This window comes from Podarcis melisellensis, assembly GCF_964234715.1.
Source record: "Podarcis melisellensis genome assembly, chromosome: 18".
NCBI lineage: Eukaryota > Metazoa > Chordata > Lepidosauria > Squamata > Lacertidae > Podarcis > Podarcis melisellensis.
This window is the reverse complement of record NC_138536.1, coordinates 1,892,013-2,376,924: the sequence shown is the minus strand read 5'-3', so window position 1 is coordinate 2,376,924 and position 484,912 is coordinate 1,892,013. Positions and strand designations below refer to the sequence as shown.

Genomic DNA, 484,912 nt, shown 5'->3' with positions numbered 1-484,912 from the left:
GAGGAGGAGGAAAAGGAGGAAGAAAAAAAGGAAGAAGACGAGGAAGAAGAAGAAGAGGAAGATGATGATGAAGAAGAAGAGGAAGAGGAATAATAATAAGAAGAGGAGGAAGAAAGAGAAAAGGAAGAAGAGGAGGAGGAGGAGGAGGAGGAGGAAGAAGAAGAAGAAGAAGAAGAGGAGGAGGAGGAGGAAGACGAAGAAGAGGAAGAAGAAGAAGAAGAAGAAGAAGAAGAAGAAGAAGAAGAAGAAGAAGAAGAAGAAGAAGAAGAAGAAGAAGAAGAAGAAGAAATAGTTGTGGCTTGGGGGAGAGAGAGAAACAGCTCTCGGTTAAAGAAGGAAGCTTTCAAAAAGTGAGAGAGAGAGACCTACTTTTCCTTGGAGAAGAAGAAGCGATTGATGAGGGACGCCACGAATATCACGCCTAGGAACCCGAGGACGGCGGCAAGGCCCACCAGCCAGGGCTGCAGACCGCTGGAGCCGTTTGTGGTCCCCCTCACGGCGCCTAAACGGATTAAGATTAGGTCCTTTTGGGTCAAGCGGAAAAACTCCGGGCGTTGCTACACCCCACCCCCCATCGCTACCGGTTTGTGTTTCAAAGAGGAGTCCAAAAATAAGGAGGCGCCTATCTATTTACGCCTCAAGTCTCATGTGCCAGGGTGCATAATTATTATTATCAGTGCGTTTTTTCTGGGGGTACGCAGGGGTAGCCCTTAACATGTTGTGAATCTTTGTACTTTTGCCCATTTACTATATTTATTTTCCCTGACCTGAACTATGAAATGGTGGTTTTCTCGGGTCAAAATGAGAGTACCCCCTAATCATTTTTTTTAAGGAAAAAAAAGCCACTGGTTATTATTATTATATATTATTTGTTGGTTTATATAGTGCCCTATACCTGGTGTGTGTGTGTGTGTGTGTGTGTGAGGGCGGTTCACAGAATCAACTCAAGATATAAAACCACAAAATACCGTATTTTTTGCTCTATAAGACTCACTTTTCCCCTCCTAAAAAGTAAGGGGAAATGTGTGTGGGTCTTATGGAGCGAATGCAGGCTGCGCAGCTATCTCAGAAGCCAGAACAGCAAGAGGGATTGCTGCTTTCGCTGCGCAGCGATCCCTCTTGCTGTTCTGGCTTCTGAGATTCAGAATATGTTTTTCCTTGTTTTCCTCCTCCAAAAACTAGGTGCGTCTTGTGGTCTGGTGCGTCTTCTGGAGCGAAAAATACGGTACCTAATAAAAATTAAATCAAGAAGTCAGTAGCTCCCCCGGACACACACAAAAAATACTTTTAAAAAGGGTATAGGATGTCCATTGGAACAACCAAAGACCTGGTTAAAAAGGAACGTTTTTGCCTGCCACCTAATGAAGGTGAACTTCCCTGGGGAGAGCATTCCCACAAACAGGGAGCCACTGCAGAGAAGGCCCCGTTCTCGTGTTGCCGCCCTCCGCACCTCTCGATGAGGGGACACACGAACGAGGGCCTCAAGATGATCTCAGGGTCCGTGTAGGTTCATATGGCGCATCCAACATTCACCAGAAGCTGTAAAATGAAGGTGCTTAGGGGCCACCACAGAGAAGACCCCGACGCCCGACAACGCCTCAACCTCTACTACTTGAGGACTCGCCTATATACCCGCTCCTCTCATTTCATCCTCCCGACTGGCCCACACCCGGGGAACCCAATGCTCTAACCGCTAGGCCACGCTGCCTCTACGAATCAGGAGGTGCGGATCTGCTTGGCAAGATTCTGAACAAGTTCCGCCACCTGTATCCCAACCAAATTCCTTCCCGGGGAGCCCGTGTCACACTCCTACCTTGGCTGTGGGCACAGGGGGCGAAGAAAATTCCCAGTAGCAGAGGCAGGTATAAGAATGGCTCCATCGCGTTGCTTCGCTAATGTGCTGTTCGGCGAGGCAGGTCTGTCCTTCCTGGTTTCTGTATTCGTGTGTGTGAGAGAGGAGATATCTACTTTCCTTGCAAGTGTAACTCTGGACCCGGAATCAAAGTGCATTTGATAATGGCAATTCCGTTGGGCAGCTCTGAATTCACGTGAGATGCCTGTGGAACAAGGGTTTGGCCAGGGCAAGGAACAAGCTGCTCTGCTTTCGCATGCAGGTGGACACGAAACAGATCCCGGCTGCTTCTGTGGCTGTCTCAACCCCTCCAATGTTTCTCCCCTGAAAAGAGGGACGTCCTATTCCATCCCCTCCACCATTTCTCCCCTGAAAATAGGGACGTCCTTTTCCATCCCCTCCAACGTTTCTCCCCTGAAAATAGGGACGTCCTATTCCATCCCCTCCAACATTTCTCCCCTGAAAATAGGGACGTCCTATTCCATCCCCTCCAATGTTTCTCCCCTGAAAAGAGGGACGTCCTATTCCATCCCCTCCACTGTTTCTCCCCTGAAAATAGGGACGTCCTTTTCCATCCCCTCCAACGTTTCTCCCCTGAAAATAGGGACGTCCTATTCCATCCCCTCCAACGTTTCTCTCCTGAAAATAGGGACGTCCTATTCCATCCCCTCCAACGTTTCTCTCCTGAAAATAGGGACGTCCTTTTCCATCCCCTCCAACGTTTCTCCCCTGAAAATAGGGACGTCCTATTCCATCCCCTCCAACGTTTCTCCCCTGAAAATAGGGACGTCCTTTTCCATCCCCTCCACTGTTTCTCCCCTGAAAATAGGGACGTCCTTTTCCATCCCCTCCAACGTTTCTCTCCTGAAAATAGGGACGTCCTATTCCATCCCCTCCAACGTTTCTCCCCTGAAAATAGGGACGTCCTATTCCATCCCCTCCAATATTTCTCCCCTGAAAATAGGGACGTCCTATTCCATCCCCTCCAACGTTTCTCCCCTGAAAAGAGGGACGTCCTATTCCATCCCCTCCAACGTTTCTCCCCTGAAAAGAGGGACGTCCTATTCCATCCTCTCCAACGTTTCTCCCCTGAAAATAGGGACGTCCTATTCCATCCCCTCCAACGTTTCTCCCCTGAAAATAGGGACGTCCTATTCCATCCCCTCCAACGTTTCTCCCCTGAAAAGAGGGACGTCCTATTCCATCCCCTCCAACGTTTCTCCCCTGAAAAGAGGAACGTCCTATTCCATCCCCTCCAACGTTTCTCCCCTGAAAATAGGGACGTCCTATTCCATCCCCTCCAACGTTTCTCCCCTGAAAATAGGGACGTCCTATTCCATCCCCTCCAATATTTCTCCCCTGAAAATAGGGACGTCCTATTCCATCCCCTCCAACGTTTCTCCCCTGAAAAGAGGGACGTCCTATTCCATCCCCTCCAACGTTTCTCCCCTGAAAAGAGGGACGTCCTATTCCTTCCCCTCCAACGTTTCTCCCCTAAAAATAGGGACGTCCTTTTCCATCCCCTTCAACATTTCTCCCGTGGAAATAGGGACGTCCTAAGGAAATGCTAGCTCTGGAGTCAGGGGGTCGGGAGGCTGCTGGGACCTTAGTGCCAGGAAGCCCCCAGGAAGTGGAGACGTGTTTATTTTTCCGGAGGGTGGCTCTTGCAGAAAACGCCGTCGGCAAGTCCCCCTCCTCCTCTCCCCTCCGTCTTTGCTTCTCTCGGCTCACGCTCTCTCTTTTCACTCTGCACATTCTCAGAGATGCCAGGGCAACGGAGGAAGGGCAGGAAGAGGATTCGGGGCGGGTGGGTCAGTATGCACCCTAAAAAGTAAAGGGACCCCTGACCATTAGGTCCAGTCGTGGCCGACTCTGGGGTTGCAGCGCTCATCTCGCTTTACTGGCCGAGGGAGCCGGCGTACAGCTTCAGGATCATGTGGCCAGCAGGACTAAGCCGCTTCTGGCGAACCAGAGCAGCGCATGGAAACACCGTTTACCTTCCTGCCAGAGCGGTACCTATTTATCTACTTGCACTGGTGTGCTTTCGAACTGCTAGGTTGGCAGGAGCAGGGACCGAGCAACGGGAGCTCACCCCGTCATTGCGGGGATTCGAACCTCCGACCTTCCGATCGGCAAGCCCTAGGCTCCGTGGTTTAACCCACAGCGCTACCCGCGTCCCTTGAGGAGCATAAATGGCCTGGCACATGCCCAACTGTTCTTACCTGCAAACGGCAATCTGTTCCTGGCATTTGGACTCTGACCATCACATGATCTGTGGGCGCCATGCCACCCGCAGGAAAATCGGTGCCAGTCTGGCAGGATGGGAGTGACTGGGCAAGGAGCAATGAGATTCAAATCGCCTCTCCTCTCAGGTCCTCCTTTTTCCAGTTGTTAAGTCCAGCTCTCTATATTTCAACACTGGTTTGTAATTACAGTGTTACCTCGGGTTAAGTACTCAATTCGTTCTGGAGGTCCGTTCTTAACCTGAAACTGTTCTTAACCTGAAGCACCACTTTAGCTAATGGGGCCTCCTGCTACTGCCGCTCCGCCGGAGCACGATTTCTGTTCTCATCCTGAAGCAAAGTTCTTAACCCGAGGTCCTATTTCTGGGTTAGCGGAGTCTGTAACCTGAAGCGCCTGTAACCTGAAGCGTACGTAACCCAAGGTACCACTGTATTATTTTTTAATCCTCAAGGAAGTTCATCAGCATGCAGGATTCTCAGCTAAAGCATCTACAACAGATGGAGCGATCTTAAATCTTCCGAATATCCACATTTCCCCTAGCACAACGCATTTCGTATGCTATTTTCTTTCTCCTTTTTAAAACACAGCTTTTATTAAATTTCCTGTTTTACACTTTGAAGCACTCGTTTACACATTCTTAAGCTATCCATGACTTCTTCTCTTTCCATGCTTCATTTTGCATATCATAAATCCCTGCACATTTTAATAATAATAATAATAATAATAATAATACTACATACCCACCTGGCTGGGCTTCCCCAGCCACCCTGGGCGGCTTCCAACCAAATATTAAAATACAGTAATACAGAAACTATATCATTCAGGATTCTATTATTGCATCCATCAAAGCTTCTTTATTCTGTCAAATTTATCAGAATGCTGCCGGTGTTTTCAGCTATACACAGTTATTTCCCATACATCCAATAAACGTTTTCCAATCTTCTGTAAACATATCTTCTTCTTCTTCTCCTCTTATTCTATATGTTAAGTTCGTAAGCTGTGCATATTCCGTCAGCTTAAGTTGCCATTCTTCTTCGGTTGGGACCTCGCTCGTTTCCCATTTTTTGGGCTAACGAAACACGGGCCGCACATAGATAACCCTTTTTTTTTTTGACACCTGGGAATTTCCGTCTCAATTATGCCGAACAGAAAGCACTCTAGTTACAGGTAGGTAGCCGTGTTGGTCTGCCGTAGTCGAAACAAAACAAAACAAAATAACTTAAAGGTAAAGGTAAAGGGACCCCTGACCATTAGGTCCAGTCGTGGCCGACTCTGGGGTTGCGGCGCTCATCTCGCTTTACTGGCCGAGGGAGCCGGCGTACAGCTTCCGGGTCATGTGGCCAGCAGGACAACAACAACAAAACGGGGGGAAAAGGAAAGGAAAGAAATAGACATCACAGGGACCCTGGACATTCATATCCAGGGGTGATATATATATATCCAGTACGTCTGGGGGAATCTCTCTCCAGCTGATCCAAGCAACGACTCAGCCAGACTGTTCTGGAGTTGCTGGAGGCGATGCGCAGTCCGTCTCCATCCCAGGTAAGGAGTGCAGGATGCGGCCTTCCGCACACTCCACCCCTAGGAAAGGGGCACCCTTTTGCCAACCCAGGCGATGGTCGGGAAAAGCTGCAATCTCACATCCGTCCGAGGCCTCTTCCAGCCTCTTCCTGTCTTCCACTTTGGGACCAAAAGCCCAATCTGCGGATGGGGGAAAAAAAGAGAAAATTAAAACCAGCAGGTTTGGGCAGCAGAAAGCTGGGTATGTCGCAGTGCCGGGTTTTGTTGTTGTCGTTTAGTCGTGTCTGACTCTTTGTGACCCCATGGACCAGAGCACGCCAGGATTTACGGATAAGCTAAACAAGCTCTAGCTTAGGGCCCCACTCTCTTGGGGCCCCCAAAAAATGTAAAGGGAAAAACAACCTGGATGTACATTTCCAAATAAAATAAAACAAATAAAATAAAACCTGCATCCAGCAAGTGTTTTGTGTTGTTTAGGCTCCGAGGATGTAAGTCATGGGCCCCGCCTGCTAGCCTGCTCCCTCAAATATCAATGGTTTGCTCCTTTTAAAAAGCAGAGACATCACCTTGCCAACAAAGGTCTGTCTAGTTCAGGCTCTGGTTTTCCCAGTAGTGATGAATGGAAGGGAGAGCTGGACCATCAAGAAGGCTGATCGTCGAAGAATGGATGCTTTTGAATTCTGGTGCTGGAGGAGACTCTGGAGAGTCCCATGGACTGCAAGAAGATCAAACCTCTCCATTCGGAAGGAAATCAGCCCTGAGTGCTCACTGGAAGGACAGATCCTGAAGCTGAGGCTCCAGTATGGACACGCTCTGCTGGCTTCGCTCTGTAAGACAAACAGACATTTCCCCTTTTTGTTGTTGTTGTTGAGTCGTTTAGTTGTGTCCGCCTATTCGTGACCCCCTGGACCAGAGCACACCAGACCCTCCTGTCTTCCTCTGCCTCCCGCAGTTTGGTCAAACTCATGCTGGTTGCTTTGAGAACACTGTCCCACCATCTCGTCCTCTGTCGTCCCCTTCTCCTTGCGCCCTCCATCTTTCCCAACATCAGGGTCTTTTCCAGGGAGTCTTCTCTTCTCATGAGGAGGCCAAAGTCTTGGAGCCTCAGCTTCAGGATCTGTCCTTCCAGTGAGCACTTAGGACTGATTTCCTCCAGAATGGAGAGGTTTGATCTTCTTGCAGTCCATGGGACTCTCAAGAGTCTCCTCCAGCACCAGAATTCAAAAGCATCCATTCTTCGGCCATCAGCCTTCTTGATGGTCCAGCTCTCACTTCCATACATCACTACTGGGAAAACCAGAGCTTGAACTATACGGACCTTTGTTGGCAAGGTGATGTCCCTGCTTTTTAAGATGCTGTCTAGGTTTGCCATCGCCTTTCTCCCAAGAAGCAGGCGTCTTTTAATTCCGTGACTGCTGCCACCATCTGCAGTGATCATGGAGCCCTAAAAAGCCTTACTTTTTAGGAGGAAAAAAGGGCGTCTTATGGAGCGAAAAATACGGTACTCAAACCCTAAATGGTCCTGAGGACTAGAAACTTGGGGGGGGTAAAGGGGGAGCTTCTAGGAGGTCTGCCCACTCACCCGCAAAGTCGTGCGCGAGGTCATTGATGAGGTGGCCCACAATCGCGTACGCAACCACGACCACGATGATGACAGCCATCAGAAGATACAAGGCGTAGCGGGGCAGGCGGATCGAATCCAGCGAGGGAGGTTTGTAATCTCTGAAGAGGTCGCCCGCCTCCTCCTCCTCCTCTCCGGACTGCATCGAGCGAGGATTCACACCCGGGTCCCGGCACCTCGTTCCCCTTCCTTCCCCAATCAACGATCGTCACTTAGGTTTCGCTTGATGGGTATTCTGGGGGAGAAATAAACAGGGGCAGCTCAGGCCCCACTCACGGAGAAAAGCCGTATGTTAAGAAAAAGAGGACACAATATTGATTTGGACAAATAACTCGATATTTACGGCATGCTATACTTTATAGGGACGCGGGTGGCGCTGTGGGTTAAACCACTGAGCCTAGGACTTGCCGATCAGAAGGTCGGTGGTTCGAATCCCTGCAATGACGGGGTGAGCTCCTGTTGCTCGGTCCCTGCTCCTGCCCACCTAGCAGTTCGAAAACATACCAGTGCAAGTAGATAAATAGATACCGCTCCGGCGGGAAGGTAAATGGCGTTTCCGTGTGTGCTGCTCCGGTTCGCCAGAAGTCCTGCTGGCCACATGACCTGGAAGCTGTACGCCGGCTCCCTCGGCCAGTAAAGCGAGATGAGCGCCGCAACCCCAGAGTCGGCCACGACTGGATTTAATGGTCAGGGGTCCCTTTACCTTTACTTTATACTTTAAAAGAAAACCATCTAAAGATCCGCAGGCGAGTATTTAACACTAAATATGTTTAAATCACAGAGTGATAAAGGCTGGAAGTATTAAAAAAACCAATAGTAGGAACATTTCAACACATGTGGTGGTCTTGCAGTGTGATTAAAGAATTCAGTGGTACCTATTAATGAACATTTCGGTTTTCGAACGCCGTAAACCCGGAAGTAAATTCTTTGGTTTTTCAAATGCACCTCAGAAGTCGAACCAGAAATGCAGATTGCGTATTACGCTAAGTTTTCCGTACTGAGTTTTCCATTTTAAGGCCTTTGTACTGAGTTTTTGGATGTTTCAGAACTTAAACGGTACACTGGTACCTTGGTTCTCAAAGTCCACCCGTTCCGGAAGTCCGTCCCAAAACCAAAGCACGTTCCAAAACCAAGGCGCGCTTTCCCATAGAAAGGAATGCAAAACGGATTAATCCATTCCGGACTTTTAAAAGCAACCCCTAAAACAGCAATTCAACATGAATTGTTACTACCTAATGAGACCATGGATCCCCCCCCCCAAATGAAAGCAATAATCAATGTATTGCACTATAAATAAGATAGCATTGTAGATGATAAAAAGTAAAATTAAATTGTTTTATTTACACGCACTGATGACGTTTATTGTTTAGATGGGGGGCTTTTATCCCTTTCCACAGCCACACAATCCATTTATATCCCACCCTCCCCAGTCAAACCAGGCTCAGCTAACCTCAAAATATATAATACATTCAAACATAAAATCCAGCAAACGACTGAAATACAGCTTAAAATCAGAATAAATCAGAATAGGACCTCCAGACACACTGGCCAAGAATTAATATTTCTTGATGGTTCGCTGCCCTCTCTGGTTAAACAGGCACAGCACGTTTCGAAAGCCTGCAACACCTCTTTCGACCTGTGCAGCTTGGCAAAAAAATTACCGTATTTTTTGCTCTACAAGACTCCACTTTTTCCCTCCTAAAAAGTAAGGGGAAACGTGTGTGCGTCTTACGGAGCGAACGCAGGCTGCGTGGCTATCCCAGAAGCCAGAACAGCAAGAGGGATTGCTGCTTTCACTGCGCAGCGATCCCTCTTGCTGTTCTGGCTTCTGAGATTCAGAATATTTTCTTTCTTGTTTTCCTCCTCCAAAAACTAGGCGCGTCTTGTGGTCTGGTGCGTCTTATAGAGCGGAAATTACGGTAAATAGCGAACCCAATTTCCTCTTTGCAGGGGCTGCAAATCAAGCTACCCTGGTTTGCTGCTAAGGCTGAATTTCTAAAGCTGGCTTTTGTTTTGTGGGATTTGCAGGAAGCGACGTACCTGGTGACAGGGAACAGCTGGCGCAAGAGGCAGTATCATCGACCGGCGCAACTCCAAAGCGTCCGCAAGACGTTCCTGCTGATGTGTCGACTGATGGGGCGATAGATGCTGTTTCCGAACAGCGGGAGAGCAAAGACTCTGCGCCGACACCCACCCAGCTTTTTAAAATTTATTTTAAATACAGATACTCTTGCTCAAAGCCTCCCCTCTTCCAGACATCTCCCCCTTTCCTCGTCCCCCCCCAAAAAAAATCCGCAGAAGACAAATCTGCTATTCTGGGCTCCTTCCCCTCCCCAAGAGCTGATCTCTTAAAATCAGCTAAGCAGATCGTCGCTGGGGATTTTGCGAGGGGAGGGTTGGATGATTGCAGGCAGAGAATCCACTATTTTGAGTCTCTGCTGCCCGTTAATTTGCGTTGCAGTACACAGAAGCAAGGGGCGTGGGTGGCGCTGTGGGTTAAACCACAGAGCCTAGGACTTGCCGATCGGAAGGTCGGCGGTTCGAATCCCCGCAATGACGGGGTGAGCTCAGGTTGCTCGGCCCCTGCTCCTGCCCACCTAGCAGTTCAAAAACATACCACTGCAAGTAGATAAATAGATACCGCTCCGGCGGGAAGGTAAACGGCGTTTCCGTGCGCTGCTCTGGTTCGCCAGAAGCGGCTTAGTCCTGCTGGCCACATGACCCGGAAGCTGTACGCCGGCTCCCTCGGCCAGTAAAGCGAGATGAGCGCCGCAACCCCAGAGTCGGCCACGACTGGATCTAATGGTCAGGGGTCCCTTTACCTTTACCTAGAAGCAAAGGATTTGCTTTCTTGCTTAGACCACAAGGGATGAATGAAATAAACACGGCAAACAAGATTGCAGTCCTCATTGTTTGTGGAGTAAAAGGCTGGTCTAACAGGGGAACTTTTTCAGCAGGGGGCCGGTCCACTGTCCCTCAGACCTTGTGGGGGACCGGACTATATTTTGAAGGGGGAAAAAATGAACAAATTCCTACGCCCCACAAATAACCCAGAGATGTATTTTCAATAAAAAGCACACATTCTACTCATGTCAAAACACCAGGCAGGCCCCAGAAATAACTCAGAGATGCAGTTTAAATAAAAGGTCGCATTCTACTCATGTAAAAACACGCTGAATTCCGGACCGTCCACGGGCCGGATTTAGAAGACGACTGGGCCGGATCCTGCCCCCGGGCCTTAAGTTGCCTACCCCTAGCATAGCTCATAGCTTCTCTGAGTTATTCAAGCCCCCTCACCATGACAAGGCAGTGATTCATGAATGGGGTTTTTTGGGGGGGGTCAAATGGCCAGAATTCGGGGAGACTTTTTAACACCACGCTTTGCAATCGGCCTCTGGGGAGCGGCTCCGGAAAGCCTTGACATTGAAAACGGGTTCTGCCAAGCCTGATCTGCTTTTAAACGTTTAAGCCCCAGTAAACCTAATCCGCGATGGTTTTTGGCTAAAGGAAGCTGCTTTCACGCAGAAGCAAGCTTGCAATATTCACTTTCCCCCCCGAAATCCCTTTCCGATTCAGCCTTCCACAATCCTCTTATTACTTTGTGTGTACGAAACCGATTCATAATCCCCTTTCCAGCTTGGCATCTGTTGGCGGGGGGGGGGGGGGTCTTGGGTGTCCCCCTACTCTTTGGTTGTGGACTGATATATATATATATGGGACGCGGGTGGCACTGTGGGTTAAACCACAGAGCCTAGGACTTGCCGATCAGAAGGTCGGCGGTTCGAATCCCCACGACAAGGTGAGCTCCTGTTGCTCGGTCCCTGCTCCTGCCAACCTAGCAGTTCAAAAGCAAGTCAAAGTGCAAGTAGATAAATAGGTCCCACTCCAGCGGGAAAGTAAACGGCATTTCCGTGCGCTGCTCTGGTTCTCCAGAAGCGGTTTAGTCCTGCTGGTCACATGACCCGGAAGCTGGACGCCGGCTCCCTCGGCCAATAAAGCGAGATGAGCGCCGCAACCACAGAGTCGGCCACGACTGGACCTAACAGTCAAGGGTCCTTTTACGTTTAACTAAATGATATCGAGCGTCAGAACAACTTGGCCACAATAAGGAAATTTTGGTCATGGCATGGCTATTTTCCACCTTCCCTTTTCGACTCTCTGGCACCCTATCTGCATAACGCAGCAATTGTAAAATAAGCGCGTTTTTACTCTCGCAAGATTGAATGTCTTGCCCTCGGCTGGACTTCCACGGTGGGTAATTGAGGGACGATTCCAACAGATCCCACCTGGAAAACGTCCCTGTGGAGATGGCAGTCCCGAATCGGTGGCCCACGCCCTTCTGGCTCGCCCTCTTGATAAAGACTTGAGGAATGAGATTATCACCCCTCTTTTATCGTCCATTCCGGGTCGCCCAACCACTGCCCCCGTGTCCTTTTCTCTTGGCAGATCTAGATGAGCAGGTGACAGCAGAGGTGGCAAGGTTTTTAGTTGGGGCAATCAGAATAAGATCCACTACCTGACCATGGATTCAAAACCCTAAAACGTATTTTGCATAATTGACTTTTTATTTCTATTCTTTGTATATCGTAGTGTTGTTTTACAGTAGTACCTTGGGTTAAGAACTTAATTCGTTCTGGAGGTCCGTTCTTAACCTGAAACTGTTCTTAACCTGAGGCACCACTTGAACTAATGGGGCCTCCTGCTGCCGCCACGCCTCCAGAGCACGATTTCTGTTCTCATCCTGAAGCAAAGTTCTTAACCTGAAGCACTATTTCTGGGTTAGCAGAGTCTGTAACCTGAAGCGTATGTAACCCGAGATACCACTGTATTGCTACGGCCGATGGCTGACACAAATAAAGATTCATTCATTCATTCGACACTATCGCAAGGAAGACTCAGTTTTCAAAGCGATATAAATACGTGTGAACATATATTTGCAAATATGAGAGAGGGGAAACAGAAAAGTCACCAGATCCGGAACAGAACCCGCTATCGAGATGTAGATACCTGTCTCCCCACCAACCACCGAGCAGAGAAACAGGCCGCAAATTAGAAACGGAGGCGAGACGTCTTGCGACTCCCCGTCCGGCGCTGCAGGAATCCAAACCGGGATGAGATGGCGGCAGCCGAGACGTGGACAGCTCCCTGCGCCCTTTTCAGTCCGATTTCTTCAGCTTGCTCAGTCCGTCGGGGTACTGGAAATCACCGCCATTCTCGTAGTTGTAGATGTCCAGCGCCACTTCGCAGCTCTCCCGTACGACGCGTTCCTTGTCCTGGGCATGGGCTTGCAAGGCGGAGAGGCAGGAGGCCCTGGCGATGGAGCCCAGGGCCTCGGCGCACTCGTGGCGCACCATGGGGCTCTCGGCGCCGTCCTCCAGCGAGGCTGTCAGCTGCGGGACGCTCGCCTCGTGTTGCATCTGTCCGAGGACGTAGGCGACCTCGTGGCGGAAGAGGGCGCTGCCACAGCGGAGGCCTTGCGGGTGGAAGGGAGAGGAGAATCGCAGTTCAGGAAAAGCGCTTGAGGACTAGCGCCTTGCGTTATCTTTAAGAGCCAGAGCTTGTAGTGTTCCCAATAATAATAATTTATTATTTATACCCCGCCCATCCGGCTGAGTTTCCCCAGCCACTCTGGGCGGCTTCCAATCAAGTGTTAAAAACAATACAGCACTAAATAGTAAAAACGTCCCTAAACAGGGCTGCCTTCAGATGTCTTTTAAAGAGAAGATAGCTGCTTATTTCCTTCACATCTGAAGGGAGGGTGTTCCACAAGGCGGGGGCCACTACAGAGAAGGCCCTCTGTCTGGTTCCCTGTAACCTCACTTTTCGCAATGAGGGAACTGCTAGAAGGCCCTCGGCGTTGGATCTCAGTGTCCGGGCAGAACGATGAGGGTGGAGACGCTCCCTCAAGTATACAGGACCGAGGCCGTTTAGGGCTTGAAAGGTCAGCATCAACACTTTGAATTGTGCTCGGAAACGTACTGGGAGCCAATGCAGATCTCTCAGGACCAGTGTTATGTGGTCCCGGCGGCCGCTCCCAGTCCCCAGTCTGGCTGCCGCATTCTGGATTAATTGCAGTTTCCGGGTCACCTTCAAAGGGAGCCCTAAGTAGAGTGCGTTGCAGGAGTCCAAGCGGGAGATAACCAGAGCATGCACCACTCTGGCCAGACAGTCTGTGGGCATGGAGGGTCTCATCCTGCATACCAGATGGAGCTGGTAGACAGCTGCCCTGGACACAGAATTAACCTACGCCTCCATGGACAGCTGTGAACCAAGCCAAAGGCCAGGCGGAACAACTCTGTCTTACAGGCCCTGCGGAAAGAAATCAGATCCTGCAGGGCCCTGGTCTCATGAGACGGAGCGTTCCACCAGGCCGGGGCCAGTGTTGAAAAGGCCCTGCCTCTGGTTGAGGCTAATCTGACTTCCTTAGGACCCAGGACCACTAGGGTGTTGCTGTTTATGGACCTTGAGGCTCTCCGTGGGGCATACGGGAGGGGTGGTCCTGTAGATACGAGGGTCCTTGGCAAGCAGCCGAGCGGGTCCGAATTCCGGCCAGAGCCGCTTGACCAGGCGAAATCTCTGGCCCAAGAGAAGCGAGGAGACTCACCGTCTGCCAAGGCCAGTACGGCCGCTTCCCCGCCGACATTGCGCAGGGCAAACATGGCCCGGTATCGCTCGAACAGCGGCCGTGAGTCGTCCAGCAAAGCCTGCCGCAATCTTTCCACGTCCGCCTCCTCGGATGGAGGCGCTGGGTCTACGGAGGAGTAGGGGCCGGAGGACGCTTCTGCCGGGTGTTCCTGAAGCCATTCCAGTCTCTTCACGGCCAGCTGACATGTCTCTGCCACCTGAATACGACGGAGGGGTGTTTTTCAAGAACGTATATTTCGTGAAAAAACATTTAATACATTCTTAAAAAAAAAACAGAAGCATTTTTACTTGGTATTATAGGCCAGGATATTAATAGGCAAGATTTTAAACTGTTTTTATACGCAACAGCAGCGGCAAGAGTATTGTTAGCCCAGAAATGGAAGAAATTCTGACGAAAGAAGAATGGCAGACGAAATTAATGGACTACGCAGAATTGGACAAAATGACAGGAAGGATTCGAAACCTGCGGGACCAGAGATTTACAGAAGATTGGAAGAAGTATATGAGTTATTTGAAGAGCAACTGTAATAAAAAAATTACGCTAGTTTTGTGATGAGAAATATACGAAGTGTTTACGAAGTAGATAAAGATAGAGATGTTGGTTATGAGTTTTAAATGTAATAGGGAAAGTAAGACATGCATACTAAGAGATTAGATTGGAAAATTTTCAGACAGGACTGATGGAAGTCAAAAATATTGAATAAGGTGTAAAAGTATGTTTAATTACTGTTGAAAATGGTATGTTAAAAAAACTAATAAAAATCATATACCGTATTTTTCGCTCTATAAGACGCACCAGACCACAAGACGCACCTAGTTTTTGGAGGAGGAAAACAAGAAAAAAAATATTCTGAATCTCAGAAGCCAGAAGAGCAAGAGGGATTGCTGCGCAGTAAAAGCAGCGATCCCTCTTGCTGTTCTGGCTTCTGGGATAGCTGTGCAGCCTGCATTCGCTCCGTAAGACGCACAGGCATTTCCCCTTACTTTTTAGGAGGAAAAAAGTGAGTCTTATAGAGCAAAAAATATGGTATATATTAAAAAAAAACGGATGGAGGGGTGTTAATTTTTTGGTTTGGTTCAGGTTCGGGGAATAATTGCAAAGGACCCCTTGGATTTACCTCGATGACAGGGTCTTCGGAGTATTTTTTCAGGACGTCTAGAACTTTGGGGTTCCCAATGGCACCGAGGGCCTCGCCTGTCGAAAGCAGGGAGAGAATGAGATATGAAGGTGGAAGCAGGGTGTTTGTGTGTTATTAATTTTATTTGTTTATATCTCTCTCTCTCTGTTGACCCCATGGAGACACGCAGCATAATAATAATAAAAAGGTAAGGTAAAGGGAGCCCTGACCGTTAGGTCCAGTTGTGGACGACTCTGGGGTTGTGGCGATCATCTCGCTTTATTGGCCGAGGGAGCAGGCGTACAGCTTCCGGGTCATGTGGCCAGCAGGACTAAGCCGCTTCTGGCGAACCAGAGCAGCACACGGAAATGCCGTTTACCTTCCCGCCAGAGTGGTACCTATTTATCTACTTGCACTTTGACCTGCTTTCGAACTGCTAGGTGGGCAGGAGCAGGGACCAAACAACGGGAGCTCATTCCATCGCGGGGATTCAAACCACCAGCCTTCCGATCACCATGCCCTAGGCTCTGTTGTTTAGACCACAGTGCCACCCGCGTCCCGTAATAATTCACCAAACGTTAAAAGCGTCCCCCAAACCAGCCCCCTTGCGGTCTGTCAACACAGCCCCTCTTACCAGCTTCGTGGCGGACCATGGGTTCCTGGCTAGCGTCTTGGAGAACCTCAATGAGGACCGGAATCGCTCTCTCATCCTGCATCTGCCCTAAGCAGTAAGCCAGTTCGTGTTTGAGGAGCGCAGAGTCGTCCCCAAAACCTCGGCTGATCCACTCAATGGCTGCAGCCCCCCCTAGGTTTCGAAGGGTGAATAGCGCCCGGAAACGGGCTTTTAGGGGCTGTCCGGCATCCACCAGCGTCCGGCCAATCTGTTCGATTTCCTTCTCTGTCACCATGGTTACCTGGGCAGGAGCTACTTTAAAAAATACCTAAAGGAAGAGAAAAGGAGGGGGGGTTTCAGTGAAAGTCCGCGTTTCGGAGAAGCCCAAACTCCCCCCCCCTTTAAAAATACTTCATTGCGTTTTAAAATTTACATGGCAAGAAAATAAATTGATCGTTGCATTCACATAAACAGAAAATAAAGCGATACATGAACGAAATGTGAAAAAAGTAAAAATTAAGCAACATAAAGCTTTGGGGAGGAAAACAAAAATTTATTATCAAAAACACAAAATTATTTAAGGATTACAAACCATCATTTGAATGTTTATACCCGAAATTCCTAGAATGACATTACCTTCATAGTCACTTTTCTTTTTCGTCACATTCTGAGTTTTCTCCTAAACTGGTTTGAATCCCTTCTATATTATTTGACTTCCGTCTATCTCTTTGCGGTTTGCAAATTTCTTTTACATTCAATTAATCTGTATTCCATAACTGAAAAACATTCCCCAATATATGTGAAGTTAGTCTAGGGAACAGCCAAATGTTGTTGGAACCGTATTTTATTAGATAGTTATTAAAGCAATCCCATTCTTTTTTCAACCTTGTCACCTGAGTGATTTCTTATTAATTCCGTCATTTTAGCGAGTTCAAACATTTTAACGAAGCCCAAACTTTGCAAAGTTTTGGAAAGATAGGTTGGGGAAAACAGGAACCAAGCAATGTCTACTCAGAAGTAAATTGCAATCAGGGTAGATTTGATTTAAATCAAATCAATATTAAATCACAATTTAAATCACTAGTCAGTAATACTTTAAATCTTTTTTTTTTACAGAAAGACACATTCTTGCTGGTATCATCGTAATATTTACAAACCAGATGAAGGTTTCATTTTTGGAGTGATAAATTTTCAGAGTAGTTTTTACAGTTATATCAAAAATTACCGATTTGGTTCTACTATTAGAAATACGTAAGACAGGAAATTATGAAACTATTGTGAGGTTTAATAAGTTAACTGTTTATATCTGGACAACTTTTCTGCTGTACTTTATTGGAAGGAGAAAACTAATCATTTCCTTAGTAACAATTTAAACAATTTATTTAACTAAAACAATAACATTATAGCATATGTATCCATGTTTGTTAACTGATGGAGCTAAACAATTTTTTTAAAAAACAGCAACTTAGACTGAGTTTAAGCACACAGAAAAACTCAAAACAAATCCTTATTTCCTGATGAATAACCTTCGGAGTATAATGTAACTTAAATAGAAAATCTTTAGAAAGATTTTTCCTCCAGAAGGATTTTATTTTAAAAATCAAATTTAAATTTTAAAATCTGATTATTATTTTTTAAACCATTGATTTTTATCCACCCTGAATTTGCACTGAATTCAAGCAAACGTCCAACTCCTTTGGGCCATATATTTTTGGAAGGTGCCAAATTAACATGAATTGCAGTTGGTTTAATTTTTGCTTGTTTGGCTTCTGTGGGGTAAACAAAACGATTGGATCTCTCCCATTGCAGAGGGGGAAAAAGTTCCAGATCCAAAATTTTCTGGGGAAGCCAAGCCGAGTCGCTGGTAAAATTCCATTTCACGGTCACCTGCCGGCAACTCTGAATATGATACACACATAATTGACGACTCAGGAGATGGTTTGGCTTTTAAGTCTTGGAAGACGCCCATAAATGGGATTTATTGCTCAAGCATGCACATCGACACCTGGCCAAAGCATTTTGACAAAAACACTCCCAGGTATATACTGATGCAAAAAAAAAAAAAAAAAAATTACTGTACTGGTAAGGTGCAGCACAGTCCAACTCATCCAAAATCTGTTGTGATTCGGACGTTTTGTGGGTCAGAGGTCTGGGTTAATCCTTTAAAGGCCAAAGAAGTGGGGAGCAAGATGTAATTCGCCTTCAAACAAGCAGCTTTTTGCTCTCGCCCAGTGAGAAATAGAAAATAGAATATAGAAAATGCATGCTCAGAACCACTCTCTGTGCCAGAAATAAACTGTATATTATGCTATTACTGTAGCATCAAGCAGTAACGGGGGGAAACTGGGACACAAATAGTTGGAAAAAACATTTGTTTAAAAAAACAACCTGTGAAATTTGATGTAATTTGGCCTCGATTCTTTAAAAGTTTGGGAAGCTTAATAAACAGGTGCAAATCAGAAGCGGCAAAGGCTGTTAACGAGCAAACCTATGCAAATCAATGCCAGAGAATGCACAAATCTATGCAAATCATTGGTGGGCAACTTCACTGTATGCTTTTCAGCACCTGCTTAATTAATAATATTTTTTAATATATATATACCCCGCCCTCCCCAGCCAAGGCCGGGCTCAGGGCGGCTAACAAGCAATAATAAAAATAAGTTGAATGAATACAACTTAAAAGCAACATTAAAATACAACATTAAAATATTAAAAGCATTCTTCTTTCAACAAGCTTCCAGGGATGTTTAAAAAGCCAATGGCAAGTTTTCATGGGATCTTAGCCAATAGCTGTTTTAACTTTTTGAAAGTTTTAAATTATTGCCATTGATTTTCCTTACGGATAATTTTATCGCTTTATCTGTCTTTTTTGGTAAACCCTTTGGTAATGTGGTTATTTTTTGCAATCGAGCGATGTAGAAGTTTCATGACGCCAACAAATAAACGGTATTATTATTATTATTATTATTATTATTATTATTATTTAAAAATCATTAGCAGGCACCATAATAAATTATACGCAAATAGGCAGCGCCCCTGTAAACCTATGCAAATTAGCAAACGCATGTAAATCTATGCAAATCAGCAAGGGGTGTGTGCAAATAACACGCCAGCTCAAACATAATATGCAAATGTATGCAAATATATGCAAATCAGCAGCAGCCAAAATGAAATGATCAGCTCTGGCCCAACCCACCATGCCCAAATCCACCCCAAAATTCCCCCCCATTGTCCCCCCCCCATCCCTGGGTAGCTCCCCTGCCCCCTCCCATCCTGTCTCCATGGCAACAGGGATGCAGGCGGCTGCCCACCCGCTTTGATGTCTATCCCACTCACCTAAGTCGCACGCGTTCCAAGGGAGCCTTCTGCGCCTGCGCGGTAACAGGTAAACCACTGCGCCTGCGCACTGGCGGGACGGAACGCCCGCTCGGCTATGAGGCGGCGGACGGAACCAAGTACAATGAGAAGCTTGTGGGGGGGGAATAATGGTGGAGCCGGTCCTTTTTCTCCGTATTTCTCTTCTTCTTCTTCAATTCAGAAGGGCGAAGCGACAAAGCTTTTTCAGTACAGGCTGCCTCAAATGGTACTTTTTTCCTTTTTCTTCCCCCCCCGCTTTCTCCGCTCCAAATGGGCGAGTCCGGACGGGCGAAAGCCGCGAGAGGAAATGGCGGCCTCGGGCGCATGCGCGTTGGTAGGGAGACGCCGGCGTTGCTCCGCCTTCATTCCGTAAGGCTGGGCGTGGCGATAGACTTATGGTTATAGACTCACGTGCAGCTCTGAGGTTCCGGGTTCAGTTTGGAACATTGCATCATTCGCTGTTGCAATTGTAGATTTTGAAAGTTCTCTCTCTCTCTCTCTCTCTCTCTCTCTCTCTCTCTCTCTCTCTCTCTCTCTCTCTATCTCTCTCTCTGCTTGCTTGCTTCTTTAATTTCTTATGCCTCTCCATATTTGCACATTATATTAATTTATATTATATTACAAGGGAGGCAATTTCAAAAGTCTATATAAGGGCTTTTGCCCCATTGTTCTGATTTCCTCCCTCCCTGCGTGGGGTGAGCAGGGACCCTGTTGCAACAGTTTAATAAAAATCAGGCTAATAATAATAAAAATAATTTATTACTTATACGCCCCCCCATCTGGCTGGGTTTCCCCAGCCACTCTGGACAGCTTCCAACAAAACACTAAAATACAATAACCTGTTAAACGTTAAAAGCTTCCCTAAACAGGGCTGCTTTCAGATGTCTTCTAAGAGTAGTTATTTTTCTCTTTGACATCTGGTGGGAGGGCGTTCCACAGGGCGGGCGCCACCACTGAGAAGGCCCTCTGCCTGGTTCCCTGTAACATCGCTTCTTGCAGGGAGGGAACCGCCAGAAGGCTCTCGGAGGTGGACTTCAGTGTCTGGGCAGAACGATGGAGGTGGAGACGCTCCTTCATGTATACAGGACCAAGGCCATTTAGGGCTTTCAAGGTCAGCACCAACACTTTGAATTGTGCTCGGAAACGTATTAGCCTCTTCCCAATATTCTCTGGTTGGTGTTATGAGAATTATAAGGTCTAAGATACAAAATAAACTAAGCAAACACATAAAGGTAAAGGTAAAGAGACCCCTGACCATGAGGTCCAGTCGTGGCCGACTCTGGGGCTGCAGCGCTCAAATCGCTTTACTGGCCAAGGGAGCCGGTGTACAGCTTCCGGGTCATGTGGCCAGCAGGACTAAGCCGCTTCTGGCGAACCAGAGCAGCGCACGGAAACACCGTTTACCTTCCCGCCGAAGTGGTACCTATTGATCTACTTGCACTGGCATGCTTTCGAACTGCTAAACAGCATCTTAAAAAGCAGAGACATCACCTTGCCAACAAAGGTCCGTATAGTTAAAGCCATGGTTTTCCCAGTAGTGATGTATGGAAGTGAGAGCTGGACCATCAAGAAGGCTGATCACCGAAGAATGGATGCTTTTGAATTCTGGTGCTGGAGGAGACTCTTGAGAGTCCCATGGACTGCAAGAAGATCCAACCTCTCCATTCTGAAAGAAATCAGCCCTGAGAGCTCACTGGAAGGACAGATCCTGAAGCTGAGGCTCCAATAATTTGGCCACCTCATGAGAAGAGAAGACTCCCTGGAAAAGACCCTGATGTTGGGAAAGATGGAGGGCACAAGGAGAAGGGCACGACAGAGGACGAGATGGTGGTGCAGTGTTCTCGAAGCTACAAACTTGAGTCTGGCCAAACTGCGGGAGGCAGTGGAAGACAGGAGGGCCTGGCATGCTCTGGTCCAGGGGGCCACGAAGAGGCCATAGCTGTCAACTTACAGATTTGAAAATAAGGGACCTGCAGCCTCGCCTGTTCCAGGCACTCCAGTCTTCCTGTCCTCCTGCAGTCTGGTCAAACTCATGCTGGTAGCTTCGAGAACACTGTCCAACCAACTTTGTAACCAGAGGTTCAACTGAATAGAATCTGAATCACATGCACCACAAGGCCTATGCAGCCTCGACTTAAGATGGCTCCCCGGCCTGGCTTTGAACTGCAAAGTTTGCAGCAGCACGTGCAACAAAATGGCGTCCAGCATTCAAAAACCCCCTCAGCTTGAATTAACTAGCCACACACAGCCTCCCCCCCTCCCATGAGATCTCCTTTCCTTTTCTCCCCCCCCCCATGTGCCCCCGCTCCAGACAGACCCTTTTGCCGGCAAGGGTGAGTGGGCCATCGATGACGTATCCATCCGATTCCGATCCGAGCACTCAGCACAGGTATGTTCGACTTCTGAGCCCCTCCGAGCCAAAGGCAGAAAGCCCAGCCAGCAGCCAAACGAAGCCTCAAGCGGTGGTTCCCGCAACGCAGCAACCCGGCAAAGGGGACGCAGCAAGGGAAACCACCGTCACCTCTCCGCTGGGAAGCGCTGAGCAAAGGCGAGTCCCCAGGCAACGCGGCCGATTTGATTGGCACAAGGCATGCAAGCTCCACCCCCCAGTCGTTCTTAGACTCCTTATTGGGTGAGCAACGCAGCCAAGCAACACAGTTGGAGCCTCCCTCCTCCCTGGCTGGCAGGGAGGGAGGGAGAGGAGCTGCTTCCTTTGAAATTTAAGGGACATCATTTAAGGGACATTTAAGGGACATCCATCAATAAGGGACATCAGCAGGATATGGCGCTGGAATAAGGGACTGTCCCTTCAAATAAGGGACACTTGACAGCTATGGAAGAGGACGACACGACTAAACAACTAAACAACAACAATATCTATATATACGTACACCAAATGTCTATATAAGAGCTTGCACGCCATTGTTTGGAGTTCCTCTCCTCCCTCCTGCGTGGGGTGAGCGGGGGACCCTGTTGCAACAGATCAATAAAGATCAGGCTTACTAGCAGCTTTGCTTCTCAATATTCTCTGCTTGGCCTCTGTTATTTTCTCCTACCGATAGAGAACCTACTTATCTATACAGGCTCTTGGGTACCCCATAAGGAAAAAGGAGCATTTTTTCCTTATAACACTTTGATTCTATGATATTGGCTGTTTTGTTCTCCAGGCCATGTGACCTGGGACTCGGGGAAACTAAACCACCACCAAAGAACAGCCAGGCTGCCCAGGTAACGCAATCAGTGACCATTATCAGGTATCCTGGCAGGCAGGATTTCTGCTGTAGACCGCCTCCTTCTGTGATGTATGTATGATGTTTTTTGGGGTGGTCTCGGGCTAGAGGGTGGCAATTTCAAAAGTCTATATAAAGGCTTGCACACCATTGTTCTGGGTTCCTCCTCCCTCCTGCGTGGGGTGAACTGTTGCAACAGATCAATAAAGATCAGGCTTACTAGCTGCTTTGCATCTCAATATTCTCTGGTTGGCCTCTGTTATTTTCTCCTACCAATAGGGAACCTACGTAAGGACTCTATAGGGGCTCTTGGGTACCCCATAAGGGAAAGGGAGCAGTTTTTTCATCTTCTCACAACACCCACAACTTGAGCTGCTTTGGAAAGAAAAAATCACACTTGCTAGCACTCCTCGGACGCAGAGAGGACATGTTAGAAACACAAAGCAGGAAAAGAACCGTTCGTTTTTCTTTTCTTTTTAATGTCAGTTAATAAAATATTTGTATACAGCCCCAAAAGTTCAAAATAGTGCAAAACATCTCACTATCATGCATCGTTGGTTTTGTTTTTTCGTTTCAACTCAATCCACTTCAGGTAAGTAGGAACAGAACAGATAATGACATATTCCAAGACGTGTGCATGTGGTCCACAACAGGATAACTATTAACTCGATTCCGAGCATCCGGGATTGGCATTTATTTATTTCACTCTATTTTCCCCGTCCTTTTTTTAAAATTATTGTTTGTTTAGTTTCAAGTAGATGCCGGACAGAAATTATCGAGAAGGGAATCAGTTCGATTCGGAGAGGGGGACAAGTTGGGGGGAAAGAAACACGGAGGAGGTCCGTGGGGAGGAATCCGTAATCTAAACCGCTTAGATGTCCCCGTTGATGTCTTCCTAAATTACTATTTTTAAAAAAGTTCGGCGGAATGCACACCTGCGCAGGTACACGACTTGGGGTGTTTTGTGTGTGTGTAAACATTCAACTCAAATTCCGACACTTTGGTCCCGGGCAAAATGCTATGGAAAAGGTATCTTCGGAAAAGAGGGGGAGCTGGAATGAAACCGCTTTGGGATGATGTTCTCTCCTGATGGGTCCTAGGGGAGAAGGAGAGGGTCTTGGAGGTGGCCGGCCCATGACATTTTGCCGCCTGCAGCTGGGGGACAAAGGACAAGATGGCACCTGTTTCCTGCCCCCCAACTCTGGACCGGAAGATGAGTCTCAGCTTCAGCGCTGAAGGCAGAGGACATCCCCGGGGAGGTTGACCCACTGCAATGGACCTCAGTTAGACAGGTCCGTTCTCTGAAATGGGTGCAGTGAGGATGCTAGCCGGAAGCAGGTAAGCCTAGGCTGCCTTGCTTGGGAGGGCTGGCTGCGAGCTCAGAAGCGGGCTGCTGCAGCCCTCCAACGTTTCTCTTGTGAAAATAGGGACGTCTTATTCCATCCCCTACAACATTTCTCCCCTGAAAATAGGGACGTCCTATTCCATCCCCTCCAACGTTTCTCCCCTGAAAATAGGGACATCCTATTCCATCCCCTCCAACATTTCTCCCCTGAAAATAGGGACGTCCTATTCCATCCCCTCCAACATTTCTCCCCTGAAAATAGGGACGTCCTATTCCATCCCCTCCAACATTTCTCCCCTGGAAATAGGGACGTCCTATTCCATCCCCTCCAACGTTTCTCCCGTGAAAATAGGGACGTCCTATTCCATCTCCTCCAACGTTTCTCCCGTGAAAATAGGGACGTCCTATTCCATCTCCTCCAACCTCCCTTTCCTTTCCTTCCTTCCTTCCTCTCCTACCTCCTTGGTCTCAGTGCTGTCCCTGTGAGGGTTAGGGTTATTTCAAGAAGTAAAAAAACTTGGACACAAAAAGTTGTGGGGGTTTTTTGGGATAATTGTTGAGCTGCTTTTTTAAGGAAAAGTGGGCCGATTTCCCAAGTCTGTTGTTGGAATCCCAGACATATGGCAACCTTATGGAACTGGAATTAGCTGGTTCCGCCTGTCTTGGGTGTCTCTGGCGCCACCTGCTGTTGACCTCCCAGCCTACTACCAACGGGCACCAGCCGCCTCGGAGCTGCAATTTTATTTCATTTTTTAAAAAAGGTTCTACTTTAAAACCCCTTCTCTTAGCCAACGGTTTGCTCTGCTTCTCGGCAGTGCTGCAAACCGCAAAGAACTCGGTCCGTGTTGCGAAACCTCGCTTCCTTTCAAATGCTGCCAGTTAGGGTGTGTGTCCAGCCCTAGGCTGCTGGTTCGTGCAGGAAGCACTGAACTAGATGGACCAACACTTGCCTCAAGCAATTCCAACATGACCACCTCTGACCCAACCTGGAGGTGCCGTGGGACCCAAAAAACTCCTTGCCTAAACCTTGGGAGAGGGCGGCTGCCGGCCAGAGCTGGCAGCCCGGAGCCATGTGGGCCAACGGTGCAAGGACGGCTCTTTGGGGAAAGAGCTGTGATCGGGACAGAGGTGGCCATGAGTCATAGCTGTCAACTTACAGATGTGAAAATAAGGGACCAGCTGCCTCGGAAATAAGGGATCAGCAGCCAAAATAAGGGATTTTCCAAGCACAGGTAGGTTCAACTTCTGAGCCCCTCTGAGCCAAAGGCAGAAAGCCCAGCCAGCAGCCAAACGAAGCCTCAAGCAGTGGTTCCCACAGCGCAGCAACCCGGCAAAGGGGACGCAGCAAGGAAAACCACCGTCACCTCTCCGCTGGGAAGCGCTGAGCAAAGGCGAGTCCCCAGGCAACGCGGCCGATTTGATCGGCACAAGGCATGCAAGCTCCACCCCCCAGTCGTTCTTAGACTCCTTATTGGGTGAGCAACGCAGCCAAGCAACACAGTTGGAGCCTCCCTCCTCCCTGGCCAGCAGGGAGGGAGGGAGGGAGACGAGCTGCTTCCTTTGAAACCCGGGAAATTTAAGGGACATCATCCATAAGGGACAGCAGCGGGACACGGCGCTGGGATAAGGGACTTTCCCGCCAAATACGGGACAGTTGACAGCTATGCCATGAGTTCGAAGGATGTGGGTCTGTTTTGGGAAACATGCAGCAGGACCTTTGGCCCCCGTATCTAGAAATGTAGCGTCTCAGCGCCAGAGCCCTGTTTGCCCGCAGGAGATTCAACCGTGGGCATCTTCAGGTAGGGCAGAGAACGCCCCTTTTCCCAATGCTGGACTGGATGGGCCAAGGGTCCTGACTTGGGGGGGGGGAGGCTTCCCTCTTTGCCCTCTGCCCCATAGCGGCTAATACTGAACGGATTTGGCAATGTGTGTGTGTGTGTTCGGAGGGTGTTTGATCCTTGGCAGCGGGAGCGAGGCTCCCAAATTCAGGGAGGAAGGAGAAGGCGGGGATCTCTTATGGCTTCGACATGGCTGTGTAAAAGAGGTGATGCTAGGAGGCCATGGGGCTGACGGACCACAGGACTAGAAGGGCAGGGAGAGGGCAGGGCACAGTGGGGCTTAGCTGGCGCTGCCTTCCTCGGCCGAGCGCGTGTCTGACTTCAGCTTGACAAACTCCTTCGCCACCTCGTCGTTGTTGCGCTGCGAGAGGATGCGCAGGACCGTCAGCCCCGTGTCGTCCATGTGGATGCGGCGGCCGAGGGGCAGCCAGCAGGCGCAGCTGCCCCTCTGAAGGAGGTCCTTCAGCTGCAAGATGGCGATGCCCACTGTCCGGTCCTCGCGGGCAAAGCAGTAGTCCTTCACGCAGACCTGGAGCTCGTAGCATTCGGGGCCCGTCTCAGTGCCCAGGGCGCTGCGGGAGGGAAAAGGTGGATTCAGCTACAGAGCTGCAAATAGAAAGCTGTAAGTGCGTTTCGGGCGCATTGCACAAACACATTGTTTCCTTGACATCTTGTGAGAGGGTTTCCACAGGGCGGGTGCCACCACTGAGAAGGCCCTCTGCCTGGTTCCCTGTAACCTCACAGGGAGGGAACCGCCAGAAGGCCCTTGGGAGAGGGACCCCGGTGTCCGGGGTGGAGACGCTCCTTCAGGGATACTGGGCCATTTAGGGCATTCAAGTGCCAACACTTTTTAACATGTGTAAAAAAATATTTTGTCAATATTTTAAAATGGTTCTTAAAAGGTAAAGGTAAAGGGACCCCTGACCCTTAGGTCCAGTCTTGGCCAACTCTGGGGTTGCAGCGCTCATCTCGCATTACTGGCCGAGGGAGCCGGCGTACAGCTTCCGGGTCATGTGGCCAGCATAACTAAGCCGCTTCTGGCGAACCAGAGCAGCACACGGAAATGCTGTTTACCTTCCCGCCAGAGCGGTACCTCTTTATCTACTTGCACTTGGACGTGCTTTCGAACTGCTAGGTGGGCAGGAGCAGGGACCGAGCAACGGGAGCTCATTCCATCGTGGGGATTCAAACCGCCGACCTTCTGATTGGCAAGCCCTAGGCCCTGTGGTTTAAACCACAGCGATATTCAGTTACAGAGCCACAAATAGAAAGCTTTGAGTGCGTTTCGAGTGCATTGAGCAAACACATTGTTTCCTTGACATCTGGTGGGAAGGCGTTCCACAGGATGGGTGCCACCACCGAGAGGGCCCTCTGCCTGGTTCCCTGTAACCTTGCTTCTTGCAGGGAGGGAACTGCCAGAAGGCCCTCGGAGCTGGACCTCCAAGTCCGGGATGGACGATGGGGGTGGAAATGCTTCTTCAGGGATACTGGGCCGTTTAGGGCTTTCAAGCTCAGTACCAACACTTTTCAACGTGTGTAAAAAAATATTTTGTCAATATTTTAAAATGGTTCTTAAAAGGTAAAGGTACCCCTGACCATTATGTCCAGTCGTGGCCGACTCTGGGGATGCGGTGCTCATCTCGCTTTACTGGCCGAGGGAGCCGGCGTACAGCTTCCGGGTCATGTGGCCAGCAGGACTAAGCCGCTTCTGGCAAACCAGAGCAGTGCACAGAAAGCTGTTTACCTTCACGCTGGAGTGGTACCTATTGATCTACTTGCACTTTGACATGCTTTCGAACTGCTAGGTTGGCAAGAGCAGGGACTGAGCAACGGGAGTTTCGAACCAGCGGGGATTCGAACCAGCGACCTTCTGATCAGCAAGCCCTAGGCTCTGTGGTTTAACCTACAGCGCCACCCACGTCCCTATAAAATGGTTCTTAAATGTAAAGGTAAAGGGACCCCTGACCATAAGGTCCAGTCGCGGACGACTCTGGGGTTGCAGCGCTCATCTCGCTTTACTGGCGGAGGTGTATTGCAAATCGAGACGGCTTGCCTGGCGAGGAGGCAGGACCGAGGTTTGCAATAATTGCCTTTCTTGAGTTGCTCCTGAGATGAAGGAAGGGGGAGGAAGGACAATCACTTACAACTGGATGCTCTCGTTGTATTTCGGAGACCAGCTGTTGTTCTTGGACTTGGTGGCGAATTTCCTCTTCTTGTCGCTGAGGTGCGGCCCGATGATGTTGACCTCAATAAAGGGGCGGAAAATCCCCGACGTTTGCCACTTCAGGTCATTGGCGGCTACCACTGGGCGAGAGAAAGGCGCAGTGTTGGATTTACGTAAAAGCTCAACAAGCTCTAGTTGAGGGCTCCGCTCTCTTGGGGGCCCCAAAAAAATTAAAAGGAAAAAACCTGGATGTACATTTCCAAAATAGAAGATGAAAAACAAATAAAATAAAACCTACATCCAGCAACAGTGTTTTGTGTTGTGTAAGCTCCTAGGGTGTAAGTCAGTGGTGGCCAAACTCCGCCCTCCAGCTGTTTTGGGACTACAGTTCCCATCACCCCTGACCGCTGGTCCTGTTAGCTAGGGATGATGGGAGTTGTCGTCCCCAAACAGCTGGATGGCCAAATTTGGCCATCACTGATGTAAGTCATGGGCCCCACCTGCTCCCTGAAATATCCCTGGTTTGCTCCTTTCTATATATAGGGTGCCTACATTCTGCATGGACTGGTTGCAGGGCCACATGGGCAAATGGCTTGAGATACCTATGAGGTCCATAAATCGCCATATAGCATATATTCAACACCAAAAACAGCGACAACTTGTTGTGGACAAAGGACAGCTGGACATAGAAAGAGCCCCATAACCTTCAGGAGCTGAGGGCCTCATCAAACCGAAATCTGGCCCTAAACATCAGATCAAAGGGCAGAACATCTCCATGGTCCTGAGTAGTGCCGGATTTAAAGGTAAAGGTACCCCTGCCCGTACGGGCCAGTCTTGACAGACTCTAGGGTTGTGCGCTCATCTCGCTCTAGAGGCTGGGAGCCAGCGCTGTCCGCAGACACTTCCGGGTCACGTGGCCAGCGTGACGAAGTTGCTCTGGCGAACCGGCACCAGCGCAGCGCACGGAAACGCCGTTTACCTTCCCTCCAGAGTGGTACCTATTTATCTACTTGCACTTAGGGGTGCTTTCGAACTGCTAGGTGGGCAGGAGCTGGGACTGAACGACGGGAGCTCACCCCGCCGCGGGGATTCGAACCACCGACCATGCAATCGGTTAGTCCTAGGCGCTGAGGTTTTACCCACAGCGCCACCCGCGTCCCCAGTGCCGGATTTACGTATAAGCTAAGCAAGCTCTAGCTTAGTGTCCCGCTCTCTTAGGGGCCCCAAAAAAATTAAAAGGAAAAGAAAAACTGGGTGTACATTTCCAAAATATAAGATAAAATAAAAGGGGGGAAAAAAGGAGGAAGGAGAATATTCAGTCAATAGATCCTCTCCTTCTATCCACAACATTCCCACAATATAACAGCAAGGTTGCAGGATTGATCCCCATACGGAACCGCTGCTGATTTCTGCGTTGCTGGGGTGGTGGTGGTCAGGAGCTCGTCCTACACTCGAGTAGGACCCTGGCAGAGACACATGCCTGACTGGCATGTTCTCTCCCTCCTGGTCGATCGTTTGGGAGCTTTGAAAGCTTTTTTTCTGCCCGAACATCACAGCGACCGATGCCATCAGACATCGGCACACTTAGGGATCCGCAGAGTCTGTTCGTGTAACAGACCTCAGCATTTTGGCTAATCTACTTTATTTGCATATAAACAGACGCGGAGCACTGCAACATGGCTCCCTCTCTCTCTAGCATCAGACAGCAAAGAGAAAAAAGGACAATAGCCGACCTAACCGGAAGAGGAGGAGGAGTATCAGGAAGAGTGGAATAAATTTAACGATTATCTAGTTAAATTTGTTAAGTTAAATTAATTGAAAATTAATTAATTGAAAATAGCTTGCAGATACTTAATTGGCTTAGGATTTTATTTTATTTATGTTAAGTGATGAATTAATATGTTTAATTCCATAAGGTGAAGATTTAAGGATGTTAATGTGTAAGTTAAATTTCATAAGAATTGGGATTTGGAAAACCGTTAAAAGGACATGCAATGAAATTCAACCAAGGGGAAGCGAGGAAGTCACTTAACAAAGTTAATAAGTGTAATTTTCAGTAATTTATGTTTGTTTGTCTTGTGTGTTTGTTTGTTTGTCTGTTTATAATATTGTGAAAACCAATAAAATTTTTGAAAAAAGAAAAAAAAAAGGACAATAGTCCCATTTCACGGAACACAAACATCCTGTCTCCATCACTTCCCACTCGGTGGAGTCAAAACACACACCGTCATGCGATAGACAACAATCCCGTGACTGCAATCGCAGAGCAGGAATTCTAACACAGACTAGATGATCCCTTCTAACTCTCTTCCAAGTCTACGGCCGCCAATTCCGGCTCACCTTTGACAGTGACCTTATGCTCCCCGGTCCCAGGGTGGGTGATCAGTTCCACGTGGATGGAGACCTCTCCCACGGGGTCGTCCACTCCGGATCCTGCCCGGCAGAGGGAGGGAAGCGTGGAGATGCAGAACGGAAAATTAGTGCACAAACATTCAGCCCATCCCCTGTCTGGTGATTTCGCCCGCTCCTCCCCTCGCCAGGAAACCCCCCCCCAAAACCTGTTGGTGGACTGAGGCCTGACGCTTGCTTCAGAGGCTCCCCAAATTTGAGAGGTCCTTCCTATGTTATCATATTTTTTTTTTTTGGGATAAATCTTTCCCTGGAAGTACTATCAGGGGCGAGACTTCATCAGGCAAGGCTTTCTTCCACCTGCTTTGCTCCACCCACTAGTCTCTGCTTCTCAATTTGCATTGCATTATTTTATTTGCTGGGGCTTCCCCTTGTTTTATGGATTATAGTTTTAAAATGGTTTACTGTATCTGTTAAGAGTGAATTTCTGTTTAACTTTCATATGCTGATATTGTTATTTTACACTATTCTAATGAATGTCTTCCATCTGTCTGTCTGGTCATTTTAACCGTATCTAGTTTTGAAATTGTTTTGTGGGTCTTTGGACCGCAATAAAGTATTGTTGTTGTTGCAACTGATCGTTGAATGTTACTTTTTTTGGATGTGTTTTATTATCACATTTTTGCATTGCGTTGGATTGTTATAAGACGTTGGCTGTAACTGCTTTTTTAAAAGTGTTCTTTTGTAAAAGGCGAAAGATTTATGCGATCTGAAGAGAAACCAGGGTATCATTTTGACATTTCAAAACCTGACTTCCTTCCGCCTCTTTCTGCGGTTCCTTAATTTTTTTAAAAAATATCTTCTGCATATCCAAATTAACCTAATTTGGTCAGTTATTCATCTTTAAATATATACTCTTATGAAACTGCAGGTTATTAAAATAATCCTGCCAATGTTTTTATCTGTTTACAATTTATCTGTAAATATTCAATAAACCATCTCCATTCTTTTATAAAAAGTTTGTTATCTTGATTTCTTAATTCTCCCGGCATGTTTCACCATTTCTGCATATTCCATAAATTTTTGTATCCGTTCCTCCTTTGCTGGGTCTTCTACTTCTTTCCATTTTGGGGCAAGTAACATTCTTTTTTTAAAAAAATAATTTTTATTAACTGGCCAATCACATCAAATTAAATCACATCACATAAATTCCGAATTACAAAGCCAAATTTTGAATTTTGTTGGGGGGACCCATACTTCAAGATCCGCAGGGGGGAGTTTGGGGCAAGTAACATTCTTGCCGCTGTAGTAGCATACATGAACAAATTTCTATATAGTTTAGGTAGTTCTGTCCCTATAATTCCCAAAAGAAAATCTTCTGGTTTTTTTTTTTTATACAAACTTTATTTTAAACATCCTTTTCATTTCATCACACATAATTTCCCAAATGATATTTGGTCCCCCCAAATTCAGCTGTAAACGCAACTTTGATTTGCTCGTTGCAAACAGCGGAATGTCTGCAAATTTTGGATAACAATGGGGTGTTGAACAATTTTGATCTCAGCCGCAGATATAGATATATAGGTTATTGATACGTCCATCTTCTAATTTTGATGCAAGCCACTTAAATGATTTGCTGATGAAGCGTTATATCGAAACCCTGTTAGTGACCGATAACCAGAATAACAGAGTCGTCAGAATAGACAGATAGCCTTAGCAAGCTTTGGTGACCTCAGCCAAACAACAAGGTGAAAATCATTCCAGCTCCCAGTTCGGTAACAATACCCAAAATCCCCTGTTTCATGGTCCAAGAAGCAGGATTAAAAACCAGTCCATCATTCAAACAGGCTTCCTCCGATGAGGAACTTATTCATGCAGCAAAGGCAGAGAAGGAAAAGGAATGGGTGAGGAGGAGGAAAGAGAGGCAGCTATTTGTCAGATGGCAACCAGGGAAAGGAGACCTTAGCCAAAGGTGGCCGAGCAAATGGGGAGAGGAATTTGGGGGGGAGAAAAAGAAGAGTTTGGAAACCAAAAGTGCGTCCGCAACCCACCCACATTCGGTGGCTCAGGTCTTGAGGATGTGGAGGGGGGAAGGAGGACAAGGCTGTGGATCTCAGAAGAACGGGGGCCCTGAGCCAAGTGGGAATGTCCAGGGCGGCAGGAGAGGATATATATTTTATTAATATCCTTCCTAACGTGCCCCAGCAAGTTCCTTTACTTAGCAGAGTTACATTCCCTGTTTTAAATGCACAGCAGAGAGCTGGTTGCAGGCTCGTGTGAGCCTCTCCCTATTAGACAATTCAGTCTGATTTTATTGTGCATTCCTGGTACGTTCCCTTTAAGACATGCGAGGGAATGTTTGGTCCAGCCAGTCAAAAACTTCCTGTTCCTCCTGGCTGGAGCATCCTTCCTTTTCCATGTGATAGAAGGTGGGCGTGACCTCACCTGTCCAGGTAACAAAAGGACGAGTCACGCAGCACACCGCTCTCTTTTCTCTCTCTCTTTCTTCTTTGGTTTGACCAGCTTTTAGCTAGGACTGCTCTGCTATCTCCCAGCTGGCACAAGAACTGGGATTATTCCCCTATATGAAGTAGATCCACATGTACATATTTGTAACTACCGTATTTTTTGCTCTATAAGACTCACTTTTCCCCTCCTAAAAAGTAAGGGGAAATGTGTGTGTGTGTTATGGAGCGAATGCAGGCTGTGCAGCTGTCCCAGAAGCCAGAACAGCCAGAGGGATTGCTGCTTTCGCTGCGCAGCGATCCCTCATGCTGTTCTGGCTTCTGAGATTCAGAATATTTTTTTCCTTGTTTTCCTCCTCCAAAAACTAGGTGCGTCTTGTGGTCTGGTGCGTCTTACAGAGCGAAAAATACGGTAAGTCTGCCTTCAGGAATCCAACTGTGAACAGATGTTTTGCCAAGTTTTGAAAATCCGCCTGGGCGGAAAATTTAATGCTGGAAAAGAGGACATGTCCGGGGAATAGAGGACAGGCGGCAACCGTCGTACGAGGGAAAATGCACAGCCTAGGAGGGAATGCCGAAAAACCTTTCTCCACCCCTGCCTGGGATATAGTCCTGGATCTTTAGCCATTGCCCATTTCATGCAGAAGGAAGGTTTGGGAAGGCTGGGGCAACACACACACACACGCACGCACAATTGCCCACTCGCACGGGCATCGTGCCAACTCCAGAGTCGCATGCGGAGACTCGACCTCTCGATCCAGGAACCGAAGCTGGAAACAAACAGGTCATTTCCAAAAGGCAAGCACGGGAGGATGGTGCAAACCCCAAAAGCTGCCCCTTTCCCCCTGCCTGGTTTCCTCTGTCTGAGTGCTTGCTTGTGCAAGGAAGGCAGGGTCTCATTCTGATGCATTCAGTGCATAACGTTGTGGAGGGTGATGGAAGACCCCCTGAGCAGAGCTAGTCAAAAGCGAGGCAGAGAGGAAAATGGGGAGCAATTTTCGGCTTGCATGTCCCTTTCCCTTCCGGGTCTGCAGAGGGTGAAAGTTTGGGGGCTTTTTCTAGCCCTGGTCAGGGTGGCGGGAAAAGGGGGGGTGAGTGGAGGGAGTCCAGGATGGGTGCAATCCAAGAAGGAGAGGAGGCGGTTGGGAGGAGAGTTCGAGACGTACCCTTCTCAGGATATATTTCTTCACTAAGAGTAAACCTAACACCTTTTCCACCATGGACTAAGGATGAGAAAAGGTAAAGTTGGGAGATAAAGAAATGTCAAGGAGGGAAGTAAAGGAAGAGGAGGTTAAAAGGAAGGGTGAGAGAAAGGAAGAGGGGGGAAGGGAAGGAAAGAAGGTAGAGATGAGGTCAGTGCAGAAGAAAATGCAGAAAGGATAAGGAGGGAGAGAAAAGTAAGGCAGGTAGAAAGGAGGAGGGGGAAAGGTAATTGGAGAAGAGAAGGTGGGGAGAAAATATAAGAAAGGAAGGAAGAGAAAAGCAGATGGAAAGAAGGAAAATATAAGAAGGAAGGAAAAGAATAGAAAAGCAGAAAGGAGGGAAGGAAGGAAAATAAATATAAGAAGGAAAGAAAGGAATAGAAAAGCAGTAAGAAGGAAGGAAGGAAAATATAAGAAGGAAGGAAAGGAATAGAAAAGAGGAAGGAAGGAAGGAAGGAAGGAAGGAAGGAAGGAAGGAAGGAAGGAAGGAAGGAAGGAAGGAAGGAAGGAAAATATATGGAAGGAATAGAAAAGCAGAAAGAAGGAAGGAAGGAAAATAAATATAAGAAGGAAGGAAAGGAATAGAAAAGCAGTAAGAAGGAAGGAAGGAAAATATAAGAAAGGATGGAAAGGAATAGAAAAGCAGAAGGAAGGAAGGAAGGAAGGAAGGAAAATATATGGAAGGAATAGAAAAGCAGAAAGAAGGAAGGAAGGAAAATAAATATAAGAAGGAAAGAAAGGAATAGAAAAGCAGAAAGAAGGAAGGAAAATATAAGAAGGAAGGAAAGGAATAGAAAAGCGGAAGGAAGGAAGGAAGGAAGGAAGGAAGGAAGGAAGGAAAGAAAATATAAGGAAGGAATAGAAAAGCAGTAAGAAGCAAGGAAGAAAAGAAGGAAGGAAAATACAGTATAAGAAGGATAGAAAATCAGATAGAAAGAAGGGAAGAAAAATTCAAAAGAAGAGAAAGGAAGGTGGAGAGAAAGAATGAAAGAAAGAAGGGTAAAAAGGGACACAGTGGTAGAAAGAATGCGTAAGAAGAAAGTAGGAAGAGAAGGAAAAGAACAAAGGCAGAAATGAAGTTTGAGAAAAAGAAGGTGACGGGACAACAGGAGAAAAGGTTAGAAGAGAACAAAAAATAGGAAGAAAGGACAAGAAAGAGAAGGAACAGAAAAGAAGACCGAGAGAAGGAAAGACAAACGGTTGGAAGAGGAGATAAGGAAGGAAAAGGGAAGAGAAGAAGTTGGAGAGAGGAGGAGGCAAAGAGAAAGAAAAAAAACACACAAGATGGTTCACAGTAGAAGCAAGAGAGGGAAAATGTGCGAAGGGAGGAATGGAAAAAGGCAAGAGAAAAAAGAGAGAAGAGATAGATCAGCTCCTGTAGATTCATACACTGACTCGAGTCGTAGCTGGAGAATTCAGAATATAACGTTACAACAATCACCAAGTTCAATAACTCTAGCGGGGAGAGGGGAATGGTCAGGAGGGCTAGATAGCTGTATGGATATTTTGAACGTATTTTTCTGATGTATCCTGTTTTTATTTTAAAGAGCTCTGCCGGTAGAAACCTGAACAATACTCCCTTTGGGTGTTTTTTAGCCTGTTTGCTCTCTTTGTCAAACCAGCTGGTAGATCCCATTCGGCTTTTTGAGCCACTGTTTTTAATCTCAATTCTTAAGTGGTCTTGCAGCCTATCAGTCTTAAATGACTTCATGGCCTCAGCAGCGGAAGTATCTGAAAAAAATACCAGCTTAGATAGCCTAGTTTAAATCATCTGTACAAAGAAAGCGAGTTAATGCTAAATTAAGTAATGGGGTCCATTTAATTCTGTTGGCTGCGGTTATGCCTAAGTTTGGGACGCGGGTGGCACTGTGGGTTAAACCACAGAGCCTAGGGCTTGCTGATCAGAAGGTCAGCGGTTCGAATCTCCACAATGACGGGGTGAGCTCCCGTTGCTCGGTCCCTGCTCCTGCCCACCTAGCAGTTTGAAAGCACACCAGCACAAGTAGATAAATAGGTACCACTCCAGCAGGAAGGTAAACAGCGTTTCCGTGCGCTGCTCTGTTTCACCAGAAGCGGCTTAGTCCTGCTGGCCACACGACCCGGAAGCTGTACGCCGGCTCCCTTGGCCAATAAAGCGAGATGAGCGCCACAACCCCAGGGTCGGCCACGATGGGACCTAATGGTCAGGGGTCCCTTTACCTTTACCTTTATGCCTAAGTTTGCGTCTGGAGATAAATTGAGTTTCTAAGGAAGGGTTGTTAAGTCGTGGACCCAAGAGCACCATTCTTAAGGGCAGGTGATCGCTTGCAATACTATGGTCCGCTTCAAACAACCCTAACAAACTTATGTGCGGATAGTGAAATTGCAATATAATCTAGGAGGCTTCCTCCGAACTCTATAAAACGGGTATATTCTGCGGGCCACGCTTGAACAATATTTGCATGGGTCCGGGCAATGATTTATCTCAAAAGGAGTCAGCTCGTACGCTTCAAAATGCGGAATATTAAATATCTTTAGCCTTCGGCACAGCCGGCGGCCCCGGTTGATGGGAAAGGGGCCCCTGCCCCTCTGGACAACTTCAAGAACCCGCAAGAAACTGGCCTCTCTTTTTGGTTTAAAGGTAAAGGGACCCCTGACCTTTACCTTTAACGGAGCAGGGATTGAGCAACGGGAGCTCACCCCGTCGCGGGGATTCGAACCACAAACCTTCTGATCGGCAAGTCCTAGGCTCTGTGGTTTGGACCTAAAGGTAAAGGTAAAGGGACCCCTGACCATTAGGTCCAGTCATGGCCGACTCTGGGGTTGCGGCGCTCATCTCCCTTTATTCGCCAATGGAGCTGGCGTACAGCTTCCGGGTCATGTGGCCAGCAGGACTAAGCTGCTTCTGGCGAACCAGAGCAGTGAACGGAAACGCCGTTGACCTTCCCGCCGGAGCGGTACCTATTTATCTACTTGCACTTTGATGTGCTTTTGAACTACTAGGTTGGCAGGAGCAGGGACCGAGCAACGGGAGCTCACCCCGTCACAGAGATTCGAACCGCCGACCTTCCGATCGGCAAGTCCTAGGCTGGTGCCATAAAGATAGACTGCACCTGGCTATGGAGTTTCCGCACAGCCTGCTAAACCAGAGAGCTCCACGAGAGCAGCGACTCCAGAGACTCAAACATTAACATTTTAAGTGCACTATACAAACAGGACACTAGGTGGCGGTGGCGAGCTGACGGCAAATTCAATATATTTTTCGAATATTTTTTTTTAAAGCGTTTTCGCAGGGTTTTTTTTTTTTTTTTTAATTGTCTAGATTCCAAATGGGTCTCCTCGGGGAATCCGGGATCCGAGGAACCGCAGAAGCTTCTTCGCCAGCGGAGCTTACCTTGAGAGGACTGTGTCTGCACGAAGGTTTTGATGAGCAGGTCCGTGGCTTGCGTGTAAAGAGAGAGGGCGTAACGCAGAGACTGAAGGTCCGGGCTCTTCTCCAAGAAGGTTTTCTTTAGGCCGACGCCTCCTGCGTGGAAGTATTGCTAAATCGGGGAGGAGACAGGGGAGAGGGTTGGGATAGGAGAGGATATCAGCGGTGGTCCGGTCAACGCCGCAAACCCACAGAGCTGCGGACAGACCATCACATTTGCAACGTGCCGGCTGAGACGATAACAGCGGCAACGACAACCGCAAGCTGCCATGAGGACTAATCACATACCGTATTTTTTGTTCCATAAGACTCACTTTTTCCCTCCTAAAAAGTAAGGGGAAACGTGTGTGCATCTTATGGGGCGAATGCAGGCTGCGCAGCTATCCCAGAAGCCAGAACAGCAAGAGGGATTGCCGCTTTCGCGCAGCGATCCCTCTTGCTGTTCTGGCTTCTGAGATTCAGAATATATTTTTTCTTGTTTTCCTCCTCCAAAAACTAGGTGCGTCTTGTGGTCTGGTGTGTCTTATAGAGCGATAAATACGGTGGTCAGTTTTATTGCACATAGCCAAAGGCTGCCGCAGAATCATTCAAATAATAATAATAATAATAATAATAATAATAATAATAAAATTTATTTATACCCCACTCTCCCCAGCCAAGACCGGGCTCAGGGCGGCTAACACCAGATATAAAACAATTGATTGAAATACAACTTAAAAACCAAGATTAAAATACAACGTTAAAATGCAGCCTCATTTCAGCCCAATTCAACTCAATGAGGCTTTCCCCACAAGCAAGTGTGTCTAGCCTGTCGAACTAAGTTCCTAGTCCTCTTTAGCATACGCACAACATGGTTTTTTTCTTTTTAAACGATAGCACCCGTAAAGTTTAAAGCCATCGAGAATAAATAAAACGACGCAGCCAAACCGGACCCCTCCCACATAAATCGCAATAGGATCTAAAAGTTAAAGATACAATTATCCAATCATCCGTTCTAGCATGCCCAACAAAATAATATAATCTGAGCAATTAATTGTATTGACAATGAGGCTTTTATTGGGCCACTGTAAATGAAAACTAATAATAATCATTATACAAAAATAAAATAAAATAAAATAAAGATACAAAACAAGAACAGCAACCCAATAACAGCAGGATTTCGCCCATGCTGATCCGGACAACCTGCTCTCAAGACATAGCGGGGCGAGGCAGTCTGGAACACCCCCCGCTTTGAAGAGGGTTAGGCTAGATGACCGCTGGAGGCCCCCCCCGCTCGACAATTCTAGGATTCAATGCTCTCACCTTGATAGTGTCCAGGGCCAGCTCCACCACGGCGCACTGCTTGGGCGTCAAACTCTTGGCTTCCTCACGCACCATGTGGTCCTGCGTGGGACGAAGAACAAGTCATGTCCGCCCTCTTCCAACGATGTACAGGTTTCCTTTTTCAGGTGGGGACAATGCACCCCCCCAGGGAACCCCCATTTTGAAGCCCCCTTTGCCATCTCATAACCTGTGTTACGTTTGCCCTACGCCCAGATTTCCCCGTTTGGGATTCCGACGACGGAATTGGCACCCAGGGAGAATTTTGGGGGAGAATCGGCAAATCGCCCGGATTTTTTACTTCTTGAAATATGCCAGCCCTTGCGTTGCCACCCAGGGAGAGTTTTGGGGGTGAATTGGCAAATTGCCCAGATTTTTTACTTCTTGAAATATAGGAGCCCTTGCGATGGCACCCAGGGAGTTTTGGAGGTCAATCCGCTGTCTCCCTCCTCCCCGTTTTCCGTTGTCGGACTCAGAAGGGAAGAAGATGGAGGCCAGTCTAGAACTAGCTAATTCTCTGCCTGTCGTTGGCTCTGGCGCCACCTAATGTCCGGCTCCCCGCTTTGCGCCCAACCAGGCCCAAGAAACACAAACGACCGCCGTCCTCTGCAACGCAGCTCCTTGAATTCTGCGGACCCCAAAATCCCGCGTTTCTCACCTTGAGTTTTGAAAGCTGCCCCAGTTCCTTGGCTGCGTTGAAGATCATCTGCGTGCCCTGGGAGGAGGGAGGGCAAAAGGAGGGATGGAAAGAAGAAAGGGAAGAAAAAAAATAACAGAAAGATAAAAGGTAGCTATGTTTCTGCTGAAACTTATCCCGAACCTCAGCTATCCTTTCCCATTCGGTGCTAAGAAATTCAGGCGAGGTTTCACCCACGAAGCTTTGCTTCCCAAGAGCATCGCGCCCGGAATTTTTCCACCTACCCATTTCAAAGGGAAGGCGCAACAAAGCAATTCTGACCCTACACACCTAAACAAGATCCGTCCTTTAATTTGCAAAGCCCTGGCCCTGGCGTTTTGGGGCCGGTCACTCCCAAGCGTGACAAAATACCGGGAGGCAGAATACCAGGCGCCCAATACCCCAAATAGAGGGTCAGGATCCAGACAGATTGGTTTATAGATTGCATACGCCAGAGGTTTTCAACCTTTTTGGGTTGTGATAGGAATTTTGAGGTCTTAGATATACGGTAATGTTCATAAGTGTACCAAACAAGCACGTACATAGATCAGCACAGGAAGACCGACCCGGAACCATTTTTGATTCCCAAACTGACCAAATGTTTTCTCTGCAAGGTCAAAATGGAAAAGCCTCCACATTGTCTTTTCCTTCACAAACCCTGTCTTAAGGGTATGTCTGTGTTTGAAGAGGGTGTCAGCCTGTGACCTGGCCCAGGAACTAAGTATTTATCATTAGAAAAGACTACCCTACGCAGGAAATCCAGTCAAGTAACCTGCCAGACAGGAGATAAACAAGGACAGGAGAAAAACAACATTCAAATTTCTGTTTTAGACCGCCTTTTCTGTGACGTAGCTATGATGTATCTGGGGGTGGTCTTAGGTTACACCCCTTCTGTGATGTATGTATGATGTTTCTGGGGGTGGTCTTGATCTAGAGGTAAAGGGACCCCTGACCATTAGGTCCAGTCGTGGCCGACTCTGGGGTTGCAGTGCTCATCTCGCTTTACTGACCGAGGGAGCCAGTGTACAGCTTCCGGGTCATGTGGCCCCCTAACTAAGCCGCTTCTGGCGAACCAGAGCAGCGCACGGAAATGCCGTTTACCTTCCCACCGGAGCGGTACCTATTTATCTACTTGCACCTTGACATGCTTTCGAACTGCTAGGTTGGCAGGAGCAGGGACCGAGCAACGGGAGCTCAGCCTGTCGCGGGGATTCGAACCACCGACCTAGGCTCTGTGGTTTAGCCCACAGTGCCACCCGCGTCCCTGGTCTTGATCTACAGGGTGGCAATTTCAAAAGTCAATATCACACCTTGCCCGCCATTGTTCTGGGCTCCTCCTTCTCCTGCATGTGTGGGGAGCACCCTGTTGCAACAGATCAATAAAGATCAGGCTTACTAGCTGCTTTGCTTCTCAATATTCTCTGGTTGGCCTCTGTTATTTTCTCCTACCAATAGGGAACCTGCGTAAGGACTCTATATGGGCTCTTGGATACCCCATAAGGGAAAAGGGCATTTTTCGTTTACAACACAGTCCACAGAACTACATTTTTCTGCCGCACCCCTGTGGGGCTCAGGAGCCCAGTTATATCCCCCCTTCCCTGAAGAGCTGGCAGCCCCTCACCCTTTTTCGAACCCCCTCCCTTGTGGAGCGTTCCCTCGGCCTCCTCTCCCCTCTCCTTGGGGGTCTTCTGGGCGCCTGCCGGTCTCTGAGCTGCCCCAAAGAGAGGTGCCCCTTCACGCTGCCCCACAGGGGCCTGGGACTTGTCCGTCCATTCCCAACGTCCTCAATGTCTAGGCAACACGATGACCACGTACATACGCAACAGACAATCTTTTATAGAATTCCTTCAAACCGTAACAAGTCCAAAACGAAATCTTTCATCTCAAAGCCTCTGAAAACCTTTAAATGAAGCGAGGTACCAGATTTCGTACAGTGGAAGACAAGCTGTGAAGCTTTGTGTATTCAGCAAATATGATGTCCAACACTGAACAGCGATTCCGGATACTGACTACTGTTTCATAGAATTCTTTGGGTGGATATAGAATTGCTTCATAAACCCATCTTATTTCGAATGAATGTATGTAAAGGAAAATATCAAATGCTGTGGAACAGTGCTCATGTAATGATGTAGTCACCACCTCACTTCATTTAAGGTACCGATAAATGACATCCCACCGCAGCCTCAAACTAAGGCCAGGACAACGACCATTGACATGGGCACCATATATACCCAACGGCAAAGAGGCTCAGAAAAGCAGCCTATAAAATTGCAGCGATAAGCAGATCCCATGCATGGTACTCTAGCCAATACACCATCAAATAATTGACGAAATTCAACGGTTTGACGGATTTCCTTGGTTCCGATGGCTAACAGCTCCTCTGGAAAAGGGGGGGGGGGCAGGTTTCCCCTGCCTCCATAATCCCTTAAGCATAAGGTCACGTACTCCTTGCACCTCCAGAAGGTGTGTGACGGCCTGGGATTCGGACTCGGAGGCTGAACCTGAGGAATCCCAGCCTGCACAGGAGTCCCCGCCTCCAGAACCAGCTGAGCCGGGGCTGGGGCCTGAGCCTGAAGGGTCCTCACCTGTGCTGGGTCCTCAGGTGAGTCTGCTCTGGCTCCTGAGGTGATGGAGGACCCATTGCCTGCAGGTGCTCCACTCTCAGCCCCGTCAGGGGAAGCTGAGGTTGCCTCTGGGTCCGGTAACCCTCCAGCCTCTCCTGAGCTAGAGGCTCAGGACAGAGAGGTGGAGGGAACTAAGTTCCCGCAGGAGGAGGGCTCGCCTCCAGGCCAGGAGAGGCGAGTCACCTGTGGACCGGGGCCGCCCTATGCCTCAGGGCAGATAAAAGCCGCCCAGCCCCAGTCCCAGGTTGCGGGAGCAACATGGTTGGTAGCCTGTTCCTGCCTGAACGCTGTCCTGCCGGAGCTCCTGACCTCACCCGACTCCCTGCCTTGGACCAGCTTCAGCTTTGACGGACAGCCTCCATACCGCACCCTCGACCTCGGACTGGACTCAGACCTCGCCTTGGGACCAGCACAAGGTGTGAATTTAGCCACACAATAGGAAGTAGGAGGCAATCAAGGACAGCATATATCCAGGGCCGTCTTAACCATAGGCGTTAGGGGCACGGGGCGCCCGGTCGCCGGGCTCTCAGGGATGCCAGGCCGAGAGTCCAGGGCCCAGAGTTGGAGTCTGGGGAACGGCCCGCCCGTTGGAGTGCCGTGGTGGGGTCTTCTGCTGCGGGTGACTCTCTGCCGTGAGTCCGGGGGCAAGCAAGCCAGCGAAGCGCTGAGGCGGGTGGCTGGCTCTGTCCTCCTGCCTGCCTGAGATTGGCGTAGGGCCATAGAGAAGTCCGCCCAGAGCACGCGCCCCAAAAAAGGTTGACAACTCTGGACAACCTGGGGGGGGGGGAGCGCGGCGGTGCAGGGTGGGATTTTGCACCTCTCATTATATTTCCATATCTCGATTTTTATCTCTCCAGACCTCTTTGTCTCTGGCTCTGCGGTCCTCAATCATGTCAGAAAACAGATAACCTTTCGTTCGTCGAGTGCAGATTTGTTTGTATAATGTACCCTTTCAACTGTTGTTTTTTTAAACTCACTGTTTTGCTTCTTTCACTTGGCCACAGAGACCCGAGGGGATTGGCACCCCAACTAGCTGGGCAGCGGAGTAAATCCACACCCCAGGATTTTTCCTTGTCAGGCAGAACACACCCCGGAGTCTTAGGAATGTGTTGCAGGGATTTATGCATAGGTTGGGAGGTGGTTTGCCCCTCCAGCAGATATCATGCACATGCAGCCCACTGCCAAAACCAGCACAATCACCTTTGTGACTTTTGTGATTTGTCCCCACAAAACACTTCATCACAGTTTCTTCCTATCTATTCAAAGAGCCTCTGCTGCACGATAAGGTAAAGGTAAAGGTACCCCTGCCCGTACGGGCCAGTCTTGACAGACTCTGGGGTTGTGCGCCCATCTCACTTAAGAGGCCAGGGGCCAGCGCTGTCCGGAGACACTTCCGGGTCACGTGGCCAGCGTGACATCGCTGCTCTGGCGAGCCAGAGCTGCACACGGAAACGCCATTTACCTTCCCGCTAGTTAGCGGTCCCTATTTATCTACTTGCACCCGGAGGTGCTTTCGAACTGCTAGGTTGGCAGGCGCTGGGACCGAGCAACGGGAGCGCACCCCGCAGCAGGGATTCGAACCGCCGACCTTTCGATCGGCAAGTCCTAGGCGCTGAGGCTTTAACCCACAGCGCCATCTGTGTCCCCAACTGCTGCACGATACCAAATGTCAGAATTCACTGATCAATGTATCTCTGTACTGGCTCACTGGGGAAACTTCAGAAATTCCTCTAGACCTGTGAGCTCAGCTCCTCAGCAGCCCCTCTGCCTGAGTGATAATCCCAGGCCTCCTGATACCTGAGGGCCAGACAGGTAGCCATTCCAGAAATAAACCCAGATGAAGACAAAAGGGTGGGATGAACTCGGCTGGGAAACAGGGAGATGGAAATATCTCTTTTGTTCCACTTGATGGGTGTTTGGTGGAGGGCAAGGGGAACCATGGGGCAGGGTCCAGGATGCTCAGATTACGGCCACCAGACCTTCCCTTTCATGATGTATGAGTGATGTATTTTGGGGCCTGTAACATGGGGATTAAAGGTAAAGGTACCCCCGCCCGTACGGGCCAGTCGTGTCCGACTCTAGGGTTGTGCGCCCATCTCGCTTAAGAGGCCGGGGGCCAGCGCTGTCCGGAGACACCTCCGGGTCACGTGGCCAGCGTGACGAAGCTGCTCTGGCTAGCCGGCACCAGCGCAGCACACGGAAATGCCGTTTACCTTCCCGCTAGAAAGCGGTACCTATTTATCTACTTGCACTTTGACGTGCTTTCGAACTGCTAAGTGGGCAGGAGCTGGGCCTGAAAGACGGGAGCTCACGCCGCCGCGGGGATTCGAACCACCGACCATGCGATCGGCAAGCCCTAGGCGCTGAGGTTTTACCCACAGCACCACCCGCGTCCCTAACATGGGGATTAGCAGCTAATAAAAGTTTGGGTTCTCTTTTGTTCGGGGCTTTCATCTTGTTCCACCTGGTGGCAGGTGGGAGTCCTGTCGCGACCGTCTTCAATAAAGACCAAGCTGACTGGCTGCTGTTTTGCTCTGGTATTCCTGGCTGGTGTCCTTGGTTTTTCGCCCAAGGGAGCCCTCAGATTTCTCCGTTAACAACTGCCAACCTTGATTTCCCACAACACTCTGCCCATACATACATGCAGACAGGAAGGCAAAGCAAGCTGAGAAACAGACCGAGAAGGAAAATAAGGGGTTATTTCCCCCTAGCCCCCACCCCATCACCACCAGGGAGGGTCACTTAAAAAACAGAGATCAGCAGACATAACTTTAGCACAGGATATATTTTTTCCAAAAAAACACAGCAGCCAGGTAAATCCAGTTAGCGACACCCGGGGAAAGAGAGGAGGACAGATGGATACGACAACCACGGAGTCAAAAGACCACAGGCGGGGGGCAGGGGGGCAGACATGGGGCAGGAGGAAGACGGAAGCAGGGTTAAGAATTAAACGGAGTATCCTTACTTCGGTGTGACTGGGAGCCTTTGCCCTGCTCTGCAGAAAAGAACAGCAGGGTTTTTATATACTTTCAACAAACACATTTCCATAACATTTATATGCTTTCAGCAAAGTAGAACGCTGCCCCACACAGACATTGCCTTCCCTCCCTCCCGGCCGTGACTCAGATTCCATTTCGACAGGCCTTCAATTGTGTTGATTGATCGGTGATGGATTGATCGATCGGCCAGGTTCTGTCCCCGGCACAAGGCGAGTTTTGCGGGGCAAGGACCCAAACGCACAAACTCCCTTCTCTACCCCAGAAGTCTGTCTTCGGACCCCAGCCTGGCCACCCCTTGCTAGTGTTATGAAAATTATAAGGTCTAAGATGTGAAATGTACCAGGCAAACGCATACATAAATAGATAAACCTGTTGAACAGTGGCGTAGCGTGGGGGGTGCAGGGGGGCTGGCCGCACCAGGCGCAACATCTGGGGGCGGCGCGCTCGCACTCGCAGCTCTCTGCCCCCTGCTAAAATCCACGGGTTAGGGGGCACAAATTACTTGCCTTGCCCCGGGTGCTGACAACCCACGCTACGCCACTGCTGTTGAATGGTTTCTTCAAATTTTAGGTTCATTATTGTTTCACAAGATGTGTATGTCTCTAAGGGCCAGAGCAAATAACATGATCTAGTTTTACAGCTATGAAGCCATATAGCAGGTGCTGTTAGTAAAGGTAAAGGGACCCCTGACCATTAGGTCCAGTCGTGGCCGACTCTGGGGTTGCAGTGCTCATCTCGCTTTATTGGCCGAGGGAGCCGGCGTACAGCTTCCGGGTTATGTGGCCAGCAGGACTAAGCCGCTTCTGGCGAACCAGAGCAGCGCATGGAAACGCCATTTACCTTCCCACCGGAGTGGTATCTACTTATCTACTTGCACTTTGACATGCTTTCGAACGGCTAGGTTGGCAGGAGCAGGGACCGAGCAACGGGAGCTCACCCCATCGTGAGGATTCGAACCGTTGACCTTCTGATTGGCAAGCCCTAGGCTCTGTGGTTTAACCCACAGCGCCACCCGCGTCTCTGCAGGTGCTTTTAAGTTGTGGTAATTAAGCTGTTGGGTATGGTATATAAAGAGCAGCGTGTATCTCTCTCAGTACCCTGGTCATGCTCACTGATATATCGTAATTTAATTTAATGTCTAGATGGCGCCTAAGTAATTCCCATTAATTCTTTCAGAGTATATTGCTTCATTTATGCCCTGCGGACCATTGGAATAAGGCCCCTGGAAGGCTTGAATCTGGCCCTGGTTCATGGTTCAACCATATCAACTCCTTGGAAATAGCAGTGCTCTCAGTCTCTGCCCTCTCTCCTCTGTCAAAAGTAGAGATTGTAGATGTCTTGGGGCAGGGGTCTAGCTGTAATGGTCAAGTCAACGCTGGTCTTGGAGCAGGGAGCTACCTGTGCCGAGAGACGCACCTCTCACTCGCCAGACCTGCATGCCACGCACACACAACCAAAATCCATGCCACACAAATCTTCGGACACCTCTGGCCACCAGACGGGGACGACACACGACGACACACACACACCTCCACGACACAAGCACCACAACCCAGCCTCTCCCGATCTTCTGCCATTTCCTCTGTCCCTCTCAGACCGGGATAGGGAAATATGTGGTGCTGAATGCCCACCAGCCCTGGTAAAGGTAAAGGTAATGGGACCCTGACCATTAGGTCTAGTCGTGGCCGACTCTGGGGTTGCGGCGCTCATCTCGCTTTACTGGCCAAGGGAGCCGGCATACAGCTTCCGGGTCATGTGGCCCACAAGACTAAGCAGCTTCTGGCGAACCAGAGCAGCGCACGGAAACGCCGTTTACCTTCCCGCCGGAGAGCTACCTATTTATCTACTTGCACTTTGAGGTGCTTTCGAACTGCTAGGTTGGCAGGAGCAGGGACCGAGCAACGGGAGCTCACCCCGTCATTGCGGGGATTCGAACCGCCGACCTTCCGATCGGCAAGTCCTAGGCTCTGTGGTTTAACCCACAGCGCCACCCGCGTCCCTTGTACCAACCCTGGTAGCCTGGGTTTAATGCTGGGGAGAGCTGGAATCTGGCAACCCAATATGAACAATCCACCCCTTGACCCGAAGGAAGAGGAACCCCTTTCCAAAAAGAGGAATCGTCTCCATCTCTCCAGGAGAGCAGGGAATGCCTCTTCTTAAGAGCAGGGATAGGGGAATGTGCTTAGATGTTGTTGGACTCCATCTCCAAAGGTCAAGGAGTCCGGCAAGATCTGGAGGGACGCAGCGGGTTGCGCACCCGAGCTCTTTGGGCCAGGAAAGGATTTCTCGCTTGGACCTCCTGCCACGGACAACACACTCAAGGAGCAGGAAAGGTCGATAATTACCTTCTCGGTCCCTTTGCCATGCTTTCTCAAGAGAGTACCCTGCAGAGACAATCAATATCACAAATCGATCAATGCGGAAGGGGAAAGGGCGAGCGAGGAAGTCTAGCGAAGGGAGGGCAGGAGGGTGGAAGGAAGGACAGACGGACGGACGAACTGTCATCTCAAGGCTCTCTCCAGGGAGCAGCAAGGCCAGACATGACATTGTTCTCCCTCCCCAAAGACTCCCAGTACCTTTCTGAGCACAATTCAAAGGGTTGGGGCTGACCTTGGAAGCCCTAAATGGCCCAGTAGACCTGAAGGAGCGTCTCCACCCCAGACACCGGGGTCCATCTCCCGAGGGCCTTCTGGTGGTTCCCTCCCTGTGAGAAGTGAGGGACCAGGCAGAGGGCCTTCTCGGTGGTGGTGCCCGCCCTGTGGAATGCCCTCCCATCAGACGTCAAGGAGATAAACAACGATCTGACTTTTAGAAGACATCTGAAGGCAGCCCTGTTTAGGGAAGTTTTTAATGTTTGAATTTTTATAGGGAGGGAAAGTACCATTCAAAGTGTTGGTGCTCCCCTTAAAAGCCCTAAACAGCCCAGTATACCTGAAGGAGCGTCTCCACCCCCATTGTCCAGACCAGACACTGAGGTCCAGCTCTGAGGGACTTCTGGTGGTTCCCTCCCTGTGAGAAGTGAGGTTACAGGGAACCAGGCAGAGGGCCTTCTCAGTGGTGGCGCCCGCCCTGTGGAAGGCCCTCCCATCAGATGTCAAGGAGATAAACAACTATCTGACTTTTAGAAGACATCTGAAGGCAACCCTGTATCAGGAAAAATTTAATGTCTAATGTTTAATCTTTTCCCTTCCATACAGACAGTTACATTTGTTACTCAACAATTCTATTCCAGTTCAACAGAACTAGGGACTGGTTCCCTTCACCCAGCGTTGAGGTCTTTAACCCAAATTACATAAGGTTCTGTTTTATCTGATTTCACCCTCTCTTATACATTCTGCTGTTTAGTCAACCTCTTTCTTGCATTAGGAGAACGCTACCTCTTAAGACATGGGTAGGCAAACTAAGGCCCGGGGGCCGGATCCGGCCCAATCGCCTTCTAAATCCGGCCTGTGGACGGTCTGGGAATCAGCGTGTTTTTACATGAGTAGAATGAGTGCTTTTGTTTAAAATGCATCTTTGGGTTATTTGTGGGGCATAGGAATTTGTTTATTTATTTTCAAAATATAGTCCGCCCCCCCCCCCCACAAGGTCTGAGGGACAGTGGACCGGCCCCCTGCTGAAAAAGTTTGCTGACTCCTGGTCTAAACGAATCCATCAGCTAGTTTCCTTTCCTGCTATATACAAGGGAATATGCTTTGCTAGCACGAGTGAGGAAGGATAATATTTAATCAATATATCCTCTCCTACTATCCTCAACATTCCCAGTTAAGGGAATAAGACTTACCAACCCCACCTCTGAAACGGATCACAGGTTATGCAAATGGATACCTGAAGGAGCGTCTCCACTCCCATCATTCAGCCCAGACACTGAGGTCCAGCTCCGAGGGCCTTCTGGCGATTCCCTCACTGCGAGAAGCCAAGTTACAGGGAACCAGGCAGAGGGCCTTCTCGGTGGTGGCGCCCGCCCTGTGGAACACCCTCCCACCAGATGTCAAAGAGAAAAAGAACTACCAAACTTTTAGAAGACATCTGAAGGCAGCCCTGTTTAGGGAAGCTTTTAATGTTTAATAGGTTATTGTATTTTAGTGTTCTGTTGGAAGCCGCCCAGAGTGGCTGGGGAAACCCAGCCAGATGGGCGGGGTGTAAATAAATTATTATTATTATTATTATTATTATTATTATTATTATTATTATTATTATCTTTCCCCCTTTCTCAGGAGGAAGACCAGGTACAGTGGTACCTCTGGTTAAGAACTTTATTCGTTCCGGAGGTCCGTTCTTAACCTGAAACTGTTCTTAACCTGAAGCTCCACTTTAGTTAATGGGGCCTCCGGCTACCGCCGCACGATTTCTGTTCTCATCCTGAAGCAAAGTTCTTAACCCGAGGTACTATTCCTGGGTTAGCGGAGTCTGTAACCTGAAGCGTCTGTAACCTGAAGCGTCTGTAACACCTGGGACAGGGAGAAAGTTTCCACCCAGACGCGACAGCTGGCGCAAAGCAGCTCAGCGACAAGAGGGAAGGGTTTTGAGGGGTTCACAGAACAAAGGCGTTTTGGGGAAGGGTCGGGAGCAGGGAGGAGATAGAGGCACATTGGAGAAAGTAGCCAGCCACCACAAAACGACAGAAAAACCAGCTCAAATTACTCGGGAGGGGTTTGGGTTTGGGGTGGGGGAACTAGACGCAAGGCACAAGGACAGATAGAGACAAACGAAAGACAGACAGGGCTTTCACCTGCCGTACTTACAATCATCTGCCCAGGTGAGGGGAGCAATCAGAAAGAACAGCCGTCACGTGAGAATGAGCCTCAGGTCCGACGCAAACCCAACCCGCAACCCCAAACCAACACACAACGCCGCGGCAACCCCACACAAAAGAGGAAGCGCAGCGCAGCGCAACGCCTCCAGGACGCACGGCCACGGGGCGCCCTCGGGGCGCGGGGTTTCTGTGGGTGCAGAATTCAGCCTGCGCCCCCTAATATTTTTAGGTGTACCCCCAAGCCCCGAACCCCTGCCCCTTTGAGAAACACCCCCCTCCAGACCGTGAAGGCTGCAGTTTTTCCACCCGCAATTCAGTGTTAGACAAAAGCAAGGCGAGTCAGTTTGAACAAAACCACACACCCCAAAATCATTGCAGGTTTTATTTCCAAATGCATCATAACTTTAAAAGGAAAAGGGAAAAGTCAAACGCTATCAGATCTGTCAGCTATGCCCGTTTCACTCTGCCTTTTTAATTAATTTATTTCCTTGCTGTTGTGAAAATGAAGAGATCTGGTGGATCCTATTGAAGGGGTTTTTTGGGGGGAATCAGTCTGATTCTGTACCCTAATAAGGGTGAGACTCTTTTTTTAAATTTTATTTTTTACCAACAACCAAAATATAAACGGTGAAAGCCCCCCAGGCGGCTGATACGTTGGGTATACATATTCAAGACTATACTTATTCAATGATATACATATTCAATAATATCATGTTCAAATCAACCCTATGTACACCTTAACACTCCTCCCTCCACAAAGTTTATTTAACTTTTAACACTTTAATTGCCCCAAATTGTTCAAACCTGCCCAAATAATTCAATATCTTCTCAAACCAACCTTCCTCCTTCTCACTGACCTTAAACCCTTTCATTCTATGTCTCTTCACACTTAAAGGTAAAGGGACCCCTGACTATTAGGTCCAGTCGTGACCGACTCTAGGGTTGCGGCGCTCATCTCACTTTACTGGCCGAGAGAGCCGGCGTCCAGCTTCTGGGTCATGTGGCCAGCAGGACTAAGCCACTTCTGGCGAACCAGAGCAGTGCACAGAAACGCTGTTTACCTTCCCGCCGGAGTGGTACCTATTTATCTACTTGCACTTTGACATGCTTTCGAACTGCTAGGTTGGCAGGAGCAGGGACCGAGCAATGGGAGCTCACTCCGTCATTGCGGGGATTTGAACCGCCAACCTTCTGATCAGCAAGCCCAAGAGGCCCACAGCGCCACCTGCTTCACAGTTAGATATTCTAAAATTATAATATGATTCGGGTTTTTCCTCCATTGTTTCAGTCTTGGAATCGCCGCATCCCCCTTTAACCCGGACTGGTCTCCTTCTCCCGGAAAACCATTGCTCATAAAAACCATAAGAGAGCTGCTGGATGAGGCCAGTGGCCCATTGAGTCCGGATCCTGCCCTCACAGTGGCCGACCAGATTCCTGTGGGATCTCGGTGCGAAAACAACTCTCGCCTCCTGTGGTTTCCAGCAACTGGGATCGTGGTTAAAAGGTAAAAGGGCCCCTGACCATTAGGTCCAGTCGTGGCCGACTCTGGGGTTGCGGCGCTCATCTCACTTTACTGGCCGAGGGAGCCGGCGTACAGCTTCCGGGTCATGTGGCCAGCAGGACTAAGCCGCTTCTGGCGAACCAGAGCAGCGCACGGAAACGCCGTTTACCTTCCCGCCGGAGTGGTACCTATTTATCTACTTGCACTTTGACGTGCTTTCGAACTGCTAGGTTGGCAGGAGCAGGGACTGAGCAACGGGAGCTCATCCTGTCGCAGGGATTCGAACCGCCGACCTTCTGATCAGCAAGCCCTAGGCTCTGTGGTTTAACCCACAGCGCCACCCTTTGTGGTTAAGTAGCCATTCATAGCAGTTTCCTCAATTATTTTCCCCACCCCATAACCTTTTTTAAAGCCATCTGAGTTGGTGGTTGCCACTGCTTCCTGTGGCAGAGAGTTCCGCAGGCTTTCTTTATCTGTCCTGAATCTCCCAGTGTCCAGCCTTGTTGGATTCAGGGCTTCCAGCGCTCGCAGAAACTCAGAATGGCAGAGCTGGAAGAGACCCCAAGGGTCATCTAGCGCAGTGTTTTTCAACCACTGTTCCGCGGCACACTAGTGTGCCGCAAGATGTTGCCTGGTGTGCCGTGGGAAAAATTGAAAAATTCAAAAGATTTGAAAATAAAGTATTTTATAATTTTTCATATTTCTGTTTACTTACTATTTCATAATAAAGTAATTATAAAATACTTTCTTTGTGTTTATTTGATTCCTATTCAAGAGAATTACTTTATATATAGTCAATATAGGCACAGAGTTACATTTTTGTAACATTTTCTAATGGTGGTGTGCCTCGTGATTTTTTTCATGAAACAAGTGTGCCTTTGCCCAAAAAAGGTCGAAAAACACTGATCTAGTGCAAGCTTGAAACCAGGAGCCTCATTCACTACTGACTGAGCTATCTCCCATTTCTGCACCAGTTTGTGACTTAAAAACAACAACACATGAATGTCCATGTTGTCAATTTATCCTAGCATACATTTCTGTATGCAATTCCCTGCCCCCAATTAAAAAGCACTTTTTGTTTTTGCAAATCAGTTCCCCTTAATACAGTACTCCGTCCCACTAATATATGCATTTTCCCACACACACTTCTCCCCACAATTTGCATTCTTGTCCAGATTTCCTGACTGGGGAACAGCCTTGCAAAATTAATGTATATACAGATTTTGAGCTGCAGTTGCGTTTCTGCCAGAGTACCATTTTGGAAACCCCATTGCTTTTTATATCGGTCCTGGAGGTCCTGCTGAACATGATTAGAAGGGACCAGTTGGTTATACAGGTCGGAGCCAAACAGTACAAATTGAGAGCATTTGCAGATGACTTAGTATTGACGTTTATAGGAGCCAGAATCTAGTACTAAAAGGATTCTAGAACTAATTCAAGAATTTGGTCAAGTGGCAGGTTTTAAATTGAACAAGTTAAAAACTAAGGTCTTAGAGAAAAATTTAACACCGATTGAAAGAGAGAGGTTTCAGAATGAGACAGGGCTGACTGTGGTTAAAAAAATGAAATACCTGGGGATTAGCATGACGGCTAAAAATGGGAACTTATTTAAAGATAATTATGAAAAATGTTGGACGGAAGTGAAAAAAGATTTAGAAATTTGGTCAAATTTGAAGCTTTCCTTGATGGGTCGAATTGCAGCTATAAAAATGAATGTATTGCCTAGAATGTTGTTTTTGTTTCAAACTCTGCAAATTGTGGACAAGATGGACTGTTTCAAGAAGTGGCAGAAAGATATTTCTAGATTTGTCTGGCAGGGCAAGAAGCCAAACCAAATTTCTCCTTCCCCTCTGCTCCTCGAGAGATGGCAGCCTCCTTATAAAAGCGTCGGCTAAACAAATAGTTGCATGATGTTAACTAACCCCCGTTTCTTGCACCACGAAACTCAAGGCGGTCTTAGGTCTGCCTCTCAGTTCCTGATATCCCCAAGCATAAATGCTATCCCTGCACCAACTTGCAATTTAATTTTAAAAAAACAACCCAGAGCAAAATCTTGTATTGTGCACATCCTGTCTCGTGCAAGCATTTTTTTTTTGCAAGCGATTTCCTCTAATATAGCCCCCCCCAATTGTTAGCTAATTTCCCCAAATATGTATATTTCCCCTTTAAAGGGTAAAGGGACCCCTGACCATTAGGTCCAGTCGTGACTGACCCTGGGGTTGCGGCGCTCATCTCGCTTTACTGGCCGAGGGAGCAGGCATACAGCTTCCGGGTCATGTGGCCAGCAGGACTAAGCCGCTTCTGGCGAACCAGAGCAGCGCACGGAAACGCCGTTTCCCTTCCCGCCGGAGCGGTACCTATTTATCTACTTGCACTGGTGTGCTTTCGAACTGCTAGGTTGGCAGGAGCAGGGACCGAGCAACGGGAGCTCACCCCGTCATTGCGGGGATTCGAACCGCCGACCTTCTGATTGGCAAGTCCTAGGCTCTGGGGTTTAACCCACAGCGCCACCCCTTTACATAAAGCTTTTTTGTTTTGTTTTACTGCATCGCAAGATTTGGGTAAGAGTGAGTTTCGTAGGAGTCAGACACGGCTGCAAGTCCCCCAGTGACACTCGAATCCGCCCCCCAAATAACACTGAAAAACAGGATTCCTTCCCAGCCAGCAAATTATTGGGGAGTCGGATAGGCAAGCCCCTCTGAACACCTTCACTATTAATCGAAGCGTACCCTACAAATACGGGGGCTAAAGAGACTGTCCCCAAAGATACGGGGGTTAGTCCACATCCCACCTGAAATTTACCGTATTTTTTGCTCTATAAGACTCGCTTTTTCCCTCCTAAAAAGTAAGGGGAAATGTGTGTGCGTCTCATGGAGCGAATGCAGGCTGCGCAGCTATCCCAGAAGCCAGAACAGCAAGAGGGATTGCTGCTTTCGCTGCGCAGCGATCCCTCTTGCTGTTCTGGCTTCTGAGATTCAGAATATTTTTTTTTTCTTGTTTTCCTCCTCCAAAAACTAGGTGCGTCTTATAGAGGGAAAAATACGGTAATCGTGGGATCCGATGGGAAAGTTCTCTGACCAATGGGAAAACGGAGTTCCGTTCACCCATTCCTGGTCGATCCACAGAGCTGGTGGATTTCTGGAGAGTTTGCAAGCTCCCCCCCTGACATCTAATCAACACCCAGGGCAGTTCTCCAAAATTGTTGAACTCCAGCTCCTGGCAACCTCCCAGGAAGGATGATGGGAGTTGGAGTCTATCCAGAGGACTGCAGTTCCCCCAACTACCGTATTTTTCGCTCTATAGGACGCACCAGATGATAAGACGCAGCTAGTTTGGGGGGGGGGAGGAAAAATGTACGTCCTATGGAGCAGAAAATACGGTAAGTTCTAAGGAGGTAGATTTCCATACTGCATGGGAGATGGGGAAGAATGCTTCTTAGACTGAGACATGAACACCTCTCCTTAGATGGAGAAAGGACTGCCTCTCCCAGGACGTATACTGCCACGGGGGCCAGATTAAATGGACCGGGGGGCCGGATTAGGCCCCCGAAATGGACTTTGGACATGCCCACCTTAGATTGAGAGAGGAATGCCTCTCCTTAGGCCAGCGGTTCTCAACCTGTGGGTCCCCAGATGTTGTTGGACTACAACTCCCATCGTCCCTGAGCTCTGGCCTTGCTAGCTAGGGGTGATGGGAGTTGTAGTCCAACAACATCTGGGGACCCACAGGTTGAGAAAGGCTGCCTTAAGCTCAGCTTACACCAGACTTCCTCAACCAGATGTTTTGGGCCTACAACTCCCACGATCCCTTGCTAGCAGGTCAGGGATGATGGGAATTGTAGTCTCGAAACATCTGGAGGGCCGAGGTTGAGGAAGCCTGGCTTATGCAGACTCTATGGAAGAGCTTCCCCTCTGTCCTCTTAGCTCAGCGGTTCTCCACCTGCGGGTCCCCAGATGTTGTCAGACTACAACTCCCATCATCTCTGAGCTCTGGGGACCCACAAGTTGAGAACCACTGCCTTAGACTCAGACGGGAAGCCCTCTCCTTAGATCGGGGATGGTGGGCACCCCTCCAGACATTGCTGGACCCAAACTCCCAGCACAGCCAAGGGGCAAGAAAGCTGTGAGTTCGAGTCCAGCAACATCTGAAGGGATACAGGTGAACTTTCTGCCCCGAGGGAAGCTGAATCCTACATCCTGAATCCGGATTTGAATGAATCTGGATCTCCTTTCATATAGTTCCATTTATCTTCTGAGGGTGGGAGAAGTCTCTATGGTGAGCTGGACCCCACACCTCCCCAGACTGGGGGTTTTTAAGGACATCTTAGCAGTTGCGGGAGCTGGGAACCGACTTTCATTAAAAGAAAACAAGGAGGGAAGCTGCTTATTTCAAGATAAAAGCCAAGCGTGCAACCGGTCTACATTTTTATGAAGGCCCAGCTGGGACACTTCCACGTTGGGTTCCTACACCCCCCAGGTTGCCCACACTCCCAGAGTTTTGGGGAGGGTGTTGGTGCCCTTGGGGCGTGGGGGAAGAGGGGGTTGGCCCATCTTGTCGCAGACGTGGTTTGGCACTCACCGTCTGGTCCGTGAGGGGCGGAAGCACAATGGTCTTCTCCATGGTGTTCATGACGAGTTTCCACAGCTCCTTCAGCACTCGCTTGAGGACGGTCTTCTCGCAGATCTTGGCAAAGAGGGTCAGGCTGAGAGAGAAGAAGACCGCCAGGGGGAAGCAGGTGAGCGTCACTCAGGGCCAGAGCGGGGAAGGAGGGGGGGGGGAATCTGAGGCAGCGAGCGTGTATTTGTTTCTTTGTGTGTGTGTGTGTGTTGTGTGTGGTGGTTGAGTGTGTGCTTGTATGTGTATTTGAGTGTGTGTGTGTTTGAGTGTGTGTGCTTTGTGTGTATGTGTATTTGTGTGTGTGTGTGTGTGTGTGTGTGTGTGTGAGAGAGAGAGAGAGAGAGAGAGAGAGAGAGAGAGAGAGAGAGAGAACCACCAGGACCAGGCGTTCCAGAAAGACTGGAAGAAATTCATGTTCCATTCAAAAGACAACTGTAAACAGTTAACATCCCTAGTCGGGTTGTGAGAAGTTTCAAAAGGATGAAATCATCATTTATTACTAAACGCAGTTCATCAAGTAATTTTATGAGGATATAATTTAACAGGGATGAGAAATATCGGAAAATGCAGGATATTGAGATTAAATTTGAAAACCATTTGTGGGGAGGAGGGGAGTCACAGCCTTATTTAAGCCAAATGTTTTATCTGTGCAAAGTACCGTATTTTTTGCTTTGTAAGACTCACTTTTTCCCTTCTAAAAAGTAATGTTTGTGCGTCTTATGGAGCGAATGCAGGCTGCGCAGCTATCCCAGAAGCCAGAACAGCAAGAGGGATTGCTGCTTTCGCTGCGCAGAGATCCCTCTTGCTGTTCTGGCTTCTGAGATTCAGAATATTTTTTTCTTGTTTTCCTCCTCCAAAAACTAGGTGCGTCTTGTGGTCTGGTGCGTCTTATAGAGCGAAAAATACGGTATGTTGTCGTGCAAGAAAACATCTGTAAAAACCAATAAAAATTATTATTATTAAAAAACAAAACAAAAGCCACACGCATGCCGCCATAGACTGAACCTGTGGTCCTAGACCTCAGCATCTATGGCATTGCCACTCACTTGCTATCAAGGAGGTCCATGATGGGCTGCAAGACGTTGTCGGCGTCTTGGGCGACGCTGCTGCAAGCGCTGGCCGGCACGTTGCCTGTGCCCTTCACCTGACTCAGAATGTCCCCCATCTGCTTCACGCAGTCCTCGATGTGCGGCTGGAAACTTGGGGGTGAGGAGATAATAATAATAAGAATTTAGAGAAGCGAGGTTGCAGGGAACCAGGCAGAGGGCCTTCTCGGTGGTGGCGCCCTCCCGCCGGATGTCAAGGAAATAAACAACTATCTGACTTTTAGAAGACATCTGAAGGCGGCCCTGTTTAGGGAAGTTTTTAATGTCTGGTGTTTTATTGTGTTTCAATATCCATATGGTACCCTCCCTGCCCACAGACTGTCTCTCCAGAATGGTGCATGCTCTGGTTATCTCCCTCTTGGACTACTGCCATGCGCTCTCTGTGGGGCTGCCTTTGAAGGTGACCTGAATGAGGCAGCTAGACTGGGGACTGGGAGCGGCTGCTGAGACCATATAACACCAGTCATGAAAGACCTACGTTGGCTCCCAGGACATTTCCGAGCACAATTCAAAGTGTTGGTGCTGACCTTGAAAGCCCCAAACGGCTCAGCAGACCTGAATGAGTGTCTCCACCCCGGACACCTGGGTCCATCTCCCAAGGGCCTTCTGGCAGTTCCCTCCCTGCGAGAAGCAAGGTTGCAGGGAACCAGGTGGAGGGCCTTCTCGGTGGTGGCACCCGCCCTGTGGAACGCCCTCCCGTCAGAAGTCAAGGAAATAAACAACTATCTGACTTTTAGAAGACATCTGAAGGCAGCCCTGTTTAGAGAAGCTTTTTAATACTTGATGTGATGTGATGTTTTTAAATCAGCCCAAGGTGAAGGTAAAGGGACCCCTGACCATTAGGTCCAGTCGTGGATGACTCTGGGGTTGCGGCGCTCATCTTGCTTTACTGGCCGAGGGAGCCGGCGTCCAGCTTCCGGGTCATGTGGCCAGCAGGACTAAGCCGCTTCTGGCGAACCAGAGCAGCGCACGGAAACGCCGTTTACCTCCCCACCGGAGTGGTACCCATTTATCTACTTGCACTTTGACGTGCTTTCAAATCAGCCCTTACCTGGTTGCAAACACTCGACTCAGCTCGTCCAAGACGTTGTTGAGTTTCACCTGTAGCTCCTTGAGGATGTCGCTGGCTTCTGTGTCCAGCTGAAACGGCAGAAGGAAGAGAGCAATGTTCATCCTTGGAAGATTAATAGGAACCCCTCCCTCCGAAGGGCAAATTCTCCAGCTAGAGACTTCTTATAAATTGGCATCTCTATCCTATTGAGGCCAAGCCAAGCGTAGATGAATGCTGAGTTGCTCGGGGGATTAAGTAGTTTGTAGTCAACCTTCTGTGAGGGAAAGGGAAGTTGTGAGTTTGGCAGGAGCCGAATACTCACGCAAGACAGTCTGGTCCATGGGCCCTCCCGCCAGCTTCAGTCTCCCCATAGCCAACCCCCCACCCACCTGCCTTCTTGCTAACAACCAGTTCAGCTTGTCAGTTTCCACCTCCTCCTCAGTGTTGCCTTTAATAATAATAATAATAAATTTTATTTATACCCCGCCCTCCCTAGCCAGAGGCAGGCTCAGGGTGGCTAACACCAATAAAATCACAGTAAAAACATAATAGGGGAAAAAGAGAGGGGGGAGGAAAGAAAAGGGGAACAAAACCCAATTTAAAATACGAGTCAAAATGCAATCTCATTTTAAAATAGCTGGTAAATCAAGACCATAAGGGGAGGGGAACATAAGGGTCAGACTGAGTCCAGACCAAAGGCCAGGCGGAACAGCTCTGTCTTGCAGGCCCTGCAGAAAGATGTCAAGTCCCGCAGGGCTCTAGTCTCTTGTGACAGAGTGTTCCACCAAGTCGGGGCCAGTACTGAAAAGGCCCTGGCCCTAGTTGAGACCAGTCTAACCTCCTTGAGGCTCGGGACCTCCAAAGTGTAGAACTCTAGTCCAAATGTGGATGATGGTTGAGGGTGAGAAGGAACATTCAGTGTGATGGCCTGGGAATCCGATTCAGAGGCTGAACCGGAGGAATCCCAGCCTGCACAGGAGTCCCCGCCTCCAGGGCTGGCTGAACTGGGGCAGGGCCTTGGATCTGAAGCGCCTGCACCTGTGCCGGATCCTCAGGAGCAGGCACCAGGTGATTCCACTCCAGCTCCAGAGGTGATTAAGGACACAGTGCCTACAGGTGCGCCTCTCCAGGCCCTGCCAGAGGAAGGAGAGTCTCCCCCTGGGTCCAGTAACCCTTCAGCCTCTCCTGAACTGCAGAGGCTCAGGGCATAGAGGTGGAGGGAACTGGTTTCTCCCAGGAGGAGTGCTCGCCTTAAGGCCAGGAGAGGCGGGTCTCCTGGGAGCCGGGACCGCCCCTGGCCTCAGAGAAGATAAAGGCCAGTCAGCCCGGTCCCAGGTTGTGGGAGCAACGTCGTTGAGTACCTGCTCCTGCCCGGACCCAGACCTGACCCTCCAGCATTCCTGTCCCCGCCCGGCTTCCTGCTTCGGACCTCGCCCCGCTCCTTGCGAACTGTTTCCAGGCTAGTGACCCAGGACCGGACTTTGACTACGCCAACGGTAACCTTCCCCTGGGACCAGCACATTCAGGCTGCAGGGAAGCTAGTGTTTGGCAGTGCCCCCTCCCCATTCCATCAAGAAAGGAAGAACAGCCAAGCTATTGGGACTTAAGTCTTCACCACCCCTGACAGCAGGTGGTGAGTTGAGGAGGCAAAGCTGTACAGGACGAAGAAAGACCTCTGCCTTTCCACATTTTCTCAGCTGCTCTGCGGCCACAGACACTCTCTCCTATGACCGGTACGGCCCCCGAAGACCTTTTAAGAAATGCAAACCTCTTTCCCCCCCATGGCTTCAAACATTTTCTCCAGTTGGACCCGCAGTTGCTGGATGTTGTTCATCAAGATGCAGGGCTACAAAGGGAGAAAGAAAATAAAACGGACACGTCGTTACGAAGGCACTAGGATAAAGATTCCTAGGAAAAGTGGAAACTTTCCTTTCTCTAATTATTCCGGGAAGTCGCCTTCTACATTGTGGAGGGAGCATGGAATAGAATTTCCGCCTTTATACAGGAGGCTAGTTTGTACACAAACACACACACACACACACACACACACACACTCCACTCTGTATTGCGCGTCCAGGCCAGCAAACACCATGATTAGAGTTCATGGTTTCTTTGCTGAGACAACATCTCCCACTGCTCAGCCTTCAGCACCGGGAGCTGTCCAAAGTGCTGATTTGGCTGGCCCAGGTTTCATATATCGCTGCCACCAATATCTCCATTCACCGGCAGGTCCCAGGGCAGGTTACGGCCATTTAAAATGCATTAATTAAAAATAATTTAAACAAATTGCTGTCCTGGGAATAGGCAGGGCCCTGAAAACATACACCCCAGCTCATTTGAGGCCCGCAAAATAAGGCAGGTATGAACGCTGACCTGTCAAATTCATCCAGATGGCAATGAAATTAAACTCCACATCTTTGGGGCTGCCGCAGAGAAGGCCCTGTCCCAGACTACAACCGCCCCAAACATCAGAGGGCAGTGGAACTAGCGAGAAGCTGCCCTCTGCTCATCTTAACTACTGGGAGGATCTGCAGAGAAGGAGCCGGTCTCTCAAACTTTGTGGCCCTGAGTTATTTAGGGCCACACCGCATGTCCCCAGCCCAGCCCCAGCCCCTTTGGTGCCTCGCCACTGTTCTTTGGGAAACCCAAATCCATGGGTAGGCAAACTAAGGCCCGGGGGCTGGATCCGGCCCAATCGCCTTCTTAATCCAGCCCGCGGACGGTCCGGGAATCAGCGTGTTTTTACATGAGTTGAATGTGTCCTTTTATTTAAAATGCATCTCTGGGATATTTATGGGGCATAGGAATTTGTTCATTCCCCCCCCCAAAAAAATATAGTCCGGCCCCCCACATAGTCTGAGGGACGGTGGACCGGCCCCCTGCTGAAAAAGTTTGCTGACCCCTGAAATCTGTCCTTTGGACACTTGGAGATGGAAGGGGGGAAGAGCTACAAAACAGATACATCACCACTTTTTCCTTCTCCTTGGAGCAATGGGAAGCAAAATCTTTGGAGATGATTTCGGCGTATTGCAGCAAGACGTTGCTAATGGTCTGGAAGGGAAAAGAGGAGGGGAGGCTGACGAGATGAGGAAAGCAGGGTGCTATTGCCTCCCATATATATATATATATATATATATATATATATATATATATACATACATATACACACACACCATATATTTCGCTCTATAGGACACACCGAGCCATAGGACGCACCTTGTTTTAGAGGGGGAGAACAAGAAAAAATAATTCTCCCCCTCTCTGCCCAGCGCCCCTTCAGCGAAGCGGCAGGAGGCGCTGCGCAGAGAGGGGGAGAATTTCCCCCCTCTTGTTTCCCCCCTCTAAAACAAGGTGCCGTTTAAGGCGCGTTCAGGCGGCTACCTTGGAAGCCTGGAGAGCGAGAGGGGTCGGTGCGCACTGACCCCTCTCTCTCTCTCCAGGCTTCAGGTTCCTTTCGACCTGCTCTTTGGGGCTGGCGGGGGGAAGCCCACCTCCAGCCCCAAAGAGCAGGTCAGGGAGCAGCGGAAATGCGCGAAGCCTCTCAAGGCTGCTGGGAAAGCCCGGGGCTATGGCTTCTTTAGCCCCGCGCAACCTCTCCGGCAATACCCCCACCTCCCGCAAAAGCCCACATGAGCCATGCACCCTTTAAGGAGCAGGCGGCTTCTGTGGGCTTTTCTACGAGGAGGGAGAAGGGACTGACTGGCCATGTCAGTCCCTTCTCCCTCCTGAGGAAAAGCCCACAAGAGCTGCGCGGAGCTTGTGTGCGGCTTTGGGGAGCTTTTCCTGCCTGCCTCCCACCTGCATTCGCTCCATAGGATGCACACACATTTCCCCTTCATTTTTGGAGGGGGAAAAGTGCTTCCTATAGAGCAAAAAAATAATTAAGCAATGCTCCTAAATTGCTGCCGTTGCACGGAACACGTTCTTACCTTGGCGAACCTGCGCATGTAGTGTCCCACAATCTGCGGGTCGGGGCATTCCAGCTTCTTGATGATTTCGAAGCTCTGGTTCAGCTGGGAAAAGACGTCGACCACCGAGCAGGAGAAAAGGGCATGCTCCGACGTTTGCTGGAACTAAAGGGGAGGCAGACAAGAGGGTCAGGAGAGTGGATGGGTCCCTTTTGGAGGAACATGGATCCCTTACAAAACATTTCATAGAAATGGGATTCCAGTGGTGTTTCTCCCTCTCAGTAATAATAATGTAGATGCCCAGATTGGCTGGGACAACCCAGCCAGATGGGTGGGGTATAACAACAACAACAACAACAACAACAACAACAACAACAACAACAACAACAACAATATTTATACATCGCCCATCTGGCTCGCTTGCCCCAGCCACTCTGGGCGGCTTCCAAAATATATACAAACACAATAAAACATTAAACCTCCCAATATAGGGCTGCCTTCAGATATCTTCTGAACGTTGTGCAGCTGTTTATCCCCATTGATATCTGGCTGGAGGGTGTTCCACAGGGAGGGCGCCACCACCAAGAAGGCCTCAGTCCTGTATACCTGAAGGAGCGTCTCCACCCCCATCGTTCAGCCTGGACACTGAGGTCCAGCTCCGAGGGCCTTCTGGCGGTTCCCTCCCTGCGAGAAGCGAGGTTACAGGGAACCAGGCAGAGGGCCTTCTCGGTGGTGGCACCTGCCCTGTGGAACGCTCTCCCACCAGACGTCAAAGAGAAGAACAACTACCAGACTTTTAGAAGACATCTGAAGGCAGCCCTGTTTTGGGAAGCATTTAATGTTTAATAGGTTTTTGTATTTTAATATTCTGTTGGAAGCCGCCCAGAGTGGCTGGGGAAACCCAGCCAGATGGGCGGGGTATGAGTAATAAATTATTATTATTATTATTATTATTATTATTATTATTATTATTATTATTAGGCCCTCTGCCTGGTTCCCTGCCACTTTGCTTCTGGGAACCGCCAGAAAGCCCTCGGAGTCGGCTAGCTGTTCTGCCCACCTCCTCATCCTGCGAAGAGCTTGTGGCTGTGTACATGACTCTCCAATCCTCACAACAACCTCACAATAGATTGTAATGGATTGCTTTGAAGCTAATTCAGCACCAGGTATTGGGGGGAGGTCACTCACAGGGTGGGTGCCACCACCGAGAAGGCCCTCTGCCTGGTTCCCTGTAAAGTCCCTTCTCGCAGGGAGGGAACCGCCAGAAGGCCCTCAGAGCTGGACCTCAGTGTCCGGGCTGGACGATGGGGGTGGAGACACTCCTTCGGGGATACTGGGCCGTTTAGGGCTTTTAATGGGAGCGCCAACACTTTGAATGGTACTTTCCCACCTTATAAATCTTCAAACATTAAAAACCTCCCTAAACAGGGCTGCCTTCAGATGTCTTCTAAAAGTCAGATCGTTGTTTATCTCCTCAACGTCTGATGGGAGGGCGTTCCACAGGGTGGGCGCCACCACCGAGAAGGCCCTCTGCCTGGTTCCCTGTAACCTCGCTTCTCGCAGGGAGGGAATTGCCAGAAGGCCCTCGGGAGATGGACCCCGGTGTCCAGGGTGGAGACGCTCCTTCAGGTCTACTGGGCCATTTAGGGCTTCCAAGGTCAGCACCAACACTTTGAATGGTGCTCGGAATTGTACTGTCACCACCCAACCCTTATCTGACACTATAATCCAGGCTTCATGGATTTCCAAGTAGCAAACCTGCGAAGAAGATCTAGGGGGTCTTAGTAGACCACAAGTGCGGTTGATACCCTACCCCATCCTTCTTGTCTCGTTCTAGGGCTCCGTGCAGGAAATCTCGCGAGACTTCCTCGTTCTCATCCAGCCACTGGATAACAAAAGGTTCAAACCACCTAGAAAAGAGAGAGAGAGAGAGAGAGAGAGAGAGAGAGAGAGAGAGAGAGAGAGAGGTAAGAAAATAATCTCAGTTTGGGGGATAGAGAAAAAAGAGAGAAATGGGGACTTACGCCGGATACTCGGGAACGCGACTCTTGAAAGAAGGGAGGTCTGTGACGTATTCGTTGTACAGCCATTTCACCTTAAAGTGCAGGTTCATGTAATCGGCACTTTTGCACAACCGGTGTTTGTCATGCTCTGCAGAAGAGGAGAAAAGGAGAGAGGAGCCTGTTTACACCTCGAAGCAGCTCCCCTGCTTCTCTTAAAGGCAAAGGGACCCCTGACACTTAAGTCCAGTCGCGGACGGCTCTGGGGTTGCGGCGCTCATCTCGCTTTACTGGCCGAGGGAGCCGGCGTCCAGCTTCTGGGTCATGTGGCCAGCAGGACTAAGCCGCTTCTGGCGAAACCAGAGCAGTGCACGGAAACGCTGTTTACCTTCCCGCCGGAGTGGTACCTATTTATCTACTTGTACTGGCGTGTTCTCAAAGCCACTAATATGAGTTTGACCAAACTGTGGAAGGCAATGGAAGACAGGAGGGCCTGGCGTGCTCTGGTCATGAAGAGGCGAACATGACTAAACGACCACACAACAACAACAACTGTAATTTTATTGGTGTTAGCCGCCCTGAGTCCAGCTCTGGCCGGGTTAGTATAAATTATTATTATTATTATTATATCACTCCTACGTCAGGTAGTCTGAGCTTGTCGCTGCTGTGCTCTCTGTTCTATAGCTCTCTAAACCTGTCTAGTCTTAGGTGAAGGGTGTGTGTGTAAGGAATAGTGTCCCAAGACACTGAATCTGCCAGCGGTCTCTCTCTCCTGGTGTTTCCTAGTTGTTCCTCACCCAATGTCTCCCAGCTTTCCCCCTCTGGACTGTGCTGGTCCCGGGGGGGAAGGTTACCGTTGGCGTAGTCAAAGTCCGGTCCTGGATCACCAGCCTGGAAACAGTTCACAAGGAGCGGGGCGAGGTCCGAAGCAGGAAGCCGGGCGGGGACAGGAACACTGGAGGGTCAGGTCTGGGTCCAGGCAGGAGCAGGTACTCAACGACGTTGCTCCCGCAACCTGGGACCGGGCTGACTGGCCTTTATCTTCTCTGAGGCCAGGGGCGGTCCCAGCCCTCAGGAGACCCGCCTCTCTTGGCCTTAAGGCGAGCACTCCTCCTGGGAGAAACCAGTTCCCTCCGCCTCTCTGCCCTAAGCCTCTGCAGTTCAGGACAGGCTGGAGGGTTACTGGACCGAGGGGGAGACTCACCTTCCTCTGGCAGGGCCGGGAGAGGCGCACCTGTAGGCACTGTGTCCTTAATCACCTCTGGAGCTGGAGTGGAATCACCTGGTGCCTGCTCCTGAGGATCCGGCACAGGTGCAGGCACTTCAGATCCAAGGCCCTGCCCCAGTTCAGCCAGCCCTGGAGGCGGGGACTCCTGTGCAGGCTGGGATTCCTCTGGTTCAGCCTCTGAATCGGATTCCCAGGCCATCACAGCGCAAACCGCTGTTCTAAATCAATACTGTCCACCTTCCCTTAGAAAGCTTCAGGAGAGGACACCTCCCACCATTCCTCCTCAGTCCAGCCCCTCAGAGGTGGATGGAGAAGGGACCCTTCACTGAGCGAAGGATCTCCAAAAGGAAAACAGCTCACCCCCTCCCTAACTCTCAAAGGAAGAAGAAGAAGAGTTTGGATTTGATATCCCACTTTATCACTACCCGAAGGAGTCTCAAAGCGGCTCACATTCTCCTTTCCCTTCCTCCCCCACAACAAACACTTTGTGAGGTGAGTGGGGCTGAGAGACTTCAGAGAAGTGTGACTACCCAAGGTCACCCAGCAGCTTGTTAGGATATTTCCATTCCACCTTAAAAGGGAGCAGGCTTTGTGAGTCACAGAGTCTGCGCATTTCCTGTTCACAGGATGTTTATGTTTGCTGTTGCTTTCGTTTTCCCTCTCTCGGTGCCTGAACACGCTAGCAGGCGGTCATGTTTTTCTTTGTTCTGACCAACGCTGAATAAACTTGTAAATATGCTCTCCTGCTGTGCAACTTCCGCTGTGTAAATTCTGCTGATAGAGTGTGCATCAGCCCAGGAATGTGGCAATCTATTTCTGGAGCTCGTGTCACTAATTGCTGATACTGTATCTACGGGAGGTTGATGGACGTCCGGAGTCGGCGTGGAGGCAGTGATGGCCTTTGTCTCCCTGGCAGTATCCCAACAACATATGGAGGAGCGGGGAAGCGAACCCGGTTCCCCAGATTACGAGTCCACCGCTCTTAACCACTACACCACGCTCACTCACCTTCCATTGCATATTTCATATCCTGAGCAAAAAGGCTCCACATCACTTCGGCGCTGATCTTCCCGACGTTCAGCTCTTGGGGGAACCTGGAGAGAGGGTCAGAGGTACCTGGGATGAGACTTCCTTGGGATAAACCTGCCACAAACATCAGCGGGGTGGCCGAACCCTCTGAGACGAGTCTGGACCAGACATTTGTGTACCTGGCTTCAGGGGGTGAGCCCTGCTAGACCAGATGAAAGGTCCACCTTGTCCAGCAGATGTCCACAAGCAGGAAGTTAGCTTGATAATGTTCTTAAGACCCTGAGAAATTGGGTTCCAGTTTCCAGCTGAGGTCCGCAGCCATTAAGACTAGGAGCTGTCAATGGACTCGTCCCCCCGCAAGCATTTCTTTGATCTGTTTCCCCCAACATTGTAAACATTCATCGTAAGGGAATTACGGCTATTTTCCACCCCGCACCTTTTCCCTGCTATAGAACGTTATTTTTAACGTGCGTCAGGCGGGACTGCACCGCAAAGGATCTTAAGGTCTTACTGGTTGAGGCAGGGTGTGTATGAGTTCTTATCTTCCTCGATGATGGAGACGATCAAGGTGATAAGCTTGGACCAAAAATCCAGGTTTTTGATGCTGGGGCCTTGTTCTTCTGGTGGGAGTTCTCCTTTCTTAGTCTGGAAGGACCCAAAACAAAAGACGTATCAGATTAAGCAAAGCTATGATCACAATAGCTCATTTCCTCAATCAAGAGGAGACTCTTGAGAGTCCCCTGGACTGCAAGAAGCTCCAACCTCTCCATTCTAAAGGAAATCAGCCCTGAGTGCTCACTGGAAGGAGAGATCCTGAATCCGAGGCGCCAAGACTTCTGCCACCTCAGGAGAAGAGAAGACTCCCTGGAAAAGACCCTGATGTTGGGAAAGGTGGAGGGCACAAGGAGAAGGGGACGACAGAGGACGAGATGGTGGGACAGTGTTCTCAAAGTGACCAGCATGAGTTTGACCAAACTGCGGGAGGCAGTGGAAGACAGGAGGGCCTGGCGTGCTCTGGTCCAGGGGGTCAGGAAGAGGCAGACACGACTAAATGTCTAAACAACAACAACAAATCATCACAATTTCCATCTTCAAGGCCCACCCCCCAGAAGTTATTTTCTTATTTTTTGGGGGGGGGACAAGAGGAACTGGAAATGCAGCTGGAATCCTATTGGGGGACAAAAGATTAGCTCAAGGAGGTTATTAGGCTTCGACTCCCCATCTTCCCTGAATATTTGGCATACTGGCTGCTGAGAAATGGGATCCTACAACATTTGCAGTCGAACAAGGTTTTCCTGTTCTATATCTAAGAGGCGGCATTCTTCCTCTCTCAGGAGAGAATGCCTCTCCGATATAGAGGTATTCTCTCCCATGTCTTGCATGCAGTAAGAAAATGCCACTCCTAAGACCAAGGCTATAATATATAATAAATATAAATTTACATAAAGGTAAAGGGACCCCTGACCATTAGGTCCAGTAGTAGCCGACTCTGGGGTTGCGGCGCTCATCTCGCTTTACTGGCCAAGGGAGCCGGCGTACAGCTTCCGGGTCATGTGGCCAGCAGGACTAAGCCGCTTCTGGCGAACCAGAGCAGCACACGGAAATGCCGTTTCCCTTCCCACCGGAGCGGTACCTATTTATCTATTTGCACTTTGACATGCTTTCGAACTGCTAGGTGGGCAGGAGCAGGGACCGAGCAACGGGAGCTCACCCCATCATTGCGGGGATTCGAACCGCCGACCTTCTGATCGGCAAATCCTAGGCTCTCTGGTTTAACCCACAGCACCACCCGCGTCCCATAAATTTACAGAAATGCAATAAATAAATGGCTCAAGGCTGGAGAGCAGATCCAGTTTTGGGGGACAAAGGGGAATCCCATCGACTGCTTGGTATCACTTGACAAACTGCCTTTCTGGTAGGATGGGGTAGTAGTGCAGTAAGCAGTGGGGGGGGGGGGAACCCCACTATATATAAGTCAGAAATGAAATTGTTATAACAAAAGAGGGAAAAAACCTCTATAGAAAACAGCTTAGAACTTTTTTTTGCTCTCTGGCGCCACCTGGTGTTGTGTGTTTATAACACATTCAAAACACTGTTTCTTGCCTTATGTAGCTAAGTCCAGGGTCAAAATGCCAGCAGCTCTGTCTTGGAACAGTCAAAGCCTAGGAAATACTGAGCTGCGGCTGCCGGGGCCGTGTCCCCCTGTAGCCTTATTAGACTTTACCGACTGGTGAGGTCTGCGTTGCTCCCGGACGGGAGGAAGGAAGTCAAATGACACCAAGGTTGATTCAGAGAAAGAGTTTATTCTGCTCTCCGGATAGCAGAAGGGACTTGCATGATCAGTTCCCAGCAAGTCCAAAGAAATGAGAAATTTCATGCAGTATATGTATCCTCCAGGCACCCTCTCCCCCCTTCCCCAGGAATCCAACCACATCAGCTTATACACGTAAGTTAACATCCATGACCATAAACAGATATTCCTGTTCCGGTACTCTTGACCATAAAAGGTTGTTCCTGTTCCTATACTCTTATCTTGGGGCAGGAGGTCACCAACTTTGAGAACACTCCTGGCACCATTCCCGGGTCTCTTGTCAGACCTGACAAGGTCTGTGCGTCTTTTGTGGTCAGGATGTAAGATAAGACTCAGACGTGCCATCCCTGCTCCACGGAACTGGCAAGGCCATCCATTGCCGTCACAGACTGATAAAGGAGAGGGCTTTGAGCACTTGTTTATACAGCTGGCTTTCTGACTCAAGTGCTCAAGTTAATGCATTTTAAAAATGCTCCCTTGGAGAAGGGAAAATGAGAATTTGGGGTCCCCTTTCAGACTGACTGCACAGAAACCCATTCCTTCACCCCCAGCTCAGATACCCCCAGCCCATCTCTCGGTGCCCTGAATGATAGAACCCCCCCAAAAGCTTACCGGATCGGTCTGGTACTCCCGACTGTAGAGCTCGTGGCAGTTGTTGAAGATGTACTCGTACGTGGAGTTGAGGCAGGCCTTCACGCAGTCCTTCACCACCTGGCTGGCTCGCGGGGGACTCTGGAGTTCCTGGACCTGCACGAAACTCACACTCGTTACTCCAGCCCCGCGGTGGTCGCAAAAACACAAAACACAGGGGAAGCTCAGGTCTCTGGGCATAGCTCAGGCCTCTTCCCCTGCCCTATTACAGTGGACGCTCAGGTTGTAGCCTTATTGGGTCTGCGTTGCTCCGGGACAGGAGGAAGGAAGTCGAATGACACCGAGGTTGGTTCAAAGAAAGAGTTTATTCTGCTCTCCGGATAGCAGAAGGCACTTGCGTGGTGAGTCCACAGCAAGTCCAAAGAAATGAGAAGTTTCATGCAGTATATTTATCCTCCAGGCACCCTCTCCCCCCTTCCCCAGGAATCCAACCACGTCAGCCTATGTACGCAGGTTGACATCACATATGTTCTTGCTCTGGTATTCTTAACCATAAAAGGGATTTCCTTCCTGTACTTCTACCATAAAAGGATCTTCCTCTTCCTACTCTTGGAGGAAGAGGCCGTCTGAGAACACGCTTTGTAATGGTTATATGGGGTTGCTCGTGCGTAAGTTGCCGCCACTCCTGGCTAGGTAGCCTGGTTAAACCTTTTCTGGCTGGACAGCCCTTCACTTCGTGGCTGTTTCAGTCGCTAGCAGAATCCGTCAGTGGGCGTTTCTTGAACTTCTTCCAGCAAAGAAGTTCTTTGACGCCAAGTCTACGCCTACTTTCCCTGCGCGGAAGTCTTCTGCGCAGGGAGGGTGTGGGTAGTGGAGGACCCGTGCTCTCCCCGCTGGTCTCCGGCGAGGAGTGCTGGAGCCCCCTCGCTGATTCCCCCTTCTGCCCCCCTTTATCCCTGGTGTTACGCTGATTTCCTTCCCCAGCCGATGAGCTCCCTCTCTCCCTGCTGGGCCCTTCTCCAGCATCGCTTGGGAGCCTTGCCTCCACCTCTGGCTCCAATGTTAGTTCCCTGACACGCTTCTGGCGTTGTTCCGGACTTAGGTCTGCGCGTCTTTTGTGGTCAGGACATAAGATAAGGCACGGACGTGTCTTCTCTGTTCTACTGGAACAGTCAAGGCCATCCTTGCCGTCACAAACTGATAAAGGAGAGGGCTTTGAGCACAGCCGGGTTTTTGTTTATACATTGTCTCAGAGCTCAAGTTAATGGATTTTAGCTAAGGAAAAATAGGGATTTTGGTGCAGTTTCAAACTGCCTTCACAGTCAGTTTTGGGTTTGGGAAACCCATTCCTTCAGGGTTGCGAACGTGATCCGAGCGGGATGCACATTGGCAACCCGCAGCGGTGCATCTGTGCACACGTGGGCTGCGATTCGGCGCTTCTGCACATGTGCAGAGTGCAATTTAGTGCTTCTGTGCATGCGCGACCCCGGAAGTAACCTGTTCTGGTACTTCCGGGTTTCTCTGGGCCCATAACCCAAAAAAACGCAACCTGAGGCATCTGTAACCCGAGGTATGACTGTACTTGGAAATGCCGTTGGGGACCGGAACTGGGTCCTCCTGCATCCGAGGCAGACCACGGAATTGTAGAGTCAGAAGGGACCCCAACGTTCATCTGGTCCAACCCACTCCCATGCCACTGAGCCGCACAGCTCTTCCGCCCAAACTCAGCAACGACGCTGGGAAACGCAGACAAGCGCTCAGCTCCTTGCGATCATTACCTTCATCCGGAAAAAAGTGATGCTGGTCAGGAGATCCACCGTCGATTTGAGGTCCTGCAGCCGCTCCGGGCTGCTGGCAGGGAAGTTATTCTGCCGGGGAGGAAAGCAGAAAGAGGGCATAGGTTATTCCCACCCCTTTTGCACTTCTAAACATGCCAGTTTGCATTTCTTAGTTCAGAAAGTATTGCTCTGATGTGGAGAGATCTCTCCTATTCTACTCAATTCAAAAGGATTCTGCAAGCTTCTCTGCGTGAAACAAACAGAAGGTTCGTGGTGTTTGGGTTATTCCTTCCGAGAAGCTGAGTACTTGAACTGGTCCCGTTATCTCTTTCTGTCAAGGTCACGCTGGCTATAAAAAATAAAGTCAAACCTCGGATTCCGAACGCCTCTGTTTTGGAACGCTTCAGCTCCTGAACGTCCTGAAAACCAGAAGTAAATGCTCCGGTTTTGAACGTCTTTCGGAAGCCGAAAGCTCTTCCGGAATGGACTACATTTGACAACCAAAGTTTGACTGTAGGGCTAGAAGGAGCCTGGGTTTCATTTTCTCTATCAATCTCTTTTCCTTCTCTTGTGGTGTCCTGTTCATTGCATCCTTAGTGTTAAGGTTTAAATTATATATATATAATTAAATTATATATATATTATATATAAATTATATATATATAATATAATTAAATTATATATATATATAATTGGTTTTACATATAATCACATTACGTAACCTCACATCCTTTTCTTTTATCTCTTTTGGCTCTTTTATCTCTTCCCTCCTTCCCGTCTAATGGTTCACAAAATTAAACTTTGTATCATTACATTTCCTTTCTTATCCTTTCCCTTTCCTAAAATATTAAATTACTCAGCCTGAATAGGAAGCAATTTCATCTTACAAATCTTCAGATAACTTTGCTAGTGATGTTTCACGTTCTCTTTCGCTCTCTCTTCTGGTGTCCTCTATTTCCTAAATAACTCGTAGGAAAGATCTCCCTGGTCCAGCCTCACGTTTCTCACATTGCATAACCAGATATTACATCTGGAGATTGCAGAAACTACAAGCGAAAGAGTTTTGGAGCCTGAGCTCGCTCGGTTTCCTCTTCCCTCCTCATTCCTCTTTCCTTTTGTGTCGTCTGCTTGGCCTCTGTTATTTTCTCCTACCGATAGGGAACCCACTTAAGGACTCTAGACAGGCTCTTGGGTACCCCGTAAAGAAGTGTTTTAAGTTTTTCTGAAACAGTTAATTGAAGTGGAATACAAAAAGGGAGGTGTGAGGAGGTGGTGGAAACAAGTGAATGAAAGATAAGATACTGAAATTATTGGATGAGTTTTAAATTGTGTTGTTAATTCAATGTTTTAGTGTTAGTGTAATGTAGTGTTTCTATTTTTGTATTGTATTGTTTGTTGAATTATTTTTCTTTCTTTTATAGTCTTTAAACTGTTAATAAATATTATTAAAAAAAGAAGAAGTGTTTTAAGTTTTTACTCTGTCGGAGTTCTGCTCCGGATCAACACCGAGCAGAATTCCACGGCACCTTTCTCAGCCGCAAGCAGTTCACACCCACAGACGTACCCGGTACATAGAGAGATCGATCCGTAGGGAGTTGTGCAGCTGATCCAAAAGTTTGACAAACCGTTCTTTCTGCAAAAAGAGACAGGCCCCAAAAGCAGGTAAATGAAGTCACAGAAGGGACAGAGCTACCACCCCCCTGGCCCCGCAAAAACAAACCTCCCACCCTATCCTTTTGTTTCAAACCCTCCTCCCTCCCCTCCACCCTCTCCATTAGGGAAATCCTGGCTTTTATTACTTATTTTTTGGAGAGAGAGAGAAAAAAATATGCAAGCGCCTCGGGGCAGGGACCTGTCACTGGGATGGAAAGCTAAGCACCTTCCTTATTGGAGCAATCTATGCTGAGCCAAAACCTTGCTCCCTGGAGGGTAGAATTCAGAGCACCCATTTATTCTGCTCTGGGCGCCAGTCTGCAAACAGTTTAAACCCCCTCCTGATCTATTTCACCTCATTTTGCTTGCTTTCCTCAAAGGGGGGCAGGGGGTACCCTAGACCTGGTGGGGGGGAGATAACTCTGTGCATGAAATTCTGTGCATGAAATTCTGTGCATGAAAACAGCACCCCAGCCCTCTTCTGTTTTCAAAGGGGTCCCCCTTTGAAACAGCTGCAATAGGGGGTCTTTTTCTCCCCCTGCTGAGAGTTCACGCTTGGAGCTAGCAGTTGTTGAACTCCTGGGCTTAACACCTTCAGGGCAAGTGCCTGATTTGGAGAAACTGCCTTTCCTTCACCCAGGGGGGAACCCAAACACTGTCCCTGCTTGCTTTGGGCCATACCTTCCCACTTATCTCAGCCTTTCCTCAACCTGTGAGTCCCCAGATGTTTTTCGACAACAACTCCCATCCCCCCTAGCTAGCAAGGCCAGAGCTCAGGGATGATGGGAGTTGTAGTCCGACAACATCTGGGGACCCACAGATGGAGAACCACTGAGCTAAGAGGATAGAGGGGAAGCTCTTCCATAGAGTCTGCATAAGCCAGGCTTCCTCAACCTCGGCCCTCCAGATGTTTCAAGACTACAATTCCCATCATCCCTGACCTGCTAGCAAGGGATCATGGGAGTTGTAAGCCAACAACATCTGTTTGAGGAAGCCTGGTGTAAGCTGAGCTGAAGGCAGCCTTTCTCCACCTGTGGGTCCCCAGATGTTGTTGGACTACAACTCCCATCACCCCTAGCTAGCAAGGCCAGAGCTCAGGGATGATGGGAATTGTAGTCCAAGAACATCTGGGGACCCACAGGCTGAGAACCAGAGATGCAATCTGGTCCCAGAGATGCAATCGTGACAGGGCTCTAGGGCCACTTCGTGTCACCACCTTTACTCCAGAAGAAGCTATTTTTTGGGGAGTGGGGGAGCCCATGGTTTTGACCCACGCAGGAAACAGAGATTGACCTGAGCTACATGCCCATGACATTTCCACCAAGATATCCCCCCCCCCTCCCCACCACCAAAGACTTGAGCAAAGCGGGAGGGGACGAAGGACTCAGCGTTTATGCGACATGGCATGCAGACAGCGAGAACAGTCCTTTAGGAGGGGGTCAGCCTCCCCACCCCCACCCAGCGACCTCCCCCAGATCTCCCCCACCCACCCAATTAAGCTAAGTCCCCGTACCCCACTATCTGCCTGACACCTGCTCTCCATGCCGCCCCCAGCCCCATATCTATGACTCCCCACTCGGTTGCTTCCCTGTTTCTTAATAACGCCGCGCATGCGCTCTTATGCGCAGCGCGAAAGGCAGGGGCAAAAATGAAGCATTGTGGGGCCCAGTGGAGAGGGCATCTCTTCCAACCCACCCACAAACGCTGCACGGCGATATTAAGAAACGGATGTCAGGCCTGTCGTCACGACAAGCGGTTGTGCACTGTGGCAGGGAATGTGTATTATGTGCCTACAAGTGTATGGGCAATATAAATGGTATTTTTGACCTGACAGAGTTGCCCTTCTTGTCTCTTGTTAAATTCTTTGACAAAGAAATCAGTTGGGAGGGAGTGCTAGTGCTGGGGACCTTCTTCGATGTTGGACATTGCTTTTTTTAAATAATAATAATGGGACGTGGGTGGCGCTGTGGTCTAAACCACAGAGCCTAGGACTTGCTGATCAGAAGGTCGGCGGTTCGAATCCCTTCAACGGGGTGAGCTCCTGTTGCTCAGTCCCTGCTCCTGCCAACCTGCCAACAGTTCTAATTTCACCGCAGGGGACAGGGAGCTGTGGAATGGAAATAGTTCTGCAATGTGATGAATGGACTTCTCCTAACATCCGTAGTCCAGAATGGAAGACAGACCTTTGCAAGTCAAGCTGCCGTCGTAAGCCTTGATTATTCATTACAATCAAGCCTTGATTCATTCATTACAATCAAGCCTTGATTGATTCATTCAGACCCTACTATAAGTCAATGGGCTTAAAGGCATAATGCCGTTGATTTGGGTGGGTTGTAATCCTAACCTGGGACGTGGGCGGCGCTGTGGGTTAAACCACAGAGCCTAGGACTTGCCGATCAGAAGGTTGGTGGTTCGAATTCCCGCAATGACGGGGTGAGCTCCCGTTGCTCGGTCCCTGCTCCTGCCCACCTAGCAGTTCGAAAGCATGTCAAGGTGCAAGTAGATAAATAGGTACCGCTCCGGCGGGAAGGTAAACGGCGTTTCCGTGCACTGCTCTGGTTCTCCAGAAGCGGCTTAGTCCTGCTGGCCACATGACCCGGAAGCTGTACGTCGGCTCCCTCGGCCAGTAAAGCGAGATGAGCACCGCAACCCCAGAGTCGGCCACAACTGGACCAAACGGTCAGGGGTCCCTTTACTTTTAGACCACATTCTGGTCCACTGAGTGGGGTTAATCTCATAGCCTATGTCGTCCTCCCATTGTTTTTTTGATTATGTCTGGGGGACGGACGGACACACATGGTCAACAAGGCCACGCCTTCCTTCCTTGGATGACGTGGAAGGAGCTGTCCAGTCCTCTGGTGCTGAAGTGAGAAGCAATTGCCTGCCATGTTGGTATTGTGCGCTGTCCAATCGGCCGGTGCTGAAGCAATGTTCAGCCTGTGCACCGTGCTAAAGGGACACCCTGTTGCGTATGTCTAAGAAGGGAAGCAACACTCTAACCTTGCCTATCACCCCAGTTAGCAAAATGTCTTTGGCTGGCCTCCAAGATCTGCCGTACACCCCCAAACACAGACCAACGAACACCCCTCCGGTACCCACTGTCTCTGCCTCCCCCCTCCATCTCTAGCTGAGCCCTCCTTTTCCCTCGACCCGCCCACCCCCTACCCCCCCACCCCACCCCCCGGTTCCTACATCTCCCTTGACCACTATGGTTGCGAGAGACAACGAAAAAGCAATCCTTGCAACAAAAAGAACATGGTTGCGCATCCGCCACAACACAGCCTCCGTAGCACCCCTTAGCACCGGCACACAGAGGGTTAAAGCGACACAGTCTGGTTTTTTGGGGGGAGAGGGAAAACGCCCAAATTTTAGGCTCTCTCTGAGAGGGAAAAAGAAGAAAGAAAGAAACACGGTTTGTACAAAGCCTAACATTTGATTTCTATCAAAATGATCTTTTTTTTCCTTTTCTTTTCTTTTCGAAGCCGCGATGGAGAGAAAACGAGAGACCAAGAAAACAAAGACAGTCCTATCAAGGGCTAAACACATCCCTAACCGCAAAACAGAATTGGTTTTATACAGAAGCAGAGCCGGAGGCTTGTTAACACACACACACTTTGTGGTAGCAGTCGGTAAATCAGACATTCCCCAGACATAAATTTCTCCAGTATTTTTGCAATGTTTTGCAGTTTTGTTTTTGCAATCGGTCGCCTTTGACAAACTAGGCAGGGCTGTTGTTCTTGGCCTTCAGAATTGGGTCGGGTGCAAACCTCCCTCTTCTCCACAGCCCTGATTTCTGTTAACGTGTTGAGGCCTCATGGCCTCAACCACTGACCCCCAATTTTGCGGCGTGAACAAGCCTCCGGCAGTTGACTTTTGGAAAATGCACAGAGAAGAGAAAAAACCTGTTTTCAAAAACTCCTGTTAAGTTAAAACGGTGTGGCAGAGTCATGGGGAAAGGGGCTCAATGTACAAGGTCACTTCCCTCAGGGCAACTGATATGCACCTCGCTGAGATTCCCACACACTCCCTGCGCATCAGAACTGAAATCCACGTTGCCGCTGGTCTATGTGTCCCTGTTGCCATGTGGGCCATAGCTGTCAACTTTCCCCTTTTTTAAAGGGAAATTCCCTTATTCCGAATAGGATTCCTCGCAAGAAAAGTTGACAGCTATGATGTGGGCTTCCCTGCCTCTGAAACTGCACCGTGGGGTTTTGTAGTCTTCCAGCTGCACCAGTGCATGCTGGGCAAAGACTACAAAGACCGCATGCAGTGAGAGTGCGAGAAAAGCGGACACCAGCCTGCCTCATATCTGCAATTCAATCCACTTGGCTGCCTGCCTCTTTGTGTTCTAAGAATGTAAGAATATCAGAAGAGCCTGGGGCCCGCCTAGTCTCACAGTGACCAACTAGATACCCACTGGAAACCAGAAACCAGGATTTGAACCCAAGACCAACTCTCCCCTCCTGTGATTTCCAGATGCTGGTTTTCAGAAGCACCCCAACTGTTGAGGCAGAGCTATGATCATGGCTAGCCGCCATCGATAGCCCTCTCCTCCACGAATTTGGCCAATCCTCTTTTAAAGAGCGGGTGGCACTGTGGGTTAAACCACAGAGCCTACGACTTGCCGATCAGAAGGTCGGCAGTTCGAATCCTGCGACGGGGTGAGCTTCCGTTGCTCGGTCCCTGCTCCTGCCAACCTCGCAGTTCAAAAGTGCATCAAAGTGCAAGTAGATAAGTAGGTACCACTCTGGCGGGAAGGTAACATGTTTCTGTGCGCTGCTCTGGTTTGCCAGAAGCGGCTTAGTCCTGCTGGCCACATGATCCAGAAGCTGCACGCCGGCTCCCTCGGCCAGTAAAGCGAGATGAGCGCCGCAACCCCAGAGTCGGTCATGACTGGACCTAATGGTCAGGGGTCCCTTTACCTTTACCTTAAGAACAGATGGCATCACAGCCTCCTGTGTATGGGATACATAAATAGCAGTCAAGTACAACATTCCTAGAGTGGACATGAAAGGGGATGTTTGCTCCAGCCTGTTGAAACTTCCTGTTTCCTCCTGGGCTAGGGCAAACTTCCTCTGCCTGTGAAACGACAGAACTGAGACATAGTCATCCTTCAAAAAATTCACATTCATCTGAATTTTCCAATACAGTTCTCCAAATAAATGGTGTTTACCAAAATGCATTTATTGAGTGGAGAAGTGTGCCTAAAATAATAATAATAATTTATTCATACCCCGCCCATCTGGCTGGGCTTCCCCAGCCACTCTGGGCGGCTCCCAAAAAAATATTAAAATACTGTAATACATCAAACATTAAAAGCTTCCCTAAACAGGGCTGCCTTTGGACGTCTTCTAAAAGTCTGGTAGTTGTTGTTCTCTTTGACATCTGCTGGGAGGGCGTTCCACAGGACGGGTGCCACCACCAAGAAGGCCCTGTGCCTGGTTCCCTGTAACTTGGCTTCTTGCAGCAAGGGAACCGCCAGAAGGCCCTCGGCGCTGGACCTCAATGTCTGGGTAGAACGATGGGGGGGTGGAGATGCTCCTTCAGGTATACTGGACCAAGGCGGTTTAGGGCTTTCAAGGTCAGCCCCAACACTCTGAATTGTGCTCGAAAATGGTGTACAAATATGCATTATGCTAGGAGAAATTACTTGCACGTTTGTGTTGGTTGTCTAACGTGTACATTAGCAAAAGGTTGTTCAGTGAGGGGGGTGGGAAATATATTTAAGTCAGAGTGGGCGCATCAGCGTGAGCGGTAACTGAGGCGCCGAGCTCATCGCAATTTTCCAGTAGATTCCTCCTCCCATTCGGCTTCAACTTTCTGCCTTCCCCTGCTCCCAAACCAGTTGCAACCCAGAACGTGGTTCGCCAACCTGACCCCCAGACAGGATTTCCTTCTGACTGCTGGACAGCTCCCCACCTACCGTATTTTTCGCTCTATAGGACACACTTTTCCCCCTCCAAAAATTAAGGGGAAATGTGTGTGCGTCCTATGGAGTGAATGCAGGCTCCTTGGCTTCAGCGATAGCAATGGGAAGCCTCCGAAGCGCAGAGGGAGCACTCCCTCTGCGCTCCGGAGGCTTCACGTTGCTTTTGCTGAAGCCTGGCGCACCAACCCCTCTCGCTCTCCAGGCTTCAGGGATAGCAGCCTGAAGCCTTTGGAGCACAGCGGGAACTTGCACTGCGCTCCGAAGGCTTCGGGTTCCTTTTGCTGAAGCCGGGAGAGCAAGACTCTCCTGGCTTCAACAGAGAGGGAGAGCTGCGCAGTGCCCCTTCAGCCAAGCGGGAGGAGAAATGGAAGGGGCTCCGTTTCTCCTGCTGCTTCACTGAAGGGGCGCTGAGCAGAGAGGGGGAGAGATTTTTTTTCTTGTTCTCCCCCTCTAAAAAAAGGTGCGTCCTATGGTCGGGTGCGTCCTATAGAGCGAAAAATACAGTATCTGGCGTGAAAGCTCAATTTCTCCATCATGCTTTCCAAGATAAGGCTCAAAATGTCTCCCTTCACTAAGTATCCCTTCTCAGTCTTTGCAGGCGACAGTAGTTGCACTGGGGGAAATGAACTCCGGATCGGCACCTTTCCAGACTTTGCCACGCCTTTCCCGCAAGGCACAAACCATCGCCTTCCTGAAGCATTCCTGACTTAGTTGCCGTCTTTGTACATCTATATATCAACATATTGAGGCCAGGGGATGAACTTCCTTGCTCATAACAAAAGCCAGGAATTCTCCCGGAGGGAAGCAAGGAGATATTTCAGACCTTGCTCCTTCATCAGTGGAAATTATTATTTCACTTTTGTCTTATGAGCTTTCTTCCATCGTGGAACGCAAGACGGTGTACATTAAGCCCTCAATCTCTCATCTGGGGTCTCTCATGTGCGCTGTGGCTTGTGTTCGTGGGATTATGGTAGGGTTGCCATGTTTTGAAGAGCGAAAAAGAGGACACATTTTCCGACTTCTACTTTAAGCTACAGATCGCTGTTGTGACAACTCTCCTTTTAAATACCCCTCCTACATGTAGGGGGATGCGGGTGGAGCTGTGGATTAAACCACAGAGCCTAGGGCTTGCCGATCAGAAGGTCAGCGGTTTGAATCCCCACAATGACGGGGTGAGCTCCTGTTGCTCGGTCCCTGCTCCTGCCAACCTAGCAGTTCAAAAGCACACCAGCGCAAGTAGATAAATAGGTAGCGCTCCCACGGGAAGGTAAACAGCATTTCCATGCGCTGCTCTGGTTCGCCAGAAGCGGCTTAGCCCTGCTGGCCACATGACTACATGGTCTAAACCACTGAGCCTCTTGGGCTTGCCGATCGGCAGTTTGATTGTCACTTGTGGACCTTAAGGTCCTCCGCAGGGCATACCAGGAGAGGCGGTCTCGTAGGTACGTGGGTCCTAGGCCGCATATGTCAGCAAGACCTGAAGAGGGCATGTCCTGGAAAAGGATGACATATGGCAACCCTAGATTGTGGCCACCTCCACTTCTGTCCATGCCCACCATTGGTGTGCGGCCTCTGAACGGTGTCATCTTGTAGCCTTATTAGACTTTACCTATTGGTGGGCTCTGCGTTGCTCCCAGATGGGAAGAAGGAAGTCAAATGACACCGAGGGTTGGTTCAGAGAAAGAGTTCCTTATTTCTGCTCTCTGGAGCATCAGAAAGGCACTTGCGTGGTCAGTCCACAGCAAGTCCAAAGAAATGAGAAATTTCATGCAGTATATATATCCTCCAGGCGCCCTCTTTCCCCCCTTCCCCAGGAATCCAGCCAGGTCAGCTTGCACACGCAGGTTGACATCACAGATGTTCCTGCTCCGGCACTCTTAACCATAAAAGGGTTTTCCTGTCCCTACTCTTATCTTGGAGCAAGAGGTCACCATCTCCAAGGTCTGTGCGTCAGAGTGTGTCCAGGACATAAGAGAAGACCTAGACGTGTCATCCCTGTTCTACCGGAACAGTCAAGGCCATCCTTGCCGTCATGAACTGATAAAGGAGAGGGCCCTGAGCACTTGTTTATACATCTGGGGTTTTGTTTATACATTGACTCAGAGCTCAAGTTAATGGATTTTAGCTAAGGAAAAATAGGGATTTTGGTGCCTGTTTCAAACTGCCTGCACAGTCAATTTTGGGTTTGGGAAACCCATTCCTTCAATCTCTCGGTTGAGGCTACCTCGTTGGGTTAATCGTGCAGTTCACGAGGGGAGAAGAAACATGTACACAATCCTGAGCTCCTTCGAGGAAGGCACGACGATATATTTAGATATGAACGGCACTCCTAATAACTCGAGCGCCTTAGGTCGACTAAGCCAGGAGACCTCAGTCCAGTTGCAGGCTGTGACCATTTCTACAGAGGACTCCAACAAAAAAAGTCGCCGCAGAACAGGCCAGGTGGAATTCCCACAATTTGCCTCTTATTAAATTATATTATTTTAGCAGAGTTGAAATTAGACCATGTTTCCCAAACATACTGGCCAGCTCCCAGTCACACTGCATCATGGTTTTGGTAGCACCTCGCCTTGTGTGCCCTTTCCAATTCTTCCCCATTGGGTTTCTGGCCGCTTTTGGACTACAGTCCCCATCATCCCTGACCACTGGTCCCGCTAGCTAGGGATGATGGGAGTTGTAGTCCGACAGCGACTGCTGGAGAAACCCTGTGATTACCGTATTTTTTGCTCTATAAGATTCACTTTTTCCCTCCTAAAAAGTAAGGGGAAATGTGTGTGCGTCTTACGGAGCGAATGCAGGCAAGCAAGCACAGCTATCCCAGAAGCCAGAACAGCAAGAGGGATTGCTGCTTTTGCTGCACAGCGATCCCTCTTGCTGTTCTGGCTTCTGGGATTCAGAATATATTTTTTCTTGTTTTCCTCCTCCTAAAACTAGGTGCGTCTTGTGGTCTGGTGCGTCTTATAGAGCAAAAAATACGGTATAAGGTCGCAAAGCCTGTGCTAAAACGCCGCCGCCGATTCCTGCTCTGCAAAAACTGTCGCAGCGTTTCATGGGGAAGAGGAACAGCCGGTGTTTCTTCTTTTGCCGAATTTCTGACTTTGCGGCGATGGGTTTTTTTGGTAGGGTCCTCTCTACCGCCATGCACCCCCTCCCCCCGGGGGAAAAAGGAGAGAGTAAAAGTAAGAAATGAGTGTTCTACGCACCATCGGACTTACCCCGAAATTGGACGCGGCAAAACGGTCAGAGGCAGAGACGTTGGTAGAGGCAGTTGTATGAGCGTAATAAGCGTTGATGTTGGCCAACAGAGTGCTCATGACTGCTGGCACCCCGGGGCACATATATTTCGAAGACAGGCAGGCAAAATGCCTGGAAGAAAAAGAAAACAAGGGAAGGAGGAGGGGGAAACCGCAGTCAACACAACTCGGGATTTAGGAAAGCGGCCTGAAACCTTGGGCTTGGCACCATTGAAAGACAGCTGCGACAGAGAAAATGGGACATAGCCTGAGATTTCGTCAGGGACTATTATTATTATAGAAGGAGCGTCTCCACCTTCATCGTTCTGCCTGGACACCTGGGTCCATCTCCTGAGGGCCTTTTGGCAGTTCCCTCCCTGCAAGAAGCGAGGTTGCAGGGAACCAGGCAGAGGGCCTTCTTGGTGGTGGCACCCGCCCTGTGGAACGTCCTCCCACCAGATGTCAAGGAGATAAACAACTACCTGACTTTTAGAAGACATCTGAAGGCAGCCCTGTTTAGGGAAGCTTTTAATGTTTAAGAGACCACTGTATTTTAATACAGCTGCCCAGGGTGGCTGGGAAGAGTCAGCCAGATGGCGGGGTATAAATAATTTATTATTATTATTATTATTATTATTATTATTATTATTATTATTATTATTATTACATTTGTGTACCACCCTATATCTGCAGGTCTCAGGGCAGTCAACAACATAAAATCACAATACTGTATTAAAACACAAAATACAGAAGGAGGAGGAGGAAGAGGCCCTCTACCTGGTTAACTATAATTTCACTTGTTTATTTCCTTTACTTCTGATGGGAGGGCATTCCACAGGGCGGGTGCCACCACCAAGAAGGCCCTCTGCCTGCTACCCTGTAACCTCACTTCTTGCAGGGAGAGAACCTCCAGAAGGCCCTCAGAGACCTAGAAGACCTACACAGGTATCCCTGAAGGAGCGTCTCTACCCCCATCGTTCTGCCCGGACACTGAGGTCCAGCGCCGAGGGCCTTCTGGCGGTTCCCTCCCTGCAAGAAGCGAGGTTACAGGGAATCAGGCAGAGGGCCTTCCCGGTGGTGGCGCCCTCCCTGTGGAACGCCCTCCCATCAGATGTCAGGGAGATAAAGAACTTAATGACTTTTAGAAGACATCTGAAGGCAGCCCTGTTTAGGGAAGTTTTTAATGTTTGGTGTTTTATCATATTTTTACTACTCTGTTGGGAGCCGCCCCACATGGCTGGGGAAACCCAGCCAGATGGGCGGGGTATTAATAAATAAATTATTATTATTACTATTACTATTACTATTACTATTACTATTATTATTATTATTATTATTATTATTATTATTATTATTAATATTATCATTCCCTCAGGGACTCACGTCATGGCCTGATAGATGGACTCCACTCCATATCTCATAGCAAACTCGTCCACAATCTCCTGGGCAGTTTCGTCGAAGTACACTTTCCACGCGTCGTCGCCCTTCGCCTCGGGTATTTTCACCACGCCGTTGTTTTGGATGTCCGTCACGAAATGGAAGAGGTTCTAACGAGACATTGAGAGAGGCAGGAGTTTGGGGGGGGGGTTAAAATTAAAACAGAAAAGTCATGTACCTATGGAGGAAGCTATACTACAAACAGTCCTACTTATAAACACCATCTCCCCAGAAAATTCCATCAACGGTGTCTCTGAAAATGTTTACACATCACTTGGGAAGACAGGCGAACTAATGCCAGTGTACTGGAAGAAGCAAAGATCACCAGTGTCAAAGCAACATCAACTTTGTTGGACTGGTCATGTTGTGCGGATGCCTGATTATCGTCTTCCAAAGCAACTCCTCTATTCCGGACTTTAAAATGGAAAGCGTAATGCTGGTGGTCAACATAAGAGGTTCAAAGACTCTCTCAAGGCAAATCTTTAAAAATGTAGTATAAACGCCGACAACTGGGAAACACTGGCCTGCGAGCGCTCCAGTTGGAGAACAGCCTTTGCCAAAGGTGTCATGGGCTTTGAAGACACTCGAACTCAGGACGCAAGGGAGAAATGTGCCAAGAGGAAGGCCAGAAACCTATGTCCCCACTGTGGAAGGACGTGGGGATCCAGAATTGGCCTCCACAGTCACTTACGGACTCACTGCTAAAACCATGTTTATGGAAGACAATCTTACTCGGCTACGAGGGATCGCCAAAGAAGACGACGACCAGAAACAGTATACAGTGGTACCTCGGGTTAAGTACTTAATTCGTTCCCGAGGTCTGTTCTTGACCTGAAGCACCACTTTAGCTAATGGGGCCTCCCGCTGATGCCGCGCCACTGGAGCACGATTTCTGTTCTCATCCTGAAGCAAAGTTCTTAACCCGAGGTACTATTTCTGGGTTAGCGGAGTCTGTAACCTGAAGCGTATGTAAGCCGAGGTACCACCGTATAGCGATGGCAGCTGAAGCTTGCAATATTACCCAGTTTAATGGGTTGTCATACGTCCAGATTTTCCCAGACGTTTCAGCGATTTCCCGCCCGGACACTGTTTCCGACGGCCAAAGAGAAACACCAGCCCTGTCTTCTGAACTAATTCAGGACCCACTTCCAGGGAGGGGAAGGTTTTTCTGCACTTTCGGGTCCAGGGAATGACAACACACCCCTGGCAGATCAGAGAGGGCCTGTGCAAAGCGCTGGTTCCTAGTGAAGCACGTGAACGTAAGCAGGTACTCGCTTGGTGTTAAATAAGGATCAGGCAGACTCAGCAATGGAGAATAAGAAGGTGAAGTTTATTGCCAGGCAATAAGGACCCAGTTTGGAATCTCTTCCAAAAGGAACCGGGACCCCGATTGACAGAAATCCAGAGGTCTTTATACCTGAGCAGATCACAGCAAATCATAGATCATGAGACAACCATGAGGCAGTCACGATATTGCCAGCGAAAATTAGCCAATTAGCCAGCTTCTTGCCATGCTACCAGCTCCTGGTCAAGCACGGAGTTCTAATTCTGCTTTCCGATGCTTGCAGCGACGCTCCGTCTAACCTCTCCCCTAGTTATGACAGGACAGGGAGTTTGGAGATTTTGTGGTTTTGCTCTTCCTGTCCTGTGGATTAATTTAGCCTGTATCTGAGGGGATTTTGTTCCCAAATCTCTGATTCACGTCTTCCCCTTGTCCAGGGTACACGGATGTTTGTAGGGGAAAGGTCGGCTCCTAATTTTGCTGTTTCAAGCAGTATGCAATTAGCTAAGGCACGGCTGCCCTTTGATTCAAAATGGATTATAAAATACACAATGGATTATAAAATCCACACCTGGCTTGAGAGCAGTACATGTGAAAAGGATCTAGGAGTCTTGGTTGACCACACACTTGACATGAGCCAACAGTGTGATGCGGCAGCTAAACAAGCCAATGCAATTCTGGGCTGCATCAATAGGAGTATAGCATCTAGATCAAGGGAAGTAATAGTGCCACTGTATTCTGCTCTGGTCAGACCTCCCCTGGAGTACTGTGTCCAGTTCTGGGCACCACAGTTCAAGAAGGACACTGACAAACTGGAACGTGTCCAGAGGGGGGCAACCAAAATGGTCAAAGGCCTGGAAACGATGCCTTATGAGGAACGGCTAAGGGAGCTGGGCATGTTTAGCCTGGAGAAGAGGAGGTTAAGGGGTGATATGATAGCCATGTTCAAATATATAAAAGGATGTCACATAGAGGAGGGAGAAAGGTTGTTTTCTGCTGCTCCAGAGAAGCGGACACGGAGCAATGGATCCAAACTACAAGAAAGAAGATTCCACCTAAACATGAGGAAGAACTTCCTGACAGTAAGAGCTGTTTGACAGTGGAATTTGCTGCCAAGGAGTGGGGTGGAGTCTCCTTCTTTGGAGGTCTTTAAGCAGAGGCTTGACAACCATATGTCAGGAGTGCTCTGGTGGTGTTTCCTGCTTGGCAGGGGGTTGGAGTCGATGGCCCTTGGGGTCTCTTCCAACTCAATGATTCTATGATTCTACTGTAAGCCCTGATTATGTGTGAGCATATAAGAATATATTGATTACTGGTAACTGATTATATGGATAGCATAGGGGTAGTCCTTCTTCCTTGCTTCACTACCACAGCATGGGTGTGGATCTGTGCTAGAACAACAAGGGCATCAAGGCCTTGTGTACCCTACTTACCTCATGTAGGCAGGTGTATTGCACATGATACGGCGCCACTTTCTCCTCGCCTTTGATCTCCACGCTGATGTGCAGGCGGATCGCCCCAGAGACGGCCGATTTGTCCGTCCGCTTATCTGAAACAGTCCAGGGGAGAATTTGGTAGCAGGCATCGCGTTTGGAGAAAGGTCAGTTATGTCGCGCAGGTGTGCAGAGAACGAGTTGCCTGATAATGATGGCATTCAGGGAAAATTTCTGCGATCTCTGCTGCAGGTACCCAACTGTGTCCCCAACCCCATACTTCTGTTAGAAGCTGGTGAATGCCCAATTTCATCTAAAGCGTGGTGGGCTGCCCTAAAACATTGGCTCAGGATTTCAGTGTTTGATCTCGGGAAGGGTTTGTACCAACGCCTGACCAATGAGGAATTTGTCAACAAATGGCAGAAAACCATGGCTAAAAAAGCCACCTCTATTGGTCTGTCACCCCCCAACTGTATTACCTGGGTTGTGACCTGGGTTACAGACTCATTGTTAAAACCGTGTTTATGGAAGACAATCTTACTCGGGTATGAGTGATCGCCAAAGAAGAAAGAAGAAAAGAAAAGAAAGAAGGAAGAAGGTGAAGAGGAAGAAGGAGAAGGAGAAGACGAAGAGGAAGAAGAAGAAGAAGAAGAGGAAGAGGAGGAAGAAGACGAAGAGGAAGAAGTAAGAAGAGGAGGAAGAAGAAGGAGAAGGAGAAGAGGGAGAAGAAGAAGAAAAAGAAAAAGAGGAGGAGGAGAAAGAAGAAGAGGAAGAAGAGGAAGAGGAAGAGGAAGAAGAAGAAGAAGAAGAGGAAGTAGAAGAAGAAGAGGAAGGAGAAGAGGAAGAAGAAGAAGGAGAAGGAGAAGGGGAAAAAGAAGAAGAAGAAGAAGAAGAAGAAGAAGAAGAAGAAGAAGAAGAAAAAGAGGAGGAGGAGGAGGAGGAGGAAGAGGAAGAAGAAGAGGAAGAAGAAGAGGAGGAAGAAGAAGAAGAAGAAGAAGAAGAAGAAGAAGAAGAAGAAGAAGAAGAAGAGGAAGAAGGAGGAGGAGGAGGAGGAGGAGGAGGAGGAGGAGGACGGGGGGAAGAGGAAGAAGAAGAAGAAGAAAAAGAGGAGGAAGAAGAGGAAGGAGAGGAAGAGGAAGAAGAAGGAGGAGAAGAAGAAGAAGAAGAAGAAAAAGAGGAGGAGGAAGAAGAGGAAGAAGAGGAAGAGGAAGATAGTTCAACAACCTCTGCAGGACCACAGGTTTTCCCATCGCTGCTCTAGAGCTTAACTTGTGCCCAGCTTGGACTCTGCAACTGCCTCAGGCCCACTCAGATGGTTGGACAACCCCCAGGGTGTTGGGACTCAACAGTTCAGGGGAGTGCCCCTGCCGCCTTCACAGTCGCTTACCCAAATTGTACCAGACGTCCATCTCCCCGCTCAACGTCCGCACCTCGATGATCGTCTGGCCCAGAAAGTCGTCGGATTCCCTCTTAAAGCGCTGCTTCACCCTAGACTTGATGTCGTCGTCTTCGTCCCAGACACGCACCTTGATTCGATCGGAGGAGTTATGGCATTCACTGTTGTTGCGGGAGAAGAAGGCAATGTCACGAACGAGAGCTGTTCGAGATCCTCAGCTCGCAGGGCTACGGTTCCCAGAGTCCCCCCCCCCCCCGCAAAACTTATTCTCTGAGGAGATCACGACAGGGTGTGTGGTTCTTCCCCACACCTCCATGGCTTTACCCCCCACAAGAACCCTGCGAGGTAAAGGTAAAGGGACCCCTGACCATTAGGTCCAGTCGTGGCCGACTTTGGGGTTGCGGCGCTCATCTCGCTTTATTGGCCGAGCGAGCTGGCATGCAGCTTCCGGGTCATGTGGCCAGCAGGACTAAGCCACTTCTGGCGAACCAGAGCAGCGCACGGAAACGCCGTTTACCTTCCCGCCAAAGCGGTACCTATTTATCTACTTGCACTTTGAGGTGCTTTCAAACTGCTAGGTTGGCAGGAGCAGGGACTGAGCAACGGGAGCTCACCCCGTCATTGCGGGGATTCGAACCGCCGACCTTCCGATCGGCAAGTCCTAGGTTCTGTGGTTTAACCCACAGTACCACCCGCATTCCTAACCCTGTGAGGTAGGTCAGGCTAAAGGACAGTGTCTGCCGCAAGACTGCCCAGTGAGCTTTGTGGCCAAGTGAAGATTTGAACCCTGGTCTCTAGGTCCTAGGCTGATACTCTAACCACTTTGCCACACTGGGTGACAGGTTCATCTCTTGCTGCACCTAACTGAGCAGTCCTCAAACTTCCCCTGACCGCTAAAGCTCTTGAAAATTGCTGACAGTCTCTAAGTCTGGGAGGAGAAAGAGAGGAACAAAGCTGTTTATATATTGTGGATTAAACTCCTCAGTGGGACTTAAGAGCGACAGCTTCGTAAAATTATGATGGAAAGAGCGATGTTATCTATGAAGGAGATGATATATGGAAACCATCTGGACTTGGATTGGAAGAACGGGAAATTCACACAGGATTATTATATTGGTGTTTATCGGCTTAAGGAGACTATCAGAAGAGATCATAAAGAAAAAAGAGAAAATATATGGACAAGATGCGATGTGGAAACAGCAAGATAAGACTGGATAGAATTATGAACTCTGTTTGGACTGATTGGGACTGATTTGGACATTAATGCAGTAGCAAGAAGATGATCAGAATCCCCCTTCGGATCTGATCATCCCCCAACAAAATTCAAAATTTGGCTTTGTAATTCGGAATTTATGTGATGCGATTTAATTTGATGTGATTGGCCAGTTAATAAAAATTATTTTTTTAAAAAAATTGCTGACAGTCTCAGTGGACCACCTAGATGCTGTCCAGATCTTCACCGAATTTTCTGTTGCTTCTTTTATTTCACATCCTGCATGCCATAGAAGCCCAACCAATTTGAATGGTAAGCGTGGGCTCCTTGAATGAAGCCCATGGACCCGCCGGCAGTCTACGGACCACAGTTTGGGAACCCCAGATTTGATACATGCTAGAGACGAAGACCCCGGGATATCAACTCACAAGTGGAAATTCTCCTCCCAGATCGGGTTCAGGTTGCCGTAGATGGTTTTGGTCCTCTTTTTCGTCTTCCCGACCTGGACGGTGACATACGGGTCGCTGGACCCGGTCTTGTCCTTCGCCTGAAGCCCTTGCGCGCAAACCACTGGTCGAGCGATCCCATGCACAGCCGAGTGCCGTTTCGATGGGTTTCATGCGCACCCACGGCCGGGGGCGACCCCCCAAAGAACAGCCACAAAACACAAAGAGAGAAAAATGAGGGTGGAAATAAGAATAATAATCTGGCTGAGTTTCCCCAGCCACTCTGGGCGGCTCCCAATCAAGTGTTAAAAAGAGTACAACATTAAATATTAAAAACATCCCTGAACAGGGCTGCCTTCAGATGTCTTTTAACGATAGGATAGCTGCTTATTTCCTTCACATCTGAAGGGAGGGTGCTCCACAGGGTGGGTGCCACCACCAAGAAGGCCCTCTGTCTGATTCCCTGTACCCTCACTTCTCGCAATGAGGGAATCGCCAGAAGGCCCTCGGCGCTGGATCTCAGTGTCCGGGCTGGACGATGGAGGTGGACATGCTCCTTCAGGTATACAGGACCGAGGCCATTTAGGGCTTTGAAGTTCAGCACCAACACTTTGAATTGTGCTCGGAAATGTACTGGGAGCCAATGCAGATCTCTCAGGACCGGTGTTATGTGGTCTCCACTCCGAGTCCCCAGTCTAGCTGCCGCATTCTGGATTAGTTGTAGTTTCCAGGTCACCTTCAAAGGGAGCCCCACGTAGAGCGCATTGCTATAGTCCAAGCGGGAGATAACCAGAGCATGCACTACTCTGGCCAGTCAGTCCATGGGCAGGGAGGGTCTCATCCTGCATCCCAGATGGAGCTGCCCTGGACAAAGAATTAACCTGCGCCTCCATGAACAGCTGTGAGTCCAAAATGAATCCCAGGCTGCGCAGCTACTGAGGGGCAGGTGCAAGGACCCAACATCACCAGCTCGCTCAGTTAGAGGGCAGAGACAAAAGAGCCTGCCCACAGCTTGCATCTCTATTTGTAGGTGATGAGACTGGGAAGGGAATTGCTGGATTTACGTATAAGCTAAACAAGCTATAGCTTAGGGCCCCACTTTCTTGTCCCCACTGTGGAAGGATGTGTGGATCCAGAATTGGCCTCCACAATCGCTTATGGACTAACTGTTAAGACCGTGTTCATGGAAGACAATCTACAGAACCGCCTCTCCTGGTCTGTCCCGCAGAGGACCTTAAGGTCCATGAATAACCATAGTTTAGAGGTCCTGGGCCCTAAGGAAGTCAGGCTATCCTCCGCCAGGGCCAGGGCCTTCTCAGTGATGGCTCCGACCTGGTGGAATGCTCTGTCCCATGAGACCAGGGCCCTGCAGGATTTAACCTCCTTCCGCAGGGCCTGTAAGACAGAGCTATTCCACCTGGCCTTTAATTTGAATTCAGCCTGATCTTTTATTTCCCTTCTCTTCCCTCTCCTTTTATGAAGATCACCCGCTCTGAGACCCCACAGCTAATTCTCTCCTGGTCTCCTCGCTGGCTCAAGTAGGACCAATTCAGCCAGCTAGCCCTGGGGATTATCTAATTGGTTTTTGAATTTTATTGTTATTTATGTCTTTATACTGTATTTTATGCTGCTTTTATAATTACCGTATTTTTTGCTCTATAAGACTCACTTTTCCCCTCCTAAAAAGTAAGTGTGTGCGTCTTATGGAGTGAATGCAGGCTGCGCAGCTATCCCAGAAGCCAGAACAGCAAGAGGGATTGCTGCTTTCACTGCGCAGTGATCCCTCTTCCTGTTCTGGCTTCTGAGATTCAGAATATTTTTTTTCTTGTTTTCCTCCTCCAAAAACTAGGTGCGCCTTATGGTCTGGTGCATCTTATGGAGCGAAAAATACGGTAAGTGTTTTGAAGTGTTTAAAATTTGTTGTTAGCTGCCCTGAGCCCAGTTTTTGCACCAGGAAGGGCGGGGTATAATTAAAAATTTATTATTATTATATTACTGGGCCACAAGGGAGCCTAGAAGAAGATTTCTCTACGCTCATCTGGCTACCAAAGGAGAAGATTTCTCTATGCTCATCTGGCTACCAAAGGAGAAGATTTCTCTATGCTCATCTGGCTCTCTGTGTTTGCACATATCTACATGCCTGTCTGTATAAACGGCCACTGGCTTGACGTACCTGTGATGCTAATCTTGGCTGACCACTTTGAGGTCCCATCCAGAACGCTCTGCTTCACAGCTTTCATCTGCTGGGTGTGAGTGGTCTTGGAGACGGCAAAGATCTCCTGGATCAGCTCAAAGATCTCGGGCTTATTGCGCTCCCGGATCTTCATACGATCTTTCAGCACCATGATAATATTCTGCGTGCGGTCCTCAGCCCCGTGCTTGGAACTTTTCTCAGCCGCCCCTGGACAGAGGGAGAGAGATTTGACGTGGGCGGGTTACCACCGCCCTCACTGCAATCCATTCTGATTATTCCACGCATTAGGGAACCTGTTCTACATTTCCTAGAAGCAGGTTAAACCACAGAGCGTAGGGCTTGCCGATCAGAAGTTCGGCGGTTCAAAACCCCGCAATGACGGGCTGAGCTCCCGTTGCTCTGTCCCTGCTCCTGCCCACCTAGCAGTTCGAAAGCACGTCAAAGTGCAAGTAGATAAATAGGTACCACTCCGGCGGGAAGGTAAACGGCGTTTTCGTGCACTGCTCTGGTTCGCCAGAAGCGGCTAAGTCCTGCTGGCCACATGACCCGGAAGTTGTACGCCGGCTCCCTCGGCCAGTAAAGCGAGATGAGCGCCGCAACCCCAGAGTCGGTCACGACTGGACCTCATGGTCAGGGGTCCCTTTACCTTTATTTATCTACTTGCACTTTGACATGCTTTCGAACTGCTCGGTTGGCAGGAGCTGGGACTGACCAACGGGAACTTACCCCGTCGCGAGGATTCGAACCGCCGACCTTCTGATCGACACCCATCTAGATACACCATTGGCCTAATCTAGGAGACTCTTGTTATGATCTTTTAATAATAATAATAATACAACGATGGTAATAAAAAAAAAGACATCGTATTATTTTTATTGGCAGATTGCCTTTGCGAATCTCAGTGGTGAGAAGCTGCAGATTTTGGAAACGCAGGTTGTGTATTTTGTTGTTCTCAGTTCAGACAGAACTCTACAGCCTCCGACCCCAAGACAAACCAAGTGAACAAGGCACCCCCTCCTCACTTTGCAGGCAGTCGGCGTTGAGCAGGTCTTGACACTTCTCGTGGCACTTGACTCCGCATTCTGTACACCGCATGCCTTGGCGCGCAATGCCCCAGAGCAGACCCTCGCACTCGTAACAGTAGGTGGGTGTTGTGGCGGTCCACACCTCGAAGTTGTGGGGGGTTGTGCAAGAGATGGGGTAGATTAAGGCTTGGAGGGTCTTCTTGTAAACATGGTTTTTCTGGAGGGAGACAACGAAAAACACACGATCGGGATCTGGCTCTATGACCCTCTCTCGACTCTTTATAAAACAACGGAAATGGTTTAGTGAATACAGTCGTACCTCGGATCAAAAACTCCTCGGCTCCCGAACAAATTGGATCCCGGACGATTGAAACTCGGAAATGAGTGTTCCAGTTTTTGAATGATTTTTGGAGGCCAAAAGTCCGGCGTAGCTTCCAATTGGCTGCTCCTGCAGCCAATGGGAAGCCGTGCCTTGGTTTTCAAACTGTTCCGGAAGTTGAACGGACTCTGTTCTAGAACCAAGGTACGACTGTATTTACAAACAAACTGTAAACAGATAAGAACATTGGCAGGTTCGTTGTAATAACCTTCAGTTTCATAAGAGTATATATTTAAAGAAGACGAATAAATGAATAAATTAAGTTAATTTGGAATATGCAGAAAATATTGAAAATAAATCTAAGGAACTGCAGAAAGAGGGGGAAGGAAGTCAAGTTTTGGAATGTTAAAATGACTGTAAAATTATTGAAATGTATAAACCTGAAAATATCTCTCTCTCTCTCTCTCTCTCTCTCTCTCTCTCTCTCTCTCTCTCTCTCTCTATATATATATAGTGTACCCCATCACAAGTTGCCTGATCAGACAAGGTATGACAGAGGCAATACTAAAGAAATCTTTGCTAGCCCCTTTTAAGCCTTCAGGGGACTCTAGTCCTTTGCTTAGACAACATCTGTTGTAGCTCAGCCAGCAAAATTCACTGGGAGCTGTCCAGAGTGCTGACCTGGCTTGCCAAGCCTTCAGGAGACTCTGCTAAACAGATCAGCCAGCAGTGTCCTGTTAGAGTTCAGTCCTAAGCAAACTGAGGAGATCAAGGTCTCCCCAGAGGAAGACACCCCTCCCAAGCAGATCTCCAAACTGCCGGTGACCCTGAAGAGCTGTTGGATCTGGGCATCTCTGCTCCGGGACTGGAGGTCTCTGCGTTGGCCACCTGAGATCCCAGCTGGCTCTCAGACACCCCTTTCCCTACTGAGATCAGAGCTGATGGTCACCAGGAAAGACCTTCAGGGTTGATGCTGTAGAGTCTGGCTAGCAATGCATGAGGCTACATGCAGGAAGCATATTTGACCACATCAGGGCAGCCAGGAAAGGGGTAGACCCTGTCATGACTAAAGTCTTTGAGGGCCGAAACTGGAAAGTGCTGGAAGATTCTAGAAGGTTCATGTCAGGGAACTGCCATCGGAGCGAGAGGCGGAGGCAAGGATCCCAAGCGATGCTGGAGAAGGGCCCAGCAGGGAGAGAGGCGGCTCATCGGCTGGGGAAGGAAAACAGCGTAACACCAGGGGTAAAGGGGGGCAGATGGGGGAATCGGCGAGGGGGCTCCAGGACTCCTTGCCGGAGACCAGCGGGGAGAGCACGGGTCCTCCGCTGCCCACACCCACCCTGCCCAGAAGACTTCCGCGCAGGGAGACTTGGCGTCAAAGAACTTCTTTGCTGGAAGAGGTTCAAGAAACGCCCACTGACGGATTCTGCTAGCGACTGAAACAGCCACGAAGTGAAGGGCTGTTCAGACAGAAGAGGTTTAACCAGGCAACCTAGCCAGGAGTGGCGGCAACTTACTCACGAGCAACCCCTATAACCATTACAGTTCACTTCACCGGTAAATATTGTTTTGGCTATCTCAAGGTCACGCTGAACCAGGAGACAGAAATCCCTGTGCTCAGCAAGCTGCTCTCTCTCTCTCTCTCTCTCTCTCTCTCTCTCTCTCTCTCTCTTGTTTGTACCTCGTGCGCCTGAAGTTTTTGTAACAAGCCTTTGCTTTTTAGTAAAAAATAATAATATCATTCTGGAACTTCTGACTCTACGCGGTCTTTTTTCATTTACTGCAAGACGCTGTCCGTCAGAGTCTCCTTCTCCCACACAAGCTCCCTGTCTGAACTGTTTCACTGCTGAAGCAACATCTCCCTTATAACTCCCAGCACTAGGGATATGGAGCTGTCCATGGTCCTGAACTTTCATGCCTTGCTCAGACTGGAAGACACACTGCTTATTGCTTCCACATCTCCTGTGGGGTCCCAGTGTAGCTTTATTAGACTATACCGATTGGTGGGGTCTGTGTTGCTCCTGAGAGGGAGAAGGGAAGTCAAATGGTGCTGAGGTTGATTCAGAGAAAGAGTTTATTCTGCTCTCCGGATAGCAGAAGGCACTTGCGTGGTCAGTTCACAGTAAGTCCACAGAAATGAGAAATTTCATGCAGTATATATATCCTCCAGGCACCCTCTCCCCCCTCCCCCAGGAATCCAGCCACGTCAGCTTATACACGTAAGTTGACATCCATGACCATAAACAGATATTCCTGTTCTGGTACTCTTGACCATAACAGGTTGTTCCTGTTCCTATACTCTTATCTTGGGGCAGGAGGTCACCAACTGTAAGAGCGCTCCTGGCACCGTTCCCGGGTCTCTTGTCAGACCTGACAAGGTCTGTGCGTCTTTGTGGTCAGGATGTAAGCTAAGACCCAGACGTGCCATCCCTGCTCCACTGGAACAGCCAAGGTCATCCATTGCCGTCACGGACTGATAAAGGAGAGGGCTTTGAGCACTTGTTTATACAGCCGTCTTTCTGTTTATACATTGACTCAAGAGCTCAAGTGAATGCATTTTAGAACTGCTCCCTTGGAGGAGGAAAAATGGGGATTTTGGGTCCCGTTTCAGACTGACTGCACAGAAACCCATTCCTTCACCAGGACAAGTTCTCCTAACGCAAAAGAACCACCACCCAAGAGCATATATGTATATAAAAAAGGAGGAACTGGGACACTTACTAGCTCTTCATTGTTTAAAGTGCTTGATGCGAGTGCTGATGTGATACCAGCTTTCCTGGACTGGACCAAGGACTGTTGGAAGGAAGCATAAAAGGAGAAGCATGTCAAGAATGCAGTGCAGAAAAACGACAACAACAGAAGTTAAGACCCTGCATTCACAGGGTCTTATGTCAGCATCGCCTTTGAGCCAGTGCCACCAACTGGACTCATCCACTTCAGCCCCGACTGGGCTAGGCGAGCTGGGTAGCACTTCCAGAGACCACAATCTGGACAGGAACAGGTCAAAGTGTTGTGGACTCACAGCTTAGAGTTGTGAGCACCAGATTCACTTCCACAAGAAGACAATCGTCACACAGCAGAGTATAGCAGAGCATAAACGACTCGGAGAGCAGCTCTGTAGAATATTTTCTTTATTCTATCTACAACTATAATACACAACTATATACAGAGCTAAATGAGGTCTAAACGAAAAATGCTGAACTGCACTGAGTGTCTGCAGCTGCTCTTAGCAGCAACCTTATCTATGCAAACAGAGAGAGATCGTCTAACACTCAGTCTCTCTCTCTCTCTCTCTCTCTCTCTCTCTCTCTCTCTCTCTCTCTGATGTGAGGCTGGAGCGGAATAAGTAGAGAGCAGAAAACCGCCCCCTCCTCTTTGGAGAATGAGCAGAGAACATCAGCAGATTCTTGGATATGGGACGGGTGAAATCTCCTCATCTTCACCTAGGCATGGGATGGGGGGGGCGGATTAGGATGCGTGTGTGGCCCTCCAGCATGGCTGAAACCACATTCCCCATGTGGCCGTGAAATCATGTCTGCTGACACCAATGTAAGAAGCTGGGAACTTTTGGAGTTTCTCCCTGCCTCCAGAAGTGATTCATAAACTCATCAACATCAAAGCTATTTATAATCAAGCGGTTTTGGGGAGTGTTGGCCATCACTGTTCTTATTTGGGAGTCAGATTTGCGAGCCCTGAGCAAGAAAGAGAAATAAATAAGGAGACAAAGACTCACCATAGCCTGCAAAGGCGTGTTGGTCAACGGTTGAGCAACAAAGGAAGAAATGAGATGTTGTTAGGAGGACTCAGACAACCAGGTATATATATATATATTTATACATAAAAGACCAAGCTTGTCCCCGTGACAATTTCATTCTGCATTCGTAAGCAGCAGAATTCCCTGTCACCCACTGTGATGGCCTGGGATTCAGACTCAGATGCTGAACCTCAGGGATCCCAGCCTGCACAGGAGTCCCCGCCTCCAGAACCAGCTGAGCCGGGGCTGGGGCTTGAGCCTGAAGGGTCCTCACCTATGCTAGATCCTCAGGTGAGTCTGCTCTGGCTCCTGAGGTGATGGAGGACCCATTGCCTGCAGGTGCTCCACTCTCAGCCCCGTCAGGGGAAGGTGAGGTTGCCTCTGGGTCCGGTAACCCTCCAGCCTCTCCTGAGCTGCAGAGGCTCAGGGCAGAGAGGCGGAGGGAACTAAATTCCTGCAGGAGGAGGGCTCACCTCCCGGCCAGGAGAGGCGAGTCACCTGTGGATCGGGGCTGCCCTATGCCTCGGGGTAGATAAAAGCCAACCAGCCCCAGTCCCAAGTTGTGGGAGCAACATTGTTGGTTGCTAGTTCCTCCCTGAACCCTGTCCTGCTTTCCTGCCAGAGCTCCTGACCCGCCCTGGCTCCCTGCTTGCAAGCCTTTTCCTGATGACACCCGACTCCCTGCCCTGCACCCAGCTTCAGCTACTATGGACTGCCTCCACGTTGCACCTTCGACCACGGACCGGGCTTGGACCTCGCCTCTTGGGTAACCCACAGGACCAGCACACCCACTACCTAAACATGTTGCAGCCTTTGTTATTCTAAATCAGGGCTGGATCACATTCTTCAGCCTGCAGGGGCCTCATTCCCTCAAGGGTTAACTTCCGGGGGCTGCATTCCAGCAGTGGGCGGGGCCACGGGGAAAGGAGTGTGGCCAAAGTGGCCCGTCCCAAAGGCGTGGCTCTTACCTTTGCCCAGTAGGCTAGATCGCAGCCATGCCAAAGTCAGTGACTTGGGATGGTCTGGCAAGTTGGGCTGCTGCCTGGGGGCCAGAACTATAGGTCTGAGTGTCTGGGTTCAGTCTATAACCCGCAAGGTTCTCCACCCCTCTTGTAAAACAGGGTGGAAGTCAACTACACAGGTGGAATTGGACCCTATTTCATTTCAACGAGGCTAGAAAAACTAAATAGGGAAAGGGAACCCTGACCATTAGGTCCAGTTGCGGACGACTGTGATTGCGGCGCTCATCTCGCTTTATTGGCCGAGGGAGCCGGCGTACAGCTTCCGGGTCATGTGGCCAGCAGGACTAAGCCGCTTCTGGCGAACCAGAGCAGTGCACGGAAATGCCGTTTACCTTCCCGCCGGAGCGGGACCTATTTATCTACTTGCACTTTGACATGCTTTCGAACTGCTAGGTGGGCAGGAGCAGGGACCGAGAAATGGGAGCTCACCCCGTCATTGCGGGGTTTTGAACCACCGACCTTCTGATCGGCAAATCCTAGGCTCTGTGGTTTAACCCACAGCGCCACCCGCGTCCCTAGAAAAACTAAATACAAATGTGATATTTTGGGTCTCTTTTGTTAATCACCCACAAGTCACGTCTCGCTCAATCTCTTCCCCCCTCAACCGCACAGGCAATGTCTTCACACGTACCAGATTTTTCAGGCGATGGTTTGGAAAAACAGACACAAACCGCAGCCCCTACCCGCCTCAAAAAAACCCATCACATGCAAGACAGAGGCATCAGCAATCCCAGCTTCAGCATTTGGGGTTTATACAGCAGGAAATACACAAAGTAAACACAGGCAACCAGTAGGAAAGCTCGCGGAGGGGAAAGGCAGACCGAGATAGGGAGGATAGTCAAAGCTAGACGTTGCGAGAAGGGAGCGAGAAAGCGAAGAGAGGCTAAACACAGGAGCTGGGCAAGAGAGCACGAAATGTTGGCATTTTTGGCTATGGCAAAGCGGCGCCCGGCAAGGATTCATTTTGCGATGACCAAGGGGATTGTGGTTTATTTAAAATAAAATGAAATGAAGGCACCGAGATATAATAAAAATTAATAATAATTTATTATCTATACCCCGCCCATCTGGCTGGGCTTCCCCAGCCACTCTGGGCAGCTTCCCAAAAAATATCAAAATACTGCAATACATCAAACACTAAAAGCTTCCCTAAAGAGGGCTGCCTTCAGATGTCTTCTAAAAATCTGGTAGTTGTTGTTCTCTTTGACATCTGGTGGGAGGACATTCCACAGGGCAGGTGCCACCACCGAGAAGGCCCTCTGCCTGCTTCCCTGTAACTTGGCTTCTTGCAGCGAGGGAACCGCCAGAAGGCCCTCGGAGCTGGACCTCAGTGTCCGGGCTGGACGATGGGGGTGGAGACGCTCCTTCAGGTATACTGGACCGAGGCCGTTTAGGGCTTTAAAGGTCAGCCCCAACACACTGAATTGTGCTCGGAAACGTCCTGGGAGCCAATGTAGGTCTTTCAGGACCAGTGTTATGTGGTCTCCACTCCCAGTCCCTAGTCTGGCTGCCGTATTCTGGATTAGTTGTAGTTTCCGGGTCACCTTCAAAGGGAGCCCCACGGAGAGCGCATGGCAGTAGTCCAAGCGGAAAATTTTCCTCTTGCCCTCTTATTTGGTCACCTTAAGTCATAGCCAAGTGGCCGTGGAAACTGTAGCTCCCTGAAAGGTTTGGGAATCTCTCCAAATTTTGGTACTCACCAAATGCTACAATTCCTCAAGGTTTCTTGGCTAAGCTGAGCATAGGTTCCGATGCAGCGGTCTTGGGAACTGTAGTTCCAGGTCTCTCTAATGCAGGGTTCATATTACTGGGGCAAAACTACAGTTCCTACGTTCCCTCGATCCAACACCAATGTAGGAGCCCAGGAGACCCGTTCTATGGTGCTCAGGAGATAATAGTTTCCCAGGGTTCCTTGACTGTAGTTTGTTAACTCTGTTCAGAGCTTCCAGTTAAGGAACCGTGGGAACTGTGGTTCATTGATCTCTGTCTAACACTGAGAGGTCAAACGCAGACACAGTTCCAAAGTTTCCTTGGCTGCAAAGGAGTATAAGAGGTAGGAAAGACCCTTGTACGTTCAGCAACTGTATACAGTGGTACCTTGGTTCTCAAATGCCTTGGTCCTCAAACAACTTGGAACCCAAACTCTGCAAACCCGGAAGCAAGTGTTCCAGTTTGTGAACTCTTTTCGGAAGCCGAACGCGCTCTGTTTTGAGTGCCACACTTCCGATTTGATTGTTATGCTGAGTTCTGTCTGTTTTTGTTATTTATTTTGCCTTTTCCTTTTTTTCGCTCTTTTTCATTTTCTTGCTGTGACGGTGTATAACCCAGTTCAGCTACTGATCGATTGATTGTGTGACTGCATCACATTGTTTATCGCTTTTCTTTTATGGATCAGTGGTCTAGTTAGATAGTAAAATTCATGTTAAATTGCTGTTTTAAAGGTAAAGGTAAAGGGACCCCTCACTATTAGGTTCAGTCATGGTCGACTCTGGGGTTGCGGCGCTCATCTCGCTTTATTTGGCCAGCAGGACTTTGGTCATGTGGCCAGCAGGACTAAGCCGCTTCTGGCGAACCAGAGCAGCACACGGAAACACCGTTTACCTTCCCGCCGGAGCGGTACCTATTTATCTACTTGCACTTGGACGTGCTTTCGAACTGCTAGGTGGGCAGGAGCAGGGACCGAGCAACGGGAGCTCACCCCATCGCGGGGATTTGAACCGCCAACCTTCTGATCGGCAAGCCCTAGGCTCTGTGGTTTAACCCACAGCGCCACCCGCGTCCCTAAATTGCTGTTTTAGGGGTTGTTTTTAAAAGCCTGGAACGGATTAATCCATTTGGCACTCCTTTCTATGGGAAAGCGCGCCTTGGTTTTGGAACACTTTGGTTTGGAAACGGACTTCCGGAACGGATTAAGTTTGAGAACCAAGGTACCACTGTAGAAGAGTGAACTTTTGCCATGAAAAAAATCATGCCTAGCTGAACATCTCATGGCTTAACACAGCCCTTCCCAAACTTGCTCCCTCAATATGTTGTTGGGCTACAGCTGGAATTGATGAAAATGAAAGAAGATGGTCTCCTGATGGCTGCACCCCTCTCCACAGCCTTTGGAATGCAACACAGAGATGTTGCCGGGCTGTCAGCTCCCACCCTAAGAGTTGGGGGGTTCAGAAACACACAGAGGGCATGATTTTGGCCACCTCCGGTCTATGCGGACTGCCGCCAGGTCTTTAACGGAAGAAGCCGGGCATTGAACATGGGACCTTAACATGCAGGAAACCGGTGCTCTGCCCACTGAGCTATGGCTCCTGGTAGCCCACCTGGAGTTGTCAACAAAGGCAAGCATGCACAGGTAAGGTTTGAGGTAGACAATGCCAACCGCAGCATTGGAAAGGGGGTGCCTTTATTCACACAACGACGGAGGGCTATCCCTTGGGAAGGGTTGGGAGCGCCAGGGCACGTGTTGGAAGGGGAGAAAAAGGAGGATATTCAGACGCGGGAAGAGAGGCTGATGTTCCTCATTGGACAAGGGTTCCGTGCGGCTTCTGTTAAAGCGACAGCGCCGTATGAAAATACAAGACAACCGATCCCGAAGCCTCTTGTAAGCTCACTGTTTTGGCAAGCCTGGCAACATGGAGGGGAGATCTCCAGAGTCTCTGTTCCCCCACCCCCAGGCTGTCCGTTAGGTGTGGTCAATGCTGCGTGGGATGTAATCCACTGGGAGCAGTCAAGTACAACATTCCTTGTTTTCCTAGAGTGGACATGCAAGGGGATGTTTGGTCCAGCCGGTCGAAACTTCCTGTTCCTCCTGGCTGGAGCATCCTTCCTTTTGCATGTGATAGAAGGTGGGTGTGACCTCACCTGTCCAGGTAACAAAAGGACGAGTCACGCAGCACTCTCTCTCTTTTTGACTTCCTTCTTCGTTTGACCAGCTTTCAGCTAAGACTGCTCTGCTAGCTCTCAGCTAGCAGAAGCACTGGAATTATTCCCCCATATGGAGTAGATCCACATGCACATATTTGTAACTAAGTCTGCCTTTGGGAATCCAACTGTGAACTGATGTGAGTAAAGTTCTTCTAATGACTTTGAATAAGATTGTGGTGTCTTTATTCTTTTAAGAGGCATCTAAGGGTACTTGCCAGGAATGTACAATTCAATCCGAGACAGACTGAATTGTATAATAGTGAAAGGCTTACACGAGCCTGCAACCAGCCATCTGCTGTGCATGTAAAAGGGGAATGTAAACTCTGCTAAGTAAAGGAACTTGCTAGCGCAAGTTAGGAAGGATATGAATAAACCATATATCCTCTCCTGCCACCCGGAACATTCCCACAAATGCTTAGTGTTAATGTTTAGACTTATTACAAGTTATTTTAAGTTAAAGTCTGCTGCAACTGGATTTCTTATGGACAGCACCAACCCTGAAATTATTGGATTTGTGACCATTATGTTCATTTGCCTTCAGTAGCGGTAAAGCGCTGCTGGATGAAATTCCATTTGCATCAGGTCTACTCTGGAAGAAATCCTGCAATGTGTTTAAGTTTTTACTCTGCTTAACGATACAGTGGAACCTTGATTCTCAAACGGCTTAGTTGTCGAACAAATCGGCTCCCGAACGTTGCAAACCCGGAAGTAAGGGTTCCGGTTTGTGAACGTTTTTTCGGAAGCCAAATGTCCGGCTTCCAATTGAGTGCAGGAAGCTCCCACAGCCAATCGGAAGCCGCGCTTGGTTTTCGAACGGTTTCGGGAGTCGAATGGACTTCTGGAACGGATTAGGTTTGAGAACCAAGGCACATTACTCTGGATCAATACTGAGTAGGATTCCATGACCAAATTTGCCAGTGTACAGTGGTACCTCGGATTACATACGCTTCAGGTTACAGACTCCGCTAACCCAGAAAGAGTGCTTCAGGTTAAGAACTTTGCTTCAGGATGAGAACAGAAATTGGGCTCCAGCGGCATGGCAGCAGCAGGAGGCCCCATTACCTAAAGTGGTGCTTTAGGTGAAGAACAGTTTCAGGTTAAGTACAGACCTCCGGAACGAATTAAGTACTTAACCTGAGGTACCACTGTATAGGCATTCTGCAAGTAATCTCCCCTATTAATACTTCTCTGTATGCCTCTCTTAATAATAATAATAATAATAATTTATTATTTGTACCCCGCCCATCTGGCTGGGTTACCCCAGCCACTCTGGGCGGCTTCCAACAAAGATGAAAGATACACTAAAATGTCACATATTAAAAACTTCCCTGAACAGGGCTGCCTTCACATGTCTTCTGAATGTCAGGTAGGTGTTTATTGCTTTGACATCTGATGGGAGGGCGTTCCACAGGGCGGGCGCCACTACCGAGAAGGCCCTCTGCCTGGTTCCCTGTAACTTGGCCTCTCGCAGTGAGGGAACTGCCAGAAGGCCCTCGGAGCTGGACCTCAGTGTCCGGGCAGAACGATGGGGGAGGAGACACTCCTTCAGATATACAGGACCGAGGCCGTTTAGGGCTTTAAAGGTCAGCACCAACACTTTGAATTGTGCTTGGAAACATACTGGGAGCCAATGTAGGTCTTTCAAGACCGGTGTTATATGGTCTCGGCGGCCGCTCCCAGTCACCAGTCTAGCTGCCGCATTCTGGATTAGTTGTAGTTTCCGGGTCACCTTCAAAGGTAGCCCCACGTAGAGTGCATTGCAGTAGTCCAAGCGGGAGATAACCAGAGCATGCACCACTCTAGCGAGACAGTCTGCAGGCAGATAGGGTCTCAGCCTACGTACCAGATGGAGCTGGTAAACAGCTGCCCTGAATACAGATTTGACCTATGCCTCCATGGACAGCTGTGAGTCCAAAATGACTCCCAGGCTGCGCACCTGGTCCTTCAGGGGCACAGTGACCCCATTCAGGACCAGGGAATCCTCCACACCTGCCCGCCTCCTGTCCCCCAAAAACAGTCCTTCTGTCTTGTCAGGATTCAACCTCAATCTGTTAGCCGCCATCCATCCTCCAACCGCTTCCAGACACTCACACAGGACTTTCACCGCCTTCACTGGTTCTGATTTAAAAGAGAGGTAGAGCTCTTGGTGTGCACATGTGTGTACATGCATACACAAACACGCAAGTGCATGTGTGTGTCCCCCAGCCAACTCGGGAACCCCAAATCTCCCCAGACCAGGCTTGCACCAAATTGGTGGCGCTTCCAAGAGAGCTTGCTGGATGCGGGTGACGGGAGACCCATACGATGCTCTCGCTTTAACCACCTCGTTCCTCACCAGGTCGCTGATGACTAGTGGGAGAGATTTGCATCCAGGCCTAATGTCAGGCATGCTGTCTATGCAGCGCAGAAACTTGACCGCCGCTCCCCTGGGGGACGGAAGCAGCCCAAAAAACGTCCCAGAGAAGAAAGGGGGGGGAAGAGAGAGGGTGGAAACAGAAACAAGAATGAGCTGTATTAGCGAAGCGAAGCGAAGGCGAACTCAGCGAGGTGTGTGCCACCGATGAGCCGAGATAATGGAGGGCAAGGCCTTCAAACCTGTGAGACAGTTCCCATTTTTTCTTCTTCTTGTTGTTTTTTGTTTATTAAAGATTTTGTTGATTTACAAAAGTGTGCAATGTCTCTCTCTCGTGCCCCCCCCATGTAACCTTTTTGAAATCATTTTCATTTGTTGAGACATTAGGAAGAAAAGGGGGGAAGAGGTGGAGGGGGGGAAAGACGGGGGAGAGTGGGGTTGGGTGGCGATATTTCTATTTCACTTATTATATGTAGGGTTTGGTGTCAGCGTTGCTTGTGCAGGTTCTTTGCTGTTCGCTTGTGTTCCCTTTGGTGATGAGAGGGTTTGGGGTTGGTGTTGGCCTAGGGTGTGGTTGTTCATTTGTGGTTGGCTGTGGTGGTCTTTGTTTTCATGTGTGAGTGGGGTAGGTGGGTGTTTTGGATCAGGTTAGCCATATTGATTTGTATGCTGTTGGTGGATTATTGGAGTATAGCATCTAGATCAAGGGAAGTAATAGTGCCACTGTATTCTGCTCTGGTCAGACCTCACCTGGAGTACTGTGTCCAGTTCTGGGCACCACAGTTCAAGAAGGACACTGACAAACTGGAAGGTGTCCAGAGGAGGGCAACCAAAATGGTCAAAGGCCTGGAAACGATGCCTTATGAGGAAGGGCTAAGGGAGCTGGGCATGTTTAGCCTGGAGAAGAGGAGGTTAAGGGGTGAGATGATAGCCATGTTCAAATATATCAAAGGATGTCACACAGAGGAGGGAGAAAGGTTGTTTTCTGCTGCTCCAGAGAAGCGGACACGGAGCCATGGATCCAAACTACAAGAAAGAAGATTCCACCTAAACATTAGGAAGAACTTCCTGACAGTAAGAGCTGTTTGACAGTGGAATTTGCTGCCAAGGAGTGTGGTGGAGTCTCCTTCTTTGGAGGTCTTGAAGCAGAGGCTTGACAACCATATGTCAGGAGTGCTCTGATGGTGTTTCCTGCTTGGCAGGGGGTTGGACTCGATGGCCCTTGTGGTCTCTTCCAACTCTATGATTCTATTGTCATTGTCTTGTTGGGCTGTGTATGTGATAAAGGGGAGCCATACAGGGGTAAAGGAATCTTCTTCCGTGTCAGTTTCAGTTTATTGGTTAATTTTTCTAGTAGGGCTGTTCCCATACTATTTGGTACCATTGGTCCATGCTTACTCCTGACAGGTCTCTCCAGTATCTGGTTATGATGTTTTTGGCTGCTGAAAGTAGGTGGGTTATGAGTTCTTTGTGGTGTAAATGGGCATTGTTGTCTTGGAAGAGGTTTAGTAAAGCCAATTCTGGGGTGATTTCTAATACTTGCTTGGTTATTTTACTTATTTCTCGTAAGGTTGTTGTCCAGAATGGTTGGATTTGGGGGCACTCCCACCACATGTGGAGGTATGTGCCTTCTTCGTCTTTTTGTTGTGGCAAGGGGGTGGTTTAGCAGTGGCAGAGGGGCAAGGAAACCCTGCAAATCGTTCGCCTGTGGAAGTTACTATATTTGCAATCAGCCATAGATGTTGCATTTGATAACAGCTATTATTGGGGGAATAATAATGATGATGATGATTCTTCAACATCAACTTCATTGGACTGGTCATGTTGTGCGGATGCCTGATTATCGTCTTCCAAAGCAACTGCTCTATTCCAAACTTAAAAATGGAAAGCGTAATGCTGGTGGTCAACAAAAGAGGTTTAGAGACTCTCTCAAGGCAAATCTTTAAAAAATGTAGTATAAACACCCACAACTGGGGAACACTGGCCGGCAAGCGCTCCAGATGGAGAACAGCCTTTACCAAAGGTGTCATGGGCTTTGAAGACACTCAAACTTAGGACGCAAGAGAGAAACGTGCTAAGAGGAAGACACGCTTGGCAAATCCACACCGTAATCAACTCCCGCCCAGAAACCTATGTCCCCACTGTGGAAGGATGTGTGGATCCAAAATTGGCCTCCACAGTCACTTACAGAGTCACGGCTAAAACCCTGTTTTGGAAGACAATCTTACTCGGCTATAAGGGATCACAGAAGAAGAAAAAGAAGAAGGGGGAGGAGGAGGAGGAGGAGGAGGAGGAAGAAGGGGAAGAAGGGGAAGAAGAGGAGGAAGAAGAAGAAGAGGAGAAGGAAGAAAAAGAAGAAGAAGAAGAAGAAGAAGAAGGAGGAGGAGGAGGAGGGGAAGGGGAAGAAGAAGAAGAAGAGGAGGAAGAAGAAGGGGAAGAAGGGGAAGAAGAGGAAGAAGAGGAGGAAGAAGAAGGGGAAGAAGGGGAAGAAGAGGAAGAAGAGGAGGAAGAAGAAGGGGAAGAAGAAGAAGAAGAGGGGGAAGAAGAAGAAGAAGAGGGGGAAGAAGAAGGGGAAGAAGAAGAGGAAGAAGAAGAGGAAGAAGAAGGGGAAGAAGAAGGGGAAGAAGAAGGGGAAGAAGAAGAAGAAGAAGGGGAAGAAGAAGGGGAAGAAGAAGGGGAAGAAGAAGAAGGGAAACGAATAAACACTTATCTGTGAGGAGATCTACTTTGAATTTAATCAGAAAATTAGCGATTTACTGCTGAGACTTTCTTAGTATGCTGCTAGATACAACTGAAGGGCAGATCAACTCCTAATCTGATAACTTGATGTTAATATAATGGTGGAGATGGCTTTTGTTTGGGGGGGGCGACACAACTGTTTCTGGACCTCTCCAAACCTTCTGAGTTGCAGCCTCTTGGTCAACTGTTTGCCAAGTCTGTGGTTGAGAGAAGATTTGAACCCAGGCGTTTCCTGGCTACTAGGTTAGCCCAGGTCTTGGGCTACAGAAAGGTCAGCACCTCCCCAGTGTTAACCCTGGTTCAGGACAGAGTTGATGGTTCTGGCCTGGAATGCGGCTCAGTTAAAAGAACTGTCTGCAAGGTATAGCTTTGCCACTCCTTTATCCCAGCTCCAGAGGGGGACACGGCAGAACTCCAGTGGCGTTTCCAGAGAAGGTGAAGCTAGCAGCTGCCAGAGAGAGAGAAGGAAAGAGAGAGAGAAATGGAAATGGGAGGAAAAACGTTAAGAGAAACCTCACCAAATCGCTAACTAGGGGGATGGGTTTCCTTTTGCGAATATCAGGCATGCTATCAATTATGATGAGCCCGCCGCCCGGTCTGGAAAAAAGACAGAAACAGTCAGCACAGGGCGAGAGGAGAAAGGGAATATTGGGTTGGGGAGAGAGAGAAAGAGAGGATAGTGAGGAAAGGAGAGAGAAGTGGGGAGAGGAAAAGAAAGGGGAGGGGAGAGGAGGAGGAAAGAAGAGAGAAGAGGGGAGGGGAGAGGAGAGGGGGAGGGGAGAGAAGGGGGAGGGGAGAGAAGGGAGAAAGAGGAGGGGAGAGGGGGAGGGGAGAGGAGGAAGGGGAGGAGAAGAGAAGAGAGGGGAGGGAAAAGGAGAGGAGAGGGGGAGGGAAAAGGAGAGGAGAGGGGAAGGGGAGAGTAGAGGGGAGGGGAGCAGGAAAGGGGAGGGGAGGAGATGAGGGGAGGGGAGAGGGAGGGGAGGAAGGGGGAGGAGAGGAGAGGGGAAGGGGAGAGTGGAGGGGAGAAGGGGGAGAGGGGAGGGGAGAGGAGGAGGGGAGAGGAGGGGAGGAAATGGGGGGAGGGGAGGAAATGGGGGGAGCGGGGAGGGGAGGGGAGGGGGAAGAGGGGAGGAGGAAAGAGGAAGGGAGGGGAAGGGGAGGGGAGAATTGTGCTAAACGGACTCAGAACACCAATTCACATCAAATGTCCACATTCCAACTTCGCTCATTAACAAATATCAAGAGTTATCGGCATTGATCATGATTAAGCATCTTAATTATATATCAAACCATTAACAGTTATTACCTTTATTTGTTATAACCGTCCATTGCAACCATCATTCATCATTTTTCTCTTGCCTGTCCCTTTTCCGGGAAGGGCAGGTTCCCAAAGCATTAAAATGCAATATTAAAATCAGATTTCTAAACAACAACAGCAACAACAAACAGATTTGCAAATCTGTACATGCAATTTGGAGGTGGTTATGGGAAATTAAGGTAGTGGGTGAGAAGGTGAGCCAATTTAAGGGTTAAGAAAGGAAGGGAATCTGGGGTCAGAGATGGAGATAAGAGAATTGGGGATCAATCAATCAATCAATCAATCAATCACTCACAGCCACCTGAGACCCATAGAAAGGCATTTTGAATTTGGGCATTCAGAGACAGCAACTCACCCGCCTTTAAACCACAGGGATTTCGATTCTCCAGATCCTTCACCCCGAGCCTGTGAAATAGAAAGGATCAGTTAATAATAATAATAATAATAATTTATTATTTGTACCCCGCCCATCTGGCTGGGTCTCCCCAGCCACTCTGGGCGGCTTCCAACAAAGATGAAAGATACACTAAAATGTCACATATTAAAAACTTCCCTGAACAGGGCTGCCTTCAGATGTCTTCTGAATGTCAGGTAGATGTTTATCGCTTTGACATCTGATGGGAGGGCGTTCCACAGGGCGGGCGCCACTACCGAGAAGGCCCTCTGCCTGGTTCCCTGTAACTTGGCCTCTCGCAGTGAGGGAACCACCAGAAGGCCCTCGGAGCTGGACCTCAGTGTCCAGGCTGAACAATGGGGATGGAGACGCTCCTTCAGGTATACAGGACTGAGGCCTTCTTGGTGGTGGCACCCTCCCTGTGGAACAACCCTCCAGCCAGATATCAATGGGGATAAACAGCTGCACAACGTTCAGAAGATATCTGAAGGCAGAATGATGGGGGTGGAGACGCTCCTTCAGATATACAGGACCGAGGCCGTTTAGGGCTTTAAAGGTCAGCACCAACACTTTGAATTGTGCTCGGAAACATACAGTTATTCTCTCTGGTAGGGTCTTGATCCTAGGAGACATTTCTCTGCACACGCTCCCCCCCACCAGAGTTCATTCCTAAACAGGGCTGCCTTCAGATGTCTTCTAAACATTAGACAGTTGTTTATTTCCTTGACATCTGAAGGGAGGGTGTTCCACAGGGCGGGCGCCACCACCGAGAAGACCCTCTGCCTGGTTCCCTGTAACCTCGCTTCTCGCAGGGAGGGAACCGCCAGAAGACCCTCGGAGCTGGACCCTGGTGTCCGGACTGAACGGTGGAGATGGAGATGCTCCTTCAGGTCTACTGGGCCATTTAGGGCTTTCAAGGTCAGCACCAACACTTTGAGTTGTGTTTGGAAGAGTCCTGGGAGCCAATGTAGGTCTTTCAGGACCGGTGTTATACAGTCTCGGCGGCTGCTCCCAGCCACCAGTCTAGCTGCCGCATTCTGGATTAGTTGCAGTTTCTGGGTCACCTTCAAAGGTAGTCCCACGTAGAGCGCATGGCAGTAGTCCAAGCGGGAGATAACCAGAGCATGCACCCCTCTGGTCAAATAAGTTTGGGAACCTCCGATCTAGAGGGTCGCTACTTCCCCACCCCTGGCCTACAACATTGGCTCCATTCATGAAGAACATCTAGCTTGGTTTTGTCCATACAGATGGGCAGAAGTTCTCAAGGGCTTCATTCTGGAGCATTTTATAAGGTGCCAGGGGCCGAACGTGGGACTTGGCACACTGGGAAAAGATGCTCTAACAAGGAGTGATGGCCTCTACTCTACACACTGTGATAGGAACTTTGAGGTCTTAGATATATGGTAATGTTCCTAACTGCACGTACATAGATCAGCACAGGAAGACCGACCTGAAGCCATTTTGATTCCTAAACTGAGCAAATGTTTTCTTTGCAAGGTCAAAGTGGGAAGCCTCCCTGTTGTCTTTTCCTTCACAAATCCTGTCTTAAGGGTATGTCTGTGTTTGAAGAGGGTGTGAGCCTGTGACCTGGCCCAGGAACTAAGTATTTATCACTACAAAAGAATGGCCAGGCTCCCCAGGCAATCCAATCAAGTAACCTGCCAGACAGGAGATAAACAAGGACAGGAGAAAAACAACCTTCAAATTTCCGCCTTTTCTGTGATGGAGGTGTGATGTATCTTAGGGGTGGTCTTAGGTTGCACCCCTTCTGTGATGTATGTATGATGTTTCTGGGGGTGGTCTTGATCTACAGGGTGGCAATTTCAAAAGTCTTTATAAGGCCTTGCATGCCATTTTTCTGGGTTCCTCCTCTCTCCTGCGGGTGAGGGGAGCACCCTGTTGCGACAGATCAATAAAGATCAGGCTTACTAGCTGCTTTGCTTCTCAATATTCTCTGGTTGGCCTCTGTTATCTTCTCCTACCAATAGGGAACCTACGTAAGGACTCTATATGGGCTCTTGGATACCCCATAAGGGAAAAGGGCAATTTTTTTATTTACAACAACGCAACCTAGGTTTCTAGTCCTCATGGCGCTGGATACATGTAGGAAGCTGTTTTGGGGAGATTTTCAGGGGACTTCTGGCAGCGCTTGAGGAAACACTTACCTGCATTCCCAGAGGGAGACCGAGAGCGATGGAGACACAAAGATGGTGGTGGCTCTGAGCAAACTGAAAGTGAGGGTGCCCCCAAGTGAGGGCAGCTTTGGGGCCAAAAGAAAATGAAGAAGAAAAAGATGGCGGGTGGAGTCTACAAGCAAAACAAAACAAAACAAAAATTATAGGTACGGTCAGAACTCAACAAATGGGTGAAGAGGACCAAAGAGGGATGGGAGGAAGGTACAAACTTAAATATAGACACTCTGGTGAGACATGGAATGGAGATGTGAGTGCAGCGCAGGGTGGTCCATTAAGATAAATTGGGGGCATGCTACCCCAACCTCGCCAGGGACGCGGGTGGCAATGTGGGTTAAACCGCAGAGCCTAGGGCTTGCCGATCGGAAGGTTGGCGGTTCAAATCCCTGCAACGGGGTGAGCTCCCGTTGCTCGGTCCCTGCTCCTGCCAACCTAGAAGTTCAAAAGCACGTCAAAGTGCAAGTAGATAAATAGGTACCGCTCTGGCGGGAAGGTAAACGGCATTTCCGTGCACTGCTCTGGTTTGCCAGAAGTGGCTTAGTCCTGCTGGCCACATGACCCGGAAGCTGTACGCCGGCTCCCTCGGCCAGTAAAGCGAGATGAGCACCACAACCCCAGAGTTGGCCATGACTGGATCTACTGGTCTGGGGTACCTTTACCCCACAACCTCAGTCTGCCCTCCACTAGCCCCCACCTGTGTGGGATGTAATCCACTGGGAGCAGTCAAGTACAACATTCCTTGTATTGCTAGAGAAGACACGCGAGGGAATGTCTGGTCCAGCCAGTCTAAACTTCCTGTTCCTCCTGGCTGGAGCATCCTTCCTTTTGCATGTGATAGAAGGTGGGTGTGACCTCACCTGTCCAGGTAACAAAAGGATGAGTCACGCAGCACACCTCTCTCTTTTTGACTTCCTTCTTCGTTTGACCAGCTTTAAGCTAGGACTGCTCTGCTAGCTCTCAGCTAGCAGAAGCACTGGGATTATTCCCCCATATGGAGTAGATCCACATGTACATATTTGTAACTAAGTCTGCCTTCGGGAATCCAACTGTGAACTGATGTGAGTAAAGTTCTTCTATTGACTTTGAAGAAGATTGTGGCATCTTTATTCTTTTAAGAGCGATTCAAGGGAACTTACCAGGAACGTACAATTTAATCTGAGACAGACTGAATTGTACAATAGTGAGAGGCTCACACGAGCCTGCGACCAGCCATCTGCTGTGCATGTAAAAGGGGAACGTATTCCCCCATATGGGGTAGATCCAAATGTAAATACTTTGTAACTAAGTCTGCCTTCAGGGATCCATCTGTGAACTGAACGTGTGAGTAAACTTCTGACTGAATTGTATAATAGTGAGAGGCTCACACGAGCCTGCGACCAGCTATCTGCTGTGCGTGTAAAAAGGGGAACTTGTTAGCGAAAGTTAGGGAGGATATGAATAAACAATATATCCTCTCCTGCCACTCTGAACATTCCCACTGTGGCGATCAGGTGGGATTGCTTTGAGGTATCATGTCAGATGGGTCAAGTCCAGTCAACGCAATGCTTTCGTTGCGGACACAATGGTTTGCTCCACAATCTGCTTGTCTCCTTACATACGGGTAAGGCCAGAGGGCGAGCCTGGCTCTAGGAGTTTCCTTCTCTTCCTTAGTCTCACCGTTGCCTTTCCAGAACCCAACAGGAAGGAAGGTAAGGATGGGTAGTTGGCTGTGCCTCTCGTTGGCTCTGGTGCCCCCTACTGTTGACCTCCCTGCCTCAGAAGGTCACCCAGAAGGCAACCTCAGGGTGAATGAAAGGAATCTAAAGCTCTCCCAGACTGCGCCGCACGCATGACTAAGAACATCGTAAGAGCCTGCCGGATGAGACCAATGGCTCTTCTATCCCAGCATCCCGTTCTCAGGTTTTAATTCACTGTATTTTTCGCTCTATAAGACGCACCAGACCACAAGACACACCTAGTTTTTGGAGGAGGAAAACAAGAAAAACAAATATTCTGAATCCCAGAAGCCAGAACAGTAAGAGGGATCGCTGCGCAGCGAAAGCAGCAATCCCTCTTGCTGTTCTGGCTTCTGGGATAGCTGCGCAGCCTGCATTCGCTCCATAAGACACATTTCCCCTTGCTTTTTAGGAGGGGGAAAAGTGAGTCTAATAGAGGAAAAAATACGGTATTTAATTCGGAAAATTAAGCAGGCGGGTGCAAATTTGCAGAATATCACAAAATTAAATTCCCAGCGCACTGCCTCCCATTTCTGTAAGCGAAAACAGCTCAAGTAGGAACTCTCAAATCTGGAGGTGTAAAAGATTTGGATCGTCTGGAGGAAATGGTTTATAATAGGACCCACAAAGGGGAGGAGTCAAGGAGATTCCTTGAAGTCGCGTTTTTATGTCCCGCGTTCGATATACGGCTGTAAAATTGCAATCCGAAAAAAGCAAACGAATAAATCTTTTTTTTTTAAAAAAAAAAGAACTCTCGAATCTGCAGAGAATTTTGGAAGCGCCTATGACGCGAGGGAGTTCGGTACAGTTGGGAAAGTAGGCGGGGCTTCGCGGCCAGGGGAGGAGCCTAAATCGACTGCATTTGAATACGGGAGATGAGGGAAAGTGACCGGACGACCTTACCTCTTGAAGCTGCATGCATACTTTGTTGAAGGCCCTCAGCCAATTCGCCTTCGCTCGGGCTTTCGGGTCCACTGGTTCTGCTTCTACCTTCTCCCTGCAGCCGAAACGAACAGAATGATATATAACCGTGTCGAAACCAAGCCCCGCCCACTTTTGCTTCTGGCCCCGCCCACCACTCGCATGTGGCCCCCGCCTGAAAGTTCCCCAGAAGTTAATGTGGCCCCTGATCTCCTTTCCCCTGATGTGCAGTTTATGAGTTCCACGCATTTGATTTTATTTGCAGGTATCGGTATTAACCAGTAGGGATAAGGTTGCCGCATTTCAAAAAGTAAAAACCAGGACACCTCGAAAGTTGACGGGCTTTCTTACGGCAAACCCCAAAGTTGTTGAGCAGCAAAATACCCCAAGATTTTTCCACTGACTTGTCTAAGATCCAGGACAAAGTGGAAATTCCCTGCCGGACATCAATTCCAGCTATTAAATCCCAGTAACGTCCGTGTTATAAGAATTCTAAGGTCTCAAATATAAAGTTTGACGTTCCTAAATGTACGAGGCAAACACATACATAGCTATATAAACCACGTGTCTGAAATAGTACAGGGGAGCAATCCGGAAGCCATTTGGACTCTCCCAGGTAAAAGGTAAAGGGACCCCTTCCCTATTTATCTACTTGCACTTTGTTGTGCTTTCGAACTGCTAGGTTGGCAGGAGCTAGGACCAAAGAACAGGAGCTCACCCTGTTGCGGGGATTTGAACCACCGACCTTCTGATCCGGCCCCCGGATTGGGCCGTATCCGGCCCCCAGGCCTCAGTTTGCCTACCCATGCTCTAGCGAGCCATTTCCAGCCACCACAAACCTCCCCGCCCTTTTCCACCCGCGTCTCTTACCTCTCCTCTTCCTTGGGGGGTTCTTCCTCCTGGGGGGCTTCCTCCGGGGCGGGGGCCTCTTCCGCCGGCGCCTCCTTCTGCTGGCCTGCCAGAAGCTCTTCCGCCGTCTCTTCCGGCACCTTCCGCTGCTGTTGCGGCGGCTGCAGCGGCTGCAATGATTGTGCCGGCGGCTGCTGCTCTGCTTTTTGCTGCTGCTGTGCTTGTTGTGGCTTCTGCTGTTGTTGCTGCTGCTGTGCCTGTAGTGGCTTCTGTTGCTGTTGCTGCTGCTGCGCCTGTAGTGGCTTCTGCTGTTGTTGCTGCTGCTGCTGTGCCTGTAGTGGCTTCTGCTGTTGCTGCTGCTGCTGTGCCTGTAGTGGCTTCTGCTGCTGTTGCTGCTGCTGTGCCTGTAGTGGCTTCTGCTGTTGCTGCTGCTGTGCCTGTAGTGGCTTCTGCTGCTGTTGCTGCTGCTGCGCCTGTAGTGGCTTCTGCTGTTGTTGCTGCTGCGCCGGTAGTGGCTTCTGTTGTTGTTGCTGCTGCTGTGCTTGTAGTGGCTGTTGCTGCTGCTGTTGTGCCTGGAGTGGCTTCTGCTGGGATGGCACGACTTGCGGCGGCTGCGGCGGCGGCAGCTGGCCCTTCTGCTGCTGCTCTTGCTGCGGGTAGGCCTCCCCGGGGTAGGTCTCGGGTTCGAGTTCCCCCACCTTGTCCTCGGGGTAGTACTCTTCGTTGTCACTGTACTCTTCATTGAACTCGTCCTCGTCCAGGTAGAGGTCGTCTTCGTCCTCGTCCCAGCGCGGCGAGTCCTTGTGGTAGCTGACCGAGCTGTGGCAGGAGTGGTACGAGTCCCCGTCCCGCTCGTCCAGGCTGATGTCGTCGGGGTCGAAGTCGTCGCTCAGCTGAGAGCTGCCCTGGCTCAGCTCCGCCGACGAGGCGTAGCGGCTGCTCCCCGTGGGGCTGCAATGGTGCGTCGGGGTTAGAGAAAGCAAGCGGGGAGAGACAGACAGAGAGGCTTAGCAAGGGAACGACCTCGCAAGCAGAAAACCCCACATTCAGACCCCTTCCCTCCCCGGATAGCATTGGGAGAGAGAGAGATGCTGCCAGTCAGTGCAGGCAGCATTAGCTATACGGACCCAGTTGTCTGATTTGCTCTAGAGCACCTACCTACGTTCCGGAGGGGCATATGGACATTAGGGTTATTCTTTCATTTTCAAATTTACCGTATTTTTTGCTCTATAAGACTCACTTTTCCCCTCCTAAAAAGTAAGGGGAAATGTGTGTGCGTCTTATGGAGCGAATGCAGGCTGCGCAGCTATCCCAGAAGCCAGAACAGCAAGAGGGATCACTGCTTTCACCGCACAGCGATCCCTCTTGCTGTTCTGGTTTATGAGATTCAGAATATTTTTTTTTCTTGTTTTCCTCCTCCGAAAACTAGATGCGTTTTGTGGTCTGGTGCATCTTATAGAGCGAAAAACACGGTGTTTGATTGTTCAACTTAAAATTTGACAGAGATACAGCGGGAACCTCGGAAGTCGAACAGGAACCGTTCCGGAAGTCCGCCCGACTTCCAAAATGTTTTAAACCAAAGGGCGGCTTCCGATTGGCTGCAGGAAGCTCCCGCAGCCCATCGGAAGCCGCGGACGACGTTCGGGTTCCAAAGCAAATTCACAAACCAGAACAATCACTTCTGGCTTTGCAGCGTTCGGGAGCCAAAACGTTCGACTTGCAAGGCGTTTGGGATCTAAGGTACAGCTGTATATCAGACATAAATGGTAAAAACAAGATTCAAAGGAATCTTCTGGACTTGCGTCTTCCACTATGTGGGTCCTATTATTAATCCTTTCCTCCCGCATCTTTTACGATACTGCTATCATTTAATAATAATTGTTTAATAATAAACCTATTACTTCTTCCATTATCTCCAGAATCAGCCTTAAACTGCAAGTGCTATTCCAATCCTACTAAAAACTTTAACTGTTTACATAGGTCTTTAAGTTATAATTTCCCCCCAATTCCTTGTTAACATTTTGGTCTTCCTGACTTCTGACTTTTCCGGTCATTTTAGCCATCGATCCATGAAATGAAAGCAATAAACAATGTACTGCAGTCACACAACCCATGAATCCACCAGTAGCTGAACTGGGTTCCACACAGTCACAAAAACCAAAAAAGCCACAAAAACGCAAAATAAAGAGCAAAAACAGACGTAACACTCAAATCGGAAGCGTGACACTCAAAACGGAACACGTTCGGCTTCCGAGAAGAGTTCGCAAACTGGAACACTTAACTTCCGGGTTTTCAGTGTTTGGGTTCCAAGTTGTTTGCATACCAAAGGCGTTTGAGAACAAAGGCACCACTGTGCTTTAAAACACACGGAAGTTAAAATACTAACGCAGATTAAAATTTCCTCAGGTTTCTAAGCCTCTTGTCTAAACAAGGCTACCCCAAACGACCAGGGTTATAAAAACCAACACATGCTCCCAGAGCAAATTTGGGTGTCTCTGCAGATTTCAGAGGCCCAGTTAACGTGCTTGTGAGCATCTGTGAGGAATGGGTCGGCTGTTATAAGAGGGGAGCACCCCATCTTAAGGTCGGGATGAAGGGATGGATCTGCCAGATTCCCATCATCTGAGGTCCAGCTCTGAGGGCCTTCTGGCGGTTCCCTCCCTGCGAGAAATGAGATTACAGGGAACCGGGCAGAGGGCCTTCTCGGTGGTGGCGCCCGCCCTGTAGAACACCCTCCATGGGCTGTTTTGCTGCCGTTGGACGTCATGAATGGCAAGACCTGCTCCCTGCCTCTCCCCATTGCCCCCCAAACCCCATTCCCTGTAGCCACCTCCTCCAACTCCTTCTGGCCCCACAGATTTCCCCCCCACCCAAGCCGTTACCAGCGATGAATCACACGAACACACACACACACACACAATTAAGAGAGAGCAGCCGGGGAACACAGAGCCACAGGACCACAAACACTGCCCTGTCCTATTATTTATTATTATTATTATTATTATTATTATTATTATTATTATTATTATTATTAATTATATCATAGCTGTCAACTTCCCCCTTTTCTTGCGAGGGATCCTATTCGGAATAAGGGGATTTCCATTTAAAAAATGGGAAACGTTGACAGCTACAATCATATATAAAAGGACAACCCTCTGCACATGGAAAGCTAGCCTGTCAAGGAAAAAAGGGGCTCGCTCCATTTTTAACACGCACCCTCGTTCTCAGGGGGGCCAACTTGAATAAAAATATGGGGGGGCAAGTTCCGTGTAATCGATCATATGACACCATTCGAATGGCAATGCCCATCAACTTTAGGAGGGGCCTGCCCCCTCAAATATTTAATATTTTTTTTGGGGGGGTGAAGACCCCTCAGGCCCTAGGAGTTGGTTCCTATGCCTGTTCTGAAGTGGCGTAATTCATCCGACCGCCTCAGGACATAGCGGGAGGGACTGAGCCGAACGACGGTATTTTTTGCTCTATAAGACTCACTTTTCCCCTCCTAAAAAGTAAGGGGAAATGTGTGTGCGTCTTATGGAGCGAATGCAGGCTGCGCAGCTATCCCAGAAGCCAGAACAGCAAGAGGGATTGCCGCTTTCGCTGCGCAGCGATCCCTCTTGCTGTTCTGGCATCTGAGATTCAGAATATATTTTTTCTTGTTTTCCTCCTCCAAAAACTAGGTGGGTCTTGTGGTCTGGTGCGTCTTATAGAGCGAAAAATACGGGTATTTCATTTCTGATACACAAATCCCTTTTCGAAACCGCTTTGAAATCGTTTCCGGACACATCTTATTGCAGAAGAAACATAGAGATCAGGGCTGGGAAGCACACAGAAGGCGGGGGGGAGAAGGGGCCACAACGATTCACGGTGGGTGGAAGACGAAAGGCCTTCGGCAACCCCATGACAGCTACCAGTCACCACCAGAACACCTCTGAGCAAGCGCAGAATTCTACGGGAAAGCACATGCAGACAGGATACAGGGGACACTCCTGGATTAGACCGGAACCACGCCTCCAGCTCTGGCGTAGGTGGGGGCTTAGGGTGCCCACCCCAAAGATACCTCCAGGGACTTTGGGTTTTTTGGAAACGGACAAGCTCCCTTGGGGATGGCGAGGCAGAGAGAAATAGTTGGGGAATATGTTGAAATTCTCTCCGGCCCAATTTCTCCCCGGGGTTTTGGAGTTCCGGACAGGCATAGCTGTCAACTACGTCTCGTGAGGAATCCTATTCGGAATAAGGCAATTTCCCTTTTAAAAAGGGGAAAGTTCTGTTTCCAAAGCGGAAACAAGTCCCTAGGCTTCGTAGCACAGGAAAAACTCATCTCCTACAACCTCCTCAAAATGCAGGAATTTCAGCTAAAGCATCCCTGACCATCCACCCTCTGTTTAAAAAAACTCCAAGGAAGGAAATTCCCCTTCCATCTCTCACTGCCGTATGTCTCTTGCTGTTGCAAAGTTCCTCCTGATGTTTTCATCTCCTTCCTCGTCGCTCGAAGCCACGGGTTCGAGTCCTACCATCCCGGAGCAGGAGGAAACCAGCTTGCTTTGTCTTTCATGGGGCAGAGAATTTTGAAGATGGCTCTCTCCTATCTCCTCTTCCCCAAGCTAAACACCCCCAGCTCTTTCAACTGTTCCTCATCAGGCACTTTTGACCATCTCCACCCAACCACCCAACTCCCTTCCCCAGAGGTGGGTCGAGTCGGCCACAACTGGAAGGATGTTACCAGCCTAACCCAGGGTGCAGAACGCCAAAGAACCACGTTACTCTGCGAAAAAAATAATAATAAAGGCACACTTCGAGAGACACAGAGATAGAGACAGAGAGAGAGAGACCCACCTATCCGATAGGTCTAGGGTGCGCCTGCTCTCGAGCGAGGGCTGGCGACTCGTGTGTCTGCTCGAGCCGGAAGCAGACTCAGCGTCGCTGTGTCCGTTTGCGGCAGAGTCTACGCTACCGTAGCGTCTGCCGGAGGATTGGGGAAGGGGGAGAGGAAGAGGGTCAGAATTTTGACAAGTCAGAGAGAGAGAGACAAGACCAGCTTCCCCGTCACGTTCAAAGACCATTTCTGCTTCCAGAGGGTGAGGGGAGAGGGGAGAGGCAAAGGGAAAGGCACACACATTCATCGACTTGGAGAGGGACCCTGGGGTCATCTAGTCCAGCCCGCCACACGGCAGGAATCGCAGGCGGTCAATAGAATCGCAGAATGGTAGAGTTGGCAGTTGCGCGCTTGGGAGGTCGGTTCGGTGACGTTTTGAGGGATGGAGGGTGCTGAGCTTATACTTGAACCACAGTTCCCCCCCCCAAAAAAACCCCAACACACCCCCAATAGCGTCGTAGGAAGCGACCCAAAGGATCTTCAGATCTAACCCCCCGTAAAATCATGACGAAATCTGCCTGGACATAACGCTGTTGGAAGAGACACCGCTGCGATTGGACCATAGATTTATCCAGCCCAGGGTTCTGGTGGCCAATGGAATTTTGAACCTGTATGATCCGATCTAAACTTGTGGTTCCCAGAAACTCGTAACCGTGGGTCAACTACTGGGAACCCTACGCAGCCATCAGAACTCGTAGCCATGGGTCGCCTTATAAGAAGCTCAGAAAAGAACCTGCAAAGGCCCATCTAGTCTCGCAGTGGCCAACCGGGTGCCCACTGAGAGTGACAGCCCACCCTCCCCACTTGCGATATTCGGGGGGCATTTACTCCCTCCCAACAGCGGAGGGATCAGCACCGTGGCAAAAAGCCAACAATGGCCTCTTCCCATGGCAGTGAGTTCCGCAGGTGAACTCTGTTCCACGTAGAGAATGATTTCCTTTTGTCCCTCCTGAATCTCTCCTAACGGTCTGGGGTACCTTTACCTTTTTATTATGAGCTTAAAGTGTCATGGGAGGGACATGGGTGGCGCTGCGGGTTAAACCACAAAGCCTAGGAATTGCCAATCAGAAGGTCGGTGGTTCGAATCCCCGCAATGACGGGGTGAGCTCCCGTTGCTCGGTCCCTGCTCCTGCCCACCTAGCAGTTTGAAAGTACCAGTGCAAGTAGATAAATAGGTACTGCTCCGGTGGGAAGGTAAGTGGGGTTTCCGTGTGCTGCTCTGGTTCGCCAGAAGCAGCTTAGTCCTGCTGGCCACATGACACGGAAGCTGTACGCCGGCTCCCTCGGCCAGTAAAGCGAGATGAGCGCCGCAACCCCAGAGTCGGCCACGACTTGACCTAATGGTCAGGGGTCCCTTTACATTTCTAAGGTGTCATGGGCTTTGAAGTTACAGGTAGGTAGCCTTGCTGGTCTGCCGTAGTCGAAACAAAATAAAATAAAATCCTTCCAGTAGGCTTTGAAGAACTCAGGACTCAAGGGAGAAATGTGCTAAGAGAAAGGCACGCTTGGCAAACCCTCACCAGGATCTACTCCCGACCTGGAAACCAATGTCCCCACTGTGGAAGGACGTGTGGATCCAGAATTGGCCTCCCCAGTCACTTATGGATTCATTGTTAAAACCTTGTTTATGGAAGACAATCTTACTCGGCTACGAGGGATTGCTGAAGAAGAAGAAGAAGAAGAAGAAGAAGAAGAAGAAGAAGAAGAAGAAGAAGAAGAAGAAAGAGGAGGAGGAGGAAGAGGGAGGAGGAAGAGGAAGAAGAAGGATCTCCATAGAAGAAGAAATAGCAGCATTCTTCGTAGGCTTGGTTCCGTTCTGGTGGTGGGGCCCATCTACCTGCATCCTAAAACAGAGCCCTGGGCTTGATCAACCTTTGGTCCGATCTACTCCAACCTTTCCCTTCCAACAACCTGGTGCCCGCTTCTGGCCAAAGCTCCCCAGCTGGGATCAGGCCCACCCCACCCCACCCCTGCCCCATGGAGGCTTCTCACGCCTTTCCCCAGCAAGGTCCCCATCTTCTGTCCAGCCTACCTCATGGGCCGATGGTCAGAGTAGTCCATGTCGTAGCTCTGCATGGAATCGGGGTAGGAGTCCCGGCCTGCTCTCTGCTGGTGCCTCATGGGGTATTGGTGGACCGAAGCGTTGGGTTGGGAGGTGGTGTAAAAAGGAGGCGGGATGCTGTTGCTGGTCTCGCTGCGGTAGTCGCTGTCGCGGTCATCCATGGTGCTGTCTGGGTCATCATCTGGAGAAGAAGGTAAAGGTAAAGGGACCCCTGACCGTTAGGTCCAGTCGTGGCTGACTCTGGGATTGCAGCGCTCATCTCACTTTGAGGGAGCCGGCGTACAGCTTCCGGGTCATGTGGCCAGCAGGACTAAGCCGCTTCTGGCGAACCAGAGCAGCGCACGGAAACGCCGTTGACCTTCCCGCCGCAGTGGTACCTATTTATCTACTTGCACTGGTGTGCTTTCGAACTGCTAGGTTGGCAGGAGCAGGGACCGAGCGACGGGAGCTCACCCCGTCGTGGGGATTCGAACCGCCGACCTTCTGATCGGCAGGTCGTAGGCTCCATGGTTTAACCCTCAGCACAACCTGCGTCCCTCTGGAAAGGAGGAGGAGCACCCAATTTCACAAGTTAGGAAAAGGCCCGTTCTCATATCAAGGGGTGGCCATCATTGTGTTCAGGCCTGGACATCTAAGGTGCGTGCAAATGCACACCTTTGCATATTTGTCTTTCCTTGTTTGTTTGTTTTCTTGGGGACATTAGAGAGGGGAGGTCAGGATTCAGGAAGGGGGGGGGAACATCTCGACTGGGGGGCGGGATGGGATTCGGGGAGAACAACGGTACTGGTCGATGGCAGAAGAGAACGAAGGAGGACACTGAGAGAGGTGGACGGAGCGATGGGGAAACCCAGAGAACTGGAGGCCTTTTCGCCCGGAAGCAAAAGTTGGAAGGGACCCAAAGGGCATCTATTCCAACCCCCATGCAATGCTGGTCCGCAAATTTGTTTGTGCCACCCATGGCAGGGGACGAGCACCCTGCGTCTTAGCTACCAGGAGGATGGAGAAGTGAGAGGAAGATGGGTCACAGGGAGATAAGACATGAGAAGGAACTGGAGTTTCCTGATTATGGGGGAAGGCGAACCCACACTGCTCTGGGGAGGTAAAACTCGATCTGCAATCTGCTTAATAATAATATAATAATATTTATACCCTACCCATCCGGCCGGGTTACCCCAGCCACTCTGGGTGGCTCCCAACAGAAGATTAAAAACATCAAACATTAAAAACTTCCCTGAACAGGGCTGCCTTCAGACGTCTTCTAAAAGTCAGATAGTTGCTTGTTTCCTTGACATCTGATGGGAGGGCGTTCCACAGGGCGGGCGCCACCACCGAGAAGGCCCTCTGCCTGGTTCTCTGTAGCCTCAGTTCTCACAGGGAGGGAACCCCGAGAAGGCCCGCGGGAGATGGACCCAGGTGTCCAGGGTGGAGACGCTCCTTCAGGTCTACTGAGCCGTTTAGGGTTTTCAAGGTCAGCACCAACCCTTTGAATTGTGCTCGGAATTGTTCCGGGAGCCAATGAAGGAAATAAACAACTATCTGACTTTTAGAAGACGTCTGAAGGCAGGGACGTTTTTTAATGTTTGATGTTTTTAATATTCTGTTGGGAGCCATCCAGAGTGGCTGTGTAGCGAAATGGGTAGAAATTGGGGGTACGGAGGTCTAGAAGTGGTCATATACTTACTTTGTTGATCTCTCCAGCCAAAATAATTCCAGTTGCCTATGAAAAAAAAAAAGAAGACCAAGAAGACATGTCCCTTTAAGAGACAGGCCAAGTCTAAATAAAGCCAGTAACCTTTCAGCCCCAAAAGGAAGAGTTAACTGGACGATTCCAGAAGAATTTAAATCCTTCTTTGAGGGCATTATACAAGTAACATATCTAGGAAACAGAAAGGCGGTCTACAACAGAAATCTGAGTGCTTTGTTTATCTCCTGTCTGGCAGGTTATCTGATAAGGCCTTATCTGATTGCCTTTCCTGGTAGTCTGCCCATTCCTTTGAGATGGTGATTACCCAATTCCTGAGACAATGGGAAGGTTCCCTCACCTCCCTCCCTCCTTGCAGAGAAAACATCTGGTCAGTTTGGGAGTCAAAGTGGTTTCAGGTCTGTCTTGCTGTGTTGATCTATGTACATGCTTGGTTGGTACATTTATGAACATTTATAATATATCTAAGTACCTTAAAAGAAGAAGAAGAAGAGTTTGGATTTGATATCCCGCCTTTCACTCCTTTTAAGGAGTCTCAAAGCGGCTCACATTCTCCTTTGCCTTCCTCCCCCACAACAAGCACTCTGTGAGGTGAGTGGGGCTGAGAGACTTCAGAGAAGTGTGACTAGCCCAAGGTCACCCAGCAGCTGCATGTGGAGGAGCGGGGAAGCGAATCCAGTTCGCCAGATTACGAGTCCACCGCTCTTAACCACTACACCACACTGGCTTAAAATTCTTATCACAGGTATCTCTGTAAAACTGATAAAAAATGGGAGCAATCTTTTGTTGTGGGCTGCTTCCTGCCTCTTCCATGTGGTGGGTGGTGTGGGATGTGAAACACAACAGCAGTCAAGTACAACATCCCTAGAGTGAGCATGTTTTGACATGGGGAGGGATGTTTGTCCAGCCAGCAGGTAAACTTCCTGTTTCCTTTTAGGCTGGGACAGACTTCCTCTACATGTGACCAGAGGTGAGTGTGGCGTCACCTGTGCAGGTAATGACAAAAGCACAGGGCAGGGCAGCCATCTCTCTCTCTTTCACTACATGCATCAAAGACACAACATCTACTGAGCGAAAGGTGCCCTCTTGGATCCCAGCCCAGAGAGAACAAAGGGACCATCTTCTTATAAGATAGATTCCAAATGTACGTTACTTCATTAAGCTTAAGTCTGCCTTCTGGGATCTGATTGTGAACAGAATGTGAGTGAGTAAACTCTTTTAATACTTTTGTAAAAGACTGTGTCGTCTCTTCTGTTTTATGAGGGAATAAGGGGAAACTACCAGAATAGTTATTATAGAGGCTTTGGCGAGCCTGAGCAAACGCCGCCGTTGCAAACTTAAAATAAAGGGGAATGTTTTACTCTGCTGAAATTGGGGAACTTGTTAACACAAGTTGGATAAGGATATAATCAGACAGTATATCCTCTCCTGCATCCCTGAACATTTCCACAGGTGGAAGTCCTGCTGCAACAGTCCTTAAAAATAAAGACCAGACCTGGTGGCTGCTGTTTTGCTCCTCTATTCGGGCTGGTGTCTTTGTTTGGTAATTCAAGTGTTACAGAAATTACAAATATTATACCTGAATGTATCCTTTCAACTTCACAGCTCAGGGAAGTTACCTAGCTTTAAAAATACAGTGGTGCCTCGCAAGACGAAATTAATTCGTTCCACGAGTCTTTTCGTCTTGCGAGGTTTTTCGTCTTGCGAAGCACAGTCAGTCGCAACTGCACCTCTTCAAGCGGTTTTAAGAAAAAGGAAACAAACTCGCAAGACGTTTTCGTCTTGCGAAGCAAGCCCATAGGGAAAATCGTCTTGCGAAGCAACTCAAAAAACGAAAAACTCTTTCGTCTTGCGAGTTTTTCGTCTTCCGAGGCATCCATCTTGCGAGGTACCACTGTAATACAAAATCAACTCCTTTGCCAGTTTCCTCCATTCCAAAGCTATTTCCCCCTTGAAAAAGGACTCCAGGAAGTTGCCAGAGGTGACAATTGCTGAGCTGATTGTTGGCCAAGAAAAGCGTAATCCCATCACCAGGCTTGCCAAGGGGCTGGACATGCAAAGGAAGTTCTATTGTACTTTGGGTGTTGGGACTTCAGAGGTGTTTGCCTATGCTCATCTTATACCTGGGTCTTGCCCTGACATGTCTGCTTATGCTAATCTTAATAATAATAATTTATTATTTGTACCCCGCCCATCTGGCTGGGTTTCCCCAGCCACTCTGGGAGGCTTCCACAAAGACCGAAAATACACTAATATGTCATACCTTAAAAACTTCCCTGAACAGGGACCAAGGACATGTCTGGACATGTTTGCCAAGGTTAAACTAGTGTAACCCCTGTCTAAAGGTAAAGGGACCCCTGACCATTAGGTCCAATCGTGGCCGACTCTGGGGTTGCGGCGCTCATCTCGCTTTACTGGCCAAGGGAGCCGGCGTACAGCTTCCGGGTCATGTGGCCAGCAGGACTAAGCTGCTTCTGGCGAACCAGAGCAGCACATGGAAACGCTGTTTACCTTCCCGCCGGAGCGGTACCTATTTATCTACTTGCACTTTGACGTGCTTTTGAACTGCTAGGTGGGCAGGAGCAGGGACCAAGCAACGGGAACTCACCCCGTCACTGGGATTCGAACCACCGACCTTCTGATCGGCAAGCCCTAGGCTCTGTGGTTTAACCCACAGCGCCACCCACATGCCATGTCTACCCCTCCCCTTTTGTGACATGTCAGTGATGCAGCAGTGATGCTGTACGAACTGTATTCTGGGATATGGCGGGAAAGTTTTAAAAGTCCTCGTCATCCCATCCTTGGGGTTCAAAATTCCTCTTTGAACCTGTTGCGCAATAAACTTTAGTCTACAGCTAATTTGCTCCAGTTAGTGGCTGGACTTCTTCCTTTATTCCGTAGGGCACTGCCCGATGAGCTTGGTGACTGAACAGCCTTGCACCTAGATTTTTCCGTATCACAAGCAAGCCCAAGGATTTTCCTATAACAGATCTCCGAACAGCAGTTCCTAGCCCAGGTACTGTATTTTTCGCTCTATAGGACGAACGGACCATAGGAGGGGGAGAACAGGGGGAAAAAATTCTCCCCCTCTCTGCTCAGCGCCCCTTCAGCGAAGCGGGAGGAGAAACGGAGCCCCTTCCATTTCTCCTCCCGCTTCGCTGAAGGGGTGCTGTGCAGAGAGGGAAAACTGCAGCGCCTCTCCAGCAAAGCGAAGCCTGGAGAGCAAGAGGGATCAGTGTGCACTGACCCCTCTCGATCTCCAGGCTTCAGGCGGCTATCCGCAAGCCTTCGGAGCACAGCGGGAACTCCTGCTGTGCTCCGAAGGCTTGCTGATAGCTGCCTGAAGCCCCCAGAGCGCAGCAGGAGTTCCCTGCACTCCGGCGGCTTCAGGCGGCTTCAGCGAAAGCAACCTGAAGCCTCCGGAGCGTGGGGGAAGATCTCCCTCTGCGCTTCGGAGGCTTTGCGTTGCTATCGCTGAAGCCAAGGAGCCTGCCTTCACTCCATAGGACGCACACACATTTCCCCTTCATTTTTGGAGGGGGAAAAGTGCGTCCTATAGTGCGAAAAATACGTACTTTGCTCCCAAACTCGAAACTTTCCTGAGACTTAAAAGTGGGGCAGGGTGGGAGAGAGACATAGCAGGGAGGGGGGACAAATGGGGATAAGGGAGACACAGAGGGGAGGGTCAAGAAGCAAGGGTGGGACTTCTGCCAACCAGGTGACCCCCTTTTTGGTGGCCAAGCCCTCCAAGCGAGGTACCTTCCAAACCAGAGATGGAGAGTCATGGAAAGACCTTCATAGATATAGCCTGAGTCAGGGGTGCAGAACGTGTCTTGTTGGACTCCAACTCCCAGAATCCATTGCAGCCACCAGCGAGGATGCTGGGACCTGGAGTCCAGCAGGTCACAGAGGGACAGGAGCTGGTTAGGCCATGGGGGAAGCGAGATCGAATTCCCTAAAATTCACAAGCGAGGCAAACACTTACAGCACTGAGATCCGGGTACGGGAAGTGGCTTCTCCTGTGTCAACCCGAGAACGGGAACGGGAACCCCAAAATTTAGAGAGGGGGGAGCAGGCGGAGAGAAGAGGGAAGGGGAAGAGTCAGCGTCAATCTGAGAACAACTTAAAATACCTTTTAAAAAATACTTGACAGTTACAGTGGTCCCTTGGTTCTCAAACGCCTTGGTTCTTAAACAACTGGGAACCCAAACGCTGCAAACCCAGAAGGAAGTGTTCCGGTTTGCGAACTTTTTTCAGAAGTCCAACGTGCAAAATTTTGAGTGTTAATGCTGACAATTTGAGTGCCACACTTCCATTTTGAGAATTACGCTGAGGTCTGTCTGTTTTTTCTATTTATTTTGTGCTTTCGTTTTTGCGGCCTTTCGACTTTTGTTTTTGTGACTGTGTGGAATAAGTCCAGCTACTGATGGATTGATTGTGCGACTGCAGCACATTGTCTATTGCTTTCATTTTATGGATCAACGGTCTCGTTAGATAGTAAAATTCATGTTAAATTGCTGTTTTAGGGGTTGTTTTTGAAAGTCAGGAACGGATTAATCCATTTTGCATTCCTTTCTATGGCAAAGCGTGCCTTGGTTTTGGAACGCTTTGGTTTTGGAACGGACTTCCGGAATGGATTAATTTTGAGAACCAAGGTACCACTGTATTAAAAAAAAACACGATCACAAAACATCTAATAAAAATAACAGCAATATGTCATTAAAATGCAACAGAAGTTGCTCATATTTAGATTTCCAATCAGTCTGCATCAGAAATCGTCCAGGTTTTTGTGTCTCTTAATATTAACTGGGAACTCAACTACATTAGGGACGCGGGTGGCGCTGTGGGTTAAACCACAGAGCCTAAGACTTGCCGTTCAGAAGGTTGGCGGTTCGAATCCCCGCCACGGAGTGAGCTCCCGTTGCTCAGTCCCTGCTCCTGCCAACCTAGCAGTTCAAAAACATGTCAGAGTGCAAGTAGATAAATAGGTACCTCTCCGGCGGGAAGGTAAGCGGCATTTCCGTGCGCTGCTCTGGTTTGCCAGAAGCGGCTTAGTCCTGCTGGCCACATGACCCGGAAGCTGGACACCGGCTCCCTCGGCCAGTAAAGCAAGATGAGCGCCGCAACCCCAGAGTCGGCCACGACTGGACCTAATGGTCAGGGGTCCCTTTACCTTTACTAGATCTAGCCTCGGTCTAGCCTGAGCAGGAAATAGTTGGAGGCTAACCCTCTGAATCTATTGGTTGGCTCCAATGTTACCCCTATTCAGGCTAACAAGGTGTGCCCATTGAAATCAATGGGCATGGCTAACTTAAAGGTAAAGGGACCCCTGACCATTAGGTCCAGTTGCGGACGACTCTGGGGTTGCGGTGCTCATCTTGCTTTACTGACCAAGGGAGCCGGCGTACAGCTTCCGGGTCATGTGGCCAGCAGGACTAAGCCGCTTCTGGCGAACCAGAGCAGCGCACAGAAACGCCGTTTACCTTCCCGCTGGAGCAGAACCTATTTATCTACTTGCACTGGTGTGCTTTCGAACTGCTAGGTTGGCAGGAGCAGGGACCGAGCAACGGGAGCTCACCCCGTCATTGCGGGGATTCGAACCGCCGACCTTCTGATCGGCAAGTCCTAGGCTCTGTGGTTTAACCCACAGCGCCACCCGCGTCCCATATGGCTAACTTAGATGTCTTTATTTCAATAGGTCTAGTCTGCATAGGGAAAAACACACACACAAACACAACTATGCTAGTAAGAAGACCATGAATGCTAAAGGCCAGGAAAGAATCTGGATGAACAAGTCTCCGCCCGGAAGCATCCATGCTTCAGATAAGGCTAATAATAATAATAATAATAATAATAATAATAATAATAATAATAATTTATTATTTATACCCCGCCCATCTCGCTGGGCTTCCCCAGCCACTCTGGGCAGCTTCCAACAAAATATTTAAATACTGTAATAGATCAAACATTAAAAGCTTCCCTAAACAGAGCTGCCTTCAGATATCTTCTAAAAGTCTGGTAGTTGTTGTTCTCTTTGACATCTGCTGGGAGGGCGTTCCACAGGGCGGGTGCCACTACCGAGAAGACCCTCTGCCTGGTTCCCTGTAACTTGGCTTCTCACAGGGAGGGAACCGTCAGAAGGCCCTCGGAGCTGGACCTCAGTGTCCGGGTAGAACGATGGGGGTGGAGACGCTCCCTCAGATATACTGGACCGAGGCCATTTAGGGCTTTAAAGGTCAGCACCAAGGTTACACACACACACACACACACACACACACACCCTCTTAGGAACTTACATCATCCTGATCTCGCATCGCATTGAGCCTCTCAAGTTCTTTGACCCAGTAGCGTGCTTCCTCCTCAGGTATATCTGCACAGGAAAGAGGGGTGGAATAGGAGGCAGTTCAGTTGACGGAATTAAAAAGAAGAAAAAAACCACGTCTTTCCTGGACTGGACCATATATAGAACATAAGAAGAGGGGTGCTGGATCAGCCAAACAGCCCCATCATAGAATCATAGAGTTGGAAGAGACCCCAAGGGCCATCGAGTCCAACCCCCTGCCAAGCAGGAAACCCCATCAGAGCACTCCTGACATATGGTTGTCAAGCCTCTGCTTAAAGACCTCCAAAGAAGGAGACTCCACCCCACTCCTTGGCAGCAAATTCCACTGTCAAACAGCTCTTACTGTCAGGAAGTTCTTCCTAATGTTGAGGTGGAATCTTCTTTCTTGTAGTTTGGATCCATTGCTCCGTGTCCGCTTCTCTGGAGCAGCAGAAAACAACCTTTCTCCCTCCTCTATGTGACATCCTTTTATATATTTGAACATGGCTATCATATCCCCCCTTAACCTCCTCTTCTCCAGGCTAAACATGCCCAGCTCCCTTAGCCGTTCCTCATAAGGCATCGTTTCCAGGCCTTTGACCACTTTGGTTGCCCCTCCTCTGGACACGTTCCAGTTTGTCAGTGTCCTTCTTGAACTGTGGTGCTCAGAACTAGACACAGTACTCCAGGTGAGGTCTGACCAGAGCAGAATACAGTATCGATCCCATCGATCCCAGTATCCTCTTAGAATCATAGAGTTGAATGGGACCATTAGGTTCATCCAGCCCAACCCACTGCTATTACAGGAAACTTTTGCCCAAGGTGGGACTTGAACTCGCTACCTTGAGGTTTAGATCCGCATGCTCAGCCGACTGAGCTATCCCTCAGTGGCCAACCCAAACTTTGCATGACCTCTAGGCCGTGCAGACCCCTAGTACAGTGGTCCCTTGGTTCTCAAACGCCTTGGGACTCAAATAACTTGGAACCCAAACACTACAAACCCGGAAGTAAGTGTTCCGGTTTGCAAAAAAATTTCAGAAGCCAAACATGCTCCGTTTTGAGTGTTACGCTTCCGTTTTGAGTATTACACCCAAGTCTGTCTGTTTTTGCTATTTATTTAGCATTTTTGCTTTTGTGGCTCTTTTTCTTTTGTTTTTGTGACTGTGTGGAACTAAGTTTAGCTACCGATTGATTATGTGACTGCAGTACACTGTTTATTGCTTTCGTTTTAGGGATCAATGGTCTCGCTAGATAGTAAAATCCATGTTAAATTGCTGTTTTATGGTTTGTTTTTAAAAGTCTGGAACGGATTGATCCGTTGTGCGTGACTTTCTATGGGAAAGCACGCCTCAGTTTTGGAACGCTTTGGTTTTGGAATGGACTTCCGGAACGGATTAAGTTTGAGAGCCAAGGGACCACTGTATTGGGGTAAGCACACACACACACACACCACTTTACAACCCTACCAAGCGGGAGTTCAAAGCGAGTGTCCAAAAGGATGCGGTGGAAAGTTGGGTCCTTGGTCCCAGAGATCTCATTGTCCGTCATGATGACATGGGAGTCGAGAGTCAGCCATTCCCCCGGACCCTCCTGGGATGGAAGGAAGAGGTCTGGATTTAGCCCAGCCATTGCAAAATGCGGGATGTGGTACATAAGTAGCAGTCAAGTGCAACATTCCTTGTTTTCCTAGAGTGGCCATGCTGGGGAATGTTTGGTCCAGCCAGTCAAAAACTTCCTGTTTCCTCCTGGCTGGGACATCCTTCCTTTGCATGTGAATAGAGGTGGGCGTGGCCTTACCTGTCCAGGTAACAAAAGGACAAGGCACACAGCCATCTCTCTCTATCTTTGACTTCCTCTGTAGTTGGAGCAGCTTTTTAGCTAGAATTGCTCTGCTTTTGGCTTTTGGCTAACAGAGGACACTGGATAGATCCACATGTATATACTTTGTAACCAATTCTGCCTTCAGGGATCCAACTGTGAACTGATGATGTGAGTAAACTTCTTTTATAATACTTTACACAAGATTGTGGCGTGTTTATTCTTTTACGAGGGATATAAGGGAACTTAAAGGTAACGGGTAAAGGGACCCCTGACCATTAGGTCCAGTCGTGGCCGACTCTGGGGTTGCGGCGCTCATCTCGCTTTACTGGCTGAGGGAGCCGGCGTACAGCTTCTGGGTCATGTGGCCAGCAGGACTAAGCCGCTTCGGGCGAACCAGAGCAGCGCACGGAAACGCCGTTTACCTTCCCGCCGGAGTGGTACCTATTTATCTACTTGCACTTTGACGTGCTTTCGAACTGCTAAGTGGGCATGAGCAGGGACCGAGCAACGGGAGCTCACCCCGTCATTGCAGGGATTCGAACCGCCAACCTTCTGATCGGCAAGTCCTAGGCTCAGTGGTTTAACCCACAGCGCCACCCATGTCCCATAAGGGAACTTACCAGGAACCTAATAGCGAGAGGCTCACACGAGCTTGCAACCAGTTATCCGCTGTGTGTTTAAAAGGGGAATGTAAACTCTGCTAAGTAAAGGAACTTGCTAGCGCAAGCTAGGAAGGATATTAATAAACAGTATATCCTCTCCTGACTCCCTGGACATTCCCACACTTTCCACGCACCTCGTTGGATTGCCGGATCGTGCTTAGCGGAATCCACACGGTCCCCACCATCGTGTCCCAGATTAGACCCTTGTTCCACACTTCCACTGTCAGCCCGAGGTCCAGGCGGTTGATTTCGCTGCAAGAGAAATGTAGTTTTAATTGCACAGCACCCATTCTCAGGAACGGCCAATGCCTTAAGAATATATGGACAAGTCAAAGTCAAATTTTATTAAACGGTCACAGACCAGATTGACTCGTACAGCTAGTCAGCGAAGCATAACACCGGAAAAAACAAAGGACAGTTTTAAAACAGATCAGGCCATAACAGCAATTTAGAATTAGACAGCATAAATAAAATTAAGTATTTGCCTTTGCCTGCATATTGACATTGGAAAGCTCTTGTTTCCTATGCCTAATAGCGGCTACACAGAATTTGGCAACATTGATTGTAATTTCAGGAACCTTATCTTCTACCAAGGCTCTCATACGTTGGAGTTCTGGTTCATTTTTAAGCTTTTGTAGAACTGGGGCAATAAAGGTCAGGCGTAGATCCTCATAGTAACTACAGTGCAGCAATACATGCAGACTTGTTTCCACTTCCGATGAGCCACATGGGCAAACACGTGACTCATATGGTTTGCCCTCATATCTGCCTAGCAGCAGGGCAGAGGGCAGAACGTTGAATCTGGCCAGGGTAAAGGAGTGTCTGTACTTTATATGGACAAGCCCCTGGTTTCCCGACCTCCTCTCCAGGGCCAGATTTAGGTTTGATGTGGCCCTCAGCTCCTGAAGGTAATGGGGCCCTTTCTATATCCAGCTGCCCTTTGTCAACAACAAATTGTCGCTGTCTTTTGTGTTGAATATATGCTTATATGGCAATTGATGGACCTCATAGGTATCTCAAGCCATTTGCCCATGTTGCCCTGCAACCAGTCCATGCAGAATGTAGGCACCCTATATATAGAAAGGAGAAAACCAGGGATATTTTAGGGAGCAGGCGGAGCCCATGACTTACATCCTAGGAGCCTACACAACACAAAACACAGTTGCTGGATGTAGGTTTTATTTCATTTGTTTTTTATCTTATATTTTGGAAATGTACATCTAGTAGGTTTTTTCCCCTTTAATTTTTTTTGGGGACCCCCAAGAAAGTGGGGCCCTAAGCTATAGCTTGTTTAGCTTATACATAAATTCGGCACTGCTGCTTGAAATGAACTGGTACAGTTTTAGCAAAGTTCACCAAATTTGTTGAAAAACCTCTAAAGGGCTCACAACAGAATATTAAAATCACAATAAAACATCAATTGAAAACTTCCCTAAACAGACCTACCTTCAGATGTCTTCTAAAAGTCATATTTTATGGGAAAGTTTTCAATGATAAAGAAATAAAGTGATATAAATATAAATAAAAAGGCAACAAAATGTGTAGAGAAAGAAAGAAAACACACACGGAAAATACCTTAACCCATACATTGATATTATTAGCCTAATACAGATGTAAATATGAATAGCCCAAGGGGTTTTCTATAAACTCATTCCAAATATTGAATTTATCCAAGCAAACTTAATAGGCAGAATGAGGGCTCCCTGTCCACACTCTCCTCTCTCCTTTCTCAAGGAGACCCACTATTGAGCTCCAAACCAGAACCAACAGCAAGAAACAGCCAGAAACCCAGATTGCTGTTTGTTCCAAATGAGCGCTAGAGAGCAGCTCCACTTACAACATGAAGTCTTGCTCCCAGCACGGAAGGTTTCCTCGCACCGCTATCGTCGTGCTCTTCACATTCTGGACTTTGAGGGTGACGTACGTGTTGAATTTTTCTGTACGGGGGGGGGGCATAGAATAGGATAGGTGGAGAGAGAGAAGAGAACCGGTGTCTGTCAGAGAATAGCCCTTTGTCTGAATGAAAAACAGCCCCAGCAGTGGGAAAGTGGGGAGGGCCTGAGGGATCTTTGCACCACAGCGCCAGATATGCTTAAGATGGCCCTGATCTGGGTAGATTGTTCTGACAAGGTAGAGCTTATTGCTCAAAGAAAGCACATGGGAAGACAGAAATCCCCTCTGATATTGCGTCCTGGCTTGGACGAGCCAACGTTTGGTTGCTGCTAAGCCGCAGCAACAAGGCTCTCAACGTGGGGCAATGGTTAAAGGTAAAGAGAGCCCTAACCATTAGGTCCAGTCATGGCCAACTCTGGGGTTGCAGCGCTCATCTCGCTTTACTGGCCGAGGGAGCCGGCGTACAGCTTCTGGGTCATGTGGCCAGCAGGACTGAGCCGCTTCTGGCGAACCAGAGCAGCGCACGGAAATGCCGTTTACCTTCCCGCTGGAGCGGTACCTATTTATCTACTTGCACTTTGAGGTGCTTTCGAACTGCTAGGTTGGCAGGAGCAGGGACCGAGCAACGGGAACTCACCCCATCCATTGTGGGGATTTGAACCTTCTGATCGGCAAGTCCTAGGCTCTGTGGTTTAGACCACAGCACCACCCGCGTCCCTGGGGGCAATGTTTAGTCATTCTCAACAGTCACATGACTCCCCGATACAACAAGGAGAAGAGGAAGGACTCACCTTGGGGGCCGTCAAATTTGGCTTTCTTGACTGGAAGGGAAAAGGAGAAAGCAGAAGGGTTAGTTGTACCATCCAATATGTGCTCTCTTTTTCTTTCACTTGATTTTAAAATTGATTTATCATAAAGATATGTCCAAACTAGCACATGACCGTGTAAACAGAACCATACACAAAGTATATTCAGTATACCTATGGGACTGCCTCTCCTGATATGTCCCACAGAGGAACTTACGGTCTTCAAACAAAAACATCTTGGAGGTCAAAGGCCACAGAGAGGTTAGGCTGGCCTCAACCAGAGCCAGGGCTTTTTCGGCCGTGGCCCCGATCTGGTGGAACGCTCTGTCACAAGAGACTAGGGCCCTGCGGGACTTGACATCTTTCCGCAGGGCCTGCAAGACAGAGCTGTTCCACCAGGCCTTTGGCCAGGGCACAGCCTGACTCCCTCCTTTGGCAATCCTCACAGAACTCTAGCTCAATGGTTGCCATTAATCTGTTTTGAATTAATTTTATAATGAAATGATTTTAGAATGTTTTTATCATTTTACTGTTGTTAGCCGCTCTGAGCCCGGCTTCGGCTGGGGAGGGCGGGATATAAATAAATTATTATTATTATTATTATTATTATTATTATTATTATTATTATTATTGTGGTACGTTGGTTCTCAAATGCCTTGGTTTCCAAACGCCGAAAACCCGGAAGTGAGTGTTCCGGTTTTCGAACTATTTTTGGAAGCCGAACGTCGGGCTCTTCTGATTGGCTGAAGGAGCTTTGGTCTAAGGTAGCACATTCTAAGGTAGAATCTTTTTTTTTTGATAGAGCGAAGTGTCTCACTCAGAACTCTCCATGGTGCTGAAACGCTCCTCCTGCCTTGCTACCTTGGGAGCTGTCCATTGTGCTACCTTAGACCAAGCGCTTTGGTTTCCGAACGTTTTGGAAGTTGAATAGACTTCCGGAATGGATTCCGTTCGACTTCTGAGGTACGGCTGTATAAGCAAGGGCACTCGCAGCACCCAGCACAACCTGAAGCCCTGAGAATTTCACCAACATTTTCTCTGATGTGTTTTGAAGGCGACGCCTTCTCCCATTCATAGAAGATTAAAAGAAGAAGAAAGTGGAACAATTGATTGGCCCAGCACTCTTCCCATCGCTCTCTTAAAGGAACCCGGCAATTCTTCCTTCCTCTGTTTATTTGCCCTAATTCTCGGCTGGCTAAGGGACTGGGTTAAATCCATTTCCCTCGCTCCCAGAAATCTGGTGACCTACTTCTGAGCCGTCAGAGTGACATTGCATTTTGCATTGCCGCGGAGCCTCTGGGCAATGAGGGGAACATGTGGGAAGATGGATTCTCTCTCGCACTTGAACTCCTCTGCTCCTGAATGGCTCAGAACTGGTTTGAACCAGCTTTTTCTTTCCTCTCGCATCTTCTGGAACGCTGTCAACTCCGTCTCGCTTTTGAATGAATTAACCACTACAGTCTCGGACCGACGAAATAAAACACACAATATAATGCAACTAGTTGATTTTTTTTGGACACATATATAAAAAGATTCCCTTTTTAAAAAAAGAAGCAGCAGCAGCTGGTGGTGATCTTTACACTGAAGTAAGAATTACTATTATTTTTTTGCAACCCAGCTAATGTAATGAGGCAGTTGTAGAGTGGAAGACCAGGGTTCAAATTCCAGCTGGGTGTTGTTGTTGTTTTGATAGAGACAAGTGTCTCATTCAGAGCTCTCCATGGTTCTGAAACGCTTTGCTGCCTTGGGAGCTGTCCATTGTGCTACCTTAGACCAAGCGACTCACTCGGCAGCCAGAGATGATTATTATTTTTTACTAGCCAGGCATTTGTATAAAGGGGGGGGGGCAGGGAGAACTATTTTTAGCTGTGGTTTTCCCTGACATTATTCGCTGCCGAATTGTTGCTGTTAGGAGCTTGTGGTTTCAACGATGTGCTGTTGCGTATGATGGTTGAACCTGTCAGCTGTTAGCCACTCTGAGCTCCGGATGGGAGGAAGGGTGAAATATTGGAATCATGAATGAATGAATAAACTAGAGTTCACAGTACCAAGGCCCATGGAACCACAGCCAGCAACCTCATAGGTGCCTTTCACTGGTGCCTCCCCAATTTATCCAGAATGCGGCAGCTAGACTGGTGACTGGGAGTGGCCACAAAGACCACATAACACCGGTCCTGAAAGACCCACATGGGCTCCCAGGACGTTTCCAAGCACAATTCAAAGGGTTGGTGCTGTATCTTAACAATTGTTAAGATACAACGCAATCCCTTACAGGTGGGAATTTCCTCAAGGTCTGTCATTTACCTATAAAGGAAAGAAGGTAAGAATCAAAACGCCAGAAGACCACCAGAGGTTCCTACACGACAACGAGGAGGACCTCCAAAAGAGAGCCGCAGATTCTTGGCCTCCACCACCGGGATTACCACCAGGATCCATACCATCTGGAGGCGGCCCGGCACCACAGCTTCCGGAAAAGGACGACAAATTAGATACCCAACTGTGATACCCAAGAAGTAGACCGGGATGTCTCTACAGCTTCTTAGTTGGAATATAAATGGCGGGAACTCTCCAGAAAAACGCAGAAAAGTATTTCATATTTTGAAAAAAGAACAATTGGATATTATTTGCCTGCAAGAAACACATGTGACAAGACTCCATAGAAAAGTGCTAATCAATAAAAGGCTAGGCCAAGAATTTATTTCATCGGATAAAGTTAAGAAAAGAGGAGTGGTGATTTATGCAAAGGAGAACTTGTCCCCAAAATTTGTATTTAAAGACGAACAGGGCAGAATTTTGGCAATTGAAATCCAGACACAAGGAGAAAAGTTTTTAATTCTGGGAATTTACGCCCCAAATGATGGAAAATCGGAATTTTTTAAGAAGCTGCATGAGATTATGCTGGACTATTTGGACTATAACAACATTATCATGTTGGGAGATATGAACGGTGTCGCCTCAGTGAATATGGATAAGTCACAAAGTGCTAATATAACGAAAGATGGCAGACTTCCAAAAACCTTTTTTGAAATGACTGACAATTTGGATTTGATTGACATATGGAGGATCAAGAACCCTCTAGGGAAAGAAGGAACTTTCTTTTCCGAGGCCCATATGACATGGACGCGAATCGACCAAATATGGATAACTAGAGGGCTGGCACCTAAGACCAGAAAAGTGGAAATCTGCCCAAAAACCTGCTCCGACCACAATGCCTTGAGAATGGAACTGAGACTAAATACAACCGGATCGTTCAGATGGAGAATGAATGACGCCTTGTTAAGAGATCAGGAGATTGTTAAGAAGGCCCAAAAAGTTCTAAAGGACTATTTTGAAATAAACTTAAAGACAAATGTGGAAAAAAGAATAATCTGGGACGCAAGCAAAGCAGTGATAAGAGGGTTTCTAATACAACAGAACACGATTAAAAAAAGACTCTGGAATGAAAAGAAGGAGAAGATCTTGGAGAAAATAAGAGAAGGAGAGAGAAAACTGAGATCCAGGCCTAAATCGAAGGAAGTATTGAGAGAAGTGAAGTTTTTCCAGGCACAATATTCGAAACTGATAAATCAAGAGGTGGAATGGAAAATTAAACAAATGAAACAAAGATCCTTTGAATCTGCAAACAAATGTGGAAAATTGTTAGCCTGGCAGTTGAAAAAGAGACAAAAACTTAACACAGTTACAAATCTAGAGATTGAAGGGAGAATGGTTCAGAAACCCGATGAAATCAGAAGGTCCTTCCAGAAATATTTTAAAGAACTCTATTCTCAAAGGCCACAAAAAAGCTCAGAGGTGGACCAATTTGTTATAACTAATGGATTACAAAAAATACCCCAGGAAATGAGAGCAACCCTGAACTGTAATATTACAACCCAAGAAATTGAATGCGCCATTCAGAACCTCCAACTGGGCAAATCTCCGGGACCTGATGGGCTTACTTCCAAATATTATAAGGTACTGAAGGACTCATTGACACAACCATTGCTGGAAGTTTGCAACCAGATTATGGAGGGGAGGAAGGCACCGGAAACGTGGAAAGAAGCCTTCATCACGTTGATCCCAAAACTAGAATCTGAAAAAACTCAACTTAAAAACTACCGTCCTATCTCACTCCTAAATGTGGATTATAAAATTTTTGCAGACATTTTGGCAAGTAGGTTTAAGAAAGTCTTAAATGAAGTTATTCATAAGGACCAAGCAGGCTTTCTCCCTGGTAGGCATTTATTTGACAACACAAGAAACATCATTGACATTTTGGAGTTTTTACAGATTAATTCAAACACAAGAGCGGTGTTGATTTTTATTGATGCGGAGAAGGCCTTTGACAACATTTCTTGGCTGTTTATGAAGAAAAATTTGGAAAGGATGGGAGTAGGGCGGGGGTTTGAAAATGGAATAGAAGCAATTTATTCAGAACAAAAGGCCAAATTGATAGTAAACAACGTGGTGACAGAGGAGTTTAAAATTGAAAAAGGGACACGACAGGGGTGCCCTCTATCTCCTCTGCTGTTTATTTCAGTCCTGGAGGTGCTACTGAACATGATTAGAAACGACCGGTTGACACAGGGAATTGTGGTCGGAGAGAAACAATATAAACTGAAAGCTTTCGCAGACGACTTGGTATTAACATTACAGGAGCCAGCCTCTAGTACTAAAAGAGCGTTAGAATTAATTTCTGATTTTGGTCGGGTGGCGGGATTCAAGCTGAATAAACAAAAAACTAAAGTTTTAGCAAAAAACTTGACAACTACTGAAATAGAGGAGTTCAGAAAAGAAACAGAACTAAATGTGGTTAAAAAAGTAAAGTACCTAGGGGTGCACTTGACCTCCAAAAATTTGAATTTATTTAAGGACAACTATGAGAAATGTTGGTCAGAGATAAAAGGAGATCTGGAAACATGGTCAAGATTAAAACTTTCCTTGTTGGGCAGAATAGCTGCTATAAAGATGAATGTATTGCCGAAAATGCTATTTTTGTTTCAGTCCCTCCAGATCGTGGATAAGGTGGAATGTTTTGGAAAATGGCAGAGGGATTTATCTAAATTTGTCTGGCAGGGCAAAAAGCCCCGAATAAAGTTTAAAATACTAACAGATGCGAAAGAAAGAGGGGGGTTTGCCCTGCCGGACTTGAGGTTATATTACGAAGCAGCAGCCCTCTGCTGGTTGAAGGATTGGATCCTATTGGAGAACACCGATGTCCTTGACCTGGAGGGATTTGATAATGCTTTTGGGTGGCATGCATATTTGTGGTATGACAAGGTTAAAGTTCATAAATTGTTCAAAAACCATATTGTCAGAAGGGCAATTTTCATGGTCTGGTCAAAATATAAAGACTTATTGGAGAGTAAAACTCCGAGGTGGCTCTCACCGATGGAGGCCAAAGCACGTAAAAGACTCAATATGGAGGCCCACTGGCCTAAATATTGGGAAATAATTGAAAAAATTGGAGATAAATGGAGGTTACAGAGTATGGAAAAGTTAAAAAACAAGGTGCGAGATTGGTTGCATTATGCTCAAATCCAGGAAGTTTTTAAAGCAGATAAAAAAGTGGGTTTTCAGGAGGAAAAATCGAAACTAGAAACAGAGTTGCTTGAGCCAAAATCCAAGCTAATTTCGAGAATGTATAACTTGCTGCTTAAATGGAACACACAGGATGAGATTGTCAAATCCTCTATGATAAAGTGGGCACAGGACTTGGGGCATAACATTATGTTTGAAGACTGGGAAAGGTTATGGAACACCGGAATGAAATTCACGGCATGTACTGCCTTGAAGGAAAACATTATGAAAATGATATACCGGTGGTACATGACCCCAGTCAAGCTTGCAAAGATATATCACCTGTCTGATAATAAATGCTGGAAATGTAAGGAAGAGGAAGGGACATTTTTACACCTCTGGTGGACCTGCCCGAAAGTGAAGGCCTTCTGGGAAATGATACATAATGAACTAAAAAAGGTGCTGAGATTCACCTTACCTAAGAAACCGGAGGCCTTCCTTCTGAGCATGGTAGACCAGAGGATGGTCAAGAAAGATAGAACTTTCTTTATGTACGCTACTACAGCAGCGAGGATTCTGTTGGCAAAGCACTGGAAGACACAAAATCTACCCACATTGGAAGAATGGCAGACGCAGCTGATGGACTATATGGAGTTGGCTGAAATGACTGGCAGAATTCGAGACTCGGGAGAAGAAGAAACGGAGGAAGTTTGGAAAAATTTTAAGGACTATTTGAAAAAGCATTATAAGTTGTATGAATGTTAAAAAATGCTCCTTTCTAGGAAGGTATAGCTTCAGTATCGGCAAATTTCTGAATTGATAAATAAGACATTATAAGACAGAAGTGAGGTAACGAAATATTTTTATTGTGTGGAAATTAAAAATTAATGCAATTGTATCGAAATGTTTACATCAGATAACACGATAAAATGGAAGATATATTGTTATGTACAAAACAAGTCAACAAATTGCTGAGGTTTTGGTTACACAGGGAATGCAGTGCTCGGGAGATGGGGGAAGTCCATTGGATTCATGGAAGTATGTATTTGAAAGTGGAAATTTGTTTAATAAAAACCTAATAAAATATTTATAAAAAAAAAAAAAACAAAGGGTTGGTGCTGACCTTGAAAGCCCTAAATGGCCCAGTATACCTGAAGGAGCGTCTCCACCCCCATCATTCAGCCCGCACACTGATGTCCAGCACTGAGGGCCTTCTGGCAGTTCCCAATCGAATATAAAATAATATAAAGCTTGAACAGGCTGTATGTGTTTAACCCCCCGAAACTTTTCCTGGTCTTTTCATGCCGGGCCAGCTATTATTTTCAGACCTTGAAAGCCCTAAATGGCCCAGTATACCTGAAGGAGCATCTCAACCCCCATCGTTCAGCCTGAGGTCCAGCTCCAAGGGCCTTCTGGCAGTTCCCTCCCTGCAAGAGGGACTGTGATGGCCTGGGATTTGGACTCGGAGGCTGAACCTGAGGAATCCCAGCCTGCACAGGATTCCCTGCCTCCAGAACCAGCTGAGCCGGGGCTGGGGCTTGAGCCTGAAGGGTCCTCACCTGTGCTGGATCCTCAGGTGCAGGCACCAGCTGAGTCTGCTCTGGCTCCTGAGGTGATGGAGGACCCATTGCCTGCAGGTGCTCCACTCTCAGCCCCGTCAGAGGAAGCTGAGGTTGCCTCTGGGTCCGGTGACCCTCCAGCATCTCCTGGGCTGCAGAGGCTCAGGGCAGAGAGGCGGAGGGAACTAAGTTCCCGCAGGAGGAGGGCTCGCCTCCAGCCCAGGAGAGGCGAGTCACCTGTGGACCGGGGCCGCCCTATGCCTCGGGGCAGATAAAAGCCAGCCAGCCCCAGTCCCATGTTGCGGGAGCAACGTTCTTGGTAGCCAGTTCCTGCCTGCACCCTGTCCTGCTGGATCTCCTGACCTCGCCCAACTCCCTGCCTTGGACCCAGTTTCAAGCTTTGACAGACTGCCTCCATACTGCACCCTCGACCTCAGACTGGACTCGGACCTCGCCTCACGGTTATCCCACAGGACCAGCACAGCGTCTCCTGTCTCTGAGCTCTGCACTTGTGGCTCAGCAATGAGACTACAACAGGTGGGGTGGCTGGCTGTAGGCAGGCTGAGCTTAGTGGGGCAACTCCTTAGCCACCCGAACAGACCAGCTTGCAAAGCTTTCCACTCCCAGCCCTTAAGACTCCATCAGCCTTGAACTGACAGAAGTGTGATGGTGGGCAGGTGTAGGACAGGACCCCTGAGATAGAAACAGGAGCCCCCCAAGAGGTCTGACAAGAAAATTGGCTTCCAGGTGGAAAAATCAAAATTGGAAACAGAACTGTTAGATCCCAAAACTAAGATTCTGTCAAGGATGTATAACTTGCTGTTGAAATGGAACACTCAGGATGAAACGGTGAAATCTGCTATGATAAAATGGGCACAAGATGTTGGACATAACATTATGTTGGCTGACTGGGAACAGTTATGGACCACAGGTATGAAGTTCACGGCATGTAATGCCTTAAGAGAGAATATTATGAAAATGATATACAGGTGGTACATGACACCAGTCAAGCTTGCAAAAATCTATCATTTGCCCGATAATAAATGTTGGAAATGTAAAGAAACTGAAGGTACATTCTTTCACCTTTGGTAGACGTGCCCAAGGATTAAGGCTTTCTGGGAGATGATCTATAATGAAATGAAAAAGGTATTTAAATATACCTTCCTGAAGAAACCAGAGGCCTTTCTCCTGGGCATGGTCGGCCAATTGGTGTTAAAGAAGGATAGAACTTTTTTTATGTATGCTACAACAGCAGCAAGAATACTTATCGCAAAGTAATAATAATAGTAATAATAAATTTTATTTATATCCCGCCCTCCCCAGCCGAAGCCGGGCTCAGGGCGGCTAACAACACCAAAATAGTGCAACATTATAAAAACATTATAAAAATTAATTAAAATCAAGATTGATGGAAACCATAAAGTTTTGTAACGGTTGCCAAAGGAGGGAGTCAGGCTGCGCCCTAATCAAAGGCCTGGCGGAACAGCTCTGTCTTGCAGGCCCTTCGGAAAGATGTCAAGTCCTGCAGGGCCCTAGTCTCTTGTGACAGAGCATTCCACCAGGTTGGAGCCGCAGCCGAAAAAGCCCTGGCTCTAGTTGAAGCCAGCCTAACCTCTCTGTGGCCTGGGACCTTCAAGGTGTTTTTGTTTGAAGACCGTAAGTTCCTCTGTGGGGCATACCAGGAGAGGCGGTCCCGTAGGTACGAGGGTCCTAGGCCGTATAGGGCTTTGAAGGTTAAAACCAGCACCTTAAACCTGATCCTGTACTCCACCGGGAGCCAGTGCAGCTGGTATAGCACCGGATGAATGTGATCTCGCAGCGAAGACCCCGTAAGGAGTCTCGCCGCGGCATTCTGCACCCGCTGGAGTTTTTGGGTCAGTGTCAAGGGCAGCCCCACGTAGAGCGAGTTACAATAATCCAGTCTGGAGGTGACCGTCGCGTGGATCACAGTGGCTAGGTCAGGGCGAGAGAGGTAAGGAGCCAACTGCTTAGCTTGGCCGAGATGAAAAAATGCCGCCTTTGTAATAGCTGCAATCTGCGCCTCCATGGAGAGGGAGGTATCGAAGATTACACCCAAACTCTTAACGGACGGTGCTGGCACTAATTGCACCCCCGCAAGAGATGGGAGTATTGGAAGACACAAGATCTACCCACCCGGGAAGAATGGCAGATGAAGGTGATGGAGTACATGGAACTGGCGGAAATGAATCCGAGACCAGGGAGAAGAGTCGGCGGAAGAAGATTGGAAGAAATTTAAAGACTATTTACAGAAACACTGTAAAATTAAGGAATGTTAGAAGGATGCTGGAATGAAGTTATGTGGTTTTAGCAGTAATGTTACAAAGGAGTATGTAAAAATGGATTGTTAACAGGTGAGAATGTAAAGTTTACAATATATTAAGATAAATTATTAAGATAAAAGCAAAAATGGAAAGGATTTGCTGAAATAACTAATTGAACTAGAATACAAAAAAGGGAGGTGTGAGGAGGTCAGGGAAACAAGTAAATGAAAGACAAGATATGGAAAGATTGGTTTGTTTTTAATTGTTTTTATTTTTCTGTATTTTGTATTTTTTTGCTTTCTCTCTTCTTTTTTCATTTTTGTAACTTTTTTGAAACTTCAATAAATATTATTTTTTTAAAAAAAGGAGGTCCCCAAGAGGTCTTGGGTGTGTTACCCCACTGCCACGATGCACCCAGTATGATAGCAGGGACCACTAAAATGGCCCTTGCCTTGGTGCCTTTGTGCAAGTGGCTCAGCTGGAGCTCTCCGTGGTTCTGATTCGCCTCAACCTGCCTTCCTCTATGAGCCTCCAGATTGGACTAGGAGGCTGGTACATACAGAATGGTTTTGATTCCAGAAGGCCAGAAAATATTGTTGTTGCTTTTCCAGGCTCGTCTCCTTCCAGAGAAGAGGAAGAAGGCTGCAGCAAAAAAACAACAAAACACTGGGTGCTGAGCGAAATATGGAGCCACCCACGGAACAGGTGTCCTGTCTCTGCCGCCGTCTCTGTTGACTCGACGAGATATCATTCTGCCCGCATCAAGAAATATCACTAACTCCTGGCACAGCTCCCAACCACTGTGATTTAAGGGAGGGTGCCAATGTTTGCCCCATAGGGGTGTCGCGAAGTCCTTTTCAATGTCTGAACTTAATGGTCTTACAGCACGCACACTCCCTTTTAGATGTTGTTGTTTAGTCATTTAGTCGTGTCCGACTCTTCGTGACCCCATGGACCAGACCATGCCAGGCACTCATGTCTTCCACTGCCTCCCGCAGTTTGGTCAAACTCATGCTAGTAGCTTTGAGAACACTGTCCAACCATCTCGTCCTCTGTCGTCCCCTTCTCCTTGTGCCCTCCATCTTTCCCAACATCAGGGTCTTTTCCAGGGAGTCTTCTCTTCTCCCGAGGTGACCAAAGTCTTGGAGCCTCAGCTTCAGGATCTGTCCTTCCAGTGAGCACTGATTTCCTTCCGAATGAAGAGGTTGGATCTTCTTGCAGTCCATGGGACTCTCAAGAGTCTCCTCCAGCACCAGAATTCAAAAGCATCCATTCTTCGGCGATCAGCCTTCTTGATGGTCCAGCTCTCACTTCCATACATCATGACTGGGATGATAATGATATGTATTAAATTTAGATAATGATATATATTAAATTAAATAATTCAAATGGGTTTATTCGGGGCTGGCCGGGGGTCATGTGGCCAGCAGGACTAAGCCGCTTCTGGCGAACCAGAACAGCACACAGAAACGCCGTTTACCTTCCCACCGGAGTGGTACCTATTTATCTACTTGCACTTTGACGTCCTTTTGAACTGCTAGGTTGGCAGGAGCAGGGATTGGTTGAGATAGGTGCAAATTAAGTTAGATCATCTACACAACCATTTATTCCATTTCCCCAACTTTCTCTGCCTTTCACACAATGCAAGAAGCCCTTCCAGAAATCTAGCAGGATCTACCGGAAGAGATGGAATTTGGGGTGAGGTTACCAGATTTTTTTCCGATGAATCCACTGACACTTTTCAACTGAGCTTCCTTCAAGGCACCCCAGGACGCCACAGAAAATGGGTTTAATTCCATTTCGAAGAGGTCTGCTCACTGCACCATTGCTTGGAAGAACAGTGGGATAGAAGTGTTTTAAAATAAAAAAACACACACCAAAATGTTCTTATTCCTCTACCTCCCTCTCTTGCTGCTACTGTGAAAGCTCCTTTATTCCCTTCTCTGCTAGATTCTGCCTCTTAAAGCCTTCACATTTAACAGAACTATTTTTAATCTCCTCCTCGTTTTCACTTCCAGATGGCATGTGGCTGCCGACATGCCGACACACACACACACACACACACACACCCTTTCTCTCTGTACTTAGAAGTGAGAGGACATGAGGCCATTTCACGAAGCCCCACAAAAATGTGGTTGGCATCTCTCTCTCCAGAAGCTCAGATTGCAAAAATCTGCCATACCTGCATCTCAAGATCCTTCTGTTTCCCCAAAACAGTCGACTGGAGAAGCCCAGCCGTCAACGCAGGCTGGTCCGTTCAGACCAGTTAAAGGACTGGTTAGCTCAGTTGGTTAGAGCATGGTACTGATAACGCCAAGGTTGCAGGTTCGGTCCCCCATATGGGACAACTGCAAATTCTTGCGTTGTAGCGGGTCAGACTAGAGGACCCTCGCTGTCCCTTTCAACTCTATGATGCTAAGCGGACTGTCTGGCCAGAGTGGTGCATGCTCTGGTTATCTCCCGCTTGGACTATTGCAATGCGCTCTCCGTGGGGCTGCCTTTGAAGGTGACCCAGAAACTACAACTAATCCAGAATGCGGCAGCCAGACTGGGGACGGGGAGCGGCCGCCGAGACTATATAACACCGGTCCTGAAAGACCTACATTGGCTCCCAGGACTTTGAGCGCAATTCAAAGTGTTGGTGCTGACCTTGAAAGCCCTAAATGGCCCAGTAGACCTGAAGGAGCGTCTCCACCCCCATCGTTCAGCCCGGACACTGATGTCCAGCTCCGAGGGCCTTCTGGCGGTTCCCAATTGAACCAATCAAATATAAAATAATACAAAGCTTGAACAGGCTGTATGTGTTTAACCCCCTGAAACCTTTCCTGGTCTTTTCATGCCAGGCCAGCTATTATTTTCAGCAACTCGCCCACTCTGCTTAACAATGGCTGGGTAGATTTCAAAGCCAAAATTGCCTGGCAGAGAAATGTTAGATCCATTTTAAGCTCGGAACAAATTGTCATGTGAAACATCCACCTATTGAAGCGAGGAACAGAAGGAATGGGGCGGCTTGGGGTTTCTGATCTAAGCTTAATGGTTGCGGCACCAATATATCTGAAAGGGAGCGGTGCCTTCAGGGATCAATGGGCACCCCAGTTTCTCCCCCAAAATTCTGAACTCTTTCCCGCTGCCAGAGGGAACGACGCATGGGGAATAAGTCTCCGTCGTTTCATTTGAAAGATTTCTAAAATTGTACATCAGGGGTACATTTAATCCAGCAAAAGGCTGTGTTGGAGTGTCCGCCTTTGCACTCAGAATGCCCTGGGTTCGATTCTCGGTGCCCCCAGATAAGGCTAGGAAATGCTTTGAAAAATGGACCAGAAGTCTGAATTGATCATAGTATTGTTCAACCCAGACATTAAGGTCCAGCTCTGAGGGCCTTCTGGCAGTTCCCTCACTGCGAGAAGTGAAGTTACAGGAAACCAGGCAGAGGGCCTTCTCGGTGGTGGCGCCCGCCCTGTGGAACGTCCTCCCATCAGATGTCAAGGAAATAACTACCTGACATTTAGAAGACATCTGAAGGCAGCCCTGTTTAGGGACGTTTTTAAATGTTTGATGTTTTAATGTATTTTTAATATTTTGTTGCAACTTGAAGCCATGGGTTCGAGTCCTGCCCTTCAGAGCAGGAGAAAACAAGCTTGCTCCCTCTTCAATGTGATATTTGAAAATGCCTCTCCTATCTCCTCTTTTCCGGGCTAAACATACACAGATCCTTCAACTGCTCCTCGTCAGGCTTGGTTTCCAGACCCTTGACCATGGGTAGGCAAACTAAGGCCTGGGGGCCGGATCTGGCCCAATCGCCTTCACAATCCGGCCCACGTACGGTCCAGGAATCAGCGTGTTTTTACATGAGTAGAATGGGTCCTTTTATTTAAAATGCATCTCTGGGTTATTTGTGGGGCATTGGAATTCGTTCATTTATTTTCAAAACATAGTCCGGCCCCCCACAAGGTCTGAGGGACAGTGGACCGGCCCCCTGCTGAAAAAGTTTGCTGAATCCTGCCCTTCACCATCTTGGTCACCCTTCTGGACCATCCTTCCAGCTTGTCAACGTTCAACAGTGAAACAGACTTGTTTGGGAGATGGCTGGCGGTTTTGAAGCGGAGATTCGCTGGCCATCTGTCAGAGATTCGCCAGCTGCGATTCCTGCCTTGCAAAGGGGGGTTGGGCTAGATGACCCTTGGGGGTCCCTTTAGGGGTTCGATGAATCTACAATTTCTATCCTAAAAGAAGGATAGAACATTTTTTATGTATGCTACAACAGCAGCAAGAATACTCAACGCAAAGTATTGGAAGACACAACATCTACCCACCTTGGAAGAATGGCAGATGAAGGTTATAGACTATATGGGACTGGCAGAAATGACTGGCAGAATCCAAGACCAGGGAGAAGAGATGGCGGAAGAAGATTGGAAGAAATTTAAGGACTATCTTAAGAAACATTGCAAGATTATTGAATGTTAGAACGATGTTGATTTAGAAATTAGGGGGGTTTTAGCTGTAATGATTATGTAATTAAGACAAGAAAGATAAAAAATTAAACAGAAATTAGGGGAAGGATTTGCTGAATTGGCTTAATTAGAGATTGGAATACAGAGAGGGGAGGTATGAGGAGGTCGGGAAAGTAAGTTATATGAATATAAGGGATTGAAATTATACCTGTTATTGTATTCGTTTTGTATGTATGTTTGTTTTATTGTTTTTTTCTGTTTTTTTTCTTCTTCTTTTTTGGTTTTTACTCTATATAATTTCTTGAAAACTTTAATAAATATCTTTTTAAAAAAATATATGAATCTACAATTTCTTCCCCTGCCAATTCTAGAGGCTGGAGCCACGTCCGCTCCTCCTTCAGACCTTCCCTTCCCCCAAAAAAACTAACCACACCTTTGCCGTGTGTGTCGTTCGAGGCGGGAGACAATGCTGAGATGCTGGATTTCAGCTGCATGCCTCTGCATCTTGAGGAGTGGGGGGGCGATGTCCTAATTTTTAAAAATGCAGGAGGCAGCTGCAAAGGAGAGTTCTATTTATTTCTCCCCACTTTCACCACGCATCACAAATCCTTGCAAGCTTGCGTACCGTCAGCCGAGCCTTACAATTAACAGCTCTCGGCAACGTCTGATTTTCCAGCAGTGTCAGTTTTAGGCTCAGTGCCAGAAATAGATTCGTTTCAGAGGCAGGGGAAGGAAAAGAGCTTACACCCCAATTCAACACCCTCCTCTTAGGAGACCAAGATCCAGAGTAGGGGCACTGATAATCCAGATGTTGCAGGGAAATTCTGGACACGGGTTTACTCGTTGGGTTTGCCACTCTCCTGGCCAGCTAAAGGAGGAATCTCCAGGTAAGTGAAGAAGCAAATCAGTAGACCTTTGTTGTTGCAACAAGGTTCAAACACACATGGACAGGGCTGGATTTAGGTTTGATGAGGTCATAAGCTACTGAAGGTAATGGGGCCTTTCTATGTCCAGCTGTCCTTTGTCAAGAACAAATTGTCGCTGTTTTTTTGTGTTGAATATATGCTATATGGTCATTGATGGACCTCATAGGTATCTCAAGCCATTTGCACACATGGCCATGAAACCAGTCCATGCAGAATGTTTAGTCGTTTAGTCGTGTCCGACTCTTGGTGACCCCATAGACCAGAGAACGCCAGGCCCTCCTGTCTTCCACTGCCTCCAGCAGTTTGGTCAAATTCGTATTAGGCGACGATCAAGGGCCTGGAAGCCAAGCCTGATGAGGAACGGTTGAAGGAGCTGGGTAGGTTTAGGCTGGGAAAGAGACTGAGAGGAGATAGGAGAGGCATCTTCCAATATCTCAAGGGCTATCCCATGGAAGTAAAAAGCAGAGACATCACCTTGCCAACAAAGGTCCATATAGTTCAAGCTCTGATTTTCCCAGTAGTGATGTATGGAAGTGAGAGCTGGACCATCAAGAAGGCTGATCGCCGAAGAATGGATGCTTTGGAATTCTGGTGCTGGAGGAGACTCTTGAGAGTCCCATGGACTGCAAGAAGATCCATTCTGAAGGAAATCAACCCTGAGTGCTCACTGGAAGGACAGATCCTGAAGCTGAGGCTCCAAGACTTTGGCCACCTCATGAGAAGAGAAGACTCCCTGGAAAAGACCCTGATGCTAGGAAAGATGGAGGGCAAAAGGAGAAGGGGACGACAGAGGATGAGATGGTGGGACAGTGTTCTCGAAGCGACCAGCATGAGTTTGACCAAACTGTGGGAGGCAGTGGAAGACAGGAGTTCCTGGCGTGCTCTGGTCTATGGTGTCACAAAGGACTGGACACAACTAAACAATGAATCCTATGGAAGATGGAGCAAGCTTGTTTTCTCCTGGAGGGTAGGACTTGAACCATGAGAGCAGATTGTTGAGATTTTTGGAGTGGGGATTCTGTCCCAAAAAAGCAAAGAGGGATACTTAAACACACAGTTCCTGGTTCTATTGGAAACAACTCAGATATTTTGAGGGAACTGGGTATGCTTAGCCTGCAAAAGCGGAGACCCGCTGGTCATTCTCCAACATCTGAATGGCCGTCTCATGGAAGACGGAGGTAATGACTACATCACCACTGCTGCCAAATCTCTAGAAGGAGCCTTCCGTAAGGACATTCATTCATAAACTGTTCCCAGAAAGCACATGTCTCCAGAATGGCTGACAAGCCTGGCCCCATCGGACACTTCTGATTTATAGATTTGTGCCGATGACTATCATTAACCTTTTTCCCCCTTTCTTTTTTTGCAGACTCGGTCCTCACCAGCTTCTACCAAGCGATGAGATTTCTGGGAGGACGTCCCCTTAGGAATCCTGCCTGGGTGTTTAGACGACCTGCTTTTAACCCGAGTTTGTTTTTGTTTGAACCTTTTTAAGCATTGCTTTTAAACACTCCTTTCCCTCCATAATCTTATTGATACATCCTTGCCGTAGAACTGCGCTGAGGATTTTCTTTATGCCCAAGCCCTGTACAAATCTGACGAAATAATAACTGTAATGGTTCTAGGGGTTGCTCGTGCGTAAATCGTCACCACACCTGGCTGGGCTACCTGGGTGAACCCTTTCTGTCTGGACAGCCACTCACCCGTGGCTGTCTCAATCGCTGGCAGAATCCGTCAGTAGGCATTTCTTGAACTTCTTCCAGCAAAGAAGCTCTTTGACGCCTAGTCTCCGCCTACTCTCCCTGCGCAGAAGCCTTCTGCGCAGGGAGGGTGTGGGCAGCGGAGGACCCGTGCTCTCCCCGCTGGTCTCTGACGAGGAGTCCTGGAGCCCCCTCGCCGATTCCCCCATCTGCCCCCCTTCTCCACTGGTGTTACGCTGATTTCCTTCCCCAGCAGATGGGCTGCCTCTCTCCCTACTGGGACCCTCTCCGGCATCCCTCTGGAGCCTTCCCTCCGCCTCGGGCTCCGATGGCAGTTCCCTGACAATAGCAATAAATTTTTATGTATACCCCGCCCTCCCCAGCCAAGACCGGGGCTCAGGGCGGCTAACAACCAATAATAAAAACAAGTTGATTAAAATACAATTTAAAAAGATTAAAATACAACATTAAAACATTAGGATGCAGTCTCTTTAAGTAGTAAAAGCGTCAAATTCAATGCAGACGCTGCCTCTTTTTCTAATATGCACTGCTGCAAGACTGTCCCACATTTCTTTGGCAGTTTTCTTATTTCTTATATAGACTACTTGCTGGTCGCTGACGGCCAAATTAATTATCGCCCTGGCTTTTGCATCTCCTTTCGACCAAACATTAGTTACAGGGTCAGGAGGGTCATCAGTTACATAGGTCCATACTTCTCTAGAGGTCAAAAGCGCCTCCACCCGAAAAGACCATAAACTATAGTTCTCATCTGTCAGCTGTGGAAAGACCAGAGCCTTCTCAGCTTCTGGAACCCGGTCAACCGGAAATCTTCCAGACCCACAGAATATGCCAACAGGAGAAGGAGTTTTCAAACCTTTCTCAGAGTCCAAAAATATGCAGTCATCCACTCAGCAGCTGGGCCCATAACCAAAGATGTTGGCTGTTTGCAGTATGGTAGCGCTGCAGAGAGCTTGCTGGGGAGACCATGCATTAAAAAGGGACTCAAAAATAACTTAAACAAGGTTTTAATTACAAAAACAAAAACTCCATTTACACTAAATACATCAACAACAAACCACCTGCTATGTTTCACAGCTGTAAAGCTGGGTCTCGTTATTTAGCTCCGGCCCCTTAAAGACATACACATCGGGTGGAACAATGATGAACCTTTACATTTAAAGAAACCATTCAACATGCCTTTCCACCAAACCACACACACACACAAACACCCTGCCCCGTATTCATTTAACCTGGAATGCCAACTGCCTGAAAAAGCACAAGGGGACAGGTCTCTGCTCAAATAACATCTGATCCCACCAGAACAGCCCTTTATTAAGCCAATTAATGAGGACTAGAATCCTGATCTACCTTTTGGAAGGATGACAGCAGCTGAGCAGCAGAATACCTGCTTGCCCCAGCTTTGGTCCCTGATCTGTCTCCTGGTTAGGGTTCCGGCGACAAGCTCCAGCCTGAAACCCAAGCGTGTCGACATGGCTGGATGGCCTAGTGGTCTGACATGGTTTAAAGGAGCTGCCTAGGACTGGTCAGCGGTTCGAATCCCCATGATGGGGTGAGCTCCCGTTGCTCGCTCCCTGCTCCTGCCAACCTAGCAGTTCGAAAGCACAAAGTGCAAGTAGATAAATAGGTACCGCTCTGGCGGGAAGGTAAACGGCGTTTCCGTGCGCTGCTCTGGTTCGCCAGAAGTGGCTTAATCCTGCTGGCCACATGACCCGGAAGCTGGACGCCAGCTCCCTCGGCCAATAAAGCGAGATGAGCACCACAACTCCAGAGTCAGTCACGACTGGACCTAAGGGTCAGGGGTCCCTTTACCTTACTAGGACTGCTATGTTGTGGGGAGAGGGGCGAAGCCTCTGTTCTCCCACTCCAGAAGGCATTTGGCACCCAGGGGCGTAGCTAGCTGTTCCGGCACGTGGAGAGCGGGGTGATCTGCGCACGGGGGCGCTGCAAGGGGCCGCCATGGCAATTCGCCCAGAGAGGTGGCACGGTGAGCTGGCCACAGAGTCCGGCAGGTGGGCTCAAGCCCTACGCTGCCACTTTGGGCAGCGCAGGGCCGTGAGCAACCGTGTCACTCCCTGGAGAGAGACATGTGACTCAGGTGTGCTGCAGGCCAGGCCATGTGATAATAATAATAAATAATAATAATAATAATAATTTGTTTATATCCCACCCTCCCCAGCCAAATCTGGGCTCAGAGCGGCTAACAACAATAAAAGTAACACAGCATTCTAAAATCAATTCATTTTAAAAGCAGTTCAAAATCAAATTAATGGCAACCATTGGGCTAGAGTTCTATGAGGATTACAGAAGGAGGGGGGCTCAGACTGCCTTGGCCAAAGGCCTGGGGGAACAGCTCTGTCCTGCAGGCCCTGCGGAAAGATGTCAAGTCCTGCAGGGCCCTGGACTCTTGGGACAGAGCGTTCCACCAGATCGGGGCCACAGCCAAAAAAGCCCTGGCTCTAGTTGAGGCCAGCCTAACCTCCCTGTGGCCCGGGACCTCCAAGATGTTTTTGTTTGAAGGCCGTAAGGTCCTCTGTGGGATGTACCAGGAGAGGCGGTTCCATAGGTACGAGGGTCCTAGGCCGTATAGGGCTTTAAAGGTTAAAACCAGCACCTTGAACCTGATCCTGTACTCCACCAGGAGCCAGTGCAGCTGGTATTTGTTCTTTAGTCGTTTAGTCGTGTCCGCCTCTTGGTGACCCCCTGGACCAGAGCATGCCAGGCCCTCCTGTCTTCCACTGCCTCCCGCAGTTTGGTCAAACTCATGTTTGTAGCTTCGAGAACACTGTCCCACCACCTCGTCCTCCGTCGTCCCCTTCTCCTTGTGCCCTCCATCTTCCCCAACATCAGGGTCTTCTCCAGGGAGTCTCCTCTTTTCATCAGGTGGCCAAAGTCTTGGAGCCTCAGCTTCAGGATCCGTCCTTCCAGTGAGCGCTCAGGGCTGATTTCCTTCCGAATGGAGAGGTTTGATCTTCTTGCAGTCCATGGGACTCTCAAGAGTCTCCTCCAGCACCAGAATTCAAAAGCATCCATTCTTCGGCGATCAGCCTTCTTTATGGTCCAGCTCTCACTTCCCTACATCACTACTGGGAAAACCAGAGCTTTTACTATACGGACCTTTGTTGGCAAGGTGATGACTCTGCTTTTAAAGGTTCTTTTTGAAGCTGGTATAGCACCGGGTGAATGTGATCCCGTGGCGAGGACCCTGTAAGTGATAAGAGCTGAACCCCTCAGGGATGACACCTGGGGCTGACCGCACCCCCCCACCCTCCTTCCTTCCTATGCCCCAGTTTGCAGCCTGCAACCCAATCGGACGTCTCTGCCCCCTACTGGTTCCTCTCCTTGCCAGTTTCCCCAAGCAGACTGGCACTGGTAGCTGCGCTCGCGGTTTTGGCAGCCAAACCCCAAAGAGAGGCCCGTTGCATTTTTTGTGAATGAAGCCGTTGCAGCCAAGTATTTTGGGCAGGGCAAGAGAGCCTGGGTGATCTAATAGCAAATCAACAGAGGAGTGTGGAATTCTTTTATTTCTTTTTTAATTGATAAAGCAAGACAAGAAAAAAACACAGGAACAACAATAGACACAGAATTTTCTTAAATAAGGCATAAATTGATCTTAAAGACCCAACCTTCTGTCTATTCCATTTTTCGATTTCATATAACACACTTATCATAATTATACTTCTTCTTAATATATCTTCTTACATCTGCCTTGCAACGATTACTGAAGTTCCTCAAATGCTGCAGCCGAGTTTAAACTGCTATATTTATATTCTAAATATTCTTTGAAAACCTCCGATTTTGAAACAAATCGCTGTTTTGATTCCCCCCCCCTTTGTTTTTTTCTGATAAACCATCTGATTCTGCATATTCCGTCAGCTTTTGAATCCAATCTTGTATAGAGGGGATTTCATTGCTCTTCCAGAATTCTTCCTTCTTTTAAATGAGCTGCAACTTAAAATACACTCACACACCACATCTTGCACATATAGTATTTCCTATAGAGCTACAAAGCTTTCAGCCGAATGGGACATACACAGCTTTGCAGACCCTCCAAGTGCCCCTGTTTTCTAGGGTTTACAGAAACCATCCCGGTTCCTGATTTGAACCAGCTTTTCCTTAAGGACGTCCCTATTTTCATTAGGGAAATGTTGGAGGGTATGGAGTTATCCAACCCCGCCCCTCGGAGCCGTCCGAATACAGCCCTGTATAGGCAACTTTTAAAATGTTTAATATTAATAATAATTTTTTTATACCCTGCCCATCTGGCTGGGCTTCCCCAGCCACTCTGGGCGGCTTTCAACAAATTAAAATACAGTAATGCATCAAACATTTAAAAGCTTCCCTAAACAGGGCTGCCTTCATATGTCTTCTAAGGTTTGTTATTACATATATGAATCTATTGGAGTGGCTGGGACGACCCAGGCAGATGAGTTGGGGGTATAAATAGTAAATTTTTTGTGGAATAGAATTAATAATAATAATGTGAGAAGCGAGGTTACAGGGAACCAGGCAGAGGGCCTTCTCGGTGGTGGCGCCCGCCCTGTGGAACGCCATCCCATCAGATGTCAAGGAGATAAAGAACTACCTGACTTTTAGAAGACATCTGAAGGCAGCCCTGTTTAGGGAAGTTTGTAATATTTATTGTTTTTAACACTTGATTGGAAGCTGCCCAGAGTGGCTGGGGAAACTCAGCCAGATGGGCGGGGTATAAATAATAAATTATTATTATTAAGGGAAGTTTTTAATGTTTGATGTTTTATTGTGCTTTTAATATTCTGTTGGGAGCTGCCCAGAGTGGCTGGGGAAACCCAGCCAGAAATGGGGGTATAAAGAATAAATTATTATTATTATTGTTATTATTATTATTATTATTATTATTATTATTATTATTATTATTATTTCTGTGGGAACCAATGGGAGAATGGAAAGGGGTCATGGAGACCTCCACACACCCCTAAGGGTGATCTATTCCAATTCTCTGCAGTGCAGGAATATGCAGCTGTCTCGTTCAGGGAATCGAACCTGCAACCTTGGCTTTTATCAGCACCACGCTTTAACCAACAGAGCTGCCCAGGCTCCATTGACCACGCTGGTTGCTGGGAGATATAGTTTAACAACCACTGGGGGGTGGGGGTGGCAGATGTTTCCCATCCGTGTTGCACAGAACTTTAAAAAAAGAACAAAAAACCAGATTAAGAACAAGAACCTCTCAATATAGATACAGGATCACACCGAGTCCGTCTAGCTCCGTATTTCCAACACGGACTCCCAGCAGCTGACTAGCACAGCCTAGCCGCAGATCCACAACCTTTCTCCGGATAGGTAGAGATCCGACTCAGCGAAGACCCGCCAACGCCAGCCAGTTTCAGAGTAGACCTATCCATGGGCATAGATCTTCCTTACTCCTATCCATTTCAGCGGGCCTACTCTGAGCACAACCTAGTTAGGAGCTCCCCAATGGATCTGATCCACAACAGCCAGGATCGGACGCAGCCCCTTTGGCTGTACAGAAATATCTTTTAAAAACCTTGCCAGGCGTAGGCATGCACAGATATAATACGGTAGCTTTTAAAATCCTTTTTAACCGCACTGCCTTTTACGCGCGCAAGGGGAAACCTTGAAAATTAGCGAGGAGGGGTGCAAACCACCGACCCCGGATCCCCGATATTTCCATTTAAATGGTAATAACGGGAACGTGTGGGATAGGTGCGAAATTCACACCTTCCCCCGTGCCAGCAGGGGGAGGATTAATTCGGCGCCTCGATTATCAGAGGGGAGGGGGAATCATCTGGAGGGATGAAATGGAAGGAAAATGAGAGAATTAGCCCTGATCCTTCTTCAGCTAAGCTTTCCTCGTAAAACCGAAGCGAGGAGATTGTCCGAGTCGGAGGAGCGCATCTCTCAGCCACACACACAGAGATGTACCACACCCTCGGCTCCGCCACACACACCTCCCATTCATGAAAAATGCCTGCCTTTTAAATATGCCCCAGAGACGAGGTTCCCCTCTTCCACCGACACACCGAGGAGCGTCCGTAACCGCAAAACGCATCGCTATATATCCCTCCACACAAGAGACAAATATCCCTGGATACAACAGCAGAATACGCACCGCACCGCACCAGAAAAACACATCTCCCCCCACCCACCCAAAAAAACCCCCCACCAACCGCCCCATCTTTTTGCTGTCAAATCGCACCCCCCGCCTTCGTTTTCGCAGAGGCACGAGAATCTAATTTCTAATCCGGATCACACCGACATTGAAACCCATATATGAAATAATTATTTGGAGAGATAATGGGAATAGACTCTGAATTGGGTTTTTTAAAAGACACCTTACCTCCAACACAAAGCAAAGACATGGTCCTTTCTTAATTTCTCTCTCTCGAAAATATTTTGTTATCCCTTCCCTTCGGCGAGGCTGGCTTTTCAGATTTGGCTCTCAGCTCGGACCTGGGTTGGGAGAGGCTGCGCGTTGTCGTCGCCTTCTGGGAAATTGCATACTTCTGGAATTATTCCACCTTCCTTGGGTTCCTCTAGCAGCCAGCCATTTTATTTCAGCACCAAGGCCTTTGGACAGCTCCTGACGTCAGGGTGATGAAAGAGAGAAAGAGGGGGGGGGGAGAGAGGAAGACCAAAAAAAAAGGAGGCGGATTTATAAAGGACCACCTGATCTGGGCTGAGATTTCACATCTTAAAGGCACCCGTTATAAGAGGCCGTAGTTATGCTGCTGAAATGCCTCTATGTTAACCAGGCAGATCTCCACACGCTTTTGAAATTTTGTAATCTGCGATACATTGACGATATTTTTATCATCTGGACACATGGTCAACAGACCCTGGACACCTTCCACCAGAAATTCAATGGTTTTCACCCCACAATCAACCTAACAATGAATCAATCTATGCAAGAAATACATTTTTTGGACACTACTATAAAAATACAGGATGGGCACATAGACACCACCTTATACCGTAAACCAGCTGACCGACAAACATATCTACATGCCTCTAGCTACCATCCCAAACATACCAAACAGTCCATTGTATATAGCCAGGCACTACGTTACAGCCGCATCTGTTCCAATTCTACAGACAGAGACTCTCACCTAAGAGATCTACAGCAGACCTTTTTAGAACTAAAATACCCAGCAGATGAAGTTAGACAACAGATCAACAGAGCCAGACTGATACCCAGAGAGAACTTGCTGCAAGACAGACCCAAAAAAGAAAATAACAGAACACCTCTAGTCATCACATACAGCTCCCAAGTTAAAACAGTACAACGCATCATCAGAGATCTACAACCTCTCTTGGACAATGACAGTTCTCTTTCTCAAGCTCTGGGAGGAAGACCTTTCATTGCCTACAGACAGCCACCCAATTTTAAACAACTCCTAACCCACAATAATACTACAACCAGACCTAACACGGACACTGGCACCAGAGCCTGCAATAAACCCAGATGCCAACTTTGCTGCCACATACACCCGGACAACACCATTACTGGTCCCAACAACATCACACATACCATCTCGGGACTATTTAATTGCTCATCGTCTAACATTGTGTATGCCATCAAATGCCAACAGTGTCCTTCAGCTCTCTATATTGGACAAACAGGCCAGACCTTACGCCAAAGAATAAACGGACATAAATCGGACATCAGGAATCACAAAACAGAGAAACCAGTAGGAGAACATTTCAATCTCCCAGGACATTCTATACAAGATCTCAAAGTAGCTGTTTTACTACAAAGGAATTTCAGAAATAGACTGGAAAGAGAAGCTGCTGAATTGCAACTTATCACCAAACTTAAAACCATGGAGAGACCTGGTCTGAACAAAGACATTGGATTCTTATCTCATTATACATGACAAAGCCATTTTTCACCTTCTCACCCCTTGCTTCTTCCTGTAATACCTATTGCAGTCGTTAAGAGTCGTCAACAGGCTCATCACAGCTATCTGCCCATCACCCATTCCCACCACCCTTCTGAGTAATACCCCTCCCCACCTTCTCACTATATAGAAGGGTCTAGAAACTTCTGTTTCAGTGTATCTGAAGAAGTGTGCATGCACACGAAAGCTCATACCAAGAACTAACTTAGTTGGTCTTTAAGGTGCTACTGGAAGGAATTTTTTTTTGTTTTGAAATTTTGTCACTCAGTTACGTAAGGAGGAAACCTTGTGTTTGGGCAAGGCCGAAGGAGACCCATTTTTGCCCGCTACAGCGGTCAAGCAGGTGTCCCAAAGGGAAGCTGAGTGAAACCGGTTTCTGATTCTTGATCCCAGAGAAAGGGCTTTGAGGAACCAAAGACCCATCTGGCCATAGAATCAGAGTCTGAAGGTTCATGTGAGGTTCATCTGGTGCAACTTCTTGCAATGCTCGGACCTGCAACCTTGGCGTTATCGGTGCTCTAACCAGATGAGCTCTAACACCCTCTTATCCCGGACAAGAGATATGGGGAACCCCGGTGGCTTCGAACCTAGCAGTTTGAAAGCACACCAGCGCAAGTAGATAAACAGGTACCACTGCGGGGGGAAGGTAAATGGCGTTTCTGTGCGCTCTGGTTTCCGTTATGTGCCAGAAGCAGTTCAGTCCTGCTGGCCACATGACCCGGGAAGCTGTCTGTGGACAAACGCCGGCTCCCTCGGCCTGAAAGCGAGATGAGCGCTTCAACCCCATAGTCGCCTTTGCCTGGACTTAACCGTCCAGGGGTCCTTTACCTTTTACCTTCCTGTGACCCTAATTTGGGGACCCTGCATCAGCTCACACGCTCTCAAGTGACCCACCTCCCTCCGCTGCCCAGAATCCAACCATCTCAGCAGGCTGGGTTACGGGTATCAAAAACTCTCTTCGACCTACGGCAGGACAGTAAAGGCATGCACAATTTCCGAGCACAATTCAAAGTGTTGGTGCTGACCTTGAAAGCCCGAAATGGCCCAGTATCCCTGAAGGAGCGTCTCCACCCCCATCGTCCACCCCGGACACCTGGGTCCATCTCCCAAGGGCCTTCTGGCAGTTCCCTCCCTGCGAGAAGCGAGGTTACAGGGAACCAGGCAGAGGGCCTTCTCGGTGGTGGCGCCCGCCCTGTGGAATGCCCTCCCATCAGGTGTCAAGGAAATAAACAACTGACTTTCTCCGCCATGCTAAGCAGTTGGTCTCTTACCTCTCTCATCCTAATCTTGCCACTGTGGTCAATGCGACGGTCACCTCTAGGCTTGATTATTGTAACTCGCTCTACGTGGGGCTGCTCTTGGAACTGTTCCACCAAGGGCAGGGTTCTTTCCAGATTTGAAGACAATACGCACATCAGTGGACAAATAATAATAATTTATTATTTATACCCCACCCATCTGGCTGGGCTTCCCCAGCCACTCTGGGCGGCTTCAAAAAAAATATTAAAATACTGCAATACATCAAACACTAAAAGCTTCCCTAAACAGGGCTGCCTTCAGATGTCTTCTAAAAGTCTGGTAGTTGTTGTTCTCTTTGACATCTGGTGGGAGGGCGTTCCACAGGGCAGGTGCCACCACCGAGAAGGCCCTCTGCCTGGTTCCCTGTAACTTGGCTTCTCGCCTAAGGTTAACAGATAGCAGCAGGCATACAAAACGCAAATTATAGCATATCGGACAGAAGTCGCACACATTCTCCCCTTCAGCTGTCTGGAGCTCTAGGTAGAGCAGCGAGAGACCTCAGCTGACAGTCTCACAGCAACTGGTACCTTAACCTGTGGAGAAGCCATAGCTGTCAACTTACAGATTTGAAAACAAGGGACCAGCAGCCAAAATAAGGGATTTTCCGCCCACAGGTATGTTCAACTTCTGAGCCCCTCCGAGCCAAAGGCAGAAAGCCCAGCCAGCAGCCAAACGAAGCCTCATCAATAAGGGACAGCAGAGGGACATGGCGCTGGGATAAGGGACTGTCCTGCCAAATAAGGGACGCTTGACAGCTATGGGAGAGGCTCTGTGAACTCCTTCAACCTACAGCTTTTATAGCCAACTTTGATTGACTTGATTGACTGCACATGATTAGCAGGCGTCACTCATCATCAGCCCAGGACACCGGGTGTGACTCAACAGGAATGCAGAGCAGCTGAGAGTCCTCAACCCAGTTCAATGCACCTGGGTACCCTCCCCAGTAGCCAATCAGCACTTAGAACACAGGAAACTCCTGACACAGGTGTGTGGGAAACAAGTTATACCAGCATCAATCGGCAAACTTTAAACCAGGGATGTAAAGGGAAAGAGATATGTCATGGGTAGGGAAACAAAGGCCTGGGGGCCGGATCCGGCCCAATCGCCTTCTCAATCCGGCCCATGGACCGTTCGGGAATCAACGTGTTGTTATGTGAGTAGAATGTGTGCTTTTATTTAAAATCCATCTCTGGGTTATTTGTGGGGCATAGGAATTCGTTCATTCCCCCCCCCCTTCCGAAATATAGTCTGGCCCCCACAAGGTCTGAGGGACAGTGGACCGGCCCCCTGCTGAAAAAGTTTGCTGACCCTGATCTAAGTCCTGTAAATTACAATGGTCTTCTGCCTAATGGTGCCTAATGATCATCTTCCAAGGCAACTCCTCTATTCCAAACTCAAAAATGGAAAGCGTAATGCTGGTGGTCAACAAAAGAGGTTTGAAGACTCTCTCAAGGCAAATCTTTAAAAATGCAGTATAAACACCGGCGACTGGGAAACACTGGCCTGCGAGCGCTCCAGTTGGAGAACAGCCTTGACCAAAGGTGTCGTGGGCTTTGGAGACACTCGAACTCAGGACGCAAGGGAGAAATGTGCCAAGAGGAAGGGACGCTTGGGAAATCCTCACCGGGATCAACTCCCACCCGGAAACCTATGTCCCCACTGTGGAAGGACGTGTGGGTCCAGAATTGGCCTCCACAGTCACTTACGGACTCACGTGTTTATGGAAGACAATCTTACTCGGCTACGAGGGATCACCAAAGAAACAGAAGAAGAGGAAAAAGAGGAGGAGGAAGAGGAGGAAGAGGAAGGGAAGAAGAGGAAGAAAAAGAAGAGGAGGAAGAAGAGGAAGAAGGGGAGGAAGAAGAAGAGGAAGGGGAAGAAGGGGAAGAGGAAGAAGGGGAAGAAAAAGAAGAAGAAGAGGAGGAGGAGGAGGAGGAAGAAGAAGAAGAGGAAGACGACGTTCTCCCAACCCCCACCCACCCCCCGCCTTGAAAGAGGTGCTGATGTGCTTCTTCAACTCCAGATTTCCCAAGGCGTCTCTGAACACCCAGGACAATTGTTGCCAGGTTGGCTGAAGATTGAAGGGTCCGTGTGGTTATCTGCAATTACAACGGGCAGGAAAATAACACAGTGCGGCTGGGAGAAGGGGGGGGGAGTCGCCGCCTCCCACCTCGTGCGAAGGGTACAGGGGGCGGGTTCGGAACCAGAGGGCACCCAAATAGCTCTGACGCGGCCAGTGTCAGATTCATATATGAGCTAAAGAAGCTATAGCTTTGAGTATCCCTCTCTGCTTTTTGGGGACAGAATCCCCACACTCCAAAAAATTCTCCTCTCATGGGTTTGAGTCCTAACCTCCAGGAGAAAACAAGCTTGCTCCATCTTCCATGGGATTTGTTGTTTAGTCGTGTCCGCCTCTTCGTGACCCCCTGAACCAGAGCACGCCAGGCCCTCCTGTCTTCCACTGCCTCCCGCAGTTTGGTCAAACTCATGCTGGTCCCACCATCTCGTCCTCCGTCGTCCCCTTCTCCTTCTGCCCTCCATCTCTCCCAACATCAGGGTCTTTTCCAGGGAGTCTTCTCTTCTCCTGAGGTGGCCAAAGTCTTGGAGCCTCAGCTTCAGGATCTGTCCTTCCAGTGAGCACTCAGGGCTGATTTCCTTCCGAATGGAGAGGTTTGATCTTCTTGCAGTCCATGGGACTGGTAGCTTCAAGAACACTGTCCCACCAGGAAGGAAAGGGGGATGGAGGCCAGGGCTGCCTGCGGGACCCCTGACCATCATTCAACGCACCCCAGGGTGCCACAAGACACCGGTTGAAAACCACTACTTTAACAGATCAAGATCCCCACTGCTCTGCCAGCGAAGGCCAACCGAAAGCTTGCAGATCCTTCTGTCTGCCCGCTGCAGCTCTTTTTCCAGAACACACCTACCTTCCCCCTCTACAACCAGACACGATCTCCTTACCCTCTTATTCATTCAAATATAAACAGGGAGGGAGGGAGAGGGGGGGGAGTGAAGGAAACGGCTCCCAGGAACCAACCATTTACAGTTCGCTCTTACACCCCCACAGAGATGCAACCTCTTGAAGACTTTTGGCCACCCACATGCCAAGGGAACGGCTACAAGTTTGGTCTAGGTCCATTCCAATGCAATGTGCTTTTCGCTTTGATTTTTTCAATATATATATAATCTGCCCTGCTTCTCCTTTTTTTAAAAAAAGGAAGGAAAGAAACCCGTTCTACGAAAGACACAAATTAGCTAGAATCGTCAAATCGGTGTCGCTTTCGAGAAAATTGCACCAGGTTCTGTTCCTGCAAGGTTTTGTTTTTTTCTTTCCAGCTCTGCTTTTCTCGGGGTTCAACAGAACCGAAGCTGCCGTCAGCAGGGTTGTCTGGGACTTTTCAAGGATGCCAACGCGAGTTGACCGGCGATTGAGGCTGACCGCAAGATCTGGGAGCTTCTGGTCGGGATAAGGTCGCCCAGGACAGGGATTTTGCCGTGGTTCCGTCCAGTGGCATGGAGTTCCCAAGATCCACTGGGGCGGCCGGGCAGAGTGGGGAGAGTGCTGTGAAATGGCAGCTGTGTTATGACATGGCAGCTAAGACCTGGTGGATGGTAAGTAAAGGCAGCGTGGTGCGGTCAAATTACCTGCAAGGCTTAAAAGAATCTGTTTTCTGCCTTAGTCTGAAATATTCGTGGACAGGCTTAAACCTGTTGGAGTTTCGGGATTTCTTTCCAAGTCCACCTACAATTAACAATATCTATGTTTCCACTTTCTGTCTTGGAAGATTTGAAGATGAAGGGGCAATTAATAGGGGGAGGTTAATTCTTACGGCAGGTCCTTAGTTTTGAAAGCCATAACACCGTGAATCAGCTCGCAAAATTTGGCAAATTGTCTCCAGCGAATTTCCTTTTTTAAAAAAATTAATTAAATTTCCAAAAAATCCAATATATTGTCAACTTCCCATTCCCATTTCCCATGATGTTTTTCCTAATATCCCCATTTTCTGCACCCCAACTTTCTTCTTTTTAACATAGTCGTAACACAATGATCTTTTAATTATTTCCGTAGTTCGAAACCCGCTCTCGTATTTTTCATGCTGTAGTGTTCCTTCAAATAATCCGAAAACGGCTTTCATTATTCCAAAAGAAAAGAAAAAAATAATCATCATCAGATTCTCTTATTTTAGCTGTTAGCTTTCCTGAATTTCCAGGTAATTCCCACTCAGAGTAAACCCACTGAAATGAATGGACCCAAATTAGTTCAGCGACACCCCCACAATGGCTCTACTCTAATCCTTTGGCCCTGATCTGAAATGAGTTCAATCGCATGGCAATGCCAGGGCAAGGAAATCGCATTCCGTTCGTTTGAAGGGGACTTTTGTATACAATGTTTGTGCGTGTGTTTTGATAAGAAAACCTGTTTTCAGATTCGCGGCCCCCATAGCACGTTTAGATGGAGAATTCCCCTTCCCAACCCCCGGGTTTGAATCCGATTTGCAACTTTAAGAACAAACACAAAAGCAATTTATAATGCAGGTTTCGTTGGAAAGATGGAGAAGAGGTGTGTTTATTTTTGTCATTTGGAAAAACAAAATAAATGGGTGGTGTGATGGTTGTAATCTGGAGTGGATCTGTAGTAATTGTTGTTGTTTAGTCGTTTAGTCGCGTCCGACTCTTCGTGACCCCCTGGACCAGAGCATGCCAGAGCATGCCAGAGCATGCCATTCTGTCTTCCACTGCCTTCCGCAGTTTGGTCAGACTCATGTTTGTAGCTTCGAAGACACTGTCCCACCATCTCGTCCTCTGTCGTCCCCTTCTCCTTGTGCCCTCCATCTTTCCCAACATCAGGGTCTTTTCCAGGGAGTCTTCTCTTCTCATGAGGTGGCCAAAGTCTTGGAGCCTCAGCTTCAGGATCTGTCCTTCCAGTGAGCACTCAGGGCTGATTTCCTTCAGAATGGAGAGGTTGGATCTTCTTGCAGTCCATGGGACTCTCCAGAGTCTCCTCCAGCACCAGAATTCAAAAGCATCAATTCTTCAGCGATCTGCCTTCTTTATGGTCCAGCTCTCACTTCCATGTAGTAATACTCAGGTTTAAACAGACAGGGGTGTAAACAGAGGATGGAGAGATGCAATCGTTTTAGAGAGTCGAAAGTGGTTGTAGATGGTATTTTTACAGCTTTTTCCGCCTCTCTTGTTTGACAATGCTTACACCTCTGGTTACTTTGCCAACAAAGGTTCGTATAGTTAAAGCTCTGGTTTTCCCAGTAGTGATGTATGGAAGTGTGAGCTGGACCATCAAGAAGGCTGATCTCCAAAGAATGGATGCTTTTGAATTCTGGTGCTGGAGGAGACTCTTGAGAGTCCCATGGACTGCAAGAAGCTCCAACCTCTCCATTCTGAAGGAAATCAGCCCTGAGTGCTCACTGGAAGGACAGATCCTGAAGCTGAGGCTCCAAGACTTTGGCCACCTCAGGAGAAGAGAAGACTCCCTGGAAAAGACCCTGATGTTGGGAAAGATGGAGGGCGCAAGGAGAAGGGGACGATGGAGGACGAGATGGTGGGACAGTGTTCTCGAAGCTACCAGCATGAGTCTGACCAAACTGCGGGAGGCAGTGGAAGACAGGAGGGCCTGGCGTGCTCTGGTCCAGGGGTTCACGAAGAGTCGGACACGACTAAACGACTAAACACCACCACCACCTCTGGTTCAACAGGTTCAGGTGGTTTTGGGGAAGGCCACGAAAACTTACCGAACCTGTTTTGCCCGAGCTGAGAACTGTATATAAGCACCAAATGCAACCAGCCCTCTCGCAAAAGGCGAAGTAACCACCTCACTGTTGTCTGACCCGAGAGCCAAAACCTCACGAGGTAGACTTGATCGGAGATGGAGGCTAGACATTGCCACTTTTAAGAGGGAAGTCTGGGCTCGGTTGGTGAAGCAAGTTAACTGCTGCGAATCTTCCTTGGGCTCCTTCGGGTTGGGGGGGGTGATAGAAACAAAGGCAACCTCCTTCTGCCACAAAAGCAAACAATTTGCTAGGAGCGGGGAGGTTGGTGTGTTCTAATTGCCAGTTTGGATCACGGATACGCAGGAGAAGTCTCCCTGGGTGGCCCTGTTCACCGAGGCCGCGGCGAAAACAAAGCGCTGCATGGGATAAAAGGACCGATTCATAGAATCGGGAGGGAACACAAGGTTCATTTGTAGTCCAGCTTCCTGCAGTGCAGGAATCTGAACCCGCAACCCTGAGATTAACATGTCTGCTGCTCTAACAACTGAGCTACCCCAGCTGGGTTGATCAAATACAGTGTTACCTTGTTTCTCAAACGCCTTGGTTCCCAAACACAGAAAACCTGGAAGTAAGTGTTCCGGTTTTCAAACCTTTTTCTGGAAGCTGAACGTCCGACATGGCTTTCGGCTATTGTTTCCAGGGTGCCTGCGGCAATCAGAAACTGCGCCTCGGTTTCCAAACGTTTCGGAAGTGAAACGGACTTCCTGAACGGATTAAGTTTGGCACTTTTGTTTTTGCTATTTATTTCGTGTTTTTGAGGCTTTTTCAGTTCATTTGTTTCTATGACAGTGTGGAACCCAGTTCAGCTGTTGATTGAGTGAGTGAGTGAGTGAGTGAGTGAGTGACTGCGGAAAGGTATAAAAGCCCCCCATCTGGATGGTCAAGTCCAGTCAAAGTCAACTATGGGGTTGCGGCGCTCATCTTGCTTTCAGGCCGAGGGAGCCACGTTTGTCCGCAGACAGCTTTCTGGGTCGTGTGGCCAGCAGGACTAAGCTGCTTCTAGTGCATGACAGAAACCAGAGCGCATGGAAATGCCATTTACCTTCCCGCCGCAGTGGTACCTATTTATCTACTTGCGCTGGCGTGCTTTCAAACTGCTAGGTTGGCAGGAGCAGGGACCGAGCAACGGGAGCTCAGCCCGTCATTGCGGGGATTCGAACCGCCGACCTTCTGATCAGCAAGCCCAAGAGGCTCAATGGTTTAGACCACAGTGCCACCTGTGTCTCTGAGTTGAACATGTCAGCCTAGATAGGTTGGTTGGTTAGAGCATGGTGCTGAGAACACCATGGTTGCAGCTTTGATCCCCGTATGGGACAACTGAATATTCCTGGATGAATCTCAGGGTCCTTTCTGATTCCATGATCTCTATGAGCATTCTATGATCTCCAGAGCATTTGATTTGGTGACCTTAGATGGCCCTGATGGTGCTGAGCATTTCGGTTGTTTATTAAGAGCATTGAAATGGACCTTCTTCTCTGCAGAGGATTGAAGATGGAAGTCCAGAGGCTGGGGAATTTGAGTTCCGGAAAAGGATAAATGGATCCGACCGAAACGAAAGAACACCACTCAGACTCTTGATAAATAAAACAGCGCAATGGCGAGACCAAAGGTCTACCGGCCTGCCTCTGGGAGTGAACAGCTAAAGACTTCTGGGAAACACCCGGGCTCTGAGCTGTGTGGGAATGTTCAGGGAGGTGGGAGAGGATATATTGTTTATTAATATCCTTCCTAACTTGGGCTAGCAAGTTCCTTTACTTAGCAAAGATTTACATTCCCCTTTGACATGCACAGCAGATAGCTGGTTGCAGGCTTGTGTGAGCCGCTTAATATTGGATTCCTGGTACGTCCCCTTATCTCCCCATTAAAAAGAATAGACACGACACAATCTTGTGTAAAGTATATAAAAGAGGTTTACTCACACATTCAGTTCACAGATGGATCCCTGAAGGCAGACTTAGTTACAAATATGTACATGTGGATCTACCCCATATGGGGGAATACATTCCCCTTTTACATGCACGGCAGACGGCTGGTCGCAGGCTCGTGTGAGCCTCTCACTATTGTACAATTCAGTCTGTCTCAGATTGAATTGTACTTTTCTGGTACATTCCCTTGATCCCTCTTAAAAGAATAAAGACGCCACAATCTTCTTCAAAGTCAATTCAGTATTTTAATGTTTTTTTGGAAGCCGCCCGGAGTGGCTGGGGAAGCCCAGCAAGATGGGTGGGGTATAAATAATAAATTATTATTATTATTATTATTATTATTATTATTATTATTATTATTATTTATTATTAAAAGAACTTTACTTACATCAGTTCACAGTTGGATTCCTGAAGGCAGACTTAGTTCTAGATATGTACATGTGGATCTACTCTATATGGGAGATTTGAACCAGTGCTTCTGCTAGCTGAGAGCTAGCAGAGCGGTCCTAGCTAAAAGCTGGTCAAACGAAGAAGGAAGTCAAAAAGAGGGAGGTGTGCTGCGTGACTCGTCCTTTTGTTACCTGGGCAGGTAAGGCCACGGCCACCTCTAGTCACATGCAAAGGAAGGATGCTCCAGCCAGGAGAAAACAGAAAGTTTCGGCTTGCTGGACCAAACATTCCCCAGCCTGGCCACTCTAGGAAAACAAGGAATGTCGTAATTGACTGCTCTCAGTGGATTACATCCCAGAAGCTGTTCTCACCACGCTCCTAGAAGCTGGCATTTCAGAGACAACCGATTGCTTTATGATACACAGAATATACCCATCGATAGCAAGTACAGCGGTTAGGATTTTTGTTATAGCCCTAAAATTTCAGGCGGGAGAGGTCCCTAAGGAGCGGAAATGGCAACTTAAACAGATAGAATATGCAGAGGTAGCAGGCCTAACTAGCAGAATAAGAGACCAAGGAAATCGTCTCTGGCCAGGAATGGGGAAACCCAACCAGATGGGTGGGGTATAAATAATACCGTATTTTTCGCTCTATAAGACACGCCAGACCACAAGACGCACCTAGTTTTTGGAGGAGGAAAACAAGAAAAAATATATTCTGAATCTCAGGAGCCAGAACAGCAAGAGGGATCTCTGCGCAGTGAAAGCAGCAATCCCTCTTGCTGTTCTGGCTTCTGGGATAGCTGCGCAGCCTGCATTCGCTCAATAAGACGCACACACATCTCCCCTTACTTTTTAGGAGGGGAAAAGTGATCCTTATAGGGCAAAAAATACGGTAAATTATCATTATATTATTATTTATTGCCCTCCACCCACCCACTCATCCAGGGAGTACTGAATGCCTGTATTTAATGCTGTACAGTGGTACCTCGGGTTACATACGCTTCAGGTTACAGACTCCGCTAACCCAGAAATAGTACCTCGGGTTAAGAACTTTGCTTCAGGATGAGAACAGAAATCGTGCGGCGGCAGCGGGAGGCCCCATTAGCTAAAGTGGTGCTTCAGGTTAAGAACAGTTTCAGGTTAAGAACGGACCTCCGGAACGAATTAATTACTTAACCCGAGCTACCACTGTATTGTTTTTAGCACTCGATTGGGAGCCGCCTAGAGTGACTGGGGAAACTCAGCCAGATGGGCGAGGTATAAATAATAACAATAATTTATTGGAACTGATGGGTCGTTGTTCGGAGCCTCTTATAGCTGCCTCCTCCGATCTGCCTCCTAGGAGCTCTTTCGCCCCACAGTTTGCATTCAAGCCTCCCTTCCCTTTTGCAGAACCCAGCTGTTAGCAATTCAGGTTTGCCCCCGGGGCCAGCAGAGCAATTGAGGTCAGCAAGTCACTCATTTAATTTTCCGAGGACTCCATCTCGGTGCGGAAGTGGAAAAGGGGCTTCTGGGGTTTTAAACGGGACGGCTCGGCTGCCTGTTGCCAGACTCTTTGCTCTCTTTGGGGGGGGGTGTTCTCCGAATTGGCAACATCTGTCCTCCCAGCTGTTGAAGCAGCCGTCACCTGCTAGCTGTGTTAACGGAGAAATCTGAGGGCTCCCTTGGACAAAAAACAAGGACACCAGCCAGGAATACCTGAGCAAAACAGCCGCCAGTAGGCGTGGTCTTTACTGAAGACGGTCGCGACAGGACTGCCACCTGCCACCAGGTGGAACAAGATGGAAGCCCCAAACAAAAGAAGACCCCAACTTTTATTAGCTACTAATCCCCCAACCTCTTGAGAGTCCCATGGACTGCAAGAAGATCAAACGTATCCATTCTTAAGGAAATCACCCCTGAGTGCTCACTGGAAGGACAGATCCTGAAGCTGAGGCTCCAAGACTTTGGCCACCTCATGAGAAGAGAAGACTCCCTGGAAAAGACCCTGATGTTGGGAAAGATGGAGGGCACAAGGAGAAGGGGACGACAGAGGACGAGATGGTGGGACAGTGTTCTCGAAGCGGCCAACATGAGTCTGACCAAACTGCGGGAGGCAGTGGAAGACAGGAGGGCCTGGCGTGCTCTGGTCCAGGGGGTCACGAAGAGGCGGACACAACTAAACGACTAAAGAACAACAACATTAATAGTGAAATGCTTATCAAACTTTAGCTTAAAATGATTAGCTTATGTTTAATTCATTACAAACTTAATAATGCAAACTCATTGGGATTTGGCAATGACAAAAGTTCCTACAGAAGCACAATTTACAAAGACTAGTCTCTTGCTATAACATGAAATAATAATAGGTGTAAATATATGGTGCAAACTACTAATAATTATAAAATGGGGGGGCTCTTTCCCTGAAAGTTTGATATTGGGGAGGGGGAGCGCACTGGATCACTTTAGCCACTAGGTGGCGGTACAGCAGCATATAAGTCTGAGCTTGGAAACGAAGCTGTTGTTTGTTGGAACTCTAATTCCCAGCAGCCCTAGCAGTCAGCAAGGGCTGATGGGAGTTGTAGTCGAGAACTCCCTGTCCCTCTGTTAGGCGGTGTTGCAAATTAGGGGTGTGCAAGGACACATAGAGAGACTCGGGTAGCGCTGTGGGTTAAACCACAGAGCCTAGGACTTGCTGATCAGAAGGTTCAGTCATGACCGACTCTGGGGTTGCGGCGCTCATCTCGCTTTACTGGCCGAGGGAGCCGGCGTACAGCTTCCAGGTCATGTGGCCAGCAGGACTAAGCTGCTTCTGGCGAACCAGAGCAGTGCACGGAAATGCCGTTTATCTTCCCGCCAGAGCGGTACCTATTTATCTACTTGCACTTGGACGTGCTTTCAAACTGCTAGGTTGGCAGGAGCAGGGACTGAGCAACGGGAGCTCACCCCGTCATTGCGGGGATTCGAACCACCAACCTTCTGATCGGCAAGCCCTAGGCTCTGTGGTTTAACCCACAGCGCCCCCTGCGCCCCCTTGAGATACCTATGAGGTCCATAAATTACCATATAGCATAGATTCAACACAAAAGCCAGCAATCATTTGTTGTTGACAAAGAACAGCTGGACATGTTGTTGTTGTTTAGTCATTTAGTTGTGTCCGCCTCTTGGTGACCCCCTGAACCAGAGCACGCCAGGCCCTCCTGTCTTCCACTGCCTCCCCCAATTTGGTCAAACTTATTTTAGTTGCTTCGAGAACACTGTCCCACCATCTCGTCCTCTGTCGTCCCCTTCTCCTTGTGTCCTCCATGTTTCCCAACATCAGGGTCTTTTCTAGGGAGTCTTCTCTTCTCCTGAGGTGGCCAAAGTCTTGGAGCCTCAGCTTCAGGATCTGTCCTTCCAGTGAGCTCTCCGGGCCGATTTCCTTCCAAATGGAGAGGTTTGATCTTCTTGCAGTCCATGGGACTCTCAAGCACCATATAAAGGACATATAAAGGGCCCCATTACCTTCAGTAGCTTAGGGCCTCATCAAACCTAAATCTGGCCCTGGGTACAACAACAACAACAGGACATTCATATTTCCATCAGACAAAAGTTGGGAGTTTTGTTCTTTCTCTTTGCTCCCAGCGATGGCCACATGGGATATGATCTCATCCTGGCCCTGAGAGACACCTTCTCCAACCACAGAGTCGGAGGAGGAGAAGAAGAGTTTGGATTTGATATCCCGCCTTTCACTCCCTTTAAGGAGTCTCAAAGCAGCTAACATTCTCCTTTCCCTTCCTCCCCCACAACAAACACTCTGTGAGGTGAGTGGGGCTGAGAGACTTCAGAGAAGTGTGACTGGCCCAAGGTCACCCAGCAGCTGCAGGTGGAGGAGCGGAGACGCAAACCCGGTTCCCCAGATTACGAGACTACCGCTCTTAACCACTACACCACACTGGGGGCATTTGCCAGCATGTTCCCGGGTCATTTGGTCTGGGCCCAGCAAGATTTCCTGGTGGAGCACGTTACCTGTGAGCCAATAGCTCTGGGTGTGGAACAGAAAGGGAAGGAAGGAATACCAGCCAGCAGAGGGCAGGCAGGGAAGGAGTTGAGACACGAGACCAAAAGGCGTTGGCTGGGTCTTGGAGGAATCAAAAATCGTCAAGTTTTGATCTTGCTTTTAAATAGTTGGCACAGGCCGCAAGCTGTGTTCATTGAACTGACCTGCCCCCTTTGCAAAGGAAACAGAGGCGCCGATGGAAGACAAGGGAGGTATCTTAGCACAGAGGTGGGGGACATTGGTGCCCCCCCAAATACTGCTGGACTTCGAATCATAGATTTGGAAGGGACCTAGGCGGGGTCATCTGGCTGAACCCCATGCAATGCTGGATTATCCAGCTGTCCCATATGGGCGTCGAACTTGCAACCGTGGCATGCTCTGGTTATCTCCTGCTTGGACTACTGCCATGCGCTCTACGTGGGGCTGCCTTTGAAGGTGACTTGGAAGGAAGGAAGGAAGGAGAGAGAGGGAGAGAGAAAAGAAAGAGAGAGAAAAAGAAAGAAAGAAGAGGGAGGGAGGGAGGGAGGGAGAAAAGGAAGGAAGGAAGGAAGGAAGGAAGGAAGGAAGGAAGGAAGGAAGGAAAGAGGGGGGGAGAGAGAAAGAAAGAGAGAGAAAGAGAGAAAGAGAGAAAGAGAGAAAGAGAGAGAGAGAGAGAAAGAAAGAAAGAAAGAAAGAAAGAAAGAAAGAAAGAAAGAAAGAAAGAAAGAAAGAAGAGAGAGGGAGGGAGGGAAGGAAGGGAGGAAGAAAAGAGAGAGGGGAGAGAGAGAGAGAGAGAGAGAGAGAGAGAGAGAGAGAGAGAGAGAGAGAGAGAGAAAGAAAGAAAGAAAGAAAGAAAGAAAGAAAGAAAGAAAGAAAGAAAGAAAGAAAGAAAGAAGAGAGAGGGAGGGAGGGAGGGAAGGAAGGGAGGAAGAAAAGAGAGAGGAGAGAGAGAGAGAGAGAGAGAGAGAGAGAGAGAGAGAGAGAGAGAGAGAGAGAGAGAGAGAGAGAGAGAGAGAAAGAAAGAAAGAAAGAAAGAAAGAAAGAAAGAAAGAAAGAAAGAAAGAAAGAAAGCGAGCGTGCCTATCGCCCACCCCCATTCCACATCCTCCTTTCAAAGGACCTAGGGAGATTAGTTGTCCAAAATTGATTGGCGGCCCCTTTGCGTTTCTCTCTCTCTCTCTCTCCACCCCCCACGCCACGCACTTCTCTCCCTCCCACAAGTGAAAAGAGGGCTTTGGAAAAGGGACAGCGCCAATTGGGAGAACTGGGGGTGGGATGGCCGAGGCGGAGTTGCAAAGGGGGGGGGGGAGAGAGAGAGAGAGAGCAGGCAAGTCCGCCTCCTTAATGACCAACAGCTGTTGCAAACCTTTAATCCGTGCAGAGTTTGGGAACAAGCTGTCCCTGCGATTATATAAACCGCCTCGGCTGTGTTTGTTTAATTCGGTTTGTGTGTGTGTGCGCGCGCTCGTGTTTTTGGCTGGGTTTTTTTTTTGCAAGCGCACGGCCAATGGCGATGGGGGGAGTGGGTCTGAAAGGGACAGGAGCAGTGACCACCCCCTTCCCCCCCTCTCTCCTCCCTTCTCCTCCTCCTCCGCTAGTTGGCTTCTAACCTCCAAACGCTACGCACCAAAGGGTTTTTCTGCAGAAAACCTTGGCGCTTCGGTGGAAAAACCAACCCTCCCCAGACGGGGGGGGCGGTTTTCTGCTTGCTTCTTCCCCCAGATTGCAACATTTCCTGCTGGGGACACGTCCAGATGCTAACACACACACACACACACACACACACACGACACAAGCCATTTCAGGTCCCCTCCAGGGCATCGTCCCAAGCCGAGGGCAGACCTGACGTCAGATCCCAAGCTGCGTCCAATTCACCAAAGGCCTGGAGCTTGCCAACTTCCCTCGCCTGCCTCTGCTCCGCTGCCTGGCAGGGCAGCCTGGGATGGCAGTGCCGGGTTTCCCTATAAACTAAACAAGCTCTAGCTTAGTGCCCCACTCTCTTGGGGGCCCCCAAAAAAATTAAAAGGGAAAAAACTGGATGTGCGTTTCCAAAATATAAGCTAAAAAACTACATACAACAGTGTTTTGTGTTGTGTAGGCTCCTATTTGCTATGTGCAAATGGATTTAGATACCTATTTTTGTTTAGTCATGTCCGGCTCTTTGTGATCCCCTGGACCAGAGCACTCCAGGCCCTCCTGTCTTCCACTGCCTCCCACAGTTTGGTCAAACTCATGTTCATAGCTTCGAGAACACTGTCCCACCATCTCGTCCTCCGTCGTCCCCTTCTCCTTGTGCCCTCCATCTTTCCCAACATCAGGGTCTTTTCCAGGGAGTCTTCTCTTCTCCTGAGGTGGCCAAAGTCTTGGAGCCTCAGCTTCAGGATCTGTCCTTCCAGTGAGCACTCAGGGCTGATTTCCTTAAGAATGGAGAGGTTTGGTCTTCTTGCAGTCCATGGGACTCTCAAGAGTCTCCTCCAACAAACTCTAGCTTAGGGCCCCACTCTCTTGGGGCCCCCCCCAAAAAATTTAAGGGGGAAAAACTGGATGCGCATTTCCAAAATATAAGATAAGAAACAAATAAAATAAAAACTGCATACAGCAACAGTGTTTTGTGTTGTGTATGCTTCTATTTGTTATATATTTTATGAGAATCCTCCGGAAGAACAATCTCTCAAAGGACCTGTTGGTGGCATTTTACCATTGCACTGTGGAGAGCGTATTAACTTATGGTCTGTGTGTGTGGTTTGGGAGCTGCACGGCCAGGGAAAAAACAATGCTGTCCAGGGTTGTAAAGACTGCGGAGAGAATAATTGGGCGCGCTCTTCCCACCTTGGGCCAAATCTATGCTGCCAGGTGCCATAAGAAAGCGGCAGAGATAGCGCAGGATAGTGCGCACACCGGAATATGATCTCTTTCAGCTTCTGCCTTCTGAAAGAAGGTACAGGGTTATAAAGACCAGGACTAGCCGCCTGAGAAACAGCTTCTATCCAAATGTGATTTTGGTTTTAAACACAGTGTAAGGTAGTCTTTATATGAGTATATTGTATTCAATTATGGGGTATCAGAGTTTTTAGGGGGCAAACCTGGCTGAGCTAGCAGGCTTGTGGTTTTTTGACCGTCTGATGTAGATTTTTTTTCAATTTTGTTGTTCTGTATAGGATAATGACAATAAAGATTATCGTATCGTATCATACAAATGGCTTTGGAAACCTATTAGGTCCATCATTTAAAGGTAAAGGGACCCCTGACCGTTAGGTCCAGTCGCGGCCGACTCTGGGATTGCGGGGCTCATCTCGCTTTATTGGCCGAGGGAGCCGGCGTGCAGCTTCCGGGTCATGTGGCCAGCAGGACTAAGCCGCTTCTGGCGAACCAGAGCAGCGCATGGAAACGCCATTTACCTTCCCGCCGGAGCGGTACCTATTTATCTACTTGCACTTTGACGTGCTTTTGAACTGCTAGGTGGGCAGGAGCAGGGACCGAGCAACGGGAGCTCACCCCGTCATTGCGGGGATTCGAACCGCCGACCTTCTGATCAGCAAGTCCTAGGCTCTGTAGTTTAGCGAGATAAGCTTGCTGTTAAAAGTGAACTGAATTAGCTGTCTCCTCGATGGCTGATCATCGATGGGACTCTATATCCAGGGCAGCCGACAGTCCAATCTTTCCACCGACTGAGATGAGAAAGCAACAAATTGGAGCAGGAAGTTGAAAGTCCGCCGCTGTTGAAACTTGCTGGATGGTTCTTGTCATGTCTTGATCGGATTCCCAGGAAATCTGAATGGTGATTTATAGCTCGCTTGGCGTTGGCATGTGTTGCTAAATCAGACCAGGGTGTCTCAAACAAATGCACCCATTTTAACAGACACATATCTGATCCCATAGGAAACCTCTCTCTAGTCTGTCGTCTCCCTAGCCAAATTCTGCACCTCCTTTGTCGGGTGTCTTAACCTGAAACTGTTCATAACCTGAAGCACCACTTTAGCTAATGCGGCCTCCTGCTGCCGCTACGCCGCCACTGCACAATTTCTGTTCTCATCCTGAAGCAAAGTTCTTAGCCTGAAGCACTATTTCTGGGTTAGTGGAGTCTGTAACCTGAAGCGTATGTAACCTGAGGTACCACTGTAGTTGGGTTCCGATGTCACTGCCAAGACATTCATCATTGCCCATGGTGTTGGTGTTGACCTTTAAAGCCTTAAACAGCCTCAGTCCATTACAATGGTACCTTGGGTTACAAAAGCTTCAGGTTACAGGCTCCACTAACCTAGAAATATTACCTCAGATTAAGAACTTTGCTTCAGGATGAGAACAGAAATTGTGCGGTGGCAGCAGGTGGCCCCATTAGCTACAGTGGTGCCTCAGGTTAAGAACTGTTTCAGGTTAAGAACGGACCTCCGGAAGGAATTAAGTTCTTAATCCAAGGTACTACTGTATACCTGAAGGAGTGTCTCCACCCCCATCGTCCAGCCCGGACACGGAGGTCCAGCTCCGAGGGCCTTCTGGCGGTTCCCTCCCTGCGAGAAGTGAGGTTACAGGGAAGCAGGCAGAGGGCCTTCTCGGTGGTGGCGCTCGCCCTGTGGAACGCCCTCCCATCAGATATCAAAGAAATAAACAACTATCAGACGTTTAGACGACATCTGAAGGCAGCCCTCTTTAGGGAAGCTTTTTAATGACTGATGTTTTTATTGTGTTTGTCTTTGTTGGAAGCCGCCCAGAGTGGCTGGGGAAACCTAGCCTGATGGGTGGGGTATAAATAATAAATTATTATTATTATTATTATTATTATTATTATTATTATTATTATTATTTTATTTATTTCATATAGTTGTCCTTCAATGCACAGCACGCTGTAAATTTTACAATCTCCCTCCATAACTTTTCCCAAGATGAAAATGGGATATTGCGCCCAAGTGTGCCAATTACTTTACGGGCATGTGGTTGGGACTGCAAGAATATTACACAGCTCCCTGTTGGAAGGCACAGAAACACACACGAAAGCAGAGTGATCTTGCAAGCCTGTATAGCTCAGTTGGTTGGAGCGTGGTGCCAACACCAAGGTTGCGGGTTCGAATCCCCAGCTTCACATTCTTGCAGCTGATCCTCAGAGTCTCTTCCTGTTCTCCAATTCTACAATTCCAACCTGAAAATTAAAAATAAAGGAGCTGTGTGGTTGGATTCCTAGGAACGGTCTGCGGGCACTGCAAATGCCCCCCGGATTATCTCCTTAATCTCGTTACCCAACGAGATTATACACAGACACAAATGAGTGAATGGCTGGTTATTTGAGAGCAGTCGGAGATCACGATGATTTAAGGTCATGGAGGGGGAGAGAGAATAGGGTTGGGGAGCTATTCCCAGCGGCTGGCGCTGGTAAAGAACGATGGCACCAAACCAGCCAGATGGGGCACATGAAACGGGGAATATAAAATGAATCTTCTAAAAGTCAGATAGTTGTTTATTTCCCTCTGATGGGAGGGCGTTCCACAGGGCGGGCGCCACCACCGAGAAGGCCCTCTGTCTGCTTCCCTGTAACCTCACTTCTCGCAGGGAGGGAACCGCCAGAAGGCCCTTGGGAGATGGGCCCCGGTATCCGGGGTGGAGACGCTCCTTCAGGTATACTGGGCCTTTGAGGCCGTTTAGGGCTTTCAAGGTCAGCACCAACCCTTTGAATTGTGCTCGGAAACGTACCTGGAGCCAACCTATGTCTTTCAGGAATGGTGTTATATCGTCTCAGTGGCCGCTCCCAGTCACCAGTCTGGCTGCCGCATTCTGGATTAGTTGTAGTTTCCGGGTCACCTTCAAAGGTAGCCCCACATAGGGCGCATGGCAGTAGTCCAAGCGGGAGATAACCAGGGCATGCACCACTCTGGCCAGAACGTCTGTGGGCAGGGAGGGTCTCATCCTGTGTCCCAGATGGAGCTGCCCTGGACACAGAACTGACCTGCGCCTCCATGGACAGCTGTGAGTCCAAAATGACCCCCAGGCTGCGCACCTGGTCCTTCAGGGGCACAGTCACCCCATTCAGGACCAGGGAGTCCCCCACACTCACCTGCTCCTGACAGTCCTTCTGTCTTGTCAGAATTCGACCTCAATCTGTTAGCCGCCATCCATCCTCCAACCGCCTCACACAACAATAATTGTTGTTGTTGTTGTCCCAACTCCCTGAGCTTTGACTCTTCTTCCCCAGTTGGTTCATTCTTCTCTATCCAACCAAACCATGACATTTTGCTTCCTAAAATGATGCAAATAGTTAAATAGACCTTCCTTGCTGCAGGGTGGGGTGGGGACCGATGACTCACCAGGAGCTCTTCTGAATCAGCAAAAATGCCTCTGGGAAATCTCCATTGGAACCAGGCCTGGGCTGGTAAGAAGGACTTCCTTTTAGTTTGTGTGCGTTTAAGTTTCCCCCGAGGATGATGTTGTTGTTGAGTTGTTTAGTCGTGTCCGCCTCTTGGTGACCCCCTGGACCAGAGCTGGCCAGGCCCTCCTGTCTTCCACTGCCTCCCGCAATTTGGTCAAACTCATGCTGGTAGCTTTGACAACCCTGTCCCACCATCTCGTCCTCTGTCGTCCCCTTCTCCTTGTGCCCTCCATCTTTCCCAACATCAGGGTCTTTTCCAGGGAGTCTTCTCTTCTCCTGAGGTGGCCAAAGTCTTGAAGTCTCAGCTTCAGGATCTGACGCAGTCAAAATATATAAAAATATTTAAAAGATTGTCCAGTAGCACCTTGTTGTTGTTTAGTCGTTTAGTCGTGTCCGCCTCTTCGTGACCCCCTGAACCAGAGCATGCCAGGCCCTCCTGTCTTCCACTGCCTCCCGCAGTTTGGTCAAACTCATGCTGGTAGCTTCGAGAACACTGTCCCACCATCTCGTCCTCTGTCGTCCCCTTCTCCTTGTGTCCTCCATCTTTCCCAGCATCAGGGTCTTTTCCAGGGAGTCTTCTCTTCTCATGAGGTGGCCAAAGTCTTGGAGCCTCAGCTTCAGGATCTGTCCTTCCAGTGAGCACTCAGGGCTGATTTCCTTCCGAATGGAGAGGCTTGATCTTCTCGCAGTCCATGGGACTCTCAAGAGTCTCCTCCAGCACCAGAATTCAAAAGCATCAATTCTTCGGCCATCAGCCTTCTTGATGGTCCAGCTCTCACTTCCATACATCACTACTGGGAAAACCATGGCTTTCTTCAAACGGCGAAGAAGTCCACAGTTGGGCACGATTCTCCCCAAGCCCTCCAGACAGCTTCGTGCAGAAGCCGTTCTTCATCTGAGCTTCGCAACACTGGAGGGTCTGGTCCCATTGGGATGAATGGGGAGCTGCCTGCCCCCAGCCAGCCCACACCTGCCCGCCTCTTGCCTTACAAAAAGTCCAGGGCGTGTCACTGCCTTTCAGCCCCATCCTTCCCCTTAGTCTCGACCCAAGCAAACTGGAGCGTGACGACAACCTTATGTTTAGATGCATATAGGCAGAAAGTATGGGCACCTCCTATCTAGACAGTCTCGAGAATATTTTGCTAAAGGTCCCGGGCAAAGCTAGTCATTCAGCTGTTGTTTTTTATTATCAAGAGTTGCCCATCGGGAATTTGTGTGTGTTCTTGTGTACAACAGAGCATTCACTTCCGGGTTTTCGGCGTCCGGCTTCTGAAACGTTCGAAAACCTGTGAAATTGAATCCAAGAGAACTGTGGTGGAGATAAAGTAGTGAGGAATAACTATAATCAGCAGCAAAGTTTGAAAATTTGGAGAACCCATGGAGGGGCGAAAGGGGAGTCCAATGTTAAAGGTAAAGGGACCCCTGACCATTAGGTCCAGTCGTGACCAACTCTGGGGTTGCGGCGCTCGCTTTATTGGCCGAGGGAGCTGGCGTACAGTTTCCGGGTCAAGTGGTCAGCAGGACTAAGCCGCTTCTGGCGAACCAGAGCAGCGCACGGAAACGCCGTTCACCTTCCCGCCGGAGCGGTACCTATTTATCTACTTGCACTTTGACGTGCTTTCGTACTGCTAGGTTGGCAGGAGCAGGGACCGAGCAACGGGAGCTCACCTCGTCATTGCGGGGATTCGAACCGCCAACCTTCTGATCGGCAAGTCCTAGGCTCTGTGGTTTAACCCACGGCGCCACCCATGTCAGTCCAATGTTAATTGACTGCTAATTGGGAAATGTTGTATTCATTTGATTCTGGTGTTGTTGTTTTTTAAAAATAGAAATATTTTTTTAAAATTTTACTTTTTTAAACACACCTCTCCTTAGCTCCCAAAGGACCAACGAAAGGTCAATACCCACCCCCTTTGCAGAATGCAAGCTCCATCTAGGACAGACGGCATAGCCACTCCCTTGCCAGCTGACCTTGGGCATGGCCAATGCCATCTCAGGTTGACAGGGGGCGAAAGGGCAGCGGGGACGCTTCCTCTCCCGTTCCGCTAATCTTAGGGATCAAATCAGCTTGAGCTGGGCCAGCTGCTAAGAGCCCAAATCCCTGTGTGCGGTTAAAAATAGCCGTGGGGCTCAGCGTCGAGAGCCAGGCACGCCAACGGAACCTCAGATGGCATTTTAGCATTGTCTGCGTCGGACACCTTGTGTTTTTTTTTAATACATGGCCTGAACTTCATGTTGGCATTTGTTGGTCAAAAGCCACCTCTGTCTATCGAGTTGGCAGTAAATTTCTCCTGAGGCAGCAGCGAGCGACCTCTTTTTCTGTCGAGGGATACAAATCCTTCTGGGGGGGTGGATTTTTGGAGTCCAAAGTGCCCCCCTTTTCTCTCTGTTTCTACCACTGCCTTATAAGAACACCCAGGGCCAGATTTAGGTTTGATGAGGCCCTCAGCTCCTGAAGGTAATGAGGCCCTTTATATGTCCAGCTGTCCATTGTCAACAACAAATTGTCACTGTCTTTTGGGTTGAATACATGCCATATGGTCATTGATGGACGTAAAGGTACCCCTGGCCATTAGGTCCAGTCGCAGATGACTTTGGGGCTGCGGCGCTCATCTCGCTCCATAGGCCGAGGGAGCTGGCATTTGTCCGCAGACAGTTTTTCTGGGTCAAGTGGTCAGCATGACTAAGCCGCTTCTGGCGAACCAGAGCAGCTCACGGAAACACCATTTACCTTCCCGCCAGAGCAGTACCTATTTATCTACTTGCACTTTGAATCAGAAGAGCAGGCCTTTCAGGACCAGGGACAGCACCAAGATGACAGACAAGTTGCTCTCTCTGAGAAGCTAAGTAGCCATTTTTTGGTGCTGATGGCTGTCAAACTGCTTAGGGACTCGATCTGGCCTGGAGCATCTGCTGCTAAGTAACCTCCAGCACACCTGCTTTCAGGCAGGGATTCAGGAGGGAACAGAAGCCCTTGTTGCAGAGTTCGGATTCCATCTCTCGGTGTGTCAAATGAGTGCAGCCCTAAGGCCACAGGTGAGCCTCGGTTGCTAAGGAACCCTGCACCTGTTGTGTTTGCTCTTCAACCTGTCTCTCCCCCCTGTTCCTCGCCTTTGTTCTCTTGGCTTCCCCTGTGTTCTGGTCCCAGCTGGCATCACGCCCTGTGATCTGTGCTCCTGCCCCCGGGAACTGCCAAAGAGAACATACCAGCTCTTACGAAGCCGGCCCCAGGCGAGATAACAAGGTCTTCCCCTTTGCCGCTCTCCCCCACACCTACAGAAACCAGGACAGCTATATAGGGGGTAGGGGGGAGGCCTTGCAGGGCTTTGGAGAGAGGGGTTTGCCAAACAGACCACAGCTAGGAGCAGTCAGAGGATGGAAGCACGGCGAGATTTCTGGACATCTTCTTTTGATGGGTGAGGGCAGAGCATTCGAACGTTGACGTACGAAAACCAGAATGCCTCTGTTGTTTTAATTGTTTAGGACAGCGTTTCAACTAAATCATAGAACTCTAGAGCTGGAAGGGACCTCAGGGGTCATCCGTCCCCCTTTGCAATGCAGGAATCTCAGCTAAAGCATCCATGAGAGATGGCCATTCAACCTCCAATTCGCCCATATGGCTGGGTTCTGCCAGCTGCTCTGGGCGGCTTCCAATAGAATACTAAAAACACAACAAATACATCAGACTTAAAAAACTTCCCTAAACAGGGCTGCCTTCAGATGTCTTCTAAACATTAGACAGTTGTTTATCTCCTTGACATCTGCTGGGAGGGTGTTCCACAGGGCAGGTGCCACCACCGAGAAGGCCCTCTGCCTGGTTCCCTGTAACTTGGCTTCTCGCAGCAAGGGAACCGCCATAAAGCCCTCGGCACTGGACCTCAGTGTCCGGGCAGAATGATGGGGGTGGAGATGATCCTGTTTAGGGTTTTCAAGGTCAGCACCAACACTTTGAATTCTGCTCGGAAACGTCCTGGGAGCCAGTGCAGATCTTTCAAGACTGGAGTTATATGGTCTCAGTGGCCGCTCCCAGTCCCCAGTCTGGCTGCCGCATTCTGGATTAATTGCAGTTTCCGGGTCACCTTCAAAGGGAGCCCCACGGAGAGTGCATGGCAGTAGTCCAAGCGAGAGATAACTAGTACATGCACCACTCTGGTGAGACAGTCTGCAGACAGGGAGGGTCTCATCCTGCGTACCAGATGGAGCTGCCCTGGGCACAGATTTGACCTATGCCTCCATGGACAGCTGTGAGTCCAAAATGACTCCCAGGCTGCGCACCTGGTCCTTCAGGGCACAGTTACCCCATTCAGGACCAGGGAATCCCCCACACCTGCCTGCCCCCTGTCCCCACAAAACAGTCCTTCTGTCTTGTCAGGATTCAACCTCAATCTGTTAGCCGCCATCCATCCTCCAACCGCCTTCAGGCACTCACACAGGACCTTCACCGCCTTCATGCACCACTGTAGTGGTTGCTCAGGGTGGGATGAGCTGTGGTCTTTGTGCCCAGAATTTGCCAGCTTCCTGGAAGCTGCTTTTGGGAGACGTACCTTGGCCCTTGTGTGCCGCAATCACATGTTGTCAACGAGTGCAAATCAAGCCTGGGCGCTCTGCTTGTGTGATTTTTTAAAATGGCGGGCTCGCCAGAGGTGGTTTGAGGGTTGCAAAGGCCGGCTTGCTTGCGCTGTGGCCAGGCCAAAGATCTTTGGGTTACCATTAAAATAAACCCATAGCCAAGTGTGGGCAACCTTTGTGGTGTGCGTGCCTAGACGTGTGTGTCTCTGTGTGTGTACATAAGTGAGAGAATGGGAGAGAGGGATTAAAATGAGCTTGTAAAAAAACCTAACGTGATTGTGTCGAGATTTCTGCTTCCCATGCAGCAGGGCGGGTGACGCTTTGAAGGATAACCACGTAGGCTTTTTAGCTGAGGCCAGCAATTTGAAAGTTCATGTTAAGTGGTTTGTGTCACCATAAATAAAACTGAAACTCTCCTTCCCTCCCTCCCTCCTCCTCTCTCTCTGCGTGGTTATTTTTTTAAACAAGGCTTCCCCCCCCCCCCCAGACTGATCAGTGCGCAGGCCGTTCCGTTTTAATCGAGATGCAAACTGGTTGCCGAAACGATAAATATTTGCCCCTCTCGGTTTGCAACGTTTTATTTATGTTGCTTCTCCTGCAACATTGCTCCTTTTGGGGGAGGGAAGAATTCATCTCCAGCTAATTATTTTATTTTATTATTATCTGTATGTGGTGTGGTGGTTAGAGTGTCGCACTAAGACCTCAGAGACTAGGGTTCGAATCCATGAAGTTTACTGGGTTGCCTTGGGAAGGGAATCACTGGCTCCTCAGGCCTCACCTCCCTCACCTCACAGGGTTGTTGTTAGGACTGAGGAGGAAAAACCACCTCGAGCTCTTTAGAGGAAAAAGGTGAAATACGAAAAATATTTCATGACCAAGTGGGAATTTGAACCCTGGTCTCTGAGGTCTTAATCCAACACTATAACTCAGCAAACTTTTTCAGCAGGGGGCCGGTCCAGTGTCCCTCAGACCCTGTGGGGGGCCGGACTATATTTTGAAAAAAAATATGAACAAATTCCTATGCCCCACAAATAACCCAGAGATGCATTTTATATAAAATCATGCATTCTACTCATGTAAAAACACCAGGCAGGCCCCACAAATAACCCAGAGATGCATTTTAAATAAAGGGACACATTCTACTCATGTAAAAACACGCTGGTTCCCGGACCGTCTGCAGGCCAGATTGAGAAGGCGATTGGGCCAGATCCGGCCCCCGGGCCTTAGTTTGCCTATCCCTGGTCTAAGGCTTGCCGATCAGGAGGTCGGCGGTTTGAATCCCAGCAATGACGGGGTGAGCTCCCGTTGCTCGGTCCCTGCTCCTGCCCACCTAGCAGTTCGAAAGCACCTCAAAGTGCAAGTAGATAAATAGGTACTGCTCCGGCGGGAAGGGAAACGGCGTTTCCGTGTGCTGCTCTGGTTCGCCAGAAGCGGCTTAGTCCTGCTGGCCACATGACCCGGAAGCTGTACGCCGGCTCCCTCGGCCAGTAAAGCGAGATGAGCGCCGCAACCCCAGAGTCTGGACCTAACAGTCAGGGGTCCCTTTACCTTTACTAGTGATGTTCAGAGTTTTCCCATTAAGGAGGAGATATCATTCCTCTCTCTCTCTCTCTCTCTCTCTCTCTCTCTCTCTCTCTCTCTCTCTCTCTCTCTCTCTCTTTCTCTCTCTCAGCACCAGCAATTTCATTCCATTGTCTCTCCCTGCATATAGGAGCCAACCCCCAGGAGCTGAGGTCCCTCTGCCTTGCCCCCCCAATAAAATACTTGAGGGGGGAGGGCCCCCCAATGTTGATGTGCAGTGCCACTCAAATACTGTAGTGTGGCATAGCCAGGATTTATGGGGTTTTTTTGGAAGAACCTCAGTTAAGTATTTTTATTAATTTATTTAGGGGGTAGCTGCCGCCACCCTTGGCTGGACCCAAGTGTGTGCAGTGTCTTGTGATTGAGGAGGGTCTTTACTTGCCCCCTCCCCAATATTTTATTCAAGTGGGCATCCCACCTCCTTACCCAGGGCCGGATTTAGGTTTGATGAGGCCCTAAGCTCCTGAAGGTAATGGGGCCCTTTATATGTCCAGCTTTCCTTTGCCAACGACAAATTGTCACTGTTTTTTGTGTTGAATATATGCTATATGGCAATTTGTGGTGTCTCAAGCCATCTGCACATATGTATTTTATCAGGGTTTTGGAATGCTTTGGTTTTGGAACGGACTTTTGGAGCGGATTAAGTTTGAGAACCAAGGTACCACTTTATATAGAAAGGAGCAAACCAGTGATATTTTAGGGAGCAGGCGGAGCCCATGACTTACATCCTTGGAGTCTACACAACACAAAACACTGTTGCTGTATGCAGATTTTATTTTGTTTTTTTATCTTATATTTTGTAAATGTACATCCAGGTTTTTCCCCCCTTTTGTTAACGGAGAAATCTGCAAAACAGCAGCCAGTTGGCTTGGTCTTTATTGAAGACGGTCGCGACAGGACTCCCACCTGCCACCAAGTGGAACAAGATGGAAGCCCCAGACAAAAGAGAACCCAAACTTTTATTAGCTGCTAATCCCCATGTTACACACATCCCCAAACTACATCACTCATACATCACTAATATATCATGAAAGGGGAGGTCTGGTGGCCGTAATCTGAGCATCCTGGACCCTGCCCCATGGTTCCCCTTGCCCTCCACCAAACACCCATCAAGTGGAACAAAAGAGATCTTTACATTTCCCTGTTTCCCAGCCAAGTTCATCCCACCCTTTTGTCTTCATCTGGGCTTGTTATTTCTGGAATGGCTACCTGTCTGGCCCTCAGGTATCAGGAGGCCAGGGATTATCACTCAGGCAGAGGGGCTGCTGAGGAGCTGAGCTCACATGTCTAGATGAATTTCTGAAGTTTCCCAGTGAGCCAGTACATAGATACATTGATCAGTGAATTCTTACATTTGGTATAGTGCAGCAAAGGCCCTTTGAATAGATAGGAAGAAACTGAGATGAAGTGTTTTGTGGGGACAAATCACAAAAGTCACAAAAGCGATTGTGCTGGTTTTGGTAGTGGGCTGCATGTGCATGATATCTGCTGGAGGGGCAACCCCCCAACCTATACATAAATTCCTGCAACACTTTAATTGGGGGGGGGGCAAGAGAGTGGGACCCTAAGCTAGAGCTTGTTTAGCTTATTATACGTAAACCCGGCCTTATCAAACCTCCTTGGTCCACCTTTGGGAGCTAAAGGAAGAAATAGAGAGAGGGGGGTTAACTCGAGGGAGATTCTCTCAAATGCCACCTCCCTCTCCCTCACTCGCATCCTGGCGCTGCCAGACTCCTCAAAGCCCCCCCCCCCGCTCCTCCCCAGCCACGCGAGAAAGGGGAGGAGCCAGGGGCGGAGCCTAGCAGCCCAGGCAGGGAGGAGGGAGAGCGCGCGCGCAAGAGAGAGAGGGAGGTCGGTCATGGGTGCCGCCGCCGCCGCCGGAGCCCTGCTCACCCAGGGAGGGAGCGGGTAGCTGTGAGGGTTCCCTTGCCAGCTTGCCAGCCAGCTACCCATCCAGTCCCCCCGCCCTCCTCACTCTCTCCGGATTTTCTTTGCAAAAAGCGAAAGGAATCTTGCCGATGCTGCGCCTGCTATTTCATTTCCCAACCCTGGCCCCCCCAATCTTGTTTTGAGAAAAACACGAGGTTTGAACCAGGAAGCTAGGTATATATATATAACCATAAGCAACAAAAAGAGAGAGCTTCTGATTATTTTATTATTATTATTATTATTAGCAGTAGTGTTTTTAAATCTCCGCGCCCCCAGCGTGGCGTCCCGTGAAAAGTGAGGTCTGTCTCTCCTTTCACCCCTCCCGCAAGACATTACTTTTTTACGGCTGTCCCGTCTCACCCGCTTCCACCGCCCCCCCCCCCCTTTATTAAGAACCCCCTCTATAGAGTTAACAACCACCAAGTCCTCAGCACACCCCCCTCCCCTGTCTTCACAACCCAGGAAGGATTTTGGTGTGTGCGTCCCCCACCCTCGGCGATGTGACCTAGCAACTAAATAAACCCCGGATTATTATTTTTTAAAATTATTTTACCAAAAAGAGAGAGAGAGAGAGTGAGGAGGGGGGGGAGGGGGGCGAGAAACCACCACCTCCCCTACTTCACTGACATCTGGGGAGGGCCATGGCGCAGCGGGTTCTCCTGAGCCCGGGACCTTAAAAGATGCTGTCGACCCAGCCGCTGAAGGCGCCTCGACAGAACTGACCCGACGCTGAAGGGAACGAAGATCTGGCCCCGCTTTTCGGGTTATTTTTTTTTCCCCCTCTCTGTCTCCAGGGAGGAGATGAGGTCGTTCCCTTCCCTTCGCCCTCCGCAAATTAACAACAACAACAACAACAACTTGGTGGGACCTTAAAAATAAATAAATAAGACCCTTCTCTCTCTGCCGCCGGCCGCCACCTTAGTTTCCTGTTGGCATTCAGCCGCTCTACCGCCCTGGTCAATTTCGCTTGGGTGATGGTAAGTTTTTCGCGTCACTTTCCAAATCCTTTTTTTTTTAAATAATAATAATAATAATAATATCCCCCCACACACACCCTGATTTCCTCGGTGGGGTGTGGCGGAGGAGCGGGTGGGTGGGCAGAAGAAGTTGATGGAGGTGGGGGTTTTTTTTGGGGGGGGAGAGAGAAAGTCCAAGGCAGGTGGGCTTGGGGTGGGGAATAGGGTGCTGGCGGTGGGGGGAGGGGAGAGCCTTGTTAGAGTCAAAACAGAAAGGATCTTGGCACGACCAGGGTGGTTGGAAGGAGACCCGGGGGGGCGACGACATTACTCTGAGTGTTCGGGGATGCCCCGTTCCGGAAAGAACGCGCCCCTATTCGGAAAGCCCCCGTCGCGTTTTGCCGTAGTGCCTTGCCTAAATGAAGACCACCCCCCCCCACACACACCATACCCGTCCTTGGTGCAAAGTGTCAGAGTTTAATGGGGGGGGGGACTGGTGCGCAGAGGTGGAGAACGCAAAGCGCTATAAAGTCTGCGGAGTGTCCTACCTCTCCAAACCCGGTGCGCTTTTACGCATGGAATTGGGGAGGGGGGGAGAATGCGTAAGAATCTGCGATGGAGGAGGAGGGGGGGAGAGAGAGAGACGGGGGAGTGTGTGTGGCAATCATCTCTCCCCCCCTCCCTCCCTTCCCCCCACCCTCTCTCTTTCTCTTGGCAGCTAGCTCAGCAAACGGTAGATGTAGCGGAAAATGGCCGCTCTGGCGAAGGGGGCGGAGGAGGAAGGGAGGCGAGCTGAACTTGAACATGACGCCTAGCGGAGAGCAGGAGAGACCCGGAGAGAGGGAGAGGGAGACGCCGGGTCTTCTCTGGGCGCCGCTAACTGCTGCCTTTGGCCCCGATCCAGCTCTCGAGCTGGAGAGGGCCCCCTCCCTTTCCCCTCCAACCTTGGAAAGATCTCCCTCTCTCCAACGCCCTCCCCTTTCTCTCTCCATTCTGCGCGTAAAAATTAACTCTCTCTCTCTCTCTGGCTAAGCGAGCTGGGCCCTGCGGCAGACTCGGCGAAGGCCGCTTCGTCAGCAGTAAGATCTTGAGCTCTGCGGAGCCCAAGGTGGACGGGAGAGCGAGAAAGGGGCGCGCGCGCGCGTGCACACACACAGAGAGAGACACACACACACACCGGCTGGGCTGCAGCCTTTGCAGCACCAGACCCGCTCCGCCCGCCCCGCACGGGAAAAGGAAAAAAAAAAACAATTCCTCCTCGCTCTTCTAACCTTTACCCTCCTCCGTCCATTTTCCTCCGCACACCCAACTCCAAGCCGGGTTCAATTCTAAAAATAGACCTCTTTCTTTTAAGTGCGGCGATCTAGCCTTGGGAAGCGAAGTCGCAGCGAGTTCAAAGGGGATGTCTGTCGCCTCCCCACTTCGCGCCTGGGTATTCCGCAGGGAGCCTTCGATCGAAGGCAACGATCGCTCGATTAATCGATGGCGATCGGTTTCTGTATCCCCGCGCTGCCCGAGCCTTCCTCGGATGAGCTCCGGGCTCCCCCCCCCCGACCCTCTCGCGCGTTTACTCTAAAGTAAAAGCTCTTTGGAACTCAACGGGACTCACAACCCCCTAGGTAAAAGCGTGCCACCGCCGGAGGGCACTTCGTAAGAGTCTCGAACTGTTTCGCTCAGGAACAAAAGCTCCATTGCTGTCCTTGGGAGCTTACTCCCGAGTAAGCACGTGCTAGACGGATTTGCCCTGCAGGGCCGCTGCCAACTTTAAGGTGGCTTTGCTCAATATTAAGTCGGCGGGCTGCTCAGAAGTCGGCGGTCCTGCACCCATCTACCTGGAAGTAAACCCCATGGGGCTTACTCATGAGTAGGCACTATAGGGTCTATTCCCAGGCTAAAGTTCCAACGGGTCCTTTCAAAACCAGCGGGGCTTCCTCGCGAGTAAATCTGCCTTTTGTCCTGAGTCAGGAAGTTTTTACATGGGATGAGCCACGGTCTTGTAGAAGCTTGGGGAGTATTTTTTTTTTTAAGGGCACGATCCTCATTCGCTTACCTGGAAACCTCATGGAACTGAATGGGGCTTGCTTCTGAGCAGACACGCTTAGGATCGGGGCGGCTGCGGGGGGGGGGGGAGCGCCGTGAAGTTTGCGAAGGGGGAAAGTGCCGCAGTTGGTCCGAATACTTTCCTCCCGTCGCCGCCTCTTCGAATCGCACCTCATTTCCCCCCCCAAAAAAACTCATCCCAAATTCTTTGACTTTGAAGGAAATCTGGAATTTTACGTGGCTGTTCTCGACAGCCGAATAATAATAATAATAATCCCCGCGCGCCGTGGCTTGGCTAAGCGGTGAAACTCGCGTGTCACCTCCCAAACTTTTAAAAATCCGGATTGCGTGGAACACCCTCCCTCCCCCCAAAAAAATCGGAGTAGGAGAGAAATGAAACGGGAGGGGTGAGCAGAAGAAGGATTGAGGCTCCCATTAGTGATATAGATTTGGCTTTTGGAGTGGGGGCTAAACGCCAGCCGAGGCCAAAAAAATGAAATACTTCGTCGTTTGCAATGTGGAGCAATAATAATTGTAGGAGCTTAGAGAGGGAGGATGTAGAAAAATGTTGGAATGAACGTATGAATCACAGCCCTCTCCTCCCAAAGCAAACACATTCTAGACAAACCACCCATATATCGAATTATCGGCATGTTTGATAGTTCACGTGAACAGTGGTTGTCTGAATGCAAGTCTGCATCTCAGTAAATGGCCCGTGAGGTGATAGGTCTCTGGTTGGAGGCCCTACCTCTACAAGACTGGAAAGCGGGGCTCCTCATACACGGCTGAAGATCACCCATGCCCCAAAATAAAATAAAATAAATCCCTGCAGATAGAAATCTAGTTCCACAGGGACAGCCCTGTCTGTCAGTTGCAGCAAACGGGGGAGAGGCACTTCAAAGACTGGCAGTTTGACGGAGCCAGAGGCCTTGCAGCGGCCGGAGGCAGCGATTTCCTAGTTCCCCCTCTTCCCCTAACCTTCCCCCGACCGCAGAATTATGGCTAAATTCTTAATGAAAGGCTACTGTATAAATCATTCTCTCGTATATGGCAGTCCTGTAAACAGAGTCGAAAGTCCAGCCCTGCGGATCAAAAAACAACAACTTGATATTTCAGGGCTATATGTCCCTTTTCATATTGAGAGAGAGAACTGTTTAAATTAACCAGGATTATTATTTTTTTTACGCTTCTTCAGCGCAGCTATCCAATTGCGGCATTAGAAAGCTTCCCCCTCTGCTCCAGCAAGGCGCTAGCCCTCATTGTGAGCTCATTTTACGCTTCCTATTCATCCTCCTCCTTATTTTGCGCCGGTTTCAGAAGTAAACAGGGCCGCTATTATTACCTCCAGGCGGATCCTTAACTTCCTAAGCGAGGCAGCGAACTCGCCACGCTTTGGGGAGTTCCCAAACCTCAGCCTTCCTTAAGAAGCCGACCTCAAGTCAGAAATCATGCGCCTTTCTCATGCGTTATGGTTCCATTTCTACAGAAACTCACACCCCTTTTTTAAAAAAATAAAATAAAAACCCTTCCCCTTTCGCCCTTCTTTTTATTTTATTCTGCTTCCAACTGCCGGCCGTGTCCGGAACAAGAGTTTTGTGGTTCGGGGAAAGTTTGGGAGCCGAGTTAATTTTTCTTCTCTAAACGCCTGGCAGAGAAAGGAGCTGGGCCGCGTTTTCTCTTTTCGGGGAAGGAAATGTCAACCTCTATCCACCTCTCCTCCGGGGTTTTTTGAGGTGGTTTGGTTTGGGGTTTTGACACCCCTCCCCTTTGCAAATAAGGAGGTGAAGTTGGCCAAGGAAACATATAGGTCTTGTGAAATCTGCAACTGGCGAAGGGAAATGCAGGAGATTGGAGGTGTGGGATTAAGTCAATCGCGCCTCTTTCTGGGATTGCGCCCTGGTGTGTGTGTTGTGTTGTGTGTGTGTGTTGGTTTGGGACACACACACACACACACACAGAGAGAGAGAGAGAGAGAGAGAGAGAGAGAGAGAGAGAGAGAGAGAGAGAGAGAGAATGAGTACCACCTTGGCCCTGCGACCCCGGGTGCCCTGCAGCGTGCATGGCCCTGGCACCGAAATTTGTGGGTGCCCTTAATGGGGAATTTTGTGGGTGCTCGCTGGCACCCAGAGGGTTAGATCTTGTGCTGCGGTGATCATTCCTAGCCGGTCTCTGAGAAATCTCTCTTTGTGATCTTCACGACCCTTTGCAGACAGAGCCCTGAAAGAACTCCCGTTCCAAAAGAATAGGGGGGGGTCTCCTTGTGTGTTTGCTTTTTTTTGTACGGGGGTGTCTCCCCTTGTCGTTCGACTTGCTTGCTTGCTCGGCCGCTTTGCAGCATCTACTAAAAGTGGTTTTCCAGGGAGCGAATCATTTCACTTTCTATTCGGGGTGGGGTCTGGACAGATCTCCAAAACCCATCGACGCCGTCTCCCACCCCACAGCCCCTAATTACACGACCAGCGCCTCTCCTCCCAAAATCCACCCAAAAGGCAATTCTGTGGGTGCCTACTCGGAAGTAAAGCCCCATTGAATTCAATGGGGGGGTCTTATTCTCAAGCCTATAAGCAGCTGAAGGCCCCATTGAACTGAACGCCCTTCTGAGCAGTTGGCCTGAAAGGCCGCGATCCTGCGCACATCTTCCTTACCTGGAAGTAAGGCCGGCGAGACTTCGGAGCAAACATGCCCATGGTTATTATGTTGAGAAACATCCTGGTTTTATTGTTACTGTTACCAGAATCAACAGCCCGCTGTTACATTAGCTTACCAAAATATATGATTTTTGTTGACGCTGGGGCGGGGGCAGAAGGGAATAGAGGTTAGGAGAGAGTTGTGACTTCTTTGCCGAGAGCTAAAAACTGGGCTGGGGGCGTAGGAGGAAAGAAAAACTACTTTAAGTTTGGAATTCCCTCCTCTTCAGATGATAGGTGTCTATATACAAGCGCCCTTTCAGGCAACTGTGCGTCGCTCAGTCCTGACTTAGGAAACTTTGGGTACGCGTGCGTGTTTCGCTTCGCAAAGTGCGTGCGGAAGGTCGGTGGCAATAATGGGATTTTTTTAAAGGCGAGAAGGAGGGCGAGAGTGCTCCAGAATAGGAAGAGGTTTAGTTTAGTCCTCTCGAGAATCCCATTCCCTCGCGAAAGGTGCACGCGAATGGGTTGCTCCTGAGCTGAAAGCCTTGGAGACGCGATTCCTGCAGCGCGTCGTTCCCCTGTTCCGGCGATTCTCACCCAAGATCTATTCTAGAGGACTGCTGAGTCCAGCCAAGTTCTACTCGGAAGTAGAGCCTCTCAAGGAAATGGGGAGGTCCTCTTCTCTCGGTTGGAGTAACGCCGCGCGCGCCTCACGCACCCCTTTCTCGGAGGACTTGATTCAGATTTCTAAACTCTCCAAAAAAAAACCCAACAACACTCGGAGAAACAACCGAGTTTCTTTTCGGGGAGTCTAGCTGTAAGGATCTATGCAAATCCAGGTGATTTTTTAAAAAACAAACACTTTTCTCTCACTCCAAAGTTTGCTCTTTTATTTCAAATCCCCTCCCAGAGGGAGAATATGGGAGTTTTCTCCACCGCTCCGAAATGGACATTTGGCTGATTATTATTATTATTATTATTATTATTATTATTATTATTATTATTATTATTATTATTAGCATCTCAGGCCTTTTGCTTCACACCTTATAAAAATTCCCAAGTCTGCATCTCAGCTTTTTCTTTTCTTTAAAGTGGTTTTTATGGGTGGGTGGGGGGAAAGCTCCATCTCTTCCCCAACGTTCTTCCCTTCCCTAGGATGTTAGTACAGCATTTATGGATTATTATTTATCTTAAAAATCATATTATTTTTAGCCCCTTCCCTGGTTGTGAACCTACCCCCCCTTTTAAAGCCCATAAGTAAATATTAAAAAAATAAAATAAAAATTGTGGACCTTTCCTCTTTCCCCGGAGACGTTGCCGGAGTCGCATACGATCTCATTTCATTATATATATATTTTTAAATCGCCTGCGTAAAGGCAAGATCTTTGGGCACGTCTCCTCGCGAGGAGGAGGAAGGCGCTCCCCCCCCCCCAGCCCCGGAGTTCGACAGGACCTTTGCTCCTAGCTGAAACGTGGGTGCGGGATCGCAGCCTTCGGGTGCTTTCGTGCCGGCAGCTGTGATCCCCTACTTACTTACGTACCTACCTACCTATTATTATCGCTGTGAATTACCACCCCAGCTTTCCACCTTTTCTCGAAAAGCGACGCGTTAACTTTTTACCAAAGCGCATTGCATGCGCGCGCCCTGTGCGCGCTACGCGTAGGGTTGGATACGATTGCAGCTACCCCTTCTAATTTATTTTTTAAAAAAGTTGGATTTTTATATATAATGATTCTCCTTCGGAGGGCTAGGCGTGCTTTCCTTTCTCTCTCTCTCCCCCCCCCCCACGCTCTGCCTGGTCCCACCCCCTCCCCTCGGACACCCTCCCCCTCGCCGTCTCCTCCCCTCCCCCCCCCCGCACCGATCCATCGCCGGGAAAGAGAGAGTGAGAGTGTATGTTGGAGAGAGAGAGAGAGGGAGAGTGTGAGAGGGGGAAATTGTTCCAGCCTCCGAAATGACTCAGTAACTTTTACGCTTGGAGCTGCTTTCTCAAGCCTCTCTCTTCTCCCCCCCCCATTAAAAAAACCCTCCTCAACGGTTTACTCCGCGACAGCTAAGAGATGTATTCTTCACCTCTCTGCCTCGCCCAGGTAATTAAGGCCTTTTTCCTCCCCCCCCTTTTATCAGAGATCTCCTTTCCACCCCTCCTTCCTTCCTTCCTTTTTGCATTGCTAATTTGTATCATTTTTGGGGGGGGGGGAATTGAAATCTGTTTCCTCTTCGCAGCTCGGGGCCTTATTTTCTTTCTCTCACCCACCGCCCCCCTCTCAAAATCCTTTCTCTCCACCTCACCCCACCGGAGAAAAGAGTTTTGTCCATTGCAGAAAATGCGTGGCGGGGCTGCGGGCTTGTGGCGCGCGCGCTGGGGGGGGGGGGGGCGCGTTGGAGAGAGCGAGAGAGCGGGTTGTGCATTCGTCCGCCTCTGAGTCAGTTGAGCTTTGCAAAAGGCGCCCGATTTCTGTCAAACCAACCCCCCCCCCCTTTCCCACTTTGCAGGTCGATTGCAATAAGTTTCTATTTGTTTCCTTCCCTCCTAAACCATCTCCTCCTCCCCCCCCCCGGAAAAAACCACCCTCCTGGTTGTTGTGTTTGGAGCCGAACTGCTGGGTTTTAGCAACGCACGAGTCTGGATCAGTATAATATGTGGGGAACAGGACACCCCCCCCTAATCTGTACTCCTTAGGCAACATGGGCTGGTGGTCTGGTGACCGCAAGAACACTGTCTCTTTCCACACTGGGGTGTGTGTGTGTGTGTGTGTGGAGTGGGTGGCTAGGGTTTTTCGGTGCGGGAGAGGAGAGACTTAATATCAACTGTTTCCCCAACTATGCACCAAGTTCTGATAAGTTGGCAAAGAGAGAGGGCTGTGTATGTGTGTCTGAGAGAGCGCATTTTTGCAAGAATGCAGAGTGCATAAGTCCCAGTGTGCCGGAGTTTGCAAGGCTATTCCATGCCAGCGTGCGTAGGGGTTAATTCAGTGTGCACGCCGTGCGTTTGTAAGTATCGGTGAGCCTTTGAGTGCCCCAGAGGTCTCAAAATCCACCCCAGTGCGCCGTAGCGAGTGTGCAAATGCGCCGTGCACTGTTGCCATAGGCCTCATGTTCCCCCCTGCATGGGAAGATGTGAACCTGCGCACATGGAAGTGAGAACGCTGGTATGTGCCAGACGAGAGTCAGGCGGCGTGCAAGAGCTCGGGCGTGCGAGTGTGCAAATGCATTGTGCGCTGGTGCCACAGGCCTCACATTCCTCCCTGCATGGAAGGATGTGCCCAGGAAGCTGGGCACATGGAAGTGAGAACGCTTGTGTGTGCCAGATGAGAGAGAGGCGGTGTGCAAGAGCACGGCGGTCCGGCGCACGTGTCACCCAGACGATAGTGTCCATGCGGGGCCCTCGTGCAAAGGCTGCGCTCCATGCAAGCGTGTGAGAGACAGCTGATTACAAGCAAGGGGTGTGTGTTTGTTTGTGTGTGTGTGTGTGTGTGTGTGTGTGTGTGTGTGGCTTCCTGTGCCTACCCCCCCACATGCCTGTGGCATCGATGTGCGCCGGCCACTGATCTGCAACGACACCGTTGCACCACGAGGCATGAAATATTGACATGCCATGCTGTATATTTCATGGGGAAAGTCGCTGGTCGGGTTTGCCAGGCGTCATCTGAGCAAGCACAGTTTCTTACATTCCTGTTAATTTTCGGAGGTCCCTTTTCTTGGTTGTGAACACATTTCGGTCTCCCCACAAACCTGTCTTCCTGCAGTGCCCTCGTTGTGTTGCCAGTCACGGGATGTCGCGTGTTTTTCCTCGGCCGTTTGTTTTCCCTCTGTGTGTGTCAAAATCCATTGTGGGTTGCAGATCTCCCTTTGGAAAGGACACAATGTTCGCCCTTCCCTCGACATGGCCAGCTATAAAGTCTTTTCCCCACATAAAGTCTTTTCCCCACATGTGAGTTTTCCTTAGCGGTGAAGCGTTGTCTTATTGTGCCCAGGGCCTGATATTATTGCGGGCTCCTTCCGACTTTTGCAGCGTACTCTCGCGTCCCCTCCAGCGGGGCAGCCTCTCCTCCCTCCCCCCCTGATCGATTCTTGATATTTTATTTTAATTATTGAACACCCGGCCTCTCATGTAACGACTTCCTTGCTGCAAACTAAGGGTGATTCTTCTGATAAGTAACTCCTAAACAAAGCGGCGTCTCGCAAGAACCTTGACATCCTTTTCTATCAAGGGCATGGATTTTATTTTATTTCTAAGTGCATTTGTTGTGTGTGTGTGTGTGGGAGGGGGGAACAAACTGATAGCAAACTCAAGGATTTTTCCTGCAGCGGGGAGCGATTTGAATTAGGCCACCCAAAAAACATAGAGAGGCGTTTAGAACAGACAAGGCCCGTGTTGATACAAGCTGGCCTGAGCTTTTGACAGTAGATGTGCAAAGATGTGGCCCAGCCAAGCCAAAATTTGCCCCAGTTTCAATATTCCGTTATCAGAATTCTGGACTCCCTCTTTTAAAAAAACAACCCAAAAACTGTTTTTGAAAGCTTTGAGACTTAAATCTTGCCCATTGCTTGTAAATCCTTTTTGCTGTTTTTTTTAAATAAAAAAAAACAGCCTGGTGTTCAAAGTCCTGTCCTTGAGATCGAATAAAATGCCTGGCTTTCCGAGTTTCAGAATAAAAAAAGTGAAAAATCTTGACTTAAATCTTCACCTTGGATTAAACACATATGAGCCTGGGTAAAATATCAGCCAGTAGTTTCAAAACCCTGCTCTGTGAAACAGTTGCGGTCATGCTTCAACAAAGTGAGGTTCTTTCAGAGTTGTTGTTTTTTTAAGAGTTTTGTTAGTTCAGAACACTTATCCATGTAGGAAGCTGCCCGCCGCAACCCTGTACGATGTACTGCTCTCACCGGGGGAATGGGACGGGTAATTTTGCACCAGATATGGTTTGGTGCAGTCCATCATGACAGATAACAGGGGCAGAACAGGTTGCCCTGTGCCGAAGAGGGTACCCGTTGTGTGTCTGCACGAGTCTCTGCTCTAGATTGGCTCCTCTTATTTTTAATCCTGTTGTCTTTGTCTTTGCAACGACAAACCTAGACAGCATCTTAAAAAGCAGAGACATCACCTTGCCAACAAAGGTCCGTTTAGTAAAAGCTATGGTTTTCCCAGTAGTGATGTACGGAAGTGAGAGCTGGACCATCAAGAAGGCTGATGGCCGAAGAATGGATGCTTTTGAATTCTGGTGCTGGAGGAGACTCTTGAGAGTCCCATGGACTGCAAGAAGATCCAACCTCTCCATTCGGAAGGAGCCCTGAGTGCTCACGGGAAGGACAGATCCTGAAGCTGAGGCTCCAAGACTTTGGCCACCTCATGAGAAGAGAAGACTCCCTGGAAAAGACCCTGATGTTGAGAAAGATGGAGGGCGCAAGGAGAAGGGGAGGACGGAGGACGGGATGGTGGGACAGTGTTCTCGAAGGTGCCAGCATGAGTTTGACCAAACTGCGGGAGGCAGTGGAAGACAGGAGGGCCTGGTGTGCTCTGGTCCAGGGGGTCACGAAGAGGCGGACACCACTAAACAACTAAACAACAACAAATTTTTATTCCAGGCAAAAACCAGCTCACTGTTATCCAATGGTTAGGAAACAGCAAACCAAGCAGAACACTATTTTTTAAAATGAATGTAACCGCCTTAAAGTTCCATATTTATGGAATGATGTGGGGGCCATATTTGCAACGGGGGAATATTTACGTTTTGCAAGTTTGAAATGCAGAGATGTGCTGTGGATCACTTTCAGTTTCAGCTGTGGGGGGCCAAGGTGTGCGGTTTGGACCCAGGAGCCAATTGCTAGGGCCCGAGGGGGCCCTGCCAATAAAATATTTGAGGGGGCTAGCTCCCCCCGAAGTTGACCATAGCTGTCAATGTTTTCCTTTTTGTAAGGGAAATTCCCTTATTCCGAATAGGATTCCTCGCAAGAAAAGGGAAAAGTTGACAGCTATGCAATTTCCCAGTACAGTGGTACCTCAGGTTAAGTACTTAATTCGTTCCGGAGGTCTGTTCTTAACCTGAAACTGTTCTTAACCTGAAGCACCACTTTAGCTAATGGGGCCTCCCACTGCCACCGGAGCACAATTTCTGTTCTCATCCTGATTTCTTAACCTGAGGTACTATTTTTGGGTTAGTGGACTCTGTAACCTGAAGCGTATGTAACCCGAGGTACCACTGTAGTGATGTATGGAAGTGAGAGCTGGACCATAAAGAAGGCTGATCGCCAAAGAATGGATGCTTTTGAATTCTGGTGCTGGAGGAGACTCTTGAGAGTCCCATGGACTGCAAGAAGATCCAACCTCTCCATTTGGAAGGAAATCAGCCCTGAGTGCTCACTGGAAGGACAGATCCTGAAGCTGAGCAACAGCACAGTGTTTTGTGTTGTGTAGGCTCCTGTGATGTAAGTCATGGGCCCCGTTTATTTCCCTGACATCTGATGGAAGGGTGCCACCACCGAGAAGCCCTCTGCCTGGTTTCCTTCAACTTTGCTTCTTGCAGGGAGGGAACCACCAGAAAGCCCTCGGGAGATGGACCCAGGTGTCCGGGGTGGAGACGCTCCTTCAGGTCTACTGGGCCATATAGGGCTTTAAAGGTCAGCACCAACACTTTGAATTGTGTTCAGAAACATCCTGGGAGCCAATGTAGGTCTTTCAGGACTAGATGGTCTCGGTGGCCGCTGCCAGTCCCCAGTCTGGCTGCCGCATTCTGGATTAGTTACAGTTTCGGGATCACCTTCAAAGGTAACCCCACATAGAGCACATTGTGGTAGTTATGACCTTTAAAGACCTATACGGCTTAAGCCCAGGCTATACGAAGAACTGTATTCTCCCGTACGAACCTGCCCTGGCTCTGAGATGTTTGGGTGCTCCCTTCTCTCGGTCCTGCCAACCTCACAGGCTTGTTTGGTTGGGGGTGCAAGACGGGGCCTTCTCTGTGAAGGCTCCTCCGAAACAACTTTGGAACTCCCTGCCGAGAGAAACCAGGCTGGCTCCCTCCTGGCTTTCCTCCCTCCGGCAAGCGAAGGCCTTTCTATTCCAACAGGTGCCGTTTTGAAAGGCAAGGGCTTTCAATAGTGCTGCCATGCCTCTATTCTATGCATTTTAATAGATACTGTTTTAATTTTATTAGGGTTTAATGAATGATGACCTTTTATAGGTTTGTAGCATTTGTGCATTATTATCTGTGGCTGTTTTAGACTCCCTGATCTGGGGGCTGGAGGGGAAGGCAGGATATAATAAAATGATGATGATGGTATTCATGTAATTAAAATAGTAAAAAATAAAAATATCCCATGATGGTCAGTGAATGAGGGCAGCTATTCTGAAGCCCATTGGAAGTTCAGGTGAGGTTCAGGTGATTTTCCAAGCCGATTTCTCTGTGTTTCATGGAGGAAGAGGGAGAGAGGGCCTCTGAGTGTGTACAGAGTGCATTGGCTATGTCTCTCAAAGGAAAATGAATGCTGCTTTTAAAATGAGCCCCCCCTTCCCATTTTACTAGGGAAACTGTCTTCTAAGACAGTGTTTATCTTAACAGCTGAATTTTTTAGATGTACACACACACACACACAGACCGACTCAATTTGGAAGCAAATTAAGGAATCCCCCCACCTCTGAGCATACCCAGAGTGCCGCCTCCCCTCCCCCGCAGCCGCCCAATAATACCCAACTCCGGGAATTCAGGACACCGGGGTCCATCTCCCGAGGGTCTTCTGGCAGTTCCCTCCCTGCAAGAAGCGATTGAACTAGGCAGAGGGCCTTCTCGGTGGTGGTACCCTGCCTTCAGATGTCAAGGAAATAAACAACTCTCTGATTTTTAGAAGACATCTTAAGGCAGCCCTGTATTGGTTTTAAATGTTTGACGTTTTGTTCTGTTTTTAATCTGTTGGGAGCCGCCCAGAGTGGCTGGGGAAACCCGGCCAAATGGGTGGGGTATAAATAAACAATGATTATTATTAATTATTATTTTGCCCCTTTCTCTCTTTCCATCCCTGCACCCCCAATATACAACTTCCAACTGAGCGATTTTAAACCCTTGGCAAGGAGTTTGCGCAGAGAGATTTCTTGGGACGGGGACGTCGTCTCGCCTTCGGGAACGTCTGCCTAGCTGGCAATGCCACAGCATCCAAAAATAGCCCTGGCACACTCGGTGCCACTCCTAGCCAGGACGACGCACTGACCTGCTTGATTTGAGTCCAGGCCCTTGATGGCAAATTCTCTCTCTCTACAGCTGTCTCTCAGCACCTTGGGACTTTCCCTGAGCTCAGCCACCTCCTCCCTTGATGCCGCTTTTAGAAACCTAGGTCATGATTTTGCATTTCTTCTTCTTCCTGGCTTCCCCGACCTTCTGGTCTCCAAGTTCGTTTGCTTGTTTACTCTCAGGGCAAAACAACAACCCAGAGACACACATCCCCTCCAACGTTTCTCCCCTGAAAATAGGAACGTACTATTCCATCCCCTCCAACGTTTCTCCCCTGAAAAGAGGGACGTCCTATTCCATCCCCTCCAACGTTTCTCCCCTGAAAATAGAGACGTCCTATTCCATCCCCTCCAACGTTTCTCCCCTGAAGATAGGGACGTCCTATTCCATCCCCTCCAACGTTTCTCCTGTGAAAATAGGGACGACCTATTCCATCCCCTCCAACGTTTCTCCCGTGAAAATAGGGACGTCCTTTTCCATCCCCTCCAACGTTTCTCCCATGAAAATAGGGATGTCCTAAGGAAAAGCCTGACCTTTCGGGATCAAATCAGAATCCGGCACTGCTTCTGTGAATCCTGGGCTGTCCCTGAAAAATAGGGACGCTTGGAGGGTCTGCCTATTGCTTCTGCATGAGTTTCTGTTCTGAGCGGGCCTCCCGATCGCAAGATCGGGGACTCGTGCAGAGACATGGTGAGCTTACACAATTCAAATCTTGGAGTTTTTCCGCAGCAGAGTCTTTCTTGAAATGCGAATACGGTACAAATGTTGGAGTCTGTGCGTTTGTATCGAAATCTACTAACTCCGCCCTTGGTGTCCTTCGATTTTAGCTACGTTTTCCCAATTCCCTGTGCTTTTCTAAAATAAAAATAAAAACAGAAGGTGAGGGGGCTTCTCAAAGAGTTGTTGTTGAGTCGTTTAGTGGTGTCCGCCTCTTTGTGACCCCTTGGACCAGAGCACGCCAGGCCCTCCTGTCTTCCACTGCCTCCCGCATTTTGGTCAAACTCATGCTGCTAGCTTCAAGAACACTGTCCCACCATCTCATCCTCCGTCATCCCCTTCTCCTTGTGCCCTCCATCTTTCCCCACATCAGGGTATTTTCCAGGGAGTCTTCTCTTCTCATGAGTTGGCCAAAGTACTGGAGCCTCAGCTTCAGGATCTGTCCTTCCCGTGAGCACTCAGGGCTGATTTCCTTCAGAATGGAGAGGTCTGATCTTCTTGCAGTCCATGGGACTCTCAAGAGTCTCCTCCAGCACCAGAATTCAAAAGCATCCATTCTTCGGCGATCAGCCTTCTTTATGGTCCAGCTTTCACTTCCATACATGAGCTATGCCGTGCAGGGCCACTCAAGATGGACAGGCCATAGTGGAGAGGTTTGACTAAACGTGATCCACCTGGGGGAGGAATAATAATAATAATAATAATAATAATAATAATAATAATAATAATAATAAATTTATATCCTGGCCTCCCCAGACGAAGCCGGGGAGCCACTCCAGTATCCGGCAAGCCGCTCCAATATCCCTGCCAAGAAAACTCCATGGACAAAGTCAACAGGCATACATAACGTATAATATTTTCCAAATCTTCCACATTTTAAGCTCAGATGCGTCCCCTTTGCTTTAAACCAGGGGTGTCCAACTTCCAAGAGTTTGCAATCTACTCCCACTATAGATAAACTGACAATGATCTTCTGGATTGACCAGAGTTTGTAAGGTGTTTTTTTTTGGGGGGGGGGGTGGACAGGCCTGCTCAGTGGCATAGCGTGGGGGGTGCAGGGGGGGCCGGCCACACCGGGCGCAACATCTGGGGGGGCGCACTCTCGCACTCGCAGCTCTCTGCCCCTACCTGGCTCACTCACTCTCTCTCACTGCAGTGCTGGCTGTGTGAATCCGATCCCCAGGTCGCCGCCCACTGTGGAGGGGTGGGTGCCAGGGGTGCGGAGAGAGAGTGAGGGACTATCTGGGGGAGGGACAGTGCAGCGGCCGCCCAGCACTGAGCGCGGGAGAGAACCACACCAGACCAGACCAGGCAGCAGCAATAAGAAGCTGGCAGCGACGGCAGGTTAGGGGTTAGGGGGCGCAAATTACTTGCCTTGCCCCGGGTGCTGACAACCCACGCTACGCCACTGCCTAATGGTCAGGGGTCCCTTTACCTTTCCCTTACCACTGTACACCCAACCAACCAACCCCCCCAGCCCTCTCCCCTCTTGTAGTGCCCAGAATTCGGTGGTTAATTAACAACAACCTCATACCCTGCCCATCTGGCCAGGCCTCTCAAGCCACTCTGGGCAGCTCCCAACAGAATATTAAAAACACAATAAAACATCAGACATTAAAATCTCCCCTAAACAGGGCTGCCTGTATAACAGGTTGAGGTTGAATCCTGACAAGACAAAAGAGCTCTTTTGGGGGGCCGGGGGGCCAGGTGTGGGGGACTCCCTGGTCCTGAATGGGGTGAATGTGCCCCCGAAGGACCAGGTGCACAGCCTGGGGGTCATTTTGGACTCACAGCTGTCCGTGGAGGCACAGGCCAGTTCTGTGTCCAGGGCAGTACCATCTGGTACGCAGGATGAGACCTTCCCTGCCTGCTTTAAACAAACAAACAAAAATAATAATGCAGATCTCCTTGGTAGAGTTTAACCGTTTATCATGGAATATTCCTAAACCCAAGCTTATCTCCTGGGCCACATAAGACAAAAAAAACACACACAAACACAGCTAACCGTGAGGACATAAAGTAAAATATTATAAGGATGGGGGGTACAGCTAGTCTGGTGCCCACTATAACCAGTTCCCCTTTCATGGATCACTGCCTTGCCGTGGCGAAGCGGCTTGAATGACTCAGAGAAGCTATGAGCTACGCCGTTTAGGGCCACCCAAGACAGACAGGTCATAGTGGAGAATTTTGACCAAACGTGATCCACCTGGAGCAGGAACCGGCAAGCCACTCCAGTATCCCTGCCAAGGAAACCCCATGGACAAAGACAACAGGCGTAGAAAAGTTATGATGCTGGAAGATGAGCCCCTCAGGTCGGAAGGCGTCCAACATGCTACTGAGGAAGAGTGGAGGACAAGGACAAGTAGATTCAGAGCTGATGAAGTGGCTGGGCCAAAGCTGAAAGGTTGCTCAGTTGCGGATATGCCTGGAAGCGAAAGGAAAGTCCAATGCTGTAAAGAAAAATATTGCATAGGAAGCTACCAGCATGAGTTTGACCAAACTGCGGGAGGCAGTGGAAGACAGGAAGGCCTGGTCCAGGGGGTCACGAAGAGGCGGACACGACAAAACGACTAAACAACAACAAAACCAGAGTTCATTGAACAGGAAATGGATGTGAATACTCACTTCCTCCTTTCCCCCCTCGCTTTGGCCAATTTTGCTCTGTTTCCCCTCTCCATCCTCCCTAAAGGTAAAGGGACCCCTGAACCATTAGGTCCAGTCGTGGCCGACTCTGGGGTTGCGGCGCTCATCTCGCTTTACTGGCCGAGAGAGCCGGGGTCCAGCTTCCGGGTCATGTGGCCAGCAGGACTAAGCCGCTTCTGGCGAACCAGAGCAGCGCACGGAAATGCCGTTTACCTTCCCGCCAGAGTGGTACCTATTTATCTACTTGCACCTTGATGTGCTTTCGAACTGCTAGGTTGGCAGGAGCAGGGACCGAGCAATGGGAGCTCACCCCGTCATTGCGGGGATTCGAACCGCCGACCTTCTGATCGGCAAGTCCTAGGCTCTGTGGTTTAACCCACAGCGCCACCCGCGTCCCCTCCATCCTCCCTAGTAAGGGGTATTTAAGGTCAAGAGCGGGGCAGGCTGCTTTGAAGATCCTACCCCTCCCTTTCCTTTCCTAGTGAAAGTTGTGTCCACGGCATCTGGTCAGCAGACGGGGAAGTCAGAACGAACGCAGTCCAAGCGGGAAGGAGCGAGGGAGGGAGAGCGAAGCTAGAAGGAGGAAGGGGATTTCCAAAGAAAGGGCCCAGTGTTTTCTTTGAACAATGCTCAGCAACTAGAGTGGGGGAGGCTGGAAGAAAAAAAAGTTGTGCAATCTTATCTCTGCCCTTCTCCTCTCTGCGCACACTCCCTCCCTCTCCATGCTTCGCAATCCCGCCCCGTAACTCCCTGGCCAAGTCAAGGATGCAGTTATTTTTTATTTTCCTTTCGGCATGTGACGCTCTCCGAACAAATTGGGACGGCGAGGGGGAAGGCCCGAGGGAGCTCCGAGAGGAAGAGGGGGAAAACGCGCCTTCAAAATCCAGACGGGGTCTCTCCAGGTCATCCAGCCTGATGATCTGTAGGAAGGCAGAGAATTCTGAAATTACGGAGGGCTGTGGAGATCTCTCTGTGCCATTGCGGAACGGCTCTTGCTGACGTTCCCCCGAAATCTAGTCCCCCACTGTAACTTCTTCTTGTTGTTTAGTGGTGTCCGCCTCTTTGTGACCCCCCTGGACCAGAGCACGCCAGGCCCTCCTGTCTTCCACTGCCTCCCGCAGTTTGGTCAAACTCATGCTGGTCCCTTCAATAACAGTGTCCCACCACCTCGTCCTCTGTCGTCCCCTTCTCCTTCTGCCCTCCATCTTTCCCAACATCAGGGAGTCTTCTCTTCTCCTGAGGTGGCCAAATTCTTGGAGCCTCAGCTTCAGGATCTGTCTTCAGGATCACTTCCCCCCATCTCATCCTCCGTCATCCCCTTCTCCTTGTGCCCTCCATCTTTCCCCACATCAGGGTATTTTCCAGGGAGTCTTCTCTTCTCATGAGTTGGCCAAAGTACTGGAGCCTCAGCTTCAGGATCTGTCCTTCCAGTGAGCACTCGGGGCTGATTTCCTTCTGAATGGAGAGGTTGGATCTTCTTGCAGTCCATGGGACTCTCCAGAGTCTCCTCCAGCACCAGAATTCAAAACACTGTAACTTAAGACCTGGTTTTCTGCTGTGGTTTTGTCAGCGGGAATCTCAGAAGCTGCCTTTTGTAGCCTGTCAGGTTGTCGGTTCCATCAAGTTCAGTCCTGTCTGCACGGTTTGGCAGCAGCTGTCCTGGGTTTCAGGCAAGGAATCTCTCCCAGGATGCCGTTGGATGTGAAGCCAGACGTTCTGCATGCAGAACACGTGCCGTTCCTTCCTCTACAGATAAAGTAAGATTAATAATAACAATCATTAACAACATGAATAATTTATTATTTACACCCCGCCCATCTGGCTGGGTTTGCCCAGCCACTCTGGGCGGCTCCCGACAGAATATTAAAAACACGACAAAACATCCAACATTAAAAACTGCCTTCAGATGTCTTCTAAAAGTCAAGTAGTTGTTTATTTCTTTGACGTCTGATGGGAGGGTGCCACCACCGAGAAGGCCCTCTGCCTGGTTCCCTGCAACCTCGCTTCTCGCTGGGAGGGAATAACCAGAAGGCCCTCGGAGCTGGACCTCAGTGTCCAGGCTGAACGATGGGGGTGGAGAAGCTCCTTCAGGGATACAGGGATGAGGCAGTGCTGGTGGAACGCAACTATCCTGGCTAGTATAGCCTTATCTTCCTCTTTTCTAATCTGCTTTTAAAGCTTTCAGAATCGGTGGCTGTTACTTCTCTCCTGAGGGAGGGAGTTCTGCAGTTTAACCATGAAGAAATCTGCCGTGACTCTTCTGAAATACTGAGCAGAAAAAAAGGATAATTCAGAGCAGGTCCTTCAAAGGAATGTGTTGAGTAGCTTTTAGGAACAGGGCAAGGGCTGTAGCTCAGTGGTCGGGCAACCGCCTCCTGTGTCGAAGGTCCAGGTTCAAATTTCGGCGTCTCCATTTGCAGTAACCAAGACAATTGCCTTTAGCGTACGGAATAAGCGGTGCCCGACTTCTGAACTTTGGTTAGATAGTAGACTTTTTGCCATCAAACACAGAGCTTCTTGTAGGTAAGAAAACAATGAAGTTGCTTATGTGGTAGAAAAGGTTCTTGTTGTAGCCGTAACTTTCTCGCCTTGTGGGAGGGAGTTTCGTAGACCGACAGCGTGAAGGAGTCATTTCTCTCATCCGACACTCAGAGGGAGAAAAAGCTTTTCCTCTATCCTCTTTTTTCCCATGCCACGGAGGATTATACAAACATCTATCCTGCTGCCACTTGCTTGCCTCTTTATCAAAAGTCCCAAATGCCTCTGATCGCAGAAGAATGGATGCTTTTGAATTCTGGTGCTGGAGGAGACTCTGGAGAGTCCCATGGACTGCAAGAAGATCCAACCTCTCCATCCTAAAGGAAATCAGCCCTGAGTGCTCACCTGAAGGGCAGATCCTGCAGCTGAGGCTCCAAGACTTTGGCCACCTCAGGAGAAGAGAAGACTCCCTGGAAAAGACCCTGATGCTGGGAAAGATGGAGGGCGCAAGGAGAAGGGGACAACAGAGGATGAGATGGTTGGACAGTGTTCTTGAAGCATGAGTTTGACCAAACTGCGGGAGGCAGTGGAAGACAGGAGTGCCTGGTGTGCTCTGGTCCAGGGGGTCACCAAGAGGCGGACACGACTAAACGACTAAACAACAAAATCCTGCCGCCACTCGCTCGCCTCTTTCTCGTAAGTCTCAAATGCCTCCAGCTTTCCTTGCAGGGACGGCGCTCTCTGCGCAGCCCGCCTTTCAGAGCTGTTGTGAGGTGGGCGATAAACACCGCAAGAACTGGCTGGTTGGCAACCTCACCGCCAGCATCTATGGACCAGCAGCAGTGTCAGGGTCAAGGATCCATAGTTTCCGGGATGTTTCTGTGCCACGAATAGATTTATTGGCTATCGAATCGCCCTCCTTCACCTTCTTGCGATTCCTGCCCTTTCCCCCTCCTCCCGAAGAAAATCAGCATTCGAGAGGGAAACTGCTTGCGTCTGGGGTTTCTTTCTTGGTGCGTGCGGGTGTTGAGCGTGGGTAGAGAATCGTAGAGGTGGAAGGGACCCCGACGATCATCTAGTCCAACCCCCTGGAATACGCAGGGATATCCGCAAAAACGATTTCCAAAAATGCAGGAATATGCTCTGCAGCTGTTCCGTACGGCGCTCGAACCTGAAACCTTTGCATTATCACCACCTTGCTCTAACTGACTGAGCTATTTTTCCTCCCTCCAAACATACCGTTAATAAAGTTATTATTCAGGTAGGGAGGCTGTGTTGGTCTGACGCAGTCAAAATATATAAAAAATTAAGAAGATTGTCCAGTAGCACCTTGTTGTTGCTGAGTCATTTAGTTGTGTCCGCCTCTTTGTGACCCCCTGGACCAGAGCACGCCAGGCCCTCCTGTCTTCCCGCAGTTTGGTCAGACTCATGTTTGTAGCTTTGAGAACACTGTCCCACCATCTCGTCCTCTGTCGTCCCCTTCTCCTTGTGCCCTCCATCTTTCCCAGCATCAGGGTCTTCTCCAGGGAGTCTTCTCTTCTCCTGAGGGCTGGCCAAAGTCTTGGAGCCTCAGCTTCAGGATCTGTCCTTCCAGTGAGCACTCAGGGCTGATTTCCTTCAGAGTGGAGAGGTTTGATCTTCTTGCAGTCCATGGGACTCTCAAGAGTCTTCTCCAGCACCAGAATTCAAAAGCATCCATTCTCCGGTGATCAGCCTCCTTGATGGTCCAGCTCTCACTTCCATACATCACTACTGGGGAAACCATAGCTTAATTGTCCAGTAGCACCTTAGAGGTCAACTAAGTTCGTTCTTGGTATAAGCTTTCGTTTGTATCTGAAGAAGTGTGCACGCACATGAAAGCTTATACCAAGGACAAACTTAGTTGGTCTCTAAGGTGCTACTGGACAATTCTATTTTTATTTTTTATATATTTCAAAAATTATTATTATCATTATTAATTTTAAAGGAGAAGAGAAGGGGCTTCAGAGAGTGGTTTTCTGAAATGCCTCCCTCTTTCCGTTAAACTTTTTTTGGCGGCCACATTTCACAGCGAGTAGAGATGCTCCGCAGAGCAGTTTGCTAAACTGCTCCCTGAAGCTCCTCTCTGCTATTTCTTAAGCAGAATCCTTGCCTCCCATTCTGCTTGCTTGCTCACCCGCCTCCCTGTTTGTTGTTGACCACGCAGGAGTTGACATGGCCCCCTACTGGCTGAAAAACTGAACTTCAGCGTGACGACAGACTTAAGTTTCAATGGATATAGGAAGAAAGTATGGAGACACTAAAGTCCCGAGAATAGTTGGTTTAAATGAATGGGGAAAGCTAGATACTTGTTCGTGTGTGTGTTTTTTTAAAAAATCAGTGGTGGCTAGTCCAATGGGGCAAATGGGGCACTGCCCCACCAGCCTCGGTTGTGTTTTGTAGGTCAAAACCAGGAATTGGAGTCCGGAAAGTGGTAGCCAGCTCAGTGCGGCCAGGATTGCTGTTACGTGCTCAGACTATTTTAGAGTCATAGAATTGTAGAGTTGGAAGGGACGCTTAGGATCATCTAGTCCAACCCCCTGAAATGTAGCTGACCTGTACAAGGCTCGAACCTGCAACCGTGGTATTATCAGCACCAAGCTTTAGCCAACTGGCTGGCAGGCTACCTGGCTGCTGAATTCTGCACCAAATGCAGCTGTTAACATTACAACCAAGGTCTTTTTTTCAGTACCGGCACCTCTCAGGTTGCCGTTCTAAGAGAACGAGGGAGGTGTTTGTGCTGAGTCCCAGAACCTCTTTTTCTGGTAAATAATAGCACTGATGATAACATTCCTGGGGGGGGGGGGGATTCGCCGCTAGAGAAATTCATGGAGGAGAAAAAGGCTATCGAAAGCCACTTGCCCCAGGGGCTATGTTTTCTCTCAGTGCTTTTGTGTTGCGGTTCTTGCAAATCGCAGGAGACGGTTTGCTTCAGGCGAGGTGTGCTGGTCCTGAGGGTTAACCGTGTGGTGAGGTCTGAGTCCAGTCCGAGGTCGAGGGTGCGGTATGGAGGCTGTCCGTCAAAGCTGAAGCTGGGTCCAAGGCAGGGAGTTGGGTGAGGTCAGGAACTCTGGCAGAAGAGCAGGACAGGGTTCAGGCAGGAACAGGCTACCAACAATGTTGCTCCCGCAACCTGGGACTGGGGCTGGCTGGCTTTTACCTGCCCTGAGGCATAGCGTGGCCCCGGTCCACAGGTGACTTGCCTCTCCTGGCCTGGAGGCGAGCCCTCCTCCTGCGGGAACTTAGTTCCCTCCGCCTCTCTGCACTGAGCCTCTAGCTCAGGAGAGGCTGGAGAGTTACTGGACCCAGAGGCAACCTCAGCTTCCTCTGACGGGGCTGAGAGTGGAGCTCCTGCAGGCAATGGGTCCTCCATCACCTCAGGAGCCAGAGCAGACTCACCTGAGGACCCAGCACAGGTGAGGACCCTTCAGGCTCAAGCCCCAGCCCCGGCTCAGCTGGTTCTGGAGGCGGGGACTCCTGTGCAGGCTGGGATTCCTCAGGTTCAGCCTCCGAGTCCGAATCCCAGGCCATCACATGAGGTGTCCCCGAAGGAAGTCAGGGCAAGACGAGGGACCTGAGCGTGCAGGCCAAAAGAAATCGAAAGATCCATCTGTCTTGAGACGGTCTAATCTCTTTAGCAGGTCTGGGTTCTTATTTTTGAAAGGGAGTGGGGGGAAAGAGACAAAGAGAGAGCTCTGACCTCATGGCTATAGATAGCCAGGGTGTAGAAAGAGCTTTGCAGAAGTCCAGCTCCCTCCCTTTCCACCCAGATGCTTATGGGATGGAGTCACTGGACTGTGAGTGACGGCGCAGGGCACCCACTCATGGGACACAGCGTCAGAAACCCAGAGTGGGAGGCGATAGACAAATAGGAATGGAAGGGTTTGGAGGCAGCCATGCCAAACGATGGTCGCAAGAATTGCCTGCTTGGGGGTTGTTAACGGAAAAATTCGAGGGCTCCCTTGGACAAAGAAACAAAGACACCAACCAGGATTACTTGGAGCAAAACAGCAGTCTGTAGGCTTGGTCTTTATTGATCTGTTGCAACAGGGTGCTCCCCTCACCCGCAGGAGAGAGGAGGGACCCAGAAAAATGGCACGCAAGACCTTATAAAGACTTTTGAAAAGTCTTTTATAAAGACTTTTGAAATTGCCACCCTGTAGATCAAGACCACCCCCAGAAACAAAAAAATTCCTTCCAGTAGCACCTTAAAGGCCAACTAAGTTAGTTCTTGGTATGAGCTTTCGTGTGCATGCACACTTCTTCAGATAATAATTATTAATAATAATAATAATAATTAATAATAATTGGTATCTGAAGAAGTGTGCATGCACACGAAAGCTCATACCAAGAACTAACTTAGTTGGTCTTTAAGGTGGCGCTGTGGGTTAAAGCCTCAGCGCCTAGGACTTGCCGATCGAAAGGTCGGCGGTTCGAATCCCTGCGGCGGGGTGCGCTCCCGCTGCTCGGTCCCAGCGCCTGCCAACCTAGCAGTTCGAAAGCACCTCCGGGTGCAAGTAGATAAATAGGGACCGCTTACCAGCGGGAAGGTAAACGGCGTTTCCGTGTGCGGCTCTGGCTCGCCAGAGCAGCGATGTCACGCTGGCCACGTGACCCGGAAGTGTCTCCGGACAGCGCTGGCCCCTGGCCTCTTAAGTGAGATGGGCGCACAACCCCAGAGTCTGTCAAGACTGGCCCGTATGGGCAGGGGTACCTTTACCTTTTTAAGGTGCTACTGGAAGGAATTTTTTTTGTTTTGACTATGGCAGACCAACACGGCTACCTATCTGTAACCCCCAGAAACATCATACATCCATCACAGAAGGGGTGTAACCTAAGACCACCCCTCTGATACATCACACCTACATCACAGAAAAGGCGGTCTAAAACAGAAAATTTGAATTATGTTTTTCTTTTGTCCTTGTTTATCTCCTGTCTGGCAGGTTACTTGATTGGATTGCCTGGGGAGCCCGGCCAGTCTTTTGTAATGATAAATACTTAGTTCCTGGGCCAGGTCACAGGCTCACACCCTATTCAAACACAGACAGACATACCCTTCAGACAGGATTTGTGAAGGAAAAGACAATGGGGAGGCTTTTCCACTTTGAACTTGCAGAGAAAAGATTTGGTCAGTTTAGGAATCAAATGGAGAGGTTTGATCTTCTTGCAGTCCATGGGACTCTCAAGAGTCTCCTCCAGCACCAGAATTCAAAAGCATCCATTCTTCAGCGATGGTCCAGCTCTCACTTCCCTACATCACTACTGGGAAAACCAGAGCTTTGACTATATGGACCTTTGTTGGCAAGGTGATGCCTCTGCTTTTTAAGATGCTGTCTAGGTTTGTCATTGCTTTTCTCCCAAGAAGCAGGCGTCTTTTAATTTCGGGGCTGCTGTCACCATCTGCAGTGATCATGGAGCCCAAGAAAGTAATGGAGGCAGTGAGAGATTTTACTTTCTTGGGAAGGACTAGACCATGTGGAAAATGAACGGAATATTTCAGCTGCAGTTCATTCATTTTCAGCTTTGTATTCTTGTTATTAAAAAAAGCACCTAGGCATTCCGTTGTTGCACCCGTAACTTAGGTTCAAGGTGCCATTTAGCTCCTAGTTTTCATATCTCAGTTTCTAAGACTATCTCAGCCTCGGCCCACTAGACCTGAAAAAGCGTCTCCACCCCCATTGTCCAGCACGGACACCGGGGTCCATCTCCCGAGGGCCTTCTGGCGGTTTTCCTCCCTGCGAGAAGTGAGGTTACAGGGAACCAGGCAGAGGGCCTTCTTGGTGGTGGCGCCCTCTCATCAGATGTCAAGGAGATAAACAACTATCTGACTTTTAGAAGACATCTGAAGGCAGCCCTGTTTAGGGAAGTTTTTAATGTTTGATGTTTTAAAACTTTGTTGGAAGCCACCCAGAGTAGCTTGGGAAACCCAGCCAGATGGGTGGGGTATAAATAATAAATTATTATTATTATTATTAATTATTACAGTGGTACCTTGGGTTACAGACGCTTCAGGTTACAGACTCCACTAACCTGGAAATATTAGAACTTTGCTTCAGGATGAGAACAGAAATCGTGCGGCGGTGGCGGGAAGCCCCATTAGCCAAAGTGATGCTTCAGGTTAAGAACAGTTTCAGGTTAAGAATGGGCCTCCGGAACGAATTAAGTTCTTAACTCGAGGTACCACTGTATTTTCAATTTATACCCCCCCTTTTATTTCCCCTTCTCCCTCCGCTGTCTATTTGTCAATTCCTGCTCGTATACTTTCTGATTCCCTTAAAATTAAGTTCTTAACCCGAGGTACCACTTGTATAATAATATTTAGAAAGCACAATGAGGTGATTCGGAAGCCAAAAATATTATTATTATTATTATTATTATTATTATTATTATTATTATTATTATTATTAATAATAATAATTACTGTTCAAGGCATCCCAGGGTGCCACGCTGGTTGAAAACCACTGCTTTAGGGCAACTCGGTGAGGACAAGACGCTAGATCAGTGTTTTTCGACCTTTTTGGGGCAAAGGCACACTTGTTTCGTGAAAAAAATCACGAGGCACACCACCATTAGAAAATGTTTAAAAAATTAACTCTGTGCCTATATTGACTATATATAAAGTAATTCTCTTGAATAGGAATCAAATAAACACAAAGAAAGTATTTTATAATTACTTTATTATGAAATAGTAAGTAAACAGAAATATGAAAAATTATAAAATACTTTATTTTCAAATCTTTTGAATTTTTCAATTTCCTTACGGCACACCAGGCAACATCTCGTGGCACACTAGTGTGCCGCGGAACAGTGGTTGAAAAACACTGCGCTAGATAGCTCCGTCGGTAGAGCACGAGACTCTTGACCTCCGGGTTGTGGGTTCGAGTCCAGCGCCAGGGAAAAGAGGGGGTTGGGCTAGATGACTCTCAGGGTCCCTTCCACCTCGACGATTCTATGCTTCTATAACTAGCGGAGCCATTGGCTCCTCCTAGGTTCTTTCCCCCAATTGCAACAGCCCCCAACTGCATCTCAACCCTGAGTCTCTCCTCCTTTCCCTTCTCTCTCTCTTTCCCTCCATCCTTGCCCCCCCTCCACTGCCAATTTCCTTAGCCCCCTCTCATGCCGTGGGGGCAGGCGGACGTGCACTTTTCAACTCCCGGAGACCTTTGCGGGGGGCCCTGGCGATCCCCTAGCGCCGTGCCAGCCAAACTCCGTCGCTTCCTTGGCAGAAAAGGACGGCAGGCTATTTTTAAATCCAGGAGCGAGCGAGAGAGAGAGGCGTTCCTCTCCTCCAAGCCTGGGGGGTTTTCTGCTTTTTGGAAACCGCCTTCTTGGGGGTCCCAGCTGGAGGGGGGCCATTGGGTGACAGATGGACCCTCCGCGGGTGAGTAGGGCCACAGAGGGGGGTGGGGAGATTTCAGCCAGGACACAGAGATCCCTTATTATTTCCCCCCGCCCAGAACAAGGAAGTTGTGTTTCCTGATAGATTCCGCCCCCTCTCTGATTTGCTGGCCTGCCTGCGACTCTTTCATGAAAAGCCGACAATTTTCCCTCTGCAATCTCTTCTGAGATGTTTTCCTTCCCCCTTTGACTGCCCCACCCCTCCTCAACCCTAGGAAAAGTTTGCAAACTGGATCTTTAGGGAAGAAATTCCCAATATTTTAAAACTCGCCGTGCGCCCCATAGGCTGAACTTCGGCACTTGTCTCTAGCGCCACGGCGGTGGTCCTTTTTGAGCACGTGCAGAGTGATTTTTCCTTTCTGCCGAGTCACGCAGACGGTTTCAGCACTTATAGGCAGTGATATCTGATCCTGGCTGTCTCTCTGTGTGTCATCTGTCATGTGTCTCTGTGTGGCTGGGTCTGGGAGATACTCAGTTTTGCATTTTAAACAGGAAGACAGCGGTACCTTGGTTCTCAAACTTAATCAAGTCCGTTCCAAAACCAAAGCGTTCCAAAACCAAGGCACGCTGCTTTCCCATAGAAAGTCATGCAAAGCGGATTAATCCATCCCAGGCTTTTAAAAACAACCCCTAAAACAGCAATTTGACATGAACTGCTTCTGGTGCAATGGGACACCGTGACGGAAACCAGAGCGCACAGAAAGGCCATTTACCTTCCCGCTGGAGCGGTACCTATTTATCTACTTGCACTTTGACGTGCTTTCGAACTGCTAGGTTGGCAGGAGCTGGGACAGAGCAGCGGGAGCTCACCCCGTCGCTGGAATCGAACCGCTGACCTTCCGATCGGCAAACCCAAGAGGCTCAGTGGTTTAGACGCGCCACCCACATCCCTCCTAGCAGTTCGAAAGCACACCAGTGCAAGTAGATAAATAGGTACCGCTGCGGTGGGAAGGTAAACAGCATTTCCGTGTGCTCTGGTTTCCGTCGTGTGCCAGAAGCGGTTTAGTCCTGCTGGCCACACGACCCGGAAAGCTGTCTGTGGACAAATGCCGGCTCCCTCGGCCTGAAAGCGAGATGAGCGCCGCAACCCCATAGTCTCCTTTGACTGGACTCAACCGTCCAGGGGTCCTTTACCTTTTAAATACCCAGCTATAGAAGCTGTGAGATATTACTGAGGTGGGGCAGGGCATGGGCAACAGAAGAGAAGAGGAAAGCAAGTCTTTTCAACCAACAGTGATGTCTGCGTCTCCTCCAGAAAGTATATCGCATTTTTTGCTCTATAAGACTCACTTTTTCCCTCCTAAAAAGTAAGGGGAAATGTGTGTGCGTCTTATGGAGCGAATGCAGGCTGCGCAGCTATCCCAGAAGCCAGAACAGCAAGAGGGATTGCTGCTTTCACTGCGCAGAGATCCCTCTTGCTGTTCTGGCTTCTGAGATTCAGAATATTTTTTCCTTGTTTTCCTCCTCCAAAAACTAGGTGCGTCTTGTGGTCTGGTGCGTCTTATAGAGCGAAAAATACGGCGGTTTTATAAATCCACCCGTGCGGAAATTTTACCCCTGAAAAGGAGGACATGTCCTGGAAAACATGGCAACCCTAGGCTGGGATTTAGAGGCCTCCGAACTGTGCAGCAAAGTGAGGGGCCAACTGCAGCTGCCATCGTGGTCCCCAGTGGCGTAGCGTGGGGGGTGCATGGGGGGCTGTCCGCACCAGGCGCAACATCTGGGGGTTAGGGTTAGGGGGCGCAAATCCATGGGTTAGGGGGCGCAAATCCACAGGTTAGGGGGCGCAAATCCATGGGTTAGGGAGCGCAAATTTCTTGCCTTGCCCCGGGTGCTGACAACCCACGCTACGCCACTGGTGGTCCCTGACCTTTGGCATGCTGGTTTCTAGGCGTCAGACGGGTGTGTGGGGGTTTTTTGGGGGGGTATCCTAGCTTGGAGAAGGCTGCTGCCCACCGCCAAGCCGTCGCGGGGGCCGCTCGATGTTCCGGGTCTCTCGAAAGCGGCTTAGTTCGACGGCGGCATCTTTCTGGCGGGGCTAATCTGGCGGGAGGGAAAGTTGTCGGAGTGGCTGATCGGATTTCAAGCCCTGTCCTGGTTCATTGCTGATCTCTAACCCCCCCCTTCACCCAACTCCCGTCGCCTAATCCCTGGGCTGAACCCAGATTGGCAGAGACCGGAGAGAGCTTTTAAAAGCTTTCCACTGTCCTGGGAGGCTGGGCTGCGGAGGTTTATGGCAAGGCATAACAGATTGAGGTTGAATCCTGACAAGACAGAAGTACTGTTTTGGGGGACAGGGGGCGGGCAGGTGTGGGGGATTCCCTGGTCCTGAATGGGGCAACTGTGCCCCCAAAGGACCAGGTGTGCAGCCTGGGAGTCATTCTGGACTCACAGCTGTCCATGGAGGCGCAGGTCAGTTCTGTGTCCAGGGCAGCTCCATCTGGTACGCAGGATGAGACCCTCCCTGCCTGCAGACTGTCTGCCCAGAGTGGTGCATGCTCTGGTTATCTCTTGCTTGGACTACTGCAATGCGCTTTATGTGGGGCTACCTTTGAAGGTGACCCGGAAACTACAATTAATCCAGAATGTGGCAGCTAGACTGGGGACTGGGAGCGACCACCAAGACCATATAACACCGGTCTTGAAAGACCTACATTGGCTCCCAGTACGTTTCCAAGCACAATTCAAAGTGTTGGTGCTGACCTTGAAAGCCCTAAACGGCCTCAGTCCAGTATACCTGAAGGAGCGTCTCCACCTCCATTGTCCAGCCTGGACACTGAGGTCCAGCACTGAGGGCCTTCTGGCGGTTCCCTCACTGCGAGAAGCCAAGTTACAGGGAACCAGGCAGAGGGCCTTCTCGGTGGTGGCGCCCTCCCTGTGGAACGCCCTCCCACCAGATGTCAAAGAGAAAAATAACTACCAAACTTTTAGAAGACATCTAAAGGCAGCCCTGTTTAGGGGAGCTTTTAATGTTTATTAGCTTATAGTATTTTAGTGTTTTGTTGGAAGCCGCCCAGAGTGGCTGGGGAAACCCAGCCAGATGGGCTGGGTATAAATAATATATTATTATTATTATTATTATTATTATTATTATTATTATTATTATCCTCCCCACCTTTCTCTTCGGGGAAAACAAAAGCCCGGAATGGATTGCACCCTTACCCCAAAATGGTGGGCTCCCGTCTCTCAGTCTGTCCAACACTCAGGTATGGTTGGACTTGTACGTTCGTATCTTGGCTCTCAAATGCCTTGGCTCCCCAACAAATCAGCTCCCGAGCCATCAAAAGTGAGCTTTCCAGTTTCCGAATGATTTTCAGAAGCCGAACGTCCGACGGCGGCTTCTGCGACTTCCGATCGGCTGCGGAAGCCAACAGGAAGCCGAGCTTTGGTTTCCGAACATTTTGGAAGTCGAACGGACTCTGTTCAAGGTACGACTGTAGTTCCACAGTGTAGTTGGTACTCTAGTTGCCAACACCACCCCCTGACTAATAATAATAACAATTTTATTATTTATACAGTGGTACCTCGCAAGACGAAATTAATTCGTTCTGCGAGTTTTTTCGTCTTGCGAATTTTTCGTCTTGCGAAGCACGGATTCCCATAGGAATGCATTTGGTATTAACGGTTTTAAGAAAAAGGACACGTTTTTGTCTTGCGAAGCAAGCCCATAGGGAAATTCGTCTTGCGAAGCAACTCAAAAAATGAAAAACTCTTTCGTCTTGCGGGTTTTTCGTCTTACGAGGCATTCGTCTTGCGAGGTACCACTGTATGATATCCGTCTGACTAGGATGGTTCAGCCAATCTGGACAGGTTTCCAGCGAAATAGAAAACCACCGTAAAACATCAAACATTTTTTAAATACCCACTTCCCTAGAAAGGGCTACCTTCAGATGTCTTCTAAAAGTCTGTTTAACAATTGCAGACCCTCCAAGTCTCTCTATTTTCCAGGGAAAGTCCCGGTTTCTGATTTGATACCGGAATGTTCCGCTTTTCCTTAGGATGTCCCTATTTTTATTTAAGAAATCTTGGAGGTGATGGAATAGGACGTCCCTATTTTCAGGGGAGAAACGTTGGAGGGGATGGAATAGGACGTCCCTATTTTCAGGGGAGAAACGTTGGAGGGGATGGAATAGGACGTCCCTATTTTCAGGGGAGAAACGTTGGAGGGGATGGAATAGGACGTCCCTATTTTCAGGGGAGAAACGTTGGAGGGGATGGAATAGGACGTCCCTATTTTCAGGGGAGAAACGTTGGAGGGGATGGAATAGGACGTTCCTATTTTCAGGGGAGAAACGTTGGAGGGGATGGAATAGGACGTCCCTATTTTCAGGGGAGAAACGTTGGAAGGGATGGAATAGGACGTCCCTCTTTTCATGCGAAAATGAAACGAAAAGAGCCGCAAATACAAAAACTCAAAATAAAAAGCAAAAACAGACAGACCTCAGCGTAACAGTCAAATCGTAAGCGTAATGATCAAAATGGAAGTATGGCTCTCAAATCGGAAGCGTGGCTCTCAAAATGGAGCACGTTCGGCTTCCGGAAAAGTTCGCAAACCAGAACACTTCCTTCTGGGTTTGCAGCATTTGGGTTCCAAGTTGTTTGAGTCCCAAAGGCGTTTGAGAACCAAGGGACCCCTGTAAGGGTTAGTAACTTCCCCTCCAGCTTGCGCAATCCTGTGTCCCTTTGCCACGGTTTGTGCTTTTGCGGTGTTCTTCTTTAGGTTACCTATTATTACTCCCCCTTGTCTCGGCGCCTTTCTTGGGCTAGGAATCCAAGGCCGCTGGGTTTTCCAAAGCAGGAAAGGGGTGCAGAACAGAGCCCAGGGCGCTTTGATGGTGTGTGGCGGTTTGGTGGCAGAGTGTGTGTCTGTGTGTGTGTGGACCTCCGTCGGGAGATTATCGAAGGCACAGATGTACACGTCGGCTAATGAATTACTCCCAGCGGAGACCTCACCTGGCTTGACCTCCGCTTCGACTGCGCCCCGGCGAGGGAGAGCTGTCCTCTCGTGACCTTGCCGCCGGGAACTGCGGCTTTTGTTGCATGACATGGCGGCCTCTTATCTCCCCAAACCGCCCCCCTCCCAACCTTGAGCGAAGGGGTGGGGGTGCAAGCAGGAAACACGCAAATCCTAAACCGGGTACGTCGGCGACGTCTTGCGCAAATTAATATTCTTATCTCTGTCGGTTGTTTTATTGTACTGCCCCAAAGCCCCAATGCGCAGCTTCGTTTGGAAAACTCGCCATTATCGGGAAACCCAGTGGCATCTAATAAAATGCAACAGAAGTTCGTGCAGTTGTTTATGGGATGGTTGCATCGCCGGTCCTTTTTTTTTTGCACTGGAAATATTGGGCCTGCTTTGAAAGAGGATTTGGGCAAATTCGCGGAGGGAAAGGAATCTCAGTTGCTGGGAACCGAAGGAGGGGAGAGGGTAGGGCCACACCTGGAATACCGCGCCCAGTTCTGGGTTCGAATCCTGTTTGTGGGTTTGAAGGGCTACTCGGTTGGCCACTGCAAGAACAGGAGGCTGGGATAGGTGGGCCACAGGACTGCCCCTGAGGACGCGGGTGGCGCTGTGGTCTAACCACGGAGCCTCTTGGGTTTGCCGATGGGAAGGTCGGCGGTTCGAATCCCCGCCACGGCGGTGAGCTCCCGTTGCTCGGTCCCTGCTCCTGCCAGCCTAGCAGTTCGAAATCACGCCAGTACAAGTAAATAAATAGGTACCACTGCGGCGGGAAGGTAAACGGCGTTTCCGTGCGCTCTGGTTTCCGTCATGCGCCAGAAGCGGTTTAGTCCTGCTGGCCACATGACCCGGAAAGCTGTCTGTGGACAAATGCCGGCTCCCTCGGCCCGAAAGCAAGATGAGCGCCGCAACCCCATAGTCGCCTTTGACTGGACTTAACCGTCCAGGGGTCCTTTACCTTTTTTCCCCTTACCCTGGATCAATGGACTTTTCTCAACATGTGGGTCCCCAGATGTTGTTGAACTACAATTCCCATCACCCCTAGCTAGCAAGGCCAGGGCTCAGGGATGATGGGAGTTGTAGTCCAACAACATCTGGGGGCCCACAGGTTGAGAACTGCTGCTTTAAAGGTTTTGTCTACCAAGGGTGCTCCTCACGTCCTCCGTCCTCACAGCCCTCCCATAAGCTCACAAGGTACTGTAGTTAAGCGTGCCTAAAACGGCATATATTAAAGGAAACTTTGTACCCAAAGGCGGGATGTTGGTGGGGGAAATCGCTTTGCAGAAAATGCAGCTGTCGGGCAAAATTGCACAATCAGCGAACAGGTGTCGATAAACCTGCACTGAGGCGCTGATGAATTTGCACGGGGACCTGATTAAAAAACAACAACGACGAATAAATTTGCAAACTGTAACGTCGTAGGTGGAATTTAAGATTGGGGGGGGACGAAACGAGCCACTGAAATGGACAGGTTTTGCCCCTCCGCGACTGCTAGGGGGCTGGGAGACCAGGAAACTGCGTCGGGCAAGGCGAAGACATCGCGAAAGGGTTGAAGGATAGACATTCCCAATTAGCGGGGCAGCTGCACGGTTTCGTATTACCTGCCCTGGGAAAAAACAGCCTGGCAGCCCCTTTAGATGAGGAAAAGCCGTTTCCGTGGCGGGGGTCACGCTTAACCCTTTCCCGGAACTTTGAATTCGTTGCTCCATTTCATGCAAATGCCTCCCTTCCCTCCCTCAGCCTGTTCGGTTATCCTGATTGGGAATTAATTCAGCATTGAGAAACCCGAGGCCTCGGCAGGGTGTGTGTGTGAATGTGGCCCTCCGCGCCTTTCTGACCGGCCCTCGAGCTCTCCTACAGCCACCACACTCCTTACCAGCTCTGCTTTCTGGCTGGGATGCCTCCTCTCATCAGAGAATCGTGGAATTCTAAAGCTAGATGGGGCCCTGTGTGGTCATCCAGTCCAACCCTGCAGAACGTAGGACCATGCTGCTCTCGAACCTGCAACCTTGGCGTTCATCAGCACCACGCTCCAGCCAACAGAGCTACCTGGGCCCATGAACTCTCGCCGGCTGGGTGTGGGGATAGAAAAAATCATGTGTATTTGTGTAGAAACTAGCTTACTGCACATGGGCAAAATTTGCATTTGTTTCCGCGCCCACTTAAGCCTTCTGGACCCCCCCCCCACCAAGGCCATGTGGCCCCTGGAAGGTTTTGCAGGACGGACTTCGGCCCCTGGGCTGATTAAACTTCCCCAGCTTGGTTAGAGGGAGAGCAGGGAAAGGGAAATTATTTGGGGGGGGGTGAGAGGGAGATGGAATCTGTAGTTACAGCGGTACCTTGGTTCTCAAACGGCTTGGCTCCCAAAGCAAATTGGCTCCCGAACACCGCAGACCCAGAAGTGAGTGTTCCGGTTTGCAAACGCTTTTTGGAAGCTGAACGTCCGACGCAGCTTTCGGTTGAGTGCAGCTTTCGGGAGTCAAGCGGGCTCCCGGAACGGATTAAGTTTGAGAACCAAGGTACCGCTGTAAAAGTTAAAGGTAAAGGGACCCCTGACCCTTAGGTCCAGTCGTGGCCGACTCTGGGGTTGCAGCGCTCATCTCGCTTTACTGGCCGAGGGAGCCGGCGTACAGCTTCCGGGTCATGTGGCCAGCAGGACTAAGCCGCTTCTGGCAAACCAGAGCAACGCACGGAAACGCCGTTTACCTTCCCGCCAGAGTGGTACCTATTTATCTACTTGCACTTTGACGTGCTTTCGAACTGCTAGGTTGGCAGGAGCAGGGACCGAGCAACGGGAGCTCACCCTGTTGCGGGGATTCGAACCGCCGACCTTCTGATTGGCAAGTCCTAGGCCCTGTTTAGACCACAGCGCCACCTGCGTTCAGGTACCGCTGTATTGATGTGCAATTCTGCAAATCCTGGGAGGTCTGGCAATTTGGGCTGCTTCCCCTCTCGCCGATGCCTCAGAGCAGATCGCTGCGTTTCCACCAGCCCTGCCAAAACCTCCTCCGCCGCGGCAGGTCGGGAGAACCACAGGCCGTGGCGTACGAGTGGAAACTGGGGCTCTGTCGGCTGCCCAAATCTGCCGCCTGAAGCCGCAGGCTCTGGGTGGGGCACAGAGGATGAGGGGGGGGGGAGAGAGAGAGAAACAACATTTCCAGCCAAGCCGCGCGGAGCCAAATTTTCTTGGCACGGCAGCAGGGCGGGGCGTTTGGCTGCTTGGTTTCTGACCAAAATGTTCAATTACTCGTAAGGGGAAGCAGATTTCAAATTGTAGCTGGAAGCTCTTCTGAAGCGGCTGCTTGTTCCGTCCCGTCCCGTCCCGTCCATATCCTGTCTCTTCCTCCTTCCCATGAGCTCAAGGTCCCTCCCGTTCCCCGTTTTCTTTCCACAACGGCCCTACCGGGTAGGCCCCGCAGAAAGCAGGCAGTTGCTCTTAACTCGCTGGCTGCAGCTGATGAACAGGAACACTGGCCTCCATTTTTATAGGGTTGCTGTGACCTGTCTAACTTGCAGAGCCGGTCGCTTGCAAATAGTGTTCCCCCAGCTGAAAAGACAAGGATAAAAATTCCTTAGCTATAAGCTATGAGTGTGGGACGCGGGTGGTGCTGTGGGTTAAACCACAGAGCCTAGGACTTGCCGATCGGAAGGTCGGCGGTTCGAATCCCCGCAATGACGGGGTGAGCTCCCGTTGCTTGGTCCCTGCTCCTGCCCACCTAGCAGTTCGAAAGCATGTCCAAGTGCAAGTAGATAAATAGGTACCGCTTCGGCGGGAAGGTAAACGGCGTTTCCATGCGCTGCTCTGGTTCGCCAGAAGCGGCTTAGTCCTGCTGGCCACATGACTTGGAAGCTGTACGCCGGCTCCCTCGGCCAGTAAAGAGAGGTGAGCGCCGCAACCCCAGAGTCGGCCACGACTGGACCTAATGGTCAGGGGTCCCTTTACCTTTAAGGTAGTCTCTATGGGAGTATATTGTATTTAATTATGGGGTATCAGAGTTTTTAGGGGGCTAACCATTCTGGGATCACTGGGATAGCAGGCTTGTTGGTTTCTGATTGTCTGATTTTTTCAATTTCATTGTTCTGTATGGGACAATGACTATAAAGATTATCATATTGTATATAGAAGAGGCAATCCTTTCCGAGAGAGGCGCGTGCCTCTTCTCAGCTCAGGCATGAATCCACCGGGATGACCCTGAAGGAATGCTTCTGTTCAGAAGAGGCAATCCTTTCCGAGAGAAGGGAATGCCTCTCCTCAGCTCAGGCATGAATCCACCGGGATGTGCTTGGTTGGAATGTCTGTACGCAGAAGAGGCAATCCTTCATGAGAGAGGTGAATGCCTCTTCTTAGAGCGGGCGTGTACATACCCAGATATGTTTGGAGGAATTCCTGTACACAGAAGAGGCAATCCTTTCCGAGAGAAGGGAATGCCTCTTCTCAGCTCAGACATAAATCCACCGGGATGTGCTTGGAATGTCTCTACGCAGAAGAGGCAATCCTTTCCAAGAGAAGAGAATGCCTCTTCTCAAATCAGGCATGAATCCACCGGGATGTGCTTGGAATGTCTCTATGCAGAAGAGGCAATCCTTTCCGAGAGAAGGGAATGCCTCTTCTCAGCTCAGACATAAATCCAATGGGATGTGCTTGGAATGTCTCTATGCAGAAGAGGCAATCCTTTCCGAGAGAAGGGAATGCCTCTTCTCAGCTCAGACATAAATCCAACGGGGTGTGCTTGGAATGCCTCTACGCAGAAGAGGCAATCCTTTCCGAGAGAATGGATGTGGTACTCCCTCTTGACTGCCTCTCTTTCTCTCTCTCTCTTTTCCAGGATGAGTTCCACCCCTTTATTGAGGCACTACTCCCCCATGTCCGGGCCTTTGCCTACACCTGGTTCAACCTCCAGGCCCGCAAGCGCAAGTACTTCAAGAAGCACGAGAAGCGCATGACGAAGGACGAGGAGCGAGCGGTGAAAGACGAGCTCCTCAACGAAAAGCCCGAGGTCAAGCAGAAGTGGGCGTCCCGCTTGCTGGCCAAGCTGCGGAAGGACATCCGCCCGGAGTACCGGGAGGACTTTGTCCTTTCCATCACGGGGAAGAAGCCCTCCTGCTGCGTCCTCTCCAACCCCGACCAGAAGGGCAAGATGCGCAGGATCGACTGCCTCCGACAGGCCGACAAAGTCTGGCGTCTGGACCTGGTGATGGTCATCCTCTTCAAGGGCATCCCCCTGGAGAGCACCGACGGGGAGCGGCTGGTCAAGGCCGCCCAGTGCACCCACCCCATCCTCTGCGTCCAGCCCCACCACATCAGCGTCTCTGTCAAGGAACTGGACCTCTACCTGGCGTATTTCATCCGAGAGAGAGGTAGGTGGCCCAAGACGGCGGGAAAGACTCAGTTCGTGCCTCAGCGTCCGTGGGACTTCTTAGCACAAATGGAGGGGCAAATGGAGTTAAGGGAGGGCGTTTCGTGGCGCCGGATTAAGGAAGGGGCATTTCGTGGTTGTGAATTAAGGGAGGGCGTTTCGTGGTTGTGAGTTAAGGGAGGGCGTTTCGTGGTTGTGAATTAAGGGAGGGCGTTTCGTGGAGCCGGATTAAGGAAGGGGCATTTCGTGGTTGTGAGTTAAGGGAGGGCGTTTCGTGGTTGTGAGTTAAGGGAGGGCGTTTCGTGGTTGTGAGTTAAGGGAGGGCGTTTCGTGGTTGTGAATTAAGGGAGGGCGTTTTGTGGTTGTGAATTAAGGGAGGGACTTTCGTGGTTGTGAATTAAGAGAGGGCATTTTGTGGTTGTGAGTTAAGGGAGGGCGTTTTGTGGTTGTGAATTAAGGGAGGGACTTTCGTGGTTGTGAATTAAGAGAGGGCATTTTGTGGTTGTGAGTTAAGGGAGGGCGTTTTGTGGTTGTGAGTTAAGGGTGGGTGTTTCGTGGTTGCGAATTAAGAGGGCGTTTTGTGGTTTTGAGTTAAGGGAGGGCGTTTTGTGGTTGTGAGTTAAGAGAGGGCGTTTCGTGGTTGTGAATTAAGAGAGGGTGTTTCGTGGTTGTGAGTTAAGGGAGGGCGTTTCGTGGTTGTGAATTAAGAGAGGGTGTTTCGTGGTTGTGAGTTAAGAGAGGGCGTTTCGTGGTTGTGAATTAAGGGAGGGCATTTCGTGGTTGTGAATTAAGAGAGGGCGTTTCGTGGTTGTGAATTAAGAGAGGGACTTTCGTGGTTGTGAGTTAAGGGAGGGTGTTTCGTGGTTGTGAATTAAGGGAGGGTGTTTCGTGGTTGTGAGTTAAGGGAGGGCATTTTGTGGTTGTGAATTAAGGGAGGGCTTCGTGGTTGTGAATTAAGGGAGGGTGTTTCGTGGTTGTGAATTAAGGGAGGGGCATTTCATAGTTGTGAATTAGGAGAGGGGCATGTCATAGTTGTGAAAAGGCATTCCGTAGTCGTGAATCTGAGGAGGGCATTTCTTGGTCACAAATCAAAGGATCTCCTCTCGCAGTCATGAATTTTGTAGTCATTTTACAGTCATGAATCACAGGACAGCCTTCCTTGGTTGCGAATTAGAGGATAGGTTTTAGTCATAAACTAAGGAACAGCATTCCTTGGTCACAAACGGAGGGGCAAATGGATCTGTCTGTTTTGGTTTTTCTTGACCCTTTCCCATTCTCACATTGTGTTTGTCCCATTTCTGCTTGCAGTACCAATTTAAAAATTCTGCACGGGATTTTGCACAGATCTTTTCAAGCGTTTCTCCTGGTACAGCGAGGGTCATAACTTTCAGACATTTTACTTGCGCCAGTTCAGCTATATGAACGTAAAACTGCCTGGTGGGTGGGATCCTGGCTGCAGAGCACATTTTGAGGGATAACACCATCTTGGGTGACCCACTTCATTTGGGAAAAGTGCAATCTGGGGTCGGATTGTGTTTTAAACGTGGGCCGAATAATAGTGTGGTTTTTTTTTTCCTTTTTCCTTCTGATCGGCAAGTCCTAGGCTCTGTGGTTTAATCCATAGCGCCACCCACGTCCCTATGGCAAGCCTGGTGCAGCCCTAATCTAGCCATGCTAATAAATTACCCCTCCTTGTATAAAAGCAGTATATCTGTCAATAGAACAGGGGGACTGGACAATAAAGGCGTTTCTGAAAAGTAAGAGCTGTTTGACCGTGGGATGGAAGGCCGTTGCGGACTCTCCTTCCTTCGAGGTTTTTAAGAGAGGTCAGATGGTCCCTTATCAGGGATGCTTCGGCTGAGATTCCTGCATCACAAAGGGGGCTGGACTGGATAGCCTGTAGGGGTCCCTTTCAAGTTGCAATTCTGTGATTCCCAGGAAAACTGAGCCCCGTTTTGCAGTTCCCTTATCTGGAAAGCAAATCATGTCTCTTGACTCCTCTCGCTCCTTCTCCTGCCGGCATTGAATATTAAGCCCTGATAACTTTTAACCCAAAAACTTAACTTTTAACCAAAAAGCTACAACAACGGGGGGATAAAGTGAAGGGCGATCGCTGCACAGCATGCAAAAAATGTGTGGTTTCCCCCCTCCTCTTGCTGTTTCCTGACCCTGACCTCAGGCTGTCTGGGTCCGCAGCCTTGAAATCACCTGATCTAATTGCTACCAAACCCCAGGCAGTAAAATCACAGCTGATAAGGCCTCCTGTCACTTTCCCTCTCTGGAGAAAGCAGCCCTCCCTCCTTTTCCATTTTAAGGTAGATTCTTCCCCGTTTAAGGCAGAACGGGGATTTGAATCATAGAATCATAGAGTTGGAAGAGACCACAAGGGCCATCGAGTCCAACCCCCTGCCAAGCAGGAAACACCATCAGAGCACTCCTGACATATGGTTGTCAAGCCTCTGCTTCAAGACCTCCAAAGAAGGAGACTCCACCACACTCCTTGGCAGCAAATTCCACTGTCAAACAGCTCTTACTGTCAGGAAGTTCTTCCTAATGTTGAGGTGGAATCTTCTTTCTTGTAGTTTGCTCCGTGTCCGCTTCTCTGGAGCAGCAGAAAACAACCTTTCTCCCTCCTCTATGTGACATCCTTTTATCTATTTGAACATGGCTATCATATCACCCCTTCACCTCCTCTTCTCCAGGCTAAACATGCCCAGCTCCCTTAGCCGTTCCTCATAGGGCATCGTTCCCAGGCCTTTGACCATTTTAGTTGCCCTCCTCTGGACACGTTCCAGTTTGTCAGTGTCCTTCTTGAACTGTGGTGCCCAGAACTGGACACAGTTTGTTCTCGGTCTGCGGTTGCAAAAAGCGTGGTCGGCCCCCTACAGCCTCGAATTTCTTTGATTCTGTCTTGAGTCTCCTACGGGCAACCCTGGTTTTTGATTTAATTCGGAAAGGGGGGCACGTTTCTGCCGGGGGCCGCACGCCGGGGGGCCAGTGGGTCGAGTCGCAAAAGTCTGTGGAGCCAGAAATGCAAGATTTCTAGTGGGTTAAACCACAGAGCCTAGGACTTGCCGGTCAGAAGGTCGGCGGTTCGAATCTCCATGATTGTTTTGCTAATAATCCATGCCTTTGAGCCAATTCGCCCGAATAGTAGATTGCTTTACCTGCGCGAAAATCTTTTGCCCCTCTTTCCTTTTTAAAAAGAAGATCTTCACAAACCCTTCCTGCCGTTTACAGCTACGATTCAGGCCGATCTGTGCTATGTGTTGCTTTCTTCCCCTCCAGAATTCTGGGAGACGTAGTTTGCTGAGGGCGCTGGGAACTGTAGCGTGGTTGCGGGGGGCGAACCACAGATCCCAGGATTCTAAAAACCTCCGTTTTTATCCGAAACCTATTCACCTTAATGAATTCAGCAAGGCCCGGAGGATGGTGACTTTTCAAAACCTGATAGTCACTGACACACCTGCAGCTGCCCACTAGGCAATCCCACTGCCTTGGGAGCGACTGCCGCACTTCAAGAATTTGACCCGGATCTCTTGCTAGCTCCCTGGTCCTCCAGCTCAGCCGGCAGAGACTCTTGATCTCTGGAGGTCGTGGGTTCGAATCCTGCCTTGGCCCAAAGATTCCTGCATTGCAGATTCTAGCATTCTAATATGGACTGGGAACTGTGGCTATGCCCCCCCTGCCTTTTGCCAGCACTGCATTTCACGGGTCCGACATTGCAGGCTGTGTTTGTGGGTTTTTTTGGGGGGGGGTGTCAGTTTGCGGGCGACGCATAGTTTTAAGATTCAGCTCCCGTTGTCTCTGACATTATCAGTCTGGAGCAGTTGCAGCCGGTCTCTCTTGCCAGCCCTCCTTACGATATACGATAATGCTCTCACTCTCTCTCTCCTTTCTCCTGCGTCAGCAAAATAATTTTTTAAAAAATATAGATTCTCAGCTGATTGCTCTGCAACGGGCAACCCCAGCTGGTTAGAAAGATCTTTTGCATCTCAATTCCTTCCTGGGCTGGATTTTATTTTATTTTAAAGGGGGGGGACAGAGGGTGTTTCTATCTCTCCCCCAAACACTTTCCACACAAGGGCAGTTTGGTCAGTCCCCTTTGCTATTTTCCTTGTTTATATTTTAGGGAGATAGTTTCAGGCTGATCACACTCATAGTGATAACGATAAATGCAGCAAGGTGGCACGCAATAAAATAAAATACGTTAGTAAGTACTGATCGGGAAAAAGGAAAAAAAAACCACTTTTTAAAAAAGGGGGTGTTTAAAAGAATGTGGGACTGAACTTCCAGTGGCAGGCAGTTCCGCAGGGCAAAGCCTCACCCAGAGGCAGACTTTCACTAACAAAATGAATAGGGGCAGATGTCAAGTTCTGCACTTAGGAAGGAAGAACCAGATGCACAAATATAGAATGGGCGACACTTGCCTTGCTAGCAACAACCCAATGCCCCCCCCCAAACCACATATTTTAAGAGGGCATAGGATGTAAATCAGATCAACCAAAGGCCTGGTTAAAATGGAACGCTTTTGCCTGGCGCCTAAAGGTGTGTAATGAAGGCGCCAGGCAAACTTCCCTGGGGAGAGCATTCCATAGACGGGGGAGCCACTGCAGAGAAGGCCCCGTTCTCGTGTTGCCACCCTCTGGACCTCTCGAGGAGAAGGCACACGAAGGAGGGCCTCAGAAGATGATCTCAGGGTCTGGGGAGGTTCATATGGGAAGAGGCGGTCCTTGAGGTATCGTGGTCCTGAGCCGCTTAAGGCTTTATAGGTCGAAACCAGCACTTTGAATTGGGCCCAGAAACTAATCGGTAGCCAGTGCAGTTGGACTGGGATCGGTGCAATGTGCTCAAACCGTCTGGTGAGCAACCTGGCCGCTGAATTCTGCACCGGCTGAAGTCTCCGAGCCGCCTCCAGAGGCAGCCACACGTAGAATGCGTTGCAGTAATCTAACCTTGAGGTTAACAGAGCACAGACAACAGTAGTTAGGCCATCCCTGTCCAGACAGGGGCGTACCCGGGCCACGAGACAAAGCCGATGGAAGGCTATGTTCTGCCTCCACTTTATTGCTTCTGAATACCAACAGTTGTTAGGGACGCGGGTGGCTCTGTGGGTTAAACCACAGAGACTAGGGCTTGCCGATCAGAAGGTCGGCGGTTCGAATCCCCGCAATGACGGGGTGAGCTCCCGTTGCTTGGTCCCTGCTCCTGCCAACCTAGCAGTTCGAAAGCACGTCAAAGTGCAAGTAGATAAAATGGTACCACTCCGGCGGGAAGGTAAACGGCGTTTCCGTGCACTGCTGTGGTTTGCCAGAAGCGGCTTAGTCCTGCTGGCCACATGACCCGGAAGCTGTACGCCGGTTCCCTTGGCCAGTAAAGCGAGATGAGCGCCGCAACCCCAGAGTCGGCCGCGACTGGACCTAATGGTCAGGGGTCCCTTTACCTTTACTTTATTGGGTTGCTGTTTTTATTTTTATTAGGTATTTTGTGTTTTTATATCTTACCAATGGTTGTTAGCCACAGGAGGGGTGAAAATGCTATGGTGCTCAGATCCATGTGGTTTTCCAACAGCCACCTGGTTGGCCGCCGCGAGAGGAGGACACGGGATGGGGCGTGCCGTCGTCCCGATCCACCGGGGTCCTCCTTGCGGGTTCAATACCGTCACCGTTCTTAATCTGGCCGGAGAACGCAGAGAATTCAATCGCACCCTTCTCTTCCTTCCCCTTCCCTCTGCCGTTCATAGAATCATAGAGTTGGAAGAGACCCCAAGGGCCATCGAGTCCAACCCCCTGCCAAGCAGGAAACACCATCAGAGCACTCCTGACATATGGTTGTCAAGCCTCTGCTTCAAGACCTCCAAAGAAGGAGACTCCACCACACTCCTTGGCAGCAAATTCCACTGTCCAACAGCTCTTACTGTCAGGAAGTTCTTCCTAATGTTGAGGTGGAATCTTCTTTCTTGTAGTTTGGATCCATTGCTCCGTGTCCGCTTCTCTGGAACAGCAGAAAACAACCTTTCTCCCTCCTCTAGGTGACATCCTTTTATATATTTGAACATGGCTATCATATCACCCCTTAACCTCCTCTTCTCCAGGCTAAACATGCCCAGCTCCCTTAGCCGTTCCTCATAAGGCATCAATATTTTCCCCTTTGGATTTTGGATCTGCAACCGCAGTGGGGGGAGGGGAAAGGACCGGTGCCTGTGTGCGTGTGTATACATGTGCCCGGAGTTCCTTCCTTCCTTCTGCACGCCTTTGCCGCCTCCAGGACGGCGAGGTCGCGGCTGAAAGTCAAAAGCGTTGCAGCGTAATGGTAATCAATCTCCTGCCATCGATCAAATCATATTGCGCCTTTTCCTTAGTGCTCTGGCAAACAAGGAAAGGTTTTCCGTAGTGGGAGGCGGTTTATATTTTGCACGGGCGTGGAGTGGACGGCGCTTGTGTATAGTGGGGGGGGGGCGTGTGTTTGGTGGGGGGAGGTTTTTTGGAGAGAGAAAAAAATGCTATTTATAGAGATGCAGACTTGGCCACAAGGAGCCGGTCAAGAAGATTTTGACCTCCTTGCAGGCAGTCTTGAACGGATCGTCCAGCAAAAAATGTGACTCCTGATTCCTGGGAGGGGCTCCAGATCACTGTTGGAAGCTATGAGCCAAGCAAGCCAGCCTCCTGGCAATAATAATAATAATAATAATAATAATAATGTTATTTATACCCCGCCCATCTGGCTGGGTTTCCGCAGCCACTCTGGGCGACTTCCAACAAAACACTAAAATACAATAACCTATTAAACATTAAAAGCTTCCTTAAACAGGGCTTCCTTTAGATGTCTTCTAAAAGTTTGGTAGTTCTTTTTCTCTTAGACATCTGGTGGGAGGGCGTTCCACAGGGCGGGTGCCACCACCGAGAAGGCCCTCTGCCTGGTTCCCTATAACTTGGCTTCTCGCAGGGAGGGAACCGCCAGAAGGCCCTCGGGCGATGGACTGTACGATGGGAGTGGAGACGTTCCTTCAGGTCTACTGGGCCGTTTAGGGCTTTCAAGGTTGGCACCAACACTTTGAATTGTGCTCGGAAACGTCCTGGGAGCCAGTGTAGGTCTTTCAGGACCGGTGTTATGTGGTCTCCACTCCCAGTCCCCAGTCTGGCTGCCACATTCTGAATTAATTGTAGTTTCCGGGTCACCTTCAAAGGTAGCCCCACATAGAGCGCATTGCAGTAGTCCAAGCGAGAGATAACTGGAGCATGCACCGCTCTGGTGAGACAGTCCGTGGGCAGGGAGGGTCTCAGCCTGTGTCAAGCCATAAACAGAAGCCATCTTTCAGTAGCACGGGAAACCTCCATGTCTCTGGATGAAATGTGGTCCTCTAGCCTTCCCTACCTGGCCCCCAGAACTCTCCCAGGCCACACCCCTTTCCCCCAGGCCACACCCCCTTACTGGTCTTGCTTCTCTGGAGAGGAGTGTGTACAAAGTTAAAATTCGCACCCACTGCTCCGCCCATTTTGACAAACCACTCCACTAAGAGCCTCTTCCTAATCTGCCTACTCACCTACCTGCCTCCCTGTTGTTCATTACGCTGTGGTTGGCACGGCCACCTACTGGCGGTTGCAGAAACTGCAGCGTGACGACAGCCTTAGGTTTATATTTATAGAGGAAGAAAGTGCAGGCGCTTCTTATGCAGAAAGCCCCGCGGATATTTGGTGAAAGGCAGGAGGCAGACCTACGCACACTTTTCTAGGTGGTGGCTGGTCCGTTAGGGGAAATGGGGCACTGCTGCCCCCAAACTTAACCAGCCTTTTTTGCCCCTCCTTACGACCAGTCCGGAGGGTGCCCTTCGCTGTCAGTTCCATCCACCACCTCCTTAGCCTCAGAACTCAGGAGGGACTGGGATGCAGTCAAACTGAGAATCATTTGGTGTTGCTGGTAGTTGTCTATGGCGCCCCCTGCTGCTGGGCTCCCTGCCTTCTAACCTATGAGCCCCACTGGGTGCCAGCCAACTCGGGGAAGTGGCTGTATTCAGGGCTGAGCCCCTCACATTGGAACAGAGGGCACTGTCTTCTATCTATCCCAGCAATGTCAACACTGGTTGGCAGCGTCTTTCCGTAGGGTTCAGATGGAGGACCTTTGCGACCCTAACTGGAGATGAACAGGGGTCGAACCTGAGGTCTTTTGCATGCAAACCGGCTGCTCTCCCACTCAGCTCTTCCTCTAAAGATGAGGCAAGAGTATAGTCCTCATGCTTTTGAACAGACAGCTGCTTTTACAGAGGTAGCTAGAAATCGGTTTGACACCAAGCCAGGGTATTGATGCAGTGAGTCTTCAGGTTCTTCGTAGAAAAAAGTGGGTTTCTATTTGTTCCCCCGCTGGATAGAAATGACCCACAGCTCTGCCCAAGATAAATCACAGGGGCTTGAAAAATACTAGGGGTCCTTTCCCCTCTTCTCTTCCTCCAGTTTGTGAAAGGGTTTGCTTCCTAGGCCTAGCGATTGGCAGAAGATGAGAAGCTGGAATGCAATGGCGACGAGCAATTTAGAGGTCTTACCAGCCCCGTCTGAGACCCTCCCTGCCCGCAGACTGTCTCCCCAGAGTGGTGCATGCTCTGGTTATCTCTTGCTTGGACTACTGCCATGCGCTCTATGTGGGGCTGCCTTTGAAGGTGACCCGGAAACTACAACTAATTCAGAAAGTGGCAGCCAGACTGGCGACTGGGAGTGGAGACCACATAACACTTGGCTCCCAGGATGTTTCCAAGCACAATTCAAAGTGTTGGTGCTGACCTTGAAAGCCCTAAACAGCCCAGCATCCCTGAAGGAGCATCTCCAGCCCGGACACCGGGCTCCATCTCCCGAGGGTCTTCTAGCAGTTCCCTCACTGGCAACCAGGCAGAGGGCCTTCTCGGTGGTGGCACCCTCCCTGTGGAACCCGCCAGATGTTAAGGAAATAAACAACTGTCTGACTTTTAGAAGACATCTGAAGGCTGCCCTGTATAGGGAAGTTTTCAAAGCTTGAAGTTTTATTGTGTTTTTAATATTCTGTTGGGAGCCGCCCAGAATGGCTGGCGAAGCCCATTCAGAGGGATAGCATACAAATAAATTATGATGATTATTATCGTTCTCCACCTGGGGCAGCGGGGACGGCTTGCTCCTGTGTGTGGCACAGGATAAGGCTGGCACTGTTGCAGTCCCAGTTTGCAACCATCTGCCAGCTTCCCGCCTTTCCAAGGAGGCCGGGCTGTTAAAGCCCTATGCAGCCTAGGACCCTCGTACCTACGGGACCGCCTCTCCTGGTATGCCCCACAGAGAAACCTACGGTCTGCAAATAAAAACATCCTAAAGATCCCAGGCCACAGAGAGGTTAGGCTGGCCTCAACTGGAGCCAGGGCCTTCTCGGCTGTGGCTCCGATCTGGTGGAACGCTCTGTCACAAGAGACTAGGACCCTGCGGGACCTGACATCTTTCCGCAGGGCCTGCAAGACAGAGTTGTTCCACCAGGCCTTTGGTCAGGGCGCAGCCTGACCCCCTCCTCTGGCAACCTGCACAGGATTTTGCTTAATCGGTTGCCATCAATTTGATTTTAATTAATTTTTATAATGAAATATTTTTAGAATGTGTGATTATTTGACTGTTTGATTATTTGATTGTTGTTAGCCGCCCTGAGCCCGGCTTCGGCTGGGGAGGGCGGGATATAAATAAAATTTATTATTATTATTAAGTGGAAGTGACATGTTGCCAGCTTTGGGGTCATGGGGGACGAGTTGCGGTAAATCTCCCCCAAACTGAGGTTCAGCTCCGAGGGCCTTCTGGCTGTTCCCTCCCTGCGAGAAGTGAATCAGGCAGAGGGCCTTCTTGGTGGTGGCACCCGTCCTGTTGAAATAAGCAACTATTAGAAGACAACTGAAGGCAGCACTGCTTTCTGGGACGGCTTCCGCAAATCAGGGACACTTGGAGGTCTGGAGTATGCATTGTTCTGGTGATGAGGGAGCATCGTTCTGTAGTTCTCCTCGTGTGCCCTAATGTCTTGCGCCGGCCCTGAGCACAGTACCACACACCCCTCCAGCTCCTAGCCAATTTGAACTCAAGAATTCCCATCTGCTGGGAGAGGACTCGACGGATCAGGGCAGGAAGGGCAATGCAGTAGGACCACCGGTATGAAATTTACGGCATGTAATGCCCTAAGAGAGAATATTATGAAAATGATTTATAGGTGGTACATGACCCCAGTCAAGCTTGCAAAAGTTTACCACTTGCCTGATAATAAATGTTGGAAATGTAAAGAAAATGAAGGTACATTCTTTCACCTTTGGTGGACGTGCCCAAGGATTAAGGCTTTCTGGGAAATGATTTATAATGAAATGAAAAAGGTATTTAAATATACCTTCCTGAAGAAACCAGAGGCCTTTCTCCTGGGTATGGTCGGCCAATTGGTGCCAAAGAAGGACAGAACTTTTTTTATGTATGCAACAACAGCAGCAAGAATACTCATCGCAAAGTATTGGAAGACACAAGATCTACCCACCTTGGAAGAATGGCAGATGAAGGTGATAGACTATATGGGACTGGCAGAAATGACTGGCAGAATCCGAGAGCAGGGAAGAGAGACGGCGGAAGAAGATTGGAAGAAATTTAAGGACTATCTTGGGAAATATTGTAAAATTAATGAATGTTAGAATGATGATGGTTTAGAAAATTAAGGGGTTTTTCAGCTGTAACGATTAAGTAAAAAGAAAAGAAAGGTTGAAAATTAAATGAAAATTAAGGGAGAGGATTTGCTGAATTAATAATTAGAAATTGGAATACAGAAAGGGGAGGTATGAGGAGGTCGGGGAAGTAAGTTATAAGAAAATAAGGGAATGAAACTTTACTTGTTTTTAAATAGTTTTTAGTTTTGTATTTTGTTTTCTATCTTTTGTGTTTGTGTTTTGTTTTTATTACTGTTTTTTTTTGTATAACCTTTGAAATTTCAATAAATATCTTTTTTTAAAAAAGGAAGGGCAATTCAGTAGATTCTCTCCCTTGCGCGATGTACTATGCACTTAAACTCTCTCTCTCTCTCTTTCTCGCGCACACATTCATGTTTTGCAAGCTTGTGGTCACAGCCCCCTCCCTCCCCCATGCATTAGTAATAAGCTCAACATTGCAGACTGCGGTTACGGCTGATAGAAAAAAACTAAAAACCTCAAAGAAATTCAAGTCCACCCGGGGCTAAGCGAGAGGTGACCCTTATTCACTCTCTCCCCCCTTTATAATGTCCCCTGAAAGAGAATCGCAGAATTGCAGCGTCAGAAGGGACGAAAGCGTCATCTAGTCCAAGCCCCCCAAAAAAGAGGGTTCCTGGGTGGTGTGGCTTGTTACGGGTGCTGAGAGCTGCGAGGGGGCGAGAAAGGAGAGCAAGGGGGGGTGAGCCGTGAGGTGGGCAAGTTTGCCGACGGCACTCAGTCGCTCGTGGGCGAAATCGCAAAGAAGGAATCTCTCCAAACTGCAATTCTGCGTGAAGAAGTGTAAAGCCCGGGCGAGAAATTTCATGTCAACTAGCAGACCAGAAGGGACGCGGGTGGCGCTGTGGGTTAAACCACAGAGCCTAGGGCTTGACGATCAGAAGGTCGGCGGTTCGAATCCCCGCAATGACGGGGTGAGCTCCCGTTGCTCGGTCCCTGCTCCTGCCCACCTAGCACTTCGAAAGCACCTCAAAGTGCAAGTAGATCAATAGGTACCGCTCCGGTGGGAAGGTAAACGGTGTTTCCGTGCACTGCTCTGGTTCGCCAGAAGCGGCTCAGTCCTGCTGGCCACATGACCCGGAAGCTGTATGCCGGCTCCCTCGGCCAATAAAGCGGGATGAGCGCCGCAACCCCAGAGTCGGTCACGACTGGACCTAATGGTCAGGGGTCCCTTTCCACAGTGAAAAGGGGACAGACAGATATTGGGGGGTTCCCTCTAGCTCAGGCGAAAGGTGGGCTGCCCATATAGGCCAGCACTCTGTCCTCACACTGGCCAAAGCGACGAACAGGAGGATTCGAATGCGAGAGCCCTGTCCCCTCTTGCGATTTCCCAGCCGTCGGAGGCGAGGCACAGCCGCCGTGGGTAAACTGGTGCTGCCCCCCAGATTGTCCGGGTGCCCCTCCTTATCCCCTTGAATTAAAGATGAGTTTTTGAGAGGGGGAGTCTGGGCTGCACCTGTCTCTCCCGATGGCCAGATCTCCCCAAGCTTTGGCAACCTCCCTGCCCCTCTAATGGGCTTTCAGTTCCCCACTTGGCAGCCTGCCCCCCTTCCATTCGATGCCACGCTTGGCGGCAGCTGCCAGGACACCCCGCTCCCTCCCTCTCCCTCTCCCCCAGCCGCCGCCAAACCAGTCTCCTCCCCAGCCAAAATGCCGACGTTTCCCTGCCAAGAACTCCATTAGGGAAGCTCATTTTGCCTTGGCAAAGACGGGGATGCCAGCTTCTCGGGGCAGCCAGGAGGGCGCGTAAAAATGATTTCTCTTGGGACTCCACTATCTGACACTGACAGCTGCAGAGGTTTCCCCCCCTCTCCTTTTTTTCCTTTTTGAGTGGGGGGCTGGAAAGGGGTGTCTGCATGGCCGAGACCTAAGAAGGGAGTCAGTTCTATTGCAAGGGCTTTTCCCAGGCAGGTAGTACTCACGGCAACCCGATATTTGACTTGCTTTGGGGTCAGGGTTTTCCGTGCAGGTGGTCTGAATTCGAATCGTCGCTGGCATTTCCAGGAAGGCAAAGGCGCCCTGGGAGCGGCTGCCAGTCTGTGTCTGCAATACTGAGCTGGATGGATCCAGGGGTCTCACTCTGCACCCCTCCTGTATCCCAACATCACAGCCCGTTAAATCATCCAGCAGCCAGTTTTTTTGGAGCAATTGGCCCATTTGGATTCAGCCATGCTGGCATTCTTAGAGTGTTACCTTATTTCTTATTTTTATATGTAACTTTTGTCTTGCAATTTAAAGCACTCGCTTTACATCCTTCAGATATCAGTGGCTTCCGTGGTTCAGTTTGCATATCATAAATCCCTGCATATTTTACAAAAGCCATACCAATCGGTGTTCCGTTATTGCATCCATCAAAACTTATTTGCACTGTTGAGTTTATCTTAATGCTGCCCCCGTTTTCAAATATACACAATTTTCACCCACGCAGTGGTACCTCGCAAGACGAATGCCCCGTAAGACGAAAAACTCGCAAGACGAAAGAGTTTTTCATTTTTTGAGTTGCTTCGCAAGACGAATTTCCCTATGGGCTTGCTTCGCAAGATGTCTTGCAAGTTTGTTTCCTGTTTCTTAAAACCGTTAATACCCAGGGTGCATTGCTTGAAGAGGTGCAGTTGCGACTTGACTTCGAGGAGCAACTCATAGCACGCGGTGTGGTAGTCTTTTTTGAGGTTTTTGAAGACTTTTTTGAGGTTTTTGAATCCGTGCTTCGCAAGATGTAAAATTCACAAGACGAAAAAACTCGCAGGAGGAATGAATTTCGTCTTGCAAGGTACCACTGTATATTCAATAAATGTTTTATAGTCTTCTTTAAACGTATGTTCTGTTGTTCTCTTATTCTATATGTTAAGTCCGCAAGTTGCATCAGCTCAAATTGCCATTCCTCTTTGCTTGGGACCTCGCTCGTTTTCCATTTTTGGGTTAACAAAACACAGGCCGCAGTAGCAGCATACATAAATAGCCTTTTTTGACACCTGGGAATTTCCGTCTGAATTATCCCCAACAGAAAGGACTCTGGATTTTTTGGGGGAAGTATTTTTAAACCACTTTTTCAGTTCATTATGGATCATTTCCCAATACTATTCTTAAATCCTTTCTGAACTTTGGACGGAATCGCCCCTGATTCCTTTTCTCCCTCGTTCTTTTTCATATATATGTATATATTCTCTTTAATTCCCACCATGCCTCTTAAAGCAATGTTTCCGAAACTTGGTTCTCCACCTGTTTCTGTACTACAACTCCCATCATGCTTAGCTAGCGGGACCAGGGATCATGGGAACTGTAGTCCAAAAAACCCTAAACCTAAGAATTATAGAATTGTACAGTTGCAATGCAGCTGAAGAGTCACTAGAGTGGTTGTTCTTTTCCTGGGTAGTAAAGAAATCTACAGATTGCCGCTCCCAAAATTCTGCAACGAGACCGGCGTCAAATATGGCAGCGGTGCTTCTGCGGACTTAAATATTTTATAGAAGGCTTTTAAACGCACTAAGTGCAGGATGGGTTTTTGGGCCTCGATCCAAATGGCGGGTGCTCTTCTGTGTCTTTGGTAGCAGAGAATCGGTTTCTATTTTCATGGGAGAAACGTTGGAGGGGATTGAATAGGACGTCCCTATTTTCAGGGGAGAAACGTTGGAGGGGATGGAATAGGACGTCCCTATTTTCAGGGGAGAAACGTTGGAGGGGATGGAATAGGACGTCCCTATTTTCAGGGGAGAAACGTTGGAGGGGACGGAATAGGACGTCCCTATTTTCAGGGGAGAAACGTTGGAGGGGACGGAATAGGATGTCCCTATTTTCAGGGGAGAAACTTTGGAGGGGACAGAATAGGACGTCCCTATTTTCAGGGGAGAAACGTTGGAGGGGACGGAATAGGACGTCCCTATTTTCAGGGGAGAAACGTTGGAGGGGATGGAATAGGACGTCCCTATTTTCAGGGGAGAAACGTTGGAGGGGATGGAAGAGGACGTCCCTATTTTCAGGGGAGAAACGTTGGAGGGGATGGAAGAGGACGTCCCTATTTTCAGGGGATGCACCCCAGTATCGTGTTCTCACTGCTGCCGACCAGTTGCCCATAGGCAGGGTTCGAGAAACAGAGCCACTCTGCTCTTCTGCATTTTCCAGAAACTGGTCTTCAGAGATGTTTAAATCCTCTGACCATGTAGTGCGTAGGCCTTGTGGCTCCACAATCCTTTCCACCTCCAGGAATTTCCCCCCGTCCTCTTTCGAAGCCATCTAGGTTGGTCACCGTAGTTTAAAGCCGGACGTTTTCTTTTATCCGTCCTGAAAACAATACGCCGGGCAGCCGGAGAGATATACAGATATTGGAGCAGCTGGTATCTCTCAGTTCCCCTCCCTGGGAAGACTTTTGATAAATAAGCGGCTGTTTTCGCCTTCCTAATTGCACAATTAACGGCGCGCAATTTAATTCGCGTGGCCCCAACACAAAGACCTCTCCTCTCTGTATATGTGTGTGTGTGTGTGTGTGTGTGTGTGTGTGCCTGCTTTAATTCCCCCCTCTCTTGGCATGATAGAAGACCCCCGCCCCACCCCAAAAGGAACCTGATGCCCGCAGTTGGCACCATTCGACACCACTCTCTCCAACCCAGGCCGCCGTTGAGAGAGGCCCCAGAGCCTTGGCACCGGTGCCCGTCAGGGAAAACCCGACAACAGCTGTCCGCCTTGGCACCCCGCAGATGAGGCCGCACAGATGGCAGTGCCAGCCTTGGGCAGATGGGCGGCAGGTGGCGAGGCGACACTCAAAGCCCCCCCCTGAAAGCCAGCCCTAGAGTGGCTGGGAAAAGAGCCCCTCTCTTGTCTCTGTCCTGGAAGGGGGAAAAATCAAGTTATCGCCAGATGGCGGCTGGGCAAGCCTGGCATCGGCCAACTGGCGAAGCAGAAAACAATGGCTGTGGGGGCTGTGTTCCCCCCCCCCATTGTGGAGGGTGGATGTTGTTTGTTTGTGATGGGAGAGAGACCCCACTCCTTTTGAATGGGCGCAGATTGCAAGACCCAGACGCCTCTTAATTTGGTGTGGCGTCGTCGAGAACGCAAGACGCAGGCATGGGTAAGGATAAAAAGCATAGCTGGTAGATTTGGGGCAAATCTCTCTTCAACTCAGTGTGCTGTTGGCAATCCCAGGTTGACCTACGGAACTCTCCGCCACAAGGCGCTGAAATGGATGGAGAAGGGAATCGCCCCTGGGCTTGCTAAAATCTCTTGGCCGGCTGGAGAATTTGTTGTTGTTTTTGTTTAGTTGTTTAGTCGTGTCCGCCTCTTCGTGACCCCATGGACCAGAGCATGCCAGGCCCTCCTGTCTTCCACTGCCTCCCCCAGTTTGGTCAAACTCATGCTGGTAGCTTCGTGAACACACTGTCCCACCATCTCGTCCTCTGTCGCCCCCTTCTCCTTGCGCCCTCCATCTTTCCCAACATCAGGGTCTTTTCCAGGGAGTCTTCTCTTCTCCTGAGGGGGCCAAAGTCTTGGAGCCTCAGCTTCAGGATCTGTCCGTCCAGTGAGCACTCAGGGCTGATTTCCTTCCAAATGGAGAGGTTGGATCTTCTTGCAGTCCATGGGACTCTCAAGAGTCTCCTCCAGCACCAGAATTCAAAAGCATCCATTCTTCGGCGATCAGCCTTCTTGATGGTCCAGCTCTCACTTCCATACATCACTGCTGGGAAAACCAGAGCTTTTACTATACAGACCTTTGTCAACAAGGTGATGTCTCTGCTTTTCAAGATGCTGTCATTGCTTTTCTCCCAAGAAGCAGGCATCTTAATTTCGTGGCTGCTGTCACCATCTGGAGAATAGGATGGCAGAATTGGAATCACGGGATGGCAGAGTTGTGAGGGGCCTCCAAAGGACATCTAGCCGAACCCCGTACGATGAAGGAAACCCTGATTGATTGATTGATTGATTGATTGACTGATTGATTAGTCCCAGGGCTTTCTGCGCTGAGCTGCAGCTTCTCCTTAAAAAACAACATGGTTTTGAATAAAGGGCCGATTTAACTTGAAGCAGAAGAATAGGGTCACAGATTCCAACCCCCTGCAATGAAGGAATCTTTTGCCCAATGTCGGGACTCGAACCCGTGGCCCTGTGATTAAGAGTCGCATAGCTAGGGTTTCAGGCGGGGGGCGACCTCAACAGTACCCAGAGATGCCATTGGGGGATATTATTAAAACGAGTCTGCATTTTAAAATTTGTTTTTAACCTGTATTTTAAATGGGTCCGTCCCCCCCGCAATATTATGTTTTTAATTGTAATTTTACTGGTGTTAGCCGCCCTGAGCCCAGCTCTGGCTGGGGAGGGCGGGGTATAAATAAAATAAAAATATTATTATTATTGTTTATTAAACTTATTCGTGGCTCGTCACTCAAAGATCTCGAAGTGACTTGCGGCAAAGGGGGGAGGATTTTCCTGCGCTTTGCATTGGGTTGGACTGGGTGACCTCTGGGTGCCTCCTCTGAAATCTATGGGAAATATATACAATGCCATGGGGTTTTTTAAAAGGGGGAGTTTGCATAATTTTTAAAAAATGCCTTCTGCGAGTATTTGGAGCAAAGGGTGAAATTCTAAACCGGCACTGGGAAAGGGAAAAGGGGGGAAATTCAGCTCCTCCTCCTCTCTGCTTTTCCATTCCTCCTCGCCCTGGCCAGGAATGTGGGTCAGACCCGCCCAGGGAATGGGCTGGGGTTTGCCTGCGCCAGGGGTCAGGCGAGGATGAGGCGGGGCAGAGAGGCAAGCACATTCAGGGTTTAAAGGCGCAGGGACCTCGCCTGTCCACCTCTTGTCTGTGGAACGCCCTCCCATCAGATGTCAAGGAGAAAAAGAACTACCAAACTTTTAGAAGACATCTGAAGGCAGCCCTGTTTAGGGAAGCTTTTAGTGTTTAATAGGTTATTGTATTTTAGTGTTTTGTTGGAAGCCGCCCAGAGTGGCTGGGGAAACCCAGCCAGATGGCGGGGTGTAAATAAATTATTATTATTATTATTATTATTATTATTATTATTATTATTATTATCCTCCCCACCTTTCTCTTCGAGGAAAACAAAAGCCAGGAATGGATTAATTATTATTATTATTAAATGAAACTAGGGCATGATAAAGGTCTGCTTTTTTGTTTTTTGGGACAAGTTATTTGTCCTAAATAATAATAATAATACTGCAATAATAATAATAATAATAATAATAATAATAATAATAATAATTTTTTACTTATACCCCGCCCTTCCCGGTTCAGGCAACCGGGCTCAGGGTGGCTAACGACAAATTTAAAGCACTTAATTGATGCTACAACAAAAAAAGCATAAAATACGGTATAAAGCGTAAATAATAATAAAATCAAAAATCAATTTAGGGGGGAAGCCCATCAAATAAACATTAGATGATCTCCAGGGCTAGCTGGCTAAATTAGTCCCATTGTTTCCTCAACAGTTACTGTATTTTTCCGCCTATAAGACTAGGTTTCCCCCCTAAAAAATAATGTCCAAAATTGGGGGGGGGTCTTCTTATACACGGATAGATCTCCCCCCGTTTTCTTAAACTGGAGTCTCCAAAAATAGAGGGTGTCTTATACATGGGGGGCATCTTATAGACGGGAAAATACAGTGTCTTCTGTACAATCAAACCTCGTTTCCGTTTTGGAACGTTTTGGCTCCCTGGACCAGAGCACGCCAGGCCCTCCTGTTTTCCACTGCCTCCCGCAGTTTGGTCAAACTCATGCTGGTAGCTTCGAGAACACTGTCACACCATCTCATCCTCCGTCGTCCCCTTCTCCTTGTGCCTTCCATCTTTCCCAACATCAGGGTCTTTTCCAGGGAGTCTTCTCTTCTCATGAGGTGGCCAAAGTCTTGGAGCCTCAGCTTCAGGATCTGTCCTTCCGGTGAGCACTCAGGGCTGATTTCCTTCCGAATGGAGAGGTTTGGTCTTCTTGCAGTCCATGGGACTCTCAAGAGTCTCCTCCAGCACCAGAATCCAAAAGCATCCATTCTTCGGCCATCAGCCTTCTTTATGGTCCAGCTCTCACTTCCATACATCACTACTGGGAAAACCCTAGCTTTTACTATACGGACCTTTGTTGGCAAGGTGATGTCTCTGCTTTTTAAGATGCTGTCTGAGGCAAGGACCAGCTTCTACAGAGTTGCGCCGGGCACCCTCCTTCCTTTGCAAACATGCCTTTTTGGGGGCTCACGAGTATTTCATAAAACACTGGCACCCCCCTGGCACCACCGGGTGCGTGTGGAAATGCTAACCCTAAGATATTGCGGCCGCTGTTAAGGCGCAGGAGCAAAGTCAGGGGGGTAAGTTGGCAACCGCCTTGACGCTGCCCTTCCTCTCTCTCTCTCTCTCCCCCTCCACCCCCCCCAAGCTTCAGGCTCCACCGGCCAGCCCAACTCTGGCAGATTCAGCCAGGATTTTCAGCGGGAACAAATTGTTTCACCCTGACGATTATATAAGCGGCGGAGGCGATTATACAATCAGGGATCTTCCGGGTTTTATATAAAGGGCTGTTGTGTTCTCTCTGTGTGCTGAAACTCAGACTCTGTGGTCCTGAGAAATGTGTTTTGTGGGGTGTTATTTTTTGCAGAGGGAGAGGGTTTGCGTCTGCAAAAAAAGGGGGGCTGTTCCAATTTCATATATACATTTAAACACATGCACACACACACGTATTTGATTTCTACACACACACACCCGTGCCGTCTGAATTGCTGCAGCCCACAATTCTCGCACCCTTGTATTTTAAAACCTGAACTTTTGCTCAAACAAAGGAAGGGGGGGGGGGAGGAAAAATCTTAATTTCCAGCAGCGGGGGTGTGTGTGTGTGTGTGTGATTTGTGGTTGTGTTTTGCAACGCCTCCCCTGCTGGGCGTGTGGGATTCATTGTTAAAAAGTTTGCAGACTTCAGACTCGCTTTCTGGTTTTCCTAAAGAGCACACTCACACACGCTTCTTCAGAAATGGGGACGGACTGCTGTTGTGAGTTCTGTGTCTTCACTTTTTCAGACTTTTTTTTCTTGTGATACAAGTTTGATAAAATCGGAGAAAAGTACAATGGGCAGAAACACTTTTTTCCAGTCTTAAACCCCATCCCCCAGATTTCTGCAGCGGTGACATCCATTTCTTCTTTCTATCTCTCTTTTAATAGGAGAGTTCGAAGGGACCACGTAGCTATCTATTATCTATTCTGACACCCCCCCAATATAGGAATCTTTAGCCCAACATGGGGTTTGAAACCACAGCTCTGAGATTAAGAGGTTTACACTCTTATCTCAGCCAAATTTTAAAAAAATATATGCATATTCGATCTGCGAATCTTTTTTAAAAAATTGTAAACAGAAATCCCAGTGAAAATTCATGAAGCGTCGACTTACGGCACTCGTATTTTGCATCCTGCTGAAATTTGGGAGCCCAAACCTCACAGCTGGTGGTGAGAAGGGGCATTAAGTTTGGGAGGGTTGCAATTACCCCCGAGCCTCAGTGGTGCTCACCTGTAAAATGGGCAACCTGGACAACAGAGGCTTCTTAAGGGGCACAGATGGGGAAAGTTGTGACACTTATTAACACCATCTCCAACTCCTTGAAAGATTCCATCAACAGTGTCTCTAAAAAATGTTACACATCACTTGAGAAGACAGGTGAACTAATGCCAGTGTCCCGGAAGAAGCAAAGATCTCCAGTGTCAAAGCGATGATTCTTCAACATCAACTTCGTTGGACTGGTCATGTTGTGCGGATGCCTGATGATCGTCTTCCAAAGCAGCTACTCTATTCCAGACTTTAAAATGGAAAGCGTAATGCTGGTGGTCAACAAAAGAGGTTTAAAGACTTTCTCAAGGCAAATTTGGGGTGCGGGTGGCACTGTGGTCTAAACCACAGAGCCTAGGGCTTGCCGATCAGAAGGTCGGCGGTCCGAATCCCCGCAACGGGGTGAGCTCCCGTTGCTCGGTCCCTGCTCCTTCCAACCTTACAGTTTGAAAGCACGTCAAAGTGCAAGTAGATCAATAGGTACCGCTCCGGTGGGAAGGTAAACGGCATTTCCGTGCGCTGCTCTGGTTCGCCAGAAGCAGCTTAGTCCTGCTGGCCACATGACCCAGAAGCTGTACGCCGGCTCCCTCGGCCAGTAAAGCGAGATGAGCGCCGCAACCCCAGAGTCGGCCACGACTGGACCTAACTGTCAGGGGTCCCTTTACCTTTAAGGCAAATTTTTAAAAATGTAATATAAACACCAACAATTTGGAAACACTGGCCTGCGAGCTCTCCAGTTGGAGAACAGCCTTTCCCAAAGGTGTCGTGTGGTTTGAGGACACTCAAACTCAGGACGCAAGGGAGAAACGTGCTAAGAGGAAGGCATTCTTGGCAAACCCTCACTGGGATCAGTTCCCGCCTGGAAACCAATGTCCCCACTGTGGAAGGACGTGTGGATCCAGAATTGGCTTCCACAGTCGCTTACGGACTCACTGTGAAAACCGTGTTTATGGGAGACAATCTTACTCGGCTACGAGGGATCGCCAAAGAAGAAGAACAACCCCCAGCAACCTTTACCATTGGGCTGGCAACATCTGGAGGGGCACAGATGTTCCCCTACTTTTGGTTTGGCAGCTGTCAAGAGCCATGTGGCCGGCAGCCTCACCATGGTGGCCGCAGACCTAGGTGGACATTGTGTTTTTGAGTCGGGGGAAAATTCCTGGCTTGAGTAACTCATAGAATCATAGAGTTGGAAGAGACCACAAGGACCATCGAGTCCAACCCCCTGCCAAGCAGGAAACACCATCAGAGCACTCCTGACATATGGTTGTCAAGCCTCTGCTTAAAGACCTCCAAAGAAGGAGACTCCACCACACTCCTTGGCAGCAAATTCCACTGTCCAACAGCTCTTACTGTCAGGAAGTTCTTCCTAATGTTGAGGTGTAATCTTCTTTCTTGTAGTTTGGATCCATTGCTCCGTGTCCGCTTCTCTGGAGCAGCAGAAAACAACCTTTCTCCCTCCTCTAGGTGACATCCTTTTATATATTTGAACATGGCTATCATATCACCCCTTAACCTCCTCTTCTCCAGGCTAAACATGCCCAGCTCCCTTAGCCGTTCCTCATAAGGCATCGTTTCCAGGCCTTTGACCATTTTGGTTGCCCTCCTCTGGACACGTTCCAGTTTGTCAGTGTCCTTCTTGAACTGTGGTGCCCAGAACTGGACACAGTACTCCAGGTGAGGTCTGACCAGAGCAGAATACAGTGGCACTATTACTTCCCTTGATCTAGATGCTATACTCCTATTGATTCAGCCCTCCTGTCTCCTTCAACCCTAACATTATTTCTTTCTTTCCTTCTCTTCTTCTCCCTTTTGCATTCTCTCCCCCCCCCTCCGCGGGGAGAGGGCCCTCCCCCAGCTAGCCACCTCTGATGGGAACTGCGGCCTGTCGTAACCGTAATTGCTCGGGAAAACATCCAAGCCCAAGAGGCCTTTGAAGGAGGAGGCAGTGGCAAATGTACAGAGCGTACGGCTACCGGCGGGTAGCCACAATGGCTGTGTCCCGTCCCCCCCCTGCCACCGCCTTCACTGCCAGAGGTCCCTGAATGCCTATTTCTGAAAAAAAAAACGCAAGATGAGAGAGTTGTTCTCAGGTCAGAAGACGGAGCAAGCTGGTTTCCTCCTCCGGAGGATGGTAGGACTCGAACTCGCGACTTCAAACGACAAGTAAGGAGGTTCCAACTCAACATCAGGAAGGACTTTTTGACAGTGAGAGCTGATGGATGGCGGTGAAGTCTCCATCCTTGGAGGGTTTTTAAGCAGAGGTTGGAGGGCCATCTGTCGGGGATGCTTTGGCCGAGATTCCCGCATTGTGTGGGGTTAGACTAGATGCCTCTGGGGGTCCCTTCGAACTCTAAGATTCTACGATGCTATGAAAGCAAGAAAAACCGGAAAAATTTGAAGGACGGTTGCCCCGTCGGTCGTAACACTGTAATTCTCTCCCCCCCCCCCCCGGAGAAAGATAAAAGAAGGAGACTGTTTTTGGGACTACAGTTCCCATGATCCCTCGTCCCGCTAGCTAGGCATGATGGGAGTTGTAGTGCAGAAACAGCTGGAGAACTAAGTTTGGGAAACACTGATTTAAGAGGCAAGGTGAGAATGAAAGAGAATATATACATATATATGAAAAAGAACGAGGGAGAAAAAGAATTAGGGGCGATTCCGTCCACGGGTCAGAAAGTATAGTATTGGGAAATGATCCATAATGAACTGAAAAAGTGGTTTAAAAGTACTTTCCCCCAACAAATCCAGAGTCCTTTCTGTTGGGAATAATTCAGACGGAAATTCCCAGGTGTGAAAAAAGGCTATTTATATATGCTACTACTGCGGCCCATGTTTTGTTAACCCAAAAATGGAAAACAAGCGAGGTCCCAACCAAAGAGGAATGGCAAATTGAGCTGATGGAATATACACAGCTTGCTTTAAGAGTCATTGTGGGAATTGAAGAGACTAATAATAATAATAATAATAATAATAATAATAATAATTTATACCCTGCCCATCTGGCTGGGTTTCCCCAGCCACTCTGGGTGGCTGCCAACAGAATATTAAAAATAGAATCAAACATTAAAAGCTTCCCTAAACTGTCAGATGTCTTCTAAAAGTCAGAAAGCTGTTTATTTCCTTGACATCTGATGGGTGCCACCACCGAGAAGGCCCTCTGCCTGGTTCTCTGCCACCTCGCTTCTCGCAGGGAGGGAACCCCCAGAAGGCTCTTGGGAGAGGGACCCTGGTGTCCGGGCTGGATGATGGGGTTGGAGACACTCCTTCAGGTATATGAAAACAATAATAATTTATTATTTATACCCTACCCATCTGGCTGGGCTTCCCCAGCCACTCTGGGCGGCTTCCAACACAATATTAAATTAAAGTAATGCATCAAACATTAAAAACTCCCCTAAAAAGAACGAGGGAGCTAGAGAATGAGGGACTCCTGACCATTAGGTCCAGTCGCGGCCGACTCTGGGGTTGCAGCGCTAATCTCGCTTTACTGGCCGAGGGAGCCAGCGTACAGCTTCCGGGTCATGTGGCCAGCAGGACTAAGCCGCTTCTGGCGAACCAGAGCAGCGCATGGAAATGCCGTTTACCTTCCCGCCGGAGTGGTACCTATTTATCTACTTGCACTTTGATGTGCCTTTGAACTGCTAGGTTGGCAGGAGCAAGGACCGAGCAAGGGGAGCTCACCCCGTCCTTGCGGGGATTCGAACCACCGACCTTCTGATCGGCAAGCCCTAGGCTCTGTGGTTTAACCCACAGCGCCACCCAAATCCTCGGGGAGGTTTCTAGTCCTCACGTTTGATTTGCAACCAAACCGCAGGTCCTTTCCCCGCCCGGCCAATGGGGAGGGAACAAAGGCCTTTCTCGCCGTCGCTTTCCAAAGGGCGAGGATTCGAAACAGAAGCAGCAGCTGGGGCGTGCGCAGTCCAGGCCAGCGCTTGAGGTTTTTAAAATGCTTCTAGGTGTCTGGTGTTGCAAATGAGATGTTGAATCAATGGCTTCGATCCAGGTCACGAGAGTCAGGGCTGGGCCGGGCTCCTCTCCTCCCTCTGAAGAAGAAAACAAGCTATCGATTTGCTTGGCTCAGCCGTTTCCTGCTTGCCTGCACACACACACACACACCCAAAAAGAACTTTTTGAGGGCTCCCTCGCTCCGGTTTGAGCCGTTCCTTGCCAGCTGCCGGGGGCATCTGCCGACAGCCGAAAAAATAATGGTATTGATTGTCAAAAGGAGCTAAGGAGACGCCTCTCCAGCCCAGCATCTCGCAGCGGGGTAACTGGGTGCCTGCAAAAAACCCCGAGAGCAGAATTCGAACTCAAGAGCAGCTCTCCTCTCCTGCGGTTTCCCGCAGCTGGGATTCGGGACTTGATCAAAGGGGTCTTTGAAATTGTAATAGGGGCAGGGGGAGAACTAAAGAACAGGAAGCAAATGATGAGTGCTGGAATGAAGGAGGAGGGAGGAGGAATAACCAGGGTGATGGTGGAAGATAACGAATGGATGTTCTATCACAGTCTTAAACGTGCGACCGACAAGATCGTACTCAGGGTTGAGACACCTGCCTGTCTCAAGGGACAATGTAGTGTGACTTCGGGACTCCCTGGTCCTGAATGGGGTCACTGTGCCCCCGAATGACCAGGTACGCAGCCTGGGGGTCATTTTGGACTCACAGCTGTCCATGGAGGCGCAGGTCAGAATAATAATAATAATAATAATAATAATAATAATAATAATAATAATAATTCATTTATACCCCACCCATCTGGCTGGGTTTCCCCAGCCACTCTGGGCAGCTCCCAACTGAATATTAAAAACACGATAAAACGTCAAACATTAAAAGCTTCCCTAAACAGGGCTACCTTCAGATGTCTTCTAAACATCAGATAGTTGTTTATTTACTTGACATCTGCCTGGTTCCCTGTAACCTTGTTTCTCACAGGGAGGGAACTGCCAAAAGGCCCTCAGGAGATGGACCCAGGTGTCCGGGCAGAACGATGGGGGTGGAGGCGCTCCTTCAGGGATACTGGGACGTTTAAGACTTTGAAGGTCAGCACCAACCCTTTGAATTGTGTTTGGAAACGTACTGGGAGCCAATGCAGATCTCTCAGGACTGGTGTTATGTGGTCCCAGCGGCTGCTCCCAGTCCCCAGTCTAGGTGCCTCATTCTGGATTAATTGCTGTTTCCAGGGCACCTTCCAAGGTAGCCCTACGTAGAGCGTATTGCAGTAGTCCAAGCGGGAGATAACCAGAGCATGCACCACTCTGGCCAGACAGTCTGCGGGCAGGGAGGGTCTCATCCTATGTACCAGATGGAGCTGACAGACAGCCATCCTGGACACAGAATTGACCTGCGCCTCCATGGACAGCTGCGAGTCCAAAATGACCCCCAGGCTGCGTACCTGGTCCTTCGGGGACACAGTGACCCCATTCAGGACCAAGGAGTCCCCCACACCCGCCCACCCCCTGTCTCCCAAAAACAGTCCTTCTGTCTTGTCAGGATCCAACCTCAATCTGTTAGCCACCATCCCTCCTCCAACTGCTTCCAGGCACTCACACAGGACCTTCACCGGTTCTGATTTAAAACATCCCTCAAGAGTAGACCCCATGAGAACCAATGTTATGATTTAAAACACCCCTCAAGAGTAGACCCCATGAGAACCAATGTTAGTCTTTCCATTTTCTCAGATCTGCTCTGGAAGGACTAAATTAAGGACCAGCGCTGGGGGACAAAACCCTCCCTCTGAACAATAATTCGCGCTGAGAAAAGCCACTTCGCCTCTCGATCCAGATAGCAACAGATTCGCTCTTCTTGCCGGCGAAGAATTCAAACATCTACCAGGGGGGAGGGAGCCCGCCGGAGGCACTGCGATGCTGCAGACACCAGAAGATTAAAGGGCCTTTAATGAATAAATGGAACATTTGCGTCGGACTGGTGTAGACAGGGTGGCGAGCTCAGAATGGCAGCGAGGGAGATATTCACAATAAGCATCTTTGGAGGAAGAAGAAGAAGAAGAGAGGGACAGACTCTGCCCACCACCCACCAGTTTGGAAACTGGCTAAGGGGCTTCCGTGTTGGTCTGGAGTCTGGATTTGGTTTCACGCACGGTTCGAAACAAACTGCTAAGGAGAGCCTTGCTGTACCGATCCATTTTTTAAAAAAAAGAAATTATTTATTTGGTTTTTCAGATTAAAATTTTCCAACATAAAAACAAGGTTCCAGAGAATCTCCTGGACTTCCCTCCGGCCCTTTGCGGGTCCCGTTGTTCATCATCTTCCCCCCGCATCTTTTATGATAATCCAAACGCGGGTGGCGCTGCGGTCTAAACTACTGAGCCTCTTGGGCTTGCCGATCAGAAGGTCGGCGGTTCGAATCCCCGCAATGACGGGGTGAGCTCCCGTTGCTCAGTCCCTGCTCCTGCCAACCTAGCAGTTCAAAAGCACCTCAAAGTGCAAGTAGATAAATAGGTACCACTCCGGCGGGAAGGTAAACGGCGTTTCCGTGCGCTGCTCTGGTTCGCCAGAAGCGGCTTAGTCCTGCTGGCCACATGACCCGGAAGCTGTACTCCGGCTCCCTCGGCCAGTAAAGCGAGATGAGCGCCGCAACCCCAGAGTCGGCCACGACTGGACCTAACGGTCAGGGGTCCCTTTACCTTTAAGGCAAATTTTAAAAAATGTAATATAAACACCAACAATTTGGAAACACTGGCCTGCGAGCGCTCCAGTTGGAGAACAGCCTTTCCCAAAGGTGTTGTGGGCTTTGAAGACACTCGAACTCAGGACGCAAGGGACAGACATGCTAAGAGGAAGGCATGCTTGGCAAACCCTCACTGGGATCAATTCCCGCCCGGGAATATTAAAGTGAGATGAGCGCCACAACCCCAGAGTCGGCCACGACTGGACCTAACGGTCAGGGGTCCCTTTACCTTTACCTAAATTACCAATAAAGAGTTTGTGAGCGTTTGCTCACAACCTGCCAAGGAGTCCAGTTCACTTTGTTGTTCCTTTAAGCACTTTGTGAAAGGTCCCCATTCTTCTTTAGAGTCACAGTTATCCTTGTCACATAGTTTATGCATCAGTTTCGCCAATTCCGCCTAATCTATCAGTTTCTCTTGCCGGTTTTCCGGAAGCTGTTAAGCCATGGAGGGTTGCCAACAGCCGCGGGACAGGAACCGGGAAGCGCCTGAGAGTATACGCTTCGACATTTCTCTGACGAAAATAGGGATGTCCTATTCAGTCATCACCGTAATAACAATTTTACTGTTTATACCCCACCCAACTGACTGGGTGTTCCCAACTCCTATAGTTATAGTTATAATTCGTGGGTCGCCATCTGATCTTAATTTGAATTTAAGCTGTGTTTTAATCAATTGCATGACTTTATGTTTTATGTTCTTTTTAGGGGGAGGGGAAAAACAGGGGGGAATGAGGATGATGTATTTTTGATAAATTATGTTGAAATCCCTAATAAAAAATATATTTAATATTTGAGATTGAGGTTGAATCCTGACAAGACAGAAGTACTGTTTTTGGGGGACAGGAGGCGGGCAGGTGTGGAGGATTCCCTGGTCCTGAATGGGGTCACTGTGCCCCTGAAGGACCAGGTGCGCAGCCTGGGAGTCATTTTGGACTCACAGCTGTCCATGGAGGCGCAGGTCAATTCTGTGTCCAGGGCAGCTGTTTACCAGCTCCATCTGGTACGTAGGCTGAGACCCTATCGGCCTGCGGACTGTCTTGCCAGAGTGGTGCATGCTCTGGTTATCTCCCGCTTGGACTACTGCAATGCACTCTACGTGGGGCTACCTTTGAAGGTGACCCAGAAACTACAACTAATCCAGAATGCAGCAGCCAGACAGGGGACTGGGAGCGGCCGCCAAGACCATATAACACCGGTCTTGAAAGACCTACATTGGCTCCCAGTACGTTTCTGAGCACAATTCAAAGTGTTGGTGCTGACCTTGAAAGCCCTAAACGGCCTCAAAGGCCCAGTATACCTGAAGGAGCGTCTCCATCCCCATCGTTCTGCCCAGACACTGAGGTCCAGCTCCGAGGGCCTTCTGGCGGTTCCCTCACTGCAAGAGGCCAAGTTACAGGGAACCAGGCAGAGGGCCTTCTCGGTGGTGGCGCCCGCCCTGTGGAACACCCTCCCATCAGATGTCAAAGCGATAAACAACTACCTGACATTCAGAAGACATCTGAAGGCAGCCCTGTTCAGGGAAGTTTTTAATATGTGACATTTTAGTGTATTTTTCATCTTTGTTGGAAGCCGCCCAGAGTGGCTGGGGAAACCCAGCCAGATCGGCGGGGTACAAATAATAAATTATTATTATTATTATTTTTAAAAAACCCAGCTTCCGGAAAATCGTGCGTATAAAAAACAACCCGAAAGTTTTGCAAGTGGGACGAGGAAGGGAACAGCTCCAGTCTTTTTCCTCTCTCTACCTTATCTCACTTAGTTCCCTGCGAGACGCTTTGCAACGGGCCGGCGGCTCCTTTCCGGAACCGAAATGAAAAATATATCGAGAGAGAGGGTGTGTTTTTGTGTACCGGTGCAGAGACAACCCTCCCCTATTCCTGAGCCCAGCGTCCTGGCGCCCTTCCCTCTCTCGCTTGGCAGGCGATCTGCCTCTTTGCACAGAGAGGAATTCTCAAAAAAAAAAAAAAATTGTTAAAAGATGGCTGCCAAGTGGGGAAGGAACTTTTCGGAACGGCGGCGGCTCGCGGGGTGTCCTTTCGCTGCTTGCAAAATGGCTGCCTTTGCGCATGCATGCGCCGTCGCGCACGAGAGAGGAGGAGGAGCAGCTGCGGGGAGATAGCTTTTGGCATTTAGGACCGTCCGGGAAAAGGCTGGAGGCCTGGAACGAGACTCTTTTTTTTGGAAAATAAATATATATATATAAGCTGCGAGAGCAAGAGCCAAAATTCCATGTCCAAAGTAAACAGCTGGCAAACTGTGTGTTCTTTTTGGTTGGAAGCCTTCTCTCTCTCTCTCTCTCTCTCTCTTTTCCACCCCCCTTTCTCTTTCTCTCATTTCCTCCCTCATCTCCCTCCCTCGATTTAAAATGAAAAAAATAAAATCCGATTCCCTCTCCTTTTGAGAGAATATGGAGCTAAGGGGGAAAGAGAGAGGAAAGGGGGAAGAAAACTAAATTTAAAAAAAAAAGAGATTTCCGTATGGTGGTTTGTCCACATTGGCACATTTAAAAAAAGAAACAGCACTTTGGGTTATTTCGTCAGATTCTTTGGGGGTCAGTAGGGAATCGAGTTTGCCAACCGCAGCAATTTAAGGGGTGTTTGGTAAATTTCCCCATGCTGGTGTAGCAACCTTGACATTTTAACTTTAGGTTTGTTTTTGTGGCGGAGGGGCAAAGGCAAATTGGGAGGGGGGGTTCCTTTCCCTGCTCTCCACGTGGTCCGTTCTCCCCCCCCGCCCCATCCTCCTGCTGTTCCTCCCCATCTCCGAGGTTTCGAACTCGGCACAAAATGGCCGTTGGTGGGGTGGGTGGGGCGTCGTGGGCCGGCCGGGAAGGGGGAGGTTACAAAATGGCCTCCCCCTGGCTGTCGACACTCGCCACGTGTTGGGGAGGTGTGTAAACCCCTCCCCCTAATTTTGCTTTCGAATTCCCCCCCGCTGGCACAAATTGTGCAAACACACACCAACACCGTGTCTGCACACAAACAAAATGGAGGGGAACGGGATGACCACCCCATAATTTCCAGCCAAGGAAAAGCATGTTGCACGTTGCCAGAAGAAAATTTTTTTTGGGGGGGGGTCATTTTGTGATAGGGACGAACCGAAGGTGCAGATGCAAAACTGCACCCTGAATGGGACGCTCTCGGGTCCTCGCCGGTAACCCTTTCCGTACAACCGTGGGACGGATCCGGACAGAGCGGCTGCGAAACGGGACGCCCAGGGAGGCCTGTGGATTTTGGGAGTCCGAAAGAGAGCACGCCTGCAGATCAGGGAGAGAGAGAGATGGGAAAGAGATATGGGGAGGAGAAATATTTTTGGCAGGGTGCTCTGGCGCCGGCCCAGTTCCTGAAGCCGGGAGCGAGCTGAGCAGATGAAGACAGGGGGCCAGGATTTTGAAGGGAGAGTTCGGACAAACGCCATCGTTGGCAAATCTCCTGGACGGGTTATTCCTCCCCTTGTCGTCGTCTTTTTTGGCTCATGGTACCCGGCTGGGCACGGCCTCCGCGTTTTATTAACCACAGCTGCGCTTAAGACTGCCTGGCAGTTGCACCGCTCTGTGCAGGTGAGCGCCGTTTTAAAAACAGAAAAGAAATGGGAATCCGGCCCTGTTTCCCAGGGACAGCCCAGGATTCGCAGAAGCTGTCCCGGTTTCCGATCCGACCCCTGAAATGCCCCGCTAGTAATTTTGATACACATGCACACACGCCAACGTTTGCATATAAGACTCTAAGGTTTTAATTGGGTCGGCCCGCTGTGTGTCTGCACGAGTCCCCGATCTTGTTTGATGTATTACAGTATTTTAATATTTTTTTGGAAGCCGCCCAGAGTGGCTGGGGAAGCCCAGATGGGCGGGGTATAAATAATAAATTATTATTATTATTATTATTATTGCAATCAGGAGGCCCGCTGCTGAAAGACTGAGATTTGAATTGGGTACACCCGCCGTGTCTCTGCATGAGTCCCCAATCTTGCAATCGGGAGGTCCGCTCAGAACAGAAACTCATGCAGAAGCAATAGGCAAACCCTCTAAGCGTCCCTATTTTTAAAGGACAGCCCAGGATTCGCAGAAGCCGTCCCGGTTTCTGATCTGAACCGCAAAATGTCCCACTAGTAATTTCGATACACACGCATGCACGCCCCGGATTTACTGAAGCCATCCCGGTTTCCAATCCGACCCCCAAAATGTCCCACTAGCCCACACACGCACGCCCTCCGACGTTTGCATACGTATTTCAAGAAAGACGGCTGCTGCTGAAAGACTCTGAGATTTGAATTGGGTACTCCCGCCGTGTCTCTGCACGAGTCCCCAATCTTGCGATCGGGAGGCCCGCTCAGAACAGAAACTCATGCAGAAACAATAGGCAGACCCTCCAAGCGTCCCTATTTTTCAGGGACAGCCCCGGATTTATTGAAGCCGTTCCGGTTTCCGATCTGACCCCGGAGTGTCCCTTAGGCCGTCCCTATTTTAATCGGAGTAATGTTTGAGGGTGTGGAGTTATTTTTCTTATATTCAACTAATAAAATATTTTTTAAAAAGAGGAAAAAAGTAACTATGAAACCCTGAGAAGACCTCCGAAGGCAGCCCTGTAGAGGGAAGGGGTTTTTGATATTTGATGTTTTATTATGTTTTTATATGTGTTGGAAGCTGCCCAGAGTGGCTGGGGCAACACAGTCAAAGAAGTGGGGTATAAATGAGAAAAGGATTATGATGATGGAATGGGGCACCCCTATTTTCATTGGAGGGACGCTGGTGGCGCTGTGGGTTAAACCACTGAGCCTAGGGCTTGCCGATCAGAAGGTTGGCGGTTTGAATCCGGGCTGAACTCCCGTTGCTCGGTCCCTGCTCCTGCCAACCTACCAGTTCGAAAGCACGTCAAAGTGCAAGTAGATAAATAGGTACCACTCCGGCGGGAAGGTAAACGGCGTTTCCGTGCGCTGCTCTGGTTCGCCAGAAGCGGCTTAGTCCTGCTGGCCACATGACCCGGAAGCTGTACGCCGGCTCCCTCGGCCAGTAAAGTGAGATGAGCGCTGCAACCCCAGAGTCGGCCACGACTGGACCTAATGGCCAGGGGTCCCTTTACCTATTTTCATTGGAGAAATGAGGGAGGGTATGGAAAAGGACGTCAGCGTTCGACAACCGAGGTCCCACTGTGCTTCAAAGGTGATTATATACATAACTTAGAAAGATTAAAAACAAAGACAAACAGTTAAAAGCCACTACAGTGGTCCCTTGGTTCTCAAACGCCTTGGTACTCAAACAACTTGGAACCCAAACACTGCAAACTCAGAAGGAAGCGTTCCGGTTTGCAAACTTTTTCTGAAAGCAGAACATGCTCAGATTTGTTACGCTGAGGTCTGCTTTTGCTATTTATTTTGAGTTTTTGTGGCTCTTTTTGTGGTGTTTTTGTGACTGTGTGGAACCCAGTCCAGCTACTGAGGGACTGATTGTGCGACTGCAGTACATTGTTTGTTGCTTTCATTTTATGGATCGACGGTCTCGCTAGATAGCGAAATCCATGTTCAATTGCTGTTTTAGGGGTTGTTTTTAAAAGTCTGGAACGGATTAATCCGTTCTGCATTCCTTTCTATGGGAAAGAAGCGTGCCTTGGTTTAGGAACGTTTTGGTTTCAGAACGGAATTTCCGAAACGGCTTAAGTTTGAGAACCAAGGCACCACTGTATAAAGGAGGTAGCCTCAATTCATTGTGTTGTTGTTTAGTTGTTTAGTCGTGTCCGCCTCTTCGTGACCCCCTGGACCAGAGCATGCCAGGCCCTCCTGTCTTCCACTGCCTCCCGCAGTTTGGTCAAACTCATGCTGGTAGCTTCGAGAACACTGTCCCACCATCTCGTCCTCCGTCATCCCCTTCTCCTTGGGCCCTCCATCTTTCCCAACATCAGGGTCTTTCCCAGGGAGTCTTCTCTTCTCCTGAGGTGGCCAAAGTCTTGGAGCCTCAGCTTCAGGATCTGTCCTTCCAGTGAGTACTCAGGGCTGATTTCCTTAATAATGGAGAGGTTGGATCTTCTTGCAGTCCGTGGGACTCTCAAGAGTCTCCTCCAGACCAACATTCATTACCATCAATAATTTTTAAGGCTCTAGCAGGGTCTCAGCCGCCCCCTCTCCCCCCCCCCCACAGCCACATCTATGACACCCTGGTTCCAAAAACGACTCCTGGTTCAAGGATCAGCAGGGAACGTACCGATTTCTGCAGAAGGAAGAGGAAGAGGGGTTTGCATGTGGGACGTTTTGTCTGTGGGTGGGGGGCCAGAAAGAGCAGAGCCTGGGCTGGCAGAGCGGAGGGGGGGTGCGGTTGTCTAATCCAGGATGCTACTAGGAACCATTAGTGCTGAGCTCAGCGTCTGCTCTGCTGACGGCCCGGAGAGCCTGATTATTTTTAGATAAGATGGAAAGCCTGGAACGGAGAGTTCTGGGCTGCAGCCTGGCCGAGGCGTGAGCTGTGTTTCTGATGAAGGAGGGAGGAGGGGGCCGGCGAGTCGGGTGTGGGGAGGCGAGTTGCTGCAGTGGGTGAGTTTTTTCTCCCCACCTCTCTCTGCACGGAGAGTTCCTGTGGCCCTCCCTTCGAGGAAGGCTCGGTCCGGCCCGCACACACACAAAAACTGCAGCAGAAAGCCACCCGGTTGCAGCGCAATCTCACCCAAGCATTTAAACCCAGGGGTTTGCAACCTTTTGCAGCCCACAGCTCCCTGGAACTACAGTGGTACCTCGAGTTAAGTACTTAATTCGTTCCGGAGGTCCGTTCTTAACCTGAAACTGTTCTTAACCTGAAGCACCACTTTAGCTAATGGGGCCTCCTGCTGCCGCCGTGCCGCCGGAGCACGATTTCTGTTCTCATCCTGAAGCAAAGCACTTAGCCCGAGGTAATATTTCTGGGTTAGCAGAGTCTGTAACCTGAAGTGTATGTAACCTGAGGTACCACTGTACATTTGTCTGTGGCACAACTGTGGGTCTCAGGAGACCAGTTATGTCCCCCCCTTCCCTGCAGAGCTGGCAGCCCCTCACCCTTTTTCGAACCCCCTCCCTTGTGGAGCGTTCCCTCAGCCTCCTCTCCCCTTTCCACCTTGTTGCTTTCTCATCTCGGTCGGTGGAAAGATTGGACTGTCGGCTGCCTCAGGTAGAGTCCCCTGAATGATCAGCCATCAAGGAGGTTTGCATTCAACGGCAAGCTTATCTCGCTAAACCACAGAGCCTAGGACTTGCCGATCAGAAGGTCGGCGGTTCGAATCCCCGCAGTGACGAGGTGAGCTCCCGTCGCTCGGTCCCTGCTCCTGCCCACCTAGCAGTTCGAAAGCACACCAGCACAAGTAGATAAATAGGTACCACTCTGGTGGGAAGGTAAACGGCATTTCCGTGCGCTGCTCTGGTTCGCCAGAAGCGGCTTAGTCCTGCTGGCCACATGACCCGGAAGCTGTACGCCGGCTCCCTCGGCCAATAAAGCGAGATGAGCGCCGCAACCCCAGAGTCGGCCACGACTGGACCTTACGGTCAGGGGTCCCTTTACCTATCTCGCTTGCTCTTTCCAAAAACACAGCCCTCCGTCGAAACCCACACTTCCCCGAATGGCGTGGTGCTGTTCTCTGGCCAAGCAATGTGCCAAAAATGCACGGATTGGGGCCAAGTGTGCGCCAAGAGGTGTTGAAAATAGCACCCCAAAGTCCAACATATTAGGGCAGAAGTTTCTATGGGAAAGCATGGTTTTGGAACGCTTTGGTTTTGGAACGGACTTCCGGAACAGATTAAGTTTGAGAACCAAGGTACTCAATTATTTGAGGTTCTGCCCCCACCCTTAACAGAAACCTGCCCCCCCCCCCGCAATGTCCTATTTACGGGGTATTTTTACCCGTCATTTCCCAGGAATGGCTCAACAACTTTGGCTGCCCTGACAAAAATCCTGGATACGCCCATGTCCAGGGTTGAAGGGGGGGTCATTAGTGGGTATTGCCACACTCTGCCTCTTGTGAAAGGGCTGTCGTGCCGGCAGCCCGAAGTTCAACTGGTGCGTCTTTCTGGATGTGTGAAATTACTCCCCTGTGAAAAAGTATTGGGATCGATCCAGATACACAGCGTGAGGGACGGGAGTCAAAATTCGTCCAATTTCATTTGCTCTCACCCAGTGAGCTTCACGGCCAAGCACAGGGGTCTTGATCCCTGGCATCCCAGGTCCAGGTCTGCCACTCTAACCACTGTACCACACTGCCTCACCTTTGCCTTTGTTTTCAAAAGCGGACCTAGCTACTTCGCCCTTTGCGAAACACTGCTGCGCTCCGAGATTTGCACTTCTCTGAATTTTGCGGCGCTGCCAAGAGAAAGGGGCGGAAGTGCACTAACCAGGGCAAAGCGTGCATATAAACACGTATATTTGCGAAAGTAAAATGTAGAAGGGCATCACGTTGGGGAAACATAAACATTAAGAGGAATTTGCTTTGAGAAAATGTGCACGTTAGAGAAGATTCGAGTTGATTTCCCCACTTTCGCAGGCCATGAATTTTTGTAAACAACAACAATTATTATACTGTGCCCATTTGGCGGGGTTTCCCCAGCTGACGCCTCTTCCTCTCCTTGTTTTCTTTAAGCTAAGGTAAAAAGGTAAAGGTAAAGGACCTCTGACAGTTAAGTCCAGTGGTGAACGACTCTGGGGTTGCGGCGCTCATCTTGCTTTACTGGCCGAGGGAGCTGGCGTTTGTCCGCAGACAGTTTTTCTGGGTCATGTGGCCAGGTTGACTAAGCTGCTTCTGGTGAAACCAGAGCAGCGCACAGAAACACCGTTTACCTTCCCGCTGGAGTGGTACCTATTTATCTACTTGCACTTTGATGTGCTTTCGAACTGCTAGGTTGGCAGGAGCAGGGACCGAGCAACGGGAGCTCACCCCGTCATTGTGGGGATTTGAACCGCCAACCTTCCGATCGGCAAGTCCTAGGCTCTGTGGTTTAGACCACAGTGTCACCCGCGTCCCTTGTTTCTTGTTTAGAAAACCCAATAAAAAGTTATATATGAAAGAAAAGGAAGTGAAAATCTGGACACAAAAGTTGTGGAGCTTTTTGGGGGGTGTCTGGCAATTTCCAGGTGTCTGGCATGCCTAGTCCCTCCAATCTCAACGAAAGAAGATGTCTCTTGGGGCAACAGGTTTAGCCACTGGGAGAACTGGAGGCTAGACAAGCTCTGTCTGTCCAGCAGGAATGTTCTCTCATCGTGCGACAGATTCATTCCACGAATGGGCATGTGTGGCCATCCATAATCGTGACCCGTCACACGGGCTGAAAGTGAGCGCGATAATGTGAGTCTGTGAGGGTCTGGAGGCGGTTGGAGGATGGATGGCAGCTAACAGATTGAGGCTGAATCCTGTCAAGACAGAAGGACTGTTTTGGGGGGACAGGGGGCAGGCATGGTCTTGAATGGGGTGGCTGTGCCCCTGAAGGACCAGGTGCGCAGCCTGGGAGTTATTCTGGAATCACAGCTGTCCATGGAGGCGCAGGTCAATTCTGTGCCCAGGGCAGCTCCATCTGGTACGCAGGATGAGACCCTCCCTGTCTGCAGACTGTCTCTCCAGAGTGGTGCATGCTCTAGTTATCTCTCGCTTGGACTACTGCAATGCCCTCTCCGTGGGGCTCCCTTTGAAGGTGACCCGGAAACTACAACTAATCCAGAATGCGGCAGCCAGACTGGTGACCGGGAGCGGGCACTGAGACCATAAAACACCGGTCTTGAAAGACCTGCACTGGCTCCCAGGACGTTTCCGAGCACAATTCAAAGTGTTGGCGCTGACCTTGAAATCCCTAAACAGCCCTGTATACCTGAAGGAGCGTCTCCACCCCCATTTTCCAGCCCGGACACTGAGGTCCAGTGCCGAGGGCCTTCTGGCGGTTCCCTTGCTGCGAGAAGCCAAGTTACAGGGAACCAGGCAGAGGGCCTTCTCGGTGGTGGCACCTGCCCTGTGGAACGCCCTCCCAGCAGATGTCAAGGAGATAAACAACTCTCTAACGTTTAGAAGACATCTGAAGGCAGCTGTCCATGGAGGCACAGGTTTAGACCACAGCGCCACCCGCGTCCCGGTTTCTTTAAGCTAAAAAGTCCCAAATGCTGTTGATATTTCTTCCTTTTTGGATCTCTGAAGGGATTTCAGTGCAAGGTAATCAGAGATATCATTAGCCCAGACCGTTTGCAGCCGCAAAGCTCACGCCTCCATCTTTCCTTTTCAGATTCAGATCAAAGCAATAGCCCCAGGACGGGAATTGGCTCTGACCAGGAGGACAGCAAACCCATCATCACATTGGGTGAGTCGAGGAATGCTCAGCACATAAAAGGGGGAAGAGGAGAAATGTCTTATGTCCCTATAGCAGGGATGGGAGGAGACCGCCATGCCGTTGGACTACAACTCCCATCATTCCTGACCATTGACCATGCTTTCAGCTGGGGCTGATATGAGTTGGAGTCCCGCAAGCTCTGGAGACCCCCATGCTCCCCGTTTTTCCTCTAAGGCGTTCTTCTTTCCTCAAGAGGGAATTCCTCTTCTAAACAGAGGCATTCCTCCGTCTCTGGCATGTAGTAAGGAAACGGTACCTCTTAGGTCAGGCATGTGGGTATCTGAGGTCCTCTAGATGCTACAACTCCCATCATCCTTGCTCCCTGGCCATCCTGGCTACGGAGACATCCCTGATTCTCAGGATGGAATGCCTCTGCTAAAGAGGGAGTACCTAAACAGAGAATACCTCCTCTAAACAGAGAATACCTCTTCTAAACAGGGAGTGCTTCTTCTAAACAGAGAATACCTCCCCTAAACAGAGAATACCTCCTCTAGATGCTACAACTCCCATCATCCTTGCTCCCTGGCCATCCTGGCTACAGAGGCATCCCTGATTCTCAGGATGGAATGCCTCTGCTAAACAGGGAGTACCTAAACAGAGATTATCTCCTCTAAACAGAGAATGCCTCCTCTAAACGAGGACTGCTTCTTCTAAACAGGGAATGTCTTTTCTAAACAGAGGTTACCTTCTCTAAACAGGGAGTGCTTCTTCTAAACAGAGGATACCTCCTCTAAACAGGGGGTGCCTCTTCTAAACAGAGGATACCTCCCCTAAACAGAGAATACCTCCTCTAAACAGAGAATACCTCTTCGAAACAGGGAGTGCTTCTTCTAAACAGAGGATACCTCCTCTAAACAAGGAGTGCTTCTTCTAAACAGGGAGTGCTTCTTCTAAACAGAGGATACCTCCTCTAAACAGGGGGTGCCTCTTCTAAACAGAGGATACCTCCCCTAAACAGAGAATACCTCCTCTAAACAGAGAATACCTCTTCGAAACAGGGAGTGCTTCTTCTAAACAGAGGATACCTCCTCTAAACAAGGAGTGCTTCTTCTAAACAGGGAGTGCTTCTTCTAAACAGAGGATACCTCCTCTAAACAGGGGGTGCCTCTTCTAAACAGAGGATACCTCCCCTAAACAGAGAATACCTCCTCTAAACAGAGAATACCTCTTCGAAACAGGGAGTGCTTCTTCTAAACAGAGGATACCTCCTCTAAACAAGGAGTGCTTCTTCTAAAAAGGGGATGTCTCTTCTAAACAGAGGATACCTCCTCTAAACAGGGAGTGCTTCTTCTAAACAGAGGATACCTCCTCTAAACAGGGGGTGCCTCTTCTAAACAGAGAATATCTCCCCTAAACAGAGAATACCTCCTCTAAACAGAGAATACCTCTTCGAAACAGGGAGTGCTTCTTCTAAACAGAGAATGACCCCTCTAAACAAGGAGTGCTTCTTCTAAATAGGGGATGTCTCTTCTAAACAGAGGATACCTCCTCTAAACAGAGAATGCCTCCTCTAAACGAGGACTGCTTCTTCTAAACAGAGAATGCCTCTTCTAAACAGGGAATGCCTCCTGTTTCTTCCTGGCAATTTATTTATTTTTCACAAAGAGGAAAGTGAAGCATCTAATTTGTGCATCTAATTTCCCCGTTTCAATTCCTCCCGGGTCGTTATGCTCCCCGTGCTCAATTAACCTCTCTTCCCCCCTTTTCCCGCAGACGCGACAGATTTCCAAGAGAACTTCGTCACGTCCGGGGTGTTCAGCGTCACGGAGCTGATCCAAGTTTCCCGGAGTGAGTAGGCCTCTCTTTGCGGCTTCTTGTATAGCTGGCCTTCGTGAAAACCTGGCCTGTGGCTCTGGTGTTCGTTTGTTTTTTGTGTTGTGCCAGCAGGGTAACTATTGCACAAGCAGTCTTGCACTCTGCAGCTGCACGATCATAATTGTGCAAGGAGGAATTGCTGCTCCCAGTCCGTGTCGACAAAACTAATTTGATTCCTAGCCGTAATTCAAGATGGCGTCCAATTTGGGCAGAGTAAACTCCTTTGTTTTGCTTCCGTTCTTTTTTAATTTTGTTTTTAAGGGAATCAGAAGGTATACGAGCAGGAATTGACAAATAGACAGCTGAGGGAGAAGAGGAAAGAAAAGAGGGGGGGATATATAAATCGAAAATAACTTGGGGAGACCTAAGAAATGGGGTGTGAACCGGAAATAAATAATGCGACTTCCGGTTGGACGCGCGATTAATGGCAGACGGGAGCTCTTTTTTTGGGGGGGAAAGGAAAATAAATAATGCAATATAAAGCAGTAAACAGGAAAGAAGGAAAGCCAACTTAATAGAAGGAAGCCCACGTAATGGGGAAATTCCATTACATTTGGTGTCGATTTGCTAAAAAACTGGAAAACTAATACAAATAATTTGGAAAGGAAGAAAAGGTTTGCGCCCAGTTCTGCCCAAACACTGATGCAAAGCTGTCTGCTTGAGCCCAGGGGGCGTCCAGTCATATTTGGTCGAAATCACTGCAGTTGTGTGGCAGGTTCGACCTGCCATCTTGATCCCAGTGAGATCCTGGAGGAAATGTGCTCCTCGAACTCAGGACCCACCCGGCTGGGGACAAAAGGTTTCCTTCTTGGCAAACTGGAGCCCCCCCCCCCCAATGCACAGCTTGTTGACTCGCTTTCTCTCTTTTTTTAACATAATTTTTCTTTTTTTATTGACGCAAAATTTTATTGGCGCAAAATTTTATTTTTTTATTGACACAAGTCCATAACTTGAAGTATTGCTCAAAAAGAGCATCAACCTCCTTGCCTCCCTCTTTCTGACTTCCACATATCTTTAACGAATTCGTCGCATTTCTGTAACTACCTTATATATTCTTTTAACATTCGCCCTCTTATATGTAAACCAGCCCCTTAATTTCACGTCAACAAACCTTTCAAGTCAAACGTTTTCAGATGTTTGCCATTTTCTTTCAAACGAGCTCTAAATTTGCTCCAGTCCTTTTGAAACAGTTCACCGCGCCGATTCCGGATCTTCCCCGTTAGCTTTGCCAACTTCACATACAGTGGTACCTCGGGTTACAGACGCTTCGGGTTACAGACTCCGCTAACCCAGCAATAGTACCTCGGGTCAAGAAGTTTGCTTCAGGATGAGAACAGAAATCGTGCTCTGGCAGCAGGAGGCCCCATTAGCTAAAGTGGTGCTTCAGGTTAAGAACAGTTTCAGGTTAAGAACGGACCTCCGAAACGAATTAAGTACTTAACCCGAGGTATCACTGTATTCAACCATCTCTATCTGCCAATCTAGTAGGGAGTTCCTGCTGCTTCCATCTCTGGGCCAAAATTATTCTTGCAGCTGTTGTGATGTACATAAACAAACGTTGACCCCCTTTCTCTGCCTTCCCCGCAGCGCCGGTGGTGACGGGCACAGGGCCAAATTTCTCCCTTGGGGAGCTGCAGGGGCACCTCGCCTACGACTTGAACCCCTCAAGTACGGGAATGAGGAGGACACTCCCCAGCACTTCCTCCAGTGGGTGAGTCCGGGCTTGGAGTTGTGGCGCTGTGTTCCCACCCTTTCATCGCCTTCCCTTGCTACCCCGTCCTTCCCACAGCCTTCTCCTAATGAACGCCCAGAGTCTGCCACGACTGGACCTAACAGTCAGGGGTCCCTTTACCTTTAACATGGGGATTAGTAAAGGGTAAAGGGACTCCTGACCATTAGGTCCAGCCGTGGCCGACTCTGGGGTTGCGGCGCTCATCTCGCTTTATTGGCCGAGGGAGCCGGCGTTCAGCTTCCGGGTTATGTGGCCAGCAGGACTAAGCCGCTTCTGGCGAACCAGAGCAGCGCACGGAAACGCCGTTTAGCTTCCCGCTGGAGCGGTACCTATTTATCTACTTGCACTTTGACGTGCTTTCGAACTGCTAGGTTGGCAGGAGCAGGGACCGAGCAACGGGAGCTCACCCCGTCATTGCGGGGATTCGAACCGCCGACCTTCTGATCAGCAAGTCCTAGGCTCTGTGGTTTAACCCACAGCGCCGCCCGCGTCCCTAACATGGGGATTAGCAGCTAATAAAAGTTTGGGTTCTCTTTTGTTTGGGGCTTCCATCTTGTTCCACCTGGTGGCAGGTGGGAGTCCTGCCGCGACCGTCTTCAATAAAGACCAAGCCTACTGGCTGCTGTTTTGCTCTGGTATTCCTGGCTGGTGTCCTTGTTTTTTGTACAAGGGAGCCCTCAGATTTCTCCGCTAACAACCCGAATGCTAACTTCTCTTCCTGCTTCTGCCTCACCTCAGGAGTAAACGTCATAAGTCCGGCTCGATGGAGGACGACCTGGACGGCAGCCCGGGGGGTGAATATTACACGTCGCCTAGCTCCCCCACGAGTAGCAGCCGCAATTGGACAGAAGACATGGAAGGGGGTAAGTCGGAGGGGAGCTGGGACGCCCAGAAACCTTCAGGGGCTGCACCTTCCTGAGAAGAGGAGTATAGATTTAGAACAGAGGTTTGTAGAAGGGCACAGTCCAGAGCCTGCAGAGAGGAGAAACTGGTAAATATTGAGGGAGCAGCAGGAATAAATTACCGTATTTTTCGCCCTATAGGACGCACTTTTCCCCCTCCAAAAATGAAGGGGAAATCTGGGTGCGTCCTATGGGGCGAATGCAGGCTTTCGCTGAAGCTTGGAGAGCGAGAGGGGTCGGTGTGCACCGACCCCTCTCGCTCTCCAGGCTTCAGGAAGACATCCGCAGCAGCCTAGGCAGCCCTGCGGGAGGTCCCTGAAAGCAGAGTGTCCGGCGCTTCGGGAACACATCCGCAGCGTGGGGAGCCCTGCAGGAGTATGCTGCGGATAGCAACCCGCCACCCGGCGCGCGGGGCACCCTTAAACAGAGTGCCCCGTGCGCCGGACAGACATCGGCCAGCCCCACAAGCTCGGGGGACAGCAGGGAGGCGCAGTGCCGCCATCCCGCTGTTCCACGACCTGGTTCGGTTTCCCCGACCTGCTTTTGGGGGGGAAATAAAGGGAATTTTTTTTTCTTTATTTCCCCCCCCCAAAAAAACTAGGTGCGTCCTATGGGACGGAGCATCCTATGGGACAAAAAATACGGTAATCTTTATTTGCATCAGCTGTCGGCCGCAGCAATAAAACAACAATACGATATACAAAGATTCGAAATAAAAAAGTCAATTATATAGAATCCATTTTGGGGTTTTGAATCAAGAGTCAAATAGTGGATCTTATTCCGATTGCCCCGGCTAAAAACCTTGCCACCTTTGCCATCGCCTGGAGAGAGGACCCTGGGGCAGTGGCTGGGCGACCCGGGATGGACGATAAAAGAGGGGTGATAATCTCATTCCTCAAGTCTTTAATAAGAGGGCAAGCCAGAAGGGCATGTGCCACCGATTCGGGACTGCCATCTCCACAGGGACATAAGTGTTTATCGTGTAGAATCGACAAATTCCCTTCAGAAAATGGAGAAACACGCCTCGGAAGCTGTTCGAATTCTGAGACACGTTCGAAAACGGAAGCATTCGCTTCCGGGTTTCCAACGTCTGGGTTCTGAATTGTTCGGCTTCCAAGGCACTCGAAAAAGCGAGGTTCCGCTGTACAATTACTAATTCCAATCATTCAGATGTCGAATTATATAATTTAGGTGGGTCCCACCCCCTGCGTGCTACAACGGATGGTTTGATTTGATTTTACTTCATTTCTGCGATCCAAAATCTTATCCATCTCAATTAAAATCCATTCAAAAATTATTATTCTTATTATTAGCTTGCAAAGGTATCCACAACAGTATCTTTCAGCATTTGGTTGGTGGGGAAGCCCCAACATTCCCCTATTGTTAGCTTGCAAATCTATCCCCAAAAGTAAAAAAGCAAAGGGACCCCTGACTATTAGGTCCAGTCGTGGCCGACTCTGGGGTTTTGGCGCTCATCTCGCTTTACTGGCCAAGGGAGCCGGCGTACAGCTTCCGGGTCATGTGGCCAGCAGGACTAAGCCGCTTCTGGCGAACCAGAGCAGTGCACGGAAATACCGTTTACCTTCCCGCCAGAGCAGTACCTATTTATCTACTTACACTTTGAGGTGCTTTCGAACTGCTAGGTGGGCAGGAGCAGGGACTGAGCAACGGGAGCTCACCCCGTCGTTGCGGGGATTCGAACCACCGACCTTCTCATCAGCTAGTCCTAGGCGCTGGGGTTTAACCCACAGCGCCTCCCACATCCCTTTCCTCCAGGTCTAAAGGTACAGGGACCCCTGACCGTTAGGTCCAGTTGTGAACGACTCTGGAGTTGCGGCGCTCATCTCGCTTTACTGGCCGAGGGAGCCGGCGTACAGCTTCCGGGTCATGTGGCCAACAGGACTAAGCCGCTTCTGGCGAACCAAAGCAGTGCACGGAAACGCCGTTTACCTTCCCGCCGGAGCGGTACCTATTTATCTACTTGCACTTTGAGGTGCTTTCGAACTGCTAGGTTGGCAGGAGCAGGGACCGAGCAACGGGAGCTCACCCTGTTGCGGGGATTCGAACCGCCAACATTCTGATCAGCAAGTCCTAGGCTCTGTGGTTTAACCCGCAGTGCCACCCACGTCCTGTCCCCAAAAGTATCCTTCTGCATTTGGCTGGTGGGGAACGTCAGGGATTCCCCACCCCTGCTCTCCCAGCTGGCCGTCGTTTCCCCTCCAACGAGACGTGTTCGTATCCTCTGCGGGAAGAGCATTATTTCCATCCTGGACTGGATGTTCTGGTTGTAAAATCCTTCTCAATGAACGTCTGGGAGAGAGCTAAACCCTTTAGTGGCGCCGCATAAAACGACTGCCCCAGATAAATTGCTGCCTGGAGGGCAGGGGCTAAGCCGAGAGGGGATTAACCCTCTCTCTGCCCTGTCTTCCACCCCGTTGCCAGAAGGACGTTGGAGATGGCAAGAGTTGCCAGCCTTCTTAAGCTCAGTGGCACGTGGGTGCCAGCCTCTCTGGTCAGCTGCTCCCCTCTGTGTGGCATCACACACAGTGCCAGATTTACATACAAGGGGGGGGGGAGTGATTTAGGAGCCCGGTCTGTGATGTCAAAGTTATTCCACGTATTCATTCATTTTTTAAAATGGTATTCTGTGTGAGCCATCACTTATGCACCGTATTTTCCGCTCTATAAGACGCACCAGACCATAAGACGCATGTAGTTTTTGGAGGAGGAAAACAAGGGAAAAAATATTCTGGATCTCAGAAGCCAGAACAGCAAGAGGGATCGCTGCGCAGCGAAAGCAGCAATCCCTCTTGCTGTTCTGGCTTCTGGGATAGCTGCGCAGCCTGCGTTCACTCCGTAAGACACACACACATTTCCCCTTACTTTTTAGGAGGGAAATGTGAGTCTTATAGAGCAAAAAATACAGTATTTTCCATTTTTATATTGTCATATTATTCGGTGAACTGAGACCTGCAGGTTTGGGGCGGTATACAATTTTAATAAATCATCATCATCATCATCACTGATCTTGGGAGTTTTAAAAATTATTGGTCAGGCTTGCCGAAGACTCAGACAGAGCTGCAACAGGTAGGCTCTTTAATTCTCAAGGTTGTGGGTTTGAGCAAACGATTCCTGCATTGCAAGGGGTTGCAGAATAGATTATCTAGAAAGGTTCCTTCCTAACTAAACAGTTCTCTCCCATCTCCTCCGAGTGTCCTGTTTCTCCAGGGACAGTCCCGGAATGACAGAAGCTGGTTTCTCTTCTGCCATCAAATGGCGGATGAGTTTCATGAATTAAATCAAAGCCGCACCTGATATTCAGTACCGGATTTACGTATATGCTAAACAAGCTCTAGCTTAGGGCCTCACTCTCTTGGGGGGAGAGCACAAAATATGGTCTGAAGCTCAACATCAAAAAAACGAAGATCATGGCCACTGGTCCCATCACCTCCTGGCAAATAGAAGGGGAAGAAATGGAGGTAGTGAGAGATTTTACTTTCTTGAGCTCAATGATCACTGCAGATGGTGACAGCAGCCACGAAATTAAAAGACGCCTGCTTCTTGGGAGAAGGGCAATGACAGGCCTAGACAGCATCTTGAGAAGTAGAGACATCACCTTGCCAACAAAGGTTCGTATAGTTCAAGCTCTGGTTTTCCCAGTAGTGATGTATGGAAGTGAGAGCTGGACCATAAAGAAGGCTGATCGCCGAAGAATTGATGCTTTTGAATTCTGGTGCTGGAGGAGACTCTTGAGAGTCCCATGGACTGCAGGAAGATCAAACCTCTCCATACTGAAGGAAATCAACCCTGAGTGCTCACTGGAAGGACAGATTGTGAAGCTGAGGCTCCAGTACTTTGGCCACCTCATGAGAAGAGAAGACTCCCTGGAGAAGACCCTGATGTTGGGAAAGATGGAGGGCACAAGGAGAAGGGGACGGCAGAGGACGAGATGGTTGGATAGTGTTTTCGAGGTTACCAGCATGAGTTTGACCAAACTGCGGGAGGCAGTGGAGGACAGAGGTGCCTGGCGTTCTCTGGTCCAGGGGGTCACGAAGAGTCGGACACGACTAAACGACTAAACAACAACAACAACAACTCTTGGGGGGCCCAGAAAAATTAAAGGGGAAAAACTGGATGCACACTTCCAAAATACAAGATAAAAAACCAATAAAATAAAACCTACATACAGTGTTTTGTGTTCTGTAGGCTCCTCGGATGTAAGTCATGGGCCCTGCCTGCTCCCTAAAATATCACTGGTTTGCTCCTTTCTATATATAGGGTGCCGACATTCTGAACGTGCAAATGGCTTTTACACGTATTTAAGATATAGGGGAGAAGAGAGAAATGTGAGCATAGGGGGCGTGATTAGAATACACAGTTGATAAATGAATGAAAGCGTAGAAGGGGAGGAAGGGAAGTCGATGGTTGTGAATGTTATGGATGTATTTATTGAAATGCGAAAAATTGTCATGGAAAAATATAAATCAGGTGTAGGCAAACTCCAGCGCCCCAGATGTTTGGGACTACGCTTCCCATCATCCCTGACCACTGGTCCTGTTAGCTAGGGATGATGGGAATTGTAGTCCCAAACAGGCCAGAGTTTGCCTATGCCTGGTATAAATAATAATAATAATAATAATAATAATAATAATAATAATAATAATAAGTGCCTTGGAAAGCACATTTAGAGGGCACAAGGTGCAGAACCTAGGGGGCCTGTTGCTGCGGATAAACACATCGATTCTTTCTCAAATTCCTCCCCAGGGATTTCTCCGAAAAAGCCAGACATGGACAAGTCTCCCTTCAACAGTCCGTCTCCGCAAGATACTTCACCCCGGCTGAGCAGTTTTACACAACACCACCGTCCCGTCATCGCCGTACACAGCGGTAGGTCAGGGGTCGCCAAGGAAGGGGGCAAAATAAGGCAGGAGAATTCTCCCTGAAGCTGGAATGTGTCACTTTGGGTTCATGTGTCTGTGTTGCAGGGAAGCCGCCACATTTTGAAACTCCCTCGCAAGCAGAAAAGTAGCAGTGAGTCCTTGCACTGCTAGCTTTCTGCTTGCAGAGACTCTCAATATATACCGCATTTTTCGCTCTATAAGGCGCACCAGACCCCAAGACGCACCTAGTTTTTGGAGGAGGAAAGCAAGAAAAAAAATATTCTGAATCTCAGAAGCCAGAACAGCAAGAGGGATCTCTGCGCAGTGAAAGCAGCAATCCCTCTTACTGTTCTGGCTTCTGGGATAGCTGCGCAGCCTGCATTCGCTCCGTAAGACGCACACACATTTCCCCTTACTTTTTAGGAGGGAAAAAGGGAGTCTTATAGAGCGAAAAATACGGTATGTGATTCCTCAGTCCCAGCCGTCCAAATTGGCACAGCCCACCTCTTATTTTTTGACTCAAGTTGCTTCAGGCACAACTTTTGAAAGCCTTTCCTTTCTCCTAAGGACTTTCTCTCCCTTGTTTCTGCTAGGGCGCTCTGAGCATCCATTCTTTTCTGCAGCAAACTGCAATGTGATTCCCAGCTGATAAATTGAATAAACGTAATTTAATAAAAGTAGCATTTCCTACTGTGCATGGCGGGGAGGAGAAGAGATGCTCCATCTTTGACCAGGAATGAGGGGAAACACCTATGGCCCCCACCCAGTTGCCATGTGTCCTCTTTTCCCAGGACATGCCCTCCTTTTGAGGATTAAAATATCCGGGCGGATTTTTAAAAAATTGACTTTCCCAAGGAGACCGGGGAGCAGGGAGGCGAGGTTGTAGTGGGAAAGAAGGCCAGGGCGGTGGTCTCCGCAAAGGCATGCTGGGCGGGGGTCCAGGGGTATCGCGGCAAGGCCAGCCACCCAGTCTCCTCTCTACCTGACAAGACAGTAGTACTGTTTTGGGGGGACAGGAGGCGGGCAGAATTCCCTGGTCCTGAATGGGGTAACTGTGCCCCCAAGGACCAGGTGCACAGCCTGGGAGTCATTTTGGACTCACAGCTGTCCATGGAGGCGCAGGTCAATTCTGTGTCCAGGGCAGCTCCATCTGGTATGCAGGATGAGACCCTCCCTGCCCACACTGTCTGGCCAGAGTGGTGCATGCTCTGGTTATCTCCCGCCTGGACTACTGCCATGCGCTCTATATGGGGCTCCCTTTGAAGGTGACCTGGAAACTACAACTAATCCAGAATGCGGCAGCCAGACTGGGGACTGGGAGTGGAGACCACATAACACCGGTCCTGAAAGACCTTCATTGGCTCCCAGGACGTTTCCGAGCACAATTCAAAGTATTGGTGCTGACCTTTAAAGCCCTAAACGGCCTCGGTCCAGTATACCTGAAGGAGCGTCTCCACTCCCATCGTTCAGCCCGGACACTGAGGTCCAGCTTTGAAGGCCTTCTGGCGGTTCCCTCCCTGCGAGAAGCCAAGTTACAGGGAACCAGGCAGAGGGCCTTCTCGGTGGTGGCGCCCGCCCTGTGGAACGCCCTCCCACCAGATGTCAAAGAGAACAACAACTACCAGACTTTTAGAAGACATCTGAAGGCAGCCCTGTTTAGGGAAGCTTTTTAATGTTTGATGTATTACAGTATTTTAATATTTTTTTGGAAGCCACCCAGAGTGGCTGGGGAAGCCCAGCCAGATGGGCTGGGTATAAATAATAAATTATTATTATTATTATTATTATTATTATTATTATTATTATTATTATTATTCTCTGTCGCCCCCTGCAGGTATCGCCCGAAGCCCTCACCCTTCCTCCGCGCTACATTTCCCCACCACCTCAATCCTACCCCAGACAGCGTCCACTTACTTCCAACACACAGCCATACGGTACCCACCGCACCTTAACCCTCAGGACCCTCTGAAAGACCTCGTCTCGCTGGCCTGCGACCCGTCCAATCAACAGCCGGGACCGGTAAGGAACCGCGTATCTCGTCCCCGTGTGGTTTTGGGGTTCGGGGGAAGTCCTGGGACTTGGTGATCTCGCTCAACTCACTCTTCTCAAGGCCCCCGTAGATACCGCGCGGCTGCCCCTCTCCCCTGCGTGGTTTTTCCTCACCCTCTTGAGGACTAGCGGATTGTTCGGGCTGTGGCAGTTTCCGAGCGACACATGCCGACCGTGTATAGAAATGCGCGTTACGCAAGGCTGAAACTTCCCAAACCTTTTGGAGGTCCCAGGCCGTAAGGCGGTTAGATTGGTCTCAACTAGGGGCAGGGCCTTTTCAGTACTGGCCCCGACTTGGTGGAACAAGAGACTAGGGCCTTGCAGGACTTGACATCTTTCCGCAGGGCCTGCAAGACGGAGCTGTTCCGCCTGGTTTGGACTCAGTCTGACCCTTATGTTTCGCTCCCCTTACGGTTTTGATCTATGGGCTACTTTTAAAATGAGGCTGCATCTTAAATTGCATTTTAACCTGTATTTTAAATTGTGGGGGTTTTTTACCATATTTTTCGCTCTATAAGACGCACCAGACCACAAGACGCACCTAGTTTTTGGAGGAGGAAAACAAGAAAAAAAAATATTCTGAATCTCAGAAGCCAGAACACCAAGAGGGATCGCTGCGCAGCGAAAGCAGCAATCCCTCTTGCTGTTCTGGCTTCTGGGATAGCTGCGCAGCCTGCATTTGCTCCATAAGACGCACACACATTCCCCCTTACTTTTTAGGAGGGAAAAAGTGAGTTTTATAGAGCAAAAAATATGGTAATTATTATTATGTTTTTACTGTAATTTTGATGGTGTTAGCCGCCCTGAGCCCAGCTCTGGCTGGGAAGGGCAGGGTATAAATAAAATTTATTATTATTATTCTTAAAAGGGAGCTGTCTGTGCGTCGGGACAGGCTGTGTCAATGGCGAAAAAGGAGACTCGCTTGCTTGTGTTGGGGCACACAGATATCTTAAGGGGGGCGACAGCAGCACTCCCGAGACTTCCCTTCGTCTGGCAGGGGGCAGCTTTGGAGTTTCCCATAATTCTCCGGGACTCTTGCTGCGTTTTGGGCGTATGACACCTTGTTCCAGGATGTAATACAGTGATTCAGTGTGTCGTGGCACCCTGGGGTGCCGCTGGCAACAAGGAAGGGTGTTCAAAAAAAGTTGAGGGGCTGCCAGCTCTGCAGGCAAGGGGGAGGGACATAACTGGGCTCCTGAGCCCCACAGGGGTGCCACAGAAATAATGCTGTGGGTCAAGGGAGCCGCGGCTTAGAATCTACAACACGGAAAGCACGACACACAAGGAAAGGGGAACTAGGAGGGCAGAGGAAAAAGTCAAGCTCGGGAACCGGTTCTTAAACAGGGGATTGTTATAAGGACCAGCGGGTGTGAGAAAGGGGGGCATTGCTTAGACAGAAGGTGGGATAGATCAGGGGTTGGCAAGGCTTAGTCCATCAGCTTAAAGGTAAAGGGACCCCTGACCATTAGGTCCAGTCGTGGCCGACTCTGGGGTTGCGGCGCTCATCTCGCTTTACTGGTCGAGGGAGCCGGCGTACAGCTTCCAGGTCATGTGGCCAGCAGGACTAAGCCGCTTCTGGCGAACCACAGCAGCCCACGGAAACACCATTTACCTTCCCACCAGAGTGGTACCTATTTATTTACTTGCACTTTGACATGCTTTCGAACTGCTAGGTTGGCAGGAGCAGGGACTGAGCAACGGGAGCTCACCCCGTCATTGCGGGGATTCGAACCGCCGACCTTCTGATCGGCAAGTCCTAGGCTCTGTGGTTTAACCCACAGCGCCACCCGCGTCCCTTCAGTCCATCAGCTTAGTTTGCCATTATTCTCTGGTAGGGACTTTATCTTCTTTCCGTCTCTGGGCTAGTAACATTTGTGCGGCAGTAGTTGCATAGCCAGATTACCGTCTTCCGAAGCAACTCCTCTGTTCCGAACTTAAAAACGGAGAGCGTAATGTTGGTGGCCAACAAAAGAGATCTCAAGGCAAATCTTTAAAAATGTAGTATAAACACCAGCAACTGGGAAACACTAGCCTGCGAGCGCTCCAACTGGAGAACAGCCTTTCCCAAAGGTGTCGTGGGCTTTGGAGACACTCGAACTCAGGACAAGAGGGAGAAACGTGCTAAGAGGAAGGCAGGCTTGGCAAACCCTCACCGGGATCAACTCCCACCTGGAAACCTATGTCCCCACTGTGGAAGGACGTGGGGATCCAGAATTGGCCTCCACAGTCACTTACGGACTCACTGCTAAGACCGTGTTTATGGAAGGCAATCGGCTATGACGGATCGCCGAAAGAAGAAGTAGAAAGTTTGGGTTCGATCGCAGTGAGATGGGGCAGCGGCACAGCGTCTTACGAGAGGGGGAAAGCCAGAGGGAGATTTTGGACTGCTTTGAAGCTGGGAATCTCCAGCAGTCTCCGAATCAAACGCTCCCTGCCTTCTGCAACCATCACACAAACACACACACATACAGACGGGTCTGGCCGTCGATATGCATAACATATAAAGGCATCTTTGATGTGCATCTCGCTTTGCTGCAAGGCCGCTCTCCGCCCTGGTGGGCTCCCAGCTCCGTCACCAGCAGGTGGTCCCATCAAAGAGGTACATACCTACTGCTCAGGCTGCCTGCAGGGCAGCTGAGGGGGTGTGAATAGAGGAGGTCTGACCCCCCACCTCCCAAAAACACACACTGCATTTACGAGCCAACGTTACCTGTGAAAAAACCTTTGTTGATTAGTCATTTAGTCGTGTCTGCCTCTTTGTGACCCCCTGGACCAGAGCACACCAGGCCCTCCTGTCTTCCACTGCCTCCCGCAGTTTGGTCAAACTTATGCTGGTCTCTTTGAGAACACTGTCCCACCATCTCGTCCTCTGTCGTCCCCTTCTCCTTGTGCCCTCCATCTTTCCCAACATCAGGGTCTTTTCCAGAGAGTCTTCTCTTCTCCTGAGGTGGCCAAAGTCTTGGAGCCTCAGCTTCAGGATCTGTCATTCCAGTGAGCACTCAGGGCTGATTTCCTTCCGAATGGAGAGGTTGGATCTTTTTGCAGTCCATGGGACTCTCAAGAGTCTCCTCTAGCGCCAGAATTCAAAAGCATCCATTCTTCGGCCATCAGCCTTCTTTATGGCCCAGCTCTCACTTCCATATTTGCTCCTGTTTTATTTCCTTGGGTATCGTCTCTCTGTATAGGGTTGAAGTACGTCTGGGTTTTCCCGGACGTATCCGGAATTCGGCATGTCCAGGGAAAACCAGTCTATGTTTCTGCCTCCCCCCCCCCCATTAAAATACAGTTGTGCCAAACAGAATCTGTTCCGGAAGTCTGAAAATATTCGGCGACCGAGGCACGGCTTCCAATTGGAGCTTTGTGTGCATAATCCGAAGCCGCGCTGGATGTCCGGCTTCTGGAAAACGTTCACGAACCGGAACACTTTTTCTGGTTTGCGGCGTTAGGGAACCAAGGTGTTTGGGAACCAAGGCATTTGAGAACCAAGGCGTTTGGGAACCAAGGCATTTGAGAACCAAGGCGTTTGAGAACCAAGGTACCGCTGTATACAGAGGATAAATGTAAAAAGTTAAATTACATTTTGGGGTTTGGATCAATAGTCAAATGGTGGGTTTTATTCTAATCGCTCCGCTTAAAAACCTTGCAACTTTTGCTATCTATCGCCTGTTCCTCTTGATCTGCCGAGGGAATGGAGACTGTAACAGTGGTTGGGCGACCCGGAATGGACAATAAAAGAGGGGTGATAATTTTGCTCCTCAAATCTTTGTAAAGATTGCAGGCTGGAAGGACATGAGCCGCCGATTCACGACTGCCATCTCCACAGGGACATAGGCTTTTTTCCCACTGGGGTTTTTTGGAATCGTCCCTCGAGTATATTCAGTATATTCAGTCTTGCGAGAGTCAAAGCGCGTCTATATTTTGGAATTATTAAGTTATGCAAACAGGGCGGCCAAGAGTCAAAATGTCTAGGTGGGGAATAAGTCGTACTGTGGCAGAATTTCCTTATTGTGGCCGAGTTGTTCTGTCGCTCGATATCGTTTAATTAAATTGCTTGCTTTACTAAAACCCAGCGTGAGTAGCCGTCGTGGGGATAAACCACAGGAGTGAAGTTTTGGGTAAACTATTTTAGTCCCGGCGCTCTCTTGCGACTCTAGAGGTAGTAGACCAGACAGATCTGTATGTGTGTTTGTGAGAAAGTCCATGTAAGAAACTAGCCTACTGCATAAATTTGCATTTGGCGCCCCGCCCATTTTGCCTCTGGCCCCGCCCACTAGCGGCATGTGGTTTCCCCCTGCCCTTCTCATAAATATGGGGGGGGTCCACAGATCACTCCCCTCCCTCGGTCTTTATTCCAGCTTTTGCAACTTCTCCCTACTGATCCTAAAATAAAATGATAAAATAAAATAAAATGATAAAATAAAATAAAATGATAAAATAAAATAAAATTTTCAAATGCCACAAACCAAAGGTCAACAGTCCAGCTATAGCCCTATGCCTAAATTCCACCACCATCACCTAATAATAATAATAATAATAATAATAATAATATTTATACCTCACCCATCTGGCTGGGCTTCCCCAGCCACTCTGGGCAGCTCCCAACAAAAATATAAAAGCACGATAAAATATCAAGCATTAAAAACTTCCCTAAACAGCACTGCCTTCAGATGTCATCTAAAAGTCAGATCGTGGTTTATTTCCTTGACATCTGAACGGAGGGCACCACCACCGAGAAGGCCCTCTGCCTGGATCCCCGTAACTTGGCTTCTCGCAGGGAGGGAACCGCCAGAAGGTCCTCGGAGCTGGACCTCAGTGTCTGAGCTGAACAATGAGGGTGGAGATGCTCCTTCAGGTATACTGGGCCGTTTAGGGCTTTCAGGGTCAGCACCAACCTTTTGAATTGTGCTCAGAAACGTTCTGGGAGCCAATGTAGGTCTTTCAGGACCGGTGTTCTATGGTCTCCACTCCCAGTCCCCAGTCTGGCTGCCACATTCTGGATTAATTGCAGTTTCCGGGTCACCTTCCAAAGTAGCCCCACATAGAGCGCATTGCAGTAGTCCAAGCGGGAGATAACCAGAGCATTCACCACTCTGGCCAGACAGTCCACAGGCAGGTAGGGTCTCATCCTGCGTACCAGACGGAGCTGCCCTGGACACAGAGTTGACCTGCACCTCCATGGACAGCTGGGAGTCCAGAATGACTCCCAGGCTGCGCACCTGGTCCTTCAGGGGCACAGTCACCCCATTCAGGACCAGGGAGTCCCCCACACCTGCCCGCCCCCTGTCCCCCCGAAACAGTCCTTCTGTCTTGTCAGGATTCAACCTCAATCCGTTAGCCGCCATCCATCCTCCAACCGCCACCAGGCACTCACACAGGACCTTCACTGGTTCTGATTTGAAAGAGAGGTGTTCTACCTCGAAAGACCCACTGCGGGGTTGGGGGGTCACAAATGGGGATGCCGAGTTGAGCTGGCCGAGGTGCCCGTGTTCCCCAATCCCGCCCGGCCGCCGTCCCCGTTTTTTCTAAGTGGGGGGGTTCTCCACCGGGGCGGCTCTTATGAGGGCTCTGTTAACCAGCTTTGTGTCTCTTCTTTTGTTTTCCATCTTGTGTCCCCCCCTAGTTAAATGGAGGTGGACAAGTGAAGGTACCCGGGCATTACCTTCCCACCCAGATGTTGGCGCCGCCCCCCCCGGGTCTGCCCCGCCTGGCAATCTCACCCGACACCAAACCCATCGCGACAACTTCCGAGGGAGGGACCACTTCGCCGACGTCTCCCAGTAAGCAAGCCTCAAAAACGCCCCCCCCAAAAAAACCCGATCCCGACTCCTGCCCGCCCGCCCCCTCCCAAATGCCCCAGCAGCCATGCCCAATTCCACCCACCTCCCCCAAATCCAGACATGCTCACGGACCGCAGTCTAGCGTTTTCATTTTTCGGAGAGGGGTGGGACTTGGAGCGTGGCAGCGTTTTTCATAGGAGGGGGTTGTTTGTTTGTTTTCAGGGGCAGCGGCGGCAGCAGTGGGGGAGACCTGGGTTCGAAACAGCGGCAGCCCCGATCTGCCAATGGGAAAGGCTTGGGCAAAGGGCCGGTTTAAAATAAGGTTACCAGATTTTTTTCTCAACGAATCACTTTTGAACTTCAATAGGAATGATAGGATTTCGGCAGGGGGCTGATTTGTAAATCCGGGGACTGTCCCCGGGAAACGGGGATGTCTTGTAAACTTAGCAGCAGCCTTTGGCTATGTGCAATAAAACTGACTGACTGACTGACACCTTAGCTTAAAATGCACCTGTGGAAATCAAAACAGTGTCCCTTCTGGTGGTTTGCAACTGAATAGTTTGCGGCTAAATACAGTGGTGCCTCGCAAGACGAAAAGAATCCGTTCCGCGATTCTCTTCGTCTAGCGGTTTTTTCGTCTTGCGAAGCAAGCCCATTGACAGCTTAGCGGATTAGCACTACAGTGGTCTAGCGGCTTCTAGCGATCAGCTGTTAAGCGGCTTATCAGCGGATCAGCTGTTAAGTGGCTTAGCGGCTTAGGAAAAGGGGGGGGGAGCGAAAAAACCCCGCGCTGACTCGCAATATTTTTTCTTCTTGCGAAGCAACCCCATAGGGAAATTCGTTTTGCGAAGAGCCTCCAAAACGGAAAACCCTTTCGTCTAGCGGGCTTTCCGCCTTGCGAGGCGTTCGTCTTGCGGGGCACCACTGTAGAAGCTTTGCAGCTTGTTGATCCGAAACAGCCTCTTGCTGACTCAGATCTAGCCAAAGGAGCATCTGTGTAATGAAGGACTTCCACTGATTAATAATAATAATAATAATAATAATAATAATAATAACCCCCCACCCATCTGGCTGGGTTTCCCCAGCCACACTGGGCAGCTCGCAACAGAATATTAAAAGTAAAGGTAAAGGTACCCCTGCCCGTACGGGCCAGTCGTGTCCGACTCTAAGGTTGTGCGCCCATCTCACTTAAGAGGTCGGGGGCCAGCGCTGTCCGCAGACACTTCCGGGTCACGTGGCCAGCGTGACGAAGCTGCTCTGGCGAGTCGGCACCAGCGCAGCACACCTATTTATCTACTTGCACTTAAGGGTGCTTTCGAACTGCTAGGTGGGCAGGAGCTGGGACCGAAAAACGGGAGCTCACGCCGCCGCGGGGATTCGAACCACCGACCATGCGATCGGCAAGCCCTAGGCACTGAGGTTTTACCCACAGCGCCACCCGCGTCCCCCTAATATTAAAAATACCAAACATTTAAAACTTCCCTAAACAGGGCTGCCTTCAGATGTTTTCTAAAAGTCAGAAAGCTGTTTATTTCCTTGACATCTGATGGAAGGGTGCCACCACCGAGAAGGCCCTCTGCCTGGTTCCCTGTAACCTTGCTTTTCGCAGGGAGGGAACCGCCAGAAGGCCCTCGGAGCTGGACCTGCTAATGTTTTAACCTCCTTACAGTGGTCTCGCATATAAATTATAAACTTTCCCCATTCTTTTTCAAAGTCCTTGTCTTCTTGATTCCTGAGCTTCCCGGTTAATTTTGCCATTTTGGCATCGTCCATCAACTTGGTTTGCCTTCTTCTCTGCTCGGGGTTATCTCTTATTTCCACTTCTGGGCTAATAACATCCTTGCGGCCGGGTATTCTTCTTAAATACCTGTGACCCTTCAGATATTGCCAGACTCTCACCATACCATCCCTATTCTGTCTGAAACCGATGAGAATTGGTGCACAATGACCCTGTTTAATGAATGTTTCTTATAGCTTAAAAACAGAACACAGGTTTTCATCCTTTAACCCAAAAGCTCACACTGGAATGTAAAACAAAACTCACTCAATTCCTCTGCCATGAGCTAGAAATCCCAACACCTTTTTACACAACCAGGCACTGTGATAAAGTCCCTTTTTATTTCCTTAAACAGCTGGAAACAATGGGAAACCACATAATACTTACCGTATTTTTTGCTCTATAAGACTCGCTTTTTCCCTCCTAAAAAGTAAGGGGAAATGTGTGTGCGTCTTATGGAGCGAATGCAGGCTGCGCAGCTATCCCAGAAGCCAGAACAGCAAGAGGGATTGCTGCTTTCGCTGCGCAACGGTCCCTCTTGCTGCTCTGGCTTCTGGGATTCAGAATATTTTTGTTCTTGTTTTCCTCCTCCAAAAACTAGGTGCGTCTTGTGGTCTGGTACATCTTATAGAGCGGAAAATACAGCGTATGAATGATAATTTGAATCCTGCCCAATTGACCGGGTCGCTGCAGCCGCGCTGGGCAGCTTCTGACCCATATAAAACCAGAATAAAACTCAAGTGTTGGAAACTTCCCCATACAGGGCTGTTTTCAAAAAGTCAGATAGTTGTTTATCTCCTTGACATCTGGTGGGAGGAAGTTCCACATGGTGGGCACCACCACAGAGAAGGCCCTCTGTCTGGTTCCCTGCAACCTCGCATCTCGCAGGGAGGGAACGGCCAGAAGGCCCTCGGAGCTGGACCTCAGTGTCCAGGCTGGACAATGGAGGTGGAGACGCTCCTTCAGGTATACTGGACTGAGGCCGTTTAGGGCTTTCAAGGTCAGCACCAACACTTTGAATTGTGCTCAGAAATGTACTGGGAGCCAATGTAGGTCTTTCAAGAGCAGTGTTTCAAGAGCAGAAGTTCCACAGGGCGGGCACCACCACCGAGAAGGCCCTCTGCCTGGTTCCCTGCAACCTCGCTTCTCACAGGGAGGGAACGGCCAGAAGGCCCTCGGGAGATGGACCCAGGTGTCCGGGGTGGAGACGCTCCTTCAGGGATACTGGGCCGTTTAGGGCTTTCAAGGTCGGCACCAACACTTCGAATTGTGCTCGGAAACGTCCGGGGTGCCAATGCACAGTGGCGTAGCGTGGGTTGTCAGCACCCGGGGCAAGGCAAGTAATTTGCACCCCCTAACCCGTGGATTTGCGCCCTCTAACCCGTGGATTTGCACCCCCTAACCCTAACCTCCAGATGTTGCGCCCGGTGCAGCCGGGCCCCCCTGCACCCCCCACGCTACGCCACTGCCAATGCAGGCAATGTTGTGTTTTGAGGCTGAGAGACTGACCTAGATCTGTTTGCTTTGGACCATTTTGGGGAGCCAGGCGGTTAGAAGCTTGTAGTTTTTAAGACGAATTTTGGGTTCCTGAAATTCATTCCGGTTGTACGGATGAAATAATCGCGGGTAGAATTCTGCAGGGGGCGTTGCTAGCATAGGAAATCAGGCAAGGTCTGAGGATCCTTTATCCTGGCACCGAGGAACCTTCACTCGGTTGCAAAACGAGCCTGGCAAATTTTGAACTCTGCCTGGGGCCAGTCACGATCTTTCAGCCTGTCCCACCTCGCAGGGTTGTGTGAGGATGGTAATGAGGAGCACGAACACCACATCGAGCTCTTTGAAAGATAGGGGGGCTTGTTGTTTAGTCGTTTAGTGGTGTCTGCCTCTTCGTGACCCCCTGGACCAGAGCACGCCAGGCCCTCCTGTCTTCCACTGCCTCCCGCAGTTTGGTCAAACTCATGCTGGTAGCTTTGAGAACACCGTCCAACCATCTCGTCCTCCGTCGTCCCCTTCTTCTTGTGCCCTCCGTCTTTCCCAACATCAGGGTCTTTTCCAGGGAGTCTTCTCTTCTCCTGAGGTGGCCAAAGTCTTGGAGCCTCAGCTTCAGGATCTGTCCTTCCAGTGAGCACTCAGGGCTGATTTCCTTAAGAATGGAGAGGTTGGATCTTCTTGCAGTCCATGGGACTCTCAAGAGTCTCCTCCAGCACCAGAATTCAAAAGCATCCATTCTTCGGTGACAGGGGGGCTACGGATGCAATAAAAAAAGGGAGAGATAAAATAAAATTGTAGATTGGCACGCTTAAGAGCCTGGCGGGCAGAGGGGGCAGCAGCAAATATTTCTGCTGTGCCCTCAGGGCAACCGCAAGGACAAGGAAGGAAGGAAGGAAGGAAGGGTGAGTTTGTGTAATGCCCTCCGCAGAGAGAGGCGCCTTCATTATGCAAAGTTTCTCTCGTCGTTTTGTTGTTTTTCTTCCCTTGTTTTTATCTCTACTCCCGCCCACAATTTACTTTGACTATTAATATATATAAATATATTATGAATAGGTTCCCCTTCTTCGTCATTTCGCTCTCTTAATTTCGCCGTCGGCTTTTCTGTTTCTGCGCAGTCCGTCCCTTTCGGCATTCTGCAGCCTCTTAAATGTGTTTGTGGGAAGGAGGTGGGTTGTTGTTTTTCGTTTTAACTGTTTGCTTGTGGTTTTTATTTCGTATTTTGTCCTGTGAGCCGCTCTGAGATTTTGTATGGGGGGGGGCATATAAATTGAAGGAAGGAAAGATGGATGGAAGGAAGGAAGGAAGGAAGGAAGGAAGGAAGGAAGGAAGGAAGGAAAGAGAGGGAGGGAGGGAGGGAGGGAGGGAGGGAGGGAGGGAGGGAGGGAGGGAAAGAAAGAAAGAAAGAAAGAAAGAAAGAAAGAAAGAAAGAAAGAAAGAAAGAAAGAAAGAAAGAAAGAAAGAGGGAGGGAGGGAGAGAGGGAGGGAGGGAAAGAAAGAAAGAGGAAGGAAGGAAGGAGGGAAGGAAGGAAGGAAGGAAGGAAGGAAGGAAGGAAGGAAGGAAGGAAGGAAGGAAGGAAGGAAGGAAGGAAGGAAGGAAAGAGAGGGAGGGAGGGAGGGAGGGAGGGAGGGAGGGAGGGAAGGAAAGAAAGAAAGAAAGAAAGAAAGAAAGAAAGAAAGAAAGAAAGAAAGAAAGAAAGAAAGAAAGAAAGAAAGAAAGAAAGAAAGAGGGAGGGAGGGAGGGAAAGAAAGAGGAAGGAAGGAAGGAAGGAAGGAAGGAAGGAAGGAAGGAAGGAAGGAAGGAAGGAAGGAAGGAAGGAAGGAAGGAAGGAAGGAGGGAAGGAAGGTTATTCCTGGTGGTTTCCCCACGAATGGGTAGGAACTGGTGGTCAGGGGTTTTTTTGCGTTTCTTTTCTAAACCGTGCTGTGTTTCCCCTCCTTCCTCTCCCCCCTCCCTCCTTCCCTTCCTCAGCCTACTCCGCCCCAGGCACACCCCCTGCGAACCGCTTCGTGGGACTAGGACGGGACCCTGGCAGCATCTATCAGGCACAGGTGAGTCCCCCTAACTCTTCCTCGGGGTCACGGCGATGGAGGAATTCCTCTTCTCGGACCAGGGTTGGGGGAGACCTGCGGACCTCCGAAGGTGACCGGACCCTTTGCTTTCTCCGTCCTCCCGCAGCCAGCTTGACCAGTAAGTGGTCAAGGATTGTGGCCAGCGGCGTAGGAAGGGGGGTCGGTCTGCCCCAGGTGCCACCATGGAGGGGGTGACAAATTATCAAGGAACAATTACTGCCCTACTAGGGCGGTTCATAGGGACGCGGGTGGCGCTGTGGGTTAAACCACAGAGCCTAGGGCTTGCTGATCAAAAGGTCAGCGGTTCGAATCCCCACAATGACGGGGTGAGCTCCCATTGCTCGGTCCCTGCTCCTGCCAACCTAGCAGCTCGAAAGCACCTCAAAGTGCAAGTAGATCAATAGGTACCACTCTGGCAGGAAGGTAAACGGCGTTTCCGTGCGCTGCTCTGGTTCGCCAGAAGCGGCTTAGTCCTGCTGGCCACATGAACTGGAAGCTGGACGCCGGCTCCCTCGGCCCCTAAAGTGAGATGAGCGCCGCAACCCCAGAGTCGGCCACAACTGGACCTAATGGTCAGGGTTCCCTTTACCTTTAGGGCGGTTCATAAAAAAACTTTCTTTTTTAAATGCCTGCTCCAAAGGTCTTATCTTACTACACTAGGGATTATCTAGCTCAGGCATAGGCAAACTCCGGCCCTCCAGGTGTTTGGGACTACAATTCCCATTATCCCTGACCACTGGTCCTGTTAGCTAGGGATGATGGGAGTTGTAGTCCCAGACATCTGGAGGGCTGGAGTTTGCCTATGCCTGATATAGCTATTTGTCAACCGCTCCATTTCAGCAAATTCTTGTAGTTTGTTATGCCCATCCAGATTATTGTTGGGGCTTCTTGTTCCTTCCACCCCTTTGCCACCAAAGGAAATTCCAACGAAATTATCAGGGGAAACTTTCTGGCAGTAAGAGCTATTCCGCCGTGGGATGAAAGACCTTCCTTGGAGGTCTTTAAGCAGAGTTCGAATGGCCTTCTGTCAGGGATGCTTTAGCTGAAATTCCTGCACTGAAAAGGGGGTTGGGATGGGTGACCCCTGGGGGTCCCTTTGCAACTCTACAGAAGTACTGTTTTTGGGGGACAGGAGGCGGGAAGGTGTGGGGGATTCCCTGGTCCTGAATGGGGTAACTGTGCCCCTGAAGGACCAGGTGCGCAGCCTGGGGGTCATTTTGGACTCACAGCTGTCCATGGAGGCGCAGGTCAAACAGGGCAGCTGTTTACCAGCTCCACCTGGTACATAGGCTGAGACCCTACCTGCCTGTGGACTGTCTCGCCAGAGTGGTGCATGCTCTGGTTATCTCCCGCTTGGACTACTGCAATGTGCTCTACGTGGGATTACCTTTGAAGGTGACCTGGAAACTACAACTAATCCAGAATGCGGCAGCTAGACTGGTGACTGGGAGCGGCCGCCGGGACCACATAACACCGGTCTTGAAAGACCTACATTGGCTCCCAGTACGTTTCTGAGCACAATTCTGAGCACAAGTTATGGTGCTGACCTTGAAAGCCCTAAACGGCCTCGGTCCAGTATATCTGAAGGAGCGTCTCCACCCCCATCGTTCTGCCCGGACACTGAGGTCCAGCTCCGAGTGCCTTCTGGCGGTTCCCTCACTGCGAGAGGCCAAGTTACAGGGAACCAGGCAGAGGGCCTTCTCGGTGGTGGCACCCGCCCTGTGGAACACCCTCCCATCAGATGTCAAAGCGATAAACACCTACCTGATATTCAGAAGACATCTGAAGGCAGCCCTGTTCAGGGAAGTTTTTAATATGTGACATTTTAGTGTATTTTTCATCTTTGTTGGAAGCCGCCCAGAGTGGCTGGGGAAGCCCAGCCAGATGGGTGGGGTACAAATAATAAATTATTATTATTATTATTATTATTACTTTGATTCTGTGACACAGGCCAGATAGGTAACTTGTGATTCTGAGACATCCAAAGGGAGAAAAAGGCAGAAAGATGAATGCCTTTTTGCAATCCCATTTCACAAACAGACACATTTTGGGTGTGTGCTTTCCCCTCAATTAATAATAATAATAATAATTAATAATAATAATAGATTTTTATTTATACCCCGCCCTTCCCGGTTCAAACACCAGGCTCACAACAAATTTAAAACAATCGTAAAAGCAGCATAAAAACACGAATAACGATAAAATTCAAAGCTCAGGAATCAATTTGAGGAAACCCATCTAATAAGCATTAGATGATTCCCAGGGCTAGCTGGCTGAATTGGTCCTACTTGGGCCAGCGAGGAGGCCAGGGGAGAATTAGCTGTGGGGTCTCAGAGCGGGTGATCTTCATAAAAGGGGAGGGAAATAAAAGATTTGACACGTGTTTGGTCGGGTGAACGAAGAAGCGATCTGTGTGACCTTTTTCTCCCTCTGCAAAATCTTCTCCCTTTGTCAGGCGGGGAGACGGGGGTCAGATCCACTCGGTCGGCCCGCAAATCTCTCTTTTCACGCACGATTCTCCGTGCCGCAGTTGCAATGTCCCAGAGGGCATATATGGGTCTGCGAGTGTGTTTTGTGGGGGGGGGGATTGCGGGGGGAATTGACTGCAGAGGAGAGGCAGTGCGGAGACTGCGTGTGTCTGGCTAGGAGAGGAGGAGCGCGGAGGGGAAATCGCTCTCGCCAGCCGAGATCTGCTGAATCTGCAAAAAAAAAAAAAAGAGGGGAGGGGAAAAAAGCTTGTTAGACGCAGTAGGAATTATGGCGCAGCCTCTCTCTCCACGCACAAACACCTCCAGCCAAGATGGCTTGCGGGTCGTGGAATCGTAGAGCGATAAGGGAACCCCGGGGTCATCCATTCTAACCCCTGCAATGCAGGAATCTCAGCTAAAGCCAGGGCTGGAGGAGGCCCTAATTTTCTGAAAGGTCATGGGGCCCTTTATATGTCCAGCTGTCCTTTGTCAACAACGAATGGCCACTGTTTTTTGTGTTGAATAAATGCTATATGGTAATTGATGGATTATGGTAAACGGTGTTTCCGTGCGCTGCTCTGGTTCGCCAGAAGCGGCTTAGTCCTGCTGGCCACATGACCCGGAAGCTGTACGCCGGCTCCCTCGGCCAATAAAGCGAGATGAGCGCTGCAACCCCAGAGTCGGCCATGACTGGACCTAATGGTCAGGGGTCCCTTTACCTTTACCTTTAATTGATGGACCTAATAGGTATCTCAAACCATTGGCACATGTGGCCGTGTGACCAGTCCATGCAGAATGTAGGCACCCTATATATAGAAAGGAGCAAACCAGTGATATTTTAGGGAGCAGGCTAGCAGGCGGGGCCCAGGACTTACATCACAGGAGCCTACACAACACAAAACACTGCATGTAGGTTTTATTTTATTTATTTTTTTATCTTCTATTTTGAAAATGTACATCCAGTTTTTTCCCCTTTAAACTTTTTTGTGGCTCATTTTTTGGGGCCCTAAGCTGTAGCTTGTTTAGCTTATACTTAAATCCAGCACTGGTTCACAGCTTTTATTTTACAGTGGTGGCGCTGTGGGTTAAACCACAGAGCCTAGGACTTGCTGATCAGAAGGTCGGCGGTTCGAATCCCCGCAATGACGGGGTGAGCTTGATTTTAAACTTGATTTTAAACTAAAATTTTAAAATGCTGAGTTTCTGGGGAAAGCAGACGCTGGGCTCAGCGCTAAATTTCTGAACCTACTTCTTTCCATCGCAAACATACAAAGAGTGATCATTCCATGCCTGATGCTTTTTATCTTTTTCAGGGAAGTAAAATTCCCTTTCGGGTGGAATTCGCCAACAAAAATTGTGATGGTCTAAGACGCTTCCTGGTTCTTTTGGCAAAAACCCGTCCGCTTATTCCTGCATTGCAGGGAACTGACACAGAATGATCCCCAATATCTCTTTGAAAACTATAATTCTATGTCTGGAATAGCTCAAAAAGTCAAAAAGGCTGTGCTGCCACCTGCTGGCTATTTGCAAAAACTACACGTGGGTGGCGCTGTGGGTTAAACCACAGAGCCTAGGACTTGCCGATCAGAAGGTCGACGGTTCGAATCCCCGCAATGACGGGGTGAGCTCCCGTTGCTCAGTCCCTGCTCCTGCCCACCTAGCAGTTTGAAAGCACACCAGTGCAAGTAGATAAATAGGTACCACTCTGGCGGGAAGGTAAACGGCGTTTCCGTGCGCTGCTCTGGTTCGCCAGAAGCGGCTCAGTCCTGCTGGCCACATGACCCGGAAGCTGTACGCCGGCTCCCTCGGCCAATAAAGCGAGATGAGCGCCGCAACCCCAGAGTCGCCCGTGACTGGACCTAATGGTCAGGGGTCCCTTTACCTTTAATAGGCAAACCGTACTTTGCAGACGACCCCCAAAGTATCTGGCTAGCACTTTTGTTAGATTATATTTGTGATAAATGTTGAAAATCAATAAAAAACAATGTGGTTTTTTTGTGGGGAAAATAATTTTCTCTTCTTTCCCCTTTCTCTTTCTCTCACCTCTTGTCTTCCAGTCCTGGTATTTAGGTTAACTGCAGCTTTCATTTGGACCTTCATCTTCCTCATCCCCTCACCCCTCCTTCCGGGCTTTGGGCTTCCTCCGAGGAGAACGATTCACCCCCACTCCCGACCCCCCCGGTTCAAAACCTTGATGGCAGCGCGGAGAGAGGGGCGACTGCGGACTTGGCTTCGGGAGTCCTTGGCGCCGTGGGAAGAAGGTCCAAACTTTTGCAAAATGTTTTAAAAAAACGAACGGAGCGAAGACTCGCCTGCCCAGCCCGCAACCCCGTCTGACAAGTCTTGGGGGGCCAGAAATAAACACTACTTTGGATAGAGGACGTATCGCGCCTCACGCCCCCCCCCCGCCGGTTCCGTTCTCAAAAGGGATGTTATATGCAAAATGTTCCTGATCTTTTTTCTCCCCTTGGGAGTGAGGGGTGGAAAAGAGAGAGACTAGAGAAAGGGGGGCGTAATTCCTGGCCTGCTGCCACCCCCTCCACCCCCCACTCCGCTCCCCTTTTGTACAACGCCTTCGTTCTCCAGAGAAGACGACGGAGTGCCGCGCACGACGGATCTTCGCGGCACGTCGAGACGGTGGAGGTAGCAAACTCCTCCCGCGATGGAGAAAAGCTGGACACCTTTGCTGCTGCGTCTGTGGCCCCCATCCCTCCCCCCCCTACAAAATAACCTGCACTTGGCTTCCCCGTGGGGGATGTTCCGCCCACGGCACCCACCGCATGACAGGGTGTTTGGTGAGATTTCTTCAGCGGAGGAAGAACGGAGCGCGATTCCGCAACTGCTCTCTTTCCGCCCAGCAAGTGGGATGCGCGTAAAAGCGAGTTCAAAAGATGCCATCTTCTGGAAAGGGGGTGGGACGGGCGGGGAGGGGCGCAAAAGACAGGGTTGGTCTGGCAAAAGGGGCTGTCGGTTGGGGGGGGTAGACCCGAGCTGCGTCCACGCAGGCGGAGCCCAAATGTCGCATGCGCAAAAAAACCCCACAACCCTTCGGAAACTTGAAGGGTTGGCGCGGCACGACTTCTTCCAACACTGGGCAGGGGGTGGGATACGGCCGTATGCTGTGTTTAAACAGCACCCCCACCCCATTTTCCCGCACGGTACCAGAGCTCTGTCTCGAACCCTTGCCTTAAAGTTGGACGCGAGGCCGAGAGAATGGGTTCCCTGCCCGGCCAGCGCAGAGAATTGCCCGCCTGCTCTCTTTACGGGGAGCGGGTTTGCGGCCGGGGCGGGGGTCCGCGTCTCCCCTCGTGCCTCCACCTTTGCCCACCCGCCCGGCAAAACCCCTTAGGAGTGAGGTTTGGGAAAGGTAACGTGCCGGCGGGATTGCGTACATTTGAGGACTGTGTTCGCGGTTGGGAGGGCGAAGGGGCAGTGGCGTAGCGTGGGGGGTGCAGGGGGCCGGCCGCACCGGGCGCAACATCTGGAGGTTAGGGAAATCCACGGGTTAGGGGGCGCAAATCCACGGGTAAGGGGGCGCAAATCCATGGGTTAGGGAGCGCAAATTACTTGCCTTGCCCCGGGTGCTGATAACCCACGCTACGCCACTGCAAAGGGGGCTTGCGGGGGGATGTGAGCGAGCTGGTGACCTCCCCCCTCCCCGTTCTCCCTGCAAAACGCCCCCCCCGGCCCTTGTGTACAAAGAGCTATGCATGTTATAGTTAAACCAGCTATGTCGGGGGGGTGGCGTGTGTGGCGGCAAGGCCGGGGATGGGACTGCTGATGCGGATTGCACATTATTAATGTTGTAGGAAATGCACTTTCAAAAGGAGAAAGGAAGGTGGGGGCGGGAGGGGGAGTTCACAGGAGGGGGGGACGAGGCGAAGAAGGCTGTCTCCCCCGTAGTGCTTTTTTGTTATCCTTTGAGGGGGGCTGTGAAGAGGAGACCACCAGGGAGGCACAGAACGGGGCCTTATCAGAGCGAGTCTTTCAGGACAAAATATTTAAATCCAGCAGACGGGTGGGGAGGCGATACCTTATCCCACAGTTGCCCCCCTCCCTCTAGGACTCAATTTATCCTTTTCCTCCCCACTCCCGCCCCCCCCCCGCAAGCCCCAGACGGTGGAGCCCAGAAGCCATCTCTGACTGGTACAAGTGCCTACATTTTAACGCGCCAGTCCTCCTCGCCGGGTTACGGAGAAAGCGGCGACAACCGCGGGCGCGGGGCCCGATCCGAGCTGAACTTGTAGTGCTCCGAGAGAGCATCATTTCAATAACGCCTCACGCCCCAACCACCACCCTTTTTTTCCTAGCGAACACCAAAGCTTTAAAACACCACGGACCTGATCTCAACCCGTCGTTCGCAGAACCGTAGAATTGCTTAGCTAGGAGCGGGTCGCCCCCTTTTCCCAGGGTCTCTGAGTCCAACCCGCTGCAACGCAGACTTCACAACGGAAGCATCCATGACAGAGGGCCGTGCAAGAGTCCATGAGGCGCTGCTGATGCCAGATTTTTCTGCAAAGTCTGGGGAGCACCCCCTTCGCTTCAGACGGGTCCTTCTCCTCTTCAGCGAAAGCGTAGATCCTTCGAAACGACCCCAGAGAGTTTCCCTCTGTGTGTTCAAAAGCGATCGATTCTGCAAGGAGGGACGTGTGAGGTGCAGAGGACATTGCAGCCCTCATGCAGCAGCGATCCGTCCAAGCAGACCAGTTGGAACGACCACATGGCGCGCCGAGAAAGGAGAAGGAAGTTTCGGAAGCCGTGAACCGTGGTCCGTAGTCGCTGGGAGTTTGGGAACATCTGCTAGGCTGCATTCTCCCTGCCTGTGCTCTCCAAACTATAGTTTCCGGCGTTCGTTGGGGGAGAAGCCATGGCAGTTGCCCAAGTGGTACAAAAGAGGTGGATGTTTTTGCTCTCTAGATGTGCCAGGAAGAACCCAGATGACATTTTGATCCAGAATCTCTTGCAGCTTTCCACCGCCAGCCCCAGAGATGAAATCTATCCTTGGGTGAGTTTCTCTCCAACATACACACCAGGCTGGTTTTTGAACCCCCAGAAGTCTCGAATCTGTTCCCGTCTCCTAGCTTAAAGATCTGAGATGTGAGGGGTGTTGGATTTTATATGTTTGGGGTTGCTGTTTTTTAACCGCTGAGCCCAAACCGGTTTGTGGCGCACCCGATTTCCTTCGCCCAGGAGTCTCTGAGCCTTCAGATGTACAAAAAGAAGAAGAAGAGTTGTGAGTTTTTGAGAAAAGGCATGGACTTCTCCGGCGCAGCTCCTTCGGACGAAACAGCAGCGGTTTGGGGGGACCTTTGACCTGGTCTCGTGCGAATCCCAGGACTTTCCCCCATTCCCGGGCGTCTTCTGTCTTCAGCCCAGCTTCGTGGCCTGAAAGATTGGGGCCACAGTGCCTGTCGCCCCTCTGAATGATGCTTCCAGTGATGACGTCGCTCGCGACTTATCCTCAGGGGCTGTGGCTTCTCCGCCCACCTGGGGCTTGCGTTTGCACATGCAAAAACCCACCTGCCCCCTCCTGACCCTTCCACTCCCTCCTCCGAGGCCAAGGGAGGGGAGTGGGAGACACTTTGCTAGGTAACCCCAAGGCCCTCCCCTCCAATGGGCAGCGTTTGGCGGAAAGGGAGGGCAGTTCCCAGCGACTCTTGTTTACATTTCTGCACCTTTATATAACGAGAAATGTTGACGCCAGGTTTAGCCAGTAGTGGGTGGGAGCACCTCACAACCCCGTCCCGTCCCCCCGGGGAAAAAAACAAAAACCATGGGATTTCTCGAAGCTGAAATTAAACCACAAAGCTGGTTACCTTCCCATGGGGGTCCTTATTATTTTTTAAAACGGAAATCATAAAGCGTATATTTGCAATTGGTGGAGGCGTTTCCGGAAGGAACCGAGAGAGATTTTTTTAAAACCCTTTGCCACTATAGACTGCATGGTGCTTTCGGAACAGGAACTCATGTGACCTAGCTCAACCAATCAGCTGGCTGAGAATGTGTGCATGGCAAGAATACATAAGCCCCGCCCCCTTCTCGCCTCCCCCCCAAACTTGGCTCCGCCTCTCCGATGAGGAACAAAATGGGGGGTGGGAGAATAAACCCACCGCTCCCTCCCCGCCTCGTCCCCCCCTCCCCGCCCGAATTTGCACGAGAGAAAAAAAACGAGAAAACGAGAAAAAAAAACGAGAGAAAGATGTTTTATACCACATAATGTGCCTTGCCTTCTACAGAAAAGAAAAATGTATTAACTTTAATGAGATTTAATGCACAGATCTGTTTGCATGCTTTTAATGCGTGTATGGGGTAGGGGGAGGTATGCAGGGTGGGTGGGTGGGAATTATGGCCTTTTAAAAAAAATAAAATCAGCATTACGGACGGGGTCGAGCGAGGGCAAATTGCAATGGAGGAAGTGAAGTGAGGGTTTCCGGTTGTTTTTTTTAATTCTTTTTGTGTTGATCCTGAAGTTTCTGAAAGTGGCTGCCGGGTAGCCGAGATGGCTTTGGGGGGTTCTGGGCTTGTGCAAAAAGGTGGGGCGCGTTTCGCTCACACGGGTTTGAATTGGCGCGAGTGGCATTCCCACAACCAGCCTCGCCTGTTTAAGCGGAGGCAACCGTGGCGTCGACAAGGGGGTGAATCGGGACCGCTCTCAAACCGCTTTCGGCCCTGTGGGCCACACAGTCCCTTCCTAACTGCTAGGATCATCGAGTCGGAAGGGACCCCACGGGGTCATCCAGCCCAGCCCACCGTAGTGCGGGACTCGAATCCACAACCCCGAGATTCGACGTCTCGCGGTCTGCCGGCGGAGCTCGCTTTGGGCGCTTGTAGCATGTACAGAGCTATGCTGGGACTCCTTTGATTGCCAGCAGTCCGTTTTTTTGGCCGGGGGGGGGTCCGTCACACATTTCAAAGCGATTGATTTCTCAGAGGCGGTTAAAGCACCTTTGTGCTGGGAGTCGTCACCAAGTGAGAGTCCAGCGTGTCTTTAAAAAAAGCAAAGGAACCCCAAGACATGAGAGGCTGTTAGCTGTTTCCCCTTAAGTCCTGTTTGCACTGGCTCGGCCTCAACAAATTATAGTATTGTACAGTTGGAAAGGGGACCTCAAAGGTCCTGTATTCCAGCCCCCTGCAAGGCAGGGATCGCAGCTAATAATAATAGTAATAGTAATAATAATATTTTTATTATTTGCACGCTCCTCCATCTGGCTGTGTTGCCCCACCCCCTGCGGCCGGCTTGAAACGAAATATTAAAAACACTATAAAACGTCAAAAACTTTCCAGGCCATGCAACTTCGATTAAAAAACCCTACAAGGAAAAAGAGTCCTTTCCGAGGCAGTTCCCCTGTCTTAACAGCTCTTGTCATTTCTCTGAAAGAAAGTTGGGGGTCTCTGTGCCCGGATGAGACCCAGGGTCTGTCTAGACCAAACTTTTTCCAGGAGGCCACCCCTTTCATCCCATAATAAGCTCATCTCCAGTGCCCGCCCTATAAAAATAAGAGGCTTGCAGGAGCATAACAGAATAAATTTCAAAACGGCCGCCGTTAATTCCACACTTACGCCAAATCCGATCGAAACTATTTAGTTTAATTAACTCAGCAAAGCGAACAAACAGTACAGTCAAACCTTGGGTTCCAGACACTTCAGGTTGCGTTTTTTCGGGTTACGGACCTGCCAAAACACAGAAGTACTGGAACGGGTTACTTCTGGGTTTCGGCGGTCGCGCATGCGCAGAAGCGCTAAATCGCTCTTTGCTCATGTGCAGAAGTGCCGAATCGCAACCCGCGCAGACGCGCCACTGCGTGTTGCGAAAGTGCATCCCGCACGGATCTCGTTCGCAACCCGAGCGTCGACTGTATTGGTTTTTCGGTGCCCCACAACTGCCCCCTTGCCACCCTCCAGAATCTCACCGCCCTCCAACGGGGAACTACGAGCTTCGGGGATCGCTGGCCTGTAGCAACCCCCCCAAAAAACTTGTCAACAGCATTTGCAACATGATCGCCCCAGATTTGCCCCCCCGGGCACCCCAAAAGCGGGACCAGCCCGTCTCTTGCTGTTCGTCTCCATCATCGTTTCAGATAGATTGCTTGGGCCGCTGGAGGTTCTGCTTCACCATCACTGTTCCAAAAAAAAAAAAAAAAACCCTTTAAAAATACCCGGTGGGTGTGTGGTTTTTTTTGGGGGGGAGAAGCTGGTGTTCTAAAACTGTAGACATCACCCCTCCACCACCCCCGAGAGACGGACAATGAGAATTTGAATCCTGCGCCGCCACCCGCCGGTCAGTGCCAACATGGGGCGGCAGAAGCGATTTCCGCCCTGGCTGCGGTTCCACGTCTTCCAGTTACGAACGCAAATGAAAAAATGGGGAGGGTTTTTTCCCCAATATGCGGCACCCCCTTGTAGGTAATCTCTTAATTATCAGCAGCGGCGAAATTAGATCACCCTGCCTGTTGGATGAGTTGGCTTGAATTTTGCAAATCTTGACGACTTCTTTCTAATAGATCAAAGTTGGCAAGCATGGCAGAAAAGGTCTGGTTGGGGGGGTTTGGGGGGTGTCCTCTCGCCCCCGCTTGCAAGGAATGCCCTTATTCCAGCCCCAACTTTCTATTTCCCCTTGCATTCGGCATTCGGTCTCTGGAGTAGATTATGGGAGGGTCAGAAGTAGGTGTGTGCATGTTTCAAAGTGGGGTGAGGTACGGGCAAATACCGTGAGGTTCTAGGTTTTTTGGGGGGTGTTTGTTTCAACAGAAAGTTCTTTGCATGCTCTGGGTTGCAAACAGGCCAGCTAACTCCTCCAGTGTTTGAGAGCAGAAAGGCGCTTGGCTGTCTTCCAGTCCCTTGTTGGCGGGGTTGGTCTGTGCCTGCAATACTGCTTTGGGCTGGTGAGAACGCAAGAGGGACGCACTGGATCGGGCCCCAGCCCTGCTCTCAACTGGCCTGTCCTTGGTGGGAGTGAGGCGATGTCATCCATTCAGAGCCCAGGCTTGGCAGAATTGAATTCTTTCCTAAGGGTGAGCCGTGTCTGGTTCAGTGACTCATGCAGAGGGAGAACAGTAGACTCCTCTGACGACTGCTTTGAGCACCCTGAAACTAAACAGCCGAGGGCATGGTTTTTTTAAGGTGGGTTTTGTTTTGAAAAGTTGCTATCAAAGGTAGGGAATCAGAGATAGCCATATCTGTTGTGACCTCCCTGTGGGAAAGGCAGGGGTTTTTTTGGGGGGGTGCAGCCGGGGGGATTAATGAACAGTAGCAGAATCGACTCCATAGGCACATTTGAACCTAAAAATTATAACCAAGGGAATCACCATCCCAGAAGACCTATGGAGATGTGTGGTTGTGGCTGATTTGCGCCCATTAAATCCAGTGGTTCTTCTCTGAGGATCCAACTCTGTTTTCCCCTGCTAAAATCCTTCCATCCTATATCGCCCGCCCCACCGTCCTCCCCACAAAACCTGCATCTTAAAAATGGAACTTTGTGAGTGTGGGGCGTCGGGCGCGAGAAAAGTTCGTCCTTTTTTAACTCACCGGCTTTCTGCAATTCCGCTTGCTTTCGTTCGGTTGAGCAGGTGTGATGGTGACTGCAGTTTGAACGCTTTATAAAAAGGGGGGAAAGAGGAAATTTTCGTGGCAGCTGGCTTCTGGGAAAGCTCTGAGCAGTGAGGTCTTTCCCAACATCTCAGAATACTACCTACTCAGGCTGCGAAAGCTCAGAGCGCCCTTCCTTGTTTGGAGACCCCAAGAAATTAAAGAATTCTGGAAGGAATGCAGTCCAGGACCTGTGGGTCGAATTAGACCTGCCTGGACTCATCATGTGACCAGGTGATTGACATGTCGGTAGCCTCGCCCACTTAACAAATTTAGCTCCAATTTAGCTCTCTGCAGTAGATACCTATTTACACCCACGGAAATTGGTACGCTGTTGAATCCAAGGGGTGGATTAAAAAATTGGTTCAGTTCGCATTTAACTGCAGAGCTATCACATTCGCCCTCCCCAAAGGAAAACCGAAACACATCCGCTTTTTGAAATTTGCATCGATCTGAATTTTGCAAGGCGGTTCTTCGGCCCAAGAACATTTGCAAAAAAAAAAATTGCATTAAACGAGGAGGGGAATGGCTTGCGAAAATGTGCGCCACAGTCAAAAACCGCATGTGCGAAATGTGTTCGTTGGGAGAAATTTGCATGGGAAATACTGGCGAATTTTCGCGAGGGCTTTATTTTTGGCGAATTGCTGCGGAAAACTGAATCTAAGAGTGGAAAAAAATTAGGAAGACAGGGAAAGGAAGTTGACAAGTCCTTCCTTGCCAGGGAGCAATAGATGTAGGGTGGAAACGCCGTTTTAAAAACCCTGACGTTGTCAAGGTAAGAGAATTTATTAGTCACGTTGATGACGTCTGTCAGGGTTTCTGGGAGAGAGGAGGAGATGACAGAGGAGACGGAGAGCGAGTGGGAGGAGGGGCAGAAGGATGAGGAAGAAGATGATGGAATTCTGAGGGAATCCACGAGTCTGAGCAGCGAGTCAGAGGATTCTCAAAAGGGGGTTACCTTAATCAAGCAAAGGGGAGGAGAAGGGAGAAGCGGAGAGGAGCCCAGTGGAAGACAGAGGAAGCAAGAGACGTCTCAGCCGGAACGGAGTAAAGGGGGTGGAGTTGACAGTCTCTCGGAGGGAGCAGGATTAGGAGAGAACAGAGAGAGGGGGTTGGAGCAGGGTGTTCAGCCGGAAAGGGTGGAGAGCAGAGCAGGGGGTGGTGTAGCGGTCGAAAGAAAGGTCAGCAGCAACGTACGCGCGCCAAGTTCAAACGTAGAGGCGCGCGGAAGTGGAGAGAGCTCAGGGGAGGAGCCCGGCCCTAAAGCCAGAAAGAGGGGGGAAGAGGCGGCAGAGGATTCAGCCTCAGGCGAGTCACGGAGAGAGGGAACCCAGGGGGGCAGGAAGACCCTGCGGAAAAGGAAGGAGAGGAAGAGGTGGTCTAGAGCCAGGCTATTAAGTTGGTGCGGAAGAGGGGAGGAGTCAGAGGGGACTTCAGCGGTCTAACGTGGCAGACGTACGGCCACAATGCTGAACTGTATGAGAAGCAGAAATCTTCAATAAACTTTTCCTGTAAATAAGCTGCAACGGAGTGAGGTCTCTTGTGAGCTGGGACCAGTCCTGGGTGGCCGTGACAGTAAGTCCCCTCTCACAAAAGCAAAAATTTTTTTTTGCGAAGCTCACGAACGGGAGCAGCCATGAGCGCTGAGGAGCAGCTGGTTGCATTGCGGAATCAGGTTACCGCTCTCACATCGGCAGTCATTGCTTCGCAGAAGAAGAATGACGACTTGGAGAAGACGTGCCAGGATTTGCAGGCAAGGTGGGAGCGCGCGGACAAGGCGGGGGCCCCAGGATCCAGAGCGGAGGGCATTGCGCTTGGACGGAGGGGGGGTGCCCTAGTTCCGCATTTTAATGGCAACTTGCAAGACTATCCCAATTTCAGAGCGGACGTTGTATATGCACTGCACTTACTCCGTCACGATTTTAAAGATGAGGAGGAGAGAGTGGGGTTCATTGTTTCGCACCTGCATGGGGAGGCCAGGGCTTGGCTACGCAATTTGTGGCGCGAAGATGGACCGGCCCGTCGCGATTCAACTGCGTTCATCAAAGCGATGGATTCTTGTTTTCAATCCTCTGTGGATGTGGACATTGCGCGCCGTCAAATGCACGGGCTGAGGCAGGGGAAAGCGACTGTGCGCCAATACCACTCTAAATTTTTTGCATTGCTCACCGCCTTAGATTGGCCAAAGGACAGTAAACCGGTCAGAGATCTTTTTTGGGAGGGATTGAGCCCCCCCATCAAGGATGAGATCGCTAGGGGGGACAGACCCCAGACCCTAGAAGACGTGGTGCAACGGGCTTTAGCTCTTGGAATTCGACATGAGGGGCGTCCGTGGCACGAGGAGGACGGGCCCCAAGCGCGTGCGCAAGCAAGGACTCTCCCTTTTGTGCACAGGGACTTCAGCCGTGCGCACCCCTCGCCAATGGGGAAGGACAGAGAGGAGCCAATGGAGATTGGTGGTGCTAGGGCTCAGAAGCCATCCCAGAGCCCTGTCCCTGGTGCAGCCAAAGCGAAGCCTCCTAGAGGAACCAGGAAGTGTTACATCTGTGACAGTGCGCACCATATGGCGAAAGAGTGCCCCCAGAGGCTCCAGAAGCACACTGCAGCGCTGGCAACTGTAACAGCAGAGGTGCAACCAGGGGAGCAGCTTCAGGGAAACGACAGTGCCTGGCTGGAAGCAGAGCTACTGGGGCTCAGCCAGGCGGATCTGTAGACAAGCCCCCAGCATCACTGCAGAGCGTGGACCCTTTGCCTCCCAAACCGGCAGTTCTGCTCACAGCAACACTCCAGTTGCCTGATGGGAGACTCCTCGAGGTTCCAATAACGATCGATTCGGGAAGCAACGCCGACTTCATGGGACTGCAGTTCGTTAAGCAGCACAACATGGCGCTCCTGCCTGCAACGACGCCTCTGAACGTGGTCACGGTGGACGGCAGGAAGTTGCTGGGGGGGCAAGTGGTGCAGCAAACCCCTCCCATGATGATGCAGATTGGCAACCATCGAGAGCTTATTAGTTTCAATGTCACCCACTTATCGGACACACCCATCGTGTTAGGCATGAGTTGGCTGGAGAGGCACAGTCCCGCAGTTGCGTGGTACCAGAGGCAGATCAACTTTTGTTCATCGTATTGTGCTCAGCATTGCTTTCAGACCGATCAGGGAGGAGAAGCTGAGCAGCCATTGCATCTGGGTATGGTGCAAACAGTGCCTCACAAGTACCAGGAATTCTTGGAGGTTTTCTGTGAGAAGGAAGCTGACAAGTTGCCGCCTCATAGACCTTACGACTGCGCGATTGATTTAGTGCCAGGGGCGCAATTGCCTGCTGCCAAGCTGTACTCCATGTCGGAGGACGAAATGCAAGAGCTTCGGGAGTTCATAGACCATAACCTCAAGCGAGGTTTCATCCAGGAATCTAAAGCAGCGGGAGGCAGCCCTGTTTTCTTTGTGAAGAAGAAGGACACGCCCCAAAAAAGGCTTATAGTGGATTACAGGTTCATCAACAGCTTGACTAAGCCCAAAGCTTTCCCCATGCCCAAGATTGACGACCTTTTAGCGACCGTCAGGAGGGGCAAGATTTTCACCAAGCTGGACCTACGTGGAGCTTACAATCTCATCCGCATCCGGAAAGGAGATGAGTGGAAGACCGCCATGTTCACCCCTCTGGGCACATACGAATACAGAGTCATGCCTTTCGGCCTCCAAAATGGCAGCCACGTTTTTCAAGCATTTATGCACCACGTGCTAGCAGGTCTCCTCTACAAAAAGTGTGTCTGCTTTCTCGACGATATCCTGATTTTCTCGGAATCGCCGGAGGATCACGATAAGGACGTGAGGGAGGTCCTGCAGAGGCTGAAGGAACACAGGCTGTACGCCAAGTTGGAAAAGTGCCAGTTTGATGTCAGAGAGGTTGATTTCCTTGGCTACAAGTTGTCCGACGAGGGACTGGCCATGGACAGGGCTAAGGTTCAAGCGCTGTTGGACTGGAAAAGCCCTCGAAATCGGAAAGAGGTCCAGAGGTTCATCGGCTTTGCCAATTTTTACCGCAAGTTTATTAAAGGTTTTGCGAACGCGACGGCGGCGATCACTGACACCCTCAGTTCCAAGAAGAAGAAGTTCGTCTGGACCGAACAAGCGGAGCGGTCCTTCCGGACGCTTAAAGGTCTTTTCGCCTCCGAAGAGCAGCTGCTCCACGTGAATCCCGGCAGACCCATGCGGGTAGAGACCGATGCGTCAGATAGAGCGGTTGGGGCCGTTCTTTTGCAAGAGGATTCACAAGGCAACTGGCGACCGGGTGCGTTCTACTCCCGGAAGCTCAGCAAGGCGGAGCGCAATTATACCATATGGGACAGGGAGTTGTTGGCCATTCATGCAGCTTTCAAAGCGTGGCGACACTTCTTAATAGGAGCCAAGCACACGGTGCAGGTCCGCACGGATCACAAGAACTTAGAGTATTGGCGGACGGCTAAGTTGCAGACCCAGCGACACATGCGCTGGGCGGAGTTCTTTGCGGACTTCGACTTCAAAATAGAATACATCCCAGGAGACTCCAATGTTATTGCAGACGCGCTGTCCCGAAAGCCGCAATACTTGGAGGAAGCAGCTCCAATCGCAGCAAAGCACATTTTCGCACCGCAGGCGTGGACGTGCGCTACCATCGCAGTCGACCTGGACGCGGTGCGACGCGCGTTGCAAAGGGATCAGTTTGCACAGTCTAAGATGGAGGAGCTACGCGGAGGGTCGCGAGACAACGATGAGTTCCAATTACAAGATGGACTTTTGACTCGTAAGGGTGCCCTTTACGTGCCCACCGACGATCTTCGAGCCAAGGTTCTGCAACAGTTGCATGACGCCCCTAGTGCAGGCCATTTCGGCAAAGAGAAGACGATGGAGTTGGTGGCTAGAGACTTTTGGTGGCCCCAGATGAGAGGAGAGGTGGCGGACTACGTCGCCAGGTGTGATATCTGCCAGAGGTCCAAACCAGTGCACCAGAAGCAGGCGGGATTGCTAGAACCGCTGGAGACACCGCAGCAACCATGGGAGAGGGTAGCGTTGGACTTTGTTACAGACCTGCCCAGCTCCAGAGGTAAGACGGCGGTGTTAGTGGTGGTGGACTTGTTCACCAAGATGGCGCACTTCATCCCTTGTGCCAAGGTGGCGACGGCAGAACAGACCGCAAAGCTCTTCATCGATCACGTCTTCAGAGTGCATGGACTTCCGCAGTCCGTCTTGTCCGACAGGGGGCGCCAGTTTGTTTCCACTTTCTGGCGAAAGCTTCTGGGCATCTTGCACGTCAAAATCAACCTGACATCGGCGAGGCATCCACAAACCAACGGTCAAGCGGAGAGGGTCAACGCGATCATGCAGCAGTACCTGCGGTGCTACGCCAACCAGCGACCTGCGGCGTGGGTGGACTATCTGCCGATGGCTGAATTCGCCTACAACAACACGAAACACGCTTCCACCGGGGTGACGCCTTTCTTCGCGAACAATGGCCGTCATCCCAGAACCTTCCCGAGATTTGCGGCACCAGGAGGGGGGGGGCCTCAAGATGCCGACCAGTTTGCAGCGGAGTTGCAAGAGGTGCACGAGGAGCTGCGGAGACATTTGGAGCTGGCAAAACAGGCGTATAAGGTGCAGGCCGATAAGCACAGGAGGGCGGGAGAGGACATCCAGGTTGGGGACTGGGTGTGGTTAGCAGCCCACGCGATGCCGGCCAGGTCATTGGCCAAGAAGAAGTTAGGACACAGGCAGCTAGGGCCATATCAAGTTGAGGCTAAGATCAATCCGGTGGCTTTTCGTCTAGCCCTTCCGGAAGGTTCCAGGGTGCACCCGGTCTTTCATAGGTCGGTGCTCACTCCCTACAAAACCCCACACAGGTTTCAAGAGTCAGGAGCACCCCCAGAGCCACGTAGGAGGGCGCCTGAGAGGGGGGAATCGCCAAGACCAGGACCTCTTAACGAGGTCACAGAGATACTGGACTCGAGATGGGGGGAGGAGGGAGTTGAATATTTTCTCGCCAGGGAGGGCGCACCAGCCGCTGCTAATAGTTGGGTGCCAGGCTACGAGTTAGACGAACCCCTTTTGAAAGAAGAGTTCCATGCACTTTTCCCACATAGACCCATGCCAGCTGAGTACTTTGATGACTGGCTTTTCACACCCACATTGTCAGATAGCACGTTCAGGGGTTTCTCTTCCCCCGAGGAAAGAACACCAGAATCAAGCCCGCCCAGGGGATCGTGCTCGGGGGTGGACACGGAAACCCCTTATTGGTGGGAGGAGCAGCCAGAGGAGGAATGGCGTAAGAGGTGGCTGATAGGTCCTTGGCGGGCAGCACCGGAGGAAGTAGCGATGGAAGCAGAGACTGAGAAGCATTTGGGGGAAGAACCCGACTTCGAATACGCTTACACAGAACTGCCAGCGGAGAACATTGACGTAGACGACCTGTATCCTGAGCCTACCCCCGAAGAGCCGCAGTTTCCACAACCGGTCCCCGGCGAGCGGGAGGGGGGAAGGGGGGGCTTCGAGGGGGGGATGGATGTCAGGGTTTCTGGGAGAGAGGAGGAGATGACAGAGGAGACGGAGAGCGAGTGGGAGGAGGGGCAGAAGGATGAGGAAGAAGATGACGGAATTCTGAGGGAATCCACGAGTCTGAGCAGCGAGTCAGAGGATTCTCAAAAGGGGGTTACCTTAATCAAGCAAAGGGGAGGAGAAGGGAGAAGCGGAGAGGAGCCCAGTGGAAGACAGAGGAAGCAAGAGACGTCTCAGCCGGAACGGAGTAAAGGGGGTGGAGTCGTCAGCCTCTCGGAGGGAGCAGGATTAGGAGAGAACAGAGAGAGGGGGTTGGAGCAGGGTGTTCAGCCGGAAAGGGTGGAGAGCAGAGCAGGGGGTGGTGTAGCGGTCGAAAGAAAGGTCAGCAGCAACGTACGCGCGCCAAGTTCAAACGTAGAGGCGCGCGGAAGTGGAGAGAGCTCAGGGGAGGAGCCCGGCCCTAAAGCCAGAAAGAGGGGGGAAGAGGCGGCAGAGGATTCAGCCTCAGGCGAGTCACGGAGAGAGGGAACCCAGGGGGGCAGGAAGACCCTGCGGAAAAGAAAGGAGAGGAAGAGGTGGTCTAGAGCCAGGCTATTAAGTTGGTGCGGAAGAGGGGAGGAGTCAGAGGGGACTTCAGCGGTCTAACGTGGCAGACGTACGGCCACAATGCTGAACTGTATGAGAAGCAGAAATCTTCAATAAACTTTTCCTGTAAATAAGCTGCAACGGAGTGAGGTCTCTTGTGAGCTGGGACCAGACCTGGGTGGCCGTGACAACGTCAATGCATTTTCAGGTTAAGAATGTATTCTGTAGGCAAGATAGGCAGCCAGCATGTTTGCAAAGCTAAGCAGGGTCCGGTGTGGTTTCAAACTGGATGGGAGGCCGCGTGTTGAGATTCTGGCATTGCAGAGGCCCCTTCTAACTGTAGGAGCCAAATCCTAGGGGCCGAGGTCCCTTCAGAGTCCCCAATAAACTGTTTGAGGGGACTGCCTCTCCCCAAAAGCTGATGGGCATCACCATTCAAACGTTGCGGCTTGCGATCGGTTGTGCGATCGGTTATACTTTCTTGCCCTACCCCAAAATTTTATTCAAGTTGGCACCCCGGATTCTAGCTCTGATTCTGTAATTGTACTGGATCCATCTACACCCACCAAAAAATGCTTTAAAAAATTCACCTTCTTCTTCTTCTTCTTCTTCTTCTTCTTCTTCTTCTTCTTCTTATTATTATTATTATTATTATTATTATTATCAAGCACTTAATTTTGGTCTGTTGGTTTATCGACCAGCAACTGATGGAAGAGGGATCTAAAATAAAATAAACGAAAGCACCTTATTTACTGACCACAGGCCAGGCACCCATCCCAGATCTGTGGGGCAGGGTGCTTCGACTTCATCTCCCAAGGTGGCGCCGCTGGAGACGGAAGGTCCTGCCCCCCAACCTCCCACTGATCTACATGATTCGCACTCGCAGCCCCAGAAAGGACAGCTTTGTGTTGCTTGCGGGGACTTGTGGCTGCCCAGATGTCTCTGAACTGCAACTCGCGTCTTCCCTGACCATTAGGCCATACTGCCTGCGGGGGGACTGTTGGGACCAGTGGAGTCCTTCCATCCTTTGCCACAAATCTACAGGCTGCAAATGGGAGTTTCTCCGCAGAGCAGAGGCTCAGGCGTAAACGCAGAGGTGAGGATTTGACCCTTTCCTGGCAGGCCGTGGCCTTTAATCTTTCCCTCGGTGTTTCCTGCTCGGCCGCTGCCCCCAAAAGAAACCACAGGCAAAATGTAAATACAGCTGGAGATTGCCGGGGATTGAACCTGCAACCTTTTGCATGCAAAGCTATAGGCTTCTCCTAAAAACAACGCAATATTCTAGTCCTCATTGTCCTGGGTGAAGGGTTGGTTTAAGTAGAAAGCCGCTTTATACTGAGTTGGGGGCCCTGGGCAGCCTACACTGGCTTGCAGCAGCTCTCCAGTATTTTGGAAAGCTGGGAGCTGCCGTCGGGAATCGAACCCGTAATCTTCTGCAGGCACTCTGCCCGAGCTGAAACCCAGAAAACAGGGTCTCTAATCCTGAACAGCCCCACCTCTTCAATTGGCCAAAGAGGGGGAAATTGAGGCGGTTTGCTCTGAGATTCGCCCCGCTTTTTAAAAATAATAATGATGAGGCGTTTGGGCGCATTTCCGCGAACACATATAAAAATCACAGACGCAACCCAGAGATAAAGAGCCATGCAGCGATCGCATCTATGCAACTCCGCCGCAGCTGCTGCACTTACGGATTTATTTCTGGCACCCCTGGGTGGGAACAGGCGCTCTTAAGAGAGGAGGACGGATGTGCAATTGTTCCAAGGCAGAAAACTTTTTTTAAAGAGGAGGAGGGGGAAAGGTCGAAGCCGCGGGAACCGTAAACGGAATTGGGAACTAAGTTAGGGGGTGTGCAGAGAGGCGTCTCTTTGTAGGGGTGCAGGAAGAGCGGCGTTGCCTGGAGGCGATTTCCGACTCGCCCCAGGCGAGCTGCCAGCGGCGGAGCAGCTCTGCCGACAATCAGGGAGGCGAGGAAGCAGGGAGGCTGCGGGTTGAAGAGAAGGAAACTCTGCGGTGTTTTGGGGGGACATCCCGTCCTGCTCCCCCATAAGATGTGTGTGGGGTGCTCCTGAATTGAATTGCACCCTCCATGCCGTCTGGCTAGGGAGGTTGAGGTTGTGAGAGTCCGGCCACAAAGGGAAGTGAGGCGTGGTCTCAGTCCGAGGTCGAGGGAGCAGTATTGAGGCCGTCTGTCAAAGCTGAAGCTGGCTCCAAGGCAGGGAGTTGGGCGTGGTCAGAAGATCCAGCAGGAGAAGGTGCAGGCAGGAACTGGCTAGCGACAATGTTGCTCCCGCATGGGGCTGGCTTACTTTTATCTGCCCTGAGGCATAGGGCGGCCCCGATCCACAGGTGACTCGCCTCTCCTGGCCTGGAGGCAAGCACTCCTCCTGCGGGAACTTAGTTCCCTCCGCCTCTCTGCCCTGAGCCTCTGCAGCTCAGGAGAGGTTGGAGGGTTACCGGACCCAGAGGCAGCCTCAGCTTCCTCTGACGGGGCTGAGAGTGGAGCACCTGCAGGCAATGGGTCCTCCATCACCTCAGGAGCCAGAGCAGACTCACCTGAGGACCCAGCACAGGTGAGGACCCTTCAGGCTCAGGCCCCAGCCCTGGCTCAGGTGGTTCTGGAGGTGGGGATTCCTGTGCAGGCTGGGATTCCTCAGGTTCAGCCTCCGAGTCCGAATCCCAGGCCATCGCAGGAAGTCCCAGTTCTGAAGAAGCACTCCCCTTTCCCGAGAGAGAATGCCTCCTCGCATGCCATGGGGAATGTTTCTTAGAGCAGGGACAAGAGGTGCCCTCGCCCCGGTCCTCCAGGGACACGCCAAGATCCCTTCGCCCCCGTCGGCGGCGAGAACTTCTCCGTAGCGCCATTCGCACTGTGGACTCTGCGCGAGGAAGTCGACTCCCACTTCTATGCAAGGCACACACACTCGGGGGGGGCGCCCTCCTGCCTTCCTCATGCACTACATATTTTTTATACTTTGGGGCGGTTGTTTGAAAGGGCCCCGCGGGGGCAGAGGGGAGAGAAATCATGTACAGAATATTGTATTTACCTTTATGGTGCTATGCCGGAAAGGGGGCGCTCTTGGCACCTGGGTGACGCGGCGACTCGCGTCCGACGCGTCTCCCTGGGTGTCTCCACCCTCCCACCCAAAATCGCTTCCTGGCCCCCGACAAGGCGATTTCCTTAAAGCGATAGGTCTTTCCCCCTTTCCCCCCTTTTCTTTCTTTTAAATGGGTCTGGCCGGAGGGGCAAAGGGCATGAACGTCTAAACTGACAATCCTTCCTTGAAAGCCAGTATAATCTCGCAATTTGGCCGGGGTGGGGAGCACTGTGTATATATATCTATATCTTTTTTAAAAAGAAAAAGAAAACTTCTTTTGCAATATAATTTTATTAAATTGCTGCTTCTCTCTCTTTTTGTTTTCGAAAGGAAAACACACACACACACAAACACCAGCTTCTTTTAACTTGCACATTTGTGGATTCGAGGTGGGGGGGCGCTCCTCCCCCACAACATGGTGGGGGAGAGGGGTTGTCCCGAGTGAAAATTAAGAAGCGGTGGGTTTTGAGTCGATTTAGGGTTTTCCGTTGTCCTCAAAAGGTCTGAGATGGTGTTGTAGCAGAGGGAGACACTGTAAACGTTCCCCGGAAAAATATTGGCGAGCTGATGGAAGCTGCCGTTTGACGACGGCTTGTAGGATGAGACTTTGTCCCAGCAACAACCCCCAGCTTCTGCCCCCCTGAGTTTATTTCAGAAGAGACCTAGAAGAGCCTTATCCCCAGATTTCTCCCAGCTTTCTTGCAAAACGAGCCGCTTCTGAACTGATTCAGCCTGCGCGCGAAACGCTCCTTTTCCGTCTCTGACGGAACCACTCCGAATCCGGTTTAGCCAAGGACGCCGGAAAAGAAAGACGTGGGAGCGGGAGGGAGGCGCCGCCATCGCGGTCGAAATCTGGATTGAAACCAGATTAAGCGTGGGCATGACATTCGCCCTCCGACACCAGTCGGAGGAGCGGCTGCATAACCGCTCTGTCGATCGCTGCACCCGTTTCCCCGAACCCTGAGAGTTTGGGGGAAATTGTTATTTGTGGTGGCTGCCTTTGGAAATAAGGTTTTTATTGGGATCAGTCGTGGTTTGTTTGCTTTTCCTGGCATCGCCCTTTCTGCTAACACACACAGGCTTCCCTGTCCTGTCTCGAACCTACAAGGTTGTGGAGTGCGCTGTGGTTTTCTGGTCCCATAACCTGTCGCCGGACAATAATACGGCAAGGACAATAACTGTATACTCACGCCAAGGAAACAGAAGCCAGCAGCATTCTGGAATACCAAAAATATAATTTATGCTGTGCCTATGAAATTTACTGCTGGATTGTGTTTCCTTGAGCCCTAATCACTTATTTACCCCTGGTAATTTTTGCTCTAGTAAATTTGTGGTGTTGCAATATTATTATCCCCAAACACACTGGTATGAAAGAGGCCCAAATTCAATACTGGAAGGAGAGATTTGGCACCCCTCATTCTACTTCCCTCCTGGCTGATGCAGTGCTGTCAGGATTGGCCGAGGGGTAGATCAAGTGGGCGGGGCTTGGTTGAGGGGGAGGAGCCAGTGGGCGGGGCTAAGTTGGTTGGCACGCCTACTCGCCCCTATTATGAGTTCGGTCTGATTCAGGAAAACTTGCAGATGGCTGACTACACAAAACACATTCTCAGAAATCGCACCTATACAAATGAAAGTGTTATTAACTGTCCTTGACTACAAATAAAACAACGATTTGACACGGATGTGATTTGCAGCCGTCAAAGGGACAGGGAAGGGAATTAATTTGGTTCGCTTTTCAATGCGATCAGCCCAACATCCTGGGGTCCTTCGAAATCCGAGCGCCCGCAAACTTTGCAGTGCGGTTCTGCAAACGCCGCCCTGCAAACGTTGCCATATTTCAAGTTGTTGAGCTACTAATTCCGTCATTGGAATCCCAAGGATATAATGCACTATATTCCAATCAATTGTCTATTAGGGTAAAAAATGCATGGTTGAGGCAAAATTAGCTACAAAGCAACTACAGGGGTACCTCGGTTTAAGAACAGTCTAGTTTAGGAACGATTTGGTTTACAAACTCTGCAAAACCAGGAATGGTGTCTTGGTTTGAGAACTTTACCTCGGTCTAAGAACGGAATCCGAACAGTGGAAGGGCACCGGCGGCGGGAGGCCTCATTAGGGAAAGCGCGCCTGGTTTAAGAACGGTTTCGGTTTAAGAACGGACTTCTGGAACAGATTAAGTAAACCAAGGTACCACTGTATATTAACGGGAGCGGATTTTTCTGCAGGTTTTTTTAAAGCAAACAGATGCCGAAATCGAATCGAGCAGACTGGATTTAAGATAGGGGGAGTGAGAAACTAAGAGGAAACCAAGACTTGACAAATTTATCGGCCTGTTCCGCTTTCTCCGACAGCACTGCACAGCTGGGAGGTCGCCGTCCCCAAGACCTTAAGCCACACTTTTCCGTTTGTGAAGTTTTATCCTTTTGTGTTCATGTTCCCTGTTGTCACCGAGTAGTCTGGAAGAGGAGGAGGAGGAAGAGGAAGGGAACATTGGGGTGGGGTGGAGGGATAACCGAGGCAAGAATGTTTCTCAGAGTCGGGCCAAGATCCAGCCGGCGTCGATTCTCATTTCCTTCAATCTTTTATTTCCCCGATCCCCTCTTTTCCATATATCTGACCGGAAGTTTGTTTTCTTCCCCTGACGGTGATGCGCAAACACACTTCTGCCGTTTATATTTTACAGATGTCGCAATAATAGTTTACTCTCTCTCTCTCGCTTGCTGCTTGCTAAGTTAGCACACATATTCGCAGTGTTGTCCACGCCGGGAAGAGTGAACTGAGACCGTTTCCCGGCCAAAGAGGAAATGGATCTGGCCTCAGGGGCGTCCCGTCTACACCGCAGCCTTAAACTGGTTTAGCGGCCGGCCTTCCTCTGCTGGGAACGGTGGGTTGCACAGAACCCGACTCAGAGTAGATGCGTTGGAAAGTTGCATCTTTGTGTCAAGCCCATCCTTTCGTTCTTCGAGGGGTCTACTCTGAGCACAACGAACTTTCAAGCCCGGCCCTCTCATGCTGCAAGCAGGGTTCGTCAACACACAGTTCCCAGGCGCCCGGCTAAGCTACAGTTCCCAAGGTTCGTTGGGCGGTTGGGGTTTGTGTGGAGTGTCGCTATACATCGTAGACGTACCCGACCGAACGAAATAATCGGCTGCAACTCAGATCTCGGTCCGCCAACACAGCACTCTGCAATTCATCCCTCTCTCATTTCAGCCGGGCTTACCAAGGCCTCCCCATTCACTCACATGCACACACAGGCTTGCTTTTCTCCAGTGCTTTTCACAATATTTGATTCTAGCATTCGTCATACGCGTTCTGTTTTTTGTTTTAGCCAATGCACTTTTCTTCCTTGTTTTTTTTATTTTAAATGTACCATTATCCGAAAGCCGGCTCTGGTTTTCGTTCCTTTTCTCTTTCTCCCCCCCCCCCGCCCACCCCCACCCCCTATGCAAAAGGAAAATAAAAAAATAAAATTCCGAAAGGACAATTAAAAAAAAAAATGAGAAAAAAATAAGAAAAAGGGTGAAAAAAAATAAGAAAAAAGTTGCAAAAAATGAGGAAAAAATGTATAAAAATTAAATAAGCTATGCTTTCAACTCTCTCGCAGCCTCTTGTGTCTTTTGTATATGCAAGTCTCTAGGTTTGCATTATTATATGCAATTATTATATGCAAATAACTGAGCTTTTCGGCCTTCTAAAAAGAAAAGGGGAACTACTGCATTGCAAAGCAAGCCTCTTGTGTCTTTTGTATATACGGTATATATATAGCTTTTACAGAGTTAAAGCCTACAGGTCCAATTGTGGCTCACTATCTCCATCTGCTGACCAAACGGGGTTAGTGTTTTGCCCTCGCTTTCAAAAGCAAAGAAGGGCTAAAAGCTTCACCGGTTGGATTTCCACCTGTCAGGCAGCTGCAAAGGGAAAAAAGAGATACAATAGCCGTTTTCAAACATCTGAAGGAATGTCACGTGGAAGGTGGAACGAGCTCGTTTTCTCCTGCTCTGGACGGTAGGAATCGAACCCATGGCTTCCAGTTACAGAAAAAGGAGATCCTGACTAAATCAGCCGCTCTGAGAGGCAGCTTCCCACAAATATAAAAAACATAGTAATACACATTAAAAGGCTTCCCTATACGGGGGTTAGGGACACGGGTGGCGCTGTGGTCTAAACCACAGAGCCTAGGGCTTGCTGATCAGAAGGTTGGCAGTTCGAATCCCCGCAATGACAGGGTGAGCTCCCGTTGCTCGGTCCCTGCTCCTGCCCACTTAGCAGTTCAAAAGCACGTCAAAGTGTAAGTAGATAAATAGGTACCACTCCGGCAGGAAGGTAAACGGTGTTTCCATGCACTGCTCTGGTTCGCCAGAAGCGGCTTCGAGAACACTGTCCAACCATCTCGTCCTCTGTCATCCCCTTCTCCTTGTGCCCTCCATCTTCCCCAACATCAGTGAGCCCTCAGGGCTGATTTCCTTCCGAATGGAGAGGTTGGATCTTCTTGCAGTCCATGGGACTCTCAAGAGTCTCCTCCAGCACCAGAATTCAAAAGCATCCATTCTTTGGCAGTCAGCCTTCTTGATGGTCCAGCTCTCACTTCCATACATCACTACTGGGAAAACCAGAGCTTTGACTATACAGTGGTATCTCGGGTTACATACGCTTCAGGTTACAGACTCTGCTAACCCAGAAAGTGCTTCAGGTTAAGAACTTTGCTTCAGGATGAGAACAGAAATTGTGCTCCGGCGGCACGGCAGCAGCGGGAGGCCCCATTAGCTAAAGTGGTGCTTCAGGTTAAGAACAGTTTCAGGTTAAGAACAAACCTCCGGAACGAATTAAGTACTTAACCTGAGGTACCACTGTCTGGACCTTTGTCGGCAAGGTGAAGTCTCTGCTTTTTAAGGTTTTAGAGTTAGTTTTTTCTTTGGCCCAGGGTGGGGATAGCATAACTCCATACCCTCCAACACTTCCCAAAAGAAAATAGGGAAAGCAGAACATTCTGGGATCAAATCAGAAACCGGGGTGGTTTCAGTAAATCCGGGACTGTTGGTGGAAAACAGGGACACTTGGAGTGTCTGGGATGAACCGTCGCCCCTCCCGTCCAGGATAATGGAGAGTAACTAAGAAAAGAACAGGGACTCATACAGAGACGCACATTTATACTGAGTCAAGAAACTGTCCACCTAGCACTGCCCACACGCAGCCGCTCTCCATAGATCCAGTTACAGATAGGTTGCCGTGTTGGTCTGCCATAGTCAAAACAAAAAAATCTGACATCAGGAATCACAAGACAGAGAAACCAGTAGGAGAACACTTCAATCTCCCAGGACATTCTATACAAGATCTCAAAGTAGCTGTTTTACTACAAAGGAATTTCAGAAATAGACTGGAAAGAGAAGCTGCTGAATTGCAACTTATCACCAAACTTAAAACCATGGAGAGACCTGGTCTGAACAAAGACATTGGATTCTTATCTCATTATACATGACAAAGCCATTTTTCACCTTCTCACCCCTTGCTTTTTCCTGTAAGACCTATTGCAGTCGTTAAGAGTCGTCAACAGGCTCATCACAGCTATCTGCCAATCACCCATTCCCACCACCCTTCTGAGTAATACCCCTCCCCACCTTCTCACTATATAGAAGGGTCTGGAAACTTCTGTTTCAGTGTATCTGAAGAAGTGTGCATGCACACGAAAGCTCATACCAAGAACTAACTTAGTTGGTCTTTAAGGTGCTACTGGAAGGAATTTTTTTTGCTCCCCATAGAGTCATTCCTGGGGATGCCCCTCTGCAAGCCAAACCTGGGGGGGGGGCTCTTGGGCCTTTGCCCTTGAGAAAATGACTCATGAAGAGGCGCATCGGGCCACCCCTGGCGCGGCGCGGCGCTTGGAGAAGCCTTTCCCCAGCGTGGCAACCGTTTTCTCCCGTGCCGGGCGGAGGAGGCCTCGCTCCACCTCCGGCTCCTCCTGCCGCCCCGTCGTCATTTCCAGTGCGGCTGTCGCTGCTGTCACATCCGCCTCCTCGGGAGGAGGAGCAGGAGGCGCCGAAGGGGAGGCGCAGACGAGCAGCGAGCCAGCGCCAGCCGCGTCTCCAAGTTCCAGGCCCCGGGCGCGTAATGCGGAGCGCGGCGGGGGCCGGTTGCAGCGCCCGGGCGGGGGCCCGGAGGCGGCGGATCGGGGCCTGGCCAGTGCTGGGCGGCTAGATCCGAGCAGCTGCTGCCGGGAGAGGAGGGAGGAAGCCAGCCAGACGGAGGGAGAGAGAAAGAGAGAGACGCACAAGAGACGCTAGCTGCCGTGCGCCAAAGCGCGCTTTGGAGAGACCCCCGTCGGGACTTGGAGAGGGACGCGCGGCGGAGAGGGTGATTATCCGGGCGAGGTGGGGGCGGAGGGGGCGTCACTTGTCCTTAGGATCCCGCGGCGGATAGAGACGGGAGGGTGCAGGGAGGGGAGTCGGTGGCGGCGAGCCCATCCGGGTAGAGTTGCCTTTCGCTTTGCGCGCGCCTCCCTCCCCAAGGAGTGGAGATTATCCGTGCGCCTTCGGCCTCCCTTCTCCCCCGAGGTGCGCTGCCTTTAGGGACCTCCTCGCGAGTCGGCCCGGCGGCTCCACCGAGCGCGCTGTTGCCGACGCGGACCGGCAGCGGCTCCCCGGGGTTTCGGGCAAGGAACGGGCTCCCTCTTTCCAGCCCTTCCTGGATGCAAGAACAAGATACCAGTCCTCAAAGATTAGGGCTAAGGGTAGATTTAAGCCGAGAAGCTGCCTTGTTCAGTGGGCCCCTATCCCTCAGTATTGCCGGAACTGGCTGGCAGCAGCTGTCCAGGGGCTTCAAGACTGAACCCGGGAGGTCGGCTTCTTAAATCTTCTCAACGCCCCCCCCTTTTTTTGCAAAGCAGCAAGGTGTTAGGCGGTATGTCTACCAGATGCTTCAGCACTGGTAAACCCACCGAAAGGTCTATTGATTTCAGTAGGTCTCCGAGGAGGAGGAGGACCTAGTTGGGAACTGTTTGCGTTCTCTCCATTTGCGTGTGTATTTTGGTGGGGCGGGGGGGGGGGTTGTTTTGCAAACTTTGACCCTTTCCAGAGCGCGGCACACACACACACAGTAGAGCAGTCCGGGTGTCTGCACCTGTTTACTCTGAAGTCAGCCCCCTCCCTCCTGAGTTGCGTGCCCCCCCTCCCCCCCCCCACAGAGATACATCTGGCAGAGTTGAATACTTAACTGGTGTGTGTTTAGAAGGCAGGCAGCGGCCGATGATGTCATTATTGTTTTTCCATAGCACACCGTTCGACAGGGTTGTGCATCCTGGAAAGAAAGAAAAAACCTTGTCCAATCCACAGATGGTTCTGCAGCGATGATTTATTAATATTTTGTTGCCGTGTAGGCTGTTTATGTTGGCCAGATTTAACATGTTTCCCTCGGTGGTAGTGAGAGGAAGATACTTAGCTATCCCAGAATCAGAGCGTCTCTGCAAATGCAGAAAGCAGGAACCCGATACTCTGGAGCATATCTTCTTTCCCAGTGATTTTGGCAGTTGTGCCAGAGGACAATTATTTGAGACCCTAAAATTTAATAGATGGATTTTTACACAACCAACTGTTCAGGACCTGCTGGCGGACAGCGATGACCAAATTACTTTAATAGCGGCCGATTTTTTAAGTGCTGTCCATGAAGAAAGAATGGGCCATGATAAAGAGACTTAGTGGTTTTTATTGGTAGGTGATGTTGCTATGTTGTGTTATATTATCTATGTTCATCGATTTATTTCTTGGAGTTAAGAATAAGACTGGGATAAACTGTGTTTGCTGAGCCCGTATTTTATACAGCCTGTATATGATGCTTGTTAGTTAATGTGTGGTGTGTTATGCCTAATAAAGGATTTTGAATTGAATATATATATATATATATATATATATATATATATATATATATGGAATTTGTAGTTAAGGGAGTTAGCTTGCCGGCCTCTGCCCTGGACTGCGGAAAACGTCTGTGAATATATCTATACACAGTGGCACCTTGGTTGTCAAATATTTGGTTTCTTGCGCGGAAACCAATGTCCCCGCTGTGGAAGGATGTGTGGATCCAGAATTGGCCTCCGCTGTCACTTACGGACTCATTGTTAAAATCAGATTTATGGAAGACAATCTTACTCGGCTACGAGGGATCGCCGAAGAAGAAGAAGGTTCTAAAACTTAATCTGTTCCAAAACCAAAGCGTTCCAAAACCAAGGCACGCTTCCCCATAGAAAGCCATGCAAAAGGGATTAATCCGTTCCAGACTTTTAAAAACAACCCTTAAAACAGCAATTGAACATGGATTTTGCTATCTAACGAGACCACTGATCCATAAAATGAAAGCAATAAACATTGTACTGTACTATAAAATAAATAAGACAGTATTGTAGATGATAAAAATTAAAATTATTATTCCCCCCCCCTTTACCTGCACTGATGACAGTCATTGCTTGGATGGGGGCGCTTTTATCCATTTCCGCAGTGACACAATCAACCCATCAGTGGTTTGACTGGGTTCCACAGTCACAGAAACAAATGAATCGAAAACCCTTTTTATTTAAAATGCATCTCTGGGTTATTTGTGGGGGCTGCCTGGTGTTTTTACACAGGTAGAATGTGTGCTTTTGTTTAAAATGCATCTCTGGGTTCTTTGTGGGGCATAGGAATTCATTTTTAAATTCGTTATTTTTCTCCAAAAAAATATAGTCTGGCCCCCCACAAGGTCTGCGGGACAGTAGACCGGCCCCCTGCTAAAAAAGTCCAGTCCAACCCTTTGCAATGCAGGGGGAAATCCGTACCCCGTTAAAACGATGGAGTCCCTGTGGTTGTTTATAACACTCCTTTCCTTCCGTTTCCTCTTTCTTTCTTTCTTTCTTTCTTTCTTTCTCTCTCTCTCTCTCTCTCTCTCTCTCTCTCTCTCTCTCTCTCTCTCTCTTTTTTGTATTGGTTTTCACATATTATAAACAAACAAACAAACAAACACACAAGACAAACAAACATAAACCATAGCCTTATTGAAAATTACACTTGTTAACTTTGTTAAGTGACTTCCTCGCTTCCCCTTGGTTGAATTTCATTGCATGTCCTTTGAACAGTTTCCCAAATCCCAATTCTTACGAAATTTAACTTAAACATTGACATCCTTAAATCTTCACCTTATGGAATTAAACCTATTAACTCATCACTTAACAGAAATAAAATCTTAAGCCAATTCAGTATCTGCAAGCTGTTTTCAGGTAATTTAACTTAACAAATTTAACTAGTAAAGGTAAAGAGACCCCTGACCATTAGGTCCAGTCGTGGCCGACTCTGGGGTTGCGGCACTCATCTCGCTTTACTGGCTGAGGGAGCCGGCGTACAGCTTCCGGGTCATGTGGCCAGCAGGACTAGGCCGCTTCTAGCGAACCAGAGCAGTGCACGGAAACGCCATTTACCTTCCCGCTGGAGTGGTACCTATTTATCTACTTGCACTTTGACGTGCTTTTGAACTGCTAGGTTGGCAGGAGCAGGGACCGAGAAACAGGAGCTCACCCTGTGGCGGGGATTCGAACCGCCGACCTTCTGATCGCCAAGTCCTAGGCTCTGTGGTTTAACCCACAGCGTCACCCGCGTCCCTAACAAATTTAACTAGATAATCGTTAAATTTAATCTACTATCTCTTTTTATTTTTAGGACTCTGCAGAGGGAAACGGACGCTCAGCCGGGAGACTTCGGAACGCAGCCGCTCTACGCCGGAATGCAGGAGAACCCTCTCATAGTTCTTCGGAGTGGGCATGTCATAAAGGATTCCTCCGTCCGGCGGGAAGCTAAAACATTTCCCTAAGCGCCCTCACCTTCGCTGCTTCCCTCCAGCCCAGGACTTCTGCGGGTGTCCCTCCCAAAACAACCTTCTTCCTGCCCCGCCGGCCACCATGAACGGCCTGACGGTCAGCGAACTCTGCTGCCTTTTCTGTTGCCCGCCCTGCCCCGGGCGCATAGCTGCCAAATTGGCCTTCCTGCCCCCCGAGCCGACGTACACCATCGTCCCCGAACCGGATCCCGTTGCGGGGGGGCCCGGAAGCACCTCCCCCCGAGGAGGAGCCATGACCCGCTGGAAGCTGCACCTAGGGGACCGAGCGGATTTCCAGTACGCCCAGCGGGAACTGGACACCATCGAGGTGTTCCTGACCAAGAGCAGCCGGGGGAACCGCGTGGGCTGCATGTACGTCCGTTGTGTACCTGGCGCCAGGTGAGACGGCTTTGGGCTGCGTTTATTCCACCCTGTTTCGCTTTTCATTTGTTTGCCACCTTTCCATCTTTCTGCTGTTGTTATTCACTGCGAAACAGACAACACCAGACAGACCAAAACAATACTGCAATGACAACTAATAATAATAATACAGTGGTACCTCGGGTTACAAGGGACGCGGGTGGTGCTGTGGGTTAAACCACAGAGCCTAGGACTTGCCGATCAGAAGGTCGGCGGTTCGAATCCCCGCAATGACGGGCTGAGCTCCCGTTACTCGGTCCCTGCTCCTGCCAACCTAGCAGTTCGAAAGCACGTCAAAGTGCAAGTAGATAAATAGGTACCGCTCTGGCGGGAAGGTAAACGGCATTTCCGTGTGCTGCTCTGGTTCGCCAGAAGCGGCTTAGTCCTGCTGGCCACATGACCCGGAAGCTGTACGCCGGCTCCCTCAGCCAATAAAGCGAGATGAGCGCCACAACCCCAGAGTCGGCCACCACTGGACCTAATGGTCAGGGGTCCCTTTACCTTACCTCGGGTTACAGATGCTTCAGGTTACATACGCTTCAGGTTACAGACTCTGCTAACCCAGAAATAGTACCTCGGGTTAAGAACTTTGCTTCAGGATGAGAACGGAAATCGTGCTCTGGTGGCGCAGCTACAATGGGAGGCCCCATTAGCTAAAGTGGTGCTTCAGGTTAAGAACAGCTTCAGGTTAAGAACGGCCCTCCGGAACAAATTAAGTACTTCACCCGAGGTACCACTGTAATAAATAAAGTTTTATTTATATCCCGCCCTCCCCAGCTGAAGCCGGGCTCAGAGCGGCTAATAATAGTAAAATAATTCAGCATTCTAAAATCAGTTCATTATAAAATCAGTTTTAAATCAAATTAATGGCAACCATTGATTTGACTAAACATTAGTTGACCACACATCATCTAACACAGGGGTCAGCAAACCTTTTCAGCAGTGGGTCGGTCCACTGTCCCTCAGACCTTGTGGGGGGGCCAGACTATATTTTTTGGGGGGGAAATGAACAATTTCCTATGCCCCACAAATAACCCAGAGATGCATTTTAAATAAAAGCACACATTTTACTCATGTCAAAACACGCTGATTCCCGAACCGTCCGCGGGCCGGATTGAGAAGGCGATTGGGCCGGATCCGGCCCCCAGGTCTTAGTTTGCCTACCCATGATCTAACATCACACATATTTTTGATCCCCGAATCACCTCATTGTGCTTTCTAAATATTCTTATAATAATTAATAACAATAATTTTATTATTTACACCCCGCCCATCTGGCCGGGCCTCCCTAGCCACTCTGGGCGGCTCCCAACTGAATATTAAAAACACAAAACAGCATTAAACATTAAAAACCTCCCTAAATGAGGCTGCCTTCAGATGTCTTCTAAAAGTAAGATGGTTGCTTATTGCCTTGACATTTGACGGGAGGGCGTTCCACAGGGGGGCGCCACCACTGAAAAGGCCCTCTACATCCCCCTCTGTTATTTCTTGACCCCCCCAGTGGTCTTCTGGCGGGAGCGAGGTTACAGGGAACCTGGCAGAGGGCCTTCTCAGTGGTGGCGCCAGCATGGTTAAGGGGTTAGAGTGACTTACTGGGAACTGAGAAACCTGGGTTCAAATCTCCCCTTGGCCCTGAAGCTCACTGGGTGTGACTTTTGGCCCGTCACTGCCTTTCCGCCTGACCTAGTGAGGTTACAGGCAACCAGGCAGAGGGCCTTCTCGGTGGTGGCACCCTCCCGCCAGATGTCAAGGAAATAGACGACTTTCTGACTTTCATAAGACCTCTGAAGGCAGCCCTGTTTAGGGGAGTTTTTAATGTTTGATCGTGTTTTTAATATTCTGTTGGGAGCCGCAGAAGGGAGGCAGTGTTGCCGTATGGGGGGATTGCCGTAACCTGGGTCTCTGCGGAGATTTTGCTGGCTCGGCCACGGACTGCCTGCAGGGGAGAAGAAGGGAGGGCAGCGTCCAGGAAGGAGCAACAAGACAGATGTTAGCGCCACAGCTGTTTCCGCTGTGGAAGAGGGCGTTTCCCCGGTTTGGGATTTCCTGTCCTCCTTGCAACGGATACCAGGATCCGTTCAGCCGGTTTGCTGCGAACGGGTTTGCTGCAAACTGTTAAAAATAAGAGACCCTCCTTGCTGTCAAAAGACCTGAATATCACCAGGGCTGCTGCGAAATAACTCTGTTTTATGGTGACGGGCTGTGATGGTCGATGGACGGCTGCTGATTTTAAACTCCGGGACATAGATTTTCAGTGGAAGGAAACACTGTTTTTACAACGGAAATGAGATTATATGGAGCTTTCTGTTTTGCCTACTGCGCCCGTGCCAGGAATCCACCCCCCCAAAAAAGAGGATGGTTTTGCTGGGGAGGCAAAACCTCAGTTAATTGAGTATTTTTTTTAACACTTTTCATTAATTTTTGAGGATCTGGGGGGCAGCTGCTCCCCTGCCCTCCCTTGGCTGACATAGTATATGTTGCTGCTGTTAATTCTGCTGTCTGGTCTTTGAGCCCAATAATGATTGATTGATTGAAACTGTTAAGCCTTTTTTTTTTTTTTGCAAGGTGGGGGGGGGGGAGAAAGAGGAGTCCTTTTCACGATTAAAACATTCGGTGTAGGGAAGTTGGTGCAGAAAGTCTCGTGCAGCATTTGGAATACGCTGGTTTAGAGGAAATGTAATTTCATCGAAAGGTTTTCGTCCGTAAAGGAGTAATGCGATGAAAGAAATGGATGTGGGAAACAAGAGTAAAAGAGAAAGATAGAAACGGGAAAAGAACGTGCAAAAGTTGCAGGTTTGTTTGTTCGTTTTGTTTTTAAACGATATTCTATTGCATGGCTAGGCAAACTAAGGCCCAGGGGCCGGATTCGGCCCAATCGCCTTCTAAATCCAGCCCGCCGACGATCCAGGAATCAGCGTGTTTTTACATGAGTAGAATGTGTCCTTTTATTTGATGTAAGTCACAGGCCCCGCCTGCTTGCCTGCTCTCTCAAATATCCCTGGTTTGCTCCTTTCTATATATAGGGTGGGACGCAGGTGGCGCTGTGGGTTAAAGCCTCAGCGCCTAGGACTTGCCAATCGAAAGGTTGGCGGTTCGAATCCCTGCTGTGGGGTGCGCTCCCGCTGCTTGGTCCCAGCGCCTGCCAACCTAGCAGTTCGAAAGCACCTCTGGGTGCAAGTAGATAAATAGGGACCGCTTACCAGCGGGAAGGTAAACGGCGTTTCCGTGTGCGGCTCTGGCTCGCCAGAGCAGCAATGTCACGCTGGCCAAGTGACCCGGAAGTGTCTCCGGACAGCGCTGGCCCCTGGCCTCTTAAGTGAGATGGGCGCACAACCCCAGAGTCTGTCAAGACTGGCCCGTACGGGCAGGGGTACCTTTACCTTTACCTTTATATATAGGGTGCCGACATTCTGCATGGACTGGTTGCAGGGCAACATGGGCAAATGGCTTGAGATACCTATGAGGTCCATCAATTATCTTATAGCATATATTCAACACAAAAGAATAGCGACCATTTGTTGTTGGCAAAGGACAGCTGGGCATAGAAAGGGCCCCATGACCTTCAGGAGCTGAGGGCCACATCAAACCAAAATCCGGCCCTGCACTCAAAAGACGTTCTCCTCCCATTGCAGGTTCACGGTCCTGTTCTCGCACGGCAACGCTGTGGACCTGGGCCAGATGTGCAGCTTCTACATCAGCCTGGGCACCCGCATCAGTTGCAACATCTTCTCGTACGACTACTCAGGGTACGGCGTCAGCACGGGGAAGCCCTCCGAGAAGAATCTGTACGCCGACGTCGACGCTGCCTGGCAAGCCCTGCGCACACGGTGAGCGTGGGAGCGAAGGTGCCCTCTTTAAGTCAGTTGTTCGCTCGCCATTCTTCAGTGGTCTAAACCACAGAGCCTAGGACTTGCTGATCAGAAGGTCAGCGGTTCGAATCCCCGCAATGACGGGGTGAGCTCCCGTTGCTTGGTCCCAGCTCCTGCCAACCTAGCAGTTTGAAAGCACGTCAAAGTGCAAGTAGATAAATAGGTACCACTGGCAGGAAGGTAAACGGCATTTCCCATCAGATGTCAAGGAAATGAACAATGATCTGACTTTTGGAAGACATCTGAAGGCAGCCCTGTTTAGGGAAGCTTTCAATGTTTTATCATGTTTATGTATATTACTATTATTATACCCTGTCCATCTGGCGGCTTACAGCATATGTGAAAACACCAAACATTAAAAACTTCCAGATGCAGGGTTGCCTTAAGGTGTCTTCTTAAAGTTGTGCAGTTCTTTATCTCCTTGGCATCTGAAGGGAGGGCTTTCCACAGGGCGGGTGCCACCACCGAGAAGGCCCTCTGCAGGGTTATCTCACTTCTTGCAGGGAGGGAACTTCCAGAAGGCCCTGAGAGCTGGACCTCTGTGTCCGGGCTGAACGATGCGGATGGAGACGCTCCTTCGGGGATACAGGGCCGTTTAGGGATTTAAACGTCAGCACCAACACTTTAAATTGTGCTTGGAAACATCCTGGGAACCAATGTAGGTCTTTCGGGACCAGTGTTCTATGGTCTCAGCAGCCGCTCCCAGTCCCCAGTCTGGCTGCCGCATTCTGGATTAGTTGCAGTTTCCGGGTCACCTTCAAAGGCAGCCCCACGTAAGCGCATGGCAGTAGTCCAAGCGGGAGATAACCAGAGCATGCACCACTTTCGCCAGTCTGCGGGCAGGGAGGGGGTTTCTTTCTGCGTACCAGATGGAGCAGCCCTGGACACAGAATTGACCTGCGCCTCCATGGACAGCCGTGAGTCTAAAATGACCCCCAGGCTGCGCACCTGGTCCTTCGGGGGCACAGTGACCCCATTCAGGAGTGTGTTCAATAATTATTATTGTTGAAACTGAAGTTGGCACTGTTCTCTCTCCCCCCCCTTCCCTGCCTACCTTCCAGATACGGGATCAGTCCCGAGAACATCATCTTGTACGGACAAAGCATCGGAACGGTGCCCACGGTCGACCTGGCCTCTCGCTATGAGTGTGCGGCTGTGATTCTGCACTCGCCGCTCACTTCGGGAATGCGTGTCGCCTTCCCAGAAACCAAGAAGACCTACTGTTTCGACGCTTTCCCCAAGTAAGGCTGTGGAGGGGGTCTGTGTCTGGCATTTTGGGTGGGGAGCTTCTCTCTGTGGCCAATTTAGGAAAGTGGGCAGGGCCAAGGGGGCCTGTCCGTCACCGGACATCACCCTCGCAGTCCCGACCAAGATGAAGCAAATTAGAACAACAGCGCTAGGTTGAAAATGGTTAAAGGTAAGTCTGCGACCAGAAGGAGGAGGAGTATCAGGAAGAGTGGATTAAATTTAATGATTACCGTATTTTTCGCTCTATAAGACACACCAGACCACAAGACGCAAGGAGAACAAGAAAAAAAATATTCTGAATCCCAGAAGCCAGAACAGCAAGAGGGATCACTGTTCTGGCTTCTGGGATAGCTGCGCAGCCGGCATTCGCTCCATAAGACACACACACATTTCCCCTTACTTTTCAGGAGGGGAAAAGTGAGTCTTATAGAGTGAGTCTTATAGAGTTAAATTTGTTAAGTTAAATTAACTGAAAACAGCTTGCAGATACTTAATTGGCTTAGGATTTTATTTATGTTAAGGGATGAATTAATATGTTTAATTTCATAAGGTGAAGATCTAAGGATGTTAATGTTTAAGTTAAATTTTGTAGGAACTGTGATTTGGAAAACCGTTAAAAGGCTATGCAATGAAATTCAACCAAGGGGTTTGTAATTTTCAATAAGGCTATGATTTATGTTTGTTTGTCTTATACGTTTGTTTGTTTGTTTGTTTGTTTATAATGTTGTGAAAACAAAAAAAATGAAAAAAAGAGAAAATGGTAAAAGGTAAAGGGACCCCTGACCATTAGGTCCAGTCATGGCCGACTCTGGGGTTGCGGCGCTCATCTTGCTTTATTGGCCAAGGGAGCCGGCGTACAGCTTCCGGGTCATGTGGCCACCAGGACTAAGCCGCTTCTGGTGAACCAGACCAGCACACGGAAACGCTGTTTACCTCCCCGCCGGAGTGGTACCTATTGATCTACTTGCACTTTGACGTGCTTTCGAACTGCTAGGTGGGCAGGAGCAGGGACCGAGCAACGGGAGCTCACCCCGTCATTGCGGGGATTCAAACCGCCGACCTTCTGATCGGCAAGTCCTAGGCTCTGTGGTTTAACCCACCACGCCACCCGCGTCCTGAAAATGGTTAAAAAAGTCATTCAACTTTAATAGAATTTTAAAAAACGTAAAAAACTAGATGTGTTGAAATAGGAATAGTAAAAAGAGCACTCTTTAAAAGGAGCCAGTAGCCGAAAGCCTGCTGGGTGGAAGGACGACAAGGGGGGGCAGTTTGGCTTCTCTAGGGAGGGAGTTGAAAAGTCTGGGAGCAGCCAACACCGAGAAGGCCCTGTCCAGCAATCTCACCAAGTTTGTCTGCGTAGCTGGCAGTAGTTTCAGTGGCCTCCTCTGTAGATCACAAAACCTGGGCAGGTTCGGGGGGGGGGAGAGATTTTAAAAATAGTAATAACCAGGGCCTTGTTTTCATCCGGAACTCAGTTTTAAAAAACTATGGTTTAAAAAGCCATGGTTTAAAATAACCCACTATGGTTTAAAAACCATGGTTGTTGTTGTTTTTAAAAAGCCATGGTTTAAAAAAACCATATAGTATAAAAACCATGGTTATTGTTGTTTTTAAAAAGCCATGGTTTAAAAAAACCATATGGTTTAAAAACCATGGTTGTTGTTGTTTTTAAAAAGCATGGTTTTTAAAAACCATGGTGGTGGTTGTTTTTAAAAAAGCCATGGTTTAAAATAACCCACCGTGGTTTAAATAACCATGGTTATTTAAATAACCATGGTTTTTTAAAAAAGGGAATCCCCACCATGGTTTAAATAACCATGGTTCACAAAAACCCCACCATGGTTTGAAAAAACCATGGTTAATGTTACGGGGCGAAGCAGGCCAATAAGTCATGTTCTTTTCCTCTTCCGCAGCATCGACAAAGTCTCCCGGATCACCTCCCCGGTCCTCTTCATCCACGGCACGGAAGACGAGGTCATTGACTTCTCCCACGGCTTGGCTCTCTATGAGCGATGCCCGAAGGCCGTTGAGCCGCTGTGGGTCGAGGGCGCCGGCCACAACGACATCGAACTGTACAGCCAGTACTTGGAGCGCCTGCGCAAGTTCATTTCGCACGACCTGGCCGGCCAGAACAACTGACAACCGCCCGTCTCGTTTCTCGCCCTCTCCTCCGGCCGCGCGCACCTCCGTCCGGAGGATGGCGAGGGGCTCACGGCTTTAGGGCGCTCTTACGGGCACCAGTCCCCTGCCCACCGAAGCGGGAGAGGAGTCCTCCGTTACAGAGGGGCACCAGTCTCGCGTCTCTCTCGGGGCGTTTCCTCCGACACCGGGAGTCGCTCACTCGCCCACCGCTGCCATCTCTGACGTCGACGCCTCCCGCCCCGGCAACGTGCCGAGCCGCCCCTCTCTGCGCCTGCAGACTAGCCGTTTCCGCACATCGCTGTCCATTTTTTTACAAAAAAATACGTCGACGACGCCTCCATTGAGACTACGCTGCCACCACGACATCCCATTTTCTCGAATCCTTCTTTTCGTAACTCTCGGCGCGTCCCAGAGATAGCAATAAGCCTTGGGGGAAGGGGGAAGGTGGGGCGGGATAACCCTCGCTCTGCCCCGAGGATACAGGGTGGGGTGGGGCGCCAAAATGCATGACGGCCAAAATGGTCCGCTCTGCCTCCGCTGCCCGTCGCACAGCGCCACCTAGAGGCCGGAGGACCTCTGTTACAGATTCTCCTGTGCTTCGGCGGATGGAGTTTTCGCCAGGACACCCTGGTTGTGGAGTACAACCTGTCTGATCTACACGGGCCAGGATTAAGCGGGTTGACGGGAATCAGAGAGATAGCTTGCCTGTTCCGTCCACAAACTCCCGGATCCTATTGTTTGAATATCCCCGCCGTATCCGGATAACCCCATGTGTTTGAGCCAGAATTCATTTAATTCCAAATAACACAGGGAATTATTTTCGTGTGTGTGTTTTCGGGGTGGGGGAGGAGAGGGAGTTTGGGGAAAGCCTCCCACCCGTTCGTTTTTGACAACAAAGAGGAATAAAAGTTTGGAAGACCCAGATTTGTCTCCCGAGAAATGTTGTTGGGTGTGTCTTGCAGGGTTCAGGGGCACGGCTGGAACTGGGTGTGTTGGGGTACCCGGAAAAAAATCCACATTCCTCTTGTAAGATCTGCACCATCTCATAACGGGCTTCGCTACATCTTCTGAGATGGATTGGGTCCAGGAGAGTCGCTTGCCTGTTGCTTGCAAGGAGATGTTGCTAAGTAACTCACCTGTCTTTACATGCACGACTTGTGCTGTACACAGTTAATAATGATAATTTTATTCTTTGTACTCTATCCATGGGACGCAGGTGGCGCTGTGGGTTAAAGCCTCAGCGCCTAGGACTTGCCGATCAAAAGGTCGGCGGTTCGAATCCCTGCGGCGGGGTGCGCTCCCGCTGCTCGGTCCCAGCGCCTGCCAACCTAGCAGTTCGAAAGCACCTCCGGGTGCAAGTAGATAAATAGGGACCGCTTACCAGCGGGAAGGTAAACGGCGTTTCCATGTGCGGCTCTGGCTCGCCAGAGCAGCGATGTCACGCTGGCCACGTGACCCGGAAGTGTCTTCGGACAGCACTGGCCCTTGGCCTCTTAAGTGAGATGGGCGCACAACCCCAGAGTCTGTCAAGACTGGCCCGTACGGGCAGGGGTACCTTTACCTTTACCTTACTCTATCCATCTGGCTGGGTTTCCCCAGGCAATCTGTGTGGCTTCCAGCATATACAGAAACATAAAACATCAACCATAAAACACTTCCATAAAGAGGTCTGCCTTCAGATGTCTTCTAAAAGCCAGATAGTTGTTTATTTCCTTGACATCTGATGGGAGGGCACCACCACCGAGAAGGCCCTCTGCCAGGTTCCTTGTAACCTCGCTTCTCGCAGGGAGGGAACCGCCAGAAGGACCTCGGAGCTGGACCTCCGTGTCCAGGCTGGACAATGGAGGTGGAGACGCTCCTTAAGGGATACTGGGCTGTTTAGGGCTTTCAAGGTCAGCACCAACCCTTTGAATTGTGCTCAGAAACGTACTAGGAGCCTGTGCAGGTCTTTGAGGACCGGTGTTATATGGTCTCAGCGGCCGCTCCCAGTCCCCAGTCTGGCTGCCACAATCTGGATTAGTTGCAGTTTTTGAGTTGCCTTCAAAGGCAGCCCCATGGAGAGCGCATGGCAGTAGTCCAAGCGAGAGATAACCAGAGCATGCACCACTCTGGTGAGGCAGTCTGTGGGCAGGGAGGGTCTCAGCCTGCATACCAGATGGAGCTGCCCTGGACACAGAACTGACCTGCACCTCCATGGACAGCTGTGAGTCCAAAATGACTCCCAGGCTGCGCACCTGGTCCTTCAGGGGCACAGTCACCCCATTCAGGACCAGGGAGTCCCCCACACCTGCCCGCCTCTTGTCCCCCCAAAACAGTAATTCTGTCTTGTCAGGATTCAACCTCAATCCGTTAGCCGCCATCCATCCTCCAACCGCCTCCAGACACACAGGACCTTCACCGCCTTCACTGGTTCTGATTTGAAAGAGAGGTAGAGCTGGGTATCATCCGCATACTGATGGACAACCAGCCCAAACCCCTGATGATCTCTCCCAGCGGCTTCATATAGATGTTAAAAAGCATGATTGATGGGGAGAAGGAAGAGAGGGATCAGGGAGGGGAGACAGCCATTTCCCAGCCCCCCCCCAAAAAAAATAAGCCTAGATTTATTTTCAAAACCGCCCCTGCAAAATCTGACCCGAGCGGGAGGCCAAATTTGCAGGCTGGTCCTCCCCTTCTGTGGCACGCGGTTATCCCCAGTAGCCTCTGATTAGCAAAGCGGCTGGAACAGCCTGGGGCGGACTTAATCCTATGAGAGAAAACTGTTTGTTTGTGCCAAATATGTATCTGTCTCTCTATCTCCTCTTAAGAGCTGTCAACTTCCTGGTGGAGAGAGAGAGGCAGGAGGGGATCTGATGTGTGTCTGAAGTTTGCAGGAAATTGGAGAGGGCTGAGTAATAGTGGGGGCTGTTGGCTTTCCTAATAACAATAATAAATTATTTGTTTGTACTCTGCCCATATATGGGACGCGGGTGGAGCTGTGGGTTAAACCACAGAGCCTAGGACTTGCCGATCAGATGGTTGGCGGTTCGAATCCCCGCAATGACGGGGTGAGCTCCCGTTGCTCGGTCCCTGCTCCTGCCAACCTAGCAGTTCAAAAGCACAAAGTGCAAGTAGATCAATAGGTACTGCTCCGGCGGGAAGGTAAGCGGCATTTCCGTGCGCTGCTCTAGTTCGCCAGAAGCGGCTTAGTCCTGCTGGCTACATGACCCGGAAGCTGTACGCCGGCTCCCTTGGCCAGTAAAGCGAGATGAGCACCGCAACCCCAGAGTCGGCCACGACTGGACCTAATGGTCAGGGGTCCTTTTACCTTTTTACTCTGCCCGTATGACTGGTTTGCCCCAGCCGCTCTGAGCAGCTCCCAACAGAATATTAAAAAGACAATAAAACATCCGATATTTAAAAATTTCCCTAAACAGGAAGGTGCCTTCTAAGAGCTTCCAACATAAAAATATAAAAATAGCTTTCACATGGCAGGAAACCCCAGGGGTGCCATCGTTTTGTCCCTTTGGAGAAGCTCATTTTAAAAAACAGGGCGGTGGATAACTTCGCCATAATTGAATACAGCGGTACCTCGGGTTACAGACGCTTCAGGTTACAGACTCTGCTAACCCAGAAATAGTACCTCGGGTTAAGAACTTGGCTTCAGGATGAGAACAGAAATTGTGCTCCGGCGGCAACAGGGGGCCCCATTAGCTAAAGTGGTCTTCAGGTTAAGAACAGTTTCAGGGTAAGAACGGACCTCCAGAACGAATTAAGTACTTAATCCGAGGTACCACTGTATGCCTAAACCATCAGCCCTCCCGTTTTCATCACAGAAATGTTGTGGGTTGGTGAGCCAAGGAGATAAGTAACTGTACAGCCTTTAGAAGACATCTGAAGGCAGCCCTTTCTAGTGAAGCTGTTTGTTTGTTTGATGAACTTATATATGTTGGAAGTCCATTCTGAAGGAAATCAGCCCTGAGTGCTCACTGGAAGGACAGATCCTGAAGCCGAGGCTCCAAGACTTTGGCCACCTTGTGAGAAGAGAAGACTCCCTGGAAAAGACCCTGATGTTGGGAAAGATGGAGGGCACAAGGAGAAGGGGACAACAGAGGATGAGATGGTTGGACAGTGTTCTCAAAGCGACCAGCATGAGTTTGACCAAACTGGGAGGCAGTGGAAGACAGGAGGGCCTGGCGTGCTCTGGTCCAGGGGGTCAAGAAGAGGCGGATACCACTAAACGACAAAACAACAAAAATACATGTTGGAAGTCGCCCAGATTGGTTGGGGCAATCCAGCCGGATGGGCAGGGTATAATTATTAAAATTATGATGATGCAATAAGACACCCCTATTTTCATTGGATAAATGTTGGGAGGGTATGGATTCGAGGGTTGGCCAAAACCAAGCCTGCCTTTGTGCGTAGCAGTGAACCGGTGGAACACCCTGGCTCAGGCTACTCTGTTCTGTGGCTTAAGAAATGGCCGGCCAAAGTCTCAGCAGTACAGTGGTACCTCGGGTTAAGTACTTAATTCGTTCCGGAGGTCTGTTCTTAACCTGAAACTGTTCTTAACCTGAAGCACCACTTTAGCTAATGGGGCCTCCTGCTGCCGCTGCACGATTTCTGTTCTCATCCTGAAGCAAAGTTCTTAACCTGAAGCACCATTTCTGGGCTAGCGGAGTGTGTAACCTGAAGCGTATGTAACCTGAAGCGTATGTAACCCGAGGTACCACTGTATATAGCTGCTGCTTCTTTAGGAATCCCTCGTAGCCGAGTAAGATTGTCTTCCATAAACACGGTTTTAATGGTGAGTCCATAAGTGACTGTGGAGGCCAATTCTGGATCCCCACGTCCTTCCACAGTGGGGACATTGGTTTCTGGGTGGGAGTTGATCCCGGTGAGGGTTTACCAAGCGTCCCTTCCTCTTAGCACGTTTCTCCCTTGCGTCCTGAGTTTGAGTGTCTTCAAAGCCCAGGACACCTTTAGTCAAGGCTGTTCTCCAACTGGAGCGCTTGCAGGCCAGTGCTTCCCAGTTGTTGGTGTTTATACTTCATTTTTTTAGATTTGCCTTGAGACAGTCTTTGAACCTCTTTTGTTGACCACCAGCATTACGCTTTCCATTTCTAAGTTCAGAATGGAGGAGTTGCTTTGGAAGACGCTCATCAGGCATCCACACAAGAGCATGACCAGTCCAACGAAGTTGATGTTGAAGAATCATTGCTTCAACACTGGCGATCTTTGCTTCTTCCAGGACACTGGCATTTGTTTGCCTGTCTTCCCAAGTGATGTGTAAAAATTTCCGGAGACCCCATAGATGGAATCTTCCGAGGAGGTGGAGATGGCGTTTATAAGTGGTCCACGTTTCACAAGCATAGAGCAAGGTTGGTAGTGCAATAGCTTCGTAAACGAACATTTAGGTTTCCCTGCGAATGTGTCCCGGTATATATAGCAAGGTCATGGAGAACTTGCAACCCTCCACAAGTTGTGGGCCTCAAAACACACACACATTATCTCTGACCACTGAGCATGCTGACCAGTGCTTTTGGGAGCTGGGAGTCCAAAAGCACCCGGGGGGTGCTGGTATTCAGGTCCCTGTGTTCCTGATCTAAGAGGATCAACTGCCCTCGCTTGATGGATCAGTTGCCCAGCTGAGCGGAAGGTCACGGAGGAGAAGAATAGGCCCTTTGAGAAGTTAGGTCTGGTATAAAGCAGTCATGAGACCCCTTTTAGCCTGGTCATGGGATCCAGCATCAGCAAGGAGCCCCCCGCCTTGCTGCAATTAAGTCCTCTTAAGTCGATTTTCGGTTCCCACTTCCAAGCCCTGTCCGACTCGGGCTTTTCACGTGCTGGTCATATGAATGGCGACAGTATAAAACCGACGCCTGGCGGACCATCGGTTCCATCATCTGGAAAGAAGAAGAAGAGGACGAGGCGAGGGTCACTGAGCTTTCTCGGGACGGGGAGCCCAGCTGCCAGCAGAAAGGAGTCACCCCCCAAAGCGGAGTTGGTAAGGCAGCTGAGAATTGAGAACACTCCTTTGGTATCAAGGAAGTGGGGCAGATCTTGTTTACTCCTTGGAAAAAACTCCTTGGAAGTTTTTTAAGCAGAGGTTGGGTGATCTCGGCTGCTTCAGCCGAGATTCCCGCATTGCAGGGGGTTGGTCTAGAGGACCTTTGAGAGCCCCAGCTCGACGGTTCTATAATTCAGCGGCGAGCGTTTTGCCACGGACGGGATCGCTGGGTGGGTCCCGAGCTGGTGGGATCCACGCCGTACGTTCAAAGCGCGTGGCACCACAACCCTTGGCCAGAATTCTTTGGAGTATAGTTAGCTAAAGGTGCTGGGAACCAATAATAATAAAAATCATAATCATAATCATAATCCCCTGCCCATCTGGCTGGGTTCCCCCAGCCACCCTGGGCGGCTCCCAAAAGAATACCAACAGCAACAATAAAAAGGCGATAAAATATCAAACACTGAAAATTTCCCTAAACAGGGCTGCCTTCAGATGTCTTCTAAAAATCAGATAGTTGCTTATTTCCTTCCTTCATGGGGGGAAATTAAAGGCTTTAACTGTATCCCATGGAGGTGACCGTCGAATGAGCATGGCAGTAAGCTTCCTGAGAATCTCGGAGCCTGCTTTTTATTTCACGTTCCTAGTCCTCATGAGTGTAACGATTTAAAGAGCGTGGCTTTACTCTCAAAAGTGGAGCGCTCTTACGGCAGCTTATATTCAGAGGCACGCCATACTGCTCCTCCTCCGTGAATTTGCCCAATCCTCTCTGAAAGCCATCCAAATCGTTGGCCATCCCTGGGTCCTGGGGCAGGGAGTTCCACAGTCTGGCGACGCTTTTATCCGCTCCATTTGTGAGGCCAGGCGAACAAAAACCGGGAACGGCATTTAAAACGCCGTCCTGCCATAAATTCGCGCAGCAGCTTTGATAAAACTGACAGTTTTATTTGCAACTTTCATGGTCGCGACAAGCAAGGGGAGTTTAGAGTCTCCGATAAAGGTTAAAGAAACGGAAGGAAATGTTTGCTGCATTCCGTGCCAGATTTTTTTATTTTTATTTTTAATCTATATGCTTAGCCAATGCAATTTCTGTGCTAGGGAAAGCTGGATATGGGAACCACCAGAAGAACGTGAAACCGTCTCTTATTTTGCATGGTTTGTTTTATTCTGCAGAGTTCGCATTTTTTGCATGTATAATAGCTTTATAATTTCTCACGGAGGGAAGATGTGAGGCTCTGGATCTTGTCTTCTGGAAGTGACCACACCCTGTCGAGCTTTGCAATCCAGAACTCAACAAAGAGAAAGGATGTGTGCTCCGTTGGTATAGCAGTAGTAGTAGTAGTAATAATAATAATAATAATAATAATAATAACCCGTGCCCATCTGGCTGGGTTTCCCCAGCCACTCTGGGCAGCTTCCAGCAGAATATAAAAACGTAATAAAACGCCAGACGTTTAAAAAGTCCCGATACAGGGCCGCCTTCAGATGCATACTGGATAAAACCAGATTTACCTCCCCATTTCGGAGGTTATGGGGCTTTCTTGAGCTCTGGAAGAGCGCTGTCTTGCCACGGAATGTGCACAAACAGTGCTACATCTGCCATTTACAACGCACCAAAAACTTTCAAAAACAGGTTAAAATAAAAATAAAAATTGACACAGTGGTGACAGTTTTGAGGTCTTCACCACCCCCACCCCCGAATAACGAATAAACTAAATAAAAATAAATTAGACATGCTGGCAAACTTTAGCATGCACTGAAAGCCTCTGTCTCAAGGAGCTGATGGTTTAGGTATATTCAAGTTTCTAGTCCTCATTTTTCTTCTTCCCCATTTCCCCTCCCACTTTCTTCTTTTAAAAAATAATAATAAAGTTTTTATTGATACAACAAGAAAAAAAGAAAAAAACCACAAATACCAAATTACACACAAGAATAACCATAGACACATAATTTTCTTAGCAAACAATAAAACATCTGTTGGTCTTAACACTAAAGACCCCACCTCCCGTCTATTCCATATTTCAAATTCATATTACTTATTGCCAATGCACACTTTTATCATAATTAAACTTATTCTTAATGAATCTCATTTCTTATATCTACCTTGCAACTATTACTGAAGTTCCTCGAATGCTGCATCAGAATTTAAACTACTATATTTATTTTTCAGATATTCTTTGAAAACCTCCCATTGTGAAACAAATTCCTGTTTTGATTTATTCTCCTTTCGCAGAACGCGGAATCATCTTTCCTTCTGCTTCTCCTCGACACGTTCTTCCTTCTTTCATCTCTCCTTGTCCCCTTCTTTCTCTCCCCGCCCAACTCTCGTGCCACTCAATTGTGTCGAAGGCCTTTAAAAGGATGGGACTAGTCCACAGAGGATTCCTGCACCCCCACCGCTAGGCTTTGTGATTTTCCCTTTGTCATCCTATGCCTGGGAGATTCTCTGGAGGCTGGGATAGTAAAGGGAAGCTCACGTAGCTATGGGCCCACCTCGGGGCAGGACGATCGGGGAGACACCCTCAAAAAGCGGCAACGTCACCTGAACACCTGACTGACACCTGACTCAGAAAGAATGAAATAAATTTAATGATTATTTAGTTAAATTTGTTAAGTTAAAATAACCAGAAAATAACTTGCAGATACTTAATAGGTTTAGGATTTTGTTTATGTTAAGTGATGAATTAATATGCTTAATTATATAAGGTGAAGATTTAAGGATGTTAATGTCTAAGTTAAATTTTATAAAAATTGGGATTTGGAAAACCGTTAAAAGGACATGCAATGAAATTCAACTAAGGGGAAGCGAGGAAGTCACTTAATAACGGCAATTTTCAATAAGGCTATGGTTTTTGTTTGTTTGTCTTGTGTGTTTGTTTGTTTATAATATTGTGAAAAGCAATAAAATTTTTGGACGGAAAAAAAAGTAACTGACAGCTGACACCGGATCCACACCCGAAAGCTGCAGGACTTTCCTTGTACAGTCTCGGCCACGACCCTTTTATATACAGTTCTTGAGGGCTAGAAGCTTGACGTCTTTAAAAGAAAAGAATGTAAGCTGGAATTCTCAGGGCAATTGCATGGCCGCTGCTGATATAGAGGCTGTCTTCTAAGGTCCTCAGTAGAGGGAAATTGGAGAGCTTCGCTGGTTACAGCGTGGCGCCATTGATGCCAAGGTTGCAGGTTCGATCCTCATATGGGATGGCTGCATATTCCTGAATTGCGGGGGGGGGGGGGTGGACTAGATGACCCTTAGAGTCCCTTCCAGCTCGACGATTCGACAATTCTACGATTCTATTCTTCGCAAGCAAAAAGTAGCAGTCCTCTGGAACTCTTCAGAGAAAGGATGTGGTTTTAAAAATTGTAAGAGGTTGAGATAAAGTGTACCTTTAGCATTCTCGTTTGTATATAATTATCTCTAACCTGTACATATTTATTTTTTTTTTGAAACGGTGGAACTATTGTTTTATGAGCCGCTGGGCAACTGCGGAGAAATGGGACACTCCTTTTGGGGAGCGGGGGCTGAGGTGGGGCATGAGAATGTAAGCAGAGACACGAACCCCAAAATGTTGCCTTCAAAAACATACTCCTCAAAATTCAATGAGACTGGCTGCCTAGCGGAATAGCTCTAAACTTAAATAATAAAAATAAAAATTTATTGGCATAAATACATACAGTGGTACCTCGGGTTACATACGCTTCAGGTTACATACGCTTCAGGTGTTCCTGACCAAGAGCAGCTGGGGAAACCGCGTGGGGTGCATGTACGTCCGATGCGTATCTGGCGCCAGGTGAGACGGTTTCGGGCCGCCATTTATTCCATACTGTTTCGTTTTAATTTCTCCACCGCCTTTCCATCTTTCTGCTGTGGTTATTATCTTCATTGCGAAACAGACAACGCAGGCAGACGAAAACAATACCGCCATGACAACTAATAATAATAATAATACAGTGGTACTTCGGGTTACAGACACTTCAGGTTACATACGCTTCAGGTTACAGACACTTCAGGTTACAGACTCCGCTAACCCAGTGCTTCAGGTTAAGAACTTTGCTTCAGGATGAGAACAGAAATCGGGCTCCGGCGGCAGCAGGAGGCCCCATTAGCTAAAGTGGTGCTTCAGGTTAAGAACAGTTTCAGGTTAAGAACAGACCTCCGGAACGAATTAAGTACTTAACCCGAGGTACCACTGTACAGAAGAGCTTTCCAAACTTTCCATGTTGGCGACACCCTTTTCAGACGTGCATCATTTCGCGACGCAAAAATTTCAGTTTTGCTAGCAAACCCGTTTTTACTAACAAGCCCCTTTCCAACATTCGCGCGACACACTTCCAAAGTGCAGCCGGCAAACCAATGCGTCGCGACGCACGGTTTTGAAAGCTCTGACCTACAGAATACAATAAAAACGGCGAAGGAAAATAAACGTGAAAGTAGAAAAATAAAACACAGACACGGAGGTTTGTTTTTTTAAAAAAAGCAACAACCAGGAAATGACTGAAAATAAAATGCCGAATTCAATTGTAGCGTATGAGAAGAAAATTACAACTAATCCAGATCACAGCTGCTGGACTGGGGACTGGGAATGGCCACTGGGACCATATAACACCGGTCCTCAAAGTTCTTCACAGGCTTCCGCTAAGTTCCTGAGCACAATTCAAAGTGTTGGTGCTGACCTTGAAAGCCCTATAAGGCCTCAAAGGCCCAGTATACCTGAAGGAGCGTCTCCACCCCCATTGTCCAGCCCGGACACCTGGGTCCATCTCCGAGGGCCTTCTGGCAGTTTCCTCCCTGCGAGAAGCGAGGTTACAGGGAACCAGGCAGAGGGCCTTCTCGGTGGTGGCGCCCGTACTGTGAGGTTTGCTGTGAGGACAAAATGTCTGAATGGCGGGGAGCAACTGAAAAGGCCACCTGGAGGACAGGGGGCCTATGACTATAACAATAAATAAAATAATAATTACAATTCCCTGGTGCATACAGGAAAAGGCAAGAAGGAAACCTCTACTGAAAAGAGACATTCCCTCTTGTGAGTGCCTGCCTGATACTAATAATAATATGAATAATTTTATTATTTATACTCCGCCCCTCTGACTGGGTTGCCCCAGCCACTCTGGGTGGCTCCCAAAATATGTATTAAAAAGCACAATAAAACAGCAACCATTAAAAACTTGCCTGAACAGGGCTGCCTTCGGATGTCTTCTAAAAACCAAATAGTTGTTTATCTTGTTTGTGAGTAACTATATAGCCTTTAGAAGACATCTGAAGGGGAGCTTTTAAAGCTTTTATTATGTTTCTGTGTATGTTGAAAGCTGCCCAGTGTGGCTGGGGCAATGCAATCAGATGGGCAGGTAATAATAATAATAATAATAATAATAATAATAATAATAATAATAATATCTTATGGAAGGGCATTCCACAGGGTGGGTGCCATTACTGAGAAGGCCTTCTTGCCTGGTTCCCTGTAGCTTCACATCTCGTAGGAGGATAGCTCCATTTCTCCAATGAAAATAGGGACGTCCTATTCCATCCCCTCCAACGTTTCTCCTCTGAAAATAGGGAAGTCCTATTCCATCCCCTCTAATGTTTCTCTGATGAAAATAGGGACGTCCTATTCCATCCCCTCCAACGTTTCTCCCCTGAAAATAGGGACGTCCTATTCCATCACCTCCAACATTTCTCCCCTGGAAATAGGGACGTCCTATTCCATCCCTCCAACGTTTCTCCCGTGAAAATAGGGACGTCCTATTCCATCCCCTCCAACGTTTCTCCCCTGAAAATAGGGACGTCCTATTCCATCCCCTCCAACATTTCTTTGCTGAAAGTATGGATGCCCTAAGGAAAAGCGGGAGCTTCGGGATCAGATCAGAAACCGGGGCGGCTTCTGTAAATCTGGGACTGTCCCTGGAAAATATAGACACTTGGGAGGGTCTGATCTCATGGTTGTGAGTTCGAATCCTATGTTGGGCAACTGATTCCTGCATTGCAGGGGTTGGTTGAGATGATCCGGGGGTTCCTTATAATTCTACAATCCCTGGTCAAAGAAGCAACTATATTTGATAGATTGAAGAACGTCCTAATTAATGGAAGTATCCTCTCCTGCGTAGTTGTCCTGGGTGCCCGAGCACCCACAAAACTCCCCATGAATGGCCTTGGTCCAGTATATTTGAAGGAGTGTCTCCACCCCCATCGTTCTGCCCGGACACTGAGGTCCAGCGCCGAAGGCCTTCTGGCGGTTCCCTCCCTGCGAGAAGCCAAGTTACAGGGAACCAAGCAGAGGGCCTTCTCGGTGGTGGCTCCCGCCCAGTGGAACGCCCTCCCAGCAGATGTCAAAGACAACAACTACTACAGTGGTACCTCGGGTTACATACGCTTCAGGTTACAGACTCCGCTAACCCAGAAATAATACCTCGGGTTAAGAACTTTGCTTCAGGATGAGAACAGATATCGCGCGGCGGCAGCGGGAGGCCCTTTAGCTAAAGTGGTGCTTCAGGTTAAGAACAGTTTCAGGTTAAGAACGGACCTCCGGAGCGAATTAAGTACGTAACCAGAGGTACCATTGTACCAGACTTTTAGAAGACATCTGAAGACAGCCTTGTTTAGGGAAGCTTTTAATGTCTGATGCATTACTGTATTTTAATATTTTGTTGGAAGCCTCCCAGGGTATAAATGATGATGATGATGATGATGAAGAAGGGGCCGGCACCCACCGATTTCGGCACCAGGGCATGGCACCCACGGGGCCAAGGTGGCGCTCTTGTGCGCGGAGAATTACTTTTCTTTGATGGATTTTTGATGGGCCACGGGCCCACAAGTTGTTGAGTTTTATGGGGAGAGATCTCACAAAGCGTTGCTGAGCTTTTGGGGGGAGATCGCTTGGGGGGGGGGAGAGGAAACTCCCACGGGTGCAAACTCGTGAGAAACTCCCCAGCCGCAGTCTGCAGCCTTGCGCCCTAGCCTGCGCCCAGAGAGACGCGCCGGCATCGCGTCCCAGCCTGGTTTCTTTGCGCTCCACCCTCTGCCCGCTCCTCCCTCCGACGGCACCCAGGGGTGGAGACTGGCCGGGTAGGAGGGTCAAACCGTCGCAGCCTCAGTTGCCCTCGCCCCTGGCGCGTGCACGAGAGCGCGCGCCGCCCAGCCTGGGCGGGGACGGTCGCCGGCGTCCCTTCCCTCTTGCCGTCTCTCCACGTTGCGCCAGGGGCGAGGCGGAGCGGCGGCGGCGGAGGCGCGCAGCCTGTCCATCCGAGGAGGAGGCGAGGAGCCGCCTGGACGGCTTTTTTTGGGGAGAGAGGAAGGCGGTGCCATCATGTCGGGCTTGGATTACCTGGCCGCCGAGTGCCTCGTTTCCATCTCCACCGGAGCCCTGTTACACCCGGCCGCCGGAGCCAAGGAGGAGCGCGGGGCGCGCCCCATCGTCGCGGCCCCGCCGGAGGCGGCGGGGGAAGCCCTGGGAGGAACTCCCGACGGCGCAAGCAACCTCTCCGGCGCGGCCAAGAGGCACCGATGCCCGTTCCAGGGCTGCGCAAAAATCTACGGCAAATCTTCCCATCTGAAGGCGCATCTCCGGACGCACACGGGTAAGGTCCGCCCCCACCGAGCCCGGGGCCAGTCTCTCTCCCCCCCCCACCTCCATCTTACACCCCAGGGCAGTGGCGTAGCGTGGGGGGTGCAGGGGGGGGCCGGCCGCACCGGGCACAACATCTGGAGGTTAGGGGGCGCAAATCCACGGGTTAGGGGGCGCAAATCCACGGGTTAGGGGGTGCAAATCCATGGGTTAGGGGGCGCAGATTACTTGTCTTGCCCCGGGTGCTGATAACCCACGCTACGCCACTGCCCCAGGGGGCCTTTGCCCCCCCTTCATAACATCTCCCCAAAAGTGGATAGGCATTCAGACGCGCGCCATGTGATGGATTATGCGGGTTTACTGGGGGCCCCCGATATTTCGTTCAAGGTGGCACCCCCGGAACCCCGAGGCCGCCCTCCCCCCCCGGCCGGTTCCCGCCTCGCTTTCCCTCCCCCGCCCCACCCCCGTGGCCTCCACCCACGTGGGGAGACCGCGCCTCGCTCGCTGGCTCTGGGCGGCGTCGGCGCACGCATTTCCTGGATTTGAGCTCGGGTGATTACGCAGCCCACCCACGTCGCGAGAGAGACCTCTGCGCCGGTCTCTCTTGCCCGCCCTTACAAGGTGCCGTCGGGGCGCGCCTCCGCCGCCTTACCTCCCCCCCACCCCACGCCCCCGCGCGTGGGCTGAGCGATCCCGGCCCCCACGTGTGCTCCAAAAGCGAAAGCGCGCCCGGAGAGCGCAGAGGGTGGGATGCGGAGACTCTCAAGAGTGGGCGGCTTGGGTTTAGATCTGCCTCGTAGCCTATCGATATGGCCCTTGAGGACCAAAATCCCAGGTTCGGTCGAGCCTCCGGGGCCAGGCGCAGTCTACCTCGGCCGCCGGAGAACAAACAAACAAGCGCGTTTGATCCGGCAGGGCTTTCGCTTGCCAAAAGGCTGGAGGATGCGCCGGGTTCTGCTTTACGCCCCTGCCTAGGGGTGTAAGGGGGTGGGCTAATCGATACATATCTGAGGTTCTGCTTCTCCACCCCCCCCAAAAGCCTGCCCCGCCCTAGCAAAAATCCTGGCTACGCCCATGTCCCTGCTCCCTAATTTGACGAAAAACCTTATGGAAATCTTTCCCCGGCTTCAAATCTCGCCCACTTCTTGTTTGGCAAATGTCTTGCCATGTGGGGCGGCGGGTGTGGCCGGCCCAGGGTGGCCTGATTTGGGAGGGGGGCGGGTGGGAGGGACCTGCTGTGTGGAAATTTCAATTTGGGGAGGGGTTTGGCTGCGGCTTGGTTTCTTGGCTCTCCACCCAGACCTGCTGGGCAAACACAACCATTTACACCCCCCCCACCACCAAAAAAAAAACCCATCAGAAAGTAAACACCTTAAGAGAGTGGGTGGGAAGGTTGTGGCAAAGTGGGATGGGCACGAAACGGGCAAAGATCGCTTGTGCCAGCCCTGGAATTTGACTCTCTGGTTGACCGGTTACCAACCAAAAACCTGGCCTTTGACAGGAATTTGCAGGCGGGCGAGAAGGAAAATGGCACTGTGTCCAATTCCGATTTTGTATTAAAAGGGGCGGAACTGCTCGCTGCTAGAAAAGTACAGTGGTACCTCAGGTTACATATGCTTCAAGTTACAGACTCCGCTAACCCAGAAATAGTGCTTCAGGTTAAGAACTTTGCTTCAGGATGAGAACAGAAATCGGGCTCTGGCGGCAGCAGGAGGCCCCATTAGCTAAAGTGGTCTTCAGGTTAAGAACAGTTTCAGGTTAAGAACGGACCTCCGGAACGAATTAAGTTCTTAACCTGAGGTACCACTGTATGTGTCTTCCCTGGTTTGGACTGTGGACATTTACACCATGCCAGGAATGTGCTGAATTAAAAAACTCAGATACAGTGGTACCTCGGGTTAAGTACTTAATTCGTTCTGGAGGTCCATTTTGAACCTGAAACTGTTCTTAACCTGAAGCACCACTTTAGCTAATGGGGCTTCCTGCTGCCGCCGTGCCGCCGGAACACGATTTCTGTTCTCATCCTGAAGCAAAGTTCTTAACCCGAGGTACTATTTCTGGGTTAGCAGAGTCCGTAACCTGAAGCGTCTGTAGTAGCTAATTGCCAAATGGCATCTTAAACCAAGGTTACTGTCACCACAACAGAATGTCGGCGTCTTTGTTTACGCCGCGTGACTTATTAGTACAGTATAATAATTGCTATTCATTTCTATACCGCTTTATATTAACAAAGAACAAATCTCAAAGCGGTTTACAACGCATTAAAACGCCAAACGAAACCTGGAATAAATAAAAAAACTGCAAGCTTCATAGAGACCCCCCCCAATTTTTTTTTTATTGGTTTTCACAACATTATAAACAAACAAACACATAGGACAAACAAACATAAATCATAGCCTTATTGAAAATTACACTGATTAACATTGTTAAGTGACTTCCTCGCATCCCCTTGGTTGAATTTCATTGCATATCCTTTTAATGGTTTTCCAAATCCCGGTTTTTATGAAATTTAACTTAAACATGAACATCCTTATATCTTCACCTTATGGAATTAAACATATTAACTCATCACTTAAGATAAATAAAACCCTAAGCCCATTAAGTATCTGCAAGCTACTTTCAGTTAGTTTAACTTAACAAATTTAACTAAATAATCATTAAATTTTGTCCATTCTTCCTGATACTCCTCCTCCTTCTGGTCGCGGACTCTTCCGGTTAGGTCGGCTAGCTCTGAAAAATCCATCATCTTCACCTGCCATTCTTCTATTGTTGGTAATTCTTGGGTTTTCCACTTTTTAGCTAACCAAATACGAGCAGCGATTGTGGCATACAAAAATAATTTAACAAATCCAGTTCTTGGCACATATACGCAGAGAGAGAGAGAGGGAGCTCTCAACGTGTTTGGAACAGATAGTTCCTTCGATGGAGAGCTGTTAGCGGTGTTTTCACGGTGTGTTTTAAAGTCCCCGTCTTGCAAAGGCACACGGCAGCCGAGAAAAGCTTTGCCGAGAAAAATCTGGGTAAACAGACGCTCCAAAAGGAGAGAGAAGAGGGGGGGGGACAAAACCCCACGGTACGCAGACTTCGCTTGTGCAATCCTGACATCTGCCTGCCCGGCTTAGCTTTCCTCCCACGATGAGATTAAGGGCAGCGAACTCTCATGGGCATGAGCTAGGTTGCAGAGACATCTGCTGTGGCACGCTCCTTTGGCAGAGCGGAGCCCAGTTAACCTAAGTCAAGGTTCTAGTCCTCATGCGGCCCAAATAAGGACCGGTTTACAGTGGTGCCTTGGTTCTCAAACCGTTCCAAAACCAAAGCGTTCCAAAACCAAGGCGCGCTTTCCCATAGAAAGGAATGCAAAACGGATCAATCCGTTCCAGACTTTTAAAGGTAAAGGGACCCCTGACCATTAGGTCCAGTCGTGGCCGATTCTGGGGTTGCGGCGCTCATCTCGCTTTACTGGCCGAGGGAGCCAGCATACAGCTTCTGGGTCATGTGGCCAGCAGGACTGAGCCGCTTCTGGCGAACCAGAGCAGCGCACGGAAACGCCATTTACCTTCCCGCCGGAGCGGTACCTATTTATCTACTTGCACTTTGATGTGTTTTCGAACTGCCAGGTTGGCAGGAGCAGCGACCGAGCAATGGGAGCTCACCCCGTCATTGCGGGGATTCGAACCGCCGACCTTCTGATCGGCAAGTCCCAGGCTCAGTGGATTAACCCACAGCGTCACCCGCGTCCTTAGACTTTTAAAAGCAACCCCTAAAACAGCAATTTGACACGAATTTTACTACCTAATGAGACCGTTGCTCCATAAAATGAAAGCAGTAATCAATGTACCGTACTATAAAATAAATCAAGACAGTATTGTAGATGATAAAAATTTAAAGGAATTTTTTTCCCTTACCTGCACTGATGATGGTCATGGTTTGGATTTTATCCATTTCCGCAGCCACCTGATCAATCCATCAGTAGCTGAACTGGGTTCTACACAGTCACGAAAGCAAATTAACCGAAAAGGCCTCAAAAACAAAAACGCAAAATAAATAGCAAAAACAAAAGCACCAAACTTTATCCGTTCCGGAAATCTACTGGGCCGAGGCTGTTTAGGGCTTGAAAGGTCAGCCCCAACACTTTGAATTGTGTTTGGAAATGTACTGGGAGCCAATGTAGGTCTTTCAGGACCCGTGTTATGTGGTCGCGGCGGCCACTCCCAGTCCCCAGTCTAGCTGCCGCATTCTGGATTAGTTGCAGTTTCCTGGTCACCTTCAAAAGTAGCCCCACGGAGAGCACATTGCAGTAGTCCAAGCGGGAGATAACCCGAGCATGCACCACACTGGAGAGACAGTCTGCGGGCAGGGAGGGTCTCATCCTGCGTACCAGATGGAGCTGCCCTGGACACAGAATTGACCTGCGTCTCCATGGACAGCCGTGAGTCCAAAATGACCCCCAGGCTGCACACCTGGTCCTTCGGGGGCACAGTGACCCCATTCAGGACCAGGGAGTCCCCCACAGCCTCCCGCCCCCTGTCCCCCAAAAGCAGTCCTTTTGTCTTGTCAGGATTCAACCTCAATCTGTTAGCCGCCACCCATCCTCCAAGAGTCAAAATTTATGTCTGTATGTTTAGTTTGTATGTTTGTTTTCTTTTTTGTAATCTTAAATTGAGAGGTGTATGTTGTTGTTGTTTGGTCGTTTAGTCGTGCCCGCCTCTTCGTGACCCCCTGGACCAGAGCACGCCAGGCTCTCCTGTCTTCCACTGCCTCCCCCAGTTTGGTCAAACTCATGCTGGTAGCTTCGAGAACACTATCCAACCATCTCGTCCTCTGTTGTCCCCTTCCACTTGTGCCCTCCATCTTTCCCAACATCAGGGTCTTTCCCAGGGAGTCTTCTCTTCTCATGAGGTGGCCAAAGTCTTGGATCCTCAGCTTCACGATCTGTCCTTCCAGTGAGCACTCAGGGCTGATTTCCTTCAGAATGGAGAGGTTGGATATTCTTGCAGTCTGTGGGACTCTCCAGAGTCTCCTCCAGCACCAGAATTCAAAAGCATCCATTCTTCGGCCATCAGCCTTCTTTGTGGTCCAGCTCTCACTTCCATACATCACTACTGGGAAAACCAGAGCTTTAACTATACGGACCTTTGTTGGCAAGGTGTATGTACAGTGGTACCTCAGGTTAAGTACATAATTCGTTCCGGAGGTCTGTTCTTAACCTGAAACTGTTCTTAACCTGAAGCACTACTTTAGCTAATGGGGCCTCCTGCTGCTGCCGCGCCACCGGAGCACAATTTCTGTTCTCATCCTGAAGCAAAGTTCTTAACCCGAGGTTCTATTTCTGGGTTAGCGGACTCTGTAATCTGAAGCGTATGTAACCTGAAGCGTATGTAACCCAAGGTATCACTGTATGTATGTATGAGGTGTATGTATCTATGTAGAATAGGTTTGTTTCATGTTCTGGTTCTATTCTACTACTATTATTCTACAAATTGCAATAATTTATCAATAAAAGTTTTAAATATATAAATAAGGAATAAATCGTATCTACCCTGTTACTCCAGCTTACTGTGAATGATAACACGATTCACGCTCTTTCCTTTTCTCTCTGCGTTGCAGGTGAGCGCCCGTTCCCCTGCAGTTGGCCCTCCTGCCAGAAGCGATTCGCCCGTTCCGACGAGCTGGCCCGCCACCTGCGCACCCACACCGGCGAGAAGCGCTTCGCCTGCCCGCTTTGCGAGAAGCGCTTCATGCGCAGCGACCACCTGACCAAGCACGCCCGCCGCCACCCGGCTTTCCGCCCGGACATGGTCCGGAGACCCGAGTGCCACAGCGCTTCTCCCAGTGACTCTGCCGCAAGCAGCCTGGCCGGGAGCCCCGCCCACGACAGCACAGCCCCCTGAAAAGGCCCCGCCACTACCCACGATGCTTTGCTGGCCCGCCAGGGACCCTCCGCTGGGCGAAGGGGGCCTGTTCCCGGATCCCAATTTGGGAGCCTCCAGGGAGCGAGGGTCGCCGATGGCGGTCGGAGGAACCGTTCCAGGCGACTTGCTTCGGTCCATTCGGTCGCACCTTCCCCTGCCCCACGCCTGCCGGGGTTTTTTCTGGCATCTAGGGTCCCCTCGCAGCCCCTTTGCCTGGGTTTCCCAACGCAAAGGGACGTTCTGGTTTGGGTGTCTCAAATCGTCCCACCCTGCCGTTCCCTATCACTTTCCGGAAAAGTCTGGATCCTCGGCCCCCTTCCCTGGCTCCCCAATACTCGGGAAAGGATGGGGAAATTAGTCTAGAACGCGCCAAACCTTTCTTCGGCCAGACGGATGGTTTTAGGAAGCTCATTTATATGGTACAATGGGACAGAGATGTCCGCAATTGCACATCACCCGGATCTGGTAACCAAAGGTAGACTGCCTCTTGGTGGGGAGGAACGATTGCGGTGAACAGATGACTCCAGGATGCTCGGTAAACAGGGTACGGTATAGTCTGAGCTAATCCGGTGTCATTTGTTCCCGGAACCCGGTAACCAGAGGTATATTCCTCCCTAAATAATCTATTCCTTGCTGTCACGGCTGCCCGCAATTAATCGGAACCCAGCCTTAAAAGGGAAAACAAATACCGTATTTTTCGCTCTCTAAGATGCACCAGACCACAAGACGCACCTAGTTTTTGGAGGAGGAAAACAAGAAAACAAATATTCTGAATCTCAGAAGCCAGAACAGCAAGAGGGATCGCTCCGCAGTGAAAGCAGCAATCCCTCTTGCTGTTTTGGCTTCTGGGATAGCTGCGCAGCCTGCATTCACTCCATAAGACGCACACACATTTCCCCTTACTTTTTAGGAGGGAAAAAGTGAGTCTTATAGAGCAAAAAATACGGTACGTTTGTGTGTGCTGCACAGAGGAGCGATCGCTCCGTCCTTCGCTCTCTCGCCAGCCAAAACCTGCTCACCTTCCTTCTCCAAAAACCAGGTGGGGTTTGGCTCGCAGCTCCCACCAGCCCAACCGAAAGCCAGCATGACTAGTGGTTAGTGGTGATTGGGAGATGAATGCCTCTGTTTGGAAAAACCGCTCCCTTCCTGAGAGTTGAGGAACACCTCTTCCTGGAACAGGGATGGGGAAGCCTGTATCCTTCCTGTGCTGGACAGCAGCGGCCAGCATGCCCAATGGGCGGAGGTCATGGCCACTGGAGTCCAATAGCATCCGAAAGAACCCAGTTTGGGAAACCACTCTCCTCGCGGTCTGCATCAGAGGCCTGTTTGATTTGCATACCTGTCAATCCTATTCCCTGGGACTTAGCTGAGCATCGCTAGTGGGTAACCTATCCCTAAAATTTGTAAATAATTTCCCCCCTCCCTCCGAACCGGGTCCAAATTTTAATATCTGTACATAGAAAATGGAGGACCTGTTTTTATGGATGTGGCTGTTCTTGTTATTTTTATATCTATATATATAAACAGTGTAATTTATTTTCTTTTTAAATGTAGAATCTGCATCGGTCTGGGGGGGGGGGGAGAATGTTGATGGAGTGGGGAGAAGGCTTAAGGATTTTATCGTCCTCCTTCTCCCTTTGCAAACCTGCCTTAAAGCCAAGCGGCGGAGCTGAGAATCGCTTTGCCCGCAATAATGAGGACTAGGAACTGGCTTCAGTTTCCGGGGAAGCGGCGCCGTTCGGTGGGCAGCTCTGAGCTAGGTAGACCGCGGAGCCGGCAAGAAGCCGAAGTCTGTGTCGCCCAGGATTTGGGTCCCTGGCTGTTTTGGGACTACAAATCCCATCATGCTTGGTTAGCAGGACCAGGGATGATGGGTTTTGTAGTCCTCAAAAAACCCAACAACACCAGAGGCTGGGCAAGTTTTTGCGTGGGACGTTGGGCACGTTTCAAAGCACTTCCCCCCTCCCCCCTTCTTCCCCAGCCGAGATGTATTTCAGGGTGTGGATAAAGAGAAATAGATATATGTGCGTGTTTTTAACGTGAGTTTCGGTGCCTTGGTGCTTCCGGAGAGCCGGATCGCGGCCCTTGAAGGCACCTCTTCCTTCTTCCTTGGTTAAATGCATTTGTGAGGCTTGCTCGCAGGGTGCAGGTACCCCCTCAGCGCAGGAGGGCGGGTTTTTTTGTTGTTTTTTTAATTTGCCAAGCTGGCAATAGCCATATCTGCGATTGCTCGGTCTACGGGTTGGTGCTGACCGGACTTCGGCGCCTGTGCGGCGTCGCTGCCTGCCTTGCTTGCGAAGTTGCCTTGTGTCTTCCCTCGGAAAATGCCGTAGAGTCGGAGGAGCAAGTCAGGGCGAGCGGCCGCTTTTCCCGCTTCCTCTTGCTTTTCGAGGCTCCCGTTTTCACCCCGTTGGATCCGGACTTTTGTCCAGAGTCCTTTGGGAAAACGGAGAAGGGACGTGTGCTTGCACTTTGGGGAGAAAAGCGATCTCTCTGTGCAGGTGGATGATGGGGCAGAGAGTTTGCAAGCTGGTGGAGCGATGTTCAAACGCTTTGTGCAAAACCCCAAGCGCAATCCGGGCTTTGCGCAAAACCCCGGGCGGAATCTGTGCCGCCATACAGCTAGGCCAAGCTCACGGAGCTTTTGAGCCTGCAAAATACTGCGGAACTACAGTTCCCATCCTCCCTGGCAGTAGAGGCTGATGGGATTTGTAGTTCAGCAACACCTGGCGCACCAAAAGCTCCTTGTCCCCGAGCTAGTTAAACTTCTATGCTTCAGGTCTAGCGATTTAGGCCCTTCCGGGATACACTGCCCGGCCTCCATGAGGCCCTGGATTCGAACTCAAGACCTGAAGATGCCCATATATGCAGGCTGGGAAGCGCAAGGCATTTTGGGAAGCACACCAGCTGACCAACAGCTGGCAGCTTCGCCTGGCATAATCTTCCTCCTGACCCCTATCTTAAAATTTCCTGAGTTCTCAGGGACTGATAAGGGAACCGAAATTCCCGTGCCCCTCCCCCTCAAATTCCTGTTATCTGGGGAAATTATATATTTATGATCTCCCTCCCCTCCTCCCTTTGTAATTAAGCAAGAGATATTTTTTAAACGGAAGCAAGTAGATTTATTTATTTTTGGTTAAAAAGAATAGCGTGCGAATTAACGGGAAGCTGCGCGTCGGTTGAGTGTTCAGGGTTGGTTTGGTCTGTTTGCAATGCGGATTAGAATCGCAGTGCAGGTTTTAAGGGGGGAAAATGTTGGTTTTGGTTGGAGGCGTGACGCATTTTTTCCATTACAGCCGAGAAATCAGCACCCACCTGGCGATTTCCACGCACTGACACAGTGGCGTAGCATGGGGGGTGCTGGGGGGGCCGGCCGCACCGGGCGCAACACCTGGGGGTTAGGGTTAGGGGGCGCAAATCCACGGGTTAGGGGGTGCAAATTACTTGCCTTGCCCCGGGTGCTGACAACCCACGCTACGCCACTGCGCTGACAGGAGGCTGACTGCGTTCAAAGTCCTAATCCACCCATCCATCTACCGTATTTTTCGCTCTATAAAACGCACCAGACCACAAGACGCACCTAGTTTTTGGAGGAGGAAAACAAGAAAAAGAATATTCTGAATCCAAGAAGCCAGAACAGCAAGTGAAAGCAGCAATCCCTCTTGCTGTTCTGGCTTCTGGGATAGCTGCGCAGCCTGCATTCGCTCCATAAGACGCACACACAGTTCCCCTTACTTTTTAGGAGGGAAAAAGTGAGTCTTATAGAGCAAAAAATACGGTATGTTTATTATGAGAAACAGCAAACACAAATGCCTTCATCGCATTTTCTTTCGAAGGATCTTCTTTGCATTCTTGTCGGTCAACCCTGAAGATCTTAAAAGGGTTTTGCGGACAGTTCCGTCGGCTCGGAAAACAGGAGCTGGTGAAAGCTAAAACTATTTAATTAAAACTTTTTAGTTTATTGTAAGATGAATACAAAAGCAACAACCCCAAAACCCTGAGGTTGCATTCCTAAAGCCTCTTATTACCCGGGAGCAAACCCCATTGAATGAAATAGGATTTCTCCCCCTGCGTAGCTGTGGCTATGTTTGCACTAGTAACATTGAACTGGCCGGTGTTTTTAAAAGTAGGGTTATGTGACCCCAGGCTGCTTCTGAGAAAACTTGGGGAGTTCTTCGACTGCCCTAAATCTTGAGATATCTTCCCCCTCTGAGACCCACAGCCCCATGGCTGTCGTTTTTCACCCTTGAAAAGCACAAAGTGCCGAAGGTGGAAGGTTCCCTTCTTGTCCACTTTTTCGAGGCTTGGATAATCCAACTGGGTCTTTTCTCAAGATCCGTTGGAAACAGAAGAGTTGGGTGTGCATGCACTTTTAATTTCTGTCTTGGCAGGCAGGGGAGAGGCATGGCCAGAGGGTCTGGCCACCCGCTCAGCAGCCGAAAACTTGCCAAAACAGCTGGCAAACCCTGCCGTAGGACTTGTGCAAATGGTGGATTACGCAATGTATTTATTTGACAACGTGTTCCCTTCTCCTGGTCTGAAAAACCCGTGCATCGCGGTAGAGATGGGGGTGAACGATTTGAGATATTGTCAATATCCCACACACCCTTTTCCCCTGTTGTTTTTAAAGAAGCACTGAAGCTCGTATGTGTGTGTGTGTGTTTTGGGTGTGCCGCTTGAAAAATAAAAACGACAAACTGCTTTACTCGTGTGTCTTGTGTGCTGTTTGTGAAATAGATTTTCTGCATGCTATCATAAATGGCTTGCCGTGTCTTAAGAAGGGCTTCCTCGCTGGTCCGTGTGTTTGGGACCGCAGCTTTGTTTTTAAGAACATCAGGATTTTCTCGCCGGATCGGGAGAGTTGGAGGGCTCCCCAAAGGACATCCAAACCAACCCCCTTTGGTGCGGGAATCGCAGCAGTTCACCGCGAGACTGATCTGGGGTGGGAAAGGGGACTCTCTTTGTTTTATATGGATTACTGTTTTTATAAGCTATCTGCCAAGTTATTTAGGAAGAGGATTGAAGAAGACATGTTGCGAATAACACCCTCCCCAAGTGTAAGGACCCCTGACCATTAGGTCCAGTCGTGGCCGACTCTGGGGTTGCGGCGCTCATCTCTCTTTACTGGCCGAGGGAGCCGGAGTACAGCTTGCGGGTCATGTGGCCAGCAGGACTAAGCCACTTCTGGCGAACCAGAGCAGCGCACGGAAGCGCCGTTTACCTTCCCGCCAGAGCGGTACCTATTGATCTACTTGCACTTTGTGCTTTTGAACTGCTAGGTTGGCAGGAGCAGGGACCGAGCAACGGGAGCTCACCCCGTCATTGCGGGGATTCGAACTGCCGACCTTCTGATCGGCAAGTCCTAGGCTCTGGGGTTTAGAAAATTCCAAAGGATGTCTCTGCCTTGTTGATACTTGACCTCTTCATCATCATCTTTTGCGATCCCTCGTAGCCGAATAAGATTGTCTTCCATAAACACGGTTTTATAAATGAGTCCATAAGTGACTGTGGAGGCCAATTCTGGATCCACACATCCTTCCACAATGGGGACATAGGTTTCCACGCAGGAGTTGTTCACGGTGTGGATTTGCCAAGCATGACTTCCTCTTAGCCCGTTTCTCCCTCTTGTCCTGAGTTTGAGTGTCTTCAAAGCCCACGACACCTTTGGGAAAGGCTGTTCTCCAACTGGAGCGCTCGTGGACCAGTGTTTCCCAATTGTTGGTGTTGTTATGGTAAAATCTGGGTGCGAGGCTGCTCTGCCACCCAGCTCGTCGGACTAAGTCCGCGGGTCCCTGCAGAGGAAAATGAGCTCAGCCGGAGACAGGAGCAAGCTGCAGAAGATCCAAGTTTATTGCGCAACAGGTTCAAGGCGAGATTGAACAGCGAGAAAGGGGTGACATGAACTTTTGAAACTTCCCTCCATGCCCTAGAATACAGTGCAAAACACATCCCAGTTACATCATGAATACATTAAGGAGAGGTTGGGTTACACAGATTACATCATGAACACATTAAGAAGAGGTTTGGTTACACAGGATTAACATGGAGGAGGGAGGGGGGAATATGCAGAGCTGGAGATATGCGCAGATAAGCACATCCTGAGTACCTGTGATGAGAAGACAATGATCCATGTACTGGCATTGCCTGGAGGAGAGTCTTGGCAGAGTGATTTGACAGGATTAGTTACAGATAGGTAGCCATGTTGGTCTGCCATAGTCAAAACAAAAAAAATTCCTTCCAGTAGCACCTTAAAGACCAACAAAGTTCGTTCTTGGTATGAGCTTTCGTGTGCACGCACACTTCTTCATATACACAGTGTATCTGAAGAAGTGTGCATGCACACGAAAGCTCATACCAAGAACTAACTTAGTTGGTCTTTAAGGTGCTACTGGAAGGAATTTTTTTTTGTTTTGACAGGATTAGGGTCTTGACACCTTGCTTGAGGGATTATGGAGGACAGGGGAGGTGTCGTGGAGTCCTAGAGAAATTGAGCAAATGGCACGTTGATTTTCTATGAATTTTATAGATTTTAGTCCCTTTTGACATTGACAATTGGAAATAAATGGATATATTGTAGTGAAGAAGGTGAAGAAGACATGCCCCCCTCTTCCATATCAGTGTTGATACTACATTTTTTTACATTGAGAGAGTCTTTGAACCTCTTTTGGTTACCACCAGCATTACGCTTTCCATTTTTAAGTTCCGAATAGTCGCTTTGGAAGACGATAATTGGGCATTCGCACAACATGACCAGCAAGCAACCAACACAGCTAACCGACGTGTGGATTCATTTAATAATGGAAGAAACACAACCTTCTGCAAATAGGGTTGGAGATCTATAAAAATGATGCAGCGTGGAATTAAATGTAAATAAATAAAACTTTTGTGGAGGGAGAGACCAGCAATTTGCTGACCAGCCACTTTTAACATGCTCAGAGGCTCTCGGCCCACGGGAACAGGCCCTGCCTTTGATCATATCCAACTTCCAATCCAACACTGCCAAGTTTTGATTGCATTTGCTTTAGTTTTGCTGCCAACACTTCTCCATGTTCCCTGCAGCAGGGCTCTTGTGTCTACTGTTCCAGTGAGAAAAATGCAATAGATGTCCCCCTATTGTGCATTTTTTTTTTTGTGAGGTGAGAGAGGAGGAAAGACACTCAAGACAGGTCGTACTTTTGTAAAAATTTTAATAAAAAAAGTAAAAAAATGCAGTTTTAAGGGCAGAGGAGCCTTTTCTGGGGAAAAAATAAAGTTGGCAGCCAGGTGACTTTTGCTCAGTTGCTTTTTTTTCCTTTCTCCCCGGCTTCCATCAAGATGGCGGCCCCCCGGGGACGCATGCGCGTCGTCGCCTCTCTCGCTCTCGCTCCTCCTATCTTGTCTCGCGAGGGGAAGGCGTGGTTTCCGGCCGGCCGCGCGGCGCAGGCGCGTTGCGGCGCGGCGAAGCCCCCGGCCTTGCCCTCAGCCAAGATGGCGGCGGCCTGAGCGAAGAAGAAAGAGCCGGCGGTTGGCCTCGTCCCTGCGCCCCTCATGCCCCGCCGGGATGCTCCGCTCGAGCGGCTTCCTGCGAGGCGTCGACTGCCCCTTCGGCACCGCCTGCCACAGGCCCTACTGCCACTTCCGACACCCGCCGGGCCCGCCGCCGCACGCCCAGCACGGCCAGGCCAGGAGCAGCAGCAGGAGGCCCTCCGCCTCGGCAGCAGGTGACGGCGCTCTGCCTATGCTCAGGGGCCAGGCCAGGGGGGAAGGCGCTCTGCCTATGCTCAGGGGCCAGGCGGGGGGGGGGAGGGGGGAAGGCGCTCTGCCTATGCTCAGGGGCCAGGCGGGGGGGGGGAGGGGGGAAGGCGCTCTGCCTATGCTCAGGGGCCAGGCCAGGGGGGGAAGGCGCTCTGCCTATGCTCAGGGGCCAGGCGAGGGGGGAGGGCGCTCTGCCTATGCTCAGGGGCCAGGCGGGGGGGGGAGGGAGGGGGGAAGGCGCTCTGCCTATGCTCAGGGGCCAGGCGGGGGGGGGGAGGGAGGGGGGAAGGCGCTCTGCCTATGCTCAGGGGCCAGGCCAGGGGGGGAAGGCGCTCTGCCTATGCTCAGGGGCCAGGCCAGGGGGAGGGAGGGGGGGAAGGCGCTCTGCCTATGCTCAGGGGCCAGGCGAGGGGGGAGGGCGCTCTGCCTATGCTCAGGGGCCAGGCGAGGGGGGAAGGCGCTCTGCCTATGCTCAGGGGCCAGGCCAGGGGGGGAAGGCGCTCTGCCTATGCTCAGGGGCCAGGCGAGGGGGGAGGGCGCTCTGCCTATGCTCAGGGGCCAGGCGGGGGGGGGAGGGAGGGGGGAAGGCGCTCTGCCTATGCTCAGGGGCCAGGCGGGGGGGGGGAGGGAGGGGGGAAGGCGCTCTGCCTATGCTCAGGGGCCAGGCCAGGGGGGAAGGCGCTCTGCCTATGCTCAGGGGCCAGGCCAGGGGGAGGGAGGGGGGGAAGGCGCTCTGCCTATGCTCAGGGGCCAGGCGAGGGGGGAGGGCGCTCTGCCTATGCTCAGGGGCCAGGCGAGGGGGGAGGCGCTCTGCCTATGCTCAGGGGCCAGGCGAGGGGGGAGGCGCTCTGCCTATGCTCAGGGGCCAGGCGAGGGGGGGAGGCGCTCTGCCTATGCTCAGGGGCCAGGCGAGGGGGAGGGAGGGAGGGAAGGCGCTCTGCCTATGCTCAGGGGCCAGGCCAGGGGGAGGGAGGGGGGGAAGGCGCTCTGCCTATGCTCAGGGGCCAGGCGAGGGGGGAAGGCGCTCTGCCTATGCTCAGGGGCCAGGCGAGGGGGGGAGGCGCTCTGCCTATGCTCAGGGGCCAGGCGAGGGGGAGGGAGGGAGGGAAGGCGCTCTGCCTATGCTCAGGGGCCAGGCGAGGGGGGAGGGCGCTCTGCCTATGCTCAGGGGCCAGGCGAGGGGGAGGGAGGGGGGAAGGCGCTCTGCCTATGCTCAGGGGCCAGGCGGGGGGGAGGGAGGGGGGAAGGCGCTCTGCCTATGCTCAGGGGCCAGGCCAGGGGGAGGGAGGGGGGGAAGGCGCTCTGCCTATGCTCAGGGGCCAGGCGAGGGGGGAGGGCGCTCTGCCTATGCTCAGGGGCCAGGCGAGGGGGAGGGAGGGGGGAAGGCGCTCTGCCTATGCTCAGGGGCCAGGCGGGGGGGAGGGAGGGGGGAAGGCGCTCTGCCTATGCTCAGGGGCCAGGCGAGGGGGGAGGGCGCTCTGCCTATGCTCAGGGGCCAGGCGAGGGGGGGGGAGGGGGGAAGGCGCTCTGCCTATGCTCAGGGGCCAGGCGAGGGGGGGGGAGGGGGGAAGGCGCTCTGCGTATGCTCAGGGGCCAGGCGGGGGGGAGGGAGGGGGGAAGGCGCTCTGCCTATGCTCAGGGGCCAGGCGAGGGGGGAGGGCGCTCTGCCTATGCTCAGGGGCCAGGCGAGGGGGAGGGGGGGAAGGCGCTCTGCCTATGCTCAGGGGCCAGGCGAGGGGGGGAGGCGCTCTGCCTATGCTCAGGGGCCAGGCGAGGGGGGAGGGCGCTCTGCCTATGCTCAGGGGCCAGGCGAGGGGGAGGGAGGGGGGAAGGCGCTCTGCCTATGCTCAGGGGCCAGGCGAGGGGGGGAGGGGGGAAGGCGCTCTGCCTATGCTCAGGGGCCAGGCCAGGGGGAGGGAGGGGGGGAAGGCGCTCTGCCTATGCTCAGGGGCCGGGAGGGGGGAGGGAGGGGGAAGGGAGCCAAGCCCACCTTCAGGGGGGAGGGGAAGGCGCTCTGCCTATGCTCAGGGGCCAGGCGAGGGGGGAAGGCGCTCTGCCTATGCTCAGGGGCCAGGCGAGGGGGGGGGAGGGGGGAAGGCGCTCTGCCTATGCTCAGGGGCCAGGCGAGGGGGGGGGAGGGGGGAAGGCGCTCTGCGTATGCTCAGGGGCCGGGAGGGGGGAGGGAGGGGGAAGGGAGCCAAGCCCACCTTCAGGGGGGAGGGGAAGGCGCTCTGCCTATGCTCAGGGGCCAGGCGAGGGGGGAAGGCGCTCTGCCTATGCTCAGGGGCCAGGCGAGGGGGGAGGGCGCTCTGCCTATGCTCAGGGGCCAGGCGAGGGGGGAAGGCGCTCTGCCTATGCTCAGGGGCCAGGCGAGGGGGGGGGAGGGGGGAAGGCGCTCTGCCTATGCTCAGGGGCCAGGCGAGGGGGGGGGAGGGGGGAAGGCGCTCTGCGTATGCTCAGGGGCCGGGAGGGGGGAGGGAGGGGGAAGGGAGCCAAGCCCACCTTCAGGGGGGAGGGGAAGGCGCTCTGCCTATGCTCAGGGGCCAGGCGAGGGGGGAAGGCGCTCTGCCTATGCTCAGGGGCCAGGCGAGGGGGGAGGGCGCTCTGCCTATGCTCAGGGGCCAGGCGAGGGGGGAGGGCGCTCTGCCTATGTTCAGGGGCCAGGCGAGGGGGAGGGAGGGGGGAAGGCGCTCTGCCTATGCTCAGGGGCCAGGCGAGGGGGGGAAGGCGCTCTGCCTATGCTCAGGGGCCAGGCGAGGGAGGGAGGGGGGGAAGGCGCTCTGCCTATGCTCAGGGGCCAGGCGAGGGAGGGAGGGGGGAAGGCGCTCTGCCTATGCTCAGGGGCCGGGAGGGAGGGGGAGGGAGCCAAGCCCGCCCTCAGGGAGGAGGGGAAGGCGCTCTGCCTATGCTCAGGGGCCAGGCGAGGGGGAGGGAGGGGGGAAGGCGCTCTGCCTATGCTCAGGGGCCGGGAGGGAGGGGGAGGGAGCCAAGCCCGCCCTCAGGGGGGAGGGGAAGGCGCTCTGCCTATGCTCAGGGGCCAGGCGAGGGGGAGGGAGGGGGGAAGGGAGCCACGCCCGCCCTCAGGGGGGAGGGGAGGGCACTCTGCGTATGCTCAGGAGCTCCTGCGCTCCGGTCTATCTGTAGGTATATAGATATAGAGCGCTCTGCGTATGCTCAGGGGCAGGGAGGGAGGGGGGAAGGGAGCCACGCCTGCCCTTATGGGGAGGGGAGGGCACTCTGCATATGCTCAGGGGCCAGTTGAGGGGGAGGGAGGGAGCCAAGCCCGCCTTCAGGGGGGAGGGGAGGGCACTCTGCGTATGCTCAGGGGCTCCTGCGCTCCCGTCTATCTATAGGTATATAGATATAGAGCGCTCTGCGTATGCTCAGGGGCCAGTCGAGGGGGAGGGAGCCACATCCGCCCTCAGGGGGAAGGCGCTCTGCGTATGCTCAGGGGCCAGTCAAGAGGGGGAGGGGGGAAGGGAGCCAAGCCCACCCTAAGGGGGAAGGCGCTCTGCGTATGCTCAGGGGCTCCTGCTCTCCCATATATCTATAGGTATATAGCTACAGAGCGCTCTGCGTATGCTCAGGGGCAGGGAGGAGGGGAAAGGAGCCACGCCCACCTTCAGGAGGAGAGCACTCTGCCTATGCTCAGGGGCTCCTGCACTCCCGTCTACCTATCTATAATGAGGTATATATCTTTCGTGCTCTGGGTACGCTCAGGGGCTCTTGCACTCCCATCTATCTGTAATGAGGTATATCTATATATCATTATCTTTCTTTCTATCTGTCTTTCTATTGTGCTTTGCGTATGCTCAGGGGCTCTGACATTTGTATCTGTCTATGTATCTATCTATCTACAGTATAACTAGATACATCAATATATTATTATCTAGATCAGTCTATCTCTCTGTCGTGCTCTGTGTAAGCTCAGCAGCTCTTGCACTCCCCTCTATGTATCTATCTAATCTATAACTAAATATATCAATACATCTACCTTTCTGTCTGTCTATTGTGCTGTGCATATGCTCAAAGGTACATCGGGAGGGAGGCGGGGGGAGAGGAAGCCCCACCCGCCCTCACAGAAGGGGAAGGCACTCTGCATATTCTCAGGGGCTCTTGCACTCCTATCTTTGTATCTATCTTATCTATAACTAGATATATCAATATTTCTATCTTTATCTGTCTATTGTGCTCTGTGTATGCTCAGGGGCTCTTGCGCTCCCCTCTATCTATAATGAGGTATATCTATGCATACGCAGGGGTACGCATACCCCCTAAACATTTTGTGAATCTAAGTTTGGCCTCATTGAGGGGCGGTATTTCAATACAAAAAGGAATATGAGAGTACCCCTAAACATTTTTTTAAAAGAAAAAAAGCCCTGGCCTTGGCAAATGAATAAGCTTAACGCTTTCAGATATTGAATCTCCCAATCTGAAAAAGCTGGGGGGGGGAGCATTCGTGTTTTACCTGCACTGTAGGGTCTCTGGAGGTTCGTGGGAAAGTTAAACATCGGAGACGCCCTTGAAAACTAAAAGAGGGCAGTGTCTCTTTAAAAGCCATGCGAGTCTGCGAAACTGGGACCTGTGACCAGTTTCCTCCACCCTCTGATATATCTTCTGCCACAGGAGGTAGGGCAGTCATGACTGCTGACATCCTCGTGTTAAAATAAGAGTTGAAAGCATGAACAAGTACCTCCGTTCCTTGCTAACGCACGAGAGCCCAGGTAAAATATATATATATTTTAAAAAAAGATGGAATCCTGCTATCCTTGGTGTTCTTTCTTTGGGGCGCCAGGTAAAAAAAGGTCGCTATTATTGGCCGCTCTCTGGAGGTGAGGAACGCAATATTCCAGGCGTATAGCCTACAATGCCGCTGGGGAATTTTGTATGTCGGCTGTGTAACCCTTCACTCTCTGCTACTTACCTGTGAAGCATTCTTGAAATCCTTTGTTTTCATCTAAGCCTTCCTGTGCTATAGATAGATAGATAGATAGATAGATAGATAGATAGATAGATAGATAGTAGTTGTTGTTGTTTAGTCGTGTCCGCCTCTTTGTGACCCCCTGGACCAGAGAACGCCAGGCACTCCTGTCTTCCACTGCCTCCCGCAGTTTGCTCAAACTCATGTTGCTGGCTTCGAGAACACTGTCCCACCATCTCGTCCTCTGTCGTCCCCTTCTCCTTGTGCCCTCCATCTTTCCCAACATCAGGGTCTTTTCCAGGGAGTCTTCTCTTCTCCTGAGGTGGCCAAAGTCTTGGAGCCTCAGCTTCAGGATCCGTCCTTCCAGTGAGCGCTCAGGGCTGATTTCCTTCCGAATGGAGAGGTTTGATCTTCTTGCAGTCCATGGGACTCTCAAGAGTCTCCTCCAGAACCAGAATTCAAAAGCATCCATTCTTCGGCAATCCGCCTTCTTGATGGTCCAGCGCATTGGGTCAAATACATGCCCACAGAGAGGGTTTTAAACTGGTGGGGGTAGGCTGCATTTGATAATCCAGTGTTGACTTAAATCTCCTGGAGGTGTGTTTTTATTTAAAGTACTGAATGTTTAATGTTCCCTACTCGTAACGGCTGGATTAAGTAGCAATTGCATTGTGAAGTGCAATTTTTCACTCTTGTTGGGGTCAACTTGGACCCTTGATACCTGGAAAAGAATATTCTTATCACCACCACCCCCTGGTTCATTTTACCTGGGTCTTAAGTGACCTTTGATCCTTACATAGTGTAATCATCAAAATTAAAAAAAAAATGGGGGGGGGAAGAGAAATTTTTGTGTGTGTGCTCGAAACACCATTGAAAAATCAATCCGTTTGTTGGAAGGGAAACCAACGGGAAAGAAAAGCATAGGAATTGTCCCCAAAATATTGGTTTCTTCTTCCGTGGCTCCCTCCCTCAATTCGGTTTTGGGCGGGTTACTTTTAAGAGCACGAGAACCTGCCTTAAACCAGATCGGAACAGGGGAGGAGGGAGGCTCGTTCGGACGGGAGCCGTGTCTTTGCGGGGTCTTGGGCGGAGATCAGGGTCCCTGAGTCATGTGGAAGAAAACTTAGTGTGCAGAGCTTGCAAAGTATGTGTTGGTGTTATCATGCTGTTTCTTCGAAGGCTTATGTAGGAAGCTTCCTGGTCAGACCGTTCATCTCTCGTTGACAGATCCTCCAGGGTTATTAATATTAAATTTGTATAGTGCCCTATACCGACCGGTCTCACACAAGGGGGCCTTTTTTCCCTACCCAGAGATGCCGGGAATTGACCCCAGAACCTTCTCCACGCTGTCCCACTGAGCTACAGGCTTTCGCCTAAAGAAATGGCTTGTTTAAATACGAATATCGGAAGGTGCCTTACGCCATTGATCATCCAGCTTAGTGTTGTCTACGCGGACTGGCAGCCGCTGTCCAGGTTTCCAGGCAGGGAGTCATTTTTTCCAGCCGTCCCTGGAGAATCCAGGGTTTGTACCTGCACTTTTAAAATTTGCTTTGTATATGTTGTACGTTTTAACTTCTGCTGAAGAGGCAGCCTTGAATTACCCAAGTCACGAAAAAAGCTGGCAGAGGAAATTAGCAAACGGCCTTTGCAGTTACCTGTTTCAACGTCTTGCTGGGACGAAGCCGCTGTTCTCCTTGCCCTTTATTAGAAAGAAGAGCTTCGTTTTTGTTTAGCTTTTAATCGCCCTTAAATCGGGTGCTGAAATGACTCGGAGCATTGCATGGGAGGTTGGCGGATTTTCAAATATCCGTTGCCCGCGATGGTCTCTCCCTGCTAATTATAAGACAAGTTGGGTTAAGCTTTGAGCTGCAGGTGTCCAGAAGCTCATTTCCTCATTTCTCTCTTTGCTTTCGAGACAAATTTCACAGGGGTGAAACTCTGTTTTGTATATAAAGGGGGGGTGGAGGTCAAAATAGCCTTTCAGTTCCATTTTTCAGTAATGTTTCCTGAGCTGCTGCAACTTATGATGGTCCCTGACCTCACCTTTGCAAGATTCAGCGCTGGCCAACACCTCCCACTTGCCCCAATGTTGCTAGACTGCAAGTCCCACAATTCCTGACCATTGGCCATGTGGGCTGATGAGAATTGGGAGTCATAGAATCATCGAGTTGGAAGAGACCCCAAGGGCCATCGAGTCCAACCCCCTGCCAAGCAGGAAACACCATCAGAGCACTCCTGACATATGGTTGTCAAGCCTCTGCTTAAAGACCTCCAAAGAAGGAGACTCCACCACACTCCTTGGCAGCAAATTCCACTGTCAAACAGCTCTTACTGTCAGGAAGTTCTTCCTAATGTTTAGGTGGAATCTTCTTTCTTGTAGTTTGGATCCATTGCTCCGTGTCCGCTTCTCTGGAGCAGCAGAAAACAACCTTTCTCCCTCCTCTATGTGACATCCTTTTATATATTTGAACATGGCTATCATATCACCCCTTAACCTCCTCTTCTCCAGGCTAAACATGCCCAGCTCCCTTAGCCGTTCCTCATAAGGCATCGTTTCCAGGCCTTTGACCATTTTGGTTGCCCTCCTCTGGACACGTTCCAGTTTGTCAGTGTCCTTCTTGAACTGTGGTGCCCAGAACTGGACACAGTACTCCAGGTGAGGTCTGACCAGAGCAGAATACAGTGGCACTATTACTTCCCTTGATCTAGATGCTATACTCCTAGTGATGCAGCCCAGAATTGCATTGGCTTTTTTAGCTGCCGCGTCACACTGTTGGCTCATGTCAAGTTTGTGGTCAAACATCATCCGGGGGGGGGGGGGATGGAAGTTTTCCCTGTCCCTCATCTCAGGACAGGAACACCTCTTGTAAACAGAGGCATCCTCGCGTTTTCCTGATGCTCAAGAAAGGAGATTCCGGCGAAGCATTAGGAAGAGCTTTCTGGCGGCAAGAGTGGAACGGGCTGCTTCGGAAAGTTGGAGGTTTTTAAGCTGCCCGTCACAGGATGCTTCAGCTGTGATCCTGGCATTGCAGGCGGTTCGGCTGGATGGCCCCTGGGAGACCCCTTCCGCCTCTGCAATTCTGTGAGATCAGAGATGAGGAACCTGTGGCTTTGGGATGGAGCCCGGCAACCTCTAAAAGGCAGCACAGCGGCGTGGGGAGATCATTGGCACAACCCTGGCACTCTTTTTCAAATAATAATAATAATAATAATAATAATAATAATAATAATAATAATTTATTATTTATACCCCGCCCATCTGGCTGGGCCTCCCCAGCCACTCTGGGCGGCTTCCATAAAAACCAAAAATACAGTAAAATATCACACGTTAAAAACTTCCCTGAACAGGGCTGCCTTAAGATGTCTTCTGAATGTCAAGTAGTTGTTTATCTGCTGGAAGGGCGTTCCACAGGGCGGGCGCCACTACCGAGAAGGCCCTCTGCCTGGTTCCCTGTAGCTTTGCTTCTCGCAATGAGGGAACCGCCAGAAGGCCCTCGGCGCTGGACCTCAGCGTCCGGGCAGAATGATGGGGGTGGAGACGCTCCTTCAGGTATACCGGACCGAGGCCGTTTAGGGCTTTAAAGGTCAGCACCAACACTTTGAATTGTGCTCGGAAACGTACTGGGAGCCAATGTAGGTCTTTCAAATGCATTTGACATTTCTGTTAGTTCTCGACGAAGAGCTGTTTCCAGGAATAGGTTGACTCTGCAAGTTTGGCCGGAGTGGCTTGTGGTGGGGGGAGATTTATATCTCTTCGTTTCTGGGGTGGCGTCTGTAAGCGAGCTTCACCAAAACTGGGCTTATCTCTGCTCTTCAGGCGACCGGCTTAAGAAACTGATTAAAAAACATAGCCTCCTTGGGCAAGAGTTCCTTTCCTAGAAGTCTTTGCATTGGGCAATAGTTCTGAAAAGCCTTTTCCCGCCGCTTCCAGTTTGGTTAAGGCAAGGTAGTACTTCAGTTTCCTCCTTTTGGTCGCCTTTTCTCAGAGATTATGCCTGCCTACCTAAGGGCGGTTATTTCCAAATAGCAACAGCCCCCACAAAATGGGGGGCGTAGCTGTGATCAGCTCGTGTCCGCCCCTAAAACCTTTGAAGCAATCTTTTCCCTTTTCTCTAGTGTGGGAGTGTGAGGGTTGCCCAGCAGAGCAGATAGGCCTGAGATGGTGAGGACTGGTGTCTCGGCTGCTGATTACCATGTTTTTCGCTCTATAGGACGCACTTTCCCCCCTCCAAAAATTGAAGGGAAATGTGTGTGCGTCCTATGGAGTGAATGCAGGCTCCTTGGCTTCAGCGATAGCAACGGGAAGCCTCCGAAGCGCCGAGGGAGCGCTCCCTCCGCACTCCGGAGGCTTTGCGTTGCTTTCGCTGAAGCCTGGAGAGCGAGAGCGTCGGTGCGCACCCACCCCTCTCGCTCTCCAGGCTTCAGGGATAGCCACCTGAAGGCCTTTGGAGTGCAGCGCAAGTTCCTGCTGTGTTCTGGAGGCTTCAGGTTCCTTTCGCTGAAGCCAGGAGAGTCTTGCTCTCCCGGCTTCAGCAAAAGGAACCTGAAGCCTGAGGAGCGCAGCGGGAACTTGCACTGCGCTCGGAAGGCTTGTGCCATAGCCGCGCGCAACACCTCCAGCAGGGAGAGGTTGCGTGCTGCCTGTATGCTGCTCTTTGGGGCTGGGGGGGGGGAAATAATATTTTTTTCTTTGATTTCCCCCTCTAAAAACTTGGCGCGCCCTATGGTCTGGTGTGCCTTATGGAGCGAAAAATACGGTACTTCATTGCCTGCCACGCAACGTGTCTTAGAGACTCAGTTTGCATACAGTCAGTTAAAACACAGCAGCCCCTGCCCACAGGCTTGCAATATTTATTTTTCGTTTTGCTTTTGCCACCGGTAATACCCTGCTAGAACTCTCGCCCTCTGGTCCAATACCACCTGTACTATATTGCTCTGAAAAACCAATAAAAAAACGTGATCATGCCCTGCTTTTTAAATTAATCTGTGCTGGCTTGGCAGCAGTCACTCTCCGGCAGTGTTTGAAATTCACCAGGCTCCTTTTGGACGCGGGTGGCGCTGTGGGTTAAACCACAGAGCCTAGGACTTGCCGATCAGAAGGTCGGCGGTTCAAATCCCCGTGACGGGGTGAGCTCCCGTTGCTCGGTCCCTGCTCCTGCCCACCTAGCAGTTCAAAAGCACCTCAAAGTGCAAGTAGATAAATAGGCACCGCTCCGGCGGGAAGGTAAATGGCATTTCCATGTGCTGCTCTGGTTCGCCAGAAGCGGCTCAGTCTTGTTGGCCACATGGCCAGGAAGCTGTACGCCGGCTCCCTCGGCCAATAAAGCCAGATGAGTGCCGCAACCCCAGAGTCGGCCATGACTGGACCTAATGGTCAGGGGTCCCTGTACCTTTACCTTTTATGGGCCAATTGTGACCAGGTGAAGATGCCTGGGGATCGTTGGATCTTGACTGTTTTCACACACAAACACTCCATCCTGTAGAATTCTGCCAGTTATATTTTACCTGCACAATAAGAATGAATCTCAGGAACCAAACTGCTTTTTCTGGGCAGCCTGAGCAAGAGCAGTGAACGGCGTTACAGCGAATTGTTGTCGCTTGTCTTCGCTTCCTCCCTTCTCACAGTTGTGCAGAATATCCCTACGTTAGGAATGGTCCGTGTCACCATTAAGAAAAAGGCGGGAATAGGCCAACATAGATGTGGACTGTCCCTGGATCAAGAGACTTTCCTTCTTAAAAGTTCTCAGAGCTCTTAAACTAGCTCAGGGTTGTCCTCTGAACTAACCAGATGAAAATCAATCAAAGTCTGTCCGACTTTTGAGCCGTCTCGCCCCAAAACGACATTCCATTTTGGCCATTATAACCTTGGTTTAAGGAGTCATTTGGCACCTAGCTGATATATACAGTGGTACCTCGGGTTACAGGCGCTTCAGGTTACATACGCTTCAGGTTACAGACTCCGCTAACCCAGAAATAGTACCTCGGGTTAAGAACTTGGCTTCAGGATGAGAACAGAAATTGTGTGGCAGCAGGAGGCCCCATTAGCTAAAGTGGTGCTTCAGGATAAGAACAGTTTCAGGTTAAGAACGGACCTCCGGAACAAATTAAGTACTTAACCTGAGGCGCCACTGTATCTGAGTTTCTGACACTGGGTCAACAGTTGATGCATCACTGATGCAGCCTGGTGGATTTTACATTTATTTTAAAAATTAGATGGGAATTATCAGAGAGATGCTAAGTCATAACATTTTCCTTTCTCTTTCCCCCCGCAGGATGCGGCTATGACCCTTACAACCCGGAACTTCCCAAGCCCGTGTCGCAGAGCCGCAATGGCTCCTTGGAGGAGATCGCCGAGGCGGCGCCAGGCATCCTGGAGCTCGAGCTGGTCAACAAGGCCATCGAGGCCGTCAAGAACGAAGTCGAGCGTGAGCAAAAGAAGTATGAGGAGCTCCTGGGGACGGCGAAGGAGCACGGCTCTTCCGAGCCCCCTTCGCTTGTCTCCAAGGCCTCTGGGTCTGCAGCACCCAAGCCCTTCACTGCCTTGGAATATAACCCCGGGGGCTACAGCACGGGCGGCAGTGCCGACTACAATCCCACCCCCCTTGCGGTGGCCGCTCCTAGCCGCTCCACCAAGTACACCTTGGATTCCTTCGACAAGGCGAAAGGCAAGGGCAGCTCGCTGGAGTACGTGCCCACGGTGGTCACGCAGCCCAAGAAGTATAGTTGCTCCCTCGCCAAGAGCAAATACACCCTCGACAACTCCAAGCCGTCCACGGACTTGGAATACGACCCTCTTTCGAATTACTCTGCCCGGCTCCTGAGCAAAGCCAAGGAGCAGAGAGGGGCCAAGAGGAAAAGGGAGGCCGACCCAGAGGAGGGGTATTCGCCTTCTCCCAAGAAGCACTGCGACGCAGGGAGCGGCCCCGAGCCGGACGCCAGGTTCTCCGACTCGGAAGAGGAGCGCGAAGCGGCTCCCGTCTTGCCTTCGAAACCGAAAGGGGGTCCGGGAAGTAAGCCCGCAGGCGGGAAGGGGTCCCCGCGGGCCGATTCCCGTTCTCGGCAAATGAAGGAGACAGCGGTGCAGTACGATATGGGGGACATCGAGGGCGGCGTCAAGGACTTGCCGGAGGAGGGCGAAAGGTTGGCCAAGGCGCCCCCCAAAAGGGACACGAGCGAGGGCAAGGGGGACCCGAAGGAGAAGATGAAAAAGAAGGCCGTCGGCGGCCACACGGCGGATGGCAAGAGGGAGCGTGGCAAGGTTGCGGACAAGGAGAAGGCGGAAGCAAAGGCTCAGCGCAGGAACGGAGAGAGGAGTAAGGAGAAGCGCGGCAAGCCCCACGCCGACGGGCACTCGAGGAAGCAGGAGGAGCCCCCCAAGGCTGCAAAAGCGGGGAGCTCTGGCACGTGCAAGAAGGTCCCGCAAGGACCCAGAGCAGAGAAGAAAGTGGGCAGCGTGAAGAAAGACGGCAAGCTGAACCAGCCCGGGGGTTTGAGACCCAAGGCTGAGGCTTCGCAGGCCGAACGTAAAGACAAGCAGGGGAAGCGTCCCGCCTCAAAGGGTCCCACGGAGAGCCCCGGAGCCAAGTGCAAGGCGAAACGGCGGGCTCTGAGCCACGCTGACCTCTTCGGGGATGAGAGCGGGGACGAGGGGCAAGCGGGGCAGCCTCACCCCGTGGCCTTCCCGGACGTGAGCTCGGATTCAGACCGAGACGATGGCTGCTGCTTCCTTCCGCCCCAGGACAACGGGGTGGCGAAGCGCCCTAAGGCGCCCAAAGCTGCTCCTCCTCCTTCCTCCTCCTCGTCTTCCTCTTCCGACGAGCTCGACTATTCTGTCCTGGAGAGGGACATAGACTTTGAGTCCGACCCCATGGAGGAGTGCCTTCGGATTTTTAACGAGTCGACCGACGTCAAGACGGAAGACAAAGGCAGGCTGGGGAAGCAGGTGAGAGGTTTGGGGGCTGGTAGGTTGAGAAAGGGACGTGGGTGGCGCTGTGGGTTAAACCACTGAGCCTAGGGCTTGCCGATCAGAAGGTCGGCGGTTCGAATCCCCGCAATGACGGGGTGAGCTCCCGTTGCTCGGTCCCTGCTCCTGCCAACCCAGCAGTTTGAAAGCACACCAGTGCAAGTAGATAAATAGGTACCGCTCTGGAGGGAAGGTAAACAGCGTTTCTGTGCGCTGCTCTGGTTCGCCAGAAGCGGCTCAGTCCTGCTGGCCACATGACCCGGAAGCTGTACGCCGGCTCCCTCGGCCAGTAAAGCGAGATGAGCGCCGCATCCCCAGAGTCGGCCACGACTGGACCTAATGGCCAGGGGTCCCTTTTATCTTTAGGTTGGGAAGAAAGCCCCTCTGGCTCTGCTCCAACTTAACCCAGGTGAGGCTGCTTTGTGGGGGGGTCGCTCTCCCTTAATTCTTTTGAGTTTAGCTATTCCGAGTGAAACGTAAAAACGGGAGGTGTTTCTGTGGCCAATACCCATTTGCTCGGACCCTTTCGTAGAATCGGAATCAATGCAGGAATCTTTTGGCCGAGGTGGGATTCGAACTCTTGACCCTGGGGTTAAGAGTCTCATGCTGTACCATCTGAACTATCCACAACCTTTTCGAGGCTAAGGGTGATTTATCGCACAAATAAAAGTAACTCAGTGGCACTGAGCATCAGGGTGGATTTGATTTAAATCACCATTTAAATCACCAGTCAGTAAGACTTGATTTAGATCTTTTTTTACAGAGAGACTCATTCTTGCTGGTATCATCTTAACATTTACAACACGATGACAGTTTCATTTTTGGAATAGCAAATTTTCAGAGTCGTTTTTGCAGTTACATCAAAAATTACCGATTTGGTTCTACTGTTAGAAATACATAGACCAATAATTATGAAATTATGGTGAGGTTTAATAAGTTAACTGTTTATATTTGGACAACGTTTCTGCTGTCTTTTATTGGGAGGAGAAAAACAACCATTTCCTTAATAACAGTTTCAACAATTTATTTAACTAAGACAGTAACATCATATCCATGTTTGTTAACTGATGTGGCTAAACAATAATAATAAAAAAAACTTAGACTGAGTTTCAGCACGCATGAAAAACTTAAAGACAAATCCTTATTTCCTGATGAATAGCCTGCGGAGTATAATGTAACTTAAATGGAAAATCTTTTGAAATAGTTTTTAAAAAATAAATATAAAATCTTATTTTTTTAAAAAAAAAATCTGATTTAAATTTTTAAAAACCATTGATTTTTATCCACCCTGCTGAGCATACAGTGGTGCCTCGCAAGACGAAATTAATCCGTTCCGCGAGTCTCTTCGTCTTGCGGTTTTTTCGTCTTGCGAAGCACGGCTATTAGCGGCTTATCGGCTATTAATGGCTTAGCGGCTTAGCAGCTATTAACGGCTTTAAGAAAAAGGAAACAAACTCACAAGAACTCGCAAGATGTTTCGCCCATAGGGAAAATCGTCTAGCGAAGCGACGCAAAAACCGAAAACCCCTTTCGTCTTGCGCGTTTTTCGTCTTGCGAGGCATTCGTCTTGCGGGGCACCACTGTAATGTAAAATGAGGACAGGGAAGCTGAGAGGCCTTCCAGATTTTTGCTGGACTCCCACCGTCCCTCACTCTTGCTTGGTGGGCCTGCTGGGAGTTGTAGTCCGGCAGGAACCTAAAGGCTCCGTCCTTAATCTAAGAAGCAGCTTACAGGAGGAGGGAGGATGCCTCTGTTTAGAACAGGGTTTCCCAAGCTTGGTTCTCCGGCTGCTTTGGGACTGCAACTCCCATAGCTAGCAGGACCTATGCTCAGGGATGTCCGAAAGCAGCCGGAGACCCCGGTTTCGGAAACCCTGGTTCGAGAAGGCACGTTCTCTCCTGAGAGCGGCGAATGCCTCTTCTACTGAGAGTTAGTTTCAGGACACGGTTTGTGATCAGGGGTTTCTGGATCAATTTCAATTCAATTCAATTTTATTTACGGCTATTAGTCCACAAAATATGTACAAACATAAAAGCACAGAAGCATAAAAACCGGTACATCTAACAACAGAAGGGGAACACCACGATGCAAGGGTGGTTGGTCATTGAACAGCAACAGTAACTGCTTGGGGCCCGGAAAGATCCAAGGGACGGTTCACAGAAAAAGGAAAACTGGAGACGAGATCCGTCATGCACTCTCATCATGACTGTCCGATTAGTTTTGTTGTTGTTGTAATTTTTTGGTGGTTTTTGTGTGTGAGATAACCGCATTCAGGAATCTCGCCACCTGCAGAGTTACAGAAGGATCTGTATCCTGCAAGAGCAGTGCAGCATGTGACTCAACAGGCCTGTCAACCAAGCGCAGTAAAGCAGGACCCAGGAATTTAGTCCTAGCTATGCTATGTAAGGGACAGTTGAACATTATATGAGGAAGAGATTCAACTGTTTTCCCGTCACACTCGCATAGCGGAGACACCAAACCCTTGGAAAATCTGTAGCTCAGGTTCGATGGAAAAACATTGAACCTTGCACTAATAAATGCAAGTCGGTGTGGTGCAGATGAAAGAGATGGTCTGGATCACAACTCCCATCGCCTCTGACCGCGATGGCCAATGGGAGCCGGAGTCTAAGAGCATTTGGAGGCTCCCCCCATCGCTGACGAAAGCCTGTAACTGCAGGCCAGAAGGCTGCGAGGTGAGGGCTATCCTTCCCGGCAGGGCTTTCTGAGAAACCAGCTTCCATTTTCTCACGCAAGGGCAGTGGTAGGCAACCTAAGGCCCGGGGGCTGGATGCGGCCCAGTCGCTTTCTAAATCAGGCCCTCGGACGGTCCGGGAACCAGCGTGTTTTTACACAAGTAGAATGTGTCCTTTTATTTAAAACGCACCTCTGGGTTATTTGTGGGGCATAGGAATTCGTTCAGTTCCCCCCCCCCAAAAAAAATACAGTGGTAACTCAGGTTACATACGCTTCAGGTTACAGACTCTGCTAACCCAGAAATAGTGCTTCAGGTTAAGAACTTTGCTTCAGGATGAGAACAGAAATCGCACAGAAGCCCCATTAGCTAAAGTGGTGCTTCAGGTTAAGAACAGTTACAGGTTAAGTACGGACCTCCGGAACGTATTAAGTACTTAACCCGAGGTACCACTGTATAGTCCGGCCCCCCACATGGTCTGAGGGACGGTAGACCGGCCCACGGCTGGAAAAGGTTGCTCACCCCTTGTGCAATTGCTTCTGCGCAGTGACTTTCCCTCCCCACAAATCTTCTTTGTTTCGCTTTCGCTTCCGTTTCGCGGTTCCCGTTACTGTAAGGCGAGGCTCTTTTCCCACCCTCCTTCCCAGCAAAATGTGCAAACGGTGGTGGAACAGAGAGCCGTTTTTCCCTTTCATTAACCCTCTCTCTTTTAATCCCCTGCCTCCCTCCTTCTCTCTCCCCCCCTGCCAGCCGCCGAAAGAGGAAGGGGCCGAGGAAAAGCCGGCCGAAGACTGTCTAACCACACTCTTTCCTGGGCAGAAGCGGAGGATCTCCCACGCGACAAAGCCAGGGAACGTAAGTTGATAGCAGGGGAGATCGAGAGCATCAGAAAACCATTAGCAGCAGCTGGATCATGCCCAAAGATACAGGGTTCGATATCCGATATCCGATATCTTTATTGTCATTGTCCCATGCAGAACAATGAAATTGAAAAACTACATAAAACATACAAAACCCCCTAAAAACTCTGAAACCCTATTTTAAAATACAATATACTATAGAGACTCCTTATGCTGCGTTTAGAACCAGAATTGCATTTGTGTAGAAACTGTTTCTCAGGTGGCTAGTCCTGGCCTTTATAACCCTGTACCTTCTTCCAGAAGGCAGAAGCTGAAAGAGATCTTTTCCGGGGTGCGCACTGTCCTGCGCTATCTCTGCCGCTTTCTTATGGCACCTGACAGCATAGATTTGATCCAAGGTGGGAAGAGTGCGCCCAATTATTCTCTCCGCAGTCTTTACAACCCTGGACAGCATTGTTTTTCCCCTGGCCGTGCAGCTCCCAAACCACACACACAGACCATAAGTTAATACGCTCTCCGCAGTGCAATGGTAAAATCCCATCAACAGGTCCTTTGAGAGATTGTTCTTTCGGAGGATTCTCAGAGAATATAACCTCTGCTGTGCTCTCTTCATCGGGTCTTTGCTGTTTTCTCCCCAGGTTAGGTCGTCTCAACTTCATTCCCAGAAATCGAAACACTGAGACCTGTTCCATATTGGCCTGAATATAAACCTCACTCTTCCCACCCCTTCCAAATTCCGAACGCGAAAAGTCGAAGCTTAAATCCGCCGCCTTACGAAAACAGGCTTTTACGATACCGCTGCTGAAATAGACATACGTTTTGGAATTATACATTTTCAGAGTAGTTTTTACGGTTACATGAAGAATTACTGATTTTGTTATACTATTAGAAGTACAGATCATTATGAAATTGTTGTGAGGTTTTATAAGTTAACTGCTTATATTTGGGCAACTTTTATGCCGTGCTTTATTGCCAGGAGAACTTGTTCCTTAGCAACAAGTTGAACAATTCATTTAACTAAGACCGTAACATCGTAGCGTACGTGTCCATGTTTGTTAGCTGATGTGGTTAAACAATTAAAAACAAAACAAAAAGCTTAGACGGAGTTTTAGCACACATGAAAAATGGAAAACAAATCCTTATTTCCTTATTGGACTAAAATAGCAAATCTTTAGAAAGATTTTTCCTCTGAAAGCATTTTATTTTAAAAATCCGATCTAAATGATTTTAAAAATCTGATTTTTCTTTTCTTTTTAAAAAACAACAGCGTTGATTTTTCTCCACCCTGGTCTGAATATTCAGATTTGCTGGGGTTCTAGAGAGTGTCATCATCGGGTCTCAGACTCTCGTCAGCCTCAAGGCAGCATAGCCCAATGGTCACAGACAACGAGAGAGTCCAGGAATGTTCAGAAGGCCGTAAGTTCCCTTCCTGAGAGAGGGGAACATCACTTCTTAGCTCAGGGATGGGCAGCAAACCTTTGGCCCTCCAGATGTCTTTGGACTCCAAGTCCCATCAGCCCCCAGTGGCCACGGATGCTGGGATTTGTGGTCCAACAACATCTGTGGAATCTCTTATCTGTCCTCTCCTCCCTCCCCGGTTTCTTTTTATTGGAATTTTCCGCTCCGGAGGGGAAAGGCAGTACGGCTTTGTTTTTCACCCCGTGAAACGAAAGCAGAGAGCTTTTAATGGCTCAGTGTTTGCGAGGTGTGTGCTGACTCCTTTTTCTCCCTGCCTTGCCACGAAAGCTTTGTTTTGACAAGTAAGGTCTGTGGTCAGCACAAATAACGTCTTGTGCTTTTCGCCCAACCATCCATTAGTCGTTCCCCCCCCCCTCCCCAGATCTAACAGAGAGATAAGGGACATGGGTGAAATGAAACGGCGAAGCTCAAACATTTCGCCGTTCCTTAGCACCGCTGTACCTAGACTACCTTACAATGGGTTTGAGGCCATGGGGAGAGAACAAAGGCGGCCTTGCTATGTATTGGGTGTAGCGCATGTGGCGCTTGCTGGATCGCGTCCCACTACGAATGGGAGTCAGCAAGCTTTTTCAGCCGTGGGCCGGTCCACCGTCCCTCAGACCATGTGGGGGCCTGGACTATATTTTTTTGGGGGGGAATGAACGAATTCCAATGCCCCACAAATAACCCAGAGATGCGTTTTAAATAAAAGGACACATTCTGCTCATGTAAAAACATGCTGATTCCTGGACCATCCGCGGGCCAGATTTAGAAGGCGATTGGGCCAAATCTGGCCCACGTGCCTTAGGTTGCCTACCCCTGCGTTAAAACATGGACAGGATTTTAACCCCACTTAGGTTGCCTAACCTTGCACTACAAAGCCCATCCTCCGTCCCCAGTGGCTGATGGGAGGTGGAGTCCCCGGACATCTAGAGCCCTGTGCAAATTTAGCCAGGCGCATTTTGCATATATAATAATAATAATTTTTATTTATACCCCCCCCCCCAGCCAAGGGCGGGCTCAGGGCGGCTAACAAGCAATAATAAAAACAAGTTGAATGAATACAACTTTAAAAAAGAATAAAATACAACATTAAAATATTGAAATGTTAAAATGTAGCCTCATCACAGGAGGAGAAATGAAAATGGAAAAAGAAAGAGGGGGAGGGAATCAAATTGGCTCCAAGCCAAAGGCCAGGCGGAACAACTCTGTCTTACAGGCCCTGCGGAAAGAAATCAGATCCTGCAGGGCCCTGGTCTCATGAGGCAGAGCGTTCCACCAGGCCGGAGCCAGTGTTGAAAAGGCCCTGGCTCTGGTTGCAGCCAATCTAACTTCCTTAGGGCCCAGGACCACTAGGGTGTTGCTATTTATGGACCTTGAGGCTCTCCGTGGGGCAGACCGGGAGAGGCGGTCCCGTAGGTACGAGGGTCCTAGGCCGTGAAGGGCTTTAAAGGTCAAAAGCAGCACCTTAAATCTGACCCTGTACTTCACTGGGAGCCAGTGCAGCTAGAAAAGCACTGGGTGAATATGCTCCCATGGCAGAGACCCCGTGAGGAGCCTCGCTGCAGCATTCTGCACCCGCTGGAGTTTCTGGGACAGCTTCAAGGGCAGCCCCGCATAGAGCGAATTACAGTAGTCAAGCCTGGAGGTGACCGTCGCATGGATCACTCTGGATCATTAAGTGGGCGGGGCTGACCTTCCTGCCCCTTCCTTTATAATTGGCTCAAACTCTGGCCTCGGTTTGCCGCCCCCTGTCTTGTCGGTGCCAACCAACCCCCTTCCTCTCCGCGCAGGCCGAGGCCCCGACCAAGCCCGTCTTCCGCCCGTACCGGCCCCCAACGGCCCAAGAGGTGTGCTACCAGCGGATCCAGCTGGCCCAGAAGCAGGCGGCCCAGCTGGCCCGGAAGCTGCCCCCCACACGGCCGTCTCCGGCACCCCCGAGACCCTCCGTGGCAATGCACAAAGGGGAGAAGAAACGGATAGCTCACGTGCCCAACGCGGCTCTTCCTGCAGTCTCCAAGTGCGGTAAGCTTCTCTGCTACAAAGGGTGGGGATCTTCCTTTCTGAGTGACAGGCCTATTTCAACATCTGGTAGAGCATGGCGTTTTGTTTTTTGTGTGTGTAATGGTCACACGTGTTTTGGGAGGACACTCCCATCTTAAGATTCAAAGTGATGGCGACTGTTCTCTGTTTCCTTAAGAAAATGCGGAGTGCCCTTCAGGGTTAAAGAAAGAGAAGAATAGTGCAAAAAGTATAAGGATAGAGGTAATCTACATTAAGGTAAAGGGACCCCTGACCATTAGGTCCAGTCGTGGCCGACTCTGGGGTTGCAGTGCTCATCTAGCTTTAGTGGCCGAGGGAGCCGGCGTACAGCTTCCGGGTCATGTGGCCAGCAGGACTAAGCCGCTTCTGGCGAACCAGAGCAGCGCATGGAAACGCCGTTTGCCTTCCCACCGAAGCGGCACCTATTTATCTACTTGCACTTTGACGTGCTTTTGAACTGCTAGGTGGGCAGGAGCAGGGACCGAGCAACGGGAGCTCACCCCGTCGCGGGGATTCGAACCGCTGACCTTCTGATCAGCAAGTCCTAGGCTCTGTGGTTTAACCCACAGCGCCACCTGCGTCCCCATATTACACCCCTCCAAACTACATCACTCATACATCACGGTTACATCATGAAAGGGGAGGTCTGGTGGCCGTAATCTGAGCATCCTGGACCCTGCCCCATGGTTCCCCTTGCCCTCCACCAAACACCCATCAAGTGGAACAAAAAATATATTCACATTTCCCTGTTTCCCAGCCAAGTTAATCCCACCCTTTTGTCTTCATCTGGGTTTGTTATTTCTGGAATGGCTACCTGTCTGGCACTCAGGTATCAGGAGGTTCGTAAACGAGAAAAAGGAAAACAGAACAATCAGAATGACAGGGTAATAATAAAAAAGGTAAAGGGACCCATGACAGTTAGGTCCAGTCGTGGCCGACTCTGGGGTTGCGGTGCTCATCTCGCTTTACTGGCCGAGGGAGCCGGCGTACAGCTTCCGGGTCATGTGGCCAGCAGGACTAAGCTGCTTCAGGTGAACCAGAGCAGCACACGGAAACACTGTTTACCTTCGCTGTGGCTTAAACCACAGAGCCTAGGACTTGCCGATAAGGAGGTTGGCGGTTCGAATCCCCGCAATGACGGGGTGAGCTCCCGTTGCTCAGTCCCTGCTCCTGCCAACAAATCTACATTAGACACAACAATTTAGAAAGAGTAAAAATTCCAAGGTCTTAGAACAAAGGAAGGAAGTCAATATGTGTCAATATGTGACTTAACGATCAGAATGATGATACGGTTTTATTTGTAGATGTGCGTTTTTCTTTTTTGTTTTGTTTTCCCCCCCTCATGTTTTGCTTTGCTTGTTTGTACTGTTTTATTTTGGCTTCAATGTTTGTAATTTTTGTTGTAACTTTGTTGTAACTCAGTCCCAGCTCCTGCCAACCTAGCAGTTCAAAAGCACATCAAAGTGCAAGTAGATTAATAGGTACCGCTTCGGCGGGAAGGTAAACAGCATTTCCGTGTGCTGCTCTGGTTCGCCAGAAGCGGCTTAGTCCTGCTGGCCACATGACCCGGAAGCTGTACGCCGGCTCCCTCGGCCTGTAAAGCGAGATGAGCGCCGCAACCCCAGAGTCGGCCATGACTGGACCTAATGGTCAGGGGTCCCTTTACCTTTTACCTAACACATGTTTTGGGAGGACACCCCCATCTTAAGATTCAAAGTGATTGCAACTGTTCTGTGTTTCCTTAAGAAAATGCGGAGTGCCCTGATGGGATCTGCGGGATCCACTCTAGCTCCACTCTGCCCACCTCAGCCCTGATCTCTCCCAATTGCTCACCCAATAATCGTCCCACTGATGCCAACAATCAGTGGGGTTTTCCGCAGTCCCTTTGCCGCATTGCGTTCTGTTCGTCTTCCCCCTTATCTTGCGCCAGTTTAAGTAAACATTGCATTCCATTCCCACGCTGTTTCCAGTTTCACTTTTACAGCCGACGCCACACGGACAGGACAGAGAGGTAAGAGTAATATAAAACAATTATTATTATTTTTTAAGAAGCAGGAGCGATCTCATCCGTGGTGTGAACTTTAGTTAATTACAGAGAAACAGGATAAGCTTTTTTTTTTGCTTTGTTTTTCCTTGCCTGTTAAAATTAACGCCTCTTCTTTACGCCAGCAGTCAATTTGCGTTGCGGATGAGAATTACCGTATTTTTTGCTCTATAAGACTCACTTTTTCCCTCCAAAAAAGTAAGGGGAAATGTTTGTGCGTCTTATGGAGCGAGTGCAGGCAAGAGGGATTGCTGCTTTCACTGCGCAGCGATCCCTCTTGCTGTTCTGGCTTCTGAGATTCAGAATATTTTTTTCCTTGTTTTCCTCCTCCAAAAACTAGGTGCATCTTGTGGTCTGGTGCATTTCATAGGTGAAAAATACGGTAATCTGCAGGGATATCGCTTCAGTTGTAATTAGTTCCAGTCTCAAAAAAAGTTAAAAGGAGGGAGTTTTTGCTGATGCCCTAAGGGGGCGAACCTTGAGGGTTATTATGCAGTGTCTTGCCGCGATGGCAGTCACTCTCACTACGAGATAGTCCTCCGTATCCGAAAACAGCTTCTTCCTCCGGTGTGACGAACGGCTCCTTCAGAGCATAGGAGGCGAATCCCATTTAATCTCCCTGTCTGCACAGGGAGAGAGTATGTCACCAGGATCTTCGCCCTGGGTATCATAAATTGCCGCGTAGTTATCTCTCTCGGCATGGCAGTCGATAACTAGTCAGGCGCCTCTACTCCCCGAAGGAGATATTATGGAAGTTTCCAAAATTGCTGGGGGTGGGGGATGCATAGAGAAAAGTTTTGTGTTCCTCTCTCGTTTTTTATTATTATTTGATTTTAATAAGTATAATCATAAAACAACAAAAAATTCAAGATCCAACTATCGAGATTGCTCTGAATCTCCTGACTTCCGCACACCTCCCTTCCCTGGGTCCTAACGATAATATTTACAACTTCATATCAACACTTACCCAAATTTTTATCCTTCCAAATTATCCATACTTTACAAGTGTGGTTAAAATCCTGCCCATGTTTTAACCCAGGGGTAGGCAAACTAAGGCCCGTGAGCCGGATGCGGCCCAATCGACTTCTCAGTCCGGCCCGTGGTCGATCCAGGAATCAGCATGTTTTTACATGAGTAGAATGTGTCCTTTGATTTAGAATGCATCTCTGGGTTATTTGTGGGGCATAGGAATTCGTTCATTTTCCACCCCAAAAGTATAGTCCGGCCCCCCACATGGTCTGAAGGACGGTGGACCGACCCACAGCTACCGATGGATTGATTGATTGTGTGACTGCAGTATACTGTTTATTGCTTTCATTTTATGGATCAGTGGTCTGGTTAGATAGTAAAATTCATGTTAAATTGCAGTTTTAGGGGTTGTTTTTAAAAGTCTGGAACGGATTAATCTATTTCAACTGGAAAGCGAGCTTTGGTTTTGGAACGCCTTGGTTTTTGAATGGAATTTGCGGAACGGATTAAGTTTGAGAACCAAGGTACCACTGTATGGGTTTAGCTCTAGATGTTAGGTTTATCATGTTTTCTGCTTGCTTGCCCCCCAGCCCTAGGAGGCCTCAAGAAAACCGCTCCGCCTGGCAGCACAGCGTCTCCCAACGGGGCCGAAGCCCTATCCCTGAAAGCCCGCACGCTCGCTGGGATGGCGTCCAAGACGACCAACACGAACGTCCCCAAAAGGATAGCCCACGCTCCCACACTGCAGGTACAGATTCTCTCCACTCCCTGCCCCCCCCCCCAGAATTGCTTCACAAGGGAGCACGCAGAACGCGGGGGGCAGACTGTTTTCTGTGTCTTGCCCGGGCTTCTGTCAAAAATGGGTTGTGAAATGCGCTGGGCTGCATAGAATTGTAGATAGGCATCGTTGGAAGTAGTGAAGTGATAATAGGGCTTTCTAGATGAGCACCAGCACTTTGAATTGTGCTTGGAAACGTACTGCAAGCCAGTGGAGATCCTTTAGGACTGGAGTTATATGGTACCGGCAGCTGCTCCCAGTCACCAGTCTAGCTGCCGTCTTCTGGATTAATTGCAGTTTCCGGGTCATCTTCAAAGGTGGCCTCATGTAGAGCGCATGGCAGTAGTCCAAGCGGGAGATAACCAGAGCATTCACCACTCTGGCCAGACAGTCTGTGGGCAGGTAGGGTCTCATCCTGCGTACTAGATGGAGCCGGTAGACAGCCGCCCTGGACGCAGAATGGACCTGCACCTCCATGGACTCCCAGGCTGTGCGACCTCTGCCTGGCTCCCTGCACAACCTCTCTTCTCGCAGGGAGGGAACCGCCAGAAGGTCCTCAGGAGATGGACCCCGGTGTCCAGGCTTGACAATGTTGGCACCAACACTTTGAATTGTGCTTGGAGACATCCTGGGAGCCAATGTAGGTCTTTCAGGACCAGTGTTATATGGTTTTGGCAGCCACTCCTAGTCCCCAGTCTAGCTGCCGCATTCTGGATTAATTGTAGTTTCCGTGTCACCTTCAAAGGTGGCCCCACGTAGAGCGCATGGCAGTAGTCCAAGCGGGAGATAACCAGAGCATGCACCACTCTGGCCAGACAGTCCGCGGGCAGGTAGGGTCTCATCCTGCGTACCAGATGGAGCTGCCCTGGACACAGAACTGACATGCGTCTCCATGGACAGCTGTGAGTCCAGAATGACTCCCAGGCTGTGCGACCTCTGCCTAGCTCCTAAAAGTCAGGTAGTTGTTTATCTCTTTGGCATCTGATGGGAGGGCGTTCCAACAGGGCAGGGGCCACCACCGAGAAGGCCCTCTGCCTGGTTCCCTGTAACCTCACTTCTTGCAGGGAGGGGACCGTCAGAAGGCCCTCGGAGCTGGACCCTGGTGTACGAGCTGAACAATCAGGGTGGAGATGCTCCTTAGGTCAGGAGAGGGACTGTCTGGCAGGGCTTTCTGAGGTTTCCAAAACACAGTTCCCATCCTCACCTCACCGTTGGCTAGGCTGGAGCCTAGAAGGCAGCTGTTTTTCCAAACCCGTTTGGAAATCACTTTAGCCCTTGTGCGGCAAAGTCCAGTGTCTCAACCGTGCCTGTGTGCCTTAATAATAATAATAATAATAATAATAATAATAATAATAATAATAATTATAATTATAATTATAATTATAATTTATTTATACCCTGCCCATCTGGCTGGGTTTCCCCAGCCACTCTATTTGTTTAATAACCTATTAAACATTAAAAGAGGGCTGCCTTCAGATATCTTCTAAATGTTTGGTAGTTGTTGTTCTCTTTGACATCTGATGGGAGGGCGTTCCACAGGGCGGGCGCCACCACCGAGAAGGCCCTCTGCCTGGTTCCCTGCAACTTGGCTTCTCGCAGCGAGGGAACCGCCAGAAGGTCCTGGACCTCAGTGTCCGGGGAGCCTTCAGCTCCCCTTCATCTCCTCCCCGCCCCTCTTTCATCTTCACAACAGCCTTGCGAGGTAGGCTGGACCCAAGATGACTGCTTAGCTGCCCAAGGTCACCCAACATGACCGAGCATGAGGATCTGAACCCAGGTCTCCCAGTCTCGCGGGCCAGTCGCACATGCCATAGCCCCACAGATCCCAGTAGCCTGTTGGGAAAAGGGGCGGGCGATGCGTCAGCCGAATTCCTCAGGCGAATCTCTCCTCCTCCTCCCCCAGAGTGCTACTTTGAAAAGGCCAGTGATCCCCACCGAATTCGGGGCAAAGGTTCCCACTAACATCCGGCAGAGATACCTCAACCTCTTCATCGACGAGTGCCTGAAGTCGTGCACCTCGCAGCAGGAAGCGTTCGACAAGGTTCGTACCTTTGAGGAATAATAATAATAATAATTTATTATTTATACCCCGCCCATCTGGCTGGGCTTCCCCAGCCACTCTGAGGGGCGGCTTCCAACAAAATATTAAAATGCAGTAATGCATCAAACGTTAAAAGCTTCCCTAAACAGGGCTGTCTTCAGATGTCTTCTAAAAGTCTGGTAGTTGTTTATCTCTTTGACATCTGACGGGTGGGCGTTCCACAGGGAGGGCGCCACCACCGAGAAGGCCCTCTGCCTGCTTCCCTGCAACCTCGCTTCTCGCAATGAGGGAACCGCCAGAAGGCCCTCGGCGCTGGACCTCAGTGTCTGGGTAGAACGATGGGTGTGGAGATGCTCCTTCAGATTTACTGGACCGAGGAGCGGGGGGGTTATTTGGGGTGGGGTACGGAAAGAATTCTGGATGCTTAATAGCTTGCCGCTCATTTACGGGAAGACCAACACACCCTGCCCAACCGCTGCACCTCTTGGGTGACTTTCTTCCGCATCACAGCTCCCGTTGTCCTCCGCCTTGGCTGTGTTGGCTCAGGCTCCCGGGAATTATAGTCCCAATTATCTGTTAAGACCCTGGAGTGGCTGAGTGTGAACCTAGGATTGGTGGGAGGAAGAACTGGGAACGGAGTGAGTGAACAAAATCGACCATCTTTCTACAGTGGTGCCTCGCAAGACGAAAATAATCCGTTCCGTGAGTCTCTTCATCTAGCGGTTTTTTCGTCTTGCGAAGCAACCCTATTAGCGGCTTAGCGCTATTAGCGGCTTAGCGGCTATTAAAGGCTTAGCGGCTAAAAGGCTATTAGCAGCTTAGCGTCCTAGAAAAAGGGGGGGGGAGCGAAAAGACTCGCAAGACGTTTCCGTCTTGCGAAGCAAGCCCATAGGGAAATTCGTCTTGCGAAGCGCATCGAAAAATGGAAAACCCTTTCGTCTAGCGGGTTTTTCGTCTTGTGAGGCACCACTGTATTTTTATTTGCCACTTTTTACACCAAAGCATCTCAAAGAGACTTGGGAGTAGAATCGCAGAATGGAAGAGTTGGAAAGGGACCCCCAGGGATCATCCATTCCAGCCCTCTTGCAGTGCGGGAATCTCAGCTAAAGCATCCATGACAGAGGGCCGCCCAACCTCTGCTTAAAGGCCTCCAAGGAAGGAGAGTCCACCACCTCCGTCCCACGGTCGAACAGCTCTTTTTTTTTATAGAATATTTATTAAGATTTTTTATAGTAATACAATAAAAATAAAAGAAAAAGGAAAAAGTAACAAAAATACAAAATAAAAATAATTAAAAACACACAGATTTTACATTGCTTATTTTCCTTTAGCTTGTTTCCCGGACCTCCTCATACCTCCCTTTTTTGTTTTCCACTTCAGATTGTTGGTTCAGCAAATCCTTACCATTAAATTTTTACCTATTTCTAACCCTCCCCCCCCCCCCCGTATTCTCTTAAAGCTTTACAGCTGGAAACCACTTAATTTCTATCCAACATCATTCTAACATTCATTAATTTTACAATATTTCTGTAGGTAGTCTTTAAATTTCTTCCAATCTTCTTCCACCGACTCTTCTCCCTGGTCCCGGATTCTGCCAGTCAACAGCTGACAGCTGGTCGAACAGCTCTTACTGCCAGAGAGTTTCCCCCGATAACTTAGTCTGGATCTCCTTCCTCGTATATCTTGAAGCCACGGGTTCGAGTCCTAGCGAAACATACCCAGCACCTTCAACTGTTCCTCGCCAGGCTTAGTTTCCAGACCCCTTGACCGCATATTTTAATATCTAGGAAATAATAACAGGAAATAACAACAGGGAACAAAGCCAGAAGTAAGCACTAAAGAACATAAAGAACATAAAAATCCTCACCTGTAGAGCTATGTAAAAAGGTATGAGATATCTGTACCTGTAGAGATATGTAAAAAGATATGTAAAAACACTTCACCAGCAAACAGATGAGCTTTCCGGCCCTCGAGCCACCTGCAGAAACGAAGCCCGTTTTGCAGAAGGGCGGTATTTATTCAGTGTGGTGTAGTGGTTAAGAGCGGTCGCCTCGTAATCTGGGGAACCGGGTTCGCTTCCCCGCTCCTCCACCTGCAGCTGCTGGGTGACCTTGGGCCAGTCACACTTCTCCGAAGTCTCTCAGCCCCACTCACCTCACAGAGTGTTTGTTGTGGGGGAGGAAGGGAAAGGAGAATGTGAGCCGCTTTGAGACTCCTTTGGGTAGTGATAAAGCGGGATATCAAATCCAAACTCTTCTTCTTCTTCATTCATTTCTCCGGCCAACGATGTGCCGTCCACAGGCCCTGGCGGAGGAGAAGGTGGTCTACGACCGCAGCACCAGCCGCAACATCTACCTGAACGTGGCAGTGAATACCTTGAAGAAGCTGCGCAGCGCCCTTCCCAGCCCCGCGCATGATGCTCGCAGTGCGTATCTTTCCTTGCTTGCTGCTTTTGTAAGGTTATTATTATTAAGGTAAAGGGACCCCTGACCATTAGGTCCAGTCGTGGCCGACTCTGGGGTTGCGGCGCTCATCTCGCTTTACTGGCCGAGGGAGCCGGCGTACAGCTTCCAGGTCATGTGGCCAGCATGACTGAGCCGCTTCTGGCGAACCAGAGCAGCGCACGGAAACGCTGTTTACCTTCCCGCCGGAGTGGTACCTATTTATCTACTTGCACTTGATGTGCTTTCGAACTGCTAGGTTGGCAGGAGCTGGGACCGAGCGACAGGAGCTCACCCCGTCATTGCGGGGATTTGAACCGCCGACCTTCTGATCGGCAAGTCCTAGGCTCTGGTTTAACCCACAGTGCCACCTGCGTCCCTTTTTATTATTAGTAGTATTTATTTATACATACATACATACATGCCCCACCTATCTGGCTGGGTTTCCCCAGCCACTCTGGGCGGCTTCCAACAAAATACTAAAATACAATGATTCAAATATTAAAAGCTTCCCTAAACAGGGCTGCCTTCAGATGTCTTCTAAAAGTCAGATAGCTGTTTATTTCCTTGACATCTGATGGGAGGGTGCCACCACCGAGAAGGCCCTCTGCCTGGTTCCCTGTAACCTCACTTCTTGCAGGGAGGGAGCCGCCAGAAGGCCCTGGGAACTGGACCTCAGTGTCCACGCCATTGAGTAAAAACAGACCCAATTTAGCCGTGCTCATTCATTTCAGTGGGCCTGCTCTGAGCTACGGCCTGCTAACTGCATCCGATCCACGGGTGGTTGCGCAGAAATTCGCAGACTCGAGCGTCCCTGGCTGGAGCCTGCTTTCAGAAACGCTCACTAACATGCCCATTTCGTACCCGGCTCCTTTCCTCCTTCCCAGGGTTTGGCAACCGGAAACTGGTGTCTCACGAGGCCATGCTGGGGGGCAAACTGGCAGCCAAGACCAGCTTCACCTTGAACCGCTCTGCGGCTGCTCAGTTGCGGCCGGAGGACCTGAAAGGTAGGCTCCTCTTTGTCTCTTCTCTCTGTGTGTCTCTGTGTCTGCGCCCCCTTCCTTTCTGCCTTATGAGGCCCTCGGGGCCGTTTAATCCCTAAATCCAGAGCGAGGTAAAAAGGTAAAGGGACCCCTGACCAGTAGGTCCAGTCGTGGCCGACTCTGGGGTTGCGGCACTCATCTCACTTTATTGGCCAAGGGAGCCGGCGTACAGCTTCCGGGTCATGTGGCCAGCAGGACTAAGCCGCTTCCGGCGAACCAGAGTAGCGCACGGAAACGCCGTTTACCTTCCCGCCAGAGCAGTACCTATTTATCTACTTGCACTTTGACGTGCTTTCAAACTGCTAGGTTGGCAGGAGCAGGGACCGAGCAATGGGAGCTCACCCCGTTGCGGGGATTCGAACCGCCGACCTTCTGATCGGCAAGCCCAAGAGGCTCAGTGGTTTAGACCACAGCGCCACCAGCGTCCCTAAAGGTAAAGGTACCCCCTGACCATTAGGTCCAGTCGTGGCTGACTGGGGTTGCAGCGCTCATCTCGCTTTATTGGCCGAGGGAGCCGGCGTACAGCTTCCGGGTCATGTGGCCAGCAGGACTAAGCCGCTTCTGGCGAACCAGAGCAGCGCACGAAAACGCTGTTTACCTTCCCGCCGGAGTGGTGCCTATTTATCTACTTGCACTTTGACGTGCTTTCGAACTGCTAGGTGGGCAGGAGCAGGGACCGAGCAGAACACCACAAAACCTTTGCGATCCCTCTGAAATCAGGAGAGCAGGGGATAACGTCTCGGCTCAGCCGGTTTTATTGAGTGAGCCGATCTCTTTGCCACCCTCAGGGGCCTCCCTCTACCGCCGGCTGAAGGAGTACGTGTTGACGGAGGAGGACCTGAAGGAGCATGGGTACCCCCTACCGTGCCCCGAGACGTCTGGCCGCGCTGTCGTCTTCAACGCGGAGGAGAAGAAATCGACCGACGGTAAGCTCCGTGGGGAGAGGGGCAAGACCCGCAAGCGCTTCTGGCTTGGCGATCCTCATATCTATCGATCCGTTGCATTTGTAACCCCTCCTGTGTCATTTTCCTCCCCCCCGCTTTATCGCCAGTGATAACGCTGGGAGGTAGGTTGGGCTGAGAGGCAGGTTCACCCACTGAGCCGGGATTTGAACCCCATAAAAACAGGATTTTTTCCCCTTTGCAAAAGAAGCTGCACAACTGTGAGCTGATTTCCCCCAGAAAACAGGGCTTTTCCCCCTTTCCTCCTCTAAAATCTCGGTGCCTCTTATGTTCAGGTGTGTCTTATGGAGCGAAAAACACAGCAATTCATTGAATCTCTCTCTCTTTCTTTCTTTCTCCCTCCCTCCCCCAAATTTTTAGGCTCCTGCAGAGTTTGCTGCCGCTGCGGCACCGAGTACATGGTGACTCCGTCTGGGAACTGCGTCCGCAAGGAGGAATGCGTCCACCACTGGGGGAAGTTGCGCAAGCAGAGAGGTAGAGCGTTGCATTTGAGTTCCTTTCCTCCCGCAACTCATCCTTCCTCCGCAGGAGCTCAGAGAGTGGGTGTTTGCGGCGGTTTGCATCTTCCGCCCGCGCTCCACCTCCCTGCGCTGTTTCGTCTTTGCAACAACCTGTGAGAATTGCACTGAGCTGCTTCTTCTCGTGGCTTGGGAGTGGGGGTCCTGAGGGTCATTCAGCCTAACCCCAACACCCCTTGCAATGCCGGAATCTCAAAGCATCCATGACGGACCCAACCTCCGCTTATAAACCTCTGCGGAAGGAGAGTCCACAACCTCCCGTTTGCACATTTCTTAGAATTTCTACACCGCTTGGTTGTAAAAGCCTTTCCACCCCCCCCCCCAAAAAAACCCTCAAAGGGGTTTCCGAAGAGAATAGAACAGACATAGGCAAACTCGGCCCTCCAGATGTTTTGGGACTACAATTCCCATCATCCCTAGCTAACAGGACCAGTGGTCAGGGATGATGGGAGTTGTAGTCTCAAAATATCTGGAGTTTGCCTATGCCTGGAATAGAATAACCAAGTTATTGGTAAAAAAAAAGAGAGGCTGTTTTGAACATTCAGTGAAATGAAATGAAATCGGCAACAGGTTAAAGGAGACACTGACATTCTGCGTGTCTGGACAGACTCGCCTGAACGAAAATGTTTTTCGCAGGCACCGAAAAGAATTCAGCGAACCTTTTCCGCCTTGTTCAACAGGCAGGCAGAGGTCCTGGGTCCTGTGTTTGGATCCCTCCGCAGACCCTGAAACTTGCCAAGTCGCATTCTCTGAGGGTGGCCTACCTGGTAGGACTGTTGTACAAGGCTGAATACGGTTTGGTGTGAGGAAGGAATACATGGATTTTGAGTGTTTTGAGACACGGAGGGGATAGAACAAATACTTGTTGTCGTTTAGTTGTGTCCGCCTCTTGGTGAAACCCTGGACCAGAGCACGCCAGGCCCTCCTGTCTTCCACTGCCTCCCCCAGTTTGGTCAAACTCATGTTCGCAGCTTCGAGAACACTGTCCCACCATCTCGTCCTCTGTCGTCCCCTTCTCCTTGCGCCCTCCATCTTTCCCAACATCAGGGTCTTTTCCAGGGAGGTGGCCAAAGTCTTGGAGCCTCAGCTTCAGGATCTGTCCTTCCCGTGAGCACTCAGGGCTGATTTCCTTCAGAATGGATCGGTTTGATCTTCATGGGACTCTCCAGAGTCTCCTCCAGCACCAGAATGTACCGGACCAATTCAATTCCCCGACCTAGTCGTTGTGCAGCTTCGGCAAAGAGCCACTCTCTGAGCTTTGCTGTTTCCTCTTCCCTCCCCGGCTCCTTCCCCTTATTTATCTCATCCCTTTGGTTGTCAACAATCACCACCGTTACTATTAATTTAAAACCTTGAGTGCTTGAGAGAAAGTCAGGGTGCAAATATTGCGAGTAAGGACAGCCTCTGCGTATCATTCAGCTGGTACCTTCTGGGAAATGCCTTTTTGCTGATTCCTAAGCCACAGTGTCCTCCTTGCTCAAACTTTTCCCTCCCTTTCAGTTCCTGGTGGTTGGGAAACCCATTACAACTGCTGTTCGGGAGCGGTGGGCTCCCCCGGGTGCCAAGTCGCAAAAGTAAGTTACTTTCAAATTTCCGTGGTTTCCTTTTATCTTGCCTGTCCTCTGTCATGGAGCCCCAGGGGGTAGAAGCGTGGTCGTTAGATCTAGGCGCAGGTCGTAGTTCACTGGTAGAGCTCCTGCCCTGCAGGCAGAAGATCCTAGGCCCAGTCCTGCCCCAGGTAGGACTGGGAATGCCCCCTTGCTTGAAACCTTGGGGAGCCCTGCCGGTCCGTGTGAACGTCAGCCAGGTTGCTCCCCGGAGCAAGACGGTTTGAGCATCTTACTCCAATCCTGGTCTGACTGCACTGCCTACCAATTCGTTTCTGGGCTCAATTCAAAGTGCTGGTTTCGACCTATAAAGCCTTAAGCGGCTCAGGACCGCAATACCCCAAGGACCGCCTCTTTCCATTTGAACCGACCCGGACCCTGAGATCATCTTCTGAGGCCCTCCTTCGTGTGTCTCCTCCTCGAGAGGTCCAGAGGGTGGCAACACAAGAACGGGGCCTTCTCTGCAGTGGCTCCCCGTCTGTGGGAATGCTCTCCACAGGGAGGTTCACCTGGTGCCTTCATTATACACCTTTAGGCGCCAGGCACAAACGTTCCTTTTTAACCAGGCCTTTGGTTGATCTGTTTGGCATCCTATGCCCTTTTAAAATGTGGGGGGTTTTTTTGGGGGGGGCGTTATTGGGTTGTTAGGGACGCAGGTGGCGCTGTGGGTTAAACCACAGAGCCTAGGACTTGCCGATCAGAAGGTCGGCGGTTCGAATCCCCGCAATGACGGGGTGAGCTCCCGTTGCTCGGTCCCAGCTCCTGCAAACCTAGCAGTTCTAAAGCACACCAGTGCAAGTAGATAAATAGGTACCGCTCCGGCGGGAAGGTAAACTGCATTTCTGTGCGCTGCTCTGGTTCGCCAGAAGCGGCTTAGTCTCGCTGGCCACATGACCCGGAAGCTGTACGCCGGCTCCCTCAGCCAATAAAGCGAGATGAGCACCACAACCACAGAGTCGGTCACGACTGGACCTAATGGTCAGGGGTCCCTTTACCTTTACTTTATTGGGTTGTTGTTTTCATTTTTATTAGGTATTTTGTGTTTTTGTATCTTGATTTTATTCTCTGAGCTGCCCTGAGTATAGGGCGGTATATAAATTCTAATATGATGATGATAGACTGCCTTTAAGCCTGGAAGCTTCTCCATGAATTTGTCCCGATCCGCTTTCAAAGCCCATGTCCTCCTAAAGCCAGGCGAGGTGAAATAAGCCGCCTACCTTCTCTCTTTGCCCCTCTAATTTCCTCTTCCCTCTTTCAGCAACACGTTCACGACGGCAGGAAGGAGAGCTTGGAAGGTTTCGTGAAGACCTTTGAGAAGGTGCCCAGCGCGGACGGAAACCCGGGCATCTACGCCTTAGACTGCGAAATGGTTGGTGGAGCTGGAGTTGGTCATCTGCTGGGGCAGTTTCGAAAAACGATAGCCATTAAAATCAGCTCAAAAGAGGCTGCTTCTTTCATCTTTGAATGAGTCTCTGTCTGCCTATCGTGTCTGTTTTGAAAAAAGTTAACTAAAACCGTAGCTCTGTTCCTTAACTGCTGGGAAATACAGTGGAGCCTCAGAAGCCGAACACCTTTGAACTCGAACGTTTCGGCTCCTGAGTGGTCGAAACCCGGAAGTGAGTGTTCCGGTTTTTGAACGATTTTTGGAAGCCGAACGTCCGGCGCGGCTTCGAATTGGCTGTGGGACGGTTCTGGGAATCGAACACATTCTGTATTCTGTTTGATAACCAAGGCATGACTCAATCTATCTATCTATCTGTCTATCATCTATCTATCTATCTATCTATCTATCATCTATCTATCTATCTATCTATCTATCTATCTATCTATCTATCTATCTATCTATCTCTATAATCTATCTATCGATCATCTGTCTGTCTGTCTATCATCTATCTAGCTATCTAGCTAGCTATCTCTATCATCTATTTATCATCTGTCTGTCTGTCTATTTGTCTATCTATCTCTATCATCTATTTATCATCTCTGTCTGTCTATCTATCTATCTATCATCTGTCTGTCTGAACGTCTATCATCTATCTATCTATTTATCTCTATCATCTGTCTATCTATCTATCTATCTATCTATCTATCTATCTATCTATCTATCTATCTATCATCTATCTGTCTGTCTGTCTGTCTGTCTGTCATCTATCTATCTATCATCTCTATTATCTATTTATCACCTGTCTCTATGTCTGTCTATCTGTCTGTCTGTCTGTCTGTCTGTCATCTATCCATCTATCTATCATCTATCTATCATCTATCTATCTATCTATCTATCTATCTATCTATCTATCTATCTATCTATCATCTATCTATCTATCTATCTATCATCTATCTATCTATCTCTATCTATCTATCTATCTATCTATCTATCTATCTATCTATCTATCATCTATCTATCTATCTATATCTATCTATCTATCTATCTATCTATCTATCTATCTATCTATCTATCTATCCATCTATCTATCTATCATCTATCTATCATCTATCTATCTATCTATCTATCTATCTATCTATCTATCTATATCTATCTATCTATCTATCTATCTATCTATCTATCTATCTATCTATCATCTATCTATCTATCTATCTATCATCTATCTATCTATCTATCTATCTATCTATCTATCTATCTATCTATCTCTATCTATCTATCTATCTATCTATCTATCTATCTATCTATCTATCTATCATCTATCTATCATCATCATCTATCGTGTCTGTTCTAAAAAAAGATAACCAAAATCGTAGCTCTCTTCCTTAACCGCTGGGAAACAGAAGCAGCCTTGAAAGTTGTCAGAAATCTCTCCCTTCACCCCCCTTGATTCCTGCCTCTCTGGACCCCAAATCGGATTAATCTCTGGGTCGTTGAATCAGGCGAGGGTTTGGCGAATCGGGGATCAGGGCTGCCTGCAGAAAGGGAGGCTTCCTGAGACACCCCCCCCTCCAATATCTCTCTCTCCTTCTTCGGGTTCCCACAGTGTTACACTAAGCAAGGCCTGGAGCTGACTCGGGTCACGGTGATCAACTCGGAGCTGAAAGTCGTCTATGACACCTTCGTCAAGCCTGACCACAAAGTCGTGGACTACAACACTCGGTGAGAATGCTTTCCTTTTTCCTTTCTCCTTCTGTGCTGGAACTCCTATTTGGGGACTTGCCTGGCTTTTCCCCGGCCCACGTAGGACCAGTCTGGATAGTTGGCCTTGGTGAAGATTTGACGTTTTCATCCCCAAAAAGTTTTTGATTTGAGTTTCCGCTGAAAGGAGGCTGTATTTTAATGTTGTATTTTAATCTTGTTTTTAAGTTGCGTTTCAATCAATTGTTTTTATACCTGGTGTTAGCCACCCTGAGCCCGGTCTTGGGGAGGGCAGGGTATAAATAAAATTTATTATTATCATCATCATCAATCTTTATTACGGTCCAGAGACCCAACAAATCATTACAAATCAATACACAATTCAGACAGCCTACCTCCAGGTTAAACAACACCTTGACCAAGCGGCAATTTTGTACGACTGCCTGCGCAAAGGCGAGTATTCCCATTTCCTTGACGACGTTGATCTTTGCCTCCGCAGGTTTTCCGGCGTGACGGAGGCGGACCTGGAGAACGCCTCCATCACCTTGCGGGACGTCCAAGCCGTCCTCCTGAGCATGTTCAGCTCGGACACGATCCTGATCGGACACAGCCTGGAAAGCGACCTGTTTGCGCTGAAGGTAACGGGACAGTTCTGGCGGGGCAGTTCTGCTTGGCCTGGGGAAAGCCAGGCAGCGATGTATCAGCCGCAGGGTGGGCTGGGGTCCTTTCCCCCCTTTGAGCGGCTTAACAGAGGAGTCTGTGCCCCCCACCCCATTCATACAGAAGCAGCTGAGCAACGCTAGATCAGGCAGGTATTCCCCAAACCCATTGCCGCGTCCCGTCCCCCAGTCCTACAGACAAACCCCAAACCCATTGCCGTATACTCCAACCTGGTTTATTCCCAGAGCCGCAACTCTTCAAAGCATACCTTCTATCTCCCTGGTTCCCAACACACACGCCCCACAGGGGGGGCAATCTGATTTTTAGAGAGGGGGCCAATTTGAGAATGAGTTATTAACAATGAATCAGCTTTTAGGCTTCCTCCACGTGAATAGGAGCTCGCTTTTTGAATAATAAGATTCACCGTATTTTTCTGTCTATAAGACGCCTCCTATTTTGGGGGAGGGGATGCGGGTGGCGCTGTGGGTTAAACCCCAGAGCCTAGGACTTGCCGATCAGATGGTTGGCGGTTTGAATCCCCGCAATGACGGGGTGAGCTCCGGTTGCTCAGTCCCAGCTCCTGCCCACCTAGCAGTTCGAAAGCACGTCAAAGTGCAAGTAGATAAATAGGTACTGCTCTGTCGGGAAGGTAAAGGGTGTTTCTGTGCGCTGTTCTGGTTCGCCAAAAGCTGCTTAGTCCTGCTGGCCACATGACCCAGAAGCTGTGGGGCTGGCGGTGGGGGGAAGTGCTGCTTTCCCCCACCGCCAGCCTCAAAGATCCCTGAAGCCTTTGGAGCGCAGCTGCACTCCAAAGGCTTGAGGCTTCGGGGACATCCTTTGTAGCCTCCGCAGGGCGGCGGGGTGCCTTCACCCCACCGCCCTGCGTAGGCTTTGCGCAGCCATCCCGAAGCTGGAACAGCGAGACGGAGGGCTGCACAGCGCCCCGTCTTGCTGTTTTGGCTTCGGGGACAGCAGGCTGCTATCCGCAAGCCTTCAGAGCCCGGTGGGAGTTCCTGCCGGGCTCCCAAGGCTTGCGGAGAGCTGCCCGAAGCCCGGAGTGCTCAGCGCCGCGCTCCCCGGGCTTCAGGTTGCAGGCAGCTGTGCACAAGCCTGCGGAGCCTGGAGGGAACTCCCGCCGGGCTCCGCGGGCTTGCGGATAGCTTCCTGAAGCCTGGAACGCGAGAGGGGTCGGTGCACACCCACCCCTCTCGCTCTCCAGGCTTCATCAAAATCCTGCATTCGCCCCATAGGACGCACACACATTCCCCCTTCGTTTTTGGAGGGGGGAAAGTGCATCCTATAGAGCGAAAGATATGGTACTTGGGGGAAAGGGAAACCCTTTGACCCCGTCTGCGTCCGTCTCTCCCGGCAGCTCATCCACGGGACTGTGGTGGACACGGCTGTCGTCTTCCCTCACCGCTTGGGCTTGCCTTACAAACGAGCTCTGCGCACCTTGATGGCCGACTACCTCAAGCGCATTATCCAGGACAGCGGTGAGAATTTGGAGGGGGATGGGGAGCAAGGGAGGGAATCCGTGGGGTCTTCAGTCCGCCTTCCGCCCTCTCCGCTCCTGAGCTGCAAAGCCCTGGCCACCGAAAACCAGCCTCTCTAAAGTCCTACAGCTCCAATTCCACACACCCCAATGCCCCTTTTCCCCATAAAGGAACAGCCTTACAGTCCCGCTTGGACTACTGCCATGCGCTCTACATGGGGCTGCCTTTGAAGGTCACTCGGAAACTATAACTAATCCAGAATGCGGCAGCTAGACTGGTGACTGGGAGCGGCCGCCGAGATCATGTAACACCGGTCCTGAAAGACCTACATTGGCTCCCAGGACGTTTCCGAGCACAATTCAAAGGGTTGGTGCTGACCTTGAAAGCCCTAAATGGCCCAGTAGACCTGAAGGAGCATCTCCACCCCTATTGTCCATCCCAGACACTGAGGTCCAGCTCCGAGGGCCTTCTGGTGGTTCCCTCCCTGCGAGAAGAGAGATTGTGCAGGGAGCCAGGCAGAGGTCGCACAGTTTGGGAGTCATTTTAGACGCCTGGCTGTCCATGGATGGGCAGGTCAATTCTGTGTCCAGGGCAGCTCCACCTGATATGCAGGATGAGACCCTCCCTGCCCACAGACTGTCTCTCCAGAGTGGTGCATACTCTGATCATCTCCCGCTTGGACTACTGCCATGCGCTCTACGTGGGGCTACCTTTGAAGGTGACCCGGAAACTGCAACTAATCCAGATTGCGGCACCCAGACTGGGGACTGGGAGTGGCCGCTGAGACCATATAATGCGGGTCCTTAAAGACCTACGTTGGCTCCCAGGACGTTTCCGAGCACAATTCAAAGTGTTGGTGCTGACCTTGAAAGCCCTAAACGGCCTTGGTCCAGTATACCTGAAGGAGCATCTCCACCCCTATCGTTCAGCCCGGACACAGGTCCCAGAGCCAAGGGCCAAGATTGATTGAATTTATATACCGCCCTATACCCAGAGGCCTCAGGGCGGTTTACAGAAAACATCACAATATGTAAATTCAAAATAAGAACAATAACCCAAAGAGCCACATTTTAAAAGGGCATAGGATGCCAATGAGGTCAACCAAAGGCCTGGTTAAAAAGAAACGTTTTTGGCTGGCGCCTAAAGGTGTATAATGAAGGCACCAGGCGAACGTCCCTGGGGAGAGCATTCCACAGACGGGGGGCCACTGCAGAGAAGGCCCCGTTCTCATATTGCCACCCTCCGGACCTCTCGAGGAGGAGGCACAGGAATTAGGGCCTCAGAAGATGATCTCTGGGTCCGGGTAGGTCCATATGGAAAGAGGCGGTCCTTGAAGTATTGCAGTCACTCACCGCCCCACCCCATCTTCCATCCCATCTTCCTGAGTCCCTCTTTGGTTGCCCCAAGGCAACGGTGACCAAACTCAGCCCTCCAGCTGTTTTGGGACTACAGCTCCCATCATCCCTAGCTAACAGGACCAGCGGTCAGGGATGATGGGAATTGTAGTCCCAAGCATCTGGAGGGCCGAGTTTGGCCCCCACTGCCCCAGAAGATGAGTCACAACTTCCTGCGTTCTCTCTTTGTCTTTCTTCCCGGCAGTGGAAGGCCACGACTCGAGCGAGGACGCCCGGGCGTGCATGGAACTGATGATCTGGAAGATCAAGGAAGACGCGAAAGTGAAGCGGTGATAGAGGAGAGGCCTCCGCCGTTCTTTCTCCTTCGCCTCTTCTGCTTTTACCGGCGCAGTGCAATAATAATAATAATTATAACAATAACGGCCTCTTGGGAGCCTGGACCTTCCCCCCTTCTGTGTTCGCAGGTATCCCTGCGTAGCTGCTGCTGCTGGCGTCACCACGCCTCTGCCGCCACACTGAGAAAGCGTGCAACCTCGCGAGGCTGGCCGTGACGCCCCTGTCCCCCACGACCTGTAGGCCCGCCGGAGAACTCCAGGATAAAATCTGGGCGGCGCCTAACTCCCCGTAACCCCGTCCCGTTCGCGAACCTCAAAAAACAGAAACTTTGCTTCTCCTTTGGGGACTTAACGTCGGGCTCCCTGTGTGCCGCCACACGTTGGGAAGTCGGCCGTGGTGACTCGGGCAAGCTGCGGAAGCGCTGTCGAGCCGCGCGGGGGCTCCGATCCGGCAGCGGGCTGCCTCCAAACTCGCAACCCCAGGGGAGAAGGCAGAGGCGGCGTGTGGTTGGCAGGGCAGCAGAACTGCCGGCATGGATATACATTTGAGTCCCGGCCGTGGGTACGGCAGGGCATTGCGCTCGCTCCAGGAGCACTGGGGGCCTTCGGTGCAGCCTGCTGGTGCCGACCCGCAGGAAATGGGCCCCCCTGCAAAGATGGGGTTCCCCTCACCCCGTCTCTCAGCGCAACAGGCCCCCCGGTCTCTGCTGCCTACATCATCAGACTCCTTCCCGAGGCAGAGGATTGCCCCATCGGATTGCCCCGGATAAGGGTCAATCCACGACGGGTCCGCCGCCCGCCACCCGAGACCCCGAATTGGCAGTTGCGCAAGTCCTCCAGGGTGGAAAATGGGGCGTGAGCGTGGCAGAGTCGCTGCAGGGACCCTTACGATTCGTCCGCCTTCGCAACTGCAAATCCAGGGAACTCCACTGTTCAGAGCATATCGCGCTTAAGCTCAACCACGACGTTTTAAAAAACACTAGGAAACGCTTCTTCCTAATAATTGCTAATCGCTGCTCTGTGAACGCCCCGTGGGGAAACTTAACCCAGCTCGCTTTGGGGGAGGGGGTAATGCAGGTGGAAATATTTGCCTTGGCGTAAAACGGAAAGGGGTGTTGATGGTTGAATCCACCTCCTCAAATTCCCACACGCTCAGTTATCCGTGAGTGTAAATAACAATGTTCTAGGAACAGAGTGAGTTAGAAGACAGGGTGGGGTGGGGGTGGGGTTGGTTATCTATTTAAAACAAGGGGACGATTCTGCACTACAAGCTATTTTAGCTGAGAAAACTCTTCCTTCCTCTGTCCCCCGAATTTTCATTTAAGGAGAGAGCCTAAAATGCTCTCTTAGAGAGTTTTCAAATGTTTCCCAACGCCGTCAGAACCCGTTCATTCCCTTTAAATACCAGTTCCATGTTTTTGCAGCTCCTAATCTGCCCTCTTCCTTCCTTCTTTCCTGGGTAATAAGAGGAGAAAGCAAGTCTCCTCAGCCCCTGGGGGGAAAAAACCTATTATTATTATTAATAATAATAATAACCTTAGCGTAGGTCGACCTCCTCCGCAGCTGACCTCAGCCGTTCCCTGGTTGACGATTCCCAAATCTCCTTTGTTTTGTTAACACTGTACAGTTAATTAAAAAAAAACAGGCGCTGTAGACTTTGTATATGCAAAACTGGTAAAAACCTGTTAACACTATTTTGTAAATGGTTTTTTTTTTAAAATAAATAAACAAAAAATCCTGGCTATTTGTGGAAAGCACGGTTGGTTGTTTTAGAGATTATCTCTCTGTGTGTGTGTGTTATTCTGCTTACTGGAGAATGTCAGGGATAAAGGGGTGGATAATCCTGAGATTTTTGAAAGGCCACAACTTTGCTGAACGCTTCACCTGCGAAAAGCCAGAAACCTTCAAGTTTAAATCAGAGAGGGCCTTCGGTTTCCTCCATACTTGGTCGAAGTACCAGCTGTGTGTGCAAGAATATGGAAGAACGCAGTCTCTCTTGAGACAGCCGAATGCTTCTTCTTAGATAGGGGGTAACCACTGGAGGGGGGGTTTCTCCTATTAAGAGGATCCATTCCCCTCCTGAGAGTCTACAAGGCAGCTTCCTGTCTTCATTCTCCTTCACCGTTGGATGAGCATTCTATGATGTCACAACAGACGAACCAATCGGTGGCACAGACTTCAACCCCGCCCTGAAAATGCATTCACTTTTTGCATTCGCTCGCAGGAGTGCCATTGTTGTTGTTGAGTCGTTTAGTTGTGTCCGCCTCTTGGTGACCCCCTGGACCAGAGCACGCCAGGCCCTCCTGTCTTCCACTGCCTCCCACAGTTTGGTCAAACTCATGTTCATAGCTTTGAGAACACTGTCCCACCATCTCGTCCTCCGTCATCCCCTTCTCCTTGTGCCCTCCATCTTTCCCAGCATCAGGGTCTTTTCCAGGGAGTCTTCTCTTCTCCTGAGGTGGCCAAAGTCTTGGAGCCTCAGCTTCAGGATCCGTCCTTCCAGTGAGCACTCAGGGCTGATTTCCTTCAGAATGGAGAGGTTTGATCTTCTTGCAGTCCATGGGACTCTCAAGAGTCTCCTCCAGCACCAGAATTCAAAAGCATCATTTCTTTGCCCCTTATTCCTCAAACTCTCCCAGATCCCTTAGGTGACCCTCCCAGGTTTCCAGCTCCCTTAAATGACTCCCTTGTTGCCTCTTAATCTTGGATCTCCTGTCCAGACCCTGAAAGATCTCCTGACCCCATATCCCTATTTTCCAACTACAGTGGTACATCAGGTTACAGACGCTTCAGGTTACAGACTCCGCTAACCCAGAAATAGTGCCTCAGGTTAAGAACTTTGCTTCAGGATGAGAACAGAAATTGGGCTCCGGCGGCGCAGCGGCAGCAGGAGGCCCCATGAGCTAAAGTGGTGCTTCAGGTTAAGAACAGTTTCAGGTTAAGAACGGACCTCCCGAACGAAATAAGTTCTTAACTTGAGGTACCACTGTATCCCAAACCACACTGCCCATTCTCTCCATTCCTCTGAGTAAGACGTAGGTGTCCTCTTGTATTAATTCTGTGCCAGACCTATTTTCACACCAGTTGTGCTTCGGGCTGTTCAGATCAGGAGTTCATTTTGTATTTACAGTGGTACCTCGGGTTAAGTCTTGGAGCCTCTGCTTCAGGATCTGTCTTTCCAGTGAGCACTCAGGGCTGATTTCCTTAATGGATAGGAGTGCCATAGTTCACACTATTTGCATTCTCTCGCTCCGGCATAGTTTGCACAGCGCGAAGAAGCCCTTTCGTTTCCCCTTCATCTCCCAGCTTCCAGCTCCATCGCGAGTTCTGGTGCTGGGAGGAAAGTTGCTCTCTCCATGCCGGGCGCAGTTTTGGAAACTCGGCCCAACTCGCTCGAGGAGTCTGGATCGCGAAGGAAAAATCGGAGTGAAATCCACTGCGCCGTCGACTCTGGCATCTCGCCTGCGGGAGGTGGGGGTCAGAGGTCAGGCAGAGCCGGCCGGGCTTTTTTGCGATGGAGACTTTGCTGCGTTAAACATGCCTATTTTAAGCCTGTTTGCACCCCTGGCTGGGTTCCCCGTGGGGGTCAGCCCCCCATCGCCACCCCTACGCCAGAGCCTCCCATTGTCCACGCTATCGATCAGGGTGCTGAGCCTCATTAAAACCTCTTCTCCGGTTAATTTGCCTCTTGTAAGCTCCTTTTGGCCGGCAAATGTGGGATGGACAGTCACAGAAGCGGGGAGAGTGGCTGGCTGAGAGTCTCCCGCTGAGATATCGACGGACCTGTCACAACCCGTTTGCCCCTCGTGACGTCTGAAGGGGGCTGCGTTGCAATGAAATGTCCCCGAGTTGAAAGCTCCCCACTGAATCAACCACCGGTTCAGTGTTTTGGGGAATTTCGTCATCCCATTTCATCTCTCCCCTTCCCCTCTTCCAGCGACAGCTTTGGAATCGCCACCAAAGCATCCTTAGTTTGCCAGTTCCGTGGCTGCATTAGAAGATTGCTTCAGTTTGCAGGCAGGAACTTCGGATGCTCATCTCCGATCAGGTGATATTTGGCTAATAATAATAATTACTATTCTATAATAACAATAAAAAAATTGTCCAGTAGCACCTTAAAGACCAACATGCATATGAAAGCTTATACCAAGAACAAAGTTACAGATAGGTAGCCGTGTGGGTCTGCCATAGTCAAAACAAAAAAAAAATTCCTTCCAGTAGCACCTTCCAGTAGACCAACTAAGTTAGTTCTTGGTATGAGCTTTCGTGTGCATGCACACTTCTTCAGATACACAGCAAGAACAAACTTAGTTAGTCTCATAAGGTGCTACTGGACGATATTTTAATTTTTATATATATTTTGACTGCATCAGACCAACACGGCTACCTATCTGAATCTAGTACTATTGCAGTGGTACCTCTGGTTATGTACTTAATTCGTTCCGGAGGTCCGTTCTTAACCTGAAACTGTTCTTAACCTGAAGCACCACTTTAGCTAATGGGGCCTCCCACTGCTGCCACACCGCCGGAGCACCATTTCTGTTCTCCTGAAGCAAAGCCCTTAACCCGAGGTACTATTTCTGGGTTAGCGGAGTGTGTAACCTGAAGCGTATGTAACCTGAAGCTTATGTAACCCGAGGTACCACTGTATTATATTATTATTATTCTTTGGCGATCACTCGTAGCTGAGTAAGATTGTCTTCGATAAACACGCTTTTAACAATGAGTCTGTAAGTGACCATGGAGGCCAATTCTGGATCCACACGTCCTTCCACAGTGGGGACATTGGTTTTTTGGGTGGGAGTTGATCCCAGTGAGGGTTTGCCAAGCGTGCCTTCCTCTTAGCACGCTTCTCCCTTGCGTCCTGAGTTCGAGTGTCTTCAAAGCCCAGGACACCTTTGGCAAAGGCTGTTCTCCAACTGGAGCGCTCGCAGGCCAGTGTTTCTCAGTCATCGGTGTTTATACTACATTTTTTTAGATTTGCCTTGAGACAGTCTTTGAAGCTCTTTTGCTGACCACCACCATTACGCTTCCCATTTTTAAGTTCAGAATAGAGTATAACAAGAATCCCCTCCTCTAATGAGTCAGAAATTAAGGACCTAAGCTGTGGATTTAAGGCTGTGTGGAGATAAACTTTGGATCCAAAGCAATGTTTCAAGATGAAGCTGGAAAGCTAAGAGTTTTGGAATGACGCAGTTAAAAATGCCGTCGCCATTTTGGGAGGCATTGTTGGAGCTCTTGGGTCTGGGAGGAGAAAGAGAGAAATAGAGTTGTTTACATATCGTGGATCAACTCCTCAGTGGGACTTAAGAGCGACAATGCCAAATTTATGATGGAAAGAGTGATGTTATCTACGAAGGAGATATATGGAAACCATTTGGACTTAGTGGAGGAACAGGAAATCCACACAGGATTATTATACTTGCTTATCGGCTTAAGGAGACTAACAGAAGAGATCGTAAAGGAAAAAGAGAAATTATATGAACAAGATATGATGTGGAAACACCAAGATAAGATTGGATAGAATTATGAACTTTGTCTGGACTGATTGGGACCGATTTGGACATTAACGCAGTAATAAGAAGATGATCTGAATCCCCCTTTGGATCTTGAAGTATGGGTCCCCCAACAAAATTTAAAAATTTGGCTTTGTAATTTGGAATTTATGCGATGTGATTTAATTTGATGTGATTGGCCAGTTAATAAAAATTATTTTAAAAAAAGAAGTTTGGAATAGAGTAGGCATGCTCTGGTCCATGGGGGTCATGAAGAGTCAGACACGACTAAATGACTAAACAACAAAGTTCCAAGTCTGGGAACCTCTGGACTCGATGACCCTCTGCGATCCTTAGGATCCCTTCCTGCAATTCTGTGATTCTTTTGCCAGGCCTGGACTGTCCAGCAATTCATCCTCGTTGGATAGTCTGCGAGTTCTAGTGTTAGGAGAGGGGGAGAAAAGCTCTTTCCTGTAGCTACTTGGTGGTGCATCCTTTTATAAACCACTTCTTCCTTGCCTTTTCCCCAAACTTTAAAAAGCCCCAAACCCCACAGCCCTTCCAAATTGGGGAATCACTACGTCCCCCCTGCAGGACTGTAGAAAGTCGTGTTGATTCACAGAAGGCTAGCAGTTGGGAAGGGAGAAATCTCCCAGCTCGGCTGTCCCACTAGTGTGGGGGTTTTTTAGAGGGGACTCCCGCTGTGAAGCATTCAGGCCCCTTTCGTTCAGCTTAGCCCCCTCCGCGCAGCCACGAGGCCGTTGGTGTCAGGGGTGATCGGGAGTGATCGATCCCACCTTTTGAAAGGCAATTTCATTCCTATAAAACTACGTTTTGTTCCCGGACAGCCGGAGCAAATTGTAGGGGAGGGTGAGGGGGTTGCACGGTCAGCCGAAAGCATGGGGCACGCAAAGAAGGGGTTGTTTTTTTGGGTGGGGGAGCTTAGTGAGCAAACGGATCGATCAGGAATCGGGAAGCTGATTAGAGGATGGGGGTAAGCTCTTTAGCGAGCAACGTCCGAAGGTTTCAAGGCCATTGATCTCCTGAGCACATCTGTGCTCTTGTTAACTATTTTGTTTGCAGTTTTTACTATTTGCACCCGGGGCGGATGTTTGCTTGTTTCAATGCGCACGTCTCGATTCCGCTCTTCCCGGACCAGATCTGTGAGCCCCAAAGCGCTGTTCTCCCTCCAAGCTAGTTCTCCAACCAAAGAACATGTGCAAAGGTCCTTTGCTGGGCCAAACCACATACCAAAAATAGCCATGAAAAATGAATGCATGGCTGTTTCGATGGCACTATCCGGACATGGAAGTTAGTGTGGCAAATATCAGCCGCTGATGTTCACATTTTTGGCTTGCTGGTTGCCTAAATTCATTTCTTTATTAGCACCTGTGCATTTTGTAGCTTATTTTGGAGAGGTTTACAAAAAGAAAGAAATATCAGTTCTAAGATGCTCCCGGGCCTCAAGTTCACAATCTAAAGAAAACGATGCAACATGCAAGCAACATGGGATTGAGAGGGAGGGAGAAAGCAAGCTCACAGGCACATAGAATTTTATGATGATAATAATGATTTATTATTTATACCCCGCCCATCTGGCTGGGTTTCCCCAGCCACTCTGGGCGGCTCCCAACAGAATATTAAGAACACCAAACACTGAAAACTACTAAAATACAATAATGCATCAAATGTTAAAAGCTTCCCTAAACAGGGCTGCCTTCAGATGTCTTCTAAAAGTCAGATAGCTGTTTATTTCCTTGACATCTGATGGGAGGGCGTCCCATCCCCTGAGAAGGCTCTCTGCCTGGTTCCCTGTAACCTCGCTTCTCGCAGGGAGGGGGCCGCCAGAAGGCCCTTGGGAGAAGGACCCCGGTGTTCGGGGTGGAGACGCTCCTTCAGGTCTACTGGGCCATTTAGGGCTTTCAAGGCCAGCACCAACCCTTTGAATTGTGCCCGGAAACGTTCTGGGAGCCAATGTAGGTCTTTCAGGACCGGTGTTATGTGGTCTCCACGCCCAGTTCCCAGTCTGGCTGCCGCATTCTGGATTAGTTGCAGTTTCCGGGTCACCTTCAAAGGCAGCTCCACGGAGAGCGCATGGCAGTAGTCCAAGTGGGAGATAACCAGCGCATGCACCACTCTGGCCAGACAGTCTGCGGGCAGGGAGGGTCTCATCCTGCGTATCAGGTGGAGCTGCCCTGGACACAGAATTGACCTGCTCATTCATGGACAGCCAGGAGTCCAAAATGACTCCCAGACTGTGCGACCTCTGCCTGGCTCCCTGCACAACCTCTCTTCTCGCAATGAAGGAACCGCCAGAAGGCCCTCGGAGCTGGACCTCAGTGTCTGGGATGGACAGTAGGGGTGGAGATGCTGCTTCGGGTCTACTGGGCCATTTAGGGCTTTCAAGGTCAGCACCAACACTTTGAATTGTGCTCGGAAACGTCCTGGGAGCCAATATAGGTCTTTCAAGACCGGGGTTATATGGTCTCCACTCCCAGTCCCCAGTCTGGCTGCCAAATTCTGGATTAGTTGCAGTTTCCGGGTCACCTTCAAAGGCAGCCCCACGGAGAGCGCATGGCAGTAGTCCAAGTGGGAGATAACCAGCGCATGCACCACTCTGGCCAGACAGTCTGCGGGCAGGGTCCTCTCTGTCCCCATCATCGCACAGAACAGGGAGGTGTTATTTGCGAACCCTCCACCGAAACCGGGTGGTTTTCCCAATTGCTTGCACATCTGTGGGCCTCCACATCTCCCGGTGCCTTGGTGGGTTCGCATTTTGACTATCCCATGCTGGCTGAGGAGGAAATCGTCTCTCCAAGCCCTCTCCACGCTTGTCAGACCTTGTTAGCGTCCCCAGCAAAGAAGTCATCTCATTTTCTGCCCCTGTACCCCCCCCCCCCAGCCGCCGAATGCAAAATCCCCTCTCTCAAAGAGGGTGAGTCTGGATTAGGGGCCCTGAGGTTTTGCTGTCCTGGCTTTGCCTAAACTCAAATCCCCCCGGTCTAATATCTCCCGTGCTGCAAGATCTCAAAAGCACCTGGACTAAAATGATCTATCCAAAACTTCACTCTGGTGGTTTATCACCACAACAGCTACTCACTTTGGGTTTTAGTAAAGCGAACCGTCTAATTTGTCAGCGCCAGGACACGGGTGGCGCTGTGGGTTAAACCACAGCGCCCAGGACTTGCCGATCAGAAGGTCGGCGGTTCGAATCCCCGTGACGGGGTGAGCTCCTGTTGCTCGGTCCCTGCTCCTGCCAACCTAGCAGTTCGAAAGCACTTCAAAGTGCAAGTAAATAAATAGGTACCGCTCCGGCGGGAAGGTAAACGGCGTTTCTGTGCGCTGCTCTGGTTCGCCAGAAGCGGCTTAGTCCTGCTGGCCACATGACCCTGAAGCTGTACGCCGGCTCCCTCGGCCAGTAAAGAGAGATGAGCGCCGCAACCCCAGAGTCGGCCACGACTGGACCTAATGGTCAGGGGTCCCTTTACCTTTTACCTAAATGATATTGAGCGTCAGAACAGCTTGGCCACAATAAGGAAATTTTGCCCATGGCATGACTATTTTTCTTCCCATTTCCACTCTCTGGCACCCGATCTGCATAACCGAGCAATTCTAAAATATAGACGTGCTTTTACTCTCGCAAGATGCCCTCGTCTGGACCTGAGGGACGATTCCAACATATCCCACACGAAAAACGTCCCTGTGGAGACAGCCGTCCCGAATCGGCGGCACATGCCCTTCTGGCTTGCCCTCTTGATAAAGGCTTGAGGAATGAGATTATCACCCCTCTTTTATCGTCCATCTCGGGTCGCCCAGCCACTGCCCCAGGGTCCTCTCTCCGGGCAGATCAAGAGGAGCAGGTGACAGCAAAGGTGGCAAGGTTTTTTGCTGGGGCAATCAGAATAAGGTCCACTCTTTGACTACTGATTCCAAACCCCAAAATGTATTTTATGATATTGACTTTTTATTTCAAATCTTTGCATATTGTATTGTTGTTTTATTGCTGCGGCCGATGGCTGGCGCAAATAAAGATTCATTCATTCATACCTGTCCAAGCAAGAGCGACGCTGCTTTTTAAAATGGACAGGAGAGAAGAGAGGTGGTGATGCTGATCTTTTTACATGCTCAGAGAACTTTACTCCTTGGAAAGCCTAAAGACCGCTCTGAGCCAGCAGTTATGTCAAAAGTAGAAAAAAGAACCGAGAAATTACACAAATACCATGAAATACCATGAAAATCCCTGAAACGAGAAGTAATCGAATAGTTCAGTGAAACGAGGTTTGTAGACGGCGTCCCGTTAAGGCTTTGTACAATTCTAGGTTTTTCTATTTTTTTCCTTAAACCTTTTGATTTCTATTATTTTGTTTATTTCTATAAGATAATATAAGAATGGAAAATATTTAAGGAATATATAAGACTACATTGCAAAAACAACACTGCCTTAGCAGAACTGGAATGACACTTGCGAACGCTAAATACTATTTACATGTTGTACTATTTTATTGTTGTTAGCTGCCCTGAGCCCAGCTTCGGCTGGGGAGGGCGGGAAATAAATAAAATTTATTATTATTATTATTATTATTATTATTATTATTATTATTATTAAAAAATAAATGTAACAAATATCTTAGTAGGATGTAAGAAAAAGGATACAAAATAAAACTGCGAGATAATACCACGACGATAGAAAAAGAACGATTGGAAGTTTCTTGTTAAAAAAAAAAAAATATTTGAAGGACATGATGTTGTATAAATCTTTGGTTTTCTTTTCATTGTTTTCTCTTTTTTTCTTTTTTCATATTTTTTTCTTGCTTTTAAGTCGTGAAGTTTCCCCCCTATTTTTATTTAACCTTGTTATACCTACCCTAGTTGTATGTTTGTATTTTAAACCGATAGATAGATATAGATAGATAGATAGATAGATAGATAGATAGATAGATAGATAGATAGATGATAGATAGATAGATGATAGATAGATAGATGATAGATAGATATAGATAGATAGATAGATAGATAGATAGATAGATAGATAGATGATAGATAGATAGATATAGGTAGGTACACACACACACACACACACACACATATATATTACTTTTTTCTCTTTTTTCCTTTTTCATATTTTTTTCTTGCTTTTAATTTAACCTATTTTAATTTAACCTTGTTATACCTACCCTAGTTGTATGTTTGTATTTTAAACCTACACACACACACACACACACACACACACACATATATATATATTTGGCTGAGCTCTGGTTAAGTTCCCACTAGATTTGGGGAGGGGTGCAGGAGGAAAGTTGGGGGGGGGGAGAGGTCGGAGAGTTTGACATGTGCCCCTCGCTTACAAGCCCCCCTTCCCCCAAATCCCCCAAGCTGTTAAATAGCAGAGGATGAACAGGAGCTGGGAGTTAGAGCCATGAAGGCGGGGGAGTGAAGAAGGAAGAGAGAAAGAAAGAGAGATATTGCGAGTTGGTGAGTGATTTATGTGGGGTGCAAACCCGGAAGGAAGTGTTCCGGTTTGCAAACTTTTTCTGGAAGCCGAACGTGCTCCGCTTTGAGTGTAACGCTGAGGTCTGTCTTTTCCCCCTATTTATTTTGCGTTTTTGTGGCTCTTTTTCATTTTGTTTTTGCGACTGCGTGGAACCCAGTTCAGCTACTGGTGGATCGATTGTGTGACTGCAGTACACTGTTTATTGCTTCCATTTTATGGATCAACGGTCTCGTTCGAAAGCAAAATCCATGCTGAATGGCTGTTTTAGGGGTTGTTTTTAAAAGCCTGGAACGGATTAATCTGTTTTGAATTCCTTTCTATGGGGAAGTGAGCCTTGGTTTTGGAACGCTTTGGTTTTGGAATGGAATTTCCGGAATGGATTAAGTTTGACAACCAAGGTACCACTGTGTGTATGTGTGTGTGTGACCCTAAAAGAAAATTATTATTATTATTATTATTATTGTTATTATTATTATTATTATTACAGTGGTACCTCCGGTTGCAAATGGGATCCGTTCTGGAGGCCTGTTTGCAACCTGAACAGAACGCAACCTGCGTCTGCACGTTCTCGATTCGCCGCTTCTGCGCATGCACGTGGCGTCATTTTGCACATCTGCACATGCGCGAATGGTGAAACCCGGAAGTAACCCGTTCCGTTACTTCTGGGTGGCCGCGGGACGCAACCTGAAGCAAACGTAACATGAGGTGTGACTGTACTGTATTATTATTTTATTTTAAGAAGAACTACTCCCTCTGAAAGGGACGCGGGTGGCGCTGTGGGTTAAACCCAAGAGCCTAGAACTTGCTAATCAGAAGGTCGGCGGTTCGAATCCCCGCAATGACGGGGTGAGCTCCCATTGCTCGGTCCCTGCTCCTGCCCACCTAGCAGTTCGAAAGCACGTCAAAGTGCAAGTAGATAAATAGGTACCACTCTGGTGGGAAGGTAAACGGCGTTTCCGTACACTGCTCTGGTTCGCCAGAAGCGGCTTAGTCCTGCTGGCCACATGACCCAGAAGCTGTACGCTGGCTCCCTCGGCCAATAAAGCGAGATGAGCGCCGCAACCCCAGAGTCGGCCACGACTGGACCTAATGGTCAGGGGTCCCTTTACCATTAGGGACATGGATGGCGCTGTGGGTTAAACCACAGAGCCTAGGACTTGTCGATCAGAAGGTTGGCGGTTCGAATTCCCGCAATGACGGGGTGAGCTCCCATTGCTCGGTCCCTGCTTCTGCCAACCTACCAGTTTGAAAGCACGTCAAAGTGCAAGTAGATAAATAGGTACCACTCTGGCGGGAAGGTAAACGGCGTTTCCGTGCGCTGCTCTGGTTCGCCAGAAGCGGCTTAGTTCTGCTGGCCACATGACCCGGAAGCTGTACGCTGGCTCCCTCGGCCAGTAAAGCGAGATGAGCGCCGCAACCCCAGAGTCGGCCATGACTGGACCTAATGGTCAGGGGTCCCTTTACCTTTACCTTTACTTCCTCTGAAGCTGCCTCTTGCAGACTTTGCCATGTTCTTTGGCTAATACATTTGCCTCCCTCTATTCTTCTAGACAAAAGAGGACCATGTACCATATAACTGGCAGCGTCGCTTTCCCGCTGATGACCTCTCCGTCGCTCCTATACACAGTGCCACCCCCTCTTCCGCAAGCTCCGGGAGGGTGCTGCTCTCCCTTTCCGCTGGCACCCTCGACTCAACCCACGCCTTTCTGCGCCGTCCCCGCCATGGATCACCTGGCAGGTAAAAGGGGCTGGACCGGCTGCCCTCCAAGGTGGGCTGTTGGTTCTGCAAAACGGGGCTGCCGGGCGGTCGAGATCAGTCACAGAACTGTAGAATTGTAGAATTGGAAAGGGACCCCCTGGGGTCATCCAGCTCAACCCCTGGGGATGCCGGCCAAAGCGTCCCAGACAGATGGCCCCTTAGGAGGAAAGGGTCTTAAGCCTGCCCCCCCCCACCTGCCTACCTTCTTACTTACAAACAGCTCGGATAGTGGCCCTGCTTGCCTGCCATCTTCCTTAGTCTCTGTGCTGCTACTTGTAATAATAATAATTTATTATTTATACCCCGCCCATCTGGCTGGGCTTCCCCAGCCAATCTGGGCGGCTTCCAACAAAATATTAAAATACAGTAGTCTATTAAACATTAAAAGCTTCCCTAGACAGGGCTGCCTTGAGATGTCTTCTAAAAGTCAGGTAGTTGTTTATTTCCTTGACATCTGAAGGGAGGGCGCCACCACCGAGAAGGCCCTTTGCCTGGTTCCCTGTAACCTCACTAGGTCAAGCGGAGAGGCAGCGACAGACCCAAAGTCACAGCCAGGGAGCTTCAGGGCCAAGGGGAGATTTGAACCCGGGTCTCTCAGTTCCCAGTAAGTCGCTCTCTAACCCCTAAACAATACTGGGTCTCTGATTTTGATATGATATACCACCCTCAGCCAGTGGCGTAGCATGGGTTGTCAGCACCCAGGGCAAGGCAAGTAATTTGCACCCCCTAACCTGTGGATTTGCGCCCCCTAACCCGTGGATTTGCGCCCCCTAACCCTAACCCCCAGACGTTGCGCCCGGTGCGGCCGGCCCCCCCTGCACCCCCACGCTACGCCACTGCCCTCAGCCACTCTGGGTGGCTTCCAACAAAACACTAAAATATAATAACCTATTAAACATTAAAAGCTTCCCTAAACAGGGCTGCCTTCAGACATCTTCTAAAAGTCAGGTAGTTGTTTATTTCCTTGACATCTGGTGGTGGTGGGGCGTTCCACAGGGCGGGCGCCACCACCGAGAAGGCCTTCTGCCTGGTTCCCTGAAACCTTGCTTCTCGCAGGGAGGGAACTGCCAGAAGGCCCTTCAGGAGAGGGACCCTGGTGTCCGGGGTGGAGACACTCCTTCAGGTATACTGGGCCAAGGCCATTTAGGGCTTTAAATGTCAGCACCAATACTTTGAATTGTGCTTGGAAACGTCCTGGGAGCCAGTGTAGGTCTTTCAGGACCAGTGTTATGTGGTCTCCACTCCCAGTCCCCAGTCTGGCTGCCGCATTCTGGATTAGTTGCAGTTTCCAGGTCACCTTCCAAGGCAGCCCCACGGAGAGCGCATGGCAGTAGTCCAAGCGGGAGATAACCAGAGCATGCACCACTCTGGAGAGACAGTGCGCAAGCAGGTAGGGTCTCATCCTGCGTCCCAGATGGAGCTGCCCTGGACACAGAATTGACCTGCGTCTCCATGGACAGCTGTGAGTCCAAAATGACCCCCAAGCTGCGCACTGGTCCTTCAGGGGCACAGCGACCCCATTCAGGACGAGGGAGTCCCCCATATCCGCGGACCAGATTGAGAAGGCAATTGGGCTGGATCCGGCCCCTGGTCCTTCGTTTGCCTACCCACGCCTTAGCTTAATACTAGACAGACCAGGTTTTCCCACGATGGTCCAGGCTTCCATTTCTTTCCCTCTCCCTCCTCCGCAAATAATAATAATAATAAAAGCCTTTTGCACGTGCACAGAAATCTTCCTGGACCTGCACTACGGCCTGCCACAGAGGCACCGCCGGAGCCGGACCGTCTTCACGGCACAGCAGAGAGAGGCTTTGGAGAGCACCTTTGAGCGGACCCATTACCCAGACGTGGGCACCCGAGAGAGGCTGTCCGCTTTCGCCAACCTGCCCGAGGCTCGCGTACAGGTAATTTCAGGAGCGCACCCTCGGTGGCGAGGGAGGTGGGGAAATTTAGCTCGCTTTCCCCAGCTCCCGTCGACGTGCTGCAGCAGAGACAGGCGTTTCTCAAGTCTGCCTCTGAGGCAGACCCATGTTGCCTGGGTTGCTGGCGGTGAAATATTTCATAGGGAACAGTTAGAGCCAGAGGCGTCAATTTGCAAGGGTGATGGAGGCAGGGACCAACGCTGCACACATGACCTTGCGATGTCCCGGTTTTTTCTCCTTCATATAATCCTTCTTATTAAAGGTAAAGGGACCCCTGACCATTAGGTCCAGTCGTGGCCGACTCTGGGGTTGCAACGCTCATCGCGGTTTATTGGCCGAGGGAGCCGGTGTCCAGCTTCCGGGTCATGTGGCCAGCAGGACTAAGCCGCTTCTGGCGAACCAGAGCAGCGCACGGAAACGCCGTTTACCTTCCCGCTGAAGCAGTACCTATTTATCTACTTGCACTGTCATCCCCTTCTCCTTGTGCCCTCCATATTTCCCAACATCAGGGTCTTTTCCAGGGAGTCTTCTCTTCTCCTGAGGTGGCCAAAGTCTTGGAGCCTCAGCTTCAGGATCTGTCCTTCCAGTGAGCACTCAGGGCTGATTTCCTTCCGAATGCAGAGGTTTGATCTTCTTGCAGTCCATGGGACTCTCAAGAGTCTCCTCCAGCACCAGAATTCAAAAGCATCCGTTCTTCGGCCATCAGCCTTCTTGATGGTCCAGCTCTCACTTCCATACATCACTACTGGGAAAACCATAGCTTTAACTATAGGTATAAAAGATACCTATTAGGTCCATCAATTACCATATAGCATATATTCAACACAAAAAAACCAGCAACAATTTGTTGTTGACAAAGGACATCTGAACGTAGAAAAGGCCCCATTACCTTCAGGAGCTGGGGGCCTCATCCAGCCCTGTCTGGGATTATGATTGAAATTACGATGTCCCTATTTTCATTGCAGAAATGTTGGAGGGTACGTGCAACCCGTTCGCTTGGGAGCACGCTGTCTTGCAAAAGAGCCCTGATATTTTGGCAGGGGTCAAACCCTGACCTCTTCCCATCCCTATAATTTACCAGGATGAAAGGTTTGGGACCTTATCATCGTTCCCTTCAAACCTCAACTTGCATAATACCTCCCAGTTTATTATAGGGGCATTCCTGCAGATAATTGTACGTCTTGGCTGGCACTTTCATTTAGCATAGCGCCGTCTCTCAATTTTCCATTTGCCTCCCACACACCCAAACCTCCCCCCCCCCCACCAGCAAGAGAGGATTATTCCACTGGCCATACTGGTTTATACTTTGGTATTTTCCTGGGACAGAGCTAGGAAGGACACAGACTTATCCTCAGCTTAAAAATTTGGCACATAGGTGGCCCAGCGGGGAGGTTGCCACAGTCTGCGCCATTCTCCCTGAGCTGCTAGCTTTCTGCAAATCGGGGAGGTGGCCGCAGTTTGTGCATTCAAGCACACTATCCTTCATAGCAAATGAACACTAACTGAGAGGACTGGGCTGTCTCTCTCCTCTCCTTCCTCTATCAATAATAATAATAATAATAATAATTTATACCCCGCCCATCTGTGTTTCCCAGCCACACTGGGTGGCTCCCAACAGAATATTAAAAACACAATAAAACATCAGAAATTAAAAGTTTCCCTAAAGAGGGCTGACTTCAGATGTCTTCTAAAAGTCAGGTAGTTGTTTTTCTCTTTGACATCTGGTGGGAGGGCGTTCCACAGGGCAGGCGCCACCACCGAAAAGGCCCTCTGCCTGGTTCCTTGTAACCTCGCTTTTTGCAGGGAGGGAACCACCAGAAGGCCCTCGGAAGATGGACCCAGGTGTCCGGGCTGGACTTTGGGGGTGGAGAAGCTCCTTCAGGGATACTGGGCCTTTGAGGCTGTTTAGGGCTTTCAAGGTCAGCACCAACCCTTTGAATTGTGCTTGGAAATGTCCTGGGAGCCAATGTAGGTCTTTCAGGACCGGGGTTATATGGTATCCACTCCCAGTCCCCAGTCTGGCTGCCGCATTCTGGATTAGTTGCAGTTTCTGGGTCACCTTCAAAGGCAGCCCCACGTAGAGCGCATGGCAGTAGTCCAAGCGGGAGATAACCAGAGCATGCAAGACTGTGGTCAGGGAGGGTCTCATCCTGCGTACCAGATGGAGCTGCCCTGGACACAGAACTGACCTGCACCTCCATGGACAGCTGTGAGTCCAAAATGACTCCCAGGCTGCACATCTGGTTCTTCAGGGCCACAGTTGCCCCATTCAGGACCAGGGAGTCTGTCACACCTGCCCGTCCCCCAGTAGGCCAATGTAACACTCATTCTTCCACCCAGGTGTGGTTCAAAAACCGACGGGCCAAATTCCGCAAGAGCCAGCACGAACCGCGGAAGAAGCCCCCCAGGACCAACGACCCCCCTGGCATCCTTGCGGGAGGAAGAGGAGCGACAGTGACGGAGCGGCGCCATTTGGAAGCACCTCAGATGTGGACCACATCAAAGAGCGCCGTGCCAGGGAAGAAACAGCTTGTCATCGCCGTAGCAGAGGACTGTACAGACGCCGGTCCGAGGCCTCTCCTGGGGGGTGCCCAAGCAGTTTCTGGCGCTGCCCCCCTGGACCCCACACCCCTGCAAAGAGAGACCAGGAGGAGGCAGTATTTGGGACTGTGGTGTGGGTCTGCATTGCCGTTGCAGGCTTATTGGCTGAGCACGTAGGCGACAAGAGTCTGGGATTTCCCCGTTCACAACCTGCATAATAATAACAATAATTTATTATTTATACCCCGCCCATCTGGCTGGGCTTCCCCAGCCACTCTGGGCGACTTCCAAAAAATATTAAAATATTGTAATACAACAAACATTAAAAGCTTCCCTAAACAGGGCTGCCTTCAGATGTCTTCTAAAAGTCTGGTAGTTGTTGTTCTCTTTGACATCTGGTGGGAGGGAGTTCCACAGGGCAGGCGCCACCACCGAGAAGGCCCTCTGCCTGGTTCCCTGTAACTTGGTTTCTTGCAGTGAGGGAACCGCCAGGAGGCCCTCGGAGCTGGACCTCAGTGTCCAGGCTGGACTTTGGGGGTGGAGACGCTCCTTCAGGTCTACTGGGCCAGGGCCGTTTAGGGCTTTAAAGGTCAACACCAACACTTTGAATTGTGCTCGGAAACATACTGGGAGCCAATGTAGGTCTTTCAGGACCGGTGTTATATGGTCTCGGCGGCCGCTCCCAGTCCCCAGTCTAGCTGCCGCATTCTGGATTAGTTGTAGTTTCCAGGTCACCTTTAAAGGCAGCCCCACACAGAGCACATTGCAGTAGTCCAAGTGGGAGATAACCAGAGCATGCACTACTCTGGCCAGACAGTCTGCGGGCAGGGAAGGTCTCATCCTGCGTACCAGATGGAGCTGCCCTGGACACAGAACTGACCTGCACCTCCATGGACAGCTGTGAGTCCAAAAAGACTCCCAGGCTGCGCACCTGGTCCTTCGGGGGTGCAGTGACCCCATTCAGGATGCAGGACGCATTTTGCTCTCCAAAGTTGCAAAGCTGTAGCCCTGTGGGTGCAGCAACTGCCTTGCATGCAGAAGGCCCCAGTTTATTTTAAATATTACAGTGGTCCCTTGGTCCTCAAACACCTTGGACCTCAAACAAATTGGAACCCAAACACTGCAAGCCCGGAAGTAAGCGTTCCGGTTTGCGAACTTTTTTCGGAAGCCGAACGTGCTCCAGTTTGAGTGCCACGCTTTCGATTTGAGTGTTACGCTGAGGTCCGTCTGTTTTTGCTATTTATTTTGAGTTTTTGTGGCTCTTTTTGGTTCTGTTTTTGTGACTGTTCAGCTACTGATGGCTTGTGTGACTGCAGTACATTGTTGATTGCTTTCATTTTATGGATCAATGGTCACGTTAGATAGTAAAATTCATATTAAAGTGCTGTTTTAGGGGTTGTTTTTAAAAGTCTGGAACAGATCAACCCTTTTTGCATTACTTTCTAGGCGGGCAGGAGCAGGGACCAAGCAATGGGGCTCAAACCGTGGACCTTTGATCGGCGAGTCCTAGGCTCTGTGGTTTAACCCACAGCGCCACCCGCGTCCCTAACTGAAGAATGTAGATTCCTCCAAAATTATAGGAAGGGCTGTCTACACCAGCTAAACCATTTCCTTCATTTGGTGCAGGGATTTTTACTTTCAATATATAAAGGGGACTCTCTTATTTTTCCCCCACCCACACATGCACATCACATTTAATTGGCGAGGGAAGAGGGAAACAGCTTCCACGATGCAGTGACTGTTCCTGGAAAACCGGGACACACTCGGAGGGGATGGTTGTTGTTGTTGTTTAGTCGTTTAGTGGTGTCCACCTCTTCATGACCCCCTGGACCAGAGCACGCCAGGCCCTCCTGTCTTCCACTGCCTCCCGCAGTTTGGTCAAACTCATGCTGGTCGCTTCAAGAACACTGTCCCACCATCTCGTCCTCCGCCGTCCCCTTCTCCTTGTGCCCTCCATCTTCCCCAACATCAGGGTCTTTTCCAGGGAGTCTTCTCTTCTCCTGAGGTGGCCAAAGTCTTGGAGCCTCAGCTTCAGGATCTGTCCTTCCAGTGAGCACTCAGGGCTGATTTCCTTCAGAATGGATCGGTTTGATCTTCTTGCAGTCCATGGGACTCTCAAGAGTCTCCTCCAGCACCAGGATTCAGAAGCATCCATTCTTTGGCAATCATCTTTTTGGAGGGGATGGTACTATGCGTTATGAAATGAGTGGGGCCGCAGCCTCAAAAAAAGAGGAGATTGCAAGAGCTGCTAATTCGGGGAGAATTTGGAAAGCCTTCCTGGTGATGAGTCAACGGCAGGCATGTGGGAAAGGTTTGCTGCTGCTGCGGGCGGTGAGTTGCAAATTGGCCCATGCAAATTCCTAAGTTCGCAGAGGTGGCAGAGGTGTCCTCACCTGGGCTTGGCCAGGAGGATAAACTTCCTGATTGTCCAGTTATCCTCCGGGATTCTGAACTGCAACAGGGGGCAGGTCCCTATATATATAATTTGCCCTGTGTGCCGCCAAGCAGCCAGCCGCCCAGGACTGCTCTTAAAGGAAGGATGTGGCTTTAAACAGAGCATCGCGGCAGGAAAGGCTTTCTGCTACCCAGCGAAGGATCAGCGAGGGGACAATTTCCCCTGTCCAAAGAACACCTGGGTGTGCTTTTTTTTTGGGGGGGGTGTTTTACGTTTGCTGCTGAAGCTGAGCGATGAGGGCCAGATCGGGGACTGGAGTCGAGGCTTCCGGCGAGAAGCAAGAAAAACCAGGTAAACCCCAGTCCCTACAGCATCGCTTCACACACACCCCAGAACCATAGCTGTCAACTTTTCCCTTTTCTTGCGAATATTCAGAATAAGGGAATTAAAAAAAAGGGAAACATTGACACCTATGCCCAGAATTGATCTCCTGCTTTCGTTTTGGCTCACGTCCCATTAGTGCAGGGATGGGGAGTTCCGAATGCGGCCCTCGGGACCTCTCTATGCGGCCCTCGAAGCACTCTGGGCTTTCTCTTCTTTCTTTTAATTTTAGTTTTCAGAGTTTCAAAAAGAAAAACTTTTTTTAACACACACACACACACACACACACACACACAGACACTTGTATACTATAAACTATAATCAATATCAGTACCTTTATAGGGTTGCCTGAACCTCTGGTTTAGACCATAGCACCCCCCGCAGTTTACTGCTCTTTCTTAATGAGAGGAGAGGGCTGAGGCCGTGAGAATTCCCTTCCATCCTGACAAGACTTGCCTTTAGAGAAAGAGTGAAATCTATCAGGTAAAGGCACCCCTGACCGTTAAGTCCAGTCACAGACGACTCTGGGGTTGTGGCGCTCATCTCGCTTTATTGGCCGAGGGAGCCGGCGTACAGCTTGCGGGTCATGTGGCCAGCAGGACTGAGCCGCTTCTGGCGAACCAGAGCAGCGCATGGAAACGCCGTTTACCTTCCCGCCGGAGTGGTACCTATTTATCTACTTGCACTTTGACGTGCTTTCGAACTGCTAGGTTGGCAGGAGCAGGGACCGAGCAACGGGAGCTCACCCCATCATTGCGGGGATTCAAACTGCCGACCTTCAGCAAGTCCTAGGCTCTGTGGTTTAACCCACAGCACCACCCGCGTCTCCCGTTGTTGAGTTGTCCGGATATTTCCCCAGACGCTTTCCACCTGGACGTTGTCTTCCAGTGCCGAATCCCGGCGATGTCCGAACGGCAGTCCTAGCCACTGGCAAGTTCCAGCAGGGTTTTGTTTTTATGCTGATAGGGTGGAAGGCTGGGAGCCCATCAGCAGGTGGCGCCATTGGGGAATGAGAGGCCAGAGCAAACTCATTCCAGCTCTGGCCCCTTCCTCCTCCTCCTCCTCCCTGCTGAGTTCTGCAAGGGCTGAGTTCTGCAAGGAGGAACAAAACACCTTCTGGACTGGCAGTAAGTAGGAAAGCAGGCAGAGGGGCTAAGTTTGTCATCCCGTTTGTCCTAGACTAGTGACCAGCAACCGCTGAGGGACAGCATCGCATGAAAATCTCATTACTTTATTCTAATGCCCAGGGTTTTAGCAATAACCGTGGGCACCAGTGAAACACTGGGGGGAAAGGGGAATCTTGGAGCTATCGCCACACATGCCATCGTCTCAAGATTGCTTCGTGACAGTGCGTTACTTTACGTGCGAGGAGGGGCGGAGAGATGTAAATGAAAGCCGGGGAGGTCTGGGGCTGCTCTGATTCAGGGAATTAATCCAGGTTAAAACCTAATTAAGAAGGAGAGGAATGTGGAGGAGAGGGCGAAATTACAAAAAGGAATGGGAAAATGGGCCTTTTCTTTAGGTTGTGTCACATTCCGTAATGATAATTTTATTATTTATACCCCTGTCCATCTGGCTGGGTTGCCCCAGCTGCTCTGGGCAGCTTCCAACATATACAAAAACATGTTGTTGAGTCGTTTAGTCGTGTCCGCCTCTTCGTAACCCCCTGGACCAGAGCATGCCAGGCCCTCCTGTCTTCCACTGCCTCCTGCAGTTTGGTCAAACTCATGCTGGTAGCTTCGAGAACACTGTCCCACCATCTCGTCCTCTGTCGTCCCCTTCTCCTTGTGCCCTCCATCTTTCCCAACATCAGGGTCTTTTCCAGGGTGTCTTCTCTTCTCCTGAGGTGGACAAAGTCCCGGAGCCTCAGCTTCAGGATCTGTCCTTCCAGTGAGCACTCAGGGCTGATTTCATTCTGAATCGAGATATTGGATCTTCTTGCAGTCCATGGGACTCTCCAGAGTCTCCTCCAGCACCAGAATTCAAAAGCATCCATTCTTCGGCGATCAGCCTTCTTGATGGTCCAGCTCTCACTTCCATACATCACTATCTGCATCCATATCCTTCTTGAAATGTAAATTCCTGATCTCTGCTGTCTACATTGCAGGGTTGTTGTTGCGAGCATCTGTGGAAGGTTTGCCAGTGAGGTTTGCCAGTTGTTGTTGTTGAGTCGTTTAGTCGTGTCTGCCTCTTCGTGACCCCCTGGACCAGAGCATGCCAGGCCCTCCTGTCTTCCACTGCCTCCCACAGTTTGGTCAAACTCATGCTGGTAGCTTCGAAAACACTGTCCCACCATTTTGTCCTCCGTCATCCCCTTCTCCTTGCGCCCTCCATCTTTCCCAACATCAGATTGGGCTCAGGGCGGCTAACACCAGGTATAAAAACACTTGATTAAAATACAACTTAAAAACCAGATTAAAATGCAACGTTAAAATGCAGCCTCATTTCAATAAAAACTCAAATCAAAAACTTTTTGGGGATGAAAACGTACATCTCTGGGTTGTTTGTGGGGCATAGGACTTCGTTCATATTTCCCCCCAAAATATACTCCGGCCCACCACGTGGTCTGAGGGACGGTGGACCGCCCCACAGCACAAAAAGGTTGCTGACACCCTGAATTAAGCTGAATGTTGAGAGATGCAGGGCAGACAAAAGAACCGGATGCAGGGTTGACTCAGCAGCAAGGCTCCTCTGATCGTCTTCAGAGGAATGAGATCGGCACCAGATGCGAACCTGGTTTGCAGGCGGTTGAGGTGTGGTCCAGGTGAACAGCTCAATTAAACCCGTGAGGGCAGAAACCAGTTCATCGTTTCCTTGCCGGGTTTCCAAACAGATCGGCTGTTGCTCTGTCACGGAGCGATGGCTTTTCCCCAGAAGCGAGAAGCGAGATTTAGTTACCTTTAAAGGCAAGACGGAACAGGAGCCACCCTCCCACAGTTTCACATGGGCCTGTTTAAAAACGACTCCCTGCCACTTGGGTTTCCCAATCCAGTAGATCGGAGAATCTGATCGAAATGTGCAATGAGGCTGCCACGTAAGTCTTTCTCAAAATAATAATAATAATAATAATAATAATGATGATGATGATGATGATGATGATGTATTTATACCCTGCCCATCTGGGCCGCTCCCAACCAAATATTAAAAACACAGTACAGCATAAAACAGGGACGCGGGTGGCGCCGATCAGAAGGTCAGCGGTTCGAATCCCCGCAACGGGGTGAGCTCCCGTTGCTCGGTCCCTGCTCCTGTCAACCTATCAGTTCGAAAGCACCTCAAAGTGCAAGTAGATCAATAGGTACCACTCTAGCGGGAAGGTAAGAAGTGGCTTAGTCCTGCTGGCCACATGACCTGGAAGCTGTATGCCGGCTCCCTTGGCCAATAAAGCGAGATGAGCGCCGCGACCCCAGAGTCGGCCACGACCGGACCTAATGGTCAGGGGTCCCTTTACTTTTACCTTTTACAGCATTAAACATTAAAAGCTTCCCAAACAGGGCTGCCTTCAGATGTATTCTAAAAGTCTGGTAGTTGTTTATTTCCTTGACATCTGACGGGAGGGTGTTCCACAGGGCAGGCGCCACCACCGAGAAGGCCCTCTGCCTGGTTCCCCATAACCTTGCTTCTCGCAGGGAGGGAACTGCCAGAAGGCTCTTGGAGGTGGACCTTAGTGTCTGGGCAGAACGATGGGGGTGGAGACGCTCCTTCAGGTCTACTGGGCTACTGGAGCATTCTGTGATTCTATGATCTGCAAGGCAAATGTGACAATTCATCCTTTTGCTTAAGCATCTAATCTCTGGCGGATGCAACACTGTGGACCAGACAATTGCTCTATCTAGAGCACACACACAGAAACAGCAGCCCAAAAATCTGGGCGGCTTCCAACATAAACAAAAACACAAACATGAAACATTTTTTTTTGAAAACTTCCCTATCCAGGGCTGTCTTTTGATGTCTTCTAAAAGTTGTAGAGTTGCGTATCTCTCCTTAGCTCGGAGGATCGCATAACTCCATCCCCTCCAACATTTCTCCAATCAAAATAGGGACGTCCTATGGAAATGCAGGACATTCTGGGGTCAAATCAGAAACCGGGATGGCTTCTGTAAATCTTGGACTGTCCCTGGAAAATAGGGACACTCTGAGAATCTGTATTATTCCTGAAACTACCTCCCAGAGCCGTCCAGATCTCCAGGTCCCTGTTGTTGTTGTTGTTTAGTTGTTTAGTCATGTCCGCCTCTTCGTGACCCCCTGGACCAGAGCACGCCAGGCCCTCCTGTCTTCCACTGCCTCCCGCAGTTTGGTCAAACTCATGCTGGTAGCTTCGAGAACACTGTCCCACCATCTCGTCCTCTGTTGTCCCCTTCTCCTTGCGCCCTCCATCTTCCCCAACATCAGGGTCTTTTCCAGGGAGTCTTCTCTTCTCCTGAGGTGGCCAAAGTCTTGGAGCCTCAGCTTCAGGATCTGTCCTTCCAGTGAGCACTCGGGGCTGGTTTCCTTCCGAATGGATCGGTTTGATCTTCTTGCAGTCCATGGGACTCTCAAGAGTCTCCTCCAGCACCAGAATTCAAAAGCATCATTTCTTTGCCCCTTATTCCTCAAACTCTCTCCCAGATCCCTTAGGTGACCCTCCCAGGTTTCCAGCTCCCTTAAATGACTCCCTTGTTGCCTCTTAATCTTGGATCTCCTGTCCAGACCCTGAAAGATCTCCTGACCCCATATCCCTATTTTCCAACTACAGTGGTACCTCAGGTTACAGACACTTCAGGTTACAGACTCCGCTAACCCAGAAATAGTGCTTCAGGTTAAGAACTTTGCTTCAGGATGAGAACAGAAATTGTGCTCCGGCGGCACACCGGCAGCAAGAGGCCCCATGAGCTAAAGTGGTGCTTCAGGTTAAGAACAGTTTCAGGTTATGAACGGACCTCCAGAGCGAAATAAGTTATTAACTTGAGGTACCACTGTATCCCAAACCACACTGCCCATTCTCCCTAATCCCTCTGAGTAAGACTTAGGTGTCCTGTTGTATTAATTCTGTTCCAGACCTATTTTCACACCAGTTGTGTTTTGGGCCGTTCAGATCAGGAGTTCATTTTGTATTTACAGTGGTACCTCGGGTTAAGTACTTAATTCGTTCTGGAGGTCCATTCTTAACCTGAAACTGTTCTTAACCTGAAGCACCACTTTAGCTAATGGGCCCTCCTGCTGCCGCCGTGCCGCTGGAGCACAATTTCTGTTCTCATCCTGAAGCAAAGTTCTTAACCTGAAGCACTATTTCTGTAACCTGAAGCGTATGTAACCCGAGGTACCACTGTATTTGCCTTCTAGCGTACAATTCTGCTTTGTAATATGACACGCTGGAAAGCCATGTGGCATACAGAGAATACAGAGCAGAACGGGAAAGTACCGTATTTTTAACTCTATATGACGCACCAGACCACAAGACGCACCTAGTTTTTGGAGGAGGAAAACAAGAAAAAAAATATTCTGAATCTCAGAAGCCAGAACAGCAAGAGGGATCGCTGCGCAGCGAAAGCAGCAATCCCTCTTGCTGTTCTGGCTTCTGGGATAGCTGCGCAGCCTCCATTCGCTCCATAAGACGCACACACATTTCCCCTTACTTTTTAGGAGGGGAAAAGTGAGTCTTATAGAGCAAAAAATACGGTAATTTTCACAGGGTATAAGGCCTCTGTCCACCTGCAAAGCTGTCAGCAATGTCCAGGCAACACGGAATCAGGAGCCAGAGCAGACACACCTGAGGACCCAGCACAGGTGAGGACCCTTCAGGCTCAGGCCACAGCCCCGGCTCAGCTGGTTCTGGAGGTGGGGACTCCTGTGCAGGCTGAGATTCCTCAGGTTCAGCCTCCGAGTCTGAATCCCAGGCCGTCACACACCTTCTGGAGGTGCAAGGAGTATGTGACCTTATGCTTAAGGGATTATGGAGGCAGGGGAAACCTGGACACCCCTCTTTTCCAGAGGAGCTGTTAGCCATCGGAACCAAGGAAATCCGTCAAACCGTTGAATTTCGTCAATTTTTTTTTATTGTGTATTGGCTAGAGTCTGATGCATGGGATCTGCTTATCGCTGCAATTTTATAGGCTGTTTTTCTGAGCCTCTTTGCCGTTGGGTATATATGGTGCCCATTTCGTTGTCCTGGCCTTAGTTAGAGGCTGTGGTGGGATGTCATTTATCCAGGTACCTTAAATGAAGTGAGGTGGTGACTACATCATTACATGAGCACTGTTCCACAGCATTTGATATTTTCCTTTACATACATTCATTCGAAATAAGATGGGTTTATGAAGCAATTCTATATCCACCCAAAGAATTCTATGGAACAGTAGTCAGTATCCGGAATCGCTGTTCAGTGTTGGACATCATATTTGCTGAATACACAAAGCTTCACAGCTTGTCTTCCACTGTACGAAATCTGGTACCTCGCTTCATTTAAAGATTCTTAGAGACTTTGAGACTAAAGATTTCATTTTGTACTTGTTATGGTTTGGAGGAATTCTATAGGTAAAGGTAAAGGGACCCCTAACCATTAGGTCCAGTGATGGCTGACTCTGGGGTTGCGGTGCTCATCTCGCTTTACTGGCCGAGGGAGCCGGCGTACAGCTTCCGGGTCATGTGGCCAGCAGGACTAAGCCGCTTCTGGCGAACCAGAGCAGCGCACGGAAACGCCGTTTACCTTCCTGCCGGAGATAAACCTATTTATCTACTTGCACTTTGACGTGCTTTCGAACTGCTAGGTTGGCAGGAGCAGGGACCGAGCAACGGGAGCTCACCCCGTCATTGCGGGGATTCGAACCGCCGACCTTCTGATCGGCAAGTCCTAGGCTCTGTGGTTTAACCCACAGCACCACCTGCATCCCGAAGGAGTCTATTGCATATGTACATGATCATGGTGTTGACTAGACGTTGCTGACATTCTCTTTGCAACACAGGGGTTTGTTCAGTTACTTATTGCTGCACCTGCAAAGCTGGAAAGAATCGGCTTCACCGCAGTGGGCAGCAAGGAGTTAGCTGGGTCTGCGGTCAGAATAAGAGCGCTGGGAAAAATAGAGTGAAATATGATCGAGCAAGGCTTGTGCAGAGAGAAGAGCAGAGGCACCACGTCAGAGCAAAAGCACTTTGTTCTGCCTTTCCAGTCCATGGAGGGTTTTGGCTGGCATGTAGGGTGGTTTCCAAAGAAATTGGAGAGGAAAAATAGAACAGTTCCTTGTCGGGTCAACTGCCCAATCCACCACCTGCCAACTCTCTGAAGCAAGTAGACTCCGTCTGGTTTTTTGGATTGAAACTGAGGACATGCCATGCAACTCCAGTTTTGCACCCTAAAGGGGTTAGCTCATTTTGGGGTGTACATCAAACCCCACTGGATTTCTGTAAGGTAAAGGTAAAGGGACCGCTGACCATTAGGTCCAGTCGTGGCCGACTCTGGGGTTGCGGCGCTCATCTTGCTTTACTGGCTGAGGGAGCCGGCGTACAGCTTCCGGGTCATGTGGCCAGCAGGACTAAGCCGCTTCTGGCGAACCAGAGCAGCGCACAGAAACGCCGTTTCCCTTCCCGCCGGAGTGGTACCTATTTATCTACTTGCACTTTGAGGTGCTTTTGAACTGCTAGGTTGGCAGGAGCAGGGACCGAGCAACGGGAGCTCACCCCGTCATTGCGGGGATTCGAACCGCCCTTTTAAAAATATAGGTCTGGGTGTTCTGCACAGCACTGGGCACCTGTGGTTGGTGACAAATTGAGCTTCGTCATGGATTGGCACATAGGCAAATTCACTCCCACGGGAGGCAGTGAGAGCCAGCATTGTTAATGGCTGTAAGAGAAGATTAGGCAAACATCCCCTCCAACGTTTCTCCCCTGAAAATAGGGACGTCCTATTCCATCCCCTCCAACGTTTCTCCTGTGAAAATAGGGACGTCCTATTCCATCCCCTCCAACGTTTCTCCCCTGAAAAGAGGGACGTCCTATTCCATCCCCTCCAACGTTTCTCCTGTGAAAATAGGGACGTCCTATTCCATCCCCTCCAACGTTTCTCCCCTGAAAAGAGGGACGTCCTATTCCATCCCCTCCAACGTTTCTCCTGTGAAAATAGGGACGTCCTATTCCATCCCCTCCAACGTTTCTCCCCTGAAAAGAGGGACGTCCTATTCCATCCCCTCCAACGTTTCTCCTGTGAAAATAGGGACGTCCTATTCCATCCCCTCCAACGTTTCTCCCCTGAAAAGAGGGACGTCCTATTCCATCCCCTCCAACGTTTCTCCCCTGAAAAGAGGGACGTCCTATTCCATCCCCTCCAACGTTTCTCCCCTGAAAAGAGGGACGTCCTATTCCATCCCCTCCAACGTTTCTCCTGTGAAAATAGGGACGTCCTATTCCATCCCCTCCAACGTTTCTCCCCTGAAAATAGGGACGTCCTATTCCATCCCCTCCAACGTTTCTCCCCTGAAAAGAGGGACGTCCTATTCCATCCCCTCCAACGTTTCTCCCCTGAAAAGAGGGACGTCCTATTCCATCCCCTCCAACGTTTCTCCTGTGAAAATAGGGACGTCCTATTCCATCCCCTCCAACGTTTCTCCCCTGAAAATAGGGACGTCCCATTCCATCCCCTCCAACGTTTCTCCCCTGAAAATAGGGACGTCCTATTCCATCCCCTCCAACATTTCTTCCCTGAAAATAGGGACGTCCCATTCCATCCCCTCCAACGTTTCTCCCCTGAAAACAGGGACGTCCTATTCCATCTCCTCCAACGTTTCTCCCCTGAAAAGAGAGACGTCCTATTCCATCCCCTTCAACGTTTCTCCCCTGAAAAGAGGGACGTCCTATTCCATCCCCTCCAACGTTTCTCCCCTGAAAATAGGGACGTCCTATTCCATCCCCTCCAACGTTTCTCCCCTGAAAAGAGGGACGTCCTATTCCATCCCCTCCAACATTTCTCCCCTGGAAATAGGGACGTCCTATTCTACCCCCACCAACATTTCTCCCGTGAAAATATGCGACTCCTGATCCAAGCAGATAAGTAAACACACAACTTTTAGAAAACATCTGAAGGCAGCCCTGTAGAGAGGCGTTTTTTTAAAAAAATATTTAATGTCTGACTATATTTTTATGTCTGTTGGAAGCCTCTCAAAGTGTCTGGGGAACCCAATCCGATGGGCGGGGTATAAATAATCAGATTATTATTATTATGGAACAGGACATCTCTGTTTTCACCGGTGAAATGTTGGAGGGTTATGTTGTGTGTGTGCGTCTGAGAGAAAGAGAGTTGGAAACTGGAGCCGTGCTGATGAATAGCTTGGCACAGGTAGACTATCCCGGTTCGCAGAGGCTCCATTTACGGATGCGAAGCGCAGGGGAACAGCCTCCACGTGTGTGAAAGCCGGTTCGATTTTGCGTGTGGGTGTTTTGTGTGGGCACAACCCCTGGCAGCATGCCAGCCGGGCGCAGGAGAGGTGAAAGGAGATACCTTACACCTGGCTGGAAAGGATTTCTCGTCGGAGGAACAGGTGAGCGAGTCTTCAAGGTATCGTCATGGGAAAGGCGCTGTCAGGTGGGAGCTTGGAGAGAGAGAGAGAGAGAGAGAGAGAGAGAGGAGAGAAGAGACGAGACAGGAAGACTGGGGAGAGTGGCACTCCTTTGTCAGTCAACGCAGATTTCAAGGGCCGCCCAGGTGTCTTGGCAGTGCCAGCCTCACCTCTCTGCCACATCTAGCAAATCGCTCGAGGGCCTCCGAGGCATCCCTGGCAGAGGGTATATATCTCACCTGGCCCTGGGGAGGGAAGCAGGTAAGGTGTGCCAAAGCCTGGTTGCTAAGGAGCCACCGGGTTTTGAGCTGCGCCCTTAATGAGGACCCTGGGGCAGTCGGGAGGGGAAAATAAACGAGGAAAATGGAGATAATTTCTTCCCCACCGCCCTAAGACCTTAAGAAGTGGCTGGCTGGCTGGCTGCTGGATCAGGACCTATCTAAGTCCAGGATCGTGCCTCCTGGCGGACGAGCGGATGTCTCGACGGGGAGCCCCGCAAGCAGTGAGAAATTTTCTACCTTTATTCAGGTTTTTTTGAGCTGTTTGGGTACAATCAGAACGGTTGAACCATGCAAAATGCAAGGATACGGAGGTAGATTTTGATAGCCGCTAGGCGGGAGGGAAGGAAGTCGCTAGGCTCTGAAGATAACGATGATGTGAATGTATATAATTAGATGGAAAATAAATAAAAATTGTGTCTTAAAAATAAAGCTCACAAGCAGAACCGGACTGCAGCAGTGATTTACCCCTTTGTGCCCACGAATGGTGCAAAGCTCTTTTTTTCCTAGGGAAAAATTTGGGGGAACGCACCACGAAGTTTGTTTGTTTATTGAGGGGCCCATCCAGGCGGTGGAGAAATCTAAGATGCGGTTACTGTATTTTTTGCTCTATAAGACTCACTTTCCCCCTCCTAAAAAGTAAGGGGAAATGTGTGTGCGTCTTATGGAGCGAATGCAGGCTGCGCAGCTATCCCAGAAGCCAGAACAGCAAGAGGGATTGCTGCTTTCACTGCGCAGCGATCCCTCTTGCTGTTCTGGCTTCTGAGATTCAGAATATTTTTTTTCTTGTTTTCCTCCTCCAAAAACTAGGTGCGTCTTGTGGTCTGGTGCGTCTTATAGAGCGAAAAATGCGGTAATAAACTCTAGGAGACAATGATCAGCATTGGACACGGCCTCAACTTTACCGTTTACAGATATAGGTGGGACGTTCGGTGTATTAAAAGAAGGAGGAGGAGGAAGAAAGTTTTTAGAAAGTTAAGGGAACTCAATTCACAATGAGTTCCTGCTCCAAAAATAATAACCCCGGTGCAATCCATGTGGGTTTGTCAGGGATTGTGGGAAATAGATGACTCATCAGAGCAGGTTGGAGTGATTCTGCCTTTACAGGATTCTGCGATTGCGAAGGAAGGGAGTTGAGGATTCAATTAGGCTGATGGTCTCCAGGTAATGGAAGGCGACGTTTAGGACTGGCAAAAGGAACTGGATATTATTGGGCTGGAGACAGTGTTTGTCTCTCTGCATTTTGGGGCCGTTGCAGGAATCCTAAGGTGTCAAAACGATAAAATAAATGTTCATAAACACACGGGGTATTCTGAAATGCAACCCTGAATCCATTTTCGACTATCTTAAATGACCCCGCAGTCATGGGGAAGAATAGGTTTTGTTTTTGTTTTCAATATGTCAGTCGTGTTAAATAAATAAACTGCTATCAGCTGCTTGGGGTGAACTGCAAAACCGGTCCGGCAAGTATTTTAAGCAGAGCAGACAGACCGCAGAGCATCTTCTGTCCATCAATCGGTGTAAATTTATGAGCAGGATTCGAAAGGATGACCCAGAACGGTCAAGTCAGGGCAATCAGCAAACATTTACAGATCTCTTGGCAGGCAGGAGAGAAGCCAGACGCTCAAATTTCCGTTGTAGACGGCCTTTTTCTGCGACACCATACTCTCCAGCATTGCTCCAATGAAAAATAAACCCTCCCTATACAGGGCTATAGGGATGAGGGTGGCGCTGTGGGTAAAACCTCAGTGCCCAGGACTTGCCGATCGTATGGTCGGCGGTTCGAATCCCCGCGGCGGGGTGAGCTCCCGTCTTTCGGTCCCAGCTCCTGCCCACCTAGCAGTTTGAAAGCACCCTTAAGTGCAAGTAGATAAATAGGTACCACTCCCGCAGGAAGGTAAACGGCGTTTCCGTGTGCAGCTCTGGCTCGCCAGAGCAGCTTCGTCACGCTGGCCACGTGACCCGGAAGTGTCTCCGGACAGCGCTGGCCCCCGGCCTCTTAAGTGAGATGGGCGCACAAACCTAGAGTTGGACACGACTGGCCCGTACGGGCAGGGGTACCTTTACCTAAATGACCCTGCAGTAGAAGGAATTACCTAGGGAAGAATGTCTTCCCAAATAGGTTTTGTTTTCAATATGTCAGTCTTGGTAAATAAATAAACTGCTATCAGCTGCTTGGAATGAACTGCAAAACCGGTCCAGCAAGTATTTTAAGCAGAGCGGGCAGTCCGCAGAGCATCTTCTGTCCATCAATCAGTGTAAATTTGTGAGCAGGATTCGAAAGGATGACCCAAAATGGTCAAGTCAGGGCAATCAGCAAACATTTACAGATCTCTTGGCAGGCAGGAGAGAAGTCAGACGCTCAAATTTCCGTTGTAGACGGCCTTTTTCTGCGACACCATACTCTCCAACGTTTCTCAAATGAAACTACAGTGGTACCTCGGGTTAAGTACTTAATTCGTTCTGGAGGTCCGTACTTAAACTGAAACTGTTCTTAACCTGAAGCAGCTAATGGGGCCTCCCGCTGCTGCCGTGCTGCCGCCGCCGCACAATTTCTGTTCTCATCCTGAAGCAAAGTTCTTAACCTGAAGCACTATTTCTGGGTTAGCGGAGTCTGTAACCTGAAGCGTATGTAACCCAAGGTACCACTATAAACCCTCCCTATACAGGGCTAAGGTAAGCGGGTGGCGCTGCGGTCTAAACTACTGAGCCTCTTGGGCTTGCCGATCAGAAGGTCGGCGGTTCAAATCCCCGCGACCGGGTGAGCTCCCGCTGCTCGGTCCCTGCTCCTGCCAACCTAGCAGTTCGAAAGCACGTCAAAGTGCAAGTAGATAAATAGATACTGCTCCAGCGGGAAGGGAAACGGCGTTTCCGTGCGCTGCTCTGGTTCGCCAGAAGCGGCTTAGTCCTGCTGGCCACATGACCCGGAAGCTGTACACCGGCTCCCTCGGCCAGTAAAGCGAGATGAGCGCCGCAACCCCAGAGTCTGGACCTAATGGTCAAGGGTCCCTTTACCTTTACCTAGACCTCAGCCTCCAGTGTACTTGGGAATGGATGGTCCTGAATGGGTCACTGTGCCCCTGAAGGACCAGATGCGCAGCCTGGGAGTCATTCTGGACTCACAGCTGTCCATGGAGGCGCAGGTCAGTTCTGTGTCCAGGGCAGCTCCACCTGGTACGCAGGATGAGACCCTCCCTGCCCACAGACTGTCTGGCCAGAGTGGTGCATGCTCTGGTTATCTCCCGCTTGGACTACTGCCATGCGCTCTACGTGGGGCTACCTTTGAAGGTGACCCGGAAACTGCAAAGTGCAAGTAGATAAATAGGTACCGCTCTGGCGGGAGGGTAAATGGTGTTTCCGTGCGCTGCTCTGGTTCGCCAGAAGCGGCTTAGTCCTGCTGGCCACATGACCTGGAAGCTGTGTGCGGACAAATGCCAGCTATTGGTTTGGGAACGGAATTTCCGGAACGGATTAAGTTTGAGAACCAAGGGACCACTGTATTTTTTTAAAAAAAATGCAACGTACAGAGTCTTCTAAAGGAAACATACACCCCAACAGCCCACCTCCAGCCGAGACACTGAGTCCATCCATTTCCCCCTTGTTTTATGAGTCATGACGGGGACAGATTGAAATTTGCCTATTCAAAGGACTGGCTAAACATCAAAGAGAAAAATTATCCTGCGGAATCAGGCCAAATGCCTTCTCTGTTTACCAGAATCTTCCAGGTCCGTGTGTGTGTGTGTGTGTGAACTTTTCAGTTCAAAGATCTCCGGAATTCTTTCACCGAGATACTTGCATTGCAGGGGTCAGACTGGATGACCGCTGGAGGGCCCCATTCAATTCCGCAATTCTATGATTCTATGAAATGTTATTACAGCAATTTGAAAGGAACGTAAGGTGGGACCTAGTCCTTGAAGCTGTTGATCCAAAACATTATTAAAAATGCCCATTTTCCCACAAACCTGTTAGGCTAGTTTATACGTTCAGCATCCTTTCTGGAATAAGTTAACTTAATGGACCAACTTTTCTCTCTATTATTTTTATTATCTTTATTATCTTTATTGCATTTTTTAAAAATTACAGAGAAACATGAATTAAGCATGACATCCAAATATTCAAAAAGAAAAAGAAAAATATACGGAAAAAGGAAAAATATAAAAAGGAAAGGAAATGGAAAAAGAAAGAAAAATGATAAATAATAAAAAACGAAAAGGAACGAGTGGAGTGCACAAAATTGTTCAAAGGATACAAAGCGAAATGCTGAAACGCGGAAGCGGAATATTGTGTAGAATGCGTTTATGGTTCTTTTCGTCGCTGCTGCTAACGGGTGGCGAATCTGACCCAAATACCTGACTGGTGCAGTCTGTCTAATCTACCTCTCTGTCCATCTCTTTGATTTCTAGGGACCAAAATGGCCAGCCAGGATGACTCCAAATCCCAACAAGGTAGCTGAGAACTTGAGCTTGCTTCTTTCCTCTTCCCTCCCAAACCGCTTTCCATTTATGTCATGTTTTTTTACATTGTAAGCCTGAGTATTCCTTCCTTCCTTCCTTCCTTCCTTCCTTCCTTCCTTCCTTCCTTCCTTCCTTCCTTCCTTCCTTCCTTCCTTCCTTCCTTCCTTCCTTCCTGAAAGCCATCTGTGACTGAAGAGTGGGATTTTTAAAAAACAAAAAGAATAATAAGAACCAGTCTTTAAATTACGTATATTAAGAGGGAGACAGAGACCTAGCAAACGGTCTCTGTGAACCTCAAACTAAGCGCTCCAGATTAATTGGAGGGGTGGGGGTTTTGGAGCTCTCGCGATATCCCAGGGTTCTAGACTCCTGTCTGCTTTGGTTTATAGACCTCACTTGCTATTTCAGGGTACTAGGCTCATTTATGCTCTGGACATCCATTTCCCCCTTTACGGTTCTAGGTGCCTCTTGCGTTCTAGATCTCTCTAGCTGTGTTCCAGGCACCTCTTTTCTATCATGGGGTTCTAGACTGCTCTCTGCAAACAGTGCTACCTCTAAGGTCTTCTTCCCTACCTCTCTTTGTCCAGATTTCACCTGGATCGTGAAGGCAAACGACCGGGCATACCACGAGCAGTTTCACACGACCTACGCCTGGTGTCTGAAGAAGAAAAAATATGCTGTAAGGAAATGGAACCTCTGTTTTATTGATCTTGTAGCTTATGGCAAGTCCAGTTCCGTCCCCTTCCCCAAAGCCTCGGGGCTTACTGCAAATTATATTTCCTTTTCTTAAGCAGCAGAGTCACTGCATCATGGACAAAACATGACTCGGTTCAAGAAGGGGCCGGCCTAAGCGTTAGGCAACCTGCAGTAACAAAATCCTTAATAATAATAATAAATTATTTATACTCCGCCCATCTGGCTGAGTTTCCCCAGCCACTCTGGGCGGCTCCCAATCAAGTGTTAAAAACAGTCCAGCGTTAAATATTAAAAACTTCCCTAAACAGGGCTCAGTGGCGTAGCGTGGGTTGTCAGCACCCGGGGCAAGGCAAGTAATTTGCGCCCCCTAACTTGTGGATTTGCGCCCCCTAACCCTAACCCCCAGATGTTGCGCCCGGTGCGGCCAGCCCCCCCTGCACCCCCACGCTACGCCACTGACAGGGCTGCCTTCAGATGTCTTTTAAAGATAGGATAGCTGCTTATTTCTTTCACATCTGCTGGGAGGGTGTTCCACAGGGCTGGTGCCACCACCAAGAAGGCCCTCTGCCTGGTTCCCTGTAACCTCACTTCTCGCAATGAGGGAACCGCCAGAAGGCCCTCAGAGCTGGACCTCAGTGTCCGGGCTGGACAATGGGGGTGGAGACGCTCCTTCAGGGATACTGGGCCGTTTAGGGCTTTCAAGGTCAGCACCAGCACTTTGAATTGTGCTCGGAAACGTACTGGGAGCCAATGCAGATCTCTCAGAACCGGTGTTATGTGGTCTTGGCGGCCGCTCCCAGTCCCCAGTCTAGCTGCCGCATTCTGGATTAGTTGTATTTCCAGGTCACCTTCAAAGGTAGCCCCACGTAGAGTGCATGGCAGTAGTCCAAGTGGGAGATCACCAGAGCATGCACCACTCTGGCAAGACAGTCTGCGGGCAGGGAGGGTCTCATCCTGCGTACCAGATGGAGCTGCCCTGGACACAGAATTAACTTGCACCTCCGTGGACAGCTGTGGGTCCAGAATGACTCCCAGGCTGCGCACCTGCTCCTTCAGGGGCTCAGTTACCCCATTCAGGACCAGGGAATCCCCCACCCCGCCCACCCCCTATCCTCCCCAATATTGATTTATTAGATTCATATATCCATGCATGCCCCTAAACATTTTGCGAATCTAACGGGAGAAGAAACTAAACAAAATTAATTTTTTAGTTTCTTCTCTAGCACAGTGAATCGCCAGTTCCGTTGCTACGCCCGATGGCGGCCTTTTGCTATATTTATTTTCCCCCATTTGAACTATAAAACGGTGGTTTTCTCAAGTCAATATGAGACTACCCCTAATTTTTATTTTTAGAAAAAAGCACTGCATATTATCTCCCTTCATCCAAAGTTCTTAGGGCGGTTTGTAGAATAAAATACAGGATAAAAACAAGTAAATAAGTAAAAACGAAACAGCAAAACAATACCTTCCCTCTTCCCAGAGACACATTTAAAAGTCTGTTGAATATTAATCAGACCAAGGCCTGGTTGAAGATGAACATTTTTCACCTGGCGTCTAAAAATATATAATGATGGCGTTGGGCGAACCTCCCACTAACTTCTCAATATTAGTTGCCTTCTCTCATTTTAGAGCTACAAGGTGCTGATATGTACAGTCGCAATCGAAATGATTAAAAAAAACCCCATTGCAAATCAGGTTAATTATCTAAATTTACAGACTCAGCTGTTTGCAACGAGTAAGTCGAACAGAAGCCATTGAAACAGTTGGACGCAATGGAACGCTTTGAGCCGTTTCCCCCCAAATTCAGCAGAAAACGCAACTTGGATCGTCTCTTTTATGACTGGGCACACAATTTTCTTCTCTTAGGCAAAGACCATAAGACGACCTGCTTGGTCGCTAGATTCTGCGCGCAGATTTGCAGGCGCAGACCACCCCCAAAATAAAGTACTCGTAGTTCGCAAGGAAAACAGTCAAAGTCGGCCTCCAGGGCCAATTTGTACTGTAGCCCAAATTTTTAGGTCTTTATGTGCTTATCCTAGATTTTAGTCTTTCAGCTGTTGTACACTGCTTTCAATGTCTATTTTATTCCCGTGAAAGCAGTCCCAGTTGTGCTTTTTGAGCTTGTATTTGACCATGATAAATTATGATGATGAGCAGCCGAAAGTCTGCAAATTTCGATTTGCCATGGGGATGTTGAATAATTTCGATTGCAACTGTCGATTTTGAAGAGAGAAAAGACACAACTTGCTGATCCCGTTCCTGCTTCCTTCTGGTGGATTTTGGGAGCGCACAGTTTTTCCTCAGTTCCCCCAACTGATTTGATAACTGTGTCCAGGGCAGCTGTTTACCAGCTCCATCTGGTACATAAGCTGAGACCCTATCTGCCCACAGACTGCCTCGCCAGAGTGGTGCATGCTCTGGTTATCTCCCGCTTGGACTGCTGCCATGCGCTCTACGTGGGGCTACCTTTGAAGGTGACCTGGAAACTACAACTAATCCAGAATGCGACTGGGGACTGGGGACTGGGAGTGGCCGCCGAGACCATATAACACCGGTCCTGAAAGACCTACATTGGCACCCAGGACGTTTCCGAGCACAATTCAAAGTGTTGGTGCTGACCTTTAAAGCCCTAAACGGCCTTGGCCCTGTATACCTGAAGGAGCATCTCCACCCTGGACACCAGGGTCCATCTCCCGAGGGTCTTCTGGTGGATCCCTCATTGCGAGAAGCAAAGTTACAGGGAACCAGGCAGAGGGCCTTCTCGGTGGTGGCGCCTGCCCTGTGGAACACCCTCCCACCAGATGTCAAAGAGAACAACAACTACCAGACTTTTAGAAGACATCTGAAGGCAGCCCTGTTTAGGGAAGCTTTTAATGTTTGATGTATGACAGTATTTTAATATTTTTTGGGAAGCCGCCCAGAGTGGCTGGGGAAGCCCAGCCAGATGGGTGGGGTATAAATAAATTATTATTATTATTATTATTATTATTATTATTATTATTATTATTATTAGCTCGAATAAGTCTCAGAACACACATCTTTATTTTTGTCCTTCCACCTTCGTTTTCAGGGCAACGGCATCAAGACGGCCAAGTATAACGTCCTCACCTTTCTCCCGCTCAACTTGTACGAACAGCTTCATCGGCTGGTTAATTTATATTTCATCTTCATCATCCTCCTGCAGGTAAGGGGCTTCTCATATATTTGGGAACGGGGGTGTCCCAGAGAGGAAATCTGGAGCAACCCATTGGGTTATGTGTGTCTCAGTGATCCCTAGCGCCTATTGCTCTAAGCATCAAGACTGGGAGATCTTAAAAGAAACAGATATAAAATACAGCGGTACCTTGGTTTTTGAACATCTCCGTTGACGAACGTTTCGGTTTATGAATGCGTTAAACCCGGAGGTACAGTGGTACCTTGGTTCTCAAACTTAACCCGTTCTCGGAGCCCGTTCCAAAACCAAAGCGTTCCAAAACCGAGGCATGCTTTCCCATCGGAAGGAGAGCAAAATGGATTAATCCGTTCCAGACTTTTAAAAACAGCCATTTAACGTGAACTTTACTATCTAACAAGACCATTGATCCATAGAATGAAAGCAATAGTCAATGTGCTGTAAAAGTAAAGATAAAGGGACCCCTGATCATTAGGTCCAGTCGAGGCTGACTCTGGGGTTGCGGCGCTCATCTCGCTTTATTGACTGAGGGAGCCGGCGTACAGCTTCCGGGTCACGTGGCCAGCAGGACTAAGCCGCTTCTGGCGAACCAGAGCAGCGCACGGAAACGCAGTTGACCTTCCCGCCGGAGCGGTACCTATATATCTACTTGCACTTTGATGTGCTTTCGAACTGCTAGGTTGGCAGGAGCAGGGACCGAGCAACAGGAGCTCACCCCGTCATTGCGGGGATTTGAACCGCCGACCTTCTGATCGGCAAGTCCTAGGCTCTGTGGTTTAAATAACACAGTATTGTGGATGATAAATATTAAAACTAATTTTCCCCCCTTACCTTGACCGATGACGGTCATTGTTTGTTTGGGGGGCTTTTATCCATTTCTGCAGTCACTCAGTCAATCAATCAGTAGCTGAACTGGGTTCCACACCATTGTGAGAAATCTCCGAATATTCATTGTTCCTGGCCTGTCTTCTGTTTCAGACTGTCCCCCAGATCTCCACGCTTCCGTGGTTTGCTCTCCTCTTCCCCCTCACACTCCTGCTTTCCATCAGAGGAGTCCGAGACCTGATTGATGACATTGTAAGTATGTATGATTGATGACATTGTAAGTCTCTCCCCTACAAATTTAATCTTATCAGGGTTCCCTTTTTAGACAATATAGGAACAGGGCTTTTAGTGCTTTTAGGATGGATGGCAGTTAACAGATTGAGGTTGAATCCTGGCAAGACAGAAGTACTTTTTTGGGGGGGTCAGGGTACGGGCAGGTGTGGAGGACTCCCTGGTTCTGAATGGGTTACTGTGCCCCCGAAGGACCAGGTGCGCAGCCTGGGGGTCATTTTGGACTCACAGCTGTCCATGGAGGTGCAGGTCAATTCTGTGTCCAGGACAGCTCCATCTGGTACGCAGGATGAGACCCCACCTGCCCACGGACATGTCTCCCCAGAGTGGTGCATGCTCTGGTTATCTCCCTCTTGGACTACTGAAATGCGCTCCACATGGGGCTACCTTTGAAGGAGACCCAGAAACTGCAATTAATCCAGAATGCGGCAGCTGGACTGGTGACTGGGAATGGCCAATCAGACCACATAACACCGGTCTTGAAAGACCTACATTGGCTCCCAGGACGTTTCTGAGCACAATTCAAAGTGTTGGTGCTGACCTTGAAAGCCCTAAATGGCCCAGTATCCCTGAACGTCCAGCGCCAAGGGCCTTCTGGTGGTTCCCTCCCTGCGAGAAGCGACTTTACAGGGAACCAGGCAGAGGGCCTTCTCGGTGGTGGCACCCTCCCATCAGATGTCAACGAAATAAACAACTACCAGACTTATAGAAGACATCTGAAGGCAGCCCTGTTTAGGGAATCTTTTAATGATTAATAGACTATTGTATTTTAATATTTTGTTGGAAGCCACTCAGAGTGGCTGGGGAAACCCAGCCAGATGGACGGGGTATAAATAAAAGTAAGACAGTAAGAGCTGACAGTAAGAGCTGTTCGACAGTGGAATTTGCTGCCAAGGCGTGTGGTGGAGTCTCCTTCTTTGGAGGTCTTTAAGCAGAGGCTTGATAACCATATGTCAGGAGTGCTCTGATGGTGTTTCCTGCTTGGCAGGGGGTTGGACTCGATGGCCCTTGGGGTCTCTTCCAACTCTATGATTCTATGATTCTATGAAAGAATAAGTTGTTGTTGTTGTTGTTGTTAGTCTGCACGTCCTGGGAATTTATGTAGGACAGGCAAGATAAACCTGGCCTGTATGTCTACATAGTAAGGTAAAGGGACCCCTGACCATTAGGTCCAGTCGTGGCCGACTCTGGGGTTGCGGCGCTCATCTCGCTTTACTGGCCGATGGAGCCGGCATCTAGTTTTCGGGTCATGTGGCCAGCAGGACTAAGCCGCTTCCGGCGAACCAGAGCAGCTTGCGGAAATGCCGTTTACCTTCGCACCAGAGCAGGACCTATTCATCTACTTGCACTTTGTGCTTTCGAACTGCTAGGTTGGCAGGAGCAGGGACCGAGCAACGGGAGCTCACCCCGTCATTGCGGGGATTCGAACCGCCGACCTTCCGATCGGCAAGTCCTAGGCTCTGTGGTTTAACCCACAGCGCCACCCACGCCCCTTGTTTATATAGTACTGGCAATGGAAATAACCGTTTTTCTCTCCTCCTTTCGCTCCGCAGGGCCGGCATCATAGCGACTGGGAGATCAACAGCCGCCCCTGCGAGATTTTGACGGGGAAAAGGTGAGAGAAGGGGAGGGGTCTTCTGTGTTGCCAGGTGCCCGTCAGGGGAAGCCCCCCAGCGACTGGCATTTCAGGGGGCATTGACTGCCTCTGAGAGGGGACCAGCCCCTGCCCTTCACCCTCGCTCTCCTTTACAGTTGCTCAGCCCCACGGAGGTCCTCTGCGGCAAGAGTGGGGTGTGTGTGTGGAGGGTGTCAAGCCACAGCATGACCCTCTCCCCTTTTGTGTGCACGGCTGGTTCCTGAACTCAGCTGATTCTCTCTCCTTGTTCCCCCCAACCCAGTTTCATCCAGAAGAAATGGCGGGATATCTGCGTGGGTGATATCGTCTGCCTCCGGAAGGACAGCATTGTGCCTGTAAGTTCCTTCCTTCCTTCCTTCCTTCCTTCCTTCCTTCCTTCCTTCCTTCCTTCCTTCCTTCCTTCCTTCCTTCCTTCCCTCCTTCCCTCCTTCCCTCCCTTTCTCTTTCGTTCCTTCATTTGTTTGTTTGTTCATTCATTCGTTTCTTCCCTCTTCCCCTCCCTTTCTCCTTCATTCCTTTGTTTGTTCAGTCATTCGTTCATTTCTTCCCTCCTTCCCTCCTTCCTTCCTCCCTCCCTCCCCTCCCTTCCCACCCCTTCCTTTCTCCTTCCTTCCTTCCTTCCTTCCTTCCTTCCTTCCTTCCTTCCTTCCTTCCTTCCTTCCTTTCTCCTTCCTTCCTTCCTTCCTTCCTTCCTTCCTTCCTTCCTTCTTCCTTCCTTCCTTCCTTCCTTCCTTCCTTCCTTCCTTCCTTCCTTCCCTCCCTCCCTCCCTCCCTCCCTCCCTCCCTCCCTCCCTCCCTTTCTCTTTCCTTCCTTCCTTCCTTCCTGCCTGCCTTCCTTGCCTCCTTCCTTCCTTCCTTCCTTCCTTCCTTCCTTCCTTCCTTCCTTCCTTCCTTCCTTCCCCTCCCTCCTCCCTCCCTCCCTCCCTCCCTCCTTTCTCTTTCCTTCCTTCCTTCCTTCCTTCCTTCCTGCCTTCCTGCCTCCTTCCCTCCCTTGCCCTCCTTCCCTCCCTCCCTCCCTTTCTTGGTGGATGGCTGAAAGGATGCCTCAATTAACTCTGGGAAAGAGGTCCATGGCTGCCTTGGCCCAATCGGCCAGTCCGTGGGCGATAGCTCCCGACCCCCTGTGCTATGTACAGTTGCTCAGCCACCAGGGAGCCTGTCTTAGGTGTACTGCTCTTGATTTCCACAGGCAGACCTCCTCTTGCTCTCCAGCACAGAGCCAAACAGCCTCTGCTACGTGGAGACGATGGACATTGACGGGTAAGGCTGCTTCTTACATTATTTTCTTCTTTTTACGCCATCGCTGCCATTCAGGGCTGGGGTTGAGCGCTCCTCTGCGCACCTCCCTCTACCCGAATGAATTACCCCTATAAACAAATCCCTATAAATGAATGATGCGGGTGGCACTGTGGGTTAAACCACAGAGCCTAGGACTTGCAGATCGGAAGGTCAGCGGTTCGAATCCCCGCGACGGGGTGAGCTCCCATTGCTCAGCCCCAGCTCCTGCCAACCTAGCAGTTCAAAAGCACCTCAAAGTGCAAGTAGATAAATAGGTACCACTCCAGCGGGAAGGTAAACAGCGTTTTCGTGAGCTGCTCTGGTTCGCCAGAAGCGGCTTAGTCCTGCTGGCCACATGACCCAGAAGCTGTATGCCGGCTCCCTCGGCCAGTAAAGCGAGATGAGCGCCGCAACCCCAGAGTTAGCCACGACTGGACCTAATGGTCAGGGGTCCCTTTACCTTTATAAATGAATAGGCTCATCGTTCACAAACGGCCTGCGGTTTTCCCCCACTGATATATTCCCTCTCCATCCTTCTTTCTCAGAGAGACCAACCTGAAGTACCGGCAAGCTCTCTTGGTGACGCATGAGCAGTTGACCAACGATGGGAGCATGGCTGCTTTTGACGGTGAGTGTCAATCGCCAGAACCTCCAGATAGAAGGAGAAGAAATGGAGGCAGTGAGAGATTTTACTTTCTGGGGCTCCATGATTACTGCAGATGGTGAGTCTGCCGGATAAAGTCTGGAACCGTGATTCATTTAAGGACGTTCAGAGACTTCGGTTTGTTAGTTCTGATGTTTTGAATTATTCCATAAAGATCATGGGCTCCATGATCACTGCAGATGGTGAGAGCAGTCATGAAATTGATAGACGCCTGCTTCTTGGGAGAAAAGCAATGACAAACCTAGACAGCATCTCAAAAAGCAGAGACATCACCTTGCCAACAAAGGTCCGTCTAGTTCAAGCTATGGTTGTCCCAGTAGTGATGTATGGAAGTGAGAGCTGGACCATCAAGAAGGCTGATCGCCGAAGAATGGATGCTTCTGAATTCTGGTGCTGGAGGAGACTCTTGAGAGTCCCATGGACTGCAAGAAGATCCAACCTCTCCATTCTGAAGGAAATCAGCCCTGAGTGCTCACTGGAAGGACAGATCCTGAAGCTGAGGCTCCAAGACTTTGGCCACCTCAGGAGAAGAGAAGACTCCCTGGAAAAGACCCTGATGTTGGGAAAGATGGAGGGCGCAAGGAGAAGGGGACGACAGAGGACAAGATGGTGGGACAGTGTTCTCGAAGGTGCCAGCATGAGTTTGACCAAACTGCGGGAGGCAGTGGAAGACAGAAGGGCCAGGCATGCTCTGGTCCAGGGGGTCACGAAGAGGCGGACGTGACTAAACAACAACAACTTTTCAATCTCAAAAGTTTTCCACTGGTGTTTAGCGCATTATGCCGTCGATTCCTTGGAATGTGTGTGCATGTGTTTTCTGCTTTGTGGTTTTCTTAAACTAGATATTTAGTCCAAGTTATCATTATCATTATCATCTTTGGCGATCACTCATAGCCGAGTAATAATAATAATAACAATAATTTATACCCCACCCATCTGGCTATAGTAATGCATCAAACATTAAAGGCTTCCCTAAAGAGGGCTGCCTTCAGATGTCTTCTAAAAGTCTGGTAGTTCTTTATCTCCTTGACATCTGGTGGGAGGGTGTTCCACAGGGCGGGCGCCACGACCGAGAAGGCCCTCTGCCTGGGCCCTCTGAGTCGCTTCTCGTAGTGAGGGAACCCCCAGAAGGCCCACGGCACTGGACCTCAGTGTCTGGGTAATAGTAATAATAATATATTCAATTTAGACACTGCCCTCTACCCAGAGGTCTAAGGGCGGTTCACAAACAAAATTATAATATATAAAATCAAAGCAAAAACAATAACCCCGCAAAAGAGCCACATTCTAAAAGGGTGTTGGATGTCAATAAGATCAAGCAAAGGCCTGGTTAAAAAGGAACATTTCTGCCAGGCGCCTAAAGGTGTATAATGAAGGCACCAGGCGAACTTCCCTGGGAGAACATTCCACAGCTGGGGAACCACTGAAGAGAAGGCCCCGTTCTCGTGTTGCCACCCTCCACAACTCTTGAGTAGATGGCACACGAAGGAGGGCCTTGGAAGATGATCTGTTGGGAGCCACCCAGAGTGGCTGGGGAAACCCAGCCAGATGGGCGGGGTAGAAATTATTATTATTATTATTATTATTATTATTATTATTATTATTATTATTATTAGTGGTTGCATGTCGCAGAGTGAAGGAGGGCATCTCTGGACAGCAGAAAGACAAAACTTAATTTTTCGCCTCTCCTTTTTCTAAACTCCGCAGGGGTAATCACTTGCGAGGAGCCAAACAGCCGGATGCACAGTTTTGTGGGGACTTTGGATTGGCGCGGAGAGAAATATTCCCTCGACAGTGAGAAAGTCTTGCTGCGGGGCTGCAAGGTGCGCAACACAGAGGCCTGCTACGGCCTCGTCATCTACGCAGGTGAGCTGAGCCCTGCCCTTGCAGGACGGCCTGATCTACCTACTTCATTGGTTTCAATTTGTTCGGCGCTTTTCTCACAGAGGGTCCCCAAAATATTCAAAGCAACTGACACAAAGAGTCGTATACCCTCCAATGTTTCTCCTGTGAAAATAGGGACGTCCTTTTCCATCCCCTCCAATGTTTCTCCCCTGAAAATGGGGACTTCTTATTCCATCCCCTCCCACGTTTCTCCCCTGAAAATGGGGACGTCCTATTCCATCCCCTCCAATGTTTCTCCCCTGAAAATAGGGACGTCCTCTTCCATCCCCTCCAACGTTTCTCCCCTGAAAATAGAGATGTTCTTTTCCATCCCCTCCAATGTTTCTCCCCTGAAAATGGGGACGTCCTATTCCATCCCCTCCAACGTTTCTCCCCTGAAAATAGAGATGTTCTTTTCCATCCCTTCCAACGTTTCTCCCCTGAAAATAGGGACATTCTTTTCCATCCCCTCCAACGTTTCTCCCCTGAAAATGGGGACGTCCTATTCCACCCTCTCCAATGTTTCTCCCCTGAAAATAGGGACATTCTTTTCCATCCCCTCCAACGTTTCTCCCCTGAAAATAGGGACGTCCTATTCCATCCCCTCCAACGTTTCTCCCCTGAAAATAGGGACGTCCTATTCCATCCCCTCCAACGTTTCTCCAGAGAAAACGCCCACTTTAAAAACCCATCTTCCCTTGGAAGGTTCAGGGCAGCTAAGAGAAACCCCTTCGTGCAAGTTAACCTGTGGAACTCACTTCCACAGGGAGCAGTGACGCTCACTGACTTCACCAGAGGGTTAGGCAACGTACAGATTTTTTTAGTTTTTATTGCAAGGGATTCCTGCAAATCGAAGGCATTCCTGCATGCTGCTAATGCTGGTATATTCCTTTTTATGCACGCTTTTACTTAACAACACGTCGGTGGCTTGGAGAGGTGCATCGCAAAATTCGGATCGGCGCAAATTTCAAAGGAGGGGGCAGATTTCACGCTGTTTCAGAAAGGGCGAATTTGCTAGATTTGCCCCCATCCAGATTCTCCCCCTCATCCCTACCCAGAGTAGACCCATTGGAATGAATGGACACGGCTGACTTAGGTCCGTTTATTTCAAAGGGTTCACTGTGAGTCGAGTGTAGTTGGCTACAATCTATGCACAGCCCTGATATTTTGTGAAAGTACAGAAATACTTTATATATATATCTTAAAAAGCAGAGACATCACCTTGCCAACAAAGGTCCGTATAGTTAAAGCCATGGTTTTCCCAGTAGTGATGTACGGAAGTGAGAGCTGGACCATAAAGAAGGCTGGTCACCGAAGAATGGATGCTTTTGAATTCTGGTGCTGGAGGAGACTCTTGAAAGTCCCATGGACTACAAGAAGATCAAACCTCTCCATTCGGAAGGAAATCAGCCCTGAGTGCTCACTGGAAGGACAGATCCTGAAGCTGAGGCTCCAAGACTTTGGCCACCTCATGAGAAGAGAAGACTCCCTGGAAAAGACCCTGATGTTGGGAAAGATGGAGGGCGCAAGGAGAAGGGGACGACAGAGGACGAGATGGTGGGACAGTGTTCTTGAAGCTCCCAGCATGAGTTTGACCAAACTGCGGGAGGCAGTGGAAGACAGGAGGGCCTGGCGTGCTCTGGTCCAGGGGGTCACGAAGAGGCGGACACCACTAAACGACTAAACAACAACAACATATATAAAGTTAGGCCCCTGGCGATGCTACAATGTTGGTGTGCCTATCCTGAGCTGATCATTGCAACAGACGTTGCCAAAACACCTTTTCCTGTGCCGAAATTCCGCAACATAAAGGCTCTATTCTTCCTCCTCTTTTTCCCCTCTCAACCCTGTGCCCTGGGCTGACTTCTGAAAGCAGAAAGCATTAAGGAACTCGCCTTACCAGTTTCCCCGAGGCCTTTAGTGACGCCTAATCTCATGACAGATCTCTGGCCGCGCCGGGTAACAGCAGCAGCAATGCGGAGGCAGTTTAGGAAAGATTACAAGCCGGTTTGACACGGTTTCTTGACACACATGGGAGAGAGAAGTAGCTGTGTTGGTCCAGGGTAGCCAAAGTCCCGCCCTGCAAATTATTATAATTATCATCGTGGGACTACAACTCCCACTGCCCATTTCCACTCTTCCACTGAGCATGCTAAAAGGTAAAGGGACCCCTGACCATTAGGTCCAGTTGTGACCAACTCTGGGGTTGCAGCGCTCATCTCGCTTTACTGGCCGAGGGAGCCGGCGTACAGCTTCTGGGTCATGTGGCCAGCAGGACTAAGCCGCTTCTGGCGAACCAGAGCAGCGCACGAAAACGCCGTTTACCTTCCCCCGGAGTGGTACCTATTTATCTACTTGCATTTTGACATTTCGAACTGCTAGGTGGGCAGGAGCTGGGACCGAGCAACGGGAGCTCACCCTGTCATTGCGGGGATTCGAACCACCGACCTTCCGATCGGCAAGTCCTAGGCTCTGGTTTAACCCACAGCACCACCCGCGTCCCGACTGAGTGTGCTAGAGCGCTCCAAAAGTCACAAGCACTCTTAGAGTTGGAGTTGTACAGTGCAAAGACGGAGTTCACAAAAACACAACCTCCACAGACTTGGCTGAATGTCAGGCCTAATGAGCGGAGCACCTCTTTCCTCCATGAACATCAGTTGCAGAGATCAAAAGTCCCTGCCTCCTCCCCAGGGCTTTTCCCAAGCAATCGGAGACTGCGCCTGAATGCAGCCAAGGTCTCCTCTGCCCTTTTCATGCCTCTCCTGGTTCTAGGTTGTCACAGAAAGAGGGGAGACGCTTGTGCCTCTTCCCCAGCCAAACTCATCTCTGCCTCTTGGCCTCCGTCCTCGCCAGCCTTCTGCATTCCTCTCTTTGTTTTTTAAGTTTTCATTTTTACTTTTCAAGTTTATACATTTCATTAGTTTTGCAATCAATTTTCACAGGAGAAATGTTGGAGGGGATGGAATAGGACATCCCTTTTTTCACGGGAGAAACATTGGAGGGGATGGAATAGGATGTCCCCTTTTTCACAGGAGAAACGTTGGAGGGGATGGAATAGGACGTCCCTCTTTTCAGGGGAGAAACGTTGGAGGGGGTGGAATAGGACGTCCCTATTTTCATCAGAGAATTGTATTCAAATATCTCTCCTCCACAGGCTTCGATTCCAAAATCATGAAAAACTGTGGGAAAATCAAGCTGAAAAAGACCAAACTCAGCCATCTGATGGATCGCTTGGTGCTACTGGTAAAAATATTTGGCTGTCCCTCCCTGATATTTGTGTGTATCTCCTCACCCATGGGAGCTAGAAGTTTTCTTTTCTTTTCTTTTCTTTTCTTTTCTTTTCTTTTCTTTTCTTTTCTTTTCTTTTCTTTTCTTTTCTTTTCTCTTCTCTTTTCTTTTCTTGTATTTTTACAAAGTAATAATCTGAAATAACGGACGCGGCTGCCACTGTGGGTTAAACCACAGAGCCTAGGACTTGCTGATCAGAAGGTCAGCGGTTCAAATCCCCGCAATGACGGGGTGAGCTCCCGTTGCTCGGTCCCTGCTCCTGCCCACCTAGCAGTTCGAAAGCACATCAAAGTGCAAGTAGATAAATAGGCACCACTCTGGCGGGAAGGTAAACAGCGTTTCCGTGCGCTGCTCTGCTTCGCCAGAAGCGGCTTAGTCCTGCTGGCCACATGACCCGGAAGCTGGATGCCGGCTCCCTCGGCCAGTAAAGCAAGATGAGCACCGCGACCCCAGAGTCGGCCACGACTGGACCTAATGGTCAGGGGTCCCTTTACCTTTACTAAGGGAAAGCGGGACATTCCAGGGTAAAATCAGAAACCAGGGCAGCTTCTGTAAATCTGGGACTGTCCTTGGAAAACTGGGACGCCTGGTGGGTCTGGAGTTGGGAGTGACTGGCCCAGAGTCTTCTCCCAACGAAGGGCTGACCCTTCTTTGCTTCTCTCTGCAGATCACCACCTCACTCTTCCTCATCTCCTTCGCCCTGGCGGTCGGCTCCGGAGTATCTGCCGAGAGGTTCCGGGAACAGCACGCCTACCTCTTTGCTTTCTACAGCACCACGAGCTCCATCCAATACGCCTTCTTTGCCTTCTGGGGATTCCTCATCCTTCTCAGCCTGGTCATCCCCATGTCTATGCTCATCACGTAAGTCAGAGAATCATAGAGTTGGAAGAGACCCCAAGGGCCATCGAGTCCAACCCCCTGCCAAGCAGGAAACACCATCAGAGCACTCCTGACATATGGTTGTCAAGCCTCTGCTTCAAGACCTCCAAAGAAGGAGACTCCACCACACTCCTTGGCAGCAAATTCCACTGTCCAACAGCTCTTACTGTCAGGAAGTTCTTCCTAATGTTGAGGTGGAATCTTCTTTCTTGTAGTTTGGATCCATTGCTCCGTGTCCGCTTCTCTGGAGCAGCAGAAAACAGCCTTTCTCCCTCCTCTATGTGACATCCTTTTATATATTTGAACATGGCTATCATATCACCCCTTAACCTCCTTTCCTCCAGGCTAAACATGCCCAGCTCCCTTAGCCGTTTCTCGTAAGGCATCGTTTCCAGGCCTTTGACCATTTTGGTTGCCCTCCTCTGGACACGTTTCAGTTTGTCAGTGTCCTTCTTGAACTGTGGTGCCCAGAACTGGACACAGTACTCCAGGTGAGGTCTGACCAGAGCACAATACAGTGGCACTATTACTTCCCTTGATCTAGATGCTATACTCCTATTGATGCAGTCCAGAATTGCATTGGCTTTTTTAGCTGCCGCGTCACACTGTTTTCGTCAGCCGCCTCCTCTTCCTCGGGCAGCCGCGATCGGAGAGGCATGAGAGGACTGTGTCTCAGCATCGACTGCCTCACTCCGGGGCCCATATTGACTGGTTGGCGGGAGTATAGGGTCACCCAATGAGGACAATGCAGGTTGAATTATACAGCCCCTGGAAACTCTACGATTCCATTGTACACTGGTACCTCGGGTTAAGAACTTAATTTGTTCCGGAGGTCCGTTCTTAACCTGAAACCGTTCTTAACCTGAAGCACCACTTTAGCTAATAGTGCCTTCTGTTGCCGCCACGCGATTTCTGTTCCCATCCTGAAGCAAAGTTCTTAACTCGAGGTACTATTTTTGGGTTAGCGGAGTCTGTAACCTGAAGCGTATGTAACCTGAAGCGCCTGTAAGCCGAGGTACCACTGTATACCACTTTTCCTGTGACCATAACATTCCTCATTGGCTAACTCCTTAGTTAATCACAGCAACGTCCCCACAGACTGAAGGGTGGTACAGGAACTGAGTTGTGCAACATCCCCTCCAATGTTTCTTCCACAAAAAGAGGGATGTCCTATTCCATCCCCTCCAATGTTTCTCCCCTGAAAATAGAGATGTTCTATTCCATCCCCTCCAATGTTTCTCCCCTGAAAATAGGGACGTCCTATTCCATCCCCTCCAACGTTTCTCCCCTGAAAAGAGGGACGTCCTATTCCATCCCCTCCAACGTTTCTCCCTGAAAATAGGGACGTCCTATTCCATCCCTTCCAATGTTTCTTCAATGAAAATAGGGACGTCCTATTCCATCCCTTCCAATGTTTCTCCCATGAAAATAGGGACGTCCTATTCCATCCCCTCTAATGTTTCTCTGATGAAAATAGGGACGTCCTATGCCATCCCCTCCAACGTTTCTCCCCTGAAAATAGGGACGTCCTATTCCATCCCTTCCAATGTTTCTCCCATGAAAATAGGGACGTCCTATTCCATCCACTCCAATGTTTCTCCCATGAAAATAGGGACATCCTATTCCACCCCTCCAATATTTCTCCCATGAAAATAGGGACGTCCTATTCCATCCCCTCCAACATTTCTCCTGTGAAAATTGGGCCATCGCCCAGCCACGGTGGGCAGCTCCCAACAGAATATTAATAACACGATAAAACATCAAACGTTAAAAACTTCCCTAAACAGGGCTGCCTTCAGATGTCTTCTGAAAGTCAGACAATTGTTTATTTCCTTGACATCTGATGAGAGGGCGCCACCACCGAGAAGGCCCTCTGCCTGGTTCCCTGTAACCTCGCTTCTCGCAGTGAGGGAACTGCCAGAAGACCGTGGGAGAGTGGCAACAGTGACAACAGGATGCTGGATTTAGAAAGGCCCTGATTGCAGAATCGTAGAATTGTAGAATTGGAAGGGACCCCAAGGTTCATCTAGTCGAACCCCACCAAAGCATCCAGGTCAGGACCTCTGCTCTGAAACCTCCAAGGAAAGGGAAGGGGAGTCCACAAGCTAGGAGGACCATTCTGATGTTCAGTAGGTTGTTCCAGCATTCCTCCACAAGCCACAAAAGTCTTCTTTTCCTGTTCAGTGATTGTGGATTTTTTCTCCCCGGCGCAGGTTCGAATTCATATACCTGGTCAACAGTTGTTTCATCAACTGGGACAGGGAAATGTACTACGCTCCGAAGGACATGCCAGCGAAAGCTCGGAGCACCAGTCTGAACGACCAGCTGGGGCAGATAGAATATGTCTTCTCGGATAAGACAGGGACGTTGACCCAGAACATCATGACCTTCAAGAAATGTTGTATCAACGGGGTGATATACGGTAAAGTCCTGCTTGGGATCTCACTGGGATTTAGGAAAAAGTCCTACATTTCTGTCTAGGCAAGCTTCAGAATGGGCAGGGCGACAAATGCAATTTTTTTTAACCTTTTGTGCGCCAGGATAGCTTTTGCACACATTTTTTTTAATCATTTATTTGGTTTTCCAAATTAAATTTTTAAAGTCCAACTTACAACTTCAAAACAAGATCCCAAGGAATCTCCCGGACTTCCCTCCTCCTCCCCTTTGTGGGTCCTGCTGTGAATCATTTCCTCCTGCATCTTTTACGATAATCCGGAATCTCTTCACCTCTCCATTGTGTCCAAAATTCGTCATTAAACTACAAGTGATATTTTCAGTCCTGCTAATCATTTTACAATGGTTTTTAAGATAACTTATAACCCCCCCCCAATTCCTTATTAACATTTTGGTCTTCCTGATTTCTGATTCTTCCTTTTGGAAATATTTGCAGGTTCACAGAACAGCGCCCAAGACAAGTCAATGGTAGGTTGTATATTCTTGCTGTAAATTACAGGGGTTCATCACGAGATTGGTTTCCTTTACGATTGCACCCCAAGCCATGGTTTCTCATTCCATGGTTTATTAAAACCATGGTTTCTCATGGCATGTGAGCCCAGCAGCTTAACCATGGTTTGCTGTCAACAGTTTGCCAGGTTTTGTTTGAACGCCGTGCCCCAAAGGACAAAACAGGAAGCAAGACTGCCTGGGAAGCAAACCCTGGTTAACCTGCTGTTTGCTAAGCAAACCATGGCTTCGCATTATGTGCTAACTGAGCCATTGTTGCCACATGAGAGAGGTCTGTGCACATGGGAGCTATTGACATATTGGACTTCTTTGAAGCTGGAGTGTGGGAATCTTCTCGTACCACAAGGCCCACAGTGTGGAAACGTTCTTCTCCGAAAGCTTACGAATAGCTGCATATCTGTGTGAGTGTCTGGAGGCGGTTGGAGGATGGATGGCGGCCAACAGATTGAGGTTGAATCCTGACAAGACAGAAGGACTGTTTTGGCGGGACAGGAGGCGGGCAGGTGTGGAGGACTCCCTGGTCCTGAATGGGGTAACTGTGCACCTGAAGGACCAGGTGTGCAGCCTGGGGGTCATTTTGGACTCACCGCTGTCCATGGAGGTGCAGTTCAATTCTGTGTCCAGGGTAGCTCCCTCTGGTACACAGGATGAGACCCTCCCTGCCCACAGACTGTCTGGCCAGAGTGGTGCATGCTCTAGTTATCTCTTGCTTGGACTACTGCCATGCGCTCTACTTGGGGCTGCCTTTGAAGTTGACCTGGAAACTGCAACTAATCCAGAATGCGGCAGCCAGACTGGGGACTGGGAGCGGCCGCCGAGACCACATAACACCGGTCCTGAAACACCTACATTGGCTCCCATGACGTTTCTGAGCACAATTCAAAGTGTTGGTGCTGACCTTGAAAGCCCTAAACGGCCCAGTAGACCTGAAGGAGCGTCTCCACCCCAGACACCTGGGTCCACCTCCCGAGGGCCTTCTGGCGGTTCCCTCCCTGTGAGAAGTGAGATTACAGGGAAGCTGGCAGAGGGCCTTCTCGGTGGTGGCGCCCGCCCTGTGGAACGCCCTCCCGTCAGATGACAAAGAAATAAACAACTATCTGACTTTTAGAAGACATCTGAAGGCAGCTCTGTTTAGGGAAGCTTTTAATGTTTGATTGTGTTTTAAATATTTTCTGTTGGAAGCCACCCAGAGTGGCTGGGGAAACCCAGCCAGATGGGTGGGGTATAAATAATAAATTGTTGTTGTTTCTGACCTGAGTGTGTGTGAAGACGGAATCTGATGGTTTGCAGCTTCCCCAGGGTTCTTCCTCATCATTAACCTCTTAACTTCATTTCTTCCCCTCTCCAGGAGACTGATTTGAAGTGGAACAAGTACTTGGATAGTAAGCTGGAATTTTACGACCAGCAGCTCCTGGCAAACATCCGACGAAAGGACGACCCCATGGTGAAGGAATTCATGCGTCTCCTGGCAATCTGCCACACTGTCATGGTTGAGGAGAAAGAGAGTGAGTGGCTGCTTTTAACTAATATAAAAGTGTAATAAAACAGCAAGCGTTTAAAACTTTCCTGAGCAGGGCTGCCTTCAGGTGTCTTCTAAAAGTCAGATAATTGTTTATCTCCTCAACATCTGACGGGAAGGCGTTCCACAGGGAGGGCGCCACCACTGAGAAGGCCCTGAAAAGCTCGAAAGGCGTGCGTGTTTTCGTGAGAATGTTTCACCCAAGCGTGCAAAGAATTTCTTTGCCGATCCCTCGTAGCCGAGTAAGATCTTCCATAAACACGGTTTTAGCAATGAGTCCGTAAGTGACTGTAGAGGCCAGTTCTGGACCCACACGTCCTTCCACAGTGGGGAGATAGGTTTCTGGGCAGGAGTTGACCCCGGTGAGGGTTTGCCAAGCATGCCTTCCTCTTAGCACGTTTCTCCCTTGCGTCCATGACACCTTTGGTCAAAGCTGTTCTCCAACTGGAGTGCTCGCAGGCCAGTGTATCGCAATTGTCGGTGTTTATACTACATTTTTTAAAAAATTGCCTGAATGGCAGCAAGGCTGAGTAAGGTAAAGGTAAAGGGACCCCTGACCATGAGGTCCAGTCGTGGCCGACTGGGGTTGCGGCGCTCATCTCGCTTTACTGGCCAAGGGAGCCAGCGTACAGCTTCCGGGTCATGTGGCCAGCAGGACAAAGCCGCTTCTGGCGAACCAGAGCAGCACACGGAAACGCCGTTTACCTTCCCGCTGGAGTGGTACCTATTTATCTACTTGCACTCTGAGGTGCTTTTGAACTGCTAGGTTGGCAGGAGCTGGGACCGAGCAACGTGAGCTCACCCCGTCGCAGGGATTTGAACCGCTAACCTTCTGATCGGCAAGTCCTAGGCTCTGTGGTTTAACCCACAGCGTCACCCGCATCCCCCAGCAAGGCTGAACTGGGGTGCAATTCCCTGCTCAGATCAACCCTAGTGTGAAATAAACTCTAGGTCTATGAATGAGGGTCAGGAAGGTTGAAATGGGATATAAGGCGCAGCTCGTTCCATACCCTAGCAGGAAGTAAACAAAGTCATAGAATAATGAGGACTAGAATCCTCTTTGAGGAAGTGCATGTCTCTGAAAAATTTCTGGCTCCCGCTAGCTGTTGTTTCAGCTTCTCTGACACCTGAGCGGTGCTGTTATTCTTACTTTCCCATGACAATACCGACAGGGTTCTGGATGGAAGCCAGAAACCACAGCTTGATAGTAGATACAAAGGATTTATTTGTTTGTGTGTTTAAAAAGCCTTTTTAATTATTGTACTCAGCCCAATGTAAGCAGATACTTTCCTTGTCGAGCTAATTCCATGGCGTGACCCTTTAAGTCGTTAACGGGAAAAATGCAGGGCAGCACCTCTGCCTGGCAACGAGATGGGATTTGGGCCCATTTGTTTTGCAGCGAGAAGAGGAAATATTTGCGGCACATTTTACGGACACTGCCCCTTTTGTTTCTGTTTTGAATGGCAATTCTGTCGCTTTTGTAATGCAAAGTTCAGCAGAAACGTCGAACCAGGGGTTTGGCTTGGCCCCACAACCATGGGTTTCCTAGGCCCTGGAGCCGAAATTTGTGGGTGCTGTTAACAGAGAAATCTGAGGGCTCCCTTGGACAAAAACAAGGACACCAGCCAGGAATACCAGAGCAAAACAGCAGCCAGTCGGCTTGGTCTTTATTGAAGACGGTCGCGACAAGACTCCCACCTGCCACCAGGTGGAACAAGATGGAAACCCCAAACAAAAGAGAACCCAAACTTTTATTAGCTGCTAATCCCCATATTACACCCCCCCAAACTACATCACTCATACATCACGGTTACATCATGAAAGGGGAGGTCTGGTGGCCGTAATCTGAGCATCCTGGACCCTGCCCCATGGTTCCCCTTGCCCTCCACCAAACACCCATCAATATGAAACGATACGATAATCTTTATTGTCATTGTTCCATACAGAACAACGAAATTGAAAAAAATCTACACCAGACATTCAAAAACCCACAAGCCTGCTATCCCAGCCTGGTTAACCCCCTAAAAACTCTGATACCCCGTAATTAAATATGATGCACTCCCACAGAGACTACCTTACACTGTGTTTAAAACCAAAACCTCATTTGGATAAAAATTGTTTCTTAGGCGACTAGTCCTAGTCTTTATAACCCTGTACCTTCTTCCAGAAGGCAGAAGCTGAAAGAGATCATCAAGTGTAACAAAAGAGATATTTACATTTCCCTGTTTCCCAGCCAAGTTCCTCACACCCTTTTGTCTTCATCTGGGTTTGTTATTTCTGGAATGGCTACCTGTCTGGCACTCAGGTATCAGGAGGCCAGGGATTCTGGCGATGAACATCTGCTCTCCTCCCTCCCCAATTTCTCATAGATCAGCTGGTCTACCAAGCAGCTTCGCCGGACGAGGAAGCCCTGGTGACCGCGGCCAGGAACCTGGGCTACGTCTTCCTGTCTCGAACGCAGGACACGGTCACCATCAGCGAACTTGGGGTGGAGAGAACCTACAAGGTGCTGGCCCTCCTGGACTTCAACAGCGTCCGCAAACGGATGTCCATCGTGGGTCAGTGTTTTGTGGGCCCATAATCACAGAATCGTAGAGTTGGAAAAGGGGACACTGAAAATCATCGGCCGCTGTCCCATATGGAAATCCATAAGGGTCCTTGACATCTGAAGGGAGGGCGTTCCACAGGGCGGGCGCCACCACCGAGAAGGCCCTTTGCCTGGTTCTCTGTAACCTCACTTCTCCCAGGGAGGGAACCACCAGATGGCCCTCAGGAGATGGACCCTGGCTGAACGATGGGGGTGGAGACGCTCCTTCAGGGATACTGGGCTGTTTAGGGCTTTCAAGGTCAGCACCAACACTTTGAATTGTGCTCGGAAACATCCTGGGAGCCAACGTAGCATATTTTCGCTCTATAAGACGCACCAGACCACAAGACGCTCCTAGTTTTTGGAGGAGGAAAACAAGAAAAAAAATATTCTGAATCTCAGAAGCCAGAACAGCAAGAGGGATCACTGCGCAGTGAAAGCAGCGATCTCTCTTGCTGTTCTGGCTTCTGGGATAGCTGCGCAGCCTGCATTCGCTCCATAAGACGCACACACATTTCCCCTTACTTTGTAGGAGGGAATAAGTGAGTCTTATAGAGCAAAAAATACGGTAGGCCTTTCAGGACCGGTGTTATGTGGTCTCGGCGGCCGCTCCCAGTCGCCAGTCTGGCTGCCGCATTCTGGATTAATTGTAGTTTCCGGGTCACCTTCAAAGGTAGCCTCACATAGAGCGCATGGCAGTAGTCCAAGCGCATTTTTCACGGATGGGAAACTTCATCCTTCTGGATGTTGCCAGACTACAACTCCCATCAACCCCAACGGTCAGGGATGATGGGAGTTGGAGTCCAAGAACATCTGGAACGGTCAGAGGTTTCCCACCTTTGGTAAACAGATGATGTCTCTCTCTCTCTCTCTCTCTCTCTCTCTCTCTCTCTCTCTCTCTCTCTCTCTCTCTCTCTCAACTTAAGGGTTTTTGTTTCTCCACCCCACAGTGCGGGACCCCGAAGGCCATATCAAGCTTTACACCAAAGGAGCAGACACTGTGATCCTGGAGAGACTCCACAGAGACCGTGCGAACGAAGGATGCACCGTCAAGGCTCTGGACGTAAGTCTTCACAAGCGGGTGGAAGCTGGTGTGACTTAGTGGTCCGAGTGTCGGACTAAGATCTGGACAGCCAGGGTTCGAATTCCCAGCTGGCTGGCTGACTGACCTCAAGAAGAAGAAGAGGAGGAGTTTGGATTTGATATCCTGCTTTATCACTACCCGAAGGAGTCTCAGCGAGTGGCGCTGTGGGTTAAACCACAGAGCCTAGGACTTGCCGATCAGAAGGTCGGCGGTTCGAATCCCATTGAGCTCCCATTGCTCGGTCCCTGCTCCTGCCCACCTAGCAGTTCGAAAGCACCTCAAAGTGCAAGTAGATAAGTAGGTACATCAACTAGGTTGATGCCACCGCTCAGGGGTGCGCTTTAGGCCCTGACCTCCATAGGCTTTGGACGAGGCAACGCCCCCCGGAATCCTTTACCGGACTACCCTTCAGTATATGGGGGAGGTGATTGCGCTCCCCCCAACACATCTACATAACAATACCCCTACCAATGCCTAATCGCCAAAACCAAAGGAGTTGTGACAATTTGCTACGAGGTAGGGACGTGGGTGGCGCTGTGGGTTAAACCACAGAGCCTAGGACTTGCTGATCAGAAGGTTGGTGGTTCGAATCCCCGCAATGACGGGGTGAGCTCCTGTTGCTCGGTCCCTGCTCCTGCCCTCCTAGCAGTTCGGAAGCACACCAGTGCAAGTAGATAAGTAGGTCCCGCTCCGGCGGGAAGGTATACGGCATTTCCGTGCGCTGCTCTGGTTCGCCAGAAGCAGCTCAGTCATGCTGGCCACATGACCCGGAAGCTGTACGCCGGCTCCCTCGGCCAGTAAAGTGAGATGAGCGCCGCAACCCCAGAGTCGGCCACGACTGGACCTGATGGTCAGGGGTCCCTTTACCTTTAAGGAGTCTCAAAGCGGCTAACAATCTCCTTTCCCTTCCTCCCCCACAACAAACACTCTGTAAGGTGAGTGGGGCTGAGAGACTTCAGAGAAGTGTGACTGGCCCAAGGTCACCCAGCAGCTGCAGGTGGAGGAGCGGGGAAGCGAACCCGGTTCACCAGATTACGAGTACACCGCTCCTAACCACTACACCACACTGGCTCTCAAGTCAACTCCCTCTCCCTCACAAATTTGTGAGGATAAAACAGGGGGGAGAAGATCTCCGTACGCTGCCTTGAGCTCCTCAAAATAATGTAAATGTAAAAATGAATGCGCCCACAGACTTGTAGCTGATGAACGAGGCTGTTTATTTGAGGGGGGAATGAAACATTGCCACCAGAATTCCACCTGTCCTAAATCGAAACATTGAAGTGAGCTTAGGTCCTTTCAGCAAAGCTAAAGTAAGATTCTAGACCTCATGGTGGTGACTAAAGGGAACATAGGAAGATGCCTTTGACAGAGTCAGACCACTGGTCTAGCTAGTTCAATGTTGTTGACACTGGCTGGCAGCAGCTGTCCTTCAGGATTTTAGACAGGGATATGTCCCAGTCCTAGCGATTAAAAAATCAAACATTAAAAACTTCCCTAAAGAGGGCTGCCTTCAGATGTCTTCTAAAAGTCTGATAGTTGTTGTTCTCTTTGACATCTGGTGGGAGGGCGTTCCACAGGGCGGGCGCCACCACCGAGAAGGCCCTCTGCCTGGTTCCCTGTAACCTCGCTTCTCGCAGGGAGGGAACCGCCAGAAGTCCCTCAGAGCTGGACCTCAGTGTCCGGGCAGAACGATGGGGGTGGAGACGCCCCTTCAGATCTAGTGGGCCATTTAGGGCTTTCAAGGTCAGCACCAACCCTTTGAATTGTGCTCGGAAACATCCTGGGAGCCAATGTAGGTCTTTCAGGACCGGTGTTATATGGTCTTGCCGGCCGCTCCCAGTCCCCAGTCTGGCAGCCGCATTCTGGATTAGTTGCAGTTTCCAGGTCACTTTCAAAGGCAGCCCCACATAGAGCGCATGGCAGTAGTCCAAGCGCGAGATAACTAGAGCATGCACCACTCTGGCCAGACAGTCTGCGGGCAGGGAGGGTCTCATCCTGCATACCAGATGGAGCTGGGAGACAGCCGCCCTGGACACAGAATGGACCTGCGCCTCCATGGACGGCTGTGAGTCCAAAGAAGAAGAGTTTGGATTTGATATCCCTCTTTTCACTCCCTTTAAGGAGTCTCAAAGCGGCTAACATTCTCCTTTCCCTTCCTCCCCCACAACAAGCACTCTGTGAGGTGAGTGGGGCTGAGAGACTTCAGAGAAGTGTGGCTGGCCCAAGGTCACCCAGCAGCTGCAGGTGATGAGAGGAGCGGAGATGCGAACCCGGTTTCCCAGATTACGAGTCTACCGCTCTTAACCACTACACCACACTGGCTCCCAGCTACACCACGCTGCCCCCTATTGCAGAAATCCATATTCCCAGCAGTCTCTGCTTTTGCCTCTCCTAGACTTTTGCGGCCGAGACGCTGAGGACTCTGTGCTTGGCGACGAGAGATGTGGACGAGAGCGAGTTTTCCCTGTGGAGTAAGAAACACCACGCTGCCAGCGTCTTGCTGCAGAATCGAGGCCAAGAACTGGACAAGGTTTACGAGGAGATCGAGAGGGATCTCAGGGTAAGATCTCCTTTGGTCAGCAAAAGGCTTCTCCCGCAGCCGGACTTCCCTTTCTACAGGGTGCCAGATGTCATTATTATTATTTATGATTATCACCATTACTGCCACTACTATTAAAAATTTGTGTACCGCTGTACACACACAGGTCTCAGGGTGGTCCGCAGCATAAAACCACAATATAAAACCCCCAAAATACATAATATAATAGGGTTGCCAACAAAAGTTGTTGAGCTTTCCTTTTGGCCAAAGTTGCTGAGCTTTTATTTTTTTCTTTTCTTGCCCTTTTTGCAAAATCTGCCCCCTCCCCCCAAAAAAAACACACCTGAAGTTTGGGAGCTATTTTTTAGGAAATTTGCAAAACAAACAAAATAATAATAATAATAATAATAATAATAATAATAATAATAATAATAATAATAATAGTTTATATCCCACCCTCCCCAGCCGAAGCCGGGCTCAAGGCGGCGAACAACAATAAATTAATACAACATTCTAAAATAATTTCATTATAAAATTACTCCAAATCAAATTGATGGCAACCATTGGGCTATCCACTGTGAAGTTCTGGGAAGATTGCCAAAGGAGGGGATCAGGCTGTGCCCTGGCCAAAGGCCTGGTGGAACAGCTTTGTCTTGCAGGCCCTGCAGAAAGATGTCAAGTCCCGCAGGGCCCTAGTCTCTTGGGACAGAGCGTTCCACCAGATTGGGGCCACAGCCGAAAAAGCCCTGGCTCTAGTTGAGGCCAGCCTAACCTCTCTATGGCCTGGGACCTTCAAGATGTTTTTGTTTGAAGACTGTAAGTTCCTCTGTGGGGGATACCAGGAGAGGCGGTCCTGTAGGTACGAGGGTCCTAGGCCGTATAAAACCCCAACACTGCCTGGGTTTCCCCCAGACAGTTGAACCAATTTTCAAAAATTCAGCCCGGACGCAATATTCAACCGATGAATCCCGGATGTGTCTGGGAAATTCCAGACGTATAGCAGCCCATATAATATCAGTAACAACAAGAACGATCTAGTAATCACCTCTCTCAAATGAGAGAACCAAGGCGTTTGAGTACCAAGGCATTTGAGAACCAAGGTACCGCTGTATTCAGAAAAATAGACAAAGCGATACTCAGAGCCACTAATTAACAAATAAAGGAAACCTCAACCTCCCCCGGTCGAAAAATCATTCGTATCAAGCCCACAATTTCCCCCTTTCAAACTCCCCACCCCACCCAGAAATCTGGTCTCAAGGCTAGCTGTTGCAGATCAGTTGTTGGGGGTCAAGTCAGGAGAGAGGGAGGAGCAAAGCGAAGACGGATGATGGCAGCCAACTGCTTTGCGGTTGACCCGGCTACTTCCCCCCTCCTGAAACGTCCCACGTTCCGTTCCATCGTACGCGCCCCTGTTGGAGTCTGGTATTACAAGCGAGACAGGAGCTGGGGGCAAAAGGTTTTAGGTTAGCTAGAGCATAGCTGTCAACCGTCCCTTATTTGGCGGGACAGTCCCTTATCCCAGCGCCGTGTCCCGCTGCTGTCCCGGATTGATGATGTCCCTTAAATTTCCCGGTTTCAAAGGAAGCAGCTCCTCTCCCTCCCTCCCGGCCAGCCAGGGAGGAGGGAGGCTCCAACTGTGTTGCTTGGCTGCGTTGCTCACCCAGTCAGGAGTCTGAGAACAACTGAGGGGTGGAGCTTGTGCCAATCAAATCGGCCGCGTTGCCTGGGGACTCGCCTTTGCTCAGCGCTTCCCAGCGGAGAGGTGACGGTGGTTTTCCTTGCTGCGTCCCCTTTGCCGGGTTGCTGCACTGTGGGAACCACCGCTTGAGGCTTCGTTTGGCTGCTGGCTGGGCTTTCTGCCTTTGGCTCAGAGGGGCTCAGAAGTCGAACATACCTTTGCCCGGAAAATCCCTTATTCTGGCTGCTGATCCCTTATTTTCGAGGCTGCTGGTCCCTTATTTTCAAATCTGTAAGTTGACAGCTATGAGGTAGAGTTCCATCATTGCCTCAACTTGGTCTTCCTCTCTCAGCTCTTGGGGGCCACGGCTATCGAGGACAAACTGCAAGATGGGGTTCCCGAAACCATCCAGCTCCTCAAAAGGGGAGACATCAAAGTGTGGGTGCTGACAGGAGACAAGCAAGGTAAGGCATCTGTCCCACCAACCCCTACCTGTCCTCAGCCAGCCCCCACCTGGCTGCCTTTACCCCCCCCTTCTTTGACGATCCCTCGTAGCCGATTGTCTTCCACAAACAGGGTTTTCAAAAGTGAGTCCGTAAGTGACTGTGGAGGCCAATTCTGGAACCCCACGTCCTTCCACAGTGGGGACATTGGTTTCCGGGTGGGAGTTGATCCTGGTGAGGGTTTGCCAAGCGTGCCTTCCTCTTGGCACATTTCTCCCTTACGTCCTGAGTTCGAGTGTCTTCAAAGCCCACGACACCTTTGGGAAAGGCTGTTCTCCAACTGGAGCGCTCGCAGGCCAGTGTTTCCCAGTTGTCAGTGTTTATACTACATTTTTTCAATTCTGCGTCCAGGGCAGCTGTCTGCCAGCTCCATCTGGTATGCAGGATGAGACCCTCCCTGCCTGTAGACTGTCTCACCAGAGTGGTGCATGCTCTGGTTATCTCCCACTTGGACTACTGCCATGTGCACTCCGTGGGGCTACCTTGGAAGGTGACCCAGAAACTACAACTACGTAATCCAGAATGCGGCAGCTGGACTGGTGACTGGGAGTGGAGACCACATAACACCGGTTCTGAAAGACCTCCATTGGCTCCCAGGACGTTTCCAGGCACAATTCAAAGTGTTGGTGCTGACCTTGAAAGCCCTAAACGGCCCAGTAGACCTCAAGGAGCGTCTCCACCCCAGTCACCGAGGTCCAGCGCCGAGGGCCTTCTGGCAGTTCCCTCCCTGTGAGAAGCGAGGTTACAGGAAACCAGGCAGATGGCCTTCTTGGTGGTGGCACCCGCCCTGTGGAACGCCCCCCCACCAGATGTCAAGGAAATAAACAACTACCTGACTTTTAGAAGACATCTGAAGGAAGTTTTTAATGTTTAGTGGTGTATTATTTTTTAAATATTCCGTTAGGAGCTGTTGGGCAAACCCAGCCAGATGGGTGGGGTATAAATAAATTATTATTATTATTATTATTATTATTATTATTATTATTATTATTATTACAGTGGTACCTCTGGCTACAAACTTAATTCGTTCCAGAGGTCCATTCTTAACCTGAAACCGTTCTTAACGTGAGGTACCACTTTAGCTAATGGGGCCTCCCGCTCCTGCGCAATTTCTGTTCTCATCCTGAAGCAAAGTTCTTAATCCGAGGTACTACTTCCGGGTTAGTGGAGTCTGTAACCTAAAGTGTTTGTAACCCGAGGTACCACTGTATATAAAAGTGGCCATAGTAGTTGGCGCATCTCATCAGGGCACCCTCATCTCATTTTGTGTTTACAGAGACTGCTGTCAATATTGGCTTTGCCTGTCGACTTCTCTCGGATGACATGAGTATTCTAGAGGAGAGTGAAATCAGGTATGGGTGTCTGCTGAGCTCTAGGTTTGGGGCAAGTAATCTCGGGTGAGAGAACCCCCAGCAGAGATTTAAAATCACAAAACATGCAGTGGAAATGCAGGCTGTTAGACCTTCGAAATATGCCCTCTCTTCCAAAGTTTCCCACTTCTCCTAGCATATATATATATATCTATCAGAAAGTTCTTCCTCATGTTGAGTCTTGTAACCTGAACACATGGTTTACTTACAAGTGCTTCAAAGGTCCGAGTCATGTGCTGTTCCACGCAGCTTTGGAAAAAAATGCACAGGCAGTAGAACTTGGCTTAGTTGCAAAGGGATGAAATTATTCGGTTCCTGGACGCTTCGAATATCGTACGTTTCGACTCCCAAACGCCAAAAACCTGGAAGTAAATGCTTCTGTTTTCAAATGTTTTTTGGAATCTAAATGTGCTACGCAGCTTCCGCTGAGTGCAAGAAGCTCTTGCAACCAATTGGAAGCCTCGTCTCAGTTTTCGAATGTTTCGGAAGCCGAACGGGCTTCTGGAATGGATTTCGTTTGAGAACCCAAGGAAGGCTTGTTAAAGCCATGCGGCTAAGGTGGAGCAACCAGCTTAGCCACCTCACATGTTGAGCTTCTCAGGTAGACAGAGGGATCAAAGGCTTGGTTACCTAGTCCCTCCCCAAGTGAGCTAAGCCTGGCAGGCCAGCTTACTCTATGGTATTAACCCCTTCATGCATTAACACCAGTCTTGAAAGACCTACACTGGCTCCCAGTACATTTCCAAGCACAATTCAAAGTGTTGGTGCTGACCTTGAAAGCCCTAAACGGCCTTGGTCCAGTAGACCTGAAGGAGCATCTCCACCTCCATCGTTCTGCCTGGACACTGAGGTCCAGCTCCGAGGGCCTTCTGGCGGTTCCCTCCCTGCGAGAAGCGAGGTTGCAGGGAACCAGGCAGAGGGCCTTCTCGGTGGTGGCGCCCGCCCTGTGGAACACCCTCCCACCAGATGTCAAAGAGAAAAACAACTACCAAACTTTTAGAAGAAATCTGAAGGCAGCCCTGTTCAGGGAAGCTTTTAATGTTTAATAGGTTGTTGTATTTTAGTGTTTTGCTGGAAGTCGCCCAGAGTGGCTGGGGAAACCCAGCCAAATGGGTGGGGTATAAATAATAAATTATTATTATTATTATTCCTAATCAGACTTAAGTATGTTGGTTATATGAAGAAGTGTGTCAGTGTTTCTGTTTTGGCCCTTCAACCACCCGCCTTGTTTTGCAGCGAGATCCTGGAGCCAGGCTGGTACAGCAATAGCAGCATAGCTAGCAGTGGAGAAGGCCTCTGCAAAGAAAAGTCATTCCTATCTTTCCCGGCCTCCCTGCCACATGGCAAAAAAGCATTGGTGGTCACCGGAGACTTCCTGGTGAGATATATACTTTTGCTGGACCCCTCTTCCTTCCCTCCCAGACTTAAATTCTAGAAATGGAAAGTATTTTTGCAGCCCATTCCACCACCCCCCCAAATATCCTCCAGGCAGTTTGTTGTTGTTGTTGCTGTTTAGTCGTTTAGTCGTGTCCGCCTCTTCATGACCCCCTGGACCAGAGCATGCCAGGCACTCCTGTCTTCCACTTCCTCCCGCAGTTTGGTCAAACTCATGCTGGTAGCTTCGAGAACACTGTCCCACCATCTCATCCTCTGTCGTCCCCTTCTCCTTGTGCCCTCCATCTTTCCCAACATCAGGGTCTTTTCCAGGGAGTCTTCTCTTCTCATGAGGTGGCCAAAGTCTTGGAGCCTCAGCTTCAGGATCTGTCCTTCCAGTGAGCACTCAGGGCTGATTTCCTTCAGAATGGAGAGGTTTGATCTTCTTGCAGTCCATGGGACTCTCAAGAGTCTCCTCCAGCACCAGAATTCAAAAGCATCCATTCTTCGGCCATCAGCCTTCTTTATGGTCCAGCTCTCACTTCCGTACATCACTACTGGGAAAACCAGAGCTTGAACTATACAGACCTTTGTTGGCAAGGTGATGTCTCTGCTTTTTAAGATGCTGTCTAGGTTTGCCATCACTTTTCTCCCAAGAAGCAGGCGTCTTTTAATTTTGTGACTGCTGCAGTGATCATGGAGCCCAAGAAAGTAAAATCTCTCACTGCCTCCATTTCTTCCCCTTCTATTTGCCAGGAGGTGATGGGCCCAGTGGCCATGATCTTCGTTTTTTGATGTTGAGCTTCAGACCATATTTTGCGCTCTCCTCTTTCACCCTCATTAAAAGGTTCTTTAATTCCTCCTCACTTTCTGCTATCAAGGTTGTGTCATCTGCATATCTGAGGTTGTTGATATTTCTTCCGGTGAACTTAATTCCGGCTTGGGATTCATCCAGCCCAGCCTTTCGTGTGATGAATTCTGCATATAAGTTAAATAAGCAGGGAGACAATATACAGCCAGGCAGTTTAGCCTCTTTCAAAGCAGACACACTGACCCAGTGCTTCTTTCTAGCCAGCGTAGTTTTGACACCTGGTTTTTTATTACATGATATTTAAAGCATTTTTTAATGTTCCTCTTGAATGTTCTTCCAAAATTGTTTGATATGCACACACTCCCACCACATATGATACATGGTTCCTATCCATGGAACCATGGTAGGCTGAGACCCTACCTGCCTGTGGACTGTCTTGCCAGAGTTATCTCCCACTCGGATTACTGCAATGCGCTCTACGTGGGGCTACCTTTGAAGGTGACCTGGAAACTGCAATTAATCCAGAATGCAGCAGCCAGACTGGGGACTGCGAGTGGCTGCCGGGACCACATAACACCAGTCCTGAGAGATCTGCATTGGCTCCCAGTACGTTTCTGAAAAAAAGTGTTTTAAATAGCACATGGGCCTTTCCCATTCTCCTTAAAAGCCCTAAATGGCCCAATATCCCTGAAGGAGCGTCTCCACCCCCATCGTTCAGCCCGGACACCGGGGTCCATCTCCTGAGGGCCTTCTGGCAGTTCCCTCCCTGTGAGAAATGAGGTTGCAATTGTAATGGTCTGAACCACCCCCGAAAAAGAGGTCAAGTATTTCACATATTAAAGAAAGAACATCTAGATGTAATATGTCTGCAAGAAACCCACATTGCCAGGATACATAGAAAATTACTGATAAACAAGAGATTAGGATTGGAATTCATTTCGTCAGACAAAGTTAAGAAAAGAGGGGTAGTGATGTATGTTAAAGAAAGATTAGAACCAAAAATGATCTTTAAGGATGAACAAGGAAGATATCTGGCAGTGGAAATTCAAATACATGGAGAAAAGATCTTGATTGTAGGAGTTTATGCACCTAACGAGGGGAAGGCAGAGTTCTTTAAGAAGTTGCATGAGACTTTAATGGACTATATGGACTTTAAAATCATAATGATGGGCGATATGAACGGAGTCGTCTCCACAAACATGGACAAAGCGCAAAGACAAATAATTTCTAAAGATGGGAGATTACCAAAGACCTTTTTCGAGCTGACTGATACCATGGACTTGATTGATATTTGGAGAACAAGGAACCCCCTGGAAAGAGAGGGGACCTTCTTCTCTGAAGCAAAGATGACCTGGACCAGGATTGACCAAATTTGGATCTCTAGCAATCTGGCACCAAGGGTTAAAAAGACAGAAATCTGCCCAAAAACCTGCTCCGATCATAACGCAATAAGGATGGACATGAAACTGACAACAGCTGGAAACTTCAGATGGAGAATGAATGACACCCTATTTGGAGATGATGCTATTTACAAAAAGGCCCAAAAGACATTGAAAGACTACTTCGAGGTGAATTTAAGATCAGATGTGGAAAGAAGAATAGTGTGGGATGCTAGCAAGGCCGTGATGCGTGGTTTCCTAATCCAACAAAATTCTATAAAAAGGAAAAAACAGAATGAGAGAAAAGAAAAAATTTGGGAACAGATGAAAGAAGGAGAAAAGAAATTGAGATCTAAACCCAAGTCTCAAGAGATTTTAAGAGAAATAAAGTACCAACAAACCCAGTATATGGAACTGATAAATCAAGAAATAGAATGGAAAATAAAACAAATGAGGCAAAAGACTTTTGAGTCAGCAGATAAATGTGGGAAACTGCTGTCATGGCAATTGAAAAAGAGGCAAAAGCTGAACACGGTAACATCCCTCGAGGTAGAGGGGAAACTCATCAGTAAACCAAATGAGATCAGTAATTGTTTTCAAAGTTTTTTTAAGAAATTATATGCACAAGGGCCAAAGAATGAACAAGAGATAGAAGATTTTATTAAAATAATAAAAGGATTTTGAATGAGAAAATTACAGACCAAGAAATAGAGGGTGCCATTCAGGGTATGCAATTGGGGAAATCACCAGGACCAGATGGATTGACCGCGAGGTACTACAAAGCACTTAAGGAATGGCTAATACAACCGTTGAAAGAAGTGTGTAATCAAATCATGGAGGGGAAAAAGGCTCCTGAATCGTGGAAGCAAGCATTTATCTCACTCATACCGAAAACAGAAACTGAGAAGCACCAAGTTAAGAACTACCGCCCCATCTCACTATTAAATGTGGATTATAAAATCTTTGCAGACATTTTAGCAAAAAGATTGAAAAAAGTGTTATTGGATGAGATTCATAAAGACCAAACAGGCTTTCTCCCAGGGAGATATATGTCAGATAATGTGAGGAACATTATAGACATTTTGGAGCTTTTAGAGACGAACATAAACAGAAAAGCAGTTTTGATCTTTGTGGACGCGGAGAAAGCCTTTGACAACGTTAGTTGGAGTTTTATGAAGAAGAATCTGCAAGGGATGGGGGTAGGCCAAAAATTTGAAAATGGTATAGGTGCAATATACTCTGAGCAAAAGGCTAAATTAATTGTGAATGGTATGGTGATGGATGAGATCCCGATAGAAAAAGGGACACGACAGGGATGCCCAATATCCCCCCTATTGTTTATATCGGTCCTGGAGGTACTGTTAAACATGATTAGAAGAGACCAGCTGGTGGAAGGGATACAGCTCGGAGCTAAACATTATAAGTTAAGAGCATTTGCAGATGACTTAGTTTTGACTTTGCAAAAACCAGAAGCCAGTACAAAAAGGGTATTGGAACTTTTTGAAAAATTTGGTCAAGTGGCAGGTTTTAAATTAAACAAACAGAAGACAAAGGTGTTGGGAAAAAATTTAACAATGGAGGAAAAAGATAGCTTCCAAAGGGAAACGGGTTTGGAAATAACAAAAAAAGTGAAATATCTGGGGGTGAATTTAACATCTAAGAATATGAATCTGTTTAAGGACAATTATGAGAAATGTTGGTTGGAAGTGAAGAAAGATCTTGACATTTGGTCTAGACTAAGACTCTCCTTGTTAGGCCGAATTGCTGTTATTAAGATGAACGTATTGCCGAGAGTGTTGTTTCTGTTCCAGACACTACAAATTTTGGACAAGATGGACTGTTTCAAGAAGTGGCAGAAAGATATATCTAAATTTGTCTGGCAGGGCAAAAAACCCAGAATAAAATTTAAGATTTTAACTGACTCAAAGGATAGAGGGGGCTTTGCTCTGCCGGACTTAAGACTTTACTATGAGGCAGCAGCATTTTGCTGGCTGAAACAATGGCTACTTCTTGAGAATACAGATGTCTTGGATTTGGAGGGATATGATAATAACTTCGGCTGGCATGCATACTTGTGGTATGACAAGGTAAAGGTTCATAGAGGCTTTAAAAACCACATTGTCAGAAAAGCATTATATAATGTATGGATTCGTTATAAGGATTTGTTGGAAAATAAAACCCCCAGGTGGTTGTCACCCATGGAAGCCAAGGCGGTAAAAAAACTTAATATGGAATCAGATTGGCCAAAATATTATGAAATTATAGAATACGATGGTGAAAAGCCTAAATTACAGAGCTTTGAGAAACTAAAATCTAAAGTTCGAGACTGGTTACATTATCATCAGATTAATGAGACATTTAAGCAAGACAGGAGAATAGGATTTCAGAAGGAGAGGTCAAAGTTAGAAACAGAGCTATTGGAATCCAATACTAAGAATTTGTCTAAAATGTATAATTTGTTGCTGAAATGGAACACTCAAGATGAAACAGTAAAGTCAGCAATGATTAAGTGGGCACAGGATATCGGACATGATATTATGTTTGCAGACTGGGAACAGTTATGGACCACAGGCATCAAATTTACGGCATGTAGTGCCTTAAAAGAGAACATAATGAAAATGATCTATAGGTGGTACATGACCCCAGTCAAGCTTGCAAAGATATATCATCTGCCCAATAACAAGTGCTGGAAGTGTAATGAATGTGAAGGAACCTTTTATCATCTTTGGTGGACCTGTCCAAGAATTAAGGCCTACTGGGAAATGATCTATAATGAAATTAAGAAGGTCCTAAAGTGGACATTTGCAAAGAAGCCGGAGGCCTTTCTCCTGGGCATGGTCGATCAAACGATTCCAAAGAAAGATAGAACTTTTTTCATGTATGCAACCACGGCAGCAAGAATTCTTCTAGCAAAGTATTGGAAGACTCAAGAGCTACCTACTCTGGAAGAATGGCAGATCAAGGTGATTGAATATATGGGACTAGCAGAGATGACCGGCAGAATCCGCGACCAGAGGAGAGAGACGGTGGAAGAGGACTGGAAAAAATTTAAAGTGTATCTTAAGAATTCTTGTAAAATTTTGGAATGAGAAGATGTCAAGGGCTATGAAATTAGAGAATTTATAGCTGTTAAAATCTAAACTTAAGAAAATTTAAAGAAAGTTGTTCTTTTAAAATTGAAAGAAGGATTGCTTAAAGCTAATTTAAAAAATAAGGGTGCAGTGATGGGAAGGTTTGGGGAAGTCATGTATGTTTGTTTGTATGTTTTTCTTTTTCTTTTTCTATTTTGTTGTCTATTTTGTTTTCTATATTGTTTAAAATGAATAAAAAATTTTATAAAAAAAAAAAAAAAGAGAAATGAGGTTGCAGGGAACCAGGCAGAAGGCCTTCTCGGTGGTGGTGCCCACCCTGTGGAACACCCTCCCTTCAGATGTGAAGGAAATAAGCAGCTATCCTATCTTTAAAAGACATCTGAATGCAGCCCTGTTTAGGGAAGTTTTTAATATTTAATGCTATACTGTTTTTAACATTTGATTGGGAGCCGCCCAGAGTGGCTGGGGAAACTCAGCCAGATGGGCGGGGTATAAATAATAAATTTATATTATTATTAAGCATTTTGTAAAGTTCCTCTTGAATGGCCCTCCAAAATTGTTTGATGTGCACACACTCCCACCACATGTGATACATGGTTCCTATCCCAAGTGCTAATTCATCTGCAACAGGAACCGAGAATTTGGGATGGTCTCTTAACAAATACAGTGGTACCTCAGGTTAAGTACTTAATTTGTTCCGGAGGTCCGTTCTTAACCTGAAACTGTTCTTAACCTGAAGCACCACTTTCGCTAATGGGGCCTCCTGCTCCCACTGCGTGCCAGAGCACGATTTCTGTTCTCATCCTGAAGCAAAGTTCTTAACCTGAAGCACTATTTCTGGGTTAGGGGAGTCTGTAACCTGAAGCATATGTAACCTGAAGTGCGTGTAACCTGAGGTACCACTGTAAAGACCATCTGATTGGGTGTCTCCTCATTTTCCTCCCAGGATAAAATCTTCCACACGGAGGGATCGACCACGGAGGAGCAGAACCTGAGCTGGCGCCAGCGCTTAGGCTGCTGCCGCAACAGAACCAAGAAGGACCAGGAGAACGCGATGGAAAAAGCCTTTGTGGAACTGGCCACCACCTGCCAGGCCGTGATCTGCTGCAGGGTGACTCCCAAGCAGAAAGCCCTCATCGTTCAGATGGTCAAGCGCCACAAGAAAGCCATCTCCTTGGCCATTGGAGATGGGGCCAATGACGTCAACATGATTAAAAGTGAGGCCTGTTCCCAGGGGCCCGAGAAGACTTGAGCTTCTAGGTCAGGCACCCCCAAACTTGGCCCTCCAGATGTTTTGGGACTACAAAGTCACTTCCAACATCAGGAGGAGGTGGGGTGGCGGGTTTCACACCCCCAACACGCGCGCGGAGGCTGGTTTCCAGCCCCCGCGTGATCAGGGGAATCCTCGGGCCGTGTTATCCCCTGAGCCAGCCAATCGGCTGGCTCGGGGTGTGTGGCTTGCCTCACTTAAGGCAATTGCGGCCCCGGGATCTCCCTCTTTTGCCTGCACCTGCCTGCCCTTTAAGGTTCCCCTTCTGACATTGCTATGGACCTCGGTTGGTCGCCGTCAAGGGGCCTGGTAGGAATTTTTTCCACTTGGCAAATTGGCACCGGCCTAGGTAAAGGTCAAGGGACCCCTGACCGTTAGGTCCAGTCATGGCCGACTCAGGGGTTGCGGAACTCATCTCGCTTTATTGGCCGAGGGAGCCGGAGTACAGCTTCCGGGTCATGTGGCTAGCAGGACTAAGCCGCTTCTGGTGAACCAGAGCAGCGCACGGAAACGCCGTTTACCTTCCCACCGGAGCGGTACCTATTTATCTACTTGTACTTTGATGTGCTTTCGAACTGCTAGGTGGGCAGGAGCAGGGACCGAGGAACGGGAGTTCATCCCCGTTCGAACCGCCGACCTTCTGATCGGCAAGTCCTAGGCTCTGTGGTTTAACCCACAGCGCCACCCGCGTCCCTACCTCATAGCAAATCGCCACAGCTCCTTTGGTTTGGGCGGTTAGGCATTGGTAGGAGTATTGTTATGTAGATGTGTTGGGGGGGGGAGCGCCATTACCTCCCCCAAATATCAAAGGGTAATCCGGTAAAGGATTCCGGGGGGCGTTGCCTCGTCTGAAGCCTATGGAGGTCAGGGCCTAAAGCGTGCCCCAGAGCAGTGACCCCGGGGGAGTACCTACCATAGTTGATGTGCATCAGCAGGGCTCCCCTTGCTGGTGTTAACCCTTCCCGGTCTTCAAGCAATCAGGCTGAAGCCGGTTAGTCGATAGGACCAATGCCTAAGCCAATACCGCTCTTACCTGTAACCAATGTGGCCAATTTTAGCCCATTAACCTAATACAATGTTGTCACGTTTCCATTGGGGGGAGGCAGGAACTCTCCACGCAACTCCCATCATCCCTAGCTAACAGGACCAGTGGTCAGGGATGATGGGAATTGTAGTTCCAAAACATCTGGAGGGCCGAGTTCGGGGGTGCCTGTTCTAGGTCTTCAGCTGCAATGCAGGAATCTCCGCTAAAGCAGCCGCGACAAACCATGGCAAAAACCACTTACCTTATCGATCGCCTTTTTTCTCTCCAGCTGCCGACATCGGAGTCGGGATCAGCGGGCAGGAAGGGATGCAGGCTGTTCAGTGCAGCGATTATGCCCTGGCTCAGTTTCGCTACCTGGAGCGGCTCCTCTTTGTCCACGGCCGGTGGTCCTACCTCCGCATCTGCAAGTTCCTGCGCTACTTCTTCTACAAGACCTTTGCCGGCATGATGGTGCAGATCTGGTTTGCTTTCTACACTGGCTTCACAGCGCAGGTAAGAAGGGATAGGGGACCAAGGGGCTCATCTAGCATCCTCATCTCACACTGGCCCATCAGATACCTATAGGGTGATCTCAGGCTCCGACATAGCTGTCAACCGTCCCTTATTTGGCGGGAAAGTCCCTTATCCCAGCGCTGTGTCCTACTGCTGTCCCTTTTTGATGATGTCCCTTAAATTTCCCGGGTTTCAAAGGAAGCAGCTCCTCTCCCTCCCTCCCTGCCGGCCAGGGAGGAGGGAAGCTCCAGCTGTGTTGCTTGGCTGCGTTGCTCACCCAATAAGGAGTCTGAGAATGACTGGGGGGTGGAGCTTGCATGCCTTGTGCCAGTCAAATCAGCCGCATTGTCTGGGGACTCGCCTTTGCTCAGCGCTTCCCAGCGGAGAGGTGACGATGGTTTTCCTTGCTGCATCCCCTTTGCCTTGTTGCTGCGCTGTGGGAACCACCGCTTGAGGCTTCATTTGGCTGCTGGTTGACTAAAATCCCTTATTTTGGCAGCTGATCCCTTATTTTTGAGGCTGCTGGTCCCTTATTTTCAAATCTATAAGTTGACAGCTATGGGCTCTGAACACAAAAGTTATCTCCTGTGCACACTTTCAGCTTCTAGCAAGTGGTGTGTTATTACCTCTGACTGCAGAAGCAAACCATAGCCAACTTGATGAATAACCATTGATAGACTTCTCCACCTCTGCAAATTTGTTTAATCCTCTTTTAAAGCTATCTAAGTTGGCAGTTGTCCCTGCCTCTTGTGGCGGTGAGTTCCATAGTTTAAACTATGCACTCCATGTGAATTTTAAGGGGTTCCCCTCTGCCCTCTCCCTGTAGTTTGTACCCTTTCATTCTGCTGTTTTGTTCGCTTCCGAGGTGATATGGTACTGTGCATGACAACCTGTGAGATCCTGGGTTCGAGTCCTGTGTTTTCGTTTTGTTTTATTCTTTAACTGTTGCCCCTGCTCGTGGCAAAACCAGCAGCAACTATGGGGTATAAATAATAATAAGAAAGTGATGATGATTAATAACCACCACCCCCCTGCCCAACTGCACATGTCAAGCACTATTTGAGGGCATCATGGGAGGGAAATGGTACCTGATTCATAAATGGTGGTGCAAGGTGATGCTCTCTTTTTCTAGCTGTGTACTTATGTGTGTGAAAGAAGGGAAGGAGGAAGGGAGGGAGGGAGGGAGGGAGGGAGAGAGAGAGAGAGAGAGAGAGAGAGAGAGAGAGAGAGAGAGAGAGAAACAGAGAAACAGAGATGGAGAGAGAGAAAAGGTAAATTGATAAGGAGAGAGAGAGAGAGAGAGAGAAACAGAGAAACAGAGATGGAGAGAGAGAAAAGGTAAATTGATAAGGTAACGTGTTCTCCATAAAACACATATGCCTTTTATGCCAGAAATGGCCAGTGGTCAGGAATGATGGGAGTTGTAGTCTGACAACACCTGGAGGGTCACCGATGTCCCTCATCCTTGCTATGAGAAGGTCTCATTCCCTACTGCATTCAAGAGGTGAAAGACGGCCTCAGTTCAGAAGAGGCATTCACTCATGAGCAAAGGGGATACCTCTTCTTGGTTCAGGGATGGTGAACATCGGTGAACCTCCAAGTGTCACTGGACCGTAGGTCCCAGCAGCTGGCATGGGCTGGATGATAGGAGTTGTAGTCCAACGACATAGGGTCACATAACCGGTTGCAAGTTATGTGAAGGAAACCCATCTAATCCTCTCTGGTTTTGCTCTTCCATCTCAGCCTCTGCTGGAGGGCTGGTTCCTTGCCCTCTACAATGTCTTCTACACTTCGTACCCGGTGTTGTGCATGGGCTTGTTTGAACAGGTAAGTCCGCCGTTTCCGTAGATGTGTTTGCTACCCACACCCACTCATCCCATTCTCCTCCATTACACAAGGAAAGCTCTGCCCTTGGACAAGTCCAAAGGGGGTGGTCCATCCAATTCTGCATCTGTTGCCATAGCGACCAACCGGATGCCTGTGGCACGAAACCACCAGCCCTATCTCAAGCAGTGACCCCCCAGCAATTGACGTTCAGAGACATCATGCCGCTGATCCCACAGGGAGTGTTCAGAGACCAGTGCAATGTAATAACAATAACAATAATATCGTATTTTTTGCTCTATAAGACTCACCTTTCCCCTCCTAAAAAGTAAGGGGAAATGTGTGTGCGTCTTATGGAGCGAATGCAGGCTGCGCAGCTATCCCAGAAGCCAGAACAGCAAGAGGGATTGCTGCTTTCACTGCGCAGCGATCCCTCTTGCTGTTCTGGCTCCTGAGATTCAGAATATTTTTTTTTCCTCCTCCAAAAACTAGGTGCGTCTTGTGGTCTGGTGCGTCTTATAGAGCGAAAAATACGGTAATTTATTATTTATACCCCACCCATCTGGCTGGGTTTCCCCAGCCACTCTGGGCAGCTCCCAACAGAATATTAAAAACACAATACAGTGGTACCTCAGGTTACATACGCTTCAGGTTACAGACTCCGCTATCCCAGAAATATTACCTCGGGTTAAGTACTTTGCTTCAGGATGAGAACAGAAATTGAGCTCCGGCGGCGCGGCGGCAGCAGGAGGCCCCATTAGCTAAAGTGGTGCTTCAGGTTAAGCACAGTTTCAGGTTAAGAACGGACCTCCGGAACGAATTAAGTACTTAACCCGAGGTACCACTGTACAACATCAAACAGATGTCTTCTAGGATTTAGGGTTGCCCACCCAAAAAAACTCTTAACAATACCAACAATAAAAATAACCAACCCCTCTCTCTTTCTCTCCACCTTCCATTCAGGACGTGAGCGCCAAGAAAAGTTTGCAATTCCCCGAGCTCTACAAGGCTGGTCAGAAAGACCGCTTTTTCAATTTCCGAATCTTCTGCCTCTGCTTCGTCCATGGCTCCTTCGTCTCCTTGGCTAACTTCTTCATCACTCTCTGGGCCATGGGAGACCATTCTGGCACCCACGTCGTCGGTGACTACCAGTCCTTTGCCATGGTAATAGCAACCGCTGCAATATTCACCGTCATTGCCGAGGTGAGTTTGGCGTGGGTGGGTGGTGCCCGTGTGTGTGTTTGTGAGTGTTGAATGTGATCGGTGATTTAAATTGTGATTTACCGTATTTTTCGCTCTATAGGACGCACCCGACCATAGGACGCACCTTGTTTTAGAGGGGGAGAACAAGAAAGAAAATTCTCCCCCTCTCTGCTCAGCGCCCCTTCAGCGAAGCAGCAGGAGAAACGGGGCCCCTTCCATTTCTCCTCCCGCTTGGCTGAAGGGGCACTGCGCAGCTCTCCCTCTCTGCTGAAGCCAGGATAGTCTTGCTCTCCCGGCTTCAGCAAAAGGAACCCGAAGCCTTCGGAGCGCAGCGCGAGTTCCCGCAGCACTCCAAAGGCTTCAGGCGGCTATCCCTGAAGCCTGGAGAGTGAGAGGGGTCGGTGCGCACCGACCCCTCTCGTTCTCCAGGCTTCAGCGAAAGCAACGCGAAGCCTCCAGAGCGCGGAGGGAGCGCTCCCTCTGCGCTTCGGAGGCTTCGTGTTGCTTTCGCTGAAGCCAAGGAGCTTGCGTTCGCTCCATAGGATGCACACAAATTTTCCCTTAATTTTTGGAGGGGGAAAAGTGTCCTATAGAGTGAAAAATACGGTAAATCGAATCCGCCCTGGTGCTGAGCAACATCCCTGTGGCTGCAGATTTGCCAAAGCAGTTTGCTTCACTGACCTTCCTTTCTGTAGCTCCCCTTGGAAATGTGGAGTGATGGGAACTTACAGTCATATGTGGTGGGATTGTCCGTTAGTTAACAAATTCTGGAAACAGATTGGTATAGAAATATTGGGAACTGTGGGTAGGAAGGTGGAAATAGTTAAATTAATGGTTCTTATTACCCTGAGCAGCACGGATCATAGCTGTCAACTTTTCCCTTTTCTTGCGAGGAATCCTATTCAGAATAAGGGAATTTCTCTTTAAAAAAGGGAAACGGTGACAGCTATGACTGAGTTAGAAACAAAAGAGGAATGTAAATGGGTAAAATTGATGGTAATTGCGGCCAGACTGGTTATAGTGAGTAACTGGAAAAATCCAGAAGAGCTAGGGGTGAACCAGTGGAGGGAAAAATTGAAAAATATTATAATCTTAGAATATCTAACTGTGAAGATACATAAAACGAAAGGGCTTAAGGTCAGTGACAAGGAGGGGGATTGGTTTGAGAAGATATTGAATTATTTGGGGAGGTTTGAACAATCTGGGAGAATATTAAAACCTAAAACCTTGTGGAGGGAGGAGTGTTAAGGTATATAGAATCGTACATATGGTTGATTTGAATATGTTATTATTGATTATGTATACCCAATGTATCAGCTGCCTGGGGCGGTTTCACTGTTTGTTTTCACTGTTTGTGTTTTGGTTGTTGGTAAAATAATAATAATAATAATAATAATAATAATAATAATAATAATAATGTATCTCCCCTGGCAGAGCATGATGGAAGTCAAATTCTGGACCGTTTTGTCCGTGTTGGCTATTGTCGTCAGCATCGGTTTCTACTGCCTTTTCTCCTATATAACTCAAAGCTTTCAAGCCTTCAAGACATCTCCTGTAGCTTTCCAGTTTCCAGGTAAGAACTCCCGGAACTCTCCTGTATCTTCCACAACACTCAAACGGCAGATGCGTTGTGGGACGGGAGGAAGCAGGGAGGTATTGGTGGGGCAGATCTATGTGGGTCATGCTGCCAGCCCTACAGGGAGGGCCAGCGCCCGTTGGGACTGATGGGGCAGGAACAGGGAGCCGAAACAGTAGGTGGAGCCAGGGCTAATCAGAGCCCCGCGTTGGGCAAAAGATTCCTGCATTGCAGAGGGTTGGACCAGATGTTCCTTCCAGCTCCACTAGTTGTATTATTATATTTTATGAATTGACTGAAATACCCCACTTGGAGGGTGGCGCTGTGGTCTAAATCACAGAGCCTAGGACTTGCCAATCAGAAGGTTGGCAGTTCGATTCCCCGCGATGGGGTGAGCTCCCGTTGCTCGGTCCTGGTTCCTGCCAACCTAGCAGTTTGAAAACACAAAGTGCAAGTAGATAAATAGGTACTGCTCCAGCGGGAAGGTAAATGGCATTTCCGTGTGCTGCTCTGGTTCGCCAGAAGCGGCTTAGTCCTGCTGGCCACATGACCCGGAAGCTGTACGCCAGCTCCCTCGGCCAATAAAGCGAGATGAGCGCCACAGCCCCAGAGTCATCCGCGACTGGACCTAACGGTCAGGGGTCCCTTTACCCTTTTACTCCATTTGGAAGACAGGGTCCAATTCGTGGCACCACAATTTTGGAAGGGTGTTGACAAGCTAGAGCATGTGCAGAGGAGGGCAGCCAAGATGATTAAGGGTCTAGAACATGGGTAGGTAGGCAAACTCAGGCCCAGGGGCCGGATCTGGCCCAATTGCCTTCTCAATCCAGCCCACGGACGGTCCGGGAATCAGCGAGTTTTTACATGAGTAGAATGTGTGCTTTTATTTAAAATGCATCTCTGGGTTATTTGTGGGGCATAGGAATTCATTCATTCCCCCCCAAAAAATATAGTCTGGCCCCCCACAAGGTCTGAGGGACAGTGGACCGACCCCCTGCTGAAAAAGTTTGCTGACCCCTGGTCTAGAAACCAAGCCTGATGAGGAACTGTAGAACAGTTCCAAGGGAGTCCGTTCCACTGTCAAACAGCTCTTGCCACCATAAAGTTCTTCCTGGCATTGAGCTGTAATCTCCTTTCTTATCACTTGAAGCCATGGGTTCGAGTGCTACCCTCCAGAGCAGGAGAAAACAACCTTGCTCCATCCTCCATGTGGCAGTCCTTTAGATATTCAAAGATGGTTGTCATATCTCCTCACAGTCTCCGCTTTCCAAGGCTAAACATACCCAGCTCCTTCGACCGTACCTCATCAGGCTTGGTTTCCATTTTGGTTGCCCTCTTTGGCGAAAGGGTCTTGCATTGCAAGGAATTTGGCTGGCTACATGGTCCTCACGGTCCCTCCCAACTCTACAGTCCTATGACCTCATGATTCCTCTGCGCACATTCTACCTTATCAAAAGCTTTCTTAAATTGTGGTATGCAGAACTGGACATGGTTTTCAGATGCGGTCTGACCAAGGCAGATTAGAGCGGGACTATGACTTTCCTTGATCTGTTTATGCAACCTAGAATAGTATTACCTATTTTTTGCTGCAGCATCACACTGTTAAGCTTGTGGTTTACCACAACCCCGCGATCCTTTTCACGTGTACCCCTAAGTATGAATGGTAGGGAGGATTCTAGCCTGCATATATGTATAAATTCAATTTCTAGGAGATATTTTTAAAGGCCCATTTGAGTTTCCTTTGCAATTGGCATTTTGTGTGTGCTGGGTAGACACAGTCTCCTCAGCTGCTTTGCCACCCAACATATGAAGACCCCTCAGATGTTCCCGAGCTGACTGGGTCACTCTTTTCTCCTCCAGCTGCCACCAAGAACGCGCTGACAGACCCACTGTCGCTCTTTGTGGTCCTGCTCTGCGTTGTGGTGAACACGATCCCCTCCCTCACCTTCCGTTTTGTGCGGAGTTTCGCGGGACCCACAACCATGTCGGAGGTGAGTGTTGTTTGGCAGTCTCCCCAGAGTTTGGGTGCTGAAGGACAGCACCAAAGCGTTGAGCCCTTAGATGGAATCCTTTGGCGCAATCTGTTGGGAAGACGGGATCAATGGCCTTCAAGAAAATCAACACAAAACGATGTTCCAATGGCATCTAAATCCAGCACAGTTCTTTAGAGCTTATCAAGCTGTTTGCTGGAAGTGTGAAAAATATGAAGGGACATTTTATCATGTTTGGTGGACTTGTAAAAAAAGTCAATAAATATCAGAAACATCAATGTAGAAGGTTTTTAAAGCCTAACATTCATTTGAAGCCAGACCTTTTCCTGCCTAGGAATAGTGGATATACAATTAGAAAAAGACTGTGGAATATTATTTCAAGACATGACCACAGCGGCGAGACTTTCCTCTGCACAAAGATGGAACGATTCTTTATGAACTACGGTGGTTGTTAAAATTATTGGACTTAACGGAGATGGCAAAACTGACATGTTTAATCGGAGAAAAATCATTGTCGATATTTACTAAGGATTGGAAACTCCTTATAGACTTTTTGTGTGGAAAAGAAAACGAACTTATGATACGTGGGTTTGAGGATTGAGGAAAATATCATTATTAAGAAGTTAGAATTACAGCTGTACCTTGGTCTTCAAACAGCTTAGTTCTCAAACGTTTTGGCTCCCGAACGCCACAAACCCGGAAGTGACTGTTTGGTTTGCAAACTATTTTTGGAAGCTAAATATCCGACGGGGAGCTTCCTGCAGCCAATCAGAAGCCGTGCCTTGGTTTCTGAATGTTTTGGAAGTCGAACGGACTTCTGGTACGGATTCCGTTCGACTTCCAAGGTATATCATGGGAGAAATATACCTCGAGTCATACCTCGGGTAGAATACGCTTTGAGTTAAGCGCATTTGAGTTGTGCTCCGTGGCAACCCGGAAGTAATGGAGTGTGTTACTTCCGGGTTTCGCCACTTGCGCATGCGCAGACGCTCAAAATGACGTCACGCGCATGCGCAGAAGTGGTGAAAAGCGATGTGTGCGTGCGCAGACGTGCCATCGCTAGTTACGTTTGCTTCTAGATGTGAACGGGGCTCCGGAACGGATCCCGTTCGTATCTAGAGCTACCACTGTATATATTAAGAAAAGAACACGATGGGAGGATGCACAAATAGTCAACAGATACGGGAGATTTGCTCTGACGGTCGCCGAAAGGAATTTGCAAAATGTGAAAATGTAATGAAAAGTTTATGCCAAAAAGATAACGCTTTCTGCTTTCTTTTCAGGTGCTGCAAGCCCGGGACATGCAGGAGAAGCAAAAGGCGGTGGAACTGACCTCTCACATCCGAAGGAACTCGCACCTGAGACGTTCCAGCTATGCTTTCTCACACAAGGAAGGTTACGCAGACCTCATCTCCAGAGGGGCTAGTCTACGGAGCAAGGGCCCTCGAGTCCGCAGCCAGCTGAACGGCTTTGGCGGCAGCCCCAAATACTCTGCCGATGGTGCCTCTGAAGAAAGGAAGTTCAATCTCTGTTGACCAGGAGGAGAAAAAGGCCTTGGTGTGTGTGTGTGTGTGTGTGTGTGTGTGTACCAGTAGCCATAGGGACCAGCGTCAGATAATCTCCATCACCTTGGCGTCCGAAGAGGGCTCCCGAGACCCGAAGCGCAGCCTGCAGGAGATTGCAGCTCTGAGCTCGAATCCCGGCACGCCGGACGTTTCCTTGTGCGGAAACCGCCGCCGTTCTCGCACGGGCGCCGGCAGACGTTGAGCGGTGACTCTGCTGTGCTCTCGCACCGTAACCGTGGGGTGAAAGAAGACGTCGATGTTGCAAATACCCTCTGAAACTTTATTCAGAAAGCATTCCAATCGACAACCACCGGTGCCTGATTCTTAGGGTTGTTTTGTTAATTCAGAGGCGCCGAATTCAGAGGCGCCAGCAGAAAGAAGAGCCCTCAAGGGTGGGATGTTCTCCATTCACTTCTGAGCACAGGGGGTCAACTTCTAGGGGCCAATGGATATTTGCACCCCTCAAAAAAAACAATGTCTGAGGAGGCTGGGACCAGCAAAGTTGATGTGCCTTGCTATTCAAATGGTGTGTGTGGACCTCATCATGTGATTGATTATTCAGGGAGGGGCTTGTCTGCCCCCCAATATTTTATTCAAGTTGGTACCCCTGTTTCTGAGCGTCCTTCCAGGGGGTACATACCACCAGTAGCCGGAACTAGAGGCAAACGGACAGAGCCTCAAATGTAAACTTTAACCTTCGTCCCGTAGGCCAGTTTCTGCTCACACACCCCTCTCTATCCTCTAGCCAAAGAATCAAAGTATTGTACAGTTGGAAGGGACACTCCAAAGGGCATCTAGGCCAACCCCTTGCAAATGCAGGAATTATGTTTGTGCCAAAAACACCTCTTAAGAACATGAGCGTGGACTTCCCGGGGTCTTCTCAAACCCGGCACCCTGTTTCGACAGTGACCAACTCCTAGTGTTTTTCTGAGAATCGCAGGGCCAGGGCTCCAAAGCTGACACACAGCCACTGTCGCGGACAGGTAGACTGCCTCTGAATTTGGAGGTTGAGCCCAGCTGTCATTCCTAACCCAACAAGAGCCCTGACGGATCCGACCCGGGTTCTGTCTAATCCAGTGTTTAGCTACAAACTGTCGGGTGTCTGAGAGAAGCTCTCAAAAGGCCACCAGCCTCCCCAAGTTGCTGGATCTCATCACCTACTGCTGGGAAGTAGACTGCCCCTATATCTGGCTGTTCTAAGTCTTGTACCTTTCAATAGGTGCTTGGCTGTCCTTGAAGGTATTTTTAAGCACCGCATCATAATTTCCCGGGGGGGCTCTTTTCCTCTGCAACATTAGTTGTTTTCAATCATTGTTTTCTGGCTGCAAGAAAAACAGGAGCTGCCTTTTTTAAAATAAATAAAGAACATTTCTCTTTTTTTTATTAAAAAAGAACAGTTTATTTAGTGAAGCCGGCTCCAGCAGTAACTCACTTGACAAAGCTCCATAAAGGTGGTTTTTTAAAAAAATTCCTATTATTATTCTCTTAAACGAAATCAGGGTGCATTGCCGCTGCATTACCGGCAAGAGCCCCTAGAGGGTGCCCAAGCGACGCGGCCGGTGTTGGCTGTTGCACACAAGACTGCCCTCTGCTGGACGGATGCAGTACTGACACAGAGCGAAATCTCCCAAGACTGTGGCAGTTTGGTTATGGGATGGAGGGGAAAAGCTTCACAGAGAATCTCTGATGCACAAGGGCTTCAACTCCAGACATAGGTTCTGTCCAAAGGCATCCTTAATCTCTCCTCCCCCCCTTTTTTTGCACTCTCCAGCACTTTGAAATAAAACTGATTTTGGGAAAGGAAAACAAAACAATTCTGGCTGGTTCTTGGGGCTGCGCGCCACAGATCTTTCGTCCGCAGGAAGTGTGTTCTGGGGGGTTCTTGGGCAGCGAGCGGAATTCCTCCTCTGGCATTGTTCGAAAGGGCACACCAGACACCGCCAATGTGTTAGATATAAGGCTCACATCATGAATCTACAAATAGGGGAGAGTGGGGCAGCTGCCATTGGTGGATAGTACTCATTGGTCCTTGATGGGCTGGGAGGCAGGGAGCTGGACAGCAGGTGGCGCTAGAGCAATGAAAATTGGAGCCACAGAGTGCTGACTTTGTCCCCATCCTCTTCCTTCGTCCTGTTGAGGTCTGCGAAGGCAAAATTTAGACTAAGGAGGAAGGGTGTGTCAGGGCCGACCCTGGACTTCTTGCCAGTAGGGAAGAAGGCAGGCAGCAGCTGTCGGGCAAAGGTTGCTGGGGCAGGGTCCAGTTTGCCCTCATAGATTAATTGCCCATTGTTTTCTGCTTTCATTAAATGGATCACTGGTCTCGATAGATAGCAAAATTCACCTCAAACTGCTCAAACCCACAGCGCCACCCGTGTCCCTCAAACTGCTGTTTTAGGGGTTGTTTTTAAAAGTCTGGATCCGTTTTGCATTCCTTTCTATTGGAAAGCACACCTTGGTTTTGGAACGCTTTGGTTTTGGAACGGAATTTCTGGAATGGGTTGAGTTTGAGAACCAAGGTGCCACTGTAGTGACCCCCCCCACACGAATAAACAAATAATATGTGCCAGCAATAAATTAGCAAACCAACAAATAAGATGTGCCAGCAATTTTCACCAAATTAATTCGTCTTTCTACACATTGCATTGCAAAATTCAGAACAGTGCAAATTTCAAAGGCGGCTGCCGTGTTTCGGTTTGCGAAGGGTAAACAGGGCAGTTTCTCATTTAAAGGGAAATGAGGTAGAGAAATAGAGTTTCTGCCTGCAGCCCCAATCTTCTGGGTCTAAAGACGGACGGCTCTCCCTGTTCCAAAGTTTGAAACTTTGGGGGAAGTTTTCTAATCTACATTGGCTCCCAGTACGTTTCCAGGCACAATTCAAAGTATTGGTGCTGACCTTGAAAGCCCTAAACGGCCCAGTATCCCTGAAGGAGCGTCTCCACCCCAGACACCGGGGTCCATCTCCTGAGGGTCTTCTAGCGGTTCCCTCCCTGTGAGAAGCGAAGTTACAGGGAACCAGGCAGAGGGCCTTCTCGGTGGTGGCGCCCTCCCTTCAGATGTCAAGGAAATAAACAACTACCTGACTTTTAGAAGCCACCTGAAGGCCGCCCTGTTTAGGGAAGCTTTTAATATTTGGTGAATTATTGTATTTTAATATTTTGCTGGAAGCTGCCCAGAGTGGCTGGGGAAGCCCAGCCAGATGGGCGGGGTATAAATAATAAATTATTATTATTATTATTATTATTATTATTATTATTATTATTATTATTATATGCAGGTTGTGAATGGGGAAATCCCAGACTCTTTTTGCCTACATGCTCAGCCAATAAGCCTGCAGGGAATAAATTATTATTATCGTAGCATCAGTGGCAAATTCAACGACACAGGTGAACTGCAGGAGCTTAGTTGAATGACCAAAAAATAATTTATTGAAGGAACCCAAAAGCTGTAGGAACATACAAACACACATGGAACAGCAGATAGCAATAAAAAAACAAAACAAATAGAATTATTTTCTCTCTCTCTTAGTTTTTTTTTTCCTTTTTTGGTTTCCTTTCAAAAACCGGTCGAGAAGTTTCAAGCAGGGTTCTCGAATGCTGAAAACCAGCTCCAAGCAACATTGTTATTCCCCCCACCCCTACCCCTCATCATGGTGGTGTTTTGGTTCTGGGTTTCTTTTGGATAAAGTGCCAACAAATAAGACTTTTTTTAAAAAAAAAGAGAGCTAAAGATTAAACTGACATCTTGAAAAGAACCGAAGTGTAGAATGGCAAAGACACAGAAGGAAGAGCGAATAAGTACATGTTAACCATAACGTTAAAAACAAAAATGAGTTTCCTAAGCCACCTGGGTAAAGAGAAGCAGGAATAAAACACAGGATCTTAAACCGGCTCTGGAATTTTGAAACAGGGCCGTTTACGTTGCTACAAAACAGCCTTCCTCGCCCGCTTGGTAACAAAATGCTTGGTAGATTTGGTGGGCGACGCATGGAACCCGTGCCAAAGTTCCAGGTCATGCCAATGGGTTATTGTAGAGCCCCCCAATGTTGGTGAACAGAGCTACATCATGACGTTCTCCCTGCCTGATTTGAAATTATATTACGAAGCCTCTTGCATTTGCTGGATTCGAGAATGGATAAAATTTAAAAAGACAGATTTATTAGATGGAAGGCAATGGTGACTGGTTCTGATTGGGCAAAAGGCAAGGAGGCCAACAGTAGGTGGCGCTACAGCCAATGATGGGATGGAGGCAGAGCCAGTGAGAAATGTGGCCACCCCCTGATTGATTTGTGAGCACAGTGGAACCTTGGTTCTCGAACTTAATTCGTTCCAGGAGTGTTTGACTCCCGAAACCGTTCGAAAAGCAAGACGCTCAAGCCGAAGCCATGTCAGATGTTCGGCTTCCAAAAAACGTTCGAAAACTGGAACACTTGCTTCCTGGATTTTGGCATTTGGGAGCTGACTTCTTCGGGAGCCAAGCTGTTCGAGTACCAAGGTACCACTGTATTGTTATGTTTCATTTTGTCAAAATTCCCGGCATGGCAGCCTTGTTAGTTTCTCGCAGTGAAACTGCAGTGCCTTAAATTTCTTGTGTGGTAAGCTTTTGTGGACTTTCAATCTCGCCTTGTCAGATGTAGAAAGTGAACTCTCAATTGGCAGGCATTTGAAGTGTGTGATGAATAGCAATGGAATATGGCAATATTCAGGGACAGGGACACGGGTGGCGCTGTGGGTTAAACCACGGAGCCTAGGACTTGCCGATCGGAAGGTCGGCGGTTCGAATCCCCGCAATGACAGGGTGACCTCCCATTGCTCGGTCCCTGCTCCTGCCAACCTAGCAGTTCGAAAGCACCTCAAAGTGCAAGTAGATAAATAGGTACCGCTCTGGCGGGAAGGGAAACGGCGTTTCCGTGTGCTGCTCTGGTTTGCCAGAAGCGGCTTAGTCCTGCTGGCCACATGACCCGGAAGCTGTACGCCGGCTCCCTCGGCCAGTAAAGCGAGATGAGTGCCGCAACCCCAGAGTCAGCCACGACTGGACCTAATGGTCAGGGGTCCCTTTACCTTTACCTATGGCAACATTACATCTGGTGACCATTTGTTTAGGCCGACATCAAAACCCCTGCCCTGACACAGGTCATCTCAGCCACGTGGAGTAAATCATTGCCAATCTCCTACTCCCAGATGTATCCTTACTCTATGGCTTTATGTCCTGGCTATCGCCAACTCTTCACTTGCCCTCTGTTCAACTCGCAGCTTACACTTTTATCCTTCAGATCTTCACCAGCCTGCTAAGGTCTGGTGAGGCAGGATCCAGCCCACAAAAGCTCATGCTGTTAAAAATATACATCGTTTGGGTGACCTGTTCGTACCCAGAGGAGGCCCATTCAAATCAATAGTCATGAGTTACTTATGTACCCACTTTCAATGGGTCTAACGTTGAATATCACCCTTACCTGCCATTGAGGAGATGCCAGACACCTTCCTTTGGGTCAAATTAGAACAATCAGCGAGAAAACCATGCCATTAAGCTAAACCATTGGATGCTGATAAGACATGGTGATTATATTAACTCTGCTTATCTGGCTAATTAACAGGAGAGCCTGGCTGGTTCGTGTGTGGCTTCCATGCTAGGACAACCTTCTATATCTCCAATGCCTATTGAGATGCTACAGGTGAAACTCTAAAAATTAGAATATCGTGGAAAAGTTCATTGATTTCAGGAATTCAACTTGAATGGTGAAACTAATATATGAGATCGACTCGTGACATGCAAAGCGAGATGTGCTTCTACTTCTCAGAGGTCCAATCTTGCTCAATTTGCAATCCTTGTTTTGTTGATTTCCTTGAATATTCTAATTTTCTGAGTTTTCAAATTTGGGGTTTTCACCACCTGTACGCCATGATCATGGCAATGATAACAAATCAAGGCTTGACATATCTCACTTTGCATGTCACGAGTCTGTCTCATATATTAGTTTCACCTTCCAAGTTGAATTCCTGAAATCATGGAACTTTCCCATGATATTCTAATTTTTTGAGTTTCACCTGTATATTGTTTTCCATTAAGGCAAATGACCCATTCAGCCAAGAATTGGTTGCCCCTCACGGCTAACTCGATGTGTCAAGTGTCACCCGTTCAAAAAGATTGCATTTGAGAGATGAATGCCCCACCTATGACATTTGACGTCCACCAATTCCCCTTGTTTCCTGACCCATTCCGCCATTCAAGCAGACTGTCAGTATTATGATACAATCATAGAGTGCGAACGGAGCCCAGAGGTCATCAGCCTGCTGCTTTGCAAGAATCTCAGCTAAAGCGTCCATGACAGTTGGCCACCCAACCGCTGCTTAAAAAGCTCCAAGGAAGGAGAGGTCACAACCTCCCAAGGGAGACCGTTCCGCTGTCAAACAGCTCTTACCATCGGAACGTTTTCCCGTATATGTTAAGTCGCAATCTCCTTCCTTGTAACTTGAAGCCATTGGTTCGAGTCCTGTCCTCCGGAGCAGGAGAAAACAAGCTTTCTCCATCTTTCCAGGCTAAACACACCAGGCTCCTTCGACCGTTCCTCATCAGGCTTGGTTTCCAGACCCTTGATCATCTTGGTCGCCCTCCTCGGCTTGTCAATATCCTTCTTAAACTCTGTGGTGCCCAGAACTGGACACAGTATTCTAAGTGAGTGGCAGGATAGAGTGGTACTATGACTTGATATGGACACTAGATTTCTCTTGATACAGCCTAGAAGAACATTAGCTTCTTCTTCTTCTTTGCTGCATAAGAGCCTGTGAAGAGCCTTGATGACTCAAGCCAGTCGCCCATAAAGTCCGCCATCTTGCTTCTGACCGTGGCCCATCAGAGCTTGCGGGGTAACTCCAAAGTCAGCAATATCAAAAGCAACAAAATAGCCAAAAACAATAACAATGTGAACAACATTTTGGAATAATTCAAAACATCAAAACTAACAAACTGAAGTCTCTGAAAGATGTCCTTAAATGAATCACAGTGCTAGACTTTACGCGGCAGAGAGCAAGCTGTGAAGCTTTGTATGATCAGAAAATGTCCAATTCTGTTACAGCTGATAGTTTCTACGCTATTTGAAGTTGTCGTTATGCAAGTGCAGGTCATCGTTTGAATATTTTATTTTCAGTTAATGAAGAAATGACATATCTTTCTACTTACAAGTGTGGAACTAATTGGCTGATGAAGAATTCAACGAAACAGGAGCTGTTATCTGGAAACACTGTTCAGAAGAGTTCAGAGCTGGACATCAGAATTGGACGTTTGCTGATCATAGAAAGCTTCACAGCTTGCTCTCTGCCGGATAAAGTCTGGAACCGTGATTCATTTAAGGACGTTCAGAGACTTTGGTTTGTTAGTTCTGATGTTTTGAATTATATGGAAGTGTATGGAAGTGAGAGCTGGACCATAAACAAGGCTGATCGCCGAAGAATGGATGCTTTTGAATTCTGGTGCTGGAGGAGACTCTTGAGAGTCCCATGGACTGCAAGAAGATCCAACCTCTCCATTCAGAAGGAAATCAGCCCTGAGTGCTCACTGGAAGGACAGATCCTGAAGCTGAGGCTCCAAGACTTTGGCCACCTCAGAAGAAGAGAAGACTCCCTGGAAAAGACCCTGATGTTGGGAAAGATGGAGGGTGCAAGGAGAAGGGGACGACGGAGGACGAGATGGTGGGACAGTGTTCTGGAAGCGGCCAAGATGAGTCTGACCAAACTGCGGGAGGCAGTGGAAGACAGGAGTGCCTGGCATGCTCTGGTCCAGGGGGTCATGAAGAGGCGGACACAACTAAATGACTAAACAACAACATAAAGTTTTTCACATTGTTACTGTTTATGGCCATCGTGTTGCTTTTGGTATTGCTGACTCATATTTTGCAACACAGGGGTTTGCTTCGGTAACTCCAAAGACCCATCATGCCTGTTCTCACAGCAGCTCATCAGATGCGTCTTTCGTGGCGCTCACAAGCAGGAACTGAACGCAACCTCCCCACATGTAATTTCGAGCAACTGGTATTCAGAGGCTTTTACTGCCCCCCAACAGTGGAAACAGGACACGGGTGGCACTGTGGGTTAAACCACAGAGTCTAGGACTTGCCAATCAGAAGGTCAGCGGTTCGAATCCCCGCAATGGGGTGAGCTCCCGTTGTTCGGTCCCTGCTCCTGCCAACCTAGCAGTTCGAAAGCACCTCAAAGTGCAAGGAGATAAATAGGTACCCATCCAGTGCTCTGGTTTGCCAGAAGTGGCTTAGTCCTGCTGGCCACATGACCCGGAAGCTGTACGCCGGCTCCCTCGGCCAATAAAGCGAGATGAGCGCTGCAACCCCAGAGTCGGCTGAGAGAGAGAGAGAGAGAGAGAGAGAGAGAGAGAGAGAGAGAGAGGAGAGCTTTCCTCCATCTGTTTTCCTCTCCTCTGCCTGTTTCCTCATCTCTTTGGTTTGTTCATTTTTTTAAGTCTAATACAAATTTCAGAGAATCCCGGATAATGTTTGGACTGCAACTCCCATCACCCTCAGCCAGCTCAGAGTTGATTGGATTTGTAGTCCAGCAGGATTCGGGAACTCAAGGTTGACCAACACTTTTGCAGGCTAGTAATATCTTCAGGAGACTCCATCACCTAGCCTGTGGATCTCAGGTAGCAAGGCGTGTGGAAATGGTCACAACTCCTGAGGAACTTTGCTTCTTTTATTCTTACCTCTCTTGCAGTTCCTCGTGGTGTGTGTAGACCAGATTTGCATCCAAAATATTGCTTTGACAACAATATGAGAATCAGTTGCACTCCTAGGAGTTGCACGTGAGATGCTTATGGGGTCTGAACTAGCTGTGGACAATCCACACCCGACGACTGCTTCACAGAAGGAGCAATTTTGCAGGGGTGGAGAAGCCAACCTGTGTCAAAGATCAGAGGCAGAGCCTACACCTTCCCTCAAATGCAATGCTTGCTTGATAGAGTCCACTTACGCATTCATTCGACAGCTGTCGCAGGCTACTATAGGAAGCTGCCTATACCAGCTCAGATCCTTGGTCCATTTAGTTCAGTGCTGCCTACACTGACTGCCAGAGGCTCTCTGGGGTTTCAGGAAGGAGCTGAGCTAGAAACCACAGCACCAAGGTCCAAAAACCTTTCCCTCTGCCTCCCAAGCTAACTAGCTGGCCCAATGGTTCAGGGATAGGAGGAGGACAGAAGAGGTGCCTGTTTGCAGGCCAGTGGGAGACGGGGGCCTTAAAAGACTGAAATTCTCAAGAGGGATGAAGGCCAGGTGAGGTGGACTGGAGGCAGATGTTCAAAGGCCTGAGTCTACCTCTGACATTTGCTCTGGTCAGACCTCACCTGGAGTACTGTGTCCAGTTCTGGGCACCACAGTTCAAGAAGGACACTGACAAACTGAAACGTGTCCAGAGGAGGGCAACCAAAATGGTCAAAGGCCTGGAAACGATGCCTTATGAAGAACAGCTAAGGGAGCTGGGCATGTTTAGCCTGGAGAAGAGGAGGTTAAGGGGTGATATGATAGCCATGTTCAAATATATAAAAGGATGTCACATAGAGGAGGGAGAAAGGTTGTCTTCTGCTGCTCCAGAGAAGCGGACACGGAGCAATGGATCCAAACTACAAGAAAGAAGATTCCACCTCAACATTAGGAAGAACTTCCTGACAGTAAGAGCTGTTGGACAGTGGAATTTGCTGCCAAGGAGTGTGGTGGAGTCTCCTTCTTTGGAGGTCTTTAAGCAGAGGCTTGACAACCATATGTCAGGAGTGCTCTGATGGTGTTTCCTGCTTGGCAGGGGGTTGGACTCGATGGCCCTTGTGGTCTCTTCCAACTCTATGATTCTATGATTTACCACCAAGAGCAAACTGGGTGCTGTCCATAGTGCTGACCTGGAGCAGATGTCTCACTGGGAGCTGTCCATGGTGATGCCTCGATGCCCACTTTGAGCTGCCTTGGAGCAACTTGCTCGCCCAGAGCTGTCTATGGTGCTGACTAGGAGAACACTCCTAACTGGGAGCTGTCTGTGGTGCTGGCTGACCTGGAGCACATTTCTCTCTGGGAGCTGTCCATGGTCTGGCTAGGGGCACGTTTCTCACTGGGAGCTGTCTGTGGTGTTGCCTCACCCCACTCTAAAGGCTCTCCCACCACATCAGAACAGGATGCTCTGGATCAAAACACACATCCAGCCAATTCCAAAAGGCCCTGATGAAGAACCTTGAACAAACATATCCCCGTCCACATTGACTGTGCCCGGTGAAACCAGCATTGGTTCAGAGCACATGCACAAAATATCCCACCTACTGTTAATTGATAGTCTGCAATGTCATAACGCAATCATTAGGTGATACAAGGTTGGGTAGGTATGGAGAAACATACTGTATTAGCCTTTCATTAACAACAACAAAAAGTAATGAAGGAAAGGGTGGAAGTCTGCTATTGCCTTGAAAGTCTGTCTTCTAAACCATTGATATGCTGCCGCCTCCTGTCAAGTGGTGGCATATTCCATCCTGCTCTCCTTGATGGCTGTGGACAAAACCATTTCTAATAAAAAAGGGGGGGAACGATTCCCTCTTCCTCCTCACAGTTCCCAAAATTTATACCTGAGGAACCCCCACCACCACCCTTCTTGTGGTAGAGAGAATTGTCTTTCGGACAAGTTTGGATTGTCGATACCTCTATAAGGAAGGAAGGAAGGGAATGAAGATCTTTGGTATCCTGGGAAGATTGTTCCTGAAATGATTTGAGAACTGCGTGAACGATGGAGCAAGTGTTGATAGGCAGGATGGCAGAAAGGAGGAGAGACGAAAGGATGTTGGTGTCGGGTCTTACAAGTCTTCCATCTACTTCATCTCAGCGATAAAAGGCCAAAGTCAGAACTTCTAGAAGTTGACCAGGCTTTGGGGGAAATGTATCTGACCCCCTGTGAGCTCAAAGTAAAATCTACCCAGACCAACTGAAATCAATGGCCTCACATATGTCATGTCCTTTAATAGTCCCGTTCAGAGCAGCCCCGTTGAAAGTAATGGACGCAAGTAACTCAGGCCCATTCATTTCAATGGGTTTGCCCTGCACAGAGAACTTAGCTGGCCATAAACTTGACTGGTTCATTCTGAGCACGGCTTAGTCAGAGACGCTCTTGTTCCCACGTTTTTCATGGTAAACTTTAAAAAACTTGGCTGGGCGCTTGGACCAGTTATTGATCACGTGTGGAGCAACCTATGTTATCTCGTGACCCTTTGGGCTTATGAGGTCCACGAGATGCCTCAGAAGAGGGTCTCTTTGTCTCAAGGCTGAAAGCCAATTTGGGATGGTCTGTGACTGGGCAGCCCTATTTGGCACACAGCTACTACTGAAACTGTGGAAATCATACAAGGGCCAATCTAAATGTGGTCATCATCCGAGGACAGAAATTAAGAAATAATTTGGCTCCTAGCGCTTATTACAGACATAAATAGCTGGGTTCATTGGCTATATCCAATAAAATTCTTCTCAAGGATCAGCTGCCCCATTAATTTCAAAGGGTCTACTTTGAGTATGACTAATGTTGGCTACAGCCCATAGGGTTGCAGTTGGTGTTAGCCCTACTCAGAGAAGACCTATTGAAATTAATGGGTGTGACTTGGTCAGGTCCATTAATTTTAGTGGGTCTGCTCTGAGCATACGTGAAAAGGATATAACCCTGTCTGGATACTAACCCCATCTGGAAACAGACTAACAGCTTGCTTGCAGATCTATGGGTTTGTTTTCATTCTGAACGTGCATATGGACTACTTGTCTGGCAAGCATTAAGCACCCTCTCAATTACATTCAAATTCTCTTTGTTCGAGACCACCATTAATTTTTTTAAGAACTTCTTATGACCCTCCTGGATTTGATATTTCTGGTGGTGGGTCCTTTACACATAGAAGCATGGAAATGCAGAAGGTGTTCTATGTCACACCAGACCATTGGTCCATCTAGGTCAGCACTGTCCACACCAGAGTGTTCTTCCACCTTGGGTCTCTAGATGATGCTGGACTCCACAACTCCCATCATCCCTGGAGATGATGCCCCAACAACACCTAGGGACCTGAGGCTGAAGAACCCTGGTTGACACGAAAGTTGCAGCCTTGCAGATGTTACTGGATGACAGCTCCCATCATCCCCAGAGGGGAGAAATCCTCTCCCAAACCCTGGGGAGCTGCTGGGACCTGACTCAACAACATCTGGAGGACTTCAGGTCTTTGTCATCACCGGTCTACACTGACTGACTATCCAGGGTTTTGGAGATGATTCTTTGCCACTTGTAGCAGGAGATAACAGGGATTGAACCTATGACCTTCTGCATGGAAAGCAGATGACCTTCCACTGAGCTAAAGGCCCTGTCAGATTGGAAGGCCTCAGAGACCTGTAAGACACGTTGTTCCTCAGACATGGAAGAGGTGTGGACACTCATCCTTTAGAAGAACAAAAATTTTACAGACACCCTTTTTTCCCCATGCCCTGGTTGCAACTTTCTAAACTACAGAAAGAGAACCTAGAAGCATCGATTCCTGGAGATATTTCTGCCCTGATCTGAGCTTAATTTTGGTCCAAGAGCCCAATGCGCCGTGGTCAGAGGACAAGCACGTCCAATGATGCGTGGTTCCCCTTGACCCAAAATTCACAGTGGGAGAGGTCTATCCTAAAAACTTGATATTGGAAGCGCCCCGGAAGATCAGGCCAAAGACCCATCAAGTCCAGAGTCCTGTTCTCACAGTGACCAACCAGATTCCTCTGGGAAGTTGACAGATTCTGGGAAGAATTCGTCTCTCGTTCTGTTCCTCAGAGGATGAGCTGAGCTCTGCTGGATCAAGGAGGCCCATGTGGTCACAGAAGCCAACCAGATGTCCCAATGGGAAGCTCTCAATTGGGACCTCAGCTCAACAGCAACCTTCGCTCCCTGCCGTTTCCAGCAACTGGTATCAATGCGGTTACGGGTTCAGTGGCTTGTTTATTTGGGGCAGATGATTGTCTCTTTCTCTTTATAAAGACACTTGTGATTGGATGCTAAAAGGGGCACAGGCAGAGCAGGGTGGAGGAGCTGATGTTGGCTTGCTGGAAAGGCAGGGACAGTGTTGGGTTGGTGTTGGCTGAGGCACAATTCCTTCATTGAAGCCAACTCTTGTCCTGACTCTGCTCCCAAGCTGTTGGGGCCAGTTGGTCCAGCTAGCCCAGTAGCCCTGACACCGACTGTCAGCGGACCTCCAGGGTTTTAGAAATGGTGTCTAACCCCAGCTGGACCTGGATCAAACCAGGGGGGCTTCTACATGTGAAGCTGGTGTTCCACCACTGAGTTGAAGATTGCATAAGGATTCTGGTCCTCATGATCTCGAATGAAGAGCTGGATTTCAACAGGGACCTAGGAAGCTGCCTTGTAGAGTTGGGCCATTGGTTCCGTCTAGCTGAGGGCTGCTTTCCCAGATTTTGGACGTGGGGGGAGATCCCCAGCCCTGCCAGGGGTCTCCTACACACGAGGAGCTCCAGCCTTTTCCCCTCGCCTCAGATAAGCACCGTCCTCGTTGTCGTTTGACAACGCGCAGACAGACAATATGGAAGAAGAGATGGAAACAAGAAAGGAGGGGGGAAAGGAAGAGGGTCAACGGTCACATGAAACGGATCCGGCCCATGCACAGACCTTCCGTCAAGTCGAAATGAAATCTTTTGTCAGACAAACAACACATCAAGTCCCTTCTCCCCCGCCCGCCCCGCCCACCCTCCCACCCCCTCAATAATTATTACGTTACTTCAAGAAAGAGTATATTTTTTTTCCATGCATAAATCAAATTTCCATTTCATCTCTTTTTTCTTTTTTTTGGTCTTTTTCTTCTTCTTCTTCTTAAATTACAATTTAACACATAAACACATATAATAAATACTCTCGTAAGACATGACTCAGCAGGAGAGGAGAAGAAAAGAATAACATCCCCGAAAGCAACAGGTATTAGTATTATTTGTGATTTTTTTTTCTTTTAAAGGACTCGTTTAAATATGAAATCTGTAAACGCCAAGGAACCTTCGTTTCCCTCTCTTTTCGTCTCTCTCCCTCTTTAAAAAATCATGAAACGAACCAGTTTTCCCTTTTCCTTTTCTTAACATTCAATACGTCTCCCAATGAGGATCTTAACATAATTACAACATGCCGCCCTCTGCAAAAAAATTATAATTTAACAGTATAAAGCTTCAAGTTGCAAATTCCAAAAACTAGCTAAGTAATTATTATTATTATCATCATTATTATTTTTTTGTCACATAAACTATACATTAAATATTTATTTATTTTTTTTGAGGTATTTCAGAGAACATTGTCAAAAGTCTTGCCGGGTTTGTGATGGAGAGAGAGGCGGTGGGTTGGGTCGATGGGCTGGGTTTATGCAAAGGGTTGTTATTTTTTTCCTCCTGAGCGGAGAATTTCTTTGGTATCAACAAGGCTATTTGGGTGTTGGGTCAAAAGATGGAGGGGGTGTGATTTAGCTTGGGAAAGAGGGGCCTTGGGAGAGAAGGTGGGTCGGTCGCTTGTGTTCTGGAGGGTCTGACACCTACAACCCATGGAAGGTGATGATAATGTGAGAAGAAAGGTCAATTTCCTTCTCAGGTGGAGATAGGTTCTGGAGAACCTCATACGAGGGTTCACCTGCTGGGTGAAGCCAAATTCCTATCAAGTCCAGTCACCTGTTCTCTTGGTAACCAATCAAGATTCCTTCAGGAAGTGCATGGGCAGGAGATACAGGAAACAGCTGTTCTCTGTTTCTCTCTCTCATTCATAAGAACATCTGGAGAATCCTGGACAACAATTGCGCACTGGCAACGGCGAACAGGTTTCAGCTCCTGCTCATCCGTTGACTTCCAAGGTGCTTTGAAGACCCAAACTTTGGAGCTTCAAAGCACCTTGAACCAGGCAGGTGGGAGACCCCACAAGGCTCTCCAGGGTCCCACAGAACGCGACAGAGAGATGATTTCCTCCTCACTGGCTGTGTGAGATCCGCTTCAAACCAGAGATGTTTGAGACCGGACCTACAAGCTGATCATGTTCTCTGCCACTGAGCTATGGAGTCTCTTCTCGCCCGATTCATTGGTACAGACAAAGTTCCAGAACATTAATATCCATGAACGTTAAGAGCCCACTAAGCACATTTTGGTTCTTGTGCGCATTCGCAGGCACTCAAGTTGGGGAGGAAGAATTAGTCTCTTGGGTGGTTGGGCGAGAAGGGAGGGACAAGGAGGGAGCAAGGAGTAGACTGGGCTTGTGCCCCATCACCCAAAAGCAAACGAGAGTAGCC

At 49.6% G+C, this 484,912-nt stretch overlaps 10 protein-coding genes across 20 annotated transcripts in view; 6 read left to right on the top strand and 4 right to left on the bottom strand.

Moving 5' to 3' along the window:
* Positions 1–2,010, bottom strand: part of SMIM24 (small integral membrane protein 24) — a gene marked incomplete at its 5' end in the record, with an annotated part of 4,678 nt that extends 2,668 nt beyond the window's left edge. Inside the window, 3 exon segments of the mRNA XM_081896012.1 lie at positions 369–502; positions 1,814–1,892; positions 1,894–2,010. Coding sequence (XP_081752138.1) covers positions 369–502; positions 1,814–1,892; positions 1,894–2,010 — 330 coding nt within the window.
* Positions 2,011–3,705: 1,695 nt separating this feature from the next.
* Positions 3,706–9,831, bottom strand: SMIM44 (small integral membrane protein 44). Of its 2 annotated transcripts, XM_081895964.1 has the most exons (3): positions 9,279–9,831; positions 7,200–7,473; positions 3,706–5,797 (listed from the first exon to the last, which is right to left on the bottom strand). In XM_081895964.1, exons 2-3 carry the CDS (start codon positions 7,381–7,383, stop codon positions 5,583–5,585), a joined length of 399 nt encoding a protein of 132 aa, XP_081752090.1. In that variant the 5' UTR covers positions 7,384–7,473; positions 9,279–9,831; the 3' UTR covers positions 3,706–5,582. The 2 variants fall into 2 exon arrangements, with proteins under 2 accessions (XP_081752090.1, XP_081752089.1); XM_081895963.1 differs by lacking the exon at positions 9,279–9,831 and having other exon boundaries at positions 7,200–7,772.
* Positions 9,832–12,137: 2,306 nt separating this feature from the next.
* Positions 12,138–19,205, bottom strand: DOHH (deoxyhypusine hydroxylase). Of its 2 annotated transcripts, none has more exons than XM_081895838.1 (5): positions 18,951–19,205; positions 15,636–15,942; positions 15,002–15,078; positions 13,843–14,080; positions 12,138–12,711 (listed from the first exon to the last, which is right to left on the bottom strand). In XM_081895838.1, the coding sequence occupies exons 2-5, from the start codon at positions 15,907–15,909 to the stop codon at positions 12,395–12,397; spliced, it is 906 nt and encodes a 301-aa protein (XP_081751964.1). In that variant the 5' UTR covers positions 15,910–15,942; positions 18,951–19,205; the 3' UTR covers positions 12,138–12,394. The 2 variants fall into 2 exon arrangements, with proteins under 2 accessions (XP_081751964.1, XP_081751965.1); XM_081895839.1 differs by lacking the exon at positions 18,951–19,205 and adding an exon at positions 17,695–17,791.
* Positions 19,206–24,050: 4,845 nt separating this feature from the next.
* LOC309360683 (protein unc-13 homolog A) lies at positions 24,051–156,385 on the bottom strand. 2 transcript variants are annotated; one of them, XM_081895408.1, is made up of 40 exons: positions 156,126–156,385; positions 133,336–133,365; positions 132,489–132,588; positions 130,786–130,903; positions 129,635–129,758; positions 128,143–128,216; positions 125,832–125,865; positions 121,826–121,861; positions 120,115–120,325; positions 113,228–114,157; positions 112,340–112,433; positions 107,491–107,540; positions 106,336–106,414; positions 94,750–94,821; positions 91,707–91,926; positions 90,664–90,891; positions 88,473–88,614; positions 86,823–86,992; positions 85,436–85,551; positions 82,667–82,830; positions 81,266–81,416; positions 72,033–72,101; positions 70,469–70,558; positions 68,712–68,846; positions 66,300–66,433; positions 65,768–65,853; positions 63,556–63,682; positions 63,345–63,441; positions 61,553–61,696; positions 60,591–60,674; positions 59,392–59,469; positions 57,624–57,712; positions 56,513–56,665; positions 55,428–55,551; positions 38,952–39,008; positions 38,276–38,356; positions 36,938–37,085; positions 29,889–29,981; positions 27,529–27,688; positions 24,051–25,956 (listed from the first exon to the last, which is right to left on the bottom strand). In XM_081895408.1, exons 1-40 carry the CDS (start codon positions 156,145–156,147, stop codon positions 25,665–25,667), a joined length of 5,406 nt encoding a protein of 1,801 aa, XP_081751534.1. In that variant the 5' UTR covers positions 156,148–156,385; the 3' UTR covers positions 24,051–25,664. The 2 variants fall into 2 exon arrangements, with proteins under 2 accessions (XP_081751534.1, XP_081751533.1); XM_081895407.1 differs by lacking the exons at positions 106,336–106,414; positions 107,491–107,540; positions 112,340–112,433; ... (8 more) ...; positions 133,336–133,365; positions 156,126–156,385 and adding an exon at positions 95,762–95,781.
* Positions 156,386–185,929: 29,544 nt separating this feature from the next.
* NFIC (nuclear factor I C) lies at positions 185,930–288,558 on the top strand. Of its 4 annotated transcripts, none has more exons than XM_081895662.1 (11): positions 185,930–186,496; positions 222,412–222,943; positions 260,069–260,143; positions 261,887–261,961; positions 263,576–263,699; positions 264,459–264,583; positions 269,387–269,509; positions 271,337–271,521; positions 277,172–277,328; positions 282,566–282,645; positions 287,192–288,558. In XM_081895662.1, the coding sequence occupies exons 1-11, from the start codon at positions 186,494–186,496 to the stop codon at positions 287,207–287,209; spliced, it is 1,497 nt and encodes a 498-aa protein (XP_081751788.1). In that variant the 5' UTR covers positions 185,930–186,493; the 3' UTR covers positions 287,210–288,558. The 4 variants fall into 4 exon arrangements, with proteins under 4 accessions (XP_081751788.1, XP_081751786.1, XP_081751789.1 ...); XM_081895660.1 differs by lacking the exon at positions 185,930–186,496 and adding an exon at positions 193,013–193,236; XM_081895661.1 differs by lacking the exon at positions 185,930–186,496 and adding an exon at positions 212,450–212,608.
* A 22,400-nt stretch (positions 288,559–310,958) lies between these two features.
* Positions 310,959–323,359, top strand: ABHD17A (abhydrolase domain containing 17A, depalmitoylase). The gene is made up of 5 exons (XM_081895834.1): positions 310,959–311,275; positions 314,602–315,157; positions 318,811–319,005; positions 320,109–320,288; positions 322,209–323,359. Exons 2-5 carry the CDS (start codon positions 314,841–314,843, stop codon positions 322,432–322,434), a joined length of 918 nt encoding a protein of 305 aa, XP_081751960.1. The 5' UTR covers positions 310,959–311,275; positions 314,602–314,840; the 3' UTR covers positions 322,435–323,359.
* A 12,221-nt stretch (positions 323,360–335,580) lies between these two features.
* Positions 335,581–343,437, top strand: KLF16 (KLF transcription factor 16). The gene is made up of 2 exons (XM_081895951.1): positions 335,581–335,998; positions 341,593–343,437. The coding sequence occupies exons 1-2, from the start codon at positions 335,728–335,730 to the stop codon at positions 341,874–341,876; spliced, it is 555 nt and encodes a 184-aa protein (XP_081752077.1). The 5' UTR covers positions 335,581–335,727; the 3' UTR covers positions 341,877–343,437.
* A 5,887-nt stretch (positions 343,438–349,324) lies between these two features.
* Positions 349,325–390,640, top strand: REXO1 (RNA exonuclease 1 homolog). 2 transcript variants are annotated; one of them, XM_081895405.1, is made up of 16 exons: positions 349,325–349,597; positions 360,825–362,494; positions 365,958–366,062; positions 369,319–369,550; positions 373,172–373,329; positions 375,263–375,400; positions 377,702–377,825; positions 378,729–378,848; positions 379,673–379,810; positions 380,207–380,320; positions 381,865–381,938; positions 383,230–383,340; positions 384,959–385,074; positions 385,553–385,691; positions 387,086–387,206; positions 388,806–390,640. In XM_081895405.1, the coding sequence occupies exons 1-16, from the start codon at positions 349,438–349,440 to the stop codon at positions 388,892–388,894; spliced, it is 3,609 nt and encodes a 1,202-aa protein (XP_081751531.1). In that variant the 5' UTR covers positions 349,325–349,437; the 3' UTR covers positions 388,895–390,640. The 2 variants fall into 2 exon arrangements, with proteins under 2 accessions (XP_081751531.1, XP_081751532.1); XM_081895406.1 differs by lacking the exon at positions 349,325–349,597 and adding an exon at positions 354,298–354,355.
* Positions 390,641–401,448: 10,808 nt separating this feature from the next.
* Positions 401,449–406,284, top strand: RAX2 (retina and anterior neural fold homeobox 2; the record flags this gene model as incomplete). Its single annotated transcript, XM_081896074.1, has 3 exons — positions 401,449–401,623; positions 403,373–403,548; positions 405,907–406,284. 3 exons carry the CDS (start codon positions 401,449–401,451, stop codon positions 406,282–406,284), a joined length of 729 nt encoding a protein of 242 aa, XP_081752200.1.
* Positions 406,285–408,627: 2,343 nt separating this feature from the next.
* Positions 408,628–471,023, top strand: ATP8B3 (ATPase phospholipid transporting 8B3). 4 transcript variants are annotated; one of them, XM_081895401.1, is made up of 28 exons: positions 408,628–408,853; positions 423,089–423,130; positions 423,727–423,818; positions 426,906–427,019; positions 427,986–428,084; positions 429,677–429,738; positions 430,022–430,094; positions 430,949–431,019; positions 431,583–431,665; positions 433,409–433,567; positions 436,740–436,828; positions 437,541–437,734; positions 439,966–440,174; positions 440,643–440,674; positions 442,065–442,221; positions 444,605–444,793; positions 445,773–445,885; positions 448,302–448,466; positions 450,476–450,587; positions 451,903–451,978; positions 453,233–453,374; positions 459,599–459,869; positions 461,236–461,459; positions 463,203–463,286; positions 464,247–464,486; positions 465,921–466,059; positions 467,923–468,053; positions 469,337–471,023. In XM_081895401.1, the coding sequence occupies exons 1-28, from the start codon at positions 408,796–408,798 to the stop codon at positions 469,586–469,588; spliced, it is 3,672 nt and encodes a 1,223-aa protein (XP_081751527.1). In that variant the 5' UTR covers positions 408,628–408,795; the 3' UTR covers positions 469,589–471,023. The 4 variants fall into 4 exon arrangements, with proteins under 4 accessions (XP_081751527.1, XP_081751528.1, XP_081751526.1 ...); XM_081895402.1 differs by lacking the exon at positions 408,628–408,853 and adding an exon at positions 411,692–411,917; XM_081895400.1 differs by lacking the exon at positions 408,628–408,853 and adding an exon at positions 418,235–418,389.
* The last annotated feature ends 13,889 nt before the right edge of the window (positions 471,024–484,912 follow it).

Bases quoted from the DNA above. Each gene is read 5' to 3' on its own strand.
- LOC309360683 (XM_081895408.1), bottom strand. From the start codon at position 156,147: ATGTCTTTGCTTTGTGTTGGAG. The intron at 63,683-65,767 runs GTGAGTGAGCGT...CCTCTTCTGCAG, and splicing joins TATGAAATATGCAATGGAAG to AGCATGACAAACACCGGTTG. The intron at 27,689-29,888 runs GTGAGCCGGAAT...TCTCTCGCCCAG, and splicing joins GCATAAGGTCACTGTCAAAG to TGGTAGCCGCCAATGACCTG.
- NFIC (XM_081895660.1), top strand. From the start codon at position 193,207: ATGTATTCTTCACCTCTCTGCCTCGCCCAG. The intron at 261,962-263,575 runs GTGAGTAGGCCT...CCTTCCCCGCAG, and splicing joins GCTGATCCAAGTTTCCCGGA to CGCCGGTGGTGACGGGCACA. The intron at 263,700-264,458 runs GTGAGTCCGGGC...GCCTCACCTCAG, and splicing joins CCCAGCACTTCCTCCAGTGG to GAGTAAACGTCATAAGTCCG.
- ABHD17A (XM_081895834.1), top strand. From the start codon at position 314,841: ATGAACGGCCTGACGGTCAGCGAACTCTGCTGCCTTTTCTGTTGCCCG. The intron at 315,158-318,810 runs GTGAGACGGCTT...CTCCCATTGCAG, and splicing joins CGTTGTGTACCTGGCGCCAG to GTTCACGGTCCTGTTCTCGC. The intron at 320,289-322,208 runs GTAAGGCTGTGG...CCTCTTCCGCAG, and splicing joins TGTTTCGACGCTTTCCCCAA to CATCGACAAAGTCTCCCGGA.
- SMIM44 (XM_081895964.1), bottom strand. From the start codon at position 7,383: ATGCAGTCCGGAGAGGAGGAGGAGGAGGCGGGCGACCTCTTCAGAGAT. The intron at 5,798-7,199 runs GTGAGTGGGCAG...CCCCATCCGCAG, and splicing joins CCTCGCGCACGACTTTGCGG to ATTGGGCTTTTGGTCCCAAA.
- ATP8B3 (XM_081895400.1), top strand. From the start codon at position 418,314: ATGCCAGCCGGGCGCAGGAGAGGTGAAAGGAGATACCTTACACCTGGC. The intron at 442,222-444,604 runs GTGAGTGGCTGC...AATTTCTCATAG, and splicing joins CATGGTTGAGGAGAAAGAGA to ATCAGCTGGTCTACCAAGCA. The intron at 444,794-445,772 runs GTCAGTGTTTTG...TCCACCCCACAG, and splicing joins CAAACGGATGTCCATCGTGG to TGCGGGACCCCGAAGGCCAT.
- REXO1 (XM_081895405.1), top strand. From the start codon at position 349,438: ATGCTCCGCTCGAGCGGCTTCCTGCGAGGCGTCGACTGCCCCTTCGGC. The intron at 362,495-365,957 runs GTGAGAGGTTTG...CCCCCCTGCCAG, and splicing joins AAGGCAGGCTGGGGAAGCAG to CCGCCGAAAGAGGAAGGGGC. The intron at 387,207-388,805 runs GTGAGAATTTGG...TCTTCCCGGCAG, and splicing joins GCGCATTATCCAGGACAGCG to TGGAAGGCCACGACTCGAGC.
- KLF16 (XM_081895951.1), top strand. From the start codon at position 335,728: ATGTCGGGCTTGGATTACCTGGCCGCCGAGTGCCTCGTTTCCATCTCC. The intron at 335,999-341,592 runs GTAAGGTCCGCC...TCTGCGTTGCAG, and splicing joins GCATCTCCGGACGCACACGG to GTGAGCGCCCGTTCCCCTGC.
- DOHH (XM_081895838.1), bottom strand. From the start codon at position 15,909: ATGGTGACAGAGAAGGAAATCGAACAGATTGGCCGGACGCTGGTGGAT. The intron at 15,079-15,635 runs GTAAGAGGGGCT...TGCTTTCGACAG, and splicing joins CATGGTCCGCCACGAAGCTG to GCGAGGCCCTCGGTGCCATT. The intron at 14,081-15,001 runs GTAAATCCAAGG...CGTCGTATTCAG, and splicing joins CCGAAGACCCTGTCATCGAG to GTGGCAGAGACATGTCAGCT.